At 43.0% G+C, this 562431-nt stretch overlaps 1 protein-coding gene and 2 pseudogenes across 1 annotated transcript; all 3 read left to right on the top strand.

The window, feature by feature from the left end:
- The first annotated feature begins 40003 nt into the window (after nucleotides 1-40003).
- Nucleotides 40004-41808, top strand: LOC120875335 (annotated as a pseudogene).
- Nucleotides 41809-88297: 46489 nt separating this feature from the next.
- LOC120875334 lies at nucleotides 88298-157470 on the top strand (annotated as a pseudogene).
- On the top strand, nucleotides 157359-537184 carry OTUD7A (OTU deubiquitinase 7A). Its single transcript, XM_040257375.1, has 14 exons — nucleotides 157359-157516; nucleotides 347057-347184; nucleotides 376452-376546; nucleotides 378443-378597; nucleotides 460597-460779; nucleotides 469279-469497; nucleotides 490291-490392; nucleotides 493978-494105; nucleotides 494825-494937; nucleotides 514081-514208; nucleotides 516266-516415; nucleotides 534261-534375; nucleotides 534566-534650; nucleotides 535739-537184. The coding sequence occupies exons 4-14, from the start codon at nucleotides 378447-378449 to the stop codon at nucleotides 537182-537184; spliced, it is 2820 nt and encodes a 939-aa protein (XP_040113309.1). The 5' UTR covers nucleotides 157359-157516; nucleotides 347057-347184; nucleotides 376452-376546; nucleotides 378443-378446.
- Nucleotides 537185-562431: the final 25247 nt, after the last annotated feature.

Raw genomic sequence — 562431 nt, 5'->3', positions numbered from 1 at the left:
TCAATACCACTTGCTTAGTTTTAACACTTTAAATGTTATTGCGCCCAGTTCAGTTCAGTCACTCAGTCGTGTCCGACTCCTTGCGACCCCATGAATCACAGCACACCAGGCCTCCCTGTCTAACACCAACTCTCAGAGTTCACCCAAACCCATGTCCATCGAGTCGGTGATGCCATCCAGCCATCTCATCCTCTGTTGTCTCCTTCTCCTCCTGCCCCCAATCCCTCCCAGCATCAGAGTCTAAGTATTGTATGTTATCATTATTGGAAGTTTTGTTTCTTTTTTTGCCATTTTATTCCTAAATTTAGGCATTATTATTACTGTTCAGATTTTTTGTTATTATTGTAATCCATGTTTATGTTTCTCTCATATATTTACTTTTTATTTTCATTTCTTTTTGCATCACAGGCTTTTTATAAACTTTTTAAGAAACCTCTCTGTGACATTACCACACTTAAGATATGATCACTTAAAAATCATTCCAGCTTTTGTTTTCTAAATGTACTTTATTTGGGCTCCATTTATAAGATATATTTTTAAAGGAAAACATAATAAAAGGCACAGATTATAAAATTACAGTTGGATGAATATACACAAAATTAAATTAGATCAAGATACAAAATATTAACTACAAGCAGGAAGATCCTCTCCAGTTTCTAACCCCTCCCTAATAAAGTCATGAGTAACCTGACTTCTAATACTAGAGGTTAGGTTTGAATGTTTTTGTTCTGTTATGAACAGAATCTTACAAGACGTATTCTTTTGGATCTGGCTTCTTTCACTCAGCATTATGTTTGAGATCCATTCATGTTACTGGATGTAGCTTTAGTTTATTCATCATAATTGTCATATAGTATCTGATTATAGTAATATACCGCAAGATCCACTATTGATGAAAATTTCCATTGTGAAGCTATTGTGAATAATGCTGCCATGAATATTCTTGAACATGTCTTTTGGGGAAATGTGTTCACATTTCCACTGGATATTGTGATAGTTTATTTTATGTGTCAACTTTACTAAGACACCCAGAGTTTTTATGTATATCAAAGATTATTCTGGGTATTTCTATGAGGGTGTTTTTGATAAGATTAACATTTAAATTGGTAAACTGAGCGATACAGATTGCCCTCCATAATGGGAATGACACTCATACAGTTAGTGGAAGGCCTGAGTAGAATAAAAAGGCTGACCCTCCCCCAAGTAAGAAAGAATTCCCCCTGCCTGAAGGCCTTCAAGCTGAGACACTGGCTTTTTCCTGCCTTCAGATTGGAGCCTACCTCCAGCTCTCCTGGTTCTCAGGCTCATGGATTATAGCTGTCTCATTGGCTGTCATCAGTTTGCTGGATCACCCTGCAGATCTTGGAACCTGTTGTACTCCATAATCGTGTGAGCCAATTCCTGATAATAGACCTCTTTATATATACCTATAAATCTCTTGATAGATACAGAGATACATGAGACATATAATAGGTTCACATGAGTAAATATAGATGGAGATGGAGATATCTCCTATTGGTTCTGTTTCTCTGGTGAGCTCTGCTAGGCCCCAGAATTTGCAGATGTTCGGCTTTACTAGATATTGTCAGTTTCCCAAAGTGCTTAGTCTAATTATACTCCTACCACAAAGCATGGGCCATCTACTCACTTTGCATACTCATCCACTTGTCTTTAATTTAATTTCAGACATTCTGGCTTATGGATAATTTGATCTCATTGCAGCTTTTAATTTGCATTTTCTTGATGACTAAGAAAGTTGGACAGCCTTTCATGTGTTTATTGATATTTTGAATATCCCTTTTTTTAAGTAACTTTTAAGACTTTTGCCCCTTTTTCTATTGGATTGTCTGCCTTTTCTTAGTTATTGTAGGAAGGAATTCATTATTTGTTCAGGGTATGAGTCCTTAGTCAGACATCTATATTGCAAACATTTCTTACAACTCTGTGGCTTCATTTTTAGTTTCTTAATTCTAGCTTTTGAGGAGCAGATGTTCTTAATCTTAGTGTGGTCCAATTTATCAACGTTTCCAACTACAGTTTGCATTTGTGGTGCCCTGCTTTCGATTTCTTTGCCTATCCCAAGGTCATAAAAATATCATCCAACGTTTTCTTTTAAAAGATTTTTTTATCCATTTGGAATTAACTTTTGTGTATGCTATGAGGTAAGGTAGGAGTATTGTTGTTGTTTAGTTGCTAAGTCACATCCGACTCTTTTGTGAACCTATGGATTGTGGCCCACCAGGCTTCTCTGTCCATGGAATTTTCCAGGCAAGAATACTGGAGTGGGTTACCATTTCCTTCTACAGGGGATCTTCTCGACCCAGGGATCAAACCCGCATCTCCTGCAATGCAGGCTGTGTCTTTACCACTGAGCCACAAGGGAAGTCCAAGGTAGGAATAGAGATTTATAATTTTATATGGATATTCAACTGACCCAATACCATTTAATAAAACGGTAATTTTTCTCCTTGTATTTCCACAACACCTTTGTGCATAAGACGACAGTATATAAGTGTGCCTCCAATCTTGTACCAACATCACTTTCTCAATTATTCTAATGTTGATTAGGTTTATGTACTTGGTAGCATACGTTTTCTACCCTTTTAGAAATACTTTTAAATTGCTTTGGGTATTCCTGGCCCTTTTTACTTTAATATAATTGTGATTCATTTTATAATTTTGGGGGAATTCTGTGGAATATTTAGACCAAATCTGTTTCTTACTATATGGTTCTTTGTCTGTGAACATGATGTTTTCTCCCATTTATTTAAATCTTCTCTAGTTTTTCTCAATAATAATAAGAATGACATGAGGGCTAAGGGTGAAAACCCTCCTCACAATCCCAAACTTATATATAACTTTAAAATTATCCCTCCATAGTCATGGTTCCCCATCTGCAGATTTAGCCAAATGTGGATGGTGTAAGACTATAGTTTGTACTGAAAAATAATCTGTGTCTCAGTGGACTACATAGCTGAGACTCATGTTATTTAAACATCAACTGTATTTTGTAATTCTCAGTGTATAAATGTTGGAAAACTTTACAGGAATCACTCATAATAAATATTGATGTTTTTATGCTATTAAAGCAATATTTTAAAAAGTTTCATTGTGTAACTGTGGCATGTGTAGAAATATATTTGATATCTGCATATTGGTCTCATACAGTTTTTTCGTAGATTTTTTCAAATAGACATAGCCATCAGTTCAGTTCAGTTCAGTCGCTCAGTGGTGTCAACTGCCAAATCAGTTTTAAACTTTTCTTTCTAATTTGTAAATTCGTATTCTTCTATATCTTTTTCTTGACACATTTCACTAGGTAGGACCCCCCAATTCAATATTTAATGCAAGGGAGAACACAGTGTCTTGTCTCATTCCTGATCTCGAGCAGAAGGCCCTCAATAATTCACCACTGCATCATTTTCTGGGACTTTCACAACGAAGCACCAAAAACTGGGTAACTTGAAACACAAAAATCGATTAGCTCGTAGTTCTGGAGGCTGGAACACTGAACTGAAGTGTTAGCATGTTCCCTCTGACACTCTCTATAGAATTCTCCCTGCGTCTTGGTGCCGTTGAGCTTGGTGTTGGTGGTGGCTGGCCACCATGATGTCCCTTGGCTTGCAACTGATCACTCCAGTCTCTGCCCATGTCATCACATGGTGCTCACTCTGTGTGTCTGTGTCCAGATTTCCCTCTTATAAGGATATTAATCATATTGGATTAGGCCCTATGTTAGTGTTCTCATTTTCTTTTTTTTCCGCTTTATTTATTTATTTATTTTTTAACTTTACAATTCTGTATTGGTTTTGTCATACATTGGCATGAATCCACCACGGGTGTACATGCGTTCCCAAACATGAACCCCCCTCCCACGCCCCTCCCCACAACATCTCTCTGGGTCATCCCCGCGTACCAGCCCCAAGCGTGCCATATCCTGCACCGGACATAGACTGACAATTCGATTCTTACATGATATTATACATGTTTCAATGCCATTCTCCCAAGTCATCTCACCCTCTCCCTCTCCCACTGAGTCCAAAAGTCCACTATACACATCTGTGAGTGTTCTCATTTTCATTTTGTTACTTCTGCAAAGACCTTATTTACAAATAATGTGATATTCACAAGTTGGATAGTGGTTAGGATTGCAACATATGTTTTTCAGGGACAGAATTCAACTCACAACAACCACTAATGAAAATGTTATCTGTTTTTGTTGTTTTTTGTTTCATTGTGTTTCCTTTTTTATACATGTATATCATCCTTTACTATACATGTATATCATCCTTTACGGAGAAGGCAATGGCACCCCACTCCAGTACTCTTGCCTGGAAAATCCCATGGACAGAGGAGCCTGGTAGGCTGCAGTCCATGGGTTGCTAAGAGTCGGGCACGACTGAGTGGCTTCACTTTCACTTTTCACTTTTATCCAGTGGAGAAGGAAATGGCAACCCACTCCAGTATTCTTGCCTGGAGAATCCCAGGGACGGGGGAGCCTGGTGGGCTGCCGTCTATGGGGTCGAACAGAGTCGGACACGACTGAACCGACTTAGCAGTAGCAGCATCATCCTTTACACAAGAAGAAAATTCCCTTCTATTCTTACTTAGATAAGAGTTTTTAAAAAAATAGCAAATCAGTATGGGATTATATCTTTGTTTAGCATTTATTAAGCTGGTATTATTTTCTCCTTTATTTCTAATATTTTGAAGTACACTGACTTTTTATTGTTTTTTTAATTCATTTATTTTTAATTGGAGGATAGTTGCTTTATAATATTTTGTGCTGGTTTCTGCCATACATTAACATGATCAGCCAAAGGCATTCATATTACTTTATTGGTAAAGTAACCCTATGCCTAATACAAAGGCCCATAGTATGATCAAACCTATATGAAGTTACAGTCTTGTCCAGCATCAAGTTTACTAATGATTATAGAAGATGCGAAGCAAGAGCTATGATATACAGTGCAGCAATATCTGGAGGCCCTGACTCCTTCCACTCAGTCCCCTGAGCACTCTTCTCCTGTGTAGCATGAATTCTAGCTTCAGAGTGATGAATAGGGACAAGTCAGCACAGGAAAATAGCTGTGTATCACTCAGCTTTTATATCCTGCAACTCAGATGGCCTCATTCTGGCTTTGTGACTAACTTACATTGTTCAGTGAAGATGCAGCCTATCAACTGCAGATTTATTTATAATAAACATGAAACACAAACCAAATGTGCATGCGTGCTCAGTTGCTTCAGTTGTGTCTGACTCTTTGCAACCCTATGGACTGTAGCCCATCAGGCTCCTCTGTCCATGAGATTCTCCAGGTGAGGATAAGCATAGGTTGCCATGCCCTCTTCATACAAACCAGGTATATCATGCTAAAAATGCCCCTAGATCAGTAATCAGAATGGGCTGTATTACCCTCTGCTGAATCTTTATTCATCTTATGGCTGGTGCGTTTCATTAGCTCTTAGCAGAGTTTTAAAATGGAAACTGCTTCACAAGCATTAGCATATTTCTTTGTACTTTCTACTCCAGAAAAGTGACCTAATCTTAGTTATTATTATTTCTCTAAATACTGTTGTTGTTGTTGTTGTTTTTACTGAATATTTCCTTTAGAATTTTTAACAAAGGATTTACTGTAAAGTTGTATGGTTTTGGCATATATATTATGTCAACTTCACAAAGTAAGTCAGGAATTATTCCCCATTTCAGAATATGTGTAAGCTTTCTATTATTTTCTCCCCAAATTATTAGAAAAAATTGCTGGTGAAGCCATGCAGTTTTGTGTTTTCTTCATCAGGAAAATTTCATTTTTGTAACTTTTTAAATGAAAGCATAAAATAAAAACAGAAAAATCATATTTGTGAACCTTAATAAGGTTAAGCTTTCTTACTTATTGAGGTTAAGAAAAAGAATATTGCCAGCACCCCAAAAGAACTTTTTTCTACTGCATTCCAGTTTCTATCCATCAAAGGATAATATCATCTTGACTTCTAATATCATAGATAGTTTTGCCTATTTTGAATTTTGTATAAATGTGATTGAATAGTGAACTCTCATTTTGTCTGGTAATTTTTGCTCAGTTTTATATTTGTAATATTCATCTATATCTTTTGGCATGCAGTTGTAGTTCATTGATTCTCTTTTTGTTGTTCAGTAGCTACATCATATGGAGAAGGCAGTGGCACCCCACTCCAGTACTCTTGCCTAGAAAATCCCATGGATGGAGGAGCCTGGTAGGCTGCAGTCCATGGGGTCACTAGGAGTCAGATATGGCTGAGCGACTTCACTTTCACTTTTCACTTTCATGCATTGGAGAAGGAAATGGCAACCCACTCCAGTGTTCTTGCCTGGAGAATCCCAGGGACGGAGGAGCCTGGTGGGCTGCGGTCTATGGGGTCGCACAGAGTTGGACACGACTGAAGCGACTTAGCAGCAGCAGCAGCAGCAGCTACATCATATCTGACTCTTTGTGACCCCCATGGACTGCAGCTCTCTAGGCCTCCCTGTCTTTCATTATATTCTGGAGTTTGCTCAAACTCAAGTCCAACAATCTCATTCTCTGTCATTCCCTTCTCCTCCTGCCCTCAATCTTTGCCAGCACCAGGGTGTTTTCCAATGAATCAGCTTTTCACATCAGGTGGCCAAAGTACTGGAACTTCAATTCCAGCATCAGTCCTTCCAATGAATATTCAGGTTGAATATTCATTTAGATTGACTCGTTTGATCTCCTTGCAGTCCAAGGGACTCTCAAGAGTCTTCTCCTGCACCACAGTTCAAAAGCATCAATTCTTTGGCACTCAGCCTTCTTTATGGTCCAACTCTCACATCTGTACATGACCACTGGAAAAACCGTAGCTTTGACTATACAGACCTTTTGTCAGCAAACTGATATCTCTGTTTTTTAATACACTGTCTAGGTTTGTCATAGCTTTTCTTCCAAGGAGCAAGTGTCTTAATTTTGTGGCTATAGTCACTGTCTGCAGGGATTTGGGGGCCCAAGAAAATAAAATCTGTCATTGTTTCCACTTTTCCTTATCATTTGCCATGAAGTGATGGGACTGAATGCCATGATCTTCATTTTTTGAATGTTGAGTTTTAAGCCTGCTTTTTCATTCTCCCTTTTCACCTTTATCAACAGGCTCTTTAGTTCCCCTTTACTTTCTGCCATTAAAGTGGTATCATCTATATATCTGAAGTTGTTGATATTTATTTATATTTATTTACTGAGCATGGAGAAGGCAATGGCACCCCACTCCAGTACTCTTGCCTGGAAAATCCCATGGATGGAGGAGCCTGGTAGGCTGCAGTCCATGGGGTCCCTAAGAGTCAGACACAACTGAGCGACTTCACTTTCAGTTTTCACTTTCATGCATTGGAGAAGGCAATGGCAACCCACTCCAGTGTTCTTGCCTAGAGAATCCCAGAGACGGGGAAGCCTGGCGGGCTGCTGTCTATGGGGTCGCACAGAGTCGGACACGACTGAAGCGACTTAGCAGCAGCAGCAGAGCATAGCCCATAGCAAGACTCAGTTCTTCCCACAGCCAGTCCCTCCCATCAGGAAGCTTTCACAAGCCTCTTATCCTCATCCATCAAACGGTAGACAGAAGAAGCAAGAACTACAATCCCACAGCCTCCAGAACAAAAACCACAGCCACAGAAAGCTAGCCAAAATAATCACATGGACCACAGCCTTGTGTAACTCAATGAAGCCATGAGCCATGCTGTGCAGAGCCACCTGGATAGGCCATCGTGGAGACTTTTGACAAAACGTGGTCCGCTGGTGAAGGGAATGGCAAACCACTCCACTATTCTAGCCTTGAGAACTCCATGAACAGAGTGATTCCTTGACTGCATAGTATTTCATCAAGAGACTATACCAAATATCCTGCTAATGTTAATTGGGCAGAAGGGGGTGGCAAAGGATGAGATGGTTAGATAACATCATGGACTCAATGGGCATGAATTTGAGCAAACTCTGGGAGATAGTGAAGGACAGTGAAGTTTGGCGTGCTGCAGTCCAAGGGGTCTCAAAGAGTTGGACATGACTTAGTGACAGAACATCAGCAAACTGAGTATTTTCCAGTTTGGGGCAATTAAAAATGATACTTCTGTGAATATTTTTATAACTGATCTTTCAGTGGATGGGTTTATGTCTATCGAATATGGTTACTCCATCTCCTTTATTGCTTTTGTTGGAAACATTTTTGATGGTATTAGTTACCAGTTTCTCTGCTAATTAATGAGGTTTAGAACCTTTTCATCAATTTATTAACCATTTAAATATCCTCTTTCATGAAGCACCTGTTCAGAGGTGGGTTTTTTTTTTTTGCCCATTTTTAGTGAATAGATATATTTTTCCTATTTACTTGAAGGAATTTCCTATTTATTCTGGATATGGATCTTTTGTTCCTCTCTGTGGCTTCCTTTTCACTCTCTGAGGACATATTTTGACAAATAAAATTTACTGGGCTTCATATAGTTCAATTGGTATGTTTTTCAATTATGTGTATTATTTTTGATGTCTAGCATTTGCTCTCTAAATCTAGTATTTTTGATGTTTAAAACAATCAGCTGGTCTACTTTTTTGTTTTGTGTCTTACCTTTTTAATTGATATATGTTACATATGGTAAACTTATTAAATGTTTACCATATGTACCTATTATATATTAAATGGAATACATATTAAATGGAAACTCTAAAAGAGGAATCATCTCCATTCTGTTGATATAAAGTAAATATAAGTCAATAACCCTATATCCACTGAAGAAATAATTCATTTTCTGGATAAAAGATAACCATTCCCTGTCATTCATTTATATTTGAAATATATTTCATTGGCTATAGAATTCTGGTTAATAGTTCTTTCTTAAAATACTTTAAAAACATGGTGCTATAGAGTAAGACCTTGTTTTTTATCCACCATATATATAATAGTTTTTATCTGTGAATCCCAAACTCTCCATCCATACCTCCCCATGCTCCCTTGGCAACAAGTCTCTTCTCTGTGTTTGTGAGTCTGTTTCTGTTTTGTAGTTAAGTTCATTTGAGTCACATTTTAGATTCCACATATACATGTATCATATGGTATTTGTCTTTCTTTCTTAGACTTAGTTTGCTTGGTATGATAATCTCTAGGTCCATCCATGTTGCTGTAGATGGCAATATTTCATCCTTTTTATGACTGAGTAGTATTCCACTATATATATGTACATCTTCTTTATCCATTCATCTGTCTCATCTGAACATATTTTTAATACTTGCTTTGAAGACTTATATAATGATGACACCTCATTATCATCTGTTTATTATCCTTTCTAATGCAAGCTGAGGGTTTTTTTGTGTGATTCTTCATGTTCTGAATAGTTTTGGATTTTATCCTATAAACTCTGAATGTTTTGTGAGACCTTGGGTCTTGTTTAAGTCCTTTGAAGAAAGAAGATATGTATGTTTTAGCCTTCTGTAGGCTGTGGTTTCAATGGCAGGTCAGTTTTGCAAGCCTTTTGGTGCTATTCAAATTTGTCCTGGAATTGTGCTGCCCAGGGGTCATCAAGGACCTGGGCATAGGTCAACTGGCTATCTCACTTCTCAGGGTTGGTGAGCAGGTTGGGATTAATTCCGTGAATGTGCAGGTTAGAGGTGAGTACAAGAAGTCATAAAAAGATTGATGGGTTCACTTTACCAAGCTCATCTCTCTGCTGTCTCTCCAGTACTTTTTCTGTCCCTACAGTTCCCCTTTTTAGTTCCTCGGCCAGAACTGCCAAGTTCTATGATTGTTCCTTGAGTCCACATACAAGGCCCATATAATGGATAAAGGAGAGAAAAACAACCCTGCCCTCTTAGAAGGGTAGGGACAACATATGCTAGGGGAAGCTCCCCTCCTACAGAGATTTAGCTCTTGCAGTTCTCCATTGCTGGGTCCTTTTGCTGCTGCTACCTCCGTTTCACAATTATCTGGGGGCTAGGGTGCAAGACAGAGAAGGCAATGGCAACCCACTTCAGTACTCTTGCCTGGAAAATCCCATGGGTGGAGGAGCTGGTAGGCTGCAGTCCATGGGGTTGCACAGAGTCAGACACGACTGAAGCAACTTAGCAGCAGCAGCAGCAGCAGGGTGCAAGAACCAGAAAGTTAGAGAGAGAAAATGGGGGGTTTCTCTTGCTTTTCTTGCATTTCTGTTTTCTGGTCTTTGAATCCAGCTGGAGGGTTATGCTGGGCTCTCTGTGTGCACTACAGTGCTCAAGCCAGATTTTCAAAGTGCGTCCAATTCAGACTGGGAATATCCAAGCAAAACTCACTGCCAGTCTATTGGTATTTTGAATTCTGGAGATTTCCTTTGATTTGCCTGCTGTTGTTTACTTTTCAGAGTTCTCAGAATGCTGCCTTTTCCTTCTGTTCAAATTTTATAATTGGTGTTCAGTGAGATGGGAAGATGAGCCTGTGTTTACTCCATCTTGCCTGGAACTGGATCTAGAAAATTACTTTCACACCTACTCTTAAGTTAAGATTATCAACATAATTTATGTAGGCAATATTTAGTTAATTTTATCAACATATTGTTTCTTAGTTCAATTGCTTTCCCTCTATGTTTACTACTTTTATGAATATACATCTTTAGTATTGATACTTATTTTAGTGAGTGTCTGTAGGTGGTAAGGTCCTGTTGTTAAGTATACATCTCTGTTTTCCTACCAAATTTTGAAGTTTTTGATCAAAATAACACAAATACAGAAAAAGCTTGGAGAAAATGTACCACTTAAAGAGTTTTATAAAATGAATGTCCTTTTAATCACACCCATAAGTCAGATAGAACTTGGCAGCAACCCCAGAAGCCTCAAACCTCTTCCTCAAAGTGAGCACCGCCTTCCCGTAACAAGAATAACTACTGCTCTAGATTTTATGGAAATTCTTTTATTACTTTTAATTGTAGTTTTATTACCTAGTTGAGGAGCCCTAGTTGAGTATACTAAGCACTATAGTATAGCTTAGCCTGATTTTCAAAAATATGTCTGTTACCCCTCTGTATCTTTTTAACCTTGAACATCTTCTGTTGACAAAACCAATTCTGGGCAGCTAAGACTTTGCTGATTGCATTTCTATGCTTTAATTTCACATTTATTTGTTCTCTAGATTTCCTGCAAAGTGATAAATGAGTATAAACTTAATCTGACTCAGATTTTACTTCAGGAGGAAGATTACATCATAGATACTGTGGAGTTCATTGTCAAGGGGCATCTTACAGTCTAGTTATCTACTTTATTGTGGTTGACAGCCATAGATTCTTAGTGGAAAGTGCTTAGATCTTGAATGTGTTGCAAGATGGACATGCTCTAATTCTATTGTTCATTCTTTGTTTAAATATATTCCCACTTCTGTCCTTTGGTTTCCTAGGCAGTAAATATGTTAAATCTTTCCTTTTTAAAATGAGTTTTCAAAATAAAGAACTGATTTCCTTCACATTCTACAGAGTTAGGTAATTAGGTAACAGAGAAAGAAATGGAAAGAGAGGGAGAAGTTGAGAGAGAGAGGGCATGCAGACCTCCAAGATTAGGTAGCATAATTCACCAGGCGTTCCAGCTGCAAGAGTTATGAATTCTGTCTCCCTGTCTGTGCTGAAAACAAGCTTCTGATAGATTGTTCCTCACTCCTATGAGACCCTATCCTGGGAGAAATTGAAATCCTCTGACAACCTTTGTGTTGAGGTCTCCTAGTGGGCTTGCTGAACCTTCCTGAATGATAGTCTAGGACTCTGCCACCCAACTTTCTTCCCTTCTCCCTGCACCTGGGATCAGATTTACACTGCAGTTTGATAGTTCTTCCAGACTCCTCCCTCACTATACTTTTTCCCTCACTTGTCCATTTCTTCCAGTCAAAGCCTTGCACATTTTATTCTGCCTCAGCATTTGCTTCTTGGAGGACATAGATGATTTGCACCTCTTTGGTTTGTCTCCATCCATCTATGGCATAACCTTACTGATGCTCCCATTGCCCTTTCTTTGCTAAGTGGGAGATTCTCCATCTTGACTCCCAAGTCTCTTTAAAACAACTCTTCTAGTCTTTGATAATGCCCATGATCACTGTTACAACAAGATATTCTAAACTCACATGCTCATCTTGTCCTCTTCCTGTCCCAGAAATCAAATCATTCACTTCAACCATTTATCTATGATGCCCTGGTGTAATTTAGTTGGAAATATTATTTTTAGACTTACTCAATGAACTTATTTAGGGTATCTATCTATCATCTATCTTTCCCTATCTATCATCTCATGTCTATCTCTCTACCTATCATCTATCTGTCTATATCATCTATCTTCTCTTTACCTAACATCTATCTACCATCAATCTATCATCTATCAATCTATCTGTCATCTAACTATATATATCTATCAATCAAACTGATCACATAAACACAGCCTTGTCTAACTCAGTGAAACTATGAGCCATACCATATAGGACCACCCAATATGGATGGGTCATGGTGGAAGTTCTGACAAAATGTGGTCCACTGGAGAAGGGAATGGCAAACCACTTCAGTATTCTTGCCTTGAGAACCCCATCAACAGTATGAAAAGGCAAAAAGATATGATACTGAAAGATGAACTCTCCAGGTCTGTAGGTGCCCAAAAAGCTACTGGAGAAGAAAAATCTCCAGAAAGAGTTAAGAGATAGAGCCAAAGTGAAAACAATACCCAGTTGTGGATGTGACTGGTGATGGAAGTAAAGTCCGATGCTGTAAAGAACAATATTGCATAGGAACCTGAAATGTTCAGTCCATGAATCAAGGTAAATTGGAAGTGGTCAAACAGGAGATGGCAAGAGTGAACATCGACATTTTAGGGATCAGTGATCTAAAATGGACTGGAATGGGGGAATTTACTTCAGATGACAATTATATCTACTACTGTGGGCAAGAATCCCTTAGAAGAAATGGAGTAGCCCTCATAGTCAACAAAAGAGTCTGAAATGCAGTACTTGGGTGCAATCTCAAAAAAGACAGAATGATCTCAATTCATCTCCAAGGCAAACCATTCAATATCACAGCAATCCAAGTCTATGCCCCAACTAGTAATGCTGAAGAAGCTGAAGTTGAATGGTTCTATGAAGATTTACAAGACCTTCTAGAACTAACATCCAAAAAAGATGTCCTTTTCGTTATAGGAGACTGGAATGCAAAATTAGGAAGTCAAGAGTACTTGCCTGGAGTAACAGGCAAGTTTGGCCTTGGAGTACAAAATGAAGCAGGGCAAAGGCTAACAGAGTTTTGCCAAGAGAATGCACTAGTCTTAGCATACACCCTCTTTCTACAACACAAGAGAAGACTTTACACATGGGCATCGCCAGATGGTCAATACCAAAATCAGATTGATTATATTCTTTGCAGCCAAAGATAGAGAAGCTCTATATGGTCAGCAAAAACAAGGCCAGGAGTTGACTGTGGCTCAGATCGTGAACACCTTATTGCCAAATTCAGACTTAAATTGAAGAAAGTAGGGAAAACCTCTAGACCATTCAGGTATGACCTAAATCAAATCCCTTATGATTATACAGTGGAAGTGAGAAATAGATTCAAGGGATTAGATCTGATAGAGTGCCTGAAGAACTATGGATGGAGGTTTGTGACATTGTATAGGAGGCAGGGATCAAGGCCATCCCCAAGAAAAAGAAATGAAAAAACACAAAATGGTTGTCTGAGAAAGCCTTACAAATAGCTGAGAAAAGAGGAGACACTAAAGGCAGAAAAAGGAGAAAGGGAAAGATATATCCATCTGAATGCAGAGTTCCATAGAATAGCAAGGAGAAATAAGAAAGCCTTCCTCAGCGATCAATGCAAAGAAATAGAGGAAAACAATAAAATGGGAAAGACTAGAGATCTCTTCAAGAAAATTAGAGATACCAAGGGAAAATTTCATGCAAAGATGGGCTCGATAAAGGACAGAAATGGTAGGGCCCCAACAGAAACAGAAGGTATTAAGAACAGGTGGCAAGAATACATAGAAGAATTATACAAAAAAGATATTCGTGACCCAGATAACCATGATGGTGTGATCACTAACCTAGAGCCAGACATCCTGGAGTGTGAAGTCAAGTAGGCCTTAGGAAGCATCACTAGGAACAAAGCTAGTGGAGGTGATGGAGTTCCAGTTGAGGTATTCCAGATTGTAAAAGATGATGCTGTTAAAGTGCTGCACTCGATATACCAGCAAATTTGAAAAACTCAGCAGTGGCCACAGGACTGGAAAAAGTCAGTTTTCATTTCAATCCCAAAGAAAGGCAATGCCAAAGAATGTTCAAATTACCATTGCACGCATCTCTCATGCTAGTGACCCACTCCAGTATTCTTGCCTGGAGAATCCCAGTGACAGATGAGCCTGGTTGCCTGCTATCTATGGGGCGCTCAGAGTCGGACACAACTGAAGTGACTTAGCAGCAGCAGCAGCACACGCTAGTAAATTAATGCTCAAAATTCTCCAGACCAGACTTCAATAGTTTGTGAACTGTGAACTTCCAGATGTTCATGCTGGATTTAGAAAAGGCAGAGGAACCAGAGATCAAACTGCAAACACCTGTTGAATCATTGACAAAGCAAGAGAATACCAGACAAACATCTACTTCCACTTTATTGATTACACCAAAGCATTTGACTGTGCAGATCACAACAAACTGTGGAAAATTCTTCAAGAGATGGGGATACCAGACAACCTGACCTGCCTCCTGAGAAATCTGTATGCAGGTCAAGAAGCGACAGTTAGAACCAGACATGGAACAACAGACTGGTTCCAAATTGGAAAAAGAGTATGTCAAGGCTGTACATTGTCACCCTGCTTATTTAGCTTATATGCAGAGTACATCATGCAAAATGCCAGGCTGGATGAATCACAGGCTGGAATCAAGATTGCCAGGAGAAATGTCAATAACCTCAGATACACAGATGATACCACCCTTATGGCAGAAGGTGAAGAGGAACTAAAGAGCCTGTTGATGAGAGTGAAGGAGGAGAGTGAAAAAGCTGGCTTAAAATTCAACATTCAAAAAAAGAAGATCATGGCATCTGGTCCCATATCTTCATTGCAAATAGATGGGAAAACAAAGGAAACAGTGAGAGACTTTATTTTTTTGGACTCCAAAATGCTGCAGATGGTGACTGCAGCCATAAAATTTTAAAAGACACTTGCTCCTTGGAAGAAATGCTATAATCAACCTAGCCAGCATATTGAAAAGCAGAGACATTACTTTGCTGGCAAAGGTCTGTCTAGTCAAAGATGTGGTTTTTCCAGTAGTCATGAATGGATGTGAGAGTTGGATTATAAAGAAACTGAGAGCCGAAGAATTGATGCTTTTGAACTGTGGTGTTGGAGAAGACTCTAGAGAGTCCCTTGGGCAGCAAGGGGATCCAACCAGTACATCCTGAAGAAAATCAGTCTGAATATTCATTGGAAGGACTGATGCTGAAGCTGAAGCTCCAATACTTTGGCCACCTAATGCGAAGACTGACTCCTCGGAAAAGATCCTGATGTTGGGAAAGATTGAAGGCAGGAGGAGAAGTCGATGACAGAGGATAAGGTGGTTGGATGGCATCACCAACTTGATGGACATGAGTTTGAGCAAGCTCTGGGAGTTGGTGATGGACGGGGAAGCCTGGTGTGCTACAGTCAGTGAGGTCGCAAAACTGAACTGAACTGAACTGACTGAACTGAACTGAGCTAATCTATATCTATGATAAAATGCCTCGAGTTCAAACATTCAAGATTGTAGGGTGTTTACTTAAGATTTTTTAATCTTACATTTGCAGCTCCTAGGAAACCTGGTTCACAGAAGCACTAGGGATAATAAAATTAGAAAGAATACATAGGTACTCAGAAAGAGTATTCAGAGGATACCAACACTGTCACCAACACTCTTACTATAAACATTCTTAAACTGCTTTATTGTATTTTTTCCATATTTTCTTCCCTTCAAAAAAGTTCTACTGGATGTACATTGTCAAAGCCTGTAGCTATTACCTGCTATACTCCATCGTTTGAATCTCATATTTAATCTTAGTTCTGCACACGAAATAATAGCATATATCCCCAGTATTTATGCCAGTACCTCTCCAGTAATATTTAATATCTAAAGATCATTCTTCAGTCCATTCCTAAGAAAGCACTCATGGAAGAATATTGTATAATTTTTGCATATTGATGGCAATTTTTTAAAAAATATTTGAGAGTCAGTTTGCCTCGATATATAATTGTTGGCTCAAAAAGTTTAAATATTTATTTATTTGTTAACTGCTCCTTGCAGCATATGGGATCTTGGTTCCCTACCTAGGAATTAAACCTGCGTCCCCTGCATTGGAAGTGCAGAGTCTTAAGGGACTACCAGAGAAGTCCTTCAAATTTTTTTAAAATTTGCATATCTTTGCATATATTACTCCTTTTCTTCTGACACAAAATGTTAATCTTAAAAGTTCTGATGATAATATAATTTTCTTTCTGTTTTATGTCAACTTTTTTCTATCCTCTTTTTTCCTAGGTACCCAAAGGATATTTCCTTTTCCTTAAAGTCCAACACTTTAGCCTATGCCTTATTGCTTGTTCTGAGTTGGCTTTCCCAGGTAGGTAGTATATCTTTGCATTTTGTTTTTCAATCCTGTTTTTTAAATATATTTAAAGTACAGCCCTTAGTGTTTGTTTTAGTCTCCTGTTTTGGTTTTTCTTCTTTGGTCTACACGTTTTCGTGATGGTGGTCATTGATAATCTCACTTTCACTCAAATCCTTTATATATCTTCTTAAGTGTTAAGTTATCCTTTTCTTTTCCCATTTCTCCTAAGACATAGCTTTCTTTGTTTATGTGTGCCCTGTTTATTTATAAGATGTGGTTTCAAAAATATTGTCCCTTGAGTTTATGCACTTTCATGTCTTATATCATTTTCATAATGTTTTATTTTTAAATGTTAAGATATAGAATTTGTCTGTTTGTGTATTTTTAATCTTTTTATCAAAATGTCTTTCTGGTAACATTTTGATTTATTTTTACATATTAACTGTCATATTAATTACATATATTTTTAACATACTTCCCTTTTAGTGTGTGGACATGAAATCAACACGGTAACAGGGAAAGGTTAGAAGGTTTATGAATATCACAGCCCTCAAGTACTGTGGTGGCTTTTAACATGTTTACTTGAGAAGGCCAAACTATTTCCTAGGATTCCTTTCACTGATTTTCCTGTTATAATAAGGAGAATCCTGGGGGAGACTGGGAAGGTGAGGGTGAAACTAGAACCAACTTGGAGCTCTTATGTGTTGTTCCTGATAGGAGGACTCACTTTAGTTTGTGTGAAGCAGAGGCTGGGTCCCACTTTCCCCTGGACCCTCCCTTAGCTTCAACTCCAGCTCATGACAAAGGGCCCTGGCTTCTGCAGGACACCCACACTACCAGTCTCAAAGGCAACAAGCTCTGCACGGTTTCAGTCCATTTGACAAAGTTCCAGCTGATTCTTTTTCTTCCCCACTGCACATGCCTCCTTCCTTACTGCCTACCCTACAAAACTCAGACTCATGTTCAAGGATTTCAGATTTACAGAGTCCTAACCCTTGATCCGGAGAAGGCAATGGCACCCCACTCCAGTACAAAAATCCCATGGACAGAGGAGCCTGGTGGGCTGCCAACTATGGGCTCGTGAAGAGTCAGACACAACTGCAGCAACTTAGTTTGTAGGACCTAGTCTGCACTGGCCCCTTTAGACCTTATTGATTTTCACTTGCCCTCACTTGCTTTAAGAGAGAAAATCCCTTCCAATTCCACTGCTTTCAAAGGTTGGGCCACTGGACTTTCTATAAAGTAACCAGTAGCAAGGCTTGCCACAGGCTTTGAGGGGCCCCAGTGCTAAACGGAGATGGCAGACTCTTTGTTCCAAAAAAGTAAAACCTTTGATTTCATTTATTTCCCTTTCTTCTACACAAGAATACTTGTGGAGGAGAGAGACCCTCCCAGGCACCTGGGGGTCCCTCCACGCTTCACTTTACAGGGCCGCCTGTGCCAAGTCCCCACCAAGGGGACAGTGGCTTCAGTCTTGGGGTGGACGTGGATAGGCAGACTCCTGAGAATCCTTGCTGGGGAGGCAGGGAGGTGGGGGGAAGTAGGACCACACATGAGCTTGAGACAGACTGGGACCTGGGACTTGGTATCCTTTGCTTCAGTGCTTGCACCTGGACAAACATCTCCTGTAGCAACAAAATACAAAGAAACTATAAGGGACTGAAAATAACTGCAGGCATGTGCAGTTGGACCAAAGTATGGATAGCAAGATACAAAAAACCAAAAAACCCAACTGCCATTTCTGAAAAGCCCAGAGCAAAAACAGGATGTCAGGAGCAAAACCAGGGCACTGCCCATGCGCCCTGCACAAAATATCACCTAAGGGCTGGGCAAACCCCCTCAGCCATCCCTCTGGCCTGATACTTGGACACACGTTACCCTCACCCTGTATAAGGAACCAGCTTGCCCCACCTCAGGGAGTGAACAAGGGAAGCTGTTAGATGTTTTCATTCCCCTCCTGCTGCAGTGGGAGCCCCAATAAAGCCTGGCCATAGACAGAGTGCCTCATGAACTGTGGACGGAGGTTCGTGACATTGTACAGGAGACAGGGATCAAGACCATCCCCAAGAAAAAGAAACACAAAAAAAGCAAAATGGCTGTCTGAGGAGGCCTTACAAATAGCTGTGAAAATAAGGGAAGAGAAAACCAAAGGAGAAAAGGAAAGATATAAACATTTGAATGCAGCATTCCAAAGAATAGCAAGGAGAGATAAGAAAGTGATCAATTCCTCAGTGATCAATGCAAAGAAATAGAGGAAAACAACAGAATGGGAAAGACTAGAGATCTCTTCAAGAAAATTAGAGATACCAAGGGAACATTTCATGCAAAAATTGGCATAATAAAGGACAGAAATGATCTGGACCTAACAGAAGCTGAAGATATTAAGAAGAGGTGGCAAGAATACACAGAAGAACTGTACAAAAAAGATCTTCATGACCAAGATAATCATGATGGTGTGATCACTCACCTAGAGCCAGACATCCTGGAATGGGAAGTCAAGCGGGCCTTAGGAAGCATCACTACAAACAAAGCTAGTGGAGGGGATGGAATTCCAGTTGAGCTATTTCAAATCCTGAAAGATGATGCTGTGAAAGTGCTGCACTCAATATGCCAGGAAATGTGGAAAACTCAGCAGTGGCCACAGGACTGGAAAAGGTCAGTTTTCATTCCAATTCCAAAGAAAGGCAATGCCAAAGAATGCTCAAACTACCTCATCTCATCTCACACGCTAGTAAGAGAGAGAAGTCACTCAGTTGTGTCCGACTCTTTGCAACCCCATGGACTGTAGCCTACCAGGCTTCTACATTCATGGGATTTTCCAGGCAAGAGTACTGGAGTGGGTTGCCATTTCCTTCTCTAGTAAAGTAATGCTCAAAATTCTCCAAGCCAGGCTTCAACAATACGTGAACCGTGAACTTACTGATGTTCAAGCTGGTTTTAGAAAAGGCAGAGGAAACAAAGATCAAATTGCCAACATCCGCTGGATCATGGAAAAAGCAAGAGAGTTCCAGAAAAACATCTATTTCTGCTTTATTCAAAGCCTTTGACTGTGTGGATCACAATAAACTGTGGAAAGTTCTGAAAGAGATGGGAATACCATACCACCTGATCTGCCTCTTGAGAAACTTGTATACAGGTTAGGAAGCAACAGTTAGAACTGGTCACGGAACAACAAACTGGTTCCAAATAGGAAAAGGAGTACGTCAAGGCTGTATATTGTCACCCTGCTTATTTAACTTCTATGCAGAGTACATCATGAGAAACGCTGGACTGGAAGAAACACAAGCTGGAATCAAGATTGCCGGGAGAAATATCAATAACCTCAGATATGCAGATGACACCACCCTTATGGCAAAAAAGTGAAGAGGCACTAAAGAGCCTCTTGAAAGTGAAAGAGGAGAGTGAAAAAGTTGGCTTAAAGCTCAACATTCAGAAATCGAAGATCATGGTATCCAGTCCCATCACTTTCTGGGAAGTAGATGGGGAAACAGTGGAAACAGTGTCAGACTTTATTTTTCTGGGCTCCAAAATCACTGCAGATGGTGACTGCAGCCATGAAATTAAAAGACACTTACTCCTTGGAAGAAAGGTTATGACCAACCTAGACAGCATATTAAAAAGCAGAGACGTTACTTTGTCAACAAAGGTCCATCTAGTCAAGGCTATGGTTTTCCCAGTGGTCATGTATGGATGTCAGTGTTGGACTATAAAGAAAGCTGAGCGCTGAAGAATCGATGCTTTTGAACTGTGGTGTTGGAGAAGACTCTTGAGAGTCCCTTGGACTGTAAAGAGATCCAACCAGTCCATCCTAGAGGATATCAGTCCTGGGTGTTCATTGGAAGGACTGATGTTGAAGCTGAAACTCCAATACTTTAGCCACCTGATGCGAAGAGCTGAGTCATTTGAAAAGACTCTGATGCTGGGAGGGATTGCGGGCAGGAGGATAGAGGACGACAGAAGATGAGATGTCTGGATGACATCACCGACTTGATGGACATGGGTTTGGATGGACTCCGGGAGTTGGTGATGGACAAGGAGGCCTGGCGTGCTGCGATTCATGGGGTCGCAAAGAGTCGGACATGACTGAACGACTGAACTGAACTGAATTTCTTGTCTGGTCTCTTATCAATTTGTATTGGTTGGAGAAGGCCCAGAACCCTAGTCGGTATCAAGTGGGGTCTCCAAGCCTGCAATGCATGCTCTATCATCCCAGGATAAAAATTCAAAAATTATTCAGCGTTTCTAGATGACTACTATAGATCCTTAGCTTCCATGTGTGAGCCACTTCTGAGTGTCAGCCCTGTGTGACTGAGCTAGGCACAGGGCCATGAGGTCAACCCTGCCTGGAGTTACATTGGAGGTCTCAGCCTTGCAGAGACACTCTGTTGCCCTCTGCTTAAGCTTCGTGTGTCTTTTGCAAGCCGATGGTTCCCCTACCCTCTTGTATTCTGGAATTCTTAGGAAACTGAGTTACCTAGCTTTATTGTATATGTTATCTATGGAATTTGGATTGTGCCACAATTCTCTGTGTGTACACCGGGAATTTGGAGATTCAATATTTTATATATATATGTATTGTTACATGCCCCATCTTCCCAGAGTTCTTGAGAAGACATTTCAACTTATGTAAAATTTGATTTTCACCGTTGTTTACTTTTAACCCTTTTGAAGACATGATTCCACAGGGTCCTGCTGGGTGGAGGTGGGATACAGAATTCCCATCAGGCTCCACCCTGGCCTGGAACAGGAGGGGCACTCTGACACTATAAGGGAGGCCTGCTACCACTTGGTGGGGGATAGAAGTTCAAGACTCCACATGGACCCCACTGACACTGTGATAAGTAGGGGTGAAAATCCCAACTACCTATTTCCTCTTATGTGATGGGGAGGGGGTGATGGACCCCAGCAGTGCCCACTCACAGTCAGAGAGTGGGACTCAGGCTTTACTGGTAAGGTGGGCATGGGGCAGTCTAACTCTAAGAAAAGTTTTCCATCTTGCTGTGTTGTGTCTTTCTTGGTCTATTGGCTTGAGAGAGCTAGTGTTTATGGAGAACTTTCTGTCTGCACCTGTTGACAATCTTTACACAAGTTTCTCCAGTGAGGCAGAAAAAGAGCCTAGAGGTGTCACTGCTGTGCTCCTCCTGTATGCAAGTCCCCAGCTAGCCTGTTGTCTGTGAAACGGATTTTACTGTAGTTTATTTAATCCTTTACCCATTGAAGGATGTCTGCCTTGTTTCCAGTTTGAGGATGATCCAAATAAGATAGGTGGACCACAACAATGTCTGCTTGTGATGATGTAAAGTAGTTTTGCTAGACATTACCATTGGAGGGAACTGGGCAAAGGATACACAGGATCTCTCTCTATTATTTCCCACAATTGTATGTGAATATTCAATTATCTCAAAATAAAAAAAGTTTAATTAGAAAAAAATGTCCTTAGAGCGATTCTTCTTCTCTATAAATATCTCATGAATTTTTTTGTTAAGTTATCCTAAATATATTACAGATTTTCTTTCTATTATAAATTGAATCTTGTAGTCTATTATATTTTCCTGATAGTTATTACTGGTTTAGTAGCATGGCTTCCCTGGCGGCTCAGAATCTTCTTGCCAGTTCAGGAGATGTGGGTTCAATCCTTGAGTAAGGAAGATGTCCTGGAGAAGGAAATGGCAACCCGCTCCAGTATTTTAGCCTGGAAATCCCATGGACAGAGGAGCCTGGCAGGCTACAGTCCGTGGGGCCACAAAAGAGTCAGACACAGCTTATAAACTAAACAACAAATTCATTTCTACATGCTGATCTCCTATCTGGCAATTTTTCTGTGTTTTCTTATTTATTCTGATAGACTGTATGTTTAGTCTTTTTTTCCTGTGAGTTTTCAATGTAAACAGCATTGAACTTGTTAAATGGCTTTTGAAAATATGTTGAGAAGACCATGTGATTTTCTCCTTTACTGTGTGCAGTAGTAAATTACACTGGTAGACTTTCTGATAATGAAATAATCTAATGTTAAATATTTTCTGATGGCACGCTTGCTTTCCTGGGATAAACTCAACACATCATTTTGCTTTGTTTTGTTAGTTTAAAAATATACTATAGAGTTTAATTAGCTAACATTCCTTTTCTCATTTCTGAGTTTATGTTCATCCATGAAATCAGTCTGTCATTTTCCTTCCTTGTAATTTGCTTGCTCTGTTTTGGTAACAAGGTTATTAACTGACTTCATATAATGAGTTTGGAGGCTTATCTTCAAGTTCTACTTTCTTCAACAAAATGTGTAAAATAGGGGTTACATATTCTTTGAGAGTTTGGTAGAATTTGTCTGTGTAAATTCTAGAGTTTCAGTCTACAATTTTAATATTTTCATTTGTTATGGTTTTCACATTTTTTTTTCTTCTAGCACCAAAGTTAGTTTTTAAAGTTTTTTCAAAAAATTTTCCACTTCCCCTAGATCTTTATATTTAGTCCTCCATCAGTTCAGTTCAGTTTAGTCGCTCAGTCGTGTCCGACTCTTTGCGACCCCATGAATCGCAGCACGCCAGCCCTCCCTGTCCATCACCAACTCCCGGAGTTCACTCAGACTCACGTCCATCAAGTCAGTGATGCCATCCAGCCATCTCATCCTCTGTCATCCCCTTCTCCTCCTGCCCCCAATCCCTCCCAGCATCAGAGTCTTTTCCAATGAGTCAACTCTTCGTATGAGGTGGCCAAAGTACTGGAGTTTCAGCTTTAGCATCATTCCTTCCAAAGAAATCCCAGGGCTGGTCTCCTTCAGAATGGACTGGTTGGATCTCCTTGCAGTCCAAGGGACTCTCAAGAGTCTTTTCCAACACCACAGTTCAAAAGCATCAATTCTTCAGCGCTCAACCTTCTTCATAGTCCAACTCTCACATCCATACATGACCACAGGAAAAGGAATAGTTGCTTATAATATTCTTATCAATAAATTTTAAATTAAATAGCTTTTAACATTCACATTGAGTAAACATTCTCTAGTAAAAAAGGGTAAACTTTCCAATACTTCCAAGACATTAATAATTTCCCATTCTTCCCAGAAACCCTTCCCATGGAATTGTCAACCAGGTTTAGGCATGTTCTTATGCAGTTGTCATACTAAGGCCTTATCTTCATACTAAGAATTATTTATGCTTATTTTTGAATTAGCTAATTTTTTTAAGATCTCATACTTTCTTCCCTCTTTTATTGCTGTTACATTTTAGAACAAATCCTTTGAAGAGTGGGTATGTGACAATCACATTTTGTGACCTTACTTTCTAAAAGTATCCTCATTATATCCTTACCTGAGAATAATCGAATAGCTTGCATAGAAGTCTAGATTGGGAATCATTTTTCTTTAGGAAGGTGGAGGCATTGTTTATAGCCTGAGGTAACTGCAATGACTCATCTTTTGTATTCATCTCTTTGTCGCCATATTGTTGTCATCTGCCCATAATATATCAACGGTTTCTTATGATTTAGTTTCCTACATTGTGTCAAGTGTTCAGTGAGAACTTTTGATCTGGACACTCATTCCCTAAAATTCCAAGAATTCTAGTATTAATTTTTTGTTATTGTTCTTCTTTGCTTTTTATATATTCTCATATTTTAGAACTCCAGTTATTTGCATGTTGGTCCTCCTAGATTGGCCTTTTGTTTTTCTTACAGTTTGTCTGTTTATTGTTTTGCTCTACATTCTTAGAGAATAACTCCACTTCATCTTCCAGCTCTTTTATTGAATATATATTTTCCCATTATATTTTTAAGTTTTGATAGTGTTTGCTCTCAGACCAAGTGCTTTTTAAAAGCATCATGTTTTTACCCCATGGATGCAGTATCTTCTGTTATCACCACTGGCTGTATTCCTCATAGACACTTAGCTTTCCCTGGTCTGGTAACTCTGACCATTTGTCCTTCTACTTTGCCACTATTAAAGGTTCCTAAGATTGATTAATTGATGTGATCTTATTTGCTTTGCCCTTCTACACTGATGCTACGCTTTTCTTCTTTATTTCAATTTCAGTGGAATTTTGAATGTAATCTCAGTCTGTTATGTTTAAAAGAAAATTTTGTTCATTAAAAAAATCCTCTAGTATGTTTATGCTAATTTCCTTTCAGTTGATATTCAACTTATTTGCATTTTTGTGAAATAACCATAAATTAGTTTATATAATCAACTTCTAATAGCCAGGCTTTATTTTGTAATCATCTTCTTTAGGGAAAATCAATAAGCTGATTTTGAAGTGCATAACCTACTAAATAAATTGTGAAAATGAAGCACACAATATGGAGTATTTACCCTACCTTAAAATAATACAGATTTTAAAATTCTTTATTAAATCAATATGTTACTAGGAGAGGAGCAATGGAATAGCCTAGACAGTCCAAATGGAGCCACATGTTTATTTAGGGATATGGTATTTGATGTTGTCCATAAGGATGGGTTTTTACTTAGTAAATGGTGTTACATAAAGAGGCTACTTGTACAGAGAAAGAAAACTGGATTCCTACTTTTCACCGTGTGCATGTGCGTGTGTGTGCACACACACACATACACGTGCTTACACAATAACATTTAATAGGTTAAAGTTCCACTTTAAAAAGTAAGTCTATTGAAACAAACAGGAGAAGATACTGAATGTCTTTGTAAACTCGGATGGAGAAGTCTTTCTTAACTGAGACCCAAAAGTCATACATAGGAAAGGACTAATGGACTTGACCCATTCAGAATTTGTGATTTCTGTTTAGCAACGTTTAAGTTAACAGAGTGCCAGCCTGAGTTCTACTCCTTTCAGTACCTAGAATATACGAAGAACTCTTACAAATCATCAAGGGAAAGATCAAAAATCCAGTAGAAAAAAATGGGCAAGACTCAGGAGGAAGCATTTCAGGTGGAAAATCAGACAGAATAGCTGCTGACTGAATGAGAATGCACTTAACCTCACTAATGTTCTGGGATATTCAAATTTAAACATTATATTAGAGCATTGCTAACAGATGGGCAAAAAAAATAGAAAGTTTGATAGCATTAAATGCTATTGGAGTTTTAGGTGAAATGGTAACATTTGTTTACTTTGTGAAGTGAAAACTGGTGGAACCATTCTGGAGGGCAATCGGGTGAAATTAGTATGTGTTTACCTTACCACCTAGCAATCTGTCTCTAGGGCATGTATCCTGAAGAAGGTGTCAGTGGTGCTCAAAAAAAGGACTGATGATGTGGGGGCATTCAGCCTTCATCATGAGAACAAGTGCTGGAGATGATCCGGGCGGCGTTTCTTAAAAGAAAGAGATGAGGTTGTGTGTGTGCAAGGGGAAGATCTCAGCAGCAGTCAGAATTAGATTTACATATATCAGTTTGGGTGTGGTTAATGGAAAAAATTACTTGCATTAGTCACATACACATGAAATACATCATACGTAGTTTTGAGTTGAATGCATGAAAATGGTTTAAATGAACTTTAGGTACAGTGTGTGCACATTGTGAAGGTCAAGCTGGCGAGTGGAATAGGAATGGGGATGATGAATGAAGGGGAAAATTAATAACTAACATAAATAAAAAATGAATGAAGTCACACCAAATGGACTTTGCAGGGAAGACTAATGGTAAGTGTGCCCTAGAGTGAAGAATATGGTCGGGTTAATTTTGTTTGTCTGTGGTCTAAAAAGCAAAACTAATTAAAAATTAGATGCCAGTAATCAAAAAGTCATCTCAAGAGAAACTCACAGACCAGTTTGAGAGTTGGGTAAAACAGCTACAAAGATGACTGTTATTCTCAGGAGGACAGTAATCTTGCCACCCAACTGAACATTACTATATAATATGACAGAAAATCTATCTGGGGAAAACAAGACTGTGACCTTTTAGTGATCTTCCAGGGAAAAACGTTTTTCTATATCCCATTAGCACTGAGATTGATGATTCAGGTTTGAAGTATAGGATCTTTGATCATGTGCGTTGGTTACATAAGAGACTTGAGATTGATGGAGCGCTACTGGGTGCCCAAATCCAACCAGCTTGTGCTCCATCTAAAGCAGAACTTATTGCTGATTGAAGAGCCCTTATTGTGCTGTGTCACGTTGGGTGTGATGGCTAAGGACAAAAGGCAGGAGGATGAAGTGCCTAAGTCCATGCTGGAAAACAGTATTAAGTTTTGCCAGGAGCTTAGGTAGGCAATGTTAATTAGTCTTTGTGACAAACATAAAAGGCAAGTATTCTTTTTTACTTTACACATGAGATCAAAAAAAGTGATGTAAATTTTACAAGGTCAACTGGTAAAAACTGACTGAGGTTCAAACCCAGACATTTCTCTTTTCAATATAAAGCACTTTACCTTCACCCATAAGATGCTAGAGTTGCATTTCATTAGCATTCATCCAACAATAAGATTTTATCTTCTTACTAGATATGACAGTTGTAGGGTTTCTCATGGCTTCTATAATAAACTGCTATGACCACAGGCCCTTTTGTGAACCCAGCTGTAGGTAGTCATACCATGGCCCCCTCCTAGCTCACAGATAATTGACCAGGGACTTGCAATGACCTAAAGATAACCACTGCAAAAGTCAGTGGCCTAAGGTGAACAAAACTTAGGGAAATTTTTTTTCCTGGCAGGTAATATGGATATCTATTAAACAAGATACAAGAGTCTTCTTCTCTGGAATTCAAAGGACGAGGCTGGACAACCATGAGCTCCTTGGTAGGCCAAGGGAAGCTGATCCGGAGAGGAGGGCTAGTTTGGTGGCTAGTTAAGTGGCTTTGGAGTGGTCCTTGGATTCCTGCAGCTGAGGCTGGAGATGCCCTGGATTTAGGAAACTCTTCTGTTCAGGTCTTTCTGGTGGCTAACTTGAACTTCCTGACCATGATGTGAGGCATAGTTGTTCTGTTTTCCCCGGGTTCTTGTGAAGACCTATCCCACAGTTAAGATTACTGTTTTGGATTTCTTCAATGTATTCTTAAGCTCTTCTCCCATTTACATGAGTTGGCACATCTGTTCTATGAAGAAAAGTAGCCCAAATGAATCATAGTTTTGCTTTCTTAACTTTCTAGAAAGTTGCCTTCAACTTTGACCAAGGAGACCCAAACAGTCAAGTGTGAGAAGAGACATCTTGGAAGTGAGCTTCATATTTCAGTTTCCAACAGCTTACGCCACACATGGAGGGAAGGTCCTAATGTGATTTATAGAGGCACAGTTGGGTAGAGTGTGGTTCTGCTTTAGAGGTGTCAGTGAATCAGGGTCCAGGGATAGTGTTGGGTAAGGCACAGAAGTGAGAGGCAGTCATGTGACAAGACTGGGAGCCAGTGAAGGCTAGGATGACATCTCGGTATCTATGCGGGGAATGTAGTCAGAGATCCATGTGATTGAGATAAATTATGGTGGTAGTTCATTTATGAGCCCTAATTAGGAGGGTGAAGAGAGGTCATTCCAAGAAATCCAGCAGGAAGTTAAATGTCAGGATGCTTTGATTCCAAGTGGGGTAACAAAGTTATGGTGACTGCAGCCCAGCCATGAAATTAAAAGACACTTACTCCTTGGAAGGAAAGTTATGACCAACCTAGATAGCATATTCAAAAGCAGAGACATTACTTTGCTGACTAAGGTCCATCTAGTCAAGGCTATGGTTTTTCCAGTGGTCATGTATGGATGTGAGAGTTGGACTGTGAAGAAGGCTGAGTGCTGAAGAATTGATGCTTTTGAACTGTGGTGTTGGAGAAGACTCTTGAGAGTCCCTTGGACTGCAAGGAGATGCAACCAGTCCATTCTGAAGGAGATCAGCCCTGGGATTTTTTTGGAGGGAATGATGCTAAAGCTGAAACTCCAGTACTTTGGCCACCTCATGCAAAGAGTTGACTCATTGGAAAAGACTCTGATGCTGGGAGGGATTGGGGGCAGGAGGAGAAGGGGATGACAGAGGATGAGATGGCTGGATGGCATCACTGACTCGATGGACGCTAATCTGAGTGAACTCCAGGAGATGGTGATGGACAGGGAGGCCTGGCGTGCTGCAATTCATGGGGCTGCAAAGAGTCAGACACGACTGAGCGACTGAACTGAACTGAACTGAACTGAAGAGTTTCCTGGGAAGTGTAATTTTCAATGCTAAAACCAGGAGGGGGTTAGTGAAGTTGCTCAGTCATGTCCAACTCTTTGCTGCCACATGGACTGTAGCCTACTAGGCTCCTCTGTCCATGGGATTTTCCAGGCAAGAGTACTGGACTGGTTTGCCACTTCCTTCTCCATGGGATCTTCCCAACCCGGGGATCTTCCCGACCCAGGGACTGAACCCAGCCCCCTCTCATTGTGGGCAGACACTTCACCGTCTGAGGCACCGAGGAGGAGGGGGTTAGGGAAATTAAAATAGTCTTGTTTAGGCTTCAGAGACAAAGCAGAGCAGGCCTCTGACCTTGCTTCTAACCTGCCTGGACTACTGTGTGACTGTGAGTGACTGCCTGCTGTGAGTGCAAGACTTGCAGCATCATAGATAAAATGGGGAGAAATCTTGAGATTGTTGAGTCCCTGGTAGGGGGACCTGGCCATCCAAGCCCCAGGCTTAGCAACATTCCAAGTTTTACAAGGCAAAACAAACAGGATTAACATGAAACCAGGCTTGCAACTTGGTTACAGATTGATAAGAATATCAGATTGTCTCTGTCCTGGGATTATAAGTAGGAACGCTGAACTGCAATCTTTGAAGTCGTACCCACGGAGCAGATATGCTACCTGGGACACTTTCCCAACTGAGACTCTAGATGTGCTGTGACATGGGACTCACCAGTGCTGTTTAAGTCTGGATGTTGGTCAAAACCCAGTTTGGTGATGTATCCTCTGCTGTTTCTATTTTTCTTTTCTTTTAATGTTAGTATATTGAAAATAAACTCTATAGTTCTCTAATAAACATATGTATTATTTATTTGTATATAATGAGTGGCTTATTTTGTTAACAGATCCTTTGAGCCTGAGATGAAAGTGAAAAGTTTCAGCAAAACAGAGGGTTCTGAGCAAACTGGGATACTTGGTCAACTCCAGAACTTGCAGAAGGCAGAGAGTCACCAGTTAAGCAAAAATAGGTAATTTGTTGACTCACAAGGTCAAACCATGGAGTGGGAAGCTCTAAAACTGAGTTTGAAAAGACCCAGGAAGATTATGCAGTTCAGGGATCTCCTGCCTTAAGCTTTCAGGATTTCATCTCTATCAGCCTGAGAAGATTAGAAAAATCTATGCCCAGACTTCCCCCAGAACTTCTGTTCTCACTGGTCTGAGATTGGACTTTGGCTTCAGAAAGTTTTTTTTAAATCTCCTTTATTTGATTCTTATTTTAAACCACTGCTTTGTGTGAATAACAGAATAACCCTTAGGTTCCTTAACTTGTCTTTCTATTACAATCATCTGGTGAGTTTTTTTTTTTAATTTTTTATTTTTACTTTATTTTACTTTACAATACTGTATTTGTTTTGCCATACATTGACATGAATCCACCACAGGTGTACATGCGTTCCCAAACATGAACCCCCCACCCACCTCTCTCCCCATAACATCTCTCTGGGTCCTCCCCGTACACCAGCCCCAAGCATCCTGTATCCTGCATCTGACATAGACTGGTGATTCGTTTCTTACATGTTAGTATACATGTTTCAATGCCATTCTCCCAAATCATCCCACCCTCTCCCTCTCCCTCAGAGTCCAAAAGTCCGCTCTACACATCTGTGTCTCTTTTGCTATCTCGCATACAGGGTCATCATTGCCATCTTTCTAAATTCCATATATATGTGTTAGTATACTGTATTGGTGTTTTTTCTTCTGGCTTACTTCACTCTGTATAATTGGCTCCAGTTTCATCCATCTCATTAGAACTGATTCAAATGTATTCTTTTTAATGGCTGAGTAATACTCCATTGTGTATATGTACCACAGCTTTCTTATCCATTCATCTGCTGATAGGCATCTAGGTTGTTTCCATGTCCTGGCTATTATAAACAGTGCTGGGATGAACATTGGGGTACATGTGTCTCTTTCGATTCTGGTTTCCTCAGTGTGTATGCCCAGCAATAACGCAATAAATGAGATCAGAAACACTCTGGTGAGTTTTTAAAATACTGACACCAGTGTTCTACCTCTTGGAGACAAAGGTTTTACTTGTCTAGGTGTGGCCAGGGCTTTTGGTGGTTTTAAACATCAGCAGGTGTTTCTAATGTGCAGACAAATTTGTGATTCAATTCTGATTGTCTCTCAGAAGAGCACTGGGATTTGAGCAGGGAAAAAGTAAGGATTTGTGGGTATATGAGTCTTCAGAGAGGTAAACAAGGGACTATTTGCAAACCTCATGAATTAGTCAGTTATCTGCCAGGAGAGAGAGTGAGGGTGAGCAGGTGCAGGTGGATTACGATCTGGGAGATTTTGCAGGCTTCTGAAATGGGACCCTGACCACTTAGAAGCTGAGTCTTCCTCGATCTCACTCTCATCCCAGGCTATCATAGCAATTTATCAAGGCTTCTGACACATGAGGAGTTAATGTCCTGGATCTGGCAAATATCAGCTGACTTTTCTATGTTAAATCATTCTTGGCTTTAATTTCCTCTCCCCTCAAATGAGGATGTCTTCCCAGGTGGTGCTAGTGGTAAGAATTTGCCTGACAATGTAGGAGATGTAAGAGACGCGGGTTGGATCCCTGGGTTGGGAAGATCTGGAGGAAGGCATGGCAACCCACTCCAGTATTCTTGGCTGGAGAATCCCATGGATAGAGGGGCCTGGCAGGCTGCAGTCCATAGGGTCGCAAAGAGTTGGACACGACTGAAGGGAATTAGCACACACAAATGAGGATAACACCACATGCTGTAAATGATCTTTGTGTGGTTACTGCAGAGTAAGACATTAGTATTGCGTTTGCCGAAAAATTCTTTTGGGTTTTCCCATAACATCTTACAGAAAAAGCCAAATAAACTTTTTGGACACTCCAATATTTCCCTCTTTCTCGCCACTTTGAATATCTGAGTCTCCCTCGGGGACTTTCTTGGGGCATTTCTGCCATGGGTGGCAGACAAATGCTCTCAATTTGTGCATTCACAGCTTGCTCTAACATTCCTACCTGCATCTTTAAGACACTGTGATTCCATGATGCCTCATTTCTTGGAATTTCTGAGTTTGCAGTCATGAAACATTTGAATCCAAGCTTAAGGTTTTGGTGAGAGTGACTGTGGGTTTCCACAGTCGTGGTTCTGATGTTCAGCAAGTGTTACCAGAGGAAAGTTCTTGTGTTTCACACAAAGTAAGGCCAAAAAAATACCAAAACATCAGAGTTTGGAGCAGAAAAAGGTTTATTGAAGGGCCAAGCAAGGAAATGGGTGACTTATACCCAAGAAAAACCCTGAACTCTCTGAATGATTTCAGCAAAACATTTCTAAAGGCCAGGTGAGGGAGAGGCATGGTTAGTTGTTATCAACTTCTTGGTATGGAAGTCCTTTGTTCTTCCAGCTGTCCACATAGGTCAGGTCACAATGTTCCTGTAAACCTCCAACAAAACAAATGCTGTTCTCTGTTCTGCAACTTTTTATCTCTGTATGAATGGACTCTTAAAAGTCAGAGCCCTGAGAAAGTGCTATCATGTATATTTCAGGCTATGGGCAACATTCTTTTACAAAAGATGCAGAGCCAGCATGACTAAGCATGGGCAGCAGAGGACAAGGGTTAGAGCTAAAGGAATAGATCCAATATGGAATCAGATTGGTTCTTCCCTAGTACACAAGTACAAATCCAAACCTTCAAGTGAACATAATCTTCAAATATCATGACTCAGCAAATTTAAAATTACATGATTCATAGATATTCAAAATCCATTATTCAGTGATTCTCTGACATCATGACACTGATTTTCTATTTTGGTGATCTGTACACAGAAAGCATATTAATAAATCTAAATCTATAGTAACTGTACCACAAAAGTATAGGACTGTTTCTGGGACTGGGAGAAATAAGTAGATGGGGCTTCTGCAGAGGATTCTGCACTCCATATACCAGCAGATTTGGAAAACAGCAGTGATCACAGGACTAGAAAAGGTCAGTTTTCATTCCAATCCCTAAGAAAGGCAATGCCAAAGAATGTTCAAACTACCACACAATTGCACTCATTTCACATGCTAGCAAAGTAATGCTCAAAATTCTCCAAGCTAGGCTTCAACAATATGTGAACTGTGAACTTCCAGATGTTCAAGCTGGTTTTAGAAAAGGCAGAGGAACCAGAGATCAAATTGCCAACATCCATTGGATTATAGAAAAAGCAAGAGAATTCCAGAAAGACATCTACTTCTGCATCACTGACTATGCTAAAGCCTTTGACAGTGTGGATCACAACAAACTGGAAAATTCTTCAAGAAATGGGGATACCAGACCACCTTACCTACCTCCTGAGAAACCTGTATGCAAGTCAAGAAGCAACAGTTAAAACCGGACATGGAACAATGAACTGGTTCCCAATTGGGAAAGGAGTATGTAAAGGTTGTATATTGTCACCTTGCTTATTTAACTTAAATGTAGAGTACATCATGCAAAAGGCCAGATTGGATGAAGCACAAGATGGAATCAAGATTGCCAGGAGAAATATCAATAGCTTCAGGTAGGACCTTTTATAATAGGCACTTTCTTGCATTTCTTCATCTAACTGGGGATTTACCATCTAACTATGGTTTTACCATCTAACTGTGTCTCCAATATTCTATCCTCTTTCAATCTGGAAGTCATGTGTTCATCTCTTCCTTTCTTTTATTCATCTTTTCTTCTGTTTTAAACAATTTATCTATTGAAGAATTGAGCCACACACCACACCTCCCAGGTCTGCTGCAGCCAGATACCCTGTCCCCACGGCAGGCCACTGCTGACCCGTGCCTCCACAGGAGACACTCAAACACAGGTCTGGCTCAGTCTCTTGTGGGAGTAACTGCTCCTTTCCCTGGGTCCTGGTGCACACAAGGGTTTTGTTTGCACCCTCAGAGCATCTCTGGCCAGTATGAGGTTTAATTCTGACAAATGAATAGACTCATGTATCAACCAGCACAGAATCACCTCAACCATTTCATATTAAAGTTTTATTATATCCAAAGCTCCCCTGTGCTACCTTTTAAAATAAACCCTCTTCCAACGCAAAACTACCTCTGATCTCCTTTCCTTTCTATAATTTTACCTTTTCCAGTGTTATATATAATTGAATTACACAATAGGTTATCTTTTGGATCTTTCTTATTTCATTTAGCAAAATGCTTTTAAGAGTCATCTATAATTTGGCATGCATGCATAATTTGCTTCTTTTTGTTGATGAAAAGTACTCCATTAGATGGATGTTTCATAGATTAATTATCTATTCATCATGTCAAGGACATTCTCATTACAGGCTTTCATGTGAATGTACATTTTCATTTCTCTTGGATAAATACAGAGGAGTAGGATTCTTTGTCAAAGAGTAGGTGTGTGATTAATTTTATACAAAATTGTCCAATTCTCCTCAATCTAGACCAGAGATAGGTAGAAAAAGTAAACAGGCCCCAGTCACAGCAAGCAATCTGGCCCCTGAAACCTCTTTGTCTCTGTGAGCAGAAGACTGTTTCCCTCACCTAAAGACACTGAGGAAGTGTATAAGGCATGCAAACAAGATACTGCCCTCCCTTGCCAAAAAAATGCCTATGTGTCCCACCTGGGGAGACCTCTTCTGCTCCTTAGGCAGCACTGGTTGACAATACTAGGGTCCTCAGGGGACCAAATAAACCAAACAGGAAAATAACACTGCTAAGTCTCAACACTAAACTGCCATTGGGACCACAACTCACTAAATTTGAATAAGAACCCCACACTAAATCTGCAAAGGGTGATAGCAGGCTAAATCAAAATATTGAAATAGGTCAGAGTCTCCTAATCTAGTGAGAAAATAGTAAGAATACAGTTGAAGGTCACCTGTCATACTAAGAATCACCTTAAATGAGAAAAGACGACTGACACCACCAATAAGATGAATCAGCTCTTTAACTTAGTTGAAAGGACTTTTAAAGCAGTTGTCATTAAAACATTTCAATAATCAGTTACAAATTATCTTGAAACAAATGAAAAAAAATTGAAGTTTTCAGCAAAGAAACAAAAGCTACAAAAATAACCCAGTGAAAATTATAGATTTGAAAAATACAGGACAGAGAAAAAAATAACCCACTGGATGAGCTCAATAGTAGAATGGAAAATTGCAGAGGATAGAATCAATGAACTTGAAAATGTACCAATAAGACTCAGCCAATCTGAACATCAAAGAGAAAATATGTGGAAAAAAGTGAATAGAGCCTCAGAGATGTGTGGGAAAATAACATGGAACCCAACAATCATATCATCAAAGTCCCAGAAGGAGAAGAGAAAGACAATGGGGCAGAAAGAGTATTTGGGAAAAGTAATGGTTTGAACTTCCCTGGAAGTCCAGTGGTTAAAATTTCATTTTCCAATGCAGGGGGTGCAGGTTCAACCTCTGGTCAGGAAGCTAAGATCCCACATGCCTTATGGCCAAAAAACCCTAAACATAACACAGAAACTATGTTGTAACAAATTAAATAAACACTTGAAAAATGGTCCACATAAAAAAAAATTTTTTTAAATAAAATAAAATCATGGCTGAAGATTTCTTGGATTTGGCAAAAGTGACAAACTTAAAGCCCCCAAAGGCTAAGAAAATCCAAACAAGATAAACCCAAATAATCATTTTAAGATACATCATAATGAAATTTTTGTAAACCAAAGAGAAATATCTGGAAAGCAAGCAGAGAGAAACAACACATTATCAATAAGGAAGCACCAACTTAAATAACAACACAGTTCTTACTGGAACCCATATCATAGAGGCATAAGGAAGTAGCACAAGATTTTTCAAGTGCTGAAAGAAATGATCTGTCAACCAAGAATTCTGTATCTAGTGAAGATATCCTTCAATAATACAGAAAAATGAAAACATTGTCAGATGAGGGAAAACAAGAATTTGGTGCTAGCAGACCTATTCTTAAAGAATGGTTAAAGCAAGTACTTCCCCGATATCAAGGCTTCCCTGGTAGTTCAGTTGGTAAAGAATCCACCTGCAATGCAGGAGACCCCAGTTCAATTCCTGGATTGGGAAGATACCCTGGAGAAGGGATAGGCTACCCGCTCCAGTACTCTTGGGCTTCCCTTATGGCTCAGCTGGTAAAGAATCTGCCTGCAGTGTGAGAGACCTGGGTTGAATCCCTGGATTGGGAATATCCCCTGGAGAAGGGAAAAGCTACCCACTCCAGTATTCTGGCCTAGAGAATTCCACAGACTGTGTAGTCCATGGGGTCACAAAGAGTCAGACACGACTGAGAAACTTTCACTCACTCACTAAAGCAAGTACATCAAATGGAAGGAAATGATAAATGAAGGTAAATAATGGCAAAAGTAAAAATATAGACATTATTTTTCTTTCCCTAATGAGCTTTATAAATCATATTTAATGATTGAAGCAAACTGTAACACCATCTGATACCCAGACAATGGGTTTTTAAAATGGGGCAAAGTACCTAACTGAAATTGAGGTTTCCACACATAACGCTAAGTTGTAAAATAGTGATATCAGTAGCTATGATAAGTCACATATCTGTATTGTAATACCTACTCAGAGCAACTAGAATGAAAAATATATAAAATGTTACACCCAAAAGCACTACAAATAAATCAAGGTAGAATCCTAAAAAGTGTTCATATGCACAAGAAGGCAGGAAAAGAAACAGGGGAATCGGAATCAGAAGAAACAAACAGAAAACATTTTTAAAAGGCAGTCTTAATATCTATAATATCAATAAACACCCTACATACAAGTGGTCTAAATATACCAATGAAAAGAGAGAGTTTGGTAGAGTGGACTTAAAAAAAAAAAAAACAGGGCCCAACTACAAATTTTATATGAGACTCACTTTAAATTCAATGACATAGGTATGTTGAAATGAGGGGAAAAGATGCCATGTAAACATAGTTTTTTAAAAGAAAGATTGAGTAGGTTAATGTATAAGTAGACTCCAGAGCAAAGAAAATTGCCAGAGACAGAGAAGGACATTCCATAATGATAACTGGTGGATTTATAATCCACCAAAAAGGCACAGTGATCCTGAATGTGAACTAGCCAATCACAGAGCTTCACAGTACATGAAACAAAAACTGATGGAGGTGCCAGGAGAACTAGACTAGTCTACAGTTATAGTTGGAGATTTCAACACCCATCCCCACCAACTATGAAACCAGGAAGGAGACGCGAGATTTGAACGACACAAAAAAACAGGATGTAACTGACACACAGAACAGTCCACAAAAGGACAAAAAAGAATACACGTTACCCCCCCCCCCCAGTTCCCTTGGAAGTTTTACCAAGATAAACCTTATCCTGGGGCCAAAAATCAGACTCACTAAATACAAAAGAACCAAAGTTGTATCGAGTGTGTGTTCAATATGAGTGTACTGTGATTATAGAACCATAATAGTCTCAAACTAGAAATTAATAGTAGAAAGCAGGAAAATCTCTATACCTGCAGAAAGTAAACAACACTCTAAATAATTCTTGGGTCAAAAGGGAAATCTGAAAGAAAATTGGAAAACACATAGAACTGAATGAAAGTGAAAATATCATATTAAAGTTTGTGGGTTGCAGCCAAAGAAGCATCAAGAGAGAAATATATACTGCTAAATGTTTACATTAGAAATTAGGAAAGGTCTAATTAAATAACCTAAGTTCCTGCCCAGGAACTATGAAAATAAGATAAAAATAAATCCAAAGCAAGAAAAATGAAGGGACTAATAAAGATAAGATAAATCAGTGAAATTTCAGACATGGGAAAAATAAATGAAACAAGTAGCTTGTTCTTTGGGGGAAAAAAATCAATAAAATTGATGAATCTCTAGCAAGTCTGGAAAAAATACAGAGAGAAAATTCAAATCATCAATGTTAGGAATGAAACTGAGGATATTACTATTCAATATGTAGTCTGCAGTCATTAAAAAGATAACAGTGGGATGGTTTGTGCAATTACTCATAAATTTGACAACATAGAAGAAATAGACCAATTCCAAAATAAAATTCCCAAACTACAAAAACTCATGCAAGATGAAATAGGTCATCTGAATATATCTACAATCGTTAAAGGGATTGAGTCTGCAATTTGGAATCTCTGGAAAAAGAAATTGCCAGGTTCATATGGTTTAACTGAAGAGTTCTAAAAAAGCATTTGAAAAAAAAAAATATTATGCAATCCATTTCAGAAAAAAACAGAGGAAGGGCTTCCCAACTCATTTTTTGAGGCTAGTATTACCCTGATTCTGAAGATAGGCAAAAATAGTATAAGAGAAAAGGAAATTACAGACCAATACCTCCCATGAATTTAGATGCAAAAATCCTCAAAAAAAGATTAGCAACTGGATCTATCGAAGTGTAAAACGAACTATACACCATGGCCAAGTGAGATGTACTCCAGGATGCAATCTTAGTACAGCATTTGAAATCAACTGATGCAATCCATCATGTCAACAAGTTAAGGGGGGAAAGTCATTTGATTTTATCAATTGACACACAGGAAATACACTTTACAAAGTCTATCATTTATGATTTAAGAATTTTTTTAGCAATTGAGAACTGGGAGGAATTGTCTGAATTTGATAAAAAGCATTTACAGGAAAAAAAAAACCCCACAACTATAGCTAATATTATACTTAATGCTTCTTTACTCCCCTAGGATTAGGAACAGGACAAAAATACCAGCTCTCACCACTCTTATTAACACAGTACTGAAAGTTCTAGCCATTTAATAAATCAACAAGGACCTACTGTATAGCACAGAGAACTCTACTCAATATTCTGTAATAATATACCTGGGAAAAGAATGGATATATGTATATGTATAACTGAGTCATTTGATTATATACCTGAAACTAATACAACATTCCAACCAGTCCATCCTAAAGGAAATCAGTCCTGAATATTCATTGGAAGGACTGATGCTGAAGCTGAAACTCCAATACTTTGGCCATCTGATGCGAAGAACTGACTCACTGGAAAAGACCCTGATGCTGGGAAAGACTGAAGGCATGAGGAGAAGGGGATGACAGACGATGAGATGGTTGGATGGCATCACCAACTCGATGGACATGAGTTCGAGTAAGCTCTAGGAGTTGGTGATGGACAGGGAAGCCTGGTGTGCTGCAGTCCATGGGGTTGCAAACAGTTGGACACAACTGAGTGACTGAAATGAACTGAACTGAACACAACATTGTTAATCAACTATACTCCAATATAAAATAAAAATTAATTTTGTTAAAAAGGCAAGAAAAAGAAATAAACACACTAATCAGAAAAAGGAAGCTATAAAACTATTTCTGTTTGTAAATGATCTGATTATCTATGTAAAAATCCCAAAGATTCTCTTAAAAAACTCCTAGAATGAATTAGTTCAACAAGGTCCCAGTTTACAAGGTCAACACACAAATATGAATCACATTTTTATATACTAACAATTGTAGAAACCACAATAACACTGACAATCACTCCAAATAAAATGAAATGTTAGGCATGCACATAACAAAACCTGTGTCCTATCTATATGCCTAAAATGACGAAACACTACTGAAAGATATAGAGAAGACCTACATTAATGGAGACATGTATCACATTTATGTGTTGAAAAACTGAGCATAGTAAAAATGTCAACTTTCCCAAAATTGATCTATATGTTTAATCCAATTCCTATAAAAACGCTAGCAAGAATTTGTGTAGATATAAACAACTTATTTTAAAATTGATGTAAATAGGCATAGGCTTTAGAATAGCTGAAACCTTGAAAAGAGGAATAAAATGAGAGGAAACATTGTACTTGATATTAAGGTTCACTATACAGTAATCAAGACATTGTGTTATTGGGGAGAGATGAACATAGATCAATAGAACAGAACAAAGAATCCAGAAACAGACCCTCAAAAATATGCTTAACCAACTGTGGCAACAGTGCAAAAGCAGCTCAATGGAAGAAGGATCGCCTCTTCAACAAATGGTGTTGGAGCAATGAAAAATCCATGGGGTGAGAAATGGACCTTTACCTAAACCCAGACCTTACACCTTATACCAAAATTAACTCAAAATTCTTCATAGCCTTAAATGTAAAACAATAACTATAAAGGTTTTGGAATAATATAGGAGAAAAACTTCTGAATCTAGGGCTAGGCAAAGTTTTCTTTGACTTGACACCAAAACATTGATAATTCAGAGCTTGTCAAAATTAAATACATTTGATGTAGCTGTTAGTTGGAAGAAGGAAAGCCAGGCTGGCACTGGGGAACTTAACAGCTTACATACTTTTCTTCTCGTTTCTGCAGTTCTGTAGTGTTTCCTTCTGATAGGTTGTGAAGCTCTTTGGCTGAGATGAGTGACAACCGGGAGAACAGAGAACTGAAGCAGAGATTAAACTTCTATTGTGGAGAGGAGCATGAGAACAAAGGGCAGAAGGAGACACAAGAGAGAAAGGAGGCGCCAAGTCAAACCCCAGGGGAATCTGGAGTTTAGTATTCAGAGGCAAGGCTTATACCTCCAGAACTCCCCCTTAGTAATGCATGCGACTTCCATATATTTCAGGGAAAAGATCAAGTGAGTCTAGGTCAGGGTCTGACGACTCCAGTGCCACACTCTCTCACACGTCCTGAAGCACCAGCCCCACCAGACAAGGACAAGCCACCACTCTGTGAGAACCTCTTCACTCCAAAGGCCAGGTGAGCCAGCTATGCTTTCTTCAACAGGGAAGCTCCCCTCCTGAAGCTCTAAGCATCTGAAGCTCACACCTGGCCCCTTCACTGGTGAGATGACCTCACTGGCTCTGGTCAACATTCATCCCTTCCCTGGAGTCTAGAAAACAACTCCTTAAATCCAATGGCAAGAGGAAAACCCAAGGTGATCTAGAGGAAGCTGGTCCAGAGAAGAGAAGACAAGATAGAACAAGTGTTCCCTGCCAAGAGACGTGTTGTATGAGAAACCAACCTGGCTTCCCGCTATGAAAAAGATTTCTTGGAGGTATAAAAAAATGGGGCTGGGGAATTTGAAACACTCTATTAGTGCATTAAGAGGCTGGATGGATGTGTTTATGCAATAAAATGCTCCATGAAAACTTTAGGAGTATTATCAGATGAGGATTATCAGATGTATGAAGTTCATACCCATGTGGTGCTGGGGCATCACTCCCATATGGTACCTTGCTACTCTGCTTGGGCACAAGATGACCACATGATCATTTGGAATGAATACTGCAATGGTGGGAGCTTGCAGGCTGCTATATCTGAAAACGCAGAGTCTGGCAATCATTTCCGAGAGCCCAAACTCCAGGATATCCTTCTATAGATTTCCCTTGGGCTTCAGTACATCCACAACACTGGCATGGGGCACCTGGACATCAAACCTAGTAACAACTTCCTTTGTCATAAGATGCGAAGTGACTTTCTCATAGTCCCATAAAAAGGTTGAAAATGAAGCTGATTGGTTTCTCTCTGCCAAAGTGATGTATAGAATTGGTGACTTGGGTCATGTGACATCAATAAGTAAATCCAAAGTGGAAGAGGGACACAATCACTTCCTGAATAATGAGATTTTGCAAAAGAATCATCAGCACCTTCCTAAAGCAGAAATATTTGTCTTGGGATTGACCATTGTAGTGGCTGCAGAAGCAGTCATTACCCACCAATGGCACCATGAGGCATCACATCCATGAGGGGAATCTTCTGGACATTTCTCAGGAGCTCTGCAAAGAATTTCACAAACTACTTAAGAACATGATCCACTCCGATCCATCAGAGAGAACCTCTGCAGCAAAGGTCAAGTTCTCTGTCTCTCTCTGGGGGAAAACAGAAGAGCTTCAGCAGCAGTTGAGCCTGGAAAGGTTCAAGAGAGTCACACTGGAAAGGGGACTGAAAGAAGCCCAGCTGGCCTGATCCCTCAAGAAATGCCACTGAGTCCCAGGGGTCACTGGGACCCCCACAGGTTCACGAAGCACCATATGCCTGCTGGGAGGAAAGAGTGCCAAATCGAGTTTCACTGGGGCAGGCTTCCTCATAAGAACTCCTTTCACACCAACTCTCCTTTTTCCCCCCCAAATAGATATTGACTGTGTCAACCTTTCTCTTGTAAAGGGAGAAACCAATGGTCTTGAGTGCTGGAGATTTCAAAAGCCACTCCTAATTTAGCATTGTCAGCCAAGATCAGCGCTTCCTAGCAGCACTGGTCACAGGCATTATTGCTGGCAGCCATTTCCCTTCTCTCTTGCTGCATTCCTAATACCAGCTGTCAACGGCTCACTCCTCAGATCTGTTGTTGCACGACAAGAAAGCATGGGTTTCTGGATTGAAAGAAACCCCTGTGCAGGATTACAAGGCTGCTTACCTCCCTACCAAGGATCCCAGGGACACTCCTGACAAACAGAAAGGAATTCAGTTTTGTTTGAGTTGAAGTAACATCTGACTTTCACATGCCTGGATATCAACAATGCTTCCTGGATTAGATGATTTTATTCCTCAAAGAATTTTCAGTCACTTTGAGCAAGTGGTTCTCCTACTGTATTCTCTGAGTGGAGACAATCCCTTTCTCTGATATTAAATAAATGACTTCTGATATTAAATAAATTATGTGAGGTGGGTAGAAATAAGACTCTGCATAACTTGAAATTTATGAGCTGTCTATTAACGTATGGAACAAAAACACCAGGTGGAGGGCTTGAGGGAAATTTGATGTGGTTTGTTGTCCCGGTATCTATTTGCTTTGACCCTCTTATAACTGCTATAACTGGTTTTGATTTTCTGAGTGTCACCAATTTCTACTCTATTGTATCAGAACTTGGCTTTGCTTCCTGTGATTTTATCATATCTTATCCAAATCCTTTACTCGGTGTATATTTTTAAAGGAATAGAATGTTTTTAAATAGAGGTTTCTATCTCGTCCTAAGCCAAAAAAAGGGGGGGGGCAAGATAAATACCCCTGTGAAGAGAATGCATATACAAGCAACAGACTGATAAAACATTTCCAAATCACATATCTATCAACAGATTAGTAGCTAGAAGATATAAGCTCACCAGTCAAAAGAAAATCCAATTAGAGAATGGGCAAACTATATAAACAGACATGGCAATGAGGCACATGAGAAGATGCTCAGCCTCACCAGCCATCAGAGAAATGCCAATTAAAACCACAATGAAATATCACTATAGAACCATAAAATGTCTAAAATTTAAAAATGTGATACCACAAAATACCATTGAGAATGCAGAGAAAATGCTTCACTCATACTTTGCTGGTGGGAATATAAATGGTACGTACAGCCACTCTGAAACACCATTTAGCAGTTTCTCAGAATACTAGACGTGCAATTTCCATATGACCCAGAAATTGAGCTTTTATCTCAGAAAAATGGAAATTAGTGTTCACACAAAAACCTGTCCTCTAATAATTAGAGCAGCTTTATTTACAGCAGCTAAAAACTGGAATCAGCTCAGATGCCCTTCATCAGGTTAAATAAACTGTGTTTGATACCAGGGAATACTACTTGCTAATAAAGAGGAATTGACTATTAGCACATGCAACGATTTGGAAACTCTAGGAAATTATGCTGAATATAAAAAAAAAAATCCCCAGAGGTTATGTACTGTGTGGTTACATTTATATAACTTTTAAAATATGATACATTTTAGAAATGAGGGACCTCTTAGTTGTTGCCAGAATTTAGAGATGAAAGTTAGGGTGTGAGGAAATAAGTGGGTTTTAAAAGATCAACAGAAGGCATCTTTGTTGTGTTGTAATTTCTTAGTGTGTTGATGAAGGCAGTGGATAAAGAACATACAGGGGTGATAAAATTCCCCTGAATTTAACACACACTCATACAAATGAGAATAAGTAAGATGGGAAATCTAAATAATGTCAGTGGTTTGTATGAATGTGAATATCCTAGTTGTGATACTATACTATAGTTTTGCAAAATGTTACCATGTTGGAAACTCCTGCAAACATATGAGGGGATATCTCTTTATTATTTATTACTACTGCATGTGAATCTATGTTTATCTCAATGAAAATTTCAATAAAAAAGATCTAATAAACCTGTCACATTTTTCCCAAAGTGGCTGTATCATTTTTGCATTTTCACCCACAATGTGTATGAGTTTCAGTTCCTCTCCATCCTTGTCAGCACAAAGTATAGCCATCTTTTTGTGTGTGTGATTTTATAGTCATCCCTTGGTATCCGCAGGGGTTTGATTCCAGGACTTCCAAAGATACCACCATCCCTGCGTGCTCAAATCCCTTACGGTTGGTGCTTGATTCTGCATGGGCAGAGTCAAACAACCACAGATAACAAAGCATTTTCCATCTGCTGTATTTTCCATCTTCTTGAATTCTCAGATAGGGAGGGTTGGTTGTAATTTTAATTTCACTAGTGGATAAAGATAGTAAACATCACATCTGTTTATATGTTTAATTTACTTGCCACCCTCACATCTTCTTTAGTGAAATATCTCTTCAGAACTTTTGTCAACTAATATAATTTGCTTTCTTATTGTTGGGTTTTGAGAATTCTTTCTATTCTGAATGCAAGTCTGTGGTCAGAGATGTGATTAGTGAATATTTTTCTCCTACTCTGAGCTTGTATTTTCACTACCTGAACAGCTTTATTTAATAGAAATATGTGGGTGAAGATATATCTTTTTTGCATATGGACATAAAATTTTTATAAAACCCATGTGTAAGATGTCTATCTTTTCTACATTGAATTGCCCTTTATATTTTTAAGAATCAGGTGACTGTATTTGTCTGGCTTTATTTCTGATATCTTTGTCTAATATATTTCATATCTTTATCCTATTTATTTATCTATATGTCCATCCTTTTACCAATATCCACTATTTTGAATATTGTAATTTTATAGTAATCCTTGAAATATAGTAGTATGAGTAGTCTATGTTCTCCCCCCCAACTGAATTAACTAGTTTCTTTGCCTTCTGTATAAACTTTAGAATAAGCTTGTTAATATCCTTCCCAAAAAGTTACTTTAATTTTTGTTTGTAATTTCATTGAATATATGCTTCAAATTTGGAAAATTGACATCTTAAACAATATTATGTTTCCCAACCCATGAACATGGTATGTCTTTCCATTTGTTTAGGTCTTCATTGATTGCTTTCATCAACATTTTGTAGTTTTCAAATGCAGATCTTGCACATATTTTGTTAGATTCATATTAAAATATTCTATTATTGGTGTTATTTATTACTACTATTGATTTTTAAATTTCAAATTTCAATCGTTCATTGCTTTTATATAGAAACACAACTGACTTTTTAAGGTTGACTTTTTGTACTGTGAACTTGGGAAGCTAATTTATTAGTTTTAGGTGACTCTTCTTGATTCTTTGGGATTTTTCTATGCATCTATCCCTATGAAAAGGAATAGCTTTATTCCTCTCCTCCATCCTTATCCCTTTTTGTTGCTTTATTACATTTGCTAAAACTTTTCTTGTTGACTATGTGTGCTCAGTGATGTCCGATTCTTTGTGACCCCATGAACTGCCCACCAGGCTCCTCTGTCCATGAGATTCTCCAGGCAAAAATACTAGAGTGGGTTGCCATTTCCTTCTCCATTCATGTTGGCTAGGAACGGTGAAAGAGGCCATCCAAGCATTGTACCCAGTCTAAGGGAAAGGACATTTTTTTCTTTCACTTTTAAATATGATGCTCGCTGTTTTGTTGTTGTTTGTTTATTTGTTTGTTGATGGTGATTTTTATCTGGTTAAAGAAGTATCTTTTTTTTATTTTTTTAAATAAATATTTAAGTTTATTGTATATACATATTAGATCCTTTTTATTCTTAGTTAGCTGAGTGTTTTTAGGATGTCATTGTGGATACACTATAGAAAGGAGATAGATCCCAACCAAAATTTGGTTCAGATGATGCAAGACATATATCAAAAGAGTAAGAAAAATTTATTAATTGCATAATGAAGGCTTTCTGGGTAGGGCAGAGCAGGCTCCCAAGCAGGTCTTTAGGTGGCTTGGGATTTTTATTGTGCTTAGGGCATGGGGCTATGGTGGGAATTCACACTTAACTAGCCAGTGCTTGCATTGTTTGGGCTTTTCACTGACACCAATGGGAGGAACATACAAGCTTTTTTATCAGCTTTCGAAGATGTGAATCAGAAGGAAAAGGGGAAACGATGGAGTCAAAAAGAGTAAATATCAAACACTGTAAATGGAGTCAGACAGTATTACAGATGTTTAATTTGTCAAATGCTGTTATTATATCTATTGAGAAGATCAAATACTGTTCTTATTTAGTCTGTTAATAAAGTGAAATATTTTCATAGATATTTTTAAATGGTGATGATCTTGCATATTGGGGTAAAATCCACTTGGCTGTGAGGTATTATTTTTATATATTGCTAGTCTTTTGGAGAAGGCAATGGCAACCCAGTCCAGTACTCTTGCCTGGAAAATCCCATGGATAGAGGAGCCTGGTAGGCTGCAGTCCATGGGGTCCCTAGGAGTCGGACACGACTGAGCGACTTCACTTTCACTTTCATGCATTGGAGAAGGAAATGGCAACCCACTCCAGTGTTCTTGCCTGGAGAATCCCAGGGACAGAGGAGCCTGGTGGGCTGCCGTCTATGGGGTCGCACAGAGTCTGACACGACTGAAGCGACTTAGCAGCAGTAGCAGCAGCAGCAGTCTTTATTTGCTAGCATTTTCTTTAGGCTTTCACATCTATGTTCATTAGGGATATTGATCAGCAGTGCTTTTTTCTTGTAATGTCTTTGTCTGGTTTTGTTATTAGGATAATGCTGGCATCATTAAGTGTTTGGAAGTAATAATAGTTTTATTCTTGAGAAAATTCTATACAACTCATTTCAATTTTTCTTTAAATATTTGGTAGAATTCATCCAAGAGAAATCATCTGGGCCTAGTATTTCTCTTTGGGAAGATTTTAAACTATGAATTTGATTTTTAAATTAAGCATAGAACTATTTGGGTTGTATAGAACTACGGGAGTTGGTTTGGACAGGGAGGCTTGGCATGCTGCAGTCCGTGGGGTCGCAAAGAGTCAGACACGACTGAGCGACTGAACTGAACTGAACTGATTTGGGTTTCATATTACTGATAATCATTCATTTTATGAAATCTGCTTTTCTTGAAATTAATATAACTACACTGGCTTTCACTGATTTAGTGTTTTCTCTGGACAGTGCTACTTGTATATCTTTCTCCATTCTTTTAGCTTTTATCTATCTATGTAGCTATTTTTAAGGTATGCTTCTAGGAAAACAACATGTACTTAGGTCTTTATTTTATATCTATTCTGACAATCTCTATATTATTAATTAGTGGTTTCAGACTTTTCACATTTAGCATCATTCTTTGTGTTTGGGAATTATAATCTATCTTGTTTGCTATTTTCTACTTGATCCATCTGTTCTTTGTTTTTCTTTTCCTCTTTTTCTATCTTCTGTCTTGTTAATTCAGAGCATTATATGATTTCAATTTACCATCTCTATTAATTTATTATTTATACATCTTTAAAATCTCAGCATTGCCTTAGGCTTTATGTTTTACTTAATCAGTCTACCTTAAAGTAATCTTATATTGCTCCACAAATAATATAAGAACCTTACAGCAGTATATTACCAATTCCTTCATACTATTCATTGCAATATTGTTGTCTTACTTTTTAGTTTTGCACATGCTATAAACTCATTCTGCACTGTTATTCTTTGATTTAGACCAGGCATTGACACACTACAGGCTAAAGGATCTTATTGTGGGTAAAGCTGTATTGTAACATAAGCCTGCCCACTCATTTATGTATTTTTCATGGATGTAGTATTGCAGCAGAGCTAAGTTTAGCTGAACCTTGAACAACATGAGGCTCAGGGACACTGACCCTCTAGGCAGTTGAAAATCCATCCATTTATAATCATTCCTCTGTATATGCAGTTCCTCTGCATCCACAGATTCAATCATACATTCAACATATGGATGATGTAATACTTTAACTATTTTCTAAAAATCTGCATATAAGGAAATGCTCACACTTCAAACCTTTGTTGTTCAAGGGTCAAATACAGTTTCAACACACACCGTAGAACTCACAAGCCGTCAAAAATGTGACCCTTTAAAAAAAGTTTCCCAACCCTGCTTTAGGCACTTATCTCTTATTCAATTAAACTTTTAAAAATATACATATTTTAAATTTACCTTCAATCATTCCATTTACAGAAGGTCTCATTTCTGCATAGATCCCATGTTTAAATATGTGGTCATATTCTTTTGCTTGATCACTTTTTTCTTTTGCAGTGCAAATATGTTGGTAGTAAATTCTCTCAGCTTTACTTTGAGCATATCTTTATTTTTTCTTCATTTTTGAAAGGTATTTTCACTTTGTACAGAACTTTGGCTTGACAGTATTTTCCCCAGCTCTTTAAAGATGTCACTCTATAGCCTCCTAACTTGCTTCGTTGCTGATGAGTCCACTGTTATTTTTGACTTTGTTCCACTTCTTTACTTTGTTCCTTACACTTGGTGTTTCTTTTCTGCAGCTACCTTTTACAATTTATTTTTCTTTTTTTTCAGTAGTTTTGGTGTAATATGAACAGAGACATGTTTGTGTGTGCATGTGCACTGATATTTATCCTTCTTGAGGTTCTCTGAGCTTCTTGTATCTATGTTTTGGTGTCTGTAATTAATTTTGGAAAATTCTTGGTTACTATTAATTAAAATATTTTTTATTTCTCCATTTTCTCTCCCTTCTTCTGGGATTCCAATAGCATGTAATTTAGAAAGTTAGATTGTCCCAACTTTTTCACTCCCTCCCTTCAGTTTGGAAAATTTCTATTGACCTATCTACAAGTTCTTTAATTCTTTTCTCAGCATGGATGGTTCATTAAAGGCTTTCTTTATCCTGTTACTGTTTTCTGTTTTTTTTCTACTATTTCCATTAATGTTTTTTAGCTTCAATCTTTCTGCTCAAATAACTCATCTTATCTTGTATAGTGTCCATCTTAAATATATTAATCATAATTATACTAAATTACCTTTCAGATAGTCTCAACATCTGTGCCATACTCGTCAGGCTCTGGTGATTTTTGTATGTCTTCAAGTATTATTTTCTTGCCTTTTCATTACCTTAAAAAATTTTACCAAAAGATGAACATCTTATGTTCAATAGTTTTCATGCCTGGATACAAGTAAGTATTTTTTCATTTGATACACTTTTGTGTGGGGATTTGAGTTAATCTAGATTTGGCTTGGTTTAAGATTTGGGGTTGTTGTGGTTACTCTCAGAGAAGCCCAAGCTTCAAATTCCAGTAAAGATTCCCTTTGTATAAGGGAAATCATTTTTTTTTTTTTTTCCCAGAACAGTGTCTGATTCAGAGTTCAAGTTCTTCCTTTTGAACTTTGATTCACAGTGTCTTAACACACATTCTCCTGGAGCGTTTTGCTATCACTTCTCATTTAAACATTGTCATCACAGCAGTGGAAAGGGAATTGAAGTCTCTGTTGTTCTGATTAAGCCTCTGTCGTTGGCTTGCACTGGGACCCTGGGTCTCAGATGTGTGGCTCTCCTGGTTTTCTTGCACCTCCACACTCACCCCCTGAAGTAAGTGGCACCTGACTCCCTATTCCCTTCCTACCAGTGTTCTAGAAGAAGCATTTGTTGCCCTTCTGCCCACAAATGAAGGATCTTTTCCAGGGTGCTGATGGAGGAGGAGGATTCAGGTGGAATTTCTTGCCCCCTCAACATGGTTGCTCATCCGCTGGCTCACTGCATAACAATAGGTACTTCAGATCTTCTTCAGATCTTTTCTCTGAGTGCCTGGTAGTCTTTACAGAGAAAGAGCCCACAGACAGACCCTGGTCTCCCAATTTCTGTGGCCTCTTAGAGATTCCACACTGTCTCACCAGCCCCTGTTTGGTGGTAACTAATTTGTCAGTGATACTACCTGAAGTTTTCTTATCAGGGCCCAGGTGAATAGACCCCAGGGGAGTGAATACCTGCCTCACATCTTCCCTTGCAGGCACTGACCCTCCTTAGATTTGGGGTGGTTAGTTGTTCCGTGACCACAGATTTCCAAAGGGTTCAAAATACGCCGTCAATTTGAAGTCATTCTGCCTCTCTTTTGCTGTAAGTGCTGTAGCAGCACTGTTTTTACTGCTCACTTTAGAAGGATTTTACTTGCTTCTGCAGCATCAGCTGGGAGCAATGGGCCTTACAAATAAGATGTGGCGATCTCCTGACTCCAAGATTATCCAAGCAGCTTGACAACTAGATCTGCTATGTGTTCACACTGCAGGCCTCACAAGGGTGATGTAACAGTTAAAGTGAAATCGATTCCTGGGAAGCATGTAGGGTGGAACCAGCCACATCCTCATATTTAAGCAAGCAGCTTAGTTGCATGGCATTGACTCTTGGGCTGAATTTACATAGGATAATTTAACTGCTAATACTTTACTCATGCGTGCACGCTTAGTCACTCAGTCATGTCCGATTCTTTGTGACCCCATGGACTGCAGCCCATCAGCCTCTTCTGTCCACAGGGATTCTCCAAGCAAGAATACTGGAGTGGGTTGCCATGCCCTCCTCCAGGGGATCTTCCTAACCTGCAGATCCAACTTAGGTCTCCCGCATTGCAGGCAGATTCTTTACCATCTGAGCCATCAGGGAAGCCCAAGAATACTGAAGTGGGTAGCCTATCCCTTCTCCAGGGGATCTTCCTGACCCAGGAATTGAACTGGGGTCTCCTGCATTATAGGTAGATTCTTTACCAGCTGAACTACCAAGGAAGCCCTATAAAACTAAATTAAAAAATTAACTCCTTAAAATTAAAACTTAATAATACCTATTCCTTCCCATGCCAGTTAAAATAATAGTTCTTGGTATTATATTATAGAAGAAAAATGTTTCTTAAGCAAACAAAAATGAACAAAAAAACCCACGAGTTGTTATTTTCATTTTGTATTAATTCTATCTTTTTTATATTGGAGTATAGTTGATTTACAATATTGTGTTAGTTTCAAGTGTACAGGCAAAGTGATTCTGTTATACATATACATGTATCTAATTCTTTTTCGAATTCTTTTCCCATTTAGTTTGTTACAAAGTACAGAGTTCCCTGTGCTATACAATAGGTCCTTGTTGCTTATCTTTTTTATATATAGTAGTGTGTATATATTCATCCCAAGCTCCTAATTTATCCCTCCTCACGCTTTTCCCCTTTAGTTACCATAAATTTGTTTTCTATGTTTGTGGGTCTATTTCCGTTTTGTATATAAGTTCATTTGTATCATTTTTTTTAGATTCCACATACAAGTGATATCATATGGCATGTGAATTTCTTTTTATGCCTTACCTCACTTAGTATGATAATCTCTGGGTCCATCCATGTTGCTGCAATAGCCAAGATTTTAATCCACATTTCTGATAGTCTTCCTTTTGTCAAATAAAATTAATGCCCAAAGAACAACCAGAAACCATAGCAATTTTTTTGAATTTTAACAAGAGAGAAACTAAAAACTCTGTGCCAGCCAATGTCGGAGATGCTCTAGAGTGTCTATGAGCCTTGGGAGGAATACATGAAGAAGAGAGAGTGTAAAATTTAGACAATCTGTGGGTCACGAGGAAAGGTAACATTACCAAGTCTCAGAAAATCCACCACTTCCATACAGCTCCTGAGGGGTAAAAAAAAAAAAACTTTGAAGGTTTATTCCAGCAGAGTGAGAGAAACATGAAAATAGAAAAAGCATGAAAACAAAGAATGAAAATGTCATAGAAGAGTTGGAAGCTGAACATTGAAACAGTTTGAACATATGGATTTGGGTATAAATAAATGTTGTAAATATGGTAACAAAGCTGCATGCAAAATTCTTTTTTAAAAAATTAACATTTAAATACTAACATGTGAATGTTATTAAATATTAACATTTAAATATTAATCAGTCTTGCAACTTTAAAGCAGGGTTGACAGACTAAAAGTATGTCAGGGGAGCAAAATTCTTCCTTGAATATGAGGGATAAAAGTAGTTTTGTTTATGATTTTGCTAGAAAAATCTGATCAGATAAATATAGGCATAAGCATGTCCTTTCATTTCTTCAAGAAATATATTGAGGGCCTGGGATTCTGAATGAGAAGAAGTGATATCTTCTTTCTTGGACTAACTGATAAGCAGGGGAGATAAACTAACAGCAAAGTAGGAAATTGCAAACTGTGTAGCATTCAGGGCTTTAAGAGCAAAGAATGCTGTGAGACAAACTCCTGTGTGTCTGTGTGCTTGGTCAGCAAGGTCCTTTCTGAAAGGGTGGCATGTACACTGCACCCTGAAATCTGAGAAAACCCAGATGAACGAAAAGGGTAATGTGTGTTTCAGGCAGGCCCTAAATTTTGAAGAGAACTGAGGTCGGTGGAGAACTGAGCAGCTGGTACAGGGGAAGCCCATCCCATTGCAGAGTGGAAGAAGAGGGGAAATCTGACGATGCCTGTGCTAGGGGGCATAGGTCTCCACTGGATGCCAGGAAGTCACTGCAGGAAGTGAGTGAGTGTGTGTGTGTGTGTGTGTGTGTGTGAATAATATATTCAAGAAGTTTCAAAAATCAAAACGCTTTAATACTTAACCCAATGAAGTGTCTCACTTCGACCCTTGTTCTGGTCTACCCCACCAACCTCAACCTCAAGCAAACATAAATTCTTCTTTCTCCTTCTTTCTTATATAAAAGATGACATACTATAAAATATTATTTTTAACTTGCTTTTTTCATGCAACAAGATTTTCTGGAGATATTTTTATAGCAGCATATGGGACCTTCCTCAATCTTTTTTCCTTTTGCTGCTTCAAGGAATTCTGTTGTGGTGACAGACCACAGCTTATGTATCCAGTTTCCTCCTGGTGGGCTTTTGAGTGGTTTGCCATACTTTGCTGTTTCAATGTAGCTGAGGGTGAGCTTGTATTTATTATGTATATCACTGCCCATATATAAAAACCCATGCAGTAGACAAATTCCCAGAAGGTATTGCTGAGTCAAAAGCTAAGTTAAGCATTGTATTGTTTTGATATAAATTCACAATTGCCCTGCTTTCTGTAATATAACATTCTGCACCCCTGATGTCAACAGATAAAGCCTATGCTTCTTTAAGCAAGGAAGTGACATAATTTGGCTTGCAATTACAAGAGCCCAGTCCACCCTCTGAGTAGAGAATGTTTTGGAAAGTGAATGAGATCACTTGGAAGGCTTTTATAATTGTTCAGAAAAAGAGTTATGGTGAGTGATTAGGAATCAGAGAGATATGAACAAGTGATAGGCAGACATAGAATTTACAGGATTTGTGGATGATTTGGTTGTGACAAGTAAAGAAAAGGCAAACAAGAGGAATGGCCACAAGCAGTGAGGGCCAGGAGAGCAGTGGGGATCCTGAGTGCGTTAGGAACCTGTTAAGTTTGGGTTCCCTGTGGGACATCCAAGCTGAGCTCTCTAGTCAACTACATAAGTCTGAACCTCAGAAGAGAGATCTCAGCTGGGGATGCAGGTGGGAAATGGAACTCCGAGCACAGAATGAAGCAGGTCACTGGGACAGATGCAGAGAGAGACAAGGAAACATCCCAGGCCTGAGGCAATCTAACCTCAGAGTGAAGCAGGAGAGGGGCACGGCGAGGGGAGCAGCGCATATGCGTGTCCTGAGAAGTGTCATATGGAGAGAGTCTTGGAAAGACAGGTGGACTGAGCACCACAGGAGTTCCCTGGGTGGGACAGCATGGAGACCTTCAGTGAGAACCATCAGCCTAAAGGCAACCACTAGGAGCTCGAAGAGAATGTCTCCTTGAACACCGCTAAGTATTAGTATTAGTAGATCACACTAACTCTAAAGAGTTGTGCCCAACTCTTTGTGACCCCATGGACTGTAGCCCGCCAGACTCCTCTGTCCATGGAATTCTCCAGGCAAGAATACTGGAGTGGGTTGCCGTTCCCTGCTCCAGGGGGTCTTCTCGACCCAGGAATCGAACCCCAGTCTCCTGCATTGCAGGCAGATTCTTTACTGAGAAAAAGAGCACGTGATAACATTGCATAGAAAAAAAGAATAGAGAAACCAAAAGAGACAGTAAGGAAGGCAATGACAGAAAGCATAACAAGATGCTTGTGTATGGGCAGACAGTCAGAAGCAGGACTTGGCATTCACACTTGGCTCGTGGCTGGAGGACTCAGCTCAGCAGGCCTCACCTTGAGCTGGTGCCTCTTCCTGCAGGGCTGATGGAGCAGACAGTGCCATGGGGCTGCATAGTGATGTTAGGTAGCGGACACTTCTAGGGCAGTTCTTACAATGCAGGTAAGGGGACGGAAGTCTTGCAAGTAAAAATAATTCTGAGACAAGTGAAGAGGAAGGAGACATACCATTCAGTATGGCATATGCATATATATTGTATATATGTGTATACATATGTAAAATAAAATGTCATTGAGGGCATTGAAAAATAAATAAAGAGCATAGTGACCAAAAAGGCAAAGGACAGAGCACTCATGGAAAAAGAAAACAAAGATGTTATTATTCATGTTACTCTGCTGAATAATAGACAAGGTTTATCTGTTAACACTAAACTCAGAAAACCCAAAAAACCAGGCACAATGGCTGATAAAATTTCTGTGACATCTGTAGCTCAATTAATGGTATTGTGTCCATGTTCACGTCCTATTTTTGATAATTGTACCATTATCAACAATTAGGGGAAACTGGGTGAAGTGTTTATAATAATTTTTGGCACTGCTTTTTCCACATTTCTAATTATAGGATAATTAGAATAAGTCTAATTATTCTGAAATGAAAAGTGAAAAATAACTGAGAGTATCCTTTTCTCCCTGAACCTGTCACCTCTGCCAAGTGCCCTGTGTCACCAAGAGGTGCCATCCTTCTCCAGTGTCCAAGCTGTGGAGCTCAGCTGTGAACCAAGTCCTCCTTCTCTCAGCTCCACCCCCCAGTCCCGTCCACTCTGCGCTAGACAGGTCCACGCTCCTGTCTCTCCCCTCCTCCACAGAGCCAGGCTTGGTCCCATGTCATCCACACAAAGACCCCAGCACCTCTGCAACGACAGCAGCACTGCCCGTCCTCCTGCCGCTGCTGCTGTGAAGTCGTGTCAGTTGTGTCCAGCTCTGTGCGACCCCAGAGACGGCAGCCCACCAGGCTCCGCCGTCCCTGGGATTCTCCAGGCAAGAACGCTGGAGTGGGCTGCCATTTCCTTCTCCAATGCATGAAAGTGAAAAGTGAACATGAAGTCACTCAGTCGTGTCCGACTCTTAGTGACCCCATGGACTGCAGCCCAGCAGGCTCTTCTGTCCATGGGATTTTCCAGGCTCTTGCCTAGAATGGGGTGCCATTGCCTTCTGCTGTCCAAGTCACTGTTCTGAAACAGACCACATCCTTCCTCTTCCTACCTTACACTGCTCTTCAAAGCACTGTGTTCCTGGAGAACCACCTGCCAGTCCACCTTTCAGTCCAGCCACCTCCACCAGGCAGTCGGCCTTCCAGGGGCAGGTGCCAAGACTCTGGCTGCCCAAACAAGCCCCAGGATTCATGGCCATCTGCCACATCTGTCCTGGACCCCGACCTGGTTTGCCTCAAGCTTCACTCAAATTCTGCCTCACCCCTACAGCTTTCCTCCAGTTCATCCACCTTCTGGAAGTGTCAATGGCTCTCTCTTCTGTGTTCTCACAACACCAGGGGTCTGTTTTGTTTGCAGTGAGGCTGGAAGATGGCTAGTGTTGCCCAAGCCTAACTCAGCTTTATATCCCAAGAGCACAGCTCTGACGTGGGGCAGAATAGATTTGCAGAGGAATGTTGTCACAGTGAACATGTGCCAAGGCTTTGTTTGCGTGCGTGCATGCTCAGTCACTCAGTTGTGTCCAACTCTTTGGGACCCAATGGGCTATAGCCCACCAGGCTCCTCTGTCCATGGAATTCTCAGGCAAGAATACTAGAGTGGGTTGCCATTCCCTCCTCTAGGGGCTCTTTCTGACCCAGGGATCATACCTGAGTCTCCTGTATCTCCTGCGTTGGCAGGCAGATTCTTTACCATTTGAGCCACCTGGAAAGCCCCAAGGCTTTGTTTACACCATGTTTAATCATATTTCAAAAGCCATGGAACTTTCTATGAGCCAGAAACAAGCCATTTTCCGCCCTAGGAAGCGACTCTATTATTCACTTCCTCCAATCCCTCTACCAGCCAACAGAAAACGGCCAAGAATATAAAATGTAATCTACTTAAATATTCTTTACTTTGGAAAAGGACTCAATTCAACATAACTTCGAGTTATCTTCTGCTTCCTTAACAAAATTGGAATCAGTTAAGTTCGCGTTGGCAGGCTGGGGGATTGTGCACATTGATGGCAGCCCAATCACCCTGCTCAGCGGCCCATGCAGAATTCATCCGGGAAGGAGCAGAGCAGCAGAGGAAATGGCACCGTGCAGAATGCAGAGCGGATGGTGGCCCTGTCAGGATCTGCATCCCCAGGACATGCAGTGGCAAGAGGTGCTGTGGGATCCAGGGGGCTGGAATGTGAGTCCTGTGACTTTTTCTGGATTCTCAGTGTGCCTTCTGCTCCCCACTTCCTGGGTAAAGTCAGGGGAGTGAGTTTGGAGATCCCACTTCTGATCCTGTTAATCCTGATGCTCATCATTCATAGTAGATAATCAGAGAAAAAAGGAAGCTTTGTCTCAATCCTGCTTCCATTCTGTCTCTTCCTCCCTGTGCACACCACCCCTTCCCCCAGGAACCCACACACATATGCACACGTCAGCCTTATAACAAGCAGCTTCGCAGTATGCTTCAGCTATTTGATTTGACACAAAATGTGTTTGGTTTACATACCTTTCCAGGGAGGAGTTGTTCTCTGGGGTGATCGACAGGGCTGGCCACACTTGATTTCCTGGGATCTGCTCTGGCCATTCTTGTCCTTTTGTTAACACATGTGGCCACTAGGAGAACAACTGTGGGAAGGACTGACCGAATAGCTTCACAACTGCTGTAGGAACTGCACCGAGGCTGACCTGAGCAGGTGGAGGGCAGGTGCCCCCAACACTCACACAGACAGTGTCTTGCCTGTCGCTTGGACACATCTTTTTTTTTTTAATTTTTATTTTATTTTTAATTGGAGGATGATGACTTTACAATATTGTGATGGTTTATGTTATATATCAACATGAATCAGCCATAATTATGCATATATCCCCTCCCTACTGAAGCTCCCTCCCACTCCCTCCCCATCGCACCCCTCTAGGTTGTCATAGAACACCAGTTTTGGGTTCCCTGCATCACACAGAAAATTCCCAGTAGCTGTCTATTTTATGTATGGTAATGTATATGTTTTAATGTTACTCTCCCACATCATCCCACTTTCTCCTTCTCCCATTGTGTTCAAAAGTCTGTTCTTTATGTCTGTATCTCCTTTGCTAAACTGCTAATAGGATCATCAGTACCATCTTTCTAGATTCCATACATATGCATTAATATGTATTTGTCTTTCTCTTTCTGACTTACTTCACTCTGTAATAGGCTCTAGGTGCATCTGCCTCATTAGAACTGACGCACATGCATTCCTTTTTATAGCTGAGTAATAGTCCATTGTGTATATGTACCACAACTTCTTTATCTATTCATCTGTCGATGAACATCTAGTTTGCCTCTATGTCCTAGCAACTGTAAATAGTGCTGTAATGAACATTGGGGTACATGTGTCTTTTTGAGTTCTGGTTTTCTCAGAAAATGTGCCCAGTAGTGGTATTGTTGGGTCATATGATAGGTTTACTCCTAGTTTTTAAAGGAATCTCCATACTGTTCTCCACAGTAGTTGCATCAAATTTGCATTCCCACCAATAGTCCAGAAGGGTTCCCTTTTCTCCACATCTTCTCCAGGATTTATTTCTTATAGATGTTTTAATGATGGCCATTCTTATAGGTGTGAGACAGTACCTCATTGCAGTTTTGATTTGCATTTCTCTAATAATGAGCAATGCTGAGCCATCTGCATGTCTTCTTTGGAGAAGTGTCTGTTTAGTTCTTCTGTCCACTTTTTGATTGGGTTGTTTTTTCTGGCACTGAGTTTCATGAGCTGATTATATATTTTGGAAATTAATCCTTTGTTGTTTCATTTGTATTCATTTCTCTCATTTTCAGGGTTGTCTTTTAATCTTGTTTATTGTTTCCTTTGCTGTGCAAAAGATTTTAAGTTTAACTAAATTCATTTATTTATTTCTGTTTTTATTTCCATTACTCTAGGAGGTGGGTCAAAGAGGATCTTGCTGTGATGTATGTCAGAGTGTTATGCCTATGTTTTCCTCTAAGAGTTTTATAGTTTCTGGCCTTACAGTTCAGTCTTTAATCCATTTTGAGTTTATTTTTGTGTGTGGTATTAGGAAGTGTTCTAGTTCCATTCTTTTACATGTAACTGTCCAGTTTTCCCAACATCACTTATTGAAGAGGATGTCTTTTCTTCATTGTATATTCTTGCCTCCTCTGTCAAAGATAAAGTGCCCATAGGTATGTGGTTTTATCTTCAGGCTTTCTATCTCATTCCATTGGTTTATGTTTCTATTTTTGTGCCAGTATCATACTGTCTTGAGGACTGTAGCTTTGTAGTATAGTCTGAAGTCAGAAGGTTGATTCTTCCAACTCCCTTTTTCTTTCTCAAGATTGCTTTGGCTATTTGGGGTCTTTTGTGTCTCCATACAAACTGTGAACTTTTTTGTTCTAGTTCTGTGAAAAAGACCATTGGTAGTTTGATAGGGATTGTGTTGCCTCTGTAGATTACTTTGGGTAGTATAGTTATTTTCACAGAATTGATTCTTCCAGTCCAAGAACATGGTATATCTCTTCATGTGTTTGTGGCTTGGGCACATCTTAAGAGAGAAGAGCTTCTGGTTAAAAGAAAGAAGCCCTGAACATAGAGGAAAGAGCACAGAGCATTTAGCAATAAAGCTGGAATTAGGATCACTCCAGCCTTTACTGAGAGGCAGCCTCTGCTTTGGGGCAGAGATGTTTAGGAAGGGCCTGGCAGAAGGCCTGGGAAACACAGCATCATGCACTCTGCCCAGATTTTCTATCCTGTGCTCACCTGAAGTCTCATTTGTAGCCACTGTACTGGCAGGGAAATCTTCTGTTGGCAGATATAAGTAGAGTTCCCTAGACAGAGTGAAGGCTCCCCCTGGGGATCTAGCTAAGCAGCTAGACCAGTGCTTTGCCTGTCCTTCCTGGGCACAGGGATGGAGGCCCAAGGCAGTGTTTATGACTGATTTGCACACCCATGTTTGCAACCCTCTAAGTGAGCTGTTGCATGTTTTCTTCTGCCCACTGTGAATTAGCTGGATATATGCACCTGGATTCTCAGCTGACCACAAACGTGCAGTGGAAAAGGAAAGGTATCCAGGAAGGCTACATGTTTGGCAAGTTGGCGTCCTTCTCACGGGCTGTTTGCAGGGGCTGTTCTCAGGGCCCAATTTCGTCTCTGCCACACTAGTGTGCCATCCTTCAAAGACCTTTCTGAGCAGACAGCTAGAAAAATGCCTCTTTGTGTGCTCACACTGACTTCATTCAATTTTCTGCCTTTTCTCAGCTAATCTTCAGCCTGTAATTTCCTAATGACTTTCCCAGGGCTCTTCTGTTGATCGCTAAAAGGCATAGCTGGCCAAGATCCACTGCGTGTCTATAGTTGGAATTCTGTCAGCATTTCCTCCCTAATTATGAGTCAGTGTCGGGATGTCCCTGGGCACGCAGCATTCTCTAACGAAGAATAGGGCTTGCTAGGGACCCCAGGGAACAGACTACAGTGAAAACTTGGGGCACCCAACCCTGAAGAGTCCCCAGGGCCTTTCCGCTCCCTCCACAGCACTCACAGAAGCAGGCTTGCCTCTGGGCCATCTTTATTCCCTACTCAATCTTAACCTGCACAGAAGAGCTTGGAAGCAATTTGCCAAAGCGAGGCCCACCTAAGTCTTCACTTATACCTGCATATTTGATACCCACTGGCATATCTTTCCCCTTGACCCTTCCTAAGCGAGACAGCCAGGTCAAAATGCTAAGTAAATGTTTCCTGATTACATTTAGCAACGTCAAGCTATGAAATGTACAGGTGGCTTCACATTGCACTTTGTCCATACGGCAATATTTCCAAGTTAATAATATTATGAGCCTTAGGCTGACATACCATGTCCTAAAGGTAGCCATTAAGGAAAGCTGTTAAAAAAAAAACCTTATTATTAATATTATTTTCATCTAATTGGGAAAAGGTCCTCTTGCTCCTCACACACAGGTGAAACATGTGACGAAATACATGAATCCAAGATGAACCATGGAACGGAGGAGCTAGCCACACTCTCAAGCTCTGAGTGGCTACTTGATCCTGCGTGGAAGCCCAGGAGCCCCAACCCCTCTTCCACTCCCTGACCAACCAGGAACCAGGTTTCATGGAACCCTCACATCCCATGTGTTCTCCACCCCTGCTTCACACCAGCCTCACCTCCCTCTAGGACTGACGCATGGTGATGGCTCTACAGTCTTTCCCCACTTGGATTGCTGTGTGTAGGACAAAAAATCAAGCAAGCTACTTAAAGACTTAAATCCTTCTGTGATCTCAGTTTCGATCGAGGCCTTCAGGATCTGGCTCCTGTCACCTTTTCTAATCCTACCTGTGTCATTCCCATCAGCACTAGGAATCCTACACCACCCACTAAAATCCAGGGCTGGCCCCACCTCCATCCTCAACACATGCGTCTACTGTAGCCTGAAAAGAAAACCTTCCTTCTGTGAACAAGGTCCCATCTGTGAGTCCCCAAGCCCATTCAAGATTCAAATGGATCCCATTTCCTCTATGAACTCCCCAAGAGAAGCAAGATACTTTGTGCCCATGACCCATGAATTCCCTGCTGCCCAATAAACAGACTGGAGAATCATGGTAGGCTTCATGTGTGTCTCTGCCAAAAATCAAACAGAAACCACATCAGACATATCCTAAAATGCCTGGTTGGATACCAGAGTCACAGCCTGGCACTAGTGGGATCACAAAAACTGACGGCTGTTACTCAGCTCACTCTCCTTTCTGAGAATGTGGCAAACTGTTTGGAATGAAATAAAGATTAAGAAATGGCCCAGACCAGGACATAAAAAGAGTGTCAAAGAGCAAACAGTCTGAGACTCTCAGACTCACACGCACTCTCCATGGCCCCACCCTGCCCTCCACAATAGCCTCAGACAAAAACCCCAGCATGAAGGTCCCTGTCCTCACACAAGCTGAGTCTCAGGGCAGATAATCATAGGGACTGGAAGGCTGGTGGCAGTGACCTTGTCATGAACTGGCTGTCACTCTCTTCATCTCTTAGTTGAATGCCCTCTATTCAACCACTTTCTGCTCATTCTGTGTTAAAACACACAATTTCAGAGCCTGACTATATTCAGATATCAAATAACTACTTTTAAATGTAAATTTAAAAATTCAAAAGGCTGTTTTCCAAAACGTCCTTTCCAGAAGATGCAGCAAAGGGGATGGATCATAGAGTGAGTTCCCTGAAGGCAGCAGGGACTCTGGAGGACTTTGGTCATTTAAGCTGAACCAGATAAGATAGGGCATGGACATAATTAGCTGCAAAATGCAATGTGAGATTTAGTTTCTGACACATTTCAGAACAGACACGCAAGTCCCCACCCTCGCCCTCTAGGAGAGGCTCTTTCCTGGACTCCCCAGAGCCAAGGGTGGCACAGGACTGAGGGGTGTGTGCTCCCTGGGTTCTGGGTCATGAGTGTGGCTGGGGGTCCCCCTGGGAGTGTATCCCAGAACAGAGGGCACTGTCCTGGGCCTGACAGGGTGGGTGTTGGTCAGCGATGATCCTAACACACATCTTTGGATCCCATGGGGTTCTTATACCCTTAGAAAGGAGAAGAAAATAGATATATAAGAACACTGACAAGAAGAATAACATCAGCATCTCAGGAGCTGCAGGGAACCTGTGAGCCAGGGCAGGACCATAGCACAGCCAGCCAGCAGGAAGGACTGTGGTCTGGATGCTGCAGGATCCAGAGAAGTGAGTTCCAGACAACAGCACCTCCGTCAGGTTTGCTTCACATCTGAACTGTCCTGGAGTTTCAGGAGGGGATGTCTCTGGTTGGCTTCCTTTCAGTCAGAGGGTCCCAGAGAATGCAGCTCCTCAGCCCCTTCCCACACAGACCCTTGTCCTAAAGGAGACAAACAGAGATGGAGCACTGGACACCTCCACCGGCCAGCAGGGAAACAAGGGCAAGTCCTGATTTAATTTAAAACAACAAGTTAAAATTAAAGCATCTATAGCCCAAGTTAGCTGTTTTGTTCTGTGATCATGTAAAAGCACACACACACACATGCACACACACAAGTTTTGTAAATGCTTGTTGTATAGTTGGGTTTGCACTTTTCTGCACATTTTAAAACTCTCCCTGCTTTTTTTGAAGTATAGTTGATTTACAGTGTTGTGTTAGTTTTAGGTGTACAGAAAGGAATATATATATATTCAGATTCTTTTTCCTTATAGGTGAGTATAGTTCCCTAGACAGTAAGTGATTATTGTTTATCAAGTTTTATACATGGTACAAAATATATGCTTTATACATAGTAGTTTGTGTCTGTTAATCCCAAACTCCTAATTTATCCTTCTCCTTTCCCTATTGGTAACCATAGGTTTGTTTCCTAGGTCTGTGGGGTCTATTTCTGTTTTATGGATAAGGTTATCTGTATCATTTTTTTAGATTCCACATGTAAGCAAAATCACACATCTGTTTTTCTCTGTCTGGCTTATCTCACTGAGTATGATAATTTCCCTGTTTTTAACGATGTTCATGCCTTCCGCTTGTCTGGAGATCTAGGTCAATGAGTAACTGGTGTCTACACCTCCATCTCTATTCAGAAGGGATCCAAGATGAGACAGGCTCTTGCAACAGGCAATAGTCCCTATCCAGCAAGGCGATGGCACCCCACTCCAGTACTCTTGCCTGGAAAATCTCACGGATGGAGGAGCCTGGTGGGCTGCAGTCCATGGGGTCGCTAAGAGTGGGACACGACTGAGCAACCTCACTTTCACTTTTCACTTTCATGTATTGGAGAAGGAAATGGCAACCTACTCCAGTGTTCTTGCCTGGAGAATCCCAGGTACGGGGGAGCCTGGTGGGCTGCCGTCTATGGGGTAGCACAGAGTCGGACACGACTGAAGCGACTTAGCAGCCGCAGCAGCAGCAGCTGTGGAAGAGGTGACAAAGGGCCTGCTTTCCTGGACCGAGGGAGCTCTGCCACCTGGTGGCTGAATCAGGAGATGCTGTGCTCAGCCGGGAGACCTGGGAACCGAGCTCAGTCAAGGCGGGAGGGGAAGCCACAAGGCAGGAGGGGACTGCTGCTACTGCTAAGTCACTTCAGTCATGTCCAACTCTCTGCGACCCCATAGACGGCAGCCCACCAGGCTCCCCCGTCCCTGGGATTCTCCAGGCAAGAACACTGGAGTGGTTAAGCCGCTTACTTTTTTTTTTATTAATGAGATGTTTTTGTTACAAATTCACATTTTAAAATAAAAGTTTCATGGATGGGAAACAGGTTGCTAGTAGGCACATAGTGCTTCTAATCCCTCATCTTAATCATGATCCATGTCACAGCTGGTGCTTAATAAAATTAATGGCCCTGACTTTCAGACAACTAACCTTTTTACACCGCCCCTCTCATGACTCTCAGTGTAGCAACAGCTCACTTTTTTGGCCACCTGATGTGAAGAGCCGACTCCTTAGAAAAGACCCTGGTGCTAGGAAAGATTGAAGGCAGGAGGAGAAGGGAACGACAGAGAATGAGATGGTTGGATGGCATCACTGACTCTGTGGACATGAGTTTGAGCAAGTTCTGGGAGCTGGTAATGGACAGGGAAGCCTGGCGTGCTGCAGGCCATGGGGTTGCAGAGTCAGACATGACTGAGAGACTGAACAACAAAATAGTTGGGAAAAATTAAAAAGAAAAAAATATGATTGAGTTGAAGCATTCAGACATATTGACTGCACAGGAAGCTACAAAATTTCAAGGCCCGACACCCGACGTGCTGGCACAGTCTGTCCTTAGCCTTGTTCTTGGATTTGTTGCTGTTCCCGGGTGGCTGGGCCTGTGGGACTAGACCCCCAGGGAGTTGGTGAACCTACACAGGGTGGACACCCTGCACGCGGGTTTTTGGCAGGACGAACATCACCCTTGGGAACTGGAGGCCCGTCCAAGCCCACTTCTGTGTGGGAAGATGGGGTCAGGGAGGAAGTTGGGAGGAGAGCAGGGATCCACCCCAAGGAGGCCCCGGGAGCTCTGTCTGGGCCCCACAGGGAAAGGGAAGCAGACGAAGGGGCAGTTTTAGTGGAGATCTGTGAGATGTGAGCTGGGAGTTGTGCTGCTTTGGGGACAACATTGAATTGGGGGAACAACACTCCTCCACATTCAGGCTTGGATGGCAGCGCCCGACAGGGCCTGCGGCCTCCAAGGATCTCGGCTCTGTCTGAAGCCTCCCCAGGCCCAGGAGACAAGGCCTGCTTGGGGTGCCTTACCCTGCTGGGACTCCCCACATGAATGGGGTGTCTTTGAGGTGGGGATTGATCCCTCAGAGAGGCTAAACTTGGGAGTCTTCCAGCACAAGTGTGCTAACAGGGCCATGAGCTCATAGAGATGGAGGGAATGCAGGGACCCTTAAGGGGCCAAGACCAGGATGGGGCCTGAATCCCACTCTGCAGAGGGAGGGCACCCCCACACCGGTGCCCCCAGCAGGTGTAAGTCAAGGCTGCTGGGTGCCATGCACACAATGCCATGTACATGTACCAGGCTGGGCACACAACACTGGGCACGTTTGCCAGTGCCCAGGCCGTGAACACACACTGGGAAACACAAGGTGTACATCACAGGGCGTGTGTTACCAGGACACACCACTGGGCACATACACTGGGCAGGAAATACTGGCCACACACTTACAGGCCCACACTCTAGGCGCCCGAGAGCGGACACACGTGCCAAGAACGCATTGCCAAACAGGCAGCACCAGCAACACAACACTGGCACACAGCTCTTGGCAAACAAGGCCTACAGTGGCAGCCTGGCAAGCTGGGCACACACGTCAGGGACACACACCTGCCCACCACCAGGGTCATGCCTGGCACCCACAGCAGGAGCAGAAGCTGATACACACCCCAGGGACACAAAGCAAACACACAATGCCAGGTATACATGGCAAGAGCATATGCTAATAACACAAACCAGACATGCCGAAACACAATGCTGTTGGGGGCACAAAACGTTGACACACACACAAGTGTGTGTCAGGCACACACTTGGGGCTCACAGGCCTGGCACATGCTCAGAGTATGCCCGAAAATCAAATAGGGCACATATGCCATGCACACACAGTTAGCACACTGTCTGGCACTATGCACAAGACCCCAGGGGATAGACACACACATCGGACACCCCCTGGGAGGCACCCCAGACCAGGCCCGATCTCTGGGACCACAACACTGAGTTCACAAGACGGCAGTACATGCCGGGTGCACACATCTGATGCACACAGCAGGACCCAAATTCTGGGAACACAGAGCTGGGCATCCGATGCTGGGCACACACTCTCAGCTCAAAATGCCAGGTCCAGACTCTGGGAACACAATGCCAGACATGCAACGTCAGGCAATACCATGCTGTATATAAGGCCGGGCACACAAAACTAGACACACAACACCAGGCACACAGCCCACGGCACACAACAGTGAATACACAACCCTGGGCATACACACACACCATCAGCAAAATGCTGAGCACACATGCCAGATACACACCCTGGACATACGACATGTGTCAGATGGATAATGCTGAGCATACAACTCGGCACACAGAACCACACACACACTGCCAGGCATATGGAGCTGGGCAGACAACAACCAGCATGCAGCTGTGAACACAAAGTCAGACCCACAGGGCCCAGTGCCAAATGCCAGGTGCATTGTATGAGCACAGCAAGTCAGCCGCACAGAATCAGGGCGCATGATGGGCGCTCAGCAGGAACACACTGGCCACAGATGCAGGAGACACAACGGTGGGCACACTACACCGGCACTCAAAGCTGGCTATGAGGAATGAGGTGTGCGGAGAAGGCTCATTGTTCACCCAGGGCTCTGGGCAAGCCTTGCTCTCCTTCCCCACTACCCCAGGGCCCAGCCCCACTCCCGTCTGGGGTCTGGGTGTCATTTGTCACCATTGCAGAGCCTGGACAACTGGTTGGAATTCTTTGTGTGGATGTATGTTATCAGGCCCCTGTGATGGGAGTGTGAGTCATTCTGAGTCCTTCGCTATAACGAAAAATCAAGCAGTGCCTAGTATGTCTGTGATGGGGATTTAGTCACTAAGGCATGTCCGATTCTTGTGACTCCACGGACTGTAGCCTGCCAGGCTCCTCTATCCATGGGATTCTCCGGGCAAGAATACTGGAGTGGGTTGCCATTTCCTTCTTCATAGTATGTCTATATATTATTATCATTTTGCCAGAGAATTTTTGGCTTGGTTCCCTAGAATACCAGGGCAAAGGACAAAAGCACGTGATTCTGGGGCTTCCCTGGTGGCTCAGTGGTAAAGAATCCACCTGCCAGTGCAGGAAACAGATTCGATCTCTGATTCTGGAAGATTCCACATGCTGCAGAGCAGCTGAGCCCATGCGCCACAACTATTGAGCCTGTACTCTGGAGCCCGGGAGCTGCAACTGCTGAGTCCCTGTGCTGCAACTACGGAAGCCTGCCTGCTCTAGAGCCCCGCTCAGCAATAGGAGACGCCACCACAGTGAGAAGCTCACACACTGCAACTAGAGAGTAGCCCCTGCTTGCCACGACTAGAGAAAAGCCCGTGCAGCAACGAAGACCCAGCGCAGCAAAAATTAAAATAAGTAAAATTATAAAAAGCACACGTGATTTTACTCGATATTGCCGCTTATCTCCATTGAGCTATGCCCCTTGCATTTCCACCAGGAAAGTTAGAACATGCCCAGTAAAACGGCCTACAATTGTAGTGACATTCAGAGCTTGTACTCTTCCCAGATCCCAAATCCCAAATCCCAGAAGCCACCTATCCCTCCCACCTCTCCGCCTCCCCTTCCTCTCCCCATTTCTATCCCTCCCTACCCCTAACTCCCCTGGACCTTGAGATGAGCAGTTTGGACCTTTTGCCATTAGGTGGCGCCCCAAAGTAACTGTTTAAGCAATATGATGCCTTTGACCTTCCTCTCCAGAGATATTTTTTCCTCCTGAAGATTCTGAAATTTAGCCCGAAGGAAAACTGCACCTCCAGAATCTGGCAAGTATGGCAACATCTTCAAGCAACTCTAAATGCTTTGTATACAAGTCTTTGCTTTCCCTGATGGAAAATGCAATAACATAGACTCCTCTGCAGATCAACATTCACCCTTCAGGGCCAGGTGACCTTGTTTCCTACCCAGCACCTGTGTAAAGGAGAACTAGTGGTTGGCAAATGTTTACTAAATCCACGAGCAAATGGGTAAAACAGTTTAAAACGTCCTTTCCTGAGCAACTCCCCCGGCACGCAGCTGCTTCTTGGCAAAGCAGCCATGGGCCTGCAGGGTTTCAGGGTGGACAGTCCAGGCTTGCTGTGCTCTGGGGCAGGCATTGGGCATCACGGCCTTATCTCTGTGCCCTCCTCAGCTCTGACAGCACCAACAGCATCCTCAGTGAGTCCCTGAGGGACCTCTCTACATGACTTCAGAGAGAGCAGGAAAGCCAGACCCCTGGCAGGCCAAAGCCGGACTGCAGAACTTGAAATTCCCTTCCTTAGGCCCAGGGTGCTCATTGCTTGATCTGCATGACCTGCTGGAGTTTCCCAGAACAGATGACAGGGGGCAATGCTGAACACCCCCAGCCACACCCTTCTCAGATGGGAGAAGGCTGCCAGGGCCTGAGTACCAGCCCCTAACCACTCCCTACAGGACAGGGCAGCTCTAGAATTGCTCAGGTATTGATGACAGGGGCCTAAAAAATTCTTAGTGGGGGTGTTGCAGACCTCACACTACGGAACTATTTGGTGGTTTTTGGTCTGGCCTTTGTCTTTCAGCCCTGCAAATTGAATAGCACGGGGAGGGAGGCAACGGCCAAGGGCACAGGCCCACTTGAGGGAGCAGGAGCCTTGAACCAGAAAACTGGGCAGCTGGACTTCAGCCCATGGGCCTCAGCTTCCTCATGGGTGAAAAGATAAAAGCAATTTCCCAAACAAGGAGAAAGTTCCTGGCTCAGCGCAGGTACTTAAGTAAGGTCCTGCAAGCCCAGCAGAGGGGCACAGGGCAGAGGGTGCCCCCAGAGCTGAGCCTCCCTACCGAAACTCTGCTCCTTCCTTCCTTCTTCCCCGTAATGCTGGCATCGTCCTCTCCTCCATCTTGTTGACTGTTTAGGTGCTTGGCCCACAGTGAGTGCAGAGGGCTGTTTCAATCAAGAAGGTGACGACCTCAGCTACACAGCACTTCTCCGTCTGGGGAAAGTGTCCTGACTCCCCACAGCCCTCTCTTCCTTCCCCAATCCCCAGATCTTTTGTAGATGATTCCAAGAAGGGCTCAGGGCACTGAGAGTCCATCATCTCACTTAATCTACTTCCATAAAGCATTTTAAGGGGACGAAATAATGTTCTTTCTGAGCACCTGCTATGCTCTAGACCATGCAACATTTAAGTTAATTTTGATCCTTTATAACAGTTCTGCTGTGTCAGTGGCACCAGCCCTTTTTAAATCTTTCTAAAAGCTCTGCACAATCCACTGTGACTTATAAGAAGAAATATATATTTGGTGTCATTGTGAATTATGATAAGAAATATGTATTTGGTCTCCATCTCTGTTTTGGGCACAGAGGTCCTAAAACCTTTGGAATTTCTCAAGTGATAAGAGCTATAGAGATCTCTTGATATTCATAACAAAACCTTTCAACTCACATGTGTTTATGTTAATGAAGTGACTTTTGGAAAGCCCCTAAAGATGGAGGTGGGGAACCATCCCTGTGATTAGAAGGTTGGGACTTTCAGCTCCACCCACTAGGGAGGGGAGGGAGCCTGGGGGTTGAATCAGTTTCCAATAACCAGTGATTTTAATCATGCCTATGTAATGAAGCCTCCATAAAAACCCAAAGGGCTGGGTTTGGGGAGCTTCCAGTGTGGTGATTGTGTGGAGATTCTAGGAGTATTGAAGGCTCAAAAAAGGCACTGGACCCTCTGTGCTTTCTCAACACCTCACCCTGGGCCATCTGACTGTTTCTGAGTTATATCCTTTTATAACAAACTAATAATCTAGTAAGTAACTATTTCTCTGCATTTTCTAAGCCACTCTAGCAAATTAGTTGAATCCAGGGTGGGGAGCCTTCTGGACCTCTGATCTATAGCCAATGGTCAGAAGCACAACTGACAACTTGGACTTGACTGGCATCTGAAATGTGTGTCTGAGCAGGGGGAGGGCAGACTTGTAGGACTGAGCCCTCTTCCTGTGGGACTGGATGCCTTCTCTAGGTAAAGAGTATCAGAACTGAACTGAATTGTAGGACACCCAGCTGGAATAGAAGAATTGCTTTGTGGTGTGGGGGTAAAACCCACTCATAGGAATTGGTGTCAGGATAATAAACTGAATTCATTGTTGGGATGAATAACAAGACAACAGAAGCAGGTAGATACAAAGGCAAAGTACCTTTACCCAGGCTCTATGTCACATTTTGCATCTGCTCCTAAACAGGTGTGGGTACAAGAGGAATATCATTCCTGGACCGTTTTATTTAATCAGTCATTTTCTGTCTGGAGGAAGTTCTGCTTGGTTTTTTAATGCCTGAGGAAGACACTGTTTATTTATCTTTACTGCAAATGTGGCTGTGGGGTCCAGATTTTTGAACCCCAGCCCAGCCCTTCTGGGAGCAGGAGTCACTTTTCCTTGGAGCTCAGTGTCACTGGGACAGAGCACTAATCACCTGTCCAATGAGGGTCAAAGAAGTGTCCAGTGCGGGGCTGTTGAGGGCCGGTGGAGACAGTGGGATGGAGATGAAGCAAAGAGGGTAGATGGTAAGCTCTCAAGCTCTGTGAATTTGGACGACCAGCAGGCCAATCCCCAGCCTCCCCATCTGCTACAAAAAGACACGTCAGGATGTCCCCATCCTCCTTCCTCCCTGGCATCCTCATCACCTGAGGGCTGGGCGGGGGGCAGGGTTGTCTCTGCTCTGGCAGTTTATCCACACAGGTGTCACCGCTGCCAGGACACCGTGTAATGTCTGGGTCTGGGATCTCCTGGGGAGTTTGGAGAGACTTTTCAGGTCATCACCAGCCCAGCAGGGCCATCACAACATCAGGCTCTGGAGCCAAACCAGCTAGCTTCCAGTTCCCACCTGGAGCCAAACTCGCTGGGTTCAAGTCTGCACCATCACTTAGAAGCTGATTAAATGTGGGAAGCTACCTTACTTCTCCTCCCCACTGTATCCGCACCTGTAAAATCTGTGAAGGAAACAGCAGCTCCCGCCTCAGAGGGTGGTAGAAAGGATCAGGTGAGTCATAATGCCTGCTGTACTGGGAAATGGACCCAACATGCAGTCCAAGTGGGCCAGGATTTGTTGCCCGGTTACTTGTAAACATTTGATGAAATTAGCTTATTCCAGGTTTGTTTTTTTTTAAATCTATTTCCTCAATCAATTTTGGGCACTTAAAATTTATTAATATTTATAAAACCAGTTTTGTATAAATTCACATTTGTTGAAATAACACCCATATATTGTATACCTTTAACATATTTCCTTTTATCTATAGGTATATTTCGTTTTTTCCAGTGTGGTCATTGTTGCAGTATTCTTATTATTGTTGCTGTAGTTGTTATTAGTTTGGATCAAGGTTGCCAGGGTCTAGTTTAATTTGGGGGGAAGGGGGGAAGAATCCTTCCAAGAACCAGTTTTTGGTCTTATTGACTACTTTTTTAAAAAATTTCATGTTTCTACTTTAATTTGTAAAAATTTGTATTCTATTATATTGACACAAGCCAAAGACTGTATTTAACATTTATGAAGTTACAACAAATGATAATCAAACCAATACTGAACTGTGAACCAACCTGCCACCTTAAGAAACAAGGCAGACGAAGTACACTTGGCTCCTCCTTATCTACTGCACCCTCGTTCCAAACAGAGGAAAGCACTGTCATTACCATTTTAATCCTTTGTTCCTTGAAAGAGTGCTTACCATAAAGCATGTATCTCTAGCCCATATGCCATTCAGTGTTACTTCTTTGTTGTTGCTAAGTTGTTGCTAAGTCGCTTCAGTCGTGTCTGACTGTGCGACCCCATAGATGGCAGCCCACCAGGTTCCCTCGTCCCTGGGATTCTCCAGGCAAGAACACTGGAGTGGGTTGCCATTTCCTTCTTCAATGCATGAGAGTGAAAAGTGAAAGGGAAGTCACTCAGTCGTGTCCGACCCCCAGCAACCCCGTGGACTGCAGCCCACCAGGCTCCCTCGTCCATGGGATTTTCCAGGCAAGAGTACTGGAGTGGGGTGTCATTGCTCTCTCCAACTTCGTTGTAGCTTTGCCTAAGTACTCCTCTGTGTGTGCATGCATGCTCAGTTTTGTCCAACTCTTTGCAACCCCATGAACTGTAAGCCCTCTAGGAATTTACATTTAAGAATCCAGGCTTCTCTGGCCGTGGGATTTCCCAGGCAAGAATACTGGAGTGGGTTACCATTTCCCCTTCCAGAGGATCTTCCTGATCCAGGGATTGAATTACATGTCTGCATTGGCAGGCAGAATCTTTACTACTTGAGCCACCTGGGAAGCCTTTAAGTATTCCTCTACTGGAAACTATCTTCTTATTTTCACTTACCATTATGTTTCTGAGATTTGTGTATATTGTTTCATGTAATTCTAGTACATTAATTTTAACCGCTGTGTAAAATTAATGTGTTGTTGTGGGTGTGTCTGGTGATGCAAGTAAAGTCCAATGCTGTAAGAACCATATTGCATAGGAACCTGGAATGTTAGGTCCATAAATCAAGGTAAATTGGATGACAATATACAGCCTTGATGTACTCCTTTCCCAGTTTGGAACCAGTCTGTTGTTCCACGTCTGGTTCTAACTGTTGCTTCTTGACCTGCATACAGATTTCTCAGGAGGCAGGTAATGTTGTCTGGTATTCTCATCTCATTAAGAATATTCCACAGTTTGTTGTGATCTACACAGTCAAAGGCTTTAGCATAGTAAGCAGAAGTAGATGATTTTTTGAATTCTCTTCCTTTTTCTATGATCTAGTGTATGTTGGATCTGAATGCAGAGTTTCTGAGAATACCAAGGAGAGATAAGGTCTTCTGAAGCAAACAATGCAAAGAAATAGAGGAATACAATAGAATGGGAAAGGCTAGAGATCTTTTAAAGAAAATTGGAGATACTAAGGGAATATTTCATGAAAAATAGTCACAGTAAAGGACAAAAACAGCAATGACCTAACAGAAGCAGAAGAAATTAAGAAAAGGTGGTAAGAACACAGGGAAGAACTGTACAAAAAAAGATCTTAATGACCCAGAGATCTTAAAGAGATGGGAATACCAGATCACCTTAGCTGCCTCCTGAGAAACTTGTATGCAGGTCAAGAAGCAACAGTTAGAACCAGACTTAGGACAACGGACTCATTCCAAGTCAGGAAAGGAGTACATCAAGGCTGTATATTGTCATCCTGCTTATTTAACTCATATGCAGAGTACATCATGCGAAATGCCAGACTGGATGAAGCACAAGCTGGAATCAGGATTTCAGGGAGAAATATCAATAACCTCAGATATGCAGATAACACCACCCTAATGGCAGAAAGTGAAGAGGGACTAAAGAGCCTCTTAATGAAAGTGAAAGAAGAGTGTAAAATCTGGCTTAAAACTCAACATTCTAAAAACAAATATGGCATCCATTCCTATCACTTCAAGACAAATAGAGGGGGAAAATGAGGAAACAGTGTCAGATTTCATTTTCTATGGGTTCCAAAATCCATGTAGACTCAGACTGAAGCTACAAAATTAAAAGACACTTCTCCTTAGAAGAATAGCTATGAGGAAACTAGGCAGTGTATTAAAAAACAGAGAAATCACTTTACCAACAAAGGTCCATATGATCAAAGGTATGGTTTTTCTAGTAGTCATGTAAGGATGTGAGAGTTGAACTATAAAGACAGCTGAGCGCCGAAGAACTGATGCTTTTGATGGTGCTAAGAAGACTCTTGAGAATCCCTTGGACAGCAAGGAGATCAAACCAGTCAATCCTAAAGAAAATCAACCCTGAATATTCATTGGAAGGACTGATGCTAAAGCTGAAGCTCCAATATGTTGGCCACCTGATCGGAAGAGCAGACCCATTGGAAAAGACCCTGGTGCTAGGAAAGATTAAGGGCAAGAGGAGAAGGGGGCAACAGAGGATGAAATGTTAGATGGCATCACTGACTCAACTGACATGAATTTGAGCAAACTCTGCGAGATAGTGAAGGACAGGGAAGCCTGGCATTCTGCAGTTTATGGGGTCACAGAGTCTTGGTGACTGAACAAAAACAGAAAAATTCTATTGTGTGAAAGTCGTAATACATCTTCTGTTTTGTTCATAAGCATTTGGATTGTGTGCACATAATCACAAGCAATGCTGCAATGCACATCTTTGTGTAGGCTTTCTAGAACAAAGTCTTAAAGACACGACCTAGGAGTGGAGTCTGATGGGTGTAAGGTCAGTGTGCGCAAAGCAGAGTCAACAGAGGAATAAACAGATATTAGAACAAGAGCTCCTGCATTTGGATGCTGGCTCTGCCACTTATTTGATGTATCTTGGGCAAAATAGTTAATGCCTCTGTTCCTCCATTTCTTCAACTGTGAAGTAGCACTGTAAGCAGTATGTACTTCAGAGGACTGGAGGAATTAAATGAGTCAGACTATGGAAAGCACTTAGAACAGTGAAGAGCACAAAATAGTGCTTTATTCATGTTGTCAGATCAATTTAAATATAATTTAGGCATTTAAAAGGTATTGCCAGCTATTCTCTAAGTTGGTTGAACCAATGTGAGTTGCAGTAGAAGTTCTATCTACTATGTTCTTAACCATTCTTAGCATTGTCACACTTTTTAAAGATTTACATTATAAATACAATAGTACAATGTATTGAATTCACAAAAAGTCAAAATATGTACAGCAAGAAACAGAAGTTTTTCTTCAAATTCAGTTAGATGTATAAATTACATGTCTGGCATATTTGTGTACAGTGTTAGTAACTTTGTAATTTTTTTAGTTTTGAGTATAAGTCCTGCCTGTGCTTTGTTAGCTTTGCATCTAAGTCCTTCATTTTTTTTTTCAGTGACCATAACTGGTATTTGATTTTCAATTTCAGTTTCCACATGTTCATTGCTAATATATAGAAACACAATCTTTTGGGTGTGTATTAACTTTCTTTCCTGCAAACTTGCTAAACTCTCTTACTCTAGAAGGGTTTTGGGGTATTTTTTTTTTTTTTTTGCAAATCCCTTAGAATTTTCTACCTCATCCATCATGTCATCTGAATTATAGACACAGGTTTCTTTTTTTATGATGCATATGCCTTTTATTTCCTCCATGTGCCTGACTGTATCAGCTGGCGCTTCCAGGACTACTGAGTAACAATGGTGAGAGAAGATCTGCCTTCTCCTCAGTCTAAGGGGAAAGCATTCACTCCTCTATCCTTAAATGTGCTATTGACTGGAGGGATTTTGTATATATTCTTTATCATGTTGAGGAACTTCCTTCTTTCCCTAGACTGCTGAGAGTTTTATCATAGAGTGTTGAATTTTTTCACTTGCTTTTTTCTACATGATTTAATATGATCATGTAATTCTTTTTCTTTTTTAGCCTGTGAAAGTGGTATTAATTGATTTTTTTAGTATTAATTTATTTTGATAATGGAACCAGCCTTGCATCTCTAATCTAGATCCCCCTTGGTTATACTGTATAATTTGCTTTATATATTGATTCTATTTCTAATGTTTTTTTAAGGACATTTGTGTTCATATTCATGATGGATATTGGTCTGTAGTTTTCTCTTTGTTTGTACTGCCATTGTCTAGATGACATCAGGGTAATACTGATCTGGTAAAATTAGTTGGAAAATCTAATTCTTCCCAAACTTTAGATAAAATTCTCCCAGTGAAACCACCTGGACCAAAAGATTTTGGAAGGGAGAGCTTCAAATTACAAAATAAACTGCCCTAATATTTATGGGACTATTTAAATATGTTTCATTTTGGGTAGATTGTAGTAATTTGTGCTTTTCAAGGAGTTTGTCCATTTTATCTAAGGTCAAGTTTATGGATGTAGAACTGTTTATAATATTTCCTTATTATCTTTAAGATACTTGTTTGGTCCATATTGATATCCCTCATTTCATTCCTGATGTTGGTAATTCTTTTTTCATTCAAGGTGTTTTTATGACGGCTGCTTTAAAATCCTCATTAGAAAATTCTAACATCTTTGTCATCTCTGTGTTGATGTCTACTGATCATTTTTACTCTTTCAAGTTGAGACTTTCCTAGCCCTTGGTATGATGAGTGAATAAACCTGAATATTTGAAATATTATATTGTGAAATTGGATCTTATCTAAATCTTTTGTTTAGAGGTTTCTTCTGACATCACTTCTATGGATAGAGAGGGTTCAGCATCACTAGTGCCAAGTAGGGGTTGAAGTTCAGGTTCCTACCTGGCCAATCTTCACTCCTGGAAGGGAGGATTCTTCATTACTGCTGAGCAGTGGTGGGAGGCTCAGCTTCCCATGATGCCTGCTGATATCACCATGGCGGAGAGGCAAGGTGCCTTGTTATGAACCCATGTGATCTCCACTAGCACTTCAAGGGGACCAGCCCTAATTAGCACTGGTCAGGGACTGAAGTCCTGACCTCCCACTTGGCCTTCTCCAATACAACCCAGGTGTAGGGGAGCAGGTGTGTCATCTTGTTGCAGCTGGGCAAACATGGAAGGCTAGGCCCAGCACCTGGCCCTTGCCTTCAAGGGTTACCTGGACCTTCAAGTCTTTCTGTAAAGTTGTGCTGAAGTAGGGTGGTTATTGTCTAGACCTTTCTGTCTTGCTAGACTGACCCTTTCCTGGTGAATACTCATTGGAAGGAATGATGCTAGCACTGAAGCTCCAATACTTTGGCCACCTGATGCAAAGAGATGACTCATTAGAAAAGACCCGACTCATTAGAAAATACCCTGATGCTGGGAAAGATTGAAGGCGGGAGGAGAAGGGGATGACAGAGGATGAGATGGTCGGATGGCATCACTGACTCGATGGACATGAGTTTGAGCAAGCTCCGGGTATTGGTGAAGGACAGGAAAGCCTGGAGTGCTGCAGTCCATGGTGTTGCAAAGAGTCAGACATGATTGAGCAACTGAACAACTGGATACAGAAAGCAAGTGTTTTTTTGTTGGTGTTTGTCTTTTATCTGTGATTTCCTGTTGGCAGGTTTCTGGCTTCTATAGCACTGCTGCTGCTGCTAAGTCACTTCAGTCGTGTCCAACTCTCTGCGACCCCATAGACGGCAGCCCACCAGGCTCCCCCGTCCCTGGGATTCTCCAGGCAAGAACACTGGAGTGGGTTGCCATTTCCTTCTCCAATGCATGAAAGTGAAAAGTGAAAGTGAAGTCACTCAGTTGTGTCTGACTCTCAGCGACCCCATGGACTGCAGCCCACCAGGCTCCCCTCTCCATGGGATTTTCCAGGCAAGAGTACTGGAGTGGGGTGCCATTGCTTTCTCCACTAGGTGTGGGATCTAGAGGGCTTTCCTGGTGGCTCAGATGGTAAAAAATTTGCCTGCAATGCAGGAGACTTGGGTTCAATCCCTGGGTCGGGAAGATCCCCTGGAGAAGAGAATGGCTGCTCACTTCAGTATTCTTGCCTGGAGAATTTCATGGACAGTGGAATAGGTGAGGCTGAAAGAAAAATCCAGGAAACTCATCACTGTGTCATTTCTCCAAATCCAAGATCCCTTACTGATCTGTTTTCTTCTTTCCACCTTTCAGAGTCATTTTTATGTTAGTTTTATGTATAATGTTTAAGGGTTTTAGTTGGACTTAGTGGGAGGAATAAGGAAAAGTACACTTATTCCACCTTTCTAGAAGTCTTTATCCCAGAACTTAACTATATATTGTATTTTCATTCAGTTCAGTGTACTTTTTTAACTACCTTTGAGACTTCCTCTTTGAGGCACGGACTAGAAGAATGTTGTGTAGTTTCTAAAAGCATGGAGATGTTTCTGTTATTTTTCTGTTATCAGTTCCTAGTTTGAGTCCACCGTGGTCATAGAACAAATTCCAAGTGATTTCAATTACTTTATATCTGTTGAAATTCACCTAATGGCTCATGAGATGTTTGATTTTGGTAAATATTCCATGGGCGTTTGAAAAGAATGTGTATTCCACTGCTGTTGGGTGGAGTGCCCTCTGAAGGTTGATTATATCCTGCAGGTTGCTGCTGGGCTCTATCAGTTGTAGAGAGAGGAAGGGGTATTGTAGTCTCCAATAATAATTGTGCTGATTTTGCCTTTTATCCATTTCTCTTCACATATTTTGCAACCATGTTGATTGGTGCAGATGTATTTAGAGTTGCTCTCTGCTTTTATCATTATGAAATGTCCCTTTCGGTCCTTGGTAATTTCCTTTACCTTAAAGTCTGTTCTATGTGATAATATGTCCACTTCAACTTTGTTTTGATTAATGTTTAATATTGTCCCATCATTTTTCAACCTAACTATATCATTATATTTGAAGTGAGTTTCTTGTAGCTGTCATATAGTTCAGTTCAGTTCAGTTCAATCACTCAGTCGTGTCCGACTCTTTGCGACCCCATGAATCGCAGCACGCCAGCCCTCCCTGTCCATCACCAACTCCCGGAGTTCACTCAGACTCACGTCCATCGAGTCCGTGATGCCATCCAGCCATCTCATCCTCTGTCGTCCCCTTCTCCTCCTGCCCCCAATCCCTCCCAGCATCAGAGTCTTTTCCAATGAATCAACTCTTTGCATGATGTGGCCAAAGTACTGGAGCTTCAGCTTTAGCATTATTCCTTCCAAAGAACACCCAGGGCTGATCTCCTTCAGAATGGACTGGTTGGATCTCCTTGCAGTCCAAGGGACTCTCAAGAGTCTTCTCCAACATCACAGTTCAAAAGCATCAATTCTTCGGCGCTCAGCCTTCTTCACAGTCCAACTCTCACATCCATACATGACCACAGGAAAAACCATAGCCTTGACTAGATGGACCTTAGTCGGCAAAGTAATATCTCTGCTTTTGAATATATTATCTAGGTTGGTCATAACTTTTCTTCCAAGGAGTAAGCGTCTTTTAATTTCATGGCTGCAGTCACCATCTGCAATGATTTTGGAGCCCCCCAAAATAAAGTCTGACACTGTTTCCACTGTTTCCCCATCTATTTCCCATGAAGGGATGGGACCAGATGCCATGATCTTCGTTTTCTGAATGTTGAGCTTTAAGCCAACTTTTTCACTCTCCTCTTTCACTTTCATCAAGAGGCTTTTTAGCTCCTCTTCACTTTCTGCCATAAGGGTGGTATCATCTGCATATCTGAGGTTATTGATATTTCTCCCAGCAATCTTGATTCCAGCTTGTGTTTCTTCCAGCCCAGCGTTTCTCATGATGTACTCTGCATATAAGTTAAATAAGCAGGGTGACATGTACAGCCTTGACTTACTCCGTTTCTTATTTGGAACCAGTGTGTTGTTCCATGACCAGTTCTAACTGTTGCTTCCTGACCTGCATACAGATTTCTCAAGAGGCAGGTCAGGTGGTCTGGCATTCCCATCTCTTTCAGAATTTTCCACAGTTTATTGTGATCCACACAGTCAAAGGCTTTGGCATAGTCATTAAAGCAGAAATAGATGTTTTTCTGGAACTCTCTTGCTTTTTCCATGATCCAGTGGATTATGGCAATTTGATCTCTGGTTCCTCTGCCTTTTGTAAAACCAGCTTGAACATCAGGGAGTTCATGGTTCATGTATTGCTGAAGCCTGGCTTGGAGAATTTTGAGCATTACTTTACTAGCGTGTGAGATGAGTGCAATTGTGCGGTAGTTGAGCTTTCTTTTGCATTGCCTTTCTTTGGAATTGGAATGAAAACTGACCTTTTCCAGTCCTGTGGCCACTGCTGAGTTTTCCAAATTTGCTGGCATATTGAGTGCAGCACTTTCACAGCATCATCTTTCAGGATTTGAAACAGCTCAACTGGAATTCCATCACCTCCACTAGCTTTGTTTGTAGTGATGCTTTCTAAGGCCCACTTGACTTCACATTCCAAGATGTCTGGCTCTAGATGAGTGATCACATCATCATGATTATCTGGGTCGTGAAGATCTTTTTTGTACAGTTCTTCTGTGTATTCTTGCCACCTCTTCTTAATAACTTCTGCTTCTGTTAGGTCCATACCATTTCTGTCCTTTATCGAGCCCATCTTTGCATGAAATGTTCCCTTGGTATCTCTAATTTTCTTGAAGAGATCTCTAGTGTTTCCCATTCTGTTGTTTTCCTCTATTTCTTTGCATTGATCGTTGAAAGCTTTCTTATCTCTTCTTGCTATTCTTTGGAACTCTGCATTCAGATGCTTATATCTTTCCTTTTCTCCTTTGCTTTTTGCCTCTCTTCTTTTCACAGCTATTTGTAAGGCCTCCCCAGACAGCCATTTTGCTTTTTTCCATTTCTTTTCCATGGGGATGGTCTTGATCCCTGTCTCCTATACAACGTCACGAACCTGAGTCCATAGTTCATCAGATCTAGTCCCTTAAATCTATTTCTCACTTCCACTGTATAATCATAAGGGATTTGATTTAGGTCATACCTGAATGGTCTAGCGGTTTTTCCTACTGTCTTCAATTTGAGTCTGAATTTGGTAATAAGGAGTTCATGATCTGAGCCACAGTCATCTCCTGGTCTTTTTTTTTGTTGTTGACTGTATAGAGCTTCTCCATCTTTGGCTGCAAAGAATACAATCAATCTTATTTCAGTGTTGACCATCTGGTGATGTCCATTTGTAGAGTCTTCTCTTGTGTTGTTGGAAGAGGGTGTTTGCTATGACCAGTGCATTTTCTTGGCAAAACTCTATTAGTCTTTGCCCTGCTTCATTCCGCATTTCATATAGTTAGGTCATTTTAAAATCAACTCTGTAAATTACTGTCTTTTGACTGGCATTATTTAGACATTTATATTTAATATAATTTCTGGTGTATTAGGAATGAAGTCTGCCTACTTATATTTTGTTTTCTATTTGTTTTCTCTGGTTCTTTCTTCTGTTTGCTTTATTTTGCCTTCTGGGTCTCTTGAACATTACTTAGGAATTTCATTTTATCTGCAATTTTAATGTATCTCTTTGTATAGATTCTTTATTGGTTGCTCCTAGGTATTATATTCCAGTGTAGATGTTTATATAACAGAGGGATTTCTGATGTGTGTACATTCTACATTACTCATTACAATGAAGAAGCTGGCATTCTAATATTCATTTATGCTACCTTTACTGTTATCTTGAATGGTGGGACTGAAATGGATGAAAATACTGAGACTAAGGTTTTGTATGTAATCAACATACTGGAGTAAATACACCTGTAAGTATTTGGTAAGTAGCCAACCTGGCCACTTCCCAGCCTCACTGGATTCTTTATTTCATATGTGAATGTGGTGTCTTCCCCCATGGTACCTTCTGTTCAAAGTGCAAGCAGCAGAAACATGAAGTTTGACTTCCATGTTTAAATTGTCAAAATAATAGGGGCTGTATGGTTCCAGAGGAAATTGTCACCCTTAGTTCTCATGGACCTTGAAAAAAGCATGAGGAAGTTATAATGCCACAGCAAGCACCAAATCATATCATGAACCATATCTGAAAAGCAGCAAACAAATTTTGTTGAAATTATACCGAGTGTACACACAGCCAGCTTTGTGCTTTGAAATCACCTTAATAATGAAGAGAAGAAAAAAACTTGCCAAAATATTGGTTTTCTTATTAGAGAGTAGGAAAAAAAAATGCAGTATTTTCTGACCTCAAGCAAATTCTGGATAAATGGCAAAGAATTCAGATTTTGTGGACTCAGAAAGCTTTTTTCAGGGAGTATTGTACTAATTTTTCTAAAACATGCAAAAGGTGATGTAGCATGATGGCAATTAAATTCAAAGAGTTCTAAAAAGAGAGATTAAACTTTAAAGAATACCATGACTCATCCTGTTGATTTTGTTAAAAATCAAACTAAGTGTTTTTCTTGATATGTGGAAAAAAGAGTCAGCATCTGTCACTAGTAAAAAGCATCAGAAAAAAATAGAATGGGGAGGATTGATGGATCAATATGGTAAGCCTGAAAGTTTAGAAACACTCAGATATTATGTCTGTTCTATAAATCATGTACCACAAAACAAACCACAGGATATTTGAGGAAAAACCAACAGCATCAAATGCAGTAAACAGATACTTCAGTAGTATTTATTGTATGTTGCAAGATTATTAGAAGTCGGGGGGAAAACAACCTGAAATCTAATGGAAATGTTTATACATAGTGGGATGGTTTCATAGTGAGTAAATTAAGATGTCTAGATATTCTGATTCCTTGCATTCCGGTTATCTATTGATTTGCAGCAAACCTCCACAAGACCAAGTGGTTTAAAACAATGAGAATTACTCATTTTGCTCATGAATGAGCAGTTTGAATGGGGCATGGCAAAAACACCCATTCTCTGCCCTGGGCAACATCAGCTGATCCAGCTCTTCTGAGGCTGGAAGAGGAAACAGTTTGTAGACTCACTCTCACTCATAAGACTGAGGAGTTGGTTCTGGCTCTCGGTGGATGCTTAGCCAGCATATGCCTGGGATCTTCTCCAAATGGGTCACTCCATGGGGTCTCTGAATGGAGCTGTTTGGCCTTCCTCACAGCATAGTTCCCAGGTTCCAAGGGACAAAGGTGGAAGCTTTAAATAACATGGCTTCTGTCTCCATCTATTGATTAGGCAAGTAAGTCACCAAGTCCAGCCCAAAGTTAAGGAGAGGGACTTCAGATTCTACCACTCAGTGGAAGGATTAGCAAAGAATCAGTGGCATTCTTTAATCTGCCACATTGTAAAATATGTTTTTTTAAAATAAATTGATTTTATGTGCACAAACCCATGATTGAATAAGTTGACGTGTAAGTAGCTGATTTAATCCCATTTGTATAAAAAATGGCATAGACAGGACCATACATGTATATTTATTTTTGCCTATTTGACAATAAAGAAAAGTACAGAAGAATGGGTGATCACACATAGGAGTGAGAAGGAAGGAGAATTATTAGCTTTTCTTTTTAAACTTCTGTGCTTTATCTTAAAAATCCAATGTAGTAAAAAATCTTAAACTATTGATTAGAATTTTTACCAACTCAAGAAGAACTAGATAATTTAGAAAATACTTAATTAAAATAGCAACAAAAGATAAATATTCCTAGTATCTATCTTAAACTCAACAACAGTGAAGCTTATTTAGAGTGCTTTGCATTTAGCAGCAGTTTTGAGGTTCTTAAATCCTGGAACTTTCTTACCACCTTGATACTAGCTTGGTTATTCCTATGGTGGGGCTGGGGGTGATGAAGAGGGCTTATAATATGTAATTCATGAAATTATTATACTTAAAAAAATATATACCTAAACTATGACACAAGTCAACATATTTACAAAACAGAAACAGATATAGAAAACAAACTTACGGTTACCAAAAGGGGAAGAGGTTGGGGAGGGATAGAGGAGTTTGGGATTAACATACACACACTACTGTATATAAAATAGATAATCAACAAGATCCCACTGTATAGCATTGGGAACTACATTCAATATCCTATAATAAATTGTAATGAAAATTAATAATTGAATCACTTGGTTGTATATCAGACACTAACAAAACATTGTAAATCAACTAGAATAAAAAAAATTTAAGTCAATGTATTTTAGATAAACTTTTTATTGCAGTATAACATATATACAGAAAAGCAGGCAAATCCATTTTAGAGTTTAGAAGACTTTCACAAACTGAACATGTCCAGGTAATTGACATACATTTGAAGAAATAAAACATTATCAACACACCAGAAGCTCTCTGGTATCCAATCCTTCTGCCCACCCTACAAAGGTATCCATCACTAATCTACCAGCAAAAAATTAGTCTTAACAATTTTGAACTTTATATAAATGGAGTCAAATAGTATCTATTCTCTGTGTCTGGATTCTTTCAATCAGCACTACCTTTGGGAACCTCATCTGTGTAGTTATATATACCAGTTCATTACTTTTTATGGATTCAAAGTATTCTATCATATAACTTTACCAGAATGTATCTCCTTCTTGGATATTTGGATTTATTCCAGTGTTTAGATTTTATGAATAATTTTGCTATTCAGTTCAGTCACTCAGTCGTGTCCAATGTGACCCCATGAATCGCAGCATGCCAGGCCTCCCTGTCCATTAACATTTGCATGAACTCCTTTTGGTGTACCCATATGGGGTATATATATACCTACACATGTGATTACTTGTTTTCAGGTCTAGCAAATGCTGCCAGAGAGTAACATTCCTAAAGGGGTGTGTGAGAGTTTCCATCAGCACCTCCTAAATACTCAACCATTTTGGTGGTGGGGGGAGTAGAGACTTTTCACCGTGGCTTTAATTTGCATTTCCCTGATGATTAATATAACTGATCACCTTTTCACATGTTTTTGAGCATTTGGATAGACTTTTTCATGAAGGGCATATTCCAGTCCATTGTCCACTTCTCTAAAATTAGGCTTTCTGTCTTTTACTAACGAACCTATAGAGGTTCTTTAGAAATTTTAGGGTGTTATATATATATTGCAAAAATCTTACATTCTGACATTTCTACTATGTATGTTTTTGCTTTTCTTTTATAGATTTTCAATTCTTAATTTAGTATATTAAAATTGTCTTAATTTTCTTTGTGGTATCTTTTTAAAGAAATCTTTGCTTTCCTTAATTAAGGTCATGAATAAATCTTCCATGCTATTCTGAGAAGTTTTATGCTTTTGCTTTCACATTTAGATCTAACATCAATTTAGGACTCTGTGTGTGTGTGTGTGTGTGTGTGTGTGTGTGTGTACGTTTATGAGACACAAGGGTCAAGATTAATTTTTTCCATGTGTGCTGTGTATGGTTATATAATCATCCAAATTTACCATTATGGTTCTATGTTATCTTCTGATCCATTTGCATATCTGCATTCCTTTATCTGTTACAGAATTCTGGCCACCATCCTCTCTAGCCTGTTTCTCCACAATAGCCTTCTCAATGGGCATCTGACCTTCAGCCTCAGATGCTCAGCTGGCCTCGGAGGGATCTTTATAAAAACATAAATCTCATTATTTCACTCTCTTACTGATATTCAGTTGTCTGCTTCCTTTGAGTCTCATAATAAAGAAAATATTTTCTGTGGTTCACATGCCATTTGTGGTCTTCCCCTCCTGACCCCCATCTCCATCTCACTGATTCCCCTGTGCATTTTATACACAAACATTTCAGAAACACTTTCTGTGTTAGTCTCCTAGGGCTCTGTAACAAATTGCCACAAGTGATGGAGTTTAAGAAACACCAGAAATTTATTGTCTCAAGTCAGGAGGCAAAGTCTGAGATCAAGGGGTTAGCAGGGTTGAATCTTTCTGGAGACTTCAAGGCAGAATCTGTTTCTCCTATGCATGGTGGTTGCTGGCAGTCTGACTTTCCTGGGCTTGTAGCTGCACCACTCCAATCTCTGCCTCCATCTTCACATGCCTCCTTCCGCCTGTATGTGTCTATGGGTCTCCACATCTCCTCGTCCATTTAAGAATATTAGCCATTGGGTTTACTGGATGACCTCATTTTAACTAGTTACATCTGTAAAAACCTCTATTCAATATAGTCACCTTTTGAGTTTCTGGGTGAACGTGAATTTTGGTGAATACTATTCAAATGACTACACCTCCTTTTCACCTACTGGATTATGTTCACTCAACCCTCAAGTTATTTGCATTACTGGCTCCCTCTCCCCTCCTGTTGACCTTCAGCTTTTCTTAATGTCTGCTCATCCTTGAGACTCCTCTTGTTTTACAGTGACTTTACCTGCTTGGATGGATAATCTTGTGTCAACTTCTCCAAGTCATGAATTATTCAGGTATCTGTCAAACAACATTCTGAGTGTGTCTGTGAGGGTGTTTCTGGGTGAGATTAACATTTGATTTGGTATTCATATACTTGTTCTCTACATGTGTCTTCTTTCTCCTTTGCAAATAAGATCATCTTTAACATTTTTCTAGGTAACACATATATTATTATACAGGATATTTTCCTCTTTCTGACTTACTTCATTCTGTATGATGGCTTCTTGGTCCTACCAAGGAGGAAAGGGGCGGGGGGTTGGATGAATTCGGAGATTGGGGTTGATGTATATACACTACTATGTATAAAGCAGATAAGTAATGAGAACCTACTGCATAACACAGGGAACTCTATTTGGTGCTAAATGGGAAGGAAATCCATAAAAGAGGGTATATAGGTATATATATATGGGCTTCCCACATGGTGCTAGTGGTAAAAAACCTGCCTGTCAATGCAGGAGATGTAAGAGATGCAGCTTCGATCCCTGGGTCAGGGAGACCCCCTGGAGGAGGGCATGGCAACCCACTCCAGTATTCTTGCCTGGAGAATCCCATGGGCAGAGGAGCCTGGCACGCTACAGTCTACGGGGTCGAAAGAGTTGGACATGACTGAAGCGACTGAGCTCACATGCATGTATGTGTTTGGCTAACTTACTTTGCTATGCAGTAGAAACTGACACCACAGTTCAAAGCAACTACACTTCAATTTTTAAAAATTACTATTTTCCTTGATTAATATATTTTCTTGCACAATATAAGTACATAGAAAGCAAATTAAAATAATCAAATCATTCACAATCCTAAACAAATTTTAAAATTTGACTTGGTAGATTAAGTAACGCAGATTGCCTGCCCCAGTGTGGGTTCAGTTCAGTTCAGTTGCTCAGTCGTGTCCGACTCTTTGTGACCCCATGAATCGCAGCACGCCAGGCCTCCCTGTCTATCACCAACTCCCGGAGTTCACTCAAACTCACGTCCATCAAGTCAGTGATGCCATCCAGCCATCTCATCCTCTGTCGTCCTCTTCTCCTCCTGCCCCCAATCCCTCCCAGCATCAGAGTCTTTTCCAATGAGTCAACTCTTTGCATGAGGTGGCCAAAGTACTGGAGTTTCAGCTTCAGCATCATTCCCTCCAAAGAAATCCCAGGGCTGATCTCCTTCAGAATGGACTGGTTGGATCTCCTTGCAGTCCAAGGGACTCTCAAGAGTCTTCTCCAACACCACAGTTCAAAAACATCAATTCTTCGGTGCTCAGCCTTCTTCACAGTCCAATTCTCACATCCATACATGACCACAGGAAAAACCATAGCCTTGACTAAACGGACCTTAGTCGGCAAAGTAATGTCTCTGCTTTTCAATATGCTATCTAGGTTGGTCATAACTTTTCTTCCAAGGAGCAAGCATCTTTTAATTTCATGAGTAGGCCTCATCTAATCAGTGAAAACCTGAACAGAACAAAAAAGCTGACTCTCCCTCTAGTGAGAGGAAGCTTCTCTGACCTGCTGCTGCTGCTGCTAAGTCGCTTCCGTTGTGTCCGATTCTGTGCGACCCCATAGACGGCAGCCCACCAGGCTCCCCCGTCCCTGGGATTCTCCAGGCAAGAACACTGGAGTGGGTTGCCATTTCCTTCTGCAGTGCATGAAAATGAAAAGTGACAGTGAAGTCGCTCAGTCGTGTCCGACTCTTAGCGATCCCAAGGACTTAGGCCCACCAGGCTCCTCCGTCCATGGGATTTTCCAGGCAAGAGTGCTGGAGTGAGGTGCCATTGCCTTCTCCGTTCTCCTACCTGACTGCCATGAAATGGGAAATCAGTCTTTTTCCTGCCTTCTGACTTAACAAACATCAGCTCTTAGAACCATACCATTGACCCTCCTGGGGCTCCAGCTTGTCAGTTCTGGACTTCAGACTTCTCAGCCTCCATAATTGTGTGAGCCAGTGTTTTATAATTTAGATAGATAGACTAGATAGATATTTCATTGAAGAAATCTGACTAATTCACTTAGAAAAACTTCCCTTACTCTCAAGAGTTGCTTGGGTGTTGTTTCTGAGTGCAAAGCTGCTCAGGGAGAAGTTAACATCCTATACTGTCCTTCTGATTGTGGTCAGTAATCATCACCTAGACTGTAAGTCCCTAGCTGTGGTAAGTTTTTCATAGTCATATATATATAATATATATTATATTATATGCTGAATAAAGGCTTCCTTTTCAAGATGACTCGCTGAATAGACACTATAGTCCCTCTCCCATCCTACATTTCTAAAAATGAAGAAAAGATAAAAAGTGTTTTATAAAAGTGTGTAAAAACAGTCATGGTTGCAAGTGCTATTGATAATAAGGAACAAGATAATTTTCTGACTAATACTTCTGCTGGAGAAAATTATGAAACCTGGATAAAATATTTTCCTTTAAATCTGCTTGAGACTTCTACCTCTGTGAATGTAATAGGGAAGAACAAATCTCAGTCTATAATAAACCTGTTTCTTTTACTTTAATCTTTGTATTGTATTCCATTTGCTTTAAGAATATTGGCTAAAACCTGAAATATACAGGACAGTCCAAGACTCTGACCTTTAAGGGTGTGACACTTTTCCATTCATATAGAGATTAAAAAATGTTGCAGAACAGAGAATAACATTGGTCTTGTTGGAGGTTTATAGGAACAGCCATGACCTGACTTATGTGGCCGGCTGCAACAATAAAAGATTCCTACAGTAAGCAGTTTGTAACAACCAACCAGCCCCTCCTCCCCTCCTTGCCTTTTAAAATGCTTTGCTGAAACCCTTCTGGGAGTTAGGGATTTTTTAAGAGTATAAACCACACAGCTACTTACATAGCCCTATAATAAACCTTTCTATGCTCCAAAATTTGATCACATGGACCACAGCCTTGTCTAACTCATTGAAACTACAAGCCATGTCGTGTAGGGCCACCCAAGACAGATGAGTCATGGTGGAGAGTTCTGACAAAATGTGGTCCACTGGAAAGGGAATGGCAAACCACTTCAGTATTCTTGCCTTGAGAACTCCATGAACAGTATGAAAAGGCAAAAAGATATGACACTGAAAGATGAACTCCTCAGGTCTGTAGGTGCCCAATATGCTACTGGAGAAGAGCAAAGAACTAGCTCCAGAAAGAATGAAGAGGCTGAGCCAAAGCAGAAACAATGCCCAGTCATGGCTGTGTCTGGTGGTGAACGTTAAGTCCCATGCTGTAAAGAACAATATTGCATAAGAACCTGGAATGCTAGATCCAAGAATCAAGGTAAATTGGAAGTGGTCAAACAGGAGCTAGCAAGAGTGACCATCAACATTTTAGGACTAAGTGAAGTAAAATGGACCAGAATGGGTGAATTTAATTCAGACGATCATTACATCTACTACTGTGGGCAGTAGAATCCCTTAGAACAAATGGAGTAGCCCTCATAGTCAAGAGCAGACTCCGAAATGGAGTACTTGGGTACAGTCTCTAAAACAACAGAATGATCTGTTCCTTTCCAAGTCAAATCATTCAATATCACCGGAATCCAAGTCTATGCCCAATCACTAACGCCAAAGAAGCTGAAGCTGAACGGTTCTATAAAGATCTACAAGACTCCCAGAATTATCACCAAAAAAAAAAAAAAGTCAGCAGCGGGCGCCTGAGGCGGGGTGGCCGAGGTGGTGGCGGCCCCGCGGTTTCGCTGGAGCGCGGGGCGGCGGGGCCGGCGGCGGAAGATGGCGAGCTCGGTAAGAAGTACTGCGTGTACTGCCTGGCCGAGGTGAGCCCGCTGCGCTTCCGCTGCACCGAGTGCCAGGACATCGAGCTGTGCCCCTGCCCCGGATGCTTCTCCGCCGGCGCCGAGATCCGCCACCACCGCCGCCGCTACCACGGCTACCAGCTGATGGACGGCGGGCGCTTCACGCTCTGGGGGCCCGAGGCAAGGCGGGCTGGACCAGCCGCGAGGAGCAGCTGCTGCTGGATGCCATCGAACTGGGAGGACATGGCAACTCACGTCGGCGCTTCCCGGACCCCCCAGGAAGTGATGGAGCATTACACATCTCCGTGGCCGAGCAGCAGAAGCTGGGCTACATGCCTCTGCGGGACGACTCCGAGATCGGATACGACCAGAACGCCAAGATGCTCATCAGCGGGCTCTCTGTCAACTAGGCGACGACGTGGAGATCGAGCTGAAGCGCGCGCACGTGGACATGTACGTGTGCAAGTTCCGCGAGCGGCAGCGATGCAAGAACATCGCGCGCGACTACAACCTGGTGCCCGCCTTCCTGGGCAAGGACAAGGAGAAGGAGCGGGCGGCGCGGTGCAAGGTCACCAAGGTGAAGGAGCTGCGGCCAGTCTACCAGTTCATGTCGTGCAAGGAGTTCGACGACCTGTTCGAGACCATGCACAAGGAGAACATGCTGCGCGCCAAGATCCGCAAGCTGCAGCGCTGCCGGCGCAAGGCATCACCAAGATGGAGGAGTTGGCAGAGTAGAGACAGCCCGGCACAAGCAGGAAAAGCGCAAGAACACGGCGGGGGGTGGGGGAGGGGACGCCAAGGAGGACGGCCGGGACGGCGAGTTCCGGGACATCCTCTGTCGTCCCCTTCTCCTCCTGCCCCCAATCCCTCCCAGCATCAGAGTCTTTTCCAATGAGTCAACTCTTTGCATGAGGTGGCCAAAGTACTGGAGTTGCAGCTTTAGCATCATTCCTTCCAAAGAAATCCCAGGGCTGATCTCCTTCAGAATGGACTGGTTGGATCTCCTTGCAGTCCATGGAATTAGGTCTTTTCAAAACTGAAACTCTCTCTAGTCACAGAAGATAATCAGCTGTTCAGAATGATGCTTTGGATGGCCAGCATTCTGAGAATGTATTCAGACCAAAAGTCTGCTTACCGCCTTTTTCCCCCCCATTACACATTAAATAGGTTGAGAACCAAAAAAAAAAAAAAAAGTCATTTTCATCATAGGAAAATAGAATGCAAAAGTAGGAAGTCAGGGATACCTGGAGTAACAGGCAAGTTTGTTCTTAGAGTACAAAGTGAAACACGGCAAAGTGTAACAGAGTTTTGCCAAGAGAACACACTGGTCATAGCAAATACCCTCTTCCAACAACACAAGAGACAACTCTACACGTGGACATCACCAGGTGGTCAATACCAAATCAGATTGATTATATTCCTTGCAGGCGAAAATGGAGAAGCTCTATACAGTTAGCAAAAACAAGATTGGGAGCTGACTGTAGCTCAGTTCACGAACTCTTTATGGCCAGATTCAGACTTAAATTGAATAAAGCAGGGAAAATGACTAGGCCATTCAGGTCTGACCTAAATCAAATCCCTTACAATTATACAGTGGAAGTGACAAATAGATTCAAGGAATTAGATCTGACAGACAGAGTGCCTGAAGAACTATGGACAGAGGTGTGTAACAATGGATAGGAGGCAGTGATCAAGACCACCCCCAAGAAAAAGAAATGCAAAAAGGCAAAATGGTTATCTGAGGATGACTTACAAATAGCTGAGGAAAGAAGAGACACGAAAGGCAAAGGAGAAAAGGAAAGATGTACCCATCTGAATGCAGATTTCCATAGAATAGCAAGGAGAGATACGAAAGTGGTGATCAATACAAAGAAATAAGGGAAAGCAATAGAATTGGGAAAGACTAAAGATCTCAAGAAAATTAGAGATACCAAGGGAACATTTCATGCAAAGATGGGCTCAATAAAGGGCAGAAATGGTATGGACCTAACAGAAGCAGAAGAAATTAAGAAGAGATGGCAAGAATACACAGAAGAACTACATAAAAAGATCTTAATGACCCAGATAACCACGATGGTGTGATCACTCACCTAGAGCCAGACATCTTGGAGTGCGAAGTCAAGTGGGCCTTAGGAGGAATCACTGTGAACAAAGCTAGTGGAGATGATGGAATTCCAGCTGAGCTATTTCAAATCCTAAAAGATGATGTTGTTAAAGTGCTGCACTCAATATGGCAGCAAATTTGGAAAACAGCAGGGGTCACAGGACTGGAAAAAGTCAGTTTTTATTCCATTCCCAAAGAAAGGCAATGCCCAAGAATGTTCAAATGGCTGCATAATTGCACTCCTTTCACACACTAGCCAAATAATGCTCAAAATTTTCCAAACTAGGCTTCAAAAGTATGTGAACTGAGAACTTCCAGATGTTCAAAGGCATACGCACCAGAGATCAAATCACCAACATCCATTGGATCATAGAATAAGCCAGAGAATTCCAGAAAAACATCTACTACTGTTTCATTGACTACTCTAAACCCTTTATGTGGATCACAACAAACTGGAAAATTCTTAGAGATGGGAATACCAGGCTACCCACTGCCTCCTGAGAAACCTACATGCAGGTCAAGAAGCAATAGTTAGAATCCAATATGGAACAATGGGCTGGTTCAAAATTGGGAAAGGAGTATGTCAAGACTGTATATTGTAACCCTGCTTATTTAACTTATCTGCAGAGTACATCATGTGAAATGCCAGAGTGGATGAAGCACAAGCTGGAATCAAGGTTGCCAGGAGAAATATCAGTAACAGATATGCAGATGACACCACCCTTATGGCAGAAAGTGAAGAGGAACTAAAGAGCCTCTTGATGAAAGTGAAAGAGGAGAGTGAAAAAGCAGGCTTAAAACTCAACATTCAAAAAATGAAGATTATGACATCTGGTCTCATCACTTCATTTCAAATAGATGGAGAAACAATGGAAACAGTGACAGACTTTATTTTCTTGGGCTCCCAAATCACTGCAGATGGTGACTGAAGCCATGAAATTAAGAGACACTTGCTCCTTGGAAGAAAAGCTATGACCAACCTAGACAGCATATTAAAAGGCAGAGACATTACTTTGCCAACAAAGGTCCATCTAGTCAAAGCTATTATTTTCCAGTAGTCATGTATGGATGTGAGAATTGGATCATAAAGAAGCTGAGCACTGAAGAACTGATGCTTTTGAACTGTGGTGTTGGAGAAGAATCTTGAGAGTCCTGTGGACTGAACGGAGATCAAACCAGTCATTCCTAAAGGAAATCAACCCTGAATATTCATTGGAAGTGTGGCTTCTGAAGCTTAAGCTCCAATACTTTGGCCACCTAATGCAAAGAGCTGACTCATTAGAAAAGACCCTGATGCTGGGAAAGACTGAAGGCAGGAGAAGAAGGGGACAATAGAGGATGAGATGATTGGATGGACATTGGATGGACATGAATTTGAGCACTGTCAGTGTTGGTGATGGACAGGGAAGACTGGCATGCTGCAATCCATGGGGTTGCAAAGCGTCAGATCCAACTGAGCTATTAAACTTACCTCCATCTTTGCATCAACAAATTTTAGCAAGAATCCTGCTAAGGGGCTTAATTAAACCCCCCGATCACCCTTGATGTGTGATGACTGTTAGATGTAATTGGGTTCTGCACCCTCCACTACCCACTAGGTGACATCTAATTAGCCTGGCCTGTCTTCAGCAAAGAATCTTGCCAAGTCAGTTTAGCCAGAATCCCCCTTACCCTTGATGTATCCCCTTATTAATTTTGAATCTATTTACCCCCACCCTGCTTCTTGGTTTAAATTCCCACTTGTCTTTGTGTTTGGAGTTGAGCCCCGTGCCTCTCCCCTACTGCACAGCCCCAACTGCAGTGGTGCTTATGCCTGTCACAATAGTGTGTACATGCCAAGTCACTTCAGTCTTGTCTGACTTTGAGACCTTGTGGACTGTAGCCCACCAGGCTCTTCCATGAATGGGACTCTCCAGGCAAGAATACTGGAATAGGTTGCCATGCCCTCCTCCAGGAGATCTTCCCAAACTAGGGATCAAATCTGTGTCTCTTATGTCTTCTGCACTGGCACAACGCAGTTGGCACCTCTGCATGAGTTTGCCTTAACATTTTAATAATTGTCATGAATTTTTATTCCTTAACAAGGGAGACTCTGGAATGGAAATAGTAACTGGAAGGTATCCTTTGAGGAGACATGTGCTGGGCTTTCCTGCTCCTGTACCTGGCAGTCCTGAGCTGAGGGCTATCATGGGGAATGTGCTCTGAGTGTAGGAGTGGAATGGGTGCAGGGGCCTGGGGGACATCGTCTGAAGGCATGTGAAAGACTCCTGCTACCAGAGGAGAGGTAGAGAGATGATCACAGGTGTCCCCGAGTGATGTAGCAGTGACAAGCTGACCTCATCGGTGCTATCTGGATCATGTGAGCTTTTAACCTCTGCTATGCCTGTGTTCAATACCCTCCTTTCTGATCCTATACTGAATCCCTAGGGGGCAGAATTTCTCACCTGATAGTCTCCCAATGTCCACTGATGTCAATGGACCACAGAAAGATGAAGGGGTGCCGGGAGGGTCCCACGCAACAGATGTCTATCTGCAAGGCCTGGTTCTCATCTGACACCCCTGACTGTGGCTCATAGAGCTTGCTGTGGTGTTGGTCCTTAGGGAGCCCTCCCTGTGTATCTTGCTGAATGTACCAGGGCAGAAGGGTATACAGTGGCATGAGTGAGCCAAAAGTTGTTTTATTATAGAATTCTAAGAGAAATGAAAGCCCCAAAGCAGACAGTCATCCAAACATCCCCAGGCACACATGTGCTCAGTTGCTTCAGTGGTGTCTGACTCTTTGCAACGCTATGGACTGTGGCCCACCAGGCTCCTCTGTCCATGGGATTCTCCAGGCAAGAATATTGGAATGGACTGCCATTTTCTATCCCCAGATATTATAACATAGGATCCTTTCTTACTGCCAGCTTCTATGCTGTTTACTTTTTATTGCTTCTCTTATAATCTGTTAAGTGCTTTCTCTGTGCCAGAACCTGGGCTGAATTCTTGAGTGAATTAATACCCACAGAAGCCTGAAAAGAAGAGAGTATGATCCTCTACTCTAGTGAAAAGCCGAGATCTGCCAGTTGATCAGAGGTTTACTGGCAGTGACTCAGAGGGAGTGCAGGCAGAAGGGGTTCACCATGGCTTAATCCCACACTCCACCGGCCTCCTCGCCCTTTCACCCTTTCCTGCACTGGGGTCTGAAGCTTATATTTCTCCCTCCTCCTGGAGCCTGTCTTCAGGCTTGGCTCTGCCTTCACTGGAGAAACCTTCCTCATTTCACACAGTAGTTGTAAGCGCCCCATCTCCCCTACTGGTTACCCCCAATTCAAGGGCAGAGCTCACAGTGTAGTCACTTTCTACACTCCAGGATGCACAGCACAGCCTGGATCGTTTTAAGTCTGCAGATGCATGTGCTGGATGTTACATGTTCAGTGCTTAGGTATTAAGAGGCAGGCAGTCTGATCCTCCATTTTAAAATTTTGTGCGTGGTTTAGAGCAGTGAGCTGTTGAGAATGTATTGGAGGGCTTAATAAAAACTGGAAGATGGCTTTGATATCCAAAGTTGTGTCATTATTAAAAAGCTTTAAAAATTAGCATTTCCATGGGTAGGATATTTTTCTATCCATATTTTTGTCTCTTCATCAAGCCATCTGCTTGCATAATTTCATTTCAATTCCACAGACACCCACGGGTGGCCCTACTCTGGTATCCAAATCCTGGCTAGTCTTGCCCTAATTCTTCAGGAAACATCAGATGAGAAGCCTGAAGCTCTCCCTCATTTAATCATCATGACCATCTCTAAGATTCACTGTATTGTCTAAAGTGAGATGCCCAGGGACCAGGTGTGACCTGTTGTTAGGAGCTGGCGAGAGCCGGCCGGAACCCTGACCACTGCACCCATCTCTGTGGAGCCCACTCACTCTGCTCTCCTGGCCTTGCTGGGGCCTCCAGGGCCTCAGCCTCTACCTGCGTGAAGGGTCCTAGGCTGCCTTCTCCCCTCACTGGGTTACTGTGACAGAATCTTTGAGCCTTGGAAATTCCTCCTGAAAGTTGCTATGGAAACTCACAGTGGAGGTGTTGGGTAGGATGTGGTGTGAAGCCTCCCGACTGATGCAGGAAGCCTGGAGCAGGGCGCTGGCAGCTCTGTTTCAAGCAGCCCCAGTGTTTCTCACCCAACATGTGTGTCCCAGAGTGCGGAGGAGGCAGCCACCCTGCTCCTTTTCTGTTTAACTCCAGCGTGAACTTGGGGGAAGCGGAGAGCTCCTGGAGCCCAACCACTATGAGTAAGAACTAGTGGAATTGCAGCCCGAGAAGCCAGATGTCAGGGTGGCAGAGATTAGACCAACAGCCAAAGATGGACAGAGCACCAACTCCCCCCCAGAGTGCCCACAGCGTGTGCTCTCTCCCTTGGCAGGATGGTGTGTAGCAGGGAGGAGCTTGCCTCCAGCTGGGTTTTGGATGGTAACCTCCAGCATCCCACATCCCTTCAGAGACCTCTGGTTCTTGACGGGCAGCTATTTGGTTCCACCTACTCCAAACTCAGTGATGGCTTGCTGCAGCCTATGGCAGATCACCAGCCAGCTCAGTCTACCGAACTGAACCTTGTACGTGGAGACCACTGGCCTGAGTTCAAAGCCCAGCTCCAGCTCATTCCAGCTGTCTACTCAGTTTTCCCTTCTTCCCCGGAGTCAGAGTGATGTCCAAGGTGGCGCTGAGGACTCAGGGAGATGACATGCATGGTCGTCAGCCTCATTGTTCAAGAGTTTACACCTCACCCGGCCCAGGAGCTGTGAAGGCAGAGGTGTCCTCATCAACCACAGATTCCTGGCAGACTCAGAACCTGCAGTTATGATGCCAGTCTATGAGAACTGCACTGCCAAGGGGGCCCCGGGGTGGGCAGGGCCAGAAGCAGCCAGACAGGTACTCAAGGCACTTGATCCCACATGTTAACAAAGGACCAGATTTTCACAGGGTTGCCTGTGAAATTTTCTCTTTTCACACAGTTCTTAAAATAAATCTTGCTGAAGGGAGGATTTCACAGAGAAGTGACAGATATAACCTGTTCTACATAAGATGACTAATAGCCCACAAATGTTCCCAAGAAGCATAAGCCGGAGAATGCAGGAAGCATAAAAGCCCTGGTGACACAGGGGCCTTATGGCCCGTGTGAGGGAGGGGCGGGCCACAGCAATCTAGCTTTGCAAACAGACAAAAATTACCCTAATCTGAACACAGAGTGAATGCCCACTGTGTGTGAGTCTTCACTGGGAATAAGGCAGGCTTGGAGATATAAGTAAGGGATGGTCCCTTGTTCCTTGGGCATTATAGTACAATTAGGAGGTTAAGACACAAGCTAATACAAAATTGGGCAGCCTGGTAAGAAATACTAAAAGAGATACAAAATGTGGGCTCCCGAAGACTGAAGGATTGATTTCTCTACTTTGATGGGTGGAGAGGGATATGGAGGTGGGGAAGAAGGAGAATAGGATAATCTGAAAGGGCTTCAGGGAAGTTGTGGGTTCCTGAGATTGAACAAATCAGTGGTAGTTGTCCTTCAGTGTTCATGGTCCGTTGGCTCCAGGAGCCCTGAAAATACCAAAATCTGTGACTTCTTAGATTACTTATAATGAAATGGCACAGGCCATGTATACAGTTGGCCCTCCCTATCCACAGGTCTTGCATCCATGGATGCAAACTAACATTTCAACTCATGGTTGGTTGAATCCACAGATGCTGAACCTGTGGAAATGGAAGTTCCACTATGTATTTATAAGAATCCAGGAATTATGTAAAGGAAATACAAATCAAGTGTTAAGGAAAAGAAAGCCTGTCTGAACATTATTAAAGAGTGGATAAATGTATAACTGATTCACTTTGCTGTACACCTGAGACTGATACAACATTGTAAATCAACTATACTCCAATAAATTTTTAAAATTAATTAATTTATTTTAATTGGAGGCTACTTATTTTAAAATATTGTGGTGGTTTTTGCCATACATTGCAATGAATCAGCCATGGGTGTACATGTGTCCCCCATCCCGAAACCCCCTCCCACCTCTCTCCCCATTCTATCCCTCTGGGTTGTCCCAGTGCACTGACTTTGAGTGCCCTGTTTCATGCATCGAACTTGGACTGGTCATCTACTTTTTTTTTAAATTAAACTTAAAAAAATTTTTTTTAATTTTTACTTTATTTTGCTTTACAATACTGTATTACTGTATTGGTTTTGCCATACATTGACAAGAATCAGCCACGGGTATACATGAGTTCCCAATCCTGAACCCCCCTCCCACCTCCCACTCCATATCATCTCTCTGGATTATCCCCGTGCACCAGCCCCAAGCATCCTGTATCCTGTATCGAACATAGGCTGGCGATTCGTTTCTTACATGATAGTATACATGTTTCAATGCCATTCTCCCCAGTCATCCCACCTTCTCCCTCTCCCACAGAGTCCAAAAGTCCATTCTATACATTTGTGTCTCTTTTGCTGTCTTGCACACAGGGTTATCATTACCATCTTTCTAAATTCCATATATATGTGTTAGTATACTATATTGGTGTTTTTCTTTCTGGTCATCTACATTTTTAAAAAATATATTGAAAATTGAGGTTAAGAGAGAAATTTGAAAAACAATGTGTTATGGGAGATTATGTAACTATGTTTTCAAGGAATATTTACTTATATCAGATGAAACTGGAGGGACCCCGAATAGCCTCCTATCTTTGAAAGTGATGCTCAAGGGGGAAATAAGAACTACTGGTAGAAAACAGAAGCCAAGTAGACTTGTGGACTTTTTGAACATTCAGTGTGTTCCCCCAACTCAGACATAGATGACAGTATAAATGTGTCATTTCCTTTCTCTGTCTTAACTCATTTAAACACATTTACACAAAAATAATGATAATCCTATATTTATTGTGGAATTTTAACCTATGTGTGTATAATGTCATTGGTAATAGCACAAAGGAGAGGGGTAGAAATGGAGCTTTATTGGAAGAAAATATCTATATTTTACTGGGATTACATTAACATTGATTTGAAAGTAGTTTTGATAAATTAAGATACATATTGTGATCTCTAGAGAACTACTAAGAAAATAACATCTAAAATATAGTAAAAACAGCAACAATAACAAAGGAATTAAAATGGTGAAATAGGAAGTATCTACTTAGTGCTTAAAAAAAAGTAAAGAAGCCCCAGAGGAAATAAAAAAGTATGAGGCATAAAAATTAATTAGCAAAATGGCATACATAAGTACAATCATATCAATAATTACATTAAATGTAAATGGATTGGACTCTCCAATCATGTCAAATATTTTCAAATTCAATTAAAAAAATAAGATCTAAGATACACAATTTTGATCCAAAGGCATACGTAGGTTCAAAGCAAAAGAATAGAGAAAGATATACCATGTAAACAGTAGCCATAAGAGTGCTGGAGTGGTTGTACTAATATCAGACAGAATGAAACTAAGGCATATCAAAAATTTAGAAACCCACCAGGTTTACCAAATACCTATGGGGGAAGAAATGATGCTAATCTTACACCTTTTCAGAGCACATAAGGAGTTATACAGGCAGACCTTGTTATATTGCACTTCACTTTTGTGTACTTTGCAAATATTGTGTTTTGTTTTGAAATTGAAGGTTTATGGCAATCCTCCTCTGAGCAAGACTATTAGCACCATTTTCCCCAACAGTATATGTTCACTTGGTATCTCTGTGTCACATTTTGGTAATTCTCACGATATTTCAAACTTTTTTCATAACTATATTTGTTATGGGGCTCTGCAATCAGTGATCCTTCCTATTGTAATTGTTTGGGGCTCCATAAGCCACACCCATGTAAGACTGTTGTTGTGTGTTGAATTTAATGTTGTGTGAATTCTGTCTGCTCCACCAACTGGCCACTCCCCATCCCTCTTTTTGTGCCTCCTTATTCCCTGAGATACAGTTTTAAAATTAGGCCAATTAATAACACTTCAATGGCCTCAAAATGTTCAAGGAAAGGAAGAGGTGCATGTTCCACTCTAAATCAAAAATTAGAATTAATTCAGCTTAGTGATGAAGGCATGTCAAAAGCCAAGATAGGCAGAGAATTATGCCTCTTTACTTCCCTGGTGGCTCAGATGGTAAAGCGTCTGTCTACAATGCGGGAGACCCGGGTTCAAGCCCTGGGTTGGGAAGATCCCCTGGAGAAGGAAATGACAATCCACTCCAGTACTATTGCCTGGAAAATCCCATGGACAGAGGTGCTTGGTAGGGTATAGTCTATGGGATCACAAAGAGTCAGTCACGACTGAGCGACTTCACTTCACTGTGCCAGTTAGCCAAGTTGTGAATGCAGAGGTAACATTACTTAAAAAAATGCTGCTCCAGTAAACACACAGATGATAAGAAAGCCTAACTGCCTTATCACTGATATGGAGAAAGTACTAATGGTCTGGATAGATGATCAAACCAGCCATGACATTCCCTTAAGTCACAGCTTAATCCAGAGCAAGGTCTTGCTGCTAAGTCGCCTCAGTCGTGTCCGACTCTGTGTGACACCATGGATGGCAGCCCACCAGGCTCCCCCATCCCTGGGATTCTCTAGGCAAGAACACTGGAGTGGGTTGCCATTTCCTTCTCCAATGCATGAAAGGGAAAAGGGAAAGCTAGTTGCTCAGTTGTGTCCACCTCTTAGCGACCCTATGGACTGCTGCCTACCAGAGCAAGGCCTTAATTCTCTTCACTTCTATGGAACGGGGCTATTGCAGCTGGTGATTTGAAGTTGAAGCCATTGTTCATTTTCCATCCTGAAAATCACAGGACCCTTAAGAATTATGCTTAATCTACTCTTATGCTCTCAGTGGAATAGCAAAGCCTAGATGACAGCACAACTGTTTACAACATGGTTTACTGAATATTTTAAGTGCACTACTGAGGTGTTAGAATATAGAATGGATATATGTATATGTATAACTGAGTCATTTGATTATATACCTGAAACTAACATAACATTCCAACCAGTCAATCCTAAAGGAAGTCAGTCCTGAATATTCATTGGAAGGACTAATGCTGAAGCTGAAACTCCAATACTTTGGCCACCTGATTTGAAGAGTTGACTCATTGGAAAAGACTCTGATGCTGGGAAAGATTGAAGGAAGGAGGAGAAGGGGATGACAGAGGATGAGATAGCTGGATGGCATCACCGACTCTATGGACATGAGTTTGAGCAAACTCCGGGAGTTGGTGATGGACAGGGAAGCCTGGCATGCTGCTGTCCATGGAGTCAAAAAGAGTCAGACATGAATGAGCACTGAACTGAACTGATTGAGACCTGTTCCTCAAAAATTTTAAAAAAAAAAGAAAGAAAAAGATTCCTTTCAAAACATTGCTGCTCATTGAGAATGTCCCCCAAAACACTGAGAGTGTATCCAAGAGCTCTAATGAAGTTAACGCTGTTTTCATATCTGCTAACACAACATCCATTCTGCTGCCCATAGATCAAGGAGTAATTTTTATTTCCAGTCTTATTAATTAAGAAATATATATATATTTTTAAGACTACAACTGCCATAGAAAATGATTCCTTATTTAGCTCTGCAAAGTTAATTGAAAAGGTTCTGGAAAGAATCTCCCCAACCTAGATGCCATTAGAGGCTTTCCCAGTGGCTCAGTGGTAAAGAATCTGCCTGCAATGCAGGAGCTGCAGGAGATGCGGGGTCAATCCCTGGGTTGGGAAGATCCCCTGGAGGAGGCGATGGCAACCCACTCCAGTATTCTTGCCTGGAGAAGCCCATGGATGTAGGAGCCTGGCGGGCTGCAGTCCACAGAGTCACAAAGAGACAGACATGACTGAAGCAACTGAGCGTGCATGCCCACACAGATGCCATTAAGGACATTTTCAATTCATCAGAAAAGGTCAAAATATCAACATTAACAGAGGTTTGGAAGAAGTTGATTATAGCCTGCATGGATGACTTTGAAGGGTCCAAGACTTCAGCAGAGGAAGTAAGTACACATGTAGTGGAAACCATGAGAGAACTAGAAGTGGAGCCTGAAGATGTAACTGAATTGCTGCAATCTCAAGACAGAACTTTAACAATTGAGGAGTTGCTTCTTATGGATAATCAGAGAAAGTAGTTTCTTGAGATAGAATCTACTCCTAGTGAAGAAGCTGTGAAGACTGATGAAATGATACAAAGGAGTTAGAGAATTGCATACCCTTAGTTGATAAAGCAGTGACTGAGTTTGAAAGGATTGACTCCAATTTTCAAAATCGTATTGTGGGTAAAATGCTATCAGATAGCACTGCATATTACAGAGAAATTATTCATGAAAAGAAGAGTCAATTAATGTGGCAAATGTCAATGTTGTCTTAAGTAATTGGTGACAAACAATATTGTGTTAGTTTCAGGTATACAGCAAAGTGATTCAGTTTTATATATATACACCTTTAAAATTTTATATATAGAGAGAATTATATAATTTTAATATATATATTCCTTTTAATTTTTTTCTCACTTAAGTTATTACAGAATATTGAGTAGAGTTCCCTGTGCTGTATAGTAGGTCCTCATTGATAATCTATTTTATAGATAGTAGTATGTACATGTTAATCCCAAGTTCCTAATTTATCCCTTCTCCACCCCTTCCCCCTTGTAACCATAAGTTTGTTCTCTAAGCCTGTGAGTCTATTTCTGTTTGGTGTGTAAGTTCATTTGTATTATTTTTTTAGATTCTGCATATAAGCAATATCATATAATATTTGTCTTTGACTGACTTACATCACTTGGGATGATAATCTCCAGGTTTATCCATGTTGCTGCAAATGGCATTATTTCATTCTGAGTAATATTCCATTGTATATATGTACTACTTCTGCTTTGTCTATTCATCTGTCAATGGACAGTTGTGAATTCAAATGTCAATGGACATTTAGGTTACTTCCATGCCTTGGCTATTGTAAATAATGCCCCAGTGAACACTGAGTTGTATGTATCCTTTTGAACCATGTTGTTCTCTGGATATATGCCCAGGAGTGGGATTGCTGGATCATATGGTAGCTCTATTTTTATTAGGTTGGTGCAAACATAATTATGGGTTCAAACCATGAATTTTAAATTATTATAACTAGGCTCAAACATATCTTTATTAATCAAAAGAGGAACCATTACAATCAACACATTTTTGCCAATGAAAACTATATTTGCTTATTCCTATAGCATAAAAATTTGTGCTTTGGGATTCGACCAACTATTGGAAAAGCATTTTCTGCATCCTGCTGGCTGTGGAAGAGTTTGTCTTGAATAAAGTTGTCAAGGTGCTTGAAGAAGTGGTAGTCAGCTGGTGAGAGGTCAGGTGAATATGGCAGATGAGGTAAAACTTCATAGCCCAATTTATTCAACTTTTGAAGCACTGGTTGCACAACATGTGGTTGAACATTGTCATGGAGAAGAATTGGGTCCTTTTTGTTGACCAGTTCTGGCTGAAGGCATTGTAGTTTTTGGTGCATCTCATCAATTTGCTGAGTATACTTCTTAGATGTAATGGATTCACCAAGACACAGAAAGCTATAGTGGATCATACCGGCCACAGACCACCAAGCAGGGACCATGAGCTATTTTTGGTGCAAGTTTGGCTTTGGAAAGTGCTTTGGAGCTTCTTCTCAGTTCAGCAACTGAGCTATTAATCACTGGTTGTTCTGTACAATCCATTTTTCTCACACATCACAATCCAATTGAGAAATGGTTTGTTGTTATTATATAGAATAGGGAAGACAACACTTCAAAATGACATTTAAAAAATTTCTGGTCAACTCATGAGGCGCCCACTTATTAAGCTTTTTTCCTTTCCAATTTTTTTCAAATGCCAAACAATTGTAGAGTGGTAGACACAGTTCTTGGGCAACTTCTCCTGTAGTTGTAAGAGGATAAGCTTCAATGATGACTGTCAATTATTGTTGCCAACCTCCACTGGTTGGTCACTGTGCTCCTCATCTTCAGGGCTCTTGTCTCCTTTGCAAAGCTTCTTGAACCACCACTGCACCATATGTTCATTAGCAGTTCTGGAGCCAAATGTGTTGCTGATGTTGTGAGTTTTCTCTGCTGCTCTATGTCCAATTTTGAACTCAAGAAAATCTCCTGAATTTGCTTTTTGTCTAACATCATTTCCATAGTCTAAAATAAACATAAAAATAAACAGCAAATAATGTCATTAGCAATATATATATATATACACACACATATGTGTGTGTGTGTATATATATATATATAAAGTGAGAAATGCACATTAAAATGATATATTACATAACAACATTTATTTAGAATGTATTCCAAAATCAAACAGCAAATTTCAACAATGCAAAAATCACAGTTACTTTTGCACCAACCTAACAGATTCTTAAGGAACCTCCATACTGTTCTCCACAGTGGCTGTACCAATTTACATTCCTACCCACAGTACAGGAAGGGAAGTTTCCCTTTTCTCCACACCCTCTCCAGCATTTATTGTTTGTAGATTTTTTTGATCATGGCCATTCTAGCTGGTATAATATGATATCTCATTGTAGTTTTGATTTGCATTTCTCTAATAATTAGTGATGTTATGCATTTTTTCATGTGCCTATTGGGCATCTGCATGTCTCTTTGGAAAAATGTCTATTTACATCTTCTGCTACTTTATTTTGACTGGATTGTTTGTTTGTTGATATTGAGGCACATGAGCTGTTGGTAAAGTATGGAAAATAATCCCTCAACAATTACATCATTTGCAAATATTTTCTCTCATTCTATGGGTGTCTTTCATTTTGTTTCCTTGCTGTGCAAAAGCTTTTGAGTTTAACAGAAATCAATTGCATTTCTATACATCAATAAGAAAAGATCAGAAAGAGAAATTAAAGAAACAATCCCATTTACCACACATCAAAAATAATAATATACTTAGGAATAAACCTACCTAATGAGACAAAAGACCTGTACTCTGAAAACTATAACACTCTGATGAAAACATTGAAGGTGACACAAACAAATGGAAAGATCTACCATGTTCTTATGTTTGGAAGAATCAATATTGTCAGAATGACTCTCCTACCCAAGGCAACTTACAGATTTAATGTAATACCTATCAAATAACCCATGACATTTTTGCAGAACTGGAACAAAAAAAATCATAAAATTTGAATGGAAATACAAAAGTCCCCAAAGAGCAAAAGAAATCTTGAGAAACAAAAATGGAGCTGAAGGAATCAGATTCCCTGACTTCAAACTATACCACAAAACTACAGTCATCAACATAGCATGGTGCTGGCACAGAAATAGAGAGCAATGGAGCAGGATAGAAAGCCCAGAAATAAACCCACACAATGTTCTGACACCAAATCCACAATCTCCAAGTTATGCATGTAATGAATTTCCTTAACTCATCAGAGAACTGAGGTCTCAGGCTAAGTAACCAAATTGAAATCTACATAGACATAGGCAAACTATAGAGAAATAGAGGGAAAAAACAGAAGGGAAAGATTAGAGATCTCATTAAGGAAATTGGAGATATCAAGAGAACATTTTATGAGAAGATGTGCACCATAAACAACAGGAAAAACAAGGACCTAACAGAAGCAGAAGAGAATGAGAGGTTGTGGCAAGAATACACAAAAGAGCTATACAGGAAAGGTCTTAACAACCTGGATAACCACAATAATGTGGTCACTCAACTGGAGCCAGACATCCTGCAGTATGAAGTTAAGTGGGCCTCAGGAAGCATTACTATGAACAAAGCAAGCGGAGGTGATGAAATTCCCGCTGAGCTATTTCAAATCCTAAAAGATGATGCTGTTAAAGTGCTGCACTCAATATGCCAGCAAATTTGGAAAACTCAGCAGTAGCCACAGGACTGAAAAAGTCAGTTTTCACTCCCATCACAAAGAAAAGCAATGCCAAAGAATGTTCAAACTGCTGTACAGTTGTGCTCATTTCACATGCTAGCAAGCTAATACTCAAAATTCTTCAAACTAGGCTTCAATAGTACGTGAACCAAGAACTTCCAGATGTACAAGCTGGGTGTATAAAGGCAGAGGAACCAAAGATCAAACTGTCAACATATATAGGATCATAGAAAAAGCAAGGAAATTCCAAAAAACATCTACTTCTGTTTCATTGACTACACTAAAGCCTTGATGGTGGGGATCACAACACTGTTGAGATGGGAATACCAGACCACCTTACCTGTCTCTTAAGAAACCTGTATACAGGATAAGAAGCAATAATTAGAACTAGACATGGAACAATGGATTATCATTTCAAAATTGGAAAAGGAGTATGTCAAGGCTGTATGCTGTTACCCTGCTTATTTAACTTATATGCAGAGTACATCATGCAAAATGCTGGGCTGAATGAGTCACAAACTTGAATCAAGATTGCCAGAAGAAATATCAACAACCTCAGATATGCAGAAGATACCACTCTAATGGTAGAAAGCAAAGAGGATGTAAAGAGCCTCTTGATGAGGGTAAAAGAGCAGAGTGAAAAAGTTGGCTTGAAACTCAACATTCAAAAAACTAAGGTCATGGCATTCAGATCCATCATTTCACGGCCAATAAATGAGGGGGAAATGGTTTTCTTGGTCTCCAAAACCATGGCAGACAGTGGACCTTGGCCACAAAATTAGAAGACACTTATTCCTTGCAAGTAAAGGTATGACAAACCTGGGCAGCATATTAAAAAGCAGAGACATCACTTTGCCAAAAAAGTTCTGTATGGTCAAAGCTATGGCTTTTCCAGCAGTCATGTATGGATGTGAGAGTTGGACCATAAAGAAGGCTGAGTGATGAACAATTGATGGTTTTGAATTGTCATGCTGAAGAAAACTCTTGAGAGTTCCTTGGACAGCAAGGAGATCAAACCAGTCAACCCTAAAGGAAATCAACCCTGATACTCATTGGAAGGACTGATGCTGAAACTGAAGCTCCAATACTCTGGCCATCAAATTCAAAAAGCCAGCTCACTGGAAAAGATCCTGATGCTGGGAAAGATTGAGGGCATGAGGAGAAGGAGGCAACAGAGGATGAGATGGTTGTATGGCATCACTGACTTAATGAACATAAATTTGAGCAAACTCTGGGAGATGGTGAAGGACAGGGAAGCCTGGCATGCTGCAATCCATGGGGTCACAAAGAACTGGACACGACTTAGTGGCTGAACAACAACAAATATAGAGAAAAGCAAGATGTAGGCACTTATTTACTGGAGCAGACAAGAGCAAACACCATAAAAGTTAGTAAAAGCTGACTGTAGGAGTGTGAAGTCTCTAAGGGTGGAAGACATAGAGCAATTGACACCCTCCTTCACGTTCCCTCTAGGAATCCTACCAGGTATTCATGGGAAAGACTGGGAAGGATCTTGAGAAAGCTTTCCTTCTAGTACCTGCCAGAGGATGGAGAGCAGTCACTGAAAAAACTCCACCCAAACATATCTCCTCCATCTCCTAGAGGATACAGAAGCCAGAATCTAAAGGGGGAAAAGGAAGCACTAGTGAAAACCTGGGCTTTCTTGGTGGCTCAGTTAGTAAAGAATCTGCCTACAATGCAGAAGATCACCTGAAATGCAGGAGACCCGGGTTTGATCCCTGGGTTGTGAAGATCCCTTGGACAAGGAAATGACAATCCAGTCCAGTATTCTTGCCTGAGAAATCCCATGGACAGAGGAGCCTGGCAGCCTATAGAACATGAAGTCACAAGAATCGGACACGACCTAGCAATTAAACCAACAGCACCAGTGAAAAATCACTGGAGATGACAAGACAGGAAAATGAAGCTCTACCCTGAGGGAGTAGCAGAAATTTACTAGAAATAGCCTTGAAAATGGATGATCATTCCCAAGAGCCAGGTTCCAAGTGCCTGCCTAAAACTGAGGATAGGGCAATAGATATTCCCATAACTGAAAAAAAGAAAGCAAAAACCAACCAGCCAAATGGTAAAGAATCTGCCTGCAATGTGGGAGACCTGGGTTCAATCCCTTGGTTAAGATGATCCCCTGGAGAAGGGCATGGCAACCCACTCCAGTATTCCTTCCTGGAGAATCCCATGGACAGATGAGCCTGGTGGACTACAGTCCATGGTGTCGCAGAGAGTCAGACACTAGTGACCTACTAGCACTTTCACTTATATCCACAAAACTAGAACAAAGTTTTAAAGAGCTGTGGGACAATGTCAATCCACATATTACTGGAATCTCAGAAGGAGACAAAGGACAGAAAAAGGAAGGAGAAATAAACACTAGGATTTTTCAAACATAGTGACAGACTCCAAACCAGTGGTCCAAAAAGCTTAGAAAATACCGAAGAGAATTAATATGAAAGAAAGGGAGGAAGAGAGGGAGGGAGGAAGACGAAAAGAAAGAAAAAAGTGAAGCATACCATATTCAAAGCACCGACAACTAAAGAGAAAATCATGATGGCAACCAAAGAGAAAATAAATGTTATCTGTAGCAGAGGTCCCCAACCCCAGGCTATGGACCAGTAATGGTCCTTGCCCTATTAGGAATAGGAATGCACAGCAGGAGATGAGCAGTGGGCGATCAAGCAAACTTCATCTGTATTTACATTCACTCCCATCACTCACATTACAGCCTGATCTCTGTGGCAGTGTTCAATTCTCAGAGGAGAGAGAACCCTACTGGGAACTGTGATGCCAGGGATTTAGGCTGCATGCTTCTTACAAAAATCCTCTGAAAACCATTCTGCCCACCCCATCCCTGTCTGTGGAAAAATTGTCTTCCACAAAACTGGTCCCTGGTGCCAAAAACATTGGGGACCACTAGTCTGTAGAGGGAAATGTGTAAGAATTACAGCAAATTTATCATCAGAAATCACAAAAATGAAAAGATAAAGAGTTTCATCAGTAACGTGAGGAAAGAAAAAGAATGGCCAGCCCCGAAATTCTTACTCAGTGGAAATATTCTTAAAAATTGAAAATGAAATAAAGACTTTCTCATAAAAACAGAAAACAAAAACTCTGCTATCAGATTAGCCCTACTCTACAAGAAATGTTAAAGGAAGTTTTTCAGGCAGAAGAAATTAGATATAGTCAAAAACATGGATTTACCAAAGCAATGAAAAGATCAGAAGTGAAATAAATGACAGAATACTTTTTCTTATTTCAAATGTGTTATAACTGGTTTTTAAAACAAAAATAATAATAAAAATATTGTGTGATTATAGTAAATGTAAAACTGAAATATATGACAAAGGCATCAGAGGTAGGAATTGGGAATATGTTGTTACAAGGTTTTTTATACTATATGTGAAGCAGTATAATATTATTTAAAGGTAGACAACATTATTTTCAAATATATGGTAAATATATTAATGGTGGTAAATCAAATTAATGTTTAAGAAATATTTAAATAGTAAGTCAATAAGAAGATGAAACAGAGTCACAAGCAAATGTTCATTTAAGCCAATAGAAGGCAGAAAAATATGAAGTAAACAAAAATGAAACAAACAGGAAACAGCAAGCAAGATGGGACAATTTAATCTAACTCTATGAATAATCATTTTTAATATGAATGTTCTAAAGAAGTCAATAAAATGACCAAGATTGTCAGGATGGATAAAGAAGTAGGACCCACTCATCTGTCACCATGAAAACCCTTTACCTGTCTCACCCTCCTCCTCTGACTACTACTATATACAGACATTGAAATATAATGCTGTCTGCATGAAACTTATATAATGTTATAACCCAATGTTTCCTCAATTAAATTTTTAAATACACAAAATTTAAAATCCACCTATAGGATGTCTACAAGAAATCTACTTTAGAAACAGAAATATACGTTAAAGTCGAAGGACAGATAATACATGCATATACATGAACTCCCAAATCAAAAGAAAACCAGAGTATCTGTATTAATTTCCAAAAAAGTAAATTTCAGAACAAGAATTATTATCAAGGATAAAGAGGGCTAATGTATAATTATAAAGGGGTCAATTGTATAAGAAGTCATAAAAATCTTAAATGTTTACGCACTTATCAACAGAGTTTCAAAATGAATGGGCGAAGAATCGATCTGAAAGTACACTAGAGACAAATCCACAATTATATATATGGAGTCTTCATCACTCAGCTCTCAATAATTTGCAGAACATGTAGGCAAAAAATATCAGTAAGAATGCATGTACCTGAATGCCATCAACTTACTTGACCTGACATTTCTAGAACACTTCACCCAACATCAGCAGAATAGACATTACTCTCACATGCACATGGAAACATATACCAAGTCAGACAACATTCTGGGCCCCAGAAAATAACCTTAACATACACAAAAGAACAGAAATCATGCATAGTTGCTCTAATACCGTAATGAAATTAAACTAAGAATCAGTAGCAAAAAGACAGCTGGAAAATCTCAAAACATTTGGAAATTAAAAACACACTTCTAAGCAAAACAAGTGCCTCAAGAAGGAAATCTCGAGAGAAACTAAAACATTTTAAATTAAAGAAAAATGATCAAAATTGGTGAGATACAGCAAAGCAGGGCTTAGAGGGAATTTATAACATTAAACATTTATATCTGAAAAGAGGAAAGGTCTGAGATCAATAATGCAAGCTTCCATCTTAAGAAATAGGAGAAAGAAGAACAAATTAAACCCAAGACAAACAGAAGAATGGAAATAATAGACAAGAGCAGATACGAAAAAAATTGCAGATCAATGAAACAAAAAGCTAGCTCTTTGAAAGATCAGTGAAGTTGATAATATTCTAGACAAACTGACCAAGGAATAAAAAGGAGAAGAAACAAATTACCAATATCAGGAACGAAAAGACTTTAATACTGATCCCAAAGGCATTAAGAGGCTGACCTAAGAACACTACAAATAATTCTATACCCACACATTTGACAACTTAGAAAAAGTGGAGCAATTACTGAAAGACACAAACTACCAAAACTCACCCAGGCAGCAGATAAACTAAATAATCCCACATCTATTAAAGGAATTGAATTCGTAGTTAATCATTGTAAAAGAATTTTTTTTTTTCTCCTATGAAGAAAAGCTAATTCCCAAAGTTCCCACTGGTGAATTTTACTGAACATCTAAAGGCAGAAATATTTATTCTGCCAGGAAATATCTTCCAGGAAATAGAAGAGGAAGAAACACTTGCCCACTCTTACCAAGGGACCAACGCTACCCTGATATCTCTCATGATCACAGACACAAAATCCTCAACAAAATATTTGGAAATCAAAGCTAATAGGGAATATAAAGATATAAGATATCACCATGAAGTGAGGCTCATCCCAGGAATGTAAGCTTGGTTAAACATTCAAAAACTAATCAATATAATTTGCAATATTAATAGAAAACAAAGAAGAAACCATTTGACTCCAGTGCAGAAACAAATTCTAAGCCCCTCCTATCCAAATGGCATTAATTCTGGGCTGATTTCCATGGACCCAGTAGATCGAGCCTTTGTCTTCTTGAAAACCTGAGGTCTTCCCAGCAGCAACTATTCCTGACAAATAAAGAAGAAAAAAAACGTGGCTATGTAATGATCTGATTTATTTCTTACACTCACCAGACTCACGCCATAGGCAAGGCAAGAAAACAATGTCAGGGGCTCCTCTGAGCCTGCATTTACCCATATCTCAAATCATCCTTTGTTTGCATCACAGCTGCCCCTCAAATTCCTTCCCAGGTTGGAGTTTCCTGGCTCTGATTTGTCTGCTTCTATTTGAGTTTCTCATCTGCACCTGGTCTTTTATGTTTTCCATGTGTTAAGAGCACAAGAAAGGAGCCAGGACCAGGGCAGCTGAGAGGAAAAGGCAGGACTCGGTCCCTAGTGGACCAAATTCTGTTTGGCAAAAGCTGCCACCTGGATTTCACGGGCTTCCCTGGTGGCTCAGAGGGTAAAGCGTCTGCCTGCAATGCGGGAGACCCAGGTTCAATCCCTAGGTCAGGAAGATTCCCTGGAGAAGGAAATGGCAACCCACTCCAGTATCCTTGCCTGGAAAATCCCATGGACAGAGAAGCTTGGTAGGCTACAGTCCGTGGGGTCGCAAAGAGTCGGACACGACTGAGCGACTTCACTTTCACTTTCCTTCACTTGTATGGATGTTACCTATTTGCGTCTTCCTCTGTGCGACTTTCACTTTTCACTTTCATGCACTGGAGAAGGAAATGGCAACCCACTCCAGTGTTCTTGCCTGGAGAATCCGACTGGGACGGGGGAGTCTGGTGGGCTGCCCTCTGTGGGGTCTCACAGAGTCGGACGCGACTGAAGCGACTTAGCAGCAGCAGCAGCTCCTGCTAGTGAAGTCGCTCAGTCGTGTCTGACTTTGTGCGACCCCATGGACTGTAGCTTACTGGGCTCCTCTGTCCATGGGATTTTCCAGGCAAGAGTACTGGAATGGGTTGCTATTTCCTTCACCACAGGATCTTTCCAACCCAGGGATCAAACCCGGATATCCCACATTGTAGGTAGATGCTTTACCATCTGAGCCAGCAGGGAAGTCCTTTCCTCTCCTTAATTTATTGAAATTACTCACTTCACACATTCATTCTCAATCTTTTCCAAAAGCCCTTTGTGTCAGGGAATGAATCATCCCTGATTTTTTTATTTTTTTATTATTTTTAAAATGTATTTCATTGAAGTATATTTGATTTACAATGTTGTGTTAGTTTCCGCTGTAAAGCAAAGTGATTCAGCTATGCATATATATAATAGCTTGCATCTGCTAATCCCAACTCTCAGTCCATCCCACCCCCACTGTCCCTCCCGCTAGGCAACCACAAGTCTGTTCTCTCTGTCTGCGAATCTGTTTCGTAGACAAGTTCATTTGTGTCATATTTTTGATTCCACATATAAATGATATGATATTTGTCATTCTCTGACTTACTTCTCTTAGTATAATAATCTCCATGTCCATGCATATTGCTGCAGATGGCATTATTTCATTCTTTATTGTGGCTTAGTAATAAATATTCCAATGTGTGTTTGTACATATATATCATATCTTCTTTATCCATTTAACTGTCAAAAAGATCCCTGCACCCCTGTGTTCTTAGCAGCACTATTTACAAGAACCCAGATGTGGAAATAACTTAAATGTCTATCAGCAGATGAATCATCCCCTTTTGATGAATAAAGTCAAGACTGTGACCCTCCCGAGGCACCAGGAAAGGCCGAGAGGCCACATGCATGCAGAGGAGATGGTGAGTCTCTCCTATCCGATGGTTTTGCTTTCTGAATAGGCTGCCAGTTTCCCGAATTCTCCGGTCCCAGCTGCCCTTTCGGGAACTTCTCTTCCCTCAGTCTCTCTCTCCCAACTCACCCTATACTCTGAGCAGCAGGATAGAAACAGGCTGCACTCTCCACCCTTGACTTGGAGCTTTCCTCAGCTGAAGGACCAAGTTTGTCATAACGAATTCTACTTCCCCCTCTTCCACCCTCCGGTGGCATTTCTTTACTTTCTTCTGAGCGCTCAAGGGCGACATTCTCCAAGTCCAATCTGGGAGCTGAACCAGCAGTGGCCTTTAAGTCCCTGTCTCTACAAATAGTTTGCTTCTGGTGACGGACGTTCTCCTAGGGAATGTAGGATTTTTCCACATTGCTCCTCAATTCCTCTGAGTCCTCACCACAAGAGTCTTTCACACCTGTTATCTCTAATAACAATCTGTTCAAGCCAGTCTAGGCTTTTATCATCATGTTAGTCAAGACTCTTCCAGATTTGGGCCACTGCCTAATTCCAAAGCCACTGTCACATTTGTGGGTATTTTAAAAGCAGCATCCCACTTCCAGATACTGAAATCTGAATTTTTTCTGTTGCCACATTGTCACAGGTATACCACCAGGTGTGTGTCAGGGAAAGGTGGGGTTGGGGACCTAAAATCCTGCCTACTGCACAGTCACTCCTACTGGGACCCAAGCCAGAGTTTTGCATGCCCAGTTATAATCACTCAAAACTTAATATCTCAGGGCTTCCCTGGTGGCTCAGGGGTAAAGAATCTGCCTGCCAGTGCAGAAGACCTGGGTTTGATCCCTGGTCCAGGAAAATCCCACATGCTATGGAGCAACTAAGCCAGTACAGCACAATTACTGAGCTTGGGCTCTAAAGCCCAGAAGTCACAGAAGCCCTCACATCTTAGAGCCCGTGCCCCACAGCAAGAGAAGCCACCGCAATGAGAAGCCCGACGTACTGCAACTAGAGAAAAGCCCATGAAACCACAAAGACCCAGCACAGCCAAAAAATAAATAAATACACAAAATCATTAAATATAAAAGCCTAATCCCAGACTACAGAGCAAGGAGAAAGCGGTGCTGCCCCCTCCTATCTGGCAGGGAAGGGAAATCCACTGAAGTCTGCCAGTCCTGGAGGAGCCTGCAGAGACAGTCTGTATTAGACTTAGCAGTTCTCGAACCGGGACCTTAGAGGAAAGGTGGATTATCTCAGAAAGGGCAAGTTACACTGGCTATACATCTTCACTCCAAAGGAAGACTTGAGGTGGTGAAAAAATAAATCACTACCTGCTTCCCACTCCCCTCTACTGCTCCCTCCACAACCCACGTGAGGGATTGCACGCACGTGTGCGCACACACACACACACACACACACACACACCCCTCTGTGAACGACTGCATTTATAGGAATTTTTACACTTCAGGTGGGTCTATTAGTTTCCAATAAACATACTTGGCATCTATTTCTGGATCTCATCACGCTAATGAAAGGATTGCCGGAATATTCACAGCCAATTACTGTGCAAAGAGAAATGCACATATTTATTCCTTCTTGATACTGATGATTAAGAGGGAGTTCATTTCTCCAGAGTCTAGCAGATGTTTAAAATCTAAATGAACTGACTGCAATGAAGAACACCCTTTTCCCAGCCCGAACTGAGGATAATGCCACTCAGGACAGTACCATCTTGTCCCATTCCATTAGCATGAAATCTCTTTTCTGTTCCTCCTCTTCTCACTGTGAGAATAAGTTGAAGTCCCCGGTCCTGACTGGGACCTTCTTGGCAAATCTCTTCTCTATTCTGGATTTCCTGATGACTTTTTTCCCCACTGCAGTTCCATTCGGCTGCATTGGGTAATTATTCCTCTACAGCAGAAGAAATATATTCACACAGAAAAGATTGCTCTAAATAAACCTACTTTTGAAATTCTCCCCTGGGAGGCAAATTTTATGCAGCAATGCGTCGTTATGGAAATACACATTGTTAACCTTATCTTCATTGAAGACTGTTTGACAGCTCTCAATGCACTTAGCACCAAAAAGGCCTCCTTTTTGTACAGGGAAGTAGCTGCCTTGCCTGCCGTGTGCCATGTGGTGGCCAGGTGACCAGTGTACTGGACCAGGTGAGCACGGGAGAGTCAAATGGCAGAGTCCCCATATGCAGGTGTCAAATTTTAAATTCCATTTTAAGTGGAAATATAAACAAGACTCACACTCATTTTGAGCATACAGGATTTAAGCCTTTCTCCATGGCTTGATGAGAAGCATGGCCATCACAGATCCTGGAGGGTCCAGCAGCCTTGTGGCATGTCAAGCTCTTGTTTGCCCTACTCTGGACACCTGATGTCATCCAGCAGGTAGAGTTGCTCTGACTCTGGCCTCTTTGTGCTCAGGTTCTGTACTCCTCCAGAAAACCCTAAAAGAGAAATACAACAGAAAAGTCATAAAAAGTTAAGTGCTGCATTACTGTGTGACACCATGCAGCCAAAATATGGCCCAGTATTTTGGCTACAGGAGGTGGTGCTGGAGGGGGCTTGTTTTCTTTCTCATCTTTCAGCAAAACATAGCAAACCATGGACTCTGCAATCAACTCCACCAATAAAGAGAACACAATAGGGGAATATGGTTGAGAGGTAACTGATGAATATTATTTTTTCCTTCTTTTGGTTTCTGACTATATTATAAACTATTTTATGAACCAAATATAAAATGTCTATTTTGAATGCCTACAAATATAAATGTGTATATTAAATAGTAGTTATTTAAATTTAATATTATTATTTCCTAATTTCAACACAAAATAGTAAACAAACCGACTACATTCAACTACATAATTCTAACACGAGCGAAAAGTTCTAGTTTCTTCCTGGTTAGACCCAAGGAATTGTCTGGCCCTTTCTTCAAGCTAGCAGTAGGAGTGGCTGCAAGGGAAGCAGAGGCATCTTGGAAGATGTGTAAATCTGAAGGACTGCAAATGTCTGGTTCCAGCATGGGAACTGGAATGTCAGTGTTGGAAACAGCACATGAATCAACCCTGTCTGTGCCTGCTCAAAGCAGACCTCAACCAAAGCTGTTGATTTTACTACCAACAGAGTTAATTCAATAAAATTGTATGATTTTATTACCCCCCAGGGGAACTTCCTGGCCCAAGAATCGAACCCACGTCTCTTACATCCTGCATTGGAAGGTGGGTTCTTTACCACTAGCACCACCTGGGAAGCCCTGATTTTATTACTAATAGAATTAATTCAATAAAATAGTATGATTTAATTTTTTCAGAGATCTCCATGTGACAGTCTTCTGAGCTGAGCCCTTTTTCTCCATTCCTATTCTGTGTTGTAAATTAACTGATCTCACTGATGGCAAGGGGACATCTGGTATCTTCTGTTGAAACTTCCTCAGGGAAGAGGAAGGTCAGGCTTGTAAGCACTTGCTGAGGGAACAGTGAGGAAATTGCCAATTCTCACTGAGATTGTCTGCTAACCCGTTTTCTTTTGCTCTGCTTTTTTTTTCTTTACAAATCTCAAGCTTCTAATTTCACAAACTAAATTACCTGGGGTCACTGGCCTCATTGTGGCATGAGTGTTGACAGCAGCCTTCACTATGAACAGCCAAACAAAACATAATTAATATGATAACATAATACGATTTAAGAGATTTATAAACTCAGCATAAATGGGAACTGTAGTTTTGTTCTGTTTTCGTTACAGTTTCTGTGCTATCTGCAAGCCTTACCTGTTTTGATTCGATTATAACAAACGGAGCTATGATGGAGCTATGATTCTGCAGCAAGATAACTCTGGAGTTGTCACAGTCTTCTATATCAGTCATTGATGGCTAGGAAATCATCTTTATATGTGATTTGCATTTTATGGATTACAATTGTGTGTCAATCCTGCTGACATTGCCTCAATGCTCTTCACAGGCAGGCAGATGTTGTTCCCCTATTAAAAATATGCACGTCAACACAGAAAAGGTAAGTACCTCACCCAGGGCCAGATGTGTATGTTCATAACTCACACAATGACACTCAAGGATACAGAGTCAGTGTTTAAAGGCCCAAATATATAATTTATGTGTGTGTGTGTATATATATATATATATAAACATAGTACATCACATTAATTATATATTTGGGCCTTTAAACACTGACTGTATCCTCGAATGTAGAGTACAACACTTGATGTATCACAGCCTTGTTGTGGCAAAGGGGATTGATTAACTCAATGAGGTTATGAGCCATGCTGTGCTGGTACTCAAGACAGACAGGTTGTAGTTAAGAGTTCTGACAAAAGATGGTCCACTGGAGAAGAAAATGGTAACCCACTCCAGTATTCTTGTCTGGAGAACCCTATGAACAATATGAAAGGGCAAAAAGATATGACACCAGAAGATGAGCCTCCAGGTTGGAAGGTGTCCAAATGCTACTGGGGAAGGGTAAAGGGTAATTACTAATAGCTCCACAAAGAATGAAGTGAATGGAATAAAGCAGAAATGATGCTCAGCTGTGGATGTGTCTGGTGGTGAAAGTAAAATCCAACATCATGAAGAGAATATTGCATAGAAACCTGGAATGTTAGGTCCATGAATCAAGGTAGATTGGATGTGGTCAAGCAAGAGGTGGCAAGATTCAACATCAATATCTTAGGAATCAGCAAACTAAAATGGAAGGGAATAGACAAACTTAATTCAGATGACCATTATATCTACTATCGTGGGCAAGAATCCCTTAGAAGAAATGGAATAGTCCTCATAGTCAACAAAAGAGTCTGAAATGCAGTACTTGGGTGGAATCTCAAAAATGACAGAATGATCTCAGTTCATTTCCAAGGCAAACCATTCAACATCACAGCAATCCAAGTCTCTGGCCCTACCACTGATGCTGCAGAAGCTGAAGTTGACCAGTTCTATGAAGACTTACAACAGCTTCTAGAACTAACACTAAAAAGGATGTCCTTGTCATCATAGGAGATTTGAATGCAAAAGTAGGAAGTCAAGAGAAACCTAAAATAACAGATGAGTTTGGTCTTGGAGTACAAAATGAAGCAGGGCAAAGGCTAAGAAAGTTTTATCAAGAGCACATTCAGGTCATGGCAAACACCCTTTTCCAACAACCCAGGAGACATCACCAGAGGGTCAATACTGAAATCAGATTGGTTATGATCTTTGCAGCCAAAGGAGATGCGCTATATGCTCGATGTCAATAAAAACAAGACCTGGAGCTGACCTGGAGCTCAGATCATGAGCACCTTATTGCACAATTCAGGCTTAAATTGAAGAAAGTAGGGAAAACCACTAGGCCATTCAGGTATGACCTCAATCAAATCCCTTATGATTATACAGTGGAGGTAACAAATGGACTCAAGGGATTAGATTTGGTAGACACAGTGTTTGAAGAAATATGGATGGAGGCTCATAACACTGTATAGGAGACGGTGACCAACACCATCCCAAAGAAAAAGAAATGCAAGAAGGCAACATGGTTGTCTGAGGAGGCTTTACAAATAACCAAGGAATACATTTATATATATATTTTATCTATTATATAAAGTATAAGTGTATATATATATAATGATTCTTATGTGTTAATGAAATTATTAACTATATTTTAATATAACAGCACATATATTAATATAACATAACACAATACAATAATTATATTTATTTAATTTATCACAATGCATTATATATTATTAATGCATTCTTATTAATATTAATATTTTAAGTATAATTATGTACTTACAGTATACTATGAGTGCATAATCTGTTGATATAATTCAAATACTAATTAATATATACCTTGCCATTCCTTTGACAACAACAGAACCACATGAGGGGAGGTAAAGTGAAAGTTGCTCATCGTGTCCAACTCTTTGCGACCCCATGGACCATACAGTTCATGGAATTTTCTAGGCCAGAATACTGAAGTGAACCCAGGTCTCCCGAATTTACAGGTGGATTCTTTACCAGCTGAGCCACAAGGGAAGTCTAAGAATACCAGAGTGGGTAGCCTATTCTGTCTCCAGTGGATCTTCCCAACCCAGGAATTGAACCAGGGTCTCCTGCATTGCAGGTAGATTCTTTACCAACTGAGCTATCAGGGAAGCCTGAGGGGAGGTAAGGGACCTCATTTTCTCCATGGCAGTCTGTCATGGTTTCAGCCCTATGATGCCTCATGGCTTTCCCAGGCTCCTGGGCACCTGTGATACTGAGTTCTTTCATGCTGAGGGTTGATGGGAAAAGGAGCATCAGGTGCAGGTTGAAGTGTTTAGGTCAGGTGGATGAGGGCGATTTCTGTGTGCAAAGGTGAAATCCTCAGTGTATAAGAAACTGCCATACATGAGACCAAGATGAGGTCTCCATTACTTTTCCCTTTAATTTGGAATCTTCTATTCTTATGATGCTTAATATTCTTGCTTCCTTTTTGTGCTATTTTGATATTTTAAAGTGAGTGTTATGAGCCGAAATGTATCCCCTCCTCAAATCCATATGCTGCAGTCCTAACTCCCAGTACTTCAGAATGTGACTTTACTTTGAAGAGAAAGTCTTTAAATGAGGCAGTTGAGTTAAACTCAGGTCATTAGATGAATCATAACCCATTATGACTGGAGTCCTTATAAGAAGACATTGGGAACACAGACTTAGAAGACAGGTGACGTGAGGACATGGAGAAGACAGCAGTCTATAGGCCAAGGAGAGAGGTCTCAGCAGAAACCACCCCTGCAGACACCTTGATCTCAGACTTCCAGCCTCCAGACTGTGAAAAAATTAATTTCTGTTGTTTAAATCCCACAATGTATTGTAATTTGTTATAGTAATCTTAACAGACTATTACAATGACCAAAATTAATTTACTGTTCCTGCAAATTCATAATGTAGAGACTGAACTCTGAATTATTAACTATTAATAATTATTTGATCATGATGCTAATCCAAAATGTACAAGTTCAGCTGTGTTTTGATTATGGATATAGCTGGATACCTACACAAGGATTATATCCAAACAATTAAAATAGGAGCCTAAAGTAAAGTAGAGTTGGCACCATGCTTTCTTGTACATCAGAAGGTGAAGGCTGAATCCTGCTAACAGCTTACAGCGGACCTTGCCTAGGTCATTTTCTGCCCTGAACCTGAGGTTCCTCTGCAGAAATCTGAGGATGTTGAAGTTCCTCCTACTTCTGGCCATGTTGTGGTTCTAATAAGAACTCTAGGGGAAAAGTGGCCTTCAACTCTATCTTCTGGAACTTGCCATGGTTATTATCCTAACATTCAAAGAGAAAGTACTATTTCTTTAAGATCCATATTCTGGCACTGAGCACCTCATCTAGTTTATCTGTTATCTGAATCTCGTATTATCTTGCTCACCCACAAGAACATATCTTCTTGAAAAGGAATGAGTGGACCTTATATTAGTTTGTATTTCCTCCTGCATCTGCACTCTTTGTATAATCATACTAGAAGTTTGACTAAGGACTTCCCTGGTGGTCCAGTGGCTAAGACTCCCAGCTCCCAGTACAGGGGGCCCAGGTTCAATCCCTAGTCCAGGAATTAGATCCCACATGCCGCAACTAAGAATTCACATGCTTCAACTAAGAGTTCACATGCCACAACTAAAAAAAAAAAAAATCCCACATACCACAACTGAGGACCCCAAATGCCTCAAGGAACATAGAAGATGCCAAGTGCCCAGATAAGACCTGGCACAGCCAAATAAATAATTTTAAAAAAAAAAGAATGTAGGCCTTTTTTGTAGGCTTAATTAACTAGCAAGATAGGTAGGCTTAATTAATTAGCAAGATAATTTGTGTGTGTGTGTGTGTGCACGCGTGCGTGTAGTGACAGCCTGATTCTTTCATGAAACAAAACACAGTTGAGTCAGGAAGGGAATTGGTGGCTAGTCAGTCTGTGAGGTCTGAGGCCAAAGGGGTTCCAACAAGGCCATCTCACCCTCATCAATTCATCTCCCCTCTATTAACTTTACCTTTGGAATGTCTACTACAAGCATATAAATCATATACCCTACCTGAAGAAATATTCAAACAAGAATTCCAAATGAATAAAAAAGAAGAAAATAGACATTGCAAGAGAAAGGAAAATAAGTCAAGAAAAACAAGTAGCTTTGGGCCAGTAGATGAGCTTAAAGTTTTAGAAACCCTCCCCAGGAGGGTCCTTTCCCCACAGGTCCCCAGGACACAGGTCAGAGAAAGGAGCAGGACAGCCGGGCCAAGCTGGGCCTCCCCTGAAAATGGGAGGAAGTTCCCTCATGAACGTATCTAAAGATAAAATCAGCAAATCCCTATTTCTCAGAAAACACTGAATTAAAAAGGAGACTTTTCCAGGATTTGACAGAAAGCAAGCAACACCCAACTCACAATTGCTGGGGTTTGGCCTTAAGGAGCAGAAAACCCACCAGAACCTCTTGGGATGAACACCTGGGGTCAGGGCACAGGTGGGTCTTCCTGGTCCCCTCTTTGCCCCCAGACAGATTGGATGGAGAGGAGATGGGAGCAGTCCAGCCACTGTTACAACACATTTAAGACCCCCATGCCAGCAGGAATTAAATCTGACTCCAGTGTTCCTTTGGCTTCAGCGGAAGAATGTCTGTTTGCAGAGCCAATGCCTCCAGATAGTGATGGCACAGGCCTGGAGGAAATGGCTCTTGACACCTAGCTCCTTGCTGACCTTCCCGTGGCCTGCCCATCCCAAGCCTTTTAGACAACCAACTTCCTCAGGCCACCAGCCCTCAGCTCAGCTCAACTTTGCTGTTCTTATATCCCTGAGTCCTAGCTCAAGGGAGGGTGCTAGCTATCTGATCTAAGAGCCTGTTTGATTGTAGCATGCCCTCCAACATTAAGGAGACATCTGTGAGCACCAGAACCCCTCTGGTCACTGGAGGAGACTCCCATCCAAGGGGCAATTATGCTAAGAAGGTGGATCCAGCAGCCCCAGCTCATTCTTCTCTCGCCACAACACTGTGCCTGCTGTTCCTATGTCCCTCCACCACTTCATCACTGCAGCAACACCAAGTAAGTGCCTCACCCAGGGATCCAGCTTCTAATCCCAAGAAACGTCCTTTTCTCCCCAGCTTGACTACTTTGACTGCACGTGACAGCCTGACACACTGCCGCAAGTGTGTGTGCACATGCCCAGCTTCTTCTGCCTGAAAGCACAACCATCGCAGCACACACTGTCCCCACCTTTATGTGTTCTTCAGTATGGAGTACAGTATCTCAGCAGGTACCTTGGACCTGGGTAAATGTGGAGTCATGACCTGTTTGTTGTGTGTCCGAGGAGAGGCAAGGTGGGACATCCTGGGAAACGCAGCCCTTCCTTCCAGTGCTTTATTTGAAGTCAAGGTGCAAATGGGTTCCCAACCCAAAGCACAGGTCAGTCCCCACCACCCTGGAACCCAGGATTAGACCCCTGTGGCCCAAGCCAGGTTGCCTTACTGCTGCTCACCGATTCCTTTTACGGTCCTAAATGTTGCCTTCTCAATTACAAGTGCCTTGAAGGGAAGGCCTGAGACACATACTACCAAGATTACCATGTTTGTGTTTAATCAGTATTTGGTGATTCAGTTCTTGATTTGTTTTTTTCAGGGGATGTTTGTCTGAATGACCTGTTGCAAGAGCAGCAAAATTCTGCCTGGAAATGAGAGGGTCCGCAGAAAACAGCGAAAGTCAGGTCACCTTCTGCTGTTTTCTGTTTCATGCACTCTGCTACAACAAAGTCAACATTTCATCTCTAGACAATGTCACAGGGGAGCTACTGTCACAAACCCCAGTTTGCCTGTGAGTAAACTGAGGTGTGGAGAGTAAGAAATTTCTTTGAAGTCAAGCCAGCACCCACATTCTTGGCCACTTGGCGCTATTTCCTACTTCGTGATCAACCATATTCCAGGCTCAGAGCTGGCACAGCCAGGACAGAGGACAGGAGGCCTAGGGGGGCTCCTCCACGGCTCTCTAACTTCCCCAGGAAGTGAGGTGCTGAGGGGTTCTGTGCCTCTAACCTACTCTTGTAAGTGTGCAGGGAATCTCCAGTTAGCGGTCAGTCCCGGAAAGAAGTGAAATGCTGTTTGCTGAACTCAAGGGGCCACAGGGGAGACTCAGCTAAGCTGAGAGCCAATAGAATGGGTTTCTCTCCTTGGAACTAAGGGGTGAAGCCTCTTTCTGACAGCCAGCACCAACTTGCCAGGTGTGGGGGTGGCTGCCAGGAAAGAGAATGCCCCGGGCCCAGCCGAGCCTTCAGATGATGCATTCCCAGATGACAGCCTGAATGCAACCCTGTGGGGCTCCTGAGCTGGGGACACCCAGTCAAGCATACCCAGATCCTTACCCAGAGAAACAATGTGAGATGATAAATGTTGTCTCTAGCTGCTAAATGTGGGGAAAACTTGTTACACAGAAATAGACAACTATTAACATTATGTATTTGCATGGATTGTCTCCTGTATTCGATTTTATTTTTTAATTAATTATTTATTTTTGGCTGCTCTGGGTCTTCTTTGCTGCATGCAGGCTTTTTCTAGTTGTGGCTTCTCATGGAGGTGCCCTCTCTTATTGCAAAACATGAGCTCTAAGCGTGAAGGCTCAACAGTTGCAGCTTTGGGGCTCTGGAGCACAGGCTCAGTAGCTGTGGCACGAGAGCTTAATTGGCCCTGCAGCATGTGGAATCTTCCCCAACCAGGGATCAAACCCATGTCCCTTGCACTGGCAGGCAGATTCAACCACTGGGCCACCCGGAAGTCCTGTATTAGATTTTAGATTCCTTAAAATGATGATTCAGATTTATCACATTGTATCTGGGACAAGGCCTCAATCCTGATAGGTATTCCAGAAATGTTCATTGCATCCATTAATGAATCGGTGGATTTCTGATCAACTTCAGGGCTCATTTTGTCACACATTTTTTAAGAATCTCATCAAAGTCTGGCATCAAGCTGGGCTCTAGGTCTAGCTGGGGACCCAGAGGCCAACTCTGAGATGAACTACAAGTATGTTCAGAGTCATCCCAACTGAGACTCCCCACTTTCCACCAGCCTCTCTGGTCAAGGCTGCCAAGAAGCTCAGATACTAGTTGAAAAAAAAAAACCCATAATTATAATGAAATATTAGACAGAAATAATAGAACTAAGTTGCTAGAGCCATGAATGCCCTCACTGCCTGTGGCGGGTAGGGGGACATGAAAGTCTTCCAAGGGGTGACACATGAATCACTGCTGCACAGAGATTGAGAATTTGCCCTGAAGATAAATGGGGAGGGGGTGCCAGGAGGGAGCAGTGTGTGCAAAAGCGTGGATGCATGAGATGCACTGTGTGTCAGAGGATGAAATGCCCACTTGTACCTTGGGTCTCAGGTGGGGGAGGAGGGTGCCAGCAGGAGAGGATATGCCTGCAAGTGAGGCCAGGTTACCTGTGGAAGTGTTTTCTGGTGGCAGAAATGCCGCCACAGCTGGCAACTTGAAACTTTTTTGTGGATTAGAGTCTACATTCCTGACATTCCCAAATTTCCCAGCATTCCCAACTGTTCCCCAATTCCCAACATTATCAGCACTCCCAACATTCCCCAAATTCCCAATAGACACTCCCAACTTTCCTAAGTATCTGAACCCTCCCAGGAAGCATCATGTACCAGATGAGATGCTGACCTCTGAAGGTGAATAGACCAGGGGCCAGGCCCTGCTGGGATGAGCAAGAATTGGAGGTTTTCCTGTTGCTCCTGTGACTGCTAGGCAACTGAAACCCTTGCCTATATTTGGAGGTTGTCAGAGGGTAGACACACTGAAATTATAATCACAGAAAACTAGCCAATCTGATCACATAGACCACAGCCTTGTCTAACTCAATGAAACTAAGCCATGCCGTGTGGGGCCACCCAGGATGGGCGGGTCATGGTGGAGAGGTCTGACAGAATGTGGTCCACTGGAGAAAGGAATGGCAAACCACTTCAGTATTCTTGCCTTGAGAACCCCACAAACAGTATGGAAAAGCAAAATGATAGGACACTGAAAGAGGAACTCCCCGGGTCAGTAGGTGCCCAATATGCTACTGGAGATCAGTGGAGAAATAACTCTAGAAAGAATGAAGGGATGAAGCCAAAGCAAAAACAATACCCAGCTGTGGATGTGACTGGTGATAGAAGCAAGGTCCGATGCTGTAAAGAGCAATATTGCATAGGAACCTGGAATGTCAGGTCCATGAATCAAGGCAAATTGGAAGTAGTCAAACAGGAGATGGCAAGAGCGAATGTCAACATTCTAGGAATCAGTGAACTAAAAGGACTGCAATGGGTGAATTTAACTCAGATAACCATTATATCTACTACTGTGGGCAGGAATCCCTTAGAAGAACTGGAGTAGCCATCATAGTCAACAAAAGAATCCGAAATGCAGTACTTGGATACAATCTCAAAAATGACAGAATGATCTCTGTTCATTTACAAGGCAAACCATTCAATATCACAGTAATCTGAGCCTATGCCCCAACCAGTAACACAGAAGAAGCTGAAGTTGAACAGTTCTATGAAGACCTACAAGACCTTTTAGAACTAACACCCAAAAAAGATGTCCTTTTCATTCTAGGGGACTGGAATGCAAAAGTAGGAAGTCAAGAAACACCTGGAGTAACAGGCAAATTTGGCCTTGGAGTACGGAATGAAGCAGGGCAAAGGCTAATAGAGCTTTGCCAAGAGAACGCACTGGTCATAGTAAACATCCTCTTCCAACAACACAAGAGAAGACTCTACACATGGACATCACCAGATGGTCAACACCGAAATAAGATTGATTATATTCTTTGCAGCCAAAGATGGAGAAGCTGTATACAGTCAGCAAAAACAAGACTGGGAGCTGACTGTGGTTCAGATCATGAACTCCTTATTGCCAAATTCAGACTTAGATTGAAGAAAGTAGGGAAAACCACTAGACCATTCAGTTATGACCTAAATCAAATCCCTTATGATTAAACAGTAGAAGTAAGAAATAGATTTAAGGGACTAGATCTGATAGACAGAGTGCCTGATGAACTATGGAATGAGGTTTGTGACATTGTACAGGAGACAGGGATCAAGACCATCCACATGGAAAAGAAATGCAAAAAAGCAAAATGGCTGTCTGGGGAGGCCTTACAAATAGCTGTTAAAAGAACAGAAGTGAAAAGCAGAGGAGAAAAGGAAAGATATAAGCATCTGAATGCAGAGTTCCAAAGAATAGCAAGGAGAGGTAAGAAAGCCTTCCTCAGTGATCAATGCAAAGAAATAGAGGAAAACAACAGAATGGGAAAGACTAGAGATCTCTTCAAGAAAATTAGAGATACCAAGGGAACATTTCATGCAAAGATGGGCTCGATAAAGGACAGAAATGGTATGGACCTAACAGAAGCAAAAGATATTAAAAAGAGGTGGCAAGAATACACAGAAGAACTGTACAAAAAAGAACTTCATGACCCAGATAATCACGAAGGTGTGATCACTCACCTAGAGCCAAACATCCTGGAATGTGAAGTCAAGTGGGCATTAGAAAACATCACTATGAACAAAGCTAGTGGAGGTGATGGAATTCCAGTTGAGTGGTTTCACATCCTGAAAGATGATGCTGTGAAAGTGCTGTACTCAATATGCCAGCAAATGTGGAAAACTCAGCAGTGGCCACAGGACTGGAAAAGGTCAGTTTTCATTCCAATCCCTAAGAGAGGCAATCCAAAGAATGCTCAAACTACCGCACAATTGCACTCATCTCACATGCTAGTAAAGTAATGCTCAAAATTCTCCAAGCCAGGCTTCAGCAATACGTGAACCGTGAACTTCCAGATGTTCAAGCTGGTTTTAGAAAAGGCAGAGGAACCAGAGATCAAATTGCCAACATCTGCTGGATCATGGGAAAAGCAAGAGAGTTCCAGAAACACATTTATTTCTGCTTTATTGACTATGCCAAAGCCTTTGACTGTGTGGATCACAATCAACTGTGGAAAATTCTGAAAGAGATGGGAATACCAGACCACCTAACCTGCCTCTTAAGAAACCTGTATGCAGGTCAGGAAGCAACAGTTAGAACTGGACATGGAACAACAGACTGATTCCAAATAGGAAAAGCAGTATGTCAAGGTTGTATATTGTCACCTTGCTTATTTAACTTCTATGCAGAGTACATCATGAGAAACGCTGGGCTGGAGGAAGCACAAGCTGGAATCAAGATTGCTGGGAGAAATAGCAATAACCTCAGATATGCAGATGACACCACCCTTATGGCAGAAAGTGAAGAAGAACTGAAGAGCCTCTTGATGAAAGTGAAAGAGGAGAGTGAAAAAGCTGGCTTAAAGCTCAACATTCAGAAAACGAAGATCATGGCACCTGGTCCCATCACTTCATGGGAAATAGATGGGGAAACAGTAGAATCAGTGTCAGACTTTATTTTGGGGGGCTCCAAAATCATTGCAGATGGTGATTGCAGCCATGAAATTAAAAAACGCTTACTCCATGGAAGGAAAGTTATGACCAACCTAGATGGCATATTCAAAAGCAGAGACATTACTTTGCCAACAAAGGTCCATCTAGTCAAGGCTATGGTTTTTCCTGTGGTCATGTATGGATGTGAGAGTTGGACTGTGAAGAAAGCTGAGCACTGAAGAATTGATGCTTTTGAACTGTGGTTTTGAAGAAGACTCTTGAGAGTCCCTTGGACTGCAAGGAGATCCAGCCAGTCCATTCTAAAGGAGATCTGCCCCGGGTGTTCACTGGAAGGACTAATGCTAAAGCTGAAACTGCAATACTTTGGCCACCTCATGTGAAGAGTTAACTTGTTGGAAAAGACCTTGATGCTGGGAGGGATTGGGGGCAGGAAGAGAAGGGGACGACAGAGGATGAGTTGGCTGGATGGCATCGCCGACTCGACAGACATGAGTTTGAGTGATCTCCGGGAGTTGGTGATGGACAGGGAGGCCAGTGTGCTGCTATTCATGGGGTCACAAAGAGTCGGACATGACTGAGTAACTGAACTGAATTGATAGACAGAATATTTGTATCCCAGAAAAATTCATATATTGAAGCCCTAAAACCCAAAGGAATGGTTTTAGGAGATGTGTGTTTGGGAGGTGATTAGGTTTAGATGAAGTTCCGAGGGTAGGATCCCCATAATGGTATTAGTGCCCTTATAGGAAGAGACACGTTATAGACACCTTACCGGAAGCTAATGAGGACACAGGGAGAAGGTGGTGTCTGCAAGCCAGAAAGCAGGTCCTCACCAGAACCTGACCACGCTGGCTCCCTGGCCTTGGCCTTCCAGCCTCCGGAGTATGAGAAATAAAGGTCTGGTATTTAAGGCACCCAGTGTATCATACTTTGTTGTGACACGCTAAGCTGACCAAGACAGAGACTCTGCTTGTAGAGGAAGGTATTTGTCTTCAAGTACAAAGCCAAGAAAGTTCAGATAGTCTTGTTCTACAGCCCCCAGAAACTGGAACACAGGCTGTGGCCTGGGCCAGGCCCACAGCATGTGGGTCTGCAGAGAACATAGAGTTCTCTGTCGGGCAAGTTCAGAGGTGACACTGACACATGGGGACCTGAAACATCATCGGCCCCCTCTGCTAGAGAGGGGACAACTAGGGGTCCGGTAATAAAGGGAGACCTAGTCCAGGCCTTGTGGGTGATGTCCAGGATTTATGTGTTTAAGACATACAAGGTGGCTGGTACACTGTCATCATTCAATCCATGCCCAGTATTGATTTTTGCAGTCTTCATTAATGAGCTTCTTAAAAGGGATCCCTTCTCTTATATGGCAGGTGGCTTTGCTCTAATCCAGTCTTCTTAACTAAGATCTGCTTTCACAGAACTTTCTTTCTGGGCCTCCATACTCACGCTAAGCTGCACATCAAAGAGACTGAACTGCTGTTATCAATTTCTTTAGATGAGCCCATTTCTTATCTGGAGTTTTACTGGTACAGAAGAAAATTGCTCTCAACATTATTATTGTGATTTGAGAGCCTATTTATCTACTATTTTCATTTTTTGTCCTAGGAACAAAAAATGTTGGCAATTTTACATGCCTTTTTTTTGTTTTTGTTTTTTTTTTTTAGTTTTCAGAGCAGTAAAAGATTCATTTAATAATAACATTTATAATTTTTCAACTACAGGTAGGATTATATATATTTGTTCTTCAAAGCCTTGGCAATAAAGCTTTCATTCAACTATACTCTGATTTTTACGTGCTTAAATTTTGCTCTAGAGAATAAATAAAATGGAATAGCAGGGCATGAATCTCTAAGTTTTTTTTTTTTTTAATGGAGCTTTTTGTTTATATAACATAATTTTTTCTAAGTATCCTTCCATGGGAGAAATGAAATTTCAGGCAATTCAGGTCTCCCCTTGCCACACACACACACACACACACACACACACACACACTTTCTCTTTTTCCTGCCAGTATGGCTATGTTTTCGGTGGTTTCTTGGTGCTGTGGTTTCTTGGTGCTTGGTGGGGATGGGTGTCTGTTTCCACTGTGTCATCCTCTGTCTGCCACCCCCTGAAGGGCTTGCCTACACAGGTGTCCCTGTTACTGCTGTGTGCAAGCTGCTGCTCAGTTACCCTGCACTTGTGGTTGCAAGGCCCCTTCATAATAATTCAGTGATTATTACATGATAATCAGTGAATATTACATGAATTATTACTCATAATAATTCACTGAGTCACCTGCCTTCTGACCATCTCCACCTGCCCTCCCTGCCAGGCTCTCCAGGGGGTTGCCCTGGGCCTGTGGCTCAAGCCCCATGATTCATTTCCCTTTTTCTTCCCAGGTAAATATTTATCAAGATATGTATCTCTCCCACCAGCCCAGGAAAATTCAATCTACTCTTCAGACTGAGAGAAACTGACTCAAAATGAGCACATATTGTCTCTCAGGGCCCAACTTTTGAAACTCAAGATGTTTACATCTCAGATTCCTGTTTCAGATTTGAATTTCCAAAAGACCAGTTTGGAGACAATAAAGCCATGTTGTGAAATGCAGGCTGTCACTCTGCTGTGTGTGGTACATACAATACACACCAGCTGGTGCCCCACAGTGGTGAGGGGCAGTTAAGAGCAAAGGATGCCTGGAAGTATCATGGACAAAGAATCTGTAGTTTCTCTGTCAAAACAGTACCCCACTGCAGATGTAAATCTTTGAATGTCATCCAGATAGGGCCTTTTGCATCTATCAGATTCTTTGGGGACACTAATGATGACTGAATTATGAATTGTGGGAAATCACAAGCTAGGATACTTTGGGAGACCGGGCTTCATCAGAGACCATTGGAGCAGCCTGTGATGTGCCCTCAGGGAGATGACGTGGTCAGTTCCCACTGCTCCATGCTGTGACATGAGAGTTCCCCTGGGAACAGGGGTATGGGGGCCTGTATGAAGGGAAACAGGTGGTGGGGGAGCTGGGAAAATTTGGTTTGGGGATTTAATCACACAGCATGGGTGACTCCTTATGCTATGCTGCCACAACACAGAGGAGGAAGCAAACAGGCACAGTGGAATGTGAAGCATATTTCTTGAGAGGCCCGTTTCTCTAGACACTCTCAACACAGGACTCCCAGAGGCTAGCGGGGACAGCACCGGGATTGAAGGCTGGTGTACCTAGACCCAGGTCTTCTCAACCTACTCACTTAGCCCACAGTTTACACAGCCCCCAGCCTTCCAACTCTCTTCAAATGAGGGTGTCAAGATGGACTCTCTCTCTCTCCTAATTCATTCAACCAGAAGCCTTTCCAGTTTAACTGCTCCTGCTCCAGGCTAGGCTTGTATCTCCATCATGGAGGTTGTGGACTTCCCTTGCTTCACTTAAGGGATGAATACAGTAGACTGCATCTGAGGTTGGGTATGTTTTGGGCTCAGCCCTCAAATCACACACCAGAGCTATTTTGTGCTCTCTCAGGCTGGTCCTGAACAGCCAAAGTCACCATGCTTCTCCCTGTGCAAGGAAGGGAGAAATGTGGAAAGTGGGTGCTGATAAGCCAGGGCTGAAAGAGACCTGGGTTCAGAGTCTGATGTGTGGAAGGTGTCTATAGGAAGAAGAAAAGTGGGGGTGAAATCACGGAATTTGGAAGATACTGCAAGCACTTAAAGACAAACAAAAACCTGGTTCATGGTTTGATAAGTGAGTTTTCAGGGACACCACACATCCTCCCTTCTCTGGGGCACTATACTTGGCCTTCTGTGTCACCCATGATCTGGTTCTCATAAAGCACCAAGCCATCATGTCTGTCCTGCAGGGTTTCCCCAGCTTGTGAGAATCCAGGGCTCTTTACCTGGGCTCAAGGGCACCTTTAGGGACAATATCCACATTGGTTCCTATGGCAGGAAACATCACTTTCAGAAGCCCAACTCTGTACTCACCTATCCTGGAGAACCCTGGGCCATCACTCACTGTTCAGTAAGGACCCTCTGAGGAAGGTGAGAAAAAAGGTCTCCAGATATAGTTACCAAAATGTACCTGGAGTCTGGAGGGATGGTCGAATTGCTAGGTTTTAACAAGATGTTGGCATTTGTTCTGGGTAGTCAAGGGATCAACCCACAGAACGCTAGATTTGGGAAGGACTACAGAAATCTGAGAGGACGGCATGGCAACCCATTCCAGTATTCTTGCTTAGAGAATCCCCATGGACAGAGGAGCCTGGTGGGCTACGGTCCAGAGAGTCACAAAGAGTCGGACATGACTGAAGTGACTTAGTATGCATGCATAGAAATCTGAAACTCTTTCTTGTTGCTGAGGACTGTATCCATCAGCTTGAGATTTCATAATAAAGCACCACAGACGTGTGGCTTAAATGACAGGTATTTATTCCTTCACAGTCTGAAGCTGGGAATTCAAGGTCAAGATGTCAGTAGAGTTGGCTTCTCCTGAGGCCTTTCTCCTTGGCCTCCTCACTGTGTCCTCATGTCGCCTTTTCTCTCTGTGTCCATCATTGCTGTTGCTTCCTTGTCTTATAAGGACACCAGTCACATTGGATGAGAGCCCCACCCTGTGACCTCATTTAACTTAGTTACATCTGTAATGGTCCTATATCCAAATATAACCAATTTGGGGGTTAAAGGCTTCAACACAGCAATTTGGGGGACACAATGCAGTTTATAACAACAATTCATTCTCTTCTGCATGATCTGGAACAAGCAAGTATTATAGTATCTTGCTGGATCCAAAATAATCAAGGGTATGAATGGAATGAGTTAGTGCATTGAAAAATATTTCACTTGTCTGAGTCTGTATTCTTCTTGGAAAACAGGAAAGTTGATATATATACATACATATATATGTATGCATGTATATATATATGCTGTAAGGATGGGAGCGTTGGAAATGTTTGCAAGATGAGTACTTAATAAAGAGTGCCTATCCTTGTGAACCACTAGCATCGTTCTGGACACTCCATGGAGCCCCAAGGTCCAGTGAAGCCCTCGGCCCCCTCTGAGAAGCATTTATGTGGAAGCTTGCTGTACATGGTGCCGTGTGACCAAGCAACCCCTGGCTTGGCACCTGGGCCAGACTCACACAGGGCTTGACTCATGACATCTGTCCTGTGGGAACATTTTGTGAACTTTCCGTGGGATCCTGAATGAACACCCGACTTCCCTTGAGGACCGGATCTGCTTCTGGGAGCACATTCTGTGCTTCACTACACCTGTCTATATTCTTACATAAACTTTCTCACTTGAAGTCTCTGGAATAAGATATTTTTTTACCATAGAGCCTGGAAAAAAATTTTAATTAGAAATAGATAAATAGATAGATGACATAGATAATGGATAGACAGATGATAGATAATCTTCCATAATAATAAACAGGGTTCATAAAGTACTTAAAGTTGCAAACTAGAACAAGGATTTTAGGGAACTACTTTGAAATTCTTATCACTAGGGGGATGTTCTACCAAGATCTGGGGTCAAAGAAAGGGCTGGGGAAGGAGGGCAAGCAGCAGCAGGGAAGCTGAAGTGACGGATCACAATGACAAAGGAGGCCACACAGTGGGGCAGGGAGAAATATCTCTGAAAATAAAGATAGCTAGCTTCCGGACAAAATGGAATAATAGGATTTAAATTTTCTCACACTGGACACAACTGACTTTTTAAAAAGACAAAATAAATAAAACAATGGTGTTTTGCCACTGGACATTAGGCAGCAAAGGAAAGTAAACCTGAGAGCTGGAAACAAAAGAAGCAAGACTGACAACTGTCTTGAGTTTCCAGACTGTAATATGATGAGGTGTAACCCAGAGCCCAGAAGAGTCTTTGAATGGAGGAGACAGAACTGAGACCCCAGGAGAACAAGAAGGATAGAGCACCCCATGTGTGAGGCGGGCTGAGTGGTCAGTAGAGGAAGATTGAAGCGTGCGTGTAAAGACATTCACTGGAGGCTGAAGAACACACTTCCTGAAAGGAACATAGAGAAAAGGGCTTGGCACTCACACGGGCCAAAAATCACAACTATTCCCACTTCCAGGCTGGTGCATAATTTATGGGGCATTGGGTCGTTTCCTAGGAAAGAGTCTTGCCTCACTGGTGGGCAATACTTAGCCCTGTACTATTAGGTCCTATCTAGCAAATAGTAAAAGCAGGACCCTAAGGATGAAACCGTTTCCACACAACCTGATAGCAAGCACATTACCCAACCAAACTTGGGTCCGCTTGCCTGTGCACATTGAAGCCAGACAGTAGACTATTAGCAGACTGACACCAGGCCGTGGTGAAGGAAAGTGCAACATTTATTGCAGAAACCAAGCAAGGAGTCAAGGCAGCTAGTGCCTTAAAGACTAAACTCCCCTGGGGCTTTCAGGAAAGGTCTTTAAAGACAAGGTGAGCAAGGGGGCTTGTGGGATGTGTTATCAGCTCATGGAAATTCTTCTGATTGGCTGGTGGTGAGGTAATCGGGAGACAACACCATCAACCTTCTGGTTCCAGCTGGCCTGGGGTCTATAATGTGCTTGTGGGCAGCATACAGTTAACTTCTTCCACCTGGTAGGGGTTTTAGGCTCTGCCAAACAGCTCAGAGGACATGGCTTAGAACACCATTTATAGACCTTGAGGAAGAACCAAAGTATTGCTGAATGGCTAAACTATTATTGTTTTATCTTGCATGACTGTTTTCTGTTCATTTCCTCACTTTTGATTAAATTTACTCTTTGGAAATCAAGGAAAACCTAGGAGGCTACATTTTTCAACAAATAAGAGGCAGGTGGAGGACATGGTCCAGGGTAGGGGATATCTGTTCTGGAAAGGCCCCAAAGGGTTCTGCTCAGTTACAAATGGAGCTTAAGAATATTTGTATGAATACAAAAGTCAAGCACTCAACACGATAAAATTTACAGTGCCAGACAGCCAATCAAAACCCACCAGACATGCAAAGAGCAAGAAAATACAATCTGGAATGAGAAAAAGAGGAAAAAAAAAAACCAGACTGATAAAGGTGTTAGAACTGGCAGAAAAGAACATTATAATTGTGGTTACAACTCTATTGCAGATCTTTAAAAGAGTTAAATAGTTAAATATGAGCTAAATAAAACTTTCAGAAATGAAAATTGCAAGTCTGAGGTGAAAAATGAAATACACTGGATGGCAGTAAGAGCATGCTAGACATTGCAGAATAAACAGATTTACAAATATGAAGACATTAGCAATAGAAACTATTCAAGAAAAAACATATACAGAAGAAAAAGTATACAATAAATGAATGAAAAGAGCATTTGTGAAGGGCAGAAGAAACTTGAAGCCATATAAGACAGGTGTAATTGGTATTCATAAAAGGGGCAGGGCAGAAAATGTATCTGAAGAAATAATGGCCTAGAACATTCCAAATTTGATGAAAATTATAAGCCCAAAGACCAAAGCAATTGAACAAACTTTGAACACAAGATATATGAAAAAATTATACCAAGATATCCTTGGAAGAAAAGCTATGATAAACCTAGACAGGGTATTAAAAAGCAGAGACATTACTTTGCTGATAAAGGTCCATATAGTTTTTTTAGTAGTAATGTATGGATATGAGAGTTGGACCATAAAGAAGGCTGAGGGCCAAATAACTGATGCTTTCAAACTGTGGTGCTGAGGAAGACTCTTGAGAGTCCCTTGAATAGCAAGGAGATCAAACCCGTCAATCCCAAAGGAAACCAACCCTGATATTCATTCAAAGAACTGAGGATGAAGCTGGAGCTCTAATACTTTGGCCACTTAATGTGAAGAGCTGACTCAATGAAAAAGACCCTGATGCTGGGAAAGACTGAGGGCAAGGGGAGAAGGGGGAGACAGAGGATGAGATGCTTGGATGGCATCACTGACTCAATGGACCTGAGTTTGAGCAAACTTTGGGAGATACTGAAGAATAGGGAAGTTTGGTGTGCTGTATTTCACGGGGTCATAAAGTCGAACCTGACTGTGATTGAACACCGACAATAATACTACAATCAGATTGCTCAAAACACTTGATGAAGAGAAAATCTTTTATATAGCCAAGAGAAACACTCATTATATACACAGGAACAAAAATAAGGAAGACAGCAAGTTTCTCATTTAAAAAAAGACGAAGACAGGAAAGAGGGTGGAATAACATCTTTAAAACCCTGGCTGAAAAAACTGTTAGCCTAGAATCCTATATGTGGAGGAAATACATTTCAAAAATTAAGACAAATAAAGACATTTTCAGACACACAAAGACAAAATAATTACCACACAACAAGAAATGCTCATGGAAGTTCATCAGACAGAAGAAAGATAGAAAGAAAGGTCTATAGAAAGGAATGAAAGGACTAGAAGTGCTAACTACCTTGAGTAAATATACAAAGCTATTTCTAAGTATCTAACTCTTTTCAAAAGAAAATTGTTTAAACAATAGTAATATCAATATAGTATATAGGGCTTCCCAGGTGGTGTTATTGGTAAAGAACTCGCTTGCCAATGCAGGGGATGTAAAAGACCTGGGTTCAGTCCCTGGGTTTGGAAGATCCTCTGAAGGAGGGTAGAGCAACCACTCCAGTATTCTTGCCTAGAGAATCCCACGGACAGAGGAGCCTGGCAGGCTATTGTCCATGCGGTCGCAAAGAGTCAGACAGAACTGAGTACACACATATACCCATGCACATGAGCAACTTTATATAAATAACTTAGACAAGTTAAATGAATTGGACAAATGTCTTTTGAAATACAAACTAGAAAACACACTCAAGAAGAAATAGATAACAGGAAGTGTCCTCTATCTACCAAATAAATTAAAATATACTTTAAATCCTTAAAAAAAGAATACTTTTTAGACCCAAACATCTTCACTGAGGAATTTAACCAAGAAAAAATACTCATTCTGCACAAACTCTTACACAAAGTTGAAGAGGAGGGGATATTTCCCAATTCATTTATGACACCAAAATTACTGTAATATCAAAAGTAAGTAAAGACATTACAAGAAAACAAAACTGTAAGGATTAATGTTTTGAACATACAAAATATTCTTGACAAAGTACAAGCAAACTGAGCATAGTATATAAAAGAAATCAGATGGGTGACCAATTAATTATACACCATTGATTCTAGACACTCCACAGCTAGGCACTTATTTACCCAACAGTAATCAAAGCGTTCGATTCGGGTTTGATCCCCAGGTCAGGAAGATCTCCTGGAGCAGGAAATGGCATACCATTCCAATATTCCTGCTTGGAAAATTCCATGGGCAGAGGAGCCTGGCAGGCTACAGTCAATGGGGCTGCAAAGAGTCAGACACGACTGGGACACTGAGCACACAGAGAAAGCATTAAATCCATATAAAAGCCTATACAGGGATGTGTATCACAGCTATGTTTATGACAGCCAAAACTTGTGAACATCCCAGATCTTCACCAATAACTGAAGAGAGAGACACAGACTGAGGTATGATAAAATGGAATACTACACAGCAACAAATGGGAGGAAATAATGGTACATTCAGTAACATAAATGAATCTCAAAGTAATTGTGCCAAGTGAAATGACAGTTTTATTTAAATTCCATAAGATGCAAACTAATATATAGTGACAACAGATCAGTGGTTGTCTCTGGATGGGGGCAGACTGGGGAGATGTGTGAGGAGTGATTACAAAGGGACATGAAGAATTCTGGGAGATGTCACATATATTTATTATCTTGATTACGAGATGTATTCATCTGGTAAAACATCTCTAATTGTAAAACTTGTGTCCACCTTATTAAATGTCTATTATATCTTGAATACAGCTATTTTATAAAGAAAATAATAATCAGTAACTTTAAAAAAAAGAAATAAAGTATTTGAGTCAGAAGTTTAAAAGCTACTCTAATAAAAAAGTGGCTTCTGCTCCCACTTAGAATATAGAAAGTCACTAAAGATGTAGCACAAGAGAGGAATCCAAATAACCTGAAGAATCCTAGTTTCTAAAGCCCATCAGAGAACTAAGAATGCAAATAAACCTAAATCACCTGAAATCTAGATATTAACAAGTCCTTCTTACAAAGAGACACAATATTGTTAAGACTTAATATTAAGGTGTTAAATAGCCCCCAAATACTGTCTGAAAAAAGAGTACTAAAAATTTATATGCAAAACAGACTCACGGATATCGAAAAGAAACTTGTGGTTACCAAAGGGGAGAGGGAAAGGGAGGGAGATAAATTAGGGATATAGGATTAATTGGGCTTTCCTGGTGTCTCAGATGGCAAAGAATCTGCCTGCAGTGCAGGAGACCCAGGTTCAATCTCTGGGTTGGGAAGATCTCCTGGAGAAGAGAATCACAACCCACTTCAGTATTCTAGCCTGGAGAATGCCATGGACAGAGAAGACTGGCCGGCTACAGTCCATGGGTAGAGTCAGAAGACATGACTGAGCAAGTAGTGTGTGCGCACACACACACACACACACACACATACACACACACAGGATTAACAGATACAAACTACTATGTATAAAATAGGTAAGCAATAAGGATATACTGTAGAACAGGAAATTATATTCATTATCTTGTAATAAACTATAATGAAATATAATCTGTAAAAATACTGAATCACTATGTCATACACCTGAAACTAATGTAATATGGTAAATCAACTATATTTCAACAAATAAAGGTTTTTTAAAGCTGTTAAATATCCCCAAGTTAATCTATAAATTCAACACAAGTTCAACAAAATTCCAGAAAACTTTATTATTATTATTTTTAATTTATTTATTTTTTATTTTACTTTACAATTCTGTATTGGTTTTGCCATACATTGACATGAATCCACCACGGGTAAAAAAGAAATTGAAAATTTAATATTTGAATTTATATAAAATGCAAGACACTTCAATAAAAATAATAAAGAAATAAAATAAAACAAATTTGGAAGACTTATTCTTTCTGATTTCAAGACTTAATATTATATAACATTAATTAAGACTGTGGTGTTGTCATTAAGATAAACAAATGTATAAATATAACAGAATGGAATCTAGATTTGATTTTTGACTATGGGTCCAAAGTAATACAATGTGAAGAGAAATCTTTCAATAAAGCATGCCAGAACAATGAGAGCCAGTAGCAATAAAATGAACATTAGCCCATTACGCTCCACCATAGACAAAATTAACAGCACATAGATCAGACACTGAAACTGGAAACCGAAAGCTATAAAACTTCTGGAAGAAAACAGAAAATGGCTGTGACCTTGAGATAGTAATATAAAATGCCAAATTATAAAATAAACACATGTAGTGTGTGCGTGCTAAGTCAATTCAGTTGTGTCCAAGTCTTTGCAACCCTATGGACTGTAGCCCACCAGGCTTCTCTGCCCATCAGATTTTCCAGGCAAGAATACTGGAGTAGGTTGCTGTGGCCCTCCCCCAGGGGATCTTCCTGACCCAGGAAATAAACCCACGTCTCTTAGTCTCCTGCATTGGCAGGCGGGTTCTTTAACACTAGCACCAAATAACTTATTTGGAAGCCCAAAATAAACATAAATAAACTGAATTTCATCAAAATTTAAAAGTTTTGCTCTTTAAAGTTAACCACTAAGAAAATCAGAAAGGTGACATTTGAGTGATGCCCCCTCATCCCCAGGCTCAGTGGAAAGCGACTCATGTAACAGCCATAAGGAACAACTAACAGCACCTAACTCTGTCGCATTCAAAAGAGATTCCAGGTGGAAGAGGAAGAAGATCTTGCTTTGGGTTCAAAGCCCATCAGCTGACTTAATTTTTCATATATATCCTTGAACAGTGCCATTGCTCAAGAGATCAAGCCCTGAGCCTTTGGAGTGGGAATACTGACTCCGGGACCGTAGACTACTACAGAACTCATCCTCAGTTCAGTTCAGTCGCTCAGTTGTGTCCGACTCTTTGCGACCCCATGAATCGCAACATGCCAGGCCTCCCTGTCCATCACCAACTCCCGGAGTTCACTCAGATTCACGTCCATCGAGTCAGTGATGCCATCCAGCCATCTCATCCTCTGTCGTCCCCTTCTCCTCCTGCCCCCAATCCCTCCCAGCATCAGAGTCTTTTCCAATGAGTCAACTCTTCGCATGAGGTGGCCAAAGTACTGGAGTTTCAGCTTTAGCATCATTCCTTCCAAAGAAATCCCAGGGCTGATCTCCTTCAGAATGGACTGGTTGGATCTCCTTGCAGTCCAAGGGACTCTCAAGAGTCTTCTCCAACACTACAGTTCAGAAGCATCAATTCTTTGGCACTCAGCCTTCTTCACAGTCCAGCTCTCACATCCATACATGACCACAGGAAAAACCATAGCCTTGACTAGATGGACCTTTGTTGGCAAAGTAATGTCTCTGCTTTTGAATATGCTATCTAGGTTGGTCATAATTTTCCTTCCAAGGAGTAAGCGTCTTTTAATTTCATGGCTGCAGTCACCATCTGCAGTGATTTTGGAGCCCCCAAAAATAAAGTCTGACACTGTTTCCACTGTTTCCCCTTCTATTTCCCATGAAGTGATGGGACCGGATGCCATGATCTTCATTTTCTGAATGTTGAGCTTTAAGCCAACTTTTTCACTCTCCTCTTTCACTTTCATCAAGAGGCTTTTGAGTTCCTCTTCACTTTCTGCCATAAGGGTGGTGTCATCTGCATAATCTGAGGTGATTGATATTTCTCCTGGCAATCTTGATTCCAGCTTGTGTTTCTTCCAGTCCAGAGTTTCTCATGATGTACTCTGCATCTAAGTTAAATAAGCAGGGTGACAATATACAGCCTTGAGGTACTCCTTTTCCTATTTGGAACCAGTCTGTTGTTCCATGTCCAGTTCTAACTGTTGCTTCCTGACCTGCATATAGGTAACCCTAGCGGGTATCAAATAATGAGAAGTCACACAAAGGAAACCACTGGAATACAAGACCTGGCATCACTCAACCACCAATAGCACCCTGTGCAGGATGCCTCATCTAAACAACAAACAAAACAAAAATACAAACCCAATCATCAGCAGACAGGATTATCACCTCACTCAGCCTTGGCCATCGGAGGAAAAACAAACAAACAAAAACTCAGCACAAATCTCACCCTATAAGAAGCTTACACAAACCACTTGACCAACCTTTGGAGAGCAGAAACCAAAAGGAAGAAAGAATTCAATCTTGAAGGCTGGGAAAAGGAGACACCAAACACAATAAGTTAAAAAAATAATGAAAAGGCAGAGAAATACTACACAAATGAAGGAACAAACTAGAAACACAGAAGTCCAAATAAATGAAGAGGAAATAGCCAAACTACTTGAAAAAGAATTCAGAATAATGACAGCAAAGATGACCCAAAACCTTGAAAACAGAACAGAGAAAATGTAAGAATCAATTAACCAAGTCCTAGAAGAATTAAAGAACAAACATGCAGAGACAAACAACACAGTTACTGAAATTTAAAATACTCTAGAAGGAATCAATAGCAGAATATCTGAAGCAGAAGAATGAATCAGTGAGCTGGAATATAAAATAGTGGAAATAACTTCTGAAGAGTAAAATAAAGTAAAAAGAATGAACAGAACTGAGGAGAGTCTCAGAGGCCTCTAGGACAATATCAAATGTACCAACATTCAAATTATAGGGGTCCCAGAAGAAGAAGAGAAAAAGAAAGGGTATGAGAAAATTTTTGAAGAGATTATAGTTGAAAATTTCCCCAACATGGAAAAGGAAATAATCAATCAAGTCCAAGAGTCACAAAGAGTCCCATACAGGATAAACCCAAGAAGAAACACAGCAAGACATATACTAATCAAACTAACAAAGGCTAAACACAAAGAAAGAATATTAAAAGCAGCAAGGGAGAAGAAACAAGTAACATACAAGGGAAATCCCATACACTTAACAGCTGATCTTTCAGCAGAAACTTCGTAGGCTAGAAGGGAATGGCAGGATATATTTAAAGTACTGAAAGGGAAAAATCTACAACCAAGATTACTGTACCCAGCAAGGATCTCAATCAAAATTGATGGAGAAATAAAAACCTTTTCAGATGAGCAAAAGTTAATTCAGTATCACCAAACCAGGTTTACAACAAATGTTAAACAGATTTATACAGTCAATAAATACAAGAGAAGAAAAAAGATCTACAAAATCAACCCCAAACAATTAATAAAATGGTTATAGGAACATATATATCAATAATTACTTTAACTATAAATGTATTAAATGCTCCAACCAAAAGACACAGACTGGCTGAATGGATACAAAAACAAGACCCATATATACGCTGTCTACAAGAAATCCACTTCAGACCTAAACACACATATAGACTAAAAGTGAGAGGATGGAAAAATATATTTATTCCATGCAAATGTGAAGCAAAAGAAAGCTGGAGTAGCAATCCTCATAGCAGACAAAACAGACCTTAAAATAAAGAAGATTACAAGAGATAAGGAAGGACGCTACATAATGATCAAGGGATCAATCCAAGAGGAAGACATAACGATTGTAAATATCTATGCACCCAACACAGGAGCACCTCAATACATAAGACAAACACTAACAGACATAAAAGGAGAAATTGACAGTAACACATCAATAGTAGGAGACTTTAACACCCACTCACACCAAAGAACAGATCATCAAAACAGAAAATTAATAAGGAAACACAGTCTTAAATGATACATTAGATGAGATGGATCTCATTGATATCTTCAGGACATTCCATCCAAATGCAAAGGAATACACCTTCTTCTCAAGTGCACATGGAACATTCTCCAGGATAGACCACATCTTGGGTCACAAATCAAACCTCAGTAAATTTAAGAAAACTGAAATCATATCAAGCATCTTCTCTGACCACAACACTATGGGACTAGATATCAACTACAAGAAAAAAAAAAAACCTGTAAGAAACACAAACACATGGAGATTAAACAATACGTTTCTAAATAACCAACAGGTTACTGAAGAAATCAAAAGGAAATAAAAAAAATTCTAGAAACAAATGACAATGAGAACATGACAACTCAAAACCTATGGGATGCAGCAAAAGCAGTCCTAAGAGGGAAGTTTATAGCAATACAGTCCTACCTCAAGAAACAAGAAAAACATTGAATAGACTACCTAAATTCACACCTAAAACAACTGGAAAAAGAACGAAAAAATACCAAAATTAGTAGAAGGAAATAAATCATCAAGATATGAGCAGAAATAAATGAAAAACAAATGAAAGAAACAATAGTAGTAAAGATTGATGAAACTAAAATCTGGTTCTTTAAGAAGATAAGGGCTTCCCTGGTGGCTCAGAGGTTAAAGCGTCTGCCTCCAATGTGGGAGACCCGGGTTCAATCCCTGGGTCGGGAAGATCCCCTGGAGAAGGAAATAGCAATCCACTCCAGTATTCTTGCCTGGAGAATCCCATGGACGGAGAAGCCTAGTAGGTTACAGTCCACGGGGTCACAAAGAGTCGGACATGACTGGGCGACTTCACCTTCACCTTCACCTAAGAAGATAAACAAAACTGACAAACCTTTAGCCAGACTCATCAAGAAAAAAAGAGGGAAGAATCAAATCAACAAAATTAGAAATGAAAAAGGAGAGGTTACAACAGACAATGCAGAAATACAAAGGAGTAAAAGAGACTATTATGAACAACTATATGGCAATAAAATGGATAACCTGGAAGAAATGGACAGGTTTTTTAGAAAAGTTCAATCTTCCAAGACAGAACCAGGACAAAATAGAATTATGATCAACCCAGTTACAAGCACTGAAATTGAAGCTGTGATTAAAAAATCTCCCCCAAAACAAAAGTCCAGGACCAGATGGCTTCAGGAGAATTCTATCAAACATTTAGAGAAGAGCTAATGCTTATCCTTCTAAAATTCTTTCAAAAAATTGCCGAGGAAGGAACACTTCCAAACTCATTCTGTGAGGCCACCATCACCCTGATACCAAAACCAGAAAAAGACAACACAAAAAAAGAAAATTATAGGCCAATATCACTGATGAACATGGATGTAAAAATCCTCAACAAAATTTTAGCAAACAGATTTCAGCAACACATCGAAAAGCTCATACACCATGATCAAGTTGGATTTATTCCAGGAATGCAAGGATTCTTCAATATATGCAAATCAGTCAATGTGATACACTATATTAATAAGTTGAAAGATAAAAACCATATGGTAATCTTAATAGATGCAGAAAAAGCCTTTGACAAAATTCAGCATCCATTTATGATTAAAGTGAAGTGAAGTCTCATAGTCATGTCCAACTCTTTGTGACCCCATGGACTATAGCCTACTACCAGGCTTCTCTGTTCATCACATTTTCCAGGCAAGAGTAGTGGAGTGGGTTGCCATTTCCTTCTCCCCTTCAAAAAATGGGCATAGAAGGGACCTATCTTAGCACAGTAAAGGCCATATATGATAAGCCTACAGCAATCATGAGTTTCAATCATGAAAATCTGAAAGCATCCCCCCTAAGATCAGGAACAAGACAAGGGTGTCCACTTTGGCCACTATTATTCAACTTAGTTCTGGAAGTCCTAGCTGCAGCAATCAGAGAATAAAAAGAAATAACAGGACTCCAGATCAGAAAAGAAGAATAAGCCTCTATTTGCAGATGATATGATACTGTACATAGAAAAACCCTAAAGATAGTATCAGAACATTACTAGAGCTAATCAGTGAATTTAGCAAGGTTTTAGGATACAAAATCAATACACAGAAGTCACTTGCATTTCTATATACTAACAATGAAAAATTAGAAAGAGAAATTAAGTAATCAAATCCATTCACCACTGCAACAAAAAGAATTAAATACCTAGGAATAACTTACCTAAGGAGACAAAAGAACTACACACAGGAAGTTATAAGACACTGATTAAAGAAATCAAAGACAACATAAACAGATGGAGAGATATTCCATGTTCTTGAGTAGGAAGAATCAATATTGTGAAAATGACTGTACTACCAAATGCAAGCTACAGATTCAGTGTGATCCCTATCAAATTACCAATGGCATTTTTCACAGAACCAGAACAAAAAATTTCACTATTCATATGGAAACACAAAAGACCCTGAATAGCCAAAACAGTCTTGAGAAAGAAGAATAGAGCTGGAGGAATCAACCTTCCTGACTTCAGATTATACTACAAAGCCACAGTCATCAAGACAGTATGGTACTGGCACAGAAACAGAAATATAGACAAATGGAACAAGATAGAAAGCCCAGAAATAAATCCATGCACCTATGGGTACCTTATTTTTGACAAAGGAGGCAAGAATATACAATGGGGCAAAAAGACAGCCTCTTCAATAAATGGTGCTGGGAAAACTGGACAGCTACATGTAAAAGAATGAAATTAGAACACTTTCTAACACCATTCACAAAGATAAACTCAAAATGGATTAAAGACCTAAATGTAAGACCAGAAACTATAAAACTTTAAGAGGAAAACATAGGTAGAATACTCAACATAAATCAAAGCAAGATCCTCTATGACCCACCTCCTAGAGTTATGGAAATAAAAAGAAAAGTAAACAGGTGGGACCTGATTAAACTTAAAAGCTTTTGCACAGCAAAGGAAACTATATGCAAGGTGAAAAGACAACCCTCAGAATGGGAGAAAATAATAGCAAAGGAGACAACTGACAAAGGATTAATTTTCAAAATATACAAGCAGCTCATACAACTCAATGCTAGAAAAACAATGTAATCAAAAAGTGGGAAAAAGATCTAAACAGACATTTCTCCAAAGAAGACATACATGTGGTTAACAAACACATGAAAAAATGCTCAACATCACTCATTATTAGACAAATGCAAATCAAAACCACAATGAGATATCACCTCACACTAGTCAGAATGGCCCTCATCAAAAAGTCTACAAACAATAAATGCTGGAGAGGGTGTGGAGAAAAGGGAACACTCTTGCACTGTTGGTGGAATGTAAAGTGATACAGCCACTACGGAAGACGGTATAGAGATTCCTTAAGAAACTAGGAATAAAACCACCATATGACCCAGCAATCCCACTCCTAGCCATATATCCTGAGGAAACCAGGGTTGAAAAAGACACATGTATCCCATCGTTCACTGAAGCACTATTTACAACAGCTAGAACATGGAAGCAACCTAAATGTCCAACGACAAATGAACAGATAAAGAAGTTGTGGTATGTATGTGCAATGGAATATTACTCAGCCGTGAAAAGGAACACAATTGAGTCAGTTCTGATGAGGTGGATGAACCTAGAACCTATTATATAGAGTGAAGAGAGTCAGAAAGGTAAATACGGTATTCTAATGCACATATATGGAAAATAGAAAAATGACTCAAGAATTTATAACAATGGAGAAACAGACATAAAGAATAGACTTATGGACATGGGGAGAGGGGAGGAGAGGGTGAGATGTATGGAAAGAGTAACATGGAAATTTGTATTACCATATGTAAAATAGATATCCAACTGGAATTTGCTGTATGGGTCAGGAAACTCAAACAGGGGCTCTGTATCAACCTAGAGGGGTGGGATGGGGAGGGAGATGGGAGGGAGGTTCAAAAGGGAGGGGATATATGTATACCTATTTCTGATTCATGTTGAGGTTTGACAGAAAACAACAAAATTCTGTAAAGCAATTATTCTTCAATAAAAAATTAAAAAAAGAAAAGAAAAGAAAATCAGAAAGGCAAGCCATAACCTAAGAGAATGTATCTGCAATGAATGTATCCAACCAAGGACTTATATTCAGAAGACTGAAAGCATTCTTACAAAACAATAACAAAACACAAATTATAAATGAGATAAGGAAAATATTTGAATAGTCATTTCACAAAGAAATACCAATAGCTGATAAGCAAATGAAAACACGTCTAACAGTATGAGTCCTCAGGGAAATGCACATTAAAATCACAAGGAGATACCAGTGCATGACCATTGGAATCACTAAAATTATAAATTAGAAAACAAAACAAAACACTGACCTTACCAAGTGTTATGAGAACATGAATAAATTGGAATATTCATGTCATACTGGTGGGAATATAAAATGATACAACCTCTTTGGAAAATTTGACTGTTTTCTAAAGACTTAAACATTCTCCTTCCATATAAACCAAACACTACTTCTGCTTTTTATTCAAGAGAAATCATAAGTTTATGTCCACACAACAACATGTAGACAAATGCATATAGCAGTTTTATTTTCAGTAGACAAATACTGGAAATAACAAAAATGTCCATCAATAAGTAAATGGATAAAAAAGTGGCATATCTACACAATGGTAAGGTGGTCTGGTATTCCCACCTCTTTGAGAATTTTCCACAGTTTGTTGTGATCCACACAGTCGAAGGCTTTGGTGTAGTCAATAAAGCAGAAGTAGATATATTTCTGGAACTCTCTTGCTTTTTTGATGATCCCATGGATGTTGGCAATTTGATCTATGGCTTATCTGCCTTTTCTACAGCTTGAACATCTGGAAGTTCACAGTTCACGTACTATCAAAGTCTGGCTTGGAGAATTTTGAGAATTACTTTGTTAGCATGTGAGATGAGCACAGTTGTGAGGTAGCTTGAACATTCTTTGGCATTGCCTTTCTTTGGGAATGAAAATTCTTTTTTTTTGGGGGGGGGGTGTGGAAAATTCTTAAAGAGATGGGCATACCAGACCACCTTGCCAGCCTCCTGAGAAATCTGTATGCAAGTCAAGAAGCAACAGTTAGAACTGGAAGTGGAACAAGAGACTGGTTCCAAATTGGGAAAGCGGTAAGTCAAGGCTGTATATTGTCACCCTGCTTATTTAACTTATATGCAGAACATCATGTGAAATGCCAGGTTGGATGAAGCAGAACCTGGAATCAAGATTTCCAGGAGAAATGTCAATAACCTCAAATAAACAGATGACCACCCTTATGGCAGAAAGCAAGGAAGAACTAAAGAGCCTCTTGATGAAAGTGAAAGAGTGAAAAAGTTGGCTTGAAACTGAACATTCAAAAAACTAAGATCATGGCATCCGGTCCCATCACTTCATGGCAAATAGATGGGGAAACAATGGAAACAGTGAGAAACTTTATTTTCTTGGGGTCCAAAATCACTGCAGATGCTGACTGCAGCTGTGAAATTAAAAGATGCTTGCTCGTTAGAGGAAAAGCTATGATCAACCTGGACAGCATTTTAAAAAGCAAAGACATTACTTTGCTGACAAAGGTCTGTCTAGTCAAAGTTATGGTTTTTCCAGTAGTCATGTATGGATGTGAGTTAGACTATAAAGACAGCTGAGCACCAAAGAATTGATGCTTTTGAACTGTGGTGTAGGAGCAGACTCTTGAGAGTCCCTTGGACTGCAAGGAGATCAAACCAGTCAATCCTGAAGGAAATCAGTCCTAAGTATTCATTGGAAGGACTGATGCTGAAACTGAAACTCCAATACTTTGGCCACCTGATGTGAAGAATTGACTCTTTGGAAAAGACCCTGATGCTGGGAAAGATTGAAAGCAGAAGGGGACAAGGATGAGATGGTTGGATGGCATCACCAACTCAGTGGACATGAATTTGAGCAAGCTTCAAGAGTTGGTAATGGACAGGGAAGCTTGGCGTGTTGTAGTCCACGGGGTCGCAATGAGTAGGACATGACTGAGCAACTGAACTGAACTACACAATGGAATATTACTCAGAAACTCATGCAACATGAATCCCAAAATAATTATTTGAGTGAAAAAGCAAGTAAAATGTGTATTGTATGAGCATATATATAAATGTAAAAATGAAAATTAATATGTTGTGACTGAAAGCAATTAGTGGTTGTTTGGGAATAGTGATGAAGGGGTGGGTAATGGAAAGGTTTGTTCTTGATTGTGGCTTCATAGTTGTATATGTGTCAAAACTGGTCAAATTTTTAACTTTATGTGTTCTAGTATAGTTCAAGTTTTCTCCAATAAGAAAACAAAATTCTATTCATAAAATTACACAAAGAGCTCCCAAAAGCCAAAGCTAGAACAATTTGAGAAACTAACTAAAGTAGTTTTGGATTACAGTCCAATGTATCAAATCAATATCCATGTGTCCATACAGATAGACGTAAATGATTAAATAACTGAATTAATGAGAGAGAAGAGAAAAATATTCCAATAGATAGTCTCTCAAGGAGGGGAAGCATAAATCTCCATTACCTATGTTTAGGCTGCACATAGTAAGTTTCTTCCCAAAAGTACAGTAAGGAGAGGAAGAAAAAGAAAGTAATTTTACAGTGGAGAAATCTGACAAACACTGTCTCAGTCAGATGATCAAAGTCAATATCAGCAGTAATAAATTGTGTTGACACTACATTCCTTTGATATGATGTGATAGGAATGACACTGCTGTGCTTTTCCTCCTAAAGATACATAACCCCAGTCTAATTATGAGGGAAAAAAAAATCAGGCAAGTTCCAATGAAGGGGTACTCTACAAAATACCTGACTAATACACAAAACTGGACAAAGTCATCAAAAACAAGAAAAGTCTTAGAAACCATCACAACAAAGAGAACCCTAAGGAGACATGACAATTAAATATAATATGATATCTTGTGATTACAAGAGATTCTGGAACTAAAAAAAAAAAGAATCTATGGACTTCAATTAAAAATAATGTATCAATATCAGTTTGTTAATTGTAATGATTAATGTGAGATATTAATAATAGAGGAAACTGAGTGTGAAGTATATGAGAACTCAAGTAATTCTTCTGTTTAAATTGAAATCACAACAGAAGTTATAGTGAATGATAGTAAAAGTATAACATATTTAAATGCAGGAATTGCAGCTAAGGATGGACTAAGAAAAATATGTATAACAAAGTGCAAACTACAAAACCTGAATAACTAAAATCTAAATTGGGTAGATGAAGGAAAAGTAATGATAGAAAGTCAATAAAATAGAAAATTTACAAACAGTGGAAAAAACTAATCCTCTGAAAAGGCTTGTCAAACTGCAACTTCAGCAAGATAGGTCAAGACTGAAAAAGAGAGAAAGCAAAAATTATCAATATCAATAAGGAAAGAGACATCACTACAGATACAGATACTATGGACATAAAAATGATAGTAAGGAAATATTATGGGATTTTCTTTTTTTACAAAATTTCAACAACTGAGATGAAATTCTTTGTAAACTAAAAAATTACACAAACAAGAAATATAAAGTCTGCATGTATCTGTTACAGACACTGAATGCTTACTTAAGGGAGATATAACAACAATCTTCCACAAAAAGTAGACAAAATGGAAATATTTTTGATCCCATTTTATAAGACGACTATAATCATAAAACCAAACCAGACAAAGAAATTGCAAACAGAAAACTACAGATCAAATACAATGAACAAATATGCTAAAATCTTTAATAAAACTCTGAGAAATCAAACCTACTAAGAACTCACATCTCTTATGTCTCCTGTACTAGCAGGTGGGTTCTTTACTGCTAGTGCCACCAGGAAACCCATATTCAATTAAAAAGGCTATTTAGGAGGGCTCAAAATTAAGAGAGGAGACAAAATGAACTTAATAGAGGAGTTTGAAGCCTCGGGCATGTACAATAAACATAAAACAATGCCCCAATCCTAGCCATAATAATGTCAATCCTCACTCTAGAGGACTATTTACCTCAGGTTCCATTACCCAATACCATATGGCTGGATTTCAGCAAAAATTTACAAGGCATGATAAAACAGGAGAAAAACACAGTCTGAGGGATAAACGAAGCAGTAGAACTTGGTATGGTTAGTTTTGTATGTCAAGTTGACTAAGCTACGTGCATGCTAAGTAGCTTGAGTCATGTCAGACTCTTTGCAGCCCTACAGACAGTAGCCCACTAGGCTCCTCTGTCCCTGGGATTCTCCAGGCAAGAATACTGGAGTGGGTTGCCATGCTCTCCTCCAGGGGATCTTCCCAACCCAGGGATTGAACCCACATCACTTATGTCTCCTGTACCGGCAGGCAGCTTCCTTATCACCACTGTCACCTGGGAAACCCATATTCAATTAAACACTAATATAGGTGTTGCTGTGAGCATATTTTGTAGATGTAACTAATATTTATAATCAGTTGACTTTACATCAAGGACACTTGCCTTGATAATGTGGGTGGGCCTCCTCAAACCAATTAAAAAGCCTTAAGAACAAAACCAAGGTTTCTCTTAGGAAAAAGAAAGTATGTCTCAAGAGCGCAGCATCAACTTCTAATGAAGTGTTCCAGCCTACCTGTCTACACTACTACACTACTGACTTTATACTTACCAGACTCCAAAATTGATTAGCTGATTTATTGAACCCCTATTCAGCCACATGTATTTATTTTAGGAACCCTGACTGACATAGGCTGCAATAAAAAATACATAATTTGCAAGAATACATGGATAATATAAACAGTGAGATGGATAGTCTAAGAAAAAACAACAGAACATGTCAGTAATTAAACATTCACTATAACAGAAATGATGAATATCTTTGATGGGTTCATTAGTAGAACTGACATAGCTGAGAAAAAAATCAGTGAGTCTGAGTAAAAATCAACAGCAACTAGAAGCAAAAAGAAAAAATAATAATAAATGAAAAAATAAGTATGGAACATCCAAGAACTGTGAGATAACTGTAAAATCATAACATGTATGTAACTAGAAAACCAAAGTAGGAAAAAAAAGGGCAAAATAAATAGCTGAATAACACCAGAGAACTTTACAAAATTAATGACAGCAAACCATAAACCCAAGTAGCTCAAGGAACAATAAAAAGGATTAAAAAAAATACCACATGACACAAAACTATACCTAGACACGTCATAGTCAAATTCCAAAATACCAAAATCTTGAAAGAAATCAGACCATGGGGTTGAGGGGTAGGGATTACTCATAGAGGGAAAGGGATAACAATTATAGCAGTCTTCTCATAAATCATGCAACCAAGAAGAAGAGAGTTGAGTGAAATGATTTTGGATTGAAAGACAAAACAACCAATCTAGAATTCTGTATCCAGAAAAATTATCCTTCAAAAGTGAAGAAGATCACACTATACCTGTCAGAATGGCTATCATCAAAAAGACAAGAAATAACATATATTGACAAGGATGTGAATAAAGGGAATCCAAGTACACTGTTGGTGGGAATATAAATTGGTGTAGTCACTGTGGAGAACAGTATGGAGGTTCATTAAAAATTAAGACTATAACTACCATAAAACACCATACTATACATCATGCAAAACACCAGGCTGGATGAAGCACAAGCTGGAATCAAGATTGCCAGGAGAAATATCAATAACCTCAGATACGCAGATGACACCACCCTTATGGCAGAAAGCAAGGAAGAATTAAAGATCTTCTTGATGAAAGTGAAAGAGGAGAGTGAAAAAGTTGGCTTGAAACTGAACATTTAAAAAACGAAGATCATAGCATCCAGTCCCATCACTTCATGGCAAATAGATGGGAAAACAATGGAAACAGTGAGAGATTTTATTTTCTTGGGCTCCAAAATCACTGCAGATGCTGACTGCAACCATGAAATTAAAAGATGCTTGCTCCTTGGAAGAAAAGCTATGACCAACCTAGACAGCATTTTGAAAAGTAGCGACATTACTTTCCTGACAAAGGTCTGTCTAGTCAAAGCTATTGTTTTTCCAGTAGTCATGTATGGATGTGAGAGTTAGACTATAAAGACAGCTGAGCACCAAAGAATTGATGCTTTTGAACTGTGGTATTGGAGAAGACTCCTGAGAGTCCCTTGGACGGCAAGGAGATCAAACCAGTCAATCTACAAGGAAATCAGTCCTGAATATTCACTGGAAGGACTGATGCTGAAGCTGAAACTCCAACACTTTGGCCACCTGAAGCAAAGAACTGACTCACTGGAAAAGACCCTGATGCTGGGAAAGATTGAAAGCAGGAGGAGAAGGGGACGACAGAGGATTAGATAGTCAGATGGCATCACTGACTCAATGGACATGAATTTGAGCAAGCTCCTGGAGTTGGTGATTGACAGGTAAGCCTGGTGTACTGCAGTCCATGGGGTTGCGAAGAGTTGGACTGAACTGAACTGTCCATACTATCCAGCAATTCCACTCTTGGGTGTCTGTCTGAAGAAAACAAAAACACTCATTCAAAAAGATACATGCACCCCAATGTTTATAGCAGCATTATTTACAACAACCAAGATATGGAAGCAACCTAAGTGTCCATTGACAGATGAATAGATAAAGAAGATGTGAGATACATACACACCTCGAAGGTATTATACTTGGTGAAATAAATCAGACAGAGAAAGACAAATACTGTATGTTTTCCCTTATATGTGGACTCTAAAAAATGAAATAAAATAAGTGATCAAACACAACAAAACAGAAACAGACTCACAGATGCTGAGAATGAACTAGTGGTTACCAAAACAGAGATGAGTGGGGAGGAACAAAATAGATGAAGGTGATTAAGAAGTCATTATAACTACCAGTTATAAAATAAGTTATGTTATAAGGATGTAACATACAGCAAGTTATAAGGATGTAACATACAGCACAGGGAATATAGTCAATATTTTGTATTAACTTTGTATGTTATATAATCTATTAAAGTACTGAATCACTATGTTTTAAACCTGAACCTAGGTCTTCCCTTGTGGCTCAGATGTAAAGAATCCACCAGTCAATGCAGGAGACAAAGGTTCAATCCCTGATCTGGAAAGATCCCACATGCCGTGGAACAACTAAGCCTGTAGTCTCAACTACTGAACCTCTGCTCTGGAGGCCCAGAGTTGCAAATACTGAGGTCACATGCTGCGCCTACTGAAGCTTCTGTGCCCTCGAGCCTGTGCTCCTCAGCAAGAGAAGCCACCACAATGAGAAGCCCGCACACAACTAGAGCGTAGACTGCTCCACAAGCAGAGGAAAGCCTGTGCAGTAGTGAAGACCTAGCACAGTCAAAATAAATAAATAACCTGAACCTAACATAATACTATAAGTCAACTATACTTCAGTTAAAAAGGGAAGAAGACATTTAAGACCTTCTTAGGCAAATAGAAGTTGCGACTATTCACCAGCAGACCTATCCTTCAGGAAATGTTCAAAGATTTTTTTCAGACAGAAGGAAGATGAAACAAGTCAGAAACTTGGATCTACAAAAAAGATGGCAAGAGTATTGGAGAAAGAATTAATGAAAGTAGAATAAAATTTTAATTTGTTTTAATCTTGATTGATCGAAAAGACAGTTGTGTGTTTACAGCAATATTAGAAGTAGAGGAAACTGCGCACATGGTTAAGTGAGTGAATGACAACATCACAAGGAATGAGGAGGCGGGGATTGGGAACACGAGGTTATAAGACGTCTATCCTACATGTGACACTGAATAGTATTATTGGAAAGTGTACATAAATTAGTGGAAAACAACTAGAAAAATAACTAAAAATTCTTCAAAAAGGTATAATAGATACTCTAAGAGAACAGATAAAGTGGAATCATATAAAATGTTCAGTGAAAACCGAAGAGGGTAGAAAAATAATCCACAGGCAACAAGTAAAAAATTGTTACAAACATGGTTTATATCAACTCAAATATGTTAATAACTATGTTAAATATGAATAGTTTAGCACATGAATTAAAAGACAAATGTTGCCAAAATGAATAATAAAACAAGATACCACTTTATTGTGTCTATAAGAAGCCCACATTAAACCAAAATCTGTTTGGTTAAATGTTAAGGTGTGAAGAAAGATACACCATGCCAGCCCTAATCAAAAAATATAGTAGCTAAATTAATTTCAGACAAAACAGACTTGAGGTGACATTATTAGGAATAAAGGTGAGGGAAACTACACAATCACAAAGAGGTCCATTCTCCAAGAAGACAAAATAATCCTACCTGTGTTTGGACCTAACAACAAAGCATCAAAATATGTGAAGCAAAAACTGATAAACCTGATAAAGGAAATGCACTAACATACTACTACAATTAGAGATTTCAAAAAGTTCTCTTTCAAAAATTGATAGCTCAAATAGGCAGAAAATCAATAGGGACATTGGTGGTCTGAACAACATGAATCAATCACCTTTATCTAACTGACATGTACAAATACTCTATCCAAGGACAGCATAATATGCATTCTCATTGTGGGCCATAAAATACACCTTATCAAATTATAGAAAAGTAGAAATCATACATAGTATGCTCTTAGACCACAATTGAATTAACCTAGAAATCAGGAACAGAAAAGTAACTGAAAATCTCTAATTATTTGGAAACTAAATACATTTCTAAAAACATTTGCCTCAAAGAGGAATTCTCAAGTTTAATTAAAATGTATTGATTTAAGCAAAACTGGAAGTACGATTTATCACAATTTGTTGTATACAGAAAACCTGTGCTTAGAGAAAAATTTATGGCATTAAATGGAAACTAAGAAAGAGAAAACTCAACAAGCTCTATATTGGCATGCATGCTAAGTCACTTTAGTTGTGTTTGACATTTTGTGACCCTATGGGCTTCTCTGGTAGCTCAGATGGCAAAGAATCCACCTGCAATGCAGGACACCTGGGTTCGATCTCTGAACTGGGAAGATCCCCTGGAGGAGGGCATGGCAACCCACTCCAGTATTTTTGCCTGGAGAATCCCTATGGACAGAGGAGTCTGGCGGGCTACAGTCTATGGAGTCTCAAAGAGAAACAACTGAGTTACTAAGCACATCACGTGGACCTTAGCTTGCCAGGATCCTCTGTCCATAGGATTCTCCAGGCAAGTATACTGGAATGGATTGCCATGCCTTTCTCCAGGAGATCTTTCCCATCCAGGGATCGAACCTGCGTCTCTTAGTCTCCTGCATTGGCAGGCTGGTTCTTTACCACTTGCACCACCAAATTACTTTTATCCAATATATGCAAAGAACTCATAACACTCAACAATAAGAAAAATAATTTTAAAATTGGCAAAAGATATGAACAAACGTGTCACCAAAGAAGATAAACCAGTAGCAAATAATCAAGTGAAACAATGCCACACATTATTTTTCATTAGGGAACTGAAAATTAAAGCAACAATTAAATTTCTTCACACCTATGAGAATGCCTAATATACAGTAAATATCAAGTATTGATAAGGATGCAGGTAAGTGGGACTCTCATATATTGCTGGTGGTTATAGAAATGGTATAAATACTCTGGAAAACTATTTTTAGGATTCCTATAATGATAAGCAAGTTTACCAAAAGACCTAGCATTAGTACTCCAAGGTATTTACCCAACTAATTTGAGAACTTGTCCATGGAAAACTCTGCATGCAACTCTTTGTATCAATAGAACACCTATTTACAGTCACTCCAAACTGAAAACCTTCAGTGGATGAATAAACTAAAAAACATACAAATGCAGAAGGTGACTGTAGCCATAAAATTAAAGGACACTTGCTCCTTAGAAGAAAAACTATGACAAACCTACACAGCATTTTAAAAAGCAGAGACATCACTTTGCTGACAAAGGTCTGCAGTCAAAGCTATGTTTTTTTCAGTAGTCATGTATGGAAGTGAGACTTGGTCCATAAAGAAGGCTGAGTGTCAAAGAATTAATGCTTTAGATTGTGGTGCTGGAGAATGCTCTAGAGAGTCCCTTGGACAGCAAGGAGATCTACCAGTCAATCCTAAAGGAAATCAACCCTGAATTTTCTTTGGAAGGACTGATGCTGAAGCTGAAGCTCCAATACTTTGGCCACGTGATGTGAAGAGTCGACTCATTGGAAAAGACCCCGATGATGAGAAAGGTTGAAAGCAAAAGAAAAAGGAGGCAACAGAGGATGAGATGGTTAGATAGCATCACTGACTCAATGGACATGAATTTGAGCAATCTCAGGGAGATAGTGGAGGACAGAAGAGTCTGGCGTGCTACAGTCTGTGGGGTCACAAAGAGTCAGACACAACTTAGCAACTGAACAACAATACCCAATAATAAAAAGAACTATTGATAAATGTGGGGGAATCTCAAAGGCATGATGATGAATGAATAAAGTCAGTTATAAAATGCTGCATGTTGCATAATTCTGTGTGTATAACATTCTTGAAAGGACAAGCTACAGCAGCGGAGACAATGCAGAATATATCAGTGGTTGCCATATGTCTGAACATATTAGGGTTTGGGAAGGGTGTGGCTATAGAACAGCAACAAGTGGGAGTTCTTGGGGCTATGTATCTTAATTGTGATGGTGGTTACAGTAATCCAAATTTACAGGGCTGTATATCCAAAAGTTCCATTTTACTGTATTTAATAAGTCAAATAAATGACTAAAATGATATATATTTAGTAATTCACATATATACATATATGGCATATATATAACTCCCTGGTATAGTACACCTCGGAGAAGGCAATGGCACCCCACTCCAGTACTCTTGCCTGGAAAATCCATGGATGGAGGAGCCTGGCAGGCTGCAGTCCATGGGGTCTCTAAGAGTCGGACACGACTGAGCGACTGCACTTTCACTTTTCTCTTTCATGCATTGGAGAAGGAAATGGCAACCCACTCCAGTGTTCTTGCCTGGAGAATCCCAGGGACGGCGGAGCCTGGTGGGCTGCCGTCTATGGGATTGCATAGAGTTGGACACGACTGAAGTGACTTAGCAGCAGCAGCATAGTACACCTCCCTGGTGTAGGAAATGGCAACCCACTCCAGTACTCTTGCCTGCAAAATTCTATGGGCAGAGGAACCTGATGGGCTACAGTCCATAGAGTCTGCTGCAACTGAGCATATACATAACGTTTAAAAGCAAGTAAGAAATTCTAAACTATGAGTGAAAGGATTGTTAAGAAATGAATGAGAACAGTACTTCTTATCCTTCAGTTGCTCAGCCGAGTCTGATTCTGCGACCCCATGGACTGTTGCATGCCAGGTTTCCCTGTCCTTCACTATCTCCTGGAGTTTGCTCAAACTCACCTCCATTGAGTCGGTGATACTATCCAAACATCTCATCCTCTGTCAGCCCCTTCTCCTTGCCTTCAATCTTTCCCAGCATCAGGGTCTTTTCCAGTGAGTCAGCTCTTTGCATCAGGTGGCCAAAGTATTGAAGCTTCAATTTCAGCCTCAGTCCTTCCAAGGCATATTCAGGATTCCTTTGGGATTGACAGGTTTGATCTCCTTGCAGTCCAAAGGACTCTCAAGAGTCTTCTCCAACACCACGGTTCCAAAGCATCAATTCTTTGGCCTTCTTTATGGTCCAACTCTCACATCTTGAACGCGAATACTGGAAAAACCAGGACCTTTGTCGGCAAAGTAATGTCTCTAGTATTGGTAACCTTTAACATATGGTATTATTTGGAAGGAACGGGCGTAGCTACATTGAGAGGGTGATACGAAAGTGGGCAGTAAGCTGTGGGCCCGCCCGCCTTGGCATCAGAGATAGGAACAGTTCCAAGTCGTGGTGTGAAAATACTTTTAAGAGGAAGGTAAGAAAGGGAGAAAAGTCAGAATATCGGTTTAAGAGGCTAAGCGAGCAACTTCAGATGAAATGTGATGCACTGGCCCCAAAGCAGGGCTTGGCAGAAGAGCCGAGACAGGGTGGATGGGAGAAAGTTTGAGATCCTGAGAAAGAAAGTGTGAGCAGAAAGCAAGAAAAGATAAAGGTGGGCGCAAACAGTGCGAGGCAGGCAGACGGGCAAAGGCAGGTTATTTCAGCAGTGTCTTTTGCAGTTTCTGAGGCAGGTACCAGCGGGCACCTGGAAGAGCGAGCGCAGGCGCCTGGGAATGCGGGCGCCAGAACGCCCGCGAGAGGTGTCCGGTGCTCTTCTCGGAGGCCAGGTCTAGCCGCGGGTGGCGGCTGCGAGCACGCGCGCTCGGAGCCGGCCGGCGGGGCGGGGACGGGGCGGAGGTGGGGCGCGCGCACGTCCACGCGGGGCGAAGGAGAGGCGCGGCAGAGGCCGGTGACGTCAGGGGGCGCGCGCGGCCGCGGGCGGAGAGGAGAGGCGTGCGCAGCGCGCGGCCGCGGGCGGAGCGGAGGGGCGCGAGGGGCGGAGCAGAGCGCGGGAGGAGGCGGGGGAGGAGAGGCCCCCGGACCGCGAGCGGCAGCTGGGGAGGGGGCCGCGGAGCCGGAGCGCGAGAAACAGCTGATCCGGTTTTCCTTAAAGCCAGAGAAAATGGAAGTCGGGTAGCAGCTACTGCGGCGCTGCGGGCTGACTGAGCGGAGCGGCGCGGCAGGTGAGACGGCGCTGGCCGCGGTGCTGCCGGCGGCTGTGGGGCCGGGGCCGCGGGCCCGGCAGGTGCGCTATCCGTCCCAGTGCTGCGTTGGGTGCCTCCGCAGCTTCGTGACGGAGCAGGTGGGCGCAGAGGTCGGGCGGCCCCGGGTCTGGGGCGCGGGGGTCGCGGGCACAGCGCGGGGCTCGCCGGCGCGTCCGCATTGCGGGCTCGGCTCTGGACCCCGCGGGCGCCTCGGCCACCGGCCCTGGCCCGACGCGGCGCGCGTCTCCGGGCAGGGTGCGGCGCTCCCGCTGGGTCGCGGACGTTGTCTCCTTCGGGCCCCGGAGCCGTTTGCATTGGAACGTGATGACGGGCTCGGGGACACCGGCTCCTCGGTCCGTTGGGCGTACTGGGGTCCCGGGGCGCCGGCGGACTCCCAGGCACGGCACGGCAGCATCGCGTGAGGCCGCCGACCGGGTGCCCGGGCCGTGGCTGCGTGGGCCACCGCGGCCCGGCGCGCCGCTCGCTCGTTCTTCTGGGTCTGGCTGGACAGTGGGCGAACGGCTAATGCAATTTGGCTGTGAACCTGGAGGCCTTCCCTGGTATCTTTTCACTGGAGGGGGTAAAATCGCATTTGCTGTGCTTTAAGTGCTCCTTTAAATTCGGGAGATGTCAGTGATGTCATCATTAACAAAAACTTTCCTTCATTGGACACAACCGCCCAAGTGCACCCTCCTCCAGTGCAGCTATTGCAGCCCTTTGAGAATCTTTGCTACAAAATAGATTTGTCTTTGCTCTGTGAACTCACCAACCTTGCACAGGTGAAAACGATTTTTATTTTTATCTTTTGGCTTGAGAATGAGTAGATTCAAGAGAGGCTGAAGGGAAACTTGTTAGATCCTCACAGATCCGGGAATCACTCCATCCATATCACAGGCATCCAGGGGAAAGTCACGCATGACACTTCCGTGGCTATTGCCTGGCTTTATCTTTATAACTGAAAGTGAGCCATGAGATGAGAAAAATTAAAAGACATTATATTTGAGGTGGCAGATGATGTATTGGGAAAAGGTAGACAGTGTGGCCTAGATCTTCACAGGCCCTGATTGTTTCAGGAAAATCTGCAGGTCTTCTAGCTCTCCATCACCACCTCTTCCAGGACTCCCCACCATGATGGGCTTGGGAGCAGTCTGCTCTGGAGAAAGGGGTGACAGCTTCTCTGGGGCCCTCCCTGCTTTTCCTGTAGCAGCTGTGTGACCCACCAGCCTTCAAGGCTAGTTTAACACCTAAAGAGAGTTGAGAGAGTTCAGAGGCTGGGTCTTAACCTGCATGGCACACAAAGTTCTGGGGAAATTTCTCCCCATAAATGGGAGCAGTGTGCCAACATTATTGTGTGTGTAAGTGTTCCATTAGTATGGACTGTGATGGGAACAGAAGCAAGCAAGTTCCCAAGACAGTCTGCACTTCTGCTGAAGCCTATCATATTGAAAGGATATTCAATGAGGGGCAAAAATATTGACATTTGTGTATTTAATAATTAATGACTTCCTAATTGGTGCAAAGGAGGATACCTTAAATTATTAGTGTGATCATATTGGGTCTGTAAGGAATTTAATACCACAGACCATGCAAAAGTTTGAGTCTGGTCAGGAGGGTGAGCTTTCAAAACCCCTGGATTGGTGGGAAGAAAACTGGAAGCAGAGATTCACCTTGGGCTTTGGCATTCAGGGTGGCAGTGGATGGAAACCGTTGCATTATGGAGTCTTGCCTCTTGTGGGTCTCAGCCCTGGGAAAGGCTAGTTTTCCCCTTTTCCGCGGGAAAGCTGAATTGTCTGTTCTCCCCTGTGGAGAAGGAGAGTGGCATGTCCATGTCCGTCTGAAGCAGCCACATGTGCGTGGCCTGTCACATCCTAAAGGTGCCAGATTTATTCACAGTGGCAAGGCTGCCTGAGACAGGAAGCCTTATAGCAGAATTGACTTTAAATATACATCTTTTCAGCAACTTTGCCCCCGCTGCATATGGTTATTTTAGAAATCGACCTTCTAAGTCATTGCTGAGATTTTTTTCTGTAATTGAAGTAGCCTCAAGTGTGTGAAAATTGGCTTTTAAGTCTCTGAGCTATGAGCTCTTTAGAAATTGAGTCTGTGAAACCACTCTGGCCACATATCCTTTTTTTCCCCACCTGTAGACCTGTGAAAGTATTCCTTGTAATTCTTTTTTTTTTTAATTTAACTCACTGTAAGTACTTTCAATAATACAAAGCAAGTGTTTTCACTAAATGTTGATATATTAGCCACTGGTTTCCTAAAACATTTCAAAATTCCTCACTTTAAAGCCTTTTCATGCCCCCTTTCATGCTTAAGAGTATCACATCCAATTCTAAAAAGCCAAGATTGCCTTGGCTTTTCTTGTTTCCTTTGCATGTTAAGGTCATTTAATTCTTGTCTTAGGCCCAAAAGATAAAGGCTGAGTCAGCTCCCAAGGGGCCAGCAGGGGGCGTGCTAAATGCATCTTGGCAGGTCTCTACCTTAGCCACCTTGGAAAGTATGGAGGATCCCTAAACTAGGGGTGTGTACCTGTGAGCCCCATATCTCTGTGTGCCTATTGCCCAAGGGATGGACACTGAAGGAAGGATGTGCTTTAAATAGCCAGAGGTTGTAGCTTCTAGAATGAGTCTCCCTCCATGGGGCAGCTTTCATGGCTCCATGGTCTTTGGAGAGTGATGGTTGGTCCCAGTCAGAAGATTCAGTGCCTCCTCAGATAGCAGAAGGGAGAGTGTTGGCTTGGAGAGGAGCGACTTGGCCTCACAGAAATCCCTGCCTACATCTTGGTCCTGGAGAGGGCATGATGGTGCCAACCAGGACAGCCAGTGGATGTGTCTCCCATCCCCCAACAATATTTTCTCTTGGGTTTGACAACTATTGACTTAAACCCCAGGACTCTGTGTCAGTAGCACCTCTCAGGGGGTTTATTTGCTGGCCTTGCCAACATTATTGGCTCAGGGTTTCTCAGATGAAGAAAAGCAAATGTTTAATCCCTGTATGTGTTTTTACCTGAAGAAAATGCAAACGGGAGAAAAGAGGCAACTGTGCTTTTCACTTCAATGTGCTTAATCTGATTTTAAGTGTGTGCCATGTTATTCATCAGAAAGTTTCTGGTGGGTCTGGAGAGCTGAGCTCCTCCTGCCGGGAGGGTCGTCTTGCCAAGCTGGGAGGGTTGTGTCTCAAGGCTTGGATGGCCATCACTGTTTCTAGTTATGGTGACTTCCTCAGGTTCCTTGTAGAGCCCAGATGCTGAAAGGAGAGATAATACATTGAAGGGAGTAGATCTTTACTGGACACCTATCCAAATGCTATGACTGGGTAATTCTTTATACTTCTTCTGTCAAAATGCCTGTAGAATTGAACTGTTGATTTTACAGAGGTAAAAGGAAAAAGTCTTCCAGCTTTGTGCTTCTCTTGGAGCACTTTAAATGGCTACAGGGGAAATGCCACTCAATTAAAGACAGGTGGCACCTGATCCTTTTGGAAGCTGTCCATCCCTGAAGATGACCACAGGATATCCTACTCAAGAGGGAATCCTGAGATCCACAGGCTTTTAAAAGGAAGCAAAACATGCTGGTTCCTTTTTATGGTATATCTAATTTGAAAATATTTTACCCATGGAAACTTGGAAGCAGAGTTTCATTTGCCCTTGATAGCCTGCTGCATCCCCTGAGCAGTCTGTGTGTCCGACCAAGAAGAAGATAACTTTAACACGGATGTGACGGAGCCAGTCAGGGAGAAGCTGCCCTCTCGTTTTGGGGATGAAGCTCCTTGCCATTCATAGTAACAGAATGAGTACATGGGTTGAAAACAAGTCATTAAAATTCTGAAAATGAGAGGTTGATGCTGCCATTTTTACCTACCCATGTTGTGGAGGTGTGTTTAGCTGGCTGGTTTACACATGGTGTTTCTTTTGGAGCAGGGGCTGTGTGGGCTGTGGTCAAGGCAGGGATTAGGAGAGAGTAGACGTTACTTTTCCTTCTGCATTAGCCACAACCTGCCACCCTGAATGAGGCATGGCCCTGTCATGCTCTGCTGCTGCTGCTGCTGCTGCTAAGTCGCTTCAGTCATGTCCGACTCTGTGCGACCCCATAGACGGCAGCCCACCAGGCTCCGCCATCCCTGGGATTCTCCGGGCAAGAACACTGGAGTGGGTTGCCGTTGCCTTCTTTGTGTCATGCTGTAGGCCACTCATAAGAAAAGGAGAAAGTTAACCTCCCATGTCTCCAAGGCCTTATCTAGTAAAGCTGCAGGATTCCACAAACCCCTAGTGCTTGCTATTAGATTTCTGCTATCCACTATCTGACATTCTAAGAAGTCAAATGTACATTCATGCCAATGCAAGTTCTAAATACATCTCTCTTGCAGATAGGGATAAAATAAACTCGTTTTCTGGGTTTGAAGGATCTCACCTTTCTCCTTGCAAGGAAATATTTTTTGTTTGAGCTTTGTTTATCCTTCCATAGTTTTCCTTATAAATGTGATGGATATTTGATGTCTGAGTGAATATGCATGCATAAAATGCAGTATAACTTTTACAAAATACAAAGGGATACCTCTGAAATTCTTTTTCTTTTCTGCTCAGTGTTTCATTCAATTGTTTTATTAATCAGCAGTTTCTCATGATGCTAGGGATGGGTGTGAATGGACCACTCACCCTCCTTGAGATTCAGTCTCTCAGTTGCTGAGATGAGTGTAGGAGCAGATGTCCTGGTGCTGCCCCTGCCAACTTGAGCCTTGCTACTGCTGTGAAGGCCCCCGACTTCTGCTGCCCCCAAAGCTGACACACCCATGGTTTACTCAGATCATCTCTGTGGTTCCATATTAGAAGTTGCCTATGATGTGGGGCTCCCCAGATATTAGAGTATGCTCAGGGCTGGCCTGGCAGGACTGTGGAAGAGACCCCACGATGGACCACATCCTGGGATGTGATGTGCCTCCTTATAAGAAGGCCGCCCTAACCCCCAAGACTGAGTCAGTACCCTTTCATCTTGGGGGTCCAAAGACCATGGTTCCAATCCATTTCCCCACACTTCTTGTAATGATGATTTGAAGCTTTGGGAATATGTATATTATCGAAATATGAGGCAACACATTTGCATGTGTAATTTTTCATGCATTAAAAGGAATTGTCCAGCATCGAATATATATATTGTTCACTTTTTCTTTTTATTTGTTAATTGAAATATAGTTAATTTACAATGTTAATTACTGCTGTACAGCAAAGTGATTCAATTATATATATATATGCATACTATATACACATTCTTTTTTATATTCTTTTTCCATTATGGTTTATCATAGGATATTTAATATAGTTCCCTCTGCTATACAATAGGACCTTATTGTTTATCCAGTCTATATATAATGGTTTGCATCTGTTAACTTCTGCCTCCCAACTCATTCATCACCCAACCCCCCCTTCCGCTTGGCAGCCATTATTTCTGTGATTCCATTTCTGTTTCATAGATAGGTTCATTTGTACCATATCTTAGATTCCATGTATAAGTGCTATTATATGACATTTGTCTTTGTCTTTCTGACTTACTTTACTTAGTATGATAATCTCTAGTTGCACACTTTTTCTTCTTAAAATGGAGTATATTTTGCCAGTCTTTTAAATAATGTCATGCTATCCCTTGAAAAGAATCATCCCTGAATAGAAAAAAAGATGGACGAGTTGCCAGCTGACTTGGACAATGTGACAAGCTGTGTGACCTTGGACACAGTGCCAGGTGGCCCCCCAAGAGGAGAATCTCTTCTCTGGTTTTGTGTAGGTTTGGGGGAGAAGCCGATGAGAGAGTGTGCAGTGAGTCCTTCAATTCTAAAGAGATCAATCGTTCCAATAAAAGGAAGGAGGAGGCAGTGTGCCCGTCTCATTTACCACGAGCCCATTGCTCTCCCTTGTCAGGGTTGTCAGTTGATGGACTTACAGTTTACACTTGTAACTCAAGTCCTAGCTTCAGTGAACTTGCTTTTAACTTTTTAAAAGCAAGGAAGCTTGTAACTTTTTAAAGAGGAAGAAGGAGACACGGGTAAGAAGAATGGAGGACCTTGTTTGTCTTAGTGATTCTTGTCGTTTATCTGGGATTGCCAGCCAGTTCTGTGAAAACAGGCTCAAGGAAGTTCCTCCAAGTCAGGTAGACTACAGACCCCTGAGAGTTGGGCTGCATCTCCTACCTCTGGCAGGCCCCTCGGTCTCATCAGGTGGATTGTTAGAGAACACGCTTTCTTACTCTTGGAGTTGATGGAAGATTAGCCTTTTACATGGACAACTCGTGGATAGAAAGAGAGGAAGGAGAAGAGCATTCCAGAGATGGGGTCCTGCTAGTCGCAGGGGCGGGGGAGCCTGGTGGGCTGCCACCTATGGGGTCACGCAGAGTTGGACACAACTGGAGTGACTTAGCAGCAGCAGCAGCAGCCCCATGCCTGTGAGAGGCAGTGACCATGGCCTGAGTCCCCACCAGCATGGGAGGTCTTGGCGTTTACCATTGGGGGAAGTGTGTGGCTGAGCTCTGTGTCTGCACTGCTCTCCTCACCCTGAGAGAGCCCCTTGACAGGGCCGGCTGCTGTTCTTGGAGCAGGTCTCTGGCCTCTGAGACCAAGGGGCATCCTCTTGGCATTGGTATTAAATGTGGTGCAGGGCAGAGAAGTCTCTGTAGCTTCTGAGGGACAACGCAGGCCCCCGTGGGAGGAAGTGGCTTTTTTGCAAGCCCTGTCACTTGCTAGGTCACGTGAAAGCTCTGTGGCTGTTTCACTTGGCCCTGTGGTTGCATAATTATTGGTAGGCAAATTGAAAGGCCAACACTGGATCTCTTGGGAGCCTGTGGCCTGGACTTGTAGGAATGGGTTGCACTTCGTGTCCATGTCTTTTGATTATTTCATTTGTAAAGTCTGTCTGGTTTGAGGTGCCAACTGTGAACTAGGCCCTCCGGGCCCCCTGGTTCAAAGTGGCTGGCAGACTCTGGCTTGTCAGGTCTGGCATGTGTGGGCAACCTCTGTCTCCCCTGGGTCATCTTCCCACACTGCCCATGACTGACAGCATTTCCTAAGGTTTCTTCCACCCAACTCCACTTATCCCATGAACAGTCTGGAGGGCCCTGTGTTCAGAAAGACATTGTCACATAGGGTACGTAAGGCTTCTGGGGTTTGAGTGGGGTGTTACAGGCAAGAAATTCCACTGCTTCAAGTTAGAGGTGGGTTACAAGACTGCTGTGCTGCTGCATTTAAGTTAGGAGATACTGTGGAGGTTGCAAACACCACAGTAAAGCAAAACACATGAAGTTTTTTAGTTCTCAGTGCATATAAAAGTTACATTCACACCACCATCCTGTCGTCTATTAAGTGTACAATAGCATTATGTCTAAATATATATGTGTATATATACCCCTTAATTTAAAAATACTCTATGGCTAAAAAAAAATGCAAGCTATCATCTGACAATACACGGTTGCCACAAACCTTTAGTTTGTTAAAAACAAAAATGCAGTATCTATGAAGTGCAGTCAGGCGAAGCAATGAACGGAGGTCTGCCTGTACTAGGCTGTGGGGTGCCTGGAGGGCCAGGTGGGAAATGTGGCCACGGAGGAGAGTGCGTGTGGCCCCTGCAGGTCAAGGCCTGGCCTGCTGCGGGAGACTCCCCGCCTCTGGACCAGGCCCCCACCGTGGGCATCTCTCTAGTCCCCTATTTCACAGGTGAGGTGGAGACAGGTAGCTGTTTGACCTCGGATACCTCATTCAAGTCCATATTCTGTGACCAGAAATCCCCTCCTTCTCTCCTAGTGCTGACTAATCAGGGGAAAGAAAGGCCCACTCACTGCTGGGAGAGAACAGCTAGGGAAAATTAGGTGTCTCTTAAGAATGTTTGTATCCGTTTCTCATGCTGAGGAGAATACAGAGCATTCGAAGAAGGATTTATAGTTAGAAATGGGCTGTGTGGTCAGCATCCCTCCTTCTGACTGTGAGGCTCCGAGGAGAAGGCTGTGCCCCAGCCTGTTCAGAACAGGCTCTCCATGTGTGTTTATGAAATGCATTCACTAGTCCTATGGGAGTTAAACTTAGAAATTTAATTATTCTTTCTAGAATCGTTTAGCTCCTAGAGGAGCTCCTAAAGGAACTTCCTTTAGCTAAACATGAGTTCAAAAGTGTTAGAGTTGAGAATGCAGCTGATGTCAAATCTGACACATTTTCAAGCTTGAGCCCCCAAGTTTGGCAGTGAGCAAAGAAAAACAAACAGCAAATTATTTACCGATTGACCATGATGTGGCACCCTGCAGAGTGTCATTCTCTGCAGAGATATAGTTCTATCTTTTCCATATATGTGTCACAGACACTGTATGCAGTCTTAGGGAATATTAGCTACATCTGTTTGATAAGGAAAATAATTGGATTCCTGATTTCTTTTAAAATTGGAATATAATTGCCTTACAATGTTGTGTTAGTTTGCACTCTAGATTTTGAAAAACACTCCTCCCCACCTGCCTTTACCTGTCTGGGGTGCAGAGGCCCTTAAAGAAAGCAGCAGTCTGCATCATCCATGCGGCTCAGCCTGGGGAGTGGGTGGGACCCCAAAGTTAGTACTTCCTTTGGACTCCCTACACATACTGACAAATGTTCTACCCTCTCTGGCCCCCTGAGCAGCACTGCCCTCTTGCTCCCTGCCATACCTCTCTCCTAGGCTTGTCTCCCTGCGCTGGAGAGCCTCTAGGGGGCTGCTGGTGCCCCCAAACCTCGCTCCTGAGCAAGAGTCCTTACTACGCACCTCCCTTTTATTTCAGTTTGGCAAAAGGATAAGATCTACCCAATTTCCTGAAACAGAATCATGACACCATAATGGACAGGTCTGTCTCCATGATATTGAGTGGGAAAATGATGCTTTCTGGATAAAGTATGCTAGGATTTTTTTTTTCTTTTAAGTAATTGATAAGACTTCTCTGTCACTGTCCTCTGTTGGTGTTCTCTTGCCTACAAAAGTTGTCCAAGAAGGAACCACTGTACTCATGATGATAAAGTGGAGGTTCATGATTCAACACTGTAGCCTTAGTGTGCAACAGCCCTTTATGAGGGTGGAAGGTCGGTGGTCCTCCCCTCCCTTCTCATACCCTGAGTGAGGCTGGGTGTGGGGCCCTGAGGATGGGCAATACTGAGAACAGGCTTGTGATTAAGTAGTAACCCCTGCAGTAAGATGATGCCCAGAGCACTAGAAAGTCTAGTGTTTGAGAGTGTTTCTGGTGGCTCAGACGGTAAAAAATCCACCTGCAATTCTGGAGACCTGGGTTCAGTCCCTGGGTCAGGAAGATCCCCTGGAGAAGGGAACAGCTACCCACTCCAGTATTCTGGCCTGTAGAATTCCATGGACAAAGGAGGCTGGCAGGCTACAATCCATGGGGTCACAAAGAGTCGGACATGACTGAGCTACTTTGACTTCCCTTTCACTTGGAGCAGTCTGGAGACCAGACCCCTCCCCTCCAGCCCCCAAATGTACATTCTTAAACTAACCCTAACAGAGAGGAGAAGAAGCAGAGACATTTTCCGATCAGGAGAGGGTATTGGCCCATCTACTCCCGTCGTGATGAAACAACCTGTCTAAATGCATAGAGCTGCCAAGCCTGCAGCAGGGAGGACTGGGTTCCTCATGTTCCTCCCACCAGTTCCTTGTGTTGCCCAAGAGATGAGCAGTGACATTTTGTCCCGGGTTCCTGGTGGCATCTGTGGACCAGTGGGCAAAGGCATGAGAAAGCACCTTTGACATAGACATCTGGGTGTGCCAACAGCAGACTTCCTCTGAGAGTCCTGGGTACTGGCCTGGGCTGAGCATGAGTGACACAAGGAAAAATGGGGCACTGCATGATCACTCGGCAGCTCTCAGGCTGGAGGGGAGGTCACAACCAAGGCATCATGTCAGTGGAGCTCAGCCATGCGGGAGCCATGCTTCCTCCACGATGGATGAGTAGGGTGGGGGCCTCTGGGCCCAAGCACGTGCTCAAGGGAGGCAGAGCTCTTCCCAAGTCCAGGTTGGGTTTCTGCATCTAGACATGAGAGTGTACTTTGTAAATCGTTTAAGACCATGGCTCATACAGTAAAGAATCTGCCTGCAGTACAGGAGATCTAAGTTCAGTCTCTGGATTGGGAAGGTCCCTTGGAGAAGGGAATGGCAACTCACTTCTTGACTGGAAAATTCCATGGATAGAAGAGCCTGGTGGGCTATAGTCCATGGTGTTGCAAAGAGTTGGACACAACGAAGCCACTAACACTTAGGCACTTACACAAATGTAAGAAACTGTTTTGAGGTTGCTATTTTTTTTTAACATTGTTATTGTTACTTTTCAGAAGCAGAAATAAAAACCTGAAATGTGGAAATAGCCTAAGTCATTTGGAGACACGTAAAATTTTGCGTGAAGGTGTTAGGTGGCTCCTAGTGGTTCACAGAGGAGAATGGCCTGTGGGCAGCTGCTTCAGGCCCAGCAGGCTAGAGTTAGACCCACAGGCTGCACGCAGGCGGAGCTCAGCCGTGGTCAGGCTGTGGGACCCAGCAGGCATGAGGCTGCATGCCCTTTCCCTGGTACTGTGCCCCATCCTCCCCAGGGGTTGTGTTTGCCCCAGTTCCCTGCGTGTTTCCAAGTACTTGACTCTGGCTAGCCGGTGAGTGTCTGCTGGATCGACCCCCATGCTCAGGGCACTGAGTGGAGTGGATCCAGATCAGATCCCTGCTCTGACCACCCTATGGTTTTGCACTTGCTCTGTCTAGCCACTCCCATGGAGTCCTCTGTCCCCAACATACTCTGCTTTTCAGAGTCCACAGAGGAGGTTGTGGTACCCAGGTGACTTCAGAGGTTGTGGGTACCCAAGTGACACTCAGAGCCTGAGTCTCTAGGCCAGTGGGGGTGGGACACCACCATCCCTGGGTCCCCTCTGGGCAGGGGTGTAGGAGAGGCTGTACTTTGGGATCAGGCATACTGGGTTCCATTTCCATGGTGCTGTCTCCTGCTGTGAGTCCCTGGCTGGGACAGGTTGTCTCCTAGCCTCCGCGTCCTGGCAGGTGACAGCAGATCCATGGGTATCCGTCAGCTCTCTGCAGCTTCTCTCCAAGCTCCTCTCTGTTCAGGATGAAGTCCTAACCAACTGGGCATTCGTTCCTTTCCAGCAGAGTTGGGAAGAGACCTATCCCATCACTGGGGACCCTGGCGACCTTGGGGAGGGGTCTCATTACTATGAGTTCCCATTTCCACATCTGGAAAAAGGGATGCCCAGGTACCTTGCTGCGTTGTTGTGAGGACCACAGAAGCTGGTGGACAGGTGTTTGTGTCAAGATCAGAGAGAGGTCACCCTGGAAACAGAAGGGAGAAGCGATCCTCTGGGAGCTCCAGAGTGAGTCCCATAAGCACCATCTTCCTGAGTTGGTGGGATGCTCCAAGACACAGAACAACCTGGAGTAGGACAGGGTGGTCTGGACCCTTTGGACATTCATAAGAATTCACTTTGCATTTTCCTTTCCAGGGAACAAACTGGAGGATCCTTCAAACCTTTGTCCAGTGTGCATCATCGACATTCATTTTTCAATGGATTATTAATAATTTAGTTGACATCCGGGGGAACCTATTTGACTGCACTTTGCTCTTGGTGTTTTGAGCATAAACCATTTGTCTTGGAGAAACTGTTTGTAAAACACATCCATACAAAATACTGAAATCTAGAAAACAAAACTAATACAGATCTTGCCACATCCTGTCCCCAGCCCTACAGAAAGGTAGGAGAACAGGTATTACTCCATGGAAATAGGAAGCATACTAGTTTTTACCCTTTCTCCTTTGCTCATTCAATTTGGTTAAAAAATGAGAAGGCCAGTGTTTACACAAGCTAACAGAATTCAAACAAAACAAGAGTATATAGTAAAATGTGAGTCACTTTCTTATGCCAGGCCCAATCCCTCTCTCAACAGGCACTGTTAATTGCTCCTGTGTATCTTTCTGAAAAAATTCTGTGGATGCTCAAGTATGTATTTTTTTCATATTTAAACACATGGGAGCATATGGTGTCCATTTTTGTCTAGTTTCCCTTTTTCTCACTTAATCATGTTGGAGATTATTACACTTTTAGTCTTTTGGTCCATATAAAATGTACTCATCTAAATTTAATTTAATTTAATAATGACGCATTTGCTGAATTTAAGCTCAGTGTCTTCCATCTTGGAGTTCCCAGCATGTCCCTTCCAGCGCTGGTAGGCCAGCCTGTAGTAACGCCATAGTCCTAGAGTATGCAGTGGCTGGCCCATCACAAGGCTTCTCCCTTCTGTTTCCAGGGTGATCTCTCTTTGATCTTGACACTAGCACCTGTCCACCAGCCTCTGTGGTCCTCACAATAACCCAGCGAGGTACCTGGGCTGGCCCTTGAGCAGGAAGGAGTGCCCCTCTATCCACGCCCTGCCATGTGGGTTAGGCGGGTACTCAGAAAGAAGAATTAATTAGGGAGAAGCTGTAGTCTCCATTCAGCCCCTGTAAAGTTAGGGGAAAACTCTGAAATGTGTGTGCCAGCTGCCACACTGAGTGGTATCAGCTCAACTCTGCTCTGAAAGCTGACTGAAGTGTGTGCCCTGCCTTCTTTCCTCACCCTCCTGTTCCTCCTGTCTCATTATTCATGTTTCCATTCCTTCCGTGGTCTAGACACATACTATTTGCCCTCTCATGGGTAACCTCAGTTTCCGGTTACCTGGTCTTTGTGCTGTGTTTAGATGGATTCCAGGATCACACAGTACTGGTCCTTTATTAGTAATTCTAGAGGAATTGTCAGGGCCTTTGTTTCAATTCCTCTTTCAGTTGGAGTTCATTGTAGAGTTTGTGGATTGTGATCCCCCACTCTCTTCCTAAATGGCTCATGACCCTCAGTGGAGAATTTTTGCAAGCTCTAAAATACCTCTTGCATGAGTATAAAACTCTTGAGTCCCACCTTCCCTTTAAAACTTTATAGAAATATTTCTGTCTTTTAGCATTGAGGATTATTGTTAAGATATTTGAGCTCAGCCTGTTTTCTGCCTGGATGTTCATATGATTCTTTTGATTCATTAACTTCTCCAGGCTATTTCTGTATGTTCATCTTTCTGTATCACTTTTTTAAAAACTGTGCACAGTATATCCCATCATCTGACAGAGACAAGTCACTTTATCTGTGTAGTGTTTCTTCTGTGTCTTATATATGTCATTTCACCAGTCCTGATGTTGTTGGCCACAGAAACTCAGTATTTCACATACTTTGCCATTTCATTTGCCTGTGTCTTTGCTTGGTTGGTTGTGTTTATTCTATTTTGTAATGGTTTCTAATGTGCTCATCATTCCTACCCCATTTCTTTTCTTTTTCTCCATTTCTTTCCCAAGATCTTGTCTTTATGTTGGTTAATAATTTCTTCTTTGACTTTTAAAAATCTTTTTAGGAGAGTACAGTCAGCAGGATAAAGGCCCCTCAAAGATATCAATATCCCAATCTCCAGAATCTGTGAATATATTGGGAGAATTGGAGTTGGAAAAGTAAAATTGAATATGGAATGAAGGTTGCTAACTATCTGACTTCAAAGTAGTGGGATTATCCTGGGTTATCCTAAGTGGGCCTGGTGTAGTCAGAGGGTACGTGAAAGGGGAAGATGGAGGACCAGAGAGACGTCAGCACAAGAAAGACCAGTCCTGATGTTGCTGGCCACAGGAGGCCATGATCCAATGCATGTGTGTGGCCTCCAGACTGGATACAGCAAGGGAAACAGGGCTTCCTGCAGTGGCTGGAGTGATGACCGCCCCCCCCCCCCAGTGACGTTCATGCCCCAACCTCTAGAACCTGGGAATATGTTCATTTATTTGGAAAAGGAGACTTTGCAGATGTAATTAAATTAAGAATCTTGAGTTGGGGAGATTGGCCTGATTTTTCCAGGTGGACCTGAGTAACCCCAAAACAGGCAGGAGGAGCAAAGTCAGAGCAGACCCGAAGATGGACTCAGAGGGCAGGGATGCAGTATCTGGAAGGGGAACACCAGCCAAGGAATGGGAGCAGCCCCTGGACACTGTGCAAGGCAAGGCACCTTCTCCCTGGAGCCTCCAGAAGGAACACTGTCCTGCAGTACCTTGGCTTTAGCCCAGAGAGACCCATTTCAGACGCCTGATCTCTAGAACGGTAGGATGATATGTTGCTCTTGTTTTAAGTCAGCAGATTTGTAGATTTGTTGTGAGTTGTTTCAGCAGTAATAGGAAACTCACAGAGACTGTAGGGGAGTATGTTACTAAAAAAGTTCTTTACCTCTTTGCTTAGGAGGCTTTCCTCTGGGCCTAGAAATGCTTACCCTCCTCCTCCACCCCATTTCTAAGCCTGATTCCCGAGTTAGTGACTTTAGTCAGTGCATTTTTGAAGAATGGGTTAGGATTGCACTTCATTTCAAGTTTATAGTCTGGAAAGCAAGAGTACACTCTTCAAGTTGTATTTCTTTTGCCCAGTTAGGAGCTGTGTTCCCCAGTTCTTCATGAATAAATTGGGTGTTGCTCCTGGCAGGCCTCAGTGTTGTATATTTGCTACCTGCCTCTGCCTCTATACAAGGCCGAATCCACAGGCCACAGTCTACTGAGTGGTTCTGTGCCCATGTCCAAGTGATCCTTTGCAAGCTGCCATGGCAAGGTCTTTATCTCCCCAGGGGTCAGGAGTGGGGCACTGGCTTGCTGTGTCTCTTCCTGATTCCTTTGGTCTGGTCCACCCAGGGATTTGTGCACTCTGCTCATGTCTGTTTTCTTGATTGGTCAAAAGTGGAATATATTTCTCTTTCTAATTCTCTGTCTGCCTTTTCATTGTTTTGAGGGCTTTCAGAGAAAGTGTGGAGGAGTAAACCATTCACTGGAAACTGCTTTCTGGTGGATGCAGGTGTAGATGCTGAGGGATTTTACTCATCATCTTTGGGGAGCTCCTTGTGCTTTGAGAGAGACAAATGGGTTGCTATTTCTCTTGGGGTCTGGGCATTGTTGAGCATTTGTGGCTTTGGGATTCCTTTTCCAAGATTTTTTGTTTTACTCCAGAATGCCTTTTGTGTAAAAGCCCTTCCATTAGATTAGACAAGCTATTGTATAAAAGATTTGACCTCCCATGCTAACAGCCTGGGAGAAGGTGGCAGATACGTGCCACACCAGACCTCTGGCCCAAGGCTTCCCTACCTCTGAGGCCAGATCCTGCCCCTGCCATGCCCCAGCAGCCTTGGACTCACTTCCTGTGTCTCTGAAATCTGTGTGGTTTTTTGTATGTTAATCAATAAAGCCTGAATGAACACTTGCTGGCTTTAATCACTAATGAATATTAAATTAATGCTGTAATCCCTAAGCAGTAGAATAGCTTCCAGTGATTGCCGTGTGTTTTTCTGACATTATCTGGTTTAAATCTCACAGCCATCCTGTGAGGCAGGTGTCACAGTTTAGCCTCATTTGGCCATTAAGCCAAATGGAGTGCCCGGAGATGGCATTTGTCTGTCTTAACGAAGCACAGGCTGCCGTCACAAAGGCTAGACCTGGTCCTTGACACCCAGGAAGTGTGTACTTACTTTGTTGGGTTGAGTTGAAGCTTATGAACGTCTTTCATTCTTTTCCAAGCTCTTTGTGTGTGCAGATCTGTTGGCCCCAAATGTGTTTGGAACAGCTTCGTTGTAGTGATCTAAGATTCGTTTTAAAGACTGAATTTTAGATAGTTATATGTTAGCAACCTTCAGTTGTGCAGTGTTTCTCTGTCATTCAAAACTCTTGGCAACTTAAAAGTAGGAAGCCCTAAATTCTAAGGAATGAGAATTCATGAGGATTTTGCTCCAGCCAGACCCATTCTGGGCTGTCCTATGCACACACAGCCCCTCTAGTTTGTCATCCCTGGGGTGACAAACTAGTTTGCCAGTCAATCAGTGTACAAGGAGGAGAGTGCCCACACTGTCTCTCTTCAGCTACTGGGAGAGAAATCCACTGTGCAGTAAAGATAATAAACTGATAAATAAAAAGTAAAAAGATAGTAAACTAGAATCTCTAATTTTTTTTTCTTTGCCTGCCTTCCATTTTGTAGGGTCCATAGGGTTGTATGGGGATGAGTGACTGGTGGGCCATGGCTTCAGAGAGGCCTGCTGGGTCAAGCCTGGCATCCCTCTAGACAGATGGTCAGCAGCACCCGAGACTCCGGTGAAATGATCACTGTGCTGTTGCCAATGTGGTGGAAGGACAGAATGTACTTGGTATTTGAGAAAGACCATGTCCTTGGGTTCCCTGAACAACCAGAATTTGTGAGACTCAGAGAACGTAGCCCTGTAGCCTTCCTGAAGCTTCTTTGGACACCTGGGATGTTGAGAGAATGAACTTCCTCCTGCCTGCTCCTCTGGGCCTCCCCCGGACATGATTCATGCTGGGATCAGTTCTGTGACATCAGCTTTTAGCTCTTCAAAGATTGCTTGTTACCATTTCCCTCTCTTCCTTCCTCTCCCAGTTTGTCATTTGTTAGTCTGTGGCCTTCCCACGTGGCACAGTGGTGATGAATCCACCTGCCAGTGCAGTAGATGCACAAGATAAGGATCTGGGTTGGGAAGATCCCCTGGAGCAAGAGATGGCAACCCACTCCAGTATTCTTGCCTGGAGGATTCCAGGGACAGGGGAGCATGGCAGGCTACACGCAGGTCACAAAAACGTCGGACATGGCTGAGCGACTGAGCATGCACATTTGGTCTGTTATCCTGATTTTTCAGCAGTTCTCTTGCAATATGCCTTCGTTTAGCCCCCTGCAGTACATTCTGGACACTTTCCTCGGTGTTGCCTTCCATCTGGCTAATCTGCCCTCTACCCGATCCACATCAAATCTACTGTAAAGAGCAGTCACTTGGTTTTAAGTTTCTGTGATTGTGTTATTCATTTCCATAAATTTTCTTAATTTCCCATATTCTTGTCTTTTTAAGAGGTATCATATTATTTACTTAGGGTTTTGATCACTTTAAGAAGTACTTGCATCTGTCATTTTAAACTGTATGTTATGGTCTCTGAGTAATGATTTGTTATCTGAACTTCTTGATGGTGGTGAGCTGGGAGTTTTTGTCTGGTGTTACTGTTTGCTGGGCCTGCTGGCCCTGTTCTTGGGGAATCGCTTCCCCAAGGAGACTTGTGTCTCCTCACTCGATTACAGCCTCGTCTTTGCTTGGTGCCAGGGTGGGTGCATCTGGCCAGTGAGATTGTATTTGCTTCTGTTAGGTCCACAGGGGCCTGTGAGCCCAGGGTCACCTTGCGTGTCAGCTCCCTGGGCTGGTGGTTTGGGAAATGGTCTGAGGTGAGCACCCACTGAGACTTTGCCCTTCATCTGTTTGTCATGCAGCCTGCAGGGAAGGCTCTGGCAGTGCTGTGTCTGTGGCAAGGATGCAGTCAGTGGGAGGTCAGGACTGAACTGGCCACAAGACACAGATCCTGTGTGCCTGTTGAAAGGGTGGCTAACTCTGAAGGTGGGACCAACTAGGGGAGTAGAGCTACTAAACAACAGGGCAGTGGTGAGTATGTGTGTTTGTGGGCCAAGGCCTGGGAATGCCTTGATGAGTGGTTTCCTGACAGTGCCCTGTGGGGGGAGGAGGCTCTGTGGGCTGTAAAGAGACAAAGGACTGGCAGGCCCTTCCCCGCTAAGCACACTGCAGTTTCCGGAGGCTGGCTTGCTTCTTTTATCGAATCAAGTTTAAATGCAAAGCATTGGACGCAGAAGAGCACGAGATACCCCAGGAATGAGTGCCGAGTCAGTGCAGGGAAAGGAGGAAGGCAGTCCGCACCGTCTCTGCTGGCATGTTCTTGAGCCTGTTACGTGGATGCTGTCTGAGGTTTCAGCTGTAGAAAACTTGAAGAGAAGAAGAGCACAAAGCATTTTAGAGTATTGCCTACAGCTAGGGCAGTGGCACCCCACTCCAGTCCTCTTGCCTGGGAAATCCCATGGACAGAGGAGTCTCGTAGGCTACAGTCCATGGCGTCGCTAAAAGTCGGACACGACTGAGCGACTTCACTTTCACTTTTCACTTTCATGCATTGGGGAAGGAAATGGCAACCCACTCCAGTGTTCTTGCCTGGAGAATCCCAGGGACAGAGGAGCCTGGTGGGCTTCCGTCTATGGGGTTGCACAGAGTCGGACACTACTGACGAGACTTAGCAGCAGCAGCAGCAGCAGCAGCAGCAGCAGGGAACCACTACTTGAAAGTTCAAGCTTAGACACTCCCTCTAAGCAGACTGGTCCAGCCACTCCCTCACCCCAGGTACACTACATCTTGGCTGCTGGCTCCCCCGTCCTTCCCTGGATGCAGAGCCCTTCCAGCGCCAACCCCTGCATCTCCCATGACACCTTTATGGTTTCCCCATTCATGGCACCTGGAAGCCCTGCTCTGCGTCACAGGGTGTGTTCTCTCCCAGGAGCATGAAGAGCAGGCTGCAACTCTTTCCATGTTGGTACACCTCACCCATGGGATACCTTCTTATGGTGACCAGGCCATGACATTGGAAAAGCTCTTTAGATTTCCAAAAGAAGGGAACACTTAACTGTGTTGCAAGTCCTTGTACCCTTAGTGCCCCCTGTAAAGCCTTGCAATACCCACATGCCCCCCTGAACCTGTGCACATTGAGGTAACTTGGTTGCTTCCCAGGAGTGTAGTACTCATTACCAGGTCACTGTGGCCTGGGCCTTCACAAAGAGCCACCTTCTGGTCGTAAAGGGTGGGACCACGGTTAGTTGTACTCAGTGGAGGAGAGTCCTGTCGTGCTCTGACGTGCTCCCACACCCTTCATTCATTTCCACTGTCTGCTCTGTGGTGTGCTCGTGTGCACTGCTCTCCTGCTCTGGACGCTGTTCTCCTGCATGTAGGGAACCAGGCAGCATTGTCTCAGGAGTACAAGGCTTCAGTCACCTCTACAGTCGGCCCTCTGTATCCACGGGTCCTGCATCCATGCATTCAATCCACCACAATCAATGATGTTCTAAGAACTATTCCATAAAGTTCGAGAAAGCAAAACTTGAATTAACTGTACTTTGGCAGGTTTTTACATAGCATTTACATTGTAATAAGCATTAAAGTAATCAAAGGGTGATTTAAAGTATAAGGAAGGATGTACAGTGAGGTATATGCAAATATGATACCATTTTATGTAAGGGACTTGAGCATCTGTGGATTTTGGTGTCCTCAGGGGCCCTGGAACTAACCTCGCATGGATACTGAGGGGTGACTGTATTTACTCCTGGAAGGTTTGAATCAGTTGTGCTTTTATATAAAATATCTCCAGGTGTTCCTATTACATCTTGAACTTCCTCTGCCGTCTGACCACTGCTGCTGCCCTGACACACAGGGCTCATTCCGTCCAACCTGGTCCACCCAAAGGGATGGCAGACCTACTGGGCATCTGTCTTCCTCATTATAGTTTAGGGGAAGGGCACGGAGGACTCTGTGGTGTCCCCCACAGTCCAGGAGTGGTGGGACATTTTATTAACTATCTCGGCATTTAACTTTTTGCAAAATTATGCTGCCCTTGATTTTGTGTCATCTAATTCATTCAGCAGACATTTTGTCTAAACATTTTCTTCCTCCTAAAAGTAAACAATAGCCTTTGGAAAAAATACTCAGTGGAAAAGAAGTAATCATGTGCAAAGAATGTTTCCTCTGGTTTTGTTTTCCTCTTTACCTGGCATTATTTCTTGAGCTTTTCCCACGTTACTGAATAGCCTTAAACTGAGGTCCCCATGGCCACATGGCACTGAGTGGGCTGAACATGCTATAGTCAGTGAATGATCATGGATTGTGGGCTCCGGAGGGCTAGGCAGGCAGCCCTGCCCAGCACGTGCTCCAGGTCAGACAATGGGTCATCCAGTGCAGTCTGTTGGGTCGCCACACACGGGAGAGCCTGTTATTCCTGATGCCACTGCCGGAGCTCTCCTTTCAGTCCTGATCAGGGGTCTCCGAGGTAATTTTACTCTGGTCTCTGTCACACACCATCATTCCAGCTTTCTGAACTTAGCAACAGTGTACCCAAGGAGTTTACGATTCCACATCCTTCCTCTGCTGCTGCTGCTAAGTTGCTTCAGTCGTGTCCGACTCTGTGCGACCCATAGATGGCAGCCCACCAGGCTCCCCCGTCCCTGGGATTCTCCAGGAAGAACACTGGAGTGGGTTGCCATTTCCTTCTCCAATGCATGAAAGTGAAAAGTGAAAGTGAAATCGCTCAGTCGTGTCTGACTCTAGCGACCCCATGGACTGCAGCCCACTAGGGTCCTCCGTCCATGGGATTTTCCAGGCAAAAGTACTGGAGTGGGATGCCACTGCCTTCTCCTACAAGCCAGCAAAAGGACGTTTGGGGCGGTAGACAGAACAGTAGCTGCCGTTGGACCAGCAGAAGGAACGCAGCACCAGGAGAGGTTGTGTGGCTCAGATTCCAGAACTTGGGATTCTTGGGCATTTGAATTGGGGAATGTGGAAGAATTCAGGCACCTGGAAGTGACAGGAGAGGCCCAGGAGGCAGGAGCTGGAGAGAGGCTGGGGGACAGCAACCAGCAGTGGATGGGCCTCTGGGAGAGTGGACCAGAGCAGCAGGCTGCAGGGGCAGGAGGCTAGAGACCCAGTCCTGCAGAGGCTAGAACGAGCGTCAGCACAGAGGAGGAGGAGGAAGAAGCCTGGATCCCATGTTCCCGGGGCTGGGCCACTGACACCTGCCTCCCCACTCTCCCCACCCCCACCACCCCAGGACTGTGGGCCCAGCCGTTTGCTGGAGACCCTGGGCTCCTGTCCCTCCCTCTACCCCTTCTCCTCCTCTTCTTCCATCTCTTCCCCTTCCTCCCCTCCCCTCTCTCTTTTCATCTCCCTCCTCCCTCCCTCTCTCCCTCTCTCCCTCCCTCCCCCTTCCTCCTCTGGGGGAGAGCCACCAGTGTGCCCCAAGGGTCTGCTGGCCTCTGTTTGCTATAGGCAGAGTGCTGGCCTCTCCGCCCCCACAGGCCCTTCTTCACTGTGTGTAGGACCAGGTTAGAGCCTGGGGTCCTGGCACATCAGTGTGGAGAGAAAGGCGGTGCAGTAAGAGAGGAAGTGTCTCTGGAGATACTCGGAGGAACCTGGTGGGGAGAGCACTGGGCACTCGACCCCCAGGCGGGCCCCATCCCTCACAGTGGGTGTTTGCCTGAGGTCTCAGGATTTATAAAAGATGCCAGGCCAATTCTCCTGCTCAAGGGGCTCCCCTGGCCCCCGGGGTACGTTGTGTGGTAAGAACCAGTGTGTGGCCAGCTTCACGAGGGCAGAGGATTGAGAAGGTGGCTAATGTCCTGGGGCACACAGGTCCACCTGCCTGTTGGGAAAGCTGGGGCCAAGCACTGGAGAAAAACCGGACGGAACTCCAGGCCTCGTGCCACTTGGCAGCCTCTCCTATTCACCTCCCCTGAGAGCAAGGCCCAGGGTGGCACAAGGTATGTATAGATGTCAGGGTGCAGGGGTACGCCATCCAGGGCAGCTGAGGGAATGCCTAGGAGCATTCACCATGGGGAAGGTTAACACATCAAGGATCCTGCTTTGTAAGATTATTATTGTAAAACAAGTAGTATGATGGGAATAGGCAGGTGTTTGGATGGCAAGGAGCCGTCGTATTTGTGGTTCCTCTCAGGAGCCCAGCAAGGAGGAGCAGCCTCCTGCCGGCTGCAGAGGGGAGAATGGACACCCAGCTTGCTGCCGGGAAGCTGTGTCTCCTGGCTCCCCTCTGTGCTGCTCTGTAAATGAGGGCCTCACCCCGGCTCACAGGGACAGTGAAGCCATGGGTGGGGCCTAGCAGAGCCCAGGCACACCTGCAGGGTGTATATAAGCGCTGTGCCCATGGAGCAGGGCAGGCCTCACCTCAGGCCTCGTTCCATGGGGCCCACCTGTCTACCTGCTACGAGCTCTTACCTTTTGTGCAAGGTTGGGAGGGTTACATTTGGAATTTAATATTTGTTATTTATTTAAAAATCCTCTATGAGTTCTTAACCTTTGGGGCACCCTCTGTGGTCTGTGGAGTCAGACATTCTGAGTGCCCTTGGGCCGTGTGTCAGGACCAGGGAGACAGGCAGATGCAGCTGTGGAACTGCTTGTGAGTCTTAGTTTTGTTTTCCGTTGCCTTTTGTGCCTTTTGTGCCACGGTGTGTGGGTGCCTGGGCCAATAGAGCAGCCTCCGCCTGTGGGGGAGAAGGCAAGGCCGTGGAGGAGGCGACGGAGGGATGATCTTCCCCATTGGCATGGCCTCGGCCCAGGGTCCAAGAGAGAGGAGGGCTCAGGTTCTCTGGGAAATTGTGAAGAGATGTTTCCAGATGATGAGCAGGGGAGGAACGGTCATTGTCCTCCCTGTTTTCAGATTTCCCATGAGCATGTCCTCGGAGATTTTGCTGGACTTTGCAGAGGAAATTTCATTTGAAAGCTCGGGGGTGTGTTACACTGGCTGGGCAGTCCTCACACAAGCCACATGTTAGCTGGGCCTCTGTGACTTCAGGGCATCCTAGGTGGTCAAAAGTATTTTGGTGCAAGCTCAGAGCTCACCCTACATGGAATGGAGGTGGTTCCTGGACTGTACATTGTATGTAACAAACTGGCCCTGCTAGTCCTTAAACTATTTTGTTTGAGTCACAGGACAGAAATAAATAAATAAACAGGCCAAAAAGGATTACTGTGACACGGCCAGGGTTTGTGCATTGTCACTGAGCCCAGCGAAGGCCCATCTGTGACGCTGCTGCAGATGTTTGCAGGAACCGTGGCTGTCGCCTGCCGTGAGCCTGTCAAGTGGACGTGGTACCCATTTTCATTTTAAGTTGTAAATCTTTTTTCATATTCTTTTCCAATATGGTTTGTTACAGCATGTTGAATGAATGGTAAGACCTTGTTGTTTATCTGTCTTATATATAATAGTATGTATAATCCCAAACTCCTAATTTGTCCCTCCCTGCCCTCCTCCTTTGGTAACCATAGATTTGTTTTCTATGTCTGTGAGTCTGCTTCTATTTCGTAGATAAGTTCACTTTATCATATATTTTAGATTCCATGTATAAGTGATATCATATGGCATTTGACTTTCAAGTTATACATTTTTAAAAGAAGAGCTGGAAACAGAACTGGTGGAAAAAATTACTGTCAGAACGTGTTTTAAAGAGACCAGATTAATGAAGGCTCAGTTGTAATTTTTATTTTCGAGGAAACCATTATAAAAATTCTTGTCACATGGAAGACGGAAGCTTCCAAGAGAAGTCTCCCAGGAGATGGGTGAGATTGGCTTCCGGGTGTCCAGGGCATTTTTCCAGGGCTGTCGCGAGGGCGATCCTGGGGAGGGTGGACAGAGCAGGGCGGCCAGGCCCGGCTGGCCTTCCTTTACGCATTTCCCTCATTGAGTGAGGACTGAGGTCTGCACAGCTGAGGTGTGGGGTTGGTCACACGCCTGGCAGCATCTCAGCCCTCTCCTGCGGGTACCAGTGGCATTCATTGCAGTGCATGTTGCATTATCCTTTGGGGTTTTCGGGGGGCAGGCGCTAAAGGTAAATCCGTCTTTCAGATTGTAATGAATTGGAGGTTTTCTTCTATTCTGCTCTTGCTTCAGTTGGGAGAGACATGCTTTAAATAGGGAAGTGGCGATGTCATTTCCAGGCGCTTTCCCAGCACTAAGTAGGTCAGGGTTTTGTCACAGTTTTGACGAGATCACAGGTGAGTCACTGTAAATTTGGAGAGAGTCACGAATCTTGTCAGAATACACAGTGCACTTGCAATCTGGTTAAGTGGTCTTAATTCCTGGCCTGTGGAGAGTCCTCTCGCTCCCCATTCCCCACACCGCTCCTCATGGCACAGTCTCTGCTGAAACCGGGCCTTAGAGGGTGGCTGAGTGGTGGTGCAGTGGGTCCCTGGGGACATGCCCTCCCTGCTGGCTGAGGACCATCTGTCCTCTTGGCTGCCTGGCAAAACCAAGTCCTGGAAGTGGATGAGAGAACCGTCCCCTCCCCTGACCTGAAGCTTTTTGTGCAAGCGCAGCCTCATTCAGAAAGGTACATAAGTGCACACAAACTGACACCCCTGTGATCACAGCGGCACCCGGCCACTGCTGTCCCTGTGTCTCACGCCGCATACCTGCCTGGCCTCTTGCACTTCCTGTCTGCAAGATCCCATAGCACATGCTCTTCCTCCGGCTCCTTTGGCTCCTCGGGGTGTTTGTGGGGTCCGTGTAGGTCCCCATGCTTCACTGGCTCTTGTTCATTCCCAGTGCTGTGTGAATAGGCGACATTCCCTGCTGACAGGTGTTGGGGTGGTTTGCAAGGTAGGATCTTGGGAGCAGGGGGCTCTCCTGGAACATGTCTTTGCTGGACATTTGGCTGCATGTCTGTTGAGAGCACACCTGGGAGTGCAGGTGCTGGGTCACAGGGCTGCGGAGCTTCAGTTTAGGAGACCCTTTGGCTTCCCCAGCAGGTAGAGGCCAGACTAGAGTTTCCCAGGCAGAGAGAATAAACCCCAGTGGCAATATGGGACTTACTGGATTGACATGAGTTCAGGTAAGGATCCAAAGGCACTTTAGTCAGCAGTTATACTCAGACAGCTGACAGAGGAGAACTGGTCTTTATAGAGGTGGATTCTGCATTTAAATGAGGGGTTCCTATCCCACTGTCTGCTCTGTGGCTCACATAACTTTTTCTCACTGTGCTCAGCTGATGTCATCTACCAATAGGACATGTCCTGCCCTGATAAACCCACTCAGGTGCAGGGTGAGGGGCTAAATCACATCTTCCTGCTCCCCAGGGCTGGGCAGAGGCTGAGTAGGCCCGCCACGCCGTCACTGCTCGTTACATGTGCTGCATCTGATATTAAGCTGTGTCTCAGATGGCCCTGGGGCTAAGGAAACCGCCACACATGTGTCATGTCCTGGGCACCTCGTGACTTAACTCGGGCTCCGATCAGCATCATGTCCACACCCTCTGAGGTTAGGGGATCAGAGGGCTACCCTCTTATCATAGATGATGAAACAAAGGTTCAAGTTAAGTACTGACCCAGGGTCTCAACTTAACTAATAAAAAAAGGGGGTCTGTCCTGTATCTCTGGCCACAAACCCTGTGGTATTCTCCTACAGTGCAGCCCACTCCCCTGTTTATCAAGCAGGTAATTGAAAGGTGGTACTTTATTTTACAATGACTCTTAACAGATTTGTCTGAACAACTGGCTCCTTTGGTCTTGGCAGAGGGCAGCCTTTGCAACCTCCTTCTTGCACAGGTGATGGTGAACCTCTCCAGCCACAGGACCAGTGGTCCCACCAGGGTGAAACCATCACAGGCCTGTCATTTGGGTATCCATTGATGTGCTAGTTCACAGTGATTCTAAAAAGTTATTTTAGAAAATTCAGGTAAGGGGATGTAGTCGGTCAAGTCATGTGAAATCTAAATCTTCGAGAACATTTGGCAGTAGTGTAGATTTTAACCTTTCCTGTTGGTGTGTGGTATTTTCTGAAACCTTAGAGTTAACCTCAAAAGCATATTTTCCAAAATTATTGATGTCTAAGATAGGAAGAAATAAATAGACCAAGAATTAGTAGAGTTAACTTCTTGGTATGTCTGTCATTAAAGGAAGCTTGATCACCTCCAAAATTACCTTTGATGATTCTAATAAAAAAACAGATTTTTATTGTTTGCAGGGTGAGCTTTGTGCTTTGACTTTGTAATATTCTATAAAATTATTTCAGAAACTGCCACCTGTACCTTGAAATCTTCAATGGGGAATATCAGTTAAAATTAGTTGGTTTTATCATCAAAAGAGATTTTCATTTTGTGTAAATTGTTTAGGTCAGTTTGGACCAAGTTAAAGAGCTATAAACATAAAACAACAAAATAACCCCTAAATTGTTTTTTTTTTAAGTAAATAAAACAGCTTCCTGTGTCCCTTATCATTTTTTATCTGTGTGATACAAATCATATCACTCCCAGAGAAGCAATTTAGCGTGTAAGGATTCCAGCCCTGATGTGAGAGTTTACGTATCACAGTAGGTGATCCCAAGTCAGGTTTATCAGGGATGTGGACGCCCTTGTTCCTCCCAGGAATCCTGCAGGAGACACACCAGTTCTCACTCTGGTGGCGGGAAACCAGCTGGCAGTGGCCAGAGCTGTGGAGACATAGGGAGGCTGGAGCGTCTTCCTTGGCCTTTTCCTCCAGCCATTACCCTCAGTTTCAAATTCACATGTGCTCACCGCTTTGGAATACCATCGTGGTGACTGGTGATGGTGAGTTCCCCTGGCCCATGGTATCTGTGAGGGCTGTCAGCACCGCTGACACACCCCGTGCCTGTGCTGAGCAGAGGCCAGCGCCACCTTCAGGAATGGGATGTCTTTGGGGTCCTGTTTGACTCCACTGTTTCAGAGCCTCAGATGATGGTGTGTTCCCTTCAGAGTTCAAGGTGAAATCCCTCTGGACCCTCATCCCGTCAGTCACTCTGTTCTTTGGTCCAGGAACCCTCTATGTGCTGGCAGACCTGCTACCAGTGATGGCAGAAGGAACGGCACGTGAAAGGGAGGGACTGCTCACCAAAGTGGCCACTGCCGAGTGACCGTCACTGTGTGGAAGGACATCCAGTGCCCAGACCAGCTTCCGCCCACTACGGGGAGCAGCACGGTCACCGCTCCTAACTAGGGGGAGGAGGAAGGGGTGCGGCTGGCTTCTACATTGTGCTTAAAGCCATGCTCAAGCTAGAGGGGGCCTGAGTGCCCACTAGCCATGCCTTGGACATGGACACCTGCTGGGAGGACAGCACACCCAGCATCTCGCAGCTCCCAAATCAAGTGTGGGATCACTTGATCCATGAGATCTACTCTGGTGTTGTGCGATCTCAAAGGATCCCATCTGGGTCATGATTAGAAGTGAATCTGACAAAGGTCTCTCTGACTATTAAATGGATTGTGAAGGATTTGGGAATTTGATTCTAAGAGAGGATCCTAGAGATCAGTTAGGATGGTGGGGGCTCTCCGGATCAGGGGAGGGTCCTTAGGATCACCGAGGAACAGGGTGGGGTGGTCCTCGGAATCACTGAGGAGCAATGGAGGGGGTCCTCAGGATCACTGAGGTCTTGTAGCCCTGTGGGTCCTGGAGACAGTTGAGGGCAGTTTCGGCTTATGTGATGGAGGTGGAGAGAGGCCTCGCTTTGGCATCTGGTCAGTGGTGTGCAGTGGACGGGTGTGAGACAGAGGCCGGTGTGCAGGTGGAACCCGGGCCTGGTATGACCCTGGGGGATGTGCTGGTTGTCTGTGGTGGTGATACTTGAGCTCTGCTAAAGCGTCTTCTGCCAATCAGAAAGTGGTGTCTCTGTCTCTGTTTTTAATTTTGAAGTCCAATGTGTTCTTTTTAGCTATTGATATCATGTCTAAGAACTTTTCACCTAGGCTAGCTCCTGAAGATTTCCTCTTGTTCTTCTAAAATTTTATAGTTTTATATTTTCCATTTGTATATTTGATCCGTTTGAGCTAATTTGTTCATGTGTGATGTCTCAATGGAATTTCAGTGTTCTGCCTATGCCTGTCCAACTGGCCCAGCACTCCTGGTTGAAAAGATGAGCCTTCCTCCACTGAATTGTTTTTTCACCGTTGTCAGAATCAGTTGGCTGTTCTTGTGTGGGTCTGTTTCTGTTTTGTTTTTACTTCTGCTCACTGATCTACTTGTCTGCCTCTTGCTAATATTTCACTGCTTCAATTACTGTAGCATTATGGTAATCCCTAGTCTCAAGTACAGCGATGTCTCACATCCCATTCTTTTTTAAAATTATTTTAGCTGTTCCAGTCCCTTTGCTTTTCCATAAACATTTTAGAATAATCATGTTTATGTCTATTAAAAACAGCTTGGATGATTTGAGAGAATAGCATTGAAACATGCATATTATATGTGGAATAGATCGCCAGTCCAGCTTCGATGCATGAGACAGGGTGCTCAGATCTGGTGCACTGGGATGACCCTGAGGGGTGGGTTGGGGAGGGAGGTGGGATGGAGGGTCAGGATGGGGAACACATGTACTCCCATGGCTGATTCATGTGAATGTAGGGCAAAAACAACCACAATATTGTAAAGTAATTAGCCTCCAATTAAAATAAAAAACAAAACAAAACAGCTTGCTGGGATTTCCAGTAGGAATTTGGATAGAATTGACATCTTTACTACAATGAGCCTTCTAACCCATGAAGATGGTTTGTCTCTCCATTTATTTTGATCTTCTTTGATTTCTTTCATCATTTCACAGATTTCAATATGTGTCCCATACATGTTTTGTTCAGTTGACGCCTAAGCACTTAATTTTATCTGAATGATTATAAATCATATCGTCTTTTTCCACTTTCCACATGTGCTTTGCTAGTATGTAGATTTTTGAATATTGATCTCTTATCATGTGACCCTACTGAATTCATTGAGTTCTAGGAGGTTTTCTATAGATTCCTTAGGATTTTCTTTGTAGACTATGTCATTATCTGTAAAGAACATTATTTCTTTTTCAACCTGTTAATATATGCCTTTTCTTTTCTTTTCACACCTTATTCTACTTGCTAAAACTAATATTGTGTTGAGTAGCGAAGGTGAGAGTGGACAGCCTTTCTTGTTCCGGATGCCCTTAATCAGTGTGAGGAAGATCCCTTGAATTCCTAGTTGCTGAGTATTTTATCACGTGTGTATGTTGGATTTTGTCAAATGTTTTTCGGAGGCAGTTTATATGACCATGTGACTCTTAAATGGGAAGCCCACATGGTCCCTGTTGATGAGGGCTGTGGGTACTTCTTTTGTGATGTCTTTGACAGGTTCTGGTATTATGGTTGTGCGGGCCTCATAAAATCAGTTCACGGTGTTCTTAGTAAGCCTCTTTATGAAAGAAATCATGAGTTTAACATTTCATTGCAAATATTTTTTAGGTATTCTCAATTTAAAGTGGCTTAAATTCATGAAAAGTGTGGGAAAGAGAAACAAAATACTTCAGAAGAACTGAAAAGTGATTAAGTTATACAAGTAACCTCTTCTGAGTTCTGTTCCAGAGAGAATAGTGAAAGACAGCATCTGTACCACAGTTCTGCATTAGAGTATTTAAACATTTCAGCACCAAATACCACCTTTGGAGTTTGCCTTAAATATGTATCTTGAATAAAAGATGGATTATAAAACAATGCTGAGTTTCAGGGAGAAAAAAAAAAGTTTTTTGGTGTCTTTTGGTTTTGCAGTAGTGCAGTCATGAGGGAAGTATTGAGTTGGTCATCTCAATCCATATATATATATATAAATAATGATTAAATATTTAAATCTAGATCCAAAAACAGAGCAGTTTTGGAGAACAAAGAGGAAGCTACAATTTAAAAAATAATGAAACAGTAATTGCATTTTCTGTCCAACATATCCAGCTGTGGCTGCCTCTGGCTTACTGTTTGCAGTGAAAACCAGGAACATTTTTGTCTTGTTCCATATTGCTTGACCATTGTATTTGGTAACTAGTAGAGAGGGTTTCAGGAAGAGCAAACAAGTTTATACTTCCTTTTTACTCTCCAGATATAGCAAATAGAAATATAAGCTGCCTATTTTATCCCAAATATTACAAACTTATTAAAAACATTTATTGTTTATCTGAAATTCATTTTTAACCAGATGTCTGTTTTTCATCTGGCAGCCATAGATTTTTCCTTGTTTTTTCCTATACTTTGAACCTTGCTCATTTTCATTCCGGGTAAAACCATCAGAAGGTGTAGAGGAATGTCAAAACTCTGTAGCAGTTGTTTGATTTTGTGTCAGACAGTTATCTTTTCCTGGCAGGTTAACATGATGGCGGACCTTGTGTAATATTTCGTGTTTTTTCTCTTACGGGTGCCTGCATCAAGGTGTGAAACTCTGGGCAGAGGTTCCACCCTCCAAGGACTAGTCTGTATCCTGTACCAACAAGGCCTATTCACACTGTGCAGTGATCTCACTTCATTCTCTTGCCAGCATCTCATGATTCAAGAAGATTCTTATTCATCCATATATTCCCACCTCTGTATCATTTGCAGTTACCCTTTTAGGATGCTTGCCTGGAGAATCCCATGGACGGAGGAGCCTGGTGGGCTACAGTTCAGAGGGTCGCAAAGAGTTGGACACGACTGATCGACTTCACTTTCACTTTCACTTTCTTAGGATGCTGCCTGAACTGGGGTCCGTGCAATATAGATACATCATATGTCTTTCATACTCCTGGGTCAGATGTGTAAGTAGAAACAGAGTTTTTCTCTTGCATGCTTTGCTTTGTGCTGCTGTCGTCTGTGGTGCCTGTATTAGATGGTGGGTTTGTGCACACCCTGAGGCTTCAGGGTGCCTGAGGTCTCAGCCACCATCCTGCTGTCTCTCTTTCCAGCAGCACTAATCTCTAGAGGCCCCAACCTGTCCTCTTCTGCTTTCATTCTGTTGGGCAGCTGGCAAGCCACTCTATGAACTTGAACCTCTTTGCTGTGGCCAGTGTCCTTATATCTGTTAGAATTCATTTTAACCCAGAGGACAGAAATGCCCCTGACTCTTGTTTGTATTTTTGGCTCCTTTGGGGACACATGAAGCTGTTAGAATCACAGCTCTGCTAAATAACAAAGATAAAGAGAATTGCCCTTGTAAGGGCCAAATACTCCTTACAGTCAAGTCAGAGAAAAAGCATTATAGTCAGTTTACCAGCAGCTAAAATGAAGTCCTTCCTCCCCACACCATGGTCTTGCTGTTTCATTTGTAAATTCCTAAAGAACATGAGGCCCTGGATGGGGATGAGTTTGGGGTCCCCCTTGAAAGCAGCGTGGCAGTCTCTAGTGTCATTTTCTTCATGCTTTGTGAAAACTGAACTCACTGTTCCTGCGTTTGTGATTGATCTCAAACTTCTAAATTTCCAACTAAATTCAGTTAGAATACAGGTTAAAATATTCCTTGTGTTGGGCTATTTTATTTACTCAAAATACAGAATTGAGAAATTTGATAATTTCTAGTATCTCTGGAATTCTGAGGATATTTAAATCTGGCCTAGTTCCTAAAATGTCAAGAGATTTTTAAGTATAACATTTTATATTGACTTAAGTATGTTTTATTGCTTAATTTGCATAAATATGTATTTCCTAAGAATTGGGGTTTCAGTGCTCGGAATGTATATTTTTGTATAATTTTGGAGTTAAAATGGGAAGGACAAAATTTACTGCAGTTTTATTCCCATTTGGGGAAGTGTTTCTGAAGCCATTAAACCTGAATAAAGACTTTTCCAAATGGAAATTGTTTCTTTTATAAATATTTTCTGTTTATTAACTTTAACACTTAAACGTGAAGAACTTGCTTTGGTTTCTGACAACTAGAAATTATACACACACTTGCATCGAATAAACGTTGGCCAAGCCTTGTGTGCACACGTGCAGGGGACTCCTCAGAGTCTGGGAGTTTGAGGATATGCCCCTCTTTTATCCTCTGGGCCTTCTTCTCTGCCTCAGCTCCCAACTGTGAGCCTCTAGGCCTGCTGGGAAATTATGTTGTAAATAAGCCATCTTTATTTTCCTATGGGAAAGGAGCCTAGACTTTCTTCTTTTTTAAAAGGTATTAAGAATGTTACCTCACCTTGATTAAAAGGGCTATCATTCCCCTCCCCACACCCTCCACCCCACTGCCAAAAATTAACCCAGAAAGTAACATATGTTGGGGCCAAGATGTGGCTCTTGTGTACTGCAGGTGGGAGTATAAAATGGTACAGCCACTATGGAATATAATACAATGGTTCCTCAAAAAAATAAAAATAGATTTACCATATGATCTAGCAGTCCTCCTTTTGGGTGTGTACCTAAAAGAAGTAAAAAGCAGGGACTCTAAAAGATATTTGGACACCCGTATTCATAGCAGCATTATTCACAGTAGGCAAAAGCTGAAAACAACCCAAATGTCCACTGACAGATGAACAGATAAACAAAACGTGGTATTAGCATCAAAGGAGTTGTTGTTCAGTCACTCAGTCGTGTCCAGCTCTTTGTGACACCATGGACTGTAGCATACCAGGCGTCCCTGTCCTTCACCATCTCCCAGAGTTTGCTCAAACTCATGTCCATTGAATTGGTGATGCCATCCAGCCACCTCATCCTCTGCCGCCCCCTTCTCCTCCTGTCCTCAGTCTTTCCCAACATTGGAGTGTTTCTAATGTGTCGGCTCTTTGCATCAGATGGCCGAAGTATTGGAGCTTCAGCTTCAGTATCAGTCCTTCCAGTGAATATTCGGGGTTGATTTCCCTTAGGATTAACTGGTTTGATCTCCTTGCTGTCAAGGAACTCTCAAGAGTCTTCTCCAGCACCGCAGTTCAAAAACATCAGTTCTTTGGCACTCAGCCTTTTTTATGGTCTATCTTTCACATCTGTACATGACTACTGGAAAAAACATAGCTTTGATTGTATGGACCTTTGTCAGCAAATGAAATAATATCAAATGAGATATTAACCTTAAAAAGGAATGAAGTTCTGACACTTGTTAGAACATGGATGAATCTTGAAGACATTGTGCTCAGTGAAATAAGCCAGGCACATAGGACAAATACTGCCTTAATTACACTTGGTGAGGTGCCTAGAATAGTCACATTTATTGAGACAAGAGGTGGATGGTAGATGCCAGGCACTGAGGGAGAGGAGAAAGGGGACCTGTTTTTTTTTAAAGATGTATAGAGTTTCAGTTTGGAAAGATGAAAATGGAGATGGATGGTGGTAATGATTGCAGGGCAGTATCAGTATACTTAATGCCACTGAATTGTACACTTCATTGATGTTGTTTAGTTACCAAGTCATATTTGTCTCTTTTTTGACCCCATGGACTGTAGCCTGCCTGGCTCCTCTGCTTATGGGATTCTCCAGGCAAGGATACCATTTCCTTCTCCAGGGGATCTTCCCAACCCAGGGATTGAACCAGCATCTGCTGCATTGGCAGGCAGGTTCTTTACTGCTGAGCTTCCAGGGAAGTCACAAACTGTATGCTTAAAAATGGTTAAAAAGGTAAACTGTATATGTACTCTCCCAAAATTTTTAAAAAATATCATGAAGGTGTGCCCATCTAGAAGTCAAGGGACTACTTACTCCTTCCTGTGGGTTACTTACAACACCTTCAGGCACTTTAGGTTTTGTTTCAGGGTCTGTACCCTGAGCCCCCATATGTTTGTCTGGCTCCCCAACATTGTTTGGTGTGGCCAGTGGGTGAGAGGGCAGGATGCTTGAAGTACCTTTGGTTCAGGCTGGATTGTGGAGTGGGGAGTCTAGATTCTGAGCCTACCAGCTCCACTTTTTCTTTTCCCTTTTTTGGGGAAGTAAAATGGAATGCACAGACTGTAAGAATACTTTCAGCTGAGGCTCAACAAACATGCATCTGTGAAAATCCACATCCCCATCAAAATATGGAAGGCTACCATTAACATCGTGCCTAAAAATTTTCTCAGACCCTGCCTTCAGCCTCATCACCCCAGGCAGCTGCTTTTTTAACTTCTCCATTATAGATTAATTTTTCCTGTTTTAGAACTTTTATGAAAGGAATCAGGTGGTAGGTGCTCAGCACAGTGTGGGGTTTCTGCGATTCATTTGTATTGTTGCTTTATCGGCAGCTTGCCCCTCTTCCTTCTTGTCTCTCTTTCATTGTCTCACAGTGCCAGGAGTTGTTTGGCTACTTGATTGTTGCTGAAGTGCTAGGCTGTTCCCAGTTTGGGGCTCTTATGAGCAAGGCAGCTGTGAACATTTTGATGCAAGGCTTTTTGTGGACCGATGCTTTTGTTTCTCTTAGGTTAATACCTAGGAATGGAATAATTGGGTCATGGGGCAGGCTTGTAAAAGACTGCTAGACCATTTTCATACCCCTACCCATGAGGCTTTAGGGTTCTGGTTTCTCTGCATCCTTGCCAACATTTGGTACTGCCAGCCTTATTTCCTTTAAGGCATCCCAGTGGGTGTGCAGTGGTGTATCATTGAAGTTTTAATTTGCATCTCCCCCCTGGTGACTAATGATGTCCAAGTACCTAGCCAGCTCTTTGCTTCACTTTTCACCGGGTGGTTTGTCTTCATATTATTGAGTTGCAGTTGTGACTTTAAGCAGAATTTTAAAATGTCTATGAAGTTATTAATAACTTGTCATTTATCAGTTATATATATCATTGCTTTCTGTGTCCTAAAAAAACTTTTGCCTACTGTAAGTCATGAAGATATTCTACTGTAATTCTTCTTGAAGTTCTGTAAACTTTATTGAGGTTGTGATTCAGCTTCAATTAATTTTTGCATATGGGGTGAGGTAGGGTTTGAGGTTCATCTTTTGCCATATGGATATCCAGTGTTTTCTAGCACCATTTGTCCAAAAGACCATCCTATCCATGCTAAATTGTTGTGGGGGCTTTGTCAAAAATCAAATGGTCGTGTAAGAAAGGATATATTTCTGGGCTCTTTATTCTGATCCATTGATCCATTTGTCTCATTATGTCAGTACCATACTGCCTTGGTTACTGTACCTTTATGATAACATCCAAGATCCTGCCCATCACACTCTCCTGGCTTTGCAGGGTGATACAGTAGACGATATTCATGTTGTCTGCTCACTCATTTCCTCGTATGTGAAACAGTGGTGCTGCTGCTGAGTGATGGTGATGACCGTGTGAATTACCTATGGTGGCACCTGGCACAGTGCCACACACAGGACATGTTCAGTAAGTGTTTCTCTTCCTTTTTGATTGTGTACCTTCACTATATCTCTGGCATGACTGGGAAATCAGTAGAGAAGCAACAGGATGAAATAATTTTTTATTGAAGTATAGTTGATTTATAACGTGTTAGTTTCAGGTATACAGCAAAGTGATTCAGTTATATAGCTAGACAGATACTCTTTTTTAGATTCTTTTCCCTTAGATTGTTACAAGATAATTGAGTACAGTGCCCTGTGCTCTAACAGTAGGTTCTTGTTGTTTGTTTTATATATAGTAGTCTGTATATGTTAATTCCAAACTCCTAATTTATCCCTTTACGCCACCTTCCCCTTTGGTAACCATTAACTTGTTTTCTGCGTCTGTGAATCTGTTTCTGTTTTGTAAATAAATTCATTTGTATCTTTTTTTTTTTCAAATTCCACATATAAGCAATATCGCATGATACTTGTCTTTGGCTTACTTCACATAGTATGATCATCTCTAGGTTCATCCATGTTGCTGCAAATAGCATTATTTCATTCTTTTTTATGACTGAGTAGTATTTCATTTTATGTATATGTGTGTATACATATATATATATCACATCTTCTTTATCCATTCATCTTTTAGTGGACATTTAAGATAAAATAATTTTAATTATGATCCTGGATTCTGTGGCAGAGGACAAAACCAAGGCACTGTATACTTCGTTTCAATATTGAGCTTGACTGTTTAATTTTGCAGCATTCTCTAATTTTTTAAAGTGTACTTCTCTAACCTTGGTTTTTTTATATGTAAAATGAAGATAATATCCTTCAAGGTCACTGTCAGACACACTTGTATTAAAGCATGTGAAAACACTTTGTTGGAGCTAAAACATTTTAATAGCGTCAATCACCATCTTTCCCATTCTCTCTCTACTGGGATTGCAAACATTCAAGGAGCAGGGGATATATTTTCCCCCTTTTTGTGTTTTACTCAGGCATGAGAGCTCACGTCATTGATCTGGTACCTATTTTATTTTTTTCATTGTCGTTAATGTAACTGCTTCTATCAGGATTTTCTCAAGGACCACAGATAACACAGTGTATTTGAGTTCCTCTAGTGTTTATTGTCACACTTTACAAATAACGCATTAAAATTATTTAGTAGGAGAGTTTACAGACTCAAAGAGACAGCTCCTTCCTTCTTGGTTTTGATTTAAGACACAGAGCAGGGCAGGTGTGAAGAAGCAGCAGCGATTGTAGAATGCAGTCACCCAGACCTGAGTAAGTGGCAGATGGTGGTGTGAGACTGTCTGCTCTCGAGTTGTCCGTGCATCCTGGGGTGTGTCTAGAACATTCCCTAGCCCCTTAACACAGAGGAAAGGTGGGAGTCCCCTGCAAGGGCAGAATGGGTGTGCAGAGGTTGAGAGAAGGGTGAAAAGTGGCTCCCTGGAGGCAGAGATTGCCAGGGTCATGCTGAGCCCTGAGTGGGGCTTTGAGAGCTGTTTAAGAGTGTCTCGGGTTAAGTGTGTCTGGATCTCAAGCAGCAAACTCAGGTGTCAAGGAAGAGCTCTTTTCCTTTGCCATCTGTCTGCTCTGATTCTGATGCTGAGCCTCCATTCCCTGCGCCACAGTCATTTGGAGTGCCCTCTGCCTCCCTGCGCTGTGCTGCAGGTGGGCTTTTCAGAGCTGAAAGGAGGTGGTCTGCAGAGGGAACAGCTTCCCTCCCGCCAGTGGTCCACACAAACGGACCCTGAGTGGCCAGGCTGCCACCTGCCTGATTGTGTGTGCACCTGGAGGAGGTCTATACCTCTGGCACCTTGACGGTAACATCCTGACCTCTCGTGTGCTCATATCACTGCGTGGTGGCTTCTGCTCCCTGGAGCTATCACCCTGTCGGGGGCAGAGACCTACGGAACCAAGAATGAAGACTGCAGTAACTTTCAGAACAAAACTGGCATGAATGAGGATGAAGTGTGGGAAGCCTTTCCTTATTTGTATTCATGACCCCAGAGATTTGCTGGAGCCGAGGGAAGTGCCAGCACATCCCCAGCCCTGGCCTGGATCTAGGACCACACTCGCCGGAGCAGGGGGTGCCAGCTTTGTACCTCCAGACTTGACTTGCAGACTCTCCTGTGACTGTCTCCTGGTGTGCTGTGATTGCTCTCCATGCCCTGCCGTGCGTTGTTTCTTCACCTGGTTAACTTGTTGACTCAGTATTCATTCCTGTAACAGATGTTTATTGAGCATGTACTGTAGAGCAGAGACAGCCATTGCAGAAGGAAGAGAGCACTTTCTGTACTCAGATGAAGTCAGGTCAGTGCCGCTGGGTGTTCACGTGACCTGCCACATATGTGCTGCTGTGACCTGGCTCCCGGCTCAGGGACTTGCCCCAGGCGAATAGGGAGAGGGAGGTCTGGGATCCCCACCCAGTGGGTGGGCCACAGTGAACACCTTGTTATTAACGAGCCCTACAGTAGATCCAAAAACCCAGGGAGGCAGGTTCCCAGGACAGAGGAAGTCCAGATGGATGAGATGTTCCAGACATATTTCAATCAAGGCCTTATATTTCCTCAGCCTAATCAAACAATTTACTCCACACTCTTTCTTTGATAAATAGCTGATCTCATTCAGGGATGACTAAGGACTACAAAAGAATTATAAGAGAAACATGAAAACAAAGAAAAGAAGAACACAAGCCAAAATTACGGGAAAATGTGGATGATTCAGAGACTAGCTCAAGAGTTCAGAAAAGTAAGTTTCCAGGTGCTCAAAGAAAATGCTGGCATCATGATCTCTTAAGCAGAATTGAGCATAGAAGAAAGATTCAGAGGATTGAGTGAGACAGAAGAGAACAAAGCCCATGATGGCAGAATTTAGGGGGGAAAAGTTGGAGGAGAAAAAAGTAAAAATGATAGCGACACAAAGACTAATTCAGAAGCCACAAAATAGGCCTTATTGGACAGGGACAGGGTGGAGGAAATGCCACAAAAGGAACCAAGTATCACCATGATTTGATTTCCTAACAAAGAGTTTTAGAAAAAAATGGAGGAAATGAAATATGCAGTCAAAGAAAACTGTGTAAATATCCAGACCAAACTTGACTCTGTCATTCATAAGGAATTATTGCATTTAGTTAAGCTTTTTAAAAAATGACCAAAACTAGACCCCTATCTTACTGTTCAGTTCAGTTGCTCAGCATGTCCAACTCTTTGCAACCCCCATGGACTGTAGCACCCCAGGCCTCCCTGTTCCTTGCCACCTCCTGGAGTTTACTCAAACTCATGTCCATTGAGTCAGTGATGCCATCCAACCATCTCATCCTCCTCCTGCCTTCAATCTTTCCCAGGATCAGGGTCTTTTCAAACGAGTCAGTTCTTCACATCAGGTGACCAAAGTATTGGAGTTTCAGCTTCAGCATCAATCCTTCCAATGAATATTCAGGACTGATTTCCTTTAGGAAGGGCTGGTTGGCTCTCCTTGCAGTCCAAGGGACTCTCAAGAGTCTTCTCCAACATCACAGTTCAAAAGCATCAATTCTTCGGTGCTCAGCTTTCTTTATAGTCCAACTCTCAATCCATACATGACTACTGGAAAAACCGTAGCTTTGACTAGATGGACCTTTGTTGGCAAAGTAATGTCTCTGCTTTTGAATATGCTATCTAGGTTGGTCATAACTTTTCTTCCAAGAAGTAAGCATCTTTTAATTTCATGGCTGCAGTGATTTTGGAGCTCCTAAAAATAAAGTCAGCCACTCTTTCCACTGTTTCCCTATCTATTTGCCATGAAGTGATGGGACCAGATGCAATGATCTTAGTTTTCTGAATGTTGAACTTTAAGCCAACTTTTTTACTCTCCTCTTTCACTTTCATCAACACGCTCTTTAGTTGTTCTTCGCTTTCTGCCATAAGGATGGTATCATCTGCATATTACATTATACCAAAAAAATCAACTCAAAATGGATTAAAGACTTGCATATAAGACCTAAAACCCATAAAACTCCTTGAGAAAAAGCAAAAAAAAAAAATTTTTTTTGAGGAACCTCCTTATTGGTGGTCTTGGTGATGGTCTTTTGGATATGATACCTGAAGCGAAGACAGGAAAAGTCAAAATGAACAAGTGGAACTACATCAGACTGCCAGCTTCTGCACAGCAAAGGAAACCATCAACAAAATGGAAAGGCAGCCCATAGAGTGGGAGAAAATATTTGCAAATCATATATCTGATAAGGGATCAACATCCAAATATGTAATACAACTCAATAGGAAAACAAAACAAAGAAACAAACAGTTTGAGAAAAAATATGGGAGCAGAGGCCCTAAATAGACATTTTTCCAAAGAAGACATACACAGGACCAACATGGTTAGGAAAAGGTGTTCAACATTGATAATCATCAGGAAAAGGTGAATTAAAATCATGTTGAGATATTACCTGACACCTGTCACTTAACTATCATCCAGAAGACGAGAGATGTGGGTGAGTATCAGTGAGGATGTGGAGAAAAGGGGACCCTCCTACTCTGTTGATTGGAATGTAAACCAGTATAGTCACTGTGGAATACAGTATGGAGGTTCCTCAAAAAATTGAAAATGGTACTAACATATCCAGCAGTTCTGCTTCTGGATATATATCTAAAGGAAATTAAAGCAGGCTCTATCTGTATCCTCATGTTCATTGCAGCATTATTCACAGCATGTGCACACAGTATTGAATATGTATATACACACAGAGACACAAAGGAATATTAGTCAGTCATGAGAAAGAAGCAAATCTTGTCATTTGTGACAACACGGATGAACCTGGAGCACATTATGCTAAGTGAAATCAGCCAGGCAGAGAAAACCAGAAACTGCCTGGTACCACTTATTTATGGGATCTTAAAAAGAATTTTTTTTTTAAATGTAGAAACAGAAGATAGAAAATGCTTGACAGCATCTGGGGGTGGAGGAAATAGGGAGGAGTTGATGAAAGGAACAACTAACAAACAAAAAGGAATGACTTGAGTCGTGGTTCTTTTCTGCACTTCCTTGCTGCCCTCCATCTGGCATCGGGGCAGAAAAGGTAGAACATGCTGTGCCAGCCTCTGCCGAGTTGCATCCTCTGAAAGGAGCCTGGTGGATTCTGAGTGGAACAATGGATGTCCCAATAGTTTCCTTATTTAGCCAAACTGACCAGTGTAAAGACAGAGACAATGGACAGATATTCTCAAGCATGCCAGAAATCAGAGAGCTTAGCTGCTGTGAGCCCTTCCAAATAAGGGTTTTGAATAAAACCATTGAATGTAGACATCCAGCCAAAATAGAAGTGTATAAAAGTTCGCACTTGTTACAAGATGGATGGTGCACCTCAAATCTGTTTAAATATAAAAATAAGAAAGATCAGCCATCTGTGTGAGTTATAGTGGCAGCACATAGTATAGATAATATAAACCTTACAAATAGTAATATAATTTAGGAAAATCACTGGGAGGGAAGCAGGAGGGGTCAGGGAAGTATGTAATGTCTTCATCTTTCTTAGCTTTTTCACTAAGTTGAAAATGCTTTTTTACAAAACGAGAGCTGTAAGTTCAAGGTTTTTCATAATATTTATGTTACCTTTAGAGCAGTGTTTTAAGAAGATGTCTTCTATAGCAAAGAATCGTTTCTCTGAAAGTTAGCAATTCTTTCTGTTTTGCTGTCACATCCTTGCTTCCCTTTCTTTGTCCTCAATGAAAAATGCTGCTCACCAATGCTCGGTGTGCCGTTGGGATTGAGAATACCTAGCGAGCTGGCATCTGTGAACAGATGATGAGAGTGCTGTGGAAGTGAAGCAGGTGAAGTGATTGAGAACAGAGAAGCGATGTGGCTGAGGAAGGCCTCAGGAAAGAGATGCTTAGATCAGCCCAGATGCTGATCTGCAGCCTGCCAGGCTGGGGAGCAGGCTGTAGAACCCTGGATGGGAAGGGACCTGTTCCAGAAACAGAACAAGGGCCTTGTGTTTGGTGCCTGCTTTGTTAGTAGTCCAGCAGATGGCCGGTCTCCTGTGTAATCCTGTCCCTACTACACTCTTCCTGCCTTGAACTGTGTCGTGTTTTTTACCTATCTAACCATCACTTAGAACTGTCTGGAAAATAACCAGTGAAGATAGATGAATGAATGAACAAGTGAGTGGATGGATTTTTGAGGGTTTAAGGTTAATGACATACTACAGTTTGTGCCATTAGCCACATTTTATGTTTAAAACTTAGTATTTTTTAAATAAGATTGCTTTTTGGGAGCCTTGTAAAATCCACATTTAGGCAGCTAATGATGGCCCAGGACCAGCCAGCTCAAGATTCTAGCCTCTCATGAACCATATAGATTTATCTTCTGAGGGTTTTAGGTTATGAGATACTTGTGCACTAAGGAAAATTAAGTTCATGGGCAAGATCCTCATCTGTGTTTATCTGAGAAGAGAGTGAGTTAAGATATTTTCTGTCAGATTCCAGAGGCAGTGCCCTTCTGAAAGCATACTTTGGCTAACTTCACCTGTTCTTTGCCATGAGGCGTTGAAATCACAGATCTGGTGCCTTATGGAAGCAGAGTAGTAAGTAATTTTATTTCCTTTAGGATAAATGTATCCTCTCTGTTGGCAAGACTGGCTGGTGGGAATCCGCATTTTCATGATCACGTATAGATCCATTATGTGGTTTAGGGTGATGTACTGCTTTGTATGTAGAGTGTTCTGGGTCTGAAACCTGTGGGATGAGACAGTGGTGACCTCCACCCTAGAAGCCCAGGTTGGTGAGATTTGAGGGAGCTTGCTGACTTAGAGAGAGATGGGGCAAGATCCCAGGAGCGGTGCTCTGTGGACGCGTTATTTTTTATCTTTGAAACATGAGCTGGAGCATCCTTGGAACCAATGTTTTTCACCACTACAATCCCAGCTCCATCAGTCAAGCTTTTTGTCCCATTTCACTCTATAGTTTATATGTGGAACAGTAGATATTTTAGTTTTCCACACAGAAAATTTATAAAATTGAGTTTTATGTTGCTTTGTTTTGACCAGTCATGGTCCATGGAGACTTTGGCAGCTTCCGTTCGGCCACTGACTGTCCCTCTACCTTGAGGTTCTGTCTGCACCTGGATGTTTCCTGAGCTCGTATTACAATGTTTGTCTTTGAGATTTGCCCCCTTGGTTATGGCTGGCCTGCTCTTCCTTTCTGAGCGGTTCCACTGGACCAGCCATTGTGGTCACAAGCACTACCTCTTGTCAGCTCCTGGCCTCCCTCCAGAATTGAAGACGAAGCCTCTGCTGACTGATTCCTCATTTCTGTCGTGTTGGAAAGTCAGGGCAGCTGATGTAGTGTGCTATTGAAAGGAAGCTCTCTGTGTACTTCTTTGCAAGTGAAGATGCTTGTCTGTTTCTTTGTGATGCTTGTATTTTGCCCACAGGGAGGCTGGGGGCCCATGTCAGAATCCTAGTCCCTCAGTAGGACCTGATCCTCTTGGAGCGTCTCTTTTCTCATCTCTAAACGGAGTACACTGGTCAGACTTCTTGTTTTCTTTATTGTTGTTTCTTTGTCTTTTTGCCGGCAAACAGATGAAACTAGACAGAGCTGAGAACAGGTCTCCAGAGTCCCAACGAGTCCCCATCGCCTCCAGTGGGTCTCAGGTGTGCTGACCTGAGAGGCTGGTACTAGCAGAGCCCAGGCCTGTCTCCCCCTCATGTTTCTACCTCTCACACATTCTCCTGCATTTCTCACTGTGTGACTGTCATTCTCTTTCCATGTGGGCTGACTCCCCTGATCTACTTGGTGGCAGATGGCTGCCAACAGCTCCCTCACTTCAGACAGCTACCACCTATGACACCAAAGCACAAGCAACTAAAGAGCAAAATAGATAAGTTACACCACATCAGCATTTAAACTTCTGCACCACAAACAAGACCTTCGGGAAGTGAAAAGACAACCCAAGGAATAAGAGAAAATATTGCAAAATCATATCATCAAGGAACTCATATCCAGCATATATAAAGAATTCTTACAACTCAGTAGAAAAAAAGACAAATAAACCAATAGAAAACAGACAAAAAATTTCAATGGAAATTTCTCCAAAGATGATACATAAGCAGCACATATATTTCCCAGGTGGTGCTAGTGGTAAAGGACCCACTTGCCAGTGCAGGAGACTTAAGAGACATAAATTTGATCTCTGGGTCGGGAAGATCCCCTGGAGGAGGGCGTGGCAACCCACTCCAGTATTCTTGCCTGGAGAATTCCATGGACAGAGGAGTCTGGTGGTCTACAGTCCATGGGGGTCTCAGAGAGTTGTGCACAATTGAAGCAACTTAGCACAAGCAGCACATGAAAAGATGCCCAACATACAATCATTAGAAAAATACAAATCAAAACCACAATGAGAGTCTACTTCACACCCACTAGGATGTCTAGAATCAGAAGAAAATGATCAGCATTGTTGTGGAGGTAGAAAGATTAAAACCATTACACATGGCTCGTAGAAATATAAAATGGTGTAGCCTCTTTGAAAAACGGCTTGGCAGTTCCTCAAAAAATTAAACAGAATTTCTATATGACCCAGAAATTCTGCTCCTGAGTATATATTGAAGAGAAGTGAAACACATGTCCCCACAAAGGCTTGTACATGAATATTCAACAACATTTTTTATAACAGCCAAAAAATAGAACCAACCCAAATACCCATCAACTGGTGAATAGATAAATAATATGTATTCCAGTCCACCATGGGATGTTATGCAGAGTGGAATCCTTTCGTCAGTGCATGGGGACCTTGTACCCCTGTGACACGAACCTGGAGAAGAGCTGAGTTAGAGGAGCAGTGGCTGTCCCTGTGGGAAGAGGATAGTGTGTGTATCAACCGTGATGTCAGGATGAAGATAATTAATTGCCTGTGAATCACTTAGTCCAGAGCCTGGCACACCATACACACCAGCTGCAGCGGTTCCGTCAGTGTCTGCTACACCTGGAAGAACGGAGAAATACGGTGCACAAAACATGATCCCGTGATAAACTTTACCACGAGGAACCCGAAGACCAGCCTGAGAGTATTAACTGATAATGCTCAGTTGCCTGCTTGTGTATGAGAATCTTTACAGGTTTCTCTCTGTATTGTACTGTCATTACTTTCTCTTGTTGCTTCCTGCAGTATGAAATATTAAGAGGTTGCCAACAGAAGTGAATAACAAGATCATTTGAGGGGAGCGAGACAGGGATGAGCTTTCTGATGAACCTTTGTGTCTGACACTTGGAGCAAGAGTTAAGTATAGGTTTACTGCAGTGTAATTGATTTACCATATTATATTCATTTCGGATGTACAGCATAGTGATTCAGTATTTTTATAGATTATACTATGAAGTTGTTTTAAAATATTAGCTACATGCTCTGTGCTGTACAATATATGCTTATAGTTCATTTTCATTCAACGTCTCAGGCATCTCATCTGCCAAGTGAGCATTGCCTACTTCACAGTGTCCAGGTGATGAGGACAGGGGAAAAAGGAGGAATTTGTGTACCTAGAATAGTCACAAAGCCATAATTACTGTGGTGATAATTTCAATATCACAGCCTATGTGAGTAATATAAGTATAATATATTACATATATGTACATGCATGCAGACTTCATTTTATTGCACTTTATGCACTTCTCAGACATTAATTTTTTACAAATTGCGGATGTGGGGCAGTCTTTATACAATTGTTTCTTTCCCCGAGGAGACAGTGTGTCAAGAACTTGGCACCATTTTTCCCGATAGCATCTGCTCGAGTCTTGTCTCTGTCTCACGTTTTAGTAGTTCTCCTAATATTTCAAGTTTTTTAATTGTTATTATGTTTGTTATGATGATCTTTGACAAGTGATCATTTTTTTCTTTTTTTACTGAAGTTTAGTTGTATTCGTTTCAGGTGTACAGCATAGTGATCCAGTATTTTTACAGATGGTAACTATAACGTTGTTTTAAAACATTGGCTGCATTCTCTGTGCTGTATAATATATCCTTGTAGCTTATTTATTTTACAGAGTGCTAATCTGTAGCTTGTAATCCCTTCCCCTTCTCTTGTCCTTTTTCACTACCCCTCTCTCCACTGGTAAGCACTCCTTTGTTGTTTGTATTTTTGAGTCTGTTCTGTTATATTCATTTATTTGTATTATTTTTTAGATTCCACATATAAATTTAGCCTATAATATTCGTCTTTCTCTGACTTACTCTTCTCAGTTTGATAATCTCTAGGTCCATTGATGTTGCTGCAAATGGCATTTTTTCATTCATTTTTTATGGCTGCCTAAGATTCCATTTGGAGAAGGCAATGGCACCCCACTCCAGTACTCTTGCCTGGAAAATCCCATGGGCAGAGGAGCCTGGTAGGCTGCAGTCCATGGGGTCGCTAAGAGTTGGACACGACTGAGCGACTTCACTTTCACTTTTCACTTTCATGCATTGGAGAAGGAAATGGCAACCCACTCCAGTGTTCTTGCCTGAAGAATCCCAGGGATGGGGGAGCCTGGTGTGCTTCCGTCTATGGGGTCACACAGAGTTGGACACGACTGAAGTGACTTAGCAGCAGCAGCAGCAGCAAGATTCCATTAGGCTAGTAAAGTAAGGCTGAAAATTCTCCAAGCCAGGCTTCAGCAATACATGAACCATAAACTTCCAGATGTTCAAGCTGGTTTTAGAAAAGGCAGAGGAACCAGAGATCAAATTGCCAACATCCGCTGGTTCATGGAAAAGGCAAGAGAGTTCCAGAAAAACATCTATTTCTGCTTTATTGACTATGCCAAAGCCTTTGACTGTGTGGATCACAATCAACTGTGGAAAATTCTGAAAGAGATGGGAATACCAGACCACCTGACCTACCTCTTGAAAAACCTGTATACAGGTCAGGAAGCAACAGTTAGAACTGGACATGGAACAACAGACTGGTTCCAAGTAGGAAAAGGAGTACATCAAGGCTGTATATTGTCACCCTGCTTATTTAACTTCTATGCAGAGTACATCATGAGAAACGCTGGACTGGAAGAAGCACAAGCTGGAACGAAGACTGCTGGGAGAAATATCAATAACCTCAGATATGCAGATGACACCACCCTTATGGCAGAAAGTGAATAGGAACTAAAAAGCCTCTTGATGAAAATGAAAGAGGAGAGTGAAAAAGTTGGCTTAAAGCTCAACATTCAGAAAACGAAGATCATGGCATCTTGTCCCATCACTTCATGGGAAATAGATGGTGAAACAATGGAAACAGTGTCAGACTTTATTTTTGGGGGCTCGAAAATCACTGCAGATGGTGACTGCAGCCATGAAATTAAGACGCTTACTCCTTGGAAGAAAAGTTATGATCAGCCTAGATAGCATATTCAAAAGCAGAGACATTACTTTGCCAACAAAGGTCCATCTTGAAGTCAAGGCTGTGGTTTTTCCTGTGGTCATGTATGGATGTGAGAGTTGGACTGTGAAGAAAGCTGAGCGCCGAAGAATTGATGCTTTTGAACTGTGGTGTTGGAGAAGACTCTTGAGAGTCCCTTGGACTGCAAGGAGATCCAACCAGTCCATTCTGAAGGAGATCAGCCCTGGGATTTCTTTGGAAGGAATGATGCTAAAGCTGAAACTCCAGTACTTTGGCCACCTCATGCGAAGAGTTGACTCATTGGAAAAGACTCTGATGCTGGAAGGGATTGGGGGAAGGAGGAGAAGGGGAGGACAGAGGATGAGATGGCTGGATGGCATCACTGACTCGATGGACGTGGGTCTGAGTGAACTCCTGGAGTTGGTGATGGACAGGGAGGTCTGGCGTGCTGCGATTCATGGGGTCCCAAAGAGTCGGACACGACTGAGCGACTGAACTGAACTGAAGATTCCATTACCCTGGAGTAGGAAATGGCAACCCACTCCAGTATTCTTGCCTGGAAAATCCATGGACAGAGGAGCCTGGTAGGCTGCAGTCCATGGGGTCGCTAAGAGTCGGACACGACTGAGCGACTTCACGTTCACTTTTCACTTTCATGCATTGGAGAAGGAAATGGCAGCTTACTCCAGTGTTCTTGCCTGAAGAATCCCAGGGACAGGGGAGCCTGGTGGGCTTCCGTCTATGGGGTTGCACAGAGTCGGACACGACTGAAGCGACTTAGCAGCAGCAGCATGCAGTTTTCCATATTGACTGCACCAGTTTACATTCCCACCATCAGTGGGACTCTTTTCTCCATACCCTCTCCAGCATTTGTTACTTGTAGTCTTTTCGATGACAGCTATCCTGAATGCTGTGAGGTGCTAGTGTTGTTCTGATTTGCATGTCTCTAATATTTAATTGGGCTTCCCTGGTGGCTCAGATGGTAAAGAATCCGCTTGCAATGTGGGAGACCTGGGTTTGATCCCTGGGTTGGGAAGATACCCTGGGAGGAGGGCGTGGCAACCCAGTCCAGTACTCTTGCCTGGAGAATCCACATGGACGGAGGAGCCTGGAGGGCTCCAGTATGGAGCATCTTTTCATGTGCTTGTTAGCCATCTGTATGTATTCTTTGGAGAACTGTCTACTCAGGTCTTCTACTCGTCTTTTGATTGAGTTGTTTGTTTGTTTTGATATTGAGCTATATGAACTTCTCGTGTATGTTGGATAGTAACCACTTGTTGGTCACATCATTTGCAAATATTTTGTTCCATTCCATAGATCTTCTCACTTTGTTGTTTTCCTTTGTTGTGCAGAAACAAAATTTTAAGTTTAACTAGGTCTCATTTGTTTATTTTTGCTTTTGTTTGCATTGCCTGAGGAAACAGATCCAAAAAAATACTGCTATGATTTTTGTCAAAGAGTGTTTTACCTATGTTTTCTTCTAGGAGTTTTATGGTTTCCAGTCTTACATTTAGATCTTTGATCCATTTTGAGTTTATTTTTGTGTGTGTGGTATGAGAAACTGTTCTAAGTGAATTCTTTTACATGTAGCTGTTCAGTTTTCCCAGCACCACTTTTGAAAAGACTGTCTTTCCCCCATTTTTATTCATGCTTCTTTTGTCATAGATTAATTGTGTGGGTTTCTTTCTGGGCTCTCTCTTCTGTTTCATTAATCCCTGTGTCTGTCTTTATGCCAGTACCATGATGTTTCAATTACTTTAGCTATATAGTATAGTCTAAAGTCAGAGAGCATAGTACATCTAGCTTTGTTTTTTTGTGTTTTTTTTTTTTTTTTCACTCAAGACTGTTTTGGCTATTTGGGGTCTTTTGTGGTTCCATATAAATTTTAGGGTTATTTGTTCTACTTATGTGGAAAATGTCATGAGCATATAGATGGAGATTGTATTAAATCTGTAGATTATCCTGGGGAGTATGGACATTTTAACAATATTGATATTTCCAAATCACGAGCACAGGCATCTTTCCACTTCATTGTATTATCTTCATTTTTCTTTATTAGTGACCTGTACATTTCAGAGTACAAGTGTTTTGCCTCCATGGTTAAATTTATTCTTATATATTTTATTCCTTTTGATACAATTGTAAATGCATTTGTTTTGTTGTTGCTTTCTCTTTCTGATAGTTCATTGTTAGGGTGTAGAAAAGCAACAGATTTCTGCATGTTAATCTTGTTTCTTAAAACTTTACTGAATTTATTTATTGGTTCTAATAATCTTTGGTGGAGATTTTAGTTTATATATATATATATATATACACACACACACACACACTATCACACCAGCTGCAAATAGTGACAGTGTTACTTCTTCCCTTCCAATTTGGATGCCTTTTATTTCTTTCCCTTGCCTGATTGTTGTGTCTCAGATTTCAAATACTTTGTTAAACACAAGTGGTAAGAGTGAACATCCTTATCTTGTTCCTGATTTTAAAGGAAAATTTTTTAGCTTTTTACTATTGAGTATGATGTTAATTCTGGGTTTGCCATAAATGGACTTTATTATGTTGAGACATGTTCTCTCTATATTGACTTTGAGAGTTTTATCATGAATAGTTATTAAATTTTGTAATATAATTTTTCTACAAATATTGAGATTACCATATGACACGTCTTCCTTGTGTTAATGTGGTATATCACATTCATTGATTTGCAGATATTAAACCATCTTTGTGTCTGTGAAATAAATCCCACTCAATTGTGATGTATGATCGTTTTCATAATTGTTAAATTTAGTTTGCTAATATTTTGTTGAGGATTTTCGCATCTAGTGATATATTCATCATAGATATTGGCTTGTAATTTTACTTTTTATAGTGTCTTTATCTGGTTTTGGTATCAGAGTAGTGATGACCTCATAAAATGAATTTGGGAGTATTCCTTCCTCTTCAATTTTTTGGAGTAGTTTGAGAAAAATAGGTATTAGCTGCTCTTTATATGTTTGGTAGAATTCACCCATGAAGTTGTCCAGTCCTGGACTTTCATTTGCAAGGAGGTTTTTTAAATCCTTATTATTACTAATTCCGTTTCACTACTAACGATTGATCTGTTCAGATTGTTTGTTTCTTCCTGATTCAGTCTTAGAGGATTATTTATCCACTTTTTCTGTGTTGACCAATTTTTTTGGCATAAAGCTGTTCACAGTATTCCTTTATGATTTTTTTGTATCTTTGAAATATCAGTTGTAATTTCTCCTTATTCTTACTTTGTTTACCTGAGTCCTCTCTCTTTTTTTTTTTTTTTCCTTAGTGAGCCTGGCTAAGGTCTTGTAAATTTTGCTCATGTTTTCAAAAACAAATTCTTGGTTTGACTGATCTTTTACTATTTTGGTTTTTCTTTTTTTGGTCTCTATTTTATAGTAATTTCCTCCTGATTTTTATTATTTCCTTCTGCTGACAGGTTTGTTTATTCTTATTTTTCTAATTTCTTTAGATGGTAGGTTAGGTTGTTTGATTTTTTCTCATTTCTTGAGGTAAACCTTTCTCACTCTAAAATTCCCTTTTAGAACTGATTTTGCTGTATCTCTTAGTTTTTTGTGTTGGTTTTTTTTTTTAAGATTTTTGAAAGTTGTGTTTTTATTTTTATTTCTCTCAAAGTATTTCATGATTTCCTCTTTATTTCTTCACTCACCAGTTTTTTGTAGTGTGCTGTTAACTCTCTGTGTGTTTGGTTCCCTGGTTTTTTCCTTTTAATTTGTGTCTAGTTTCATACTGTTGTAGTTGGGGAAAATGTTTGATATAATTTCTGTTCTCTTAAATTTGATTAGACTTGTTTAGTGGGCGCCGTGCGCTCTGTCTTTCCTACTGTTTTTGTGTGGAATGGCCTGTAGATATATATATTAAGTCCAGCTAGTTTAATATGTCATTTAAAACCGCTAGTGCCCTATTAATTTTCTATCTGGATGACCTATCCATTGATGTAGTGGGGTGTTATAATCCTCTACTATTATTATATTATTGTCAATGTATCCCTTTGTGTCTGTTACTATTTGCTTTATTTATTTAGTTGCACCTATATTAGGTAGATATATGTTAATGAATATTATAGCCTCTTATATTGATCCCTCTATCAGTATATAATACCTTTCTTTGTCTTTTGTTATAGGGTCTTTTTCAAAGCCTAATTTGTCTTTTATTAGTATTGCTACCCCAGATTTCTTTGGTTTCCGTTTGCATGAAGTATCTTTTTCCATTCCCTCATTTTCGGTCTGTGAGTCTCTTTTAAGTAGCATATAGATGCTAATCCAGTCAGCCACTGTTTGTCTTTTGATTGGAGCATTTAATCCATTGAGAGTTAAAGTAATTGGTGATAGTTATGTACTTATTGCCATTTTGTTGTTTGCTTTCCAGTTGTTTTGTTTTTCTTTGTTCTTTTTTCTCTGTTTCTTCCCTTTTGGTTTGATGATTTTCTTTAGTGGTATACTTGCATGCATTTCTCTCTGTTTTTTGTGTATTCATTGTAGGATTTGTGATTTGTGGTTACCACGGCATTCATATCTATTGACCTATAACCGTAAGAGCTTATTTTAAACTGTCATTTAAGTTCAGACACATTCTATAAGATCTACATTTTGTACTCTCCTCACACACAAATTTTGTGGGTTTGATGTCATATTTTACATTCATCCCTTATCTGATTGTTGTAGAGCTGATTTTACAATTTTGACTTTAATCTTAGTACTAACTTATTCAGGTGGCTGATTCATAGCCTTTACTAGTGGGACTTTGCCTTTCCTATAAATTACTACTTCTTGTAGCCTTTTCCACTTACAGAAGACCCTTTAACACTTATTTTAGGGCTGGTTTAGTATTTATTTAGCTCTTAGTTTTTCCTTGTCTGAGAAGTTATTTTTTCCTCCTTTGGTTCAGAATGATAACCTTGCTATATAGAGTATCCTAGATTGTAGGTTTTTCCCTTTAAGCATTTTAAATATGTCATGCCACCCCCTGCTGGCCCTTCAGGAAAAAATCAGTCACAATAAACAAATAGCCTTGTTTTCCCTTGTACATGCCTCTTTGCTTTTCTCTTGCTGCCTTTAAAACTCTCTTTAACTTCTGCTGTTTCATGATATGTCTTGGTGTGAGTCTGGGTTCATCTTGTTTGGGGTTCTCTATATTTCCTGTACCTGGATATCTGTTTCCTTCTTCAGTTTCAGTAAGTTTTTAGCCATAATTTCATCAAATACATTTTTTAACCCTTTCTCTCTTCTCCTATGGGACGGACCCCTACAGTGTGAAAGTTAGTACATTTGATGTTGTGTGAGAGAGATCTTAAAGTGTCCTCATTTTTAGTTACTTTTCCTGTTTGCTGTTCTGATCAGGTGATTCTATTATACCATCTTCTAGATCACTTATGCACTTTCTGTCTCACCAATCTGCTGCTGGTTCCTTCTAGTGTGTTTCATTTCATTTGTTGTATTCTTCAGCTCTGACTGGTTCTTTTCTCTCTTTTCTAGTCCTTGTTAAAATTCAAATTGTGTTCAGCTGTTCTTTTCTCAAGTTCAGTTACTATTTTTGTTAATAATTCTTGAATTCTTCACTGGTAAATTATTTATCTCTATTTTATTAGTTGCTTTCTCACGATTTTTTTTTTCTCTTTCATTTATAACAAATTCCTTTGTCTTCTCATTTTGTTTATCTTTCTCTGTCTCTGTCACATTAGTTGAAACAGTCACCTGTCTGGTCTCGATGGGATGTTCTTGTGTGGGAACCTCCTGTGCAATTTCTGTGTGTCCAGTGGCTTTGCTGGAGGAGCTGGATCTCATGTGAGCATTGGGTCATATCTTCCCCCCAGGATGTGTCAGCAGCTAACAACAAGGCGGGGGGTGGGCCTGGCAGTGAAGCGGCTGGAGCCAGGGCCAGGTGTGAACCAACTTTCTCCTGGGTTCAGTGACCATCATCGCTCTATCAGGGGCAGGGCAAAGAAAAGGTCAGCTCAGTGTACTTATCTTCCTGGTGTCAGATCCTAGGACTGGGTGCCCAGTATGTGGTTACAACCCCTTACTCCCTTGGGAGGAGCTCTGAGCCTGTGCAATACCTTTAACTCTTCTATATCCCCCCCAGCAGTGCTTGTACCAACCTGATCGCTCTCTTCCCTTCCTGCCTGACTTTGTGGCTTTCACGGCCATGGCTGTAGCAGTCTTCCTACAGGTCTCCAGACTGTTTCCAGTGGGAGTGTTCCGCATGTAGATTGATTCTCGATGCGTCTTCCTACTCCACCATCTTGATCTCAACCCCTGATCAGTGATCTTTGATGTGACTGTTGCAAAAAGATTACAACCTACTGAAGGCTTAGCAGTTAGGTATTTTAATTAAGGTATAAACATTAATTTTTTGACAGAATGCTATTGCATACTTAATAGACTAGTAAACCTAACTTTTATGTACATTGGAAAATAAGAAAATTTGTGTGATTCACCACTTATTGTGATATTTGCTTTATTAAAGCAGTGGTCTGGAACCAAATGCATAATATCTCCAAGGTCTGCCTTTATATATAAACAGTATAAATTTATATGAAAATTAGTTATTGACTTGTACACCTAATATGTGATCACCTTTTAAAAAAGATTATGCAAATAAAATAAGTTGAAATCTTAAAATTCCATCTTATAAATAACCACTTTTGATACCTACCTGGAATGATTTTGTTTCTGTTCAAACATATAGATTGTATTTTTTTCCCCTGAACATATACAAAATGGCCTTGTGTGCTAATAAATGCAGATTTATAACATCATTTTTTTTTTTTTTACTTTTTGTTTTCAGGTAATTTTAGACTTACAGGAGGCTTGCAAATATAACATTTACTTAAGTTTCCTACATTTAACTTAGTGGCAGCTTCCTTGGATCTATTAGGCCTCCATAGAAGTGCATACGTTTTAGCTTTTGTTTTTTTTCCCTAAGCCATTTTGCCCAACTAAAACCAATTGATGGACTTATTTTATCCACAATTAATAACAGTAGAGTAAGGGTTCTGTCCTTCATTAGATCCTTGCTTTTAAACTTTAGTCTTGTAGATCAAATCCCACTGTTGTTTTAATCTCCTAGTATTTGGAGATTAGAAGCTGTTTCATTTTACACTTGGCAAATCCGTAAATTTATGGGCTCTCTCTCCTTTCGTGACTGCTTGCAAATCAGCCAGTTCTTTTCTGAGCTCATGTTTCTTGTTTCACCTTATCAAACCCAGCAAACAGCAAACCCCACGCACACCTGATACTGAGGCCTCCACCCTTACGTGCAGGATCTGCCCTCCAGATGTTACCTGGAAATAATTTCAATGAACCTTTCCTCATTCTTGCAGTCTCAGATAAGAGTGTCATTCCTGCTCTTTGCCCAACCCCCATGGCGACATCTACATAAACTAATAGCATTTGCAATAGCAACCCACTACTAGATACCCATTTCTTTTTTTTTTTTTTTAGTATATATTTTAAATTTTATTTATTTATTTATTTTTTGGAGGCTAATTACTTTACATAGATACCCATTTCTGGGTCAGTCACTCTAAGCTCAGTTGTGCTTTGGTAACAAACAACTTTAGGATTGCAGTGGTTTACACAGGTTTATTGCTCACTCCTTTTGGGCCTATTCTGGGTCATTAGCAGCCTGTGGAATGAGGACTGATGGAGTGGCCCCTGCAGAAAAAGTTGCAGCTGTTATGGGGGACTGTGCAGTGCCCATCAGGCTCCCTCCAGGAGGTGGCAGGACACCTCTGCCTGCTCTTTTATTTGCCAAAACAAGGCTGTGGCTTTGTTCCCAGGGGCAGGGGAGCCACTGTCAGCCATCACCGGAAGGAGGCCAGACTGCCTCAACAGCAGCAGAAGTGGTGATCATAATACCCTTTTGTTGAAATTATCAGCTTCCATTTTTCTCCTTAGAAACAGAGATGTTATGACCATCTTGTGTCCATACCTCTGTTTGATCCTATCCTTTCGTTTTTCTGAGGATAAGTTGATAGACGTAGATTAACTATGTTAAAATGTTTGATGTCAAGGCTGCTCCTGGCCCACACAGCACGTCTCTGTGTACAGATGGGAAGCAGGCAGGCGGGTTTGTCAGGTAGGTGGCAGCTTGGGGTCGACAAGAAGGTGGGGTCCTTCACAGCCCGGGCCTGGGGTATGTTTTGGCTGGAGACTGGCAGCTCAAATTCAAGCTCCACTGGCCCTCCTCCCCTCAGAGGATAAGGCAGTATACCGCCTTAGCTGTGGGAAGGATTTACCAAAAACCCAGAAAGTGCAGATTGCCATTCAGAACCGTTTCGTGCTTTCAAAAACCACTCGTGTGTACTGACTTGCGAGCAGTAAGTGAAGAAAGGCCCAGAGTAGAAACATTCATTTTATAAAATTCCTTCTAATCTGTAAACGATCTTGAGTTTCTGGATAGAGCACGACACAACAGAAAAACGTGACTGAATGCACCAAATCTCCTGGTGTTTGATGTCTTATTTGTGAAAGGGAAGCTGCCTTCCTTAGAATTCTGTGGTTTTATCAATGCTGGCTTCTCCAGACTTGTAGCAGAATCTCTCAGGAGAGCTGTGGGTGTTGGGGAAATGAGCCAGAGCAGTGTGAAGACAAAGAGGAAAATATGTAATGGCTGAACTTGGAGGAAAAGCTCTGGGCAGCAACCTGAGTGACCTTGAAATAGGTAGAGCTTAGAAACCAGCAAGCTGGAGACCCTGTCATATGACGCTGTCATAGACAGAAACCACAGTGTTCATAGCCTCGGTCCGGACATACCCAGGAGCTGCCTCGCTGTTATTTATTTCCAACTTGGGTTCCCATGAATGCAGCTCTACAATTTTATTGCTTTTGTGAGGGCAGTTTGGCTTTTTAAATTTGTTGATTCACGTGTCTTCTTATATGTGTTGTTGCAGGACAGGTTCCAGTGCCCTCCTCTGAGCATGGAGTGGGTGGGCCCTGCTGGCTGTCATCCACGCCAATTCCATGAGGGTGGGACCTTGTCTCCCCCCAGGGTGGACCCTCCCTTGTGCACTTCTCAGCACTTGCCTTAGAACTTACTGGTTGTTTCAGCATGTTTCACTGATACACTGCATGGTTTTTTTAAGTACCTAAGGCAGTTGTCTAGTCAAGGCTATGGTTTTTCCAGTGGTCATGTATGGATGTGAGAGTTGGACTGTGAAGAAAGCCGAATGCCAAAGAATTGATGCTTTTGAACTGTGGTATTGGAGAAGACTCTTGAGAGTCCCTTGGACTGCAAGGAGATCCAACCAGTCCATTGGATTGGTTGAAACTCCAGTGCTTTGGCCACCTCATGCAAAGAGTTGACTCATTGGAAAAGACTCTGATGCTGGGAGGGATTGGGGGCAGGAGGAAAAGGGGACGACAGAGGATGAGATGGCTGGATGGCATCACCAACTCGCTGGATGTGAGTTTGAGTGAACTCCAGGAGATGGTGATGGACAGGGAGGCGTGGCGTGCTGTGATTCATGGGGTCGCAAAGAGTCGGACACGACTGAGCGACTGAACTGAACTGAACTGAAGGCAGTTATAACTCTCATACATATAAATCAAATTCCAGTAGAAATGATGTTTGCCAAAGGATTTACTCTAGGATTCTTTCAAGTAGCAAGCATCTCAATGTACATTTAACACGTGATTCTAATTTTGAAAATGTTTCCTTAATACAATAGGATCAATTGTAAAGGAAAAAAAAAGAAAAACCTAGTATTTCAGACAGCTTTTTTCCTTCTCTTTTCTGGCCTTATGAGGAAGGAATAAAATATCTTCTATGTGCATTCCAAGAAAGGCTATCTGAAATTGTATGTCTAGACCTGGTCCTACCACCCCAGGTTTGATGTTCCTTTGATGAATTTGATGACTAGACGTGTACAGAGCATGCTGCTTGTGGTCCTCTGACCCAAGGTAGGAAAGTAGCATCCTTGCCTTGGCAAGGAGTAGCTTCTGTCCTGGGGGCCGGCAGGGCCCACCCTGGAACCTCTGGGCTGTGACTGTCCAGACTGGAGCCCCTGGGCTGTGACTGTCACCTCAGGGGGAGCGGGGCTCAGGACGTAATCTGCTCCACCTTTCCTGCGGTTTGGGAATGTGGGAGGGACCGCACTCCTTCAAGAGGCCCTGGTCCTATTGGCAGAGAGACAGGCTGCAGATAAATGTCCACACGCGGGGGAAGCTTCCTGTTCATTATTCTTACCAGATGCATCCATATGTGTGTCGTAATGTAGCTTGTGAGCAACCATCTAGGAGAGTCTGCAGAGGGAATGCTGTCAGCTGGTTTGCCCACCTCTTCATATCCTGGTGCTGCTTCCAGAATGAACCCACCAGGTTCCTTCCAGGATTGGCATATCTGGTCTGTGGCTCTTCTCAAAATCAGCTCCCACAGAACACTCCAGCCCTTCCCGGGCCTTGGCTAAAGGACAGTGGCAGAGGGCCCAGAAACTCCAAATGCCTAAAGAATCAGAATGTCCATTATCCAGGTGACCCAGAGCTGGTACCTTGCTGGGAAGATGTGTCTTCATCTGTAAGAGAGGATGAATGTACGTCACCCCACTGCCCTCCGGGATGGCCGTGATTATTAGGTGGAGGACAGATGTGAGGGGTCACCCACATTTGGGGCCACAAGCTCACAATGGCAGAGTGGTTGCACTGTGAGCCATCTGATTCATTGCTCTTTGTGAGGGGCTGTTACTTTTGCTGCTAAAGTTGGCTGCCCATAGAGCACTGTGCCTCAGAGGGAGCAGAGCGCAGGGTATAAGCCACCATCTGCTCTGTAGTTTGGGAATGTGGGAAGGACTGCTCTCCCTCAAGAAGCCCTGATCCTGTTGGCAGAGAGACAGGCTGCAGATAAATGTCCATGTGTGGGGGAAAACTTCACAAATGTCCTGGCAACATCACAATAAATGTGAGGGGGAAATTTTCACAAATGTCCTGGCCAAGAGTATTTGGGGAGACATTTCCATGTGGCATGGATTTGAGCGACTGCAAACCTAGTACAGCATCCTGGGCCTCTTGGGAGGCAGGGGCAAGGCTGGGAGTTCTCATTTGTGCCTCTCCTGAGGAACCAGGGACAAATGCTAATAAGGAAGGCCCACTGCCTCCTTTGCAGCCTCTAGGACTCCAGAGCCGGGGCAGGAGACCCTGAGCGTGCAGAAGGTCCTTCCCATCTTAGCAAGGGAGGTCAGTCACCCAGAGCTGTTGTGTCACAAATACTTGGCCAGTGTGTACATGGATTCATACCTGTGTACATATTAACAGGTCAGGAAACATGGAAATTAGCATGATTTTTAAATTCCATTTTTTTAAATGTTAGGATCCATCTTTATATCTTAGCGTTGCTGGAGTTAGGATTTTGGGGTCACGCCATGACCAGGGTGGGCAGGCCTTCCAGCTTTGCAGGCTTTTGACACCCAGCAGGCCTGTGTCTCAAGCCTGGGCGGTGGGGTGGGCCCTGGAGGATGGTTCTGCCCCATGAGTTGTGACTGAGAGTGATTGTGTGTCTCTTCCAGGCTGGAGTGTTTGTGTGAAGGTGTGTGACCCTTCAGAGCTGTCCTGCCCTCTGCTTGGTGATGAACAGCGTCGGGGTAGGGTGGGGGCTGCCCCATCAGTCTGTGGCCCTGAAGTGGGAGAGGCCCTGGAGCACCGCCTGATTGACCTCAGTGCATCATGACTGGACCTCAGGGGCTGGAAATGTGAGCTGCCAGGGTATTGGCTGGAACTGATGCTCTCACTGCTTTTTCCTCTTTTTCCCCTTTTTTTCCTCTTTCCTCTTTCCCCCCTTTTTCTCTACAAGCTGTTATCAGACTGATCCTGTATCTTAGAACCAAGACAGTATGATAATTCCTCTGGTTGGTTTCCAGCTTTCCTGGCTAAGGAATCTTCAGGCATTCTCAACAAAACCAGAAAGAAGACACTTGTCTTCAGTGGCAGGAACTGGGCATGTGCATTTCAGGAGATTCTTATTTATTGAAACATGTTGAAAACTAAAAAACTCTGCAAAAATGGTGAACATGGAGGTTTCCCCATTTATGTTTCATGATGCTAAAATAGGTTCCCTTAAAAGATAATGCTTTCCTTCAGTAAGTTTGGGAAAATATTCTACACTCTCAGTTTGTCCTTGAAGATTAGCAGTGCCCACTAGAAGATCAAAGTCTCTGAGAGGACCTGCAGTTTAGTCAAGCGGAATCCAGTATTTTTCAATCCTCCTCTACCCCAGCCCCATACATCTCTCAGGCCCAGTGTTTACAAGGAAGTTAGTACATGAAATGTGGAATTTGCCGAATCCTGGTGCAGTGGAATAGTGCTTGATCCCATTTAAAAGCTGCAGGATGTGTCATCAAGGAAGTCATTAGGATAGAGTGCTTATTATGACATAGTTATTCCTTTTCTAGTCTTTTCTAACAGCAATTTTTTGAGCTCCATCTGTATATAAGGCTTCCTATCCTGGCGGTACGTAGAACACTCATGTCCGGCCCAGGACCCTGTGCATCAGTATCAGTCTGGGGAGGGCCCCCGGAAACCTTGCAGGTCCCTGGCCCTCACCAGCACCCGCACAACAGGGCTGTCCTGGCACAAGGCTCGGGGATCAGCATGGAGAACACGCAACGTGTGACAGATTCCCTGACCTGTGAGAGACCCCGTGCCAGATGCCCTGCTTCTGCCCTCTCTCTGCCTGGGGCTGGGTTCTGGAAGGTCCTGGCCTGGAAGACCCAGCATGGGACCCCAAGGGAGCCCACATGATGAGTCTAGACCTCATCTAGACTCATGTGTTTGTGCGCTTTAGAAACGACAGCTAGGCACCTGTATTTTAGTGGAGGCTGTCACGTGTTAGGGTCAAGGCCACTGAGGACCACGGGGAGAGTTCACCAAGGTGGCCACTGCGAGGCTGAGGGGTAGGTAGGTGGCTGGGGGCCAAAGCCCTGGACAGGGCTGTGCTTCCCATGAGGCTTGGTGCACAGTGCACAGGTGCACCCTGGCCTTCGCACCTGTGGCCGCGTACCCACACAGTGGTGCGATGGAGGGAGATGCTGGTGGGGACAGCAGGAGAGGGGACTTCACAGCAGCTGGACAGGCTCTTCCCCATGGATGCCTTGCCTTTCAGCCATCATGCAAGGGATCTGGACTCCTTTGATGAGGCAGTTCTTCTGGAATTTGTTCAGGCTCAAAAGACATAAATTGGCCCTTTAATTGGGGCCATGACATGACTTCAGGACTTGAGTTTTAACTGTGCTGTGAAGCCTCTCCCAAGGCTGCGGCTTCTCTCCTGCAGCAAGTGCTGCTGGAAATGAGGCAGAACAATTCAACTTCTGCCCCTTTTACATTCAGATGACCTTGCGGTGGCTGAACGCAAGGTGCTGTCCTCGGCCAGCAGATGCTGTAGCTGCCCGATTCTGCAGGTCAGCACCATGGGCGCAGGGCCTCCGGGGAGAGTGGTAAAGCCCCAGGTGGACGTCCCTGAAGATGGGTTCAGCAGGGACGTTCTGGTCTGATACAGCACTGGGTGTGGTGATTCAGGGACGCTTAAAGAAATTTGGAAGTGGGGTCCCATTCCCAATGTATCTTTGTGAAGCTGGGGACGAGATTGAGCAGGACTCAGGTTAGTGCCTCACCCTTGGTGGCTGAAGAGCAGGCCTCAGGGACCCAGCATCTTCCTCTCTGCGCACTTCTCCCCACCAGGTCTGCTTGGGCCACCCTGCGTGGATGTGTATGGGATGAGCGAGACACTGGCCCATCAGCACCCCTCTCTTTGCTTCACCCAGCCTAGGGGCCTCACTCCCAGCTCTCCCTGCCTCCCTGGCTGAGGCCACACCTCTCCCTGCAGCGTGTGGGTCTAGGTGGCCTCTGTGGGCCCAGTTCTTCCTGTGCTTCCCTGCCCCCCAGCCCTGGGAGTGCTTCTCCAGCTGCCTTCAGGATGCTTTCACCTCCAATGCCCACATATGTTCTCATTCCCTTTCTCTTCTCAAAGGACCAAAAGACGTGTGCTCATGACACACACACACAACATGCACAGTAAGCCACAACTTATGCTCATACGGGCTTCCCTGGTGGCTCAGACTGTAAAGAATCCACCTGCAATGTGGGAGACTTGGGTTTGATCCGTGGGTCGGGAAGATCCCCTGGAGAAGGGCATGACAAACCACTCCAGTATTCTTGGTTGGACGATTCCACGGACAGAGGAGGCGGGCTACAGTCCATGGGGTAGCAAAGAGTCAAACACGACTGAGGGACTTTCACTTCACTTACGCTCATACATGTTTATGAATGCTGCACATGCCACACACACAACATGTGTGCAGTCACATGTGCACTCACATACACACACACACCATGCACAAATGCACTTATGTACATACATATGCATGCCCCTCCTGTACAGAAGAGCACAAGGAAGTGGCAGTCTGATGCACTAAATGCCCTTGGTCCCTGTTGATAGGGGTAAAGGACAGGTGGAAAGCAATTCAGCAACAGCCAGCAGACTTCCCAGGCTCCCTCCAGTTCCCTGAAATGCCATGTACAGTGGCCTGGGATGCAGTGTGAGAGTTCAGGCTGGACCTTCTCCAGGGATCAGGGTCGGTAGCCTGGAGGAGAGGCAGGGGCTTTGCTCAGCCATTGACCACCCTGTCCATACAAGTCCTTTCCTGCTGCAAGCCTTGGAGCTGGGCTCCCCCTACCCTACTCTTGGTGGACACCTGCCAGCCCCACTCCCAAGCTGACTGCATGGTCACCTGTGTTCCGGTTCTCATCTGTCACCAGGACCCTTGCTGGATTCTTATTATTCCCACTGCCTCCTCCCACTATAGACACATACAAGCCACACACATAACCATGTATGCACACACACCACATACACCCCATGTACCATACATCACACCCCTCATCTTCTCCACACCACGTGACATACTGTGCACACCCCACCCCCAGCATGCATACCCATCACATCAGTCACAGGTCCCTGTAATTCATTTATTCACTCTGCCTCCCTCTGTCCCTGCTATCCTGGTGCAGCCATCACTGTCTTTCTCTGACCTGAAATATTATTATCTTTTCCACCAAATGTCATTTAAATTGCTCCTAATGGTAGAGACTGAGACAGGAGGTTAAATCTGTGCACCCACTCCGCAGTGCCCATTATGTGCATAATGCATTTAATGCATTTTCTCCTTGGCTCTGGCCCTCCCTCCTCAACAGGACACCCTCAGACCCGGCTCCTGTGGTGTGCACGTGCAAGGCTGCTCCGTCTGCAGACACTTAGCATGGCATGAGCCTGATTGAATATGGGGCTTTCCCATCAGAAGAAGCCCTGCCTTGCCCTGCTGGGAGTCCTTCAGCGTTCAGAATCTCCTGAGCACAAATGTCAAACTGACTGACACTGCAGAGCTGAGAGAGACAGGTGTTCGTGAGCAATTCCAGAAGGGACCGAGTTAATCCTTAAAGCACCCATCCTCCAAGCTTAGTCCAGAACCACTGGGGATATGGCTCATTTTAGCAGCACTTAGAGGCTGCTGAAATTACCAGTGGTGGTGGTGGTTGTGTTAATCAGCTCAGGCTGCCATTACAGAACTCCACAGACTAGGTATATCTAGACACAGACATTTATATCTCACAGCTCTGGAGGCTGGATGTCCAGGATCAAGGCACCAGCATGCTGGTTTCTGGTGAGGCCACGCTTCTCTGTTGAAAATGGTCACCTTCTTGCCATGTCTTCACCTGGCCTCTTCTGTGCACGAATGGGAGCGAGAGATCTCTAGTATCTCTTCCTCTTCTTGAAGGACACTATCTTACCAGATCAGGGTCCCACCCTTAAGACCTCAATTAAGCTTAATTACCTCCAAGGCTCCTGTCTCAAATACGCTCATGTTGTGGGTTAGGGCTTCAGCGGGTGGATTTGGGGAGCATGCTATTCAGTCTATGACAGTGGCAGCGTTTTCAGCGCAGCTCTGCTGCCTGCTCTGCCCTCCCTCAGCTGCCCTCCCTTGTCTCCTGTGTGCCCTTCGTGTAGGTAGGTAGCCAGCCCTCTGGAGCTCTGAGTGTGAGCTCGCAGCTCGGCCAGCATGCCACATTGGCAGGGACACTTTCTCTGCCTCCTGGAATGGTCTCCCTCCTCCTTCCACCTGATAAGCTGCCTTGTCCTCTTCAACCTGACTGCCTGGTACTAAATTCTGCACGAAGCGCTGGGGAGAGCCTGGTGCAAGTCTTTTGGATTTATCACTGTATCTTTCCCTGGAAACGGGGAAAAGACACTCGATGTCACTGGGTCCAATTAGATAGACATTGTGGAACTCTTCAGTAGATTAAACAGTGATATTCACAGGAAGATAATTATTATACCTGTTATCACTGAAAATATCTCAGTGTATCAAAAATCTGTTCAGGTATAAATAACAGAAAACTGACCAGTGGATTGCCTCTCACACATAAGGAAGGAGGTTCCTAGCATTGGTCCAGAGGCTTCACCCTCTGGTTAACATCTCTGTCGTTCTTCTGACCACCTGGCCACAAGATGGCTGCTGAAACACTAGCCATTATGTGCTAGTTCAAGGGAGAAAGAAGGGTCAGTGCCAGATGTATATATATTTTATCAAGATTGCAAAGATTTCCTAGAACTCTGACAGGGAGGTTTATACTTGGGTTTTACTAGCCAGAGCTGGGTCATATGGCTACCACTGGCTCAGAGGGAGGCAGAGAAGGACAGTGTTGTCTCACACTAACTGGCATTGGCTTACACTCAGCAAAATCTATCACCTGAAGCCAGGCACGTGAACCCATCACCACCATTCAAACTAGGTTCTGATGGTAAAGCAGGAGGGGACCGGTGCTGGATAGATGACAAACAAAAGTAACCTCTTTCATGGGATACAGTTTACTGCCTAATAGCTGGGATTCATTGTTGCCAGTGCTGCAGAAGCCTGGTGTGCTGCAGTCCATCAGGTCACAAAGAGTCAGACATAAATTAGCAACTGAACAACAAAAGAGCTGCCAGTGGTAGAAAGGTTACTAGATTCTCTGAAAGGGACTCTTCACAGTGTTTCTTACCTGGGCTGTGAATAGAAACCAGTATGGAGGATGAGGAGTCAGGTGTGAATCTCACCTGGGAAGCGCAGGTAGGTCCTGACCCGAGTGTGCCCTCCATCCCCTCCTGCCCGCCAGCTGCCCCCTGCCCTCCCCACGCCGGTCTCCATTCCTGTTGGCATCTGTCTGGCGCATGCTCCGCACCTCTCTGTGTCTTGGCTTCCTGTTGGCTTTGCTTTCCATTCAGTCACTTTGGTCAGCTGTGCAAGAAGTCTAAAAAGGAGAGTGTGTTCAACAGGTAGTGCTGGAAAAGCTGGACAGCTACACAAAGCCGACACAATGTGACTAGAACACTCCCTCACACCACATGCGAAAATAAACACAAAATGGATTAAAGACACAATGGATTGAAACCATGAAACTTCCAGAAGAGAACATAGGCAAAACATTCTCTGACATAAATTGTAACAATATTATCTTGAATCAGTCTCCTAAGGCAAAAGAGATAAAAGCAAAAAAAAAAAAAAAACAAATAAATGGGACCTGATTAAAGTTAAAAGCTTTCGCATAGCAAAGGAAATCACTGACAAAATGAAAAGACCTACAGAATGGGACAAAATTATTTGCAAATGAAGTGATCAACAAGGGAATAATACCCAAAATACATAAACAGCTCATACAACTAAATATCAAAAACAAACAACTAAATCAAAAGATGGGGGAAAGAACTGAATAGCCATTTCTCCAAAGAAGACATACAGATGGGCAACAGGCACATGAAAAGATGTTCAATATTGCTAATTATTAGAGAAATATAAATCAAAACAATGATGAACTATCACTTCATACCAGTCACAATGGGGCTGTGACCAATAATTTTACCAATAACAAATGTTGGGGAGGATGTAAAGGAAAGGAAACCCTTGTATACTATTGGTGGGAATGTAAATTGGTGCAGACACTATGGAAAACAGTATGGAGGTTCCTCAGAAAACCTGAAGTAGAACCACCATATGATCCAGCCATCACACTCTCAGAGAAAAACAAAAATGAATTTAAAACAGGTAGTGCACCCCAGTGTTCTCAGTGGCACTATTTTCAATAGCCATGACGTGGAAGCAACCAAAGGGTCCTTCAGCAGATGACTGGACAAAGATGTGGCATATATGTATAGTGGAATATTACTCAGGCATAGGAAAAATGAAATGCTGCCATTTGCAGCAATGTAGATGGACCTAGAAAATATTGTACTTAGTGCAATGTCAGGCAGAAAAAGACAAATGCTGTATGATGTCACTTATCTGTGACATCTAAAAAATAATACAACTGAATGTATATGCAAAACAGTGACTCACAGATACATACACAAATTTGTGATTACCAAAGGAGAGCAGGAAGGGGAAGGGGCAAAATAGGAGTATGGGATTAAGAGATACAAGCTACTATGTATAAAATAGATAAGCAGCAATGATACATTGCATCACATAGGGAGTTATAGCTTTTATCTTGTAATTACTTACAGTCTGCAAAAATACTGAATCACTATGCTGTATACCTGAAACTAATGTAATATGGTAAATTAGGTGTTGTTAAGTAAAAAGTAAAGTTAAAGGCAGGATGCTGGGTGCATGATTAAACTGTAACAGGAAGCAGGCCTGGGGCTCAGGAAGATCAGGGCCCGGCTCCCCTTGTCAGGCACCTGATTGACCTGTGCAGGAGCTCAGCTCCACTGCACTGCAGTCATGCGGTGCAGGGTGTGTCTCGGTTCATTCTTTCATTGACTCTCAGCCTGTGTGAGTGGCCTTGGGTCAGGCTGTCCCAGACATGGAGACCTGAGGCTCCGGTATCTCTAGAAAGGAAAGGGCCCCAGGGCCTTGTGCTCTCAGCTTCTAAACATGGGAATGAAGTCCTAGATATTAATACATGTGCTTGTCCATCCCCGGGGCAAAAAGGAGTGGAGTTGGGAAGGACGGCCCCGGGCTGGACTTTGGCTCAGGCACCTTCTGTCCTCAGCATGTCTTCTTTCATGAGAAGTTCTTCCCAGCCCTGGAAGTGCTCATTTAAATGGGGTGTGTGTTTAGAGGTCCTGGAAGGTATGTGTGACTGTGGACGCTTGAGTGGATTTCAAGGCATGTTGGCTTCATCTTGGGGCCCATGTAATAGGCTCAATGGAAGGTTACTTTGCTCTGAAAGTGTATCCTGGCACCTTGCTGATGGTTTGGCAATTGTTGAATGATGTTTCAGTTGAATTTTTGAAGGATTTATGAGTTTATTTTCCCCTTTGGATATCAAACTTATCTTCTCGGTTGTGGAACAAAATAACATGTGTTTGGATTTTCTCTCTTCTGACTCGTAGTCCATTTGGGTACCACAGACTGGGCAACTTATAAACCACTGAAATTTTATTCTCACATTTCTGGAGGCCAGAAGCCCACGATCATGGCCCCAGAGTGGTTGTATCCTGGCGAGGGACCTCATGCAGCTTGCAGACAACCTGCTTCTCCTGGTGTTGTCACATGGTGAGAGGGGTGAGGGAGCTCTGGGGTCTCTTATAAGGACACTAATCTCATTCACAAGGGTTCCACCCTTATGACCTAAGTATTTCCTAAAGGTCCCACCTCCTAATACTGTCATCTTTAGGGATTAGGATTTCAACACATGAATTTGGAGATAAGACAGGCTGGGACCTGGGACCCTTTGCTGCAGTGCTTCAATGTTTGCACTCGATTAAACCTCTCCTCTAGCAACAAAATTCAAAGAAACTATAATGGACTAAAAATAACTGCAATTAGAGCAAAGTTTGGACAAGATACAGAGACCAAAACACCCACCTGCCTCTTTTGGAGAGCAGGGAGCAAAGAGCAGGGTCCTGCACATGCCCCCTGCACACAGCACCACCACCGAAAGCCTGGGCAAACCCCCTAAACCACCCCTCCAGGCTGAGCCCTGGACACACCCTCTGCCCTCGCTCCACTGGAACCAACTTGGGCAGGGAGCAAGCAAGGGATGCTGTTGCCTGTTTTAGTTCACTCTGCTATAAGGACCCCAGTACTCTTGCCTGAAATTCTTGTCTGGTCTCTGATCAATTTCTCTTGATGAGAAAAGCCAAGAACCCTGGTATGAACATTCAAACCATAGCAGACTCCTCCATGTAAAAGTACCACATGTTCTGAGGTGTCAGCTCTTCAAAAGACAAATGAAAATGGCGCCTAATACTACTTTTTAAAACAGCTTTGATTAAAAAGCAACTAGGGGCTTCCCTGGTGGTCCAGTGGCCAAGGCTCTGCGCTCTCAATGCAGGGGGCCCGAGTTTGATTCCTGGTCAGGGAACTAGATCCCACATGCCACAACTAAGACCCAGAGCAGCCAATAAATAAATACTTACAAATTGGCAACTATAGGCAGGGAAACTTCCTCTGGATCATTAAGTATAAAAACAACCTTTTGGTAGGAGAGACTCTCAGAACTGGATGGTTTCCCTCAGTTCTTGGGAGAGTTCAGGTGACGTGACATAGGCCGTGGGTGAACAGTATCCTGGGGGAGTCTTGTCACTCCCTCCTGTGTGCCATTTGCTTGTTTTCTGATCTCTGATTCCAGGTCCACTGTACTTCTATGAGAATCTAATCAAATGTAGCACATCCACCACTGGGAGACCAGCTAAGGTGGGGCTCCCCTTGCACACAGCAGAGGGGCCTGTGTTGCCAACACAGCTGTGGTGCCAGGAGGGCCCCGCAACCTCACCAAGCCACTGCAGGCAAGTCGAACTCTTTCCCCAGGTCCGTCCAAGTGGGAGCTGGGGTGTGTCCTGGTCAGCCCCTGAGTCATTTTAAGCCCAGATACTTTTATTGGATGTATATCTCCATTTTTTGGCTGCGTATTTTGGGCCAAATTAGAATTCCATTTGGAGACAGTCAAAAGAGTAATACATAAACACTTCATAATAGGCACTTAGAGTTAAAAACAGACATTAAGTAAGTTCTCAAACCACAGTGACTTGTAGTAACTCATAGTAACTCACACAAGCATAGTCACACACCTTTTCACCGACGTGTGTATGAGTTTGCATGTGTGTGAATACGTGTATATGTGAGTGTGTGTATATGGGCATGTGTGTGTATCAGTATGTGCATGTGTTAGTGTGTACACACACACACATGTCTGTTTCCCTGCTGTACCACATGTGTAGGGTGATGACAGGGAAGAGCCTGGGGTTCAGTGGATGGGAGGCCTAGTCTGCACTGTAGCTCCTGTGGGGAGGTTACTTGGTCTCTCTCAGACTCTGCAACCCTTGGGTGTGTTAGGGAATGATGTCACTGACCCGCTGTTCAAGCCTGTGTTGGGATTATATGAAGCAGTGCTATAAAAACACTAGTACACTGCCTGGCACAGAGGAACTGGCAAATAAGGGATAGTTGAATTGAATGGACCCAGAGGTTTACTGATGTCTACCAGCAAGAGAAGGGGCTCTGGGGTTGGGTGGCACACACGACCCAAGGCCACCACCCCCTACTTCCTGGAAAGCGGGAGAGTCCATGTCCCGTGATGCAGGGCAGGGAGGGGTCTGTGTGTTCTGTGGACCCTGTTGTCTGTTCCCTCAGGCTGTGTCATGGCTGGCTCGCCAGAGGCAGGGCTAGGAGAGCAGCAACACCTTTCCAGTGGGAGACCCACTGCTCCTGGGTTAGCATTTGTACTGGAATTGTAAGTACTCTGTAGTCACTGTTATTGATTAGATAGTTTGACAGGACATCTCAAAGGAACTGATTCCCTACATGATCTTGGGACGCCAGGAACAGGCACTGGTACAGGGAGACAGGGAGGTTTGAACCTAGGGCCATCAATGATCACAACGGGTACCCTGTGGGTGCACATCTCTTCATGGGTCTGTGAAGAGGTCCAACGAGAAGGATGGAGTGCCAGAAAACATATGAACAGGTCTTTGTAATCACAGGAGCCTTGAATACTTGCTGCAGTGTATTCCACAGACTGCACTGAGCTTTGAGTCATTTGCAGTGGGTTTAAGAGGTTGGTCTGGATGGTCTCTTCTTATTATTGCTGAAAGAATGACCGACTGATTCACAAGGAAGGGCACCTGGATGAGAGGCCAGGGGAAGTTCCTGTCCAGAGATGTACAGATAATTGCAAGAGGAGCTACGAGCTGCTGGAACTGGATGAGACTCAGAGATCTGTGTTAATACCAGCAAAGGTCTTATACAAACTCTGGAGCTGCGTGCTGCTGGAACTGAATGAGACGCAGAGATCTGTGTTAATACCAGCAAAAGTCTTGTACAAACTCTTAGCGGAAAATGATCGTAGTTCTCTGGACAGAATGAACCTCAGTGGATTGGAAGCCAACAATAATACAATAATTGTATTATTTAGCATAATACAATTTAGTTTTACGGCCATGATCACATTAGATTAGTTGGAATGAAATTCCCAAATGCATAGAAAATCTCCAGGTCTCTAAACTTTAATTTGATATACTGCCACATAGAAATGTTCTTAAAATGTATTCTAAATAATATGGCATTTTGAAAATTTGGGGAAGCCAGAGAAAGCCTTGAAAATGTTCATCTTACTCTTCTGGTCTCTTCTCTTGGTTGGTAGCAGAAGGAGTATTTTTTAATATTTATTTTTAAATTTTTATTTATTTGCCTCCTCTAGCTCCTAGTCGTGTCATGTGGGATCTTTAGTTGTAGCATGTGGACTGTAGTTCCCTGACCAGGAATCCAGCCCAGGCCTACTGCATTGATAGCTTGGAGTCTTAGCCACTGGACTATGATGGAAGTCCCACGAGGGGGTATTTTAATTGGTTTGTATTTACTGATTGAATGCGGGTATTTGTTGTGCACTTTGTTGGGTTTTGGAGCAGGGTGATCCTGAGAGACCCCAGGCTGTCCTTTAGCTGTCGGGACCTGAGAAGAAATCCACTGAGGTTGTCCGTTCCTCCCAGTGGAGCATCAGGTTGAGACCACACCTTGTCTTCCTGCTCATGAGAGAAGCACATTCATTTCTAAGTAAAAGTGCTGAGTGTGATGTAATTAGGTCTTGGATTTTTCCAGATATGAATCGGCTAGCTCCTCCCTGTGCCTCTGTTCAGTGACGTGTTGGTAAGTCACAGGCCTCCCTTTAAAGGCCAATCTCCAGCCACGTGCCTGTCCAGACAGATGGAAGCGGTTAACCCCGCCTATTCTGGGGAGAAGGGAGAAGTAGGGACATGGACATGTGCTGAGTGCCTGCCAGCCGGACACCAGCCCAAGACCCACTCAGGCCCTTCCCCTACTTGGGCCCCTGAGAGGTGGGCCAGCCCTCCCCACCTTCAGGGAGAACGCTGGGTCCTCAGGAGAGGCCAGAGGGGTCCAGGTTGCCCTGTGCCAAGCCCGGCCTTCCAGCACAGGCCCACTGCTGAGCTGCCCACTCTCTCCAGATTACAGGTAATCTGAGCTCGTCTGGCCTTTTCCAGTTCATTATAAACCAGGCTTGAGGCTCCTCCTGCCTGTGGCACCCTCAGGGCTGGTGAGGCTTCCAAGGGGTTGCCCTCCTGCTTCAGTCTAATCCTGGGCCCCCCTCCTCCCCAAGGGCTGGGGTACAGCTGCCACAGCTTTCTAAGTAGTCTTGGGAAGCATTCCTGCCTCCAGCCTGGTTTAGGGGGAGGAAATGGTCAAGGGTGGATTAAGGGCAGTTCCTGTTTGCCTGTGAAGAGCCTTCCAACACAGTTGCTTTCTGATGCCTGTCTCCTTCCCAGGCCTCCCAACATGTGCTTGGGGCAATCGTGTATTTCTCCTGCCTGTTACTCCTTTGAAGGGAAAGTGAAAGTCGCACAATTGTGTCTGACTCTTTGCAACCCCATGGACTGTACAGTCCTTGGAATTCTCCAGGCTAGAATACTATAGTGGGTAGCCTTTCCCTTCTCCAGGAGATCTTCCCAACCCAGAGATCGAACCCAGGTCTCCCACATGGCAGGCAGATTCTTTACCAGCTGAGCCACAAAGGAAGTCCAAGAATACTGGAGTGGATAGCCTTTCCCTTCTCCAGGAGATCTTCCCTACCCAGGGATCAAACCCAGGTCTCCTGCACTGGAGGCAGATTCTTTACCAACTGAGCTATCAGGGAAGCCCTGATATTTCTTTACTGATACCTGTTACTCCTTTACCAGCCGCTTTTGTGCCTTTTGTGAGCAGTTCTCTTAGAGTTCAAGAGAAATAGATAGTCAGTGCTTAAACTGAAAGAGTCTGCACACATATAGGGTTGACCTCCTCTGTGGATGGGTTGGATTAACATGCCTTGTACTCATCCCTGTGTGTGTGTATGTGCGTGTGCGTGTGTGTGTGTGTCCCTGTGTGTGTGTGTGTACATGCGTGCGTGCGTGCACACATGCGCATGTGTTTATTCACACATGCTCGCGGGCACCGTCCAGCCCGGGGTCAGGGTGCTCAGAACGTCACATGATAGCTCCTCTGTATGTGGGAGGTCTGCCCCAGCTCCCTCCGGTTCACCAGAACTGGGCGCCCTCCATGGCAGCCTCACCTCCGGACCAGTGCAGTCTTCTGGCAGACTGAGCTGCTTCAGACTCCAGGCCTGGCCCACAGTACCAGGCTGAGAATTGTGCAAAGCAGAGGGGAGGTCACTGAAGGGTAAGGCAGACATGACCCCTGGCAGAGCACTATCCTGAGATTTGAGGTCTGTACAGGGAAAGTAGGAAGGGAGGAGAGTACAGTCCCAGGGAAGGAGCTGGGCAAGGCAGGGGGAGCGCCCTGAGCTTCCGAAGGGAGAGCTGTGCCCATGTGCTAAGTCACTTCAGTCCTGTCCAGCTCTTTGTGACCCTGTGGACCGTAGCCCGCCAGGCTCCTCTGTCCATGGGATTCTCCAGGCAAGAATACTGGAGTGGGTTGCCATGCCCTCCTCCGGGGGATCTTCCTGACCCAGAGATTGAACCCACGTCTTCTGTGGCTCTTTACCACTGAGTCACCTGGGAAGCACTCAGTTTTATATGTGTATACAGATGTAGATATTCTTTTTCAGATTCTTTTCCATTATGGTTTATTGCAGAGTATAGAGTATAATTCCCTGTGTTGTACAACAAGTCTTTGTTATTTATCCATCCTATATATAGTAGTTCACATCTGCTAACCCCAAACTCCCAAGCCTTCATTCTCCCCCTGCCCACTCTCCTCTGGCAACCACAAGTCTCTTCCCTGTGTCTGTGTGTCTGTCTTTTAGGCATGTTCGTTTGTGTCATATTTTAGATTTCACATATAAGTGATATCATATGGTATTGTCTTGCTCTGTCCGGTTTTCACTTAGTTTGATCATCTGTAGGTCCATTCATGTTGCTACAGATGGCGTTATTTCATTCTCTGTTATGGCTGAGAGATATTCCATTATATATTTGTACTACCTCTGCTTTACCATTCACTTGTCAATGGACATTCAGGTTGCTTCCATGTTTTCTGGCTATTGTAAAGTGTTACTGTGAACATTGGTGTGCGTGTATATTTTCTAGTTATGGTTTTCTCTGAATATTTACCTAGAAACAACAAAAATGGTAGCTCTACTTTTAGTTTTCTGAGGAACCACCGTACTGTTCTCCACGGTGGCTGTGTTAACTTACATTTCCACCAACAGTATAGGAGGGTTCCCTTTTTTCCACGCCCTCTTTGTCCTGTTAGTATTTTCCATTGCCTTGGCACGCCCTGCTCAAGTAAAGCCTTATCCACAAAAGTCACGGGACACAGGCTCATCCATGAATCCTCCCCTCCCTCAGCCAAAAGGGTGCCCAAAGGCCTGGGGGCTTTCTGGGGTTCCCTCTCACTTTGGGATGGTGCAGAACCTGACAACCCAGCTGTCTTTGCACTGACTCCTAGGAGGGATTCAACTCATGCCTGAAAGATTTAGACCTTAAATAGTCCATATATAATTGTTTTCTGTGAAATCAATGGCAACTGCCTTCCAAAGACCACATTACAAAGAAGAAATAACTATGACTTCATTTCTTTCTTTTTCCTATCAAATAACTCAATTCATTTAAAAAAAAGATGTAAGATGTTAATATACCCCCAGCCTAGTTACTCCTACAGGTCATATGTGGTGCAGCTGGATGGAATTTTAATAACATCAAATATACTTCGTCAGTCAGTCAGTTCAGTCGCTCAGTCGTGTCCGACTCTTTGCGACCCCGTGAATTGCAGCACGCCAGGCCTCCCTGTCCATCACCAACTCCCAGAGTTCACTCAGACTCATGTCCATCGAGTCAGTGATGCCATCCAACCATCTCATCCTCTGTCGTCCCCTTCTCCTCCTGCCCCCAATCCCTCCCAGCATCAAAGTCTTTTCCAATGAGTCAACTCTTCACATGAGGTGGCCAAAGTACTGGAGTTTCAGCTTTAGCATCATTCCCTCCAAAGAAATCCCAGGGTTAATCTCCTTCAGAATGGACTGGTTGGATCTCCTTGCAGTCCAAGGGACTCTCAAGAGTCTTCTCCAATACCACAGTTCAAAAGCATCAATTCTTCAGCGCTCAGCCTTCTTCACAGTCCAACTCTCACATCCATACATGACTACTGGAAAAACCATAGCCTTGACTAGATGGACTAGTTACTTCTATTGTGAATATTGGCATAACTGAGTATAATGTGAGATTAAAATAGTATGCTTTTTTGTAATTTCATGTAAAAGCTATAGATAAATAGAAGATAACTACACTGTTGGAACATGGAGGTTACATGACACTAAAGTAGCATTACTTTAATATGATACGTAGACACATATTATGTTTATTCCAGATCGATGCTGTTTGGCTGGTTGTTTCATGTATATACTGTATATATATAGATAGATAGACTGATATATGTATGTACTTTATATAGTATATGTATATAATCATATTTATTATCATTGGTATATATAATATATTATTTTATTCTAGCTTTATATATTTATATAAAGAATCATCAGTCACACAACATAAGTTTAGGATTTAAAAGTATCCTGATTTCTCTTGACTTTTGGTTGCAAACTGAAAGTAGTCCATAGTGAACCTCATATTCCTGTGTGCACACACACATATGCAACAGAATTTTTCCATAGAACATTTTAGCACTCACAAAGTAAATGATGTTTAGCCTAATTTGTTTGATTTTTTTTAAGAGCTTTAAGATGTTACTGTTGTTCCAGAAATGCCATTTTATGTACTTTGAGAAAAACGTCTGTGTATCCATGGTGACGGCCCCTGCTCATTCCCAGCTGGCAGCCCTCAGGCCCAGGAGCATCCTGCTGGGCCCTCCCGAGTGCTGAGCTCCCAGCAGGGCTGGGTTCTGGGCAGTCTCATTTTCTGTGGCAGCCCAGAGCTGGCAGGGACAGAGGATCAGTGCCTTGTCCCATGGGCCTGGCCAGAGGTGAGAGGAGAGCACCTGTCTGTGCCGAGGGCATGGCTTGTCCTCACACCCGGGCCCCTGTCCTCTGGAGCTCCACCTGGCAGCCCTGCCCGGGCTCCGTCCTGCTTGTGCTCCAGGTGGGAGGGGTTCCAGCCCTTGTTCACTGGGAGAGCTAATTGCAGTGTGGGGTTTCTGGCCGTATCTGCTTTCCGGAACCATTTGTGGAAACCTGATTCCGTTCTTTTCAACAATGCGGCTGCTGGATTTTGCCGTACATTAGGCTCTGTGTATGCGTGTTTCCTTTCGCTGGTGATTGCTTCCTGGTCTGTTGGTCTCTGGCTCAGCATTCAGAGGCCTGAGAGTGTGTGTGCAGCATCTATGGAGGGGGCCCAAGGATCTCTACGTACATGAGTAGAGCCTTCAGATGACGGTACCAAGGGCGGAGTCATCTGTGGACGCCCGTGGCTCCTGACAGCAGGACTCAGTCAGGTGCTCAGCCAGCCACTTGTTGGGAATCTTAGGCGAGTAAAAAAAACAGCACCTCCAGTCCTGGTTTTTCTGTGCTGTGAGCCAGGTGTGGCGTTCCCTTCACAGCTTCTCTCCCTGAAGGACAGGAGGAACTTGAACTTCCAACAGCAGGGGGCTGTTGGGGTCCTGTGGACAGGGAGGCTGCACTCACCCCGGATGTGGCTCTGTGCAGCCACAGTGGGGAACCTCAGGGAGGCTGCCACCAGGGGTGACAGGAGCCTAGCCCCGGGGGCTGCGGGGTCCGCTGGCTGCTCTGCCCCTGCTGGTTCCGTCACTGTGACCCTAGAAACACTGTAAGGTGATGGCCCACAGAATCCTGGGAACACCCAGCCTCAGGGAAGACAGTGAGCATAAGGCCCAGCATCCCTCCTCTGCCTCCATCACGGGGCAGGTTGGGGTGCCCTGGGCCACCATGACCCTGGCCACAGGCTCTGGCCTTTCCTCGGGTGGATCAAAGTGTCCTTGTCTGACTAAGCCTTCAGTACAATTGTGTGGGGCCCTAGGGCTTTTGTCTCAACAGTGTGCTGAGCTATAGCATGGGCCCTGATTATTTCCAGACCCCATGTCTTCATGCCTTTGGCATGTCCAGCACTTCCCTTCCACACTCAGATGCTAAGGCCCAGCTGAACAAAGGTGGAGCTTCTTCAGGGAACACCTGTCTGCCAGTCTCTCCAGCCAGCCTCCCATCCAGCCTCTGAGAAGGGGTGCAGGTATCTTCCCACCTGCTGAGGACAGTGATCGTGGGCGCATCAGGATGGGACACAGCCATCTCGGGAAGGCTTCCTTGAGTCAGTGACTATGACTTTCAAGTCTGAGGGACTAGTAGGTGCTAAAGAGGTGAAGAGGGGATAAAAGAACATTCCGGCAGCAGGAGCGGCCTGTGTGGAGGCCCTTCAGCTGGAGTGGAGAGTGTAGGAGGTGCTGGGCAGCACAGGGCAGCGCTAGGTGTTCATGGTAGGAGTCAACCAGTGAGAAACATTGGTGGGTTTTCGAGTGCTGACAAGAGCAAGGTTTCTTTTGTGTCTTGAGAAGGGACCTCTTTCTGGGCTTGGAAGGCTGCCTGGCTTTGGTAGGGTTAAGGTGGACCTAGCTCCAGGTGGGAAGCGCTTGTCCGTTGTCCTGGTGGGAAGCACTGCTTGGCAGAGTCAGGTTCTGTTTCTTCCTCCTCCCACGTCCACAGCTGTCCCCACCCCTCAGGTCCTCCCAGCCCTTCCAGAAGTCTCCTGAGATTTCGGCTGGTATGTCTCTGGGTCTGAGTCTTCTGAACACAGAAACATGGCGTGTGTCCCAGTGAGCCCCTGGAGGGGAGGCCTGCATGCAGCTGACTCACCCGAGCCCATTACCCGCCAAGCACACCGTAGCCATGTAGTAGGTCCAACAGTGGATGATGGGTAGAGGTTCTGTGGGAGGCAGGGAGAAGAGTGGATCTGTCAGACCTGGATTTGAGTCATCTTCATACCTCTTCCTGTCTGTTTCCCCTTGGGCACATTACTTAATGATTCTTAGTGTTCTTGAATCTGTAAAACGAGGACCGAACACATCTACCTCTGGGTGTTGAGAGCCTTACATGAGGAAACGCGTGGCAGTTTATTGTCAAGTGTCCTTCCACTTGAGTGCAAACCAGTGTTGTTACTGTGCTGGGCAGACCCTGCAAGTCCCGGGGGGCAGCAGAAGATCCCTGCCCCCAACACTTGGCGCTGCCTAGAGGCCATGTTGCTGGGGTCTGCTGCCTGCCCTCGTGGGGGGTTGCTGTGTGCACATTCAGGCTGAGCTCTCAGGGCACTCTGTGTGCCTTGTGCCGTTAAGAAGCATCCAGCCGCAAAAGGGACATATATTCCTAGATTCAGGGACAGAGTTCTGCCTGAGTCACAGCCTTCTGCTGGCTACTTGCTCCTGCAGCTTCTAAAGTGATAAATACCCTCTTGGCTTCTGCGTCTGAGGTGCGGTTTCTAGGATTAGACTGTAACCTGGGGGCCAGTTGGAAAGCTTGGGTTTAGGTGAGGAGACCATGTCCTCAAACCTCTGGCCTCTTCAGCCTGAACCACCCCCCTGCCCCCCGCCACCAGCTGAAAGGAGGCCCCACATCCTGAGTCAACTGGCAGGAAGGCGTTGGGAGAAGCTAGATGTGAGCCGGCAGGACCTGGCCCCTGGCCCCAAGCCACTACTCAGGAGCCGAGAGAAGGAGCATCTTGCTTCTGTTTCTGATTATGTTCTCTCATCTACAAGTTGAGAAGGAAAATAGAGCTCTGGGACTGAAAAAAAAAAAAAAACTGCTTCTGGATAAAAAGAGGCAGTTTCTGTGAATCCCCAATGTGGGCCCTGGTTCGTCACCGAGCAGCTGGAGGCTGAATCAGCTCAGTCATCATCATCACACATCCCTTCAGTGAGTTCTGACCCCCTCGCCTCCTGAGCCCGACACTGCCACAGACATACCACCTTTTCCGTCTCGCTGGAGCGACCCCTGATTTTGTGGCTATCCCAGCTCTGCTCGCATCCCTTGTTGCCCCATGGTCTTTTAGGACACCCATCAGATGGTTTTTCTCCTCTGCTTGGCAGTTTCTCATCACACTCATGCTCACAAGGAAGCCCGTGCCCCCACCACCACGTGACCTCAAGCCCACTCAGCCTGGCCCTCTTCTCCTGCCCAGGCACCCCTCTGTGCTTGTCCTCTTGGCTGGGTCCCCTCTGGCAACTCCGGCCTTCTCTCTGCTCTAGGACTTACCCTAGACTCACTCTTGCCTTAAGACTTTTGCACTTTATTTTCTCTCTGCTCAAAATGCTTTCTCCAGCTGGTTTTGTGACCCTGTCCTGGCCACATACCCCTCAGCTCCCTGTCTCTTCCTTGAGGGCCTCTGCGGCCACCTCATCTCCACCCACCCTCTGTGTGTCTGTGTACCCAGCAGCCCTGCCTCCATGCACCTCTGCTGGCTAGACCCCTCTTTCCCTCGGACCTTTCACAGAGCTGAGACTGTGACTCCTGCAGGGGAGCAGCAGGCTTCTCTCTACCTGCTCTCAAAGCCACAGGTTTCCTAAATGCAGGGCTTCCCTCTGTGTGCGGCATTCTCACGGTCTCCCAGGGGCTTCATGGGCAGGGGAGCCAGAACATACAGGCTGACTCTTGTGTTTTCTGACCCGGGAGTAACTGGTCATCTTCCTGGGATGCAGTGTCTTGCTGTCCACTTTGGGACTTCTGGGGCTGTATGTAGCAGGTTTACTCTTGGCCATCTCTTGGGAGATTTAGTCCTTCCTCTTGACTGGTGCAGTGAGCAGGAGAAAAATCACATCTCAGGCCGAGTAACCTTGACCTCTCTCCGCTGCCTGCCTGGCCAACACTAGAAGCTGCCTGACTTATTTGAGGTGTATGCTTCCTCACTACCCACCTATGAGCATGGGAACCTGCTCTGATTTGTCCATAGCCACAAATGGGGCACCTGGGACAGCAAGCACAGCCCACATCAGGCAGCACTCAGTAAACGCTTCCTGCATGGAAGAATGAACTGGTGCACAGCAGCACGCAGCTCATGGGAACCACCTTCGTATCAATGACCTCCCCCATCTCAGAGTTTCTGAGAAGGTCGAATTTACTATGCAGTGAATTGTGGCCCCACCCAAACTTCATCTCCCCTCAGTGGGACTGTATTTGGAGATCGGGTCTTTAAGGAGGCAATTAAGGTTAAAAGAGGTCATGAGGGTGGGCCCCGATCCTTGTAAGGAGAGAGACTCCAGGTATGTGTGTGCACAGAGGAAGACCATGCAATGACAGGGAGAAGGGAGCCACGGGCGAGCCAAGGAGAGAGGCCTCAGGAGACGTCAGACCCCCAGCACCTTGAGTAAATAAATACCTGCTGTTTAACCTCCCTTCCCCGCCCCCCCACCCCCACCCCGCCACACCCAGTATTTTCTGATGGTAGTGCTAGCAGACTAGGATAATGTCCAGTAACAGATGGGCTGGGCAGAAAGAGTCCAGCACTAGAGACTCCGAACACACACAGACTGTTCCTTGGAACAATGGCAATAGGAGCAAATTCTGTTTTTATTTATTTCAGTTATTCAATTAAAAATTAAAAAAAAATTTATTGGAGTATAGCTGATTTATAGTGTGGTACTAATTTCAGATGTACAGCAAAGTGGATCGGTTGTACATACACATATATCTCTTTTTTAGATTCTTTCCTATATAGGCCATTGCAGAATATTGAGTAGAGTTCCCTATGCTCTACAGTAGGTTCTTATAATAAGTTACCTATTTTATATGTAGTATGTGTATAAGTCAACCCCAATCTCCCAATTTATCCGCACCCCGCCCTTATCCCCTGGTAACCCGGTAAAGTTTGTTTTCTACATCTATGACTCTACTTGCATTTTGTAAGTAAGTTCACTTGTACCCTTTTTTAGATTCCACATGTAAGAAATATCATATGATATTTGTTTTTCTGCGTCTGACTTCACTTGGAATAGCAGTCTCTGGGTCCATCCATGTTGCTTCCAATGGCATTGTTTTGTTCTTTCTATGGCTGAGAGTAGTATTCCATTGTGTTATGTGTATCACATCTTCTTCATCCATTCCTCTGCTGATGGATGTTTGGGTTGTTTCCATGTCCTGGCTATTGTAAACGGCGCTGTAGTGAACACCGAAGTGCATGTATCTTTTTGAATTACAGTTTTTTCAAGGCATATACCTAGGAGTAGGATTCTTGGGTATATAGTGTAGGTCAATGTTCAGTTTTTTAAGGAAACTCCATGCTTTTCTCCTCAGTGGTTGTGCCAGTTTACATTCCCACCAACAGTGTAAGAGAATTCCCTTTTCTGTATACCCTCTCCGGCATTTACTGTTTGTAGAATTTTTGATGGCCATTCTGACCAGTATGGGTGATACCTTATTGTATTGATCATTTTTATTTGCGTTTGTCTAATAATTAGTGACGCTGAGCATCTCTCATGTGCCCTTTGGTCATCTGTATATCTTCTTTGGAGAAATGTTTGTTTAGGTCTCCCACACATTTTTTGGAAAAGGAGTACGTCAAGGCTGTATATTGTCACCCTGCTTATTTAGCTTCTATACAGAGTACATCATGAGAAACGCTGGACTGGAAGAAACACAAGCTGGAATCAAGATTGCCGGGAGAAATCTCAATAACCTCAGATATGCAGATGACACCACCCTTATGGCAGAAAGTGAAAAGGAGCTAAAAAGCCTCTTGATGAAAGTGAAAAAGGAGAGCGAAAAAGTTGGCTTAAAGCTCAACATTCAGAAAACGAAGATCACGGCATCCGGTCCCATCACTTCATGGCAAATAGATGGGGAAACAGTGGAAACAGTGTCAGACTTTATTTCTTTGGGCTCCAAAATCACTGCAGATGGTGACTGCAACCATGAAATTAAAAGACGCTTACTCCTTGGAAGAAAAGTTATGACCAACCTAGATAGCATATTCAAAAGCAGAGACATTACTTTGCCGACTAAGGTCCGTCTAGTCAAGGCTATGGTTTTTCCAGTAGTCATGTATGGATGTGAGAGTTGGACTGTGAAGAAGGCTGAGCACCGAAGAATTGATGCTTTTGAACTGTGGTGTTGGAGAAGACTCTTGAGAGTCCCTTGGGCTGCAAGGAGATCCAACCAATCCATTCTGAAGGAGATCAGCCCTGGGATCTCTTTGGAAGGAATGATGCTAAAGCTGAAACTCCAGTACTTTGGCCACCTCATGTGAAGAGTTGACTCATTGGAAAAGACTCTGATGCTGGGAGGCCCTGGGGGCAGGAGGAGAAAGGGACGACCGAGGATGAGATGGCTGGATGGCATCATGGACTCAATGGACGTGAGTCTGAGTGAACTCTGGGAGATGGTGATGGATAGGGAGGCCTGGCGTGCTGCGATTCATGGGTTCGCAAAGAGTCAGACACAACTGAGCGGCTGAACTGAACTGAACACATATTTTGATTGGGTTGTTTTTTAATTTTGAGCTGTGTGAGCAGCTTTAATATTTTGGAGAGTAATCCCTTGTTGGTTGCTTCATTTGCAAATATTTTCTCCTGTTCTAAGGGTTGTTTTTTTTATTGTGCTTGCAGTTTCCTTTCCTGTGCAAAGTCTTTTAACTTTTATTGAGTCCCATTTGTTTATATTTGTTTTTATTTTCATTACTGTAGGAAATGTATCAAAAAAAGATCTTACTGTCTTGCTAGAATTTATGTCAAGAGTGTTCTGCCTATGTTTTCCTCTATGAGTTTTATAGTGTCCAGCCTTTCATTTAGATCTTTAATCCATTTTGAGTTTATTTTTGTGTATGGTGTTGGGGAGTGCTGGAATTTCATTTTTTTACATGTATCTATCTAGTTTTCCCAGTACCACTCATTAAAGAAACTATTTTTTCTCCTTTGTATATTCTTGCCTCCTCCTTTGTAAATTAGGTGACCATAGGTGCATGGGTTTATCTCTGCACTTTCTATCCTGATCATTGATCTATATATTTTTGTGCCAGTACCACACTGTTTTGATTGCTGCTGCTCTGTGGTATGCAAGTTTCTGTTTTTGGAAGAGTATTTAAACTTAGGAAGTATGATCTGCGATTGGGATAGAATATGGGTCCTGATGCAGGTAACTCCCTTTGGAGGACCAATAATGTGATTTACAGAAGTAACCTCAGGGATAGGGCTCTTTGTGCGTCATGGATGGGGCTGGGCTGTCCATGGAGAAGATCAGGGCAAGGTCCCAGCGGCCTTTCGAGCCTGTCCGCTGACTGATAGGGAGACAAAGAGGCAGCAGGAGAAAGAGAGCAAAGCCAGAAGGAGGGGAGGGAGCCTAGCAAGGTTTCAGGTTCCTGGGCAAAGAAGGCCTCCCTAGGTGTAACATGGAATGAAAACTGGGATTATCAGACTCAGGTCCTTGGAGGTGGCTCTCAAGACTGGCTTTGACCAGAAACAGCCCAGAAATGCCTTGAGCCCAAGGAGCATGGTGCTGATAGGTTCATTCTCCTGAGAAAAGAGGAAAAGCGAACCCAGCTGGGCATCAGGGCAGCAAGGCTCTCCTTCAGCATTGCTTGGGACTGGCCATGCGCCATCGGGGCTCAGAACCCCACTGTAAGGAAATGAGTGGGTTGGGTAACCTAACTCAGGCTGTGGGTTCATCGAGCTGTTTCCTCAAGTGATATCTGATGTCCAAGAACAGCAAATGCAAACTTTGAAACTCATTGAAGAGTGGACCTGGCTTACATACCCTTAGTTATGGGTCCTTGGAGAATTCAGTGAGAAGATATATCTCATGGTATATCCATGTAGTGATCCTGGCTTTTAAGAGTTTTGACCTTACAGGTTAGGATTGTCCAAAATTGGACCCTTTATAGAGGAGCACCATTTATAATTTGTTCTTCCAGAGAAACTGAGCTGTGTGGCTTTCCTGTTTATAAAGCAGATAATATCTTTTAAGATAATGAAATTTCAGCTAGAAACTTAGAGGTTTTATTACTAATGAGGTAATATATTAGGTTAAATATGTATGGCAGTGCCGCCCCCCTCTCCAGTCTGCTTCATGCTCACCAGATGGTAGGCCACCTTTGAAGATGCAGTATTTCTAGTGAGTGAGCTGTCGAAATAGTTCACTGATTCTAAAACGCATGTCTCCCACATATTGCATCACCCCTGAAGTTGCTGGGAGTCATGCCGCTGTCTAGGTCCAGGGCTGGTCATGACTGGTTGTCACAGCCCAGGCTTGGGCACACCTGGTCATGGTAGTTTGTGGTATCACTGCTTTGTGTGTGCTGAGTTTTATTTGCTGGCTAAAACATATTCAGAGGGATTACACCTGACCCTGCACTGAAGAGAGATGGTGTTGTGTGTGCAGAAGGAGGCAGAGCAGCGGCACTTTGATTGCATCTTAATGGAACAAGTAATTGTCTTTAAGACATGACTGTGAATCAACACTTCCTTGCCCACCAGAATCAAGTGCTTTCTGTATCCTAAAGAAGGAAGCTGTCTAGAGGTAGATGAATTTATTGTTCTTTTTTATTGCTGAGATACATATAAAAAGATCATTCAGCCTGCCATAAACAACAAAACACCCCGCCCCCCAGCTTGCAGAAGGGAGTCTGCAGCTTGGAATAATGTCCCAAAGGCAACTCTGACCGCAGCTTCTCTCCTGAGGCATTATTGATTAAGAATTCCAGGAAGTCTGAAGTTTCTTTTCATGTTTGTGCAACAGTGATACTGGAAAGAAACTTCTGTCTAATATAAATGTAGTATAAAAACTAAAGTACTAGAAAAATGTGGAGTCCTAGTTAACCTAGAAGCTTATTTTCATTCTTAATTTCTTTAACATTATATTTAACAACTATGGAGATAACTGTGGTTAATTTATGTGTCAGCCTGGCTAGGTCATAGTATCCAGATTTTGGTCAAACACACCTGAGTGCTGCTATGGAGGTGTTTTAAAAATATGATTGACGTATAAATGAGTAGACCTTGAGTAAAGCAGATGACCCTTCATGATGTGAATGGTCCTCATCCAATCAGATGAAGCCTCAATAGAACAAACTCAAGTCAGCCTGGGAAGAAGGAATTCTGCTTCCAGATGGCCTTCCACCTCAAGCTGCAGCATCAGCCCTTCCCTGGGTCGCCAGCCTGCCAGCCCGCCCTGTAGGTTTTAGGCTTGCCAACCTCCATAGTCATGGGAGCCAGTTCCTTCAATCAGCCTGTCTTGATAGGTAGGTAGGCACATAGAGAGAGAGAAAAGAGACATATAGATGGAAACCTACAGACACATACCCCCTACTGGTTCTGTTTCTGTGGAGAACCCTGACTAATTCAGAGACTCAGGTGCAGTAAGCATGGCCGTGGTTCTCTTCCCAAACCAAACCTGGGTCTGCTAGCCTTTGTGCAATAAAAACCGACCTCCCGACACTGGGCTGTGGTAAAGGAAAGTGCAGCTTCTACTGCAGGAGCCAAGCAAGGAATTCAGGCAACTAGTGCTCAAAAGATCCAAACTCCCCAGTGACTTTCAGGGAAAGGTTTTTAAAGACAGAAGTGAGAAAGGGGGATCGTGGGGTGTGTCATCAGTTTGTGGACGTTCTTCTGATTGGCTGATGATGAAGTGATCGAGAGTGAACATCGACCTTTTGGTTCCAACTGGTCTGGGGTCTGTGTGCTTGTGGGAAGCATGCAGTTAAATTCTTCTACCTGGTGTGGTTTTCAGTAGACAAAACAGCTCAAAAGGTGTGGCTCAGAATATTACCTGTATCCCTTGAGGAGGAACTAAAGGTCCTTGATTTTGTTTAATGGCTAAACTATTACCATTTGCTTGACTCTTTTCCTTTCTTTCTGCATTTTTTGCACTGCTTTGATTAATTTTACTCTTTGGGAAAACCTAAGGAAACCAGGGAAGACCTAGGAAGCTACAGTTTCTCTACAGACAAGAGGCAGATGGAGGACATGAGGGTGGAGCATGTCTGTTCCGCAAAGGCCCCACAGGGTCCTACTCGGTTACAGTTCCTGCTCTGAATCTTGTTGCATTTTGTGCAAGCTCTTCAAGCCTCATCTTAGCCTTCAGTGAAATGTGAATGATGCCCCCTCCTCACTGGCTTATCACTGGTTTCGGGAACAAGGCTGTTAAATTTGCCAAGGTAGCAGGCTTAGGAGAAGAGCTCGAAGCTCCATGCAGGGGAAGTCACTTAGCACCACCAATGCATTCAGCATCGTGTGCCCTGGGAGGCTTACCTATGAGTACAGAGAGGTCAGAGTGTTCCCCGTGGCTACCAGCTGTGCTCCCAGCCCTAGGGCTCCGTAAAGGCAGATGAGGAAGCACTCTGTGGGACCTGCCTGGGAGGACATAGGAAATTCACGGGACCACCAGCCCCCTGCTGTCCCCTCTCAGAAATGCTGGAGAGATTGTCCAGTCCGTAGCTGCATGTGTCGTAGCTTCTCCTCCTCCTGCCACAACGCTCCCTCTTTGGAACATTGTAAACCCACCTCCCCTAGGGCAGCTCTCTGATTGAACTCCTAAGGGTATCTAAACTGGATGTTATAAGACTGTTCTGAGCAAATGAAGTGAAACCCCTGAAGTGCTAACATCTGTAGTCAGCCCTCCTCCCAGTGAGCGCCTGGTGGAATGGAAACCTCGGCATCTTGGGATCACCCACTGGCTGGGAGAGGCCCCCCAGCAAAGCCTGTGCCTGCATCCAGGATGAACTGTGTCTTCCCTCGTTACCCCTCGCCCTGGATGAGAAGAAGGGGGCAGATCTGAATTTGTCTAGGTTTCTTTGAGTCCCAAGTTGCTGTTTTTCAGAGATAGTCTCCTGTTCAATATGAAAGAAACATAGTGAACATAACTAGATTGTATTATCATTTAAAATATTCATAACCCCAGTATTTTTAAACTTCATTTTTACAAATATTTATTCAGTATCAGAACAATGACTGAACTCTAGAGAGGAAAGAAATTAGCTGTTATTTCAATTAACCTAAAAACATTTAATTTTTTATTTTTAAGGTAAATCTGAAGTAAATTAATTCATAGATCTGGGTTTATAGGGTTGCCTGTAAACCCCAAGAGAAGCAATAACATTTTATTTACTTACAGGTTAAGATGGTCTCTCCTCTCATGAAATACTCACTTGAGAAGCCAGAGTAGATTCTTCCTGAGGACCCCCAGGAAAGGAGCATTCCCTAGCCAGTGGGCCAGGAGGAAGAGAGGCTGCTGAAATGATTTCTTGGTTTCCATTACTCAGATGTAAGTTCCATGAAGGCAGGGTTTTTCTTTTGCTTTTGTTTACTGCTCCATCCCCAGCCTTTAGAACAATGCCAGCTAGCACTTGTTTTTTTTTTTTTTAAGTTGCTGAGCCATGTCTGACTCTTGCGACCCCATGGACTGTAGCCTCCCAGGCTCCTCTGTCCATGGAATTCTCCAGGCAAGAATATTGGAGTGAGTAGCTGTTCCCTTCTCCAGGGGATCTTCCCAACCCAGGGATAGAACCCAGGTCTCCCACATTGCAGGCAAATTCTTCACCATCTGAGCCACCAGGGAAGGCCAAGAAAATTGAAGTGGGTAGTCTAACACTTAGTAGGGGCTTACTAAATGTTTGTTGAATGATTAATCACTTATCAATTTATAGTTTTCTCCTATCTCCCTCATCATATGCCAATAACAGTGGGCACTCAGCAAAAATAGGAAGTGACCATTTTATATTAGAATATATGTATATCATTGGGACTATTACATTGCTTTCTGCATGGTGAGATAGAATTATTAAATAATCTCTCCAAAAATCTAGCTGTCCATGTAAGGTTACTTTGCCAGATATTAAGGCATACCACACATATCCAGTGATTAACAATTGTAGTCTCATGCAGGTACAGACAAATGGGACCATAGCACAGAAGAAGGAACTCAGAAACAGACTTCCATAGGACAGGAGCTTAATTTATGTTAAGGTGGAACCACAAATCAATAGGGAAAGTCTCGATACAGAAACTCTCCATAGAGGGAAAATTTCAATATAGAGAGAAAGGAAATTGGATCTATACCGAACACCACATACAGAGGTTAAAAATAAAGACTTACTTGTAAAAGATAAATTTATACAGTTAATTGAAGAAGGTTCGGGTGTAGGAAGGACCTAGATGAACCTGAAGAGCACAAATAATAAGGCAAAAAAAAAAAAATTGATCACATCCGAGTTAAGAATTTCTGTTCAATGAAGGTGACCTTGGATTGTACCCACAGTCACATGACATTTTGGGGGGAATCTTACCTATATCAAGGAACAATACACAGAGAACTCTTCCAAATCAACAGGAACCAAGAAGAGCCCAGATGGAAAAAAGGACAAGAGTGTCTGATCAGACATTTTACAGGACAGGAAACTCACAAGGTTAGAAAGCAAAGGAAAGAGGCTCCAAATTGTTTTTAATCAGAGAAGCATCATTGGAGGGCAACTGATGGACTTTAGTTAAAGTGACGTGGAAAATGTGGTAAGCCTTCCACTAGTAGCTCTGATCATGAAAACAGAAAACTTAAGAAAATGACCCCTCACTACCCCTTCCAGAACTGTGATTTAATAATGACTGAGAATGAGCTGGAAATGTGTGTCAGTGCAGTTCAGAAAGAGGTGGAGACAAGTGTAGAGATGCTTTCTAGGAAGAAAACAACAGTGGACCACGAAGGGGTGATGGAGTTCAGTGATCAGAGAGGCTAGGGAGATGGACAGGCAGGAGGTATCCCTCTGGCCCAGGAGGCTGGAGGCTGGAGGGAAAGGAGATGTTGGCCCTGATCTCCCCCAGGACCTCCACAGCCTAGCTGCTCCCAACCTCCTGCATTCTGGTTGGTGATCCAGGTAGATAACAGCCATCACCAGGCCAGAGTCAGCCCACGGGGTGGGAACTGAAGCAACTGAGGCCCCTGATGGATGCTGGCAGGAGAGAAGACAGGTCCTGCCCTCTTTTACGTAAAAGGGTGTCCCTAGCCCTTCCTGGGGAGGTTCTGGGAAGAGCTGGGAAGCTGGACTGAGAAGCAGAGCTGCACAGGTACCCTGAGATTCCCTCATGGGCAGAGAGTGGGGCACGGCCCAGTTGGTTTGGGGGTCATTCTCAGTGTTCATGTGCCACCTGCCATTCGTGTTGACCGTGAGGTCTGTAGTGTTTCCTGTGGATGGTGGTGAGAGGAGTTATTCCCCAGAGTGCTGGGCAAGACCCCTGGGACTGTCCTCTGTCCCCCTTCCACCCTTAGCCTACTGCTCCCTGAGGAAGCCCGTCATGTGAGTGTTTCATAAGCACTCCTGGGGGCCAGCCACCGTCCTGAGTGGGCTCTGAGGTTGCAGAGGTGAGTGTGCCTGCCTTCTTGTGGGGAAGACAACACATGAACAAGAAAATGATCTGGTGGTGATAACCGTGGTGCAGAGAACTGAGGGTGGTGGGGCAGAGAGAGCCTGGCCCCCTTCAGCCTGAGTAGGCAGCACAGGCTCTCAGAGGAGACATTCAGATTGAGGCCTGTACTCAGGGAGGAGCCAGGCTGTGGGAAAACAGACGAAAGAAGTTCCGAGTTCCATAGTGGCCAGCTGGTAGGGGGAGAGGGGGTCATGAGGCCTGGGATACCAGGGAGAGGGGCAGAGCTGGGCAGGACAGGCTTTTGTGAGCCTGGCCATGGACCCTACATGTGATGGGAAGTAACTGGGAGGTTTTTGGTTGGGAGTGATGAAATCTGGTTTCTTCTTCTGAAAAAAAAAAAAAAAGTCACTTCCTGCTGTGTGGGGCTTGGATTGTAGTCAAGCAAAGGATGCAGGGATATCAGGCAGTGGGGCAAGAAATGTTAGGAAGTGGCCAGGGTGGGGGCACAGAGACCATGAGAAGTGGAGAGAGGAGGTCCGTGTTCTGATCTGCCCACTGGCTGTAAGTGGAGCCAGGAAAAAAAAAGAAGAAATCAAGGGAAGCTGAGGCTCTTGGCTGGGAAGCTGGGCCCCTGCTGGTATTGTTTATTAAGCTGGGAGGGGAAGAGGAGGGAGTTGGAGAGGGTGTGGGGTAGGAAGTGGAGAGCTCTGGCTGGGGACAGCTGGGTTAGAGTGAGTAGAAACATCAAGAGGGCAGGTAGACGCAGATGTCCAGAGTTGAGGGGAGATGGCTGAGCAGAGGCAGGACTGTGGCCTCCTCTGCATCACACAGACTCTGCATTTAGGGGAGTGTGTGGATGGAGGTGGAGACAAGGGGCAGCCCCAGTTGAGCCCTGCACCCCAGGACCTTTGTCCCTGGGAGCTGGAGAAGGAGGAGACCCAGGAGAGCCATAGGAAGGCAGGTTTCACAAGGGCCGCAGGCCAGCTCTGAGGAATATTCTTGAAGGTCAGTTCATATAAAATCCACTTTGTGGCAGATCATAGAAGGCAGGTCAGCCTGGTCAACACAAAGCCGGCTAGAAAGCCTTTTAGCTGTAGGTTAACTGGGACTTTTTGTCCCTGAATCCCTTGTTGCAGGCTCATGTCACAAATACGTGTTTAGGTAAACTTTTCCTATTCTACATGCTAGAAGCAGAGATGTGGCTTCCTTGACTCTCCTACTCAAAAAGAGGGGCAAAGCAAAAAAAACCAAAGGGTAACATGAATGATGGAATAGAAAATTTGGAAAGTTCAGTTCACTTCAGTCCCCATGAATCGCAGCATGCCAGGCCTCCCTGTCCATCACCAACTCCCGGAGTTCACTCAGACTCATGTCCATCGAGTCACTGATGCCATCCAGCCATCTCATCCTCTGTCATCCCCGTCTCGTCCTGCCCCCAATCCCTCCCCGCATCAAAGTCTTTTCCAATGAGTCAACTCTTCGCATGAGGTGGCCAAAGTACTGGAGTTTCAGCTTCAGCATCAGTCCTTCCAAAGAAATCCCAGGGCTGATCTCCTTCAGAATGGACTGGTTGGATCTCCTTGCAGTCCAAGGGACTCTCAAGAGTCTTCTCCAACATCACAGTTCAAAAGCATCAATTCTTTGGCGCTCAGCCTTCTTCACAGTCCAACTCTCACATCCATACATGACTACTGGAAAAACCATAGCCTTGACTAGACGGACCTTAGTCGGCAAAGTAATGTCTCTGCTTTTGAATATGCTATCTAGGCTGATCATAACTTTTCTTCCAAGTAGTAAGCGTCTTTTAATTTCATGGCTGCAGTCACCATCTGCAGTGATTTTGGAGCCCAAAGAAATAAAGTCTGACACTGTTTCCACTGTTTCCCCATCTATTTGCCATGAAGTGATGGGACCGGATGCCATGATCTTCATTTTCTGAATGTTGAGCTTTAAGCCAACTTTTTCACTCTCCTCTTTCATTTTCATCAAGAGGCTTTTTAGTTCCTCTTCACTTTTCTGCCATAAGGGTGGTGTCATCTGCATATCTGAGGTTATTGAGATTTCTCCCGGCAATCTTGATTCCAGCTTGTGTTTCTTCCAGCCCAGGGTTTCTCATGATGTACTCTGCATATAAGTTAAATAAGCAGGGTGACAGTATACAGCCTTGACATACTCCTTTTCTTATTTGGAACCAGTCTGTTGTTCCATGTCCAGTTCTAACTGTTGCTTCCTGACCTGTATACAGGTTTCTCAAGAGGCAGGTCAGGTGGTCTGGCATTCCCATCTCTTTCAGAATTTTCCACAGTTGATTGTGATCCACACAGTCAAAGGCTTTGGCATAGTCAATAAAGCAGAAATAGATGTTTTTCAGGAACTCTCTTGCTTTTTCCATGATCCAGCGGATGTTGGCCATTTGATCTCTGGTTCCTCTGCCTTTTCTAAACCAGCTTGAACATCTGGAAGTTCACAGTTCACATATTGCTGAAGCCTGGCTTGGAGAATCTTGAGCATTACTTTACTAGCATGTGAGATGAGTACAATTGTGTGGTAGTTTGAGCATTCTTTGGATTGCCTTTCTTTGGGATTGGAGTGAAAACTGACCTTTTCCAGTCCTGTGGCCACTGCTGAGTTTTCCAAACTTGCTGGCATATTGAGTGTAGCACCTTCACAGCATCATCTTTCAGGATTTGAAACAGCTCAACTGGAATTTCATCACCTCCACTAGCTTTGTTCGTAGTGATGCTTTCTAAGGTCCACTTGACTTCACATTCCAGGATGTCTGGCTCTAGATGAGTGATCACACCATCATGATTATCCAGGTCGTGAAGATCTTTTTTGTACAGTTCTTCCGTGTATTCTTGCCACCTCTTCTTAATATCTTCTGCTTCTGTTAGGTCCATACCATTTCTGTCCTTTGTTGAGCCCATCTTTGCATGAAATGTTCCCTTGGTATCTCTGATTATCTTGAAGAGATCTCTAGTCTTTCCCATTCTGTTCTTTTCCTCTATGTCTTGAAAAATGCCTAATAAATCATTGTGCTGGACTTAGTCTCTCAGTTGTGTCTGACTCTTTGCAACCCCATGGGCTATAGCCCACCAGGCTCCTCTGTCCATGGGATTCTCTGGGTAAGAATATTAGCGTGGGTTGCCATGCCCTCCTCCAGGGGATCTTCTAGACTCAGGGGTCAAACCCAGGTTTCCCACAGATTATAAGTGGATTCTTTACCATCTGAGCCACCAGGGAAGCCCAATAAATCATTAATTTTGTATATTTAACAAATATCCAACTTTCTAGGGAGAAAGAAACTCACCTAAGATGACAGTTCATTGAAAAGTCAAGAGTAGAAATCAAGAATTCTCCCTCTCATCTCACTGTTTCCACGACAAATATTCTGAACAAAGAAGTCACTTTTTATAGTAGTTTGTATTTGTTAATCCCAGACTCCTACTTTGTCCACTATTCATAAAATAGACAAACAAGATCCTACTGTTTAGGACAGGGAACTTTGTTCTGTATCCTATTATAACCTATAATGGAAAAGAAGAATCTGAAAAACATAACTGAATCACTTGGCTAACACAATATTGTGCGTTAATTGTAGTTCAATTTTTAAAAAGAAGTCACTTTGGTACATGTCCGAGTTCTCTGATTCTTACCCCATCTTACAAGAGGACCTTAACCTCTGACTCTGTCTCTCTGAACCCTTCCCCTTGGGCAGTTCCATAAAGGGGACACTTCCTCTTGCAGGCTGGGGGTGCCTCGAGGCAGTGTGTGCTGCCCCCAGGCTGCTGTTAGTGGGCTGAGGGTGGGCAGGCAGAGGGGGCTCTGCAGGTCATGGAGTCCATTTCATTGTCTGAGTTGCTGCAGGAACTGAAAGGCAGCTCAGAAGTGGGGCCAGTCGCTGCCCCTGAACACCCCCATGCTAGGGTCCTGGATGGAATTGTGCCCTCCCCACATGCATAGACTTCAGGAAACTGTTTTGTGCTTTCTTTTATAAATATCATCTATTTAGTACCCTCTTCCCTTTCTTCTCTCTTCCTTACTTCCTTCTTGTTAGAGGATTTCTTTTAGTTGAGAGACCTGGGGTCCAATCATGGCATCCCCTTTTAGGGCTTCAACACTCTCATCTATAAAATAGATACTTTAGGGTCTGAAATGAGCAGCATCAGCACCAAGGGAGCTTTCTGGCATTGCACATCCTTGGGCCTCCCAGCCCTCCTGAAGCAGAGTCTCTGGGCCTGGGTTCAACCACCGGGTTCTCACGTCCCTGCCAACCAGACGCCCCTCGTATACCAATGGTCCCTGCAGCTGATGGCCCTGGTCCCCTGGGAGGGAAGACATTGTTCATTTCCCAGGATGCTGGCTCCACAGGGCAGTGGAGCTACGCCTCCACATGGGAGACCCTTAGGATCTAGAGATGCATGCAGCTGTGAGAGCGTTAGACTGTGCCCTCACCCTTCTCCCAGCTGTTGAGAACCCTCTGACTGGATGGGGCCCTGGCACCCAAGGCTCCAACTGCGTGAAAACGGTGGGGAGGCAGCGTTAGGGGTTCAGCGCAGAACTGCTTTGCAAAGTTTCACCTATGTCTTCACCAGAAATACAACTACTGGTGTCTTTTTGCAGATATAACTGTGACAAGGAGAATAATAAGGATTGGCATTTTCTACTCTCTTTTCCCACCCACTCCCCACCCGCTACCCTACCGCCTTCCTCTCTATTGCTGTGCTCTGGGCCAGAGCATCCATCATCAGATGGATCTGAGAACTGGAAGAAAATCAGAGGCTGAAATACTTCGTATTAGAAAGGGGGAAAAGCTTCTGCTCAATGAAAGACCAGAGCAGTCAAAGGAGAAGAGGAGGAAGGGGCCAAGGTCAGTTGGGGAGTTTAGGGAAGTGGATAAGCCCCAAGTCATGACACGGGCTCATGGTGTGTGTGATGTGAGTCCCCATCCCTGGTGACCCTCAAGGAAGGTGTCCACTCCCAACTTTCTTACAGAAAAGCGGAGATCATCTAGTCTCAGGGTTAGGGTTAAGGTTAAGGATTAGGGTTAGGGTTTTTCTTTAGAATGTGCTACCTATTGAAATTTACATCAGAATGTGAACAAAAGGGTCCAGGACTTTTGCAGTCAGTCACATCAGACCCGGGCTTTCCAGATGGCTCAGTGGTAAAGAATCTGCCTGCCAATGCAAGACATACAGGAAACAAGTTTGATCCCTGGGTCAGGAAGATCACCTGAAGAAGGAAATGGCAACCCACTCCAGTTTTCTTGCCTGGAAAATTCCATGGACAGAGGAGCCTGGCAGGCTGCAGGCCATGGGGTCGCAAAGAATCAGATACAGCTGAGTGACTGAGCACACACACAGACATCAGACTAGCAGGGGAGGATGGGGGCTTGAAGTGCAGTCATGGAGAAGGTAAGTGTGTTGCCCTATTGCTATATCTGTTAGTTTCAGAGAGTGCATGTAAGACGTGGCCTGACTTTTATTTTTTTCTGAAATTAATATTTAGCACTAGAAACTTTGACAGCATTGACATTTTGGTGGGAATTACTTTCAGACACTTTGGGAATGATTGTGTTTCTTGGGAAATACCAGACCAGGTGAAGCAACAAATTTTCCCACTTGTTTGAACGTGATGCTAAATGTGATTCTGAATCCAGATTAAGTCTGCATCAGATTCTCTTAGTTTTTACCCTGCCTGGGGAAAGGTGTGGCTTGGCAATGCTCAGGATTGCTTACATTGAACACTTACAGATGTTCTTTGTAATCATCTCTCCATGTGTAATGGGTGTATCAGAGAGTCTCCAAAGTTTGAAATTAATTTCTAACCTCTTTAAGGGTTTAATGATGCCAGAGATCTAACTGGGCTTGAGAGATGTTCATAGTTGTATGACAACAGCCAGAGAGACTGGAGAGAATGGAATTCGGAGTTGGAGTCCCTGGATCTGACAATTGTATGGCCTTGGAAAATTCACCAAACCTTGAGCCTCGGTTGGTTCACAGGTGAAATATACATGAAAGAGAATCCTGGAATGTTGAGGATGGAGCAGTGGAGACGATGTGACAAGCTCTGTTTAAACTAAGCAGGCCCAGCAGATCTGGGTTCTGTGCTGTGGATTACTTTTGGGTTCCCAGTATCTCTGGTCTAAGGATGCCCTTCCCTTCGGCTTGCATTGGTGCATGTCCATGGAAATGGCCCTGCTCTTGCACCTCAATACCACCCGCAGTTGATGGGCAGGTGCCTTACCCAGGCCAGGGCCAACACAGTCTGAACTGTGGGCTATTGATGACTAACCCAAGGAGGGTACCTGAAGGGCAAGGCGTTCTTTCCTGGGACTTTGTACAGTGTTCCTCAGGAGAGTCTTCTCACTGTCAGCAGCCAATGGAATGAAAAACAGAAGAAGAAGAGATGGGAGTCAAGAGAGCACCGTTTGGACACCTTATAGCATAGCATTGGTTCCTGCCCTGTTTGGGGCTGAGACTGCTCCTGGCTCTTAGAGTATCTGCCCTTCCCTTGTGTGTTTTCACCAACTCATGTGGGTTTCTGTAACTGCAGCCCAAAGAGCCCTTTGGCATGATGACACTTTCATCAGGTACTTTAGTACCAGGTCTTTTATGTATTTCTCAGGGTCTGAAATTCAGATTTAATGCATTAACACAAGGAAGAGAAAATACAGGTATAAATATTGGAAAGGCAGAAACGAAACTGTTATTCTTTGTAAGCGATGTAATTTACCTAGAAAATCCAAGAGAACCCATTCATTTATCTAGTTATTAAAAAATGAACTCTTGAGTGTTACTCTGGGTCTTGCATTGTGGAATGACAAAATGATTAGAGTATTCAGTATACTGTCCAATTACAAGCTAATGATACAGCACTAGGTTTTCAGGTTAAATAAAGCATATAACAAATTCTTTGATGTTGGACATATTTGGGCCATTACTGGACTATGCCCTGTATTTTGTAGTGTCTTATACCAGTATAAATTCCCTGATTTCTTCTAAGGATTGAACCATATCTAGAGATCTTCCCATATTGTATTCATGGGAGAGATTTTGCGCTTATGTGGATTCTTTGCTAGGTGTGACATTGCCTGCCATTTGTTTTAAGCCTTTCTGCATTGTCTTTACTCAGAGGCTTTCTCACCATTATGATTTCTTTGATGTACTTTGGGGCTTGAATTAAGTCTAAAGAACTTCCCACATTTTTCACACTTTAAGGTTTCTCAGCAGTATGAATGCTCTGATTTCCAGCAAGTGGGTTCTGTGCACTGAATGCCTTCCCATATTCATCAACAGTCACAGGGCAGCTCTCCAGTATGAGTTCTCCAGCACTCCAAGGCTAAACCCTGGATGAGAGGCTTGCCACCTGCCTACAGCCTTTGGGTCCTCCTCCATTATGGCTTCCCTGAAGCAGGGTAGGAGATGTATGTTTTCTGCACATAGTCGTCTCTCCATAATTGATCAGCACACATCTTAACTCCAGACTTGGAAAATTCATCATTCCTTTTAGAGAAATCAAATCCTTTCCTGCTGTGTCCTTTAAGATCTCAGTTTCAAGGTAATACATAGTTTCACTTGCTGAGCCAACAAATATGTGCCATCTTTTTGTTCTTTCCCATACAACTACCATGGGCCCCTTTCATTATTCCAGTAATGCAGTCACATCTGGCTTAGAAAGCACAACATCCTGCCTTGAGATTAAGCTGCATGTTTCTATGGCCACGTGGTGGTGGACCCTCTTGGGAGCACAGTCCAGATAGTTTCATGGTTCCGGCAGGACACTCTCCATGCCTCCACATGCCACGGTTCTCTGCACCGTGGTTGTCTGCCTGCAAGATCTGATCGGTTCTCCTTGAGTTTCTCACTTGGAGAAGTATCTCTGGCATCAAATATTGGTATTGAGATGTAAAACATGTTGCCTCCTCTTTGAGGTCCTTCTTTTGGAGAAGAGCAGGCCTCATGCACATAATGAGATAGAATGAGGAGGGAGGCTGGACCATCTCTGACATCACTGGTTCCTGGATCAGAGCTCTGGTGAAGCTATGGTTTTGAGCCACTGAGAAGCCCCCTCAAAGCTCTGCCTGAAGGTCCCTCCTAAACATCCCCATCCCAGGGCAAGTTGGCTCTACCTTCTTCTGGAAACCTTCATTATCAGACCTTCAACCTGATTTTTTTCTCAGAGACATTTCTCTGCCGCCGCCTATGTGGTGATGGAGGAAGTAGCAGGGCATAGAGGGCACAGGGACAGTGCACAGCCCACAGTGGTGCATTTGCATGGGCTTCACCTGTCACCTGTCTCCCAAGCACCATCCACAGCTCACCACCGCACCCACAGCCAGGGGACACAGCCCAGCCTTGAGCCGCAGATCCTTCCCGTCGCTCGCTCCCTCTTTGACTGGCTCCCACAAGAGGAAGTTCCTATAACACGATGTCCTATTCAAGCTCCAGGCCTCTTTGCTTTCAGATTTGCCCAGGCAAATCAGAAAGAAGTGTTGTTGGAAGACAGAGAACTTGCTAAACTAGATAAATAATAATAGTTGCTAATATTAATTGAATGCTTATTCTATACTTAGCCCTATTTTGTGTGCATTACAAAATGTATCATTGAATCTTCTGATCTGCCTTATCAGGCAGTTGCTACTTGCCCCGTTTTATAGATGAGGAAACTGAGGCTCAGGAGGATTATGTTGCTTTTTCAAAGTGACACACCCAATATGTGGCTTGAATAGGACAGCTTTCACTGCTATGTACACAGACTCAAATATCCTGGCTCCAGTGCAAGGGTATTCTTGAGTTAATTTTGCTTTGGTTTGTTTTACTCTTGTTTTTGTGGTTTTCGTTCTGTGACTCTGACTGGTGGTGAAGGGAACAAGTGCTCTTGGTACGTTTGGTGCTGCTATCTTACTCTGTGCAAAGGCACCAGCACTGGGGCCCACCTTTGTTTTTGCACATGGGTGTCAGCGTAGTGAAAAGACAAGCCACCATCTTAGAGTAACTGTTTTGACCTTGTGGGTCCCCTGGAAGGATCTCAAGGAGGCTGCACTCTGGGGTTCTTTCACCACTGTTGAAGTCCAGGCCCCTGGGTGCTGGAGATATCATCCCTGCCACATTTGCTCTGCTTTTTCATTTCCTGTTTTCTAGCAGCTGGGAGTTCTACCCTTTTCCCCTAGTCTTTAAGCACTTCCTCCCTTGGTTTCCAGAACGCCACAGCATTTTGGCTTCTCTCTAGCTCAGTGGCCACCCCTTGCTCAGCCTGTGTGCTGGTTCTTGCTATTTCCACATCTCCCTGACCTTCAGATGTTGGAGTTCTTGCAGGCTCGGCCCAGAATCCTATTCTCTTTAACTCAGCTCTTGTTTGGTGTCTCAAGGCCTTTGGCTTTTGATGCCAGTTTTGTGCAGATTTCCAGTTATTCCTCCACTCAGAACTGTCCTCCGTGCCTGGGGCCAGTGGCTGGTCACCCATGTGATGGGATTCTAAAGGGAGATCTGCCTGTTGGCCAGGTTCTGCTTCAGGCCTCCTGATGTTCAGGGGATTTGGATTCATGCATTGGACCTCACTTTCTCTCAGCACAGTCAATCCATCATGAAGTTGTAAGAAATCATTTCCAAAATTACCTGCTTTCTGTTGTCATGGCCCGACATCAGGATTGTTACTGTCCCCATTCTTTTGGTCTGCTCTGCCCCCATTCCAGCCTCTCCCGCACATCATCCCCCTGACCAGGGCCCCAGATCAGGTCCTCCTGATTCTCCCATTTACCACTCATCAGGCTTCCACCTCCCTTCCTGCACCCACGGGGCCCTGTTCCTCACTTTCTGACCTCACATTTTGCCGCTTCCCCTGCCCATCCTGTCCAAGCACATTGACCTCTAGTGGACTCTGTGGACAGACCCAGCCTTCAGACACCTTTGGGCTTTCTGTTATTGGCTGTGAAACTCCTTTAGGCCTCATTTCAGTGATCAGGTCCACAGCTGATCTCCTGCATCCCCTCCCCCACCTCCAGACTCCCGTATCGTCTCACTCCACAGCCGTCTTGACCCTGACCCTTGGGTTATCACCACATGGTGAGCCCCCACCAGTGTGGGTTCTCAGCCAGCCAGCTGGAGCCCACCTGCCTTGTTCACAGGAGGAGGTAGGAGGGTGCAGTAACCACGTCAGAAACAGGGGCATCTCACAAGAGCCCCTGCCCACCAGTGAGAAAGCACATACCATCAAATGGCCAAAGGGTCAGGGGAAACAGTTCACAAAAGAAAAATAGAAATGACAGTTGAGTTTTCAAACCATGTCCAACTTCCCTAGTAATCAGTTTCTGGAAAACCACCTGGCAGTGTGTACTAGCATCCTTGAAACTCATACTCAGTGCCCCACAGACCTGCTTTTCAGAATCTTTCCTAAGGCTGTGACTAAAGATACAGTGCAGATCTGTATGTGAGGATGTTTATCCCTTCTTATTTAAAATCTGCCCTATATATTTGGAGGCAGTAAAAATGCCCCTCAATAGGATGCAGGTTAAATGAGTGAACAGTGGGGTGAGGTGAGTGGCCCAGTGTGGCTGGAGCGTAGACAGTCCTTCTGGGAATGGAAAGGCTATGTGGGGACCTGGCGGTGCAGGGCATCGGGCACCAAGTCAGAATCTAGGGGGAAGGGAGAGTGTGTGGTCCTAGCTGACCCAGGATAGACCTGGGGTGTATGTTGCCTTTAAAAATGTTAAGATGTACCATTGTGAGACTTTAAAATACATTCTTGTGAGCAAAATTACAAAGCTGTGCCTTTCAGGAGAGACAACTGAGTGCCAAGGATGATCTTACAAAGTTGGGGAAACCTGGGAGGGTCATGTGTTAAGTACAGCCTCTCATGGCCCCAAACTTCAATACACTCGAGCTGGTCTGGTTTAGGATGTTCTGGTTACTTACTGCCTCATAGCAAATGACCCCACCACTTAGCACATAAACCATCTGTTTATTAAGCTGGATTCAGACACAACGAGGAAGACTTATCTCTGTTCCATGAAGTCTTGGGCCCCCGCTGGAAAGAAAGGGGAGATTAACCTGAAGGCTTATCTTGAAGCCTGGGTTTGGATGATGCGAATGCTAAGATTGACCACAGATCGCCTGCACATGACCTTCTCCATGTGGCCTGGCTTCCATGGTAGCATGGTGGCCTCAGGGCCATTGGTACAGGGTTCCAGGAGTCAAGGCTGCATCACCTGTGAGCACCCGTTCTTGGAGGTCGCCCCTGCCTGCCCTGTTCTCTTGATCCTACAGTCATGAGCCCACCTGGAATCAAGGGTACGTGTAGTAGACACTTTCTCTTGGAGGAGGGGGTGGCAGGGCCACACAGTAGGAGAGCAAACATGATGAGCATTGCTGAGATACTGGGAACGCCCTCGTCTTGTAGAATAGTTTGCCACAGCGGTATTAGTAACTTTAACCAGGCAAACAAGAGGCTGATACATAAATCTGCTGTTAAAATTTGCCATGAACACCCACTAGGTAGATCCAGAATATGTCCCCCCTGTGGTCAGTGCATCCTTCTCCCTGGGGAAAGTCTACAGAAGCTGCTGACTGTTTAGAACACAGGAATGCAAGGAATTGAAGGGCAGGGCCCAGCACCTCTAGCCTAGTGCCGGCCTGTCTTCTGTAGAGATGTACTTGACGGTCAACTTGGCAGAAGATTCATCCAGATCCCCCGGTCCTTTCTCCTCTGTGGAAGGCCGTGAGCCACTGTTTCTTTCTGGGGCTGTTCCCAAAGAGGACTCCTTCCTCTGTTCTCCCCACATAACTTAATGTGGGGAGACTTAGTTACTAAGTGAAGACCCCATACTGAATCCTTTTCCCAGGCAGGGGCATCTTCCAGGGTTACTGAAACCTCGGGCTTCAGAATCTGCAGGCCCAGGACTGACTGTCACAGATGCTAAGCTCGGAGGGCTCCTGCATCCTGCAGCACTCTCTCCTGTAAGGAGGCTTGATTGAGGGTTCTTGTTACTTTAATTCAAGAGTTTAATTCAGAGTGAGGTTGATTATCCCCCTGATATCTAAAGGACAAATAGCTGTTTCTTACATTTCAGGAACCCCTTTAAGTAAATGATATAGCTATAGTATATACATAAAGTAGAAGTTAGCTTGAACACTAAGTGCTTGCATGTCCATTATTAAGTGGAGAAAGCAGCAGGAAATTTCATGGGGCCAGCTAAATTGATGTCTGGTTGCTTTATTTTTAAGTGAATCCGTGGAGCAGAGAGGCAGACAATGCAGAGGCTTTTAATTATAGCTTTGGTGGCCTGCCTGCTTCATCACTGTCACTCTTGAGTCAAGCCAGGCTCTTTTTCCTGTATGACAATGGAGCACTGCCCCCAGGAGGGATGTATCACAGCACATCGTCCTGCTCTGTCCTGGGCCTCTGGGCCACCCTGTGTATGTTTGTATGTATGTTATTCGCTCAGTTGTGTCCGACTGTATTGTGACCCCATGGACTGTAGCCCATCAGGCTCCTCTGTCCATGGAATTCTCCAGGCAAGAATACCGGAGTGGGTTGCCATTCCCTTTTCCAGGGGATCTTCCCTTCCCAGGGGCTGAACCTAGATCTCCTGCATTGCAGGCAGATTCTTCACCACTGAGCCATCAAGGTAGTCCCTTGTCCACCCTAGGAAACTTCAAAGGCCTTCACTGAAAGTAGACGGACATATAGTTCCCAACCTCTTGCAGGTTCTCTTGGTAACTCTTTGAGAATTGGTAGGACCCTTGGAGAATGTGAATTCCAAACCCTTCTTTACCAAAGACAGACCTAGAGTGGCCAGGCCCCTTCCCTTTGTGTCACTGTGTGGTAGCCACCCCCCCCCCACGCCTACTGTGTCCCTCTCACTCACCCTCTCCAGGCCTCTACAGTGTCCAGGAGGAGGGCTTTGGTGACCAGAGGTGGACAATGACCATTTGGTTTGCTGTTCTGGGAATTTCACCAGGGCCCAAATCTGTGCTGAAAAAGGTGTGACAATACTTTGAAGTTGTTCCTGGAGGTTCAAACCAGACAAACATCGACATCTGTTCAATATACAGAGCTAGGGCAAGGAGCAGGGTTCTTCCTCTACCTGCTTCTTTACAGTGAGGTATCCAGCAAGAACGTGCATCTTTTTTTCTTGTGTAACAAATGCTATTTGTATGAAGTGATTGACTTTATCACACCCATGAGATAATTCTGACACCAGGTTTGCTTCCTGTGTGGCCTCTAAGAACATGGATAAAATGCATATGCTGCCAGGCTGCCTTTGAGTGCAGGTTTAAATCAGTGAAGCAGACTTCTCAAAGTGTGTTAGCACTGTGTGACTCTTCCTGGCGGGAGTTTCATTTCTAAGATCCCAGCCAGGTGTCCATTCTGGGTCACAGTGCTGCAAAAGAAAGGTACACAGGGCCTCCAGGGGTGAGCTGACCTCTGGGCTCAGCTGTGCATTTGGGCCCAAGAAGTGCAGTGTTTGACCTTGACAGTGAACCTGGGAGAGAGCTAAAGGGTAGACAGTCTTTTTTTTTTTTTCAAAATGACACGAACCCCTCTGTGGAAATGAACTGTTTGGATATATTCAAAGTGTCTAAAGATACTTGAAGAATGTGCCTTCCAAACCCTCCTTTACGATAGATCTAGAGTGGCCAGGCTCCTTTCCTTTGTATCCCTGTATTATAACTGCCACCCCCAACCCCATCCCACACCCGCCTACCTCCCAGAGCCCCACAGAGGAGCCTTGAAATTCTTCTGAGGTAGAACCTGGACCACAGCCTTGAGTTACTGTCCTTAGACTTTCTGTCTGCTCCTTCCACCCCTCTGCCTCTTCGCGAGATAGAGGCCCCTGCACCCACTGATCCACACTTGGCCAACCACCAGGGACTCTGTGTCTAAGAACCATTCTCTTTCTTCCTAACCTGCCCGTCCTGGGGACCCCTCCAGGCACACAAGCCCCAGGTGCTGTCCCCCCACACTTCACCCCAGAAACCAAGTCAGAGACCGGGGAGGGGTCTCTTGTCTCCTCCCTGGCCACCTTTCCCTTCCCAACCAAGGCTTCTTGTCCCCCCTGCCTGCTTCACTTTCCTGTGTCTGTCCCCTTTCTCCCTCCTCGGCCAGTGGAGTTGTGGCTCTGAACACCGTGGCCACCTTCTGACCAGGCTCCTGCCTTTGCTACTTTCATAGAGTGCTCCTCTCTATGCAGAATGGTCTGCAGCCCTTCCACTTAGCCACCTTCAGGTAGAACCCACCCCCCACCACATGAGGTCTCACTCAGTGTGCCTCTGGGGTGGAGGCCCCTGCCTGGCTGGGCCTCGGCCTGCTGGGGCTACTGGCCCCAGCCTGATACACCAGCCCTGGACCCCACCTTCCCAGCACTGAGCCCCACCGATGCTGCCCTGCCTTGTGCTGTGCTCCCAGCCCAGTCTCCTTCATGGACAGAGGGTGAGGGGCCTCCCTCCATCTCCTGGCCATGCCTTTAGCACAAGACCCCAGAAATCCTTCAGGGCCTCCAGAGTCCATGCAAATTCCCTGACACCGCACTAGGTAAAGATCACATTTAATATGGTTCAGCATTAACCTTTTGGATCACCTTGAACCCATAGGAATACCAGCTATTAGGGGGGAGCTATAGACTGCATGCTTGTGTCCCCCTAAAATGCATACACTGAAATCTTAATTGCCAGTGTGTTGGTGTTAGGAGGTGAGGGCTTTAGGAGATAAATTTAGGTCATAAGGATGGAGCCCTCATGAGTGAGGTCCTTTATAAAAGGGACCCCAGAGAGTGCCCCTTCCCATCCACTGTGTGAGGACATAGAGAGAAGGCACTGTCTAGGCACCAGGGAGTGCCCACCAGACGCTGAATATGCCAGCACCTTGATCTTGGACTTGCCAGCCTCCAGGTCTGTGAAAAGTGGATTTCTGCTGTTTATAAGCTACCTCATCTATGGTATGCTATTATAGCAGCCCAAATGGACTAAGTCAAGGGTCAGGTGGCTTTATAACAAGACACTCCATTCACAGAAGGATTAATGATAGGAACCTATTAAATGAATAGTAAACATCGCTAGTCTATACTTAAAGCCCAGTTTCATTTCCTAGAAAATTGAACAACTGTTTTTAGGGCCAAAATGATGTTAACAGCTCAGCTCTGGGATTGCACGTCTCCCAAAGGGTGTTGTAAGGACCCTTCAGTTCATGTCTCAATGCAAAGCTCTTTGTACACAAGGAATGCCCTACTTTCCCCTCGGTGGTCCTGAGTTTTATGGTCCTTTGATTTCAGTGTAGTTGTAGTGTTAGTTTTAGTAGAGCAAAGCAGGTCTCCACTGATAACGGAACTACAGCTGTCGTCACCGTGTCTGGTGAGAAGGCAGCCATGTTCAAACTTTGGCCACAGTAAATTGGGAACACTCTGCCTGACAAGGAGATACTTCTTTTCCTGCAATCCAACAAGGATAGGACACATCTCAAGAATGGGTCTTCCCTTTCTTGGCCAGTTTCTCCCCATGATACTGAACCAGATTTTATCTGAGGCTCCCTCCCTTGAATTCCTGCTTCTCTAGATTGGATGGCTTAGTGTGGCTGGGCAGTTCTGATGCTCACCACCCAGGGTCAGCACAGACCCCACAAGTTAAGAGCGTGGTCCCTAACAAGCCTGCCTCACTTCAAACACCAGACACAAGTTCCACAGTCCCCAGGTAACCTGGGGACCAACCGCTTCTGACCAACTGCTGCAAGTTACAGTTTTATAATAAAGGTGCAAATCAAGACCAGCCAAATGAGGAGACACACAAGGAGCCTCCCTGCCCTCTCCCTGTGGAGCTGGAGCATATGACCCACCCGGCACAGATGTGCTCACCAACCAGGAAGGTCCCCAAAGTCACTGTGTCCAGAGTTTTTATTGGGGTCTCACTATGGAGACATGATTGATTGGATCACTGGCCATAGGGAACTCAGTCTCCAGCCCTAGTTCCCTCCCAGGAGGTTGGGAGGTTAGGCTGCTAACACTTAACTCAAAGTCCCAACCCACTAATCACTAATCACATGGCTAGTCTTTGTGGCCTGGGCAGCCTGTCCGGAATCATCTTGTTAGCATAAATGTAGCTGTGATCCAGGGGATCCACCACAAATGGCAAAGCCTCTCCTATCACTTAGGAAATCCTACAGATTTAAAGTTACCTCCCACGAAGCCAGAGACAGAGGCCAGAGAGATTCTTTACTAGAGAATAGTCTGTCATTACAGGTTAGTAAATTATGCTGTGGTTTCTAGTATAGATCAGAGTGTCAAACTAGGAGATTTGAACCAGCTTTGCACCAGTCGTGTGACTTTGGGCAAGTGACCTCAACTCTCTAAACCTCTCTTTCTTCCTCTGTAAAATGGGGATGATGATACCCCATAGGATAGTAGAAGCAATGAAATAAAACAATGCCTATTAAGTGCTTATAACTGTTCTTCACAAATAGTATACCTTCAGTGTCACTTGTCACTATCTTTATAAAGAAGGGCAATCAGGGTCATAAAATATTACCTGTATACAAAACCTAACTTAAAAATGTTGATTTTCTTAAGCTCTTGCTTTATACCTCAAAAATCAATTGACTGTTCCTGGTTAGCAAAGTACAAGTGAGTAAAAGTGGTATTAAATGCATGATACTCTTCTCCACCTTGAAAGTATTCATTTGTTCATCCACTGAAGTTTTACCAGACCTCCAGCTCACCAGCAGCTGTGTCTGGAGCTGGGGCATTGCTGTGGGAAGTCTTACCCCTACCCTCAGGACACCTCCTCAGCCACATTACAGACTCAAATGGTAGGAGTGTCTTAGTCCTGGCAGTTAGGACAAAGTGCTATAGACCGGGTGTTTTACAATGGAAATGTATTTCTCATGGTTCTGGAGACTGGAAGTCCAAGATCAGGGACCAGCATGGCCAAGTTCCAGTGAGGACTGTCTCCTGGGTTGCAGAGTGCTGTCTTCTCATACTCTTATTCCATGGAAGGGGTGAGGGAGCTCCCTGGGGTCTCTCAGAAGGTCACTAACTCCATTCAAAGCTTCTACCTCCTAATACCATTGCACTGAGACTAGGATTTCAGTACATGAATTCTGGGGAGACACAGACATCCAGACCACAATTAGGAGTGAAGTGCAATGGAGCACAGAGGGAGCTGGTCATTCATTCCTGTTCCTGGATACTATCCAGGCCTTCCTGCCTTTCCGTGGCTGCCTGTCAATTCAGTCAGTGGATCTCCAACATCAGCTACAGTCAGGCCATTCTGGGCAATCCCCTAGGGCATGGAATCCATTCTGTAGATCATAGCCACAATATTTTTTTAATGGACTAGAATGAAAAATAGATGTACTTTAAAGGGTAGCCAGGGTAATTTTTGGTTCATACGTAAATGCCCTGACTCTCATGTAAAAAGCATCTCTCATGGTTGTGTGAATTTAGAAGTGTGAAAAGCACTGAACTCACAGGTGAAGTCGCTTCTCACCAGGTGGCTGTGGAGGCCTCTGAGGAAGGATGGATGCTGAGAAGGCTGTGTGTCCTGAGCAGAGGGAGCAGTGGGCCATGTGCTCCCTCTCCCCCTTTCCCCCATGCTCTGCCAGGAGCTCAGAAGACCAGCCTCAGCCTCCCAAGCCAGCCTCAGCAAGGTGGGTCAGGGCAGCCCATCCATGAAAGTGTCCTCAGCTGGCGGCACTCAGATACCAGTCAGGAGCCCTATGTTGGGTTTCATGGGCTGAGGGCGTCTTCACCTCTGACCTGGCCACCAACACATGGGAGCTACCAGCCATCAGCGGGGTCAGTGAGCAGAGAGAGAGCTGTGGGTGTGCAGAGTTCCAGCATGTTCCAGAACATCCCAGAAAGTGCATGCCTTTGCCCTGGACTTGGCCCTTCTCCAGCCCTCTCCACAGAGTGGTTTGTCACCACCTCTCCACACACCTTGGAAGTGTTCTGAGGAATAAGCCTGAACCGTACTGGGCAGGTGCCAGGCCCTGTGGTGGGGACACCCACCTGGGCTGCTCTCAGAGGCAGCCCCTGCTGGGGAGGTGGAGGGAGCTGCTTCTCTGGGACCTGGCCCAGAGCTTCAGCTGTGACTCAGAGCAGGATGTGTGTTCCTGTCCACTCAAGTAGAGTATTCTTGTTCCCTGGAGTATTCTTTTTCCTTGGAGTATTCTTCTGTTAATTTTTAAAAATTTGTCTTTACCTCAAATATTAATTGTATGAATTGCAGACTTAAATCAAGCTTTTAATACGCTGCTGCTGGAAACCAAACTAGTTGGAGAAATCAAGGCACTCCCATGTCTGTGTCTGGGTTTTTGAGACATCCATGTCCACCCCCAGGTGTAGCCAGTTCTGACTTTGACCTCCTGAGGGAGCCACTGACATGATTCTCTTTCCTGCTCCCTGCCTCTGCTACGTTGCCCATTTCTAAAATCATTTCCTTTGGGCATTCAGGAGCAAGACTTTGTCCCCTTAAACTAAAAGCCCACTCAGTAGGATGGGGTTAGGAAAATGGTGTCTCCCATGAAAAAGATCACATTTTGTTGCTCGAAAATTCAGTTTTCCAATAATGTTTCCCCCCAAATATTTGCACAGCTAGGCCCTCAGATTCTCCAGGCATTTGCGTCCTCATCGTCTTCTCCGCCAGACGGTTTGATTTTATGATCCTCTCTCCCGTTCCCACCCTCTCTGGCCCAGCAGGCCAGGCCCTCTGTTTTAGTCATGGCTCTTCATAACCATGGAGAAGGCAATGGCACCCCACTCCAGTACTCTTGCCTGGAATATCCCATGGACGGAGGAGTCTGGTGGGCTGCTGTCTTACGGGGTCGCACAGAGTCGGACACGACTGAAGCGACTTAGCAGCAGCAGCAGCTTCATAACCGACTCATAACCTCTTCTTTAAAGAACTTGCTATTTTTTATAATGGACTCATAACCTCTTGTTTAATTGGCATTTTTAATACCAAATATTCACTCTCTGTCTCACCTACTGGAACATCAGCTCCCCCAGGGCAGGGATTTTTGCCTGTTTACTCCTGTGCCCTGAGCACCTAAAATAATTTCCATTACGTGATTATTTGTGGAATGAGCAAATGCAGGATTTTTGTTATATTTACTGAGACAGTAGAAATGCTGCAGGGAGTGAACAGAGTTCATTTACTTGAGTGTTTGTTGATTGATTGGAAACAACAGTGTCACTTTGTATATTTCATATGATTTAAACCTGTCAGGAGCTCCAGCTTTCAGCTTACCCTTCTCAGTTTTCATACAAAAAATAGAAATACAAATACTAACAGTCACCTAAATTTATACAGATAATAAAGAGGATAACCTGGAATTTGAACTGAGTTGAATGGGAATGATGCTGCCACACAAGGCAATGAGCTTGGTCAAATAATTTATCAATCATCATCTTAGGAAACTGCCAGCACATCAAGGATTTATATAAATAAAACTCCATCTTAGATTTCCCACATTCTATAACACAAATCAGAATACCTGCCAATATTTGTTCATTCAGTGTTTGTGGAATTACACATACACATATATGTAATTATAATGTGCAAGCATGCTCAGTCATGTCCGACTCTTAGTGAACCCATGAGCTGTAGCCTGCCAGGCTCCACTGTCCATGGGATTTCCAAGGCAAGGATTCTGGAGTGGTCTGTCATGCCCTCCTCCAGGGGATCTTCTTGACCCAGGGATCAAACCCTCATCTGCAGTGGCAGGCAGTTTCCTTACCACTTGAGCCAGCTGGGAAGCCCTTAATTATAATAGCCAGCTAATATCAACATCCATTGGAACATAGAAAAAGCAAGAGAATTCCAGAAAAACATCTACTTCTGCTTCCTTGTCTACACTAAATAAACCCTTTAACTGTGTGGATCACAACAAACTAGAAAATTCTTAAAGAGATGGGAATACCAGACCACCTTACCTGCCTTCTGAAAAACCTGTATGGAGGTCAAGAAGCAACAGTTAAAACCAGACATGAAACAACAGATTGGTTCAAAATTGGGAAAGGAGTATATCAAAGCTATATATTGTCACCCTGCTTATTTAACTTATATGCAGAGTATATCATCCAAAATGCCAGGCTGAATGAAGCACAAGCCGGAATTGAGACTTCTTGGAGAAATATCAATAACCTCAGATATGCAGATGACACCACCCTTATGGCAGAAAGTGAAGAGGAACTAAAGAGCCTGTTGATGAAGGTGAAAGAAGAGAGTGGAACAGCTGGCTTAAAATTCAATATTCAGAAAACTTAAGATCATGGCAACCAGTCCCATCACTTCATGGCAAATAGACGGGTAAACAATGGAAACAGTGAGAGACTTTATTTTCTTGGGCTCCAAAATCACTACAGATGGTGACTGCAGCCATGAAATTAAAAGACGCTTGCTCCTTGGGAGAAGAGTAGTGACAAACCTAGACAGAGTGTTAAAAAGCAGAGACATTACTTTGCCAACAAAGATCCATATGGTCCAAGCTATGGTTTTTCCAGTAGTCATGTACGGATGTGAGAGTTAGACCATAAAGAAGGCTGAGCCCCAAAGAACTGATGCTTTTGAACTCTGGTGTTGGAGAAGACTCTTGAGAGATTTCCTTGGACAGCAAGGAGACCAACCAGTCAATCCTGAAGGATATCAGTCCTGAATATTCATTGGAAAGACTGATACTGAAGCTGAAACTCCAATACTTTGGCCACCCAGTGCGAAGATCTGACTCATTGGAAAAGACCCTGATGCTAGGAAAGATTTAAGGCAGAAGGAGAAGGGGATGACAGAGGACGACATGGTTGGATGGCATCACAGACACGATGGACATGAGTTTGCACAAGCTCTGGGAGATGGTGCAAGACAGGGACGGATGTGCTCCAGTCAGTAGGGTCACAAAGATTTGGACATGACTGAGCCACTGAACAACAACAGTATCAACATTAATCAATAAAATCTGCTAAAAATTGAAGATGCACAGGAAAAAGCACCACTTTCAACATTATTAATATTAGAACAAGTGCTTTCGTTACTTGACATCATTTACAAACTTCCGGAATACACTGCAAATTAATAAATGAAGTGCGAAGTGTCCGTGTGTGCCCAGTCATGTCTGACTCCTTGGGACCGCATGGACTATATATAGCCCATCAGGCTCCTCTGTCCATAGAATTTTCCAGTCAAGAATACTGGAGTGTGTTGCCATTTCCTCCTCCAGAGGATCTTCCTGGCCGCCCAGGGATCAAATCTGTGTCCCTTGTGTCTCCTGCATTAGCAGGTGGATTCTTCCCCACTGCACCTCTTGGGAAGCCCTCAATAAATAAAAGTGGTTGTCAATATTCACCATAGTTCGAATTCATCATAGCACATCTTTATCATAGCATGCGTAACACACATGGGCCTATAATACATTTTGCAGAAGCCATTTTAAATTCAGACATATATAATATGAACACAAGGAATAAGTTTTTCTTTGCAGACTTTATTATATGCTTTCATTTTTAAGTGTATATGCCCATGGTTCCCCTACTTTGCTGGGAAACTTTAAAAACTGCTGCTGTCTGTCTTTCTGTCCCAGCCATTATGGTGTGATAGGCATAGGATTAAATCTGTATATTGGGATTTTTTTAAAACTACCCCAGGGATTCTAATGTGCAATCAAGTTTAGGAACCCCTGGTATATGCAGTGCATGAAGAATCATCTCATGTAGTATCTGAATCTGCCTCAATATTTGATTTATTAAATTGTACCCTGTGCGTTTGAATGAATAAACACTGTGCCATCCACCTGCCAGGCATTATGCAGATGCTGGGCACACAGTGGTGAATGAAAAAAGACATAGGCCTGCCCTCGTGCAAGGTTGCTATGGCAGAGTAAGACAGACAGTGTACAGATTAGTAAATCTGAAATGTTAAAGATTGTGTAAGGTGAGGATTGTGATTGTGAAGGTCATGAACAAGATGCTGTTATGGAGAATGAGTGGGGACCTAGGCAGCAAGGGAGCATGGATGAATCCTCCAAGACAAGTAGAGCTTGTCACATCCTAAGGACAAACAAAGGGCTTATGTGGCCCATGGGAGAGCCTGAAGGGAAGATGGAGAGAGGCATGTGGTGCAAGACTTCGGGAGCCATGCCAGTGACCTTTGCCTTGGACTTGGAACCTTGTCAACTGGTTGGTGACTTCTAACAAAGCAAGGGAGTAGGAAGAGGTGGGAGACAAGGTTCTTGGTGGAGGCTATATATTCATTAAACCAAGGAATGAGAGTAGATGGGCAAGAGTGATGTTGTCTTAGAGATGGAGGGAAGTGGATGAATTCACCATGTTTTTCGACATAGAATCCACTGGAGTTGCTGGTGCCTTATAAATGTCATACAAATGAAAGGAGGGAATCAAGGATAATTCCAGTTCCTACTGAGCAAGTAGGTGAATCTTGATGTCAGTTGATGTCAGTTAATTAGGGAATCTTGATGTCCCTAATGGGAAAGGAGATAGTTGGTGAGCAGTTGTGAGTGAATGTGGATTTGGGAATAAAATCAATAATCTGACATAAGTTCCTGTTAGACATCTAAAGGAAATGACAGGTAAGCAGTGGAATAAACCAAGACCCAGATCAAGAAACAGAATGCTAATTTGTGTGTGTGTGTGTGTGTGTGTGTGTGTGTGTGTGTGTGAGAAAGTTGCTCAGTCGTGTCCAATTGTTTGCAACCCTCTGGACCATACAGTCTATGGAATTCTCCAGGCCAGAATGCTAACAGCGCCCCCAGAAATTTCCTTGTTCACCCTTGTAGGAACTAACCTCCTAAAACTTTGCTAAATTCAATAATTCTGATAATTTTTCTGAGAACTTCTTAGGGTTTTCTATTTGTCAGGTCATGTCATGTGTGAATACGGTCAGTTTAGATTTACTTCTTTCCTGCCCAGATTCTGTTAGCATGTCACTGTTTTTCTTATTTCACTGGCTAGCGCCACTAGGACATTGTTGATTACAAGGAGCAAGTTGGAACATCCTTACTTTGTTCTTGCTCTGAGGTGAAAAGTGTTCAGTATTTCCTCATTAACTATGTTAGCTGTTGGCTTTTCAGAATGCCCTTTATAGAGGAAATGCCTTTATAGTCCTAGCTTGTTGAGAATTTTTATAAAGAATAAATGTTTGATTTTTTTCAAATGCTTTCTCTGCATTTTCTTCATCTTCTGAGATTATATGGTTTTGATCCTTTATAGTATACTACTGTATGACACTATTTTCAGATGTTAAGCAACTTTGAATTGTTATTGTTCAGTTGCTTAGTCATGTCTGACTCTTTGTAACCCCATGGACGGCAGCACATCAGGCTTCCCTGTCTTTCACCATCTCTAAACGTTTGTTTAAACTCATGTTCATTGAGTCAGTGATACCATCCGACCATCTTATCCTGTGTTGCCTCCTTCTCCTGCCTTCAGTCTTTCCTGCCATCAGAGTGTTTTCCAGTGAGTTAGTTCTTCACATCAGGTGATCAAAGTATTGGACCTTCAGCTTCAGCATCAGTCCTTCCAATGAATACCCAGGACTGATCTCCTTCAGGATGGACTGGTTGGATCTCCTTGCAGCCCAAGGGACTCTCAAGAGTCTTCTCCAACACCACAGTTCAAAAGCATCAATTCTTTGGTGCTCAGCCTTCTTTATGGTCCAACTCTCACATCTGTACATGACCACTGGAAAAACCATAGCTTTGACTAGACGAACCTTTGTCAGTAAAGTGATGTCTCTGCTTTTTAATACGATGTCTAGCGTATTTTTTGTCATATCTTTTCTTCCAAGGTGCAAATGTCTTTCAGTTTCATGGCAGCAGTGATTTTGAAGCCCAAGAAAATAGTCTGTCTCTGTTTCCATTGTTTCCCCATCCATTTGCCATGAAGTGATGGGACTGGCTGCCATGATTAGTTTTTTGAATATTGAGTTTTAAGCCAGCTTTTTCACTCTTCTCTTTCACTTTCATCAACAGGCTCTTTAGTTCCTCTTTGCTTTCTGTCATATGGATGGCATCATCTGCATATCAGGTTACTGATATTTCTCCCTGAAATCTTGCTTGAAGCTTGTGCTTCATCCAGCCTGGCATTTCACATGATATACTCTGCATATAAGTTAAATAAGCAAGGTAACAGTAAACAACCTTTCCTAATTTTGAAACAGTCTGTTGTTCCGTGTCTGGTTCTAACTGTTGCTTCTTGACCTGCATACAGGTTTTTCAGGAGGCGGGTCAGGTGGTCTTGTATTCCCATCTCTTGAAGAATTTTCCAGAGTTTCTTGTGATCCACAGTCAAAGGCTTTGGTGTAGTCAATAAAGCAGAGGTGAGGTGAAGGTGTTAAGGTGAAGTCGCTCAGTCGTGTCCAACTCTTTGCAACCCCGTGGACTGTAACCTACTAGGCTTCTCCGTCCAAAAGTCGCTCAGTCGTGTCCGACTCTTTGCAACCCCGTGGACTGTAACCTACTAGGCTTCTCCGTCCATGGGATTCTCCAGGCAAGAATACTGGAGTAGATTGCCATTTCCTTCTCTAGGGGATCTTCCCGACCCAGGGATCAAACCCGGGTCTCCCGCATTGGAGGCAGACGCTTTAACCTCTGAGCCAGCAGAAGTAGATGTTTTTCTGGAATTCTCTTGCTTTTCCTATGATCCTATGGATGTTGACAATTTGATCTCTGGTTCTTCTGCCTCAGCTGTACATCTGGAATGTCTCGGTTCACATACTGTTGATGCCTAGGTTGAAGGATTTTGACCATTACCCTGCTGGCATGTGAAATGAGTACAATTGTGCATTAATTTATACATTCCTTGGCATTGTCCTTCTTTGGGATTAGAATGAAAACTGACCTTTTCCAGTCCTGTGGCCACTGCTGTTTTCCAAATTTGCTAGCATATTGAGTGCAGCACTTTAACAGCATCATCCTTTAGGATCTGAAATAGCTCAGCTAAAATTCCATCACCTCCAGTAGTTTTGTTTGTAGAGATGCTTCCTAAGGCCCACTTGACTTCACACTCCAAGATGTCTGCTTCTAGCTGAGTAAACATACCATTGTGGTTATCCGAGTCATTGAGATCTTTTTTGTGTAGTTCTTCTGTGTATTCTCACCATCTCTTTTTACTATCTTCTGCTTCTGTAAGGTCCATACCATTTCTGTCCTTTATTGTGGCCATCTTTGTATGAAATGTTCCTTTGGTATCTCTAATTTTCTTAAAGAAGTCTCTAGTCTTTCCCATTCTATTGTTTTCCTCTATTTCTTTGCATTGTTCACTTAGGAAGTCTGTCTTACCTCTCCTTGCTTTTTTCTAGAACTCTGCATTCAGATGGATATATCTTTCCTTTTCTCCTTTGCTTTTTTGCTTCTCTTCTTTTCTCAGCTATTTGCAAGACCTCCTCAGACAACTGTTTTGCCTTGAATTTCTTTTTCTGGGGTTGGTTTAGATCACCGCCTCCTATGAACCTCCGTCCATAGTTCTTCAGGCACTCTGTCAGTCACATCTAAACCTTTGAATCTATTTGTCACTTCCACTGTATCATCTTAAGAGATTTGGTTAGGGTCATACCTGAGTGGCCTAGTGGTTTTTCCCTGCTTTCTTCATTTTAGACCTAAATTTTGCAGTAAGGAGTTCATGATCTGAGCCACAGTCAGCCCCCAGTCTTGTTTTGCTAACTCTGTAGAGCTTCTCCATCTTTAGCTGCACAGAGCATAATCAGTCTGATTTCAGTATTTGCCACCTGGTGATATCCATGTGTACAGTCGTCTCTTGTGGTGTTGGAAGAGGAGGGTGTTTTCTATGACCAGTGGATTCTCTTGGCAAAACTGTTAGCCTTTGCTCTGCCTCATTTTGTAGTCAGAGACCAAACTTGACTGTTACTCCAGATATCTCTTGACTTCCTACCTTTGCAGTCCAGTCCCCTATGATGAAAAGGACATCTTTTTGGTGTTAGTTTTAGAAGGTCTTTGTAGGTCTTCATATAACCATTCAACTTCAGCTTCTTCAGCGTTAGTGGTTGGAGCATAGACTTGGATTACTGTGATACTGAACAGTTTGCCTTGGAAATGAACTGAGATCATTCTGTTGTTTTTAAGATTGTGTCCAAGTACTGCGTTTTGTACTCTTCAGGTGTATAAGTAACTTTGAATTGTTGAGATAGACCCAAATTGGTTACGACAGGTAACTTTTTGTTGTTCCTGAATTTAGTTTATTCGTATTTCATTAAGGATTATTTTATCACTGTGTTCATGAAATATCTTGATTTATAGTTTCTTTTCTTGTGATATCTTTATCTGGCTTTAAGTAATGCTAACTTCATAGAATGAGTTCAGACATGTTCCCCCTTCCTATACTTTACAAAATCATTTGTGAAGTATTATTTTTCATTTAAATGTTTGGTAGAATGTACCTTTGAAGTCATTTTGGATAAGACTCAACTTTTTTTTTATTACCAGTTCAGTTTCTTTCCTTGTTACCAATCTATTTAGATTTTCTGTTTCCTTTTTGTGTAAACTTTGGTGATTTGTGTACATTGAAAAGTTTTCCCACTGTATGTGTATTTTCCAACTTTTTTGGCATGAAGTTATTTACAATATTCCCATGTAACTCTTTTTTGTTAAAAAAAAAAAAAGAATTAGTTTTATTTTAGGTTTTATCTTTATGAGGGAATGAGAGGAGGCACCAAGACTGCCATGTTCAAAGCTCATTATTGTGATAAACTCAGCTGTTTTGGCATAGGAAGGTGACAGTCGACAGAAACCTAGATTTTTGGTTGCTGTTGGATATTGCTCGTCCACAGAAAAGTCGGCTGGTCCCTGGTTCCTTTCTGCTACCATCTCTCTACTGGTATCTTGTCCATCTTCATTTTAACATGTTCTATGGCTGCATTAAGAAAGGCACATGGGGAGGCTTGTTTTTTGAACTCTTCTGTATCTGAGAACACCTTTCTATTTTCCTGCCCTAAGCCAGACAGCTTAGTTGGGTAGAAAATATTTGTTATTAGCACTTATTTCTCTCCAAAGTCTCTAGATTTGGTAATGCTGTTTTTAAATTTTTTATTTCTTTTTGGCTGTGCTGGGTCTTCATTGCTCTGCAGGCTTTTCTCTAGTTGCGATGCAAGGGCTGCTAATTGCAAGGGCTTCTCTTGTTGCAGAGCACAGGCTCTAGGGAATGTGGACTTCAGTAGGTGTGGCCCCAGGCTCTAGAGCACAGGGTCAGTAGCTGTGTCACAAGCGCTTACTTGCTGAGGCTTGTGGGATCGTCCCAGGCTAGGGACTGAGCGCATGTATCCTGCATCAGCAAGGCAGATTCTTTACCACTGAGCCACCAAACAAGTCCTGGTAATGCTGTTTTTGAACTTCAAAAGATCCAAAGAAGTTCAAGAGCAGCCTGATTTTGTTACTCTGAAGAAATCATTAGGTTTTCTGCTTGGACATTTGTAGTATTTTTCTGTGTGCTTAGAATTTGGAAATGTCACCAGGGTGAGATTTATTATTGGCTTTTTTTGTTGGTTGTTGCTGGAATGCGTTGAGCCATTCTAATACGCATGTGTTTTATCAGCTCAGAGATTTGGATGTGATGTCTGTGGGTTTTGTTCTGACTTATTCCTCTAGAGGCCTTTTACTTTTAACACTTTAACATTTGTTTCTCTCTTTCTTATATTCCACATATATTATCTTAAGCATTGTTCTCATCCCTGTGTTATTTTCTTTTGTATTTTTAGGAGAGCTTCTCAATTTCATCCTCTACCCACTGACATATTTATTTCATGCTGCCCCAGTTCTGCCTTCTCTACCCCTGTGAGAACTTGTAGTGCTCTTTTTAATTTTTTTCTGTCATTCTAACCTGTTCTGGTCCTTATGAATTCATACTTAAGTTTCAAAGCTATGGCTTATGGTTTCCTCCTGAAAAGAAAATAGTTTTAAAAAGTTACAGTAAATACTTTTGAAAATTCTGACTTTTCCTTTAGGTTTCAGAATAACAAAGCTTTATCTCCTCTTAATTATATTGCAAGTTTTAATTTTTCCATGAACTCAACCGCAAGTGAGTTATTACAACAGAATTATTTTTTAAATTGAAGTATAGTTAATTTAAGGGGCTTCCCTGGTGGTTCAGCAGTAAAGAATCTGCCTGCAATGTGGGAGACACAAGTTCCATCCCTCAGTCAGGAAGATCCCCTGGAGAAGAAAATGGCAACCCACTCCCGTATTCTTGCCTGGGAAGCCCCATGGACAGAGGAGCCTGATGGACTACAGTCCACGGGGTCACAAAGAGTCAGACACAACCGAGTGACTAAACTACCACCACAGTAGTGTTTTGTTAGCTTCAGGTGTATGGCAGAGTGATTCAGTTATACATTATTCTTTTTCACATTCTTTTTCCTTAGTGGTTATTGTACGACATTGAGTATAGTTCCCTGTGGTAAACAGTAGGTCCTTTTTGTTTACCTGTTTTAGATATAGTAGTATATATCTGTTAATCCCAAACTCCTAATTTATTTCTCTCTGCCCCTGCTAACCCTGTTGGTAACCATATGTTTGTTTTCTATGTCTGTGAGTCTGTTTCTGTTTTGTAAATAAGTTCATTTGTGTCATATTTTAAATTCCACATATTAAGTGATATCATTGGGTATCTTTTCCTCACTTGGTATGATAATCTCGAGGTCCATCAGTATTGCTGCAAATAGCATTATTTCATTCTTTTTGATGGCTGGGTCACATTCCATTGTGTGTGTGTGTGTGTGTGCATGCCACATTGTCTTTATCCATGCATCTGTCAGTGGACACTTAGATTTCTTCCGTATTTTGGCTATTGTAATGGTTGCTATTGAGAGGGTAACAGGCAGGAAGGCCAGGGGTCTCCAAAAGGAGGAAATTGGCTGCAAGTGTCAGACATTTTTTCTCTCTCTCTTAAGCAGCAGGAGGAAACTATTAATGTTATATTTTTTCCCCTTCTCTATACAAATTTAAGAAGAGGTTTCTTTTAAAATTCTGTGTTGCCATGACAACACCTGGTTCCACTTGAACTTTTCTCAAACCTTGAACTAACCAATGCGTTTTTCTTATGGAAATGTCTTAAGCTATGTTAATGAACTATGTATTTACCCTAGACTCTGTCTTCAAGTAGGTTCCACCTAAGACTCAGAACCAATTTGACAAACCAGTAGGTTATGCAGATGTTCTTTCAAGCTATATTAATGAGAATGTATTTGCTTGGAAACCTGCCTTTCTTCAAGATTCATGTCAATCATTTTATGGCCCAGGACAACTCACCTTGTGCCAATGTTTTCTCAAAATGCATGCTGTAGGTGAGGGGCCTGGTGCCAGTCTCTGAGTTTTGAGATATTTCCTTTCTCTAATTATCAGACTGCTAGTAGCTAAAGCATCTGGCTAAAGACTAGCAGGGGGGCAACTCTTTATGCCCCCTACTGATGTCTATGTCAGAAACTTTCTCTGTCTCTTCTATACTTTAATAAAACGTTATTACACAAAAATTCTGAGCAGTCAAGCCTCATCACTGGCCCCGGATTGAATTCTTCTCCTCCAGAGGCCAAGAATCCCGGCATCTTTCATGGCTCAGCAACAACCTTTCACTATGAACACTGAACTGCATGTATCTTTTTGAATTATAATTTTCTCTGGATATCTGTATATATGCCTAGTAGTAGAATTGCTGGATCATATGGTAGCTCTATATTTATATTTTTTTAATTAATTTATTTTTTAATTGAAGGATAATGGCTTTACAGAATTTTGTTGTTTTCTGTCAAACCTAGACATGAATCAGCCGTAGGTATGCATATATACCCTCCCTTTTTAACCTCCCTCCCATCTCCCTCACTACCCACCCCTCTAGGTTGGTACAGAGCCCCTGTTTGAGCTTCCTGAGACATACAGCAAATTCCAGTAGGCTATCTATTTATGTTTAGATTTTGAGGGAGCCTCCATACTGTTCTTCATAGTTGCTGCACCAGTTTACATTCCCACCAAGAGTGTAGGACAGTTTCTTTTACTCTATACTCTCGTCAGCACTTATTATTTGTAAACTTTTTAATGATGGCCATTCTGACTGATGTGAGGTAATACCTCATTAGTTTTGATTTACATTTCCTTAATAATTAGCAAATTTGAACATCTTTTCACATGGCTACTGGCTATCTGTATGTCTTGTTTGGAGAAATGTCTGTCTAGGTTTTCTGCCCATTTTTTGGTTGGGTTGGGTTTTTTTTACATTAAGCTGCATGATGTTTGTTTATTTTGAAAATTGACCTCTTGTCAGTAGCATCATGTTTTCCTTTGCTGTGCAAAAATTTTAATTAGGTCCCTTTTGTATGTTTCTGTTTTCATTTCCATTATTCTAGGAGATGGATCCAAATAAAATTTTTAAATATTATTTTATATATATACATGTAAATTTTTACTTACTTATTTGTTTTGGCTCCCCTGGGTCTTTGTTGCTGTGTGTGGGCTTTCTCTAGTTGTGGCAAGCAGGGGCTGCTCTCTAGTTGAGGTGCTTGGGCTTCTCATTACAGTGGCTTCTCATTGCAGAGCACGGGCTCTAGGCTAAATGGGCTTCAGTAGTTGTGGCACATGGGCTCAGTTGCCGCATGACATGTGGAATCTTCCCAGACCAGGGACTGAACCTGTGTCCCCTGCATTGGCAGGTGGATTCTTAACCACTAGACCACCAGGAAGTCCTCAAATAAATTTTGCTGCCATTTATATCAGAGTGTTCTACTTACATTTTCCACTAATAGTTTTATAGTATCCAGTCTTATTTGTTGGTCTTTAATTCATTTTGAGTTTATTTTTGCATGTGGTGTTAGAGAATGTTCTAATTTCATTCTTTTATATGTAACTGTATGTTTTCTCCAGCATTTGTAATACTTTTGATGTCTGTGGATTTGGTACTGACATACCCTCTTTCATTCATGATTTTGGTAACTCGTGTCCTCTCTTTTGATGTCTTGGTCAGTCTGGCTAATGGCTTGTCATTTTTGTTAATGTTTTCAAAGAACCAACTTTTGTTATTTCCTTTTGTTTTCTGTTTTCTATTTTCATTGATTTATATTCTGATTGTCGTCATGTCTTTCCTTCTGCTTGTTTTGTGTTTAGTTTGCTCTCCTTTTCTAGTTTCCTGAGGTGGAAGCTTAGTTTATTCATTTTAAAACTACTTTTTCTACACAGCCTTTAAAACCTTTTAGTCCTGTTTTTAAAATTAGCATATTGTATAGTTGATTTTTTGTGTACAGTGATGGGTTTAACACACCTGTAGATTGTTGAACCACTACCGATCATAATTAATATGCAGGAGAGTTTTATCACCCCATGAGACTCCTTCAGGCTGCCAGTCTGCAGTCAGTCTTCCCGCACTCCTAACCCTGACACCATTGCTTTGCTCTTCCCCTATAGTTTTGCTTTTTACAGAATGTCATAGAATTGGAGTCATACAATATGTAGTATTTGCAGGCTGGCTTCTTTCACTTAGCATAGCACAGTTGAGATTTACAGCAATTGTGTGAATTAACAGTTAATTCCTTTTTATGTTGGATATTATACCATCATATAGGTATATCACAGTTTATTTATTCACCTTTTGGAGGACATCCAAGTAGTTCCCCACATTTGTCTCTCTTGGGTAAAGTTGCCATAACCATCCATTTACAAGGATTAGGGGGAACTAAGTTTGCATCTCTCTGGAGTAAATACCTGGGAGTGGAACCACTGGACTGTGTGTAAGTTTATGTTTAATTGCCAAGGTATATTCATACTGGTTTTTGCTTTATGGATTTTGAAGCTGTTTTGTTTGGTGCCTGCACATTTGGGATTATTTGCCTTGGTTGGTTGGTTGGTGAATTGAACACCAATTACATTGTAATTCGTGTTCATTACATAATACCTATCATTACATAACATCTCTCTTAATCCATGGTAATTCCCTTTGCTCTGAAGTTGACTGTATCTGATGTTAATATAACCACTCCACGTTCTTTCAGTTAACGTTTTTATGGAGTATTTTTGCCATCATTTACTTTTCACCTGCCTATGTCATCGTATTTAAAGTGGGTCTCATGGAGAGATCATATTATTGAATCTTATTTTTTAACCCATTCTAGTAATCAGAGTCTTTTAGTTGATATATTTAAACTGTTTGGCATTAATGGAATTATTGATATGTTTGGGTTTAGGTTAACAAAGTTATTATTTGTTTTTCCTTTATTCTCTCTGTTTTGTCTGTTTCTCATTTCTGTCTTTCTTTGGAATACTTTAATATTTTTTAGTATTCCATTTTAATTTATTTTTTATTCTATCTCTTTGTTAATTTCTCTAGAAATTACAGTAGTCATACTTATCTTTCCATAGTCTCTGTAGAATTTTACCACTTCATGTGAAATGTAGAAACCTTACAACTACAGAGTTCCCCTGACTTTCCCCCTTTATTTGTAAGTTTCTTATGTATTACATGCACATACACTCCATCAGTGTTATTATTTTTGCTTTTAATCTTTATATATATTTTATAGAAATGACCCCCCCAAATGAATAATAGTTATATTTTGCCCACAACTTTGTCATTTCCGTTGCTTCTCATTCTTGAAGCTCTAAGTTTCCTTTTCAGATCATTCACCTCCTGTCTGAGGAACTTCCTTTAGCTTTTTTTTAGAGCAGTTCTAGTGACTAATTCACTTTGTTTCCCCTCATCTGAGAATATCTGTATTTCATTTTCATTCTTAAAGATTATTTATGCTGGATGTAGCATTCTGAGTTAACAGTTCTTTTTTGACATCCTTTAAAAATATTGTGGCTCTCTGATTTCTGATGAGAAATCTACAGTTACTCAAATCATTGTTCTTTTATTCATAAATGCAGTGATTTTCCCCAGCTGCTTTCAAGATTTTTGCTTGTATTTGGTTTTCAGCTGTTTAATTGTAATATGTCTGGGATTGGATTTTTTTTTTTTTTAATTTGGATCTGCTTTGAGTTTCTTGAATCTATTAGTTTGTCTTTCACAAAATTTGGTGAGATTTCAGCTATTATTGCTTCCATTTTTTTTCTGCACTAGACTCTTTTCTTGGAACTCTGAAGGGATAAATGATCAACAGTTTTTTGACATTTTTCACAGGGCCCTGAGTCTCTTAATTTTTTTCAATACTTTCCCTCTGATGTTCAAATTAGATCATTTCTATTGATTTCTCTCGAAGGTCAGTGACTCTTTACTTTGTCATCTCCTTTCTGCTGTTGAGCCTGTCTAGTTAATATTTTTGTTTCAGTTATTATATTTTCATTTCTAAAATTTTCATCTGATTCTTCTGTATACCTTTTATTTCATCATTGATATTTTTTACATTTTCAATTGTTTGACCTTACTTCTAGGAGTATGGTTATAATAACATCTTCTCTATCTGGTCATTCCAACATTTTTGTCATCTCAGAGTTGAAATATGCTGATTCTCTTTTCCCTCCCAAGTTGAGATGTTCCTGGTTGTTCATAAACCATGTAATTTTGATTGTACTCTGGGCATTTGGAATATTATGATATGAAAATCTGGGTCTTGTTTAATTCTAAGGAGGATGTCAGTTTTTGTTTTTTTGTTTATTTTAGCAGACAATTGATCTGGTTAAGTTCAGCCTTCAGGTACTGGCCTTACTTCCTTGGGATGTGATCTAATGTCAAGTCTGGGGTTTCAGAGCTTTTAAAATGCTATTTGGATCTTTCCAGCTATGCACCACTATGTGGCACGTTTTTCAGTTCAGTTCAATTTAGTTGCTCAGTCGTGTCCGACTCTTTGCGACCCCATGGACTGCAGCACACCAGGCCTCCCTGTCCATTACCAACTCCCAGAGTTTACTCAAACTCATATCCATTGAGTCTGTCACATTGCACGTCTTTCAGGCAATGTCCATTCAAACCCTTTGCTATTTTTTGATCGGTTATTTCTCTTATTATTGAGTTACAAGGATTGTTTATATATTCTAGATGTTAGTTCCCTGATCAGATACAGGATTTGCAAATATTTTTTCCAGTTCTGTGGGTTGTCTTTTCACATTCTATGTCCTTTGAATCAAAACTATTTTTGATTTTGATGAAATCCAATTTATTTATTTTTTCATTGATTCCTTAGGCTTTTGGTATTGTGCCCAAAAATCTATTGCCTAGCCCAAGATCACAAATATTTACTTCTGTGTTTGAGTTTTGTAGTATTAACTTTTATGAAATCTAGCATCCATTTTGAGTTAATTTTTGTGTACATTGTGAGATAGGAATCCAACTTAAATCTTTTGAATGTTACTATCCAGTTGTCTAAGCATCATTTGTTGAAAATAACTTTCCTCCCACAGAATTGTCTTAACACAGTTGTCAAAATTCAGTTGACCATAAATGTAAGGATTTATGCAAATACTATACTGTCTTAATTATTTTAAATCTTTAGCAAGTTTTGAGACCTCTCATTTTAAGATAGTTCTGGCTAGCCTTGGTCCCTTGATAATCATAAAGTCAGCTTAACAACTTTTGCAAAGAGCCAGCTGGGATTTTGATAGGGATACACTTAATCTGTACATCAATTTTAGGAGTGTTGCCTTCTTGATGATATTAAGTCTTCTGATCCATGAACATGGAATGTCTTTTAACAGCAGTATTGGAAGCTGGAAGACAGTGTATTAATAACTTCAGTATGCTCAGTGCAAATACCTATAAATCTAAAATTCTATCCCCAGTATCTTTGCAAAATAAAGGGAAAAGAAGTCAGCATTTAGTGAGAGCATAGATAAATCTTCAAAGTCTGTTGCTGCCAGATAAAGCAGAAGGAGTGGCAACTGGAGGGATATATATATATATATATATATATATATATATATATATATCTCCTGTTTTTAGGATGAGCAATTTGAAAGTATAATCAAGTCAAGGAGGAGAAATTGATGACACAGTAGAAATTAGAGGGATCATGTCCCTTAATAATCTTTAGTAGATGAAGGGGGGTATCCTACAAAGGAAGTTAATGAGAGAGACATTGATAGGTGAGGGTACAGAAGCTAAAGGGTTGGTGATGGAAAGATCACAGAATTCTCCACAGACCACTAAATAGGTAGCAAAGGCACAAGATAAGACTGGAGAGGCTGTTTGGATACCTGAAAGGAATAGAAAAGCATGAGATAGTCATCTTGCAGAATGGCAAAGTGAAATTTCTAAGGAAATATGACAGTTGACAGTTTTGAGTTCCTATCTGAGGTATATGGTATAAATTTGAAGAAGTTTCAGTCATCAGTGTTTTAAAATTTTCTCCAACAATGTTCAGATCCTTTGGTACAGTGCAGAGTGAGTAGAAGGGAAGGGAAGGGAGGACGAGCAAGATGATAATACTATTTATAAACACATGGCCATGTATTGAACCACAGTGTTTAGGCTGGTCACTTAGAAAAGTGAGGACTTGAGGAGGAAGATGGAAGTATGAAAAGTGACAGGACCAGCAGATTGGAAGTCCAGAGAAATGGCAGACCGACGGATGCACAATGGATACCACGTAGAAATCAGACATTTTCTTTGGGACACTAAATAAGCTACTGAACAAGTTGTACTTAACTGTGGCTGCACATCATAGTCTTCTGGGGAACTTTAAAAAAAAATGTTGTCTGTGGGTTCCAACCCCATTGATCCAGAATTTCTGAGCATCTATGGCTTTAGTGCTGGGAGACCTTGGGACTGGAAGACAGAGCTGCCACATTGAACAGCCCCCAGTGGCATCACAGTCATACAGCCCATGGCAACCCTATTTGGCAGGTTGTAGCAGTTGAGAGCATCTATAATTGAGAACACACTGGAGGAGGAATAGATCCGTTAGAGTCTTGGGGATTTAAAACATATCTGGAGCAGTAATTCTCAGCCCTGGGGAGGGGGAAGCTTTGAAAAAAATCTCAAAGCCAAGATGGCATCCCAGATTAATCACATTAAAATCAGTGAAAGTGAAGTTGCTCAGTCGTGTCTGACTCTTTGTGACCCCATGGACTGTAGCCTACTTCCTCAGTCCATGGGATTTTCCAGGCCAGAGGACTGGAGTGGGTTAGCCATTTCCTTCTCCAGGGGATCTTCCTGACCCAGGGATCGAACCCAGGTGTCCGGCACTGTAGGCAGACACTTTACCGTCTGAGCTACCAGGGATTGACGCTTTACCGTCTGAGCTACCAGGGATTGCTAAATCAGGACTTTAAAAACTCACATGACATTTTCATCGTTCATCCAGAAGCCTTGTGGAGAGTGCTGTGCCATTTTTTTTTAAGATAGGAAACACTGGATGGGGTGCAATTTGGGGAGGAGATTTTATCATTTTATGCAGAGATTGCAGTATCTGTGCTTCAGCCAGGTGGAGATGTCAAAGAGGCAGTTAGTGCCAGGTCTGAAGCTAGAGAGACAAGGCTTAAGTTGAAGTGAGAAAACTCCTCCCAGTTCTGGGTGAATTGTCGATTGCTATATATTTTTAAAGCATATTAGTCTGGGGATGTTCTGATGAAATCCCTAGTCTTTATAAATAGCCACACATATGCACTCTGCTTTGAGCAGTGTTCACAGAACTAGAGAGGGGAACACAGTTCTGGTATGGATGCAAGATGCTTGTAAAATACAGTTATAAGAGAGAGGGTTGAGGAAGGATGGGTTCTGTAGAGTTTGTCTGATCCTACATACTAATTTCATATGTTGGTAGATAGATAAAAGACTCATAGATTGGTAAAAGACTCAGGCTCCTACAAAATCAGTGCAGAGACAGACCAGCTGAGTCTCCTGGCCTACAGGGCAGCATTATCCTTGAGTATGTGCCCAGAGGGAAATGATGGCATACTTGGGCCAGAGAGGAGCTGCTGTTTCTTGTTTTTGTGGGGGTTTTGGTATGAAAAACAGGTTGCTGTTTTTCTTCATTCAAACTGCACTCTCCCATTCCCACGTTTGTAGATAGATTTAAGAGGAAGTTGCTGTCTCAAAGCAGCTTTTGAACTTGACAGCATGAGCTTTTAGGTTGATAATTCACCAACTTGAAAATTAAGCAAATAACCAGCATTTGGGGATTTGTATAAACTAAAAATCTAAGACATTACTTTTTGTGTGTTCCCTTAAAGTTCTTCCGCTGTACTTCAGACCATTTGGCACAGTGTATGTTTGCAGTTGTTTCAGGGGAGCATCTGGACGTTGTTTTGGGTGCTTGCCTTACTGTCTGAAGGATCATCAGTGTGTCAGCTGCATTTGTGGAAGCTGCTCTGCTTCATCATTTATTTTCATTAGCTATGTCTTTACAAAGGCTCAAAACATTCTGCAGTTATCTTAAAGGTCTTCCTCATTAAATTGTAATTTATCGTGTAAGATATTTTGCCCAGATGACAGTGACCTGTAAGTACATTTAGAAAGTGAACTTAAATTTTGTAGTGAGTTTACATTTGTGCCTCAGAGCCAGGGTACATGGTACACTACCGGGAAAAATGTCGGAACAGACCAGAAGTGACCAGGAGGCTGGTCTCCCAAACTCCATCTTACATTGTGGTTTAGTCTGTCTCGGTCTCATCTGTCTGCATCCCTGGGGTTATCTGAAATAGTGTTGCAATCCTTTGCACCATCATGTTCCAGTGGCAGCAAGGGCAGTAGCACTAAGAGGGATGCAGTAAGATCTAACTTCTGTCACATCCTCTCTCTGTGCCAGGCACCCTTGATTACCCTATTTTATCTCTTCAGTAAAGGAGAAATGGCTCCCTATAAGGAAAGTGCCATTTCCATCCTCATCTTGCCCAGGTTTTAGGGCAGAAGAGTTAGAAGCCTGGCTGTATTTGCTCCAGTTTGAGTCTCAGAGATTCAGCACCTGGAGATTCGACCTGGAGATGAAGCCTTAATGGATTTGCTTCTGTCCCAGACAGGAGCAGGCGATGGGACATAGTGGTAAATACGGTGCCACAGGAAGGTTGGGTTGATATCAACATGGAGTGTGAAGAGCCCGCATGCGATGCTCACCTCTATCTTTTCCACCTGCTCAGTCTCCCCTGGTTCTGGCATTACAGCTGCTCCTTGAGGTGAGCTGGAGAAATCTGCTTTGAGGACACGAATGGATTCTCGCCATCATTCTTACAATAGGAAGCAATAATGATGGCCACCATTTGTCCAGCACACAGCTTTTGCCCTCTTCTGTTCATGTGCACGAGAGATGCTGAATAATTATTCGGCCTGCAGGTTTCATCAAAATCTCAGTCGTTGGTTACCGGGCTCCTCTGTCCATGGGATTTCCCAGGCAGGAATACTGGAGTGGGTTGCCATTTCCTTCTATAGGGGATCTTCCTGACCCAAGGATCACACCTGGGTCTCTCGCATTGCAGGCAGATTCTTTACCAGCTGAGCCACCAGGGAAGCCCAGCCAATTTCCATGGAATTCATTTATCTTGTATAGGATATTCCAGCTTATACTTGAGCTCAGTACTTTGTTTAGGATTAATAAAAATAGAGTGTACGGGAAAATAATTGATGTGTTCATGTTCTCAGAAGGAAACACGTCATTGCTGGCTCATAGGATATACATGTCTTAAATTTTTATCTAGGCAGTTTGGATAATTACCTAATTTAAGTAATACCAAGCTGTTTTCCAAAGAGAAATCTCTTTGCTTCATATCCTCACCAAAACTTTGTCTAACAGACTTTAAAATTTATGCTCATGTGATGGTTATTTGAGTATCTCTTTTCCTCGATAACATGAAATTCAGCACCTTTTCATGCTGTTTGTAACAACCTCACTCTGAAAGCAGTCTGAATGCCCATTGAGAGTAGAATGTATAAACAAATTGTGATATATTAATGCAAAGAAATCCCATGGTATTGTAATGTTATGGATGTTCTTGTGCCCACTTTTTCAGTGACCACATCTGAATATTTCCATTGAGTAAATACCCAGGAATGGAATTGCCGGTTTACAGGGTATTTGGGATGTTTGGCTTTGATAGACAGCTGCTGGATGGTTTTGATGCTGTTGTCCTAATTTACAGTTTCATGAGTGCAATTAATGTTTTCATAAATTTTATTTTGATATAATTCTGCACATACAGAAAAGTTGCAAGAATAGTATATGAACTCCCATATATATTTTACCCATATAAACCAATTACAACCATATGTTTACCTCATTTGTACCCTCTACTCACCCTTCCTCATTCCCTTCCTTTATCTATATAATATGTTTTATATATATATATACACATATACATATATACACATATATGTATATATATATGTATACACACACACACACACACACACACACACACACACACATATGCCGTGCTTAGTCACTCAACTGTGTCCAACTTTGCAACATGGCTGTAGCCTACCAGGCTCCTCTGTCTGTGGGATTCTCCAGGCAAGAATACTGGAGTATGTAGCCATTCCCTTCTCCAGGGAATCTTCCTGATCCAGGGATCGAACGCGGGTCTTCTGCATTGCAGGCGATTCTTTACTATCTGAGCCACCAGGGAAGCCCGTATATATAAGTATCTGTAGGTATATGAGCATATATTTTATGTATATTTATCTGTTAGCAGTTTTTCTGAACTATTTGAGACATAGAGGTATCAAGCCCATTTATCATGAAAAACTTAAGTGTATATTTCCTGAAAGAAGCCATTATCTTACATAACCACAGTACAATTACTAAATTCAGAAATTTTAACATTGGTATAATTCTGTTATCTAATCCATAGTCTAGACTCAATTTTATAAATTCTCCCAGTAATTTCCTTTATAACTGTTTATTTTTCTGGTCAAAGGTTTAATTCAGGATCTTAGGTTACACTTAATTGTATGTTTTTAAAATCTGGAACATTTCCTAAACCTTTATCTATCTTGATTTTGATGTTTTCAAGAGTATTGACCAGTTAATTTGTAGAATGTTTTCCAATTTGGGTTTGCTGAGGTTTTTTTATTATTAATCAGATTATGCATTTTTTCAGTAGTACCTCAGAAATAGTCCTACCTCCTTCCTAATCCTTTACATCAAAAGACATGTAATGTTGATTTCTCTCTCTACTGGTTATGTTAACTGGTCACTTGGTTATGTAGCTAGGTTTCTCCCCTGTAAAATTAGTGTTTCCCCTTTATAAATTAGTAGTATTTTTCTCGTCAAAGTCTTGTCTCCTAGTTTTAGCACCCTTTGATGAATCTCTCACTCTTGTCACTTGTCTTATGTTGACATCTTCTGTATGGAAGAACTGTACCTCCTCCATTTATTTGTTCATCTATTTCTATGAACTTGTAGACCTTATTTTAGCTAGTGAGTTTTATTCTGTTGCTTCCATTATTCCTTTTAATGCTCAGATTGCTCCAGATTTGACTGATAGAGGATTGCTTCAACCGAGCTCGAGTCCTTTAAATTTGTGCCCATTGTTATTTTAACACTTCTTTTCTTTCCTCTATGACAAGGTATTCCAAGATCATCATTTGATGATGCTTCAGCTCAGAAATCAGAGAAGGCAATGGCAACCTACTCCAGTACTCTTGCCTGGCAAATCCCATGGATGGAGGAACCTGGGAGGCTGCAGTCCATGGGGTCGCTAGGAGTCAGACACGACTGAGCCACTTCACTTTCACTTTTCACTTTCATGCATTGGAGAAGGAAATGGCAACCCACTTCAGTGTTCTTGCCTGAAGAATCCCAGGGATGGGGGAGCCTGGTGGGCTGCTGTCTGTGCAGTCGCACAGAGTTGAATACGACTGAAGTGACTTATCAGCAGCAGCAGCAGCAGCAGCTCAGAAATCAGCATTTTTTGGCTATTTCCATTTATTAGAGAACATTATTCCTAAATGAAGACATAGGTGCTGGATGTGCTCATTGCTTCTAAGCCTTTGCAGAATTAAGAAATGTGTATATATGTGTTGAACTACTTATCCATCATGGGCTTCTCTTGTGGCCCAGCTGGTAGAGAATTTGCCTGCAATGCAGGAGACCTGGGTTAAATCCCTGGGTTGGCAAGATCTTCTGGAGAAGGGAAAGGCTACCCACTCCAGTATTCTGGCCTGGAGAATTCCATGAACTGTACAGCCCATGGGGTTGCAAAGAGTCTAACACAACTGAGCGACTTTCACTTCACTTAACTTATCCATCTATCAGAAAAACAAGAGTTTATGTTCATGCTTTCGACCAATCAGCACTACCCTTTCCATATCTGTAACTCCTTTAACCAGTAGTGGGATACCTTGCTTTCAGTTCCCTTAATACATTTACTTATTTGCTCAAATCTAGAATATATGGGAAGTGGTATCAGAATTGCCATTAAATACAAAGGAAAAAAATAAACCAACTACGTGTAGTTTGGTATTTGTGTGGGAGTATTTTTAGGTAAAGTAAGTTAAATTCACATTTTAATTCCACAGTTCAGTAAATTCTGACAAATGCATGTACTCATGTAAATTAAACCTCTATCCAGATACTGAAGTTTCACATCACTGTGACTTGCCCCAGTCAGTACCCTCTTATTGTTGGTCAGTCACTAAGTTGTTTCCAACTCTTTGCAACCCCATGGACTGCAGCATGCCAGGCTCCTCTGTCCTCCACTATCTTCTTGAGTTTGCTCAAATTCATGCCCGTTGAGTCAGTGATGATATCTAACCATCTCTGTCGCTTTCTTCTCCTTTTGTCTACCCTGTCTTTCCCAGCATCAGAGTCTTTTTCAATGAGTTGGCTCTTCACATCAGGTGGCCAAGGTACTGGAGCTTCAGCTTCAGCATCAGTCTTTCCAAAGAATATTCAGGACTGGTTTCCTTTAGGATTGACTGCTTTGATCTCCTTCAGTCTAAGGGAGTCTTCTCCAGTACCACATTTTGAAAGCATCAATTCTTTGGTGCTCAGCCTTCTTTATGGTACAACTCTCACATCCATACATGACTACTGGAAAAAACAGCTCTGACTATATGGACCTTCTTCAGCAAAGCAATGTCTCTGCTTTTTAATATGCTGTCCCAGTTTGGCATAGCTTTTCTTCCAAGGAGCAAGTGTCTTTTAATTTCATGGCTGCAGTCACTGTCCATAGTGATTTTGGACCCAAGAAAATAAAATCTGTCACTGTTTCCACTTTTTACCGTTCTATTTGCCATGAAGTGATCAGGCTGGATGCCATGATCTTGAAAGTGAAAGTGAAAGTCACTCAGTTGTGTTCTACTCTTTAGGACCCCATGGACTATACAGTCCATGGAATTCTCCAGGCCAAAATACCAGAGTGGGTAGCCTTTCCCTTCTCCAGGGGAATCTTCCCAACCCAGAGATCAAACCTAGGTCTCCCACATTGCAGGCAGATTCTTTATCAGCTGAGCCACAAGGGAAGCCATGATCTTGTTTTTTTTTAATATTGAGTTTCAAGCCAGCTTTTTTGCTCTCCTTTTTCATGTTCATCGAGATGATCTTTAGCTCCTCTTCACTTTCTGCTGTTAGAATGGTATCATCTATGTATCTAAGGTTGTTGATATTTCTCCTCTAGAGGCAACCATTTTTCTAAACTTTTTTTAGTGTAGATTTGTTTTGTCAAGTCTAAAACTTCATGTAAAAGGAACTATGCTGTTTGATTTCTCTTATTTGCAGCTTTTGTGAGATTCACCCACATGGCTTCATGTAGCCAAAGTTTGTACCTTTTTATTATTGACTATTAAGTATTGCCCATGGAGGAGGGCATGGCAACCCAGTCCAGTATTCTTGCCTGTAGAAGAATCCCATGGACAGAGGAGCCTGGTGGGCTACAGTCCATAGGGTCCCAAAGAGTCGGACACAACTGAAGCGACTTAGCGCACAGTAAGTATTACTTTGTAAAAAATACTAAAATTAGTTATCCATTCTCTTCTTGATTGACATCAGATTGTGATATTGTGAATATTGTAGCTTTGATCATTCCTTTACACAACTTTGTGTGGCCACATGTTTTCATCCTCTTAGATAAATACCTAAAAGTGCAGCTGCTAGATCATAAGGTTGGTGTGTGCTGAGTTTTGTAGAAAAGTACCAAATATTTACCAAATTAGTTTCATTATCTTTATAATCCCATCAGGATTCTGAGAGAATTCTAGGGCTCCACATCCATGCCAACATTTGATGTCAGAGTTTTAAATTTGAGCCATTCTACTTTGTATCAGATAGGGTATCTCTCTGTGGTTTTAACTCCTGATAACTAGTGATATTGAGCACATTTTCATGTACTTATTGGCAGTACTGTATGTTCCTTTAAAGTTCCTTTACCAATCTTTTGTCTGTTTTTTTTTTTAAGTGGATTGTCTTTTCAGTGTTGTCATAGAAGTTTTTTAATGATTCTGCAAATAAGTCATCTGTCAGGTATATGTCTTATGGATATTTTTCCTAGTTTATGATTTGTCTTTTTTCTAAATAGTGTTTTTGATGAGTTGATATGTTGAATTTTGATAAAGCCTAATATATTGATTTTTTCTCTTTTGTGATTGTTGCTCTTTGTAGCCTAAGAAATCCCTACCTTCCCCTAGGTTGCAGAGATATAATCCTACATTTTATTCTAAAAATTTTATAGCTTTAGCTTTAATGTTTAGCTTTGTGATCCATCTTGAATTAATTTTTATGTGTGGTATTAGGTAGGGTTGAGGTACATTATTTTTCCATATGAAAATGTAGCTCTTCCCCATACCATCTGTTGAAATATTTCTTTTTGCCATTGAGTTGCTTTGGCACATTTGTGGGTCTGTTTCCAGACCCTCTGTTTGGCCCCACTGATCTGCATATCTGTCTTCACATATATATCAGACTGTCTTCACATATATATCATTTTTATTACTATAGCATTGTGGTAATTCTTGAAATTTTATAAGACTTCCATCTTTAGTCTTTATCAAGATAATTTTATCTATTCTTGGGCAGTTGAATTTTCATTTAATTTTTAGACTTATTTTATCAGTTTCTATAAAAATGCTGCTGGTATTTTAAAATAGAATTTAATTGAATCTACAGGTCAGTTTTGGGAGAACTGACCATGATAGTGACTCTGAATCCTTAAACGTGGCATACTGCTCCATTTATTCAGGTAGGTCTTCTCTAATTTCTCTCAACAAAGTTTTATGTTTCAGTGTAGAAAGTCTTGGTATTTCTTACTAAATTTATTCATAAGTATTTTTTCCAAAGTCATTGTAAATTGATTTAGTTTAATTGCACTTTCCAACTGTTTACTGCTAATATATATGGACACAAATGATTCTTTGTATATTAGCCTTGTAACTTGCAGTCTTGCTAAATGCATTTATTTGTTATAGAGTTCTTAGAATTTTCTGTTCTGACATTCATGTCGTCTGCAAAAAGAGAAGCTTTTCCTTTTCAACCTTTTTCCCTTATTTCACTGGCTAGCATCTATCCAGGTATTCAGACTGAATATGCTTACCTTGGTCCTAATTTTAGGGGAAAGCAGTTTAATATTATACCATGAAGTCTGATGATAGGTATAGGATATTTTAATATAAATTTACTGGCACTGAGGTGCCTGGGTTGAGGTCATGGAGGGGTGAGGCTGTTTCAGTGTTGACTTTTCCAGTTGGTTCTCTATGCTGCCTGAGGTGCTAGAGCCAATTACCTACCGGGCAGGCATTGGAAAGCTCCAAGGCATCTCAGCTGGTCCACAGCCCCAGCACCCTCTGGCTGTGCCATGGTCCAGCTCACTACTGTCCTTTACAAGGCCTACCATCAGTTCAGTTCAGTTCAGTTCAGTTGCTCAGTCGTGTCTGACTCTTTGCAACCCCATGAATCGTAGCACGCCAGGCCTCCCTGTCCATCACCATCTCCTGGAGTTCACGCAAACTCACGTCCATCGAGTCGGTGATGCCATCCGGCCATCTCATCCTCTGTCATCCCCTTCTCCTCCTGTCCCCAATCCCTCCCAGCATCAGAGTCTTTTCCAATGAGTCAACTCTTCGCATCAGGTGGCCAAAGTATTGGAGCTTCAGCTTTAGCATCATTCCTTCCAAAGAAATCCCAGGGTTGATCTCCTTCAGAATGGACTGGTTGGATCTCCTTGCAGTCCAAGGGACTCTCAAGAGTCTTCTCCAACACCACAGTTCAAAAGCATCGATTCTTCGGCACTCAGCTTTCTTCACAGTCCAACTCTCGCATCCATACATGACCACTGGAAAAACCATAGCCTTGACTAGATGGACCTTTGTTGGCAAAGTAATGTCTCTGCTTTTGAATATGCTGTCTAGGTTGGTCATAACTTGTCTTCCAGGGAGTAAGCATCTTTTAGTTTCATGGCTGCAGTCACCATCTGCAGTGATTTTGGAGCTCCCCAAAATAAAGTCTGACACTGTTTCCACTGTTTCCCCATCTATTTCCCATGAAGTGATGGGACTGGATGCCATGATCTTCGTTTTTGGAATGTTGAGCTTTAAGCCAACTTTTTCACTCTCCTGGAGGCCACTTAACCTTCTGCCTTGCCCTGGGTGGCTGTACCAAATGGCCTTTTTACCACATTGTGGCTTACCCCAACAACTGTCTCAAGGATGGCCATTTCATGGAGCAGCTGGGCTCCTATCATCCAATGTCCAATAGTTATGGAAAGAAACTCATTGCTCTCAACCTGGACCAGATCTGGCATTGTATTGGTTGTGGAGCCCACCTCTCTAAGCCTGTGGAAAAGTTTCTGGGTCTTTCTGGCTATTTCCCTCAGCATCTAACAGTGGTCACAAATGCTGAGAGGTTGTGACAGAAACAGGCATGAGAAGTCCTCTTCAGTTCAGTTCAGTTCAGTCGATCAGTCGTGTCCGACTCTTTGCGACCCCATGAATCGCAGCACGCCAGGCCTCCCTGTCCATCACCAACTCCTTAGCTGCTCAGAAAACAGATACAGAAGCTACAGAAACAAGAGAATTGACTTCAGTGAACATAGCAGTGGGAACAAGATTGAAGTCCTCTTAAAATATTTGTGCAAAGTTCTTAGTTTTATTGTATTTAGAGGTCTATAAATAGAATTAAGTAAAAAAAGTTATAATAATATTGGCTATTTAATTTTTTAACAGTTACAGCACTATTCAAATTTTCTGTTATTTAACATCAATTTTGAGGACTTGCCTGGTGGCTCAATGGCTAAGACTTCTCACTCCCAGTGCAGGGAACTAGATCCCACATGCTGCAACTAAGAGTTTGCATGCCACGACCAAGACCCTATGCAGCCAAATAAGGAAAAGTAAATATTTTTTAAAATAGGTCAATTTTTGTAATTTTATTTTTGTTTTTTGGAATTTGTCCACTTTGTCTATATTTGCCAGTTTATTTGCATAGTATAAGTTTATCAATAATATTATTCTTTTCATGAAACTTATTGTTGATTTTGTTGATCCTATCTACCATCTATGTGTTTTGGTCTTTATTATGATCTTCCTTCTAATTCGTTTGTGTTTATTTTGCCAATTTTTTCTCCCCCTTTGAAATGGCTGCTTGGCTTATGAATTTTTGGTCCTTTTTATTTTCTCATTATTCACTGAAAGCAATAAAACTCCCTCTAACTATTGCTTTTACTATATCCCACAAGTTTTGATAGGAAATATTTTGGTTCATTTAGTTCAAGATCTTTTATTATTTCAGTTTTGATTTTTCTTTTTCTTGAGTTATTTATTTCATCTTATTTTTCATAGGGGAAACCTGATAGCCCAGGTGATTTTTCCTATTGACTTTACTTACATTTTAAATATTTAACTATGAAAATATAAAATATCTATAAATGTACACAGAATAATATAATGAATCCCCATGTACCCATCTTTTATGACTATCCAGTCATGTCCAAACTTGTTTTTTCTTGCCTAATGCTACTTCAGCCTCCTATATTATTTTGGAGCTAATTCTGTGGTTATTTGCATGGGTTAAATTTTTTAACTATATGGGAATTTGCTAGTTATCTGTCTGACTTGTGTCTTTAGAGAACATTGTAAGTTCATCATTTGAAATTTCTTGTGGTACTCTTTACGTCCCAAAATGTAAGAATTATTTTGTTAATGTCCCATGCATACTAAAAACATTTTGTATTCTGCAGCTCTTGAAAGTGTAATTCTATATGTCAAATAGATGAAGTTCGTCAAAAATACATTCAAATTTTTAATGTCCCCAACTCATATTTGACCTGATCATTAGGAAGTAATTCTCTTTATTACTAGTAAATGCTTCTACTGCTCATATTAACAGAGCTACACCAGTTGTCTGGTGATTATAATTTTCATAGTGTATTTCTTACCTTACCTTTAAAATTTCATCTTTTCTGTATCTTTACACGTAGGAAACCTTTTATAAATAGTATATTGTTGAGTCTTGTATTCAGTCTGCCAATTTATTGCTTTTAACTGAAGCATCTGGTGTCTTTACATTTAATTTAATTAGTGACACATTTAGGTTTAAATCTACTCATCTCATCTTGTGCTTCTTTACTTGTTTTACATCTGTTCCCCTCGCCCCCTGCCTTGTTTATTGCCTTCTTTTGGATTCTTTTTCAAATCAATTTTTCAAAATATATCAAGAATTCAACCCCTTCTCACCACCCCCACTGCTGCTGTCCCGCCCAGACCATCTCCTCCTTCCCCTGGGTGAGGCGGTGGCCTCCTGACTCATCTCCCTGCTTCTGTCCTTCCTCCCACTCTCCGCCCTCCCCCGGCCATCTGCTCAGTAAGCAGCAGCCAAAGTGAGCCTCTTAGCATGTCAGCTAGTTTCCACTCCCTACAAAACCTGCCTTGGCTCCTGTGTAGAGTGAGCGCTGTCCGTGGTGCTTAGGGGACCGTCATGGCCTGCGGGCCTCAGTGCTGCCCAACAGCCCTTGCTCCGTGTGCTTGAGACACGTGACCTGTACAGGTCCTCCGACAGTACAGAGCCCCTCCCTCCTCCCCCAGGGCTGGACATTCTCACCCAGCCATGCACATGGCTTACCTCTTCCACGCCCTTGTTCCAAAATCACTTTTTCCGTGAGGTCTGCCCTGGCCACCCCTCACCCTCCACCTGCTCTTGACCCTGTCCTGTTCTCGTAGGAGTCAGCTTCCTCTATCACCCTGAACAGTGCGCCAGTTATGGTGCCATGTGTTATGTCTCTGCCTCTGTTAGAAAAGAAGCCCCTGGGGTGGGGGCGGGGGAGGGTTTCTGCCCTTTTGTTTAGGAACATATCAAGGCCCTGAAACAGAGCCTGACCCAGGGTAGGCACTCAGAAGTTACTGGTGAAGAAATGTGGGAATTTCACTTTTTCTCTTGTAATTATTTGAAAGTTACATGCACTTATGTCTCTTAATGTTACCATGGAAACTACAGTGTGCATACTTAACTACTCAAAGTCTCAAGTTAACCAATGCTGTTACCTTCCTTCTGGGCTTTACAATGACCTGTGAACACTTTTAAGATACTCCATTTACTTTAAGTTTTATTTTTTGTATGTTTTTTGTTTGTGGGGTAGGGGGTGTTTACTTTTTGAGGAAGAGGCAGGATGAAAGTATGAAAATGCAGTTGTTTTGTGGGAAACTGGATCCAGTATTTGAAGTGTGTGACTGAGACATGGGCCTCGAATTCGCCTTTTGATAGAAATCAGGTGTCTGTCAGCTCACTGGCTTCACACATTCATGAGCATGATGAGGGCCTTCAGTGGCTTCCAAAGACAACTGGTGCCAGGTGAGTGGCATAAAAATACCTCTGATATTTGTAGATCCCGCACTCAGAAGTTTCCCTTTGAGAAGTCTGGGCTGTTTCTCAGGGATGAATGTTGTACCAGTCCCTGGTCTTTCTGAAGCCCCCACCCAGGGGTGAGCACCCCTCCCAGGTGGTCCTCAGCCTCCCTGAGGACTACTGCATTTAGCATCTGATCACAATGTGGCATTTGTAGAAGCCTGGCATGAGTGTGGGAGTGATTTCAGTGAGCCTGGGAGGTGTAAATGGAAATTTAAAATCCTCATCGGAGGAACAATTCGAATAGTGTTAAAGCCAGGACAGCTTCTGGGCTTTTCCGCCCCCAGGCTGTCCAAGCACAAAGGCTAAAGGATGCAGGCCTGCCCTGACACCCACACATCACGTCTGTGCCTCTCAGGACCGCGGTCCAACTGTGGGGATCACATGCCATAGGCAGGCAGCAGTCAGCCTCTGCAGCCTGTCTCAGGAAGCACCATCTTGCTGGGGTTATGCTTTCTGTTGGGCTGGATTTCAAAACTCACAATGAGCAGCACATTCCAGAGATATGCCACTGACAGTGCTCGTGCACGCCACCGTCAGGGACCTCAACAGTGGCCGGGCTCTGGCCCTCTCCTCTAGGAAAGCAGTTGCTGTCCTCCTGTTGAGCAGATAATCTGCCCGAGTTGCCCGGGAAATAGGGCTCCCTGTGTTTCTCTATCAGGATGCCTCTAGGACCCTCTGAAGTTGTGGTGGACTGTTGGGGTAGTCCAGGGACCTAGAGCAACCCTGGTAAACCTTACCCTCCTCTCTGATTAGGTCTGTATTCAACCACATTCCTCACTTCTCCACTTTACGGTAAGGATGCTGGTTATGGAGCTGGAAGATAATGGCTGGAGCTGTGGCCTCTCATGCCATGGAATCCTCATCATTTGCCCCAAAGCTGCCCCGTCCCCTTCCTGCACCTGTTCTGTAGTACAGGGGCTTGCTCACCTTCTCCGGAGGCTCAGCCTTTATTGGCTCTTCCTTAACCAATTATCAGCTCCTTGAAATTCTCCTTTCATGTGGCTTCTTGGGCAAATCATCACTTTCTGCAGAGATGCTCTCATTTATTTTTTATCACAAAAGTAATAGGAATTTTCCAGCTAGTGAAGCAATGAAAAGAATTTTTAAAATGTTATTGATGCCCCCCAATTTATACTTCCATTCACTAATAAATATTGTATATAAATTACTAGCTACACCTGTGCACCTATTTATAAATATAGAAGAGCCTTTTGCACTTGTTTCTACAACCAGATGTCAATGGTTCCATGCAATCCATATTACTGTGATGCTTCTTTCCTCAGCAAACTGTGTGTTATGAGTGTCCTTCCAGATCAACAAATCAAGTCTGATTTATCTTTTCTAAACATATGAATCCATCCAGCTTATCCAGCTATTCTCTGTTGAGAAGCTTTCTGATTTTCTCATTTTCTGCCACTTCAGAAGTCTTTATTAAGTGTCATTGAACACTTTCTAATATACTACTGGTTTTTATTTCTATAAGATACATTTCCCAAAATGGGATCACTGAGTCAACAAGCTCTTTATTTTGAACTTGAATTGCTATTTTCAAATGACTTTCCCAAAAGGGCTTAGAAATTTACATTCCTACGAAAAATGCAAAAGCTTAGAGAGTTCCCTCAATCCCTTTGTGTCTGGATGTGATCACCAGCTTCTTGGCCAGTCTGTCTGAAAATGATACGGTTTTGGAAATTTGCATTGTTTGTTCATGATTACTGCCCAGAGTGAGCATCTTTTTTTATGCATTCTTGGCTTTCTGGATTTTTTTTCCCTATAAATTGCCTCTTCATGTCTTTTGCCTGAGTTTCTGTTAAGTCATTTGCCTTTATCTTAAGACTTTATTTAAAGGGAGGTTAGCACTTTACTGAAATATGTGTTACAACTATTTTTGTGTTGTTTGTTTTGTCATATTTTGAAATATTATCCTGTTAAGTATTTTTTATTATTTTCTTCATAATTACTGAGTATCTTGCATTGTTTAAAAAAGTCTTCCTCATGTCAGAGTTGTACAGCTATTTAATATTTGAATACATTTTCTTATGGTATGTTTACAGTTACATGTCTTACATTTATGTCTTTAATTTACCAGGAATTTACTTCTGTGTATGGGTGGGGTAGGGTGAAAGTTTGTTTTCTGTCCAATTCATTTACTAAGTAAACTATTCTTTTCCCTGAGAGCTAAGGGCCAGTTGGGTGTACATTGGTATCATAATGTATTGATTAGCATACCTTTATGGTAAAGCAAACCCTCCCTATTATTCTGTTCTTTGGTTTTCTTGTCTGCTTTTTAAAATGGATGTAAAGTGCTTAGGAGAGTGCCTCATTTTTTTGTGGAAAATATTAAACCTCTATAAGTGTATACAGAACAGTAGTGTACTGAATCCCCATAGATTCAGCACCTGGAGTCTGTAATTATCAAGTTGTGTCCAGTTCTTGATATTTGTCTATACCCTCACCCACTGCCACTTCAGCCATAAGTATAAAAAATGTTCACTGTGTTTATTCATGTTAATACTATTCTTATCAGTTCATACTTTATATTTCAAAATAATTGCATTCGGTTCCCCAAAATACTACATTGGAATTCTGGTTGACATTGTATTCTAGTTTTGCATTTGTTTTGAAGCAGCGTTTTTATGATGTCATCATCCCCTGGGAGGCATGATCAGTATTTCTGTGCTGTCCTGACTCCGTATCCCTGGCTTCCTATCCTCCTCTGGATGGCTGGGTCTGGAGGGCCCGGGCTGTCTCTTCTTGAGTCCTCCTTGTCTTTCAGATGCTGAGCTTTGAGTTCTGAGTTCTTTTTCTGAGAGAACCCAGACAGCATCCGTCTACAGTTGACTCCCAAGGTGACAGTTCCAGTTATGACTCTTAAATCATTCAGCAGACAGTGGTTGACCATTCAGCATGCCCTGGACAAGCAGCAGTGAATCAAACAGATGTGACCTCTGGTCCCTGATGAGCCAAGGTCACACTCAGAACAGTGAGCAAGAGGCTGCCCTGATCTGGTCAGTGCAGCCCAGGAAGGCTCCCTGGAGGAAGCTGTATTTAAAATGAATTCTGAAGGGCCGATAGGAATGAGCCAGGTAGTGGAGCAGAACATGAAAGCTGTGCAAGAGGAGGCAGAAGGTGGGAGGAACTTGTAGAAAAAGCAAGATCCTGTTTTTTGGGACTCAGAGAATGAGTAGCCCATGTTGATTGAGTCTGAGGATGTGGGTGGGGGTCACAAAGAGCTGGAATGGGCTGGGCTCAGGGGAGGGAGTACCAGCAGATGTCGTCATCACCATCATCAAGATCCATCCACTCTGCCCTGGACTCTGTGCTGAACCCTTGGGATGTATCCTATTTCACCCTCAGCAGTCAAATGCGATGAGATATAAAGAAGGCATGAATGCTCTGTCACTTCAGTCGTATCTGACTGTTTGCCACCCTATGGACTGTGGCTTGCCAGGCTTCTCAGTCCATGGGATTCTCCAGGCAAGTATATTGGAGTGGGTTGCCATGTCTTCCTCCAGAGGATCTTCCCGACCCAAGGACTGAACCCTCAAGAAGAAGGCAGGGCTCTGATAAATCACCCACTTGGCCACGTTTACTCAGCCATCAGGATCCTGAGTCAGGTTTGAAACTGGAATGCCAGAGCCCACCATGGCATGCTGAGACACCCAGCCAGTGACACTTGTTGGTTTTGGCTGCTGAATGCAGAGGAGTTAGTGATCCTGCGTCATGGTCAAGGGGAGGATTCTGGGCTGCCATTTGGGTGAGATTTTTACAACCACAGCAGAACACAAAGACTGATACCCAAAGGAAAATACAACCAAGAAAAGGGGATGTGACCCCAGAAACAAGTATTCTATGGGAAAAGGCACTGGAAGAAATGCTTAGAAGTGGTGGAAGGGAAGGCAGAACACAGCCATTGGACCACATCTAGCTTCACTAGTACAGCGTTTCCCCATAATGTGTTATGAAGTTACATGAGGCAGTAGGGAGGTCATCTTTATAAAGTCAGCATGTCAATAGCGTGCCTGTTGGATGTGCCACAGAACTTCCCAGAGTGATTTTCCAGGTAGTGGGCGCACACTGCAAGACTCACTTTTTGGCTCTTTTAGCCATATGTCACGAACAGCTTTCTACCGTGAACTGTGTGTTTTGGTTAGTTTACTAAGCTGAAGTTTCACCACTGAATTTATCCTCCCTTTGATCTAAGGGTGAAACCCAGCATAAGGCAAAGCAAGTTGAACTCGGACACAGGACAAGCTATCTTGCAACCCCTTGGGCCAGACTGGACCTCTCTCTCTCATTTCCTCACAGTTATCTCTGCTGCTACTGCTGCTGCTAAGTCACTTCAGTCGTGTCCAACTCTGTGCAACCCCATAGACGGCAGCCCACCAGGCTTCCCCATCCCTGGGATTCTCCAGGCAGGAACACTGGAGTGGGTTGCCATTTCCTTCTCCAATGCATGAAAATGAAAAGTGAAAGTGAAGTTGCTCAGTCGTGTCCGACTCTTAGCGACCCCATGGACTGCAGCCTACCAGGCTCCTCTGCCCATGGGATTTTCCAGGCAAGAGTACTGCAGTGGGGTGCCATTGCCTTCTCCCACAGTTATCTCTAGCCCAGAGTAAATATCAAGCCCACAGGCCCAGAGCCATCAGGAGCTTTTTGTGGCGTTTCTGCTGTTTAAAATATTCCATTGAATCCAGGTATTCAGTCTGTCTGAGTGGTTGAGAAAAGAAAGAAGAAAAAGAAAGATAGCACTAAGTCATGTCCGACTCTTGCAATCCCATGAAATGTAGCCTGCCAGGCTCCTCTGTCCATAGGATTCTCCAGGCAAGGGTACTGGAGTGGGTTGCCATTCCCTTCTCCAGGGGGACTTCCCGACCCAGGAATTGAACCCAGGTCTCCCACATTGCAGGCAGATTCTTTAGCAACTGAGTTATGTCGGAAGCAAATGAATGTAAAAACATAGGGCCGTGGAGTGAGGAAGGGGCTGAGGTGATGCTAAGTCTGTTTTGTTTTTTTGTTGTTGTTTTGGAGTTTTTTTGTGTGTAATTTTAATGTCGAAGAAGAAATTCCAGAAAGTTAGAAGTGAACTTGGCCTGCCCTGGGCTCTCCTTCTGCTCCCAAAAGAACTAGAGCATGTTTGAGAAGGGTTACTCTCTGTGATGATGTATTGATATGTACTTTTTTATTGGGAATAATTTCCTATCTTTATCTTTTTAAATAGACTTTATTTTTAGGGCAGTCACAGCAGATTTAAGATATTTCCTATACACCCGCATGCCCCACACATGCATAGGGACCCTGTTATCAACATCCCCCCATAGAGCAGTGTCTTTGTTAAAATTAATGAACCTACACTGACACCTAATCTCCCTCAATACATACATAGTTCGCATGAGGGTTCGTTCTTGGTGGCGTCCATCTGGTGGTTTTGGAGAAATGTAAGATGACATGTACATGTATAGAGTATCATACAGAATCATTTCATTGCCCTAAAATCCTCTGTGCTCCACCTCTTTGTCCCTCCTTGCCTCCTAACCCCTGGAAACCACTGATCTTTTCATTGTCTGGGTAGTTTGTCTCTTCTAGAAATTCACACAGTTGAAATTATACAAGATGTAGACTTTTCCAATTGGCTTCTTTCACATAGTAAGATACATTTAAGGTTCCTCCCTGTGTTTTTATACCTTTATACCTCATTTATTTTTTGCACTTAATAATTTTCCCTTGTCTGGATGCACCATTGTTTATTTGTCCAATCACCTCTGTAGAACATAGACATATCTTGGTTGCTTCTAAGTTTTGGCAGTTATGAATAAGCTGCTATAAATATCTGTGTGCTTATCTTGTTTAAAATACAAAATCAAAATACATCTCCCAACTTCTGATTATGGAAAGCCTCTATAGGAATGTAAAGGGGGAAATCTTCCTTAGGGAAGAATAATAACGGACATGAGCCAACTGCATTTGGCTACAGCATCAAATAGTAACAGTATTTAAATTGACAAATCAATTTCTAGGGCTTGGATACCGCAGCTCAGTCAAAGTATGCCACAGACTGATCCCAGTAGTCCTGGGCCACCCAGTCACTGAAACCCTTAAAGAGATAACCTCACCAGTTAGGAAGAAGAAGGGATCTTGGAGCCAGTCCTCATTATGTTTTATATTTATATATTTTTAAATTTTTACCTTTGACATCACCATGACTTGACCAAGGGACTGCTATATTCTGCTCCAGTGCAGAAGGCATCAACTTGCACTGAGCTTGAACTGTCCATGGACCTTTCTGCCCTTTCTTTCGTTACTATCCTCCACACAGACCCTTCGTATCTCACTCTGTGTGATGACAGCAACCCCTTGAGTGCAATCCCATGTGGGAGATGAGGATACCAAGTTTTAGAAAGCCTACGTGTCCTGCCCAGAGTCATGTAGAGCAATCTCTCGTGGGAGATGAGGATACCAAGTTTTAGAAAGCCTATGTGTCCTGCCCAGAGTCATGTAGATCAGAAATGACAGTGTTGGGATTAAACTCAGGTCACCTCCTCCAAGCCCACTGTGCTGCCCCTTTGCAGGAAACACACTTGACCCCATGTCATCTCATGTGATTACTGCATTGTGAGCGTCAGGAAATAAAATCCTCCAGCACACACTGAAGAATGGACTGAGTTAGCCTTGGTAGGCTTGCTGGAATGTAGACATTTCATAATCACATACATAGAGGCTATTTGGAGCCTGGGAAGTGGACAGATGGACTCTCTCACAACCAAAGCATTGACAGAAGTCCACAGCAGGATAATGAGAGAAGACAGAGAACCAGCACGAAAAGTGGAAGATGGGGACCTGGAGGAGAAAAGAATAAAATACCGCGACAGAGACAAGGATTTGAAGTACAAGAAATAATTTGTCAGTTAGGCTGCTATAACAAAATACCACAAACAGGGGGACTTAAACAGTAGAAATGTATTTCATACAGTCTGGAGACTGAAAGTCCGAGATTAGGGACCAGCATGGCTGGGTTCCAGTGAGGGCTCTCTTCCTGATTTGCTGATGATCACCTTCTTGCTGTGTCCTCATGAGGCAGAAAGAGATCATCTCCCTCATGTCTCTCCTTATAAGGAAACTCATAGGTCATGAGGGTCATAATTGCCTTCTAAAGGCCCCACCTCCTAATGTCATCATGATGCTCATTAGGACATCAACATGTGAACTTAGGGAGATACAAACATTCACTCCATGATGGGGATCATCAGTATCATGGGAGAGTGAAGGGGAAGTATGAGACTCAATGGGAGAAATGAGGGTAGAAAGCAAAGGGCGGAGGGCCTCGTGCACACAAGGAGGAAGGTGGTGGGGCAGGTGTAGGCAACAAGATCGAGAGATCAGATGACGGATGGAAGGCTGGAACTGGGACAGAGCTTTGGAGGAGGCCTTGTGGTCCAGGGAGGCAGTGAACTGTGCTGACAGCAGGGTGCTGTGATCCTGGGGAAGGCATGGGAGCTGGTTCCTGACAGGAATGCGAGTGAGACGGGATTAAGGGTCCAGGAAGCAGGGGATTAAAGTCTGAAAGTAGAGAATGAAAATAAGACCCCATTTTAGCTATATTATTTTTTTCTCCAGGCACCGTATGGAATGCCCTTGAAGGTACACCAGGTGTCAGATCTGCTATGTTGTTTTAACTTTAAAAGAAAAAACGTGGAAAGGCCACACTCTGCAAGCCTTGTCTTCAGCTCTTTGCTCTGAGCACTTGACGCCTTCCCTGCTAGTCTAAATTCAAGCTTCTACAGTAACGAGACCAATGGTGACCGTATGCAGTTGCCAGCATGTCCTGGGCATTGAACTTCCTTACTGTTACCTCTTCCTTCTCACGACACTCAGTGTCTATGTTAGGACACAAGCCAGGCCCAAGAGTCCATGCTGTTTTGCTAACCTATGGGCGTCACAGTTATGAATTTCAATTACCTATTTACCCAATAAACTATATATTTGTCCTTATTCAACACTCTCTAGGTATCTGTGTGCCAGATGCTGGTTTCCAGTGAAGGTTAACAGACATGGCCCAGCCTTCCCTGGAACCTCCAGTACAATGAAGGATAAAGACACTAACATATGCACATGTATCCACTGCAATTAATGTGAAGCACAGTAAAGGAAAAAAGTGAGTTCTATGAGAAAATGCAGATGGGACTTAATAGGTACATTAATCAGCAGAAGCATCTTAGCAAGCGACATAGGATGTGAGAATGTGTGTGAATCAATGCAGGAAAAGTTGCAGACAAAGGAGGAAGAATGTGTAGAGGATCTGAGGGGAGACACTAAGGGGGACAGGAGTGAAATGATGGAAGGAAAAAGTGTAAGGGAAAACTTGGAGGAGTAGGGTGGGGGCCAGAAGTCTTCTGCTCCTGGGACATGGAAAGGAGCTTCTATTTTGATTCCATATGTAGAAAGAGGCCACCTTAGAATTTGAGGTGAGGGCAAAACATGCTCTGGTTTCAAACATCAGTAACGTTCCTCTGTGGGGAATGGAATGGGGCTGGGAATAGAAAGAAGTGGGGATCATCTCGGCTGCTCTGTGCCAGACCCTGGGACGTGGGGCCAGACCCTGGGATGTGGGGCCAAACCCTGGGATGTGGGGGTGAGGCAGAGGGATGAGCCACCCTCTGCCAGGCGGGCTTCCAAGTGGGAAGTCTAGGAGGGCCAGGGTATTGCTCTGGTGATGAGAGGGTGATGGATTTGGGACCTGATGGGGAAGAGAATCTCTTCCAGGTGAGTGAGCCCTGGCACCCACCCAGTACCCCTGTAGGCTGCTCTGGGTGGCCTGTCCTACACGCTCCTGTCTCTACCTCCATTGGCCTCGCCATTCCGATCACAGGCTTGATGCATGATTATAAAGTGACAACTTTTGTTTCTTCATACAACACAATGAGGTAGGCTGAATGTATTTTTCTATTATTGTTGCCATTTTCCACCTTAGATTCAGGTAGCTCTTCCCAGAACCTGGTTCCCATCATGCAATGAGAACCATCCTCCTGTTGCAAACTATTGACCCAGGGAGTCCTGCCAGTGCTGCCCCACCTCCAGTGTTCAAATTGACTCCGCACTGTGTGCTCATGGCTGGCGGGGGCAGTGACTTAATGCAGTGATTGGACCGCCATTGCAGTGTCCTCCTGACTGTGGTCCTGCATGAGCTGTGTCCTTGAGGGTACATTCATGGGGAATGTGTGTTTTAGAAGGAGAGCTAGGTTCAGTTCTTGCCTTTTTTTTTGGAAGCAAAAATCATGGTTTAAGAGTTTAAGAACATGTAAGTAAGGGAATTATATGTAATAGTTTGGGGTAGAAAAGGAGTCTCAAAACCACTACAATTTTAAACCAAGTTTTCATGATTATAAATCTGGGCACTGAAGAGTTTATAAGTTGAGAGAGGTAGAGCCAAAAAAACCAAAAACAACCTGGTTCCTAGCTCAGAGGTTAGGTGTGTGCCAGGATGACAAAGCATAGAGTCGTCAGTAGAGAGAGGATGTTTGAAGCCATGGGGTGAATGGAAAGACTTAGCACAACAATTAGTTAGACAGTAACCAATAGCCCCCAGGTCTCAGGATTCATCTGCAAGGTTTGTTTCCTGGGTCTGCCTGGAGCCTGCTCCGTGTTTACCCTCACTGAGGCTAATAGAGCTACAGCTATGTGGAAGGCCACCAGGGGTGATGGTGGGAGGAAAAGAAGGGCCGACAGTGAGATGCATCCACTGAGAATGACACCCGTCACTTCTCACATGCCACTGACCAAAGCAGCTTAGAAGTTCACACGTTGCTTCTGGGGACCAGGGATATGCCTCTGCTCAGGGTCTGGGAGCAGGGGAAGTGCAGAGATTAGTGAGAGGGTCACTGCCCACTGCAGGGCAGTTCAGCTCTCCAAAGATCTGGCTCAGTTTTCTTCCCATGCAAAAATACCCAGTGAAATGCTCCCCATGAGAAACAAAGTCACCTAAGCCTAAAGGTCAAGGATTCTGTGTGATTCCAGTCATTGCCTTGTAAGAACCAGAGGCAGCTTCTCTGAGTCTGCAGACCCGTGAACTAAAGAGACAAGTTAGCTGACACTATACAGCTACGTATGCACTACACACATGTACACACACGCTCAGCCACACACACACACACAGTCACATGGCCACACACACAACACACTGCCTGCACTCAAAGAACCACACACACCTGGAAGCACTAACACAATCATACACCCTCTCCCACACACACACAACATATCCACAGACACTTGACCACAGAAAACATAAGAAACTACACACACAACTACTCACACAGTCAGACACCCCTCACACACACCACATATCCACATATACAACCATACAACTACACCCACAACTGTGCATACACTCAACCACATAATATATACACCAAGTCACACACACACCCCCCCACACAAGCATGCACACACGTAGAACCAGACATACGCAACTACTAACACAAGCATGCTCTTGTCTTATGTACACACAACATATCCACACATACTCAACCACACACAATCACACAGTGACACGCACCACACACACACACCACATACATAGCCCCCACTGTCCCACACATACATAACCCCACACACAAACATGCCCATGTATAGACCCACACACACAAGCATATACTCACAAACAAAACCACACACACACAACGATTAACATAGTAATGTACCTCATGCACACAACATATCCACATGTGCAACCACACAGCTGCACACACAACTACATGTACACGCTAAACCATATACCCACACACAGTCACAACCATGCACTCCTCCACACACAGCCCCCTGACAGTCCCACACATTCATAACCCCCATACACACAAACATGTACACACACACAACCACACACACAACCACATATACAGACACACATACATAAGCACACAATTGCACACAGAACACACACATTCAACTTGCTCTCAGTTCTTCGAAGCTCTCTCCTGCCCCCTACGGCTCCCACCACCCGCTCCTTGTGTCCTTAGGGCTGCATCAAAGGCATCTTTAGTGTGTGATATTGAGGGAAGCGTAATCTGAGTAAGTCACAAAGCTCACAAGCCATATAAAAGAAATAGAAGATTTTATTTCATTGAATTTTCAACTTCTTTGGGTGAAAGTCATCATTAAAAATAGAAAGACAAGCAACCAATCTTGGGAAATTTATTAAAAATTGAATATCCTTGATACACAGAGTGCCTCAAATCAGTAAGAAAAATAAACAAGTTAATCAGAGAATATATAGAAGAGATTCACAGAAGAAATCCAAATAGTCCATATACAAATGAAAAGCTCATCAATCCCGTGAGTAAGGGAAATGCAAATTAAGGGAGTAAAAGCCGAAACAAAGTCTGAGGTACCACATTTTGTTCACCAGGTTGGCAGATGTTTAAAAGACTATATATATATATCAAGACCCTCAGTCTTGGCATGGGTGCAGGGGCCAGACCCTCACGTGGTTAGTGAGTGATGATACATAACTGAGTTGTGATTTGTGATGGGTGCTTTATCTATCTAAATGTGACATCTAGTTGCATTTTGACCCAGCAATGCCACTTCAAGGAACATTTCCATCAGCTGTTTCTGCCTTTGCAGGCAAATGTAGCCAGAGGAAGGCCCACGTTTCATGACAAAGCCCGGGACAGGTTCAGTGAATCCCAGTACATTCTCACAATAGAAAGCTGCTCAGACAGTGGGGGATGAATTATGTTTGGGCATGGGACATGGAATATGCCATGGCATATGAGAAGTCACCCAAGAACATGTAATAGGATATTAATTGCACCACTGAAAAGACTGAGGGAGTGTATGTATGCAAAGGAAAGGTCTAGAAGGATATAAGACTGGCATTTCTTTCTGCAGAGCTGATCACTTAGCCAGGCCCTACCCCGCGATGTCATACCAGTGAGGGGTGGAGTGTGGATCAGGTGATGGTCAGTGTGTCCTGAGTTACACCAGTGCCACCATCACAGATAGGTTGTGCCGTGTGGGCCAAGCTGAGCGGGGAGACAGCCGGCCTGGCCTCCTGGCCCTCCCCAGGTAGCCCCTTCATTTCTGGCCCTGCTGCCTGGCCGCACCCAGCTGCTGTGTCAGGCTCCTTTGGCGGTGGCTCCCTCCTGCCTATCTGGGCCCCTCATCTTGCCTCTTTTCCCACCCATTCTTGCTCTCCTGCATCCTTTGTCTTCCATTTCCCCATCCCCCTCCCAGCCTCTCCCCACAGACCTGCCTCCCTTGTGGGCTTCACTGTCCCAGTAAATGCCGAGGTACTTTTGGGGGACCACTGACCAGCAACATCTTCCCTGCCCCTTCCCCACTGTGTCCCAAGGGGCCCTGGGATTGGAGTCACAGTTGCCAGGACAGTCAGACGAGGTATCCGAACTTTCCTTTCTGACAACCAGTTGAGAGCCCCAGGTTCTGTAAGATAAGGGGTGGACAGGCTCATGCTGGGGTCCTTTTACCTGAGCACCCTGCAGCTGCAGCATGGCATCAGCAGTGCTGTCAGCTCCTGACACCCTCTTAACTGATTCCCTCTGCAGTTGGGACTGGACCTCAGCACAGAGGAGTTTTGCTTTTTGCCCCACATAATTGGTGATTTTATTTTTATACAATCACATGCAATTTAACTGATTAAAAGATAATAATAACCACAGGAATGACACAGAACAAGTTCTGAGAAGACTGTAATTCTCTGTAACAAAGTTTAGCTCTGGTGTCCTCGTGCTCCCTGGCTGGTGGCAGCTGGACCAGCTCTGGTCACTCTTCCCAGGCCACACCTTCCTCCTTGCAGGCCGCCTTCAAGCCACACCTTGTCCTTTTGTTGCCTTCGGGGCCTCCACTCTATGCAGACTGTCACCCCATGCCACGTGGCTAGCATTTTCTAAGTTGAAAGTGCGTGCAGAAGCAGGTGTGCACACCTGTAGTGTCCAGCCAGGGAGCGCTTTGGGGGACAGCTTGTGGACATCTAGGAGGAGCTACCCACTTTCCGAGAAAATCCTCCAAGAAGCCTTGGGGTAACAGCCACAGTGTACATACTTTTATGGGGTCCAAGACTGCCCAGTTTTCTCAAAGTGGGGGTTATGTTGGCCTCAGAAACATTAAAGCTGTTTCAGGATCACTGAAATAGAAGGGACTTAGGCTGTTTTTGGTGCCACCTTCTCCCTGCCCATCAGACTGTACCTCCACACCCTACTCCAGTTCCTTTTGGGGGTTCTGGGTGAACCACTTTCTCCCCTTACTGTTGATCTCAGCACCTTTTGCAGCTCATATCATGCCTGGGCTTAATGCCCAGATCCATGCAAGGGACCAGGAGGTTTTGCAACAGGCCAAGACCAGCCTCTGTGTTGGTGGAACTTTCCTTCCTCTACCATTTACACACCAGATCCCACTCTCCTTAGTTATCTATATTCACTGAGTCAGCTGGGCAACAGATATTTTTCTGAGCAGACTAGAAGTGAGGACTCAGATGACAAAGATGCAGGTCCTGACCTCAGGGAAGCTCAGGGTCAACACGGAGGCTGATGACCAGAATATTTGCCTTCAACTCCACACACCACATGGGCAAGCTGTGTACAGCAGCTGTCACTGGGCTTTGTGGGTGGCTCTCTCATGATTTCTCAATGGCCTCCATTAATTTAAGAGACAATTTTAATTATATGGGCAGAAAACGGAAACCAAGTAATGGTCACATGGATAGAAAAATCATTAGATTGTTTTGTGTTGGACGGAGTAATTAATGTCTTTCACAAATGAAGCTGGAGGAAATGAGTAAGGTTCTTTTAATCGATTTTCAACTTTTGTTCTTGAAAAAAGCTGTGAAAAGCTAATTAATGGTGGCAGAAGATTGTGAGGGAGGAGAGTATGAAAGGAATGCTGATGGAGCCCAGCCCGGAACCCCAGCATGGAAGACAGAGTAGCCTGAGGCTGCTTACTTTACATGGGACAGAGTCAAAGCCCAAAGCCTCCAGGTTCTTATAAAACATGCATGTGAAGCAATATCGCTTTTGGCTTTGCCAGAACTTACTGACATTGTTCTAGCACTTTGTCCCCCTGTTGTAAAGCCGTCATTTTGTACTGTCATATTGTTCCCTGATTATCTCAAGAGAATACACAGGCACACATACATACATGTGAGCACACATACAGCACACAGACTGGTTGTATAAAAACAAACAGCAACTATATTGGATATAATGTTGATGGAACTAACTTACACAGCCTGATCTTCCTATCTGTAAGTGTCTTGTCCATAACTTTAAACACTTCCAAAATTCGTTGTCTGTTTTAGAATGTTTAATTAATTTTCCATTAATATTATTACCATTTACATTTTCATTAAGCCTTTACAAGGAGGAGATACATTTCTTAGTCTCTGGGTACAAAATGTTTTGGCTTTTAAGCTTAAAAGCAAAAGGAACAAATGAGTCTGATTATTTCTCATCTAACACTGTTGGATTTCCTTTGCTTAGAGATGAACAATCCGTTGATAGTTTTTCAAACTGATTTAAGAGTACATAATGGCCCAAGGCCACCAGTTTTTCTTTCTATGTAGAAAATATGCCATAGATTTTCCATGATAGGGTACACTAGACATCTTGAAAACTGTTCTTCTAGATTGAAAAGCTGAATTAGATGTAAGAAATTGCCTTTGAAATAGAGAACTCATTTCAATTTGATTTTTAAACTATTCAGTCACTGTGTTTTAATGAATAGGCAAACAAACTTCATGTCCCCATGGAAATTACATTTCAGTGAGACCAGTAGACAGTAAATATAATATATATGTGTGCAGTCAAGGCTACAGAGAACAAATAAAGCAGAGAAAGAGAATTTGAAGTAGTTAAGACCCCACAAAGGGAGTTGAACATTTAGGCAGGTGGGTCTCGGAAGGCTTCACCAAGAGCTGATTGTGGAGATCTGGAGGAAGAAAGAAGAGCTGGGAGGCCTGGGCTCAGGATGTCCAGGAAGAGGGGTGATGGACAAGGCCTGTAGCTGGTGAGTGCTGGCATTTTCAGGCCAAAGGGGATGGGGTGGGGGTGAGAGATGGGGAGAAATAGAGGGGATCAGAGGAGAGTGCCGTGCCATTCAAAACATTGTGAGGTATGGTAGGACTTCGGCTTTCCCTTTGAGTAAGATGGGGCATGGTTGGAAGGTCCTGAGCAGGGGGACATGATCCAACTTAGGTTTAACAGGATCCCCGTGGCTTCTGTGTTAAAACTACATATGTGTAGTTTGGGGCATGGAGATTGGGAAGGTATTTGGGTCCCATCAGAACATGTGTTCTTTCTCTACAGCACTTTCTCTTGGTTCTAATACTGGTACATTGCAAGTTTATTGACCCTTGCTCCTTCCATACGTGTTCATTTCTGTGGAAGTCCTGCCTACTCTTACATCCTGTATCATTGCTAATGCATTTCAACAACATGATCCCTTTTTAGATCACAGAACAAAGGTGTTAATACAGACTGCATTATTGAAATAATTAAGCAAATTTTAAAATTGATAAGTCAGAGTAGTTATCAGTAAACCTTTCTAAGCCTTTCTCTCTGGTTGTTTCTTTGAGTTTCTGGGGCAAAAATGATTGATTCCATTTTCACACTTTTTTTTATAATTATATAATTTCCTTATAAGCCAGCATGAACCACAACAATGTGTTTGAGTGTCACTCCACCACTTAAACATGGGCAGTGTCTGTGTCTTAATCTACCCTCTGGGTACAGTGTGCTGCTTAAGTTAGGAGGGAATAAATACAATTTTATTCAGTGAAAATAGTTATGTATTCTTCACGAAAAAGTCAGTTTGGATTTTAGCAAAAGGGGGAAAGGCTCAGATATAAAGCAGAGCAATGTGTTGACTGGTTAGTTTCCTTTTTAATTTCCATTTCTTCAGCATGCTTTTACTGAGTAGCTATTACATACCCTAAACTTTCCCAGGTCCTGGATATTCAAATCAAGCAAGTTCCCAGGATTTAAACTGCAGAGAGAGCATGCACAGGATGGATGGACAGGTGGATGGATGGATGGATGTGTAGCGTTATTACAGATTCTGATAGTGCTGCAGAAGAAGTAATTGGTCCAGCAATAAAATGAGAGGCAGGGTAGTTTAGACAGGTGAGCCATAGTGGGCTTCTTAGCAGGGGTGAAATTGAAGCAGACACTTGCAATAAAAGGAGGAGGAGAGGAAACACTGTGAAAGCTCCTCTGACAAAATCAGTCACAAGTGCAGAAAGGACTGAAGAAATCGGCTTGCTTGTACGGGGATGGGTGAAAGGTTCAGCCTGAAGTGCTGACCTAGGACAGTCTGCTGCCAGGCGCACCTGGAGAGGTGGGTGTGGCGTCGAGGCGCAGGACCAAAAGAGACGATGAAGGCTAAGAATTTCGGGTTATATTTCAGTGCAGTGGGAAGCTATTGATGGGTTTCAAGCAGAAAAGGCCATGATATAATTTACATCTTTTCACATTCTTTTTGGCTGTGTGGAGAAAGGATTGGAGGAAGGGGCCGATTGATTTGCTGATGTGAGTAAAGCATTCAGACTGAGCGAAACAATCAATAGCCTACTAGCAAATGTCTAGCTACATGCCGGTAAAACTGTTTTTCAAAATATGTGCAGACAGAAGTTGGATTGGAGAAGTCCTTGAATGAGTCTATTTATTAACTTTATGTGGGTTTTTTTTTTATGGTCCATAGATCCTTATTGCTTATCCTTTTATTGAAATATAATACACCTCCAGAAAAATACCCATCAAAATGAGTTATAAAAATGCAAACATCCCTTTGTAATCACCTCTCAGACCAAAAACTAGAGCATTGTCTGCAGCCATTCTGCCCCCTTGTGTTTTCTGCTCACCCTGCTTCCTTTTCCCTCTACTGGCTCTCTCTGTTGTCATGACCTCTATCTTGTAGATTATTTTTACTTATTTTAAAATTTCATGTGATGAGGCAAATAGTACATCTGTTGTATGTACCACTGGGCCATTGGTTCGTACTATGCTACTAATAATGCTATTTGTCCATGTGTGAATATACACCAATATAGACATTCTATCTTTGGTTATCATTGGAGCGCCGCCTTGTTCTGAGCTCTGTGAGCAATGCTGGTGTGGAAATACTTACCCTATATTTTGGTATTCATGTATGCATTTTAGCTGGATATATGCCAAGTTCTGAAATTGCAGATCATGTTGTATATGTATGATCAGCTTTGGTAGATCCTGATGTTGCAAGAGGGGCTTCCCTGGTGGCTCAGATGGAAAAGCATCTGCCTGCAATGCGGGAGACCCAGATTCGCTCCCTGGGTCGGGAAGATCCCCTGAAGAAGGAAACGGCAACCCACTCCAGTACTCTTGACTGGAAAATTCCATGGACAGAGGAGCCTTGTAAAAGGGAGACGCCACAGTCATGTCCTGGGGCCAGCAGGAGTCGTTAGGACAGACCACCAAGAGAGTGTTCTTGGCTTCTTGCATGAAAGGATGTAAGAGTAAAGGGAAAGCAAGTTTATTTAGAGAAACTCTGCATAGGCAGAATGTAGGCTGTCTCAGAAAGTGAGAGCAGCCCCAAGGCATGGGGGCTGTAGTATTTTTTATGGGTTAAGTAGTTTCATAAGCTAACAAGTGGGAGGAATATTCTTGCTATTTGGGGGTAGAGTGGGGATTTTCCAGAAATTGAGCCACTGCCCACTTTTTGGCCTTTCATAGTCCTCCTCAGAGCTATTATGGTGTAAGGGGGAGTGATTTTTAGTATTACAATGAAGGTGTAATGAGCTAAAGATCAATGTCTGGACTCTTTTCAAAGCCACCTTGGTTTCAGCTGGTTCCAGCCAGTCTTTGTCACATCCCAACAGCTATGCCTGTCTTAATTATTTCGCGTTTGTATCTTGCCTCTTTTCTTCCTATCTCACTGACAAATAATTTTCCAAAGTCATTGAACCAATTACACTCTCATCAGCCCCATAGGAGACCAGTTGCTTCATGTCTTCATCAACACTTGGTATTTTCTGTTTTACTAATTTTAGCCATCCACTGGATATCTAATTGCGATTTTTTAGAGATTTGTATTTTTTTTAAATTTTTATTTATTTATTTTTGGCTATTCTGGGTCTTCATTGCTACCCAGTCTTCTCTCTAGTTGCAGTGAGCAGTGGATACTGTCTGGTTGCAGTGTGTGAGCTTCTCATTCTGGTGGCTTCTTTGTTTTGGAACACAGGCTCTAGGGCATGTGGGCTTAGTAATTGTGGCACATAGGCTCAGTAGTTGCAGTTTCCAGTCTCTGAGGCACAGGATTAATAGTTGTGGCATACGGGCTAAGTTGCTCTGTGGCATGTGAGATCTTCCCAGACCAGGGATCAAGCCCGTGTCTCCTGCACTGGCAGGTGGATTCTTTACCACTAAGCCACCAGGGAAGCTCTCTAATTGTGATTTTAATTTATCTGATAACTAATGAGGTCGAGCAACTCTTTATTGATTCTTGGCCATTTGTGTGTTCTATTGTAAAGCATTTGTTCAGATATCTTTCTGTTTTTCTATTACATTTAACTATTTCTTTTTCTGTACACTTTCTGAATACCAGCCTTTTTTATTTTATGGATTTCAATGATCTCTTCCCTCTGTGTAGTTTGCCTTTTTACCCTCTAAATAGTGTTTTCTAGTGAAAAGAAATTCTTAATGTATCTGCTTAAAATAGTTAGTAGTTTGGCATCCTGTTTCAGAAACCTTAGCCTATCCCAGGTTTAAGAAGGTGTTCCATTGTACCATTTTCTGGAAGATTTATTGTTTTACCCTTCACATACAGAAATACCATCAACGTGAACTGGGTTTTTGTGTATGCTGTGAGGTAGGGATCAAGATACATGTGCTCAAATGGCCATCCCATTGACTCAGCACTTTTCCTGTAGAAATAGACTTCTCAAATACTATATTATGTAATTTCAGTCAAGGATGACCTCCTTTGTAAAGCTGCCTATAACAGGATGTCAGTATTTAAATTTAGACACAAGTGTGGAAATGTAGCTGATTCTGCATCCCAAAGTGAGGTGGTGGGCCAAAGTCCACAAGTCAGGAAGGAAATGAGCTGGAATCACTCCCCTGGGTTTTGGACTTCTCAGGCTGATTAGGGATCTAAAGGAACAAATCAGATATGGAAGAAGGGATTCTGTGATGAGAAATGTTTGCAAAGGCCATTAGAGGTCAGCTCCTCTGATGAATAAGGGAGAGGGGTGATTCCCTCCCGCTTACCTGGGGCCATTAGGCTGAGGATCGGTGGGAACATTGGAAAACAAGGTGCCATCTTTTGGTTTGGGGCAGAGTGAACCAGGGTCTGGGCCTCACCTGGGCATCTGTGGGGTGATAAAAGAGTTCAGCCCACCTTCCTAGAGGCTGTGTTAGTCCTGTTGGGCCCTTACATTGGGGTTACTTGGGGGAGCAGAAAGACACCAACAACAAGAAGCCAGAGATGTACATCAGTTCCTAAGAATGCTGAAGTTGCCACAGGCCACCATTATTAAGAGCAGGCATGTGGCCACTTAGGTCAGGGAACCTACAAGTAAGTGACCCCATCTGCCTGCCAGTGCGGGAGATGCAAGAGACACAGGCTTGATCTCTGGGTTAGGAAGATCCCTTGGAGTAGGAAATGGCAGTCCACTTCAGTATTCTTGCTTGGAAAATTCCATGAACAGAGGACCCTGGTGTGTTACAGTCCATGGGTTGCAGAGTCAGAAATGACTCTGAGAAGCACATGAGCAAGGAACCAATAAAAATGCCTGAAGGGCAAGGGAGCCTTCAACATCCGCTGGGTCTAGAGTGTAGGATAACATGTGGAGTATCCTTCTCCTGCTTCCAGTCAGCAAAAGATGCCAGGCCTGGTCCATTCATAGCAGGTAGGAGACACCACCATACCAGGAGGACAGAGGATGATTTATTTGTGATGCAGGTTATATTTGTAAATCAGGGAGCAGGCCAGATTCTCACCCAGTGGAAGGAACACCCCTTCTGAATTCCCCCAAATATATACATTTAAAGAGGTCACATGGAGGCAAGATTGAAGCTGTATTTTTGTCATATCCCCCAAGTCATGGTCATTCAGTTTCCTAGAGCATTTACCGGGGCAGGTGGCCATCTCGCGGCTGGGGACTGCCTGAGGCTGAGGTGCCTTGCTGCAGGGACTGTCGTGGCTCTGTGGGGAGAGGCATCTGCAGACCCACAGGGGCCTGCAGTGCACGAACCTATCTTGTGCCCCGGGGTAGACGTGTGTTTCTTTGCTGCATAGTTGAGTTCAGTTCAGTTCATTTCAGTTGCTAAATCGTGCCCAACCCTTTGCAACCCCATGGACTGCAACATGCAAGGATTCCCTGTGCATCACCAATTCCCAGAGCTTGCTCAAACTCATGTCCATCAAGTCAATGATGCCATCCAACCATCTCATCTTCTGTCATCCCCTTCTCCTCCTGTGTTCAATCTTTCCCAGCATCAGAATCTTTTCCAGTGAGTCAGTTCTTCATATCAGGTGGCCAAAGAATTGGGAGTTTCAGCTTTAGCATCAGTCCTTCCAATTAATATTCAGGACTGATTTTCTTTAGCATTGATTGGTTTGGTTTCCTTGCATTCCAGGGGACTCTGAAGAGTCTTCTCCAATACCACAGTTCAAAAGCATCAATTCTTTGGCGCTCAGGTTTCTTCATAGTCTAACTCTCACATCCATACATGACTCCTGGAAAATACATAGCATTGACTAGACGGACCTTTGTCAGCAAAGAAATGTCTCTGCTTTTTAATATGCTGTCTAGGTTGGTTATAGCTTTTCTTCCTAGGAGCAAGCGTATTTTAATTTCATGGCTGCAGTCACAATCTGCAATGATTTTGGAGCCCAAGAAAATAAAGTTTGTCACTGTTTCCATTGTTTCTCCATCTATTTGCCATGAAGTGATGGGACTGGATGCCATGATCTTAGTTTTTTTGATGTTGAGTTTTAAGCCAGCTTTTTCACTTTCCTCTTTGACTTTCATCAAGAGACTCTTTAGTTCTTCTTTGCTTTCTGCCATAAGGGTGGTGTCTTCAGCATACTGAGGTTATCCTCCCAGCAATCTTGATTCCAGCTTTTGCTTTATCCAGCCCAGTATTTTGTATGATGTACTCTGCATATAAATTAAATAAGCAGGGTGACAATATAGCCTTGACATACTCCTTCCCAGTTTGGAACCAGTCCGTTGTTCCATGTCTGGTTAAAACTGTTGCTTCCTTACCTGCATACAGATTTCTCAGGAGGCAGGTCAGGTGGTCTGGTATTCCCATCTCTTTAAGAATTTTCCACCATTTGTTGTGATCCACACAGTCAAAGGCTTCAGCATAATCAATAAAGCAGTAGATTTTTTCCGGAACTTCTTGCTTTTTCTATGATCCAATGGATGTTGGCAATTTGATCTCTGGTTCCTCTGCCTTTTCTAAATTCAGCTTGAACATCTGGAATTTCTCGGTTCACGTACTGTTAAAGCCTGGCTTGGAGAACTTTGAGCATTACCTTGCTAGCGTATGAGATGAGTGCAATTGTGCGGTAGATTGAGCATTCTTTGGCTTTGCCATTCTTTGGGATTGGAATGAAAACTGACCTTTTCTAGTCCTGTGGCCACTGCTGAGTTTTCCAAATTTGCTGGCATGTTGAGTGCAGCACTTTAACAGCATCACCCTTTAGGATTTGAAACAGCTCCACTGGAATTCCATCACCTCTGGTAGCTTTGTTCTCAGTGATTTTTCCTAAGACCCACTTGACTTCTCATTCTAGCATGTCTGCCTCTTTGCTGCACAGTTGCTTGCATTTGTAGGTGCTCAAGCAATCTTTGCCAAAGTGGAGAGAAAAACACAATAACCAGGTGCTGAAGGGGAGAGGAAAAAAATCTACTTTCAGGCCACTGTCCTGATATGCAGCTTCCCAGCCACTCACAGGAGAAGGAAATGGCAACTCACTCCAGTATTCTTGCCTGGAGAATTCCGTGGACAGAGGAGCCTGGCGGGCTGCTGTCCATGGGGTCTCACAGAGTTGGACACAACTGAAGCAACTTAGCATGCATGCATGCGTTGGAGAAGGAAATGGCAACCCACTCCAGTGTTCTTGCCCGGAGAATCCCAGGGACAGAGGAGCCTGGTGGGCTACCGTCTATGGGGTCGCACAGAGTCGGACATGACTGAAGTGACAGCAGCAGCAGCCACTCACAACTTAACCATAGGGAAAGCGTTAAAGAAGGCAAGTGGTGCATCTTAATTGGAGATGGCATGAACAAAATGCATTATGTATCCTTTATTTATACTTATCTCAGTTTTGCATTATGTTCTTGAAACCCCTTAAAGCTAGGGGCATTCTGCATGGTTGCTAGAAAGCAAAATATCTTACTCTAGGAGGCATTAAGGGGTAAAGCCTTTCTCATTCATTTATTTTTTCCCATTTTTCAAAACTCTTTAGGTTTTACAGATATCATTGTGCAATTTAGAATTTATTCCCTCTGGAGAGTAAGGTGACTTTAAGATGGTTTATAGCAAATAAGGTTTGCAGAATTATGGAGAATGGTGATAAGAATTCAGGTGAGAGGAACAGTATGGAAATTCCTTAAAAAACTAAAAGTAGAGCTACCATATAATCCCACAGTCCCAATTTTGGGCATGTATCCAGAAAAAACTCTAATTCAAAAAGAATACATGCACCCTAGTGTTCATTACAGCACTGTTTACAGTAACCAAGACATGGAAGCAACCTAAATATCCATTGATAGATGAATGGATAAAAAAGACATGGTGTGTGTGTGTGTGTGTATAGTGAATAATGGAATATTACTTAGCCATTAAAAAAAAAGAATGGGACTTCTCTGGTGGTCCAGTGGTTGAGAATCTACCTGCCAGTGCAGGGGACACAGGTTTGATCCCTGCCTGGGAAGATCCCACATGCCAGGGAGCAGCTAAGCCCGTGTACTACAACTACTGAGCCCATGTACCTAGAGACCACGCTCCACAGCAAGAAAAACCACCACAATGAGAAACTCATGCACCGCAGATAGACAGTAGCCCCTGCTTACCACAACTAGAAAAAGCCTGTGTGTAGCAATGAAGACCCAGTGCAGCCAAAAATAAATAAATAAATAAAAATAATAAACTGGTTTGGAAAATCAAGCTTTCATCAGCTCATAAACCAGCCAGTTAGCAAAAAATTGGTTCTGTCTCTTTATCAATATTCTAAAGGGTTCCCTTTAACTCAAAATTTTATGAAGCAACCCAGGAGTCTTGTTGTGAAGAATGGAGCCACATTATATAGAAAAGGAGATTAAGTATGTGGGGTTTAACAGTTATAATCTCAAGAACAAATTACTTTAAAATATAATGAACTAATAAATAATTTGAAATCATATGATCATATCAATAGATGCAGAAAAAGCCTTTGACAAAATTCAGCACCTATTTATGATTAAAACTCTTCAAAAAATGGGCATAGAAGGAATTGACCTCAACATTGTAAAGGCCATATATGATAAGCCTACAGCAAACATTATTCTCAATGGTGAAAAAGTGAAAGCATTCCCCCTAAGATCAGGAACAAGATAAGGGTGTCCATTTTCACCACTATTATGCAACACAGTTCTGGAAGTCCTAGCTACAGCAATCAGAGAAGAAAAGGAAATAAAAGGAATCCAGGTCAGAAAAGAAGAAGTGAAGCTGTCACTGTTTGCAGATGACATGATACTGTACATATAAAACCCTAAAGATAGTATCAGAAAATTACTAGAGCTAATCAGTGAATTTAGCAAAGTTGCAGGATACAAAATCAATACACAGAAGTCACTTGGATTTCTATATACTAACAATGAAAAATCAGAAAGAGCAATTAAGGAAACAATCTCATTCACCATTGCAACAAAAAGAATTAAATATCTAGGAATCAACTTACCTAAGGAGACAAAAGAACCGTACACAGAAAATTATAAGACACTAACAAAAGAAATCAAAGATGACATAAACAGATGGAGAGATGTTACATGTTCCTGGGTAGGAAGAATCAATATTGTGAAATGACTGTACTACCAAGTGCAATCTACAGATTTAATGCAACCCCTATAAAAATTACCAGTGGCATTTTTCACAGAACTAGAACAAAAAATTTCACAATTCATATGGAAACACAAAAGGCCCCGAATAGCCAAAGTAGTCTTGAGAAAGAAGAATGGAGCTGGAGGAATCAACCTTCCTGACTTTAGGTTATGTTACAAAGCTACAATCATCAATACAGTATGTTACTAGCACAAAAACAGAAATATAGACCAATGGAACAAGATAGAAAGCCCAGAAATAAACCCATGCCCCTATGGGTACCTTATTTTTGACAAAGGAGAGAACAATATACAATGGGGCAAAGACAGCCTCTTCAATAAATGTGCTGGGAAAACTGGACAGCTACCTGTAAAAGAATGAAATTAGAACACTTCCTAACATCATACGAAAGATAAACTCAAAATGGATTAAGGACCTAAATGTAAGACCAGAAACTATAAAAGTCTTTGAGGAAAACATAGGTAGAACACTTGATGACACAAAGCAAGATCCTCTATGACCCACCTCCTAGAGTAACGGAAATAAAAACAAAAGTAAACGAGTGGGACGTGATTAAGTTTAAAAGCTTTTGCACAGCAAAGGAAACTATAAGCAACATGAAAAGACAACTTTCAGAATGGGAAAGAATAATAGCAAAGGAAACAACTGACAGGATTAATTTCCAAAATATACAAGCAGCTCATACAACTCAATACCAGGAAAACAAACAACCCAACCAAAAAGTGGGAAAAAGACCTAAACAGACATTTCTCTAAAGAAGACATACAGATGGCTAACAAACACATGAAAAGATGCTCAACATCACTCATTATTAGAGAAATGCAAATCAAAACTACAATGATTCACATTGGTCAGAATGGCCCTCATCAAAAAGTCTACAAACAATAAATGCTGGAGAGGGTGTGGAGAAAAGGGAACACTCTTGCACTGTTGCTGCTGCTGCTGCTGCTGCTAAGTCCCTTCAGTCGTGTCCGACTCTGTGCAACCCCATAGGCAGCAGCCCACCAGGCTCCTGGGATTCTCCAGGCAAGAACACTGGAGTGGGTTGCCATTTCCTTCTCCATTGCACTGTTGATGGAATGTAAATTGATACAGCCACTATGGAAGACAGTATAGAGATTCCTTAAGAAATGAGGAATAAAACCACCATATGACCCAGCAATCTGACTCCTAGCCATATACCCTGAGGAAACCAAAATTGAAAGAGATACATGTATCCCATTGTTCATTGCAGTACTATTTACAATAGCTAGAACATAGAAGCAACCTAGATGTCCATCAACAGATAAAGAAATTGTGGTAGATATACACAATGGAATATTAACTCAGCCATAAAAAGGAATGCATTTAAGTCAGTTCTAATGAGGTGGATGAACCTAGAACCCATTATACAGGGCGAAGTGAGTCAGAAAGAGAAAGATAAATACTGTATTCTAACACATATATACTTAATCTAGAAAAATGGTACTAAAGAATTTATTTACAGGGTAACAGTGGAAAAACAGACATAGAGAATAGATTTATGGACGTGAGGAGAGGAGAGGAGAGGGTGAGATATATGGAAAGAGTAACATGGAAACTTGCATTACCATATGTGAAATAGATAGCCAAGGGGAATCTGCTGTATGGCTGAAGAAACTCAAACAGGTGATCTGTATCAACCTAGAGGGGTGGGATGGGGAGGGAGATGGGAGGAAGTTTCAAAGGGGAGGGATTATATGTATACCTATGGCTGATTCATGTTGAGATTTGACAGAAAACAGGAAAATTCTGTAAAGCCATTATCCTTCAATAAAAAATACATTAAAAAATAAACAATTTGAGGCATAGTAAAGCAGCATATCAGGAGATGACTGCCGTTGGAAAGATAGTTTGTGACTCAGAGTTCCCTGGAGGAAGAGGCACACCACACCACAGGGGGCCACCAGGGGAGGCACCAAGGCAGAGGGAGTGACAGGGAAATATGAGTAAGAGCTTTTACTGTGCTTTCTATGGGAAGGACCTGGCCAAGGAGGGTCTTAGGATTGGCTGGTTTGAATAGTTTCAGCAGGTTTGGGGCCCTAAGTGGTGTCCCTTCCTTGTTGTTAGGTTCCTGGCCTTGGGGTGATTAGGGCAGCAGGGACAGTGGCCTGGAGTCTGAGACCCCAGCAGAGGCTGTGGTTGGGCACGCGGGCTCTGGATTGATTGCTTTGTATATGTATGTACACTTGAGAACAGGTTCTTTACTGTCTCTAGGAATTGGGTCTCTGTTGGCCCAAGTCATGTCCTACTCTTTTGCAACCCCATACACTGTGTAGCTCCACCAGGCTCCTCTGTCCATGGGATTTCCCAGGCAAGAATACTGAAGTGGGTTGCCATTTCCTTCTCCAGGGGATCTTACCGACCCAGGGATCAAACCCACATCTCCTGCACTGGCAGGTGGATTCTTTTACCAGTGAGCCACCTGGGAAGCCCGAGGAATTGGCCTTGGGACAAGTCGTTTCTCCAAGGTAAGCAGGCCTCAAGTTGTGAGAGCATCATATGTAGAAATTAAGAGATTATTACTTCACAAGTGCACCTCCTGTGCAGTGCCAGCTCATTTGGGAATGGCGAGTGTGAAGCTGAATCCAGCCCCTATAACTAACACTGAATTAAATCTTGGAGACAAGAGTTTTGGGTGAAGTAGAAAAGAATAGCTTTATTGTTTTGCCAGGCAAAGGGGGCCATGGTGGGATAATGCCCTAAAAACTGAGTGTCCCGACCTGGAGAGGGTAATGAGTAATGGTTCAAAGAGGATGTGATCAGTTCATGGATAGTCTTCTGATTGGTTGGTGAGGAGATCAGTCTTCTAATTGGTTGGTGAGGAGATCAGTCTTCTAGTTCCAACCAGTCTGGAATCTGCATTCTTTTTTTTTTTTTTTAACCAATCTCAACACTTTATTTTATTTGCATTTATTTTATTTTTTAATATAAATTTATTTATTTTAATTGGAGGCTAATTACTTTACAATATTGTATTGGTTTTGTATTCTTGTGGGCAGCATTCAGTTAACTTCTCTCAACTGATAGGGGTTTTCAGTTCAGTTCAGTTCAGTCACTCAGTCATGTCCGACTCGTTGTGACCCAGTGAATCGCAGCACGCCAGGCCTCCCTGTCCATCACCAGCTCCCAGAGTCTACTCAAACTCATGTCCATAGAGTTGGTGATGCCATCCAACCATCTGATCCTCTGGCATCCCCTTCTCCTCCTGCCCCCAATCCCTCCCAGCATCAGAGTCTTTTCCAATGAGTCAGCTCTTCACATGAGGTGGCCAAAGTATTGGAGTTTCAGCTTTAACATCAGTCCTTCCAATGAACACCCAGGACGGATCTCCTTCAGGATGGACTGGTTGGATCTCCTTGCAGTCCAAGGGACTCTCAAGAGTCTTCTCCAACACCACAGTTCAAAAGCATCAGTTCTTTTGTGCTCAGCCTTCTTCACAGTCCAACTTTCACATCCATACATGACCACTGGAAAAACCATAGCCTTGACTAGACAGACCTTTGTTGCCAAAATAATGTCTCTGCTCTTGAATATGCTATCTAGGTTGGTCATAACTTTTCTTCCAAGGAGTAAGAGTCTTTTAATTTCATGGCTGCAATCACCATCTGCAGTGATTTTGGAGCCCAGAAAAATAAAGTCAGCCACTGTTACCCCATCTATATGCTATGAAGTGATGGGACCAGATGCCGTGATCTTAGTTTTCTGAATGTTGAGCTTTAAGAACTCAATATTATCCATTCTAAGGTTGTTCAGCATTTGAAGTAAATTGGAAAGATGAAAAAGCTTGATAAATGGGTACCTTGTAAGCTTTAAGCCAACTTTTTCACTTTCCTCTTTCAGTTTCATCAAGAGGCTCTTTAGTTCCTCTTCATAAGGGACTTTCTGCCATAAGGGTGATGTCATCTGCATATCTGTTACTGATATTTCTCCAGTTTTATGTTAATGCTGTTAGTTGTATCTTATAAATCTTGGAATGTTGTTAATTCCAGGCATGGTTGACCAGACCTCCTCCAGGGGCTCAACTATCTCAAGATCTATCCCCTATCTTATCTATGGTGTCAAGTGGCTTGAAGTCACAGCAGGTACATAGTCAGAGTAGTGTCCAGGCAGGTCAGAAGCAAGGGCAGAAGCTTGCTCTGCTTTTTGTCTCTGAAGCCTGAACAAGACCACTTCCATTTCATTTCCCTAACATCTGACCATGGAATTTTCCAAGCAAGAATACTGGAATGGGTTGTCATTTCCTGCTCCAGGGAACTCTTCCTGACCTAGGGATTGAACCTGTGTCTCTTGCGTCCCCTGCATTGGCAGGTGCATCCTTTACTACTGCACATGTTAGATGTTCCAGACTTCTCTGGGTTATACCCACAAACCTCTCCAGACACAGGGCCTGGATGTTATGGTTTAATCATTTTGAGTCTCATACTGGTTGCAGTAGCAGTGATAGTTCTAAACATAAAAGCGTTTTTTTGTTTTGTTTTGTTAATTAGCTTTAATTGTTGACATTTTTAAATTTAATTTTTATTTTGTATTAGAGTATAGTTGATTTACAATGTTGTGTTAGTTTCAGGTGTATAGCAAAGTGATTCAGTTATACATATGCATCTATCCATTCTTTTGCAGATGCTTTTCCCGTAAGAGTTATTACTTAATATTGAGTCGAATTTCCTTGTGCTATATGGTAGGTCCTTGTTGTTTATTTTATATATAGTATTATGTGTATGTTAATCGCAAACTCATAATTCATCCCTCCCCTGCCTTTTCCCCTTCAGTTAACCATGTTCGTTTTCTGTGAGTCCATTTCTGTTTTGTAAATAAGTTCATTTGTATCATATTTTAGATTCCACACATAAGTGATATCGTATGATATCTGTGTTTGTCTGACTTACTTCAATTAGTATGATAATCTCTAGGTCCACCCGTGTTGCTGAAGATGGTATTAGTTCATTCTTTTTAATGTCTGGGTAATATTTCATTGTATTTACCTACCACCTCTTCTTTATCAATTCATATGTCAGTGGACATATAGGTTGTTGCCACATTTTGGCTGTTGTAAATAGTGCTTCAGTGAACTTTGTGGTGCTTATAGCTTTTCAAATTAATGATTTTCTTTGGATATGTGCCCAGGAGCGGAATTGCTGGGTCATATGGTAGCTTTATTTTTAGGGTTTTAAAGAACTTCTGTACTATTCTCCATAGTGGCTATACCAATTTACACTCCCACCAACAATGTAGGATGGTTCTCTTTTCTCCACACCCTCTCCAGTATTTATAGACTTTTTGATGATGGCTATTCAGACCAGTGTGAGGTGATGCTTCATTGTATTATGTTGGTGTAAACATAAGTGTGGTTTCAGACTATGAATTTTAAATCATTGTAACTAGACCCAAAATCATCTTTATTAATCAGAATAGGAACCATTACAATCAACACATTTTTGCCAATGAGAAATAAGTTTGTTTATTCCTGTAGCGTTAAAATCCATGCCTCGGGATTCAGTGAACTCTTAGAAGGCATTTTCTGCCTCCTGCTGGTTGTAGAAGCATTGTCGCAGCAAAAAGTTGTTGAGATGCTTGAAGAAGTGGTGGTTGGTGAGAGGTCAGGTGAATATGGCAAATGAGGCAAAACTTCACAGCCCAATTCATTTAACTTATAAGTGTTCGTTGTGCAATATGTGGTCAAGCAGTGGTTGTGGAGGAGAATTGGGCCATTTCTGTTGACCAGTGCTGGCTGCAGGCATTGCGGTTTTCAGTGCATCTCATTGATTTGCTGAGCATACTTCTCAGATGTAATGGTTCCACGGGATTCAGAAAGCTATAGCAGATCAGACTGGCAGCAGACCACTAAACTGTGACCATGACCTTTTTTGGTGCAGGTTGGGCTTCCCTGGTGGCTCATATGGTAAGCATCTGTCTGCAGTGCAGGAGACCCGGGTTTGATCCCTGGGTCAGGAAGATCCCCTGGAGAAGGGAATGGCAACCTACTCCAGTACTCTTGCCTGGAAAATTCCATGGATGGAGGAGCCTGGTGGGCTACAGTCCATGGGGTCACAAGAGTCAGACACGACTGAGTGGCTTCACTTTTTTTTTTTCACTTTTTTTGGCTTTGGGAAGTGCTCTGGAGCTTCTTCTCAGTCCAACTATTGAGCTGGTCATTGCTGGTTGTCATATAAAGTTGACTTTACATTGCATGTCATAATCTGATCAAGAAGTGGATCACTGTTGTTGCATAGAATAAAAGAAGGTAGCACTTCAAAACAATTTTTTTTATTTTGGGGCAGCTCACAAGGTACCCATTTATCAAGCTTTTTCATCTTCCAATTTACTTCAAATGCTGAACAACCTTAGAATGGATAATATTGAGTTCTTTGGAAACTTCTCATGTAGTTATAAGAGGATCAGCTTCAGTGATGCTCTCAGTTGGTCTCTGTCAACTTCCAGTGGCCATCCACTGCACTCCTCATCTTCAAGGCTCTCGTTTCCTTTGCAAAAACTTGAACCACCACTGCGTGGTATGTTCATCAGTAGTCCTGGGCCAAATATGTTGTTGTTGTTGTGGGTTGTCTCTGCTGCTTTATTGCCCATTTTGAACTCGAATAAGAAAATTGGTGGAATTTGCTTTTTGTCTAACATAATTTCCATAGTCTAAAATAAATACATGGGCTGCCCTGGTAGCTCAGCTGGTAAAGAATCTGCCTGTAATGCAGGAGACCCCGGTTCGATTCCTGAGTCAGGAAGATCCACTGTAGAAGGGATAGGCTACCCACTCCAGTATTCTTGAGCTTCCCTGGTGGCTCAGCTGGTGAAGAATTCGCCTGTAGTGCAGGAGACCTGGGTTCAGTCCCTGGGTTGGGAAGATACCCTGGAGAAGGAAATGGCTACCCACTCCAGTATCTGGCCCAGAGAACTCCATGGACTATATAGTCCATGGCGTCGCAAAGAGTCAGACACAACTGAGTGACTTTCATTTCACTTCTTCAAAATAAATATAAAATATACAGCAAGTAATGTCATTAGCAAAAAATAAAAAAATAAAGCAAGAAATGCTCACTAAAATGATGTATAACATAACCACATTTGTTTAAGAATGTACTCAAATATCAAACAGTAAAGTTCAACAAGACAAAACCGCAGTTGCTATTATACTAACCTAATAGATTTGATTTGTTTTTCTCTAATAGTGAGCAATATTGAGCATCTTTTCCTATGCTTTTTGGCCGTCTGTATGTCTTTGGAGCCTTTATATATAGCTCTTCTGGTCTTTTGCCGTTGCTCCAATTGGAATGTTTTTCTCAATACTGCTGAATTATGCATGCATGCATGCTCAGTTGCTTGGCTGTGTCCTACTCTGCAAATCTATGGACTGTAGCTCATCAGGCTCCTCTGTCCATGGAATTTTCCAGTCAAGAATACTGGAATGAGTTGCCATCTCCTTCTCCAGGGCATCTTCCAGACCCAGAAATCGAACCTGCATCTCTTGCGTTTGCAGATGGATTCTTTCCCACTAGCACCAGCACTGGTGGGATGGACTGAGAGTTTGGGATTGGTAGATGCAAGCTGTTACATTTAGAATGGATAAACAACAAAATCCTAATGTATAGCAAAGGGAACTATATGCAATATCCTTTGATAAACCATAATGGAAAAGAATATTAGAAAAAATAATGTAAAAAAATTCAGTTGGTCAGCACTCACTTTGGCAGCACATTTACAAAAATCAGAGTGATTCAGAGAAAATTATCATGGGCCCTATGCAAAGATCAGTCCTGGGTGTTCATTGGAAGGACTGATGCTAAAGCTGAAACTCCAATACTTTGGCCACCTCATGCGAAGAGTTGACTCATTGGAAAAGACTCTGATGCTGGAAGGGATTGGGGGCAGAAGGAAAAGGGGACGACAGAGGATGAGGTGTCTGGATGACATCACCGATGGACATGAGTTTCAGTGAACTCCAGGAGTTGGTGATGGACAGGGAGGCCTGGCGTCCTGCAATTCATGGGGTCGCAAAGAGTGAGGCACGACTGATTGACTGAACTGAACTGAACTGAACTGATGCAAAGATGATGTACAGATTTGTCAAGCATTTTCTATTTTTTGTTGTTACTGAATTGTAAACTTAAAAAATGGTTAATGGCAAATCTGATTATCATTTTATTATTATTATTATTTATTTAATTTTTTAGTTATTTTACTTTTTTATTTGACTTATGGGATACTATATACAGATTACTATATATACACTACTATATATAAAATAGATAGCTACCAAAGTATAGCACAGGGAACCACACTCAATATTTTGTAATAACCCATAAGGGAAAAGAATCCAAAAAAGAATATATATAGATAGATCTGAATGTTTTTGTTTTTATTGTTCAGTTGTTGTGTTTGACTCTTTGTATCCCCATGGACTACAGCATACCAGGCTTCCCTGTCTTTCACTGTCCCCCAGAGTTTGCTCAAATTAATGTCCACTTAAGTCAGTGATGCTATCTAACCATCTCATCCTCTGCTACCCTCTTCTCCTTCTGCCTTCAGTCTTTCCCAGCATCAGGGTCTTTTCCAATGAATTCTGCCTTTGCATCACATGGCCAAAGTACTGGAGCTTCAGCTTTAGCATCAGTCCTTCCAGTGAATATTCAGGGTTGATTTCCTTTAGGATTGATTCATTTGATCTCCTTGCAGTCCAAAGGACTCTCAGCCTTCTCCAGAGTAACATGGAAACATACACTACCATTTGTAAAATAGATAGCCAATGAGAATTTGCTGTATGAACCAGGGAACTCAAACCAGGACTCTATAACAACCTAGAGGGGTGGAATGGGGAGGGAGGTGGGAGGGATGTTCAAGTGGGACGAGACATGGGTAAATCTATGGCTGATTCATGTTGATGTTTGGTAGAAACCAACACAATACTGTAAAGCAATTATCCTTCAATTAAAAATAAATTAATTAAAAAAAAATCTTCTCCAGTACCACAATTTGAAAGCATCAGTTCTTTGGTGCTTAGCCTTCTTTATGGTCCAACTCTCACGTCTGTACATGACTACTGGAAAAACCATAGCTTTGATTATATATATTTTTGTTGTTGTTCTACTCTATTTTGTTCTGGAACTGGAGATTCACCTTGTTAACGTATTTTATCCCATTCTTACAGGCTGAGTTTGCTTGAGGGGAGTTATATTGTTTCAGTCTGTACTTCCTGTTGTTCTGAGACAGGACTTCACTCACTGACGAATGCCTCACAACAAATAGGGGGGTCACATGTCTTCATCTGAAGTCCTGTTTCATTTTCAGGCTTTCTCATGTTAAGCCCTATTTCCCCATGTTAATTAGATCAAAGAAGTAAACAAAGATTTTAGAGGGATAACTATATAGCCTTCATTTTTGATATTCATACTTTTGCTATCACAAATATTGCTGAGGTTAGGCATATGGTTTTTCTCTACTAGAAATCTGTGGTTGTAAAATAAAATCTTAAAGTTGTCGTTGAAGGGATGTGTACATTTTAACGTTTCACCTATGCTGGCACATCTTTTTATAATTCACACTCCTACCAGGAATGTATGAGATACACATCTTCCTCATCAGTGGATGTTAGAGTTTGTTGTTGTTTTGCAAATCTCATCAAATTAATTTTAAAAGTTGTGTGTTTTACTTTGTATTTTCTTAATTGCTTATGAAGTGTGGTAGGTGGTGAATTCTTTCATACTCTCATTCAGTCAGTCCAGTTCAGTTCAGTTCAGTCACTCAGTCGTGTCCGACTCTTTGCGACCCCATGAATCGCAGCACACCAGGCCTCCCTGTCCATCACCAACTCCTGGAGTTCACTCAGACTCACATCCATCGAGTCGGTGATGCCATCCGGCCATCTCATCCTCTGTCGTCCCCTTCTCCTCCTGCCCCCAATCCCTCCCAGCATCAGAGTCTTTTCCAATGAGTCAACTCTTCGCATGAGGTGGCCAAAGTACTGGAGTTTCAGCTTCAGCATCATTCCTTCCAATGAACACCCAGGGTTGATCTCCTTCAGAATGGACTGGTTGGATCTCCTTGCAGTCCAAGGGACTCTCAAGAGTCTTCTCCAACATCACAGTTCAAAAGCATCAATTCTTCGGCGCTCAGCCTTCTTCACAGTCCAACTCTCACATCCATACATGACCACAGGAAAAACCATAGCCTTGACTAGACAGACCTTTGTTGGCGAAGTAATGCATACTCTCATTAGCTGTCCACAATCCCTCTTTTACAAGAATAGCTCTTGCCCATTGTCTTCAATGACTGTTGTTCTTTTTTTCCCGTCAGTTTTATTGAGATATGATTGACATACAGCACTGTGTGAGTTTAAGGTGTGCAGCATAATGATGTGAGTTACATAGACTGTGACATGATCACCACAGCAAACTGAGAACATTCATCGCCTCATACAGATAGAAAATCATCTTCACGATGGGAACTCTTAGGATCTACTCTTAACAATGCTGACATATATCATACATTATATCCTTAGTAATTATTTATCCTGTAACCAGAAGTTTGTACCTTCTAACTACCTTTCTGCAGTTCCCCCACCCATCACCCCCAACTCTAGTAACCACAAATCTGATCTCTTTTTCTATGAATTTGGTTGCATTTTTTGTTTGTTTGTTTCTTAGACTCTACATATAAGTGAGATCATACAGTATTTGTCTTTCTCGGTCTGGGTTACTTCACTTAGCATAATTCTCTCAAGGTCCTAAAGTCCTTCTGTGTTGTCTCAATTGGCAGAATTTCCTTATTTTTTATGGCTTAATAAAATCCCATGTATACATTGTGGTGATGTATGTATGCACACACTTGTGCATATATACACAAGTCACAGCTTCTTTGGGCACTGAGTTATTTCCATGTCTCACATTTTCTTTGAACACCAGTTGCTATGAATATGGTGGTACATTTATCTCTTCAGCATAGTGTTTTCATTTCTTTGGGATATATTCCCAGAAACGGGCTTTCTGGGTCTTATAATAGTTCTGGGTTTTTTTTTTGAGAAACATCTATATTGCTTGCCATAGTGACTGCACCAATTTACAATCATGATCATTTTTATTTATCAACTTATAAGCTGTTTGTACATCAGGAAGTCTAACTTTTGAACTGAGTGCTGGAAGTAACCTCTCCCACTCTTTTTACTTTGAGTGTATTGTGTTTGTATTTTGCTGTGGGAATGCATCAAAGGCAAGAAGTATGAGAAGTATAAATTTTTAATAAAGAACTTAAAATCTAACTGCTGAGATATATACTATGTGCGTAGATGGGGAAACTATATTGGAAGATATCAGTCCTTTTGATGTTAATATATGAGTGTAATATACAGTTTTAATCAGTACCTTAAGTTTTTTGTTTTAGCTGAGCTCAAACCCATAAATATTGGCAAGAGATGCTTGGAAAAGAATATTATAAGGAGACCAGTTTCATATACTAAAAGTACTATATAACTATACTAGGTAAACAATATAGCTTTGGCACAGTGTGGAAAAAAATCACTGAAAAAGGCTATTTTATAAACAGATTGAAGCATAGATGTATTTTCACTCAGTGGGAAAAGATGGCATATTTAATTAATATTTTGCCCTAATCAGTGATGTTGGAGAAAAATAGAGCTGGATGGCAACAATATGCTTTATGAAAGAATAAATTTCAGATGAGTTTTACATTGGAGTGCTGAATAAAAAGTCACATCACACAAGTATAAGTAGACCATCCAGGGAGGTCTTCTTAAGTCAGACAGAAATCTCCGAATGATAAAGAAAAGGATTGGCAGATTTGACTACATGATAAGACTTTAGCATATTTTCTTTTGGTCTTTTATATCTACACTTTTACATTCTTGGTCCTGCTGAGTCTCTTCGGTCATGTCCAACTCTTTGCGACCCCATGGACTGTAACCCGCCAGGCTCCTCTGTCCATGGGATTCTTCAGGCAACAATACTGGAGTGGGTTGCCATTTCCTCCTCCAGGGGATCGTCCTGACCCAGAGACTGAACCCGTGTCTCCTGCATTGCAGGCAGATTCTTTACCACTGAGCCATCAGGGAGGTGATGCCATATATGAATTTCTCGTATTATTTTTTACTTCTTTAGTGTTTTCCCATGGCATATAAAATTTCAAAAATGCAATTTTAGTGTCTCTATATTCTATTTTATGCATGTGCTTTCATTTAATTTAGAACGTAACAGTTTTTGAACAACAGTCACAATTCCTTGAAGGTATGTTTCTTTTTTAAAATTTTAAATTTATTTATTTTAATTGGAGGCTAATTACTTTACAATATTGTATTGGTTTTGTCATACATCAACATGAATCTGCCGCGGGTGTACACATGTTCCCCATCCTGAACCCCCCTCCCACCTCCCTCCCCGAACCATCCCTTTGGGTCATCCCAGTGAACCAGCCCCAAGCATCCTGTATCCTGCATCGTTTCAAGAGTAGAAACACATTCCATAATCTCTTGAATAGAAATTTGACACACAAGACACATGCTGGCCGGTGGCGCCAACTCTCAGGATGAGGCACTTAGGTGCCATATGCCAGACTAAACCTTGTGCTCTCACACTCCAGTGGGGAAACAATGGTTAATGAGTTTTTAGCATCATTTGATATAAATTAGGAAGAAAATTAGTAATCCTTCTTCCTATACCATACCTATGGATAAATAGAAACTGAAGTACACTCTCACAAGGACCTCTGATTACAAATATGCAGAAATTAATGTGTGAAATCAGCAATGTATCCAGGAGATTTTCCTCTTATAGTACCCAAAGGATTTTTAGGAGTTTTAAGAGGAAGAATAAAAATTTGATTCTGTAGAATTATGACAGTGATGTCCAAGTAATGTCATGTTCTAGGACAGATGACCAGAGGAAGGAGGGCAACTTGAATTGATGTTACTGAAAGCAAGTGGAAGTTCTTATTTCATTTTCTCTCTGCATAGAGTTTTGTGGAAATGGTAATATAGCAGTTAAATAAAAACACACAAAAACAACAAACAGTGAACTGCATTTGAATCAGGAGATTTGGGTTCAAATCCCTAAACTGTCAACCACTTCTTGTTAATCATGGATGAGTCACTTTACCTCTGGGATCAAGCTTTTCATGTGTAAAATGAAAGTGTTGGGTTTTAGGTTATTTCTAAAGTCACTTCAAGCTATAATTCTCCGCTTTTGTAAATTTTTCATGGCCGTCCTATGATAATGATGGAAAAATGTAACCTTGATTCATCATTGTCAACTACCATGACCAGTGGAGTGAAGTTGAACTGAAGTCGCTCAGTCATGTCCGACTCTTTGCAGCCCGATGGACTGTGGCCTACCGGGCTCCTCTGTCCATGGAATTTTCCAGGCAAGAGTACTGGAGTGGGTTGCCATTTCCTTCTCCAGGGGATCTTCCCAACCCAGGGATTGAACCCGGGTCTCCCACATTGCAGGCAGATGCTTTACCAGCTGAGCCACCTATCTGTTAGTCATTTATCTAATCCTAGAAATGGTCCTTTAATAGTTTGCTGTGAGGCCATGTTTTCCTTCTTGTCTAGTTGTTTCACAAATGCTGCGGGACGGGTAGGCAAACATGCTAGTTAGGCTGGCAAGTAAAACCAAAAGTAGTCCAGATGACTTCTGATGGGCAGGAGTTGTGGTGTGCTAAATACAGTCCAGTGAAATTCAGTACTGATGACAATGAGATAGTAAATTTAGGTTGAAAGATAAAATCAAAGAAGCAAAGAACAGCTGTTTAACCAAGTAGTAAAAGGAGAACCCTTTCACTGTTGGTAGGAATATGAATTAGTGTAGCCACTATGGAAAACAGTATGGAGGTTCCTCAAAAAACGAAAAACAGAACTACCATATGATGCAGTATTGTGCTCCTGGGTATATAGCCAAAGAAAAAGAAAGCTGTAATTTGAAAACATATGTGCACCCCAGCTTTCTTAGCAGCATTTACAATAGCCAAAATATGGAAGCAACCTAAATGTCCATCAACAGATGAATGGATGAAGATGTGGAGGGTGTATACACACACGCACACGCACACACACACACAATGAAATATTACTCAACCATAAAAAAGAATGAAAGAATGAAATTTTGTCATTTGCAACAACGTGGATGGACCTAAAGGGTGTTATAGTTAGTGAAGTGAGTCAGACGAAGACAAATGTTCTTGTGCTCACTGAAATAGGAAGTATAAAAATGAAGCAAAAAGTGAACATAACAAAACAGAAACAAATGTAGAGAACAAACTAGTGTTTAGCAGCAGGCAGAGGGGGAGGAGAGGGGCAAGATAAGGGTAGGGGATTGAAATATACAAACTAATATGTATAAAATAAATAAGCAACAAGGATATATTGTCTTGCAAAGGGAAATACAGCCATTACCTTATAAAACTTTAAATGGAGTATAATCTATAAAAATATTGAATCACTATGTTGTACCCCTAAAACTAATATAATATTGTAAATCAACTGTTCAATAAAAATAAAATAAGTTTTTAAAATTCTAATTAAAATTTTTAAATAAATAATTTTTAAATTTAAATTTATTTAATTGGAGGCTAATTACTTTACAATATTGTATTGGTTTTGCCACTGAGTCATCTCTTAACCAATAACTTTATGCCTATTTCTGAAGCTATAGTAAAAAGAAGGGGAGAAATGGGTCCCAACTAATCATAGCCGTGAGCTTTTCTATCCTGTGGGCCAGATCATGTCTGAAGAGTTCTTGGCTTGTCATCTTGAATAAGAGATATCGTTGTCATGGTATAATTTCTACCATTTTGAAATAAAAAACATACCTGGTGGAGAATGAAAAGGTTAAGAAAGAAAAGGCTTGGCTGCTGTTGTTGAGAGAGAAAGCAAAGACCTCTCTGGAGGAGCAGTAACAGGCCTGTGGGCTTGGTTATCGCAGAAGGACTTTCAGGCAAACAAAACGCCTCTGGGGCTCCAGTAAACAAACATGGGGATGAGCTGACTGTGGCCTTCGAAAAGCAGAATAAGCATCTCAGAGCAACTGAAGAAGTGGCACAGTGTCAAAGCTTTGACCTTGCATTCTGATTCTAAGTGACTTACTGCTGTGTGACCCTGGGCAGGTCATGAAGGGGGCCATATTATCTCTAGAAGCACATGATTATTGTGAAATCTAAGGATGGAGCATATGGTCTGTGGTAGCACAGCCTGGTCCAGCAGGCCCTTCCCCAAGAGGGCTGGCCTGGCCAGGAAGGCTCCAAGCCCCAGAACCACCTTGAGTTGGAGCAGCAAGGAGTCAAGGCTGTGGTCAGGCTCTGTCCGTGAGTCGGGATCCCTGCTTGGCCCCCCAGTCACCTGTTCCTGCTCCCTAGGGCTGCCTGCCTCACTGCCATGGCTGACACGGATGGCAGGCAATGCTTTGATGTTGCCCTGCCCAGCTTGAGTTGGCATCCTGCCCATGAGTGGACCTTCTCTTCCAGGGGCAGGAATCAACCCCGTCCACTCAGACCTGGGCCATCTGCCTCCCCCAGCTCCCAGGTTCACCTGACCCTGTCCTGACCTGACCTAGTCCACTGCCCAGTTAGTGCCACTTGGACCGCAGTCAAACTTCACACCCCTGGTCAGAGATACTCCCATAGCCTGAGCTCAGCACATCCGGTGGGGTTGTGTTGTGTTACGAACATTGCCTGTGTTTTCACAAGTACATTCATCACTGACCCACAGTCTGATGAGGGGTGTCAGACCCAGCAGCCTCTATGGATGCAGGAGGTGATTTTGAACTCTCTGAAGAGAAGGGTCTTGCATGCTGGGAATCTCCTACAACCAGGGTCTTCAACTCTTGATTTGCATAGAGCCTAGTTAGTACACTGCTCATATACCCTCCATCTGAGCAGAGGTTGGGAGTGGAGAGAAGATGGGAAAGAGACCCCTCCTCCTGGCCCAGATGCCTGGTCCTGCTCCCTGACCCAGGAAGAGGAAACGTTCAGGGGCTGGAGGGCATAGAGGGTAGGGAGGGCTGGGAAACCTCATTATAATCTTAGAAATCACAGCTGTCCAGAAGAGGAGTGAACAGTCCCCCCAGATCCCCATGCCCTGTGATGGAATCCCAGCCCCTCCCCTGCCTCTCTTGCCAGCATCTAGACAGACTGCCTCTTCCCCCCTCATTTCCCTCCTCCTCTCTCTGCTGCCTTCACTCAGGATTGCAGCCTGGCCCCAGGCTTTCTGAGTTGGCCCAGTCACCAGGACATCCAGCCTTCCGCGCCACAGAGGCTGCTGCCCCCAACTCTCCATCATCCTCTTGTATCCTGTGTCCTCCAGGTGGTGGACACTCCTTGGGCCAGCAGCTCTGTTGGAACCATCCTGCTGAGCCATTTGGCTATCTCCTCGAGTTCTCTGCCTCTTATGGAGCTGCCTGGCCAGCTCTCCCAGCAGGCATGTGGCTCCCACACCCAGATGGTACCAAGGACATGTGACCTGTGAGTGGGTGAGCCAGCAGCCACGGTGCAGGCACACAGCCCCACTTACTGAGGTTTGGATTCTGCCTTAGAGAAGGGCGTGGAGATTTCAGACCCTGGGAAGCAGACCAGGGCTCCCTTCCCTCCCTGGTGATGCCACCAGTGGCAAACTCTGCATGTGACTTGCCAGGACTGTGCCACTACTCATGTGCTGCCTGCATTCTCAACATCCTGTGTGGTCTCAGAGCACCCAGCACTGTCCCCACTACAGAGAAGCCCCCATCCTACCTCCCCACCCCCCACACACTGCACACTAAAGATGCACCGTATCTTTCTGCAGTCTCCACGTGCAGGGCATCATCTTTGCAGCTGCAGTCTACAAAGAATTCCTCGCCCTGCTAGAATTCACTGGAATTCTGGCACTGGAAGGACAGTTCTGTGTCCTCCCACTACCCCACCACTCCCCTCAGCTGCAGTCATGAGAATTCCCTGAGGAAGTCACAAACACCTGGTCCAGGTACACAGAGCAGTCACTCAACAAATGCCACTTCCCTGCCTGGGAATTGCTCAGGGTGAATTTCCAAGCCCAGCATTTCCTTGTTCTTCTCTAGCCTCTGAGGCTCAGCAGGGAGCAAACTGCCCTGCTGGCCCTGCTCTCCTAGCCCTTCTCCTGTTTCAAGACTGCGGATCTTCAGGGCAAACACCAATTGCTTTACTTGTACCCCACCTCCTGCAACTCCTGACAAAGGAGGTGCTCAGTGAAAGTTTGCTGGTTGAGAGATCTGTGAAGATTTCTTTCAGGATAAGGAACTTGAAGGACATTGGGATAAGCAGAAGGGAAGCCAATGGAAAAAAACAGCGAAACCTAAGTAGGGTGGGAGGCAGCAGGATCTGGGTGGTCTGAGGGAAGAAGCCATGCCAGGGAAGGCCAGAGAGAGACCCTATGAGTGGTGACCTGCCTGTGACCACCTGGAGTCTCTCAGGCAGCCTCTGGGCACCTGCCAGCCTGGCTACCCTACTGGGTGACCACAACTCATTTTTACCTGCTTTTTGCCAGCAGTCAGGCCTGGGAGCATGCCTGGTCTTCTTTCATCTTTAGCCCCTCTCTGTGCATATATATTTTACTTTAGAATAATATCACTTTACAGCCATGCGTTCCCTTCTGTCCCCAGAGTATTTTCAGAGGCCCTTCCCCATCAGTCTCCGCCAGGACCCTTGGACCAGCCACCCATGGTAATAGATGAAATGGAGTGGAAATGGCTTTCCAGGGTGTCACCATCACCATGTCCAAGCCAGCCACATCCTGCCTTTCAAGACAGCAGTATGGCTCTAAAATGGCTATTTGATTTCAGAAACATGTCTTCTAGAACTAAAGTGCACACAAAGCTTCAGCATCCTTCCTTTTGGTGGATAACCTTTCTCTCCCCTCACTGTATTCTTGATCTAAACTTGTTTTTAAATCACTGCAATTTTCTTGCATTTCTCTCTAGAGGAACTTGGATTTTGAAAAGCACTTCAGCCTCCCAAAACTTTACATAATTTATTGCAGACATATTCTGTGCTTGCAGTATCTTCTGGTACAAAAAGAGAATCTCACTTTTATTTCCAGAAGTTGTTACAGACTTATCCTGAATTTAAATGTCTTGAAAGTTCAGCCAGGACATGCTGCAAGTGTTGATTCCCTTTGATAACTGGAAATCAAACTGCATCCCAGGAGGATCAAGGTCTCCACACTTTGCCTTCCTGAGTGACAAAAGATCTGAGTGGTTGGTGTGTGAATTAAAGCCCATTTCATAGAAATTCACTTTCCTTTTAAAACTCTTAAAAGACTAAGAAATAAAGCCAGTGGGTGAAGGTTATGTGTGGAGGAGAACCCTGTATTTTTACAAGTGAGCTAGGCATCCCAGGAGCACAGGCTGGGAGCCCTGCACAGGAGATGTTGGGAGGCTCAGAGAAGTTTGAGAACAGACATTTGAGCCAGGACAGGAGACCTCCCTTTCAGTGTTCCTGTGGGATTAAAGGAAATCCTGTAACACATTCAGCCTATTACATTGTGTGTACTATGTGCTCAGTAAATAGGAGCTGCAATGAAAAATCATGATCATTATCAGCTTTGCTAGAGTTTCTGTGGCATCTACTAGCATGAAGTGGGTGATGAATCTGGGAGAGAAAGATTCCCTGATTCTTAAAAGATTTTTTAATTTATTTTATTGAAGTGGAGTTGATTTGCAATGTTGTATTACATTACAGTGGAGTGATTCAGTTATACATATATATATATATTTCTTTTCCATTACAGTTTATCACAGGATATTGAATATAATTCCCTGTGCTATAAGTAGGACCTTGTTGTTTATCCATTCCATATATAATAGTTTGAATCCCTGATTCTGAAATATTACTGTGGGAGACTTTTTGCCTCCCCTAACACCACAGGCAAAGTCTCTTCTCTCTGGTTTCCCGGGCTTGAGAGCAGAATTCATCCCATGTAGTCCCACCTCTGTGGGTCCCTTCCCTCCTGCCTCCACGCCTGGCATGGGCTCCTGTGGGCTCCAGGACCCAGTGCTGGGGCTCCCAGAGCTGTGCCCAGACTCCACTAGCGGGTCTACATCTGTAACTCAGTTTAGTACCTGGTTATTTCCTGTTCGGTCTTGGGGCCAAATGTATTGAGAAACAAATTGGTTGTTTGTCCAGACCAGTGGTGTTTTACACTAAAAGGTTCACATCCCAAAGCAAGTCAGTAAAATTTAAATTTGGTACAGCTAGCCCTCTTTCACCTGGCCTTGACATTCCTTCTCTAGGAATCTTAGAAATGGCCTTTTAAGATTGCTGGAAATTTGTTGAGATTTTACTGGTTTTAATAGATTAATTACAGATGAATTAATATTACAGTATTGTCTACTTGTCCAGGAAATATTCTCCCTTTATTCAGTGTTCAACTCCTGTTTTATAGTGGAGTTTTATAGGTTTCCTGGATGATTTCTATACCTTTGTAATTAGACTTTTTCATAAGGGCTTTTTAGGATATTTTACTCTGCATATTTCTCTTTTTTTTTCTTTTTTTTAAAGCAATAACATGTGGACAAAAAAAAAAGTGCGTTGAAAACTGTGTGAATGGTTTAAAGAACAAACTACACAGCCACGCACCTGTCACACAGGAGGAACATGATTGTACCCAGAATTCATGGATGTGCCCACTCCCCCACCCACAGGTCACCACTGTCCTAAATCATCCATGTATACACAGGTCTCCCTCAGCACCCTGATAAAGCCATTGTAAATGGAAAATATCCCAAGTCAAAATGCATTTAATACATAAAACCTACCAAACATCATAGTTTAGCCCAGCTTCCTTCAAACCCACTCAAAACACTTATATTAGCCTATAGTGAAGTCACTCAGTTGTGCCCGACTCTTTGCGACCCCATGGACTGTAGTCCACCAGGCTTCTCTGACCATCGAATTCTCCAGGCAAGAATACTGGAGTGGGTTACCATTTCCTTCTCCAGGGGATCTTCCTGACCCAGAGATCGAACCCGGGTCTCCTGCATTGGAGGCAGGCACTTTAACCTCTGAGCCACCAGGGAAGTAGTTGGGGAAAATCATCTGGCACAAAGACTGTTTTATAATGAAATGTTGAATATCTCATGTAATCTGTTGAATACTGTACTTAAAGTGTCCAGGCTGGTTTTAAGTGTATTGATTGTTTACCCTCATGGTGGGGTGGCTCACTGCCACTGCCCAGCATCTCCAGAACAGGTTATATGGTTTATCACTCGCCCAGGAAATGATCCAAATTCAAGAGCTACCATATCATCCTTCAGTCCTACTCCTCTGCATATATCTGGATAAAAACATGGTTCAAAAGGATCCATATTCCCCAGTGTTCATTGCAGTGTGGTTTACAATAGCCGAAACATGGAAACTACGTAAGTGTCTGTGGACAGAAGACTGGATAAAGAAGGTGTGACACATACAATCGAATATTACTTAGTCATAAAAAAGAACAAAATAATGCCATTTGCAGCAACCTGGATAGACCTGGAGATTTATAATACTAGGTGGAGTAAGTCAGACAGAGAAATACAAATAAGATATTGCTTATATGAGGAATCTTGAAAAAAGATAAAAATTTATTTACAAAGCAGAAACAGACTCACAGACTTAGGGAACAAACTTAGTAAATTTATGATTACTGGGGGCTGGAGTGGGGGGATAACAGGGGGTGGGGAGAGACTGATTGGGAGTTTGGGATTGATATGTGCACCCTGGTATATTTAAAATAGATTACCAATAAGGACCTACTGTATAGCACAGGGAACTCTGCTCAACACTCTATATAATAAGCTAAATGGGAAAGCAATTTAGAAAAGAATAGATACATGTATATGCATGACTGAATCATTCTGCTGTACACCTGAAACTAACATAGCATTGTTAACTATACTTCAATATAAAATAAAAATTTTAAAGATTTTTGAAGTACAGTTTTTACTTTAATGCACATAAATGTCACACCATCCTAAAGTTGAAAAATATGTAGGTATTGTAGAGCCATCCTAAGTCCAGGACCTTTTAGATTCCCAAGCTAAACTGCCTGGATCAGCCTGCTATTCGCACTTTATATAAGTGGATTGCGTGCATTCTTCTGTGGCTTGATTCTTCCCCTTAATGTAGTTTATCTATCCAGCCATGTTAATTCTGTAGCCATCATGCACTCATTTTGCCTGAAATTTGGATTCCATTCCGCAGCTGATGAGCAGCTGGTGGTTTCTGTGCTCCTAGGAGCTTGAGTGTGCTCTCAGGTGCACGTGTGTGAGGCCCAGAGGATGTGGGAGAGTTCCCGGAGGCCGGTGCCTTTCATCTGGGTCAGGACATGCAGTGTTCCTGAACAGCTGCACTGCATTTGCCATTGACCAGCATCCAAAGAAAGGTCCATAGGATTTTCTCTATATCCGTGTCCATATATGGCTTTGTTTCTTTAAATTGTTTTGCCAGTCTGGCAGGTATAAAATATTATCTCTTTGAGATCTTATTTTCCATTTATTTTCATAAAAATTAGATGGTCAGAATTTCTTTCTGACATGAATTTTTTCTGTGTCTATTACTTTTTTGTCCTTGCATTTCTGCACAATTTCTACAAAATTTCTGCTTATTTCAATGGCCCATTTGTTTGTTTGGGTTTTCTTTTTTTTTTTTTAAGTAAATCTTAGGAGTACTTTAAATTGTCTGAGTAGCATTTCCTAATCAGTGATATGTCTGGTAAGTATCTCCTCACATCATGTGGTCTGTCCACTCACTTTCTTAACAGTTTTAGTACTTTTATGCAAAGCAGTTTATAATTTATTTTAGCCATATTTATTTTGTCTTACTTAAATTCTTCCTTACTTCAGAGTCATAAGAAATTTCCCATATTCTCTTCTAGAATTTGTATAGTTTAGCCTTAATTTAGAAGTTTATTCTTGGAATGGTGGGGTCCAATTTCATTATTTCAATTTGCATGATCACTTGTGTTAGCATTGTATAGAGCAAAGTCTGTTCTTTTCCAGCTGCTCTGGAAAATCATCTGGCATGTATCAAATGTCCGTGTATATATATATATATATGTGATCCTTTTTTAGGTTTTCTATTCTGGGCCACTTCCCTACGTGTCTATCCCTATACTGTAATGACAGAGTGTCTTCATTTCTGTCATTTTGTGATGAGTCTGGTTACCTCACAGGGCCTTTCTCCGTCTCATCCTTTATCTTCAATTTGCATTGAACTTTGGGCTTCTCAATACACTTTGGAATTAATTTGCCAGTTGTACTCATCACACCCATCCACCCGACACACACACGTCCTTTAAGATATTAATGCAGTTATCTTAAAGGGCATGTGTGTGAACCTTTAGGAGTGTAATGTCTCCTCATCTGTACCTCCACTTATTCAGACCTATTTTATCTCCATGAGGTTTCTGTGCACTTTTTGTTAGATTCATTCCTGTATATTTCATATTGATGCTATTGTATATGGCATTTTTTACTTGGTTTTCTAAATCTTTCTGGTTCATACAGAATTGATTTTATATATTCATTTTATATCTGAAAGCTTTTATTCTAATAATTTATCAGCAAGATTCTGTTCTGTGTATTAAGCCATATTTTCCACAAATAAGGCAGGTTTCTCCTTTCTTTTAAACTTGTCATACTTTTCACTTTAATTAACTTATTTATGCATCCTTAGTGCTCTGGCTAAGACTTCCAGGAGATTGGTGACCTACAGTGGTGACAGTGTGCTTCCCTGTTAGCTCAGCTGGTAAAGAATCCACCTATAATGCAGGAGATCGCAGTTGGATTCCTGAGTCAGAAAGATCCCCTAGAGAAGGGATAGGCTACCCCCTCTAGTATTGGGCTTCGCTAGTGACTCAGATGGTAAAGAATCCACCTGCAATGTGGGAGACCTGGGCTCAATTCCTGGGTTGGGAAGATCCCCTGGAAGACAGCATGGCAACCCACTCCAGTATCCCTGCCTGGAGAATTCCCATGGACAGAGGAGCCTGGCGGGCTGCAGTCCATGGGGTCGCAAGGAGTCGGACACGACTGAGTGACTAAGCACAGCAGAGCTCAGTGGTGATTGTGTGACCATATCTTATTCATGATCTTCAAGGAAGGGCATTCAACATCATACAGCATTTCACCATGAAGCGTAATATTTCCTGTCATCTTTTAGAAGATATCCTATATCAGGTTAAAGAGTGTCTATTTCTACTTTGCTACAGATTCTTTTATTGTGAATGGATGTTGAATTGTATCAGTGTATATCTTTTGAATTGGTCATCTGATCTTCCTCTTTAAGTTATAATGTGGTGAATTTATAAGGTTTACACGTTGAACTTATTTTGTTGTCAATTAATATTAATTTAGGATTTCCTTTTTTAATTTTGGACTAAGATAACTCATTTTGCCCTTTTATTTTTAACCTTTAGTTTTAATAGCAATCAGTTGATTAATAATCCAAAAAAAACTATATTATCATTTCTTTTAACTAATAATTATTTCTTGTGTCTTACCTTTTCCCATTGGATTTATTTTTCTTTTTATTTGAGTATTTTCTCTGTAAATATTTTCAAGAGTCTGTGGGCAGTGAACCTTCTGAGCCTCTGTATGTCTGTAAACATACATCATCTTTTTCTTGAAAGATAATTTGTCTATCCATATAGTCCTAGGTTCCAAATTCTACTCCCTTCACCTCCTGTCTTAAAATATATTTCTCTTTGAATGCTGTGTGCCCAATGGAAAAATCTTTCATTTGATTCTCATTCTGTTGGGTGTTTGTTTATTTTGAAAATATTTTATTATGGGAAAATATACATAACATGTGGCTTTCCCTGGTAGCTCAGGTGGTAAAGAATCTGCCTGCCACATGGGAGACCCAGGTTTGATTGCTGAGTCAGGAAGAGCCTCTGGAGAAGGGAATGGTTACCCACTCCAGTGTTCTTACCTGGAGAATTCCACAAACGGAGGTTACGGTCTGTGGGGTCACAAAGAGTCAGAAACGACTGAGTGACTAACACTTTCGTGCATAAGATAAATGTACCGTAAGTGTCCATTCAGTAGTATTAGGTACATTTACATTGTTATTCAACCATCACCACCATCCCTTCCTAGGACTTTTTCCCTCATTGTAATAACTCTTTATTCATTAAGTCCTAACTCACAATTCCTCATCTCCCAGCCCCTAACAACTTCCATTCTACTTTCTGCCCCTAAGAATTTAACTATTCTGGATACTTCATATAAGTGGAATCATATAGTGCCTGTCCTTTAATTACTAGCTTATTTCATTTATAATGTCCTCAAGGTTCATACATGTTATAGTGAATGTAAGAATTTCCTTCCTTTAAGAAAAAATTTAATTGGAATATAGTTGACTTACAATGTTGTGTCAGTTTCAGGTGTACAGCAAAGTGAATCAGTGATACATATACATATATCCACTCTTTTAGGTTCTTTTCCCATATAGGCCATTTCAGAGCACTGTGTAGAGTTCCCTGTGCTATACAGTAGGTCCTTATTAGTTCCTATTTTATTTATAGTAATGTGTATACGTACATTCTAAAGGAGATCAATCCTGGGTGTTCTTTGGAAGGAATGATGCTAAAACTGAAACTCCAGTACTTTGGCCACCTCATGCAAAGAGTTGACTCATTGGAAAAGACTCTGATGCTGGGAGGGATTGGGGGCAGGAGGAGAAGGGGACGACAGAGGATGAGATGGTTGGATGGCATCACTGACTCGATGGACATGGGTTTGAGTGAACTCCGGGAGTTGGTGATGGACAGGGAGGCCTGGGATGCTGCAGTTCATGGGGTCGCAAAGAGTCAGACACGGCTGAGTGACTGAACTGAACTGAACTGAACTGTATACATTCAATTCCAACCTTCCAATTTATCCCTCCTTCCTTCCCCCCTAGTTTGTTTTCTGCATCTTGGATGATGTAGACATTTCTCCAAAGAAGACATACAAATGACTAACAAGCACATGAAAAGACCCTCAATTTACTAGAGAAATTCAAATCAAAACTACAATGAGGTATTATCTCACACCGATCAGAATGGCCATCAACAAATCTATAAACAATATAAATACTGGAGAAGGTGTGGAGGAAAGGGAACTTTCTTGCACTGTTGATGGTAATGTAAATTGGTACAGCCATTATGGAGAATAGTATAAAGGTTCCTTAAAAGACTAGAAATAAAACTACCATGCATGCATGCATGCTAAGATGTTTCATTCATGTCCGACTCCTTGTGACTCTATGGACTGTAGCCCGCCAGGCTCCTCAGTCTGTGGGATTCTCCAGGCAAGAATACTGGAGTGGGTTGCCATGCCCTCCTCCAGGGCATCTTCCAACCCAGAGATCGAACTCACATCTCTTACGTCTCCTGCAGGTTGTTTACCACTAGTGCTACCTGGAAAGCCCCATAAAACTACCATATGACCCAGAAATCCCACTACTGGGCATATATCCAGAGGAAGCCGTAATTTAAAAAGACCCATGTACCCCAGTGTTCATTGCAGCACTGTTTACAAAAGCCAGGACATAAAAACAACGTAGATGTCTACTGACAGATGAATGGACAAAGAAGTTTTGGTACATATGCATGATAGAATATTACTCAGCTATAAAAAGGAAACATATTTGAGTCAATTCTTTGAGGTGGATGAGGTGAATGAACCTAGAGCCTATTATACATAGTGATATGTCAGAAAGAGAAAAACATATTGTATTAATATATTAACGTATATATATGGAATCTAGAAAGATGGTACTGATAATCCTATTTGCTGGACAGCAAAAGAGATGGAGACATAAAAGACAGACTTTTGGACACAGTGTGGGAAGGAGAGAGTGGGATGATTTGAGAGAGTAGCATTGAAACATACGTATTACTATATGTGAAATAGATGGCCAGTGGGAATTTGCTGTATGATTCAGGGAACCCAAAGCCTCTGTGACAACCTAGAGGGGTGGGATGGGGAAGGAGGTTCAAGAGGAAGGGGACATATGTATATCTATGGCTGATTCATGGTGATGTAGGCAGAAACCATCACAATATTATAAGCAATTATCATCCAATTAAAAATAAAATTTAAAAAACCTAAAAACAGAGCTACCATATGATCCAGCAAACCCCAGTCGTGGGCATATATTCAGAGAAAAACACGATTCAAAAAGATACACACACCCCAGTGTTCACTGCAGCACTATTTACAATAGCCAGGACGTGGAAGCAAACTAAATGCCTATCAGCAGAGGAATGGATAAAGGAAATGTGGTTCATGTATACAATGGAGGATTACTCACCCATACAAGAAATGAAATAATACCATTTACAGCAACATGAATGGACCTAGAGATTGTCCGACAGAGAAAGGTAAATATCATATGATATCACTTAAATTAACTTCCTTCCTTTTTAAAGACTGAATCATACTTCATTGTATGGCTAGACCTTATTTTTTTAATCTGTTCATTCATTGATGGGGACTTGAGTTACTTCCACCTTTTGGCTATTGTGAATAATTCTGATCAACAAGACTGTACAAATGTCTGTTCAAATCTCAGCTCTACCCAGAAGTAGAATTGCTGTATCATATGGTAATTCTTTGTTTAATTTTTTGTGGTTCCTCATCTTGATTACACAGTTTTCTATAGAAGTTTTCTATAGAAGCTGTACCATTTTACATTCCCACCAGCAATGCAAAAGGGTTCCAATTTTCCTTTTTGTTTGTTTGTTTTCCCTCCTAATGGCTATGAAATGGTATCTCGCTGTGGTTTTGGTTTGCATTTTTCTACTGATTACTGATGTCGAGTACCTTTTCATGTGATTATTGGCCATTTGTATATCTTATTTGAACAAATGGGTATTAAAGTTCTTTATTTTTAAACTGAGTTGTTTGGGTTTTCTCTTGAGTTGTAGGCATTCTTTATATATTCTGGATATTAATCAATCACTTATCAGCTATATGGTTAGCAAATATTTTCTCCCATCCCATAGGCTGCCTTTTCATTCTGTGTCATTTGATGTGCAGAAGTTTTTAATGAAGTTTAAATTTTTTGTTGCTTGTGCTATTTGTAACATATCCAAGTTATCATTGCCAAATCCAAGATCATGAAGATTTTCCTCTAAAAGTATACTTTTAGCCCTTGAATACAGGTTTTTGATCCATTTTGAAGTAACTTTGAAGTATTTGGAGAAGGGCATGGCAACCCACTCCAGTATTCTTGCCGGGAGAATTCCATGGACAGGGGAGCCTGGTGGGCTACAGTCTTTGGGGTTGCCAAGAGTCAGACACAACTGAGCGACTAATGCTTTAAGGTGTGGTATAAGGTAAGGGCCCAGCTTCATTTTTCTGTATGTGGATATCCAAGTTTTCCCAATAGTATGAGAACTTTGTTCTTATCAAAATTGATTTTGGTTATGGATTCTCATTCTTTTGAATTTAGTGTCTTCCAATGTTCTAATTAAAAGCTTCTGCACAACAAAGGAAAATATAAGCAAAGTGAAAAGACAGCCTTCCGAATAGGAGAAAATAATAGCAAATGAAGCAACTGACAAACAACTAATCTCAAAAATATACAAGCAACTCCTGCAGCTCAATTCCAGAAAAATAAACGACCCAATCAAAAAATGGGCCAAAGAACTAAATAGACATTTCTCCAAAGAAGACATACGGATGGCTAACAAACACATGAAAAGATGCTCAACATCACTCATTATTAGAGAAATGCAAATCAAAACCACAATGAGGTACCACTTCACACCAGTCAGAATGTCTGCGATCCAAAAATCTGCAAGCAATAAATGCTGGAGAGGGTGTGGAGAGAAGGGAACCCTCCTACACTGTTGGTGGGAATGCAAACTAGTACAGCCACTATGGAGAACAGTGTGGAGATTCCTTAAAAAATTGCAAATAGAACTACCTTATGACCCGGCAATCCCACTGCTGGGCATACACACTGAGGAAACCAGAATTGAAAGAGACACATGTACCCCAATGTTCATCACAGCACTGTTTATAATAGCCAGGACATGGAAACAACCTAGATGTCCATCAGCAGATGAATGGATAAGAAAGCTGTGGTACATATACACAATGGAGTATTACTCAGCCGTTAAAAAGAATACATTTGAATCAGTTCTGATGAGATGGATGAAACTGGAGCCAATTATAGAGAGTGAAGTAAGCCAGAAAGAAAAACACCAATACAGTATACTAACACATATATATGGAATTTAGAAAGATGGCAATGATGACCCTGTATGCAGGACAGCAAAAAAGACACAGATGTGTATAACGGACTTTTGGACTCAGTGGGAGAGGGAGAGGGTGAGATGACTTGGGAGAATGGCATTGAAACATGTATAATATCATGTAAGAATCGAATTGCCAGTCTATGTACGATGCAGGATATGGCATGCTTGGGGCCGGTACACGGGGATGACCCAGAGAGATGTTATGGGGAGAGGGGTGGGAGGGGGGTTCAGGTTTGGGAACGCATGTACACCTGTGGTGGATTCATGTCAATGTATGGCAAAACCAATACAGAATTGTAAAGTAAAATAAAAAATAAATAAATTTTAAAAATAAATAAATAAAATAAAAAAATAAAATTCAGTTAGGTTTATGAGGATATGTGATTTACCCTTGTGGGTGTAGAGGTCAAAGGGGAAACCAGCCTGGGTTCTGGAGCCTCAGGGTGCTCAGGATCTACAGAGACTGGACTGGCCATACCCAGGCTGTGGGTGCACCCCCTGAGAGGCAGTCTCTGGATGCAGGAGAGATCCTCAGACTTCACCCAGAACCTGTGTGTTCACATGGAAGAGAGCGGGGTCCTGGTACTGTGTGTAGAGTGTGACCCAGCTCCTTCCCCTCACCTGTGCAATCATGACCCTCCTAGCTTATGAGCATCCTGGGGGTCTGATGCCTGCAAGAAAAGCCCACATCACAGATAAGCAAGTAGATCTCAGGAGTCAACATGCCACTCATGTTATTTGCCCCCCCCCCACACACACACACTGCTGGGGAGCACCCTGCACTCACCTGGACTGAGGTGTGGTCTACAGGAACCCTCCTGACTCAAGATGCTGTTGGTGACACTCTGACCCCCCTGCCCTGGTGCACTCCACCAGGAACAAGGAGTGGTCATCAGCCTGACCTCTTGAATTTCCTGAGGACCACACCGTCCCCTGGCAAGGATGATGATGAACAGCTTTCTAACTTTGTGATTCCCTGTGGTCTGTGCCACCTGAGGTTCTCATGGGATGTCAGAAGTCGAGCTTCTGTCTGTGAGCCTCTCTGTGCACCTCTCCTGGAGCATCAGCATAGCCCATGGACTTCGCATGACTCTGACCTCACAGTCACTTCCTTGAGTTGACACTCACTTAGGAGACTTTTCCTTTTATCCCGAACTAACTCTCAATGCCTTTATTCATTAAAAATTAAAGGGTGGGATGGTGTGTGAGGGAGGGAGATGCAGGGGCATGGGGTTCACTGTCAAGACCATTTCAAGGTCAAACTCTGTATCTTGATTATAGTGGTGGTTACACAGGTGTATACATTTTGTCAAAATCTATGTACTTAAGGGGCTTCCCTGATAGCTCAGTTGGTCCACCTGTAATGCAAGAGACCCCCTTGTGGCTCAGCTGCTAAAGAATCCACCTGCAACGCAGGAGACCTAGGTTCGATTCCTGGGTTGGAAAGATCCCCTGGAGAAGGGAAGGGCTACCCTCCAGTATTCTGGCCTGGAGAATTCCATGGACTTACAGTCACAAAGAGTCAGACATGACTGAGTGACTTTCATGTTCATACTTTCATATACTTAAAATACATGTATTTTATTATATGTAACCTATTTGTCAATAAAGCTTATTTAAACAATTTTTAAAGACCATTTCAATTTCAAATCATACCAAATATTTTAAATCATTTTAAAAGTTGAAATATAAAAAAGTTTTAAGTTCTTACTTCTGATGAGATGTAAATGTTTTCTTTCATTATTGTCTTTTTCAGAGTTCTCAGGGGCTGTGGTCTCACGCCATCCACTGGGGCAACAATGGGCCATTTCCAGCAGAGACAGTGCCACGTTGCCCCAGGTGCCTGACTGCCACCCACCTCCAGTGAATTGCAGTGTCTGAAAAGTGAGTTCCATGTTCGTGGGGTCTGTCGTGACTATGCTGGGGTGGGGCAAGTGCAATCAACATCTCCAGCAAGAGAGCTTGTTGTGGTCCTGGGAACAGAGGACCTGAAAATCAGGTTTAAAGCCAGGGAGCAAGAGTGCATTAATTGACCTGCTGAAGTCCATTGAGAGGAAATTATGAAATGGATTTCATGTTGCATTAAGATTTGTGTTTAGAATAGTAAACATCACCCTTCTAAAGAACATGGCTGTAGTGAATAACCAGAAGGTAATTTGATTTATACTAGTGCAGGATTTATTAAGCAACTCTGTTGCCATCTGTAGCTATCATGATTGATTTTTAAAATATTAGAAGGGTAACTTAAGCAAAAGACTAAAGTCTCATATTACCATATTAATTGCTTTTATTTTTAATGTTCTTCTTAGTGCTTGTCCAGAAATAGAATTTTTATCTAGTTGATCTCAGAGAGTAGCAATTCTTTTACCTTAGGACTCTTCAAACAAATTTCTTCATTTACTTTTTTGCCTACTTTTCCTTTTGATAAACTCCAAACTCTTAGGAAAATGGAAAAAGAGGGCCGTGAACACCTGTGTTCTTCACTCAGATTTACTAGATGTTTACCCAAGTACACACTCAGATACATACACACACAGAGAGATTGTAAATATGGATGTGTGTGTGTTATGGATGCGTGTTCAGCTTTTTCTCTGAATCATTTGTACATAAGTTGTAGACATCATGACATACTTTGCATATATCTCTTAAATTCATAGACTATCTTCTTCAAAACTGTCCTACCATTATCACTGTGGAAGTCAACACTGATAAAGCAGTGTTTTCCAATATATAGCTTCAATTCAAATACCCCTGCTGCTGCTGGTACTGCTCAGTCACTTCAGTCGTGTCTGACTCTGTGCAACCCCATAGATGGTAGCCCACCAGGCTCCCCCATCCCTGGGATTCTCCAAGCAAGAACACTGGAATGGGCTGCCATTTCCTTCTCAAATACCCCAGTTTGCCGCCCAAATATCCTTTATAACTGTCTTCCCTTATTTAGTATTCAGTTAAATGTCATTCACTGAATCTAGTTATATCTCTGTTGTTAGTAAGTTGTGCCCAACTCTTTGAGACCCCATGGACTGTAACACGCCAGGCTTCCCTGTCCTTCACCATCTCTTGAAGTTTGCTCAAACTCATACCTATTGTCGGTGATGCCATCCAACCGTCTAATCCTCTGTCGCCCCCTTCTCCTGCCTTCAATCTTTCCAAACATCTTGAGTCTTTTCCATTGAGTCAGCTCTTCACATCAGGTGGCCAAAGTATTGGAACTTTAGCTTCAGCATCAGTCCCCCCCAGTGAATATTCATGGTTGATTTCCTTTAGGATTGACTGGTTTAATCTTGCTCTCCTAGGGACAGCCCTGTTTTTGTTTTTGTCTTTTGCAATGTTCACATATTTGTAAAGAATCTAAGCCTTTTGTTTTGTAGAGTATCTCACAGGAGTTGTCTGACTGTTTCTTTCATCCTTAGCTGCAGGTATCTTGTATATTTGCCTCGTATTTACATCATCATGACCTAGTACTGGTAGTGACGAGTTCAGCTGGCCAAGGTGATTTCTGCCAGAGCTCTCCTTTATGAAGTTACCTTATTTGTTTCTTCTAATTAGTAAGTAATCTGTGGGGTGACGTTTGAGATCATGGGAATATTCTCTTTCCCAGATAATTTTCACCAATGATTTTAGCACCCATTGCTGGTCATATTATGATTTTTCACTAATCATTCAATCTGAGCATCAGACTTCCTTCCCTGAAACGTAGTCCTCCCTTTTTTACTTCTTCCACGTCTGTGAGATCACACAAGGGAGTATCTGGGTAGTCAAGAGAAGGACTCTGAAATCAGACTGTATAGGTGTGCCCCTTGTCTCTGTCACATGCTGACCAGACGACCTGGGCAAATGCTTCACTTTACAACCCTCAGTGCCCTAGTGTTTAACACTGACGACAGGGAGTAAGTCCTGCGAGAGGTGTCCAGTGGGGCTGGAGACATGGTTGGCACTCACTGGGTATGATTACAGAGGCAGGAAGGATGGTTGAGTGCCTGGTGAGTGCTGCTCCAACCCTGAGTTCATTTGTAACCCATGAAAGCTGATTCAGACCTTTGGCCAAAAGGCTGATGAACATTAATAACAGGGCAGAGCCCTTGTCTTGAGTGCTCATAATCGTAGGTCCCTACACTTAGAAGGAAGGTCGCGTAGAGAAGCAAACTCATGGCAGGGAGCATCCACCAGCGAACAGTGTCCCCATGAGGTGACTCCACCCCCTGTTCTGGTTACTCCTCACACTCTCAGTCACACTCTCTTCCTCCCTGCTGCAGGCCTGGACCTCCCTGGCCTGCTGTCTGTTTGCCTTTAGTTACAGATAACTAATTGGACTTCTTGTCTGAAGGTTATTAGATTTCTTTCTGTTTGGATTTAGTCACTCTGGTTTTATTCAGTCTCTATGGTTTTATTTTCTGGCTGTGGAATCTTCCTTAAGAATGTTTTAGAAATTTTACCAGGGAAATAGCTTGTGAATATACACGTGATTTACAAGCTACATGTGGACATGGATTAGATTGCTTCTGGAGAGTACTTCTAGCTACTCGATTATCTTCAGAACGCTTCCTCTGTACATTTTACTTGTCTCATTTTCTTCCTCACCCTGCTTTCTTTTTTTCTATTGAAGTATAGTTGATTTACAATGTTGTGTTAATTACTGCTGTACAGCAAAGTGATTCAGTTATACATGTATATGCATTCTTTTTTATATTCTATTCCATTACAGTGTATCACAAGATATTGAATATATTTTTCTGTGCTATAAAGTAGGACCTTGTTGTTTATAAAAGCTTGCATGTGCTAACCCCAGCCTCCCCCTTGGCAAACTTCCCTGTGATTCTTAAAAGCAGATGAGGACTGGTGTGATCAAGGATGCTTGTGGCTGCAGCCATTGTGCTTTCTGCTTATCAGACAGAGCTTGCAGGATGGCTCTGTGATGTCCCCTGTTCTCCTGCTTTCTGGGGCGATAGCCAGCCCAGCTGGCATCCCCAACCCAAAGCTCCCCCGAAGTTTCCCACCTCCTTCTTCCGGTTTCCTCCTTCTTAGCAGTTTATGAGCTGGGGACGCTCTGCCTGTCTCTGTGTTCCTTTGGGATGAGTTCCTTGGGGAAAGAACTAGGTTGTAGGTCTGACATCAACTTGATGGGATGGTGGAGCAAAGTTGAAAATCGGATCTCTGCTTCTGCAGAGACACAGAAGAGAGCACTTGGGTTTGTGTGTGTCTTTTTTTTTTTTTGATTGAAATATAGTTGATTTATTTACAATATTGTGTTAGTTTCAGGTGTACAGCACAATGATCCATTTATACATATATATATATATTTTACATTCCCTTTCATTATAGGTTATTACAAGATATTGAATATAGTTCCCTGTGCAATCCTGGAAATCTTTGTTGATTACTTGAGTTTCATTTGAACACGTGGGTAGAAATATCAGGGTGGCCTTTTTTTTTTTTTTTTCATTTCCTAGTATGCACCATGAGGAATTCCTGCCCCCTTGAAAACCTGAGTTACCTAGTTTTGAGAGGCGTGCTCCAAACCAGCATGCTTAAGGATGGCCTTGAGGCATCTTGAAGGCTCAGAGAAGCCCCTCTTGGAGAAGTCGCCTCCCTGAGGTTGGCAAGCCCTGGGCTTCGTGGGGGCCCTCCCCGGCAACCCTGGGCCAGGACCCTGAGTCCCTCTCTTCTGCTCCCTTTTCCTACTTCCTTGTGCCTGACAGGAAGGGCCTCAGTCTTCTCCTGCAGCTGCTTCCCTGGATCCCAGGAGCTCACGTTTTTCTGGGGCAGGTGTGATCAGGGCGCTGTATTTGTCTGTGTCACAGACACCCACACTTCCCCAGGAAGGATGGGCCCATGCCACCCCAGGTCATGAGGAAGGTAACACAGCCAGGGGCCTGAGGTCCCCCCAGGGGACCTGGCTCTGCCTGTTGGTGCCAAACTCTGGGGCAGTAGGGTGGGGATGCTGGGCAGACAGGCTGTGCTTCCATCCATGTGAAACATCAACTCTTGGGCTCTGAAGTTCTGGGGTCTCGGGGTCAAGTGCTTATTCCCACTTTCTAGCTGGGTGGCCCTGACTCCCCAGCTGCCCAAGGAGTCAGTGGTTCCCCAGGGGGTTGGCCTCCAAGCAAAAAAAAAAAGTTGAAATCAACTACCTCAAACTTGCTGCTCTCCAAAGCTGCAAAGCTTCTTATTTGATCTTGAACCAGCACTTAAGTGTTTGAGTGATATTGGCTTCATCATTCTTTCCTCAGGGGAGTTGTACATATATATGCTGCTTAAAAGTGTCATTTCTTTCTTAACTCAGACAGCTGATCCCATAAACTTTAACTTTGTGTGCATCACCTTTTGTGAACCAGCCTTCTAAAAATTATTAATATTTTTTATTTACAAAACGGAAATAGAACCACAGACACAGAAACAAACATACGTTACCAAAGAGGAAAGGGGGTGGGGGATAAGTTAGGAGTTTGGAATTAACATATACACACAGTTATCAACATATATATAAAATAGAGGGCTTCCCAGATGTTTCAGCAGTAAAGAATCTGCCTGCAGCGCAGGAGACCTGGGTTCGACCCCTGGGTAGGGAAAATCCCCTGGAAGAGGAAACAGCAACCCACTCCAGTATTCTGGCCTGGAGAATTCCATGGACAGAGGAGTTTGGCAGGCTACAGTCCATGGAGTTGCAAAGAGTCGGACACGACTGAGTGACTAACACACACACACACACACATATTAGATAAACAACAAGGACTGCTATATAGCACAGGGAGCAATACTCAGTATCTTATAACAACCTTTAAGGGAGAAGAATCTGAAAAAATATATATATTGTTGTTGTTGTTTAGTTAATAAGTCTTGACTGACTCTTTTGCGACCCAGTGGACTGTAGCCCGCTAGGCTCCTTCTGTCCATGGGATCTCTCAGGGAAGAATACTAGAGTGGGTTGCCACTTTTCATTCTCCGTGGGCTCTTCCCAACCCAGGGTTTCAATCCATGTCTCTTACCTTGGCAGGCGGATTCTCTACTGCCACCAGGGAAGGCCTGTATAAGATAAGTTCTTTTGATATGACATAAAAGCAAATCTTCTGAAACAATGGTACTCCAGAGGGTTTTATTAGGTGTCTAAAGTTATTAGTTTAAGAATATATTTGCAACTAAATGAATAGATAATTACAACAGTAATAATCGTATATAACCTATTTTTGGTACCCACTGTGGGCGAGGCACTGTGTTGTGTAATCACCCCTAGAACCATGTAAAACAGGAGCTACTATCCTCATTTCAAAGGGAGGCAGTGAGAGCCAGGGACGAAATTGATTGTCCCAGTTTATTTGCAGGCCTATGTGCATTTGTATTTCAATATAAGTGTTCCTAGTGATTAAAGCTTGAAACTCAGATATCCAAAGAATACAATTAGTAGATTAACACATTCAGGTCATAAAGTTGTCAGGTAAGTATAGGAAACTGATTGGGTTCTTAATAATCTACCTATCTCAATGTCAGCTATTATAAAATATTACAGAGCCATCCAGGGCGATGCAGTCTGTAGATGTCTTTTTCCTTTTTATTTGTTTGTTCCTTCATTTAGGTAAACTGGCTTCTTCTGTTTGGAGAGATAGATACTTAGATAAAACTGAATTTTATAATAGCCTGTTCTAGCATAAAAGCTGAAATTCTCCTTTGCTTGTGAAATTTAATTATTTTTTAATGGAAAAGAGCTATCACATCTACTCCCTTTGTTTCACTTCTTGTAAGTATGCTGGAAACTTCCAAGTGTAAATATCTAGCTCACTGGAACTTCTGTCTAAATATCTCCTAGATAGCTTTCCCAACCTCTTCAACATGCACACACACACACACAAACACACAGACACACAGTTATGCAAGGATGCATACATGCTTATGCATACATGCATATATATGCATCCACATCCAACAGAAACACAAGTACACGTACTCATGCAGTGACTCACAGAAGCTCACACACATATACTCCTATACATTTGCACAAAGTCACACGTGAACACCTCAATACACATGCACACATGGTCTGTCATCCAAGTGGAGTTCATTTTTATATGTGGTGTGAGGTCTAGATTGAGGTGTTTTTGTCTCTGCTTTTGCATATAACTGTCAGTTGGTTCTAGGATCACTGTTTGAAAAGTCTATCCTTTTCCCATCAATTGCCTCGGTACCTTTGTCAAACAAAATCTCAGCTGTCTGTTTGCTGTTCCATTGATCTGTGTATCTGTCCTTTCCCAAATACCACACTGTCTTGCCCACAGTAGGTTTATAATGCATTTTTAAGCAGCATGAATCCTCCAACTTTTTTTCTTTTTGAAAAATTGTTTCAAAAATCTGGTTCCTTCATCTTTCCATGTAAGTTTTAGAATCCGCTTGTCCATGTCTACAAAGAATCCTGCTTAGATGTTGAATGGGATTGTATTTAATTTGCAGATGATTTGAGGGTAACTGACTTCTTAACTGCACTGTATCTTGCAATCCAAGCTAGTAGTACGTCTCTTCATTTATTTAGGTCATGGTTGGTCTCTTTTGTCTGATTTTTGTGAGCTCCCTACAGTTTTGTTTCAGGAATATGTCCTTGCTTTGTTGATCTTCAGGTCTATACACATCCTTCTCCACCTGTTTGGCTCTGTCTTTACTTCCCACCCACCCCTCATATTCACATGGAGATCAGCTCTCTACCTCTACTTGCAAAATTCTTAGTTCTTCTGCAGATGAAAGATCACTTCCTCAGACCCGTAAATTCTCTCCTCCATGCCTATGTAGGACAGGCTTATCTCTCTGTAGCACTAAACACCACATAATGTCACTGCTTCTTTAGTTTGTTCTTTTTGGCCACCAGCCTGAATACTCTTTGAAGGAAGAGCCCAAGCCTGATTTTGGATTGCACATAACACAGAGAAAGGGCTTAGTGAATAATAGTTGTTTATGGAAATGGAGAAATAAAGAAGTGCAGGGAAATGAAAGGAGGAAGATAAACTAATAGTCAGTGAGGCTCTAGTCTGTGTCAATCATTGTATCAGGGCAGAGACAGATAAATTGATTGATAGAGAAAAATTAAATTGACAGAAAGATAGTCACTAGGCAGTAAAACAGATAGATATAAAGATGTAGAGGGAGGGAGGAAGATAAAAGTAGGTGGATAGACAGATAAAGGCAGACAATCAGATGAATACACCAACAGACGTATATATGTAGATAGACAAATGGATTGAAACACAGACAGACATAGAGACTAGAAGATGGACAGACAATTACTAGATTAGATAAATAGATAGTAGTAAGATAGACAAAAAATTAGGGAAAAGGGAGGTAGGCTGACAGTAAGATAGATATTTATATGAATATACAGTGAGATAGCTAAGCTTATAATCAGATAGACACAAAGCCAAACAGAAAAGGAAAGAGATTGAAAAGTAGAGAGATCGGTAAGTAGTCAGGTTGGCAGGTAGGCAGAAATAGAGACGGGAGGGAGGGATATAGTTTAACTTAAGTTTAGTTAATCTTAACAAAGTTCTAAGAAAGATTTGGTATATTCCCCTTGTATAGATCAGGAAAAGATTGAAGGGACTTTAGTGACCATCCAGAGGTCATTCTTACAGAGGATGGCATTGCCAGGTCTCATCAGTCTGGCCTTTCTCCTTTGCTTCTCTGACTTCCATCACTGCCTTACCAACTGAGCCTTTCCTTTCTCTTGTTCCCTTCAGTTTCCAGGCTTGAGCCCACCTGTCATTTCTTATCTAATTGAATAGCTTCTGCAGAAAATAATACTTCAAGTAGATTGTATCATGTGAGCACAAAGCAGAGCTCCGAAAGCCAGAAGTAAAATTAAAAGGAGGGCTGTGACTTTTTACACATTGTCCTACACATGAGATTCTTTTCCCTTTCAATAGTTTTAATTATTCTATAATACATGGATATTCTCTTGTGCGTTAGAGAAATGTTCATATTGACACCTCAGGGACAGGTCATGTCCTGGTGCCATAGGTAATGCAAACATTCCTCTTTGACAAACAGTCCTTTTGGATATTTCCAACTGTGCTGCAAAGAACATCCTTATACGCACATCCTTGTGTGCTTGAGCATGCCTGACTCTATGAAAGATACCAAGAGGCAGAATTACATTTAAACAACTTAGATACTGAACAAAATGCTCTCCACTGACCTCACCACAAACCCTATATACTCCCCCTAGTGGTGGAAAAAATAACCCATTTCAACTCATCAGGGCTGATTTTCCCAAACTTAATTTTTAAATTTAATTTATTTTTAATTGGAGGATAATTGATTTACAGTGTTGTTTTAGTTTCTGCCATACATCAACATGAATCACCTGTGGTGGTAATGGTTTAGTTGCTGTGTCTGACTTTAAAAAAAAATTATCTATTTTTTAACTGAAGGATAATTGCTTTACAGAATTTTGTTGTTTTCTGTCAAACATCAACAGTAATCAGCCATCGGTTCACCCATAGGTGTCCCCTCCCTCCTGAACCTCCCTCCCATCTTCCTCCCCATCCCACCCCTCTAGATTGTTACAGAGCCCCTGTTTGAGTTCCCTGAGTCATCCAGTAAATTTCCATTGGCTATCTATTTTACATATGGTATTGTAAGTTTCTATGTTACTCTCTCCATACATCTCACTCTCTCCTTCCTCCCCTCCCCCTGTGTCCATAAGTCTGTTCTCTATGTCTGTTTCTCCATTGCTGCCCTGAAAATTAATTTATCAGTGCCATCTTTCTAGATTCCATATATATATGCGTTCATTTCAGTTCAGTCGCTCAGTCGTGTCCGACTCTTTGCGACCCCATGAATCGCAGCACACCAGGCCTCCCTGTCCATCACCAACTCCTGGAGTTCACGCAAACTCATGTGCATCGAGTCAGTGATGCCATCCAGCCATCTCATCCTCTGTCGTCCCCTTCTCCTCCTGCCGCCAATCCCTCCCAGCATCAGTATATGATATTTATATTTCTCTTTCTGACTAACTTCACTCTGTATAATAGGCTGTAGGTTTGTCCACCTCATTAGAACTGACTCAAATGTGTTGCTTTTTGTGACTAATATTCCATTGTATATATGTACCACAGATTTCTTTATCCATTCATCTGTCAATAGACATCTAGGTTGCTTCCATGTCCTAGCTATTGTAAATAGTGTTGCATTGAACATTGGGGTACATATGTCTTTTTCAGTTCTGGTTTCCTTAGAGTATATGCCCAGTAGTAGAATTGCTGGGCCATGTGGTAGTTTTATTCCTAGTTTTTTAAGGAATCTCCTTACTGTTCTCCATAGTGGCTGTATCAGTTTGCATTCCCACTAACAGTGTAAGAGAGATTCCTTTTCTTCATACCTTTTCCAGAATTCATTGTTTCTAGACTTTTTGATGATGGCCATTCTGACCTGTGTGAGATGACACCTCATTGTGATTTTGATGGTATTTCTCCACAGAAGACATACAGAATGCTAATAAACACATGAAAGGATGCTCTGCCCATCTTTTGACTGGGTTCTTTGTTTTTCTGATACTGAGCTTCATGAGCTACTTGTATATTTTAAAGATTAATCTTTTGGCAGTTGCTTCATTTAAAGTTATTCTCTCCCATTTTGAGGGTTGTCTTTTCATCTTGTTTATGGCTTCCTTTGCTGTGCAAAAGCTTTTAAGTTTAATTAGTTTCCACCTTTATTTTTGTTTTTATTCCATTACTGTAGAAGATGGGTCATGGAGAATCTTGCTATGATTTATGTCAAGGAGTGTTCTGCGTATGTTTTCCTCTAAGAGTTTTTATAATTTCTGGTCTTACGTTTAGGTCTTTAATTCATTTTGAGTTTATCTTTATGTATGGTGTTAAGAACTGTTCAAATTTCATTATTTTACACATAGCTGTCCAGTTTTCCCAGCACCACTTATTAAAGAGACAGTTTTTTCTCCATTGTATATTCTTCCCTCTTCTGTCAAAGATGAGGTGCCCATAGGTGCGTGGGTTTATCTCTGAGCTTGCTATTTTGTTCCATTGGTCTATATTTCTGTTTTTGTGCCAGCTATACTATTTTGATGACTGTAGCTTTGTTGTAGAGTCTGAAGTCAAGAAGGTTGATTCCTTTGGCTCTCCACTTCTCTTTTTCAAGTTTGCTTTGGCTATCTGAGGTCTTTTGTATTTTCATACAAATTGTTAAATTTTTTGCTCTACTTCTCTGAAAAATGCCATTGATAGGGATTGCATTGAATCTGTTGGAGAAGGCACTGGCGACCCACTCCAGTACTCTTGCCTGGAAAATCCCATGGACGGAGGAGCCTGGTAGGCTGCAGTCCATGGAGTTGCTAAGAGTCAGACACGACTGAACAACTTCACTTTCACTTTCCACTTTCGTGGATTGGAGAAGGAAATGGCAACCCATTCCAGTGTTCTTGCCTGGAGAATCCCAGGGTCGGAGGAGCCTGGTGGGCTACCATCTACGGGGTCGCACAGAGTCAAACACAACTGATGTCACTTAGCAGCAGCAGCAGCATTGAATCTGTAGATTGTTTTGGGTAGTATAGTCATTTTCACAATATCGATTCTTTAAATCCAAGAACCCGGTCTTATCTCTTCATCTCTGTATGTTGTCTTTGATTTCTTTCATCAATATCTTCTAATTTTCTGTATACCGTTCTTTTGTCTCCTTAAGCAGGTTCCTTCCTAGGTGTTTTATTCTTTTTGTTGCAGTGGTGAATGGGATTGATTGCTTAATTTCTCTTTCTGATTTTTCATCATTAGTGTATGGGAATGCAAGAGATTTTTGTGCTTTGATTTTGTATCCTACAACTTTACTAAATTCACTTATTAGTTCTAGTAATTTTCTGATAGGATCTTTAGGGTTTTCTGTGTATAGTCATGGTATCTGCAAACAGTAAGAGTTTCTTTTCCAATATGGATTCCTTTCTTTTTTTCCAATCTGGATTCCTTTTATTTCTATTTATTGTCTGATTGCCATGGCTAGGACTTTCAGAACTGTTGCATAATAGTGGTGAGAGTGGGCACTCTTCTCTTGTTCCTGATCTTACAGGATATGCTTTCAATTTTTTACCATTGAGAATAATGTTTAATATATATGGCCTTTATTTTGTTGAGATAGGTTCCTTTTGTGCCTATTTTCTGAAGAGTTTTATCATAAATGGGTACTGAATTTTATGAAAAGCTTTTTCTACATCTATTGAGATTATCATATGATTTTTATCTTTTGATTTGTTAACGCATGTATCATATTGATTGATTTGCATATACTGAAGAATCCTTAAATCTCTTGGATAAACCTGACTTGATCATGGCATATGATCCTTTCAATAAGTTGTTGGATTTTGTTTGCTAAAATTTTGTTGAGGATTTTTGTATCTATGTTCATAAGTGATATTGGCTTATAATTTTCTTTTTTGTGATGTCTTTGTCTGGTTTTGGTATCACGGTGATGGTGGCCTCATAGAATGAGTTTGGAAATGTTCCTTCCTCTGAAATTGTTTGGATGAGTTTGAGAAGGACAGGCATTAGCTCTTCTCTAAATGTTTGATAGAATTCGCCTGTGAAACCATCTGTCCCTAGGCTTTTGTTTCCTGGGAGATTTTTGGTCACAGTTTTTATTTCAGTGCCTGTGATTGACTTGTTCGTAATTTCTGTTTCTTCTTGTTTCAGTCTTGAAGGTTGAACTTTTCTAAGAATTTGTCCATTTCTTCCGGGTTGTCCATTTCATTGGCGTATAGTTGCTCATAATAGTCACGTATGATCTTTGTATTTCTACGTTGTCTGTTGTAACCTCCTCCTTTTTTCTCATTCCAATTTTGTTGATTTGAGTCTTTTCCTTTTTTCTCTTGATGAGTCTGGCCAGTGTTTTGTCAATTTTGTTTATCTTCTCAAAGAACCACTTTTAATTTTATGATCTTTACTATTGTTTCCTTCACTTCTTTTTTATTAATTTGTGCTTTGATCTTTGCACACAGATTCTTTTACCATCTGAGGCACCAGGGTAGCCCCAAGTTTAGGTTGTCTATTTGATGTTTTTCTTATTTCTTGGGGTAGAATTGCATTGCTATAAATGGCACCCCACTCCAGTACTCTTGCCTGGAAAATCCCATGGACGGAGAAACCTGGTAGGCTGCAGTCCATGGGGTCGCTAAGAGTCGGACACGACTGAGTGACTTCACTTTCACTCTTCACTTTCATGCATTGGAGAAGGAAATGGCAACCCACTCCAGTGTTCTTGCCTGGAGAATCCCAGGGACAGGGGAGCCTGGTGGGCTGCCGTCTATGGGGTCGCACAGAGTCGGACACAACTGAAGCGACTTAGCAGCAGTAGCAGCAGCAAACTTCCCTCTTAGAACTGCTTTTGCTGCATCCCATAGGTTTTGAGTTGTATTTTCACTGTCATTTGTTTCTAGGTATTTTTTAATTTCCCCTTTGATTTCCTCGGTAACCTGTTGGTTATCTATAATCATAATGTTTAATCTCCATGTGTTTGTGTTTTTTACAGTTTTTTTGTCATTTATATTTAGTCTCATAGTGTTGTGGTCAGAAAAGATGCTTGATAGGATTTCAGCTTTCTTAAATTTACCAAGGTTTGATTTGTGACCCAGGATGTCATCTATTCTGGAGAATGTTCTGTGTATACTTGAGAAGTATATTCTTTGGTATTTGGATGGAATGTCTTAAAGATATCAATTGGGTTCATCTGGTCTAATGTGTCATTTAAGGCTGTGTTTGCTTATAAATTTTCTGTTTTGTGATCTGTGCATTGGTGTAAGTAGGATGTTAAAGTCCCCTACTATTATTGTGTTACTGTCTATATCCCCTTTTATGTCTGTTAGTGTTTTCCTTATGTATTTAGGTGCTCCTATGTTGGGTGCATAAATATTTACAATTTTCATGTCTTCTTTAATTTGATCCCTTGATCATTATATAGTGTCCTTCTTTTATCTCATGGAATATTCTTTAAGGTCTATTTTGTCTAATATGAGAATTGCTGCTCTGGCTTCCTTTTGATTTCCATTTGCATGGAGTATCTTTTCCCATCCTCTTACTTTCAGTCTGTATGTGTCCCTAGATCTGAAGTGGGGCTCTTGTAGACAGCATATGTATCACTTCAGTTCAGTTCAGTCACTCAGTCGTGTCAGACTCTTTGCGACCCCATGAATTGCAGCACGCCAGGCCTCCCTGTCCATCACCAACTCCCGGAGTTCACTCAGACTCACATCCAAGAAGTCCATGATGCCATCCAGCCATCTCATCCTGGGTCATCCCCTTCTCCTCCTGCCCCCACTCCCTCCCAGCATCAGAGTCTTTTCCAATGAGTCAACTCTTCGCATGAGGCGTCCAAAGTACTGAAGCTTCAGCTTTAGCATCATTCCTTCCAAAGAAATCCCAGGGCTGATCTCCTTCAGAATGGACTGGTTGGATCTCCTTGCAGTCCAAGGGACTCTCAAGAGTCTTCCCCAAAACCACAGTTCAAAAGCTTCAATTCTTCGGTGCTCAGCCTTCTTCACAGTCCAACTCTCACATCCATACATGACCACAGGAAAAACCATAGCCTTGACTAGATGGACCTTAGTCGGCAAAGTAATGTCTCTGCTTTTGAATATGCTATCTAGGTTGGTCATAACTTTTCTTCCAAGGAGTAAGCGTCTTTTAATTTCATGGCTGCAGTCACCATCTGCAGTGATTTCGGAGCCCAAAAAATAAACTCTGACACTGTTTCTACTGTTTCCCCATCTATTTGCCATGAAGTGATGGGACCAGATGCCATGATCTTCGTTTTTGGAATGTTGAGCTTTAAGCCAACTTTTTCGCTCTCCTCTTTCACTTTCATCAAGAGGCTTTTTAGCTCCTCTTCACTTTCTGCCATAAGGGTGGTGTCATCTGCATATCTGAGGTTATTGATATTTCTCCTGGCAATCTTGATTCCAGCTTGTGTTTCTTCCAGTCCAGTGTTTCTCATGATGTACTCTGCAGAGAAATTAAATAAGCAGGGTGACAATATACAGCCTTGACATACTCCTTTTCCTATTTGGAACCAGTCTGTTGTTCCATGTCCAGTTCTAACTGTTGCTTCCTGACCTGCATACAGATTTCTCAAGAGGCAGCTTAGGTGGTCTGTATTCCCATCTCTTTCAGAATTTTCCACAGTTGATTGTGATCCACACAGTCAAAGGCTTTGGCATAGTCAATAAAGCAGAAATAGATGTTTTTCTGGAACTCTCTTGCTTTTTCCATGATCCAGCAGATGTTGGCAATTTGATCTCTGGTTCCTCTGCCTTTTGTAAAACCAGCTTGAACATCAGGGATTCATGGTTCACGTATTGCTGAAGTCTGGCTTGGAGAATTTTGAGCATTACTTTACTAGCGTGTGAGATGAGTGCAATTGTGCAGTAGTTTGAGCATTCTTTGGCATTGCCTTTCTTTGGGATTGGAATGAAAACTGACCTTTTCCAGTCCTGTGGCCACTGCTGAGTTTTCCAAACTTGCTGGCATATTGAGTGTAGCACTTTCACAGCATCATCTTTCAGGATTTGAAATAGCTCAACTGGAATTCATCACCTCCACTAGCTTTGTTCGTAGTGATGCTTTCTAAGGCCCACTTGACTTCACATTCCAAGATGTCTGGCTCTAGATTAGTGATCACATCATCATGATTATCTGGGTCATGAAGATCTTTTTTGTACAGTTCTTCCATGTATTCTTGCTGCCTCTTCTAAATATCTTCTGCTTCTGTTAGGCCCATACCATTTCTGTCTTTTATCGAGCCCATCTTTGCATGAAATGTTCTCTTGGTATCTCTAATTTTCTTGAAGAGATCTCTAGTCTTTCCCATTCTGTTCTTTTCCTCTATTTCTTTGCATTGATCGTTGAAGAAGGCTTTCTTATCTCTTCTTGCTATTCTTTGGAACTCTACATTCAGATGCTTATATCTTTGCTTTCCTCCTTTGCTTTTTGCCTCTCTTCTTTTCACAGCTATTTGTAAGGCCTCCCCAGACAGCCATTTTGCTTTTTTGCATTTCTTTTCCATGGGGATGGTTTTGATCCCTGTCTCCTGTACAATGTCACGAACCTCCATCCATAGTTCATCAGGCACTCTATCTATCAGATCTAGACCCTTAAATCTATTTCTCACTTCCACTGTATAATCATAAGGGATTTGATTTAGGTCATACCTGAATGGTCTAGCGGTTTTCCCTACTTTCTTCAATTTAAGTCTGAATTTGGCAATAAGGAGTTCATGATCTGAGCCACAGTCAGCTCCTGGTCTTGTTTTTGTTGACTGTATGGAGCTTCTCCATCTTTGGCTGCAAAGGATTTAATCAGTCTGATTTCGGTGTTGACCATCTGGTGATGTCCATGTGCAGAGTCTTCTCTTGTGTTGTTGGAAGAGGGTGTTTGCTATGACCAGTGCATTTTTTTGGCAAAACTCTATTAGTCTTTGCCCTGCTTCATTCCGCATTGCAAGGCCAAATTTGCCTGTTACTCCAGGTGTTTCTTGACTTCCTACTTCTGCATTCCAGTCCCCTATAATGAAAAGGACATCTTTTTTGGGTGTTAGTTCTAAAAGATCTTGTAGGTGTTCATAAAACCGTTCAACTTCAGTTTCTTTAGCATTACTGGTTGGGGCATAGACTTGGATAATTGTGATATTGAATGGTTTGCCTTGAAGACGAACAGAGATCATTCTGTCATTTTTGAGATTGCATCCAAGTACTACATTTCGAACTCTTTTGGTGACCATGATGGCTACTCCATTTCTCCTGAGGGATTCCTGCCCGCAGTAGTAGATGTAATGGTCATCTGAGTTAAATTCACCCATTCCAGTCCATTTTAGTTCGCTGATTCCTAGAATGTCAACATTTACCCTTGCCATCTCTTGTTTGACCACTTCCAATTTGCCTTGATTCATGGACCTGACATTCCAGGTTCCTATGCAGTATTGCTCTTACAGCATCGGATCTTGCTTGTATCCATTCAGCAACTCTGTGTCTTTTGGATGAAGTATTTAATCCATTTACATTTAAAGTAATTATTATATATACATTCCTATTGACATTTTCTTAATTGTTCTGTATTTGCTTTTGTAGGTCTTTTCCTTCTCTTGTGTTTCCTGCCTACAGAAATCGCTTTAGCATTTGTTGTAAAGCTGCTTTGGTGGTGCTAAATACTCTTTAACTTTTGCTTGTCTGTAAAACTTTTGATTTCTCTATCAAGTTTGAATGAGCTCCTTGCTAGGTAATCTTGGTTATAGATTTTTCCCTTTCATTACTTCAAATATATCCTGCCATTCCTTTCTGGCCTGCAGAGTTTCTGCTGAAAGATCAGCTGTTAACTGTATGGGGTTTCCTTTGTATGTTACATGTTGCTTTTCCCTTGCCTCTTTTAATATTTTTTCTTTGCGTTTAATTTTTGTTGGTCGATTAATGTGTCTTGGGGTGTTTCTCCTTGGATGTTTCTATTTCCTTTCCCATGTTAGGGAAAATTTCAGCTATAATTTCTTCAAAAATTTTCTCAGACCCTTTCTTTTTCTCTTCTTTTGGGACCCCTATCATTTGAATGTTGGTACATTTAATATTGTCCCAGAGGTCTCTGAGACTATCGTCAATTCTTTTCATTCTTTTTTTCTTTATTCTGCTCTTCAACAGTAACTTCTACCATATTATCTTTTAACTGATTTATCTGTTTTGCCTCAGGTATCCTGCCATTGATTTCTTCTAGAGTATTTTTAATTTCAGTAATTGTATTTTTTGTCACTGTTTATTTATTCTTTATCTCTTCTAGATCTTTTTTAATGTGTTAAATGATTCTTGCATTTTCTCCATTCTATTTTCAAGATGTTGGATCATCTTTACTATCATTATTCTGAATTTTTTCAGGTAGTTTGCCTATTACCTCTTCATTTGTTTAGTCTTAGGGGTTTTTACCTTGCTTCTTCATTTGTACAATAGTTCTCTGTCTTTTCACTTTATCTAACTTACTGTGCTTGAGGTTTCCTTTCCCCAGGCTATAGGATCATAGTTCCTTTTGCTTTTGGTCTCTGGCCTCTTCAGGTAAGGTTTCTTCAGTGTCTTCTGTAGGCTTTGTGTTGGGAGGGATTTGTGCCTGTGTTCTGGTGGGAGGAGGTGAGTTTTTCCCTCTGATGGGCAGAGCTGTGTGAGGTGGTATGATTTGGGGTGTCTGTGGGATGCCTATCTGCTGATGATTAGGTTTGTGATCTTACCTTGCTTGTTTGGCTGAGGCTTCCAGTGCTGGGTGCTGTCAGCAGTTAGGTGGTGCCAAGTCTTGGATACAGGTGGAGGCCTTCATGCGCATTCTCACTAATTAATACTCCCTGGGGTCAGGAGTTCTCTGGCAGTCTGGTGTCCTGGACTCAGCATTCCCACCCCAGAGACTCAGGCCCAATCTCTGGTCAAGGAACCCCTAAAAAGCTGATTGTTATGGCAATAAAGGGGATTTAAACAAACAAAACAGAAAAAAAAAAAGAAAAAAACAAAAAAATGGACCCCAGATAAATGGTAAATGCAAAATCAGAAATATAGAATATAGAAACAGGAACATACACACACAAACACATACACACAAACAACCAAAACCAAAACAGTCTGAAGTGAATGACATACCAAGAGAGTGACCCAGTGAGCAAAGAAAACCAAAATTGTTATCAATCAATTAAAAACAAAACTAAAACACAAAACAGAAACCAAGACCAAAGCAGAGTGTCAATGCAAAGAAAACAAATCAAACTAACAAACATAGTGAAAAAAAGAAAGAAAAGAACAGAAAAGTAAAGTTAAATAATGTATGTAAATATATATATTAAATAATAACAACAACAAGAAAAGAGCAAAACAAAAACAAACAAAATCACAGAACTGCAGAAAGCCAAAGTAGAAGTAAAGGAAATTAAAAGTGTGATTTTTTAAAAAGTTCTCAAAAGCCTAAATAGAGATAATAATGATAAAAATAACAAACCACAGCTACAGAGAAAAAAAGAAAAAGAAAAAATCCTGAACCAACTACAGAAAAATCAAAATATAAGAGTATAAGTGTTTTCCTTGAGTCTCAGCTGTCAGTATCTTTTCCCCCTCTGTGAGCCATAGCCCACCTCTGCTTCCCTAGGAGACCCCTCCAGTACTGGGTGGGGGTGAGGAGCTGGTGTCTCTGGACCTACTGTGATGAAGCTGAGCCTATTCTGGCCCTGCTTCTACGTGTTCTTGCCTCCAGTGTCCACAGCTGCCAGAGCTAGGGCATTTTCTTTTGTGGGAACACTCATTGTCCTTTTATATATTCCTTAGAGTCAGAGTCTACCTAGTTGATCATGTGGATTTAATCTACAGCTTTTACAGCTGGTGGAAAGGTTTTTGATCCTCTTCCTTAGCAACTCCACTCCTGGGGCCCAGTTGTGGTTTTATCCCCACCTCTGCATGTGGGTCATCCCTGGGAGTCTGCTCTTGAGGCTCTTTGAGGATTTGAGACTGCCCCAGTGAGCAACGGGCATGGAGGTGGTGTGGCTGCTTGAATCACAGAGCCCCTGTTAGTGCCAGATTTGCAAGGAAGCTGATAGCCATGGGTGTGGGAGATATTGCACTATTAGGGCTTTTCCCCAGCCTCTGAAACTCTGCCCCAGTGAGGGCCGAGCATAGAGGTGGCATGGCTGCTTTGATCACAGAGACCCCAGGGCACCAGGTGCACCATGAAGCCAGCAGCCTCAGGTGTAGAAGATATGGCGCTTTTAGAAAACTAGTCTCTGGTAGCTGGCATTCAAAGGGCCTCCCTGGCTGGTCCTTCTCTGTTGCTTGGTGCAGCAGGCACTCAAAGGGCCACCCTCTCTGTTGGTCTTTCTCTGTTGGTCAGCTGTCGGCGCCAGTAAGTGGGAAGAGAAAGCCTGCAGTGATGGCTCTATCCCCTGCACATGACTCAGCCGTCACGCCCTGCCTGTATAGCTGCCAGGCTTCCCTCCAAAGGCGTTCCCGCCACAGTTTCCTCTCCCCCATCACCTCAGGCCATCTCCCCATGGTCAACAGCAGTGCTCGCCCTGGAATTGCTCTCCATTCCCTGCGGTCCTGCTGCCGGCAGTGACTTGTGTCACTGTCCAAGGTACGAAGGGCCACGGCATGGACTGTCTGTGTGGGTCTCCATTCAGAGTATCACAGATCAGCTGTTTCACTCTCCGACAGCCTCAAGTGCTTCCCCTCCATCCCAGCTGATTGCCCTGACGTGGAGATTTCAGCTCCCTCAGTCCCCAGGTGCAGATCCCTCCTCTTTTTCTCTTCCTTCCTTCATCCTACTGAGTTTTGCATGGCTTTATATATTCTTTTCCAGTGGTCAGGGACGCCTGCCAACTCTTAGCTGGTGCTCTGTGAGATCTACATCTGAAGACATATTCCTGATGCATCCATGGAGAGAGATGCACTCCACTTCCCATGCCATCTTCAGGACCCTCCAAAGTTAATTTTTTGAGGAGCCTATCTGTGGGGTAGGGGTTGGGTGGGCATGGTTAGTGCTTATCTTATGGTTAAATTTGTATTCCCTTCATTGTTACTAAGGTTGATCATCTTTCCATATACTGATTTGTCATCAGGGCTTCCTATAAACTTCACATTCATATGATTTGCCAATTTTTTTTCTTGTTCTGTGAATCTTTAATTATTTGGATATGTTCATTTTCTATTCTGAATGTCAGTTCCTTGTTCATTATATATTTTCCAAAATTTTCTCCTGTTCTGTCTAACTTTGAAGTTTTTGCAGGATTTGTTTTTTCATTCAGAAGTTTAGTTATTGATTTGGCACTTTTGCTGTTATTCATTTCATCAGATTTTTCTATGATGGCTTTTGCTTTTTGTGTTTTAAGAAGGCTTTCTGTATGAGTCAGGACAGGCTAAATGCTACAACAAGCGTCCCCCAAACTCTGGTGCTTTAACACAGTATAGTTTACTTTTGCCATCTGTCAGTCAGCACAGTGTGGGTAGCACGGAGAGCTCTCTCTCCCTTCCTCCCTCCCCCATCTCACCTCTCCCCCTCCTTTTCCCTCTCTCTCCCTTCTTCCTCTGCTTCCTGTTCTTCTTCCTCTCTTCCTCCCCCTCCCCATCTCTCCCCTCCCACCTCTTCCTCTTTCTTATTCACCTCTCTCTTTCTCTCTCAATCTCTTTTATACACACATAAACACACACATTTTCCATCCTCTCACTGGTCTTTCTGTCTGCCCCTTTCCACACTACTTTAATCACAGTTCTTTTATGTTTGATGTGTGGTAGAACAGACTTCTGAATCCACTTTGATCTTTATCAAAAGTGCTTTGGAATTTCTTGCTTCTTTATTCTTCTGTGTTTTAGAAACTGTCATATTCCATAACAGGTCTGTTCTGGTGGTATTGAAGTTATGGTATGAATTAGAATCTTAAAAATAGTCTTCCCATCCTTTTAGTTTTCTTTCTCGCCTTAAATATTGTTTTCTGTCCAAACAGAAAATTTATTTCATGTTTGATGTGTGAACCCTAGTTAATTATAGAAACTTTTAATGAAGCAGATCTTTTGTTTTTTATAAAAATGATTAATTGGCTAATGTTGGTATGTAAAAAAAGTATTGATTTTTTTTAATGTTGGTCTTATTCCAGCCATTTAAAATGTTCTTCTTTGTTCTAAGACTTGGTCATGGGCTTATTCTAAATTTGGATGGCACTGCTTCTAAAGTTTGTATTATTAGGTAGGATAATTGTTATAAGTTTGGAATACCTTTTAATAAGTAAAGGAAGTTTTCTTCTATTCCTGGTTTATTTTGAGTTGTATAATGAATGATATGAGCTTTTTGGCATCTTTTGAGATGATCATATGGTTTTTCTTCTGGAGAGTGTTAATATAGCATACTCGCATTAGGATCATGTTTGGCTGTTAGTAACAAAGAGAAGAAATAATAGGGAATTTAGTAGGAGGGAAATTTTGCTCCTCTCTCATGAGTCTGGGGTAAGCATTTCAGTGATGGCAACTCCATGAATCCCCAGGACTGCCTTCCTGCCTCCTGAATCTCCCTGTACCCTTATCTCCATTATCTTATTGGGGTTAGGGCTCCAGAGTCCTTTGTCTTTCTCTGTCTTTTTCTACAGTTGGATTCTCTGTTTAAGGTTTTCATCCATGTTTATAAATGACATTAGCCCATGACTTTTTCTCTTTTCTTTTCTTTCTTTTCTAATTTTGACATCTGAATTATTCTCCCTTCATGTAGCAACTAGGAATCTAAGTTCAGCTATAAATCACCAAGCATTTGACTTACTTGGCTAGAACTGATAGGTATTTATATGAGAAGAATGATGGGAAGTCCAGAGAGGTGAAGTCTAGGGCCTGGGCAGAGTTCAGTGGTACCATCAGGATTAGACTTGTTACTCCACCAGCCTGCATGTTGGGTCATCCTCTGGCTTTCTCAAAGACCGAAGATGGCAGATATACTTGGAGATGGTATTTCCTTGCCTAAGGCAGAAAGGAGGAAGAAAGCCAGTGGGAAAGGACTGTATCAGGTAAGCCTGACCTCTTCTATCAGGGAAGCAGTGGCTCTCCCATAAACTCAACACGGTTGACTCCTGTCTCTTATCGCATAGACCTGAATCATTCAGTGCAGCTGCGTCCAGATTGGTGAATCTGAGTTCAAGGAGGGCAGATTTCAATGACCAACTCTGAACCATTTGGATTCATTACCCAGTACTAGGAATATTGTCAGTCTCCAAATATCAAGGGTTCTGCACTGCAACCTGATAAACCAAGAGTTTACCAGTGGTAGGTGAGTAGGTATAGAGTAGGCAACAAGAAAATGAAAACACTTTCCTATTTCTTTCTACATTCTTGATCCATCTTTCACTGTTACCAAATCTTTGTGTCTTTGTTTTCCTAGCACAGTACATGTCCATTCTCTACAAAGAAACTCCCAGTGGTTTCCCGCTGGCCTCATGTTAGAATCTAGCTTCTTTCCTTGAAAGCCCACAGGTCTGACTCTGACCTTTACCTGTAGTCACCATGCCCACAGCTCTCCTGCTTCTGGTATCCCTGGACCCTGTGCTTATAGTGTCCATCCAGCTCGGAATGTCTTCTATTCAGCCTTCCTAAATCCTCAAAATCTCATCCTACATTTGGCCTTTTTCATTCTGCCAGGCAGAAGGAACTTACCCTTTCTAGTATCCTAATTTTTTTTAATAAATCATATTATAGCATTTATACCAGTCTAAGTTGAATAATGGTTATTTTCATGTATACCCATCAGATGGAGTAGGAACTTGGATTTAGTATTTCTATTTTATTTGTTCACTCAACAGATTTATTTGACATCTGGTATATTCCAACTTGTGATGTTAGTGCAAAAAAATAGGAACCCTGACCTTCAGGACAACCCTCACAGAGAGAGACAAGGAGGCACGTAGGTCAGCAGTGGCAGCCCAGGACCTACACACATACTTGAAGTGTTCCTTTCATGTCAGTGAGACCATGGAAAGAGCCTGACCCTTTAGGCTTTTATTTTTAAGACTCTTTTAACTTGTTAGCAGGTACACCTTTTCCCAGAAGACCTGGATAAAATGATTGAAATCAACAGGGGAAGTATAAACCTGATTAATGAGTTGTTTAGATCTTCTTAAAACCTTGATGATGGCACATTGGTCTGGTTCAGACATACATTTTATGCCTGTGTAACAGCTAGATTTGTGAGCCTGGACAGTAAAAGCATAAATCCTTTAAAGCAAGAGAATCTTGCAAGCATTCCAGTGCTGAAGGCTTGAATTGTGCAGGGAAGCTCTGCTGGAGTTTTTCAAGGATAATACTCTGACATCCACTAGCCCTTAGAAGGTGATCATTCCTTCCACAGTTCGACGGATATTACTGTCCTCTACAAGTGAGAATAAATAATGCCATGTCTTGTCGCCTTAAAACTTTACTTCCATGTTTAAGTATTATCTTCAAAATGAGTGATTATTATTCCTTGTGTATTCTCTAATTGTTTTCTCTTAATGTGAGTTCAAGGTAGGAAGCAGCATGAAAAGAACAGTCTGTAACTCTTTGGGGTTCATGAGCCTTGAGTGTGATGATACCTATACATCTGTTCCCATACTAAGAACTGTTGAAGATTTTTAGAGATTTAACCTATTAATGTATCATTTTCATGCACACAATAGAAAACCTCAATAGATCCTACACTCAGTACTATTAGCAAAAATATAAGTTTTAGGAGAGACTTTTTTCCATCTTTCCATCCTAGGAGAAAAATCATTAAAATGTATGACTGAGTGTCTACTAAGGAGATATTTTACTTCTGATCATACACTGTTGCATGTGCTGTGTTTTAAAGGTGCTGGACATTTGGACCTCGGAATGTCTGAAGACCCCATACCATTATAAAGGGTTGGTGAATAGCGATCTTAGGTCTAAGGGGTCTTTGTGGGAGTCATTGCTCTGCTACTGAGCTTTCTGATCTTCAGTAAAATGGAACAGAGCCACTTGCCTTGTGGAGTTGTTGTCTGAATGAGAGTTAACCCACCTGTAAAGTCCTTAGTATACTCACTGTCATCCTGGGCCCTTGACAAATTGTAGCTATTTTCCTCGTTTAGCTATAGAGAGAATATACACCCATGGGAAGAATGTTTTTCATTGTCTAGCTCCTGTCAAATAAATTGGAAAGCCAAGATGAAATGGGTAAATCTGTAGTAAAATACAGTCTAACACAGTTGAATCCTACAAAAAGTCTAAACAGTAATTTCCACAGGAAAAAATAAATAGGGGAAGTTGTAAAGGGTTTCCTTCAAAAGAAACATCAGGAATAGATTGATTCACAGAGAATATCTGTCTAACATTTAAATGCCAGGTGACTCCAGTGCTACTTAGGCTATTGCAAGAGAATTGAGAAAGAAGATAAGCTTATGGTTTTGCTCTGTGTATAGGATGTTAACCATGAAACTGTCAAAGTTACACAAAAGATTGCACATAAAAATAAAAGCTGTATATCAAGTTAATGCATTAATATGAAAATAGTTTTAAATAAAAACTAGCGAACTGAAGAAAAAAGCACATAGGAAGAGAAATACCAACAAATGATTAAAGATTTATCTAGAGCTATGAGTAAAGTTTAATATTAGAAGTTAATTAATAGAATTCATTATATTAATAGATATTAAGAAAAAATTATGTGAAAATCAACATCCATCCATAATAAAGCTACTCAATAAGGCATATGGGTATTTTCTAAACATATGTACAAATATGTATATAGCCCAAAAGCCAATAGCCAGCATCTTACTCAGTGTGGCAAATCTACTAAAGTTAGGAGAAAAGCAAAAATGCCCATTACCTCTATGAATAGTTAATAGTACATTGAATTAATTCAGTCAGGCAAGAGAAGAAAGAGGCTTAAAACCTGAAACTTCGGAGTAAGACAATCTCTGTTTGCATAGGATGTGATTGTATATCTATCAAAATGAAAAACAAGGGGGAAAAGACCCAATGGATAAATTTCTATAAACACTAATTAAGAACTTAGTAAAAGAGCAGGATATAAATTTCACAGCCAGAAGTCAATAGTTTTGTTTAGAAATATGATAACCAGTTAACACACATATTGGGAAAAAAGATACCCTTTATGGATACCTAGGCATAAATATGGGGTTCCCTGGTGGCTCAGTGGTAAAGAACCCACCTACCTATGCAGGAGATATGGGTAGATCCCTGGGTTGAGAAGATCCCCGGAGAAGGTAATGGCAACCCACTCCAGTAACTTGCCTGGGAAATCCCATGAACAGAGGTGACTGGTGGGCTATAGTCCTTGGGATCACGAAAGAGTTGGACATGACATGGTGACTAAACAATAGCCAAGGCATAATTTAAACAGAAAAATACAGAAATAGACCCAATTGCATATGCAAACATACCATATAGCAGTGAAAGCATCTGAGATTAGAAGGACTTCCCCACTGATGGGTTTTGCTCTTAAGTTGTGTTGAAACAGTTGGATAGACAGGAAAAATGCTAAAATTGAGTCTATTCCTCACTTGATACACCAAGATCAAGTCCAGCTGCATCAGTGCTTTCAATGTGAAAAATAAAACCCTTTAATAGATAATTTTTAGAGCAGTTTTAAGTATACAGCAAAGCTGAGCAGAAGGTGTGGACTGTTACCATGTAACTCCTTGTCCCCACACACATGGCCTCCACTACTGTCAGCATCCCACACCAAGGCAATACGTGTGTTACAATCAATGAACCAACACTGGCCCATCCTTATCACCCAAAGTCCATAATGTCCGTTAGGGTTCACTCTTGGTGTTGTGCATTTGTTGGTTCGAAACCTTGGGTGTTCTCAGGGTGAAATCCAAAACTGGCCCACATTCTCGTATGTAATGAGACTAACTTACCCAAGCAAAGAGACAAATGCTTGGAGTGCTTTCTAGGAAGCTGGGCCGTCCTTTGTTTTAATTGGTTATATAAACCTTAGGAGCTTATCATTTAAACTTGACATCAACTTGCTGATTTAATAAGAAACAAAAGCCTAATATGTAATAAAATGGGAGTAGAGTACAGTTTTAGCCATATTTCCCAAAGCATGGAATGAGCCAGGCCTCCAGCCTCCACGGTCCTGTGTGTGTGTGTGTGTGTGTGTGTGTGTGTGTGTGTGTGCACACGCAAGGGGGAGCCTGAGAAATTGGTGTGTCAAGAGGACCTCTTCTGTGGCAATTGCTTCTGTCTTCTCTGGTTGGGGTCCCAGCGAAGGTAGCATGACAGAGTTTACGCTGTCACAGGAGTTCAGGCAGCACTGTTGGGACCGAGCATGGCTAGGGTTGATCAGGGGTCAGCAGGACACTGAGCCACACAGGAGACACCCCATATGTGGCAGGCAGTCCAGAGTGCCTGTGAGCGTGCAGAACACCCTCTCAGGACTGTGACCTTGCGGAGTCAGGGGCCTGGGAGGGAGGGAAGGAGGGAGCCAGGGGTGTGAGGGGCTAGGCCAGGCTGCAGGGGCCCAGAGAGAAGGGCATGGGAAGCACCTCTGTGCTCTGGGCTTCCAAGTGACCCTTGAGAGGCTCCCAGCAGGAGAGCTGTCGGTCCAGTCTGTCTGCCTGTGGAGAAGGTCAAGGGCGGGGGACAGCTCTCATCCCGAGGGAAAGACCAGGGTACATCTCAACAGTGCTGCCTGGCTCTCCCTTCTCAAACCTCCATCACCTCACACACAGAGAGGAATCATGCAAATACCTACACAAGGGCCTACTGTGTAGCACAGGGAACTGTACTCAATATCTTGTAATAACCTATAAAGGAAAAAAACCTGAAAAAGAATATACGTCTGAATCACTTCACTGTACACCTGAAACTAACACAATGTTGTAAATCAAATATATACTTCATCAAAAATAAATCATATGTTAAAATGTATAACATTTTTTAAATTAGCATACAAATTATTTTTTTAAATCCCTATCAAGGATAAAGAGCATGCCCCCCAACATGGTTTTAGGAAAATGCCTAGCCAGGGGCCTGGTCCTTGGAACATGGGCAGTGATTGGCCAGAAACAGAATATTCTGGCCAAAGCCCTATATTTTGCAGGGAGTGACAGAGCCCAGGGATGGGCTTGGATGGTCACCTTGAACCCCCTCCCGGGTTCTCCCCAGGGTCCTACTGTGCATTTTCAGGCCTTTGTATCCATCTGGACTCAGGGACTGAGGTCCAGCTAGGAAAGAGGGTGTTGGTCATCCTTCCTGTGTCTGAGAGTGATAGGGGGTGGGATGGGGGGCACTTGGTGCCTCTGTTGCTCCTGGGAGCAGACACCTACCTGTCTGGGTGCATGCCTACATGTAATCAGTTAGCAAGCTTTCTGGTTTGTCCAGCAGGACTGGCTGAGGGCAGCACGCACCCCTTCTGCCCTCCAGGCTAGCTCTTCAGTGCTTCCAGAGGTGGCAGTTCTGCTCCTTGGTGGAGACCTGGGCAGGCAAGGGTGGTCCTCATCATCACAGGTTGGATAATAGCTCACGCTTACTGAGCATGCCCTGTGGGCCAGTGTGTTTCATGCACTAACTCCTTCAGACTTTAGACCAGCTAAGAGGTACTGTTATGATTCTGATCCACCAATGAGGAAACTGAAACGGTATACCTGAGGCCTTACAGGAGTGGTGATGGAGCTATTTTGGCACCAAGAGAGACTGATTCCAGGGTCAAGCCCTGTCCCTGGACTGCACTGCCTCTCCCAAGACAAAGCCACAGTGGAAAGAACTTGACATGCCCCTGTCTCCAGGACAGTAGGCAAGACCCTCAGAGAAGTTCTGTCCAGGGGCCAAGATGCAGAGCCTGGGAATGGCCTCCCTGGTCCTCAGAGGGTTAGGACAGGCCAGGGGTGCCTTGGCCATGAAGGGTGGGTCATGGGGCCCAGCAGTGCTCTCTGGAGGATTGGCATGAGGGGGCAGGGGTGATGATGGCCAAGATGGCTGGGAGCCCATGTCCCCATTGGCCTGGCTCCTCCTGTGTCATCACAGTGCTTGAATGTGGGGCCTCGGTGCGTTGGGGGCATTAGATTTAAGAAATAAGTCTTGGATTTCCCTGGTGATCCAGTGGTTAAGAGTCTGCCTGCCAGTGCAGGGGACATGGGTTCAGTCCTGGCCCAGGAAGATTCTAAGGCCATGCTGCAACTGCTGAAGGCTGCTTGCCCTAGAGCCCACACTCTGCAACAAGAGAAGACACCACCAGGAGAAACCTGTGCACCGCGCCTAGGGAGTCGCCCCCACTCGCCGCAGCGAGAGAGAGCCCACATCCAATAGCAAAGACCCAGCACAGCCAAGAATAAATAAATGATAATTTTTTAATAAAAGAAAGAAGTCTTCCAGGGGACATGCACATTAACCTCTTGCTGCACCAATGTTTATGCTTGAATGTGGTGAAAAGTTCTTCTGAAGTCCATCCTTTGATTTCTGTCTGTGCAGAGGACAAGGCACAGAGGAGGAGGTGTGGCATGAGTCTTCATCACAGCACTGGTCTCAGCACAGGGGCTTGGTGTAAGCGTAGAAATGGTACAAGCTGAATTATACACAGCGGCCCAAAGGTGGAAACAACCGAGTGTGCAGCTACAGATGAATGGCTACACAAGGTGTGGTCTATCCATGCAGTGGAATGTTATTCAGCCTTTTTGTGGCCGCGTGGTATATCCTCCCAAAATTCATGTGCTGAAGCCCTAACCCCCAAGTGTGATGGTATTAGGAGGTCGAACCAGAGGGAGGTAATTGGGTTTAGATGAGTTTGTGAGGATGGAGCCCCCATGCTGCTATTTGTGTCCTTGCCACATGAGGACCCAGGGAGAAGGTGGCATCTGCAGCCAGAATATGGGCTCTCACCAGATGCCAAATCTCACAAGATACTAGCACCTTGATCTCAGACTTGCCAGCCTCCAGAACTATGAGAAATCCATGTCCCTTGTTTGAGCCATCCAATCTGTGGCATTTTCTGACAGCATCCCCAACTAAGATGAGCCTTAAAATGGAAAGAAATCCCAACACTGCTACAACACACATGCACCTTGGAAGACCCCATGCTGAGCAAAATAGACCAGGTCAACAGGGGACTGGTGATTTGGTAAATATTATGTGATTTGTTAAGAGGATCCTGGTACTGTCAAATTTAGAAACAAAGTAGAGCAGTGGTTTCCAGGGGCTGGGGGCGGGGGGGAGTTCATGTTTAATGGGGCAGAGTGTCCATTGGACAACATGAAAAAGTTCCAGAGATGATGATGATGATGATGGGTGCATAATAATGTAGAATATATTTAATGTCACTGAAATGTACTCTTAAATAGTTAAAATGGTGATTTCATGTTATATATGTGTTATAATAATTTAAAATATGCAAGATTCAATGTATTGATGGGGTACTTACTATTAAGATTGAAAACAGGTCTGTGATGGGAAAAGGATACTCTCTGAAATAAAAGTACTGGTTACAAAGAGGAAATTTGAGATACTACCCCCCTTGCAGAAGCCCCCATGTTTGGGAGCTGATAGGCAGGTGCCCAAGGAGAAAACGGGCCTGATTCAGACAGTCAGCCGAGCCCCAGGTGCGCCTCCTATGACACGAAGCAAAGCCTCAGCCTCTGTCTGACTGTCAGGAGAGTAACACACTCTTATCTTCTGCTTTGTCCTCCAGGTGGAAGTGACCAAAGAAGTGGCTCTCCTGGCTGAGGCCCCGGTACATGGAGAGAAGGAAGACAGCAGTCTCCTAATTGGAACCATAGACATTAGGTCAAATCATTTTCTTATTGTCAAGCCACACCAACCCAAAAATCACACCCAAGTCAGAGCCTGTGCAAGCTGGTGTAGGGACACTGAGTGTCTGACGTCACAGACACCACTGTCTTATTCCTCCATCCTCATGGCCTGGCACCTTTGATGAGCTTACTTCCCCAAGTCTTACAGATGCTCAGGGGGACTCAGAGAAGTAACACAGTATGTCACCTCTTATCACAGGGGCTGAGCTGGGGTTGGGATTAGGCCAGCAGTTCTGGCTCTAAAGCAGCAGCAGTCGGCACAGACCTAGTGCTCAAGCAGAGCCCATCCAAGTGAAAAAGAAACGGGATTCTCATCAGCGGCATGGGATTTAAACTCACCCCCATGGCTTGCAAAATAAATTAGATGCTCACCAGGATAATATTTTCCATCATTTATACCTAGCAAACTTTCTGTGAAGGTCCAGATAGTAAATACGTTTGGTTCCATGGATCTTAACAGTTTCTGTTTTAACTGTTTGACTCAGCCACATGCAAAAATGACCATGGATAGTATGACAGGGAATGGGCAGGGCTGGTTCCAATAAAACATTATTCACAAAGTAGTGGACTGTAACTTGTCGACCCCTTCTTGATGGAGACAGAGGGTGCATTTGTGCTTTATCAGGCATGACCGTGTTACCAGTTTACTGGTGGGAGTCACCCTCACATGCCATGTACTGTCTGTTTCTCCCGAGCAACTGCCTGGTGCAGTTAGCCTGTGATCAAGCTACCCGGTGACATTTTATTCCTCTAATGGATTATTCTGCTAGGAAATCTGAGATCTTTATGAATTTTATTGCTTGTTCTTGTGAGTATGACAACTCTTGGAAAAATGGCAAATGATTTATCCTCTTCAGCAAGCATAGTATTTCTGCCGACTCTGGGTTGATGTGGAATATTTCCTAAGAGCCAAGTAAGGACTGAAGTGGGCATGGGGATGGGTCACTGTTTAAGATGTAGGTAGAATATAGCAGCAACACAATTACATTTGTGGAAGTGTTCAGTTCAGTTTAGTCGCTCAGCCGTGTCTGCCTCTTTGTGACCCCATGAATCATAGCACGCCAGGCCTCCTTGTCCATCACCAACTCCCGGAGTTCACTCAGACTCATGTCCATCGAGTCAGTGATGCCATCCAGCCATCTCGTCCTCCGTCGTCCCCTTCTCCTCCTGCCCCCAGTCCCTCCCAGCATCAGAGTCTTTTCCAGTGAGTCAACTCTTCGCATGAGGTGGCCAAAGTACTGGAGTTTCAGCTTTAGCATCATTCCTTCCAAAGAAATCCCAGGGTTGATCTCCTTCAGAATGGACTGGTTGGATCTCCTTGCAGTCCAAGTGGAAGTGTTAGCAGCTCTCAATTAATCTCTCTAAGATTCATTAAGTGTTTGATTATTTTAGAACAACCAAGTCTATCTTCTTTTTAATTGGTTATCACTAGAATTGACATAATCTAAGATGGGAAGTGGGCTTCCCCAGTGGCTCAGAGGTAAAGAACCTGCCTGCTAATGCAGGAGATGTGGGTTTGACCGCTGAGTTGAGAAGATTCCCCTGGAGTAGGAAATGGCAACCCAATCTAGTATTCTTGCCTGGAAAATCCCATGGACAGAGGAGCCTGGTGGGCCACAGTCCGTGGGGCCTCAAAGAATTGGACATGACTGAGCGACTAAACGTGCACTCAGGGTAGGAAGACTGAACTGGGAACGCCTTCTCTCTCCTGTGGCACCTGCAAAGGGAATGGCATTTGAGTCTGACTTTTATTATTTACTGTTGCACACAAGTAATCAGACATTGTCCTACACTGGTTCAGATATGTGTCACACCAAGCGGAACTGGTTTCTTCTTTCTATCATGTTTGCCTCTCTGTTCTCTCCTGCAGATGGATGGTTTCTAGCCTGCTTCCAAACCCCACCTCGGCTGAGTGTTGGGCGGCCCTCCTACACGATCCTATGACTCTTGATATGGACGCAGTCCTGTCAGACTTTGTTCGGTCTACGGGGGCAGAACCTGGTCTGGCCAGAGACCTGCTGGAAGGTAGGTCTCTTCCAGGTTCCCCAAACCACCCTCTTGGCCATAACTGCCCCCAACTCAGTGACAAGAGATAAGTTTTCTCTTACTTGACAAAGGTGGTACTTGGACTCCTTAAAAAGTCAAAGAGGGTGTGGATGATGGAATTCCTTCTGTTACTCTTGACTTTCTTTGGGGAATAGAATAGATCACCCAACTCTCTACAGTAAAAGAACAGAAGGCATTCACTAGGTTTTGCTTTGCATTAAAGCTTCTAGATACTGAGTCAAAATCTATCAATGGATGGTTTTTAAAGAAAATATATTCAGTAAAGCAGAAATTAGAAACCATTAAAGAGAAACATTTTTATTGAAGATCTGAGCTTCTTATCTGTGTCTTAGCTGAGACAAAAATATTTCAGGCCAAGGTTTTTGTTGAAAAAAACACCTAATAGCCAACAAAATAGTTGAAAATAATTCAGAAGCAAGAAGGCAAATTCATCCTCAAGCTTTTAGAGTGGATATCATTCACTACATGAAAAATGTGCTTAGTCTATATTTAGAGTGTTTTGAGATAGGTATTCAGCTATAATGAAATAAAAGTAATGTTTAGTTTCAGTCTCTAAAATTGAGTTATTTTGCATATTTTTACAATTTCTTTTCTTTCTTTTTTTTTTTTTTTGTGGTGGAGTAAAAAGAAGTGGGAAGAACCGATTACAGCTTCTCAGGAGAGTCATGTGTGTGAAACAGGCGTTATAAACAATTACTCTTTGCTCCAAATATATAAATTCCTCCTTGTGAAATTAGCAAATACTTGGTCAAATAGTGTAAGTCACAATGATTCCTTCATTCCCTTAAGGAAAAATAGGACTCACCGTACCTTTGCATGGTTGGAGGTAATACTCTATCCTGTTGAAAATTAAGACCTCCCTATTGGAGGATTCTTTTTTTTTTTTAAGGTCTTTTACTTTATGTCTATTGTTCCTATGTCATGAATACCTATTGTGATAGTTTTATTCAAATAGGTTTACTTCCCTTCTCTGAGCTCCGTGTGAAAGGAGTTCCCATGGCCAGGAAGAAACAATACACAATGCCAGTACTTCCGTGAAGGATAGACCCATGAAAACTTAAGTACATTTTGTATATAGTGTGTTTATTTAACTTACCCTGATTACCATATAAATCTAGCATCCCTATTCCTTGTCTATTCTCTTGCCCTGCTTTATATGCTTCGTAACATGAGTCATGTTGTTACTGTTATGTTATCCATGTTATATTACCTTACTTATGGTAGTATCAGTCTCCCCCAGTAGCACAGAAGTCCCACGGTCTTATACTCCGCTGAATCCTCAGAGCTGTTGGAGGATTCTGATAAAATGGGAGTCACTTCTAAATTTCCCTGAACCTCCCAGAATTTCAAACATTCTTGGAGTTTAGAATGAAATATGCTTAGAGAATATATGTGATGTATGTGAATCAGAGTGCTATTCTAATGTTTCCCTGATAGCTTTTCACTGCTTTTCTTAGTTTTAGTGAGCAGTCATGTAGGGAAGTAGGTTTACAATGAGGTTGGCAACAAGGCCGGGGTAAGTCCAGACTCGACAATTTACTGGCTAAAAGATGTAGGGAAGATTATTTTATTTCCCTTAAGCCTTAGTTTTTGTCTATACATTGAACCTAACCCACCTTCGAGGGTGATCATGAACATTAGAAGTTGTGATGTAAATGCTTGGTGGGTGGCGTGACCAGCTTTTAGAGATGCTCAAACAGTAGCAGATGAAGGTCTTGTCTGCTATTGCCTTCTTTGCAGGTAGTACTGACCTTGCTTGCCGTTAATATGTGGTTAGTCTTCAACTGGAAGTAAGAGCTTTCAGCTTTTTTTCTTTAATTTTATTTTTTAAGGGAAAATGCAAGAAAATAACTTTTTGTGTAGAGTTCTAAGAATTTGAACACGTGTGTAGATTTGTGTCATTACTGCCTCTCTCAGAGCACAGAACCGTCTTATCAGCCCCAAGAACTCCTGCTCTCTTACAGCCATGCTTTCCCCAGCCCTGGCCACTGGCAACCCCCATTCCGTTTTTTATCACTTTGGTTTTGTCTCTTTTGAGAACATCATATATATGGAGTCACAAAGAACCTAACCTTTTCAAATGGGCTTCTTTTCACTCAGCATAATTGCTTTGAGATTCATCTGAGCTGATGTGCTTGTCTATAGTTTGTTCCTTTGTTCTGCTGAGTGATATACCTATTGTAGAGATGGACCATGGACTGTTTAGCCACTCAACTGTGGGAGGCATTCAGTCGTCTCCAGTTTTTTGCAGTTATAACTAGAACTACGATATATCTGAGGACAGAGCTTTTGTGAACACAGTTTTAATTTTTCTAGGGTAAACACAGCAGAGGGATTGCTATTTCAAATGGTAAGTATATGTCTAAAAGAAATTGCCAAAAAAAAGAAAAAGAAATTGCCAAACTGTTTTCCAGAGTGCAGTACCATTTAGTATTTCTACCAGAAACATGTGGGAGTTGTAGCTACTCCACATCCTCACCACAATTGGCTTTTTTTTTTAAAATTTAGCCATTGTAGGTTTAGAATGTCATTTCCTCATCACTTGAGTTTCAATTTCCCCAGTGACTAATGATGCTCAATTGTTTTCATGTTATTTTCCATTGGTGTATTCTCCCTGGTGAAATGTCTGTTCAAGCCTTTTCCCAATTTCTCAGCAAAATTAGGTTGCTGTTTTTTTACAGTTGAGTTTTGAAAGTTCATTATATATTCTGAGTATAAATCCTTTGTCAGATACGTGATTTGTAAATATTTTCTCCCAGTCTGTACTTGACTTTTCACTCTCTTAGCAGTGCTCTTGGCAGAGCAGAAGTTTTTAATTTTGCTGGAATCCAATTTATAATTTTTTCCTTTTATGGATTATGCTTTGGGTGATGCATCTAAGAACCTTTGCATAACCAGGTCATGAAGATTTTCTCCTGTGTGAACTCAGAAGTTGTGATGTCTGACTCATTTGGGGCTGATTTTTGTATAACATATGAGATTTAGAGCAAGCTTCATTTTTATGCATATAGATGACCAGTTGTTCAAACCATTTTTTGAAGATTATCCTTCCTCTTTTGAATTGTATTTACATAGTTGTCACAAAAAAAGTGTGTCTATAGGAAACTATTGATGTCAATTCAGTTTTATTGATCAGTATGTCCATTCTTTTGCCAATGCTATACTGTCTTGATTACTATAGCTTTGTAGCAAATCTTAAAATCAGCATGATTCTTTCAGCTTTCTTCTTTTTCAAAAGTGTTTCAAGTAGCCTGTACTTTTGCCTTTCCCTATAAACTTGAGGATTAGATTACCTCTACCTATAAAATTTCCTGCTGAAATTTTTACTGGAATTATGGTAAATCTATAAATTATTGCCAACTATGTTATGTCTTTGAATCCATGATGACGTTCTAGCCATGTTTTCCATTTATTTAGGGCTTGTTTGAGTTATTTCATTAACAGTTTATAGTTTTTAGCATATTAGATCCTATACATATTTTGTAAGATACATCTTTGTGGAGGGATTGAACTTCTATATATGGTTTAAGTTCATTTTCTAATTGTTCATTGCTAGTATGTAAGAATATAATTGATTTTTGCATGCTGTTCTTACATCCTACAATTATACTATACTCCGTTATTTGTTCAAGTGTGTGTGTATGTCTGTTCCTTAAAAATTTCTATTTCTGCAATTATGTTGTTTCCTTTCCAATATATGCCTTTTATTTATTTTTCTTGACTTATTCTTCTCTTATTCCCATTAATTGCACTAGCTAAAACCTCCAGTAAAATGTTGAATAAGAGTGATGAAAGGGAACATCCTTGCCTTGTTCTTGATCTTAGGGGGAAAGCTTTCCTTCCATCTTTCACCATTATGCAGAGTGGGTTTGGTTGATGTCCTTTGTCAGGTGAAGAAAACACCTTTCTGTTCCTAGTTTGCTGAGAGTTTTATTATGAACAGTTTTTTTTTTTTTTCCAAATGCATCTTCTACATCAACTGATATGATTGAGTTGTTTCTCGTCTTTAAACTGCTAATATAATGTATTGCATTGATTGCCTTCTAATAGTAAATGAGCCTTTCAGCTATTATTTCTTCAAAGATTTTCTACTGTACATTTTTTTCATCTCCTAATGGGACTTCAGTGATATAAAGGTTAAAACTTATGTTACTGTCCTACATATCCCTACAATTCTAATCATTTTCTTTTTTGATATTTTCTCTGTCAATTATTCACTTCTGTTGATCTACTTATAAAATTACTGAATCCTCTGTCATCTCCATTCTGTTACCGAGCCCATCCAATGATTTTTTATTTTAGTTGTTGAATTTTTTCATTTCTAACATTTCCACTTGATTCTTCTTTATGCCTCTGTTTCTTTGCTGAGGCTTTCTGTATTTTTCAAAAGTGTTTCTTCTGTCTTAGTTGTTGGAAAATATAATAACTGCTTTAAAGTCTTGGTCAAATAATTCCAATATCTGTGGGATCCCAGCATTGCTGTTGATATTTCCTTGGTTTTTTGTTACGGTGAGCAAATTTGGATTGTATCCTAGACATTTTGAATATTATGTTTTAAGACTTAGGTTGTTTTTTGAATCTTATAACAGATATTGTGTGAATCTTATAGCAGATTTTGTTTTAGGAGGTAATTAACCCCGTAGGGTTCAAATCACAAGTCCTCACTTCCCCCAAGACTTCTGTAGATTGTGGTTTCAAGATTGAGTCTTTGAGAAGTGCTGTTGGATCTGTCTGGTGTACACCTACTGGCAAATCTGGGACTTAGGCAATCATTTGCCCCATATTTTACTGCTCCAGGTCCCTGGAATCTACTTAGGGTCAGAACCATACACATGCAGCTCAAGAATTCATAAACAACTTTAAGGGGTTGTTTTCCTAAGCCCCTGCCATATCATAATTGCCTTGATAGTTCTGGGTCCCTGGGACTCAGCTCTCCAGCCCAACAGCTAGCACCCTGAAGCTCTGTTTGCCCAACACTCTTGCACATTTGATTTGACTGTACCCATCTCAGAGCTGAGCAGAAGCCAGAGGGAGAGCAATAGCAGTGGGGCTCACCACACCCACTGGGATTCACAGCTCTTCTGATTGGAGAGGAAGATTCTCTGCCTTCCTATTCTGATTTCTTGCCATCTCTCATTGCTCCACAGGATCGCTTGAGGTCTAGGACACAAGAGAAATGAGGAAAAAAAAATGTTAAGGAAAAAAAAAGATAAATAAGAGATTTCTACACTTTTTCTGAACATTGGATACCCCTTCTTACTTCTTGAGCCAGAGCAGAGGTCTTCCCTTGTAACTAATGCCCACTTCTGGGTTCTGGGCTACATGAGTTCACATCAGGGAAACTAGAAATAAAAAATGATAAACTCGCCACCAGTTCTGTGGTTTTTTTCCTCAATCTGCCTGTTACATTTACTTCTTTGGATCCTCACTAGCTGCTCCAGGCATGCTGTCCAGGCAAAAAGGTAATGTCAGCAGGAGAGACACATGGAGTGTCCTTTCATCATATACCCTGCAGACTATCTTCTGTTTTCACAAGTGGAAGGCTCCCTACCCATGGAGGGTTCTTTAAGTTGTCAGTTATTTGGGTCAAGAATTTTCCAAAAGTCAATGTTTCAAAAGACAAACTATTTTCATTGTGAGGTCTCAGACCTTTCTAAGGGTAAAAAATTTTCAGTAATGGCAGAAGCTAGGTAAAAGGTACATGGGCCCTCTCTGTAGTACTTCTTAAACTATTTATATGTTTTTATGGAAGCGACTTTAAGCAACTTGGGCTTCCCTGATAGCTCAGCTGGTAAAGAATCCGCCTGCAATGCAGGAGACCCTGGTTTGATTCCTGGGTTGGGAAGACCCACTGGAGAAGGGAAAGGATACCCACTCCAGTATTCCTGGGCTTCCCTGATGGCTCAGACAGTAAAGAATCTGCCTGCAATGCAAGAGACCTGGTTCAACCGTGGGTTGGAAAGATCACCTAGAGGAGGGCATGTTAACCCACTCCAATATTCTTGCCTAGAGAATCCCCATGGACAGAGGAACCTGGTGGGCTACAGTCCATGGGGTCACAAAGAGCTGGACACGACTGAGTGACTAAGTACACACAGCACATGGAAACGACTTAAATGCCCATCAACAGATGAATGAATAAAGAAGGCATGGTGTATGTATACAATAGACTATTACTCAAATTTTCATGTAAGAAAAATGAAATAATGTCATTTGCAACAACATAAATGGACCTAAAGATTATCATACTGAGTGAAATAAGCCAGACAGAGAAAGACAAATATCATATGATATCACTTTTATGTGGAATTTTTAAAAGTGCTATAAATTAACTTATTTAGAAAACAGAAACAGACTCACAGACAGAAAACAAACCTATGATTACCAAAGGGGAAAGTCGGAGAAGGATCATTTAGAAGTTTTGCATTAACAGATACATACTACTATGTATTAATAGAAAATAGATAACCAATAAGGATCTACTGTGTTGCTGAGGGAACTATACTCAGTATTTTATAATAACATATAAGGGGAAAGAATTTGAAAAAGAATGTATATATAGATACATATTATGTATGTATGTATAGCTAAATCACTTTGCTGTACACCTGAAACTCAAACAACATTGTAAATCAACTATACTTCAATTTTTAAAAAAGAGTAAGTGAAAGAAAACCAACTATTTGTGTGTTTTTAATTAATTTCAAAATAAAAAGTTCATGGAATATTACTCGGATATAAAAGAGAACACGTTTGAACACAGTTCTAATGAGATGGTTGAACCAAGAGCCTGTTATACAGAGAAAAGTAAGTCAGAAAGAAAAGACAAATATTGTGTATTAATGCATATAATCACGATGGTGTGATCACTCATCTAGAGCCAGACATCCTGGAATGTGAAGTCAAGTGGGCCTTATAAAGCATCACTACAAACAAAGCTAGTGGAGGTGATGGAATTCCAGTTGAGCTATTTCAAATGCTGAAAGGTGATGCTGTCAAAGTGCTGCACTCAATATGCCAGCAAATTTGGAAAACTCAGCAGTGGCCACAGGACTGGCAAAGGTCAGTTTTCATTCCAATCCCAAAGAAAGGCAATGCCAAAGAATGCTCAAACTACTGCACAGTTGCACTCATCTCACATGCTAGTAAAGTAATGCTCACAATTCTCCAAGCCAGGCTTCAGCAATATGTGAACCGTGAACTTCCTGATGTTCAAGCTGGTTTTAGAAAAGGCAGAGGAACCAGAGATCAAATTGCCAACATCTGCTGGATCATGGAAAAAGCAAGAGCGTTCCAGAAAAACATCTATTTCTGCTTTATTGACTATGCCAAAGCCTTTGACTGTGTGGATCACAATAAACTGGAAAATTCTTCAAGAGATGGGAATACCAGACCACCTGACTTGCCTCTTGAGAAAGCTGTATGCAGGTCAGGAAGCAACAGTTAGAACTGGACATGGGACAACAGACTGGTTCCAAATAGGAAAAGGAGTATGTCAAGGCTGTATATTGTCACCCTGCTTATTTAACTTATATGCAGAGTATATCATGTGAAATGCTGGGCTGGATGAAGCACAAGCTGGAATCAAGATTGCCGGGAGAAATATCAATAACCTCAGATATGCAGATGACACCACCCTTATGGCAGAAAGTGAAGAGGAACTCAAAAACCTCTTGATGAAAGTGAAAGGGGAGAATGAAAAAGTTGGCTTAAAGCTCAACATTCAGAAAACAAAGATCATGGCATCCGGTCCCATCACTTCATGGGAGATAGATGGGGAAACAGTGTCAGACTTTATTTCTTTGGGCTCCAAAATCACTGCAGATGGTGATTGCAGCCATGAAATTAAAAGACGCTTACTCCTTGGAAGAAAAGTTATGATCAGCCTAGATAGCATATTCAAAAGCAGAGACATTACTTTGCAACTAAGGTCCGTCTAGTCAAGGCTATGGTTTTTCCAGTAGTCATGTATGGATGTGAGAGTTGGACTGTGAAGAAGGCTGAGCACCGAAGAATTGATGCTTTTGAACTGTGGTGTTGGAGAAGACTCTTGAGAGTCCCTTGGACTGCAAGGAGGTCCAACCAGTCCATTCTGAAGGAGATCAGCCCTGGGATTTCTTTGGAAGGAATGATGCTAAAGCTGAAACTCCAGTACTTTGGCCACCTCATGCGCAGAGTTGCCTCATTGGAAAAGACTCTGATGCTGGGAGGGATTGGGGGCAGGAGGAGACGGGGATGACAGAGGATGAGATGGCTGGATGGCATCACTGACTTGATGGACGTGAATCTGAGTGAACTCTGGGAGTTGGTGCTAGACAGGGAGGCCTGGCGTGCTGCGATTCATGGGTCGCAAAGAGTCGGACACGACTGAGCAACTGAACTGAACTGATGGAATCTAGAAAGATGGTACTGATGATCCTATCTGCAGGGCAACAAAGAAGACACAGACATAAAGAACAGACTTTTGGTCACCATGGGGGAGGGAGAAGGTAGGAAGATGGGAGAGGGTAGGAAGACTCGAGAGAGTAGCATCGAGACATATACATTACCATTTGTAAAATAGATAGCCACGGATGTTTGCTGTATGATGTAGGGAATCCAAAGCTGATGTTCTCTGACAACCTAGAGGGGTGGAATGGGGAGGGAGGTAGGAGGGAGGTTTAAGAGGAGAGGACATGTGTATGTTTGTGGCTGATTCATGTTGATATATGACAGAAATCATCACGATATTATAATTATCCTCCAATTAAAAATAAAATACAATTTTTAAAAAGTTAAAAACACACAAGAACGAGAGTCACAGAATAACAGAGGGAAACAGTAGCAGTTCAGTTCATTTCAGTCACTCAGTCGCATCCAACTCTTTGCGACCCCACAGACTGTAGCACGCCAGGCTTCCCAGTCCATTTCCAACTCCCTGAGCTTGCTCAAACTCATGTCCATCAAGTCAGTGATGCCATCCCACCATCTCATCCTCTGTTGTTCCCTTCTGCTCCTGCCTTTGATCTTTCTAGGCATCAGGATCTTTTCCAGTGAGTCAGTTCTTTGCATCAGGTGGCCAAAGTATTGGAGCTTCAGCTTTAGCATCAGTCCTTCCAATGAATATTCACAGCTGATTTCCTTTAGGATGGACTGGTTTGATCTCTGTGCAGTTCAAGGGATTCTCAAAAGTGTTCTCCAATGTCACAGTTCTAAAGCATCAATTCTTCAGCGCTCAGCCTTCTTCATGGTCCATCTCTTACATCCATACATGACTACTGGGAAAACCATAGCTATGACTATATGGAACTTTGTCAGCAAAGTAATGTCTCTGCTTTTTAATATGCTGTCTAGGTTGGTCATAGCTTTTCTTCCAAGGAGCAAGCATCTTTTAATTACATGGCTGCAGTCACCATCTGCAGTGATTTTGAAGCCCCAAAATATAGTCTGTCACTGTCTCTATGTTTTCCCCATCTATTTGCCATGAAGTGATGGAACCGGATGCCATGATCTTCATTTTTTTGAATGTTGAGTTTTAAGCCAGTTTTTTCACGCTCCTCTCACTTTTATTAAGAGGCTCTTCAGTTCCTCTTCACTTTCTGCCATAAGGGTGGTGTCATCTACATATCTGAGAGTATTGATAATTCTCCTGGCAATCTTGATTTCAGCTTGTGCTTCATCCAGCCCAGCATTTCACATGATGTATTCTGTATATAAGTTAAATAAGCAGGGTGACAATATACAGCCTTAATACACTCCTTTCCCAATTTGGAACCAGTCTGTTGTTCATGTCCAGTTAAAACTGTTGCTTCTTGACCTGCATACATATTTCTCTGGATTTTTTACAGGAAGCAGGTAAGGTGGTCTGGTATTCCCATCTCTTTAAGAATTTTCCACAGTTTGTTGTGATCCACATAGTCAAAGGTTTTAGTGTAGTCAATGAAGCAGAAGTAAATATTTTTCTGGAATTCTCTTGCTTTTTCTGTGACCCAGAGGATGTTGGCAATTTGATCTATTGTTCCTCTGCCTTTTCTAAATCCAGCTTGAACATGTGGAAGTTCTTGGTTCATGTATTGTTGAAGCCTGGCTTGGAGAATTTTGAGCATTACTTTGCTAGCATGTGAGACGAGTGCAATTGTGCGGTAGTTTGAGCATTCTTTGGCATTGCCTTTCTTTGAGATTGGAATGAAAACTGACCTTTTCCAGTCCTGTGACCACTGATGAGTTTTACAGATTTGCTGGCATATTGAGCATAGCACTTTGACAGCATCATCTTTTAAGATTTGAAAAAGCTCAGCTGGAATTGTATCACCTCCACTAGCTTTGTTCATAGTGATGCTTCCTAAGGCTTGCTTGACCTCGCACTCCAGGATGTCTGGCTCTAGGTGAGTGATCACACCATCATGGTTATCTGGGTCATGAATATCTTTTTTGTGTAGTTCTTCTGTGCATTCTTTGGAGAAGGCAATGGCACTCCACTCTACCTCTCCTTAATATCTTCTGTTTCTGTTAGATCCATACTGTTTCTGTCTTTTTTTGTGCCCATCTTTGCATGAAATGTTCCCTTGGTATCTCTAATTTTCTTGAAGAGCTCTCTAGTCTTTCCCATTCAATTGTTTTCCTCCATTTCTTTGCATTGATCATTTAGGAAGGCTTTCTTACCTCTCCTTGCTCTTCTTGGAACTCTCCATTCAGATGGGAATCACAGTACAGCAGAAGGAAAGAGCAGCAGAGGCTGATAGAAATCTGGCAGAGACAAAGGAGAGGAAGTTGACACCAATCAGCCTCCAGGTCAAAGGGTGTGTCCTTACCTGGCTGCTAGCTTGCCTCAGGTCTGCCCTTTGTTTGTTGGTCAAGTGATCCCTCTGAAACAAAGGTCAGGGAGGATGACTTTGTTCACCAGATTCCTCTGATATCCCTTCTGCCTGGAGAATAAACTTCTCCAGGGGGCACTGAAGCATCTGGTCCTGCTCCATCCCTTCTGCCTCATCTCCCACTGCATCCCTTCAGCATCCTTCTCCCCAGACACCGTCCACATCTGTATTTCTGTTTAAACTCATGTCTCATGCTGCGCACTACTCCCCACATACTCACCTCATTCTTGATTCTACTTCTCTTCCAAGTTAGACCACAAGCTCCATGATAGGAGGGACCGCTCCAAGTTTTGCCCACTGTGTTCCCCCACCACCTGGCACATGCTGGCCCCTTGACAGTATCATCTGGCTGCTGTGGATCCAGGAACCAACAACCAGATGGAAATCCTCAGGCACATGGAAACAGACAATGAACAGCATAAATGAGTTAGATGGCATTTTAGTCATTAGTGCTACTGAGAAACCTGTATTAAAGGGAGTAGTAGGGGATGCAGGTATGGGTACAGTTTTAAGTTAGTGTTGTCGGAGAAGGCCCAACTTTAAAAAAACGAAATTCGAGCAAAGATTTGAGGTATGAAAGAGTGGATACCTGGGAAAGAAGTTTCTAGGAAGTTGGGATTAATTGGCTATTCCTTGCCATTCCTCAGAACTTCGTAGACTTCTATTATAACAAATATGTGGTTGTGTCTTCTTTGACAATTGATTACATACTTTTTTCCTCATTAAACTAGAAGTTCTCTGGAAAAGAATCTGAAAAAGAAAATTATATATAATACATATATGTGTGTGTATGTGTGTATAACTGAATCACTTTGCTATACACTTAAAATTAACACAACATTGTAAGTTACATTTCAATTTTTTTTAAAGGTAATAAATAATAGAATCATTCTAAAGGGAGTTTTCCTGATTAAATTAAAACAGATATATAATTTTTTTTAAAAAAGAGTTCTTAAAACAGGGACAGTAGCATAGACAGCAATGGTTAACTTTTTTTGGTGCATTGTTTTATGTCAGACACTAGGTGCTTTAACTGTGATGTCTCATTAATCTATGCAACACATTACCAAAGTCTTAGCTTTCCCATTGTATATGGAAGAAAACTGAGGTAAGGAAAGTTCCTTGAAGTTGCACAGTCAGGACATAGCAGAACCATATGTGAATCCACTGTGACACTAGCTACCAGATTTTTTTCTGCAAAACTGGATCATCCACCATTTATTCCTGTGTCCTTGTAGAGAGTAGTAGCATTTTCTATGCTGTGTCTACTCAGTAGAGTTTAAACTAGTCACTGGAGGAGTGTTTGAGAAACCTATTTTATGATGTAACTAATTAGCATTTCAAATAAATACCACTTCAAGAGACCACAAAAACTATTCAAAAAATAGAACTAATAGCTAACATTCATGTGCCAGACACTGTCTGGTCACTTGACATATATTAAAACTTGGTTTAAAAATTTTTCGAGTGGGAGGCCAAACACATGAGTTGTTTTTAAAGTGTCAATTCCCTGCTTAAAGAGAAAGCAACTCACACTTTCACAGTAGCTGTGAGTTTCAGGCCTTGCAGCTTTACCAAGATGTTCGTTCAGTGTTCCCATCCCTCACGTTGCTATCCATGGGGAAAGTAACCTTGAATAAAGAAGCCAGATTACATTTAGAACAAACATTAACTGGAAATTAACATCTCACATGTCCCTAGTCTGGAATTTGCAAAATTAAGGAAAATGGTAATAAGTGATTTGAATCGTATTCTCAAAATTGCATATACACATAGGGAAGCTGTGCACGTATTTTTAAGATGCATGTATGTTTACCAGTTGACTTGGTAATTTGATTAGCAAAGTTTCTGGAGTCGTTTATGAAAAAATATACCCTTTTCTAATCCTGAGTCCCTTGAGTTTAAAGTATATTTTGTTTGGAAATTTGCAGATGGTGGTCCAGCTACTATGAAGAGGCTTCTCCCAGTCACTTGCCAGTCATATTGACAGATAATTTTATTAACCTGTACATTGGCCTTTGAAAATATTCCTGCTATTTGGGGACAGCAGCTGCTTACTTGGATAAACGCAGTAATGCTCAAAAAATATACACCCAAGAAATGGAGGAGGAGATGAAAGCAACTCAGGGGAGCATGTGTTTAGTAGAAGTCTCTCCTTAGCCTAACAGCTAGTCATGGAATCTACCCACAGCGAACCCACAAGACTGCAGGTGGAGTATTTCAAAATGGGAGGAGCCCAAAAGCCTCTGCCTGGAGCCCCACCAGTTGCTGTAGCCAGCCCAGGATACTGTGGCTCCAAGAACCACCCTAACTTACCAAACACCCAGGAAACTGAAGTGGGCTCCAGAATGGTCACTCTTTTAATTACAGTGAGAAATAAAAGAAATAAAAGCCTGGACTCACCACACGTATGTACCCAGAACATCTTTTCAATCAAGCTAGATCTGAAGCCCAATCTTAAATACACATCACCTAATTTACCAGGAAAATTAACTGCTCTAATTTTTTTCAAATTTGTGTGATTAGAGAGCTAATGTGAGCAAGTCCCACATCCCTGAGGGGGAGCAAAAAAAGAGCCTGGTGACTGTGAATCTGAGTGGGAATTAGAAGAGAAGGCCTGATGGCCTCTGACCAGAGCCAGGATTATCTGTGAGTGTAAAAATACTGAAATGAAACCACAGTTTCCTCCGACTACTGTCCTGTCCCCAGAAGGGTGCAGCTCTGCCATTAGATTAGACATATTTGAAATAAAATAACCAAAGAATCCTGTCCAGGATCAGACTTCCAAGACACATCCTCTGGCCTGGTCCCATTTGAGAGGAAACATTTTCTCTTTAGATGGGTGAGTATATTTAAATACATGTGAAAATAAACAAGCCAGTAGGACCATCTATAGTGAGTTCTCTTTTGGCATGCTAATCAGTTAAGTAGATTTGTCATTTCCTTTCCCTTAAGGAAGATTGTAACCCCAGGTACCATCACTGGCTGCTTGAAATTAAATGCTTCCTCTCTGGAAAGCCAGCCATATCCATTGCAGTCTTTCTGGAGGATATCTCCACCTGGGCTACCCCACCTTTTTGTGTTCTACCTTGCTCCCCTGATAGGCACATTACTCCAGGGCTTCCAGCCCCATGTATTCTTTAACATGGACTAAATGGAATTGCTTTGAAGAGGCATCCCCCACAGCTTGTGGGTGGACTTCTTAAGGGAATATGTGATGTAGTTAGTAATGCAATGGTGAGATTAGAAATGAAGCAAGATTAGCTCAGTTGATTATTTATTAAAACTGGGTGATGCAATGTTCATTGCAGCACTGTTTACAGTAGCTTGGACATGGAAATAACTTAGATGTCCATTGGCCAATGAATGGATAAAGAAGTTGTGGTACATAGACACAATGGAATATTACTCCACTATAAAAAGGAACACATTTGACTCAGTTCTAACGAGGTGGATGAATCTGGAGCCTATTATACAGAGTGAAGTAAGTCAGAAAGAGAAAGACAAATATTGTATTAATGCATATATATGGAATCTAGAAAGATGGTACTGACAATCCTACATGCAGGACAGCAAAGGAGACACAGACATAAAAAACAGACTTTGGGACTCAGTAGAAGAAGGAAGGGGTGGGATGATTTGAGAAAAAAGCACTGAAACATATATTACCATATGTAAAATAGATAGCCAGTGGAAGTTTGATGTATGATGCAGGGAACCCAAAGCAAGTGCCCTGTGATGACCTGGAGGGGCAGGTTGGGGAGGGAGGTGGGGGCAGTTTGGGAGAAAGAGGACACAGGTATGTCTATGGCTGATTCGTGTTGATGTATGGCTAAAATCTTCACAATATTGTAAAGTAATTATCCTCCAATTAAAATAATTTTTTTAAAAAACTGGGTGATAGATGCAAAAGATTCATTATAATCTTCTGTGTATTTCTAGATGCTTATACAGCTTTCCATAACAATAATTTAAAAGCAGCATTGATAAACTTGTGCTTCCAGCCAAGATGGGTTAAGAAATGGGTTTACCCTCATGCTTGAGAAAAAGGGAGAGAGCAGTGTGTAAGAAATAAGACCCTAAACTGTAGACATGAAGGTCAGTGATCTCTGAAAGATGGGAAACATACAAGGTACTACTACCTGTGATAGCTGATGTATCAACCTTGAGAGTTTCCAGGATGTGGTGTGAAGTGAAAGATCCAAGATGGAGGCCAGCCAACTCCCTATCATGAGGAGTCAGAGCTGGGAGTCAGGGAAGTGAAGGAGATCGGAATACAGAGAGGAGATGAACAGGAAGAAGACAGCAATGAACCAAGGGTTTGCCTCTGCTACTCAGCATGTGTGTGAGGAAGTTACATGCAGCTGGGGAAAGAGCCAACTAAGATTAGAGGGAAGAGTGCCCACCACCAACACAGAGCCATGAACAGTGTCTATACCAACAGATCAAACAGGCAGAGTACTGAGTGTGATTTCTAGAAGGATCTTGCCTCAGTAATGGTAAATAATCAACTGTGGAGTAATAACTGCCCTGGTCACACCTAACCAGAGAAAAAAGTGAAAATATTAGTAACTCAGTCATGTCTGAATCTTTGTGACACCATGGACTGTAGCTGTCCGTGGAATTCTCCAGGCAAGAATCCTGGAGTGGGTAGCCATTCTCTTCTCCAAGGGATCTTCCTGAACCAGGAACTCTCCTGCGTTGCAGGCACTTTTTTTTTTTTTTTTTACCATCTGAGCCACCAGGGAAGCCCCAACAGACCATGTAAGTGAGACCCAGAAGGATCAAATTATTTCCAAGAAATGTAACTACATTCCAGAACAAGGCTGAGTTATAGTTATTGGAATATAAACTCATTCAGCACCAAACTAAAATTCGCATTGTCTATCATCCAGTCAAAAGTTAACAGAGAGGACTTCCCTGGTGTCCCAGCAGTTGAGAATTTGCCTTCCAATGCAGGGTTTGCCACTGGATGTGGGTTTAATCCCTGTTCAGGAAACCAATATCCCACATGCCACAGAGCAACTAAGCTTATGCGCCACAACTTGAGACCCCACATACCACAATGAAGAGCCAGCAAAGCCAAAAAAAAAAAAAAAAGCAAAGATGTGGGAAAGCACAACCCATAATGAGAAATTATTCAATCAAAACCAACCCAGAGCTAACATGGAAGTTAGGACAATCAGACAGGACGTTAAGAGTTATTAAAAGGTGTAAAAACAGCAGAGGTGGATAAATTGTATTCTGTATGTTCAAAAATTTAAGTAAAGTTGTGGAAATATTTTTAAAGACATAAGTCAAACTTTCAAATATGAAAACTACATGAGATTAGAAATTAACTCAATGAGATTAAGAGCAGACTGAATATTATGGAAAAACAAAGATTAATAAGCATAGAGACACAACAATAGAAACTATACAAAATGAGGCAGAAAAAGTAGAATCAGAGAAATTTAAAATGTGTCAGTGAGCTGTGGAAGAAATGTAGTCAGCCTAAAATATGTGTAATTGGAAGAGGAGCGTGAGGGATGAAAAAATAAGTGAAGAAACTAGCAGTACTTAGGGGAAACTTCATCACTAATCTTGTTAGAAAAGAAGCACGGTCTCAAATCAGTGACCCCAGTTTCCACCTTAAAAACTAGCAAAAGAAGAGCAAATTAAACCCAAAGCAAGCCGAAGCAATGAAACAGTAAAGATCAGAGCAGGAACGATGAATAAAAACAATAGAGAACTCAATGCACTCAAGAGCAAATTCATTTGAGATCAATGAAACTGGTAAACCTCCAGCCAGATCTCAGGGAAAGTGAAGATAAAGTCACAACATAAAGAACCAGATTGCCTCAGTACAGATTGTATAGACACTAAAACTTTTATAAGGGAATATTATGGACAAGTTTAAACCAATAATTACAGCGTATGTGAAATTGACAAATTCCATAAAAGGTACAAACTACCAGAGCTGATGCAAGAAAAAGTAAAGAATTTAGATATACTGTATCTCTTAAAGTGATTTAATTTGGAGTTAAAAGCCTTCACACAGAACACCAGGCACAGATACCTCCCTGATAAATTCTACCACACATAGAAGAAATGATAGCAGTTTTATACAAACTCTTCCAGAAAATCAAAGAAGAGCTATACTTAGCATTTCATTCTATGAGGCCAACATTCACTTCAGTTCAGTTCAGTCGCTCAGTCGTGTCCGACTCTTTGCAACCCCATGAATTGCAGCATGTCAGGCCTCCCTGTCCATCACCAACTCCCGGAGATCACTCAGACTCAAGTCTATCGAGTCGGTGATGCCATCCAGCCATCACATCCTCTGTCATCCCCTTCTTCTCCTGCCCCCAATCCCTCCCAGCATCAAAGTCTTTTCAGATGAGTCAACTCTTTGCATGAGGTGGCCAAAGTACTGGAGTTTCAGCTTTAGCATCAGTCCTTCCAAAGAAATCCCAGGGCTGATCTTCAGAATGGACTGGTTGGATCTCCTTGCAGTCCAAGGGACTCTCAAGTCTTCTCCAACACCACAGTTCAAAAGCATCAATTCTTCGGCACTCAGCCCTCTTCACAGTCCAACTCTCACATCCATACATGACTACTGGAAAAACCATAGCCTTGACTAGACGGACCTTAGTCGGCAAAGTAATGTCTCTGCTTATGAATATGCTATCTAGGTTGGTCATAACTTTTCTTCCAAAGAGTAAGCATCTTTTAATTTCATGGCTGCAGTCACCATCTGCAGTGATTTTGGAGCCCCCCAAAATAAAGTCTGACACTGTTTCCACTGTTTCCCCATCTATTTCCCATGAAGTGATGGGACTGGATGCCATGATCTTCGTTTTCTGAATGTTGAGCTTTAAGCCAGCTTTTTCACTCTCCTCTTTCACTTTCATCAGCAATACATGAACTGTGAACTTCCTGATGTTCAAACTGGTTTTAGAAAAGGCAGAGGAACCAGAGATCAAATTGCCAATATCCGCTGGATCATGGAAAAAGCAAGAGAGTTCCAGAAAAACATCTATTTCTGCCTTATTGACTATGCCAAAGCCTTTGACTGTGTGGATCACAGTAAACTGTGGAAAGTTCTGAGAGAGATGGGAATACCAGACCACTTGACCTGCCTCTTGAGAAATCTGTATGCAGGCCAGGAAGCAACAGTTAGAACTGGAGATGGAACAACAGACTGGTTCCAAATAGGAAAAGGAGTACGTCAACGCTGTATATTGTCACCCTGCTTATTTAATTTCTATGTAGAGTACATCATGAGAAATGCTGGACTGGAAGAAACACAAGCTGGAATCAAGATTGCCGGGAGAAATATCAATAACTTCAGATATGCAGATGACACCACCCTTATGGCAGAAAGTGAAGTGGCCAACACTACCCTGATACAAAACCAAATAGCTCAGAGCAGATCGTCTTCATGAAGATCAATGTGAAAACCCTAAACAAAATTTTGGCATATTGAATTCAGTAATATATAAAAAGTATAATATATCACGACCAAGTGGATTTTATTCCAAGAATGCAAAACTAATTTAACATTCAAAATAAATTTGATTTACCATATTGTCAAACCAAAACATAGAAAACTATATGATCATCTCAATAGGTATGTAGAGTCTTTGACAGCATCCAACATTCATTCCTGACTTAAAAAAAAAAAAAAAACACTCAGAAAACTAGGTATAGAGGATACTTTCTCAATGTAACGTAGAGCATGTACAAAGCAAACAAGGAAACAAAAAGCCCTACAGCTACCAAGATATTTGTGAAAGAAAGAATGCTTTCCACCTAAGACCAGGAACAAGACAAGAACGCCAACTCTCACCCCTATATTCAACATTTCCCTGGAGATTCTAGCCAGTGTAGTCAAGCAAAATATAATTTAAAAAACCATCCAGATTGAAAAGGAAGAGTAAGCTATCTCTAGTTACAGAATGCATTGTGACCTATGTATAAGATCCAGTGGAATTAGAAAAATTATTGCAACTATTAAGTGAGTTCAGCAGTGTTGCAGGATATAAGATTAATATACAGATATAAATTCCATTTCTATATATTTGCAATGAATAATTGGAAACTGAAATTTTGAAAAATAACTTTTTCAGTAGCATCAAAAGATATAAAATACTAAGGATAAATCTGACAACAGTGGGTAAGACTTACACACTGAATCTATAACACATTGCTTAGAGAAATTAAAGACCTAAATGGAGAGAGGTTGCACATCCATGGCATCTCAGTATTGTTCATTCTCCCCTAATTGATCTTAAACTCAGTACAGTCCCACTCAAAATCTCAGCAGAAAACTTAACACACCTATGGGGACTTTATCTTTGACAAAAGATAAGGAATCTACAAGGGACAAAAGACAGCCGCTTCAGTAAGTGGTGCTGGGAAAACTGGACAGCTACATGCAAACGAATGAAACTAGAACACTTGCTAACACCATACACAAAAATAAACTCAAAATGGATTAAAGATTTAAATGTAAGGTCAGAAGCTACAAAGCTCTTAGAGGGAAACATAGGCAATATACTCCTTGACATAAATCACAGCAAGATCCTCTGTGATCTACCTCCTAAAGTAATGGAAATAAAAACAAAAATGAATGGGACCTAATTAAACTGAAAAGCTTTTTCATAGAAAAGAAACCAATAAGATTAAAAGACATCCCTCAGAATGGGAGAAAATAGTTGCGAATGAAACAACTGACAAAAGATTAATATATAGAAAAATATAAGCAGCTTATTCAGCTCAATATTAGGAAAACAAACAGCCCAATCAAAAAATATTGAAGACCCAAATGGGCATTTCTCCAAAGAAGACATACAGATGGCCAATAGACACATGAAAAGATGCTCAGCATCACTGATTATTAGAGAAATTCAAATCAAAACTACAATGAGGTGTCACACCAATCAGAATGGCCATCATGAAAAAATCTACAAACAGTAAGTGCTGAAGAGGATGTGGAGAAAAGAGAACTCTCCTACACTGTTGGTTTCAAAGTAAACTGATACAGCCATTATGGAGAACAGTATGGAGACTCCTTAAAAACTAGAAATAAATCTATCATGTGACCCAGCAACCCCACTACCTAAGAAAACCATAATTGAAAAAGACACTTGTATCCCGGTGTTCATAGCAGCACTGTTTACGATAGCCAGGACATGGACGGAACCTAGTCATCCATGCACAGATGAATAGATAAAGAAGCTGTGGTACATATGTACAATGGAATATTATTCAGCCATAGGAAAGAATGAATTTAAGTCAGTTCTAGTGAGGTGCATGACCCTAGAGCTTGTTATACAGAGTGAAGTAAGTCAGAAAGAGAAAAACATAGTGTATTAACACATGTATATGGAATCTAGAAAAATGATATTGATGAACCTATTTGCAGGGAAGGAATGGAGACGCAAATGTACAGAACGGACTTGTAGACACAGTGGGTGAGGGAGAGAGTGGGACAAATGGGAGAAAGTAGCATCAGTATGTATGTACACTATCGGGTGTAAGATGGATAGCTGGTGAGAAGTTGCTGTGTAGCACAGGGAGCCCAGTCTGGTGCTCTGTGATGACCTGGAGGGATGGGATGGGGGAGGGGAGGGAGGCTAGGGAGGGAGGGGATATATGTATAATTATGGTTGATCTGTGGTGGTGTATGGCAGAAACCAATGCAACATTATAAAAATTTTTCTTTTAATATTTAAATTAAAAAGCAGTAGAATGGAAAAAAATCTCAGCAGGCATTTTCTTGAAAAACTTGGCAGGCTACTTTAATATTCAAAGAGAAACGCAGGAACCTAGAATTTTTAAAAAAGAACTTTGAAAATTTAGAACAAAGTTATAGGCTAACCATATTTGTTGTTAAAACTCATTATGACAGTTTATAATCAAATGAAGGTGGAACTGGCATAAACAGAGAAATACATCAGTGAAACATTGGTGAGGCAAGAAATATCAATAGCTCACATATACTGACTCCTGAAATCCAATAAAGAAACAGACAATTTAGTGCAGAAAAATTAATCTTTTCAACAAATGATGGTGAAATAATTGCATACTCATGTAAAAAAAAACCCACTTTGATGTATACCACACACATATATAAAAATTACTTCAAAATGCGTAATAGATCTAAAGGCAACACCCAAACCTGAAAAAAAATAGAAAAAATGAATAGGAGAACATTTTAATGGCCTTAGGTTAGACAAAGTTCTCTTTCCAGCTTTGTTGAGATCTAACTGACAAAATCGGAGAAGGCAATGGCACCCCACTCCAGTACTCTTGCCTGGAAAATCCCATGGAAGGAGGAGCCTGGTGGGCTGCAGTCCATGGGGTCGCTAAGAGTCGGACACGACTGAGTGACTTCCCTTTCACTTTTCACTTTCGTGCATTGGAGAAGGAAATGGCAACCCACTCCAGTGTCCTTGCCTGGAGAATCCCAGGGACGGGGGAGCCTGGTGGGCTGCCGTCTATGGGGTCGCACAGAGTCGGAGACGACTGAAGCGACTTAGCAGCAGCAGCAACTGACAAGATAACAAGATATTTAAAGTGCATACTTGGTAAATTGATACATGTATATACTGTGAAAGTATTTCCTTACCAAGTTAATTAACACATCCTTCAACTGCCTTTTTCCTTTTTTCATGTGAACATCTATGTTCTACCCTCTTAGCAAATTTCAGTTATACAATACAGTGTTATCAGCTGTAGCAACCACATTATACTTTAGCTCCTCAGACTTTTTTCATCTTATAGTGGAAAGTTTGTACCCTTTTACCAACCTCTCCCTGTTTCCCCCACCCACCAGCCCCAGGAACCACTTCTCTACTTTCCATTCCTATAAGTTCAACATTTTTTTTTTAAGATTCCGTATATAAGTGAGATCATACATTATTTGCCTTTGTTTGGCTTAGATCACTTAGCATAATGCCCTCTCAGTCAGTTCAGTTCAGTCCCTCAGTCGTGTCCGACTCTTTGTGACCCCATGAATCACAGCATGCCAGGCCTCCCTGTCCATCACCACCTCCCAGAGTTCACCCAAACTCATGTACATTGAGTCGGTGATGCCATCCAACCATCTCATAATGCCCTCTAATTTCATCTATATTGTTGCAAATCACATGATTTCCTCCATTTTTAGCTCTGGATAATATTACGTTTATATATATATATATCTCCTTTATCCATTCATTCATCAATGGACATTTGTGTTATTTCCATCCCTTGGCTATTATGAATAAATCCTGCAGTGAACACAGGAGTACAGATATCTCTTGGAGATAATGATTTTGTCTCCATAGGATAAATACTCAGAAGTGGGATTGCTGGATCATATGGTAGTTTAATTTTTAATTTTTTGAGAAACCTCCATACTGTTTTCCATAGTGATGGTAGCAATTTACATTCCCACCACCAACAGATAAGTGTTATCTTTTTTCATATCCTTGCCAGCATTTGTTGGTATGAAGTGATATCTCATGATTTTGATTCACATTTTTGATGATTAGTAAAGTCAAGCACATTTTGATATATTTATTGGCCATTTTTATGTCTTCTTTGGAAAAATGTCTATTCGGCACTTTGCACATTTTAAAAATTGGATTATTTGGAGTTTTTTGCTCCTGACGTGAATATTAACTCCTATGGTTTACAATCATTTTCTCCCATTCCGTAGGTTGCATTTTTATTTTGCTGATGGTTCCTTTGCTGTGTAGTTTTGTAGTTCAATGTGATCCCACTTGTTTATTTTTACTTTTCATGTCAAACCTAAAAATTATTGCCATCACAGATGTCAAGGAGATAACTCTCTACTTTTCTTCTGAGAGTTTTACGGCTTCAGGTCTTTGCATTTCCGTCTTTAATTCATTCTAGCTGATTTTTGTGTTTGGTGCAAGGTGATGGTCCAGTTTCATCCTTTTGCATGTCCAGTTTTCCCAGTACCATTTATTGAAGAAACTGTCCTTTCCCCAATGTATATTCTTGGTACCCCTGTTGAAATTAGTTGACCTGTATCTGTAGGTTTAGTTCTGGGGCTCTCTATTCTATTCCACTGACCTATATGTATGTATGTATGCCAGTATCATACCGTTCTTAATACTATAATTTTGTAATATAGATTGAAATTAGAAAGTAGGATGCCTCTAGCTTTGTTCTTTCTCAGGATTACTGTGTCTATTCCAGGTCTTTTGTGATTTCATACAAACTTTAGGGTTTTTTCCCCTATTTCTGGGTAAAATACCCTTGTAAATTTGATAGGCATTACAGTGAATCTATAAAGGGCTTTGGGAAGTATAGACATTTTAACAGTATTAGTTCTCCCAACTTAATGGAATATCTTTCCATTTATTTGTGTCTTCTTCAGTTTCTTTCATCAAAGTCTTACACTTTTACGTGTACAAATCTTTCACCTGTGTGATTAAATTTATACCTAAATATTTTGTTGTTTTTTTGATGCTATTATAGCTTTCCTTTCTGATAATTTGTTGTTGGTATAAATATATAAATGCAATATTAATTTTGCATCCTGGAAATTTATTGAATTTGTTTATTAGGTCCAACAGCATTTTGGTGCAATCTTTATAAAATAATATTTTTTATAAAGATCACACCATCCACAGAGACAATTTTGCTTCTTCCTTCTGATTTTTATGCCTTTTATTTCTCTTTCTTGTTTAATTACCCTTGCTAGGACATCCAGTACTATGCAGAATAAAAGTGGTGGAAGTGGGCTTCCTTGTCTTGTTCCTGATCTTAGAGGAAAATCTTTCAGCTTTTCACCATTGAGTATGATGTTAGCTGTGGGCTTGCCCCTATATGGCCTTTATTATGTTGAGGTATGTTTCGTTTATACTCATTTTGTTGAGAGTCTTTATCACAAAAGGAAGTTGATTTTTGTCAAATGCTTTTTCTACATCTGTTGAGATGATTGGTGATATAGATATCCATGATATGTTATTTATTCTCTGTTTCATCGATGTGATATATCACATTGATTGACTTGTGGACACTGAAACATCTTGCATCCCTGGAATAAATCCCACGTGATCACGGTATATAATCCTTTTAATGTATTATTAAATTCAGTTTTTTAATATTTTGTTGAGGAATTTTACATTTATGTTTACCAGGGATGTTGGTCAAAAACATTCTCTTCTTGTAGTGTCTTTGTCTAGTTTGGGTATCAGGGTAATGATGGTCTGATAAAATGATTTTGAAAGTATTCCTTCTTCCTCTGTTTTTTTGGAAGAGATGGAGAAGGATTAATTCTACGTTAAATGTTTGCTAGAATTTGTGAGTGAGACCATCTAGTCTTAGACTTTTCTGTGTTGGGGGGCTTTGGATTAATTCAGTCTCTCCTTGCTAGCAGTTACTCTATTCAGATTTTCTGTTTCTTCATGATCGAGTCTCAATAAGTTTTATGTTTCTAGGAATTTTTCCATTTCCTTTCAGTTCAGTTCAGTTCAGTCGCTCAGTCGTGTCCGACTCTTTGCGACCCCATGAATCGTAGCACGCCAGGCCTCCCTGTCCATCAACCAACTCCCGGAGTTCACTCAGACTCACGTCCATCGAGTCAGTGATGCCATCCAGCCATCTCATCCTCGGTCGTCCCCTTCTCCTCCTGCCCCCAATCCCTCCCAGCATCAGAGTCTTTTCCAATGAGTCAACTCTTCGCATGAGGTGGCCAAAGTACTGGAGTTTCCTTTAGGTTGTCCAATTTGTTGGCATATATTGCTCATAGCAGCCTCTTATGATCCTTTGTATTTCTGTGGTCTTGGCTGTAATGTGTCCTCTTTAACTTATAATTTTATTTATTTAAGTTTTCTCTTTTTTTCAGTTCAGCTCAGTTCAGTCACTCAGTCATGTTTGACTCTTTGTGACCCCATGGACTGTAGCATGCTAGGCTTCCCTGTCCATCACCAACTCCCAGAGTTTACTCAAACTCATGTTCATTGAGCTGGTGATGCCATCCAACCATCTCATCCTCTATCATCCCCTTCTCCTCCTGCCTTCAATCTTTCCCAACATCAGGGTCTTTTCAAATGAGTCAGTTCTTCCCATCAGGTGGCCAAAGTATTGGAGTTTTCAGCTTCAGCATCAGTCCTTCCAATGAATATTCAGGACTGATTTCCTTTAGGATGGACTGGTTGGATCTCCTCGCTGTCCAAGGGACCCTCAAAAGTCTTCTCCAACACCACAGTTCAAAACATCAATTCTTAGGTGCTCAGCTTTCTTTATAGTCCATCTCTCACATCCATACATGACTCCTGGAAAAACCATAGCTTTGACTATAGACAGACCTTTGTTGGCAAAGTAATGTCTCTGCTTTTTAATATGCTATCTAGATTGATCATTACTTTTCTTCCAAGGGTCAAGTGTCTTTTAATTTCATGGCTACAGTCACATCCACAGTAATTTTAGAGCCCCCCAAAAATAATGTCTGTCACTGTTTCCACTGTTTCCCCATCTATTTGCCATGAAGTGATGGGACCAGATGCCATGATCTTAGCTTTCTGAATGTTGAGTTTTAAGTCAGCTTTTTCACTCTCCTCTTTTCACTTTCATCAAGAGTCTCTTCACTTCCTCTTCACTTTCTGCCACAAGGGTGGTGTTATCTGCATATCTGAGGTTACTGATATTTCTCCTGGCAATCTTGATTCCAGCTTGTGCTTCATCCATCCCAGCATTTCTCATGATGTACTCTGCATAGAAGTTAAATAGTCTAACTAAAGATTCATCTGTTTTGTTTATCTTTTCAAAAAAAATCTCTAAGTTACATTTATTTTTCTATTGTTTTTCTGCTTTATATTTTATTCATTTCTACTATGATATTTGCTTTCTTTCCTTTTACTATGGATTTAATTTTATTCCTTTTCTAGTTCCTTGAGGTATAAAGTTAAGTAATTTCATTGAGATCTTTCTTTTTTCTTAATTTAAGCACTTATCATTTAAAAGGTCCCTCATGGAACTGCTTTTATAGCAAATCATAAGTTTTGTTCTGTGTTATGTTTCCATTTTCATTTGTTTCAAGATTTTTTTTTTCTCTTTTGGTTTCCTCTTTTACTCATTGATTGTTCAGGAGTATGTATTTTAATCTCCTCATATTTGTGAATTTTCCAGTTTTCTTCTTGTATTTGATTTCTATTTTTATACCAATGTGGCCAGAAAAGATACATGGCATGATTTCAGTCTTTTTAATTTTTTAAGACTTATTTTGTGGCCTAATATATCTCTGTCCTGGAGGATCTTCCATGTGCCCTTGAGAAGAATATATAATCTGTGTATGTCTGTGAGGACTCCATGTTCTGAAGTATGTTTAAGTCCAAATGTTCCTTTATTGTTTTTTATCTAGATGATTTATCAATTGTTGAAAGTGTGATACTGAGGTGCCGTGCCATTAATGTATTGCTGTGTATTTCCCTCCCTTCAGATTTGTTAATATATTCGGAGAAGGCAATGGCAACCCACTCCAGTACTCTTGCCTGGAAAATCCCATGGATGGAGAAGCCTGGTAGGCTACAGTCCATGGGGTCGCTGAGGGTTGGACATGACTGAGCGACTTCACTTTGACTTTTCACTTTCGGGCATTGGAAAAGGAAATGGCAACCCACTCCAGTGTTCTTGCCTGGAGAATCCCAGGGACGGGGGAGCCTGGTGGGCTGCCATCTCTGGGGTCGCACAGAGTCGGACACAACTGAAGTGACTTAGCTAGCTTAGCTTATATATTCAGGTCCTCCTAGGTTGGGTACATAGTTATTTGAAAATTTTATGTAATCGTGATGAATTTACCTCTTTATCATCATATAATAGCCTTCTTTATCTTTTGTTACCATTTTTGGCCTAAAGCGTTTATATATATATAATATCGCTATTGCAGCTTTCTTTTGGTTTCCACTGGAATGGAATATCTTTGTCCCTTCATTTTCAATCTCTGTGTGTCCTTAAAGCCAAAGTGAATCTCTTATAGGCAACATATAGTTGGGTATTATTTTTTCATTCATTCAGCCACTCTTTGGATTCAAAAATTTAGTCCTTTTACACTCAAAGTAATTATTGACAGATAGAGACTTACTATTGCCGTTTTGTTTGTTGTTCTCTGATGTCTTTTTTAAAATTCCTTTAAAAGTTCCTTTTCCCTCTTCTGGTGTCTTCCATTGTGATTTGATGATTTTCTATAATGGTATTCTTTTATTTTTACTTTATCTTTCACATATCTATATATAGGCTTTTGCCTATAAGTTCAGTTCAGTTGCTCAGTCGTGTCCGACTCTTTGCGACCCCATGAATCAAAGCACGCCAAGCCTCCCTGTCCATCACCAACTCCCAGAATTCACTCAGATTCACTTCCATCGAGTCAGTATAGGCTTACATAAAACATAATATTTGTGACAGTCTATTTTAACCTCATACAACTCAGCTTTGAACACATGCAAAAGCTCTACATTTTTACACTCCTCAATATGTCCTATTTTTATGTCAGGTTTTCTTTATACATTCTATTTTTGTTAACAAATTTATTGTGATTATTTTTAATATTTTTGTCTGAATCTTGATGATAGGATTATATGTGATTCACCGACCACCATGACAACATTAGAGTATTCAAATTTTAGCTATATATTTATTAGTGAGTTTAATACTTCATATGTTTTATGTTACCAATTAGCATTCTTTTGTTTCAGCTTGAAGAACTCCCTTTAACATTCCTTTTAAAGCTGGTCTAATGGTAACAAAAGCATTCAGCTTTTGTCTGGAAAACTCTTTATCTCTCCGTTAATTCCAAAGGACAACTTTGCTGGGTAGAGTATTTTTGGTCGGCAGTTTTTGCCTCTCAGCACTTTGAATACCATCCCATCATTTTCTAGCTTGCAAAGTTTTGCTGAAAAATTTGCTGATAGTCTTACGGAAGTTCCCTGGTACATAACACGTTACTTTTCTCTTGCTGCTTTAAAGATTCTCTCCTTGTGCTTAACTTTTAAGTTTCATTACATTGTGTCTCAGTGTGGGTCTATTTGGATTGAGCTTGTTTGGAATTTTCTGGGCTTCCTGTCTGGATGTTCCTCTCCCTACATTAGGGAAGTTTTCAGGCATTATATCTTTGAATAGACTTTCTGCCCCCTTTTTCTCTCTTATTTTCAAACCCTTGTAATGTGTAATTGATCATCTTGATTGTGTCTCCCAAAAGCTCTGTTCACTATTTTTCATTCTTTTTTCTTTTTGCTCCCCTGATTGGATGAATACCGTGCTCTGTCTTCTGGTTCATTGATCCTTTCTTCTATTTGATCTGGTCTAATGTTGAACCTCTCTATTGAAGTTTTCAGTTCACTTATTGTATTCTTTAGCTCTGTGATTTCTCCTTAGTACTTTGTTACATTTGCTCTTTACTGAAATTCTAACTTTCTTCAGGTGTTACTCCCTTGACCTCAGTGAGCAACTTTATGGCCATTATTTGGAATTCTCTATCATGTAAATCACTTATATCCATTTCACTAAGATCTATTTTTGGAGGTTTATCTTGTTCTTCTGTTTGAAACATATTGTTCTATTTCTTCATCTTCCTCAACTCTATGTATTAGATAAAACAGCCACCTTCTTCTCCAAAGTCTTGACAGGGTGATCTTGTGTAGTTAAATTAGTCTTGTCATTTATCCCAGCCCAAGCTTTTAATTGTCTCTCAAAACTTTGTGATTTTTCCAAGCTACTTTTTTTGCACTTAGTGGTTCCCAGTAGTTGAGAATGTGCCAAGACTGTCAGTGTTCCAAGGGAAGGATCATAGTTAGCACCTAGATGCAGGCCAATTGGAAGATGAACCCATAGGCACCACCTGGGAAAGTATACAGTTAAGGCCCTTCCATGGACAAACAGAGATGGGCAATTTTTTCCTGCTCCCTCTGTGCCAAGCCTGGGTGTATAGCTATGGGGTGTGTATGTTGAGGCAGTGAATAGGGAATTCTCCTATACCCACTAAGAACTGCTGCTTCATTTGCTTCAGTCCCATGGGACTTACAAATGCAAATCCTATTGGCTATCAGAGTGAAGAGGTCCTAGGTTCCATTCCTCAATCAGCAGTCTCAAAATATAGGGTTCTAGACATGTGTTCCTTCCAGGGAGATACTGATTTCTTGTTGTTGGATCAGGCTGGAGGAAGAAGATGAAGAAGCTGTCCATCAGTATCACCAGGCTTTGGGGAAGATTATTTCCATTCCCTAGATGGCTTCTCAGTTAAAAGCCTCTCCCTCAGGCATCAGGTTTTAAAATATGCAGGTAAACCCCTTTCAGGGAAAGACAGAACATTTAGCTTGAGCAGAACATTATATACTTTTCAACTGGCTGCTAAGAATAGATGAAAAGAATATCTCAATGTTGTAAAATTTCCACCAGACCCTTTATCAAGGCATACATCTTAAGATAACTTCAGTACAAGATTAGCCAGAGGAATGAGTTACTGTTGAGGAGGAAAGCATGCCTTTAAGCAAGATATATTGTTGCTATATAATCATTAACACAGTGCCTGCGTGACTACTCAGACATAGAATGTGTACCTCCTCCCTAAGGGGCCCTGGACTACTTATCAACCTACCTGAAGTTAACTATATCATTCTCACTGAGCATGATTTTGAGATACATGTGTGTGTGTATCAGTAGCTTATTTCATTGCTGAGTGATATTCCAATTATATGTATATACCACAGTTAATTTACTTGTTCACTGTTAGATGGGCATCTGAGTGGTTTCCAGATCTGGCTGTTATGAATAAGACAGCTACAGGCATTCTTATGTGTCTTTTTTTAAAAAATCAATTTATTTATTTTAATTGGAGACTAATTAAATTACAATACTGTGGTGGTTTTTGCCATACATTGACATGAGTCAGCCACGGGTGTACATGTGTCCCCCATCCCGAAACTCCCTCCCCGACTTCCCTCCCTATCCCATCACTCTGGGTTGTCCGGTGCACTGGCTTTGAGTGCCCTGTTTTATGCATCAAACTTGGACTGGGCATCTGTTTCACATATGGTATTATACATGTTTCAATGCTGTTCTCTCAGATCATCCCACCCTCGCCTTCTCCCACAGAGTCCAAAAGTCTGTTCTTTACATCTGTGTATCTTTTGCTGTCTTGCATATAGGATCATCGTTACAAGCTTTCTAAATTCCATATATATGCCTTAATGTACTATATTGGTGTTTTTCTTTCTGACTTACTTCACTCTGTATAATAGGGTCCAGTTTCATCCACCTCATTAGAACTGATTCACATCTGTTCTTTTTAATAACTGAGTAATATTCCATTGTGTATATGTGCCACGGCTTTCTTATCCATTTGTCTGCCAGTGGACATATAGGTTGCTTCCATGTCCTGGCTATTATAAACGGTCCTGCAACAAACATTGGGGCACACGAGTCTTTTTCAGTTCTGGTTTCCTCAATGTGTATGTCCAGCAATAGAATCGCTGGGTCGTATGGGAATACCAGACCACCTGACCTGCCTCTTGAGAAACCTATATGCAGGTCAGGAAGCAACAGTTAGAACTGGACATGGAACAACAGACTGGTTCCAAATAGGAAAAGGAGTACATCAAGGTTGTGTATTGTCACCCTGCTTATTTAACTTATATGCAGAGTACATTATGAGAAACACTGGGCTGGAAGAAACACAAGCTGGAATCAAGATTGCTGGGAGAAATCTCAATAACCTCAGATATGCAGATGACACCACCCTTATGGCAGAAAGTGAAGAGGAACTCAAAAGCCTCTTGATGAAAATGAAAGAGGAGAGTGAAAAAGTTGGCTTAAAGCTCAACATTCAGAAAACGAAGATCATGGCATCCGGTCCCATCACTTCATGGGAAATATATGGGGAAACAGTGGAAACAGTGTCAGACTTTATTTTGGGGGGCGCCAAAATAACAGCAGATGGTGATTGCAGCCATGAAATTAAAAGATGCTTACTCCTTGGAAGAAAAGTTATGACCAACCTACGAAGCATATTCAAAAGCAGAGACATTACTTTGCCAACAGAGGTCCGTCTAGTCAAGGCTATGGTTTTTCGAGTGGCCGTGTATGGATGTGAGAGTTGGACTGTGAAGAAAGCTGAGCACCGAAGAATTGATGCTTTTGAACTGTGGTGTTGGAGAAGACTTGAGAGTCCCTTGGACTGCAAGGAGATCCAACCAGTCCATCCTAAAGGAGATCATCCCTTGGTGTTCTTTGGAAGGAATGATGCTAAAGCTGAAACTCCAGTACTTTGGCCACCTCATGCAAAGAGTTGACTCATTGGAAAAGACTCTGATGCTGGGAGGGATTGAGGGCAGGAGGAGAAGGGGACGACAGAGAATGAGATGGCTGGATGGCATTACTGCCTCGATGGACGTGAGTTTGAGTGAACTCCGGGAGTTGGTGATGGACAGGGAGGCCTGGCGTGCTGCAATTCATGGGGTTGCAAAGAGTCGGACACCTCTGAGCTACTGAACTGAACTGATGGCAGTTCTATTTCCAGGTTTTTAAGAAATCTCCACAGTGTTCTCCATAGTGGCTATACTAGTTTGCATTCCCACCAACAGTGTAAGAGGGTTCCTTTTTCTCCACACCCTCTCCAGGATTTGTTTGTAGACTTTTTGATAGCAGCCATTCTGACTGGTGTGAGCTGGTATCTCATTGTATTTTGATGTGCATTTCTCTGATAATGAGTGATGCTGAGCATCTTTTCATGTTTGTTAGCCACCTGTATGTCTTCTTTGGAGAAATGTCTGTTTAATTCTTTGGCCCATTTTTTGATTGGCTCTTTTATTTTTCTGGTATTGAGCTGCATGAGCTGCTTATATATTTTTCAGATTAATTATTTGTCAGTTCCTTTATTTGCTATTATTTTATCCCATTCTGAAGGCTGTCTTTCCACCTTGCTTATAGTTTCCTTCATTGTACAAAAGCTTTTAAGCTTACTTAGGTCCCATTTGTTTATTTTTGCTTTTATTTCCATTACTCTGGGAGGTGGGTCATAGAGGATCTTGCTGTGATTTATGTCAGAGAGTATTTTGCCTATGTTTTCCTCTAGGAGTTTTATAGTTTCTGGTCTTACCTTTAGATCTTTAATCCATTTTGAATTTATTTTTGTGTATGGTGTTAGATAGTGTCCTAGTTTCATTCTTTTACAAGTGGTTGACCAATTTTCCCAGCACCACTTGTTAAAGAGATTGTCTTTTCTCTACTGAATATTTTTGCCTCATTTGTCAAAGATAAGGTGTTCATAGGAGTGTGGATTTATCTCTGGGCTTTCTATTTCGTTCCATTGGTCTATATTTCTGTCTTTGTGCCAGTACTGTACTGTCTTGATGACTGTGGCTTTGTAGTAGATCCTGAATTCAGGCAGGTTGATTCCTCCAGTTCCATTCTTCTTTCTCAAGATTGCTTTGGCTATTTGAGGTTTTTTGTATTTCCATACAAATTATGAAGCTGTTTGTTCTAGTTCTCTGAAAAATACTGTTGGTAGCTTGATAGGGATTGCATTGAATCTATAGATTGCTTTGGGTAGTATACTCATTTTTACTATATTGATTCTTCTGATCCATGAACATGGTATGTTTCTCCATCTATTTGTGTCACCTTTGATTTCTTTCATCAGTGTTTTATAGTTTTCTATATATAGATCTTTCTTTAGGTAGATTTATTCCTAAGTATTTTGTTCTTTTCATCACAATGGTGAATGGGATTGTTTTCTTAATTTCTCTTTCTATTTTTGTCATTATTAGTGTATAGTAATGCAAGGGATTTCTGTGTATAATTTTATATCTTGCAACTTTACTATATTCATTGATTAGCTGTAGTAATTTTCTGTTGGTATCTTTAGGGTGTTCTATGTAGAGGATCATGTCATCTGCAAACAGTGAGAATTTTACTTCTTCTTTTCCAATCAGAATTCTTTTCATTTCTTTTTCTTCTCTGATTTCTGTGGCTAAAACTTCCAAAACTCTGTTGAGTAGTAGTGGTAAGAGTGGGCACCCTTGTCTTGTTCCTGACTTTAGGGGAAATGCTTTCCGTTTTTCACCATGAGGATGTTTGCTGTGGGTTTATTATATATGGCTTTTATTATGTTGAGGTATATTCCTTCTATGCCTGCTTTCTGGAGAGTTTTTATCATAAGTGGGTGTTGAATTTTGCAAAAGGCTTTCTCTGCATCTATTGAGATAATCATATGGTTTTTATCTTTCAATTTGTTAATGTGATGTATCACATTGATTGACTTGTGAATATTGAAGAATCCTTGCATCCCTGGGATAAAGCCCACTTGGTCATGATATATGATCTTTTTAATATGTTGTTGGGTTCTGTTTGCTAGAATTTTGTTGAGAATTTTTACATCTGTGTTCATCAGTGATATTGGCCTGAAGTTTTCTTTTTTTGTGGCATCTTTGGTTTTGGTATTAGAGTGATGGTGCCTCATAGAATGAGTTTAGGAGTTTACCTTCCTCTGCAATTTTCTGGAAGAGTTTCAGTAGGATAGGTGTTAGCTCTTCTCTAAATTTTTGGTAGAATTCACCTGTGAAGCTGGTCCTGGGTTTTTGTTTGTTGGAAGATTTTTTTATTACAGTTCCAATTTCTGTGCTTGTGATGGGTTAAGATTTTATATTTCTTCCTGGTTCAGTTTCAGAAGGTTATATGTCTTTTTATGGATATGTGGTTTCATTTTTCTTGGAGAAATACATGAGAGTAGATATCTAGGATCATAGCTATAACTGGATCATAGGTGGCGTGTGTTCATTTAGAGAAACTGCAGGACCTTTTCATATAGTGTTTGTATTGTTTTATACTTCCACTGTAACAGTGTATAACAGTTCCAGTTGCTCTATGATCTTAATGAACAATCTTTGGTGTTGTCATCTTCTTTACTTCAGCCATTCTGGTGCACAGGTAGTAATATCTTGCAACACTTCTTTTATTACTTAAAATCAGGAATGTTTATGTCATCAAAGTCTGGTATCATGGTGAATTTTTTTTTTGTATTGCTACATTACTGAACCGTCCCATTATTTAGCAGGTTAAACTACCTTTCATATATCTTCACATACCATTTCAGAGGACTGAGAACCCAGAAGTGACTGAGCTGTGTGGTTCTGGTTCCATCTTTCGTGAGATTACAGTCAAGTTGTAGCTGCCTCACCTGAAGCTTGGCTGAGATTGGGGGATCTGTTCCAGGACCCTCGCATGGTAGCCAGTGGGTCTCCACTCTTCACTGGCGCTTGGCAGGGGACCTCAGTGTCTCACAATGTGCCTGAATATCCTCATAAGATATGAGCTGATTGAGAGACAGAGGGAAAGGGATGGAGGGAAAGAGGGAATCAAGGCAAAACCCACATTATTTCACAGTGTAATCTTGGATGGGACATCCTATCACTTCTGCCGTATCTGGGCACACACAAACCAACTCTGGTAGAATGTAGAGGGGACAAAACAAAGGTGTAAGTAACAGTAGCTGGGATCTCTGGGGGCTGTTTTGGAGTCTGGCTACCACACGTGGAAGAGGATAGAAGCAGCTACTGACAAGGGAGGGAAATTGTTGTCTGGGCTGATTGGAGAATCAGTCAGCTGAAGTGTTTCTGTGAAGCTGGCCATCCTGTCTCCAAGTTTTAGTCTACCACTTCCTGGCCTGCTGGAATCATTGGACCAAGGGGTTTAAATATGAGCCTCAGTTTCTGCAGAAATAAAATGGTGGTGTGATTAAATGAAATCATACGTGTACAGCACCAAGTACATAAGGGCCCAGGTAGAGGGTGGTTATCAATGCTTCATACAAATTGAAGTTTCATGCCCTTCACCACTAGATGTGCCGAAGTCCATCTGGGACGATCCTGATGGACTACTGATAAACCCTTGGAAAAGACCAGTTTCAGATTCATTTTGTTTGTTTCCTGATATTTAGGAAGTTTTATTCTGTCACCTGTGTGTCATTTGCCTTATTAGTCATGGCTCTTCCTCTAACGGTTTGTTGTGAAGTGTTAATGCTTATTCCATGATCTAGAAGAAGGCAATGGCACCCCACTCCAGTACTCTTGCCTGGAAAATCCCATGGACGGAGGAGCCTGGAAGGCTGCAGTCCATGGGGTCGCAAAGAGTCGGACATGACTGAGTGACTTCACTTTGACTTTTCACTTTCATGCATTGGAGAAGGAAATGGCAACCCACTCCAGTGTTCTTGCCTGGAGAATCCCAGGGATGGGGGAGCCTGGTGGGCTGCCATCTATGGGGTCACACAGAGTCGGACATGACTGAAGTGACTTAGCAACAGCAGCAGGAACTGTTAGCATACTTCCCTCTTCTTGCCTGAATTATTTTGGTGATAATAATCAGGCTCATAAGAATAAGTACCACTGCTTTTAATTTGGTATTAACTTTGGACTAACAGTGAATCATAATAGACTAATTTAAAAATGACAAGTGTATAAAACTATGTACTTATTTATATTTTATATCTATATTTATAAATATTCTATTTACTTTTTTTATATGTTAGTAACTTTTTCCCACTTTTTAATAGTTCATTTATTTTTAATAAAACATGCACACATTACAACCCCAGGAGGGACAAAATAGTATTCAGTGAAAAGCCTTTCTATCTCCTCTTCATCTAGTTTCTATCCCTGGATGCTTTTAAAACCAGATGTTTTCTGAGTAACAACCTAACATATGACATGGCACAAAACTTGGTACAAAGTCAGTTGCAAAGTATTTGCAATTTAAAACCAAAAAAAAAAAAGTTTTAAATTTCCTTATTGAAGTATTGTAGGCACATATAAATTACAAAAAGTATAAGTTTAGAACCTAATGAATTCTCAAAATTCATCACCGATAATCATCACTGACAGAAATAAAAAACTATGATATTACCAGATGCCCAGAAGTCCCTTTCCTCCCCACTCCTTTCACTAACCTTCTTTCTCTCCAAAGGCAACCACAACTGTGGTTTGTCTTAGATTTGTTTTTTTCCCATTCTTGAACTTTGTATACATGTAATCATACAGTATATATTCTTGTATGTCTGACTTCTTTTGCATATAGATAGAGATGGAGAGAGAGACTGAAAAAGAAATAGAGACTGAGACAGAGACAGATATAGAGATAGATACGGAGATAGAGATAGATCCAGCTTTCCAGGGTTATTAAGTCTTTCCAAAGAACAACCTTTTGGCTTTATTAATTCTTTCTGTTGTTATTTGTCTATTTCACGAAGCTCTGATCTTACCTTTATAAATGCTTACTATATTTGGTTATAGATCTATCATCTCACTGATTTTTCTTTAACTGTTCTTTCTCCCTTTTTTTCCCCTTCTTATATATTGGTTAAAATTGCTATTCTTTTTAACCAGTTAATATGTATACTTGAGTCGGGGTGGGCAAACTTTTCTGCAGAAGGACAGATAGTAAGCACACTAGGCTTTGCAAGCTGTGTACAGTCTCTGTTACATATTCTTTTTTTAACTATTTAAAAATGTAAAAGCTGTTCTTATCCTGTGCACTGCGCAAAAACAGGCAGGCTGGAATTGGCCTGCAGGCTATAATTTGCCAACACCCAACTTAGATTATTGATGTTCAGTTCAGCCTTTTCAAATATTTATATTGAAGGCTAGGCTAGACATTTCTGCTAAACTGACAAGCTTTTGAGGATTTTTCTGTTTATCTTTTTGTCACTAATTTCTAACACACACACACAAAACAAGGCAAGGGCAAGCACTAATTCAGCTAGTAAAGATACACAAACCACCTGTGGATTCAGTTTTTTTACATATATAAGCAGTGAAAAGAAGAGTAGCCAGAGGTGCCAGGCCCTAGGTCCTCATCCCTCACCAAAAAGGTGGACACTGAAACACTGGAGCCACATGTCTGCAGTGTGAGTCATGGGATCCCCATGGCTGAGGAGTCAGCTCTAGGGTGCACTTAAATCTATACTATTTTCATCTGCTTGTTCTATCAGTTACTGAAAGCACCTGTTCAAACCTTCAACTGTGATTGTGGATGTGTATGTTTCTCCTTTATTTTCTTTTGGCTTTTGCTTTATATATTTTGGGGTTAAGCACATTTAATCTTGTTACATCTTCCTTTTGGACAGTGACTCCATTGTCATAATCAACACTTTTTCTCCTAACTTTATTAAAATTTTATTTTCTTTAAAGTCTGCTTTCCCAAAATGAGTATTTCTATATTCATTTAGTTAGTGTTTGCACCATGTGTTTTTCTTTTTACTTTTAACCATCCTGACACCTTGTATTTAAGACATAGCTCTTCTAAGCAATATATAATTAGTTTTTTTTATTCAGGCTGATAATCTATCTATAACATGGTGTATTTAGTTTACCAACATTGAATGTGATGACTGATATATTTGGTTATAGATCTAATATTGCACTTTTTAAAATTTTTATTATTATTAGAGGATAATTGCTTTACAGGGTTATGTTGGTCCATCACACTGTTTTTCCTATCTGTTCTTTGTTCCATTTTTTCATCCTTCTTGACTTATTTTATGTAAATCAAGATGTTTATTATTTATTTTTCACTTTCTAATTTCTTCGCCATGAATCCCTCAGTATTTTTTAGCAGTTACTATAGAGATTATAACATGCACACTTGAAAACAAAGTTCCCCCTTAAATTAGTGCCTCTGCCACGCTGCAGATAGTTCATGGAACTTAGAATTTAATTCCATTTACCCCCTCCTGACTTTTGTGCTAATTCTGTGCCATAATTTGATTCCATTTTAAACCCCATAAAGCAAGCATCATTCTCTGTGGAATCAGAACTTACTTAGACATTTTAGAAACTTTCAAATGCTTTTTATTCTTTCCTGGACCTCTGGGCTCCCATCTGGGATTATTTCCTTCTGTCTAAAGAACCCCCTTAAGTATTTTCCTTAGTGTGGTACACTGGCAATAAATGCTGTCAGACTTTACCTGGATTTTTTAAAATTTTGCTTTTACCTTGGAGGAGAATTTTTACAAGCTACAGGGATCTAGACTGTCATTTGTTTTCTTTAAGCCCTTTGAATATGTCATTCCATCTTCTTTTGGCATTCATATTCCATTAGGGAGTCAATTGTGTATCTCCTTATTGCTCATTTGCAGGTAATATGTCTCTTTTTTTCCCCTTCTTGGATCTTAAATTCTGTTCTTCCTTATAGACTTCCAGCATTTCTTTGGGGTTCACATGTGTGTTAGCCACTTGGTTGTGTCTGACTCTGTGACCTCATGGACTGTAGCCCACCAGCCTCCTCTGTCCATGGAATGTGCCAGGCAAGACTACTGGAGGGGGCAGCCATTTCCTTTTCCAGGGGATCTTCCCAACCCAGGGATTGAACCTGGGTCTCCCACATTGTAGACAGATGTAATTTCTGAATCTGTGGCTTGATCTCTTTCATGAATTTTAGAAAATTCTCTCAATATCTTGTTTAAAATATTTTTTCTTTCTGGGACTCCGTTATACATATTTTGGATACGATGCTCCTTGCCTGTGCTTATGCTTATAGATTTATACTTATTTTCTTAATCACCACCCTCCTGTCCCTGCTCTGTGTGTGTGTGTGTGTGTGTGTGTGTGTGTGTATGTGCACACACATGAGCTTCAGACTGGAGTTTTCCTTCTGACCTATCTTCCAGTTTATCAGTTTTCTTTATGTGAGTACCAAGTCAACTCTCAAACCTACCCATTGAGTTTTTAGTTATTCTGTTTTTCAGTTCTAGAGTTTCCAGTTGGCTTATTTTACATTTCCCAGTTCTCTACCAAAATTCTTTAACTTCAACATATTTGTTATAATTAAAGTATATGTTTGTTGAGATCTCCTGTTTTCCTGTTCCTGCTGTTTGATTTTCTGTTATTTCTCTGTCTGTCTTAATTTCTCATCTTCATGATCATTTTAACAAATGCTGGATATAGAATTATATATTAAAATTTTAAGGTACAAATTTAAGCTCTGCATGAGTTTATCATTTTCCAGAGAGGATTCAATTTGCTTATTTCAGGCAGTTTGGATGGACGTATTAACAATGCAAGACTACTTTAATAAAATAATCAGAGATTTAAGTGAAGTTGGACTTATTTCTGTAGTATGACTGCTCTACTTCTAATTCACTCTGACTCTTGAAGTGTCATCTTTTCAGGTCCCAACTAAGAGCTCAGGTTGTTGACCAAGGTCTGTTCTTCTCCATGAACCTTGAATTTAGTTTTTGTCTCCCAAATCAAGATTCATTGAAAGATCTGCCCATCTTTTCAGCCTCTCAGCCACTGCTCTCATCATAGGTGATACTCCCAGTAGGGAAAGTGACTCTCAGTGCAAGTCTCACCTTCCCTGTCATCGATCTCCTCCCAGATCTTAGCCTTAAAATTCCGCACTGCCCTTGTATTCTCAGATGTTATCAAAGAGGCTTCTTTCTTATACCTTGCCATGTTTTCTAGTTATTCCAATGTGTGTTGGTCTGAAACAACCTAGTCCTCCATTGCCAGAAACAAACCTCCCAAGTATGATTTGAATTTGTTTACTGTGATATCAGTGATCAATGCTTCAGTATTAAAATAAGCATACAGTAGTTTTATGTGTGACATTTTTAATTAAAAAATCCCAAATTGGCTGATGTCAGCATTTAGCTTCTCTTAAAATAGTATTACTTAACTCACATGTGGGAAAAATGTGGTTGTAAAATTGCCTATTTAATCCCCAGGTTGACTACTTCCTTCAAAAACAGAAGTTGTACATTAGACAGTTAATGTGACAGATATCAACATCAGCTATGTAGCTTTGCAGTGTTGTTGTTTATACAGATGAATTGTGTACAGGATTTATAGTTCCATTGCTATTAGATGTCATACATTTTGGCAGCAAAGGGAGCTTTTCAAAACTATGAAGACTGATTGTCTGCCATGGTTTACATTTTATAAGTCATGTTAGAAAATTCAGTTAATTTTGTTAACCATCTAAATCCTGACCGATTTATTTTAAACAGCTCCATGTGACAGCAGTATTAAGAACGACTTCCCATGTTGAGAGGCATGTGACATGTTTTCAGCCCTCTACTTTTTTTTGCAATGTTAAAAGCATTTATTGAACAAGTGCTATGGTAAATAAAGCGAAAGTGAAGTCATTCGGTCGTGTCCGACTCTGCGATGCCACAGACTGTAGCCTATCAGGCTCTTCCGTCCATGGGATTTTCCAGGCAAGAGTATTGGGGTGGGTTGCCATTTCCTTCAAAAATGAATATAAATCAACTCCTTCCCTAAGAGGAATTACAGTCTAGTAGGCATGACAAAATGAACGTTACTCACCTCCCTCTTTTGTCCTCTTGCTGCTTACAATCCTCCTTTGCTGTCTCTTGTAACAGAATATCTTTGTCTTCTGTTCCTTCTACTCTCTTGGTCCAGCTCTTTGTGTTTTTGTGTGTGTTTATAACTGGAGGCCTCGAAAAGCCTGCCCCAGGTCTACAGCCCCTTGTATCTCCCTGAGGCTAAAATAAACTTGCCAGGGCTTTGCAAGTGAAGATTGTAAAACAGTAGAGCAAAGTTTCAGAATAACCCTGTCAATCTAGCCAGAGATGCTGATATGAAATCTAGGTTATTCTGTCTTTGCTCGCCAAACATTGCAAGCCAAAAGCAGTGATGACTGGAATATTAGGAGGTATGCGGATCACTGGATTCAAACTGGTGATTTTGGTGGAGGGTCATCTAGATGTTTAACTTAGGCTGAGGTAAATGAAGAACTGTGCTCATAATAATGTTCTCCTGTAATGGAGACTGAACTCCACAAGTATCCAGAAAGGCCCATTGATATCAATACCAGCGCTGCTTCCACGGTGTGACATTTGTGGGTTCTCCACGTCCTTCACAGAGATAGCTCAGTGCTCGGGGAGTGAACCTCATCCTTCGTCACTTCCTGCCCATGTGCAGCTAGCACAGTCTTCCTTGTGACTAGAGAAAGTCAAAGGGGCCGGAGGAGGGCCCTGCTCCAGAGCCACAGCCTCAGACCCTTCATGCAGTGCTGTGGCAGCCAATTGGGAATATAGAGATCGGAGTTCCTACTTAATTAATAGATGTTTGGCCTCAGGCATAGATTAAACCATTTCAGAAAATGAATCTGAAAAACTCGTTGATTGTTCTGCACTTTCAACAGTTGGTTCCATAATTTCAGGCCTCAGTTCCCAGTGGTGATGGTGGTGGGGGGGCAGTGAGCATGAAGGTGCCTCAGGGCTTTCTCCCCAGGAGACTCCTGGCCATGCCATACCTGCAGATTCTACACTGCTCGTGCGCCTGCACACTGGGAACTGCCCGCGGCCCTGCCCTGTCAGGATATAGGCCCAACGGGCAGCTGTCGTCTGCTCACCTGAGCCTGGGTTGGTGCTCAGAAGAGGGCAGCTTGGGTTTCAGATGCAAGCAACCCTGCAAAACTGAATGCATGCATGCCCGCAGCCCCCAGTGCACCCCTGTGTGTCCACTGTATCCCCCACATCCTTCACGATGCAGGCACCCTTCTGCGTCTGTGCCTGCCCTGGAGGGAGACAGAGTAATAGCTGCCCTCAGGAGCCTAAGTGTGCACATACAACAATGCACACACACACTCACACTGCACAGTCGCCATCCATACCCACCAACACACCACATAGCATATTCACCCTGCACACCCACCATTCAACCCCTGCCAGACAGCACACACACTCATCACATAATATCCATCACACACACACACACAACATGTGCACACATCTCACATGCACACCCACTTTACATGCATTCATATGCCCCCTTGTGCACACACCTCAGATCTCACCACACACAATGTGCACATAGGACATACAACATACGTGTCACACACCAATCACATACACCACACGTGCCATGCAACCTAGCACATTATACACCCCACACACCATACAAGGCACATATACGACACATGCAAAAGACCCCCTCACCCCCAGCACAAATGCATGGAGAGTCTGCACACCAGCCCGACATGTCACACAAGGCACCAGAAATACTCACTACACATGCACATACCATAGACAGAACCCTATACCCACTCCACCCCTTCCCATATATAAGGCACACATGCACATTATAGCCCATGCACGTAGCACATACACAACACGCGAGCTCACTCCACACCACAGGTCTGTCAGCACCCGCCCCTGCCTCTGCCTTTGATGCTGTATCCTGGCTCTTCCCTGGCCCTTCTGGCCACTTCCTGGGTGCCCTTGGAGTGAGGGCAGGGTAAGGGCCTCATCTGGACAGAAAGAGGAAAGGAATAGGAATGAGGGAAGGAATGCAAATGTTTCAGTTAGGATTGAAAATATGTATGTATCTTATATATATGTATGTACATAGAAATAGTTTTAAATGCTACACACACATAACTTTTATGTTTAGGTATAATTTGCTATTTCTGAAACAAAAATTCAGTTTGTGTCTTCAGCATCAGTTCAGTTCAGTCGCTCAGTTGTGTCTGACTCTTTGCAACCCCATCCATGGACTGCAGCACGCCAGGCTTCCCTGTCCATCACCAACTCCCAGAGCTTGCTCAAACTCATGACCATTGAGTAGGTGATGCCATCCAACCATCTCATCCTCTGTCCTCCCCTTCTCCTGCCTTCAGACTTTCCCAGCATCAGGGTCTTTTCCAATAAATCAGTTCTTTGCATCAGGTGGCCAAAGTATTGAAGTTTCAGCGTCAGCATCAGTCCTTCCAATGAATATTCAGGACTGACTTCTTTTAGGATGGACTGGTTGGATCTTCTTGCTGTCCAAGGGACTCCCAAGAGTCTTCTCCAACACCACGGTTCAAAAGCATCAATTCTTCAGTTCTCAGCTTTCTTTATGGTCCAACTCTCACATCTATACATGACTACTGGAAAAATCATAGCTTTGGCTATACAAACTTTTGTCAGTAATGTCTCTGCTTTTTAATATGCTGTCTAGGTTTGTCATAGCTTTTCTTCCAAGGAGCAAGTGTCTTTTAATTTCATGGCTGCAGTCACAGTCCACAGTGATTTTGGAGCCCAAGAAAATAAAGTCTGTCACTGTTTCCCCATCTATTTGCCATAAAGTGATGGGACCAGATGCCGTGATCTTAGTTTTCTGAATGTTCAGTTTTAAGCCAGCTTTTTCACTCTTCTCTTTTACTTTCATCAAGAAGCTCTTTAGTTCCTCTTTGCTTCTGTCATATGGGTGGTATCATCTGAATATCTGAGGTTATTCATATTTCTCCCAGCAATCTTGATTGCAACTTATGCTTCAACCAGTCCAGCATTTTGCATGATGTACTCTGCATGTAAGTTAAATAAGCAGGGTGACAACATACAGCCTTAACATATTCCTTTCCCAATTTGAAACCAATGTGTTGTTCCATGTCCAGTTCTAACTGTCGCTTCTTGACCTGCATACAGATTTCTCAGAAGGCAGGTAACATGGTCTGGTATTCCCGTTTCTTTAAGAATTTTCCACAGTTTGTTGTGATCCACATGGTCAAAGGATTTAGCATAGTCAATGAAGCAGACGTTTTTCTGGAACTCTCTTGCTTTTTCTATGATCTAACAGATGTTGGCAATTTGATCTCTGGTTCGTCTACCTTTTCTAAACCCCAACTTGAACATCTGGAAGTTCACAGTTCACATACTGTTGATGCCTGGCTTGGAGAATTTTGAACATTCCTTTGCTAGTGTTGTGAGATAAGTGCAGTTGTGTGGTAATTTGAACATTCTTTGGCATTTCTTTTCTTTGGGATTGGAATGAAAACTGAAATTTTCCAGTCCTGTGGCCACTGCTGAGTTTTCCAAATTTGCTGGCATATTGAGTGCAGCACTTTCACAGCATCATCTTTCAGGATTTGAAATAGCTCAACTGAAATTCCGTCACCTACACTAGCTTTGTTCATATTGATGCTTCCTAAGGCCCACTTGACTTGGCCCTCCAGGATGTCTGGCTCTAGGTGAGTGATCACACCATCGTGGTTATCTAGGTCATGAAGATCTTTTTGTGTATTTCTTCTGTGTATTCTTGCCACCTCTTCTTAATATATTCTGCTTCTGTTGGATCCATAACATTTCTGTCCTTTATTGTGCCCAGGAAATGTTCCCTTGGTATCTCTAATTTTCTTGAAGAGATCTCTAGTCTTTCCCATTCTACTATTTTTCTCTTCTTTTTTTTTTTTTTTTGCATTGATCACTTAGGAAGGCTTGCTTATCTCTCCTTGCTGTTCTTTGGAACTCTGCATTCAGATGGATATATCTTTCCTTTTTTCTTTGCCTTTCACTTCTCTTCTTTTCTCAGCTATTTGTAAGGCCTCCTCAGACAACCATTTTGCCTTTTTGCAGTTCTTTTTCTTGGGGATGGTTTTGATCACTGCCTCCTGTACAATGTTATGAACCCCATCCATAGTTCTTTGGGCACTCCATCTATCAAATCTAATCCCTTGAATCTTTGTGTCACTTCTACTGTATACCTGAATGGTCTAGTGGTTTTCCTACTTTACTCAATTTAAGTCTGAATTTTGCAATAAGGAGTTCATGATCTGAGCCACAGTCAGCTCCTGGTCTTGTTTTTCCTGATGATATAGGGCTTCTTCATCTTCAGCTGCAAAGAAAATAATCAGTCTGATTGCAGTATTAACCATCTTGTGTTGTCCATGTGTAGAGCCATCTCTTGTATTGTTGGAAGAAAGTGTTCACTATGACTCTTGGCAAAACTCTGTTAGGCTTTGCCCTGCTTTATTTTGTACTCCAAGGCCAAACTTGTCTGTTGCTCCAGGTATCTCTTGACTTCCTATCTTTGCTTTCCAGTCTCCTATGATGAAAATGACATCTTTTTTGGTGTTAGTTCTAGGAAATCTTGTAGGTCTTCATAGAATCATTCAACTTCAGCTTCTTCGGCATTAGTGATTGGGGCATAGACTTGGATTACTGTGATGTTGAATGGTTTGCCTTGGAAACAAACAGATCATGCTGTCATTTTTGAGACTGCACCCAAGTACTGCATTTCAGACTCTTCTGTTGACTATGAAGGCTGCTCCATTTCTTCTAAAGGGATTCTTGCCCACAGTAGTAGATATGATGGTCATCTGAATTAAATTTGCCCGTTCTGATCCATTTTAGTTCACTAATTCGTAAAACGTTGATGTTCACTCTGGCCATCTCCTGTTTGATCACTTCCAATTTAGCTTGATTCATTCCAGGTTCCTGTGCAATATCATTCTTTACATCATCAGACTGTACTTTCATCACCAGTCACATCCACATCTGAGCATTGTTTTCACTTTGACTCAGCCTCTTCATTCCTTCTGGAGTTATTTCTTTGTTCTTCTCCAGTAGCATATCTGGGGAGTTCATCCTCCAGTGTCATATCTTTTTGCTTTTAATACTGTTCCTGGCATTCTCAGGGCAAGAATACTGAGGTAGTTTGCTGTTCTCTTCTCCAGTGGACCATGTTTTGTCAGAACTCTGCACCATGACCCATCCTTCTTGTGTGGCCCTGCACGGCATGGCTCATAGCTTTATTGAGCTGGACAAGGCTGTAATCCATGTGATCAGTTTGGTTAGTTTTCTATAATTGTGGTTTCCATCTGTCTGCCCTCTGATGGAAAAGGATAAGAGGCTTCCTGATGGGAGGGACTGGCTGTGGGGGAATCTGGGTCTTGCTCTGATGGGTGGAGCCATGTTCAATAAATCTTCAATCCAATTTTCTGTAGATGAGTGGGGCTGTGTCCCTCTCTGTAGTTTGGCCTCAGGTAGGGGTACTATGGTAGGGGTAATGGCATTAATGGCAACCTCCTTCAAAAGGACTTAAGCCAGCACACTGCAGCTCCCAGGACTGTTGAATTCAGTGCCCCATCCTCACAGAAGGCCACTGTTGACCCATACCTTTGCCAGAGACTCCTGAACACTCACCGGCACATCTGGGTTAGTCTCTTGTGGGATGACTCCCCTTTCTCCTGGGTCCTGGTGCTCAAGGTTTTGTTTGTGTGCTCCAAGAGTGTTTCCCCAGTCCTGTGGAAGTTCTATAATGAAATCCCACTGGCCTTCAAAGTCAAATGCCCTGGGGGTTCTCAGTCCCTTTGCCATATCTCCTGGTTGGGAAATCTGTTGTGGGCCCTAGAACTTTCACCACAGTGTGAGACCTTCTTTGGTATAATTTCTCTCCAGTTTGTGGCTCTAATACTTGGCGGCTCTGTGGTGGTGCTGATGGAGACTGCTCCAAGATGACTTAGGCCACATGCTGCTCCTCCCAGGTCTGCTGTAGCCAGAGCCCCTGTCCCCACAGCAGGCCACTGCTGACCCATGGCTCTGCAGGAGACACTCACACACGCAGAGGCAGGTCTGGCTCAGTCTCTTGTAGGGTCTCTGGGTCCTGGTGCACACAAAGTTTTGTTTGAGCCCTGCAAGCATCTCTGGTGGGTATGGGGTTTGAGTCTAAACACGATTTTGCCCCTCCACAAAGAGTTGACTCATTAGAAAAGACCCTCATGCTGGGAGGGATTAGGGGCAGGAGGAAAAGGGGACGACAGAGGATGAGATGGCTGGATGGCATCACCGACTTGATGGACGTGAGTTTGAGTGAACTCCGGAAGTTGGTGATGGACAGAGAGGCCTGGCGTGCTGCGACTCATGGGGTCACAAAGAGTTGGACACGACTGAGCGACTGAACTGAACTGAGCTGACCATCTGGCTGGGGCTTCTCCTTTGCCCTTGGACGTGGAGTATCTTTTTTTGGTGGGAGCCAACATTCTCCTGTCAATGATTGTTCAGCGGTTTTTGCAATTTTGGAGTTCTAGAAGGAAAAGATGAGTGCGTGTCCTTCTATTCCACTATCTTGTGACTTGTGGAACACTGTTGTTTATCTGTTTTGTACATAGTAGTTTGTATCTGCTAATCCCCAACTCCTAATTTATCCCTCCCTAACCACCTTCCCCCTTGGGTAACCGTAAGTTTGTTTGTTGTGTCTGTCAATCTATTCTTGTTTTGATATAAATTCATTTGTATCATATTTTTGATTCCACATATAAGTGATATCATATTATATCTGTCTTTGTCTGACTTCACTTCATATAACAATCTCTAAATCCATCCATGTTGCTGCAAATGGCATTATTTCATTCTTTTTATGGCTGAGTATTGTATATATACACCACATACTTAGTATCTATTCATCTGTTGATGGACATTTAGGTTGCTTCCATGACTTGGCCATTGTAAATAGTACTGCAGTGAACATTGGGGTGTGTTTATCTTTTCAGATTAGTTTGTCTGGATGTATGCCCAGAAGTAGGATTGCTGAGTCACATGGTAACTCTACTTATAGTTTTTTTAAGGAACCTCCATACATACTGTTCCATGCTGTACCAATATATATTCCCACCAACTGTGTAGAAGGTTCCCTTTTCTCCACACCCTCTCCAGCGTTTATTATTTGTAGAGCTTTTGATAATGGCCATTCTGACTGGTGCAAGGTGATATCTCATTGTAGTTTTGATTTGCATTTCTCTAATAATTAACAATATGGAGCATCTTTTCATTTGCCTGTTGGCCATCTGTATGTTTTCTTTGGAGAAATGTCTATTTAGGTCTTCTGCCCATTTTTTGGATTGAGTTGTTTGAGTTTTTGTTACTGAGTTGTATGAGCTGTTTGTATATTTTGGAAATTAAGCCCTTGTGGGTCACATCATTACAAGCTTTTTTCTGAATGTAGCTTTGGAAAAAAATCTTAGGGAATGCCCACGGGTCAAATGAGTGGGGTTGCTCTGATTGCCACCATGGCCAAGAGCCTGAGCCTCCCTTAGGAACAGCATCACTGCTGTAGAACCACAAGGCTCACTGGGTCCCCGACAACCACATCCCAGACAAGCCCAGCCCAGCTCCCTGGAAACCTCCAGGGTTCACCCAAACCATATGATGTCAGGCCATGGCTGGGCAGGAAATTGCCCTACTTTTCTGAAAGCCTCAGAGCCTTTTCATGATCCTCCACCATCCATCTATCCATTAGGAAATACTGCTGACTTTCCTTCAAGAAGCCCCAGCCCTTCTGCTAGGACTACAGTCCAAGTACTGTGAGCCTCTATCTCCTCTGCTGTACTCTTCAAGGTAAAATGTAAAACATGAATTATTTCTATAAAAATTTTAGATTCAGCTTTTCAGGTTCTCAAATGGGAAAAAAAAAATGGCTAGAATTGCAGCAAGTCTGTGAAGATGTGGGGTAGGACAGCCCTGCAGCAGAGAAAAGAGCTGGAGGACTTTGAGTACCTGCCCTTCAGCTACCAGGATGGACCTGTGAGGAGAGGTGAGCGTGTGTCACAGGACAGGACAGAGTCTGGAAATGGACCCATGACATGTCAACTGATGCATTTTTAGCAAAGTCACCATGGGAAAGGAAAATCTTTTCGACCATAAATGGTGCAGGAATACCTGTAAAATACTATGTTTAAAAGTAAAGAAAAAAAGAACCTTTACCATCAGCCTCATCCCATATACATACATTACTTCAAAGTAGGCTGGAGACTAAACGTGAAGCAAAAACTGTGAAGCTTCTAGACAAATGTGTGGGGGAAATCTTTTTGACCCTGGAGTTAGCAAACATGTTTCAGAGAGGCCAAAAAAGGGACTAATTGTAAAGGAGAAAACAAATGATAAATTGAATTTCATCAAAATAAAAATCTGTTCATCAGAAGTCCCTGTTAAATTGGTAAATCACAAAGTGAGAAATTATATTCATGAAACACTTATCTGATAAAGTACTTATATATATATATATATATATGAACTTCAATTAATAATAATGTATAAATATATTAAATAACATATGATTTTAAATAATATTTAAATAACTGAAGATTAATTATAAAAATAGCCCAAGAAAAAGTGAGGAAAAGACTTAAAAAAGAAGATAGGTGTATGAGCAGTAAACACATGACAACATTTTTCAAATAAGTCATCAGGGAAATAGAAATCAAAACCATAATAAGATATTACTACACACCCACCAAAATGGGTAAAATTAAGAAGACTGAGAATATCAAATGGTAGAGGATATAGAATAAAAGAACTGTCCTATGTTCCTGATGGGAAGGCAAAGTAATAAACCACTTTGGGAAACAAGTTTGGTGCCTTCTTATAAAATTAAGAGTACACTTTCCTCTTGATCAAGCAGTCCTACTCTTTGGTATTTACTGTAGAAAAAAATAATAATAAAATTATTATTTTTATTATAAAAATATAGACTCCACTTGAATCTGCACTTGAATGTTCATAGCAGCTTTATTCATAATCACCTAAATCTAGAAACCACTAAATGCTCCTTCAGAAGTGAGTGGATAGAGGAAGTGTTGTATACCTATACAAAGAAATACTGCTCAAAAATTAATAAAGAAAACTGTTAGTACTGCAAAGTGAATGAATTCCAGAGACCTTAATTTGAGCGGTGAGTCCAGACGCGTAAGAGTACAGACTGCAGGATTCCATTTAGATGAAGTTCAAAGCAGCAGCTATGTGATAGACAGAGTTCTAAAAATGCCCCCTTGATTCCTGTTCCCTGCTCTGCAGTCAGACACTGATCCAGGTGCTACTGGGAATAGACTTCACAAGTCAAACTCAGGCTGCTCATCCGCTGACTTTAACATAGGGAGGTTTTCCTGGATTTTCTGGGCAGGCACAGGGTTATCTCTAGGCCACTTGAGAGTAGAATTGGGAGGCAGAGGAGTTTGATGAGGGAGGAACAGTCAGAGAGATCTGAGTTGTGAAAAGAACTCCACCCACCATTACTGACTTGAAGGAGGAGGAGCTCAGAGCCAGGAACAGGGGAGCCTCTGGGAACTGACAGTGACCTCCTGTCAAGACTCCATGCAGCTTTTCCATGCAGCTTTCGAGCAGAACTGAATCCCGCCACAACCCAGAAGGGTCTGGAAGCAGATACAGCCCTGCTCACACGTTGACTGTGAGACCATGAGTAGATGATGTACAAGCTGTATGACCATTTGTTACAAAGCGATAGGAAGCTACCATAGAGGGGCTGAGAAAGGACGTGACTCCTTCCTGGAGTGATGAACATGGTCTAGGCCTGACTGTGGCATGGTTTCACACGTGGGCATTTAGCAAAACGATGGAACTCAACATCAATCTGGGCCTTTGTTCCACAGTGTGTTCATGATGGCACAGAAAGAACATTTTTTCTGTAGCTGCCAATCAGCTGATGGTCATGTTGCTCCCAAAACAAAATCCCGTGAGTCTGCAGCACCAACTCTATGCACAGGCTGCCTTGCTCCTCCGTAGACATGTGGTGGACACACAGGCCCACAACAGGGGCTGACCTTGCTGTTCTAATGCCCAGCAATACTGTCCTCCAAAGGGCCTCACGACTCCTTCCTTATTTCTTTGGATCTCTCACTTTATTAGGGAACTGTTTGGTACCAGAATGCTAAAGCAGCACAGAGTAGGCACCTCTTGAATCCTGTGGAGTGAACGCCCAGGCCTCCTGGGTGGGTGCAGTATCCTAGCCTTCAGACCTTACACAGACTGTGGGTCTCCAGCCTACATCCAACTCTGCCATCACCCTCACCTACTTCTTTCTACTGGACACCTTGCCTTCTCCACCAGGGAGCCTGGGAAGGGTGCAAGCACTGCTCTCAGCTGTTTAAATGTGTTCTAGGCTCAATGGCTCACTCTGCAAAGCTAGTCCTCCTCCAGGACCGTTGCTCCCCAGGAAAGAACCTGGCTGCAGTGTGATGCCTGGACCCCAGTGACTGAGACAGACCCCATTCCCAGCCTTGGAGTATGCATACGCTGTGGGAGGGAGCTGGTGGACTACCTGATAGGATTGGATGGAAAGAATTAGAAGGCTTTCTCAGAAGCCACAAATTAAGACTTCTCCCTGAGGCTAGGTTGGCAAACATCCAAGAGGCATAAAGTGATTTATTTCTTAGCTCTCCAGGATTCAGTTTGATTTTAGTTTTTAAAAGCTACCTTGGGAATTTTTAATATAAACAGTTAAACAGAAAGGAGTAAATTTCTTTTTTAACGACTGTGTAGCTCCAGGGCACAGAACACAGAGCCAGGGCCACTCGGTAGACAGTCACCAACATTAGAGAGTTAGCAAAGCAGACTTGAATTTTCAAGACTGAATCTTTCCTTTGAAAAGTTGACTGTCTTTGATTTTATGAAAAGCAATATCAAGATTCTTTTTTAAAATATGATTTCAAGCTCAAAGGCCAGAAACAACAAGTTCCTACTGTATAGTGCAAGGAACTATATTCAGTATCCTGTAATAACCTGCAATGGAAAAAAATCTGAAAAAGGATACATGTACTTGTATAACTGAATCATTTTGCTCTACAGCAGAAATTAACACAAGTCATATATCAAGTATACTTTAATAAAATAAACTTTAAAAAAATGATCAAAGGCCAGGAGATCTTTCTTCAGTTGATGAAGCTGCTGAGACTGATGATGATTTCAGTAAGAAGCATGAGGCTGACTGCAGACAAGATGAGAAGACTGAGTCTCAAGGATGCTGTCTGCAGTGTAAAGTTTTATCTGAACAGGTCTTCATCTTTGGTGAAGCAGTAGTAGGGACGGTATGGCTTAGACACCAGGCAGAGTGGCAGGTAGAGTGTGTGACTGGGTACAAGATGACCACTAAATTTGTCTGTCTTTCAAATCAAGTGATCTTTTAAAAAAAAAAAAAAAAAGTCCATCTGAGACTGAAATCAAATTATGCATTTTTTTAATCCCACCTGAGTTTTTGGTCCTCTCTGGTCATGACCTGCAGCCCAGCCCCCTGACCCCTGTTGTATTAGTGAGCTGAGGACATCCTCTGTAGAGGCTCTGAGGTTGCTTGGTTCTTCACTGCAGGCAAAGACCTGGGAGCCTCAAAGTCTGCCCACCAAGACTCACATTTTTACACATCCAGTTGTTTTAAGGATACCCTGAGTGAGCAAGCCATTAGCCGTTGAGAGCCTGCCTGCTTTGCATTCCTTGCAGAAGATCCCCCAGCATCTGCTGGCTGTTGATAAAGATGGAGCCTATGGCTGTAAGACCCCAAGCTGCTGCTGCCCTTCAGACCTCCCTGACTCCAAGACTACCCAGGCTGCTGAGCAACGTCACCTAACACAGAAGCCTCCACTCTACCCCTGTCTCCCCCTCCCCAGTAGTCCCCTCATCTTCTGAGCTGAGACACCCAGGTAGCCTCTGGATAGCCTCCTGCCAGGAGATGTATTGCCCCGTGAAGCTGGTCTGTGCCTCTGCACCTCCTGCTTATATCTTTTTCCTTCAATCAGCCCCACATCTCTGAGGACCCCACACCTTTCCACAATTCTGTGGTAGTGGGTGATTCTACAAGCCTCTGAGCTTTCTCATATGCTGTTCTTCTTCTTCTAGCCTGCACTCCCTGCTCTTGATTAATGGGGGTGTCAGCCCCTGTGCAGAACCCTGCCCCCAGCTCTCTGTCCACACGTTTCAGCCATCCCAGTCCACAGCATCAGCTCAAATGGCTGTCTTACCTCTGCACTGTCGGCCTCTTAAAAGCACACATAGGTCCTTACATTTCTATCATCAGTGCCTGGGATGTGTTGGGAACTGGGGGTCTGCTGATGACTCCCCGTAGTGCATTGTCAGGGCAGGCCCTGTCCTGAACTTCTGGCTCTCAGTTTAGAGGTCGCTTCAGCTGCTCTGAGGGCATTTTGTCATGCACTCACACCCTTGTTTAGATTAGTCGTGTTCTGAGCATAAAGAGCCCAAGCACCTGGACTAGAAAGTTACACTTTGTTTATAAGCTCTGGAGTATGTGAGACCCCAAAATAGAACTTCTCAGGCTCTAAGTTCTTAGTCGTTTATATATTCATACAACACTGTAATAATTCATAATAGTAATTCAACAAATGAAATTAAAAGACACTTAACTCCTTGGAAGGAAAGTTATGACTAACCTAGACATATTAAAAAGCAGAGACATTACTTTGCCAACAAAGGTCCATCTATTCAAGGGTATGGTTTTTCCAGTGGTCATGTATGGATGTGAGAGCTGGACTATAAAGAAAGCTGAGCGCTGAAGAATTGATGCTTCTGAACTGTGGTGTTGGAGAAGACTCTTGAGAGTCCCTTGGACTGCAAGGAGATCCAACCAGTCCATCCTAAAGGAGATCAGTCCTGGGTGTTTATTGGAAGGACTGATGTTGAAGCTGAAACTGCAGTACTTTGGCCACCTCATGTGAAGAGCCGACTCATTTGAAAAGATCCTGATGCGGGGAAAGATTGAGGGCAGGAGAAGAAGGGGACGACAAAGGATGAGATGGTTGGATGGCATCGCTGACTCAATGGACATTGGTTTAGGTAGACTCTGGGAGCTGGTGATGGACAGAGAGGGCTGGTGTGCTGTGGTTCATGGGGTCGCAAAGAGTCAGACACAACTGAGTGACTGAACTGAACTGAATTCAACAAATGAATTATTATCTGCTCTATATATAGAAATCATTTTCTTTCATTCAGTCCCTGTATATACATGACCAAATTGAAACTTGTCTTTTCAGCATTATTTTATTATATTTAAAAATATAAATATATATATAATAAAAAATAAAAATATATTAACTAGGTGATATTTCACATCATTATGACACTGGGAGTTTCAATATTTACTTCACAGGCTAACACACAATACCATCACTCAATGCTAAAATTAAATGTTTCACTTGCTTTTCTATATTATTTAACCAATTGTCCAAAGTGGTTCTGTTCAAAATTCATTTTAGTTTCTGAATATGTGCATATTTGTTGAAAACAAAACCAAAGGGAGCTAATTAGTTACCTAGACAAACAAGTCATGTTTACCCCGCTTTCAGGTAAACCGAGACCTGCATTTTAATGCTAATTAAATTAATTCAGACATTAGTATGAATTCATCAAAGAAAATTAAGAGAATACAACAAAATGAGGAAATAAAAGCCACTTATGATCCTACCCTTTAAAGCAGCGTTCCTTGACCTTTTTGGCGCCAGGAACCAATTTCATGGAAGACAGTTTTTCCACAGGAGGGATGTGTGTGGAGGGATGGTTTCAGAATTATGCAAGTGCACTACATTTATTGTGTAATTTTTGCTTCTGCTGTTATTACATTGTGATACATAGTGAAATAATTATATAACTCATCATAATGCAGAATCGGTGGGAGCCCTAGAGCTTGTTTTCCTGCAACTAGATGGTCCCATCTGGGGGTGATGGGAGACGGTGACACCCAACGTGTGTGGCTTATTTCCAGTCTACTCTGTAATTTTGTTTTGGTGGCTGTCATTGCAGAAAACCCTGCTTCACAAAGTAGGGTGTGGAAATGGAAGCAGGCTTTCCAGTGACTTTGTGGCAATCTCAGGATATTCCTCTTTGACTTTAATGAAGAACCTATGGAGATTTGAAGTTGTCTCAAACATACTTTTATGGCTGCTGTCATTTGCGATCTCAAGCAGTTGATCCTCTTCTAGTATGGACACAGTCAGTTCACCTGACTTACTCACAAATGGGTCAGAGGTCTATTCCTTCCCATTCTTTTGTGATTGGGAAGTAATGCTCAAACTCTTCTGAAAGCTGAGATAGGTGATCATGCACCAGCCGGGAGAAGGAAGGTCCTGGCTCAGTCTCTTTCAAAATCTCTGCTAAGGTTTGAAACATGTCAAAATCCCTATGGTCATTCATTGCCCCTATAATTCTGGTTTGGCTCTGAATGCAGCCACTTTATCTGCTGACCTGAATTGAACACAGTTGTCATTCTCCCTGAAGTGACAGATTGAGTTTGTTGAGCAGGCTGAATATGTCACACAAGTAAGCAAGTTTTGTGACCCATTCTGTGTCACTGAAATGTTTTACCAGTGCTGACTGTTTTTCAAAAAGAAATCTCTGGAGCAGCTCTCATAACTCAAAAGCCCTGGCCAGTAATCTACTTTTAGAAAGCCATCTCACTTCTGTGTATAAGAGAAGACGTTTGTGCTCTATGTCCATATCTTCGCAGAGCTGCATGAACAGATGTGAGTTAAGGGCATGTACTTTAATGTGGTTGATAATTTTAATCACATCCTGAAAAATGCTGTTAAGTTCAGGTGACATTTTTCGGGTAGTCAGCATTTCTCTATGGATGAAACAGTGCATAGACTCACATTCAGAAGCAACCTCTTTGACCTGATTAGTGAAACCAGAAGGCCGTCAAGTCTTGGCAGCCACTCCATCCGTGCATATACCAGCACAAAATGATCAATTCCATTTTCCTGATGTGATCATTCAAAGACTTGAATAGTTGTGCAGCCATGACGTTGGTTGGCAACAAAAGTGTACATAACATATCCCCATGCACATCCCCCAGAAAAATATAAGCACAAAAACAAGCATTGTTGCCTTATTGTCAACATTGGTAGACTCGTCAACCTGGATTATGTATGACAGTGACTCATTAATCCCCTCTAACAGCTGCGCCTCATATCGTCTGTTAGTTCCTCAACTTGTCTGTTTCATCAGTGGTGCTGAAAGAGGAACACATGCCACTTTTTGAAATGAAGACACTCGTAAAATTTCACAAAAAATGTCCTTAGCAGTAGGCAGATCAACTCTTTGCCAATTGTAAAGGACTTCTTAGAATGATATTCTTAGTGCAACACATTTGATGAAGTGGTGGCCTTCAGTAATTTCTTCTATTCTTCTTTTTTTTTTTTTTTTTGCTTTTGAAAAACTTTAAAGGATTGTCTTTTAATCCAGGGTGCTTGGTTGCCATGTGGCAAGGCAGTTTTGAAGGTTTCATGGCCTCGTTTGATAGCCAGTAGCCACATATTACACAAAGTGGGCTTGGAGAATGTGAATCAACTGTTATAATAAACCCATAATTTAAGTAGGCATATGTACATGCTAAGTCTCTTCAGTCATGTCCCAGTCTTTGCAACCCTACAGACCATAGCCCACCAGGCTCCTCTGTCCATGGATTGTCCAGGCAAGAGTACTGGAATGGTTACCATGGCCTCCTCTAGGGGATCTTCCCGACTCAGGGATTGAGTCTGTGGCTCTTAAGTCCCCTGCGCTGGCACCAGGCTCTTCCACTAGCACCACCGGGAAAGCCCAACTTACGCAGGACTCTTGGTATTTTCTTTTAAATGCAGCTTTCCTTTTGTCGGCAGCCTTAGAGTTTCCTACTGTCTCATCGCTGGGTCATTCCTCATTTTCAAAAAAGCTCTCCAGCAATATTTGTTTTATTACTTTGTTTTAATTTTGTTTTTTACTTTTACTTTGTTTTTTATTTTGGCTGGGGTTAGCTTGTGGGCTTACCAAAAATGTAACTGAGCCAAGTACGCAGTGCGGAAAAGAGGCACAGGCGAAAGTGATATATAAAACAATGGGCCGGCCAATTACAGACTAAAGTAAGTGTCGGATTCTGACTTCAAGCCTGCCATCAGAAGCAGCATAATTGTCATTTGCCACTCACTGATAGGGTTTGGACATGAGTCTGCAGGTAGTTGATTTATCATGGCCTCTGTGCAGTCAGACCTCTCTGTTAATGATAATCTGTATTTGCAGCCACTCCCCAGCACTAGCAGCACTGCCTCAGCCCCACCTCAGATCACCAGGCATTAGGTTCTCGGAAGGATCCCACAGCCTAGATCCCTGGCATGTGCAGTTCACGGTAGGAACTGTGAGAATCTAATGCTGCCACTGATCTGGCCGGAGGCAGAGCTCAGGCGGTAATGTGAGCGACGGATGGGGAATGGCTGTAAACGTAGAGGAAGCTTTGCTTGCTTGCCTGCTGCTCACCTCCGACTGTGAGGCCTGCCCAGTTCTTCTCAATCCGTGGCAGGTGGGGTGGGGGGTTCGGAACCCCTGCTTTAAAGAAAATCCCAATAATGTTTTGCCATTGCCTCTTTTAGTTCTTCTTATACATATGTACACATACACGTATATGCAGATGTAATATGTGTCTATGTGTGTATGCACACATATGCATGCCCAGGATTTGTATATAGATATATTTTTTTCCCCATGTAGGACAGTAGGGACATCTAGCAGTTTACCAAATCTATCCTCTTCTCCCTGAGAGGGACTTCACCGCCCAGGCCCCTGCACTTGGAGTGGCCACGTGATTGGCTCCCACCACGGAAGGGTCACGACAGTAACAGTCACAGCCAGCACCACCCGTCTGAGGGTGTGAGGCCTGAGGGGTGGCCGTGGTGGAGCAGGGGATGTGTGGATTTCTGGGCTCTTCCCCTCTGGCTGAGGGGCCAGGGTCCCCACGGTAGCCTTGGGGGACATGTGTTACCAGCAGCCCCTGGGTATCCAGGGGACCGTATGGAGTCTGTGTGTGAAGGGAACACACCTCTCTCTGTGAGGTACTGAACTGAGCAGGAGCCAGGGATGGGGTCCTGCCAATTACCGCAGCTTAACCTACACTAACTACTGTATTATTTTTATTAAATACTGAGACAATACAAAATCATGGTTGTCAGAGTCAATTATAAAAATAATGCACTTTTGAAGCACCCAACTTTAAAACAGGGGAGTGGAATTTGTCATGAACTTGGAAGCCCCTGTTGGGGTTCTCCCTGACCTCATCTCATTGTCCCTCCCCCGGGGTCCCCACCACCCAGGATGTGGGTTCTCTTGCATCCCTTGTGCACCTTCAGGGTTTTACCTCCTGCATCTGTATCTCCAGTCGATATGCTGCTTCATGTTGCATGTTTTGAACTTGACATAAATAGACTGAGATGATATGAGTCTTTAGGGACTTGCTTATATCCTGCGACAGTATGCCCTGAGATCCCTGTGGGCTCTTGTACGAAGTTTAACTGATCTTTTCGTCACTGCATGGCACTCCATAGTCTGAAGAGACCAAAATGTGTTGGTTCAGTCTCCTTTCAGTAGGCATTTAGGCTGTTTCTTGTTCCTACTGTTATGATCCAGGCTGCCATGCGTGCTTTTCACCAGCTCCTTGGGTATGTGGTGGGTGAAGAGGCATCTCTCTAGGGTATATTCCTCCATATAGGAATTCCTAGATATGGGATTTCTGGGACCGAGGGTCCATGGCATTTTAGACAGAATGGCCAAGAACAGCCTCTCTGATGCAGGGCACACTGGAGCAGCGGGAGCTGAGACCCCCTTGCAGTCATCCAGGCAAGAGGTGTGGCTGACCTAGGGTGCAGAGGGCGGAGGTTTTGAGGGAGGATTAGATGGAGAGACTGTATTTTCAAGTAAAGCCTAAAGGATTGGCTGATGTGGGGTGTGAGAGTGAGAATGGACTAGAAGCTGACATGTGGATTTTCATGTCCAAGTCGAGCTCTGTGAGGCCAGAGAGCAGAGGAAGCTCAAGCCCTGGACTTGGGCCACGTGAGGCCTGGGATGCCCTTGGACGCCTGGATTCATTTGCCTCAGCTGCTGTCACCGAGGACAAGAGACTGAATGGCTTAAACAGCAGACATTTCTTCCCATAGTTCTGAAGGCCAGGAGGTGCCAGGCCAGAGCGCAGGCTCATATGGCTGCTGGTGAAGGCTCTCATCCCAGCTGGCAGACTCCAGCTTTTTATCCTCACATGGCCTTTCCTCTGTGCCCTCATGGGGTGAAGAGGGCGAGATCCCTGAGGCCACTTTCTCTTCTTATAAGGACACCAGCCCTGTTAGATCAGGATCCCAATCTTTATGATCTAATATAACTTCCATTTCCTTCCTGTCTCCAAATGCAGTCACCCTGGGGATTAGGGCTTCGATATATGAATTTTGGAGGGACACAGTTTGATGCACAGCAGTCCCCAAGGTGAGATGCTGAATCAGGAGCTGACCCAGGGATGGGAATCCAGGGGAGGTCAGTACTCAGAGAGGGTTTACTGGGGGGAGCCAGTGTGACACCCAGAGAGTGGGCATGGATGGGGAAGCGAAGCAGCCCCAGGGCTGAAGGCATGTCAGTAAGCAGAGGCCAGGAGGCCAGGAAGGATCCAGAGAGGGAGACCCAGAAGGGCCATGAGTGGGAAGGAGGCCGACCAGAGCCAGAACGTGATGTCCTGTCACCGTGCCCCACACAGGATGTGGTCAAAGAAGAGCCTGATTGCCTCTGAGCTTCTGTGGGAGCCATGGGTGCAAGTGACAAGGGTAGCATGGGTGAGAGGTGGGAGCGCCGTGGAGCATGGTGGCTGCTCCTCTTGCAGCCTTACAGACCTTGCATGAGTGCTTCTCATTTAGGAACCTGGAGCCTGTCAGGAAAGCAGTCTTGAAGTGCCGTTGCATGCTTCTTCCCCATTTCTGGAGGAGAACGAAGAGAAGAGCACAGGGGACGCAGGCAATCTCTGCTGCTTTGTCCAGTCCCCGTCCACATGCATCCTTTGATGCACATCAAAATGAGCAGATAACACATTAGTCCTGCCAACTCCACACCATCCATCGTGTGGCTGAAGATGGTTCACTTCTCACAAACTGCAGAGACATGAACTCCATGAGGTGCAAGACCCATCTGGAACTTTGCTCATCCCTCACCTGGTTGGCTTGTGACCATCTTTGATGAACTGTAACTTGTGGACTGAATTAAGAGCTTATTCACGCTTAGCCTTCTGTATGTTCTATGACAAGGAAGGGAGAAGAGTACTCTTTGGTTCATCTTACCATAGATAAATAACAAAGCAAAGGAGAAAATCTGCAAAGCATTGTGGCCTTGAACCTGGCCCCTGGCAGACACTCTGGTTTGAGTGTTTGTAACACCTGCCCTGCTCCACTTCCCACTCACCCAGCACCCAGACCTTCACATTCAGAGTCTGTGCCATTAACTCAGTATCCTTTTCTGCCATTCACATGCTGGGCAATTGCTGGTTTAACAGTTGTGAAATTTACTGTGCACTTCCTTCAAATTTCTGCTGGCAAAAATCTTGTAGTTCTTTGGATGTGTGTGGGACCTCTTCCCAGGCCATCTTCCTAGTTATAAATCTGAAAACTAAAAAGAGCTGGGCATACCTGCACAGACAAGGTCACTGCTGGGTCTTCAGAAAACTGGTACTAGCCTCAGTCATGGAGAAGGCAGTGGCAACCCACTCCAGTACTCTGGCCTGGAAAATCCAATGGACAGAGGAGCCTGGTAGGCTGCAGTCCGTGGGGTCATGAAGAGTCGGACACGACCGAGCAACTTCTCTTTCACTTTTCACTTTCATGCATTGGAAAAGGAAATGGCAACCCACTCCAGTGTTCTTGCCTGGAGAATCCCAGGGACGGGGGAGCCTGGTGGGCTGCCATCTATGGGGTAGCACAGAGTCAGACACGACTGAAGCGACTTAGCAGCAGCAGCAGCAGCAGCCTCAGTCAAGGGAGGAGGGGCCGCTTCTGCTGGCTCAGGAGACTCAAGGCCCCCACATTCATCAGAACCTACCTCAGTGTTCTCACGATCTCATGCAGCTGTCAAGCCCTCATTCTTTCTGTTCACTGTCTGACCCCATTCATGGGAATCCTGGCAAAACTTTAAGCTTGCACAAATCAGCCACTCACAGCATCAAAAAGGTCTGAATTTGGAGTCAACAGCATAGCTATGTGAACTCAGAGGTTCCTAAAGGGTGCTCTGACTCCACAGCTGTACCTGGAGCTGAGCCCCTCACCCCTTTTCATCCAGTGTGGTTGCCTGGTGCAGCAGGAAGGAGAGCCTCTCACAGTCCTGTTGGTTTTCCCACAGCAGCCAAGAACCAGTTTCATCTCTGTGCTTCTGCATTCCTGGCATCACGCCCAGTACCACTTGTACCCATTAGCATTGGGTGAAGAAGACGGAAGTCACTCCAGTATTCCCAGAAGGGATGGGAGCTAGAGGTTTAGGAAGTTGCAGAAGTGGTGCCCTGGCAGGAGCTGTGCTCAGTGGGGAGAGGAGTCACCAGCACTCACTGGGCGTCCTCTTTGCAGTCTCAGGAGTCTAAGATCACCTGCACCACCAACTACCCAGTGGCCAGATCACCCCAGCAGGCATGTCTCAGGGGGCTGCCCCAAACCTCCAGCCAGGCTCATGCCTGCAGGCTGCCCAGACATCTGCTCACAGTGCTCCACAGAAAACTGGCCTGAGCTGCTCCTCCAATCTTACATGAACGTCTCTTACTGGAGACCATCCCAGATCAGTGACCAGGACAGGGCTTCCAGGAGTGGCTCCGTGGGTTCCTCTCCTGTGTTACAGGCAGGGTGTGCGACGACATAAGGCAAAAAGGCATGTGGATGCTGGGTGTGGACCAGGCAGGGCTGGTCCTTCTGTTGCCAGTGGTGATTGTACTGATCACACCTTTCATTGCGGTGCTTTTCTTAATCAACAGTCCTTCGGTGAAACACCCTCACATCAGTTGTGTGTGCACATCCTTTTCTCTTTAGTGGCTGAGTCATTTCCAGACATGGATTGCCGTAACTCAGCCAGCCATTTGATGAGTCAGCTTGGTCCTGAATGCCTCCCTGCCTGAAGATCCAACACTGGGAGCACTCCCTCTCCATTCTCTGTTGCTCATGGACGAGGGCATCTCATCTCTCACCTGTACTGCTGCAGTCACCCCCTAATGCTCCTTCTGCCGTCAGCTTGGCCCAGTTCTAATGGTCTCTACTATTGCACCAGAGTAATTGTTCTTAAATGCAAACGCTTAATTTTTCTGCAATAGAAATCCCACCCTTTTAGATTGTCACAGAACCCCTGTTTGAGTTTCCTGAGACATACAGCAAATAACCATTGACTATCTATTTCACATACGGTAATGTAAGCTTCCATGTTACTCTTTCCATGCATCTCACCCTCTCCTCCCCTCTCCGCATGTCCATATGTTCTCTATGTCTGTTTCTCCATTGCTGCCCTGCAAATAAATTCTTTGGTACCATCTTTCTAGATTCCATATATGCGCGTTAGTATACACTATTTATCTTTCTCTTTCTGACTTACTTCCCCCCATATAGCAGGCTCTAGGTTCATCCACCTCATTAGAACTGACTTAAACACATACCTTTTTATGGCTGAATAATATTCTGTTGTGTATATGTACCACAACATCTTTATCCATTCATCTGTTGATGGATGTCTAGGTTGCTTCCATGTTCTAGCTATTGTAAATAGTGCTGCATGAACAATGGGATACATGTGTCTTTTTTCAGTTTTGGTTTCCTCAGGGTAGATGCCTAGGAGTGAGATTGTTAGGTCATATGGTGGTTTTATTCCTATTTTTTTGAGGAATCTCCATACTATCTTCCACAGTGGCATAGATATTTTTCTACAATAAAAATCTGATCCAGCCCCACTCCTATTGAAAATGCTTCAGTGACTGGTCTTTGCCCCCGGGATAAAGTCCAGACTTCATGGCACACTTCACAAGACCCTTCAAGGGATGCTCTCTCTCAACATTTCCCTCTCCCTGAATCCTTCAGCTTCCCTAACAAGGCCTGTCCTGACTCCTCCCCTCTGGGCTTTACTCACATGTAACTGCCGTCAGTGCTCAAATGTGCCAGATAATGATACTTCCAGGTTTGTTCAAGTGCTGTTCTCTCCCTGCTCACTTCCTCCTGACTCTGCCAAAATTGCTTTACTCTGCTCTGAGGTCTCAGCCTAAGTGAGACATCCTCCAGAAGGCACCTCTGATCATCTTCCAGCCTGAGTTAGAGCCTCGCCTTGGTCCCTCGTCAGACCCTGATTCATGCACAACACTTAGGTCTCGTTGTCCTCTGACCTCCTGTCTCTCTTCTCTGTATTAGTTAGCTGGTTGCTGGCGGTAATCTATCCTGACACTTAATCAGGCTCTTTATTTTCCCCTCGCTCAGCCTTCTTAGCCCTTGGCCTTTTCACGTTCATGCTTGTTACCTCATGTTTGCAGCCCCAGGTATCACGTCTGTGTTGTAGTCAGTAAGAGTGGGGAACAACAGCACAAGGCAGCTCACCTCTTACATCTACATCCCTTTAAATCGGATATAAAAATCCTTTGCAGACACCTCCCAGTAGAGTTCGGCCCAGATCTGAGCACTGAGGAATGACACCTAGAGATTTCGCGAAGGAGGAAGAGGTGCTATTTAGAGGAGAGGAGTAGAGCAGCCTTGGAGTAAGAGAATGCACTGCCTCTGAAGAAGTGAGAGTGGCGGACACCTTGCCGTGCGTTAGATACTGCTCCCACCACCCCAAGAAAGAAGAGGGATTCAGGAAGGATGGAGAGGTCAGCTCTATGAATGGGTACAGAGCAGTGACCTTGGATTTATCTGCATCAAGGTCGTTGGTCATCTTGAAAACAGCTGCTTTGTAGAGCAGTGCTCACAAAAGCCATCTTGCGGCGAGTCAGAGTGAAGGTTCACAAATGTAACATCTCTTGTCCTCCAACCTTTGTTTAAATTGTCTGCACATACAATAGTTGGTAACAGAATACAAAATGGTGCTAATAAGTTTTTTTTTAATACATCCAAAATATCAGTCATATAAAATTTTTACATTATGATTTGTTATATTTGGACAAACTTCTGGTAAGCTATAACCTCTTGGAAGATTAGTTGAGGCAGCCTTTGGACTAATTTCCTTCTACATATTTCTATAAAAATAAACTAACTAAAACTAACTGTATAATTACCAGTTAGCTTAGAGGATCGGGTATTTTCACTGGTTCTATTTCTGTCTGCATTTAATAGCCAGGAAATTCAACATAGTTGCCTGCAAAACGTAAATGAGATCTTTAGCTTACGGCAATATGGCAGACAAAACATTATAGGTAAGTTCTCACTCTAAAACACTTAAAGTGTGGGTAATTTACATTAAATCCTTTTGAAGTTTTATTTACTGTTTGTTTTAGATAACTAATGTATTTAAACAGTTCAAAACTTAAAAAGACACTTAAAGCATTGAACTCCCTTCTGAGCCTTCTACCCAATTCCTCCCTGACCCGTTAGTTTCTTATTTACCCTTCCAACCTTTGTGTAAACAGATGAAAGTAAACATTGATACATATTTTTTCTGTCCTTACTGAAAATGTGGCATTATGCATATTTCATACCTGGCTTATCTCCCTCCGAGGGTACGCTGGAGACCTTCCTGTGGCCCCTTCATTATTCCTTCTTGCACATCAGAACATTATGTCAGGGGGGAGTGGACTGTAGTTTATTTAAATATTCTCTTATAGGTGGGCATTTAGCTCATCTCATTATTTTACTGTTATAAACAGTGCTGCAATGACCATCTTATACCTACCGCATATTTATTATTGTTCAATCATTAAGTTGTGTCCAACTCTTTGTGACCCCATGGACTGCAGCATGTCGGGCTTCCCTGTCTTTCACCAACTCCCGGAGCTTGCTCAAACTCACGTCCATTGAGTCGGTGATGCCATCCAACCATCTCCTCCTCTGTAGCCCTCTTCTCCAGTCTTTCCCAGCATCAGGGCCTTTAGCAGTGAATCAGCTCTTCACATCAGGTGGCCAGAGTATTGAAGCTTCACCTTCAGCATCAGTCCTTCCAATGAATATTCAGGACTGATTTCCTTTAGGATGGACTGGTTGGATCTCCTTGCAGTCCAAGGGACTCTCAAGACTCTTCTCCAACACCACAGTTCAAAAGCATCAATTCTTTGGTGCTTAGCCTTCTTTATGGTCCAGCTCTCACATCCATATATGACTACTGGAAAAACCATAGCTTTGACTATAAAGACCTTTGTTGGCAACGTAATGTCTCTGCTTTTTAATATACTGTCTAGGTTTGTCATGTTTATAGGTATTTCTGTAAGATAAATTCCCAGAAGTGGGGTGGCTGAGTCACAACAGGATGAGGGTGTTGTAATTTTGGTGAATCCTGGGAAATTGCTTTGCTAGCTTGCTTGGGGAGTATATCATTCCATACTTTTACCAGCCAGCAGCTAAGCAAGACTGTTCGCCCACTAACGTGGTAACCAGGGAGTTGCCAACTTCTGTATTTTGACCCTCTGATATGTGTAAAATGGTTTCGCAGATTTTTTTCTAATATATTTGTAAATTGCATTTCTTTTGTGAATAAAAGCAAGCATCTTTTCATATGTTTCTTATGTTTTGTGGATGTTTATTATTCTTTTTTTGTGAGTTCTCTGTTCATGTCCTTTACCTATGTGTCTTTTGAACAGTTAGTCTTTTTTTTCCTTATTGGTTCCGGGCAAAAAAACATACACACTGCACAGGCACACACATGCATCATGCAAGAGGAAACAGACATGCCACCTCTCGTATCTGCTGTGTGCCCAGAGGGGAGCCACGGCTGCTTGTGGCTCACAGCTAAGGCCTCCACAGGTGTCATCCTAACCAGAGGATGTCACCTCACCCAAGACTCTACCCTCCTGGGGGCACCCCCATCCAGCGAGTGTAACAGCTCAAGCCCTTACTGATACCCACCAGGGTTCTTAGCCTTCCCCAATCAAAAAAAAGTTGACTAGAGACCAGACAAGAAATACAGGCAAGGTTTTATTGGAATCCCTGCTGCTGCTGGTGGGAACAAGAATAAACAACAGGTTCCCGTGCTCACTGGCTTGCTAACTGAGGGGTAAGCATGTTCCTTATATGAGGTGAGGGTAGGGGTGTATGTGTGTGCAGGGGGCATGTGCAGTACCCTGCTTTGGCTCTCTTTAGAAGTGGCAGTTTGGTTTTTCTGTCTTTTGTATCTTTTTGTCCAGAATTTGCCCTAACTACACCTGCATGGGGTTGTTTTTAGTCCCATACAGTTTCTTTGTATATTACTGCTTGAGGAGAGATGTCCAGGTACAAGTATTGCAGCACTGCAGCAAAGGGTTCCAGATCCCAGCCTACCCCATTACCACAATGGACATCCCTGAAGGGCCACCCGACTCCCATGCCACCTGCCAGTTCAGCCGAGGCCCCCTTGCACCTTCATCCCCCACAGCATGCCTCCCCTCATATTTTCTCATGAACAGAACTACCTCAGAGATGATGCCTCATATGTGATAGAAATTGCAAACATTTTCCCAGTTGACATTTGCCTTTTGATATTCTGTGTAAATAGAAGTCTCCCTGGGATTTCCCCTACATTGCATGGTTCCTTCTGACTGTTCATGTACCAGTTGTTGAGGCGGTGGGGTGGGATGGAGGCCCAGAAGTGCCTCTCTCCCTCGCTGCTGTCATGTTTCAGAGTCTCCCTGGTTATTCTTAGTTTACCAAATGAACATTAAACTAACTCTACATGTCTGACTCCAAGAAGGAAAAAAAAATGCTTATGTTTATGAGGTCAGATTAAATTTACAAATTAGCTATGAAGAAACGGTGATGTTGAGTCTTCCAAACTTAAGAACATAGAGTTATGCAGTTCTACTTTTGTGCCTTTGGGGGATATAATTATTCCACATATTGTTTCACACATCTCATTTAGGTTCATTTCTCAGTATTTTTCTTTTAGTTGACACTATAAATGGAATATTATCTTCCATTATGTCGTCTAACTTATTTTTGTTTATATTTGAAGGTTATTTTTCATGTATGTCAATTCTGTATCCTTTGTATTGGTGCTATTCACAGACTATGTCCAGCTCTCTGCCTCCCTCTAGTGGGAACCTGGAAGCATTACCCTCCTGGCCCCAGTGGCTGGATGGGCCGTTTGACTAGTTTTTGCCATGGTGTCGTGAACCCAAGTGAGGTGACACTTCTGAGTCAGAGTGTTTGATCCTTCGTTGGAGATGCTCCAGGACTTTCTGTCCCTCTGACACATTGAAGGGCAGTTTTTAAGAGTAGCTGCAGAGCTGGAGCTGACCCACAGCAGATTTTTGGGCTGAGCAGAAAAAACAAACCTTTGTTGTGGTGGTCTCCCAGGTTTGGAGGCTGTTGCCATAAAATAGCAGGCATTCTTCTGTGAATAGCCCATGTCAGTGTGCTTATCTTAGTGTCTCAGAGTAATTTCTGGTTTAGAGTTTTTACCCTTTTATCTAATATGCATATATTCATATTTCTTATGTCTTGTTGTAATATGTGCCTGGGATTTGTTTTAACCTGGTCTAGTAAGACACACACACACACACACACACACAAAATAACTGTCATGAAGCAAGAAAGTTTTCATCCCAGTTCTGCAGAGGCGGGAGTCCTAGCACACAGTGCCACACGCGGAAGCATCAGGGTCAGAAAGCAGAGGAAGAAGGGGGAGCACATGGACGTGGACACAGGATATGCTTTTGTTACTGCAAGAAGGAGCGGGCAAGGCAGAGTAGTTGGGTTTAGGAGTGACTGATTGAGTCACTTCAGCAGGCTGCAGCATGGAGGGGCTGCCCCTGAGCCATCTCTGGCCCTGCACGATTGCCCAGAGAAGGAGGGCCTCACAGAGGAGGCGGCTGGAGCTGTGGGCTCTGGATTGGCTTGCTTTCCTTATTGAAGGCATCCTTGCTGGGGAGTCACTTGTCATTACTAAAAACTGAGAGTTCTGGAAAGAGTGAGCTGTCACAGGTCAGCAAGACCTCAAAAATACAGAAAATAAACAGTATGATTAATCCATCTCCACTATGAACGGAACTCCTTAGCATTATAAACTGGCCTTCCTCATCTTCCTTAATGCCTTTTGGCCTAAATTCTGCTTTATTTGATGTAAGATTATGACCGCTTGTATTGTCTTTTGTTGTTATTATTATTGTTATTGTTTTACCTCTGCCTGATAAACCTGGTAAACCATGGTTCCTCCCCTTTAGTTATAATCTTTCTGAATCACTTCACTCTGAGTATAGCTCCCATATACAGCACAAGTTGGTCCTTGCTTTTTAAAATAATATGAAAAATCCTTTTCTTTAACTAGCTGCATTAAGCCTATTTAAATTTATTGCTATGACAGATATGGTTGGTCTTAATTCTGTCATATTACATTTTCTATTTATATATAAATATTTAAATGACTTTCACTATATTTTATTAGGTTTTTATTTTTAAATGTTTTTTCTGCTGTTTAGAACACTTACTTACATTTTTTATCTAGTGTTTACTTTTAAAAATTCTACTTTTATGTACTACTATCCTCTTTCCCTTTTTCCTTTGTTTAATGTAATTATTTTTTATTGAAGTATAATTAATTTATAATATTGTGTTAGTTTCAAGTGTACAGCAAAGTGATTCAGTTATACATTTATATATGTATTATTTTTGAGATTCTTTTCCATCATACGTTATTAGAAGATATTGAGTATAATTCCCTGTGCTATACTGTAGGTCTTTGTTGTTTACCTATTTTATATGTCAGTTCAGTTCAGTTCAGTCGCTCAGTCGTGTCCGACTCTTTGCAACCCCATGAATCACAGCACGCCAGACTTCCCTGTCCATCACCAACTCCCAGAGTTCACTCAGACTCAGGTCCATCGAGTCAGTGATGCCATCCAGCCATCTCATCCTGTCGTCCCCTTCTCCTTCCCCCAGTCCCTCCCAGCATCAGAGTCTTTTCCAATGAGTCAACTCTTCGCATGAGGTGGCCAAAGTAGTGGAGTTTCAGCTTTAGCGTCATTCCTTCCAAAGAAATCCCAGGGCTGATCTCCTTTAGGATGGACTGGTTGGATCTCCTTGCAGTCCAAGGGACTCTCAAGAGTGTTCTCCAACACCACAGTTCAAACGCATCAATTCTTTGGCGCTCAACTTTCTTCACAGTCCAACTCTCACATCCATACATGACCACTAGAAAAACCATACATAGCCTTGACTAGACGGACCTTAGTCGGCACAGTAATGTCTCTGCTTTTAAATATGCTGTCTAGGTTGGTCAGAATATATAGTAGTGTATATATATTAATTCCAAACTTGCAGCTTACCTTTCCCCCCATCCCATTGTCTCCTTTGGTAACCATAAGTTTGTTTTCTGTGTCTGTGAGTCTGTTTCTGTTTTGTAAATAAGTTCATTTGTATCCTTTTTTTTAGAGTCCAGGTATAAGTGGTATAATGTGGTATTTGTCTTTCTCTGACTGAGTCTGAGGATCTCTAGCTCCATCCAGGTTGCTGCAAAAGGCATTATTTCATTCTTTTTATGGCTGAGTAAGATTCCGTTGTGGGGCTTCCCCGGTGGCTCAGTGGTAAAGAGTCGCCTGCCACTGCAGGAGACTCAGGTTCAACCCCTGGGTCGAGACGATCCTCTGGAGAAGGAAACGGCACCCCACTCCAGTATTCTTGCCTGGGAAATCTCAGACAGAGGAACCTGGCAGGCTACAGTCAGTGAAGTTGCCAAGAGGCAGATATGACTGAGCAACTGAACAACAAAATATTCATACACACACACACACCCCACATCTTCTCTACCCATGTCAATGGACATTTAGGTTGCTTCTCTGTCTTGGTTATTGAAAAGAGTGGGGCTATAAACATTGGAGTGCAAGGATTTTTTCAAATTAGAGTTTTCTTCAGATATGCCCAGCATGGGATTGCAGGAACATATGGTAAGTCTATTTTTAGTTTTTTTAAGGAACCTTCATACTGTTATCCACAGTGGCTGTACCAATTTATATTACCACCAACAGTGTAGGAGGGTTCTCTTTTCTTCACACCCTCTCCATCATTTATTGTTTGTAGATTTTTTTGATGATGGCCATTCTGATCAGTATAAATTGATACCTCATTGTAGTTTTGATTTGATTTGCATTTATCAAATAATTAGTGATGTTGAATATTTTTCCATGTGTTGGTTGGCCATCTATATATCTTCTTTGGAGAAATATCTGTGTAGATCTTCCACCCATTTTTTTTATTGGATTGCTTGTTTTTTTTATATTGAGCTGCATAACCTGCTTGCATATTTTGGATATTAATCCTTTGTCAGTTGTTTCATTTGTAAATATTTTCTCCCATTCTGTCTTGTTTATGGTTTCCTTTGCTGTGCAAAGGCTTTTAAGTTTAATTAGGTCCCCCTTGTTAATTTTTGTTTTTATTTCCATTACTCTAGGGGATGGATCAAAGAAAATATTACAGTGATTTATGTCAAAGAGTGTTCTGCCTATATTTACCTCTAGGAGTTTTATAGAATCTGGTCTTATATTTAGATCTTTAATCTATTTTGAGTTTACTTTGTTGATGCTGTTAGAGAATGTTCTAATTTCATTATTTCACATGTTTTTCGAGCATTGCTTATTGAAGAAACTGTCTTTTCTTCCTTGTATATTCTTGCCTCCTTTGTTGTGAATAAATTGACCATATGAGCGTGGGTATATTTCTGGGCTTTGGAATTCCTAGCCACAGCAATCAGAAAAGGAAAAGAAATAAAAGGAATCCAAATTGGAAAAGAAGTTAAGCTGTTTGCAGATGATCATACTGTACATAGAAAAAGATGCTACCAGAAAGCTACTAGAGCTCATCAATGAATTCAGTAAAGTTGCTGGGTACAAAATTAATACACAGAAATTTGTTGTATTTCTATACACTAATAACAAAAGATCAAAAAGGGAAATTAATACCACATGATAAATATAATTAATACTGCTATATGTTATATATGAAAGTTGTTAAGAGAATAAATCCTAAGAGTCCTCGTTAAAAGGAAAAATATTTTTTCTATTTCTTTAATGTTATATTTATATGACATAATAAATTTTTGCTAAACTTACTGTGATAAGCATTTCATGATGTATGTAAATCATTATGCGGAACACCTTCAACTTATGTATTACTGTTGCTGCTGCTAAGTCACTTCAGTCATGTCCGACTCTGTGCGACCCCATAGACAGCAGCCCACCAGGCTCCCCTGTCCCTGAGATTCTCCAGGCAAGAACACTGGAGTGGGTTGCCATTTCCTTCTCCAATGCATGAAAGGGAAAAGTGAAAGTGAAGTCACTCAGTCGTATCCAGCTCTTAGCGACCCCCATAGACTGCAGCGGCTCCTCCATCCCTGGGATTTTCCAGGCAAGTATGTAGTACTATATATCATTTATATCTCAACAAAAGTGGAAGAGAAGCAAAAAGTAAAACAAAACAAAAAAAAGAATTTAAGAAATTACCATAGCATCAAAACGAATAAAATGCCTAGGAATGAACCTACCTAAGGAGACATAGGAATGGTGCTAAAGCTGCAGCTCCAGTACTTTGGCCACCTCATGCGAAGAGTTGACTCATTGGAAGAGACTCTGATGCTGGGAGGGATTGAGGGCAGGAGGAGAAGGGGACAACAGAGGATGAGATGGGTGGATGGCATCACTGACTCGATGGACATGAGTTTGAGTGAACTCTGGGAGTTGTTGATGGACAGGGAGGCCTGGCGAGCTGCAATTCATGGGGTTGCAAAGAGTCAGACACAACTGAGCAACTGAACTGAACTGAAGGAGACATAAGGAGGAGACCTGTACTATGAAAAATATAAGTCCCTGATGAAAAAAATAAAAGCTGACACAAACAGATGGAAATACATACCTTGTTCTTGGAGAAGAAAAATCAATATTGTTAAAATGACCATATAACCCAAGGCAGCCTACAGATGCAGTGCAATTTCCTGTCAAATTAAAATGGCATTTTTGGCAGAATTTAAAAAAAAAATTAATTTGTATGGAAACACAGAAGACCTCAAATATCCAAAACAGTCTTAAGAAAAAAGAACATAGTTGGAGATATCATGCTCCCTGACTTCAGACCATATTACAAAGCTGCAGTCATCAAAACAGCATGGTTCTGGCACAAGAACAGACATATAGATCAGTGGAACTGGTTAGTTTTGTAATTTAAAATATCTTTCTGATATTTAGAAGTTATATTTTTATCTGGTGATTATTTTAAAATTTCTACCTTGATGTATTATCCTTTCCCTTTTTCTTATAGTTGGTGTCAGTGATCTGCCTCAGTAAAACTAGTTTATATCTTCTTCCTCTTCCCACTCTCCCTTCTACCATCCAATTTTGTTAGTAGTATATCATTCACATGTTTCTAGTATTTTCCTTAGTCCTGTTACATATGTTTGCCCTCCACTCTTGGGCAACAGATCAGCCCCAGGGCAGCCAGTGGCAGCAGTGAGGCCGGGGAGCCCTCTGCCACTGGATGTCCTCCAACATCGGTTCCAGTCTTCCCCAGACCCCCTTCCCAGCCACTCCAGTGAGACCTCTGCCTCAACCCCCAGGCAGCACTTTGACCAACATACAGCAGCCAGTGAAGGTTTACACACTAAACGAGGACCAGCAGTGGGACAACCAGGGCACCGGCTGTGTCACCCAGCTCCGTGGAGCAGCTAAAGGGCATGTCCCCGCTAGTTGGAGCCTGAAAAACGTGGCCCACTGGAGAAGAATGCAAACCACTTCAGGATTTGCCTTGAGAACCCCACGAACAGCATGAAAGGAAAAAGAGGTGACACTGAAAGAGGAACTCCCCAGGGTGGTAGGTGTCCAATATACTACTGTGGAAAAGCAGGGAAATAGCTCCAGAAAGAATGAAGAGGCTGAGCCAACGCGGAAACAACGCCCAGTTGTGGATGTGTCTGGTGGTGAAAGTAAAGTCCGATGCTGTAAAGAACGGGGTTGCCTAGGAACCTGGAATGTTAAGTCCGTGAATCAAGGTAAATTGGATGTGGTCAAACAGGAGATGGCAAGAATGAACACCGACATTCTAGGATATAGTGAACTAAAATGGATGGAAATGGGTGAATTTAATTCAGATGACCCTTGTGTCTACTACTGTAGGCAAGAATCCCTTAGAAGAAATGGAGTAGCTCTCAAGGTCAACAAAAGAGTCTGAAATGCAGTACTTGGCTACAGTCTCAAAAATGACAGAATGATCTTCATTCACTTCCAAGGCAAACCATTCAACATCACAGTAATCCAAGTCATGCCCCAACCATTAATGCTGAAGAAGCTGAAGTTGAACGATTCTCTGCAGACCTATGAGACCTCCTAGAACTAACACCAAAAAAAAAAAAACAAAAAAGATGTCCTTTTCATTTTAGCAGACTGGAATGCAAAAGTAGGAAATCAAGAGATACCCTGGAGTAACAGGCAAGTTTGACCTTGGAGTACAAAATGAAGCAGGGCAAAGCCTAACAGAGTTTTTCCAAGCGAACACACTGGTCACAGCAAACACCCTCCTCCAACAACACAAGAGATGACTCTACACATGGACAGCAGCAGGTTGTCAATACCGAAATCAGATTGATTATATTCTTTGCATCTGAAGATGGAGAAGCTCTGTACCATCAGCAAAAAACAAGACCTGAAGCTGACCGTGCCTCAGATCATAAACTCCTTATTGCAAAATTCAGGCTCAAACTGAAGACAAGTAGGGAAAACCACTAGTCCGTTCAGGTATGACCCAAATTAAATCCCTGTGATTATACAGTGGAGGTGATGAATAGATTCAAAAGATTAGATCTGGTAGGCAGAGTGCCTGAAGAACTATGGATGGTGGTTCATACTCTTATACAGGAAGTGGTTACTAGGATCATCCCCAAGAAAAAGAAATGCAAGAAGACAAAGTGATTATCTGAGGAGGCTGTACAAATAGCTGAGAAAAGGAGAGAAGTGAAAGGCAAAGGAGAAAAGGAAAGATATACCCAACTGAATGCAGAGATCCAGAAACAGCAAGGAGAGATAAGAACATCTTTTTAGGTGAACATTGCAAAGAAATAGAGAAAAACAATAGAATAAAAAAGACTAGAGATCTCTTCAAGAAAATTAGAGATACCAAGGTAACATTTCACACAAAGAAGGATACAATAAAGGATCTAACATGAGCAGAGGAAATTAAGAAGTGGCAAGAATACACAGAAGAACTATACAGAAAAGGTCTTAATAAATTGGATAACCATGATGATATGGTTACTCACCTAGAGCCAGACATCCAGAATGTGAAGTCACATGGGCTTTAGGAAGCATTACTACAAACAAAGCTAGTGGAGGTGATGGAATTCCAGTTGAGTTATTTCAAATCCTGAAAGATGATGCTGTGAAAGTGCTGCACTCAATATGCCAGCAAATTTGGAAAACTCAGCAGTGGCCACAGCACTGGGAAAGGTTGGTTTTCATTCCAATCCCAAAGAAGGGTAATGCCAGAGAATGTTCAGTTGCACTCATTTCACACGCTATCAAGGTATTGCTCAAAATCCCTCAAGCTAGGCTTCAGCAATACATGAACTGAGAATTTCCAGATGTACAAGCTCGATTTAGAAAAGGCAGAGGAACCAGAGATCCAATTGCCAACATCTGCTGGATCATAGAAAAAGCAAGGGAATTAAAAAAAAATCTGCTTGTTTGACTGCACTAAAGCCTCTGACTATGTGGATCACAACAAATTGTGGAAAATTCTGAAAGAGATGGGAATACCAGGCCACCTTACCTGACTCCCAGGAAACCTGTTTGCAGGTCAAGAAGCAAAGGTTAGAACTGGACATGGAACAGTGGACTGGTTCAAAATTGGGAAAGTATATCAGGGTTGTACATTTTCACCCTGCTTATTTAACTTATATGCTGAGTATATCATGTAAAATGCACAGCTGAATGAAGCACAGGCTAGAATCAAGACTGCCAGGGGAGATATCAGTTACCTCAGAAATGCAGATGATACCACATTAATGGCAGAAAATGAAGAAAAACTAAAAAACCTCTTGATGAAGGTGAAAGAGGAGAGTGTAAAGCTGGCTTACAATTCAGCATTCAAAAAACGAAGATCATGGCATCTAGTCCCATCATTTCATGGCATATGGATGGGGAAACAATGGAAACAGTGACAGACTTTATTTTCTTGGGCTCCAAAATTACTGTGGACAGTAACTCCAGCCAGAAAATTAAAAGGTGTTTGCCTCTTGGAAGAAAAGCTGTAACAAATCTCGACAGCATATTTAAAAGCAGAGACATCGCTTTGCTGACAAAGGACTGTCTAGTGAAAGCTATGGTTTTTCCAGTGGTCATGTATAGACGTGAGAGTTGGACCATAAAGAAAGCTGAGCACTGAAGAATTGGTGCTTTTGAACTGTGGTGTTGGAGAAGACTCTTGAGAATCCCATGGACAGCAAGGAGATCAAACCAATGAATCCTAAAGGAAATCAACTCTGAATATTCACTGGAAGGACTGTTGCTGAAGCTGAAGCTCCAGTACTTCGGCCACCTGATACTAAGAGTGGACTCATTGGAAAAGATCCTGTTGCTGGGAAAGATTGAAGGCAGGAGGAGAAGGAGGTGACAGAGGAGGAGATGGTTGGATGGCATCACCAACTCAATGGACATGAATTTGAGCAAACTTCAGGAGATAGTGAAGGACAGAGAAACCTGGCGTGCTGCAGTTCATGGGGTCCCAAAGAGTTGGCCACAACTTAGCAACTGAACAACAACAAATTATATATGTCCAGATGTGCATATGTGATCTGCCCACTTTGACTGCTGTCTTGTACCCCCATGTAGTACAGCTTGAAGCAACTGTGGTGGCCTCTGCTTTCTACCGTTATTGTTTTGGCAGAATATTCTCCTCTGTCATTTGTATCTGTACCTTTGCTTTTACTTGGCTGCACATGCATTGGAGAAGGAAATGGCAACCCACTCCAGTGCTCTTGCCTGGAGAATCCCAGGGATGGCAGAGCCTGGTGGGCTGCCGTCCGCGGGGTCGCACAGAGTTGGACACGACTGAAGCGACTTAGCAGCAGCAGCAGCAGCAGCAGCAACTGCTCCCTCAATTTCCCTTTGCCAAACCTCCATTCATTCTTGACTGGCTGGTACTCAGCTTCTCATAATTTTCTCAACAACAATCCATGTGGCTATTATTTCCTGAACTCATACCTGTTTTAAATGGTTTGTCTGTAGCCTTTATCCATGAAAGAATATCCTAGATGGGTATAAACATTTCTTAGCTCACACGTCTTTATTTCTTTCAGCATCTTCAGGCATTGAATTTGGCTGCCAAGAACTATGTTACCAGCCTGATTGTTTTTCCTTTTTGCTGAAATATTCAAATAATTCTCTTTATCTTTAAAACATAATAATATTATAAGGCTATACCATGAACACTGTCCTTATATTTCTTTATTATACTAGGGCAATTTTCTTGTGGACTTTCAATGTGTAAGATCAAGTATTTATGTTAGAAGTTATCTGTTTTGAAAGACTAAATCTGTGATTGCTTAGATTTCTCTCCTGAAACTGACATCTCCTCTGCTCCTGATTTTCCTCCCCTTTTCCCTGATTGGATACCCAGGATCACTAGATAATGGCTATCCCATTTTTGTTTCTTCTTAATTAATGAAAGGATATTGTGGAGCTTGTACATTTTAAATTGTTTAATATTTACATTTGTGTGAATCAAGTTTCCACAGTGGTTAAGAATATGCCTGCCAATACGGGAAACACGGGAGACAGGAGTTTGATCTCTGGGTCAGGAAGATTCCCCTGGAGGAGGAAACGGCAACCCACTCCAGTGTTCTTGCCTAGAGAATCCCATGGACAGAGGGGCCTGGTGGGCTACACTCCATGGGGTCACAAAGAATTGGACATGGCTGAGCATGCACACACACACATACAATTTTTCTGAAATGATGAGATAGAGCATAATATATGGGCATGGTACTATGTATTTTTTTTTTATTTCTTTTTTTGAGAATCAGCCAAAAAGGGAATCACAAGCACCCAGATGTGGACCACAGTTCAATGCAGTGTGATTTCACATGATAAATGCTTTCCTTATCTTAAAGCTTCATGAGATCTTATTACCATCACATTTTAGCATACCATTCTGTTGAGTTTGCCTGATGATAAGGGAATAATAAATTACTTCCATATGATAAGAAAAATGCTTTCCCTTTTAATCATAGCTTTCTTATTTTGAGCTCCAATGATGTATATGTGGCATTTCTTTCACCTGTAGTCTCTGTCTACCATTTCCCCTGTAACCTTTTGTTTCTTTATTTCTGTCTCATTCTGTTCACTTTACTAATTTTCATTTTTATGTCTTTTACTGTGGCATCTATACCTGTTTTCTCTCTGCTTTCTTATTGTGAAACTTCATCTCTGAGATTATTTTAACTCTTTTTTTCCCCTGAGTCAGTCAGTTCCTGTTTCACAGCCTCCCATGGGCTCATACGTTCTGCTTCATTGTTTTCCTTAATGGATGTGATACTTTAGTGCTAAATTAAAGCATACATACTCCTTCAAGAGACAAAACAAAATACAGTGTTTAACTTGAGATCAAACCCCACTTGATGTTCCTGTTAAGACAAAATTAAAATTAATTAGAAGTGTAAAACACAAGCACATCACCAGTAGACTATGCTGGAAGGTAAACCTGTACCTGCTGGTACCCCAGTCACCTGCATGTGACAAACACAAACCGAGGCCATGCCCAGAAGGAGACATTTATCAGGCAACTGCCTCCACCTCTCAAGGCTTCAAGCTGAGAAATTGCAGACAGTGATACTGTCCTACCAGAAATACTGTCCTTGGAGCAATACTGCTGGAACATCATTGGAAACTCAGGTCGGCTGCAGGAGAAAAATGAGTATTTCTAGCTGTGCAAATTGCTCTTGCAAATCAAATCAGGATTCTGCATGTAAAGAATCAGAGGGGAATATTGATTAGATAATTGACTAGCATCAGCCGTTGTTGAACGTTTGGCCTGAAATACGTTTGGCCTTAGGATACAGACTGTAACTGGACCTATGGTTATTCCCATAGAGGTGGACTTAATCTTCAAAATGGGATATAAATTAAGAGGAAAAAAAAGAACAAGAAGAAAAATAGGGGGTGTGGGGAATCAGTGTGCTTTAAGGGCAGGGAAAGGCGAAGGAGCCAGCAGTGGGGACAGAGTGATCAGAGTCACAGGACGAAGGGGCTGTTAGGCTGTCGTGTTGGACAGAGGCCTTCTGGTATCTGCCTAGGGGCCTGGTGGCCTGCTAGTGTTCAGGGGGTGGCCTGAGTGACACATGAATGAGAATTTCATGTAGTACAGGTGAGTCTATGGGGAGCAGAGTAAAGACCCAGCAGGTGAAAACACTGGCAAGGTGGGGGTGGATCGATCTGGAAGGAGGGAAAGTCCTGTTACTGAGTCATGATGGCACAGGAGAGGGAGATTTCAAGGGTGGTCAGCGGCCAGGAGGCCTGACACCCACAACAAGGTCAGGTTCAAGGGAACTGTAGCCCCCAGAAGCTTAGGCTTTGATCAAGACAGACCTGGATTTAAATTTCAGTTCTGTCACTGGCAAGCTGGATTTCAACCATAAGCGACAGAGGTTAGACTATTCATAATAAATGAGAACTTGTTATGAATAGTCTTAACACTAAGAGCTATCCATGCGCTCAGAACTGTAGTCTCCTCACCGCACTTACCCCTCCTTGGAACTTTCATTTGGTGCATTTTATTATCCCAGTTGCACAGAAACGTAACCTGAGGTTTCCCGTGGTGGTATGCTGTATTCACTGTCACAGAAGTAGCCTGGGAGTGGGGCCAGACCCAAAGCCCGGGCTCTTTACTGCTCTGGCTGAACGCTCCTCTAATAAGTGAGCTGGCTTCAGGGCTCGTAGCCTGTGGCTGCCCCAGTCACCCAGCTGTGCATTCCGCCCAGCCTCAGCCCATGCCACCATGGTGGGCCTCTGTGCCTTTTCACCTCATCTTCCCTCCGTGTGACATCTGTTGGGACTCTCCCAGACTTAAGAGTGGACAAGATGAAAGGGGAGCTTGGAACACATGCTCTCTGAGCACCAAACCCTCCTCCTAGGCCGCCAGGAGCCTGTCCCTCTCCACTGTATTTTCTTTTTTTTTTTTTTAATTTTACTTTATTTTACTTTACAATACTGTATTGGTTTTGCCATACATCAACATGAATCCACCACAGGTGTACATGAGTTCCCAATCCTGAACCCCTCTCCCACCTCCCTCCCCATACCATCTCTCTGGGTCATCCCAGTGCACCAGCCCCAAGCATCCTGTATCCTGCATTGAACCTAGATTGGCGATTCGTTTCTTACATGATATTATACATGTTTCAATGTCATTCTCCCAAATCATCCCACCCTCTCCCTCTCCCACAGAGTCCAAAAGTCTGTTGTATACATCTGTGTCTCTTTTGCTGTCTCGCATAGAGGGTTATCGTTACCATCTTTCTAAATTCCATATATATGTGTTAGTATACTGTATTGGTGTTTTTCTTTCTGGCTTACTTCACTCTCTATAATTGGCTCCAGTTTCATCCACCTCATTAGAACTGATTCAAATGTATTCTTTTTAATGGCTGAGTAATACTCCATTGTGTATATGTACCATAGCTTTCTTATCCATTCGTCTGCTGATGGACATCTAGGTTGTGTCTATGTCCTAGCTATTGTAAAGAGTGCTGCAATGAACATTGGGGTACATGTGTCTCTTTCAATTTTGGTTTCCTCACTGTGTATGCCCAGCAGTGGGTCATAAGGCAGTTCTATTTGCAGTTTTTGAAGGAATCTCCACACTGTTCTCCATAGTGGCTGTACTAGTTTGCATTCCCACCAACAGTGTAAGAGGGTTCCCTTTTCTCCATACCCTCTCCAGCATTTATTGCTTGTAGACTTTTGGATCACAGCCATTCTGACTGGTGTGAAGTGGTACCTCATTGTGGTTTTGATTTGCATTTCTCTGATATTGAGTGATGTTGAGCATCTCTTCATGTGTTTGTTAGCCATCTTTGTGTCTTCTTTGGAGAAATGTCTATTTAGTTCTTTGGCCCACTTTTTGATTGGGTCATTTATTTTTCTGGAATTGTCTTTAGATACAGTCTGTATGACCCCCCAGTGGCAAGCTCATCCCTGGGGCATCCATCCCTGTCCACATGTCTGTAAGTTACCACTTGCGTTCCTGGTTGTCCTGAGCAGTGGTCTTTGGAACTGTGCAGAGCTGGAAGCAGATCTCAGACCCCCTTAACTTCTGAGGACTCTGTCTGCTGTCCATTGTGCTTTCTTCCCCTTCGGTGGCCTCATGGACCCTTTCCACATGCATGGACACTGGGGTCCTGGATCCCTGAGGAATTCTGAATTCTTTAAAATCCTAAAGTCACGCACTTGGGGCTCATTTGGGAGCTGCGATTTGTGGACAGTGCTGCTCCCTCCATCTCCGCTCTCACCTCATACTTACTGGGTCTCCATTTGCTAAGAGGTGTGGCCCAGGTTAGAACCAGGATGCTCGCTGGTTAAGGAGATGGGCAGATGTTCAGCAAACTGAGCTGGAGTCCAGGGCAGTGATGGGAGAATACAGTGGAGGCAAGAGCGAGTGGGAAAAGTCAGCCAGTGAGAGGTCTCTGGGTGGGAGATCAGAGCAGACTGGCCTTTGCTGATGGCTGGACATGTGCTTCCCAGCATAACCCCAGCTGATCCTCTAGGCATGCAGAAGGAACATACCCTCACCCTGGCGCGCTGGTCCACAGAGGCTATGCATGATCATTGGGGTGCTGCCTTCATACTCCAGCCTGATCACCTGTGATGGGAACGTAGATCGGAGGCTCTGGAAGGATCTCCTGTCGGGAATCGGTAGTAACAGCAGGATACGCTCTTTCCCGAGGGTGGGAGAAGCACAGTTGGCTGGCTCCTGGGAGCAGGAGCTGGGGTGGGGCACAGCTCTGCTAGGACCAGGACTTGTGTACAGGAGGCCCTGCAGGAAGAGGCAGTCGGTGGAAAGATGAGATTGGAGGGCTCACATGCAAACCCTCTGGTGCAGCAACCTTCTAAGCCTCACTTTCTGTTTGTGAGGAGCCAGGACAATGCCTGCTCCGCGTGGCGCTGTGGGACGATGAAATTCCCGGCTCACTCAGTGCTCCACGCGGGCTGTTTCCCTCACAGCCAGTATTTGTGGGGCTGGTGTCATTGCTAATACATGCACCCATATTAACGTGTCTGCATTCCAGGATAAGGTTGCCTTCTCAGTGCCTCTCCTCCACCTCCCCTCTCCCTGCCCTTTCTCAATGACAGTTTCAGTCCTCCTGGGTCATTTGTTACCTTTGGCCCTGCTTTATAGAGTGAGGTGCCCACCCAGGTCATCACCCCTGCTAAGGAATATTCCTAAAGGCAGAGCCTGTCCTGCCCTCAGTAGACCACACCCTGGAGCATGGATGCCCATTTGATAGACACAGGCACTTAGACTTGAAAGTACGTTTGCCATCACGCAGGCAATGTGTGTACACTGTGATTGTTAGCTGTATGTAAGAGTGAAAGAGAGTGCTTTTAATTCTGCTTCAGCTGGTTTCTGTGACACAACTACCAAACAGTAATGGGGCTGCCTTCCACAAAGGACCCCACCTGTCACCACTTACAAAAACACCACCAGACTTTGCTGAGGTTCAGTTGAATAACCTGAATGATTTCGTTTGCTTTTCTTCCCCACTGAGATATGCAAAGATGCTTCTGTTGTGTCTTTGTTACCTGACTGTGAAAGAAAAAAGTAAATTGTAAATGATTGTATGATAGAATATAAACATTTTCTGGTTAGTATCAAGTCTGTGGCAGAAAAAAATTAGAAAGACCAGAGGAAGATGTTCAGATATTATTTTAGACATTCAAAGCCTTGTTCTGTTGTCTGTACCACATAATTAGTCAATATAGTAAATACCTGCATTTTGAAGTTAGTTGGGAGAGGTTAAGATTTTATTTGCTTTCTAAAACTAGAGCTAAACTTTTAATTCTTTGCCTTTAAAAAGTACATGGTTGCCCAATGGAGTCGGATGCAATGTGCGCTACCTCCTTCCTTCCGTTGGAAGTCCACCAAGTCTCAGAGTCAGGGATCAGAGCTCCCACTCTGAGTCCAGACCCCATCAGCTTCCCCTCGTGCTGTGAACCCCCAGCACCCATCCCCACCAAGTGTGCCCAGGGCGGGCACAGCTGTCTTGCCTGGTGTCTCACTCAGTTGGTGCACAGTGAGCTCTGAGGTGGCCTCCCACCAAAGCTCCCACTCCGTGAGCACCCTCCCCTCCACAGAGCCTCTGCCCTCTCCAAACTAAGCTTCAAGGAAGCACTAAAATACTGAGCGAGTAAAATACTTCAGGTGTTTTTTTGTGGTTTTTTTTTTGAAAAGGGTAATGAAAATGTTCTGGAACTGTACAGTGTGGATATACTAAAAACCATTGAGTGAAAAACCAAAAAAGGAAAAGAACTTAAAAAAAAAACAAGAACTACTTGGGGGGAGTTTGAGTGAACAGGTGCTAACAGAGACTCTTCTTTGCATGGTTCTTTCCTAACATGAGACCATTATTCATGCATCAATCTTGTAATCTCTTGTCATTTCTTATCTCCAGGCAAAAACTGGGACCTCACAGCCGCCCTGAGTGACTATGAGCAGCTCCGACAGGTGCACACAGCCAACCTGCCACCTGTGTTCAACGAGGGCAGGTGCCCCAAACAGCCTGAGCGAGAGCCACCCCCGCCCGGGCACACGGCCGAGCGGCCCTGCCTGCCCAGGCAGGACGACATCGCCCAAGGTACCTGCTGCGGGGCCCACCAGGCACCAGCTTCCTGGTCCAGCATGGTTTGCAAGGGGGCTGGGGCAGGGGTGCACAGAAGGGTGAGGTCATGGCCTTTTCCAGCTGCAGGCAGATGGGGCTCTTCAGGCACCACGCCTCACCCTGTCGTTTACAGCTTCCACTCCTGCCTCAGGGGCGAGGAGAGTGAATCCACTTCTCTGGGACCCCACGTTCTTCCTGCAGTCCCGGTTTTCCCAGACCCGACATCTCTCACCCTTGCAAAACTATTTCCCAAGCGGCATAGCCTCCAAACCTGTTTGACACTGATATTCATCATCCACGTGTTTCATGGGATGAACTTTTTTTCCGAACTGGGAAAATTTCATTGTGACAAAGATATATAAAGGAAACGTGAGAGCTTTCTCTCCACATCTCCCAAACCTCCCAGAGGCTAACCAGTGGCCCCATCCTATTCTGTCTCCTGCTGCTTCTTACTTTGCTTGTTCAGAATGCAAACACACCCGAGTCAGACGCACGTGCTGCACTTGGCAGAGTGCTGGTTTCCTTGAGCAATAAATCACGATCATATTCTCTTCATATTTTACACCATAGTATACGATTTTTTTAAACCATGTCTCTTCATGGTGATTTTGGTTTTTCTTAGATTTTGTTGTTAGTGGTGGATTTTTGACATTACAGGCACTGCTATAATAAACTTTATACCATAATTTGTACATACTAGTGCTTTTATTTCTATAGGTTGGCATTTCCAAGGTGGATTTGCTGTACCAACACATGTGTTTTTTTGTTTAATAACTTCAAGACTTGGTTCGCAAACACATTTCTGTTCACCTTGTATGAAACTGGGTGTTTCTCTTCGTTCTTGCCGGGACTGGGTGTTCTCATGATGCTTTTACTGCTTTGTTTTTCTACTTTGAAGGGTAAAAAATAGTTTCATCTTGTCACTTGCTTGTTAGCCAGTTGGATTTCCTCTTCTGTGATATACTTATTCATGTACTTTGCCTGCTTTTCTGTTGTTTTGTTTGCATTTTTCTTATCAATTTGTAGCATTCTTTATAATGAAGACTAAACTACAAATATATTTTGCATGTATATGTATATACATCCCACAGTATTATTTGCTTTATCACTATTCACAGAAAATTCTGCCTTACAAAATGCTTATATTACTATACATTCATGACTAATGGGTGACCTCTCCGTTTCTTTAGAAATTCTCCTGAAATTCAAAGTTACATGTTTTCTTGTATTTGTTTTTTAAATCTTGTTCTAAGGTCTTATAAGCAATTTGAAATTTTTATAAATAATAGTTAAGAATCTAGTTTTGCTTCTCTGGATTGAGAATGAGATAGTCTAGCATATTTATTAAATAAAGCATCCCTTTCCCACTGAACTAACATGCCAACTTTGCTATACATTAACTTAGCAAAAATGTATTTAGCTCTGTTTCTGGACTCTGTGTGACCACCCAACCTGCTATACTTGATTCTTAAAGCTTCGTATAGTATTACTCTGCAAAGGCTAGTTCCTTTATTACCGTTCTTTTTCAAAACTTTTTCACTATTTTTGGATATTTATTCTACCATATTAATCTTAAAATTGGAATTCTGATTGGAAGTGGATTGGGTTTTTATTTTATTTCAGGGATGATTAGCATATTGTAATACTGTTTTTCCAATCAAGAATATTGCATATACCACTCCATTTATTCACATTCTGTTAAGAGTTTAGGCACAGAGAAAAGCAATTCATTTTTTACCCAGTCATGTCATAAATTCTCTTATTAATGCTAGTTGTTCTCAGAGAGTCTCTTGGATTTTCTACATATACAGTCATAAGATCTGAAATGATTTAATACTCCTCTTAATATTTACACAATGGATTCTAATTCTCCTATGGCCTTAGGTCAGCCTTCCCATGCTGTGAGTCATTGTTGTCTGTTTCTGTTAGCTCAACCTGATTATTCAGGCTATATTGGAAACTCTATCTTGGATTATTGTCCTATGCTTACTTACTCTGTTGTCCAGAAAAGCCAAATTTGAGTTAGAACGTTCAGTGCTCATTATCTGTTTCTTCTCTAAGCTTTTCTTCTCTTTCCACTACATTTTGGGCTGTATTTGTAGGTACGTATGCATTCATAGTTGTGAGGTCATCTGGCTCTAATGTGCTTTTTTTTTCCCCTGTAAATAGTCCTGTTTATTTATTTATTTTTTAATTGTATTGGTTTTGCCAAACATCAACATGAATCCGGCACGGGTGTGCACATGTTCCCCATCCTGAACCCCCCTCCCACCTCCCTCCCCATACCATCCCTCTGGGTCATCCCAGTGCACCAGCCCCAAGCGTCCTGTATCCTGTATCGAACCTAGACTGGCGATTTGTTTCTTATATGATATTATACATGTTTCAATGCCATTCTCCCAAATCGTCCCACCCTCTCCCTCTCTCTCAGAGTCCAAAAGACTGTTGTATACATCTGTGTCTCTTTTGCTCTAATGTGCTTTTTAACAATATATAGAGTGTCTCTATGTCCCATATAATTGTTTTTATCTTTAAATCTGTTTTAGCTGATATTAAACCTCTTCCCTGCCTTTCTCTTGGTTCATATTTGCCTGGAATAACATTTTTTCAACCTTTCTTTATCCTTGTATATCAAATATAATTCTTATAAGTAATTTATCATCAAGTATCACTCTATTATTCAATCCAAGAGTCTGTCTTTTAAGCAGTGAATTTAATCTACTTGTTTTATTTTTATTATTGTCCTATCTGTGCTTCTTTATGTTGCATGTTTTATTTGCCATGCCTTTTTTCTATGTGATTTTCTACTTTTCTATCTTTTCTGGCTAACTAAAATTTTCAACTAGTTTGAAAGTTATATATTCTCCTTAGTGTTATAGTTACCTCTGTCCTACTAACACCTATATTTAGGTTTTTCTCTCTATTAATTTTTAGAACTCATCAGCAGCTGTATTACACCCTGTTTTTATCATCTCCCTTCCTACCTCCATGTACCCTCAATTATATTTGCCCACTTTCCTGACCTTTAAGGACTTCCCTGGTGGCTCAGACGGTAATGCCAATGCAAGAGACCCGGGTTCGATCCCTGGGTCAGGAATATCCTCTGGAGAGGGAAATGGCAACCCATTCCAGTACTATATTTAGGTTCTTTTTATTGCTTGTTTAGACAACAATCAACTTCTTTATTTACTCACCTTTATCTTTTGCTAAAAGAATACTTTTCCAAAGACTTTTCTAAAAAAAAATTTTGCCTGATCAGTCTCCTAAGGCCATCAGAAGCTAAAGATGTTTACATGATATGCTTAAATTTTCATTTGGTAGAATAACAGTCTGGATCCAAATTATTTTCTTTTAAAACCATTCTACTCCTCCATTGTCTTCCTGCATCTCATTTTCATGTCTTCTAAGAGATTCCCTTGACTTGCTCTTCTAACTTCTTCACATGAACCGTTCTGTCAGTCAGCATTTCTCATCCCAAATTTGCACTTTCCCATTATTTTTATTATTTCACAATGTAATATTCCATCTCTTTGAACATATCTACTAAGTTTATTTTAAAACCTTGTCCTCCTGATGCATTCCAGCCCAAGTGCTTTGTGAACTTTCTATAACCATGTTCTCACTGCTGAGCTGTTCCTAAGTTGTGCCTGTGAGCACACAGTACCTTGCAGTTACGAGCCATCTTAGCTTGTAGTATCGGGGGAAAAGGACAAAGGCGTGGGCTCTGTTTTGTGTTCCTCTGAATGAGAGCATGGATGGAAGTGCACTCAAAGTGGCTAGCTCTGAATGCTTTAATATGGGCTCAAAATGTTCTCCACTGGCTCTCCTCGCCACAGTTGGCTTTACTGCTCAGGGAACCTCTCAGCTCCTCTGTTCTAGAAATTACTCATTTGCAGGAGCTTCCACTTTCTGTTGTAACTGTCAGCTCACAGGGAGTGTGGGAGAAAAGAAAGAAGGCTTGGGGCCAGCCCACCTGTTCCTGTTGTGGTTGGTGCCCAGTTCCATGGCATTTGCCCTGATGCTCCTCCAGGGGCTTCGGCCATGGCAGTGGCTGGCCTGCATTGTGGTGGTGATGGCTCAGGCAGTTACCCCCACAGGGCTAGCTTGGGGGAGGAAAAGCCAGAACCCCTGCCCTCAGCCCTCACCCATGGAACCCAGCCCATTCCCACCCATCTACTCCTGTGGGCCTCCTGGATGGGTTAGGAAGAGGGTGTTGAGGTGTGGCCACTGACCTGGCCATCTTGTTATCCCGTTCTTAGATTCTCCTTCATTCTGCCCTTCGATCTGACCTCTTCTAATCATTTAGCTTGGTCTTTCTGTGGCTGTGTGCTCCTTCAACACCACACCGGACAGCGTCCCAGCATCTCTCATGCAGTGGAAATCCAGAGAGCTGACAACTTGGCAGTTCCTGCTCTTTCTGAGCAGCAAACAATCTAACCCATTATCTTATCCTCCCAGGGAAGGGGCTAGAAGGACCCTTCTCTCTGTTTTCAGACAGATTAGCAGAATCAGGGCCTTATGCGGATACTCACCACTATCTTATTGTTATCAGTTAAAAAAAAAAACAGAAGTCTATCATAACATAATTTCATTAACTGAGCCTTGTGAACAAACATATGTATTTTTATTTATTTATTTAATTTTGGATGTGCTGGGTCTTCATTGCTGAGTGGGCTTTCTCTAGTTGTGCCGAGCAGGCTTCTCATTGTGGGAGCTTCTCTTGTTGCAGAGCACAGGCCCTAGGGCATGTGGGCTTCAGTAGTTGTGGGCTCACTAGTTATGGCACACAAGCTTAGTTGGCCTGAAGCATGTGGAATCTTCCCAAACCAGGGATCAAACCAGCATCTCCCGCATTGCAAGGTGGCTTCTTAACCACCAGACCACCAAGATGCCCTGTATTTTTAACAAGTAGAAATTGTAGTTTCTGAATTAGATCTATATATATCCTTTAATTGAATTCTTCCTGAAATCACAGTCCCCTAAAATGGAAGATTAAGCCCTCCATATTCTAAATCAACAACAATAACTTATGAACCACATCTGGCCACTGCCTGTTTTCTCAGTAAAGTTTTATTGGAACCCATTGTTTATTCACTGCCTATGGCTGCTTCCATGCTGCAAAGACAGAGTTGAGTAGTTGTGACTGAGAATTGTATGGCCCACAAAGCCTAAAATATGTATATCCGTCCCTTTTAGAAAAGTCGGCTTCCCTGGTGGCTCAGACGGTAGAGTCCACCTGCAGTGCAGGAGACCCGAGTTTGATTCCTGGGTCGGGAAGATTTTTGTCTTCCTGCTTTAAAATGTACCCAGGACTTGTTTTAATCAGATATGATGAGACACACAGACAAGGACACGACTGTCCTAGAAGACAGTCTTATACTCACAGCTCCCTGGAAACATGAGGCTGGACACACCCTGTAGGGTCACACGGTGAAGCACCAGCGTTGGTCAGAAGGCAGAAGGGACAGAGGAAAACAAGGGCAGCAGCCTGTGTTGTGTTTCAGTGGGAAAGACAAGGCAGGGTAAACAGACTTAGGATTGGCTGGCATGAGTAATTTCAGCAGCTCTTGGTGGGCGTAAGGGCCATCTCTTGTTGTCTGGCACCTGGCCCAGGGGTAATTAGGGCACTGACATGGCCTGCTGGTGTGAGCCAGATAGAGGAGGTGATCCAGAGTATGGGCTCTGAATTGGTTTGTCCTGGGTGAGTCCTAAGAATCTAAGTATCTAAAAATTGGATAATTCTGTAGGGAAATTCTCTCCCCATTCAGAGAGGCCCCAGATGCCAGAGCCTCCAGAATACAGAAAATAAGAAAACAGACTTAATACACATCCCCTGACCTAAATCACAGATAGCTTTTTGTTAGTGTGGGTTTTTAAATTTCATTATTTAATTTATTTTTATTGAAATATAGCTGATTCATAATGTGTTAATTTCTGCTATACAGCAAAGTGATTCAGTTATACGTATGTATACATTCTTTTTATATTCTTTTCCTTTGTGGTTCATCACAGGATATTGAATATAGTTCCTTCTGCTATACTAAATCATAAGTGCTTGAGTTGGCTTTGTCAAGGGTCAGAAAATTCTGTATATTCCCTCAGTATTTTTTTTTTAAATCTCTCTGTATTTCTCTGTGGCATAACTTTGAACATGGTAATTCCTGTTTTATTTTATTTATACTTCCAAAAGAAGAATTGCTGAATTAATGTTTAAAGAATCCATTTGTGAGTGTATGTGCATGTGAGTGTGTGTGTGTGTCTGTGTGATTATGTATGTGCATTCATGGAGGTGGTGGTTGGAAGGAGTTAGAATTCAGAGCATCTGTTTCTTGTTATGTGATCTTTAACATAATTCACTTTTAGTTCAAAAGGACTTTTCCCCTCAGATTCCAGATATTAATATTTGGAGTGGCTTAATAGCATCAGTTTATACTGTGAGTCACAGCATTTGCAAGGTCCTCATCAGTTGGCAATAGATGCTGATTGATAAGCCACGAAGACATATGGATGACCTTGCCCAGCACCTTGCCTCTGCTGACAGCAATGTGGGTTCATGTTACCTTGGGTGTTCAAGCAAACTGTTGGGTCTTGAAGGGTGGGGCAGTTCCTCTTTTCCCAGATTCCAGAAAGGTAGCTGGTGGCCAGAAATGTGACCTCAGCAAGGTCTGTGAGGGGCAGAGGGGCATGGGGTTTCCTCTGCCCCTGCCCTGGGGGACAGGACAACCAACTGGCCCGTGTGTTCCCTGGCTCCTCTTCCTCATGGCCTGTGGTCTGATCTCTCTTCTTGTCCTTCTTCAAAATACAACATACTTTAATCATCTTGAATTCATCCGTTTTGAAATACTCTGTCTTGAGACTTAACATGCAAATATATGAGGCCTCTGAGAATTAAATTTGAGCTTAAAATTAACTTATACCAGGGTCAAAGCCCTCTTGTTTTTCATCTGCTTTAGCAAAGTTACTTTATGGCAGTGCTGTCAACTACTCTTGCATGTGGAGGAATAGAGCTTCCCCTCTTGATGAAGGCTTGGGCATGGGCTTCCTGCCAGCAACAGCAGGGGCAGGAGCACGGCTCAGAGAGGCATCAGCAGAGCGCAGAACCTGACCCGTGAGCAGGCTAATGTGAGTGGGGATCCATTCAACTTAAGTGGCCACATGTACTAATGAGTCTACCACAGGTAGAAAAGACTAGAAAATATTCATTGAAATGCCAGTCTGAATTTTGTTTTCCGGGCAAAATTAAAAGAGGACTGCTGCTACTGCTGCTAAGTCACTTCAGTCGTGTCCGACTCTGTGCGACCCCATAGACAGCAGCCCACCAGGCTCCCCCGTCCCTGGGATTCTCCAGGCAAGAACACTGGAGTGGGTTGCCATTTCCTTCTCCAATGCATGAAAGTGAAAAGTGAAAGTGAAGTCGCTCAGTCGTGTCCGACTCTTAGTGACCCCATGGACTGCAGCCCACCAGACTCCTCCCCCCATGGGATTTTCCAGGCAAGAGGACTGGAGTGGGGTGCCATCGCCTTCTCCAAAAAGAGGACTAGTGCCTTGTTAAAAGAATTCTTCATCGTTACAAATATTGATTGTAAAACTGAAAACTTATTCCTAATATCACACATTTAAGAATTCTTTAGCTATTAAGCACAGAACTTTAAAAAATAAGTATGTTTTTTAAAATATTACTTCTTGATGGTAGCATTTAAATCAGATGATTGACTTCCTAATAAAGTAATGGCTGTATTTTAGAGAAATTCTACAGTGCATTTCTAATCCCTTGTTGGAAAGCCTAGGCAAAATAAAAATTTTTAAGATTGCCATGACAACAGAAAATCCAGACAGAATAGAGGCATGCAGTGGGTTAATAATTGTGTCCTGGGAATCTTCCTGCAAGGTGCGTTTATAAGAGTAACTTTAGTAGCGGTGACCTATCTTAAAATCCAAGCCACTGTGGAGAAAGCCCAGTGGATTGCTTCTCACTTTAAAAATGCAAAAGCATAAAAGCAAAGAAAAGGCCCCTGTGTAGAATTTCATGCCTCGAGAGCTCTGCTGAACTGAGATCTATGTAACTTAAGATCCAGGAAGCCAGGCTGCTGATCTTTACAGATGCTGAGGAATATTTGTGTGGTAGACTTGTCCTTTGCCTCCTTCTGAGTGCTTTCCTGACTAAGTGCCGTGTGCCAGGTGATGGTGACGTTAACCCAGCATGAAGGAGGCCTGCTGAGAACACTGGGAACTGGCAAGGCTGGGGAGGGAGAGGTAATGGGTGTGCAGGTGTCCATGGGTGTGCCTCTGCATGTGTGGCGAGTGTGTACGTGTGTGTGTGTGTCCATGTGTGCTGCCTGAGTGTGCCGTGAATGTTTACATGTGCATATGCATCCTGTGTGCTCGTGTGCACGCGTGTGGGATGTGTCGTGTGGGCTAGCGTGCACACCCACCGAGCCCCCCTCACTCAGCCCCCTTCACATTCCCCCCCCACAGAGAAGCGGCTCTCCCGGGGGATCTCCCACGCCAGCTCGGCCATCGTGTCCTTGGCACGGTCCCACGTGGCGAGCGAGTGCAGCAGCGAGCAGTTCCCGCTGGAGATGCCCATCTACACGTTCCAACTTCCGGACCTGAGTGTGTACAGCGAGGACTTCCGGAGCTTCGTGGAACGGGACTTGATCGAACAGGCGACCATGGTGGCCCTGGAGCAGGCGGGTGAGTCCCCCCCGCCCACCGTTCAGGCCCCCTGGTCGGGAGGAGGGGCGTGGGCAAGAGGGATGTGCGGTCCAGCTCCACGCTCTGTCGACTTGGGTGCCTGCAGGCCCTGCCCAGCCCTCGCCTGGCACCAGTGGTGTGGGGTGAGGAGCACGTGGTGCTCAGATCTCCTGAGAGTTCTCTTTGTTCCTAATCCAGCCTGGCCAGGTCAGGTGCCCCCAGAGAACTCCCAAGCTGCTTTGCCTTAACTTCTCTCCTTTCCTATCCAACCACGATGGCCCAAGTGGGTCCTGGACGAAAGATCCTATGCTTGGGGAAAAATAGGAGACCCTGGCACTTTCTGTGGACACAGGCAAGCTCATGGCCTCTCTCAGCCTCAGTTTTCCCCTCTGCAAAGACCTGAAAAGGATGGATGCTGGCCTGGTGAGGCTGAGCATTAGACAGCGCGGTGCCCTGTGGAACTGTTGCTGCCCTCCCCCACCCACCCCTGCGCCCCCAGCTCCAGGTTAAGGAAGCATACAGCCTGACTTTGGTTTCCTGATCTCCTTAATGTTTCTGTGACATCCCGATGAGGACAAGATTCAGGGAGTAAACCAAACTTGTCTTCTTTGGAGTTCCTAAGAATAAACTAGTTCCAAACAAATTCTGAAACAGACCTTGGTTCTTTCTGAGACAGGCAGCCTCTGTCTCCCTCATGATCATTTGCACTGTAAATCTTTGCGTAGTCACATGTTTGAGGCTTCTCAGACATGCGTGTAGAGGATCATGTGCCTTCTTCTCAGGCCCCTGTGCATCCTCCGTGGGGCCACTAAATCCCCAAAGATGAAGAGGGGCTGGTGGTGAGTGGGGCCTTACTTGTGCTGGGCAGGCTGGCAGCCAAGTCTCAACCCAGGACTTGGAAGCCTCACCCTCGGGGTATTTGGCTTAATAACAGGATCCACATTCCCGATACCTGTGTTGGATCTGATGTTGTGACTGTTTTCTCCACTGCTGCACAGCTGCCAAAAGCAGCTCAGAGACCAACTGCCACACCTGGTCCTGTCTTACCTCCAGGCCTTCTCTCTGGATTAGCCACAGTAGCTCAGATGGTAAAGAATATGCCCACAGTGCCAGAGACCTGACTTCAGTGGGAAAGGTCCTCTGGAAAAGGAAATGGCAACCCACTTCAGTATTTTTGCCTGGAGAATTCCATGAACAGAGGAGCCTAGAAGGCTACAGTCCACGTAAGGCTATATAGTCCGTGGGGTCGCAAAGAGTTGGACATGACTAAACAACACTAAAGCCCTCTCTCTAGAGGCTGGCTATTTTAAAGATGCCTCTATGAGATAGTTTAAACCTAATATTCACTAGTCTCAGAGAAGGGAAAATTGGGGTGAGTTACAAAGGAAAAAAATTCATGAACTAATTTCTCTTGAAGGCCATGGTAGCCAAGTGCTTGACAAAGTTCAGCCTCGAGCATGATCGGTAGCACTGATAATTGCTGCCTCATTTAAAGCCCCAGTCCTGGTAAAGGGCGTGGAGTCCACCATACCAGCCTTCTCCTCCAGCCTTATCATGCTCAGCAAGAGCTTTTGCTCTTTTGGAAGGTCTTCTCTGTTATTTTTTTCCCATGGATCACATATTAATTTTTACTTACATTTTACCTCCCAAACCAGCCTTTTAAAGGGGCACCGCTTGACTCTCTGCAAATGTTCACTCTGCGATGACGAGTCAGCTGGCTGGCTTTGCATTTTGGGTTTTCCTCTGACCTGGGTGCACTTCCATGCCTCCTTTCACTGCCTTTCTCTTCAGCCTCTCCTGCCTGTGAAAGCCTTGAGCCTCTGCTCCTTCAGATGGCTCTTGGGGAGCTGTTTGTTCTCCCATTAATCTGTCAGTGTCAACCTGCCAACACCCTTGTTGGTGTCACGGAAGCAGCCAGCAAAGCACATGGCGTGTGTGTTCTGTGACTCCCTCTTTTGATTTCAGGGGCTGCGGACAGCACCCCATCAGTGCTGAAGGAGGCCTTTGGAGGCTGGCCAGTGCCCCAGCCTTCAGGACCACAATCCCGGGCAGGGATAGTCTGAAAATCAGGGTTCTGCCGAGAACAGGGAGATGAGGACTGGAAAATAGTGGAGAGTAGAACAAATGTGCATTCCTCTCTGCCCCGCTGCCTACCATCCATCAACTTCTCTGTACCTCTCTTTAAGCCATAGACCGATCATCCTTCAGGCCTTTTCTGTGCCTGGATGCTGGTGGGAATCTGGCTGAGGCCCAGGAGTCCCACCCAGCCCCCCACCTCGGCTGGGTGAAGAGCCAGGGAGCTGGGAGGCAGCCTTGGCTTCGTCCCTCGGGCCCTGCTGTCACTCTCCATGGGGCAGGCAGAGCTCCGCTGAGGAACAGTGGGGAGAAAGCTGCTCGGCATGGCCACATGTAGCATGTCAGTTCCCTTGTCCAGTAATTAGGTGTTCAGATCACTGTGAATCAACCACTGATAAGCAGTATTAGTTACTGGGTTTATGGGAGATGGAAATACGGATCTCAAAAAAATTTTAGTGAAAAAAATCTGCTTGTTCAAGACATAATACAAGTTGTGTTTGGAAGGAAATATAAACTCTGTCTCAGGGCCTCAGGATGGGGGACTTTTCTCCCTCTCCGGGGGCTCATGTGATCCAGGCCCATACTCCAGCTCCATTCCCTCTGAGCCCAGCACAGAGCAGGCGTCCAGAGTGCCTCCCCAGCTCCACAAGGCACACAGGCAGCCCTACCTGTTTGAGGAGCCTCTATATCGAGTGGTGAAGCTTCACCTCCCACAAAACCCACAGAAGAGGGCGTGCCATTCTCTGCAGGCCTTAAAACCCCAGAAGACATGACCCACTCCGGCCCCATGATAGGAGGGGATGACAGGAGGGCCAGGTCTTCAGGACATAAAGCCACTGACCCCCTGAGAGAGGAAAGAAGATGCCTCACGTTCTTCATTTAGTCTGAGAATTCAACAAAGTATTTGTCTCTCAACCTGCTGAGTTCACACTGAAGAGGAAAAGAGGACTCAGAGATCATGAGTCTCTCGGTTTGGAAAGTAACATCTGGCGCTCCTGCCCCTTTCAGGCGCCCCTGCCCCTTTTGGACGCCCCCGAATGGGATGAGATGGCATGATGCTTCAGCAAGTATGTGGGCCCAAAGGCAGAGCCATGTCTATGTCACTGCACACAGTGACTGCACACACGGGACGCTGAGGTCTAGATGTCAGGAAAAGTGGGGACGCCTCTGAGTTGTGCTGTTGAGTCTGTCTCCACAGGAGGAGAGTTGGATTGGAGTGAGTCTGACAGAGAAGTTCTAACATGTGCAGGTTTTTGAAGGCCTCGTGAGTCAGCCCAGGCCTGCAGATCAGCTGGAGCCTCACTTCCTTCCATCTTAATGTAGGAGATAAGACAGCTGCCAGAACTGCACCCACAGCAAGCCTGAACTGCAGTCCCACAGACACCCCATCCAGGTGCTGGAAATCTCATCATTATGAACCACGCGGATGAAGTTGTTGCCCTCGTGGAGATGAGGTTCTAGTGGGGAAGAAAGATGATAAGGCAGACCATCAATATGGCACAAGACCATGCGGTAGGCACTCTGAGGAGAAGGGAGGGAGCCCAAGGCAGGGTTCCTGAGGGCAAGGAGGAATGAGCCATGGGACACACTCAAAGCCTTGGCTCATTTAAGGAAGGTAGAAGATGGGAGCAGATGGGATGAAGGCTGGAGGGGTTGGAAAGGAAGGTGATAGAATGGCAGCCAGGAGCCAGGGAGCACTCCTGAGCCTCAGGGTTAACAGTAGGGATGTTGTGCAGCCCCGGGAGGGCTTTAAGAAGGGGTGGTGACATGTTTGTATTCACACTGACGTGTCCTGGCTGTTCTTTTGAGAGTGCACTCTGCAGAGGAAAACGGAGCAGGAAGAGCAACAGATGGCCCAGAGCCTTGGGAGTAGCAGTGGAGATGGCAGGAAATAGCTAGAGGTGAACCAGGATCTGTTTTGAGGAAGGTCCTACAGGTTTCACTGATGAATTGGATGGGGCAATAGCAGAAAGAGAAGAGTCAAGCATGACCCTGCTTGATGGTGGGTAGATGGTGGTGCTGTGTGGAGACACAGACCACTGGAAGAGGGGTTGGCGGTGACAGAAGCAAAGACTCAAATCCTATCGAGACTTGGAAAGTTGGCATCCAATTGAACATGTGGGTCTGGAGTTCAGGAGCAGTCTGAGCTAAAGAAGCAGATGTGGGAGTTAGTGTGGGATGAAGTCCAAGGGAGGGGATTCACTCATCGTAGGGACCTCCCACAGCACCCCTAGCAGCCCTGTGCACTGTTGGGTACCAGCTGGATGAGGAAGTCTGGAGCATGGGTGAAACATAACTGAGACAGAACAGGAGCGAATCCTCACAGTCCCCTTAGAGGAAATCTCAGAAGCATTTGCAGAGCACAGTGACACCCAGAGAAAGTGATTCAACGGCCCTAGATGGATGTGGTGGCTGCAGAAGGGCCGCAGTATTAAAGAGAATCACAGGGCAAGAATGAGCTCGCCTTTCTCATAGAAATTGTCTCATTATGTTTTCTTCCATCCAAGAGTTTTCATGGGTGACAAGCAAAATGACATCTTATTTTAAACTGTGGTAACCATCTGTTCATCAGGCACTCTGTCTATCAGATCTAGTCCCTTAAATCTATTTCTCACTTCCACTGTAACTTATATGCAGGGTACATCTTGAGAAACGCTGGGCTGGAGGAAGCACAAGCTGGAATCAAGATTTCTGGGAGAAATATCAATAACATCATATATGCAGATGACACCACCCTTATGGCAGAAAGTGAAGACAAACTAAGGAGCCTCTTGATAAAAGTGAAAGAGGAGAGTGAAAAAGTTGGCTTAAAGCTCAACAGTCAAAAAACTAAGATCATGGCATCCGGTCCCATCACTTCATGGCAAATAAATGGGGAAACTGGAAACAGTAGCTGACTTTATTTTTCTGAGCTCCAAAATCACTGCAGATGGTAACTGTAGCCATAAAATTAAAAGACGCTTACTCCTTGGAAGGAAAGTTATGACCAACCTAGACAGCATATTAAAAAGCAGAGACATTACTTTGCCAACAAAAGTCTGTCTCATCGAGGCTATGGTTTTTCCAGTAGTCATGTATGGATGTGAGAGTTGGACTATAAAGAAGTCTGAGAGCCGAAAAATTGATGCTTTTGAACTGTGGTGTTGGAGAAGACTCTTGAGAGTCCCTTGGAATGCAAGGAGATCCAGCCAATCCATCCTAAAGGAGATCAGTCCTGGGTGTTCATTGGAAGGACTGATGTTGAAGCTGAAACTCCAGTCCTTTGGCCACTTCATGCAAAGAGCTGACTCATCTGAAAAGACCCTGATGCTAGGAAAGATTGAAGGCAAGAGGAGAAGGGGATAACAGAGGATGAGATGGGTGGATGGCATCACCAACTCAATGGAGATGAGTTTGACTAGACTCCGGGAGTTGGTGATGGACAGGGAGGCCTGGCGTGCTGTCCATGGGGTTGTGAAGAGTCAAACGTGACTGAGTGACCGAACTGAACTGAACCATCTGTCGTGGGCTTCCCCAGTGGCTCAGTGGTAAAGAATCTACCTGCAATGCAGGAGACTCGGGTTTGATCCCTGGGTCAGGAAGATCCCCTGGAGAAAGAAATAGCAACCCACTCCAGTGTTCCTGCCTGGGAAATCCCATGGGCAGAGAAGCCTGGTGGCCTATAATCCATGGGGTAGCGAAAGCATCAAACACAGCTTAAAGACTAAACAACAACAACCATCTGTTACAAAGCCCAAAAAATTTACTTAGAAAAGGCAGAGTAAGTGACTAATAGCCCCTCACCTGTATATAATACCACAGCCTTATATTGGTGATGTTCATCTGATTTTCTTTGTAGGAGTAGGAGCTCAAGATTTCATTTTTGTTTCTTAACATTCACAGTACTAGTTCCCATGGTTTTTTGGCCTGTTCTTAAATGAAGTCATTGTGTGGGGAGATGTGAATGATCACGCTGTCAGAGCTTGGAGTAGAAACTGTGAGCCATATTCTCAATCCTATTGCTCCTGCAAAGAATCCTTGATCTTGGGCATCCCATTCTGGATACAGCTGGAGACGTTAGAATAGCACTGGGCCATTTTTGGTTCTCCAGAGGCTGTAAGGTACTGGCATTTACCATAGCTGGGTGAGCCTCCAGGATGGTCACCACTGACTCACAGCCTCAGGAATGCTTTCAACTGGATAAGAGTTTTTACCTCTGGGACCCAACTTAAATCAGATGTTAAGTTGAACTTAAATCTTAAGTTGACTTACATCTTTTTGTTCTCTTCGTGTGGTCTTTCCTGTAAGAGACCTTCAGGGGAGAGAAGGAGGCAGAATGAGCTCTGTGGTGTCTCTTGCAAGGACACTGTTCCTATCAGATTAGGGCCCCACCCTACTGACCTCATTTAACCTTAATTACTTCCTTAGAAGTCCAATCTCCAAACATAGCCATGCCAGGGTTAGAGCTTCAGCATATGAAGGGGGAACACAAACATTCAATCCATAACAGTCGGGTTATTTCAGACTTTTGGGTCTGTAAAGTATGCACTATGAGCTGCGGCTGCTTGGCATTGGAGCAGTGACTTTGCAGCCCTCGAGCAACTTTGAGGAGATACCCCATGTCCAAAGGCAAAGGATAAGCCCCAGCAATGGTAAGAGTGGCGAAATTGAGTTTAGAATCAAATGCCATATCTGCCAGAGATGCTTAGAGGGCTCAAACAAACCTTGTGTGCACTAGGACCCAGAGACCCCACAGAGACTGAGACAGAACTGTGTTTGAGTGTCTCCTGTGGAGGTGTGGGTCAGCAGGGGCCTGCCACAAGGGGCAGGGGCTCTGAGTGCAGCAGAGCTGGGTATGGCATAAGCCCTCTTGGAAGAGGTCACCATAGTGCCACCAGAACTTACACAGGACTGGAGACAGACTCTTGGAGGGCACAGACAGAACCTTGTGTGCACCAGGACCCAGGAAAAAGGAACAGTGACCCCACAAGAGACTGACCCAGACTTGCTCATGCGTGTCCAGGAGGGTGGAGGCGTGGGTCAGCAGTGGCCTGCTGCAGGGTTGGGGCCACTGAGTATAGCAGTGTGTGCATGGGACCTTTTGGAGGAGGTCCCCATTATCTTCATTACCTCCACCATAGTTTGGCCTCAGGTCAAATAACAAGGAGGGAACACAGCCCGACCCTTCAACAGAAAATTGTATTAAAGATTTACTGAGCATGGCCCCACCCATGAAAACAAGACCCAGTTTCCCCCTCAGTCTCTCCCATCAGGAAGCTTCCATAAGCCTCTTCTCCTTCTTCATCAGGGGGCAGAGAGGCTGAAAACCACAATCACAGACAACTAACCAATCTGATCAAATAGACCACACCCTTGTCTAACTCAGTGAAACTATCAGACATGCCATATAAGGCCACCCAAGATGGATGGGTCGTGGTGGAGAGTTCTGACAAAACATGGTCCACTGGAGAAGGGAATGGCAAACTACTTCAGTATTCTTACCTTGAGAACCCCATGAACAGTATAAAAAGGCAAAAAGATAGGAGGACACTGAAAGATGAACTCCCCAGGTCAGTAGGCGCCCAGTATGCTACTAGAGATCAGTGGAGAAATAACTCCAGAAAGAATGAAGAGATGGAGCCAAGGCAAAAAAAAAAAAAAACCCAGTTGTGGATGCAACTGGTGATGGAAGTAAAGTCCGATGCTGTAAAGAGCAATATTGCATAGGAACCTGGAGTATTAGGTCCATGAATCAAGGCAAATTGGAAGTCGTCAAACAGGAGATGGCAAGAGTGAACATTCACATTTTAGGAATCAGTGAACTGAAATGGACTGGAATGGGTGAATTTAACTCAGATGACCATTATATCTACTACTGTGGGCAAGAATCCCTTAGAAAAAATGGAGTAGCCGTCATAGTCAACAAAAGAGTCCAAAATGCAGTACTTGGGTGCATTCTCAAAAACAACAGAACGATCTCTTCATTTCTAAGGCAAACCATTCAATATCACAGTAATCTAAGTCTATGCCCTGACTAGTAATGCTGAAGAAGCTGAAGTTGAACAGTTCTATGAAGACCTACAAGACCTTCTAGAACTAGATGTCCTTTTCATTATAGGGCCTGGAATACAAAAGTAGAAAGTCAAGAAATACTGGAGTAATGGGCAAATTTGGCCTTGGAGTATAGAATGAAGCAGGGCAAAGGCTAATAGAGTTTTGCCAAGAGAATGCACTGGTCATAGCAAACACCCTCTTCCAACAACACAAGAGAACACTCTACACATGGACATCACCATATGGTCAACACCAAAATCAGATTGATTATATTCTTTGCAGCCAAAGATGGAGAAGCTCTATACAGTCAGCAAAACCAAGACCTGGAGCTGACTGTGGCTCAGATCATGAACTCCTTATTGCCAAATTCAGACTGAAATTGAAGAAACTGGGAAAACCACTAGACCATTCAGGTATGACCTAAATCAAATCCCTTATGTTTATACAGTGGAAGTGACAAATAGATTCAAGGGATTAGATCTGATAGACAGAGTGCCTGAAGAACTATGGACAGAAATTCGTGACATTGTACAGGAGGCAGTGATCAAAACCATCCTCAAGAAAAACAAGTGCAAAGAGGCAAAATGGTGTCTGAGGAGGCCTTACAAATAGCTATGAAAAGAAGAGAAGTGAAAGGCAAAGGAGAAAAGGAAAGAAATACCCATTTGAATGCAGAGTTCCAAAGAAGAGCAAGAAAAGATAAGAAACTCTTCCTCAGTGATCAGTGCAAAGAAATAGAGGAAAACAATAGAATGGGAAAGACTAGAGATCTCTTCAAGAAAATTAGAGATACCAAGGGACTTTTCATGCAAAGATGGGCACAATAAAGGACAGAAATGGTATGGACCTAACAGAAGCAGAAGACAATAAGAAGAGGTGGCAAGAATACACAGAAGAACTATATAGAAAAGATCTTCTCGACCCAGATAATCACGATGGTGTGATCACTCACCTAGAGCCAGACATTCTGGAATGTGAAGTCAAGTGGGCCTTAGGAAATATCACTACAAACAAAGCTAGTGGAGGTGATAGAATTCCAGTTGAGCTATTTCAAATTCTAAAAGATGATGCTGTGAAAGTGCTGCACTCAATATGCCAGCAAATCTGAAAAACTCAACAGTGGCCACAGTACTGGAAAAGGTCAGTTTTCATTCTGATCCCAAAGAAAGGCAATGCCAAAGAATGTTTAAACTACTGCACAATTGCATTCATCTCACTCGCTAGCAAAATAATGCTCAAAATTCTCCAAACCAGGGTTCAATAGTACATGAACCATGAACTTCCAGGTGTTGAAGCTGGATTTAGAAAAGTCTGAGGAACCAGAGATCAAATTACCAACATCTGCTGGATCATCGAAAAAGCAAGAGAGTTCCATAAAAACATCTGCTTTCTTGACTATGCCAAAGCCTTTGACTTTGTGGATCACAACAAACTGTGGAAAATTCTTCAAGAGATGGGAATACCAGACCACCTGACCCGTCTCCTTAGAAATCTGTATGCAGGTCAAGAAGCAACAGTTAGAACTGGACATGGAACAACAGACTGGTCCCAGATTGGGAAAGGAGTATGTCAAGGCTGTATATATTGTCACCCTGCTTATTTATCTTATATGCAGAGTACATCATGAGGAATGCTGGACTGGATAAAGCACAAACTGGAATCAAGATTTCTGGGAGAAATATCAATAACCTCAGATATGCAGATGACACCACCCTTATGGCAGAAAGCAAGGGAGAACCAAACAGCCTCTTGATGAAAGTGAAAGAGGAGAGTGAAAAAGTTGGCTTAAAGCTCAACATTCAGAAAACGAAGATCATGGCATCCGGTCCCATCACTTCATAGCAAATAGATGGGGAAACAATGGAAACAGTAACAGACTTTATTTGGGGGACCCCCCAAATCACTGCAGATGGTGACTGTGGCCATGAAATTTAAAGATGTTTGCTCCTTGGAAGAAAAGTTATGACCAACCTAGATAGTATATTCAAAAGCAGAGACATTACTTTGCCCACAAAGGCTCACCTAGGCAAAGCTATGGTTTTTCCAGTAGTCATGTATGGATGTGAGAGTTGGACTATAAAGAAAGCTGAATGCTGAAGAATTGATGCTTTTGAACTGTGGTGTTGGAGAAAACTCCTGAGAGTCCCTTGGACAGCAAGGACATCCAACCAGTCCATCCTAAAGGAAATCAGCCCTGAATATTCATTGGAAGGACTGATGCTGAAGCTGCAACTCCAATACTTTGACCACCTGATGCAAAGAACTGACTCATTTGAAAAGACCCTGATGCTGGGAAAAATTGAAGGCGGAAGGAGAAGGGGATAACAGAGGATGAGATGGATGGATGTCATCACCAACTCAGTGGACATGAGTTTGAGTAAACTCCAGGAGCTGATGATGGACGGGGAAGTCTGGTGTGATGCAGTCCATGGGGTCTGAGTCAGACATGACTGAGCAACTGAACTGAACTGATGCACTATGAACATTCTTGTACATGTTTTCAATAAACACAGGAATATATTTTTGAGGATACATACCTAGGAGTGGTATTGTTATGGAATGCAAGCTCGTTCTGCTCACAGCACAACAGACTAATAAACTGAGAGTTGAGTTGTTTTGCCAGGAATAAGGACTTTATTTGGAAAGCCAGCAAACTGAGAAGGTGGTGAACTTGTGTCCCAAAGAACCAACTTGCCTGAGTTAGAATTCAAGTTCCTTGTACACTAAAAAGGGGAGGGAGCAAAGTCAAACACTTCCTGATTCCCATCAGCTTCCAGAGGGGTTATGTTAATTTCTTCCTCTCTGAGGTCATTCACAGGTGGGAAAGGTCAAAATATTTCCTGTTAGCTAAATAAAGGTATTTTAGCTTAATGCTCATTACCTGGGAGGCCGGGTTTCTGGAGATGGGCCATTATGTGTAATTTAAGTTTATAGGTAACATCCCTTTAGTGATTAACTTAAAATACAGAGCCTCTTCCCTATTACAGTATTGCTGGGTTACAGGATTTAGGTATGTTCAGCTTTATAATAGTTTTCCTGATACTTTTCCGAAATGGATATACCAATTCACTCTTCCCCTGTTGAGAGTTCTGGGTGGTCTGTGTGGTTTGTCTTTCCATTTTACTCCCTGTGTTGGATGTATGTCCCATAGCGGCTTTAATTTTTATTTTCTGATGGTTAATGAAGTTGAATTTCTTTTCATGTTACTGTCCATTGATTATCCTCTTTCATTGGATGCCTTTTCAGGTTTTTTGCCCGTTTCTAACCTTCATCTTCTTGTTTGATTTGTGGAAATTCCTTATACATTATGAATATAAGTCCTTTATCAGATGTGGGTTACATATACCTTCACCCACTCTATGGGCTGTCTTTTTACTGACTGATACACTTTAATGAACAGATGATCTAATTCTAAAGTAGTTCAATTTACCTTTTTTTTCCTCTTTTTTCAGAACTTCTATTTTGGTTTCAGAAATCGTTGCCTACCCCAGGTTTCTGAAGATAAAAACTCTTTCTTTCACAAATCTACAACCCACCTAAAATATGACTTTTACATGTGGTGTGACATGTAGTAAAAGTCCATTTTCCCATATGTTTACATACCTACCCTGGTACCGTCATTGAAACCATTTTTCTCTGCTGTACTGCAGGGTAACATTTGAGATAAAGCAGGTGATTGTATATGTGAGGGTCTGGTTTGGACTCTGTTTGTTCCTTTAGTGCATCTGGCCTTAATACAAGATGACCATAGTTTCATAAGTCATATCATGCGGTATAAGTCCTCCAACTTCGTTTTTCTTCTTATGATTTGCTATTCTCAGCCTTTACATTTCTACATAAATTAATGTGTATATATGCTATATAGAATAATTATATATTTAATATGGAATCTATATGTTAATTAATCTATAGATCAAGTGAGAGAAAATTTATACCTTCGCAATATTAAATTTCCTAATCAGTGAGCATGACGTGTTCCTTAACTCTTTCACAAATATTTTTTAATTTTCAAAGTAAGGGTCTTGAACATTATTCATTAGATTATCTCTATGCATTTTATGTATTTTGTTATATTGTAAAGAAATACTCTTAAAATGCCAGCAACAGCTGAGATATAGAAATTGTTTATTGTTATTTATTAATCTTGTATTCTAGAACCTTTCTAAATTTATTTATAAACTCTAGTAGCTTGTAGAATTTTTTGGACTTTCTAGGTCCATGATCTATAAGAAACAAAGAATGATAGTTTTATTTTTTCCTTTCCAATTGAGTGGGGGTAGGTTCTTTTTGTCTTGCTACATTGTGTAGGTCTTCTAGGAAATTTTTTAATTGGAGAGTTAATAGCAGATATCCTCGACTAATTTCCAGTCTCAGAGGGAAATGTACTATTTCACCAGTAAATATGATATTAGCTGTAGCTTTTTTGTAGATACTATAATACATATGAGATTAAGGTAGTTACCTTCCATTCCCAGTTTGCTAAGTTTTTATCTTTCATAAATGATGTTGAAAGTTATCAAATGCTTTTTCTTTATCCTTTAAAGTGATCGTGTGATTTTCCTCTTTTTTTTCTGTACGTTGGTGGGTTATATTGATTGATTTCCAAATGGTTACTCACTCGTACGTTCCTGGAGTAAACCGCCAACCTCATTTAGTTATGGTATCATTGTTTTGTGTATCACTAAATTTGATTTGCTAGTGTTTTGATTAGGATTTTGACATCTATGTTCATGAGAAATATTAATCTTTTGTTTCCTATAATGTTCACATTAGCTTTTAATGTGAAGATTAGTTTAGCCTCAAAAAACGAGTTGTAAAGTCTATCCTCCGTTTCTATTCTGTGGAGGAATGTCTACAAGATTGACGTTATAACTCTTAAATGATTGGAGAAATTCACTCTGAAACCACGTGATCATGTAGCTGTGTTTTGTGTGTGTTTTAAAATTACAGACTCGATTTCTTTTAAGAGATTTTGAACTGTTTAGAATCTCTGTTTCTTATGTCATTTTGAAATGGTTTTGAAGAATTTGTCTATTTTACCTAAATTCTCAGATGTTAGCTTATATTATTTTTTTAATGTCAATAGGATCTGTGATGGTGGCGCGTTTTTTTCTTTTTTAGAAAATATTTATTTGTTTATTTGACTGCACCGTTTCTCAGTTGCGGTGCCCAGCACCTTCCATCTTCATTGCAGCATGCGAGATCTTTTAGTTGTGGCTTGTGACCTCTTAGCCATGGCACGTGGGATCTAGTTCCTGGACCAGGGTTGAACCCAGCCCCCCTACACTGGGAGCACAAGTCTTAGCCACTGGGCCATCAGGAAGTCCTGGTCCCTTTTTCATTTCCAGTGTTGTTACTTTGAAATTTCCTTTGGTTTTCATGAATAATGTTGCTAGGGACATGTGAATCTTATTAATCTATTCCAGGAACCTATCTTGGTCTCCATTGGCTTTTCCTTGGTACATTTATTTCCTGTTTCATTAACCTCTACTCTTTATTTTTATTCCTTCTGTCCTTTTCATTTGGGTTAGATGTGCTGTTCTTTCTTCCGGCTTCATGAAATGGAAGTTTATATCATTCTATCTTCTTTGGCAGTATGCTATAATGTTGTAAATGCTATAAAGCCATAAATGTCTTTCTGTGCAGTGTTTTGGGCTTCCCTGATAGCTCAGTTGGTAAAAAATCCACCTGCAATGCAGGAGACCTTGGTTTGATTTCTGGGTCAGGAAGATGGACTGGAGAAGGGATAGGCTACCCACTCCAATATTCTTGGCCTTCCCTTTTGGCTCAGCTGATAAAGAATCCACCTGCAATGTGGGGACCTGGGTTCACTCCCTTGACTGGGAAGATTCCCTGGAGAAAGGAAAGGCAGTATTCTGGCCTGGAGAATTCCATGAACTGTGTACTCCATGGGGTTGCAAAGAACTGGACACAACTGAGCAACTTTCACTTTCACTGATGAATGATCCTCATTGGGCCATTCTCACCCTGTTTTGTGCTGAGGCTGAGGTGACCACCCCAAAAAAGGAATATCAGGCCAGGATCACCAGGCCTCCAAGGTGGGGTGGGGAGCGGCAAGTATCCAGTTTTGACTAGAGTCCAGTAGTGGGTCAGTTGAAAGTTTTCCAATGGGGTGAGCATGGCAGTCATGTCATGGGGGTGACAAGTCTGAAAGGGATATCTGTTGGGTGGATGCCACCTCCCCTTGCCAGAGGTTCCAGTCAGCAAAAGCATTGATCACAGACTCTTGGAACTCAAAGGGACACTGGGATTGTAGGGCCCCAAAGTAGCAAATGTACTAGAGTTTGCTGGACCACTTCCAACTTAGCCTGATGGGCTGGCTCCATGTATGTGAAGCTGGTTTGCAAGTTGGAGGTCATAAAGGACCAACTAGAATGCCCAGGTGAGGCATATTGCATCTCCAACTCAGAACCTAAAAGAGGAGCCCTCAGGTGAGGCATATTGCATCTCCAACTCAGAACCCAAGTAGGAGCCCTCTTTTGGCAGTGGATTGTGATGGCTGGCGAGACTGCAGTTTTCCTTGACCACCAGAGAGATTGATCATTGCAAATCCCCAACAGCATCCCTAGAAACTTGACTTCACAAGGATGCTCTTAAATTTTGTTGGGACTTTTCAGCCACCCAGCTGGCTGAGGTACGATATCACGGAGTCCAGGCCCCGAGGCTGAGCTTCTGATGCGCAAGTCATCGTCTACAAGGTGAAAGCTTGGACCCCTTGAGTAGAGGCCTCCTGTGCAACCCTGACTCACTCACCAGGAGTAAATGGCAGGAGCATTTTCCCCATTCGCCCTTCTCAACCTGCAGCTCTTCTGATCAGAATAATCCCCTTTGGCATTTATGGGATGGGATATCCATGCATGTGAACTTAATTCCTATTGTACGTTCAAGTTCAGAAGCAGCAACAAGTCTGCACTGGATTGGACCCAGGGGCACTGCACACAGAATTCCACGAGCTTCCATTCCCCACTGTGAGCATACCCAAGTCCTGTTAGTTGAGCCCAGAGGGCACTTCCCCCTGTGTCTGGGTAGGACGGTAACTTTGGCACCTTTCTCCAACAGAACCATAAAAGTGTGAGCACCTCTCCTCCATAAGGTGCCCCAGCTCACAAGTGTGTGTGACCTGTGGTCCCGCCTCTGGGGCAGAGAGACCTGGGCCTCATCCCTATTACCTTTCATGAAAGCAGCTGATGTTAGGGAAGAAAGGTAGGGAGGGGCCAGCAGGTGCAGCGGGAGAGATCCAGGTGCAGTTACTTTCATATCTGAGTTCTTTTGCAGTTAAGTCAAATGAATTTCCCATGATCTGGTCCACCAGAAACCCTATATCAATTTTGGGGGCTCCTTGGAATCAGACAGGAGGGGAGTGAGCATCAGTCCCATTCAGCCCTACTCTTACTGCTTCACCTCTAAACAACTGTTGATAGATAAGATAGTTGGGCCCTTACTCACTGGCCCTTTGCCCACCACCTAAGTAAGAGAGTTCCCCACAGAATCCTGGGACATCTTTTTCTACCCCCTGACCTAGCCTCCTGACCCCATGTCCTGTCTCTTTGAGAAAGCCCAGTCTCTGTTGGAATCCTGTTTTCACCTTTAAAAACTGTTCAGAACTGTGAAGATCCTACTCTACAAGCTGGTTAGTCAGCCCAGCATAGGTTCATGAATGCTGGCAGAAGATACAAGATTTCTGGGTCAGAGACAGAAGACCGTACATCAGGCAGCATGAACTCCATGTTTATGTCAATTTCCCTTGCCCTCCAACCCCCGTAGGTGATGCAGAAGCAGGGATGGGGGACACTGTGCACATAGTAGATTTGTTTCACTGTTCAGAACCCCAACCCCCAACACGGTCAAGTCAATTGAAAATATGACTTAAATATGTTATGGGCTTCCCTGGTGGCTCAGATGGTAAAGAATCCGCCTGCAATGCAGGAGACCAGGGTTTGATCCCTGGGTCAAGAAGATTCCCCTGGAGAAGGGAATGGCTACCCACTCTTGTATTCTTGCCTGGATAACTTCATGGACAGAGGAGCCTAGTGGGCTACAGTTCATGTAGTTGCAAAGAGTCAGACACAGTCAGTAAACTCACACACACACACACACACACACACACACAAATGTGTTATACACCTAAGATTTATCCTAAAATACACGTAAAGCAAAAATTGACAGACTCAAAAGAGAAACACATCTAAAATCAAAATTGGAAATTTTACTAGAATTCTCTTGATAAATGATAGAATAAATATTCAAGAAAAAAACAGTAGGGATTAGATGAAGATAAATAAAGAACCTAACCCAATTTACATACATACCACATGGTTCTTACCAATTGCAGAATAAATATATATTCTTTTAAAGTAAGAAATTTTCCAAATTGACCACATGGTGGGCCATAAAGATTGTATCAATAAATTTCAAAGAATTTGAAATCATTCAGACATAATAAATATCTGACCGTACCATACAATGAAATATCCCTCTTTATCTTATGCCTTAATAATGTTCACTTCATCCAGTATCAAAGTTTACCAGCTTTACTTTTGCTTGTTTTTTGAATGATATATCTTTTTCAGCCTACTTACTGTCAAATTTGTGTATCATCATATTTATAGTTTCTTTTATAAACATCCTTTAGTTGGTTTTGAAAGCAGGCTGATAGTGTATTTTTTTATGGTGTCTTTTAATTGAAATCGGGCTTCCCTGGTGGCCCGGTGATAAAGAACCCATCTGCCAATGCAGGAGACACAGGTTCGATCCCTGGGTCGGGAAGGTCCCCTGGAGAAGGAAATGGCAACCCAGTCCCGTATTCTTGCCTGGGAAATCCCTTGGAGAGAGGAGCTACAGTCCCTAGAGTCTCAAAAAGTCAGACATAACTTAGGGACTAAACAGCCACAACAACAACAAATTTAATTGGAATATTTAGTCCAGTCATTTTTAATATAAATGCTCTTTTGGTTTAAATCTGTTATCTTGGTGTTTGTTTTTTATTGTCATATTTCTTTTTTTTCTCTCGTACTATTTTGAATTATTTAAGGATATTTACATTTTATTTTCCATTCTAATATCTTGTTAGTTATACATTTCTTATCATTCTTTTTGTGTTTACCCTGTAGTTCAGAACATGCATTTTTGAGCTATTAGAATTTATCTTAAGTTAGCACTTTTACCTCTTTCTGCTGTCATATGTTTTTAGTTCTACATATAATTTAACCCAAAAAAAATCATTACTAGTATTGCTTTGAACAGCCAATATTTACCAATATATGCAGTGCACCCCCCCCCTTTTTTTTTTTTGGATACCCTCCTTACATCAAAGTCATTTTCCTTCTCTCTGGAGATCTGTCTTTAGTATTCCTTACTGTAGATCTGATGGTGATAAATTGTTTCTTTCTATTTATCTGAGGTATAGAATTCTAAGTTGGTAATAATTGCCTTTCTTCAAAACACCTTGCATAGATTATGAAATTGCATTTAATCTATGCATCAATTTAGAGAGAATTCACATCTTTACTGTGTTGCGAGTCTTCCAATTTGTGAATATAGTATGTATCTCCTATTGTTTGGGCTTCCCTGGTGGCTCAGAGGTTAAAGCGTCTGCCTGCAATGCGGGATACCTGGGTTTGATCCCTGGGTCGGGAAGATCCCCTGGAGAAGGAAATGACAACCCACTCCAATATTCTTGCCTGGAGAATCCCATGGACGGAGGAGCCTGGTGGGCTACAGTCCACGGGATCACAAAGAGTCAGACACGACTGAGCGACTCTTTCACTTTTCTTTTCAATTATTTAGATCTTCCTTGATTTCTTTTATCAGCATTTTCTAGTTTTTAGCATACAAGTACTGACGATATATGTTTCCTCGCTTCTTGAATTCATACATTTATAGGTTTTGTTTCTTTGTTTTTTGCTTGTTTTACAAAATTGGGGAAGTTTTCAGTAATTATTTCTTTGGATACTTTTTTCAGCTTTACCCTATTTCTTCTTTCCTGTGGGACTCTGATCACATAATCTTTTTTAGTTTATTTTCTGTCTGTTATTCAGATTCTTTAATTTCTATGTTACACCTGGTCATTCACAGATTCTTTCTTCTCTTCATTCTGCTGTTAAACACATCCATTGAGGTTTTTTCATCAGCTGTTGCATTACTTTAGTTCAAAAATCCTCATTTGGTTTTTCTTTGTATCTTCTTTTTTATTGTTGTTGAGCCTTGTTTTTTTTGACTGACATTTTTCTACTTTTTTCCATTTGTTTCGAGCCTGTTTATAATTGTTTGTTGAAGCATTTTCATGATGCCTGCTTGAAAATCTCTCAGATAATTCTAACATCTGTATCATCTGTGTTGGTGTTGGTTAGTTGTCTTTCCTCTTTCCATTTGAGGTCTTCCTGATTCTTGGTGCAAATAGCTTTCAGTTAAAAACTTTATATTTGGGGTATTAAGTTATAAGACTCTGAATCTTATTTAAATCTTACGTTTTAGCAGACTTTCTCTGACATCATTCCATTAGGTGCAACGCACCACTGCTTGATAATCACCAGGTAGGAGTGGACATACAGGTTTTTTGTTGAATTGGGGTATGATTGCTTTATAATCTTGTGTTGGTTTCTGCTATACAGCAATACAAATCAGCCATATATATATATATATCTCCCTTCCCTCTGAAGCTTACCACCCACACCCTCATCTTACGCCTCTACGTTGTCACAGAACATCAGGCTGGGCTCCCTGTGTTAGGTAGTAGCTTCCCACTAGCTATCTATTTTGCACATGGTAGTGTTCGTCAGTCCCATTTTTCTAGAGTTCATATATGTGCATTAATATGCAATATTTGTGTTGCATGTACAGGTTTTCCAAGCTGCCTCTGCTGACACCTAATGTGAGGTGAACTTCTTGGTACTGCTGCATGGTAGTGGGGGACCTTATCACCATCTGACGGGGGTGAAAGTCCAGGCTCCCCATGTGTTCTCAATTGGGGTGGGGTGGTGGGGGTGGACTCCTCATTACCATCCAGCAGGGTTGAAGTCCTGACTCCGCACCACCTGGCAGTGGGGGAGGGGTGGAGAGTGACTCATTGCAGCCTAGCAAGGATGCAGTCTCTGCTCCCCACTCTGCTGGTTGAGTGGTAGGAGGGCTACAGTTCATTCTGCAGATACAGCTGGAATAGAGTGGCTTTTTCTAAGCTGTGGCTGGCTGGCTCAACTGACCCTCTCCTGGTATTCTGTCTAGAGAGAGCATGATTTTTTTTTTTATGATTTCCATTATTTCCAGACTGTCACCTTCTCTAGCATCTAATCTGGGGTTTGTGAGCCAAAGAGGAAGCCAGGGCACTTACACCAGGTTGAGCTCAGGTCTTGAGTTTCTTAACCAGTCTGCCTTCTCTCCACCTTTTAGTCTGCCCGTGCTGCTTTATACATAATGTCCAGGGGTTTTAGTTGTACTTACAAACGGTAGGGGGAGAAGATGTCTACTCTGTTTTCCTGGAAGCAAAAGTCTCAAGATGTGTTAATGAAATTTAACATGACTCTACCAAAATACCTACAATGGTTTTGATGTATAAAATTAAATGTAGTCAGAGAGAAAAAGACAAATATCACATGATATCACTGATATGTAGAATCGAAAAACAATGATTGTGAGTGAGTGAAATCGCTCAGTCGTGTCTGACTCTTTGCAACGCCATGGACTGTAGCCTACCAGGCTCCTCCATCCATGGGATTTTCCAGGCAAGAATACTAGAGTGGGTTGCCATTTCCTTCTCCAAAAAAAAAAAAAAAGATACAAAGAACTTATTTACAAAACAGAAATAGGCCTACAGACACAGAAAAAACAAATTTATAGTTACCAAAGGGGAAAGAGGGGGATAAATTAGGAGTTTGGGAATAACAAATACACATTACTATGTGTAAAATAGATAAACAATAAAGACCCACTGTATAACACAGGAAAATATATTCAATGTCTTGTAATAACCTATAATGGAAAATAATCTGAAAAACAATAGGTATATGTATGTATGTGTGACTGAACCACCTTGCTGTATACTGGGAGCATTGTGCATCAACTATACGTCAATTTAAAAAGTTAAATTTAAACCATACTCTCAAAGATATATATACATCAACAAAGAATGACTTTTTAAATAACTTTTGGGAAGAGAAATTGTGTTCAAGGAAATTATACCGAAATTTTATATTTTGTGTAAAATATATTCCCAGATTCAAGGAGAGAAGGCTTTAATCCTGAGTTTCTTGCTAACTGATGGAAGGATTTGGCTATTTTTTATCTTAAAAGAAAAAATATCTATATTTTGTCTGAGCATAAGTAGCCATCACGCTGGTGGCTCAGTGGTAAAGAATCCACCTGCCAATGCAGGAGCCGCAGTAGACTCGGGTTCGATCCCTGGGTCAGGAAGTTCACCTGAAGGAGGAAATGGCAACCCACTCCAGTATCCTCCCCTGGAAAATCCCATGGACAGAGAAGCCAACAGGCTACAGTCTATGGGGCTGCAAAATTGAACACAACTGAGCACCTGAGCACACATAGCCACAGCCCTCCACCTTACCACTGAAGTTCTCTAGAACCCTCTAGGAAATCACCCACTGATATTAAAGCTTACTTAGCAAACATCCGTGTTTGTCCTGGGATTCTAAACATGAGCTTCTGTTCCAGGTCGCCTGAACTGGTGGTCTACCGTGTGCACGAGCTGTAAACGGCTTCTTCCTTTGGCCACGACAGGGGACGGGAACTGCCTTTTACATGCTGCCTCACTGGGTAAGCCCTGCAGTGTAGACAGAGGGTGGCAGGCCTTCTCTGTTCATCATCAGAGAACAGTCTTACACTAAGTAGAGCCACGCGCATCACTGTCAACTGAAAAGGTCCCCAAGGGATGGAGCCAACAACCCCCACCCTTCTTGTCAAGCAGCTGGCAGGCTTGGTGGAGGCATAGAGCGCACAAGAGAAAAGGTCTGTCCGGATGGAAGGAGGCCTGAGCAGACCTACATGGATGGGCAGTAGACATCAGGGTCTAGAGCAATCAAAGAGGACTTCCTGGAGGAGCTGAGATTTTCCTGAGGCTTGAAGAACTTGAAAGAATATAAATAGGACCTTCCAGGCAGGGAGAACACGTGGATGAAGTGGAAAGTCGGGAATTAACAGGGTGTTTGGGATCAGGGCTGAGCCCTGTTGAGCCTGGGCAGAAAGTCTGGGGGACAGTACGTGAGGCTGGGTAGATCTGGAGCCACCACACTGACCACAGCTGATGGACTTAGACTGACAAAAAGACAGACATGGGTGAGTGACACAGGGATCAGCACAGTCGGAGTATGCTGCAGAGAGGTCAGCAAACTGTTCCAACAGAGATGTGAGCTTCCTGGTTGCAAAACACGACACCAGCAAATGCACGGGTGTGGGTGGCAATGTTTGGGTGGCAGAAGGTCACGGCACACTTTCTGGAAGGTCATGTACCCCCTCTGGACCCAGGCTGACGTATACATGCAGGACTGGATTTGTGCCAAGGACCCCAGCATCAGAGCTGGTGGTGCCTTATTACTCCTGCAGTCTGAGGACCCTCTCCAGGGATGGGCCCCTCCAACAAGAATATGGTCCTTGTGGGTCAAACTCACCTCCCCAGGTAAACATGACTTTAACTCAATACTGTGACCCAGAGTAAGGATGCCCCAGACCTCACTTCAGACCTGTAGTAAGAGGTCTGTTCTGTAAGAAGTGGGCTGAGCTGAGCCCAAAACATTTTCGAGGGAAATGCAGGGCGTCTGGGACGGGCCCCGAGATACCCAGAGGAGGATGGAGCCCAAGTGCAAAGGAAACATTCCATGTTCCTTAGGCTTGACAAAAGGTGATAGGGAAAACAAGAGCACCCACCCACCTGCCCCCTTTCTGTTTCAGTATTAACTCCTTCCTGTCTGTTGACTCCCATTCAGCATAGTAAAATAACAATCAGCAATTCCACTGCCCAGTGATGTCTGCTTTTAATATTCTGGTATATTGTCTTCCACACTTTTGTTTATACTTCCAGTGAAATTAGGATCTCATGGTGGTCACAGTTTGGAATCCAATATTTTCCCCTTAAAATTGTAAATTGAATTTTTCATGCTATTCTTCAAAAACATGTTTCTAAGTTGTGTCTTATTCCATTATAAAATGTTCAGTATCCCTCTCTTATAGAACTTATTTTGCCTTATTCTATATCAAACCTAGAGAAAAATTACAAAAGAAGACATCTCTCCTCTTTGCAAAGTCTTAGGCACAGGAATGCCTTTGTCCTTCTAACACTCAGTGTACACAGGCACTGCCCCCATCATGATCACAGGTGGACAAGGCCACAAGCCAGATGGTCACACGCCGCCGTGGTCCTGACTGATGGCAGGTATTTCTCACAGTTCTGCCTGGGAGGAGAAAGCCTCCTGCAGGCGGCCCTTGCTCTAGCTGTGAGAGAGCCTGGGCCGAGACTGAACCTGGGACTCACGGCCAGTTGATTCTTTTCTCCCAGTACTTTGTTTCCCCTTGGTACTCAAATTGCTAAACTGTGTACAAGCAAGTCTGCTCAAAGTGGCCATTCTGCACTCAACAGCAGTGCTTACTGGCCCTGCCGACCAGCCCTGGCATTGGCCTAGGGTGTGGGACACACATAGAAATGACAGTAATCCTGGGGTCAGCTTGTGGGCAAACATGTGTGGGACAAGGAGATTCTCTCTGCACAAGAGACCCAGACAAGGAGCCATGACGAGTAGATTGGACCCAGGACTCGCCCTGCCTGGGAGGAGGCTGCAGTCAGGTCGGAGGGATGAGAAAGCTCAGCTCAGCCTGTTCATAAAAGGAGCATTGATGGCCATCTTCCTCCGTCTGTAGAAAAAGACTGCAGAAAAAAGACGACCGGAAAGCCCACGGCAGGCCCGTTATCACGTCTTTGCACAAAAGGATGCACGGCCAGACTGAGCCTTTGACCATCAGTCAGTGTGGGTCACTGCTCTCTGAAAGCTCTGCAGAGGGTCCCAGCTCACTTCAAAGCCCACCTTTCCACTCTCCACCTCGCCCCTTCCATCCCAACTGCAGACACCTTCCCCTCCCTAGTACGCCACATGGGCCCCCACGGGGTTGGCCCTGACCTTTTCCTCCACCTGGGATGGTAACTCAACCACTAACCACTCATGTCTTTGCCCCAGTGTCTCCACTCACACTGTGACCAAACCACCCAGCACTGCGTCCTCTTAGCCTGCTTCATCTCCCCTTACATTGCCACTGCCTGCAACATAGTGTGTTACATGTTAATTCGATGGCTGCCTCCCCTCCCTTCCCCTCAGTGTGGACTCCATGAGATTTTAGGAATTTAGTCTGTCCTAGTTGCTGCTGTGGGTATTCCCATCACTGAGAATGGTGTCTCACCCTTACTGTGAAATAAGTATGGAATTAAGTGGAATTAATAGTATTCAGTTAAACAGATGAACAAATGAATAAATAAATTTCCCTAGTCTCTCCCTGTAGCCAGAGCTGCATCTCTCATGGCACTTCTTCCACTGATCGGGTTTCTTGACCACTTCTGAGCTTCCCCAAGGATGTACTCAGAGATGCTGGGTTGTTCTTAGGACCCCTGGGCCAGGTGGGGCACTTCCCTCAGAAGCAGGTGCTCTCCCGGGGCCCAGATGTGTGCAGAGATGCCTCGGGGCTACAGATATTGGATGCAGCAGACCCTCGATGCAACTGGGGTCTGACTGCCATCCTGGCTTGGGGCCCTGCATGAGGACACATCATCCACTGTCCCCACAGGCTCTCTCCCACTCCAACACAAGGTCAGACCACAAACATTACATCCCTCAGAACAAACCTTGGGAGGCTGAGGGCAGCCTGCGAAGGGCCCCCAAGACTCAGTGAAATGGCTGTTGCTTTAAGAAGGGGCTGTGCTCCTTCATTCCATGCCTACATCTGCAGGAAACATCAGGAGGGAGGGCAGAGGGGAGGTGCTTGCTAATCGTGAGAACTGAATATCTCGCTACTGCATTGTCTGCTCACACAGCTGTGGGCTCCAGGACTGGTAGGTGGTGGTGGTCTCAGCTCCTCCTGTTTTGCCCCTTCCTCACATATTTTCTTGTGGCTCAGATGATAAAGAATCTACCTGCAGTGCAGGGGACCTGAGTTCGATCCTGGGGTCAGGAAGATCCCCTGGAGAAGGGAATGGCTTTGCACTCCAGTTTTCTTACCTGGAGAATTCCATGGACAGAGGAGCCTGGGGGGTTACAGTCCATGGCATCGCAAAGAGTCGGACACGACTGAGCAACTAATTCGTTCACTTTGCTTTCACATCTTTCCTCTCTCCTCTACTCCTCATGGGCCTCCTGGCTGCAGGAATGTGGGGGTTTCACGACCGGGACCTGGTTTTGCGGAAAGCTCTCTACACCATGATGAGGACAGGGGCCGAGAGGGAGGCCCTGAAGCGAAGGTGGAGGTGGCAGCAGACACAGCAGAACAAGGAGGTGGGTACCTGTCAGCATGGCAGAGCCAGAACCATGCCAGGGCACAGCCAAGGCCAAGGTGGGGTCCTATTTGGGGCCCCAATATCAAGTCTGTCTTATGAGATGAGGCAGCAATGGCTCCATCCCCTACTCAAACCCACTAAAGAGGAACCCCTTCCAGCAGTCAGCCCCTGCCCACAGTGACCAGACATCCACTCCCCTCACCTGTCCTGGTGTAATTATGAAAAGCACCTACCCTCACTCACAAGGCTGTCCCAGCCTGAATGGTGAGTTAGAGAGTCACCTGTGAGGTCACTGCTGGTGCAGCCACTGATTGGCCCTGGCATGGCCCCAGAGTGTGTGCTCAGTCCAAAGAGAATGTTTATCCCAGAACCTTAGTAAGCACTGGCCCTTTGCTGGCATGGAAGCCCTTAAAGATGGGTCTGCCCGGGTCCCTGCACACAGGTCAGTGGTCGGCACCCAGCCCAGTATGTGTGCAGGTTGCACTCCAGCCCCTGAAAATGACCACTGTTGCTGAGTGCACTTCTGACAGCATAGAGGTTGGAGATTGGGGGTTCTGAACAAATTCTGTCCAGAGCAAATGCTGATAGTCCTTGGCCACTAACAGGTGCTCACCCCAGGCTGACCAAGCCTGGAAGTCGGGCTCTCAGCCAGACTGATGTGGGTGCAGGGGTGAAGAGGGGGATGCCACCTCCCAACCCCACCCCCCTTTGTGCCAGTCAGGGCTGGTGTACACGGAGGAGGAGTGGGAGCGGGAATGGACGGAGCTGCTGAAGCTGGCCTCCAGCGAGCCACGCACACACTTCAGCAAGAATGGCGGCTCGGGCGGGGGGTAAGTGCTGCCCCAGCCCTCCCCCTGACGGCATGGGAAGTGATGAGGGTGATGTGGGACCCCCCAAGCTGGGGAAGACACAAGGAGGACTCCTGCCTTCAGATCTTAGATTCTACCAAGGATGCAGGGCAGGTGGGGGGGGGGGCGGTGACAGGACCCTGCCGGATGTTTGGAGGAAAGTGTACACAGTTACTGTGTGCATCTCATGAGCTCAAGCATGCCCCCTGCATTGCAGAGAGGGACTCACTGTCCAGCCAGCCTGGGGAGGGCCCAAGCTGCCCACGCACTCACCAGGCTCTGAAGCTTCAGGCTGCTGCTGGAATCCTAACCCCTGGGCCACCAGGCAACGGTGGTGGTCTTTTTAAGTAACCTCCATGAAACTTGGGCCAGCAGGGTTCCGGAGCAGGTAAGCCTCATGCTGGAGCCTGGCCCCTGGTGAGTGACACGTCCAGCACCACTCCTGCCCAGACCCTGCCCCTCCGGCCCCAGGACAGATGGGAACAGACCCCGCACTGCTGCTCCCAGCATGGACACTGGCCCGGCAGTTTTTCCCAGAAAGAACCAGGTTAAACATCTGAAGAGGTCGGAAGGGAGCAAGGGTCAGACTCAAGGATTCACTTGACCAACCTCCTGCCTTCTTCCCGCAAGACTCACAGTAGCCCAATCCCAAGGCTCACTGGCAGAGCCCCAGCAGGAGACCCTGGAGGCAGGGAGGCGTGTCCACGACTCGCTCAGAGAGAAGAGTGACCAGGTTGGGGTCCAGTCAGGGCAAACCACCAGCCAGAGAGCCATCATGGATAGGCTGTTTAGAACTGGTGACCACAGGGAGGACGCTCTTCGAGGCTCCAGGAAGGCAAGACCAGCATGAGCTCTTTGCCAAGTTCAGATGCATGAGAAAGCCTGAATGGCAACTGCACCAGTAGTTGCAGATGCGGTGAGGACTGTGAGAGCCGAGGCCAGGCAGAGGCGGGGGCTTCCACGCAGGCACACTCAGCTACAGGACCCATTCTTTCCCATGCTCCTACTCGCAAATCACAACATGCCTGTTTCTTGTGGCTAAAGCAAGAGAAATCAGACATTCTGTGCTACTTACTGTACCTCCAGAGACTTGTGAAGTGCTACCTCCAAAAGGGCTGCTGTTGGAGTTTGCAGTCCCCTCCAGCAAAGGTGAACTCAGCTTGCCCATCACCAGAGCTGCTAGTGGGGCCATGGGTAAGAGGGCTGGTCCCCAGAAGGAAAAGGAAGACATGGAAGAGAGGAAAATAACTCCACCCCAAGTCATGCGGGTCTGCATGGAAATGAGTGTCAGAGTGAAGTTGCCCATCACCACCTGACAGGTGCAGCCCCAACCCCCACTACGGACACTCTGGGGGAAGCGGGGGGGATGCAATGGGAGGAATCCATTACTTGAAAAACAACTGGTAAAAGCTATGAAAGCAGTTAGTGACGACCTCTGGGTGCTTCATCTGGTTCAATGGCAACTGAGAACTAAGAAAGGGATCTTCCTGGTGGATCCCTACCAGACGCCCAGACTCAGATGTCATGCACTAAGAGTCCCAGACTGGGGTGCATGATCTTGGGCATGTCTCCCAAGCTCCTGGAGCATCTTTGTTGTTCAGGTGTAAAATGCATTTGGTAGTAAGGCCCCTGCTGGGCTGTATCGGTTTTCCGTGGTGGTGGAGTAAACCACACCAAAACTGGGTGGCTTAACACAGAGATACTGGATTTGTTCCTGTTCTGCAGTCAGCATTCTGCTCTGGAATTTTGTGGAGCCTCTCCTGGGGCCGCAGCATCTGGCAGTTAGTCTGGGTGGTACAGGACCATCCAGGATGGCCTGATTCACAACTCTGGCTCTTGCTGAGCCTCTGTCTAGATTTCATCCTTGAGAAGGCTCAGGACCCTTACAGTATGGATGAGGGCAATAAGAGGGGGCAGCCTACATAGTGGAGGTTCAGCTCAAGCCTCTACTTGCATCACATTTACTAATGTCCCATGGAAACACTGGCCAAAGCAAGTCCCATGGCTGAGCCAGCCTCTGGGCAGATAGACTCCATCCTTAATAAAAGGAGGGGCAAAGTCCCATTCAGTTCAGTCGCTCAGTCATGTCCGACTCTTTGTGACCCCATGAATTGCAGCACGCCAGGCCTCCCTGTCCATCACCAACTCCCAGAGTCCACCCAGACCCATGTCCATTGTGTCGGTGATGCCGTCCAACCATCTCATCCTCTGCCATCCCCTTCTCCTCCTGCCCTCAGTCTTTCCCAGCATCAGGGTCTTTTCAAATGAGTCAGCTCTTCACATCAGGTGGCCAGAGTACTGGAGTTTCAGTTTCAACATCAATCCCTCCAAAGAACATCCAGGACTGATCTCCTTTAGGATGGACTGGTTGGATCTCCTTGCAGTCTAAGGGACTCTCAAGAGTCTTCTCCAACACCACAGTTCAAAAGTATCAATTCTTTGGCACTCAGCTTTCTTTATAGTCCAACTCTCACATTGCAAAGGGACAAATACACAGTAAGAAGGCTCTGTGGCCATCAAAGCAGTCGGCCACATTCTCTGATTCTTTTGGCACTGGGCAGTGAAATCATGGGTTTGAAAGTGGAAAGAAGCTGTTATGGCTATAAACATAATGTTTATTAAGACATTGCCACATTCAGCCTGTGAGTTGGCATGCCTGCTGCCTATATGGTATGTTGTAAAGGCCTATCCCAAATACCTGAAATGTATGGTTTCCCTGACTTTCCATGGTTCATCTCCCTGTCCATAGTTTAGTGGTTATGACACTCACGCTGGCTCATCTGAGTGTCTGATATTCCACCTTTAGAAATTCATTCCTGTGAGTCTTCACAACGCTGGAGCCCTAGGGGCTTTCAGGAGTCTCTCACTGTAGAGCAAATCCCTTTCATGAGTTTATATGTCCCATGAGTTTATATATACTCTGCACCTTGACCTCCAGAGCCTAGACCTGTAGGAATGGAACATAAAAATAACTTATTGTGCTGGGCAATGAGGATTAAAGAAAGAAAGCCATGAACCTCTGCTGGGCACCTACCTGCCTTACATACTACCTAAGTGCCACTGCCTTACACACTTTATCTACACTTTATAAATTAGGCATCACCCTCCTTTATATGTTGGGAAACTAATGTTCTGAGAGATTAATTGACTTACCTCTCATTTGTAACTGGTGGAGCTAGGATGCAGACCAAGACCTGTCTGAGTCCAGCACCCTGCAGTTTACCAGCGAATACACTATGACAAGTTTTATAGCTTCTTAAGAAAGAGTACACTGCAGATAGAATTTTTGAGTCCTTGCATATCTGAATTTCTCTTTATTCTGTCTCACCCTTGATGGATAGTTTGGATCTAAATTCTCTTTAAATTCATGGTATGAATGATGTCATGAAAGGTGTTAAATCAGAAAGCTATCGACTTCCTGGCACTCAGTCAAAGGTCGCTAACTTGAAGTGAAACAATTATATGAAATCCAAAGACTAAATATGTTCAGCCAACTTCTTACTCCACCTTTACAGACTGAAAAAGATCTATTCATTAACTCAACATGTATTAATTGCCTGAGGCATGCTGTGCATTTGCAAACACACTATCTCATTCTGTTATCACTGTAACCCTGTGAGATAAAGGTTATAATTCTTATTTAAAGCATGAGGAAATTTGGATTCAGGATAAAAATTATTTGCCCAGGGTAATCTGCTGAGTGGAAGAGCTATAGTTCAAATTCAGGTGTCGTGCCTCCCAGGTCTCCTGGTCCCTGATTTTCCTCCTACCCCTTAGCTCAGAAGCCTCTTTCTGCTCTTATAGAGAATTGGGTTCTTGCTCTTTTCTGTGGATGATAAAATGAGGCCTCTTTGTTTTCTAGTCTAACGCCAGGATGTGTTTCAAGGGAGTGTCATTTCAGATCTCTGCCTTCGTTAACAGACTAATAAACCTTTTCCATCAGGTATCTTTCTGTGTGAATGTACAGAAAGGTATTTTCCAACTCAGTCTCCCTGGGTCTCCCTTTTCCTCCTCTGCCAAATACTGAAAACCTTTGTAAGCATTAGTTCTATGATAAATTAATGAAAGGAATTACTTTAAATTTTTAAGCAATTTTCAACAACCACTGTACTCTTTGGAGGCAGGGAATAAACCAGGATCCTCTCAGTTTGAAGAATACCATGTAAACCCCATTAGGGAAATGAAAATTAAAACCACTACACACCTATAAGAAAGTCAGAAAAAATTATACTGGCAATACCAGGTGCTGGTGAGAGTGCAAAGCAAATTTTACATCACATCGTTGGTGATATAAAAATGACCACTCTGGAATACAGCTTGACGGATTCTTGTAAATTTAAAAACACATTTGCCATATGACCCAGCAGCCCGACTCCTAAGTATTTACCCTAGAGCACTGGTTCTCAAACCAGGAATGATTTTGCCCCCGGGGGACATTTGGCTAGATTTAGGGATATTTTGACTGTCACAACTGGAATGTAGTCTGAATACTGCTAGAATCTAATGGGTAGAAGCCATGGATGCTGCTAAGCCTTCTAAAGTGCACAGGACAGCCCCCCAAACAAAGAAACAGCTAGTCCGAAATTTCAGTAGTGTCAAGATTGAGAAAATCGGCCCCAAAGAAATGAAAATCTGTGTTCACACAAAGTTCTATGTAAAATGTGTATAGAAGTTCCATTCATAATTGCCCCAAACTGGAAACAACTCAAATGTCCTTTGATTAAAAAAAAAATAGTATATTATGAAATACTATTCAGGAATTAAAAACAAACTACTGATATATGTAACAACTTGCATGAAAGGATCAGGTCTCAAAAAGTTATGTAGTGTATGTATGGTTTCATTTATATGACATTATCCAAAAGGCAAAACTATAATGATGGAGAATAGATCAGGGTTTCATTTATTTAGAATGAATGTCTGACTTTCCAATATCATTTCTTGAAAAGACTATTCTTTCATCATTGAATTGCTTTTATGTTTTTCAAATACCTATAGGCAATATTTATGTGGGTTTGGGAGATTTTTGTTGGTGGGAGATTCTGTATTATGTTCCTTTGAAATATGCACCTGTCCTTTTGACAGTGTCACTTTTATAATAAGTCTTAAAATTAGGTAGCATCATTCCAACTTTATTCTCCTTTTTCAATATTTCTGGTCTTTTTTTTTTTTTTTTTTTGCTTTCCCATTCAGATTTATAGAATCAGCTTATCTATATCTGAAAAATATTCTGCCAGGATTTTTATTGGTATTACATGAAGTCTATACATGAATTGGAGGATTGAAATCTTTACGATGTTGAGTGTACTTACACATCTTTTTCCATGTATTAGGTAGACACAGTATGCATCTTCATATATTTAAATCTTCTGTGATTTGTTTTATTAGCATTTTATAATTTTCTGCATAAACGTTCTATACATGTTTCAGTTCAGTTCAGTCGCTCAGTCATGTCCGACTCTTTGCAACCCCATGAATCGCAGCGCTTCAGGCCTCCCTGTCCATCACCAACTCCCGGAGTTCACTCAAACTCACGTCCATCGAGTCAGTGATGCCATCCAGCCATCTCATCCTCTGTCATCCCCTTCTCCTCCTGCCCCCAATCCCTCCCAGCATCAGGGTCTTTTCCAATGAGTCTACTCTTCACACCAGGTGGCTAAAGTATTGGAGTTTCAGCTTTATCATCAGTCCTTCCAATGAACACCCAGGACTGATCTTTAGGATGGACTGGTTGGATCTCCTTGCAGTCCAAGGGACTCTCAAGAGTTTTCTCCAACACCACAGTTCAAAAGCATCAATTCTTTGGCACTCAGCTTTCTTCACACTCCAACTCTCACATCCACACATGACCACTGGAAAGACCATAGCCTTGACTAGATGGATCTTTGTTGGCAAAGTAATGTCTCTGCTTTTCAATATGCTATCTAGGTTGGTCATAACTTTCCTTCCAAGGAGTAAACGTCTTTTAATTTCATGGCTGCAATCGCCATCTGATATATACCTGAATATTTCATCTGAAGCTATTGTAAATGATTGTGTGTGTGTGTGCACATGTGTATGTGTTTTCATTTGGGTCTGCAATTATTCATTGCTAGTTATTGCTAGTTACTGAGAAGGCAATGGCACCCCACTCCCGTACTCTTGCCTAGAAAATCCCATGGACAGAGGAGCCTGGTGGGCTGCAGTCCATGGGATCGCTGAGTCGGACACGACTGAGAGACTTCCCTTTCACTTTTCACTTTCATGCATTGGAGAAGGAGATGGCAACCCACTCCAGTGTTCTTGCCTGGAGAATCCCAGGGACGGGGGAGCCTGGTGGGCTGCCGTCTATGGGGTCGCACAGAGTCGGACACAACTGAAGCGACTTAGCAGCAGCAGTAGCAGCTAGTTACTGATGTTTGTGACTTTGTATTCTGTGATGTTACTAAACTCATATATCAGTGCTAAGAGGTTTTTAGATTCCTTGGGATTTTCTACACAGATATTCATATAATCAGTGAGTAGGGGTAGGTTTATTTCTTCCTTTCTAATCTCTATGCCTTTTATTACTTTTTCTTATTGCACTAACTAGAATTTCTAGTATGATGTTGAGCATACATGATGAGAGAGGAAACTCTTCCCTGGTTATCACTCTTAGTCAGAAATCTTTCATCAGTAAGATATTTGTTAAAGATTTCTAGTAGGTATTTTTATCAGATTGAGGACGTTTCCTTGTATTTTCTTTTGTTGAGAATTTCTATCATTAATGAATGTTGAATTTTATCAAATACATTTCTACATCAGTTAATATGATCATGTGGACTTTTGTCTTCTTTAGACATTAATATGGTAGGTTGCATTGGATGATATTTGAATATTGAACCAGGTATCTCATTGCAGGGAGTCATTGCATTCCAGGGTTTAATTCCACTTTCTCTTGGTGTATTAAGAGTTTTTCTTTTGTCATTTCAATCTGGCACTATCATGTTGCGAATTTTTGTATCTATTGCTATGGAGGTTATTGAATATAGTTTTCTGTTGATGTACTACTGCCTCTGTCTAGTTTGGGTGCCAGTGTAATGCTAGTCTCATAAACAAGTTGGAGACAATTTTCTCTCCTTTAGGGCTTCCCCGTGGCTCTGTGGTAAAAGAATCCACCTGCCAGTGGAGGAGACCTAAGAGATGCAGGTTCAGTCCCTGGGTTGGAAAGATCCCCAGGAGAAAGGAATGGCACCCCATTCCAGTATTCTGGTCTGGAAAGTTCTATGGGCAGGGGAGCCTGGTGGGCTGTAGTCCATGGGATTGTAAGGAATCAGACATGACTGAGCATGCCTGTGTGCATGTGTGTGTACATGCACACACACACACACACACACACACACCCCTCTGTTTTTTCCAGTAAATTGTATATAATTGGTGATATTTTTTTCTTTAAATGTTTGGTAGATTCACAAAATCTGTGAATTCATCTGCAGTCAAATATTGCCTTTACAGAAGTGTATTAACTATAAATTCAGCCTCTTTAACAGTTATAGAAAATAGAAATAAGTAGTTTGGGGTAGCTTGTTGTTTTGAGAAATTGTTCCATTTCATCAAAGTTGTTGAATTTATGTGCATAGTATTGTTTATAATTTTCTCTTTTGTAACTTAATACCTCAGGGTGACTTTAGTGATATGCCTTTTCTTTTCAGATTCAGCAGTTAGTGTCTTTTCTTCTTTCTGTCTCTCTCTTTTTTTTTTTGATCTGCATTGTTAAAGTTCTGTCAATTTTATTGATCATTTAAAAGAACCAATTTTGGCTTAATTGCTAGTCCCTGTTGGTTTTTAGATTTAAATTTCATTGATTTCTGTTCTTACCTTTAGAGTTTCTGCTCATTCTGTTTGCTTTAGGTATGTTGCACTGATTTTTCTACTTTATTCAGGTGAAAGCTTAGATTATTGATATGAGAATTTTTTTGTAATATATGTATTTGGGGACTATAAATTTCCCTCTTAAGAGCTGCTTAGCTGTGTATAACAAATGTTGATAGGTTGCATTTTTATTTTCATTGTTTAAAATATTTTCTAATTTTCCTTGAGATTTTCTCTGTGACTACTGAATTATCTAAAAGTCTGTTGTGTAATGTGGCTTTGTTGTCTTTCTTTACTGATTCTAGTTTAATTGCATTATGAGAACATAATTGGTATGATTTAAATTATTTTAAATGCCTTCAGTTTTGTGAAGGAGTGAGCGTATTGTCTGTCTTTGTGAATATTCCCTGTGCATTTTAAAAAGATGTGTATTCTGTACTTGTTGGATAAAGTGTTCTGTTGATGTCCATTAGATCCACTAGATTGATGGTTTTGTTCAGATTTTCTATACCCTTGCTGATTTTCTGTCTACTTGTTCTTTCAGATACTGCGAGAGAAGTTTAGAGCCCTGCAATTATACTTATGGCTGTTTCTATTTCTCTTTTCAGTTTTGTCAGTTTTTTCTTCTAAGTATTTTGAAGTCTTACTGTTAAATCCACATTCATTTAGGACTGTTCCACCTTCTTTCTGAATTTATCCTTTGATCATTGTATAATATCTCTTTTTATCTGAGGCAGTTTTCTTTGGTCTGAAGTCTACTTTGCCTGATATTGATAAAGCTTCTTGAAATTGATCTTGATTAAATTTTTTATGATCTGTAATTTTCCATCCTTTTATCTTTAACCTACCTGTATCATTATATTTACAGTGAGTTTCTTTAACACAGCAAATAGGTATTATTGACTGTAACAATTTCTGTCTCTTAACTGCTACATTTATATAATCTGTATTTAATGTAATTATTGATCTGTTTGAGTTTTGGTCTCCTATTTTATTATTTGTTTACTGTTTCCCATTGTGTTTTTTGTTCCTCTGTTCCCCTTTCCTTGTTTCAGTTATTTGAATTTTTAAGATTCTATTTTAATTTAATTTTTATGATTTTAACATCTTTTCATAGAGTTTTTAAGTGGTGGCTCAAGTAATTACAATATACATATTTTAAGCAATTCCTTCTGGAATTCAAGTGCAATTCAAAATCCTTGCTACCAAATAGCTCCCTTATTCTCTCCTTTATGGTATAGTTTTCTTATGTATTTCATCTACATACTTTAAATACCCCATCAGCCAATATAATATTTTTAATGTGGATCTTCAAATCTATATTAAAGAACTCAAGAGGAAAAGGATACTCTATTATATGTATACAAATCATGACTATTTTTGTTGTGCTTCCTTCATTTCTGATGTTCCAACATTTTTCTGGTATCATTTTCTTTCAACCCAAACATTTTCTCTTAATTTTTAGGGAGACTTTCTGGTTGTGAATTCCATTACTTATTCTTCATCTGAAAATATGTTTATTTCACCTTTATATCTGAAGGATATTTTTAACGGATATAGAATTCTATCAGTTGTTTATCATCCTTTTCTTGCAGCACTTTAAAAATCTTGTTTCCCCTTCTTCTCCAGTAGTTCCTGATGAGAAATCTATAGTCACTTGATTTACTATTCCCCTGTTCAGCATACCACTTTTCATCTGGCTGCTTTCAGCAATTTTCCTCTGTCCTTAGGTTTCAACAATTTGATTTTGTTGTGTCTGTCTGGCCAGGGGTTTCTTTAGGTTTATCCTCATTAGTATGAGCTTCTTAAATCTATAGGTCTGAAGTTTTGCCCAGTTTAGGAAGCTTTCAGTCATTATTTCTTTAAGTTGTTTTTTTTTTTTTTTTTTCTTTTTCAGCGCTCTGTACTCTTTCTCCTTCTGGAACTCTGATGACATGAGTATTACACTTTTGATACTGCCTGAAGTCACTGAAATTCTCCTTTTGTCCATCTTTTCTTCTCCCTCTTCTTCAGATTGGGCCATCTGTTGATCTGTCTTCAAATTTTACTTACTCTTATTCTCTCTCATCCCCAATCCGCTATTGAGTCCACTCAGTGTTAATTTCTAACATTTCCATCACTGATTGGAGCATTTTCACAATAACTTCTTTAAAATGTTTGTCAGATAATTCTGACATCTACCAACTCAGAGCTGGTAGTCTTTTGACCATTCTCTTCCTGGGAAAATTGAGAATTTTTGTGGTTCTTCACGTGTCAAGGACATTTGGGTTGCATCCTGGACGTTTTGGATATTACAAGACTCTGAGTCTTGTTAATAATCTATGAAAAATCTTGACTCTTCATGTTAAACAGGTAGGTTCACACTGTAAATTTCAACCTGCCTTCTCTGGGCTGTGGTTTTCAAAGCCTTTGCTGTCCTATTTGCCTAAGCCACACGTTACACAGTCTGTAACCTGGGCAGGGGTCTATTCAGTAATTCCTCAGAGCTTTTGGTGTACTGATTAGGGCAAATCAGGTCGAATCTCACCCAGCCCAGAGTTGAAGAAAGGGGAGTCCGGGAGTTCATAAACAACATTATGGGATTGTTTTCTGAAGTCCTTCCTGTTTTATAATCTTCCAGGCACTTTCTTGTTCCCTGGGACTCCCTTTTCTGTCCTCCAGCCATAATGTGCTGCTATACTCCTAGCCCTGTCCTGCGCCCCTGCTCACAAAGGGTTCATGTATGTTTTATATTGTCTCTCCTTCACATTGCAACATCCTATTGGTGCAGCCAACCCAATCCTCCTTTTTGATTCTCTTCCAAACCGTAGCTCAGTGCTGGCCAGACGGGGCTGCGTGTACCAGCAGAGCCAGTCCAGGGCCAGCAGTTGTGGTGCTGAGCACGCCTGCCTCCACACACACCCCCGGGGAGACACACCTGCCTCCACACACACCCCCAGGGAGACACTCCTGGGACCCATGACACCAGTGCCCAGACTTGACCTGTTAGGAGCCAGGGAGCGAAGGCCAGCCCTCTTGGGATGAGTGCTCACACCATTCTCCCACACAGCCTTTGATTGGGATCTGGAGCAGGGAAGGCTGGCCTCCTTAGGGGATCAAGATTGGCTGGAGATGGGGAAGGACAGCAGCGTCTGACAGGAATTAGAGCCATGTCATCTACTGAGCACACATGTGTTACAATATGATCTGTATCGAGCAGGGCTATGAAGCTATTGTTATCATCACCAATGGCAGAAAACTGAGATTCAGGAAATTAAATCAGTTCTCAGCATCCCTCAGCCCAAAAGGGACCGAGCCAGGATCTGAACTTGAACCTGACTGCCAACATAAACCCACACTCTTATCAAATCAGAACACCATGATGCACAGTCATGCAGATGACGCAAATCAGGTATGAAGAGCAAGAATCAACAGCTTATCCTGAAATTTGTGATGAAAATAATCAATTTTGTTCTTTACCCTTTTATAAAGCAATAGCTTACTTTTTCTCCATTGGATGAGACAGGTTATGGAGCCTGAGAGGCTGTTAGAACAAAGAGAAGATGAGACAGAGAGGGAGGCCTTTTCGAGGACTCTTGGGCAGCCCCCACTGAGTGACTGACGTCTCAGGCCTGCATTGTCCCAGTGTGCTGCTCATTGGGCAACTGACTTCCCACAATTTCATTGCTGTGCTACATAATTTCATAGTATGTTTGCTACTTTTCTTTTTTATTGGGCTTTTTCAGAAATAGCTAGACTCTTAAATGGTTTCCTAATGTACAGTCTCAGAGATAGGAACTTGTCAGTCTTTTTTACATTTATTTTTATTTGTCTGTACCAGGTCTTAGGTGTGGCATGCAGGATCTTTAGTTGTGGCTTATGGGATCTAGTTCCCTGATCAGGGATCAAACCCAGGCTTCCTGCATTGCAAGCACGGAGTCCTAGCCACTGGACCACCAGGGAAGTCCCTTAATTCAGTCTTTTAAGGAAACCTGAGTGGCATGCTGCTGCTGGGAGGTACTCACCCCTCAGACCCGCACTCCGGGGTCAGGGCTTGGCCTGTTGTGGGAAAGGAGGCATTCTTGCAAATATTCCTCAAGGTTCTTTGACTTCTGTTGGTGAGCCAAGCAGGAAGACTGTTCACCTAACTAGTTCTCACATTTGCAAATCTGGAATCCATTCAAATTTTTTAAAGACATTGCTTATTGAAAATATGAGTGAAGCTGTCGCTTCATCTGTCAGGAGCCTTCTCTGACCTTCTGTTTAAAGAAGCCCCCATTTACCACCATGCTTATTAACATCTGATAATTTTTCTTGTTTCACCATCTGTTAATTATCTGTCCCTGCCACTGAGACCTGCATACATGTGCACACATGAACACCCACATAGACACACACCTAGCAACAGTGCTATCTATCCCTACAGCAGGCATTTACCACATTTACGTACAGGATTTACCACACAAGTGACCCCAGCTTCTTCATTATAGGCAGTGAGGTGAGTCCTCACCCCCAGGCCACCTTGACCACTATTGAGAAATTCCTTGTCAGAGTCCGAGACCCTCTGGTCCCCTCAGAGTGCCACCATCCTTCCGTCCTGGATCCCCAGACCGTAACTCTTAGCAAGGTCCTGGCTGCCTACATTGTTGTGCCTTAGGAAATCTTTTTGAAAAGCTGCCCATCTGGGCAGGCACGGTCCCTGACCAGATACAGAGGCCCAGCGCAGGGCACTGGCTGGCCTCAGCCCCTGTGAGCCCCTCAGGCTGACTCCCCCATCCAGCTTCCTCTCCATCTATGTGTCAGCTCATCAAAAATGTCCTCATGGCTCCAAACCTGCCCAGGAGAAGGGGTCAAGCCCCACCACTGGCAGAAATGCTGCCAGTGACACATATGTGTCAACTGAAAAAAATGCACAGCGCATATGTTGAGAATTATGTTTTATTTAGCAAGCAAAACTGAGGGCTTAAGCCCAGGAGGTGGCCTCTCAGATAGCTCAAAGGATGGCTCCAAAGAGGGAAGGCAAGAGCCACGTGGGAGTTTTTACAACACAGACCAAATAGAGCATCAGAAGATTACAGTTAATTAAGGAAAACCAGCATCTGAAGTTAGGAAGTGCAGTGCTTTTCCGTGTATTGGGAAAGTGCAAGAGTCTGGACTCCCTGAAGTTATTCCTTTGATATGCACCTCAGCTACCCGGGGCCAGTATCCTGGGCTTTCTCATCCTTACTGTCCTCCGGGTACACCATCGGGGGTGGCTGCAGCATCTGTTGGTTTGATGGTGGGCATCCTGTCCATCCTGAGTTCCCTACGAGTTCGCCATCCAGGCAGCTGTAAGGTGATGGCTTGGTGGCTGTGGCTTCCTCTGTTTACGGACGTGGCAGGCAACAGTGTTTTCATTGATGTATAACGAGTGCTTTGCAGCTATGGGAGGGGAAGAGACCTGCATACTATGGCAGAGGCCTCTCTGGGATGACCCTTAGGAGAAGCAAGGGTCGGCAAAGTCCATGGAGTACCCTGCCTTTCACCTAGAGGTGGTGGGGAGGGTTTTATGTAGAAGCTAAATATGCACATACATTCATAGTCCTATACATGTGTGTATGCACACACAGACACACATGTGCTTGTATTTTTTTTATTGAAATATAGTTGATTTACAATATTGTATTGGTTTCAGGTGTATAGCAAAGTGATTCGGTTGCATGTATATACATATTCTTTTCAGATTCTTTTCCATTACAGGATTATAAGATACTAAGTATAGTTTCCTGTGCTATATCATAGGACTTTGTGGTTTATATTTTTATATATCGTAGTGTGCATCTGCTAGTCCCAAACTCCACGTTTATCCCTTCCAATACCTTTCCCCTTTGGCAACCATAAGTTTGTTTCCTGTGTCTGTGGGTCTGTTTCTGTTTTATAACAAGTTCATTTGCATCAATTTTTTAGATTCCACAGATAAGTGATATCATATGGTATTCGTCTTTCTCTGTCTGACTTGACTTGACTTAGTATTATCATCTCTAGGTCCATCCATGTATGCTTTTATTTTCGGATGAGAGGGTACACAGGATAGTGATAACTGTGTCACAAAGAGGATCACCATGGATGTGGTGACCATACAACTTACCTAAATTGGTACATTGTGGAGAGTGAGAGTGGCCACCGGCCATTGGCGACCCGTAAAGCAGGACTTCCCTGAGCAAAATAGGAGGTGTGGACACCCCCACCTTGAGGAGGGCAATAGGGAACGTGTCCTGGGTGGGGGAGCTGCACCCAAGCTGCCCCTCTGTGTGGCCGGGTGACTGCCCTTGGGCAAGACCCCACTGACTGCCCAGACTGGATTCCTTGTCGATGACATGGGCTCTTGCTGGGATGTCCTCTAAAGCTGTTACTGCCATTTAAGCCAGGACATCCCCGGATCTGCACTGTACCTTGTCATTCCTGCCACCAGCTTCAGCGCCACCATCCTTGCGTCTTGGTCCCACTGCCCCTGCTGAGGGAACCCATCTTTCTCAGGGGGTTTTCACTGGTGGGTGGGTGTCCCTGTGCTCCTGATCCCCCTCCCCAGGTCCATACGGAAGTAAAGGGAACACATTTGTTGTGGCCTAGGGCCTGTGAGGAAGCTCTCAGACACACCTAAGTGTGAGGATGAGGCAGTTACATTGCATGTGAGTCTTCTTAACCAATAACTAAGTGTTTTAGGAATGTTAGGTGTCTTTTCCCAGAGGCAAGATTCTGTTTACAATCCTGCATCTAGCATTGCTCAGTAAACTCACAGGAAGTTGATGCAAAGTCTTGGGATGAGAAGTGGACGTGAGTATTCAGGACTGGCTTTGCTGGAGCTGATTTCTACCAGCAGGCTCAGTCACAGTAACTCACACATGCAGGTCACTGTTCCAAAGTCTTCTCCCGTTTGCCCATTTGCACCTCAGAGGAGCCTGAGGAGTCATCAAGCCAGATTCCCAGCCTGCATTCAAAGAGCAGGAATATTTGCTGAGGCTCCAGAAGCAGAAGGGCGTGGCAGTGGTGCTGAGGGGAGAGCACAGAATGAGGACCCACCCCCAGGTCAAACCTGCTTCCTGTGCCCTGGGAGCAAGGAGCCGGAGCAAGTAGGGAAGGACTTAGAGATTCTCCAGCTGCCCCCCAGGGTGGAGCTGGGACCCTTTCTTCCACCTTCTGGGCCACTGAGCAGAGTTACAGTTGACCTTTGGCTCTCATGTTCAACACCAAGACAGGATTTGCTCTGCGTCACGCTCATTTCCATAACCCTCTTCCAGTTGGGCTTGCACCCCCATCACTGCTGCCTGTGTCCAGCTATGAGGCTTGCGGATGTATGTGGTGCAACCACATGCCCCGACCCTAGCACAGATCTGGGACGGATGGACAGACAGGTGGGTGGGTGGATGGACAGATGGATGAACAGAAGGATAAATGCATGTGTTCATGGATGGGTGAGTACATGCATGCACGGATGGATGGACCCAAGCATGCATGCATGCATGGATATGCATGTGGTGTTGTGCTAGACTCGGCGTGGGTATGCTTTAACATGCTCCTATTTTGTGTCCCTTCCTTCCCTGAAAAGTTCAGTCCTAAATCCATAAGGTCCATCAAAGCAAGATGGACATCTGCAGTGGGCAGGGTGAGGGGTGGCAGGACACAGAGGACCAAGGCCAGGGTGTCAGAACCAGACGGAGTGAAGAGGGCAACTCAGGGGAAGGGCAACATCACTGGTGGAAATTTGGAGAAAGGAGTTAGAAGTAGAATGAACTCCGGGGTGTTAGACTGGAATGAGCAGTATCAGGGGACTCAGAGTTTCAGATAGATGGGTAATGGATGGGTAATAGATGATAGATAGGTAAATAGATAGATAATGGATAGATAGATAGGTAGATAATATATGGATGGATAGATGAAAATGTTTGTGTATTCATGTGAGAGTACAAACACACACACGTCTCCCAGCTCTATTTACCGAGTCTAGGGGAAGTGACATTAGCAATAATCATATTTTGGCTTCTAAACACCATTATCCACCATTTGAAAAAAAAAACAGAAATGGCTAAATCCAGGGCTGAGGCAGAGGAGATATAAGATGAATCTTCTTGACTGAAAAATATATACAACCTAACAGTTGAGAGTGATGTTTTATTCAGTGGACAAAACTGAGGACTTAAGCCTGGGACACAGCCCCTCAGATAGCTCGAAGAGATTGCTCTAAGAGGGAAGTAGGTGAATCAGGATATAGGCATTTTTGGTAACAAAGACCAAGTAGTCAGAACATCAAAAGATTACCAAACCTCTAAGGAAGTTAGTGCTTTTGTGTGGGGGTAGATGCGAGAGTCTGGGCTCACAGATTGCTTTGATGTGCACCTCAGCTCTCTAGGGCCAGTATCCTGTGTTTGCTCATCCTGAGTCCACTCGGGGTGTACCATCGGGAAGAAGGGGGTGGCTGCAGCAGCTGACTGCTAGATGGTGTTGAGGGGCATCCTGCTTTCATCCTGAGTTTCCTCAGGGCTCCCCATGGAGGCAGCTATAATGACTGATGGCTGCAACACCCTTTGTTTACTGATACGGCAGGCAGCATTTTTAGTTTACAACCTGGACCACCTCCTCCTGCTGAAAAGCAAGGATGTGCTCTAAATAGTGACAGGGGCTGTCACACGGCCATAGATCCCACTTGAAAGAGCTCCAGTGACCAGGTGGGTATCTGAGCATCAGAATAACCACACTGATGGGTTATAACTCACTGAATCAAATAAAAGCCCAGAATCCAGACTGATATCAATAAATGGTATCAAGACTTGGTGAGGAGTGGAATACGTCTATAGGTTCCAAGTTCCTTCCCATAAAATGCGTATTAATTATGGATGGGAAGTGAGTAGTTCTTCAGGGGGAGCCTGGCTGATGGCCCCAAGAGGGATCCAGTCAACGCCAGGCCACCCAACTGGACACCACTAAAAGGATGCATCATAAGCCAATCTGCTCTGATTTGTGAGAAAATACAAACCCAGACAACGGACATAAAGATTGCCGGGAGAAATATCAACAACCTCAGATATGCAGATGATACCACTCTAATGGCAGAAAGTGAAGGAGAACTAAAATGCTTCTTGATGAGGGTGAAAGAGGAGAGTGAGAAAACCAGCTTAAAGCTCAATAGTCAGAAAACAAAGATCACGGCATCCGGTCCCATCACTTCATGGCAAATGGAGGAAAAGGTGGAGATAGAGGCAGATTTTATTTTCTTGGGCTCCAAGATCACTGCAGGTGGTGACTACAGTTATGAAATTAAAACACACTTGCTCCTTGGAAGAAAAGTTATGACCAACCTAGACAGCATATTTAAAAAGCAGAGACATTACTTTGCCAACAAAGGTCCATCTAGTCAAAGCTGTGGTTTTTCCAGTAGTCATGTACGGATATAAGAGTTGGACCATAAAAAAGGCTGAGCACAAAAGAATTGGTGCTTTCGAACTGTGGTGCCAGAGAAGACTCTTGAGAGTCCCTTGGACAGCAGGGAGATCAAAGCAGTCAATCCTAAAGGAAATCAACTCTGAATATTCATTGGAAGGACTGATGCTGAAGCTGAAGCTCCAATACATTGGCCACCTGATGCGAAGAGCCAACTCACTGGAAGACCCTGGGAAAGATTGAGGGCAGGAGCAGAAGTGGGTGACAGAGGATGAGATGGTTGGATGGCATCACTGACTCAAAGGACATGAGTTTGAGCAAACTCCAGGAGATAGCAAAGGACAGGGAAGCCTTGCATGCTACAGTCCATGGGATCACAAAGAGTCAGACATGACTTAGTGACTAAACAACAATAAATGAACATTCTACACAATACCAGGCCTGTGGTCTTCAAAACAGCCCAGGTCCTAAAAGTCAAGTACCCTGAGGAATGTTCCAAACTGAAGACAGAACTTCAGAGACAAGCTAAAGAGACATTACAGATGAATACAGCACACCGTCCAGAGCTGGAACTTTTATTTCAAAGGCATCGCTGGGGCAGCTGGCACATGGTGACTAGGGTCTTTAACCGTGATCACATGCATCAGCGCATTAGTGATTAGATGAATTCCAGAGTCTGATGGTTACACCGGAGAATGTATCATAGAAACGTAACCTTGTTCACAGGAAATGCACACAAAGTTCTACCAGGGTGATGGGATTTCAGGCTGATAATGTACTTTCAAATGGTCCAAAAGGAAAAAAAAAAATTATTTATATTATACAACTTTTTTGTGAGCTTTTGGGTATTGCTATTTTTTTAAGCATTAAAATAAACTATATTGAATCACAAAAAAAAAAAAAAAAAACACAGGTGCAATAACAACAAAACTCCAAGGTGATTGTGAGGCATCCCCGGGGATGCAGAGCCTTTGTTCTAGAAGCCACTCAAGCAGTTGACCACAGGCTGTGTACATAGAGCCCTTCCCCCAGGCAGCCCCACCCTGGAATCTTCAAGTGGGTCACACTTGCTAACTCTGATCCCCACCTACTCCAGTCATCAGAGATCACCCTCAGTTAATTCAGAGCACCCTTTACCTTCAAGTGCCCCAGAGGCCCCATCAAGCTGGGGGCACTGGGTCTCCCCTCTCCATGCTTCTTCCCTTTGGGGCAGCCTGGTTGTTGAGGATATCAAGGCTACAGTCCTCTGCCCATGTCCTAGAGTCCTGAATGATGCAGATTTTGGAGCCTGCTCTCTCCCTGAGCCTCAGACAAGAGCCAGGGGACAGGCTGGGGAGAGTCCAAGTGGCTTGGTTGGGCAATCTGTTACTCCCTCTGCTTCACTCAAGGAAGCCTTCTCACTGCCCTCTTCAGTCAGGGTATTCCCTAGAAAGGCCCACAGATCTTGGTAGCAGCGGTCCTACCAGCCCATCAAACATACCCAGGCATACCTGCTGCCCTGAGGGTAAAGCTTCAGCCTAAGCTGCTGGATGTGGGCATGAGCCCAAGGGGGAGCCTCTATTCCTCCTCAACCCCCCAGAGAACCAGCCCCCATGTGGCCACCCACACTGAGCAGGATGCCTCTGCACCAGGGAGACTGCGTCTTAAAGGGGGCTCACCTCCCACGTTGCCAGGTTCTCTGCCTCAGCTTCTCTCCTGAGACCACCCAGCCAGGGTAGGGGTGGAGAGCTGGGTCCAGTGTGCTTGCTGCCATCAAGTGGTGTGGAGGGAGGTGGCCCCAGATGACTTCAGATGGCCGAGACGGCCAGGGTCTGTGCAAGGAAGGGCCACGGGGAAGTGTTCTATCCTCCGCTCTCCCTCCTGACTTGGTCCAGTGACAGGCTTGCTTCACTGTGTCCCCAGCATGGACAATGCCGAAGACCCAGTGTACGAGAGTCTGGAGGAGTTCCACGTTTTCGTCCTTGCCCACATATTAAGGAGGCCCATCGTCGTCGTAGCAGATACGATGCTGAGGGACTCAGGTGGGGAAGGTAAGTTTACCCATAATGAAACAGATGTATTTTATTCATCACCCAGAAAGTGTAGCATCCCAAGGAAGGGACAGTTGAACATAATAGCTGAGCCTCCAGAAAGACACAGAACCTTACTTTGCCTGAACAAAGACTTTATTATTTCTCCTCAACTCCATGTTTCTTTTTCCTCCCCATGCAGGGGCGGGGCGGGGCGGGGGTCGGGGGGAGTTACTCTTCTTTTATCTTTTTCTGGCCACACCACTCAACTTGTGGCATCTTAGTTCCCTGACCAGGGATTAAAACTGGGACCTTGCCAGTAAGAGCCCAGAGTCCTAACCATTGAACTTTCAGGGAGTTCCCAGGAGGGATTACTCTTGGCTGTCCATCCACCCTGTGTTTTGATGGCAGGAGAAATCTGGCTGAGTAGGGGTTGGGATGAACCCCAAGGGGCTCCTGGCCCCGCCAGTTGCCCATGCCCTCCAGTAGTGCCAGCCTTGTCTCAGGGCCACTCAGCCACTCCAGTCCCCTCCTGCCCCCATTACATGTTTTAAAGAAGAAACAAGAAAGGCATAAAGTGCAAAGTCACCCAAAAGGCTGTGATGGGACCAGAGCTGGGGAGAAGGAGGAAGGAATGGAAGGCTTTCTAGGGCTGGTACCTACTTCACGGCCCATCACACACCCTCTCCCTCAGCCAGGCCAGTACTTCCCAGGGTGGACACTGCCTCCCACTTTTTAGACGAAAAGGCTGAAGCCGAGAGAGGCCACACAATGTGCCCTCACCCTTGGCTGAAGCCTTGGAGGAAGCAGGATTGACCCAGGGAGGGAGGGCTTCAGGCGTGTTCTCCCTCCAGCCTTTCTGCTAGAGCCCACAGGATACCACCTATGGGCTCTCTGAAGAAGAGGGACCAGAAGGGTCATTCTAGTGCAAGTGCCCTGCCTCTCATGGCTGGTATAACCACAAAGGGCAGGGGCCTGGGGTACATTGGTCACTTCCAGTGACAGGCCTGCCAAGGTCCGCAGCTCTTTGGGTGCAGAGCCAGGCCTCCCATCAGGGTCCCTAGACTCGTCAGATCCCACAGGGCTGGGTCCACACTTCCTTCCCTTGTCCTGTAGTCCTCTCAAAGGTTGGACCTACCTTGCCTCTCAACAGAGAGAGGCCAGAAGCACAGTCACTGATACAGACAGAGGAAGGGTGGGGAGGAATCCTGAGCTCCTCAAAGTTATCCATGAGGTCGACTGTCCTTTACTTCCACTCAGAGAAGGGCAGTGAGTCCCCGACTCCAAGGCCAAGAGACAAGGTCCTTTGAGATTAAAAAGCAGAGGCCATATCAGGGCATGTATTTCTAGTATTTACTGTATCTCAGTAAGAATTTAGGCCTTTTCACCCTTTTGGTAAGGAAATGAACAAGATTACGTCCCAGTTGCTAAAGGAGCCAATCCCCATCTCTCATTTCCCATCTTACTTAGGACTTGGGCCTGGAGTGCTCTCATTGAGTTTCTCAAAACCTAGAACAGACAAGCTCTGGAGCAGCACAGATGTTCTGTGTGCAAGTGCTTTTGTGAACACAGGAAAACAGAGGTTTCCAGGTAGCCGTTAGTGCATGTCCTGGCTGACCACCTGGGGCAGGTGTTTTGACCACCTGAGCAGGCCTCAGGGCGGCAGGCAGGCCCAGCAGGTCACAGCAGAGTCCCCTCAGCCCTGGTACTCTTGTTCCCAAGGTACAGCCTGACAAGGCACCGGGACAAACAGGCCAGGAGGACGCTGCCCAGGGAGGCAGGTTTGGGATGGTGCCCTGTCAGGCATAGGACTTGGGGTCTAATGATCCTGGCCCCTGTGAGCTGGGCTTCCTAATCCATCGTGGGCTGAGCAACACCCAGCTCCCAGGGAGCTCCTGCTGAGTAGGAGGAGGCCCCTCTACTGTGGCGTGGATCATGGATGATGATAGCACGCAGGGCTGCAGCCTGAGCCCACCCTCCATTCCCTCTGCCCTGTCACCTCCCCCAGGTTGGTGAGGGCTGCTGTCCATGCCCCCTCCAGCTCCACGTGCCCTCCTCACCTTTGTTTGTGTCTGCAGCGTTCGCTCCAATCCCCTTCGGAGGGATTTACCTGCCTTTGGAGGTACCTCCCAACAGATGCCACTGCTCACCTCTGGTTCTTGCCTACGACCAAGCGCATTTCTCTGCCCTTGTGTCCATGGAGCAGAGAGACCAGCAGAGAGAACAAGGTATGCGTGCTGCCCCTTGACAGTGGTGGGGGCAGAGGGGCCAGGAGGGCAGGAGGTGGAGTGTGGAGCCCTTCCTTGAGAAATGCACTCAGCAGTGATGGGTTTTGCCTAAAACTACCATATGCATGCAAAAAATATCATTGAAAATAATGCCATTTGCAGCAATGTGGATGGAATGGATTTATATGATCATTATCATAGATGATCATACTAAAAAGCTTAGATTATCATACTAAGTAAAGTAAGTCAGAGAAAGACATATCATATGATATCACTTACACAAGGAATCTAAAAAAAGATACAAATGAACTTATTTACAAAACAGAAACAGACTTGCAGACATAGGAAACAAACTTATGGTCACCAAAGGGAGAAGTGGGGAAGGATAAATTAGGATATATACACTACTATATATAAAATAAACAACAAGGACCTACTGTGTAGACCTATACTCAGTATTTTCTAATAACCTCTAAGGGCAAAGAATCTAAAAAAGAATATATATAACTGAATCACTTCATGACAAAATTGGTAATTCTGTCACCCTTATCTAGCCTTTACTGTGGTTCCCTTCACTTCTACGCATATTTTATATGGATGTAGTTAATCTCAGATGTAATTTTTTAAAGCTGTTCTAGTGCAGTCACCTAACTATAGCTCACTTTCTTTGTAAATAAAGTTTTATTGGAACATAGGCACACTCATTCAAAGGCGAATTTTCTGTGGCTACTGCTTTTGTACGCTAAGAGCAGTTGAGAAGCAGTGTCAGAAACTGCGTGACATGCAGGGACGAAACCATTTACTAATGAGCACTTTATGAACAATGTTCGCCAGCCTCTGCTCTGCAGGAAGCTTAGAACCAAAAGATGGACATTTCCACCCAAATCATTACATGGGAGCTTCCTGTCATTTCAGGGCTGCAGAAAGTCTTACCAAGCTGGGCCCACAGGCTGTGCACTGCACAACCCCAGCCACAGTCACATAGACTTGCGTGGGGCTTGTCTTTAGTCAGCATGTTATGTGTCTGTTGTGGAGATGGTGGGATTTTGTTTGAAATGTTATCTGCTGATGGATGTGTGATTAACTGAGCAATGAAAGGGGAGCTCTTCCTTTTTCACCCTGTGTCTGGTTAGACAGAGAAACCTCAGGGGACCAAAGGAAGGAAAGGCTGAGTGATTTCAGGGTCCCTGCCATCGAACGTGGTCCCAGGAAATCTGTGCTGGCTCATCCCATGGTGATGTGAGTCCAGAAGGAAGGGAAGCAAGGCTGCAGCCAGCTGAGGGGTATCACATCCTTTTCCTGAGCTGTTTACAGACGTCTCACTTTAGCCACATTTAGGCCTTTTCTGTTGCCTCTCTGCATTTTGGCCAGTGAGAGCTGGCACCTCCCTCATGGCTTCCGGCTCTTCTCAAAGCTCACTGTGGCTCTGAGAAGACAAGAGGGCCCTTTCTCAGCCTCACCCTATCGGCAAGTGATTGAAAAGACCAAAAGCCTGTCACTTAGATGTTAGCCATGAGTAGTAGGTCAGCAGCTCCTAACCTTGCAACTCAGAACTCTAGTCTTCTATTGAACTGTACAGAAAAAAATGAAAAAACTATAAAAGAAAGATGAAATAATAAAACCATTATATCAAGGTGAAATATTGTAGAAACAGCATGTTGCATATAAATTTTGGAGAATTTGAATAAAATTGGCTGTGTTTTATTTCAAAATTTAAAGATGAGGGCCCTTTCTCAGGACTGGGGGTCCAGGCCACTCACCCCGTCTCGCAGACTCTCTGGTAAGGGGAAGATCGTGGTCGCAGGGCCTTCCAAGCCAAGTCTCGTCCTCACAGAAGACACTGAGCTTTCTCTCAGGCCTTCCAGGTGCTGCTTTTGGATGCTTTCCAGGCCAGTGTGAAGGTGCTCGTCAACAAAAGGACAAATGTGGAGGAGTTCCACAGCTTAGCAGGGAGTGTTGCAGAGGTATGGGTGGTTTCAGCTCTGGAAACTTGCTTTCCCTTAAGTGGGCTCTGGTCCCAGCGTGGTGTCTGAGGGGCTGTGCCGCGGGCCCCTCCAGCTCCCCCTGCTGGCTCCCTGCTCGTAGCGGTGCAGTCCCTGCCTCCACGGTCTTCATGTGACCAGGGCTGCACATTGACCCATTCAGTTCTCACAACCACGGCACAAGCAGAAGCACGGCACGTGTGAGTGGCTCCCACTGGCTGGGTAGCCTCTGCTGCACGTCAGGCCCTCACACACTGGGAGAGAACACAAATGCTCTGCAGACTCTGAGGCTTTAAGTATTGCTGCCAACACATCCCCTGTGCCATCCTCGCTAGTGCGTGCTGGTGGGCGAAACCATGCTTCTTGCTCCTCCCGTTGGCCTGAAGCCCAGTGGTCCTACATGCCTGGGGCTGAGGGTCCATTCAGTGATGCTACCTGTTGCTTGCAGGTTTGAAGGACCCAAATATGAAGTGTTCTTGCCTTGGGCCCTCACCACCTTGTAGGGGAGACAGGCAACCCCACCAAGCCACACTCTGTACAAGGCAGTATATGCCCCCGACAGGCACAAGCTCCATTCAGCAGGAGAGTGATTATTCTAATCGGAAAGAATGGACAGATGGAGCTGAGCGAACGTGCTGTGCTGGTGCAGGGGTGTGGCTGGCGTGCTGCTGGTGTGGCCCCACAGGCACCTGTCATGGAGGCATGGCGGCACTGGGACTGGGCGCTGCCACACCCTCACCATGTGGCCCGAGGCGCCACGTGCCCTCCCAGCCTGTCCGCTTCTCTGTTGTGCAGTAACACCGACCTCCCTGGGAGTGAACGCCTTCGCCTCCCCTAGTGCACCCTCATCACCCCCACCCCATCCTCTGCCCTTCCTCTTCCACCCATTTTCCCATTTGTCTCTTTCTAACTGGACATGTGTAAGGACCTCATCATTTAGTTGTGAAGTGACCACCAAGGGATACTCCCTCCACACACTGAAGTTCTCAGTCACCCCTGGGAATGGTACCACCTGTCCCAGAATCAGGCCTGTCCCCTGATCCATACATGTTCCTTCAAAGATAAATCTAAAGGCCTCAATTGGCCCCCTTCCGGGCCACCCAGTGTCTCCCTGAAAGGATCTGCTGTGGGCAGGAGCAACAGAGCAGACAGTGTCCAAGGAGCCATCACCAGAGGAAGTCTACCCCACAGTTCTGCGGGGTACTGTCCTACCTTCTGGCTGACATCAGAGACTGCCTGCAGCTTTCCACAAATACCAGATCCTAGCAATTCCACCATTGTTACCTGGTGGTTGGGGGTGGTGGTGAGAAACTGAAAAAACATTAGGAATCTGCTTGGGGAACAAGCTTATCCTCTCAGCCTTTATGAGGCCAAGAAAGTGGAAGCAACCGCATGTGTTAGCACCCAAAAGAAGATGACTAAATAGCATTGGGCTGCAAGGGTGGTTGCTGCTCTGCTTCTGTAACAGGGAGTCCTGAGGTAGGTGGTCCAGGGCTGGTGCATTAGCCCTAGACATCCTCAGGGGCTCAGGCCCCAGCCTCTCCCTGTTCCACTATCCTGATCATGTGATTTCAGCCTTATGGTTATAGAATAGATGCTGTAGCACCAGGCATCACATCCAGAACCCAGGCTGGGCCAAATGGCTCTTTTCTTCAAACTTAGTCATTTTATTTTAGAAGAACACCTTCCTCCTGTACCTGTGCTGGCATCTTAAGAACAAGGGCTGAGCTCCACACTTGCAGTTGTCCAGCTGCAGAGCAACCTGAGAAATGAGTGCATCAGAGGAAGAAGTGGGTGAGGTAGTAGGTGGGGGTTCACTGAGCCAGCTTGGAATCAGGGAGAGAATGCGATGTTTCCAGGCAGTTGCATCTGGACTCTCTTTATTTCACCAGCAATGACCACTTATCTAGGGAAGGGCAAAAGTGCCAAAAAAAAAAAAAAAAAATGGGTTCTTCACCAACTCGGGCCCTCATCTGGAAATAAACCACATAGGCTGTTAGGCTCTCAATCCCCTAAAAAGCAGTGGTGCGTGAAGCTGTCGATGCTGTGCTCCTTAGGAGAAAATCCAGCTTATTAAGAGCAGAAAGAAAAGCAGCCCTCCTCACAGGCCATGCACTGCCTGTGGATGTCAGGTTTGGGGCTGACCAGTGAAGGTGGCACAAGCGCCAGGCATCCACCCATGGCCGTGCCCCCATAGGAGGAGGGGCAGGGACAGGGTGGGTGGTCCCACTGAGAGCTAGAGCCAGGCTTGGCTCCCGGCGACTGACTTGATGGCACCTTCCTATGCCTCCAACATCTACATGCCACCAGGGAGTTTATGCTCAGAGGTTTTCTCTCCTAGAGCCCTGGGCTTATGCCACAACAACCTCCCCAAAGCAGTCAGGAGCCTTCTGATCCTGCTGAAGTGAGACCTCGGCCTGGTGAGGGGCTTCTCACCCCCTCCTTCCAGAAGGTCTCCAGCTCTGTACCTTTAGGCTGGGTTGCACTCTGCCCCCAGGAGCTGCCCAGGAAGCTCTTTACAGACTCTGACGTCACCACTCCTGTAGCATCCTTGCCTACGAGGACCAAGGATGCTCAGTGAGAGGAAAGGTGGTGAGGAAACCATCCTCCTCCTTCCTGCCCTTCCCTGCCATGCCTCCCTCCATTCATAGGGCTCCCTGGTGATGGTTAGAACCCCTTTGGCTTTGGCTGGACGTCACCAAAACCCAACTCGAGGTGGCTCAGGCAGTTAGGGGGCTGGTTCCCACACACACTCAACAGTGTGGGGCAGGCAGGCGCCCTGGGGCAGGTGGGACATTCAGGAATGTTGGAGATGACCAGGTCACTCTGCCTCACCTGCAGCCTCCTCACCTTTTGTTCCAGACAAGCACCTGCCCCCACCCCCCAGCAGCAAGCGGGTCCTGTTTGACCCCAAACTCCCATGTCTAAAAGGATTACCTGATCTGAGACAGGAAGTACACACAAAGATCCTAGTGCGTCTTGTCCTGGAAGAAACAAGAGGTGGTGTCGGGAGGGCTCCTGGGCCAGTGGATGAGGCTCCCACAGGCGAGGTGGACAGTGAGGACTGTCACTGGAAGGAGTGGTGCCACGAGGAAGTTGCTTCAGTCCATGGCCTCATAATGACGCTCAGGGAGAGTTTCCCTCATCAGTTCTCCAGGAAGCTCAGGGCCACGCGTGGCCTCGGAGACTGGTAAATAGCAGGAACGCATCAGACCAGATCCTGCATTCCGTCGGTGAATTGGTGACGGGTCTTTTGTCTGAGTTAAGGCACCCTGGCTTGCCATGAAGGGAGAGGCAATCTCAGTAAGGTCTGTGTTCATGTGCTGAAGTCCTATCCCCGAGGCCTCAGATTGTGACTGTATTTGGAGATGGGGTCTTCAGAGGGGTAATTAAAGAAAAATGAGGTGATTAAGGTAGACCCTCATCCACTGTGACTGCTGGTCTTATAAGAAGAGTAGATTAGGACAGGGACACCCACGAGGAAATCGCAAGAGGACACAGAGAAGAGGGTCACCTGCAAGCCAAGGACAGAGGCCTCAGAAAGAAAGGGCTCTGCTGACACCTTGTGCTTGGACTTCCGGGCTCCAGACTGTTATTAATAAATGGCTGCTGTTTAAGCCCCTCACTCTGTCTTTCGTTGCCACCCAAGCAAACCAATACAGGCAGAAAGAATACCTGGTTACTCAAGCCCTTGGGAATGAATGAGAAACTGCCACGTTTCTTGTTACGTCTGGCTCAGCTCATCATTATCACGTTCTTGATCAGCGGAAGCTACGTTCATGTCCATCAGTGGCCTGGTCAGTCGTTCACGTCCATCAGTGGCCTGGTCGGTCGTTCACGTCCATCAGTGGCCTGGTCAGTGTCTGTGAGCTCTCTGCCCTCAGCAGCTCGTGTGTGGGGATCCTGGGACCCACTGTAGCTGGTGGTGATTTTTTTTTTACAAAGTAACATTCTGCAAGCTCTGTAGATCCACACCCCAGCAGATGTTTGGAACATGGCTAGTCTTATAACTCTGCTCCAGGGGAAGGGGTGATCCCACTGGGGAGGTTCAGCAGAACAAAGAGGAGGACCATTGGATGTATGATCAAGGGCCTGGTGAGCCTGCCGTGGGTACAAGGTGCTCCGAGAGCTGGGGCTGGAACTGGGGACAGACAGCTGGCCTTAGGTCAGGGGGACAGGCTGAGGGTAAGCTCCAGCTCTCTCGTGTATACCTGCGCAGCTTGAGCCACGGGGAGGCTCATTCAACAAGTGCTCACTGTGTCAGCACGCTCGTGACAGTGACAGTCCTGGACGGCCCACACCTCACAGGGTGAGAGCTTGAGGTGGCATCCCTTCCTGCCAGGGGTCAGCAAGGCTGCAGGCATGGGTCCGGTCCGAGCAAGGCAGAGCCTCTCCAGGTGACCTGGGCTCCAGAGACAGAATAACCCCACACCGCAGGTCACGGACTCTGTTTTCAGTCTGTATTTTATGCACAGCTCACAGTTAAATGCCAATCTATGTTCTGTGATTTCCCAAACCAAATACAATGCGACATTTCATTTCCAATCTATTCGACAACAAACTGTGCTTTTTCTTATAGGATTGATTTATAATAAACAGCACTCATTTTCTATTAAGTAGAAATTGGTCTTAACAGGCCATGAATATTATTAAATGTTCCATTTAAATGGATTTTATAATATAATTTTGTTAATATAGCAGCCTAAAATGATAAATTAACCTTTTTCTAATCAAACTGGCCCATCTGTGAACCTGTTTAAATACAATAATAGAGGAACCACATACCACCCCACCTGTTACTGGAATCAGATAAGAATCAGATAAGTTCACAGCAGCAAGAAGGCTTTAGAAATTCCTAGCATTCCTTTGCAGTCAGGCTTCTTCCTGTTGAGCCACTTTCTAGGTTTGTGGTTTGCCACTGAAAGACACACTCAGGAAGGGTGTGGAAGGCCAGCTTGCCTCTCCATATGGTCTGCAGGCAGCCTCGCTGGACCACTGGCCACATACCGCTGCTGCTCCTGCCATAGCCTTGAGTGTGGCTCCCAGAGGTGTGGGCCACCCCAGGGCCTGGGGACAGGACGAGGGGTGTCATCTTTAACATTATTGGGTTTTGACCCACAAACAGCCCCCATGTAGCCAGGAGCAGTGGGTAGAACTTCAAGGCTGTGAGTTCTGTCCTGGGCTTGCAGGAGGACGTGAGTTCAGAGAGCTGGGTTTTGCTGGTCAAACGCCCAAGAGTCTGTCCACCGACACCTGCACCACCCCAAGGAACATCAGCTCTGGAGGCCAAGGCTTAGTTCCAAAGGGATGCCAGCTGTGCTCAACTACATAGGAAGAACTGGCCAAGGCTCTTTCACTAGGAACCTGGGGCCTGAAGAGATGAGGGGGCAGCAGACAGAGACACAGGCTCCTTCAGACCTCCCCAAGGTGTCTGAGCTGCAGAAAGAGCGTCCTCCAGCCACCACCTCCCCGACTGCTGAGTCAGCCCAGCCCCTATCTCCATATGAAGTGCTGTCTCTCCCCTCAGGCTGCCCCAGGCTACCTGTGGACCTGCAGGCTTCTGATGGGTGGTGTTGGGGCAGGACACAGCCTTCATCAGTCCTCCTGCAGAAGAGGAGGGAGACAAAGCCCCAGGTACCTGTCCTGCCCCCTGGACATGGCCACCTCTTAGTCAACCAGCATGACAGCCTATTTCTGCTCTCCAAGAAGCCCCCTCATCACCGTTCCCCAGGGTTGCGTCTAATGCATGAGAGAACCTATGTCCAGAAAAAAAATGGACAGCTTCCTGACAACCCAAGTCCAGTTAGAGAATTGTCCCTGGGGACATTTTTCTAGGGAAAGGGTCTATGAGGAAAAACACATCCTGACCAAAGCCCAGTGGGCTGCCTGGAGCAAGGCCACAGGCAGCTCATCAAGCAGGAACTGACCACATCCCTGGCATTCACGGAGGGGAAAGAGCTGCCGTTGCTGTGCACCTTGAGCTGTCGTGAAGCAAATCCTCATAAAGCAAGTCTGATTTTTCCCAGAGGCACAAGGATGCCCTCTGCATCAGGCCCACCAGAGGTTGTTCTTGGGCACTGATGGGCCAGAGCCAAGGCCACAGTGGATCAGGTGCAGGGAAAGGAGGAGGGTGACAAGGACCACCTTTCAAAGGCTCCTGTTCTTCATTGCAGGGCTTCCCAGGAGGCCCAGTGGTAAAGAATCCACTTGCCAATGCAAGGGACTCAAGAGACACAGGTTGCGTTCTTCACTGACCAGATTTCTACATGTCCTGTCTTCCTCATCTTTGCGTCTCCAGCACCAAGACGGGGGGAGCAATTAATAAATGTTGAACGAGTGAATAAACAAGATTGGATGCTCACAGTCTACTAACTTCAGATCATTTTTAAAGGGGGGGGAGGCAGGGCGACGACAGTAGTGAAAGGAGAGTGCATGCTGAGGAGTAAGGCCCACGGTGGTCTGGGCGAGTCGCGCCGGCGCTCACTCCCTTCTCTGTGAACCTGGAGCGAGAGCCCCGGAGCCGATGTAAGACCTGTCAGTAACCAACGTGGCGCTCCTGACACAGTGCCTGGCACTGATGGAGAGTTAGACACAGAGATCCATGGAAGAGAACGGGGAACTCAGAAATGACCCCACACAAATATACGGAGGGGATTTTTGACAGAGAAGCAAATGAATTCAATGGAGGATGGATAGTCTTTTCAGACAGATGGTGATGAAGCTATTGGAAATCCATAAGAAAGAAAAGGAGCCTAAACTCAAACCTCATTTATACAAAAATTAACTCAAAGTTGACCATATAATAAAAGGGAAATGGACAACTACGGACCTAGAGTTAGGTAAAGAGTTCTTATATGTTGTCCTATTTGTTCCGTGTCTATGGAGATCCATGACTAACAGAACCACTAATCTGTTCTCTGCCTCTAGAATTTTGTCATTTCAAGCATGCTGCAAAATGGGGATCACACAGAATGCAGTCATTTGGGACTGGCATAATCCAAAAAAGAAAAGTTGGATCTCTACTGTGCAAAGATGGTGGGAAGAAGTGCAGGGGGACAGGAAGGAAGGAGGAAGAGAGGAAGGCAGGGAAGGAGGAAAGAAGGAAAAACAAGTTATAGATTGAGAGAAAATATTTGAAAACCACGTATCAACAAAGGATTTGTATCTAAAATATACAAAGAACTCTCAAAACTCAATAGCAAAAAAAAAAAAAAAACCATCCAAACAAAAATTGGGAAAAGATACAGACAGACATTTTACCGAAGAGAAGATACAGAAGACAAATAAGCCCATGAAAAGCTGGTCAATGTTCGAACCACAAGATATCACTGAAGACCTATCAGAATGACTAAAATCTTAAAAACTGACACCACCGAATGCTGGGGAGGATGTGGAATAATTGGGTTGCTCCTACACTGCTGGTGGGAAGGTATAAATGGTTCAGCCAGTGTGGTGGCTTCTTGTAAAACTAAACGTCACTTCTCATGCTGCTGCTGCTGAGTCACCGTGAGTTGTGTCTGACTCTGTGTGACTCTGTGGACGGCAGCCCTCCAGGCTCCTCTGTCCATGGGATTCTCCAGGCAAGAGTACCAGAATGGGTTGCCATGCCCTCCTCCAGGGGGTCTTCCTGACCCAGGGGTGGAAGCCCGGTCTGCTGCAGCTTCTTTACCCCTGAGCCATCAGGGGAGCCCTCACTCACCATATGACCCAGCATTTGCAGTCCTGGGCATTTACCCTAGAAAAATGAAGTTACGTTCACCCAAAAGCCTGTACACAAAACTGCTTTACTTGTAATAGCCAAAAAAACTGGAAACAACCCAAATGTCTTTCCTGGGTGCATGGTTCAACATACTGTCTATATCACAGAATCATACTCAACAATAAAAATGAATGACTGTGATTCATACAATTACTTGAGTGGACCTCAAGGGAATTATGCTGAACGGAAAAAAAAAAAAAAAAAAACACACACCAATCCCCGAAGACTGCATTCTGTATGATTCTAGTTCTATAACAGTCTTGAAATGACAAAATTATAGAGATGGAAAACATGTTAGTGGTTCTGTTAGGGATTTCCAGAGAAACAGAACCTATGGATTACATATACATATATAAGAGGAGATTTATTATAGGAATTGGTTCACATAATTATGGTGCCCAGGAAGTTCTACTGTCTGCCAACTGCAAGCTGTAGGACCAGGAAAGCCTGTGGTGTAATTCAGTCTGGGTCCAAACACCCAAGAACCAGGGGCACTGATGTCTGAGGGCAGGAGAATATCAATGTCCTGCTCAAACAAAGAGAGCCAATTCCTCTTTCCTTGGCTATTTTGTGCTATTTGAGCCCTCCATGGAATGTATGATGCCAGCCCATGTAGGTGAGGGCAGTTTTCTGTATCCAGTCTACCAATTTAAATGCTAATCTTTTCCAGGACTGCCCCCCAGACACACCCAGATGTTATGTTTACCAGCTCTCTGGCCATCCGTTGGTCTAGGCAAGTTGATACATAAAATTAACCTTCATGGTGGTAGACAAGGATTAAGGAACAACAGGGTTATTTAGAAGCATGTTGTTTAAATTCCAAAAGATGTATATTCAGGATTTTCCAAATGTCTTTCTTGGTTATGGGTTTTTATTTCGTTTTGGTCTGAGAACAAACTTTTTATGATTTCTCTTCTTTTAAACCTGTGAAGGTTGGCTAAGAATATGTTCTATTTTGGTGAATATTCCATGGGATCTTGAAAAGAATGCGTGCTCTGCTGTTGCTGAGTTCCATAAATGTCCATTAATTCAAGGGCTCTGGTGATGTAATTCAGTCTTCTATATCTTTGCTGATTTTGTCTCCTTGTTCTGTTGGTTCCTAAAAGGGGCAGTCTCCAACCATAATTAGTGTGTCTTTCTCCTGTCATTTTTGTTAGTATTTGCTTCATGTACTCTGAAGCCTATGCACACATGTAGGATTGTGATGGCTTCATGGAGAACTGACCACTGAGTCACTATGTAATGTTCCTCTATATGTAACAGGACTTGCACTGGAATCACTCCAGTTTTCGTTTTAGTATCTTTTAGCCTACATATGTCTTTATATTTAAAATGGATTTCTTGCAGTCAATATATACTTGAGTTTTGCTTTTTATCAATCTGACAGTGTCATCTATTAATCAGTATGTTTTGACCACTCACATTTCATGCTAGCTCTCTTCTGTTTGTTCCATCTATCTTTATTCCTTTTTGTCTTTTACTGTCTTCTTTATTTTTTATTTGATTTTATTGGAGTATAGTCACTTTACTATCTTGTGTTAGCTTCAGGTGTACAGCAAAGTGAATGAGAAAAAAAAAATATATATATATATATACTCCTTTTTAGATATTTTTTCCATATAGGCCATTCCAGATTATTGAGTAGAGTTCCCTGTGCTATACAGTAGGTCCTTATTAGTTATCTGTTCTATATATAGTAATGTTTATGTCAATCCCAATCTCCCAGTTTATCACCCCAAATCCACTGGTAGCCATAAATTTGTTTTCTACAACTGTAACTCTGTTTTGTAGGTAAACTCTGTTTTATACTTCACACAGTATGACGATCTCTGGGTCCATCCACATTGCTATATATATTCTTTTTATGGCTGAGTAATATTCCATTATATATATGTACCATATCTTTATCCATTCGTCTGTCAGGGGACATTTAGATTGCTTCTGTGTCTTAGCTATTCTAAATAATGATGCTACGAGCATTGAGATACATGTATCTTTTCAAGTTATGGTTTCCTCCAGATATATGCCTAGGAGTGGGATTGCTGGATCATATGGCAGTTCTGTTTTTAGTTTTAAGGATCTTTTGCTATTCTGGATTAGCAAGGTGTTTCCATCCAGCACATTAACGATGTCACTCCACTATCTTTTTACTTGTTTAATCATGAGAAGCCTGCTGTGATCCTTAGATTTGTTTCTGTATGTGTAATGTGTCTTTTTCCTTGGCCGCCTTCAGTATTCTCTCTTTGTCTTCCATTTGTAGCAGTTTGGATGTATTATGTGTATCCGGATTCGGATTCGTTGCTGTTGTTTTGCCTGCTTGCTTTTTTCTTAGCCTCTTGGATCTGGTAGGAGTGGTCATTTGTTTTGGAAATATTTAGATAAGTAATGTCAGCCATTATTTTTTTAAATATCTCCTCTGTTTTGTTCTGTCTCTCCTTTCCTCTGGGATTACACTTACACAGATCTGGGGCTATCTGATATTGCCCCACCAATCTTGGATGTGCTGTGCTGCAAACCCCCAACTCGTTTTTTCTGTTTCAATCTAGTTAACATCTATTGACCTGTCTTATTGTTCACAGACTCTTTCCTCAGGTGTGCAAAGTCTTCTAATCAGCCTCTCAAAGTCATTCTTTATAATTGTGTTTTTTTTTTCCTAGCATTTCAATTTGACTCTTACAGATTTTTTTCTCTCTGATGAAATTAATCATCAAATTCTGCAAGGTATCTCCTTTTTCTATTTAGAGTCTTCAACTTATTAATCAGTTATTTTAAATCATGTCTTATAGTTTCACCATCTGTGTCCTGTCTGTCTTCTCCTTCACCTGGCTTCACCTGTCAGCGTACTGGTTTTTGCCCGTCTTTCCTTATGCCAAAAATGTTTTGTTGAAAACCAGCCATCTTGAGTAAAGCAATAAAGACTAAGGTACATCATTTTGATTCCTTTTGTTTTGCTGCATGGAATTTGGATCAGTCTAGATCCAAACCCTGGTTACCCAGCCTTCAGATTCTTCTAGTTATATCTGGTGTCTATGGTGGGGCTGGTATTTCTCACTGTCTGCCTCATGCTTTGTGCTGAGCCTCACTTTGGCATGGGTCTCTCCCCATATCCTGGCCCCTTTTCTAGCAGTAGATTGCTACTCCTCACAGCTTCTTAGCCTGGGTATGGGAGGGAGAGCCGAGAGGGTACTGGTTTTTTGTTCTGATTAAGCCTCTTTCTCAGGCAGGCACTGTGTCCCTGGATCTGAGGGGAGGGAGTGACCTCCCCCAGCTGTAGTTCTGGGCTCAACACATATTCCTGCCCCTCCCCCAGAGAAAAAGAGACTTAGTCCCCATTTCCTGCCCACCCCCTCATGCTTTACTGGAGAAAGGCCCTAAGACCAGTGGTGTGTGCTGCCCTACTCTCTGCAGTTTCTTCCTTAGTACAAAAGTCTTTGAAGGACACTTTGTTAGAATACTGGCCAGTCTTTTTCTGAGTACCAGCTCAGGTCCCATAGAGAGAGGGCTGTGTGTGCTTGAGGATTTCCCTTATGTCTGTGGCCCCCAGGGTCCTCTATTCTTTCCACCAGTCTACATCCTTCCTTTACCAACTTGTTAACAATTTTAGCTGAAATCTTCTTAGTGGGGTCCAGCTGAAAGAAAAAAAAGTGAAAGTGAAGTTGCTCAGTCATGTCCAACTCTTCCCAACCCCATGGACTGTAGCCTATCAGGCTCCTCTGTCCACAGTATTTTCCAGGCAACGGTACTAGAGTAGGTTGCCACTTCCTTCTCCAGGGGATCTTCCAGACCCAGGGATCGAACCTGGCTCTCCCACATTGCAGGCAGACGCTTTACTGTCTGAGCCACCAGGGAAGCTAGGGTCTAGCTTAACCAATTAAACTCATGTCCATACCTCCTCAAAGACACCTGTCTTTCCTTCGACCTGGGGCTAGCCAGTTGCCTGTGACTTCAGCTCTTGGACAGGTTAAAGGAAAGTTGTGAATCTGCACTTTGTCTAGCTTGTTGTTGTTATACAAGTGGGACGTCCCTTCTTACATCCCTCAAAGAAACCAGAAGTCTCCATTCTTTTTTGCAAAAATAAGTACTGAAAATTGGTTGCTGCTTTGGCTACCAACTTTGTCCAGGCTATTTTGAGATGATGTCTATATGTTTCCAGGTTACCAAGGAATTCTCCATGTAAGAACACTGGAGTACGTAGCTGTTCCCTTCTCCAGGGGATCTTCCTGATCCAGGGATCCAACCCAGGTCTCCTGCATTGCAGGCAGATTCTTTACCCTCTGAGCCACCAGGGAAGCCCCCAAAGTATTAGTCACTCAATCGTGTCTGACTCTTTGCGAACCTGTGAACTGTAGCTCACCAGGTTCCTCTGTCCATGGAATTCTCCAGGCAAGAATACTGGAGTAGGTAGCCATTCCCTTCTGCAGGGGTTAAAAGATAGGAGAGTGCCTTTTTCAAAGGGCCTTGGGGAGGGAGTTCACAGGTTTATTTTGAAAAGCATTTGCTGTTCCTGACATTTGCCACCAGAGGGCAAGTCTCCACATCAGTCTCCTTCTCACTGGGTGAGGTCAGGCTTCCCAGGCTTCCAACAGGGAAAAGTTAGGTGTGTAAAGTGAGAGGCAGAGGCATCTAAGTACCTGAGTCTCACAGAGGGCTTGTTTTCGAGGCCTCCCTCTAGGCTGTACAGCTGGGGCTCCTAAGCCCTGCAACCCTGACCCGAGGGCCACAGCTGTGCTCTCTGCACAGAGGATGCCTTCTGATGTCCAGGCTGAGAAGCTGCTAGGAGCCTGCTGGGTGGTCAGGCTCTAGCACCTACAGGTGATTCCAACCTTCTGCTTTTTGTGTTTGGGGGGAGGCGGACAGTCAGGGTGGGGAGCCCAGAACATCCATCCCAGCCCAGCTACTGAGTAGAGGAATTCCCAGGGGCCCTTTGGTAGGGAAGCTGAGGAGGCTGCAGAGCTATACTACTTTAGTTGGTTTATCTGACAAATAAGCTACAGTCATAGTGGTTTCAAGTGATAAGTTTGCTTCTCCTGAAAATAAAGCCTAAAACAGATGTTCCTGATGAGCAGGCAGGTCCCCTCCAAGTGGGGAATCAGGAACCCACTCCTGATGTAGGGCCTCCATCATCAGAAGGCTAGAGGGTGAAGGGTGTTAGGAGAAGGCCCACTGCCCAGGGCTTCACAGTGCTTCTGCTCACGCCCCACAGATACAAGCAAGCCTATGTTCTTTCCTAATGCTACGGTGGGGGCTGGGAAATGTAGCCAGGCCTGGGCAGGTGCCCCCAAGGCACCTCTCCCCTGGGAAGGTGGACAGCCAGACCCCAAATTGTCCACATTGTACCTACAAAAATTACTTCTAACAGATTATTATTCTAGAACAATGTTTGCCAGATTTGCTTAATTTTAGACCCATGGAGGGAGAAGGCAATGGCAACCCACTCCAGTACTCTTGCCTGGAGAATCCCAGGGACAAGGAAGCCTGGTGGGATGCCATCTATGGGGTCACACAGAGTTGGACATGACTGAAGCGACTTTGCAGCAGAAGCAGCAGCAGCAGCAGCAGACCCATGGAGAATGCTTATTTAAAATAGAATCCTTGGGTCTGTTTCCTGGACACTCTGGTTTGGCCATCTGCATGGGGGCCGTGGAGTGGGTACCTTTACCAAGCTCTCCCTCCAGGAAGCCATCCTGCCCTGTCTACAGAGGGAGCCTCTACCCCCTGCCCTGACCCAGAGGTGGGAAGCCAGGCCAACCTTCTCTCTGTTGTCATGGTGACTCTTGGGACCACGGGGCCAGCTCCTGGGTATGACCCAAGGGAGGCTGGTCCTGAGCCAGCCCTGGAGCCCCCGCCCCCACCATTGTGACGACTACACAGCTCAGCCCTGGGACGGATGGCTGTGAGTCACAGACACACCAGACAAGACCAAACAGTCTGTGGCCAAGGTAGACCAAGCTGCCCCTGACCTCCCAAACCAGAGCACAGTGCCGCCCAGCCCCATCCAGGTGAAAAGAAAAATCTGGAGCAAACCTGTGTTTCCCTTAAACGGGGGCTAGGGGGTCGGGTGGAAGAAGACTATGTGTGTGTCTTTATTAACACTAGAGGGCAGCACTGAGTCAGTATTTCCTGTTTCTTACTAGAAAATCAACTATTAAATGGGTATTCAGTCTTAGATTTTATGTATTTGTTGTTCATTGATTTGCTTTTCTTTTTTTGCCATGACACCTTTGTCATGAATCTTGGGGAAATGACAGCAGATTGTGGCCCGCATCTGGGGGACAGGGAGGGAATGCACGGAGGAATAAGAAGGCAGAGTAAACCCCAGGCAGGAGCAGGGCCCCTGCGCCCCAGAGTGGCGACTGGGGGCTCAGTGTCCTCAAAGATGGGGCTTTCTGTGCCAAAGGAAAGCAGCGTTTGGGAGGCCCTGTGTGCTCAATCAGGGTCAGGCAACATCTGGCCACCAGCACAGGAGTGGGGCAGAGGCGCTCCAAGGCCAGAGCCGGCAAGGATAACCCTGAATCAGGGAGGGCCGCGCCCAGCTGTCAGCTTCTAACCCACTTCCCCATCTAGAAGGCAGTCCAGCCTCACCTGCCTCCTAAGCTGGTGGGACAGTGGAGGTGAGACCTCCCTGTGGAGGCCCCAACGCCCCAGCAGGTCTGAGTGTCACACCTGAAGGTGCACTGGTCCCTGCACCCACATATACCACCCCCAGCGTTCCGGCAGGCCGGCAGGTCCTGCCTCCACCCGACCCTTCTGAAGCGGGCCCAGGTCCCTGGGGGCTGAAGCATGTTTTGATGAATCAGTCCCTCTGTGTAGTGGGGCCTGTCTCTCCTCACTGCCTTGTTGTTCAGGCGCTCAGTTGTGTCTGACTCTGTGACCCCATGAACTGCAGCATGCCAGGCTTCCCTGTCCTTCACTATCTCCCAGAGTTTGCTCAAACTCATGAGCCGATCATGCCATCCAACCATCACGTCCTCTGTCGCCCCCTTCTCCTCCTGCCTTCAGTCTTTCCCAGCATCAGGGTCTTTTCCAATGATGGCTCTTCGCATCAGGTGGCCAAAGTGTTGAAGCTTCAGCCTCGGCATCAGTTTTTCCAATGAATATTTGGGGTTGATTTTCTTCAGGATTGACTGGTTTGATTTCCTTGCTGTCCAAGAGACTCTCAAGAGTCTTCTCCAGCACCACAGTTCAGAAGCATCAATTCTTCAGCATTCATCCTTCCTTATGGCCCAACTCTCACATCCGTACATGACTACTGGAAAAACCATAGCTTTGACTATACAGACCTTTGTCAGCAAAGTGATGTATCTGCTTTTTAATACTCTGTCTAGGTTTGTCATAGCTTTCCTTCCAAAGAGCAAGGGCCTTTTAATTTCATGGCTGCAGTCACCATCTGCAGTAAAGATTTTTGGAGCCCAAGAAAATAAAGTCAGCCCGTTTCCACGTCGCCGCTTTGTCCACCTACACGTTCCCTCCTCAGAAGGCTCGGTGGTCTGCTCCAGAACAGCTTGCCAAAGCTCCCTCAGGCTGCTGTTCACCCTCAGGGTGCTCCTACCACCTGACAACAGAAGCTGTATGTCAGCTGTTCATCCCGCCCTCAGTATAGGATGTGAGCTCCCGTGGCTAAGGCTACTGTTTGTGTGGGTCCCACACAGATAGACCTGCCCAGTGAGCTCACGAATGAGCAGACGGCAGGCAGCCCTCACTCCCCTTCTCTGGGCGGAGCTGAGGCCTCAAGCCCTCTCCCCGCTGACCTTGCTCAGTGCACTGTCTGGCCTGGGTCCAGTCCGCAGAAAGGGCAAAAGCAGTAATAGCTTCTTTTTGTCTGCTGCCCCAGGAGGGCACCTGCCTTTTGATCCATGTCTCCAAACTGCTCTTTGGCATCCACAATAAAGACATTTTCTAAACTGTTAGTGGTGGTTTTGAAACCTCCAGCCTTAAGGCTCCTGCCCACGCAGAGGTCCTGTGTACACCTCCATTTGGTTTCCTTAATCACAGCAATACTTGGACTCAGTGGACTTTTCCTTTCCTCCCTAGGGGTCACTGGGGCTTCGAGCCTCCACTCCCACCCTGGGCCACCTGGTACAGGTCTCTCTCTTTTGTGTTCCAGCCGTGATCCCCCTGACGGATTCGGAGCACAAGTTGCTGCCTCTGCACTTTGCCGTGGACCCTGGGAAGGACTGGGAGTGGGGGAAAGATGACAATGATAACGCCCGGCTAGCCCAGTAAGACCCTACCCTGTGCCCCTCCCTCCCCACCAGTGCCACTCGAGGTGGGCTGTTGCTGGGTTTCCCAGGGAGGGCCTGGGTGAGGCACCCCTGCTCCTAGTAGCTGGCTGGCTGGCTGCCCTGCCAGTGGGAGGGGTCCATGCGGGCGGGCTGGGGCGCATCTCACTTGCTGTTCCTCTCTCCCTAGCCTGATCCTGTCACTAGAAGCCAAGTTGAACCTTCTGCACAGCTACATGAATGTGACGTGGATCCGGATCCCCTCTGAGACCAGGGTGAGCTTGGTGCGAGCCAGGACGGACCAGCAGGCACTCTCAGCTTGGGGTGGGCAGGCAGGATGCACCCTCCCCCATGCGGGGCCCCCTAATGCTGGCTTTCATCCTGCCTATGGTCTTTGAAGCCCCGGCTCCAGCTGAAACACGTGTCTGTGCGCCTGTGTGCTTGCGGGTCTGGGCATAGGCGTGCGCTCCGACTAGAGGAGTTTTTCTCCCCTTATTTTCTCCAGAAGGAGAGGCATGAACACACCCTCAAAATAAACCGTAGACAAGTCACAACACAAAACTCTCTCTGCCGAGATGGGAACATGATGTGCTGCCATGGAGCAGAACTAATTATAAGCCTGTGTGTTGGTCATTGAAAAGGCAGGGAACCAAGGCACGATTCCTCGGCACTTCCTTTTCTCTCCCCCCTGGGAAGGTAGAGCTGTGAGAAAGGGGGCTGGTGCCCCACTTGCCCCCTCTGCCTCTGGTTAAGACCATGCTGGCCCTGCCTCCAGAATGATTCGCTTTAAGTATCTGGCTGATGTTTTTGTGCCCTCACTTTCCTGTAGTGAAATCTCAGGAAAGGGGATTTTTTTTTAAAGCTTACAAATAATTGCCCCTCCCTCAGACATCAGTTTAATTAACCATAAAGTGGGGCCCATAACTAATAGTGTTTAAGTTTCCATGAAGAAGGCAAGGGAGGGCAGTGCCCAGCACACAGCCAGTAAGTACCCAGGACAAGTTGGCACTGCTCAGAGTGCTTTTGTACTTCAGCCTTTATTCCTATCTAATTTTCACAGGGCTCCCTGATGCAGGCCCTGATACCCATATGGCACAAGTGACAGTCAGCGGCAGTCTGGTTCCAGAGTCCAGCTGCCTGGACTACATGACATGGCTGTGGGTGTTCTCTTCTAGGGCCCACGAGGGCTGTGAAGGCAGCAACTCCAGATTGAGAATCAAGAGACTCGGGCTGGGACACAGCTCGGGCTTGGGACAGTCAGGCTGGAGGCAACACCAAGGGGGTGGGGGTCTGCCTCCTGCGGCAGCAAGGGGAAGGCTGATCTCTAACCTCCTCCCTTTCCTGCCCTCCCTCTCCCCTGCAGGCCCCTCTGGCACAGCCGGAGTCCCCGACGGCCTCAGCAGGGGAAGACGTGCAGTCCCTGGCTGACTCGCTGGACTCGGACCGAGACTCGGTGTGCAGCAACTCCAACAGCAATAACGGCAAGAACGGCAAGGACAAGGAGAAGGAGAAGCAGCGCAGGGACAAGGACAAGACCCGCGCGGACTCTGTGGCCAACAAGCTGGGCAGCTTCAGCAAGACACTGGGTATCAAGCTGAAGAAGAACATGGGCGGCCTGGGCGGCCTGGTGCACGGCAAGATGAGTCGCGCCAACTCCGCCAACGGCAAGCACGGCGACGCGCCCGAGCGCGGCAAGGAGAAGAAGGCCAAGGCGCGCAAGGGCAGCAAGGAGGAGTCGGGCGCTTCAGCCAGTACGTCGCCCTCGGAGAAGACCACGCCGTCGCCCACGGACAAGGCAGCGGGCGCGTCGCCGGCCGACAAGGGCGGCGGGCCCCGCGGCGACGCCTGGAAGTACAGCACAGACGTGAAGCTGAGCCTCAACATCCTGCGCGCCGCTATGCAGGGCGAGCGCAAGTTCATCTTCGCCGGCCTGCTGCTCACCAGCCACCGGCACCAGTTCCACGAGGAGATGATCGGTTACTACCTGACCAGCGCGCAGGAGCGCTTCAGCGCAGAGCAGGAGCAGCGGCGCCGCGACGCCGCCGCCTCTGCAGCTGCCGCAGCAGCAGCAGCCTCCACAGCCAAGCGGCCGCAGCGCAGGCCGGAAGCTGAGGGTGCGCCCGGCCCCGAGCGCGCCTCACCAGGCCCGCCGGCCGGGCAGCCCACGCAGCTGGTGCTCAAGCTCAAGGAGCGCCCGAGCCCGGGGCCCGGAACCAGCTCCCGGGCGGCACGGGCGGCGGCAGGCGGTTCGGCCTCCCCAGGCCCCGGCGGCAGCTCACGGCGCACGGGCGCCAGCGGACCGGTCCCCGGCCGCAGCCCCCCGGCGCCGGGGCGCCAGAGCGTCATTCACGTGCAGGCGGCAGGCGCGCGGGACGAGCCGTGCGTCCCAGCTGTAGGCGCGCTGCGGCCGTGCGCCACGTACCCGCAGCAGAACCGCTCACTGTCATCACAGAGCTACAGTCCAGCGCGCGCCGCCGCCTTGCGCACAGTCAACACGGTAGAGTCGCTGGCGCGCGCCGTCCCAGGAGCCCTGCCCGGGGCGGCGGGTGCGGCCGAGCCCAAGTCTCAGACCTACACCAACGGCTTCGGCGCGGCGCGCGACGGCCTGGAGTTCGCTGACGCCGACGCGCCGGCCGCGCGCTCGAACGGTGAGGGCGGCCGGGGCGGCCCGGGTGCAGGCCCCGCGCAGAGGCGCTGCCAGCGCGAGAACTGCGCGTTCTACGGGCGTGCCGAGACCGAGCACTACTGCTCGTACTGCTACCGTGAGGAGCTGCGGCGGCGGCGCGAGGCGCGCGCAGCCCGGCCCTGAGCGCGCGGCCCGGCCCTACCGCCGGGCTGTCCTCTCCAAGTTGTCGGTGTCTCCTCTGCGCCCTGGTCCACCGGGAGGCCGGCGATCCTCTGTCCGTGCTGTGTACGTGTTTGGTCAAACGTTCCTAATGGTGCCTGAACCTACACTGACGCCACTCAGGTAGTAGACGGATAGGAAACAAGTCATACTGTTGGAAGTGGGTGTGCTAGCTAGCATCTGCCTCGTACCTGTGGAAACTCAATAGCCATTGCAAGGGTATTTTTGTTCCTCGATAAGAGAAATAAAGAAATTTGCAGCCCTTTGTTTTTAGAAGGGAGTGTTTTACATGCCTTTTTTTTTTTTTTTTTTTTTTTTTGCTTTTTTTCCCCTAATCCGGCGATTGACCTCTTTCATGTAGCGGTCACCTGCGTGCAATCATTGCCACCCAGGGTTTCGAGGCGAACGCGCGGCCCTGGGACCGCGGTGGCGGCTCTGCCTCGGGCTTCCACCTGTGCCCTTCCGGGGGCCCTGGAGGACAGGGCCCTCGGCCGCCCACTGGCGCCCTGGTGGTCTCTCTGGCCCCTTAGGAATACGCGGCTCCATCTCATAAGCAAAACCTCCTCCCACAGCCCCCGGCTCGAGCGACACTCACACTGCCATCAAAGCCACGGGCGTCTGTAGGCTGGGCAAGGGACAAGCTACCTCGCGGGGCGCGGTGATGTGTAGCCGTCACTCCCGGTGCGGGGCAGTTCAGGTAACAGGAGCTTTCCAAAGACACCATGGGGCCCGAGGGCAAGGTTGCAAACTCACGATTTGGAGTTGCCCATATATGAGCAAAGATGACAGCGTGTTAACATTTCTCCCTTCCCCAGTGAACTGTCGCCGGAGGGGCCCCTCGGAAGCGACCATCGGTGCCCCAGGAGAGAGGCAAGGACTTGACCTTGCGGTCACTGTGTAACCCCCCACTAGGCCGCCCTGAAACGCGGCCCACCCCTCTTTCCAGAGGGCAGGGACTGAGGGCCGCCGGGAAGGAAGCCCACCCCCACCTCCACCCGCATCTGTCTGGGATCAGCCAGGTAGAGACGCACCGCTCCTGTCCGGGTCCCCTCTGCACGGTGGCTCCAGAACACGTTAGGGGCAGCCCCATCCCTGAGCGGTCCCTATATTGGTGCCTCCTTACATTTCTTGAGGAAAAAAAAAAATGTGTCCTTAGCTACCCTGTTCTGAGCAGCAATATGCAGCGTCTTCCTTCCAAGATTACCTCTGGAGAATACCGTTCTTGGCCAAGGACACTGAGGCGTTAAACCTGCCTCTCTAAGGAAATACCGTGTTTCCAAGAAATACAGAAAATGATGAGTAAAATCCTCACTAGCAAAAGAACCCTTTAAAACCTGTGAGAGCCTTAGAATAGCCTCTAATAATCCCAAGAAAGAGAAAGCGCCCCGCTTCGCTGGGGGTGTATCTAAAGAAAACACGGGAGGCAGAGCATCTCTTCATTGGAGCCAGCTTCTCCTTCTCCAGAAAGGATGCTTTTCCCCAACATAAAGAGCAGCAAAAAAAAAAAAAAATTTTTTTTTACTTGTTTGAATTATAATAAACATTTTAATATCTCCTGTGAGTAATTCATTTTTGTTTTTAATTATCCACAGCAGGTGGAGTTTTCGGTCATTTATTCAAGTTTTACATAAGTCATTCCTTGAAATTATTTATTAAATAGGACCTTAAATTTTTTGGAAGTTTTATTCTTCGTGCTAAAAAATACTTTCAATGTGTGGTAATCACTAACATTCATGACCCTCATATTACTGGGGTTTCTTTTGTTGAAAGGAAAAAAAGCAGTTTTTTAAAAAATCTCTCACCAAGAGGGTTTGTGGCAGCTTTTTGAACTGATTCTTCACATTATGCTAACCAACTGCTTTGCCATCCAAAGCTGTGAAGTCACAGGAAATAAAGACTGCTTCACATGTAGACACCGGCTCCTGCCCTGCATCTCGCAGAAGGTGGAGCAGCCAGCTTGGAAAGTGCTTCCCTGTGCATTCATAAACCAAACACAGGCACAGCAAGGCAAGGCAGAAAGTAACCTCGTGTTGTTTAATTTTTCAACATGAAAACAGCCAAACAGAAATTTCCAAAACTGGCTATGCAAATATTTTATCTTTCTCATGCTCTCCGCCAGGTTAAAAAAAAAAAAAGAAAGGCAAACCAAGATTTAAAACAGTCTTATTTGTAGTACAAGAGGAAGAACTAGGCAGTGTAATCTGTACGTATTATAAAAAACCAGTGATCTGTTCTAGCTCCTCGAATTTCAGTCACCTCTACCCCAACCCCATCTGACATATGTGCCATAAATAAGAGTCTGAGATCCAACTCCAACCCTAGACCCCAGGCTCCTCCTCTCCCCCCAGAGTAGAGGACCCCCTGTCTCTCCATGAGGTCACTAGCCACTCCATGTGCGGAGCACCTGTGGGTGTTGCTACGTGGTGGAAGACACGATGCCCTTGGTCAGCATTGTTTACAAACAGTCATTTCCTCTTGTGAGAGATCTGGATCTATCCTTCCTCTAAACAGTGTTAAAAACAGAGAGCCCACTGTTGCGCTAAATGTGATGGTCCAGCCCCTCCGTGTTCACAAGAGCTTTACCCCTCATCCCTGGCCAGACATCTCTTAGACCAAATGAATTCATCAGGCTGCGCGAGGACCATTAGAAACAGCTGTGTTTTTCACATGTGGTTCAAGAGATCCCTTAATGTCCTTCTGTGACCTGGGGGCCCCTGGTGGAGTGGGGGTAAAAGGAAGTGGGTTGGGGCACTAGAGAAAAGGAAAACAGCCAGTCTATATTCTAGAAAGGCCACGAGCCCCACCAAGGCACAGGTCCTGGGTGCAGACAGTCCCACATGTGAGCTGTCTTCCCCTCCAACCTGGTCTGGCCCAACTTCCCTTTCTGGGACTGTTGGATGTCTCTGACAGTAAAATTCCAGAAGGAACCCCAGATACTTCTAAACCCCAGTGGAGGTTATTTCGGTCATTTGCTTCACACTTTCTGCATCTGCGTGACCTGGGTATATGATTTTTTAAAACTAATATATTGTGAAAGGAAGGCATTTTTAAGTGTATTCTGTTTGTAGATTTTATGCTATGTTGATATTTTACAAGCCAAGTTTAAACTGTACTATAGAAATTATTTTTATATTATTTTCAGAATATGCCACAGAGCAATATTTTGCACCCTTATATTGTCACGGGGTTGTCCCCTTGGAGGGCTAAATTTAGGTTGGGTAGGGCTCCGGTGTGGGCTCTGGAAGATGAAACACTTTCTGCTATTTGTTCACATCTGATCTGGAAGTGGAACTGTGTGAATGTCTCTTCCTTTTTCTGTGGAAAGCTTGATTCATTTCCTGTTCCTGGATTTTGGTACTGCACCTCTCTTCTTAAATGAATACTTTCTGTTCACTAAGTTACCGTGGACTTTTTTCTTTCTATCACCACCCAGTGGCTCCAGTGGTGTTCCGAAAAGTTGGGATGTATTACTTTACAAACTTTGTTTTCCAAAGTGATTTGATGTGTTAATTCTGGAAGCATACCGTCAGGAATTTAGTGACTCAAGATAGAGGGGCACACCTCGGGGTGTGAAATGTTCCTGGTAGTACCCACTGTCTCTGAGGCGGGGTCGTGGCTACATGACTCTCACACCCTTGCTTAGCAACCACAAGCTTATTTTGAAGACTATTTTGCAGAAATAAACTTAACTGATCAAAATATATTTCACGTTAGTTAAGAAAAAAAGGGCTGTACCCATCAGTGGTGGGAAATTTGTGCGAGGTTAAAAAAAAAAAAAGGCTTTGCCAAACCATGTGTTTTATTCTCTGTGTCTTTCATGTTTACAAGAGATGTGGAGTTACGTGCTTTTGAGAGGGTTTCTTTCTTTAGGATATGAGTCAGTTTTCCGCATTGTGGTGTGGACTTTACAAATTAAGTTCCTCGAGTGCTTTTTTCTTTTTCTTTCTTCCAATGCTTCTAATAAATAAGAAGAGAACATGTGTCTTGGCTGCCCAGGCCCTGCCTCATCAGACCTTGGCTGCTGCGGCATTGCCTCCATCCACAGTCTGATTCTGCTGTCACCTGAGCACAGGCATGTTCAGGAAAGGGCCCTGCAGTGACTGGCACCCCTGACACCAGGAAACAGGTGCCCCCTTCAAAAACGCCTTAAAGTGGTGGCTCTCTGGAGACCCCCCGGCCACACCTTGCACTTCAGTCCTAACTGTAAACTCTCTTTGCTGCTGGAACTGGCTGCTTTGATAGGGGAGCTCCAGGGTAATGAGGGGCACCCAGCTTCATTCTTGTTTCAGTCATGTCCCCCCAGCCCACTCTCCAGTGGGGGTCCTGGTTCCCTAGAGCATGGTTCTAATGATGGGTTTGCTGACACGGGGATGAGTCTAGGACTCTTCATCACAAGCACCCCTCAGTTGAGAAAAGTTTCATGATTGTTCCGAGCAATGTGCAAAACTGTTCACAGTTATGCAGGTGGCTTTGTTCCCCTAAACCAGTGCTTTCTTTTCACTCCACGCCCCCCAGTAGAGAATAGAGAGGGGGCTGCCCTCCATGGACCCCTCGGGAATAAATGTGTGTGTAGTTTGTGCAGCGTCAAGACGCCAAGGCCCCCCCTCCCGCCCAGGCTGACTTGGTACATACATCACCCAAGGAATAGCATAGAAACTAGAATCTCTGAACAAGGCTAGCAATATTACTATTTCTGTTTATTTTGCGAAATAATTTGCTGGAATTTTCAGTTTTGCTACTTGATTGCATAAACAAAGTTCTACCAACCCTAATTAGTGTACACAAAGTGCCCATTGCTTATCCTTTTTCATTCTTTCAAGAAGACATCTCAAGGGTACACACAAACATAAACACACACTCAGTTCTTTAACATAGGATAGGGGTTACCACTACTTTTTTAAATATAGGCTGAATATGCTCAAGACGAAAGTAACCCATTTATTTTAAAGAGGATAAATTAGTGGAGCCAGTTCCTTGAGAACGTTTATGATAGCACAGACACTGAAAGGTGACTTCAAATGAAGGGACAACCAGGTCCTTACAAAGACCACTCCCACCCCCGTACTTCTCCAACCTCTGCCCCAGTGATGCAAGCCTGCCTCAGGGCCTTAGCACGTGTCCTTCTGCCTGGCATGTCCTCCGCTGACACCCATTCTCAGCCACATGTCTCACCCTTCACTACCTGCCAGTCTTTGCACCAATGTCACCTCTCAAGGAGGCCTTCCCTGACTTCTTTATTTAATAAGCCAACACATCCCACCCTCCTGCTGCCTGTTTATCGCCATTTGAAGGCTGCGTGTGAGTTATCCGTTCATTCATTCAGGATATGCCTCCCTCCAGCTCCACAGCATGTCAGCTCCATGTGGGCGGGAATTTTTTGTATGTTTTGCTCATTGCTGTACCCTTGGTGCCTACAACAGCACCTGATACGTATTGGATGTTGGAGAAATACTTGTTGAAAAAAGGAAATGAAATCAATCATTTGACAGCTGTTAAGAACCTTACAAGTATCAGCTTCAGCCTTTATCAAATAGAGAGTCTATTCTTGCCCCTAAACACGGAGAATTTTAGCTGATAAGGCAGCCTGTGGTTCATGAAGACCAGATGCGGCAGTGAGCGGCAGACCTGATGGTGGCAAGTATGCCATGTAAAAGTGCCTGCCCCAGTGGCCCTCCCTCACAGAGAAGGGACTCTGCTTCTCTTCACAGAGGACCCTTTGGGATAGGCTGAGGTGGGCATGGTTTCCTCTAGGGCAGCTCTCATGATCATGCCCCCTCCATGAGGTCATCGTGGGCCTGGACCATTCTGGAGAGGCCCTTATAATGGGTCCTTAGGACGCCGTGCCTTCCGTGTCTCCAGGGAGACGAGCCTTCCTTCCTTCCTAGAGCAAACTCGGTGGCAGCTCAGCCAGGAAAGGGAGACAGCCTGACCACTGGCAGGACTCATTCTCATGTCACCAGAAGCAGGCCTGCAGAAGAAAGAGATGAAGGGGATAGTACTGACAAAGTTGGGGGCCCCCGGTTGCCCCCTCGGTCATGGGTATGTCTGTGATGCAGGAGGCAGAGCCCAGCCATTGCAGAGCCAAGCAACACACAATCCTTGGGCTCAGCTCCCAGGTGGCCCCGCCCGCAGGTTGGGGAGGGAGGCTTCCCCTTCCACACTATCTGTCCTCCCCCGGCTGATCTTCCCACACACCTGACCTTGGCATTTACTTTTAGGTCCTTTGGCCAAATGTGTTTTCTTCAAAGAGTTGTTGGCAAAATACTGTTACAAGCTTCTTATAGGACCCTTGTCCTACTGGGGCCTGGTTAAAAAGCCTTTGTCCTCTTCTTCCCCTTCTGTGGTTTTGATGTCATTTCTCTGGGTGCCGTACTTTAGGGTCCTCATTTTGGGGGGAAGAGCTCCCTCATAGCACTCGCTCGGCAGCTGCCCCGCAGACGGTGAGTGGGCCCACACAAGTGTGTCCTTCTGCTTGAATTGCCAAATAAACAAGCTTCCTCTCACTGCTGCCCTGACAGATGGGCAGGATGAGGGGTTCGTCCTGCCAGTCCTCAGAGAGGGCAAGCTTTCCAGGGCTGCCCCCTTGGACCTCGCAAATTTGTCTCCAAGACAGGAGAGCCCTGCAGCCCATCCAGTTTTTCCCACCTACCTGGAATGGAATCCAAACACCTGCCTTGGAGTGATGATTTGGCAGGGGGGAGTGGGGCAGCTTGTCCCATTAACTTGTGCCCAAAACTAGAGCACGGTTGGAGACGGGCCGTAGCCCGGAGTCCACGAGGCAAACACCACCTCCCAGAGTCAGTCATCATTCAACATCCTGAGCAAGCCCCAGGCCCTCCACCAGCCACGGAGCCCTTAGAACCACAAGGGTCTTCCCTGGGTCTCCACTCAGAGCCTGAACCCCGTTCACCCTCAGCTTTGACCAGTGGTCTCATTTTAACTGATGGGTGTTGATGTGTAATTGCTTGGTTTCTTCCCATGTGCACTGGCAAGTGAATGTAGTTTCTCTGTCTCTTTCCCTTCCTTCTTTCTTTCACAGGTTCATTTGACTGATTTGGGGATGAGATACATTACTTTGTTTCCCCGGTTTACTTATTACCAAGGAAGAAAGAAAACACTGAGGCAGAAAGGGGTCAGAAACCTTGTTACCTTGACCAAGTCATCCTGGGCCCCTTTCTACCTGCAAGTGTTCCTTCCAATTCAATGCAAATATTCTTTTCCATTGGTCCATCCTTGGAGAAGCAACCCATTGTAAGAGCTTGTCTTTGGTGGTTGGGTTGTTACTTTGTAAAGTATTAAAGCACTAAACCAATTTTTGCAATATGTAGTAAATCTTGCTTTCATTTTGGAAAACTTCCAGTAATGACTACTACTGCACTTTTTATAGAAAAACTGTATTTCATTTCTTTCTTTTATGAAAGATTATTTCAAGTAACAATAGCTCTGTAATCTGTGTGATATGGCTTCTCCATTACTTGACACGGAGAGAAGCTTTGATGCCTACTCAATAAAATTAACATGTTTGTAAAGCACTGGCTGGTCCAATTTTTACCCAATCCTGTGTCCCTGGTAATATATCATCTAAGAAAAGCTTTTGGCTCAGATGAAGAGGATTCTAACAGGCATCCATCCTCACCCAAATTTAAGAGTTCTTCCAATAAGAAGAGTTATAAAACCAGCAGTTTTATTATGTGAGACAAATGTTTCTGTCAATGGTCAGGACACTTTCTGTCAGAAAACAATAGAACTTCCGTAAATGTGTGTTTGCCAGACATCAGCAAGAGGGCAACTGGGAGGGTAAGAGAATGAGAGGATTTTATGGTGGGGTTTTATTTGTGCATGTTTTCTGTTCAGGAGAGGCACGTGTCTGTAAAAGAAAGTAAGTGGGCTTTCCAGAGGCTCAGATGAGGTCCAGGGCTACAGGCCTGGCCCAGGCAGGTGATGGGCTCCCAGCACAAAGCCATGTGCCTCTGGGTGCTGGAATGGGGGCAGTGGTGTTGGTGGTGGCCACTGTGCTCTGCATCCGGCATGTTCTAGGCTTCATCAGATTCTATCCAGGCAACAACCCTGTGACTTAGATGTCAAAATCCCCATTGTATAGACAAGAAGTGAAATTTGGCGAGGTAAGTGGTGACACCAAGATTCCAGCTCCAATTTGCCTGATGGAAGAACCTGAGCTCAAAGCTGCAGGACCTCCCAGGAGCATCTCCCAGCCTGTCCACTGGATCGACTTGACCTATAAGTCTTCTCGCTTGGAGAGTGTGGGGGCACGGTTGGGGAAGGAGAGGAAAGATGCTTGGCTGGCCTGTAAGAGGTGCTGTGGTCCTGGGGTCAGTGTCCTGCCAGGTCCCCACCTTCCATTTCCGGCTCAGACATTCTTCTCAGCTAGAAAGTGGGAGACTGCGCTTAGTTCTTGCAGGACAGGTGGCAAATCCCAGACAAAAGGCACACTCCTCCACCAGCAGCTTCAGGAGGCACTTAAAAGGCTGTACAGCATGGTGGGAGCCCTGCACAGTGAGAAAGAAAGTCTGGCCCCTAAGTTTCAATGACCTTGAGAAAGGCATCTCACCTTCCTGGGTCCCCGTTTTCTATAAAATTTCAGTATATTCTGAAAATGAGGGACCTGAGGGAAGGTTCTATGTCCCCAGCAAGTCCTGGAATATGTGTATCATTTAGGAAAATAGAAGTCATATCAGTTATTTTTACAGAGAGAATATGAGGACTTGGTTGAAGAGGGATCAGAAGACCAAAAAAACACAAGAGGGCCCATAGAGGTCACACGGAGAGAGTGCAGCTCATCACAGGGCTGGGGGCAAAGCCCAGGGCCCAGGTGGTTACAAGCTACAAGCATGAGAGGTGGGGGGGTGCCCAGGGCAGAACACAGGCCTCCTAGAAGGGGGCGTTGGTGTCGTTGAGGGGGACACAGTACGGCAGGACCTTCCATGTGGGGGATATGTAACTACAACAAACTGCAGCTGGCAAGCGGTGAACTATTGCCAGGACAATGCTAAGAGGTACTGGAAGCAAAAGAAAAGAGGAAGTCCTGTGTGTGTGTGCATGTGTGCTGTACACTCAGAGGCACATGTGAATGTATGCATATTTGTGTGTGTGCACATGTACACGTATTTTATGTACACACACATGTGCACAGACACCAAGAAAGGGGGAAAATGAGAAGAGACACACCCACCAAGCCTGTGTCTGTCACTGGTTAGGGCCCATGGCCAGCATTCCTGACTTCCTTCTTCCAGGATCAGTCCTGTTTCCTCTCCCCTCAGCCAAAACCTTGGCTTGTTGGGATCTTTCATTTCTAATGAAATAACCCAAACTCTTATCCCCAAAAGGTCTGAATCATCACAGCCCCCTCTCGGGTGCTGTAGTTGACCATTAACTTTTATTGGGGGACACGGATATAATAAAACACACCCCCAAGAGTCCCCTAAATGTCACAGATCCACCCTTCTGTGGAGCAGCGGCTCGGCTTTTCCTTGATAATTAGAGTTCACCACCAGCAAGACAGCAGCTCCCTTCTCTGGGTTGAGGCAGTGGCCTGACAAGCCACTGGCCAGGTCTCAGTCTCCAATCCAGAGACACCACCGCACGGCCCCTGGGGGAGCCCCTTCCTCCCTGGGAATGGGGACCTACAACCCCTAGGGCTCAGGATGGGGGGCTGGAAGCACAGTTCTTGGTTACAAGACAAAATGGCCACAAGAGCCACTCCCACTCCCAGATCGTATGTGCTGGCCAAGGAACAGACCCACCATATGGCCATCACCGATTCAAATCATCCAGTCCATTGGTCTGAGCTCCTGCCTTCCGGGGAGCTGACTCCCTGCTGGCACCATCACTCAACTTCCTGTGGGCCATTCCAGGCTCCATCAGGCCCGCTGCTGCTGGGTCAGCTAGACACGCAGTGAGTGAAGCCCCTGTGCGTGATCCCATCACTATGAAGCTGAACTTCGTCTCCAAAAGCAACACTGTGTGGAGCTCCATCATGGGAAGTGAGACATCTTTGACCCCATGAATGGTAGTTTCTGGCAAAAGCACTGCAGGCAGGGAAGGCACATCTGAATCCACACATGTCTATTCCAGTGATAGAAATGGCCTTCCTTCCACAGTGAGAAAGGTCCAGCGCCCTCGGCCAGCTGCGTCTGACTGGCCACCCCAGGGAGGGAGCCGCACAGAGTCTCTGCACTGGTTCCCACCGTCAGAGGTCTCTCAAGCTCGGCAGGTGGCCTCCAGGCTGGCCTTGAGAAGGGGGAATCATGTAGTTTCATTCACCCCCAGCTTCCCTCCCTACAGACAGGTCCCTCTGTTCTGGGGCCCGTTAAACAAACATCAGGATGCCTGGAGAGAGGGTTGAATGCTATTACAGGGCCTGCTCTCTCACTCACTCGATTCCCAAGAGCCTCCTCTGCACCCAGTACTTGTAATGAGCCTAAACATGGGACACAGTATCTCCGTGGTCTACGAGAGCGGTCCACTGACATCTTCCTTTACACCACACTCACAACACCTCCTTGTCACCGACCTCTGACTCCTGTCCTTTCCAAGTTCCTGACTGTCTGGTCAACTGTTCACCCCTGCCTATAAATCAAGGCGGATCAGGATTCCTTGGTGAAGTGAAGTGAAGAGTTAGTCGCTCAGTAGTGTTTCTGACTCTTTGTGACCCGATGGGTTGTAGTCCACCAGATTCCTCTGATCATGGAATTCTCCAGGCAAGAATACTGGAGTGGGTTGCCATTCCCTTCTCCAGGGGATCTTCCTGACCCAGAGATCCAACCCCGGTCTCCTGCATGGCAGGCAGATTCTTTACCATCTGAGCCACCAGAGAAGTCTTGATTACTTGAGAGTGGCGTTAATGATGTTTGATGCCAGACTGTTCTTTCTTTGTAGAGACTGGTCCTGTGTGCATTAAAAGATGTGCAGCAAGCTCCTGGCTGACCTCTACTCACTAGATGCCAGTAGCTCCCTCCACCCAAGTGTAACAACCAAAAATGTCTCTAGACCTTGCCAAATAGCCCCAAGGCGGTAGGAGGAGGGAAAGAATCACTGTGAATTCTTCTGGCTGTCTTTCAGATCAGAAAAGAGATAACCATTTGTTCTTCTCCAGCTCTGTCCACTGGCATGATTTCCCTTCCCCACCAACTTTCAGGGACACTTGAGATGGTGGGGGTTAATACCCTCACCACCCACCCTCAAGCTGGAGCCCCCACATCACAGAGAACCATCTGAAAGCTGTTCTCTTCGGCCACCTATCTTGTCAGTGGGAACTCCCCGAGACGTGTGAGTTGAGGGAGAGGAGGCCACAAGCAAGAGGACACATTGCAGGGTCTGAGCCGCTTCTCCATGCACTTCTGGGTTTTCTCGACATACCGCCTCCACGAGAAGACAGATTGCAGCTGCGCAGACTCAATTTCGTGGGAGGGCAGGGCAGATCACACCGGTCATAACGCTCAGAGGTCAGGACTGTAGTCCGCTGATGTCCCCGTCCGCCGTTCAGTCCCCACCAGAAGCCAGTAGTAGCCAGGAGCTGTTTCTCAGAAAGGAGAATAGTCACATGCAGAGGAGGGCACAGCTTTGCCCAGAGCGCTGGCACTCTGCACGGAGGTCTGCTCACTGGCAGCATTGCTGTTGGCCACACTAAGTGCCACTGAGTCTATTAGGAGATGAAGTCCGTGGGCCCCTCACACCTGATGGCCTTACAGGTTCCTTGGTAAAGGCTTTGGGAATAGCTGATGGGTTGCCTTCAAAATCCAAGAAGTCTCCACAAACATCATGCCTCTTTTTTTAGGTATAGCAACATTTTTCTCACTTTGTTGGGCGGCCCTGAAACGCTCCATGGTCTCCCCACAGCGTTCTTAAGTGGATGGGTCCCTGAATATTTATGGCGGCGGGGGTTGCGGGGGGCCGTTCTCCCTCTTTTGTGTCTCAGGGAGGCAGGTGCCGTCTGCATGAGGATATCAATAGTGGGACCGAGCGTGGCATTTTGTGGGCCCTCTGCCAGCTGTGCAGTGGCAGAGAGCAGGAAGACGGGACAAGTCCTGGGCACCTCCAGGCACCAGCAAACAGTTTCTGGTGGTCCTTGCAGATGGACAGGGAGAACCAAAGCTACCCACCAGCCTCTGCTGTGAAACGATAAGGGGATGCATTGGGAAGCCTCTCAAGTCACGATAGCCCCATAGATCTCTGCAGGTCCCCCAGGATGCAAGTTAATCTCCTTTGATTTATTCTCATGGTAAGGATGGGAAAGGCCAGGACTTTCACTTTTGTCCCATTTCTACTGACGTAGCATCCATTCCAAGGCAAGGGAACCCACGTGGGGGCTCAGCCGGCTGCCAAGTGTAAGCCCTCCAACCACACACTGGAAGCTGAGGAAGTGACCACAGACCCACCAGTGCTGCAGACACCCACCCTTGGGATGAAACTCTTTTTATCTCACGACCACCACAAGCCCGCCACTTTGTGGAACCACAATGGTATCTTTAAGTCACCAGAAATGAGTGACAACTCAGAGCCAGTGCTGAGTCCCTGAATTATCACAGTACACCCCCCACCCTAGAGTGATCAGGGAAGAGACGTTTGTCAGAACACGTCTGCCTGTCACAGGCCACAGTCGCCCTAAGGCAAGGTCTCAGGCCCCATGGAGGAGGTCAGGAAGGGGTGTGCAGTATCAGCGGGTGATATAGCAAGGCTTTCTCAGAAGAGCCAAGGGGTTCCAGACCTGTGAAGTGGCTTAGACCTGCCAAGTCCACAAACCTCTGCGACTCTACAGTGTGGCTACTTAAGCAAGGAATTTTGCTTTCGAATCAGAAGTAATGTTTAACAACAATAATTTTATTGAGGAGTGTTTTATGTACAGCCAAAAGCGCAAATATCAAACACAGTTGGGTGTGTTTTCACCACCAGCAGGGTTGAGATCAGAATACCCCCCACAGTGCACCCCACCCCCAAAAGCAGCTCTTATCCAGATCACTCTAGATTTGCTCTGTCCTCACAGACATAAAAATGGAGTCAATATATGTGCTATTTGGTTCCAGTTCTCATTTGCTCCACAGGTTTTGAGGATTTACCCACGTTGGTGCTGTTCAGTCGCTAAGTCATGACCAATTCTGTGACCCCATGGACTACAGCACACCGGGCTTCCCTGTCCTTCTCCATCTCCTGGAGTTTTTCAAATTCATGTCCACAGAATCAGTGATGCCATCCAACCATCTCATCCTCTGTTGCCCTCTTCTCCTCCTGCCTTCAGTCTTTCCCAGCAACGGGATCTTTTCCAAAGAGTTGGCTCTTCACATCAGGTGGCCAAAGTTTTGGAGCTTCAGCTTCAGCATCAGTCCTTCCAATGAAGATTCAGGGTTGATTTCCTATAGGATGGACTGGTTTAATCTCCTTGCTGTCCAAAGGACTCTCAAGTATGTTCTCCAGCACCACAGTTTAAAAGCATCAATTCTTCAGTGCTCAGCCTTCTTTATGACCCAACTCTCACATCCATACATGACTACAGGCATTGTTTATTTGTAACTCTATTGCTGGGCAGTGTGACTGTGTCACAGTTTGTATATCCATTTTCATGTTAATGGACAGGTTGCTTCCAGTTTGGAGCTATTGTGAATAAAGCCATCAGAAGCCTTCATGAATCTTTGGTGTACATAAGGTTTCATTTCTTCCGGCTAAATACAAAAGAAGCAAAATTAGTAGCTCACAGAATGAGTGTGTACGTCATGCAATTAGAAATTTCCAATGTTTCAAATGGATTGCATGGCTTTCCAATTCCACCAGCAATGGTTCTGGTTACCTGAGACTCCAACATATACAGTCCATCATTTCTGATGCCCATGCAGTAGCCCCTACGGACTTCCAGAAACTCCACTCTCTGGAGCAGGCTCCCAGCACACACAGGCTTGTGCACACCTAAGGTGGGCAGATGGGTAGAAGTGCGAGACTGGGCAGGGCCGTGGTGTGTCTGTACAGACCTGCGCCATCTGTCTCTCCTGCTTTCTGCCCTTCTCCTGCCCCCTTTCTCTTGGAGGCTGAACTCCATCTGCCTTCTGCCCTCACCAAATTCAGGTGCATGCATATCCTTGCTTGGGTGTTTAGCTCCTGGACATCAAAACTTTTGTCTGATTTGCCCCCACCCTCAGAGGCCCAGCCCATGGGTGTGACTGGCACCTTTTCTCTCCATGCAGAAGAGGAACCTTCCCTTGTGCGCCCAGGTGAGCCCAGCAAGCAGCCGTCCAGGGAATGGGGGTGACTACCTGCTCTGCATCTCCCAGAGAGCAGCTGGGAGTGAGGCCCTGGGGCTCAGTTCAGCTCCAAGCAGGAATCGCCAGGTAAGGAGGACTTCTCAGGGAGCAAAGAGTTGCATCAGACAGAGAAGGGGATAAAGGACTGTCCAGCAGTGAGCACTCCTTACACAAACTCTGATCAGAAGCCTGCTCTGTGCTGGGCTCGCCAAGGCTGGGGACCCAGGAATACGACAGACCAGGTTCCTCCCAGCCAAGGTTGGGGAGAGAAAGCAGAAAGGGGTCAGCAACTGGTTAGTGTAAAGGCTACTGGGAAAAGGATGGACAAGGACAGTGGGCCCATGGCAGAGGCCACCTCCACTCTGGGTCCAAGGCCGGGAAAGGCTTTGGGGAGCCCCTGCAGGGGACTTGGGGACATCCCGGCACAGTCTGGCCACTCTGACACCAACAGGGAGGATCATCACTGAAGCTTGTGGACCAAGAAATCATGGTCGAGAAAAAGTAATGGCGCCCACCCTGGGTCCCACACCCAGGAAGCAGCAGGTGGGCTACAGAAGGCTCCATCGGCCCCAGGTCCGTATTTGTCCCACACGTGCCCACAGAGGGAGGGGAAACTAGGGGTTTCAGGAAGACCTTGTGTCCAGCACCTGGTGGCACTGGTCTGCCCTAGAGGTAGGGGACCAGGAAGAATATTCTCTCTGGCCACTTAACCTCTACCTGTCAATCTGAAGGCTTGAAATGCTGGATCTCAGTAAAAGCATCACAGTTGGGGGGATCAGCACTCACCATGGGAACTAGGTCAGGAGCGTCCATGCCTCATGCCTTGTGCCTCTGGAAAGCCAGGCAGCCCAAGGGGGACTGGGAGGAGAGGATGGTGAGCCCCAAGGACGGGCTCCAAAGGTCTCCAGGGATGTCAAGGGTGTGAACATCGGTCAAATTGCTTCTTGCCTGTCAGTCCAAGGATAAGCTTCCATCGGAGCTCCTGTTCTTTTGGAAAACTGCTGACCATGATCAGTGACACAAGAGGGAAAGCCACTTTATGACCATCATGGAAGGAAAAGTCCCCAGGTGAGATGGCATGGGCTCAACCCCAACCCGGGGAGATGAATGAGGAGCTGAGAGTTAAGTCCACTGATGGACCACGACACAGAGCGGGAAGAGCAGAAGGGGTGCTGCTCTCTCCAGCATCTTGGAGTGAGTTCTGGACCATCCCATCCTGACGGACACATAGCAGGAACCGGCTGGTTGGCGACTTCATCTACACCACACATTCCAGAGGTTTTTGGATTTGTGAGGAAGGAGAAATCTTGGTGCTGGACCCAAGAGGATGTGCTGTGGACAAGAGAATGGGGGTGAGGAGGCTCGACCTCTGAGGAGCAGCACTCAGCTGTCACCCATGGCTGGCCCTTGAGTCCCCCCACTATTTCTTGCTTCTCCACCTGGAACCTCCTTTCTAAGACAGACCTCAGATACACTGTGGGATCAATTCCTGACTACTGCTATAAAATGAATATTGCAATAAAAAAGTACCACTATTTTTTTGGTTTCCCAGTGCATATAAAAATTAAATTTCCATGTTGGAGAAGGTGTAGAGAAGAGGCAACCATCCTACACTGTTGGTGGGAATGTAAGTTTGTACAGTCACTATGGAGAACAGTATGGAAGTTCACTTAAAAACTAAATATAGAGCTACCACATGATCTAGGAATTCCAATCCTGGGCATATGTCCAGAGAAAACTATCATTTGAAAATATATGTGCACCCCAATGTTCATCGTAGCACTGTTTACAATTGTCTTTAGGGAGCAACCTAAATGTCCATCAACAGATGAATGGATAATGACGTTGTGGTACATATAATAAAATGGAATATTACTCAGCTATAAAAATGAGAAAAGTAATACCGTTTGCAGCAATATGGGTGGACCTGGATTTTATCATAATAAGTGAAGTAAGACAGAAAGACAAATGTCATATGATATCACTTATGTGTAGAAACTAAAATATGATACAAATGAACTTATTTACAAAACAGAGATAGACTCAAAAATATAGAAGACAAACTTACGGTTACCAAAGGGGAAAGGGGTGGAAAGGGATAAATTTGGAGTTTGGGATTAGCAGATTGTTGTTGTTGTTCAGTTGCTAAGTCATGTCCAGCTCTTTGTGACCCCATGGACTGCAGCACGGCAGGCCTCCCTGTCCTTCACCAGCTACCAGAATTCACCCAAGTTCACTGAATCTGTGATGCCATCCAACCACCACATCCTCTGTCAACTGATTCTCAATCTTTCCCTGAGTGAGGGTCTTTTTCAATGAGTCAGCTCTTCTCACCAGGTGGCCAAAGTATTGGAGCTTCAGCATCAGTCCTTCCAATGAGTATTCAGGATTGATTCCCCTTAGGATTGAGTGGTTTGATCTCCTTGCAGTCAAAAGGACTCTCAAGAGTCTTCTACAGCACCACAATTCAAAAGCATCAGTTCTTCAGCATTCAGCATTCTTTATGGTCCTACTCACATCTGACTACTGGGAAAACCATAGCTTTGACTATATGGACCTTTATTGGAAAAGTGATGCCACTGCTTTTTAATATGCTGTCTAGGTTTGTCATAGCCTTCCTTCCCAGAAGCAAGCATCTTCTAATTTCATGACTGCAGCCACCATCTGCAGTGATTTTGGAACCCAAGTAGAGAAAACCTGTCATTGCTTCCACTTATTCTCCTTCTATTTAACAGAAAGTGATGGAACCAAATGCCATGAACTTAGCTTTATGAATGCTGAGTTTTAAGCCAGGTTTTTCACTCTCCTCCTTCACCCTCATCAAGAGGCTCTTCAATTCCTCTTCGCTTTCTACCCTTAGAGTGGTATCAACTGCATATCTGAGGTTGTTGATATTTTTCCCGGCAATCTTGATTGCAACTTGTGCTTCATCCAGCCTGGCATTTCACATGATGTACTCTGCATATAAGTTAAATAAACAGGATGACAATACACAGCCTTGTCATATCCCTTTCCCAATTTTGAACCACTCACTTGTTCCATGTCTGGTTCTAACTGTTGCTTCTTGACCCAAATAGAGGTTTCTCAGGAGGCAGGTAAGGTATCTGATATTCCCATCTCTTTAAGAATTTTTCCACAGTTGTGATCCACACAGTCAAAGGCTTCACATAGTCAATGAAACAGAAGTAGGTGTTTTTTCTGGAATTCCCTTGCTTTTTCTATGATCCAAGGAATGTTGGCAATTTGATCTCTGGTCCCTCTCCCTTTTCTAAACCCAGGATGTACATTACATCTGGAAGTTCTTGATGCAAATACTGCTGAAGCCTAGCTTGAAGGATTTTGAGCATAACCTTACTAACATGGGAAGTGAATGCAATTGCCAGTAGTTTGAACATTTTTTAGCACTGCCCTTCTTTGGGATTGGAATGAAAACTGACCTTTTCCAGTCTTGTGGCCACTGTTGAGTTTTCCAAATTTGCTGGCATGTTGAGTGCAGCACTTTAACATCATCACCTTTTAGGATTTGAAATAGCTCAACTGGAATTCCATCACTTCCACTAGCTTTATTGGTAGAAATGTTACCTAAGGCCCACTTGACTTCACACTCCAAGATGTCTGGCTCTAGGTGAGTGACCACACCATCTGGTTATCTGGGTCATCAAGACCTTTTTTGTACAATTCTTCTGTGTGTTCTTGCTACCTCTTCTTAATCTCTTCTGCTTCTGTTAGGTCCATACTGTTTCTGTCCTTTATTATGCCCATCTTTGCATGAAATATTCCTTTGATATCTCCAATTATCTTGAAGAGGTCTCTAGTCTTTTTCCATTCTATTATTTTCCTCTATCATTGTTCATGGAAGAAGGCCTTTTTATCTCTCCTTGCTATTCTATAGAACTCTGCTTTCAGTTGAGTTTATCTTTCCCTTTCTCCTTTGCTTTTTGCTTTTCTTCTTTTCTCGGCTATTTGTAAACCATCCTCAGACAACCACTGTGCCTTCTTGCATTTCTTTTTCTTTGAGATGGCTTGTTCACTGCCTCTTATACAATGTCACGAATGTCTGTCCATAGCTCTTCAGATACTCTGTCTACCAGATCTAATCCCTTGAATCTATTTGTCACCTCTACTGTATAATCATAAGGGATTTGATTTAGGTCATACCTAAATGGTCTAGTGGTTTTCCCCACTTTTTTTAGTTTACGCCTGAATTTTGCTCTAAGGAGCTGATGCTCTGAGCCACAGTCAGCTCCAGGTCTTGTTTTTGCTGATAGTATAGAGCTTCTTCACCTTTGGCTGCAAAGAATATAATCAATCTGATTTCAGTATTGACCATCTGGTGATGTCCATGTGTAGAGTCTTCTCTTGTGTTGTTGGAAGGGTGTTTGCTATGACCAGTGTGTTCTCTTGGCCAAAGTCTCTTAGTCTTTGCCCTGCTTCATTTTCTACTCCAAGGCCAAACTTGCCTGTTACTCCAGGTATCTCTTGACAAGCTACTTTTGCATTCCAATCCTCTATGATGAAAAGAAATCTTTTTTTTTTTTTTTTTTGGTGTTAGTTCTAGAAGATCTTCTAGGTCTTCATAGAACTGGTCAACTTCAGCTTCTTTGGCCTCAGTGGTTGGGGCATAGACTTGGATTACTGTGATGTTGAATGGTTTGTCTTGGAAACGAACCAAGATCATTCTGTCATTTTTGAGATTGCACCCAAGTACTGCATTTCAGGTTCTTTTGTTGATTATGAGGGCTACTCCACTTGGTCTATGGGATTTTTGGCCACAGTATTAGATAGGATGGTCATCTGAATTAAATTCATCATTCCTGTCCATTTTAGTTTGCTGATGCCTAAGATGTCAATTGTTCACTCTTGCCATTTCCTGCTTGACCAAAACCAATTTACCTTGATTCATGGACCTAACATTCCAGGCTCCTTTGCAGTATTGTTCTTTAAAGCATCAGGTTTTACTTTCACCACCAGACACATCCACAGCTGAGTGTCATTTCTGCTTTGGCCCTGCAGCTTCATTCTTTCTGGGGCTATTAGTAATTGCCCTCCGCTCTTCCCCGGTAGCATACTGGATACCTACCAACCTGGGAGGCTCAGCTTCCGGTGTCATATCTTTTGCCTTTTTATACTGTTCATGGGGTTCTTGTGGTAAGAATATTGGAGTGGTTTGCCAATCCCTTCTCCAGTTTTCAGAACTCTCCACTATGACCCATCCATCTTGAGTGGCCCTGCACGGTATGACTCATAGCTTCACTGAGTTATACAAGCCCCTTCGCCATGACAAGACAATGATCCATGAAGAGGGGATTAGCAGATACTTACAATATATATAAAATAAATAAGTTCCCACTGTATAGCACAGGGAACTATACTCAATATCTTATGCTGTGCTCAGTCACTCAGTCATGTCTGACTCTTTGCAACCCCATGGATTATAGCCCGCCAGGCTCTTCCTCTTGCCTGATTCTCCAGGCAAGAATACTGGAGTGGGTTGCCATGCCCTCCTCCAAGAAATCCTTCTTCCCAACCAAGGGATCAAACCCACGTCTCCCACACTGCAGGTAGATTCTCTATCATCTGAGCCACCAGGGAAAACAAAGAAGTTCATTGGCTTCTCCAGGTGATCTTCCCAACCAGGTGTCTTGTATTGCAGGCAGATTCTTTACCAGCTGAGCCACACCAAGGAAGCCCCAATATCTTATAACAAACTATAATATAAAAGAATCAGAGCATGCATGTGTGTGTGTATATATATATATATATATATATATATATAAAACTGAATCACTTTGCTATGCATCTGAACCTGACACAAAGTTGTAAATTAACTATACTTCAATTTTAAAAAACATTAAAAAATAAGTTACATTCCCAATATACTATAATCTATTAAGTGTGCAATAGCATGTGTCTTTTGAAAAACAATATATATACCTTAATTAAAAAGTACTTTATTCTAAAAACTGCTAATCATCATCCAAGCCCTCAGAAATAGCAACAGCAAAAACCCCTGATCATAAATCAGTGTAACAATATGATCATAATGAAAAAGTCTGAAATGTTGCCAGAATCACCAAACTGTGACAGACACATGAAATAAGACAATGCTGTTGGGAAAATGGTTCATACAGTCTTGTTCAACACAGGCTGATTCAAAATTGGGAAAGGAGTACATCAAGGATGTATATTGTCACCCTGCTTATTTAACTTATATGTTGAGTGAAAGTGAAAGTGAAGTCGTTCAGTCATGTCCGACTTTTTGTAACCCCATGGGCTGTAGACTGCCAGGCTCCTCCGTCCATGGGATTTTCCAGGCAAGAATACTGAAGTGGTTTGCGTTTTCCTCCTTCAGGGGATCCTCCCAACCCAGGGATCAAACCCAGGTCTCCTGAACTGCAGGCAGACTCTTTACCGTCTGAGCCATCAGGGAAGTTTAGATACAGAGTCCATCACCCAAAATGCCAGCCTGGATAAAGCACAAGCTGGTGTCAAGAATCGGAGAAGGGAATGCTGGGAAAAATATCAAAAACCTCAGATATGCAGATGACACCACCTTTATGGCAGAAAGCGAAGAGGAACTAAAGAGCCTCTTCATGAAAGTGAAAAAGGAGCGTGAAAAAGCTGGCTTAAAACTCAACATTCAAAAATCTAAGATTATGGCATCTGGTTCCATCACTTCATGGCAAATATATGGGGAAACAATGGAAACAGTGTCAGACTTCATTTTCTTGGGCTCCAAAATCCCTGCAAATGGTGACTGCAGCCATGAAATTAAGAGACACTTGCTCCTTGGAAGAAAAGCTATGACCAACCTAGACAGCATATTAAAAGGCAGAGACATTACTTTGCCAACAAAGGTCTGTATAGTCAAAGCTATGGTTTTTCCAGTAGTCATGTATGGATGTGAGAGTTGGACTATAAAGAAAGCTGAGTGCCAAAAAATTGATGCTTTTGGACTGTAGTGTTGGAGAAGACTCTTTAGAGTCCCTGGACTGCAAGGAGATCCAACAAGTCCATCCTGAAGGAAAGCTGTCCTGAATATTCATTGGAAGGACTGATGCTGAAGCTGAAACTCCAATACTTTGGCCACCTGATGAGAAGAACTGACCCACTGGAAAAGACCCTGATGCTGGGAAAGAGGAGGAGGAGAAGGGGATGACAGAGGATGGGATGGTTGGACGGCATCACCAATTCGATGGACATGAGTTTGAGAAAGCTCTGGGAGTTGGTGATGGACAGGGAAGCCTGGTGTGCTGCAGTCCACAGGGTTGCAAACAGTCAGACCTGACTGAGCAGCTGAACTGACTGATATATACAGACCACGTGTTCTTTATCTGTTCATCTGTTTATAGACTTTTCTGTTGCTTCCAATCCTTGGATATTGTGAACAATGTTGCCGTGAACATAGATGCGTAAGTATGTCTTTGAGCTCCTATTTTCCATTTTTTTGCATGCATATACAGAAGTGAGATTGTTGGATTATACATATGGTGATTCTATCTTAATTTTTAAAGGAACTGTCACACTGTTTTCCATAGGTACTTCAGTCCAACAAGTTAGACTGAATTATTAGAGAAAGTCATTAATTATGAAAAAACCATGACTATCTGGTTTTGGATTTCTATCAAAGGCAAACCAAGAAAACCACAATAGTTTAAGCTAGTCCAACTGCCATTTGAATTTATTCACAAAGGTGTATCTGTTGCCAGAAGAAAAATCTGCCAGTCAAATTTTGTATCAGAATTTACCATAAGCTGATACAACAAAAATAACATTGAAGGATATAAATGATCAATAGGACTTAAAACATACTTATAAACTGCACTGGTATTATACCATTAAAATATACGTACACACAAAGTTCTTGACCATCTCCACGAGTCCAGTTTCAGTCATTTTAGAACTTTAAGAACATACATCTACTATGTATGCAAAACAAGTAAAAACTAGTGGGGATGGTTATTTAGTCACACTGATACTTTACAATCATAAGACTATTTTCACAGACAAACTATTCACTGAGAACATACATAGAAATTGCCTTTAAATATTATACTGTTTAGTATACTGCTCATTTTTTTTAAACTATAACTGTTTTTTTTTAAAAAGTGATATATCTTAAATATTTGTGCTAAAAAAGTTACCAGAAACAAAATACTAAAGACATTTTTACTCCATAATGCATCATCTCATTTATCTTTGGCTAAGTGTAAAATCAGTTTTCATTACCTTAACACAACATTGATATAGACAAAAGGAAAATGGAACTCTCTGGGATTCAAACTTCGCCAGGAAATCCAACAAATACAGGAAAAAAAAAATTTACTCATTTCAAATGTTACTTTTAACATAACTGCTCAATGCTTACTCAGTGCTACTCAACATATTATAATTGCAAATAAAATTGATTTGGCAGTATTTTCTCACAAGTCATTAATTACATAATGCTATTTTACTCTCATAAATAGCCAATCTTCTATCTTCCCCTTCAAATGCTCTTTCCAACTACTGGTCCTTTCCCAGGTCAGTAAAATGAATGGCAAGATAGCAATGCTTTATGTAACCTATGGATTCATATGAAATACGAATCTTTGAAAATCTATGAAAAAGGTAACTCACTAAAGCTTTGAACCACTGAAATCTGGTATTATCCAGCCAGCAGTTTCAATTAACTTCTAAAAAGAAAACAGATTTTATACCTTTTTTTCATAAAGAAGAAGCCCTTGAAAGCACAGCACTCTCTCACCTGTAAAAGTAAAAACGAAAAACAAGTTCTGGGTTAGTTGTGACTTCTCTTCATATATAAGAATATTCACATCTGGGAGAGTCATCACACTTGTACTGTGGTAATCCTCAAAAATTTAGGCAAGTGGGTAAGGCAATGTATTCAACACTTCAGATCAAACTTCAACACAACTAAAACACCTTAGCATCTAATGTAAACAATAAAAAAACAATTAGGATATCAATCTATTTAAATCATCTGTCACCGGCTAAGCAAAGAAAATCTACAGATCCCTGGGTTGGGAAGATCTCCTGGAGGAGGCATGGCAACCCATTCCTGTATTCTTGCCTGGAGAATTCCATGGGCAGGGGAGCCTAGCAGGCTATAGTCTATGGGGTTGCAGAGTCAGACACAACTGAGCAACTAAGCACACAGCATAGTAGCAATCTACTGGCAGGGCTGGTTAATTTTTTATTGTACACCTGGGATTTAAAGAAATGTTAAGTCTAGGAGCTTATGTTTATCTATTCTTCCAACCCTTTTAAATGATTAAACTATGAAAAACATTCTATTCATAAAAATGTCAATGTGCATCAAATACAGTTGTTGTTTTTTTTTTTAAAGAAGTTCCACTATGTTCATGCCTTCAATATGTTTAATGATGTACTGGGTGTTGGGCTGCTTCAATGAACAACAGCAACAAAAAAAAATACAGACAAGAATTCTAACCTTTGGAACTTATACTCTATGTTGAACCTACCATTAAAACTTGCAAAACTAAATATAATGTTAGGGATTGGAATAATATCTGGAATTTATCCCTATTCATCAGACAAATCAGACAAGCAATTCCTGGCAGTACCTTAAAATATAATTTGATTGTAGAATAGATTTTTTACATAATTTTCAGTCCACTTGGTTTCAAAAGACCCCAAAGTAACAAAAGTGCCAACACAGTCAGCTCTTTTAGCTCTATTTAAGCCATTGGACCTTTTCCTAGAATTTTTCTATAAACAAATAGAATAGTATTACAAAGGAAACCAACTGTATTGAAATCATTATATGAGAGTTTCCCTGGTAGCTCAGCTGGTAAAGAATCTGCTTGCAATGCAGGAGATCCTGGCTCAATTTCCGGGTTGGGAAGATCAGCTGGAGAAAGGATAGGCTACCCACTCCAGTGTTCTTCGTCTTCCCTGGTGGTTCAGACAGCACAGAATCTGCCTGCAATATGGGAGACCTGGGTTCGATCCCTGGGTTGAGAAGATCCCCAGGAGAAGGAACTGGCTACCAACTCCAGTATTCTGGCCTGGAGAATTCCATGGACAGAGGAGCCTGGCAGGCTACAGTCCATGGAGTCGTAAAGAGTCATACAGAACTGAGCAAGTTTCGCTTTCACACCTTCGTGGTATTTTATGAGCTCCTCAAGTGATGTAAATATTTAGCTGCTGATCCAATAACTACCACAATTCTGAAGTAAACAGAGCCTACATTACATCTATACGTATCTCCCAACTATAAAGCTGAAATGTGAACACTTGCATACAGCTCATACTATTGTGGGTTTTTTGTTTGTTTATTTAGCTTTGCTTTTTGGGTGGTTGGGGGGAATCTACATTCATAACTGAAATACTAAATTTTAGGCAATACCAAAAAAACACCTTTTTCCTCTCTGAGTTTACAGATCTTCTGAAGTATGAACACTGACCCTGAATTAAAAATCCCTACTCTAAAACATCTAGGTTTTAAGAAAAACAATCCATAGAAGGTAGTCACACACCTTCACAGGGTGAGAGAAAGCAGGTATTAAGAGTCAGAGCGGGGGCTTCTGTGGTGGCTCAGGGGTAAAGAATCTGCCTGCCAATACCGGAGACAGGGGTTCAATCCCTAATCCGGGAAGATTCAACATGCTGCCGAGCACCTAAGCCTCTGTGCCACAACTGTCAAGCCTGTGCTCTGGACTCTGGGAGCCACCACTGTGCTGAGCCTGTGCACTGCAGCTACAGAAGTCTACACGCTCTAGAGCGGCTGCTCCACCGCTAGAGAAGCCACCACAATGAGAAGCCCACACACCGAAACGAGAGTGGCCCCAGCTTGCCGCAGCTAGAGAAAAGTCCGCAGTGCAATAAAGACCCAGCAGAGCCAAAGGTAAATTAATTTAAAAGAGAGCAGAAACACCCTTGGTAACCTCTTAAATATTCCATAAAGTTACAAAGACATAGTTTTGAGTCATACGACTCAAA

This window comes from Oryx dammah, unplaced genomic scaffold (genome assembly GCF_014754425.2).
Source record: "Oryx dammah isolate SB20612 unplaced genomic scaffold, SCBI_Odam_1.1 HiC_scaffold_16, whole genome shotgun sequence".
NCBI lineage: Eukaryota > Metazoa > Chordata > Mammalia > Artiodactyla > Bovidae > Oryx > Oryx dammah.
Note: the sequence above shows the minus strand (reverse complement) of the source record. Positions and strands in the feature narration are given on the sequence as shown.

Excerpts from the sequence above, each read along its gene's own strand:
- OTUD7A (XM_040257375.1), top strand. The coding sequence starts at position 378,447 with ATGGTTTCTAGCCTGCTTCCAAACCCCACCTCGGCTGAGTGTTGGGCG. Across the intron at positions 494,938-514,080 it reads AATGGCGGCTCGGGCGGGGG|CATGGACAATGCCGAAGACC; the intron begins GTAAGTGCTGCC and ends CTGTGTCCCCAG. Across the intron at positions 514,209-516,265 it reads GAGGGACTCAGGTGGGGAAG|CGTTCGCTCCAATCCCCTTC; the intron begins GTAAGTTTACCC and ends TTGTGTCTGCAG.